The sequence below is a fragment of the Saccopteryx bilineata genome, chromosome 12 (assembly GCF_036850765.1).
Source record: "Saccopteryx bilineata isolate mSacBil1 chromosome 12, mSacBil1_pri_phased_curated, whole genome shotgun sequence".
Taxonomy (NCBI): Eukaryota; Metazoa; Chordata; class Mammalia; order Chiroptera; family Emballonuridae; genus Saccopteryx; species Saccopteryx bilineata.
In genome coordinates, this window is record NC_089501.1 from 17,205,716 (window position 1) to 17,782,431 (window position 576,716).

The 576,716-nt window shown below is 37.6% G+C and overlaps 2 protein-coding genes and 3 non-coding genes across 5 annotated transcripts; 4 read left to right on the plus strand and 1 right to left on the minus strand.

Annotated features, from left to right (window-relative positions):
- Positions 1–28,817: 28,817 nt before the first annotated feature.
- On the plus strand, positions 28,818–28,893 carry TRNAS-AGA (transfer RNA serine (anticodon AGA)). Its single transcript has one exon. It is a non-coding gene; the product is annotated as a tRNA-Ser (tRNA).
- A 59,362-nt stretch (positions 28,894–88,255) lies between these two features.
- LOC136316501 (U6 spliceosomal RNA) lies at positions 88,256–88,365 on the plus strand. The gene has a single exon (XR_010727733.1). It is a non-coding gene; the product is annotated as a U6 spliceosomal RNA (small nuclear RNA).
- Positions 88,366–156,174: 67,809 nt separating this feature from the next.
- On the minus strand, positions 156,175–404,700 carry TBC1D32 (TBC1 domain family member 32). The gene is made up of 33 exons (XM_066248097.1): positions 404,543–404,700; positions 391,607–391,768; positions 380,120–380,297; positions 379,398–379,466; positions 377,103–377,228; positions 373,729–373,807; positions 373,490–373,593; positions 373,335–373,396; positions 372,195–372,339; positions 369,605–369,664; positions 361,176–361,266; positions 342,191–342,331; positions 340,343–340,435; positions 335,592–335,734; positions 330,432–330,559; positions 325,870–326,071; positions 325,003–325,085; positions 319,762–319,900; positions 314,572–314,659; positions 311,471–311,589; positions 303,577–303,693; positions 290,407–290,495; positions 270,788–270,910; positions 267,636–267,744; positions 266,510–266,603; positions 245,055–245,180; positions 235,790–235,873; positions 211,718–211,787; positions 209,476–209,591; positions 208,512–208,666; positions 199,488–199,628; positions 191,140–191,328; positions 156,175–158,079 (listed from the first exon to the last, which is right to left on the minus strand). Exons 1-33 carry the CDS (start codon positions 404,695–404,697, stop codon positions 157,960–157,962), a joined length of 3,900 nt encoding a protein of 1,299 aa, XP_066104194.1. The 5' UTR covers positions 404,698–404,700; the 3' UTR covers positions 156,175–157,959.
- On the plus strand, positions 202,599–202,674 carry TRNAV-GAC (transfer RNA valine (anticodon GAC)). Its single transcript has one exon. It is a non-coding gene; the product is annotated as a tRNA-Val (tRNA).
- Positions 404,701–515,424: 110,724 nt separating the features above from the next.
- Positions 515,425–530,119, plus strand: GJA1 (gap junction protein alpha 1). The gene is made up of 2 exons (XM_066248042.1): positions 515,425–515,627; positions 527,172–530,119. Exon 2 carries the CDS (start codon positions 527,188–527,190, stop codon positions 528,334–528,336), a length of 1,149 nt encoding a protein of 382 aa, XP_066104139.1. The 5' UTR covers positions 515,425–515,627; positions 527,172–527,187; the 3' UTR covers positions 528,337–530,119.
- The last annotated feature ends 46,597 nt before the right edge of the window (positions 530,120–576,716 follow it).

The following is a 576,716-nucleotide window of genomic DNA, read 5'->3' on the forward strand; positions in this document are numbered from 1 at the left end:
CCCATCTCACTACATATTTTTTGTATACCTTATATACATGTATGTAATATATATTTGGTATATGAGTATGACTGTTTTCTATATGGTCTGTCTGAGGTAAGTATTGTTTTTCAAAGCAGTATACATTAATTACTCAAAGCAATTAATGTATAATCAAAGCAGTATACATTAATTACTCAAAGCAATTAATGTATAATCACTGATATAATCACTGATATAATCAGTTACATTCCTTTGGCATCCTCTAATTTTCTTGATCTGACAACTACATTGTTGGTCGAATAAGTTTGTAAGATATGATTTTTATGTTTGCTCACTTATAGTCTGCATTGGGGGCTGGGCAGCGCCAAGTATAGTGGTCTGTGAAATTGCAAATTAACTTCCTTCTTGAGAAGAGCTATTATTTTGCTAATGTTTGGTAGAGAGGCTTTTACACCAGAAAGTTTTGAAAAGAGAGAGCAGAAGGAGAGAGTAGAAAAAAGAAGCCATGTTGTCAGAAAGAAAGAAGGTGTGCAGATGGGGAACCAGAGTTGAGGGGCTTTGGGAGCCCTGCTGAGACTGGTGGGGCTTTTGATTCCAGGAGAAACCAGAAAAGATTCTCCTGGTTGTGAAAACAAAAAATGCATCAGTGGTTTTGGTAGCCCTGTGTGTTTGCTCATCGGCTGGTGCAAGACTTTAATAAAGAATGGCCCACTATTTTTTGGCTCCACTCTTTTTTTACCGTCTACCCGAATCAAATGAGAATTTGCATGTGCATAGCCACGATGGTTGCAACTATTGGCCAAACATACATAAATAATTTTTTCTACTTTGTTAATATAATGTATATATGTTGGTCAAATAAGTTTGTAAATATGATATATATGTTTGCTTGCTTATAGTTTGCATTGGGTGTGGAGGACAGGCTATAAGCAGGCAGAGTCATTATAGCCTAAGGCTTAGTTTTAAGACTAAGCTTTCCCCTCTCTTTTAATACTAAGATCTTTTCAACACTAAACTTTTCTCCACACCCTTAACTGTTGTATGATGTGGGGTGGTGCACTCTCATGAGGAATCCCATTATGCCTCAGATAAGTGATGTTGTATCAGAGACTTCCTTGTTTGCATATTGGATTAAAGGTTTTGATTTCTACACTACAAAATTGGGCAGCGGCAGCCCAGTGCTCAAGCCTGGCAGCAGGAGCTGATGTTTTCATTTCCTCTTTAAAGGATAAGGAGAATCAGTCTGGAGTTGCAATCTGCAGTCTTCAGAAGGTGAAAACCCACCAGCAAAGAGTACCTACTACACCCCTGGTAGGTCTGTAGTTTTGGGACATAGGGGTGAATGCCATCATGTTCTCTGGAGCAGAGATGGAAATGCTGACTGCCATTGCCACTTGCTCCTCCTTGGGACAGTGTAAGACCTGCCAGGATGGCAGGGATGAGGAGGGTTGCTGAGGCCCCATGTGCGTGAACTGATTCCTGGACTACGACCAGAGTGGGCACTGGCTCCTTTGTTGGATAGACTTACCGGTTTTGGACAATGTGAAATACACTGATGGGGGTGGGGGGTGGCTTTTCTGGAGGCCATCCCCTGCCCAGCTTTTCCTATGGCTAGGAAGAAGACGAAGGACATTTTGCGCTTTTGACAAAGTACTCAAAGACTGGAGAAATGTCCTTTTGTAATTGTTAAAACTGTATGATTTATGCTGTTGTTATAATTTGTGTAATGTGCCTAATTTCCTTATGCAGGAACACCTGTGCTTTAGATTGTAAGCAAGCAAAAGGGGTGGAATGTGGGTCAAATAAGTTTGCAAATATGATGTATATGTTTGCTTGCTTATAGTTTGCATTGGGTGTGGGGGACAGGCAGTAAGCAGGCAGGATCCTTATAGCCTAAGGCAGGGGTCCCCAAACTTTTTACACAGGGGGCCAGTTCACTGTCTCTCAGACCGTTGGAGGGCCAGACTATAAAAAAAACTATGAACAAATTCCTATGCACACTGCACATATCTTATTTTAAAGTAAAAAAACAAAACGGGAACAAATACAATATTTAAAATAAAGAACAAGTAAATTTAAATCAACAAACTGACCAATATTTCAATGGGAACTATGCTCCTCTCACTGACCACCAATGAAAGAGGTACCCTTCCAGAAGTGCCGCGGGAGCCGGATAAATGGCCTCAGGGGGCTGCATGTGGCCCACAGGCCGTAGTTTGGGGACCCCTGGCCTAAGGCTTAGTTTTAAGACTAAGCCTTTTCCACACTTTTAATACTAAGATCTTCTCAACAATAAGCTTTTCCCCACACCCTTGACTGTTGCATGATGTGGGGTGGTGCATTCTTATGAGGAATCCCATTATGCCTCAGATAAGTGACGTTGTATCAGAGACTTCCTTGTTTGTATATTGGATTAAAGGTTTTGATTTCTACACTATAAAATGGGGCAGGGGAGCCCATGCTGGAGGACAGGAGAGAAAGCCCATGTGGAGGAGAGGAGAAGCAGTCAAGAAAGCGTAGTGCTGAAGGAGAAGCCAGTTTGTGCAAAGAGAAGGAGATGGGGAACAGAGGTGAATAAGGCTGGTAAAGTAGAAACCTTTGATTCTAGGAAACTTGGATAAGTCAGTGGCTTTGGGAGCCCTGAATGGAAAGGGAAGTATTTTTTCACTGTGTGGATTTCTTGCCTGCCAGGTGCAAGCTAGGATTCAAGCTAATGGCCTACCAGTTCTTGGCTCCGTTGTTTCATTACCGTCTGTTTGAATCAAGTGCGAACCTGCATGGGCCAGGCAGCTGTGATGGTGGCCGTGGCTACTGGCTTTACAATATATTAAAATGATTAATAGGAAAAATTCATTAGATTTAGAAAAAAAACATAATAGACCTAAGATGATTATAAAATCTTACTTGTGCTAATTTCCTTAAGTATTTTATCGCAGAGTCTAATTCACATCGCTCATCTTAAAACAAATATAAGCTTTAAAAGGAAAACAATGATTTTCTTCTAAACTTTCTTAAAGTAGTACATTATTTTGAGCAAATTAATATGAAATCTGTATCAACTAAAAGGCATCAGTAGTAGCAACACTACTTTCCAAAATGTTACTGATGATTTTTAAAAGAAAATAAAATATCAAGTGCATAAAAAAATGCAAAGCTTTACTTAATTGAAGCATTTAAGGCCACATTTATTAGTGTGGATGAAAAAAAGGCCACATGCTGAACCTGACAACCCCAGAGAAAGCCTGCATGGTGGCCTTGCAGAATCAGAGACCTAAAGTAACCACACAGGATGGACGAAAATTAAAACTTTCTAACAAAAAAGAGTTCATAGTGGGTAGTAACATCTTAGGTTTAGTTTTAAGACTAAGCCTTTTCCACACTTTTAATACTAAGATCTTCTCAACAATAAGCTTTTCCCCACACCCTTGACTGTTGCATGATGTGGGGTGGTGCATTCTTATGAGGAATCCCATTATGCCTCAGGGGGCAAAAATACCTTAGGGGGGTATTTTTCTCTAACAAAGGTTGATTCTTACCTTAATTAAGCCTGCCTATTGTCTCTTACAGCTACACTAATATACCTGATAACATGACTTTGAAATGTAAGGGTTATCTTTTTCTGCCTCCCTCAGGGTAGACATCCCACCAGAACAGAATTCAACAAACCCCCTTGTTGGGCAAATGAGTTTGTAAAATTTGTATTTTTTGAGTTTGTTCACTTTTATTGTTACAAAATGGGGCTGGGCAGCACCAGGTATATGTGGTCCATGAAATTGCAAATTACCTTCCTGCCTGGGTAGGGCCATTGTTTTGCTAATGTTTCCAGGAGGAGGGTTCTTGGTGAGTCCAGGTGGTTTTGCAGGAAGGGAGAGAGAAGAAGGAGAAGAGGCGGAAAGAAGCCATGTTTGCAGAGTGAGAGCAGAGAGAATGCAGAGTGCTGAAGAAGAAGCCATGTTGGCAGGGAAAGAGAAGGTGTGCAGATGGGGAACCAGAGCTGAGGGGCTTTGGGAGCTCCACTGAGACTGGTGGGGCCTTTGATTCTAAGAGGAACTGGAGAAGATTCTCCTGGTTGTTGAAATGGATAATGTGTCAGGGCTTTGTAAGTTTTGAATGAAGAGGAAATTGTTTTCCCTGTGTGTTTGTTCATCAGCCAATGCAAGGCTTTAATAAAAGGATGGCCCACCATTTTTTGGCTCCACAGTTTCTTTCCCATCTGTCTGAATTCAATGAGAATCTGCATAGCCCTGATGATGGCCACAGCTACTGGCCAAACACCCCCCATTGTTATTATCATGTTAACTAACTGTTAACTATTTTATGCCTGCCTATGTAAAAGGAGTTTCAGTGTGTACAGTTTTACATTTTATCCAATCCCAGAGATTCCTCCCCTTTGCTTCCTCCCTTCTCCCTAATCTATCACCAATCCATTTCATGGAACCCCCTTATGTCTTCCCCTTTGATTCTGATGTATAAAATAAGTGGTAAAACCACCATTTTCTGAAACATTTTCTCATTCTCTTGAGACTTTGCTTCCCAGAAATTGTTGACATTTTGGCTCAAACAAGCTTTTAAAAAATCATACAGATTTGGAAATTTCTTACATTGACACTAACAAAACCAGTAATCTAAACTGATATTCTCAAATTTTGTCATATATTAGAATCACTTAAATATCTGGCCAAACTATAGATGTGAACCTTTTCTCCAAGTTTTTGACTTAGTATATCTTGAATAAGGCCTGATAATTTACACTTTTATTAATTCTCCAAGTGATGTTAGGTCAGAAAACACACTTTGAAAATCACTGCCTTAAACTGTCATGCAGATTTTCTGAAAGATAAACTCTTTCCAGAAAAAAATTCTCACTCTTTCCCCATGCTTAAATAAAGGAGATGGTACTCATTTGTTGTTGATTGGTTGATGTTAGAATTTCCTTTTGTCAAGTGTGGAATTCAATACCACCAATACAAAGCAATTTCAGGGTCACAAGGCTCTTATGACATGTATCAAATAATATTGTGATATATGAAGCTATATGACTCTCTACTATGTTACTTTGGAAAAGGGAAGTACAGGATAAAATGAACAGAAGCTTAGAGTACTATGTCAAAATCAAAGCAATAGCACTTCAGAGAGTCTGATTCTGTGGTGTTTTTCTTGATTTACTAACTAGCTATGCAGCTGAACTCCTTAAAATCCAATTGCCACATAAAGAAAAAAAAAACACCTTAGCTTTTCCATCATAACCTGTAATTTTCATTGACATGTTGCTATTAAAATGTCTTCTGACTTAATCTAGATCATTTTAACATCATCATCTTTTCCTTCAATCTTTTTTCAAGATTAAAGGGCTATGAACAGAGTTTAAGAAGAAAAAAAACTGTGTTGTATACTGCTGACTGGGAAGTAGTTAATATGTTTGATTCACTGTCAAGTGTATCCTGATTGAGAAAAATGAATATCTGGCACACACAAGGTTTATCTCTTCCTTTTATTCACAGTTCTTGATAAGCAGGTGACTGAGAAGATAACCCCTAAAATGAAAACAGTACATCACAGATAGTTATCATGACTGAGCCTACTCAAAAGGTAACATTTATTTCCACCATTGCTCTTTAAAACCCTAGTTTAAGCCACTTCCTCTGCAGTGCTCCCATTCTTTTCAGCTATTAGTAGGTAACACAACTCCTCCTAGTATTTCATTTTGCTACATTTGGATTTTAAAAGGAATGTACTCTAAGGCATTTTAATTTAAAATACTGACATCACATATAAAATTCACACACTGAGGTACCTTGCACAAGCATGTAAATATTAAGGTTCAAAAATCTGTAGTCCTTTTTCATGAAAATGTTGACAGAGAATACGAATGTTAAAATGACTCCCATACAGTCCCTTGAGATATAGTGGCACACAATTATAAAATGAGAGCCTTCATCTGGGCTCACAAAATTTTGGCAGATATATGTCTTCTATAATGAGTTAATTTCTAAATTTAATCCTGAGTCTATTTTTTTAAATTAATATCTTGGAGTATTGTTGTAGGTAATAGGGATTAAAGTAGAACTAGGAAAAAAAATAAAAGTTAAAAACCAGAATTTTTGTAGAAATAAACACTGAATACAGTCCACAGGTTATTCTGGCCATACCGAATTACTGAGCATAGGGTGTGCCAGGGAACATCTACAGATTTTAAAAACTCAAAAGCTATCATGACTTTTAGACATAAAAGAAAGAGTAGCTTATATAAGAAAATTAAAAGTATTGATTTAACAAGCCTGCCAAGGTAATCATGAGTTTGGCATAGTTTATCTGCCTCTGTGGCATGACATTCAAAGTAAAATCCAAGGACCTAATTGAAGCATATTAATGTGTGGAAGTTAATGAAGACTAAGATACTGAAATAGAGAAAGTTTTATTTGATTTATATGAAAAGAAAATGTCCTTGATCATTATTATCTAATAGGTATCTCCATTTCTTAGGAATAAGTAAAAAATAAATCTATGAACTGTGTGATAAATACCAGTAACAAAATATAAGATGGTTTAAAATAAACAAAAGCAGACTAAGATTTTAATATCTCCCTCTCTCTCTCTCTCTCTCTTTTACTATTTAGTGAAAGGATGGGGAGGCCATATGCACCCCAACCAGGATCCACTGACAAGACGACTAGGGGGTGATGCTCTGCACATCTGGGGCCCTTGCTTTGTTGCAACCGGAGCCATTTTTTTACCTCCTGAAGCAGAGACCATGGAGGTATCCTCAGTGCCCAGGGCCAGCTTGCTCCAATCAAGCTGTGATTGAAGAAGGGGAGGAGAAGAGAGAGAAAAAGAGAGAGATTGGAGTGAGAGGGGGAGGAGTGGAGTAGATGGTTGCTTCTTCTCCTGTGTGTCCTGACTGGGAATGGGAAATCAACCTGGAATATCCACATGCTGGGCCAGCACTCTGCCACTGAGCTAACTGGCCAGGGGTTAATATCTCCCTAAGACTCTCTTTTTTTTCATTTTTCCGAAGCTGGAAACGGGGAGGCAGTCAGACAGAATCCTGCATGCGCCCAACCAGGATCCACCCGGCATGCCCACCAGGGGGCGATGTTCTGTCCCTTTGGGGCATCCCTCTGTTGCATCCAGAGCCACTCTAGCACTTGAGGCAGAGGCCACAGAGCCATCCCCAGCGCCCGGGCCATCTTTGCTCCAATGGAGCCCCGGCTGCGGGAGGGGAAGAGAGAGACAGAGAGGAAGGAGAGGGGGAGGGGTGGAGAAGCAGATGGGTGCTTCTCCTGTGTGCCCTGGCCAGGAATCGAACCCGGGACTCCTGCACACCAGGCCGACACTCTACCGCTGAGCCAACCGGCCAGGGCTCCCTAAGACTCTCTTAAAGAATGAAATACAATTTCAGAAAATAAAAACCCTCTTTTTCAGAAAAAAAAAAAGTTTCCCTATCTGTATTTCTCATTAGTACAGCAACTAAAATCCCTGTCATACTCTAATTGTACTTTTTAGACCCAATATAGCTGCTAATGTCCAAAACAGTAGAAAGCAATACGGTAAATGGTTGCTGGGGTTTCATTTTTCCCTTTGTATATATATGACTTTTTAATATTCTACTTTTTTTTTAAATGATTGAGGATGTTTTTACAATGATAGTGAAACAAAATAACAAGTAGATGAGGAAATAAGTACAAGGAAAAACAAAGATCAGAAGATAACATAAAGTAGGATTAAACAAGTATAGACGATTATATAGATCATGATAGAAATATAGATTTACTACAGATACAGATATAGATATTGATTAAAGATACCATAAACTCATAGTTCCTACAAGTATGTTATAAATTTACCTCCAGTCTTAAATTTTTTAGCTAAGTAAAACCACATTTTATGGAATGGTAAGTTTTAAAAAACGAATAATGATTAAAAGTAATCGACTGCTGGTAAGAATGTAAACTGGGGATGACGTCAGAGTAATGGCGGGGTAGGAAGCGATACCGATAAATCTCCCCCAAAACTCAACAAGATCTTCAACCAGAACCAGAAAAACCTATCCTTGGAGCCTCCAGATGTTTCGCAATACACCCAAAGGCAGAGGCAGCAGCAACCCCATAGCTGGATTATCAGGCTACTAATTGAGGAAGGAAAGACTAGGAGAAAGGCTCCAGGAACACGGACTCTCTCACTGGCGGAGCCTATAAATGCTAATGAGCCTCGACTGCCAACGAGACTAAAGCACAATACATGACATCGCCATAGAGACTTATCAACTGCAAACCTCTACCTGAGCGTGCCAAAGGGGCAGAACCCGGGGTACAGAGTCACCGACCAGGAAGAGGGAGAGAAAAGGAAAAGCAAGAAGATAACCTCTCAAAATCAAGAATAATCTGCAGACTTTATAACCTATCCCATTTTATTATATTTGTTCGTTTGTTTCTCTTATCTTCATTCTTGATATTTTTTTTCCTCCTCCAATTTGGCCGATTAACTCTCTGCCAGTCTTACTCTCTCCTCTCCTTGAACTACACTACCCATAAGTGTTACATCTCCCATTATCTTTTCTTTCCTCTTCCTTTCTCTCTATGAGGGTTGCACTCCAAAACCCTTAACTCTCTCTCTCTCTCTCTCTCTCCTCTTTTTTCTTTTTTCTTCTTTTAGTGGTTCCCTCTTTTTTCTTTCTCTCTCTTTCTTTTTTTCCTCTATATTAGTTTCTTCCTTTCTCCTTTACATCTCCTCTCATTCAAACCTCAATAACAAACAAATTATCTTATCTGGGACTCAAACTTATGTTTGTAGCATTTTGGGGGGGTTTTACTTCACCTTTTTAACTCACTAGCAGTGCTCCCATCCCTGGCTCTCCATTTTATCTAGTTCTTGTTCCACTAAATATGATAGTAATTTTTTAATTTGTCCCCTCATTTTTCTGTTTCCCTCTTATTCCTCTCATCATAACTCTTAGTCAACCAACACCTAGAAGCAAATCATTTTATTCTTGACCCAAATTTTTTCCTTATTTGCTTTTTGTGGGTCCATACACCCTTCTTTTTTCTTTCTTTCTTTCTTTTTTTTGTCCCTTTATTACTTTTCCCCAATTCAGGCCCTCCATTACAGGCATTGTTTGTTATAATTCACAGTTCACCACAAGATTTTCTCAAGAAAGAGGGGAGAGGAGAGGAGAGGAAAAAGGAGGGGGGGAATAATTTCCTTTTTTTAATTTTTATTTTATTTTATTTTTCTTTATTTCATTATTAATTTTTTTAAAAAACCAACTCTTTTTGATTTTTTATTTTTTAACTTTTTATTCTTTATTAAATCTCATTAATACTATCAACAAAACCACCCTCAGATGCCATTAAGGAAGAGAAAATCGAATATCATAGATACAAAAGAAAGAGAAGTAACACAGCTAGATGAAAAATCTATGGAGAAAAAATTTAATATATTGGAAACCTTGGAGCTAAATGACAGAGAATTCAAGATAGAAATCCTAAAAATCCTCCGAGATATACAAGAAAACACAGAAAGGCAATTTAGGGAGCTCAGAAAACAACTCAATGAACACAAAGAGTATATGTCCAAGGAAATTGAAACTATAAAAACAAATCAAACAGAGATGAAAAACTCAATTCACGAGCTGAAAAACAAAGTAACAAGCTTAGCTAATAGATCAGATAGAAGAGAGGATTAGTGAAATAGAAGACAAGCAACTTGAGGCACAACAGAGAGAAGAAGAAAGAGACTCAAAAGATTAAAAGTAATCTATCATGTTTGAACCACAATAATTTTTCATTTGTTTCTAATATTCTTCATGTTTCTCAATAGTCCTCCCCTAAAAATTCTTAGATTTTTTTTGTTTTTTTTACAGAGACAAGGCAGAGAGAGGGATAGATAGGAACAGACAGACAGGAATGGAGAGACATGAGAAGCATCAATCATCAGGTTTTTGTTGCAATACCTTAGTTGTTCATTGATTGCTTTCTCATATGTGCCTTGTCTGTGGGGCTACAGCAGACCGAGTAACCCCTTGCTCCAGCCAGCGACCTTGGGTCCAAGCTGGTGAGCTTTTTGCTCAAATCAGATGAGCCCATGCTCAAGCTGGTGACCTTGGGGTCTGGAACCTGGGTCCTCCGCATTCCAGTTTGACGCTCTATCCACTGTGCCACCACCTGGTCAGGTGAGTTCTTAGATTTTATAGTTTGAAAATGAAAGATGACAAAATTTAACTCCTCTTATCTGCTATCAACATTGATTTTTATGGTAAATATTGCTTATATTAGATATATATGGAAGGACTCTAATACATTATATTTTATTTCTCTCATATCATCACCATTCATCTACAATTTAATTTATTACTCTTGTAAAAAAAAAACCCAGAAAAACTATATATTTTGCATTATTAATAAAAACAGTAAGAGTGAGATTAGGTATTAACTGCTTCTGGGGGCGGATGCCATTGACTAGCAGAGCAGCACTACTGCTTCCCAGCTTCTATCTAAAGTACACCTGGTACCTGTAACCAATCATTTAATCTCTGCAACTTTTAAATCTAACTTCTTCTTTTAAATCCTCTTTTCTTGTTTTGTTTGGTTTCCTAACCCTTGACGTTCTCTTTGGTGAACTCTAAATTCAGTTGAAACAATCCCTATTGATTCTTGTGCTTCTCATAAAGCTGAAGAGCAGGAAAACAAACTCAGACAAAAAGCTGAAATAAATGTCACTGAGCTAATAAAAACAATAAATTCATTTAATATTTAAGCCAATAAAAGATATTGAAGCCAACAGAAAATATTTAAGGCAGACAGCATACATTCAATAATAGTAAACACTTCATAACACTTACTAAATGCCCTGCTAATACTAATATACCCCTACATGGTGGTTGCTCTTATTATCCTCATTTTACTCGTGAGGGAACTGAAGACATGCAGCTTAAATAATGTGTCTAAAGTCACACAGCTAGTGAGGAATAGACGTGCTATTTTAGCAGTCGGCTCCAATTTGTGCTCAGATTTCTAAATTGGCTATCCTAGAAGGAACTGATCACCTGCAGACCTTCTTGTTCTATACACAGCTCCTTCTCTGACCCTATTATTTGTTCTCCAATGTCCAGTGGCTCACATCCCTTCCCAGTGATTTAACATTAAAATAAAGCATAATCTAGTATAACTCATCCTTCTAATATGTAGTAAGTATTTAAAATATATTTTTATTTTACCTATGTGTAAAGAAAAGTAAAAAGAGAGAAAGAGCTGAAGAGATATTAAACAGAGATGGTGAACCAAGCTAGTTAGCTAATCACCTGTTTGTGTACTTTTTCTAGGTTTCTAAATATTAGTGACTATGTGAAAATTGTAGACATTTTGGATATCAAACTCTTGATTTTAGCTTAAGGTCTAATGAAATATTGGCTACATATTCTAATATATCTAAATGTCAAATCACAAATTTCTGTGTGCTTGGTGAGAATGCTATTGTTTATTGCCTCTAAGATTGTGACTCAAATGATAGACAATTTGAATAATAAATACATTCAAATTATAACAGTGCAAAGAAGCAATGGTTTAGGATAAATAAAAAGTATAAAGTTGTTTCTATTCTTTCAAGTTTGCCTCTGAATAGGTGAGGATCTTGAGTTTATATTTCTGGTTTCAGGTCAATACGATGTCTTTATTGAACACCTATTGTCTACAAAACTCTGAACTAGATCCTGGAGAACAGGGAGCTATCTGTTCTCATGAAATTTAAGGTCTACTAAAATGAATCAAATAGGTACAGGATACAATACAATGTAAAGTGCTAAGAAAAGAAAAGAGTAAAATCTTATTAAAATTTATACACACAAATATTTGAAGTTAGACATTATTCAGGACTGGGTCCTGATAAGTACATTTTATAGGTAGAAATGGGAGGAAGGTCACTACTAATGGAAGAAACATCGAGAGCAAGGACGAAGTGGCATGGAAGTTAATGTAGGCTCTGAGAGTGGCAGCTACTGAGCATGGCTTCAGAGTGTGATGGTAGAAGAAGTAAAGGGAAATGAATACTTAGAATTAGATGATGGGAGCCTTGAAATTTAAGAAAGAATGTAAGTGAAAATCAGAGAAGATTATGAAGTCAGAGAGTACTATAATACGATGTGATTTAAGAAACTTTCTCTTGTAGCAGTGAGAAAAACTGACCAGGAAGGCTAAAGTCTAGAGAAATGGGAAGACCATTTAGGAAGCAGTTACAGTTGTCCAAACTATTAGAAATGTGGGTGTGGGTCAGGTCAGCGACAATGTTAGGAAAAGAGGAGATGGATGCAAGATAAACTGCAGAGGCAGAATCAAATTTTCATGGCAATTTCTTTGATGATTTCTGAGATAAGGAAATGAAAATAAATCTAAAATACCATGTTTAATTAATTACAACTAATAATGGTGATGATAATTAAGCCATTAACCCAGAAAAAGACCATGGAAAAAAACATTTTTTGTTAAGAAAATTTTGATTGTAGGCATGATCAATGTCAGCTGGTAGGTTAAAATCTATGTAAAATACCTGTCAAAACATTTATTAATCTTGAGTATGGAACTCAATGGAGAGATATTGAGGGGAGAGAGAATATATTTGGGAGTTGTCTGAATATAGATGATAGTTGAAATTATGGCAATAAAGACATGGCATAGAAATATATATTATATATATATTATCAGATATATATATATCTGAAAGCCAATTATCAAGAGATTTTATATATATATGAATTATATAATATATATAATTTAGAATATATATATATAATAAGAAAAGAGTTAGGAAGAAAATGTCAAAAAATTAACACAAAACAATGGCACGGAAGTTAAAGAATAAATTTTCATAAAAAGATAATGAAGTAAAAAAGAGTAAGAAATGAGAAGAAGCTATTTGATTTTATAACTAGGTGACTTTTTATATAGAAACTTTAACAAAGTGATAGGGACAAAAGCTGTGTTGCTCGGTAGTGAACAGGCAGTGAGAAACCGTAGATATGGACTACAGATTTATGAAAGAAAAAACAAAGATTAGGTTCACCAAGTTATTAAATGGCAAAATATACTGTTGTAAACATTTGTAATATTATTATTTATTTTACTTTATTTTAATTATTTTTGGTAGCCCAGTATGGAAATCCTGTGTTTGTGGGATATCCCACTATATAAATTTTGATGGGTGACATTAAAAACTAGAAACATGGGACAATCCCTTAAGCCTACATCTAGAAACTGGGGCAAGACCACAGGACGAAGGCTACTCATTCATACACTTTTGTCCACAACTTTGATTGTGGAGTATGCATGCAGACAACTAAGAGAATGGCCAATTTTTTTCAGGATCAGCACTAGAAACATCTTATTGCCAGAAGCAGTGGAGCCAAGTGCCAGTGACAGCAGCTATTGATATCAGTGATGGTAATGGAACTTCTTGAACCATTTCTAAAACATGATTTTCATCGTACTTCTGGCTTCATGATACACCTTGGTTCTCTTACATTTTTTTAGTCTGGCTTTCTAGCCTTCCAGACAAGTTGAAGAGCTACTCAATTTGCTTTAAATATATAGTTTACTTTTATAATCTGTTTTTTGAAAGCTGTTCTTGACAGCTAAGAATCCTGATTGACACTTGGGAATGATAAAAGATTAAGGTAACTAGAATTTTAGGCATCTGGCTTGAGAATATTTGAAATGTCTGACCATGGTACACACTGTGAAAGAAAGCAAGTGAGAAGAGTGAAAGATTAATTTTATGGAGTAATAAAAAAAAATCAATAGGGACTTGAGAGCTTGATGACAATAAATGTTAGATTCATAAGAACAAAAGAATGACAGAGGTTAGGGGAGTATTTAACCGTTCAATATAGCAGAATTCAATAGGTGATATGGTTCTATGCTTTCTAGACAACTACATGGAACCAATTTGAACTTGCTGCTAACTACGCATGCTAAAGGAGAGGTTGTCATAACAGAAAGCAGAGTCCATATTTGGGCATTATTTGATGCTACTGCCTTTCATCTAACTTTTCAGACAGTGTTTCTTTGGTCTCTTTATTCCAGTACATCTTGTGATTATCCCTGGCTAGCTTGATATAATCTGATTTACTTTAATACTTTTAAAATATTTATATCCAAGTAATACTTGCATATGGGAAAAATTGAAAGTGAAAATAAAAGCATATAATGAAAAACAATAGTTTCCAGCTTTAATTCTCCCCAGCTTAGCCTTGTTTGCCAGAGATAAACAGTACAAAACGAGCCATCATATACTCTGGGAATGGAAATCTTTCAAATAGATACAAAATAGAATTACTATAGGTTTATATGACTCTGGAAACTTCAAAATACTATGTTGAAAACAGAATTCCTGTGGTAGGTGTGTGTGCATGCATGTGCATGTGAGTATGCAAATACATATGTGTTTGTCGATTCATATTTTTGTGTTATTTGGTTTGGGAGTTTGTGTCTTTGACATAGAACCTAATTTTCTGAGCTTAGAGATAGAGACGGAAGAGTGGAAATAGCTGTATCAACGTGCTGTTTGTTAAGTAATCAGGCTGTAGCACAAATCACAGTGTACAATTATTCATATTTTATTTGCCTAAGTGTCTAGGTACATTTAATTATAAATGACTGGTCAATTTTTCAAAAAAAACCCACTCATCTTCCCCCCAACAAAACTTATGAAAAATTAACTTTTATTATAATGTATGCAAATTAAGACTGCATCTAAATAATAATATAGCATTTAAAATTACAAAGCCAGCTAATTTCAACTGTCTGATATAGATTATATAAAAATTTATTGGCGTTGGCTGGTTGGCTCAGTGGATAGAGTGTCAGCTCAGCATATGAACGTCCCAGGTTCAATTCTCCATCAGGGCACTCATGATAAGCGACCATCTGCTTCTCTCCCACGCCCTCTCCCCTTTCCCCTCTCTTCCCCTCTGGCAGCCAGTGGCTCGGTTGGTCCAAGTGCCAACCTCAGGTGCTGAGGATAGCTCAGTTGACTCAAGCATCCACCCAAAACAGAGGTTGCTGAGTGGATCCTGGTCAGGGTACATGGAGGAATCTGCCTCACCATCTCCCTCCTCTCACTAAAAAAAAAAAAATAATAATAAAATAAATTTATTATGAGAATATATGAAAATTTTAAAAATGCATTTTAGAATTAGGGCTAAAAATGTTATCTAAGTTTATCCACGTACTCAGTGGAGAAACTTTTTTGAAACATTTCTAATTCAGGGCATATATATATGGTCTACAGGAAAGTTCTGTCCGTTTTTGGAATAAAACAAAATACAAATTTTTCTTACCATCAATAAACTTTATTAAATAATATAATTGCCATTATTATTAATGATTTCTTGCCAGCATGAGGGCAATTTGTATATCCCATTTTTGAAAAATGTTTTATCTTTTGATGCGAAAAATTGAACCAGTGCTTGTTTGATATCTTCTTCAGTTTTGAATTTTTTGCCCTTCAAAAAATTTTGTAAGGACAAAAACAAGTGATAGTCGGAGGATGCTAAGTCCGGGGAATATGATGGATGCGACAGACATGCTTCTGTAGCATTTCTTCCTTGTTGAAATTTGTAAAAATTACAGTGGCATAAATGAACTTTATCAGTAGCCATGGGTACACTATCGCTTCACACATAAGACTTCCGTGAATCAACTTTGTTTTAGTTAATTTGCTATGTCAGTATGTATACGTTAAGTGACAAAAATAGAGAGGCACACATGCTCCAAATAAACATGTGCTTACATGTCAAAACTTGTTGTGATAAAAATGGACAGATGCCTGACCAGGCGGTGGCACAGTAGATAGAGCGTCGGACTGGGATGCAGAGGACCCAGGTTCAAGACCCCGAGGTCGCCAGTTTGAGCACGGGCTCATCTGATTTGAGCAAAAGCCCACCAGCTTGAACCCAAAGTCACTGGCTCTAGCATGGGGCTACTCGGTCTGCTGAAGGCCCGCGGTCAAGGCACATATGAGAAAGCAATCAATGAACAACTAAGGTGTTGCAACATGCAATGAAAAAACTAATGATTGATGCTTCTCATCTCTCTCCGTTTCTGTCTGTCTATCCCTCTCTCTGACTCACTCTCTGTCTCTGTAAAAAAAAAAAAAAAAAATGGACAGAACTTTCCGGTAGACCTTAAATATATATATATATAATTTTTTTTTTTTTTACAGGGACAGAGAGAGAATCAGAGAGAGGGATAGATAGGGACAGACAGACAGGAACATAGAGAGATGAGAAGCATCAATCACCAGTTTTTGTTGCGATACCTTAGTTGTTCATTGATTGCTTTCTCATATGTGCCTTGACCTTGGGCCTTCAGCAGACCTAGCAACCCCTTGCTAGAGCCAGCAACCTTGGGTCCAAGCTGGTGAGCTTTTGCTCAAACCAGATGAGCCAGTGCTCAAGCTGGCGACCTCGGGGTCTCAAACCTGGGTTCTTTGCATCCCAGTCCGACGCTTTATCCACTGAGCCACTGCCTGGTCAGGCAGGGCATTTATATATGAAAAAATTCTAGTTATTTGGAAGTTTGACCTTATTTTCCGCTAATTTTCTTCTATAATGTTTTCTCTTTGTCCAAGTTATGCTCTCTGAGACAACACAGCTTAAATATCCTTCATTTTCTAAAACCTTAAAATATTGAAAACAATTATTTCTCCTAGGTAATATTCTCAGAAACTTTAATTACTTTTCATTTGAAGCCCAAAAACTGTCAGTCTCTCTTAAAATGTGGTGACCTGAATTGAACACAATATTCCAGACAGTATATCATCGGTACAAGCACTTTGTAGGATCAGAATGTTCCATTTCTAGTAATACAGCTTAAGAAAGAATTAACTTTCTTTGACAATGTAATATCATATTGAACCTATGGGGTTCAAAGTCCTAAGTGTTTTTCACATGTACTGCTCTCAAACTAGGTCTCCTTTATAACCAGTCCATTTGCATGGATTTGGTACTTATAATTTAAAGCAGAAAATGATGCTTTCACTATTTCCATTTAACAATGTTTTTAGCCATCATTCATTTGCTCATGCACAGCAAAAATCCAAAAAATGATTTTCAAGACCACAGAATAAATTATCAGTTTGCTTTAGGCTTGACGTAATGAAACTGTCAACAATTTTTTACTCAAGTGAGATAAATAGCTCTAAATAATAATTATGTGTTTATTTAGTGTTATTATTCCGCAAGGCATTTTTCAACTATTGATTTACAGCACATCATTTAATATAGACAAAAAACATCATTGTTATGGTGGAACGCACACTGTGTTTAAAAATATATTAGCCTTACCTTAATACAAAATCTTGACAACCCTTCTAGGAAAGGCAACTCCTCCTAGGCATAGATAACTATGCTTCTGTGGTAGCTCTCCAGTCTGAACTTGACATGCTTCCTACATTTATCTTTTCATTCTACATGCTTTATCAACAACAAAATTCTTTTTGCCAATATGTCTCTTTAAATAGTCCTAATTCCTTCTCATGTTTTCAGGGTTTCCTTTGGGGACATAACTAGGGCAGTTATAATGAATATCAATTGGGTATGGGAAATTTTGAGCTTTCTTTGACTTAGCTTCAAAAAGACAGGGGAAACAAGTGATTATTAAGCCATCCTCTATGGTGAAGGCACTAGGCTGAAGCTATTCCAAAAATATTGCATTTCGGACTTTTAAGATTTTGTAAAAAATATACTTTTCTTGTTTGTTTTTACTTTTTTGTTTTAGAATTGAAAAAAATGAACCAATAATCAGAGGGTAAATATTGTATTTGATGTAATATCAGGATGTAATTCAGCTGAAATTCAAACACATATTTTTCTAACTTTATATTCATACTCTTTCTTTTAAGAGAGCTTAGGTAAGTGAGATTCATTATGCTTACTAGGGAATTCAGAATCCTTTTAAACACCAAAAAATGTCTGTCATTTCCTATTTGGCTCTCAGCATAGAGAGATTCCATAGCAACTTTAGAACCCTAGTTTCCATGTGTAGTAGAGCTGCAGAGATGTAGAAACAAACATTGTTTTAAGGAATTTCCAGGTGAAGAAATATACTGAGTATTATATCTACTAGCCCATAGTAAAGTTGGGCAAAATTTACAAATTCAGTTCCATGGTCAACTAATGGGAGTCTACGAAGAATTACAAGAACCCAGAAGACATCACAGAATTCAGGTGCAGTGGGATAGCAGAGAGTTACATAAAGCATCTGCTGAGTACCCATTGCTAACTTGTAATGGTGAGGACCTCATTCCACCTGTTTCCACCTACTTCTTCCAATTTCAAGATAAACATTTTACCCATCATACTCATCCTTTCATCTCTGACCTGTTTGAATTTCATTGGAAAAATGAATAAGGTGATATGCTCTATGTTCTCTTTTGCCTTTTATGAGCTCAGAAACAGATCAGTTTGTTCAAACTTTCCTTATCTTGAAAGAATGTTTAATGAAGTTTTTGTTCATCAATGAACTTCTTTTTGACAGATGGCTGGTTTGCTTACCAGTTGTAGTTTGACAGTTATTATAGTCAATTTCCTTAGAAAAGTCTTCACTCTATAGTACAAGAGTATTTTACACTTAGCCCACATACCCACATATCCAGTGCCCTTCTGATTGCACTGGCATACTCAGTCTATCATGCCTGACCTTGCTTATAAATACCTGACTCAGCAGTACCCTCGATTTAGATATCCCTTCAGAACACAATGCAATCAGCAGTCAAATTTAGAATTCTACTTCACAACTATAGGTAGAGAGTTACCAGATTGGAGAGAGGGAGAGGACTTTTCATTTTCAGAATGGCATTCAAACACCAAACCCTAACTCATTAACACAAAGAGAAGGAATATTTAATCTATTTTGTAATATAATAAAAAATATATACATAGCAATCAAGGAGCAGAAGAACCTTGAATTCAAGGAGCCTCAAGTTATAAGAACATGGTAAGAGTCAACTCAATTGTTCTTTTAGATTGCTCAATTTTCAGTCAAACAGAAGTGTTTGTTTCTGCCATTACTACAATGCAATAGAAATATGTATTCTGTGGTATGTTGTCAGGACTGTAATAGACAGTAACTGAAAAAATTGTCTAAATTGAATGTTTGTAGGAATAGCAAGGAATACTTATGACTCGAAACAGTTTTTCCATCCAGATGCTAAACCTTTAGAATATCATTAATTTATGTTTTTTTCTTTGAAGTATATTTATTCTCAGGATTGACAACATATTTAATATATTAGTATGATATTAAAACATTTCAGATTGCCTTTCAGTAAAGAGCAAAAACTTAGAATTAACAATCTTTTTTGTAATACTAACATGGAAATAAGTTTGTGCAAAATTATTGAGAAAGAGATTAATAGAAAATTATACTTATATGTACATGTATGTATCTATCTATATGACCACAATTATTTAAGCTAAAAATATATAAAAATGTTGGAAAGACAACAAATTACTAACAATTATTTTTACTGAGTGTGGACTCTTATATTTACTGGTTCTGTGTTTTCAAAGAGATTTATGTATATTTTTAACTAAAATTTTAAAATAATAGTAGGTTCTTGAAAAAAATTTTAGTATGCATTTTGCATTGTTCAAAAAGACAAACACTGGCACTAAAAGCTTATTCCTAACCCACCTTACTGTTTCTTCTATAAAGTGCTTGGTTGGCTCTCTAGTGATTGTTAACATCTAGGATGCCCTCTCAGTTCAATCACAATTTTGTCTGCAATGTATACCCCTGAAGTTGATCAGCTCTCATGTTCCATTCAGAGTTGTATAAAGACTTCTCTATAACTTTCCCCATGTCTGTAAATGTAATGTGATGTCACTAACACATTCCACCCTAATCAATTTCTACTGTATATCCCTCTTTCTTTTAAGAAGTCGCCTTTCCCCAGAAAAGACATTTTTAATAACTTTCTTTAAAAATCAGTGCACTCCTCTTTGAGAGATTCATCTTCTGTGGAATTTTAAGCCCCCCATTTAGAAATGATCCCTTAATAATTATGACATTCTTTTTCACAAAACTATGAGATACTGAAATAAGCACATTTTTTTCACTTTGTTCCTTCCATTTTAATTCTTTTCTGAAGGAAATAGGTGTGAGTGCTATGTATTAGCAGCATCACTGAGTAAACAAATTATAGTATTATTAATACATTACAGAATGTCACATGCTAGGTTGTTTCTCAAATCAGTGAGCTACTTTTGTTCTATCTATCTGCCCATGAATTAATTAAATAATTACAATAAAGACCTGAACTCTTCTTTTCCACAGACACAAATTTACAATTACATATGAAACAATTTCCTAAAAAAAAAAAAAGACTTTAAAACTAGCTGAAAAACTCTTTCACAACAAAAAATAAAAGAGCCACATTGAGATAAGTTGGAAAAAAAAGACACTTGGTCCTGCCCAAAAATTCAATGCCAGCAGGGCAACCTACAGTCAGGAGTGATCTCATAAATATAGTACTTTTCCTTAAAAAGTAAGGAGTTTGTGCCCCAATCTGCACATTAACCATTGAAACCTGCACTAAAGAGATGAAACCTCCCCAAACTTCTGTCTTTTAAAAACCAAAGAACTTATACCCAAGATAACCATAGGGCTATAAAAAAATGGACATTCTACTCTTAAGAACTCATCTTCAGCCTGACCTGTGGTGGCGCAGTGGGTAAAAGCGTCGACCTGAAATGCTGAGGTCACTGGCCTGAAACCCCAGGCTTCCCTGGTCAAGGCACATGTGGGAGCTGATGCTTCCTGCTCCTCCCTCCCTTCTCTATCTGTCCCTGTCTCCTCTCTCTAAAAAATGAATAAATTAAAAAATTTAAAAAAAAAAAAAAAAAAAAAGAACTCATCTTCAAACTCAATTACCCTAGAACCCAGCACAAACATGGCAATTTCAATAGCACCTAGACCATATGTAAAGAAGGTTTATTTGCTAATATTAAAACTTATGCGGGAGGACAGAAAATCAACAAGGAAATAGTGGTCTTAAATAACACATTAGTCCAGATGGATTTAATTAATATTTTTAGAGCATTTCACCCCAAACAACAAAATTTACATTATTTTCAAATGCACAGAAAACATTTTCCAAAATAGCCCAAGTTAAGCCACAAAAGTCTCAATACATTTAAGGAGATTGAAATTACAGCAAGCATCTTCTCTAACTGCAATAGTATTAAACTATAAATCAATTACAAGAAAAAAAACTGAAAAACACAAACACATGAAAGTAAATAACAGATTATATAACATATATGTAGTTATATATTATATAATATATAGTTATACATAATGTATATTGGTAAATAAGTTATTAAACAATAAATGGGTTAATAAGATAACAGAAGAAATCAAAAGATATTTTGAAACAATCAAAATAAAAGCACAATCACCCAAAATCTGTGAGAAACAGTGAAAGCAGTCCTAAGAGGAAAATTCATAGCAATAGAAGCCTACCTCAAGAAACAAGAAAAATCTCAAATAAACAATCTAACCTTACACCTATAAAAACTAGAGAAAGAAAAACATAGCCCAGAGTAGAGGAAAGGAAATAGTAAATATCAGACTATAAACAAAATAAAATTTAAAAAAATACAAAAGATCAATGAGGCCAAGAGCAGGATCTTGGTAAACCTCTAATGAGATTCATAAAAAATATAAGAGAGAGAATCTAAATCAACAAAATCAGAAGTGAAGAAGGGGAACAACTGACATCACAAAAATATAAAATGTTACATTTAAAAATTAACAAAACTTATATAACAAAAAACTGACCAATCCTGGTGAAATGAATAAATTCTTAGAAACATACTATCTTCTAAGACTGAATCTAAAAAAATCTTAAAAAGATGATTACAACCAACAATTCAAAACAGTAATAAAAAACTCCCAACAAATAGAAGTCCTCAATCTGATAGCTTCACAGTTGAATTTTACCAAACATTCAAAGAACTAACACCTATCCTTCTCAATCCATTCTAAATAATTCAAGAGGAGGGAAGACTCCCAAGCTCATTTTATGAGGCCAGCATTATCCTAATTCCAAAACCAGATAAAGACACTACAAAGAAAGAAAATTATAAACCAATGTCCTTGATAAATAAAGATGTAAAATTCTACCACAAAACATTAGCAGACCTCATTAAACAATACATTAAAAGGGCCATACACCATGATCAAGTTGTAATTGTTATTGGGAAGTAAAATAGGTGCAATACCTGAAAATCAGTTATTGTGATACAATATAAACAAAATAAAAGATAAAAATCAGGTAATTATATAAATAAATGTAGAAAAAGCATCTGACAAAATCGAACACCCATTTATGATTTAAAAAAAATCTCACCAAAGTGGAAGTAGAGGCATACCTCAATGTAATAAATGCCATATATGACAAACCCACAGCTAACATCATACTCAATGTGAAAAAACTAAAAATATTTCTTTTAAGATCAGAAACAAGATATGGATGCCTGTTTTTACCACTCTTATCCAACATAGTACAGGAAATCCTAGCCACAGCAATCAGACAAGAAGGAGAAATAAAAGTCATCCAAATTGAAAAGGAAGAAGTAAAACTGTCATTATTCACAGATAACAAGATGCTATATAGTAAGAACCCTAAAGATTCCATCATTAAACTTCTAAAACTGATAAATTCAGTTAATATTCAGAAATTGGTTGCATTTTTTATATACCAATAATGAATTGTCAGAAAGGAAAACTAAGATAACAGTGCCATTTAAATTGTATCAAAGAAAAGAAAAAATCTAGGAATAACTTGAACCAATGAGGTAAAAGAGCTACACTCAAAAAGTATGACACAGCCCTGGTCGGTTGGCTCAGAGGTAGAGCATCAGCTTGGTGTGTGGAAGTCCCGGGTTTGATTCCTGGCCAGGGCACATAGGAGAGGCACCCATCTGCTTCTCCACCCTTCCCCCTCTCCTTTCTCTCTATCTCTCTCTTCCCCTCCTGCAGCCCAGGCTCCATTGGAGCAAAGTTGGCCTGGATGCTGAGGATGGCTCTGTGGCTTCCACCTCAGATGCTAGAATGGCTCCAGCTGCAAAAGAGCAACAGCCAAGATGGGCAGAGCATCACCCTCTAGTCGGCATGCCGGTTGGATCCCGGTTGGGTGCATGAGGGAGTCTGTCTGCCTCCCTGCTTCTCACTTCAGAAAATACACACACAAAAAAGTATGGCACTAAAGAAATAAATAAAAGAACTAAATAGAAGCATATATTGTGCTCATGAATAGGAAGAATTAACATTATTAAAATATCCAATATTACCCAAGTCAACTATACTTCAATATAAATACATAAATAATCTTTTAAATTGAGGTAATACGATAAATAAAGCAAATTTTCTAACAGCCCTAAAGTATAAATCAAAGACATCTGTTGAGATAGAATATCCTTAAGAAGTCATTGTTAGGCAGTAAATCAAGTGCTTAATTAAAGGGGCTACCAGAGTTAGAGTTAACTGAAAGAAAAGAAAAAGCTATGATTGTCTATGATTTAAAAGAAATATTAGACATCATTTCTCACTTCTTTCCTGAAAGCTCATAAAGCAGCTGATATATTTAGCAATTTTCAGAAACCTTGAGGGTATAAAGTGCCAAATACAACCAGAAGTTTTATTTTCAGGAATATTATAAATTTCTTTTAAGATTTCATTAAAATTAGGGGAGCAAGGGTGAGTTGTATTAAGAAAGACTGTGAATTGCAAGCAGACCTTGTCATCTGAATTTGGGGGTCAGCATCTCAATTTCTCATCTGATTGGTATGAGTCTTCCGAGATGTAGAAAGACTGTGAGGCTAGCTGGGGCTCTGTCAGCTGGGGCTCTGTCATGCAGCACTCTGCTTTATTGAGGGGGCAGGTTCAGGGAAGCTCAGAGCTGCTGTAAGTCCTCTGTGCAAAGTCGATTCACTGGCTCCACATCATGTATTGCCTTTCAAAACCGACTGATAGATTTGCAAGTGAATATAAAAAAGTGAAGAGGAAACAGAATAATTTCTCATTATACTTTATTCTTTTGTCTTCCTCTGTCCATTAACCTACCAGAGGAAACATTAAGCATCATATTTATTTTCACTGATGCCTGGAACTATATGCTGACGTTGAGAAGTAAAACTACTTCCATTTTCATTTTATAACAGTGTCTAGTCACAGATAAATTTTTAAATTTAAAGATATTTTTGAAGTTATGAATTTAACATGAACATATATACTTAGTACAGGATAAAAATACTCTATGTAAATTAGAGACCAAAATGATCATGTTGTACTTTGAGAGAGGCTCCTGTTTTAAATTCTGTATTATTCCCTATTGATCCATGAAGGCTAACAGATGTTTTTTTCCATAAAAAAAAAAAAAGACTAGTATGATATTTGTTTTTAGTGTTACATTTTAAAGGGGATATAGAAAAAATTTTTATATTATTTTTTCCTCTTATTATATAAAGTTCAAAACTGAATTCAGCATAGCTAACTGAAAAATGAAAAATTCAGCAAGTCAGACTGATTTTTTTAAAATATACTCAACAATTACTTTGAGTTCCTTAAACCTCCACAATTTTCCTGTGGTTTGATTGTTTTATGTATCAGGTAAATAGTGTCTAGATCTACATGGAATCTATGTCACTTTATTTTAATATGAGTAAGTCACACTAATGTTAAAGAGGAGGTGGTGTCTATTACATATGTCTCTCCCCTTCACTGAAATTCCTGGGTAACATAAATTAAAGCTGAGACCACTGTCCAGGGGAAACACAAGAAATTTCAGTCATGATGCAAAAAAAATAAGAAGTCTCCAAAAGTTTTTATGTTTCCAAAGCACAGTAAGAAACCAAGTTTTCTTCCACTGGCTGCACCTTCCTCAATCTCAACATCATACCATAAACACCCAGATCCATGGACAAGTAGGAAGAGGAAACACTATCAGGTGGAAAGAAATGATTCATCAGCCTGGCATTCTGTTCTTTCTCTACATGAGGGTGGGGAACACCCCCCGGAAAGAAGAAGGTAGGTGAACTAGGTGAACTTGTCAAAATCCTTTGTTGATTATTTTAATTATAGGCTTCCCTGCACAGACACCAGTGGTATTTCTAGAAAGGCTTTATGGATAGGATGCTTCTAGTAAGATGTACCTGCTCTGTCTAGGATTGACTATGGAAAAATACAATTAAATAATAATAATAAATCCTAAAGTTTATGAACAAGAGAAATAACATGTAAGCTATATAATTATAATTATGCATAGAATAGAGATGTGTCATGACTGGAACAGTACCCTCTGTGTATGTGATTTAGCTGTACACATCACTTTGGGAGGTCATATGTTAAATCCTAACCGTAGCGAGCAGCAAAAAGGGACCGGGGAGTAACAGTGACTGTGCCAGACCTCCCCATGCTCCGCAGTTCCCTGAGATTACTTGTATGCTTGCAGTTATTAGCATGCTGATACAAAATAAAATTTCTGACTCTTATACGTTTGATTTAGTAATCAGATCTGTTGTGTTATCTCATCAAGAGAAATAATTCATGACTGCCCTTTTTCTTCTAAGAGATGTCTGATCTCTATAATCCATATGAGTGGATGACATTTGATAATCCTTAACATTCATCCATAAACTCTGAGCTATCTGGATGTTAGTGACATTTCGGCACCCTATTTTAAAACTCAAAGTTCTCAATTTCTGAATTTTTACATACTGAATTCTAGAAAAACATATATCCGTGCAGTTTACCACCAGTTTTACATTTCTTGAGGATTCTGGTTAAGCCAAGGTATTAAATTATGTTTGTTTTAAATAGCTATTCTAATTCAATTATGACAAAGCAGATAGTAGGCATTCAAAACTTTCTGCCATTGTCAGCATCTTTCCAATAAAGGATAGTTTTCTGCCCCTACTATTTCTAATTTTATTTAATACCAAACTTTTATACAATTAATAACATTCTCTATATAATTGTATATAATATTGTAAGTTTATTAAATAAATATTAGTCATTTTAACATTACTAGTATATTAATACATAAAAATTTAGATACTTTATTCTTAAAGCGTTTATTTTATTCCTACTATGTGGCAGATGTGGTACTCTGTATGGTAAAACCTGTGGCAAATATAAAAATATAATCATGGTTCTTTCTTGGAAGAGTGTTTAATATGCACAGGAAGTAAATCGGATAACCAGGTAATTAAAGTAAAATGTGACTAATGTTAGAGTAAGTGTTGAGTGCCATGGAAACACAAAGAATTGATGAACTGAAAGGAGGAGTCAATAAGATTCCTCTGAATGCGTGACTGTTGGTCTGAGTCCTGAAGATTGTGTACAAAGTCAGATCGTCATGTGCAGGAGGATGAAAAGGCTATTTGGCTTAAAGGAAAGCAGGCATGCAAGCAGTGCATGAACGATGATGCTCAGAAACAGATAAGAGGGTGTATGAAATGACTGGAAGGCAAAGGAAGTGCTGGAGTACAAATAGTCTCTGGTAAAATAGCACTTTAGAAGCTATTGCTGTAGCTCTGACTTGATTTTTCTGGCACAATTACGGCAGTGGCAGATAATTTTATTTAAAAGGAAGGAAACAGGAGAGATTCCATAGGTGTACTGAGTTGATACGAGTGTAAAATAAAGAAATAAGTGAGGATTTGTATAAATGAGGGTGGTAGCCTAGGGGTTTGGGTTAAACAAGTTGGGTAATGATATTAGCTTGCTTAAGGACTGTAGGGAAGAAAGGCAGGTGTATTGAAAGGCAGCAGACATAGATCATGGTTTCAACCCACTGAATTCTTCCCAGTTATTTGAACAAACTGTGACTTTGTATGCCTCTGAGTCTTTGTCTATGCTAACCCCTCCATCTGGGATGCAGTGCTGCCTTCTTCTCAGCAAACTTCCACAGGACATGCAGACAGAGACCAAATATCTCAAATGTTTCACAAGGGAGTAAGCACTTTACTCTTTATTTTTCTCTATTATTGTATATATCTTCCTCACATACTGTCAGCATTATTTCTTAGCTTTTCTTTTTCCTGTAAACTGTAAGGTCCTCCAGGACAGACACAATGTTTATTCCTTTAAACTGAGCACCTATCACAAAATAAGTACATGTGCATTACTATTTTCTGTTTTTAGTATTTGTTATGCCTTTTCTAAATTAATATCAATACTGCCAAAATTGATTAGCTTCAAATTAAATTTAGAGTCCATAGAAAAACCTGCATACATCTTAAAAATCAGATATGGGCTTGACCAGGCAGTGGCACAGTGGATGGAGCATCAGACTGGGATGTGGAGGACCCAGGTTCGAGACCCCAAGGTCACTGGCTTGAGTGCAGGCTCATCTGGCTTGAGCGGGGGCTCACCAGCTTGATTGGAGTGTCACTGGCTTGAGCGTGGGATCATAGAAGTGACCCCATGGTCACTGGCTTGAGCCCAGTGTCGCTGGCTTGAGGCCCAGAGTCACTGGCTTGAGTCCAAGGTTGCTGGCTTGAGTGGGGGGTTCACTCACTCTGCTGTAGCCCCCTGGTCAAGGCACATGTGGAAGAGCAAGTGAAAAACTAAGGAGACTAAGGAACCGCAGAGAAGAATTCATGCTTTTCATCTCTCTCCCTTCCTGCTTATCTGTCCCTATCTGTCCCTCTCTCTGTCTCTCTCTCTCTGTCTCTGTCACACACAAAAAAAAGAATTGTATATGGGCATGGTTATTTACCAGAGCCTGTAAATATTGTCAAATGTTTTCTTGTGTGCATGTAAGCATACAGTTAGTATACATATATGTACTGAATAGCCAGGTTGAGAAAAAGATAATAATAGTAATCCTCTGGTGGTTCTCAGAGCACTCAAAACATTTGAAAAGACAATTAGTTATCACTGTTGTTAGCAAATAATGTCTGAATTTTTATGGTCCTTGTCAGCCAGTGAGTCAAGAATCAATGGATTTATCACTTTCTGTCTTCTAGCTGGGTTGCATTTTCGCTTTATTATTCCACCAATGTAAAGTATTAATACAATTGATTGATAGTACCTACAAAATAAACTCTGTCTTTTTAATACACCATGGATTTAAGAGCTAAATTGCAAATCTTTTTTATCTAAACAATTTTTATTATCTGGTTTAAAAAAGTGTGTCCCTTTTGTTGATTACTTTTCTTAGTTATCTCTCTAAGAACATGCCCTTCTTTTTCTTTACTAGGCAATTTCTTTCAACTACTTTCCAAGTTTTCCAATGAAGTCTAAAAACCCCATAGTGTGAGAAAACTGCAGCTTCCACTGTGTTCAATTTCAATTAACTCAAATTTTAAGGTCAGTTAAGGCCTGTATGATATGTCTTTTAGAACAAACTACTAAGACTAACAAAAACATCAACAGCTCACACATCACAAGGCTGCAGATTATAACGGGGCACTTTTCTTGAAATATAATCTGAATATGACTCTAATGACCAAGTTTAATTAATTTCCAATAAAAATGGCTACCTAAGCTGGACTGGAGTATTTTCCTACCAGTATCTGCTGAAAAACAATGCCTGCTTCTTGTTGCTTAACTTTCTAGAAAAGAACTATTTTGGTGTTTGGTGTTCTTTGGTGTTTAGACTTTTTGTTAAAAGGATTTCTTCAGAACATAAGTGAGTGGATACTGTATGCCATTGCCCCTCTGTTCTCATCTGACAGTTAACAGGGAGTCTGAGCAGGCTTTCATTCTCTCTCATGCACTGTAACTACTAGGTACACTAAACTATACCCCCTCCTTTTAAGTTACTTTTGACTCTGGGCCCTGGCCGGTTGGCTCAGCGGTAGAGCGTCGGCCTAGAGTGCGGGGGATCCGGGTTCGATTCCCGGCCAGGGCACATAGGAGAAGCGCCCATTTGCTTCTCCACCCCCCTTCCTCTCTGTCTCTCTCTTCCCCTCCCGCAGCCAAGGCTCCATTGGAGCAAAGATGGCCCGGGCACTGGGGATGGCTCCTTGGCCTCTGCCCCAGGCGCTAGAGTGGCTCTGGTCGCGACACAGCGATGCCCCGGAGGGGCAGAGCATCGCCCCCTGGTGGGCAGAGCGTCGCCCCTGGTGGGCGTGCCGGGTGGATCCTCGGGCGCATGTGGGAGTCTGTCTGACTGTCTCTCCCCATTTCCAGCTTAAAAAAAAAAAAAAAAAATTTAAAAAAATAAGTTACTTTTCACTCTGAAAAAAAATCCTGGATTTTAATGTCTGGTGCACTTAATACCAGAAAATTTTCTTTTAAAACATCTCACACTTCAAAATTATAAATTGTCACAAATTGCTTTATCAATACTGTCAAAGGCATACAAATGCTTAAAATTCCCATTATGAGGCACAGTGTGGTTCAAGTGGTTTCCCAGATGAAGCAGGATACTCAGAGTACTTGGAGGATTATAATATAATGCTCACAAAAATTAGGGAATATTTTAAAATGAATATGAAGTGATAAAAAAGAAGCATTTGATTTTTTATTGTTTTGTTGTTGTTTTTTTTATAATTTTATTTTTTTAATGGGGTGACATCAATAAATCAGGATACATATATTCAAAGATAACAAGTCCAGGTTATCTTGTCGTTCAATTATGTTGCATACCCACCACCCAAAGTCAGATTGTCCTCTGTCACCTTCTATCTTGTTTTCTTTGTGCCCCTCCCCACCCCCTATCCCTCTCCCATTCCCCCCTCCCCCCCCGTAACCACCACACTCTTATCAATGTCTCTTAGTTTCACTATTATGTCCCACCTACTTATGGAATAATACAGTTCCTGTTTTTTTCTGATTTACTTATTTCGCTTCCTATCATGTTATCCAGATCCCACCATTTTGCTGTAAATGTTCCGATGTCATCATTTCTTATGGCTGAGTAGTATTCCATAGTGTATATGTGCCACATCTTCTTTATCCAGTCATCTATTGATGGGCTTTTTGGTTGTTTCCATGTCCTGGCCACTGTGAACAATGCTGCAATAAACATGGGGCTGCATGTGTCTTTACGTATCAATGTTTCTGAGTTTTGGGGATATATACCCAGTAGAGGAATTGCTGGGTCATAAGGTAGTTCTATTTTCAGTTTTTTGAGGAACCACCATACTTTCTTCCATAATGGTTGTACTACTTTACATTCCCACCAACAGTGGATGAGGGTTCCTTTTTCTCCACAGCCTCTCCAACATTTGCTATTACCTGACTTGCTAATAACAGCTAATCGAACAGGTATGAGGTGGTATCTCATTGCCGTTTTGATTTGCATTTCTCTAATAGCTAAAGAAGATGAGCATCTTTTCATATATCTGTTGGCCATTTGTATTTCTTCCTGGGAGAAGTGTCTATTCATATCCTCTTCCCATTTTTTTATTGGATTGTTTGTTTGTTTGTTTGTTGTTGAGTTTTATGAGTTCTTTGTATATTTTGGATATTAGGCCCTTATCTGAGCTGTTGTTTGAAAATATCATTTCCCATTTAGTTGGCTTTCTGTTTATTTTGTTATCAGTTTCTCTTGCTGAGCAAAAACTTCTTAGTCTGATGTAGTCCCATTCATTAATGTTTGCCTTCACTTCTCTTGCCATTGGAGTAAAATTCATAAAATGCTCTTTAAAACCCAGGTCCATGAGTTGAGTACCTATGTTTTCTTCTATGTACTTAATTGTTTCAGGTCTTATGTTTAGATCTTTGATCCATTTTGAGTTAATTTTTGTACAGGGGGAGAGACTGTAGTCCAGTTTCATTCTTTTGCATGTGGCTTTCCAGTTTTCCCAGCACCATTTATTGAAGAGGCTTTCTTTTCTCCATTGTGTGTTGTTGGCCCCTTTATCAAAGATTATTTGACTATATATATGTGGTTTTATTTCTGGACTTTCTATTCTGTTCCATTGGTCTGAGTGTCTATTTTTCTGCCAATACCATGCTGTTTTGATTGTCGTGGCCCTATAATAGAGTTTGAAGTCAGGTATTGTTATGCCCCCAGCTTCATTCTTTTTCTTTAGGATTGCTTTGGCTATTCGGGGTTTTTTTATAGTTCCATATAAATCTGATGATTTTTTGCTCTATTTCTTTAAAAAATGTCATTGGAAGTTTGATGGGAATTGCATTAAATTTGTATATTGCTTTGGGTAATATAGCCATCTTGATTATATTTATTCTTCCTATCCAAGAACAAGGTATATTCTTCCATCTCATTATATCTTTTTCGATTTCCCTTAACAATGGTTTATAGTTTTCATTATATAAGTCCTTTACATTCTTTGTTATGTTTATTCCTAAGTATTTTATTTTTTTTGTTGCAATAGTGAAGGGGATTATTCTTTTGAGTTTCTTCTCAGTTGTTTCATTGTTGGCATATAGAAAGGCTATTGACTTCTGTATGTTAATTTTGTATCCTGCGACCTTACTGTATTGGCTTATTGTTTCTAGTAGTCTTTTTGTGGATTCTTTGGGGTTTTCGATGTATAGGATCATATCATCAGCAAAAAGTGATACCTTTACTTCTTCTTTTCCGATATGGATGCCTTTTATTTCTTTGTCTTGTCTGATTGCTCTGGCTAGAACCTCTAGTACCACATTAAATAAGAGTGGAGAGAGTGGACAACCCTGTCTTGTTCCTGATTTAAGGGGGAAAGCCTTCAGTTTAGTGCCATTTAATATGATGTTAGCTGATGGTTTATCATATATGGCCTTTATCATGTTGAAATATTTTCCTTCTATACCCATTTTGTTGAGAGTCTTAAACATAAAATTGTGTTGTATTTTATCGAAAGCCTTTTCTGCGTCTATTGATAAGATCATGTGGTTTTTGTTCTTTGTTTTGTTGATATGGTGTATTACATTAACCGTTTTACGTATGTTGAACCATCCTTGAGATTCTGGGATGAATTCCACTTGATCATGATGTATTATTTTTTTAATATGTTGTTGTATTCGATTTGCTAGTATTTTGTTTAGTATTTTAGTATCTGTATTCATTACAGATATTGGTCTGTAGTTTTCTTTTTTTGTGCCATCCTTGCCTGGTTTTGGTATGAGGGTTATGTTGGCCTCATAAAATGTGTTTGGAAGTATTGCTTCTTCTTCAATTTTTTGGAAGACTTTGAGTAGAATAGGAACCAAGTCTTCTTTGAATGTTTGATAAAATTCGCTGGTATAGCCGTCAGGGCCTGGACTTTTATTTTTGGGGAGGTTTTTAATGGTTTTTTCTATTTCTTCCCTACTGATAGGTCTGTTTAGGCTTTCTGCTTCTTCTTGACTCAGTCTAGGAAGGTTATATTGTTCTAGGAATTTATCCATTTCTTCTAGATTGTTGAAATTAGTGGCATATAGTTTTTCATAGTATTCTACAATAATTCTTTGTATATCTACGGTGTCCGTGGTGATTTCTCCTCTTTCATTTTGGATTTTGTTTATATGAGTTCTTTCTCTTTTTTCCTTGGTAAGTCTTGCCAAGGGTTTGTCAATTTTGTTGATCTTTTCAAAGAACCAGCTCCTTGTTCTATTAATTTTTTCTATAGTTTTTCTGTTCTCTAATTCATTTATTTCTGCTCTGATTTTTATTATCTCCTTTCTTCGGCTGGTTTTGGGTTGTCTTTGTTCTTATTTTTCTAGTTCCTTAAGGTGGGAAGTTAAGTGGTTCACTTGGGCTCTCTCTTGTTTGTTCATATATGCCTGAAGCGATATGAACTTCCCTCATATCACTGCTTTTGCTGCATCCCATACATTCTGATATGTCGTATTGTCATTTTCATTAGTCTGTATATATCTTTTGATCTCTGCACTTATTTCTTCTTTGACCCATTCATTTTTTAGAAGTATGTTGTTTAGTTTCCACATTTTTGTGGGATTGTTTTCCTCTTTTTTGCAGTTGAATTCTAGTTTCAAGGCTTTATGATCAGAAAATATGCTTGGTACAACTTCAATTTTTCTGAATTTGCTGATGTTGTTTTTGTGGCCCAACATATGGTCAATTCTTGAGAATGATCCATGTACACTGGAGAAAAATGTATACTCAGTCACTTTGGGATGAAATGTCCTGTAGATGTCTATCATATCCAGGTGCTCTAGTGTTTTGTTTAAGGCCACTATGTCTTTGTTGATTCTCTGTTTGGATGACTGATCTAGAGCCGACAGCGGTGTATTGAGGTCTCCAAGTCTGATTGTGTTTTTGTCAGTTTTTGTTTTAAGATCAATAAGTAGCTGTTTTATATATTGTGGTGCTCCTTGGTTTGGTGCATATATATTAAGAATTGTTATGTCTTCTTGATTCAGTGTCCCCTTAGCCATTATGAAATGGCCATTTTTGTCTCTGAGTACTTTTCCTGTCTTGTAGTCAGCATTATCCAATATGAGTATTGCTACACCTGCTTTTTTTTGGATGTTATTTGCTTGGAGTATTGTTTTCCAGCCTTTCACTTTGAATTTGTTTTTATCCTTGTTACTTAGATGAGTTTCCTGTAGGCAGCATACAGTTGGATTTTCTTTTTTAATCCATTCTGCTACTCTGTGCCTTTTTATTGGTGAGTTTAATCCGTTTACATTTAGTGTAATTATTGATACTTGTGAGTTCCCTATTGCCATTTTATATCTTGCTTTCTGTTAGTTTTGTGTCTTGTTTGATCCTTCTCTTTCGTTTTTCTATCTTTTGTTTTTATTTGGTTGTATTCCATACATCTTTTCTCTGTTGCTATCTTTTTTATCTCATGTGCTTCTGTGGTGGTTTTTTCAATGGTGGTTACCTTTGAGTAATGAAAAGGGTCCCTACCCTGTTCATTGTAGCGAACCATTTTGTGAGTACTTTTGCACTCCATCGTCCTTTGCTACTGTTATTCTCCATCCTCTCCCCCTCTTTCTTTTTGTTGTTGTCACAGTTTAAATTTGGTTTTATTGTGTTCTTCTTGGAGCTTTTACTTGTGGCTCTGTTTTTTTTTGTTCTTTGTATCTGATTGGAGAACCCCCTTTAGTAATTCCTGGAGTGGGGGTTTTCTGATGATAAATTCCCTCATCTTTTCTGTATCTGTGAATGTTTTTATTTCTCCTTCGTATTTGAAGGATAGCTTTGATGGGTATAGTATTCGTGGCTGAAAGCTCCTCTCTTTCAGGACTTTAAATATTGGGGTCCACTCTCTTCTAGCTTGTAGAGTTTCTGCTGAGAAATCTGATGATAATCTAATGGGCCTTCCTTTATATGTTGTATTCTTCTTTTCCCTGGCTGCCTTGAGAATTTTTTCTTTGCTGTTGGTTTGTGTCAATTTCATTATGATATGCCTTGGAGTAGGTTTGTTGGGGTTAAGAAAACTTGGAGTTCTGTTTCCTTCTTGAACTTGAGGCTTTAGTTCTTTCCACAGGCTTGGGAAGTTCTCATCTATTATTTGTTTGAGTATGTTCTCCATTCCATTTTCTCTCTCTTCTCCCTCTGATATACCTATTATTCTTATGTTATTCTTTTTGATGGAGTCAGATAATTCTTGTAGGGCTATCTCATTTTTTTTAATTTTTGAGTCTCTTTCTTCTTCTCTCTGTTGTGCCTCAAGTTGCTTGTCTTCTATTTCACTAATCCTCTCTTCTATCTGACCTGTTCTATTAGCTAAGCTTGTTACTTCGTTTTTCAGCTCGTGAATTGAGTTTTTCATCTCTGTTTGATTTGTTTTTATAGTTTCAATTTCCTTGGACATATATTCTTTGTGTTCATTGAGTTGTTTTCTGAGCTCCCTAAATTGCCTTTCTGTGTTTTCTTGTATATCTTGGAGGATTTTTAGGATTTCTATCTTGAATTCTCTGTCATTTAGCTCCAAGGTTTCTAATATATTAAATTTTTTCTCCATAGATTTTTCCTCATCTAGCTGTGTTACCTCTCTTTCTTTTGTATCCATGATATTCAATTTTCTCTTTCTTAATGGCATCTGAGGGTGGTTTTGTTGATAGTATTAATGAGATTTAATAAAGAATAAAAAGTTAAAAAATATAAAAAAAATAAAATAAATAAATAAATAAATCGAAGAGTTGTTTTTTTAAAAAAAATTAATAATGAAATAAAGAAAAATAAAATAAAATAAAAATTTTTTAAAAAAGGAAATTATTCCCCCCCTCTTTTTTTCCTCTCCTCTCCTCTCCCCTCTTTCTTGAGAAAATCTTGTGGTGGACTGTGAATTATAACAAACAATGCCTGTGATGGAGGGCCTGAATTGGGGAAAAGTAATAAAGGGGCAAAAAAAAAAAAAAAGAAAAAAGAAAAAAAAAGAGCGTATGGACCCACAAAAAGCAAATAAAAAAAAATTTGGGTCAAGAATAAAATGATTTGCTTTTAGGTGTTGGTTGTCTAAGAGTTATGATGAGAGGAATAAGAGGAAAACACAAAAATGGGGGGACAAATTAAAAAATTACTATTGTATTTATTGGAACATGAACTAGATAATATGGAGAGCCAGGGATGGGAGCACTGCTAGTGAGTTAAAAAGGTGAAGTAAAAACCCCCCAAAATGCCACAAACATAGGTTTGAGTCCCAGATAAGATAATTTGTTTGTTATTGAGGTTTGAATGAGAGGAGATGTAAAGGAGAAAGGAAGAAACTAATATAGAGGGAGAAAAGAGAGAGAGAGAGAGAAAAAAAGAGGTAACCACTAAAAGAAGAAAAAAGAAAGGAGAGAGAGAGAGAGAGAGAGTTAAGGGTTTTGGAGTGCAACCCTCATAAAGAGAAAGGAAGGGAAGAGAAAAGATAATGGGAGATGTAACACTTATGGGTAGTGTAGTTCAAGGAGAGGAGAGAGTAAGACCGGGAGAGAGTTAATCGGCCAAATTGGAGGAGGAAAAAAAAGTATCAAGAATGAAGATAAGAGAAACAAATGAACAAATATAATAAAATGGGATAGGTTATAAAGTCTGCAGATTATTCTTGATTTTGAGAAGTTATCTTCTTGCTTTTCCTTTTCTCTCCCTCTTCCTGGTCGGTGACTCTGTACCCCGGGTTCTGCCCCTTTGGCACGCTCAGGTAGAGGTTTGCAGTTGATAAGTCTCTATGGCGATGTCATGTATTGTGCTTTAGTCTCGTTGGCAGTTGAGGCTCATTAGCATTTATAGGCTCCGCCAGTGAGAGAGTCCGTGTTCCTGGAGCCTTTCTCCTAGTCTTTCCTTCCTCAATTAGTAGCCTGAGAATCCAGCTATGGGGTTGCTGCTGCCTCTGCCTGGATAGTAAGAGGCTCAAAGAGCTGGCAACTCCCCATTCTATTTCCACTCAGCACAGGGCTCTGGGTAAGGCTCAGTCAGTCAGAGCTGCTAGCATAATCAGGCGGGCTTTCCTCCCACTCAAAGACCTCTGGCTCTGCCACTCTGTCCGGTAACACAAGCGGGCGCCCACTTCTGGGGCACTTGGAGGAAACTCTCACTCACTGTCTGCGACCAGGATATCCAGCCAGCAGTCTCACGCTCTGAGTGAAACCCCCAACCGCAGGGAAAAGTTGCTGCGTTGGAATTGAGTCTCGCTCCGTCCCCGTGCGCAGCTTTTGCAAGGCGCTGGGGCGACTCAAGATTCCACTTTGGCCCACACAAAGGCCTCTGACCCTGCCTCTCCGTGGGGCAACATGGGCACCCACTCTTGAGGCCTAGGAAGAAATTCTCGCCCACTAACTGCGCACCGACCAGGAGACCGGGTAAAATGGCCACTCCGCTTGTCTTTCTTTGTTTGGGTTTGGCGCGAGTGTTAGCTTGTATTGCCCGGGTTGCCACAGGATCAGAGTTTCCTCGGCTTGGATCTGTGTGCCACAGCCTGGTTCGGCCGTTTGTGCCGCGGCGGCCTGGATCTATTCACCCCCTTTGCCCGCCTCAGTTTCTATATTCACAGTTACCAGAGAAAGCTGCCCTGTTTAGGTTAGTGAGGAAGGCGGAGCATTTCTTACTCCCTATTTCCTTCGGGGTTTGGTTATATATTTAGCCAATTTTTCACTCAATCATACCTTTGGGTGTATTGCGAAGCATCTGGAAGCTCTAAGTATAGGTTTTTCTGTTTCTGGTTGAAGATCTTGTTGAGTTTTGGGGGAGATTTATCGGTATCGCTTCCTACCCCGCCATTACTCTGACGTCATCTAGCATTTGATTTTTTTATTAAATAAGAACATCAGAAAAGCAAATGACAAGTCAAAAAAGAAATTTGATTATGCAAATGAGATGCAAAACTAACATTTATTTCATTGGTGAAAATGCACTGTACAAAAGGCTGAAAGTACTGGAGTATCTGCACGTTCCTTGATCCCCTACTTTCCATTAGGAAATTCCCCATATTATGATATGATATCCTGAGGGATTACCAGATAATTGCAATTAACCACAAGCCAATTCAAATTTCTCAAGGCAGTTTTATCTCACAGTGGATATCCCAGATTTAAACCTCTCTGATCAGGGTTTCAGTCTCGATGTTTGAAGGCCAGAGCCCATTAAGGATGTCATCATGATATCAGGCTCCTCTCCTTAATGGGTGGCTCAAAGATACTCCAGAATGGAAGATCAGATTCTTGAAAAGACTCTGCTTTTTCTATTAGCAGTGCCAGTCAGTGAACATTAACTTACTATTAGACAAGAAACCGGTCAATGGACAGATGATTTTACTTATCTAGGATTAAGAAGGAAAAGAACATTTAAGAGCCTAAAAAGCAAGTAAAGCACTTTATTCAATGTTTCCAAGAATCCTAAAAGAAAGTTATTATTATTTTTGTTCTTCATATGAGAATTGCTAATTATTGAAGATGATATCCTAAATAAAATGGCTGTTTTCTTTGTATATATACATATATTTTTTTTCCAGTTTTGTGTTCATTTTTAAAATACTCTAAACAAAGAAAGATCCTTCAAAGAATACATATTTGTTCATATCACTCATCTATTTACAATCATTTACTGGTTTTCATAAAAGAATGAAGGCCAGACCTTTAATATGATCTTCTGGCTCTCTATACTATACCTCATCTTTCAGTGGGCCATATATTGTTTTCCTTGCTAATGTTCCAGATGAACATATTTTCTCTAATGTTTCTTCCTCCAGTTCTCCCAATGTGATGACTCCTTCCTACCTTAGGGAGCATGTGCTGTCTTTTCCATTCAAGAAAATATCTCCAATTCTCTCCACTTTATATACAGCAAGCTACTTCTATTAATTCATGGAAAAAATAGAACTTCTTCAGGATAATTAATTGGTACAATGAGGGCACATGTAAATCTTGTTATACATAACAAAGTGCCCCATTATATTATCTCAATGCATCTTATATTTAGTCTCCTGAGTATGTTAATTTCAACTAATTAACTTTTCTTAATCATATACTTCTCATAACATTTCTAATTGCAAGATCTAAGAGGGCATGAGCATGTCTGCTTTATCTACTGCCATACCTCTTGACTAAGACTACTGAGTAGATGCTCAGTAAATATTTTTGTATCAATAAATAAACCATAATTCTACACAATTAGCCTTCTTATTTCACTTCAAAAAAATCTTAGGTAACTTTACCCTGAGTTACCATTCCTAAGGATTATTTTTTCAGTTTTGTTCCAGATAAAAGCACTTAGCTTCCTTTCTATAAAATTCACAAGATTGTAACATGTTAAAAAAATAAAATAAAACTGTTGTTTTCATTCTTAAGTCACAGATTGCATTTGCATCTGTATATTTTATTATTATGTGATTTAACCTACACCCAACAAAACATTGTTTTCTTTCTTGACACTCTCATTTAAAGTACATTTGTTGGTTCTGACAAATATGTACTTTGGAGAACTTTAAAGGAAATTTGAGATTGAATAAAAAGAAATTTATCTACCAAAAACGTAGCCTGATGTTCATTCTACTACCAACATTTTATTAAATGTAAATAAAAATAAAATACATATATTTGGGTATCTGTATAAAAGAAAATAGCACCTGCTCTCTTTTACAATTTCTATCTTGTGTGACCCCTCCAAAACATTAAATACTGTTGACAAGTTTTTTTCTTGAATTGCACCTCTCTAGGTTTCTATGACACCAAGATTTACCTCCTAATTGTCTTCATTTCTCTCTTACTGTTCCCTATCACTCCCTTCTCTGGTTGCTCTTGAACTCTGTGTTCCTTAAATAAGTATCTATTAAAGGGCACCATGTCTCTGGTGCTGAGCTACAATGATGCTGGAAATACAATAATAAGGAAGACAAATACAGTCCTTATCCTTATACATCTTACTCTCCTATCATTTCACTAAATCCCCTAAAAGGGTACCAGCACAATTATTGCTAACATATATGCTGATAACTCCAAAATCTGTACCTAGCCTAGACTGCTATTCTAAACTCAAGGCATACACAACCACCTAATGAATATAACAACCTAGATGTTTGACAGGCTCTCAGACTCAGCATGTCCAAACTAAACTTGCCACTCTCCTGCTAAAACTTATTCATATACTTTTCTAACTATATAATAGTACACATCTCACAATCTTTCAAACAAAAAACATGGAATACATTCTGAATTTCCCTCTCTTATATTCTTCAAATTCAATTGGTTCTCAAGTCCTGTCTGGTTAACCGTTTCTTTAGATGCTTTCTCATTCTCATTGACCTAATTAAAAAGGTGACCTCATCACCTTTCTTTACTTTTATGGCATTTACCTCATAACTGGTCTTCTCTCTTTTATTTGTCTTTATCTGTAGTCTATTCTTCATACTGCCATCCAAGTGATATTTCTAAAATTCAAATACTGCCCATACTTAAAACTTATCAATGGCTTTCATTTGCTAAGCTTCGTAGCATCACCTGTCCTGATCTGATAAAAATTGCCATGAACATAGGGGTGCATATATTTTTGAGAATAAATGCTTTCAAATTTTTTAGGTAGATATACAGAAGAAGAGTTGCCTGGTATATGGTAATTTTATTCTTAATTTTTGAGGAACCTCCATACTATTTTCCATAGTGGCAGTACTAGTATACATTTTCACTAGCAGTGAATGAGGGTTTCTTTTTCTTATTACTTGTTTTGTTGAAAATGCTATTCAAACAATTAAGAGGTGGTATCTCAATTTAGTTTTGATTTGCATTTCTCTAATAGCTAGTAAAATTGAGCATCTTTTCATATATCTGTTGACCACTTGAATGTCTTCTTGGGATAAATGTCTGTTCAGTTCCTCTGCCTATTTTTAATTGGATTGTTTGTTTGTTTGGTGTTAAGTTGTATGAGGTCTTTATATGTTTTGGATATTAACCCTTTGTCAGACCTGTTCATTGCAAATATCTTCTTTCTTTATGATATCATTTCATCTTATGCTCAGGAAGCTTTTACATTTAACTAAAATTATCTACTTAAATATATAACATATTTTTTTCTGTGGTTTATGTTTCGTAAGATAAATTTTGAGATTGGACTATAAGATTTTTACCATCGATAAGCAGAAATTGAACATGATTAATTTTTAGAACTAGACTGGTACATTAATGCTTCAACTATATTGTGATCTCAGCTCTATGAAATAATTGATACTGAGCTTCAAAAAAGAATTTGGCTCTTTAGCATCTCATTCTTTTTTTTGTACCTATGTGATATATCAAAAAAATCTCTAGCCTGACCTGTGGTGGTGCAGTGGGTAAAGCGTCAACCTGAAAACGCTGAGGTTGCCGGTTCAAAGCCCTGGGCTTGCCTGGTCAAGGCACATATGGGAGTTGATGCTTCCAGCTCCTCCCCCCTTATCTCTCTCTGTCTCTCTCTCCTCTCTAAAAATGAATAAATAAAAAAAATTAAAAAAAAATCTCTAATAAGGCATGATATTTTAGATTTCAGTGCTTAGATAATGTGTTTTCTTTAGCAGAAAAAGAGATCCCCCACTTTGTCCACCACTCAAACATGATCAACCAGAATTCAAATTAAATAAATTAAATACTTTTTTTTTTATAAAATCTTCTTTGACTCTTTCAGAAAATGCTCTGCCACTACAAATTTTAACAAATTTAGAATATTCCATTTTCTACTGAAATTATAAATTTACACATTTGCTTTCTCTAACAGTAAATATCTTTGGAACCTCAGGACCTAGCATCACAAAGCACAGCATTTAATGGGTTTGGTCCTTAACAAATATTTGTGGAATGAGTGAATTAATGACCAGAACTAAATGAATAATAGAGTTCTCTTCTGACAAATAGTTAGTGAAAATAAAAGTCAACTAAGAAAGCAAGACAGGTGTCATTAAATCATATGTATAGTAATTCTAACTAATGTTTTATTAATTATTATAAACTAGAAGAAAAAAGTTACAAAAAAGAATTTCACTTTTTTTCAGGAATAGAGGAGAACATCTTTATTACCAGGTATTAAACTTTGGTGTTTTGTTTCTGAAATTTCATCTACTTCCTGTTTTAATCTCTAAATGGTTATATCTAATGGTTAGATAAGCCTTTGCTTAGCCATTTTATTAAGATTTTCCATATCTTCACTGAACTTTCTTATGATTTATCTTAAACCAAACTTGTTCATTTCAGTCATATTCTTGAATAATGTTTTATTTGACCTTACATTATAGCAGAGAAAAATCACTTTTTATGGCTACAACAAATCCATCTCTCTCTTTCTTTTCTTTTCTTTTCTTTCTTTTTTTCTTTCATTCTTTCTTTCTTTCTTTCTTTCAAATAGAACTTTAGAAAGTTGAGAAAAGTTTTTTCACTGGAAAAGTACCAAAAAATAAGTAAATAATTTTAAAAAGAATATTTGCTCCTCCTTCTTCCAATAGAGATATATATGAATATTTTTATGTATAAGATAATTGTTTTGGTCTGAGCGTTTTATTCAATATTTAATTTTGTAGCAGATATTAATCATTTTCTGTTACTGTCAATGACATTGCAGTTTTTGTCAATAAAGACAATAATTGCAGTGTCTAAGAATCTTTAACTTTTATCCAGAACTTGTTATAAATAAATAGTGTGTCGGTTTTCTTGCCCAAAAGGTAAAACTACAAAATTTTGTTTGTGCCATTGATGTCATTTGCACAGAGAAAGAGTCATAGCTGATAAATGATTAACAATTCCCTACAAAAAAAGGTAATTTTATCTCATCTTGGTAAAATAAAACTTAAGAATTATGCTAAATACATTTTTTTTTTTACATTTTTTTTGAAATATATTCACTTTGAGAATTATTTATACAGATTGGGGGAAGTGACATCAGAGAAATGGTGCCATGAGGGGTACTCTGATATCTCCCCCTGAAATTTCAACAAATTCAACAACTAAAGACAGAGAAAAAAATCTCAGGAGCACCTGAAATATACAAACACCAGACAAAGGTATGATTGGGTGAAAAGGTGACTGAATATATCAATATAATCCACTCTGAAGGAAATAAGATGGATAATGTAGTATTCTGCTTTCCTCATTGATCTGAGGAAGGGCAGCTTTCACCTGGAACCGAGAGAAATGGAGGATTTGGGGCAAAGGGAAGAAGCTGGGCTAGGGTGGATGATCAAGCAGAGGAGAGCCCGTGCTTGCTCAGCCTGAGATTGTGGACGTGGGGTTAGTGCAGGCAGCAGGCTCCAACAGGGGTTGCCGGTGCAGGTTACGCACGGAGGCTGGTGCAGGAGCAGCGTCGTGTGCTCCGGGTCCGCGATCTGGGTGGTGTGCGAGTGGCTCCACCTGGCGCTTCTGGCATGGGCTCACACTCTTGCAGAAGGGCTAGCCCTGAGATTGTCAGCGGTGGACTTCTGTGTGGGCTGTAGCAAGCATTTCCGTGTGGTTCTGGCTCCTCGACCAACAGCACAGGAAGTGCACAAGGGCCAGGATCCCTAGACTATACCTGACCAGGCAAGGCACCTTCAGGAGCCGATACAAGTCTCATAGCACATTTCTGCATTTCTTGCACTGACTGATATCACAGGCGTTGTGTGCCTAAATGGGTGGGAGCAGACCTCTGTGTGCACTGTGGAAGTTGTGGGGGGCTAGGCATCCATGTGGCTTGTTGCAGACTACCAAACAGGACACAAGGGAGAACCCTGTGGAGATTAGAGGTGTGGAGCACTGAGGCATACTAGACATGTCCCAGGGCACTTAGGTGCCTGATCTGCAATCAGCTCCCTCCCTGCCTGCTTTCTCTGGCAGCTCTAGTTGGCATAGTCTTACCCAGAACTGTGCTTTGAGCAATGCTGGAGGAAGGACCTGGCTGCTCCTACAGCCTCTTTCTCTGTAAGCAGTGGCTGGGTAATCTCACAGCTAAATCAGAAGGTTGCTAGTTCAGAAGGGGGAGAAATGGGGAGAGGCACTTGGAAAACTGAGTCTCCCATTGTCAGAGGCTGCAAACCCTAACAAGCTCCACTTACCAACAGGACTGAAGCCCAGCCTATGTCATTGCCATAGCGACACAACAGCAAATCTCTGCTCAAAATTCCCACAGGGACAAAACAGCACCACCTGCCCCCCAAAAAAGAAAAAAGAAGCTACCTCTCAAAAACAGAAAAAAATTACATTTTTTATAACTTCTTTTTCCTTTTTTTTCCACTTTGGTCATTTTATTTTCTTTCTGTATTATTCTTTCCTTTTCCTTTTAAACTTCATTATCCATAGTTGTTACATTTTTCATTCTTGCTTTTGTTTTGTTATTTTTTTTATGAGGGTTACATTTCAAACACCTTAACTTTTTTTTTCCTTTTCTCTCATTAGTTATTTATCAACAAATTACTTTATTTTGGATTCATATTATTCTTTGTGGCATTTTGTGTGTTTTTTACTTCACCTTTTTTATCTCTTTTTCATTTTCCCTCAGTTCTGGATCCCCATTCTCTATAATTTTTGTTCCACTTCTCATAATAGAATTTTCATTTTTTTCACCGTATCTTTTTAATTTTAATTTTATTTTTAATTATCTCTTACTAGTGTTATTAACAATACCACTCTCAAATGCCAATAAGTTAAAAGAAACCAAATATCATGGATACAAAAGACAGAGATTAACTCAGATAGATGATAAAAATCTTTAGAAAAAAATTTCAATTGTTTGAAAACCTTGGAGTTAAATGAGAGATAATTAACACTGAAGTCCTAAAAATATTCAGGGAAATACATGAAAGCATGGAAAGGTAATTAAGAGAGCTCAAAAAACAATTCAATGAACAAAAAGAATATATCCCAAGGAAATTGAAACTATAAAGAGGAATCAAACAGACATGAAAAACTCAATACATGAACTGAAAAATGATGTAAAAAGCTTAGATAATAGAACAGGCCAGATAGAAGAGAGAATTAGTGACAAAGAAGACAGAAACTAAAGATACTACAGAGAGATGAGGAGAGAGACTCATGAATAAAAAAAAATGAGAAAGCCCTACAGAAATTGACTGACTCCATCAGAAAGAGCAATATAAGAATAATGGGTATATCAGAAGGAGAAGAGGAAGAAAATGGAATGGAGAACATATTCAAACAAATAATCAAGAACTTCCCAAGCCTGTGGAAAGAATTGAGTTCAAGAAGCAAACAGGACATTGAGTTACATTAACCCAAACAAACCTATTCCAAGGCACATTGTAATAGAATTATCACAAACCAATGACAAAGAAAAAATCCTCAGGGTAACCAGGGAAAGAATACAACATATAAAGGAAGGCACATTAGACTATCATCAGATTTCTAATCAGAAACTATACAATCCAGAAGAAAGTAGACCCCAATATTTAAAGTACTGAAAGAGAGGAACATCCAGCCAAGAATACTATATCCGTCCAAGCTATCCTTCAAATAAAAAGGGGAAATAAAAACATTCACAGTTATATAAAAGATGAGGGAATTTATCACCAGAAAACCCCCACTTCAGTAAATACTAAAGGGGGTTATTCGACCAGATACAAAAGAACAAAACAAAACAAATTTACAAGTAAAAGCTCCAAAAAGATCACAATAAAAACAAGATTAATCTGTGACAACAAAAACAAAAAAGGAGAGAGGACAAAGGTTAACAGTAGCAAAGGAGGATGGAGTGCAGAAGCACTCATGAGATAGTGAACTACAATGAATATGATATATATCTTTTTTTTTTACCTAATGATAACCACCCCTGAAAAAACCACTACAGAAACATGTGGCTTAAAAAAAGAAGAAACAGAGGAAATAAGTGTGGAATACAACCAAACAAAAACAAATGACAGAAAAACAAGAGAAGAACCAAACAAGATACAGAGCTATCAGAAAGCAATATATAAAATGGCACTAGGAACCCTCAAGTGTCAATAATTACATTAAATGTAAATGAATTGAACTCACCAATAAAAAGACACAGAGTAACAGAGTGGATCAAAAAAGAAAATCTAACTGTAAGCTGCCTTCAAGAAACACATCTAAGTACAAGGATAAAAATAAATTCAAAGTGAAAGGTTGGAAAACGATTCTCCAAGCAAATAACATCCAAAGAAAAGCAGGTATAGCCATAATCATATCTAACAATGCTGACTACAAAACAGCAAAGGTAATCAGAGACAAAGATGGTCATTTCATAATGATGAAGGGGACATGGACTCAAGAAGACATACCACTTCTTAATATATATATATGCACCAAACCAAGGAGCACCAAAGTATATAAGACATCTACTAACTGATCTAAAAACAAAAACCAACAAAAATACAATCACACTTGGAGACCTCAATACACCGCTAATGGCTCTAGATCGTTCATTCAAACAGAAAATCAATAAAGAACTATGGGCCTTAAATGAAACACTAGAACAACTGGATATAATAGACGCTGACAGGACATTTCATCCCAAAATGCCAGAGTATACATTTTTCTCTAATGTATATGAAACATTCTCAAGAAATGACCCTATGTTGGGACACAAAACTAACATCAACAAATTCAGAAAGACTGAAATTATACCAAGCATATTCTCTGACATAAAGCTTTGAAACTAGAATTCAACTGCAAAAAAGAAGTAAACAAACCCACAAAAATGTGGAAATTAAACAACATACTTCTAAAAAATGAATGGGTCAAAGAAGAAATAAAAGCAGAGATCCAAAGATAGATATAGACAAACAAAAATGACAATACAACATATCAGAATCTCTGGGATACAGCAAAAGCAATAATAAGAGGGAAGTTCATATCACAACAGGCTTATATGAAAAAACAAGAAAGAGCTCAAGTAAACAATTTAACATCACATCTTAAAGAAGTATAAAAAAAGAACAAAGGCAACCCAAAACCAGCAGAAGAAAGAAAATAATAAAAATTAGAGCAGAAATAAATAAAAATGATACAGAAAAACTATAGAAAAATCAATAAAACAAGGAGCTGGTTCTTTGAAAAGATCAATAAAATTGACAAACCCTTGACAAGACTCACCAAGGAAAAAAGAGAAAGGACTCATATAAACAAAATCCAAAATGAAAGAGGAGAAATCACCCCAGATATCATAGATATACAAAGAATTATCATAGAATATTATGAAAAACTATATGCCATCAAATTTAACAATCTAGAGGAAATGAATAAATTCCTAGAACAATACAATCTTCCTAGACTGAGTCATGAAAAAGTAGACAGCCTAAACAGACCCATAAGCGGGAGGAAATATCATAGAAACAACTATCAAAGGTGGCACAAAAAATAAAAGCCCAGAGCCAGACGGCTATACTAGTGAATTCTATCAAACATTCAAAGTTTTCCAAAAAATTGAAGAAGAAGAAGGAATACTTCCAAACACATTTTATGATGCCAACATAATCCTCATACCAAAACCTGGCAAGGACGGCACAAAAAAAGAAAACTACAGACCAATATTTCTAATGAATACAGATGCTAAAATCCTAAACAAAATACTAGCAAATCGAGTACAACAACACATTAAAAAAATAATTAATCATGATCAAGTGGGATTCATCCTGGAATCACAAGGATGATTGAACATACATAAAAGAGTTAAAGTAATACATCGTATTAACAAAACAAAGAACAAAAACCATATGACCCTATCAATAGATGCAGAAAAGGCATTTGATAAAATACAACATCATTTTATGTATAAAACACTCTACAAAATGGGTATAGAAGGAAAATATCTCAACATAATAAAGGTCATTTATGACAAACCATCAGATAACATCATATTATATGGCAAAAAAATGAAGACTTTTCCTCTAAAATCAGGAACAAGACAAGGCTTCCCACTCTCTCCACTCTTATTCAACCTAGTGCTAGAAGTTCTAGCCAAAGCAATCAGACAAGAGAAAGAAATAAAAGACATTCATGCTGAGAAAGAAGTAAAAGTTTCACTTTTTGCAGATGATATAATATGATTCTGTACATCAAAAACCCCAAAAACTCCACAAAAATAATATTAGAAACAATAAACCAATACAGAAAAGTCACAGGATACAAAATTAATATACAGAAGTCTAGTGCCTTCCTATATGCCAACAATGAAACATCAGAAAATGAACTAAAAAAAATCCCTTTTATGGTTGCTACAACAACAACAAAAAAAGGATACCTAGGAATAAACATAACAAAGAATGTAAAGGACCTATATAATGAAAATTACAAAACATTATTAAGGGAAATCAAAAAAGATACAATGAAATGAAAAAATATTCCTTGTTCTTGTATCAGAAGAATCAATATAGTCAAAATGACCATATTAACCAAAGCAATATACAAATTTAAGGCAATTCTCATCTAAATTCCAATGTCATTTTTTAAAGAAATGAAACAAAAAAATCATCAGGTTTATATGAAACTATATAAGAAAAAAACCCAATAGCCAAAGTAATCTTAAGAAAAAAGAACAAAGCTAGCGGTGTTACAATATCTAACTTAAAATTATATTATAGAGCCACAATAATCAAAACAGCATAGTATTGACAGAAAAATAGACAATCAGACCAATGGAACATAATAGAGAGCCCAGAAATAAAACCACACACACATGGTCAAATAATTTTTCATAAAGGAGCCAAAAACACAGAATGGAGAAAAGAAAGCCTCTTCAATAAATGGTGCTGAGAAAACTGTAGAACCACATGCAAAAGAATGAAACTTGACTACAGTTTGGCCACCTTTATCAAAATTAATTCAAAGTAAATCAAACACCTAAATATAAGACATAAAACAATAAGTTACATAGAAGAAAACATAGGTACTAAACTCATGGACCTTGGCCATAAAGAGCATTTTATGAATATGACTCCAAAGGCAAGGGAAGTGAAGGCAAAGATAAATGAATGGGACTACATCAAACTAAGAAGCTTTTGCACAGCTAAAGAAACTGACAACAAAACAAACAGCCAACAAATGGGAGATATTTTCAAACAACAGCACAGTTAAGGGCCAATATCCAAAATATACTAGAACTAACAAAACTCAACAACAAACAAGCAAACAACCCAATAAAAAAATAAGAAGAGGACATGAACAAACACTTCTCCCAGGAAGAAATACAAATGGCCAATAGTATATGAAATGATGCTCATCTTCACTAGCTATTAGAGAAATGCAAATCAAAACTACAATGAGATACCACCTCATACCTGTTAGATTAGCTATTATTTTTTTAATTATAATTTTATTTTTTTAATGGGGTGACATCAATAAATCAGGTTACATATATTCAAAGATCAACAAGTCCAGGTTATCTTGTCTTTCAATTATGTTGCATACCCATCACCCAAAGCCAGATTGTCCTCTGTCACCTTCTATCTAGTTTTCTTTGTGCCCCTCCCCCTCCCCCTTTCCTTCTCCCTTTCCCCCTCCCCCTGTAACCACTACACTCTTATCAATGTCTCTTAGTTTCACTTTTATGTCCCACCTACGTATGGAATAATGCAGTTTCTGGTTTTTTCTGATTTACTTATTTCACTTCGTATCATGTTATCAAGATCCCACCATTTTGCTGTAAATGATCTGATGTCATCGTTTCTTATGGCTGAGTAGTATTCCATAGTGTATATGTGCCACATCTTCTTTATCCAGTCATCTATTGACGGGCTTTTTGGTTGTTTCCATGTCCTGGCCACTGTGAACAATGCTGCAATGAACATGGGGCTGCATGTGTCTTTATGTATCAATGGTTCTGAGTTTTTAGGGTATATACCCAGTAGAGGGATTGCTGGGTCATAAGGTAGTTCTATTTTCAGTTTTTTGAGGAACCACCATACTTTCTTCCATAATGGTTGTACTACTTTACATTCCCACCAACAGTGGATGAGGGTTCCTTTTTCTCCACAACCTCTCCAACATTTGCTATTACCTGACTTGCTAATAACAGCTAATCGAACAGGTGTGAGGTGGTATCTCATTGCCGTTTTGATTTGCATTTCTCTAATAGCTAAAGAAGATGAGCATCTTTTCATATATCTGTTGGCCATTTGTATTTCTTCCTGGGAGAAGTGTCTATTCATATCCTCTTCCCATTTTTTTATTGGATTGTTTGTTTGTTTGTTGTTGAGTTTTATGAGTTCTTTGTATATTTTGGATATTAAGCCCTTATCTGAGCTGTTGTTTGAAAATATCATTTCCCATTTAGTTGGCTTTCTGTTTATTTTGTTATCAGTTTCTCTTGCTGAGCAAAAACTTCTTAGTCTGATGTAGTCCCATTCATTAATTTTTGCCTTCACTTCTCTTGCCATTGGAGTCAAATTCATAAAATGCTCTTTAAAACCCAGGTCCATGAGTTGAGTACCTATGTCTTCTTCTATGTACTTAATTGTTTCAGGTCTTATGTTTAGATCTTTGATCCGTTTTGAGTTAATTTTTGTACAGGGGGAGAGACTGTAGTCCAGTTTCATTCTTTTGCATGTGGCTTTCCAGTTTTCCCAGCACCATTTGTTGAAGAGGCTTTCTTTTCTCCATTGTGTGTTGTTGGCCCCTTTATCAAAAATTATTTGACTATATATATGTGGTTTTATTTCTGGACTTTCTATTCTGTTCCATTGGTCTGAGTGTCTATTTTTCTGCCAATACCATGCTGTTTTGATTGTTGTGGCCCTATAATAGAGTTTGAAGTCAGGTATTGTTATGCCCCCAGCTTCATTCTTTTTCTTTAGGATTGCTTTGGCTATTCGGGGTTTTTTATAGTTCCATATAAATCTGATGATTTTTTGCTCTATTTCTTTAAAAAATGTCATTGGAAGTTTGATGGGAATTGCATTAAATTTGTATATTGCTTTGGGTAATATAGCCATCTTGATTATATTTATTCTTCCTAGCCAAGAACAAGAAATATTCTTCCATCTCATTATATCTTTCTCAATTTCTCTTAACAATGGTTTATAGTTTTCATTATATAAGTCCTTTATATTCTTTGTTATGTTTATTCCTAAGTATTTTATGTTTTTTTGTTGCAATTGTGAAGGGGATTATTCTTTTGAGTTCGTTCTCAGTTGTTTCATTGTTGGCATATAGAAAGGCTATTGACTTCTGTATGTTAATTTTGTATCCTGCGACCTTACTGTATTGGCTTATTGTTTCTAGTAGTCTTTTTGTGGATTCTTTGGGGTTTTCGATGTATAGGATCATATCATCTGCAAAAAGTGATACCTTTACTTCTTCTTTTCCGATATGGATGCCTTTTATTTCTTTGTCTTGTCTGATTGCTCTGGCTAGAACCTCTAGTACCACATTAAATAAGAGTGGAGAGAGTGGACAACCCTGTCTTGTTCCTGATTTAAGGGGGAAAGCCTTCAGTTTAGTGCCATTTAATATGATGTTAGCTGATGGTTTATCATAGATGGCCTTTATCATGTTGAGATATTTTCCTTCTATACCCATTTTGTTGAGAGTCTTAAACATAAAATTGTGTTGTATTTTATCGAAAGCCTTTTCTGCATCTATTGATAAGATCATGTGGTTTTTGTTCTTTGTTTTGTTGATATGGTGTATTACATTAACCGTTTTACGTATATTGAACCATCCTTGAGATTCTGGGATGAATTCCACTTGATCATGATGTATTATTTTTTTAATATGTTGTTGTATTCGATTTGCTAGTATTTTGTTTAGTAATTTAGCATCTGTATTCATTAGAGATATTGGTCTGTAGTTTTCTTTTTTTTGTGCCATCCTTGCCTGGTTTTGGTATGAGGGTTATGTTGGCCTCATAAAATGTGTTTGGAAGTATTGCTTCTTCTTCAATTTTTTGGAAGACTTTGAGTAGAATAGGAACCAAGTCTTCTTTGAAAGTTTGATAAAATTCGCTGGTGTAGCCATCAGGTCCTGGACTTTTATTTTTGGGGAGGTTTTTAATGGTTTTTTCTATTTCTTCTCTACTAATAGGTCTGTTTAGGTTTTCTGCTTCTTCTTGACTCAGTCTAGGAAGGTTGTATTGTTCTAGGAATTTATCCATTTCTTCTAGATTGTTGAATTTAGTGGCATATAGTTTTTCATAGTATTCTACAATAATTCTTTGTATATCTACGGTGTGTGTGGTGATTTCTCCTCTTTCATTTTGGATTTTGTTTATATGAGTTCTTTCTCTTTTTTCCTTGGTAAGTCTTGCCAAGGGTTTGTCAATTTTATTGATCTTTTCAAAGAATCAGCTCTTTGTTCTATTAATTTTTTCTATAGTTTTACTGTTCTCTATTTCATTTATTTCTGCTCTAATTTTTATTATCTCCTTTCTTCGGCTGGTTTTGGGTTGTCTTTGTTCTTCTTTTTCTAGTTCCTTAAGGTGTGAAGTTAAGTGGTTCCCTTGGGCTCTCTCTTGTTTGTTCATATATGCCTGAAGTGATATGAACTTCCCTCTTATCACTGCTTTTGCTGCATCCCATACATTCTGATATGTCGCATTGTCATTTTCATTAGTCTGTATATATCTTTTGATCTCTGCACTTATTTCTTTTTTGACCCATTCATTTTTTAAAAGTATGTTGTTTAGTTTCCACATTTTTGTGGGATTTTTTTCCTCCTTTTTGCAGTTGAATTCTAGTTTCAAGGCTTTATGATCAGAAAATATGCTTGGTACAACTTCAATTTTTCTGAATTTGCTGATGTTGTTTTTGTGGCCCAACATATGGTCATTTCTTGAGAATGATCCATGTACACTGGAGAAAAATGTATACTCAGTCACTTTGGGATGAAATGTCCTGTAGATGTCTGTCATATCCAGGTGCTCTAGTATTTTGTTTAAGGCCACTATATCTTTGTTGATTCTCTGTTTGGATGACCGATCTAGAGCCGTCAGCGGTGTATTGAGGTCTCCAAGTCTGATTGTGTTTTTGTCAGTTTTTGTTTTAAGGTCAATAAGTAGCTGTCTTATATATTTTGGTGCTCCTTGGTTTGGTGCATATATATTAAGAATTATTATGTCTTCTTGATTCAGTGTCCCCTTAGCCATTATGAAATGGCCATTTTTGTCTCTGAGTACTTTTGTTGTCTTGTAGTCAGCATTATCAGATATGAGTATTGCTATGCCTGCTTTTTTTTGGATGTTATTTGCTTGGAGTATTGTTTTCCAGCCTTTCACTTTGAATTTGCTTTTATCCTTGTTACTTAGATGAGTTTCCTGTAGGCAGCATACAGTTGGATTTTCTTTTTTAATCCATTCTGCTACTCTGTGTCTTTTTATTGGTGAGTTTAACTTGTTTACATTTAGTGTAATTATTGACACTTGTGAGTTCCCTATTGCCATTTTATAGATTGCTTTCTGTTAGTTTTGTGTCTTGTTTGATCCTTCTCTTTTGTTTTTTTATCTTTTGTTTTTATTTGGTTGTATTCCATAAATCTTTCCACTGTTGCTATCTTTTTTATCCCATGTGCTTCTGTGGTGGTTTTTTCAATGGTGGTTACCTTTAGGTAATGAAAAGGGTTCCTACCCTGTTCATTGTACCGCACTATTTTGTGAGTACTGTTGCACTCCATCGTCCTTTGCTACTGTTAATCTCCATCCTCTCCCCCCTTTCTTTTTGTTGTTGTCACAGTTTAAATTTGGTTTTATTGTGTTCTTCTTGGAGCTTTTACTTGTGGCTTTATTTTTTTTTGTTCTTTGTATCTGATTGGAGAACCCCTTTTAGTAATTCCTGGAGTGGGGGTTTTCTGATGATAAATTCCCTCATCTTTTCTGTATCTGTGAATGTTTTTATTTCTCCTTCATATTTGAAGGATAGCTTTGATGGGTATAGTATTCGTGGCTGAAAGTTCCTCTGTTTCAAGACTTTAAATATTGGGGTCCACTCTCTTCTAGCTTGTAGAGTTTCTGCTGAGAAATCTGATGATAATCTAATGGGCCGTCCTTTATATGTTGTATTCTTCTTTTCCCTGGCTGCCTTGAGAATTTTTTCTTTGCCATTGGTTTGTGCCAATTTCATTATGATGTGCCTTGGAGTAGGTTTGTTGGGGTTAAGAAAACTCGGAGTTCTGTTTGCTTCATGAATTTGAGGCTTTAGTTCTTTCCACAGGCTTGGGAAGTTCTCATCTATTATTTGTTTGAGTATGTTCTCCATTCCATTTTGTCTATCTTCTCCCTCTGATATTCCTATTATTCTTATGTTATTCTTTCTGATGGAGTCAGATAATTCTTGTAGGGCTATCTCATTTTTTAAAATTTTTGAGTCTCTTTCTTCCTCTCTCTGTTGTGCCTCAAGTTGCTTGTCTTCTGTCACTAATCCTCTCTTCTATGTGGCCTGTTCTATTAGCCAAGCTTGTTACCTCGTTTTTCAGCTCGTGAATTAAGTTTTTCATCTCTGTTTGATTTGTTTTTATAGTTTCAATTTCCTTGGACATATATTCTTTGTGTTTATTGAGTTGTTTTCTGAGCTCCCTCAATTGCTTTTCTGTGTTTTCTTGTATATCTCTGAGTATTTTTAGGATTTCTATCTTGAATTCTCTGTCATTTAACTCCAAGGTTTCCAATATATTAAATTTTTTCTCCATAGATTTTTCCTCATCTATATGTGTTACCTCTCTTTCTTTTGTATCCATGATATTCAATTTTCTCTTCCTTAATGGCATCTGAGGGTGGTTTTGTTGATAGTATTAATGAGATTTAATAAAAAATAAAAAGTTAAAAAAATAAAAAATCAAAAAAAGTTTTTTTTAAAAAAATTAATAATGAAATAAAGAAAAATAAAATAAAATAAAAATTTAAAAAAAGGAAATTATTTCCCCCCTCCTTTTTTTCTCTCCTCTCTTCTCCCCTCTTTCTTGAGAAAATCTTGTGAACTGTGAATTATATTGTATTTAATAGAACAAACAGTGCCTGTAATGGAGGGCCTGAATTGGGGAAAAGTAATAAAGGGGCAAGAAAAAAAATAATAAAAATATTCAAAAAGGGAGGGTATGGACCCACAAAAAGCAAATAATGAAAAAATTTGGATCAAGAATAAAATGATTTGCGTTAAGGTGTTGGTTGACTAAGAGTTATGATGAGAGGAGTAAGAGGGAAACAGGAAAATGGGGGGACAAACTAAAAAATTACTATTGTATTTAGTGTAACAAGAGCTTGATAAAATGGAGAGCCAGGGATGGGAGCACTGCTAGTGAGTTAAAAAGGTGAAGTAAAAAACCCCAAAATGCCACAAACATAAGTTTGTGTCCCAGATAAAATAATTTGTTTGTTATTGAGGTTTGAATGAGAGGAGACGTAAAGGAGAAAGGAAGAAACTAATATAGAGGGAGAAAAGAAAGAGAGAGAAAAAAAAGAGGGAACCACTAAAAGAAGAAAAAAGAAAAAAGAGGAGAGAGAGAGAGAGAGAGAGAGTTAAGGGTTTTGGAGTGCAACCCTCATAGAAAGGAAGAGGAAAGAAAAGATAATGGGAGATGTAACACTTATGGGTAGTGTAATTCAAGGAGAGGAGAGAGTAAGACCGGTAGAGAGTTAAACGACCAAATTGGAGAAGCAAAAAAAAAAAAAAATCAAGGATGAAGATAAGAGAAACAAACAAACAAATATAATAAAATGGGATAGGTTATAAAGTCTGCAGATTATTCTGATTTTGAGAGGTTATCTTCTTGCTTTTTCTTTTCTCTCCCTCTTCCTGGTCAGTGACTCTGTACCCTGGGTTCTGCCCCTTTGGCATGCTCAGGTAGAGGTTTGCAGTTGATAAGTCTCTATGGCGATGTCATGTATTGTGCTTCAGTCTCGTTGGCAGTCGAGGCTCATTAGCATTTATAGGCTCTGACAGTGAAAGAGTCCGTGTTCCTGGAGCCTCTCTCCTAGTCTTTCCTTCCTCAATTAGTAGCCTGAGAATCCAGCTATGTGTTTGCTGTTGCCTCTGCCTGGATAGTAAAAGGCTCAAAGAGCTGGCAACTCCCCACGCTATTCCCACTCTGCACGGGGCTCTGGGTAAGGCTCAGTCAGTCAGAGCTGCTAGCATAATCAGCCAGGGCTTCTGCCCACTCAAAGACCTCTGGCTCTGCCACTCTGTCCGGTAACACAGGCGGGCACCCACTCCCGGGGCGCTTGGATGAAACTCTCGTTCACTACCTGCGCGCGCAGACCAGGATGTTAGACTGGAAGTCTCGCCCTCTGAGTGAAACCCCCCGCCCGCACTGAAAAGTTCCAGTGTTGGAATTGGCTCTCGCTCCGTCCCCATGTGCGGCTTTTTCAAGGTACTGGGGCAGCCTGTGACTCCGCCCTCGGCCCACACAAAGGCCCCCGACTCTGCCCCTCCGTGGAACAACACGGGCTCCCACTCCCGAGGTGCTGGGAGGAGTTTCCTGCCCACTCTCCATGCACGCAGACCAGGATGTGAGGCTGGAATCTTGCCCTCTGAGTGAAACCTTCTGCCCGCACTGAAAAGTTCCAGTGTTGGAATTAGCTCTCGCTCCCTCCCAGTGTGCTGCTCTCCCCGGGTGCTGGGGCAGCCCGGAGGTTTTCGACCCACACAAAGGCCTCTGACTCTGCCTCTCTGTGGAGTAACACGGGCACACCCTCCGGGGGCTTTGGAAGGAATCTCTCACCCACTATTCGCTGACCAGGGGATCAGGTAAAATGGCTGCCCTGCTTGTCTTTCTTTGTCTGGGTTTGGCGCAATTGTTAGCTGTATTGCCCGGGTTGTCACAGGAACAGTTTTTCCTCGGCTTGGATCTCCGTGCCACAGCCTGGTTCAGCCGTTTGTGCCACGGCCTGGATCTATTCACCCCCTTTGCCCGCCTTAGTTTCTATATTCTCAGTTTCCAGTGAAAATCGCCCTGTTTAGGTTAGTGAGGAAGGCGGAGCATTTCTTACTCACTATTTCCTTCAGGGTTTGGTTATATATTTAGCCAATTTTTCACTCAATCATACCTTTGGGTGTATTGCAAAACATCTGGAGGCTCCAAGGATAGGTTTTTCTGTTTCTGGTTGAAGATCTTGTTGAGGTTTGGGGGAGATTTATCGGTATCACTTCCTACCCTGCCATTACTCTGACGTCATCTCCAGATTAGCTATTATTAACAAGACAGGTAATAACAAGTGTTGGAGAGGCTGTGAAGAAAAAGGAACTGTCATTCACTGTTGGTGGGAATGTAAAGTAGTACAACCATTATGGAAGAAAGTATGATGGTTCTTCAAAAAATTAAGAATAGAACTACCATATGACCCAGCAATCCCTCTACTGGGTATATATCCCCAAAACTCAAAAGCATTGCTATGTAAAGACACATGCAGCCCCATATTTATTGCAGCATTGTTCATAGTGGCCAAGACATGGAAACAACCAAAAAGCCCTTCAATAGATAACTGGATAAAGAAAAGGTGGTACATATATACTATGGAATACTACTCAGCCATAAAAAATAATGACATAGGATTATTTACAACAACATGGATGGACCTTGATAACATTATACTGAGTGAAATTAGTAAATCAGAAAAAACTAAGAACTGTATGATTCCATACATAGGTGGGACACAAAATTAAGACTCATGGACATGGACAAGAGTGTGATGGTTACCAGGGGGAGGGGAAAGGAAGAAAAGGAGGGCATGGGAGAGGGGAGGGTCATAAAAAAAACCAAATAGAAGGTGATGGAGGACAATTTGACTTTGGGTATACACATAATCAAATGTCAAAATGATCTGGAGATGTTTTCTCTGAATCTATGTACTCTAATTAATGTCACCCCAGTATAATTAATTGTCTAAATAAATTTTTTTTTAAAAATTTATAGATAATCCTATTCTATAACATATAACAGAAACACTAAAATACTAAGGTGCTCAATATTAGTTAAACTTTGTATTTCCAAGCAAGAAAAATTATTTGAACCACCAATACTTGAGCTTACAGTTAAAAATATAAATTGAGAAAACATAAGAAGTAAACCTTAGCTTCTGACATAGTAGTCTTGAGGAAATGGACCAGTGGAAAGTTGACCTTGCCCTAATGGACAAGAATAAGAGAATACTATAGGATGACTCAGTTATGAAGTAGCATTGCTGCTACTGGTTAATACCACTTATCTTTTTTGGGTTCCTCTGCTGGTTTAAACCTTCTCTTCTGTAGCCAGCCTCTTTTGCAGCCAGTCTAATCTACTTCTAGGGGTAGCTCACAGAACCTGAAAACATCCTGCTGTGGGAACACAGGATGAGCAGATTGCTAAAGCCACCTCCTTCTTTGTCCAGTGTACTAATAAATAAGATGTCTCCCCACACTTTTTTTAAGCCTCAGTATAGAGTTGTTCTACCCATTTGGAACATATGGTTAAGACCTATTATAAAAATTAAGCAGAAAAGGACTAATTGATGTTAACAAAACTCATAAGACTTTGTGATCCAAGCCAGTATACTATAGACTAGATATTGAGGCATAGTTGTATACAAAGTATAAAATAAAGTCTATAAGGCAGTTCAAGATGGTAGCATAGGAAAATTCTGAACTTCCAATGGATATAACAAATATACAATTACATAGGGAATAATTATCTTTGAAAAGAACCTGAGAACTAGCTGAATACCTGCTCCAAAACAAAGGAAAGGGCCACATTGAGACGAGTAGGAGAGACAAAACACACTTTTGCCAAAAATGCCACCCTTGACAGAGATCCACAATCATAAGAGACCATAAAAGTATACAAATATAAATGGAGCTTCTCCATGAGGAACAGTGGGTTTATACCCCTCAGCATGTATGTCAGATCTTAGCTCCTGTACTGGGGAGATAAGTTTACAAGATATCTGGCCTTGAAAACCAATGGGACCATGCTCAAGAGGAATACAGGACCATAGGAAATGAAGATTCTGCTCTTAAAGACATTTCACATAGACCCACTCACCATGGACCCCATACAAAAGGCAACAGTTTCAGAAGAGCATAAACCATAGGCGAAGAGGAATCACCTGCTAGTATTGATGCAACAGCCAGAGCAGAAGAAGTTAGAGTTATCCAGTAATAGTACACTGGTGGACACCATTTTTACAGGTTCCTTTTACCTTGCTTTGACTGGCACATATGGGTGCCATATTTGCATACCCATTCTAACCAGTTTACAGTAGTCAGTGAGTAGCTCAATCTCCCCCACACTACACTTATGGCACTGCTTGATATGAAACTGAGCAGATCTGATTTCCCATACAATTTGTGCAATCCTAACAGAGACATTAGGCACATATAGCTCACACAAGGGTGCCCATTAGGATTTTATTCAGGTCACTGGGAAGGCTGTGTTTCTGGATACCCTAGTCCTAAAACAATTAAGCTATAGACAGCTCAACAAACAATCAAGAACTAGAGTAAGGTTAAACAATAAGACACATCTCCTACACAGAACCACTCCTTAAAGACAGAGAAGTAGCTGTTTCACATAGTTCACAGAAACAAACACAGAAAGTCAAGCAAATTGAGGGGAAAAATGTTCCAAATGAAGAACCCAGATAAAACTCCAAAATAAAAAAAACTTAATAAAATAAATATAAGTACTTTATCTGATAAAGAATTCAAAATAATGCTCATAAAACTGCTCATGATACTTAGAAGAATGAATGAACATACTGACAACTTCAACAAAGCAATAGGAAATACAAATGTACCAAACAGAACTCACAGAGCTAAAGAATATAATAACTGATTTGAAAAAAAATACACTAAAGATGTTCAACAACAGAATAGATAAAGCGAAAAAAAAGTGAACGAGCTGGAAGACAATGTACTTGATATCACTGAAACAGAAAAGCAAAAATAAAATAAACTTTTTAAAAATAAAGATAGTTTAAGGGCCAAGTGGAACACCATCAAGCATACTAACATTTGCATTATAGTGGTCCTAAAAGGAGGAGAGAGTAAGAGATAGGGCAAAGAACTTATTAGAAAAAATAATGACTGAAAACTTCTCTAGCCTGGGAGGAAACAGACATCTAGATTCAAGAAGTAGAGAAAGTTCCAAAAAAGATAAACCCAAAAAAGTCAACATCAAGACATATTAAAAGTAAATGTCAGATGTTAGTTACAAAGAGAAACTTAAGAGCAGCAAGAGCAAAACAACTAGTTATGTACAAGGGAACCCCACCCCAAGGATATTAGTTGATTTTATAGTGGAAACTTTGTATGCCAGGTGGAAGTGGCATGATATATTCAAAGTGCTGATAGAAAAAAAACTTCTAACCAATAATACTCTACCCAACAAGGTTATCATTCAAAATTAAGGTATTTCCCAGACAAGCAAAAACTAAAGGAGTTCATTACCACTAAACTGACCTTACAATAAATTGTTAAATATGGTTTTGTTTTGTTTTGTTTTTTGATAGAGACAGAAAGAGAGAGACAGAGAGAGAGAGTGTGTCAGAGAGAGGGATAGATAGGGACAGACAGGCAGGAAGTGACAGAGATGAGAAGCATCAATTCTTCATTGCAGCTCCTTAGTCTCCTTAGTTGTTTACTGATTAAATTCTCATATGTGCCTTGACCAGGGGGCTACAGCAGAATAAGTGACCCTTTGCTCAAGCCAGTGACCTTGGGCTTAAGCCAAAGACCTTGGGCTTCAAGCCAGCGACCTTTGGGCTCAAGTCAGTGACCTTTGGGCTAAAGCCAGTGACCATATGGTCATGTCTATGATCCCACGTCCAAACCAGCAACACCTGCTCAAGCTGGTGAGCCTATGCTCAAGCCAGATAAGCCTGCACTCAAGCTGGTGACCTTGGGGTTTCAAGGCTGGGTCCTCTGCATCCCAGTCCAACACTCTATCCACTGAACCACCGCCTAGTCAGGCAAATATGTTTTTGTTTTTTTTAAAAAAAAAGCTGAAAGAAAAGATATATCAAGAAACAATAACATATATGGAAAAAAAAATTACCTGGTAAAAACAAATAAATAGTAAAGTTAATGGATCAACCACTTATAAATCCAGTATGAATGCTAAAAGACAATAGTAGTGAAATTGACCATAACTAAATAATTAATTAAAGAAAAAACAAAAAATGTAAAATATGTCAAAGACATAAAACGTGGTAAAGTACAAATGTAAAGTAAAATGTGGGAAGTAAAAATGTAGTACTTTTAGGATGCAGTCAAATTGAAGGGACTATTAACTTAAAAATAGACTGCTATATATATATGTTGTTACACATGAATCTCATGGTAACCACAAACCAAAAATCTATAGTAGATAGACAAAAATAAAATAAAATAAAGAGAAAGAAATCTAAATATAACACTAAAATGCCATCAAATCATAAAAGTAAGGGAACAAAGAAGAACAGAGAAGAACCAACCATAAAAACAACTAGAAATAAAAACAAGATGACAATAAGCACATACCTCTAAATAATTAGGGTTCATAGGTATACATTAGGTATACATTAGGGTTTTTAGTCAATGGACTAAATTCTTCAGTCAAAAGACACAGGGGCAGGGGTGGTGTCTTAATGAATAAAAAAGAAAAACAAGCTCTATCTGTATGCTGCCTATAAGTTTACTTCATAACTAAAGGCATGCAAACTAAAAGAAAAGGGATTGAGAAAGATGTTCTATCCAAATAAAAAGAAAATAAACCTAGGGTATCAATACGTATTTCAGACAAAATATACTTTAAAGCAAAGACTTTAACAAAAGACAAGAAAGGGCATTACATAATGTCAAAGAAGTCTATCCAAAAAGAGAATATATTTTGTAAATATTTATGCTTCCAACATAGACCACCTAAATATATGTATAAAAAATTAATAGACATAATGTAAAAAATTGACAATATTACAATAATAGTAGGTGACTTTAATGCCTTACTTACATCAACAGATAGATCATTTAGACAAAAAATCAGTAAGGAAACATTAACATAAACAACACATTAGAACAAAGAGATATATGTAACATCCTATCCAAAACCAGCAAAATATACATATATGCATTCTTTTCAATTGCACATAGAATATTCTCCAGGATAGATCACATGTTAGGCCACAAAACAAGCCTTAATAAACTTAAGAACAGTGAAATGATATCAAGCATCTTTTCTGACCACAATGAAATAACATTAGAAATTGACTATAAAAATAAAACTAGAGCCCTGGCCGGTTGGCTCAGCGGTAGAGCGTCGGCCTAGTGTGTGGAGGACCCGGGTTCGATTCCCGGCCAGGGCACACAGGAGAAGTGCCCATTTGCTTCTCCACCCCTCCGCCGCGCTTTCCTCTCTGTCTCTCTCTTCCCCTCCCGCAGCCAAGGCTCCATTGGAGCAAAGATGGCCCTGGCGCTGGGGATGGCTCTGTGGCCTCTGCCTCAGGCGCTAGAGTGGCTCTGGTCGCAAGATGGCGATGCCCAGGATGGGCAGAGCATCGCCCCCTGGTGGGCAGAGCGTCACCCCATGGTGGGTGTGCCGGGTGGATCCTGGTCAGGTGCATGCGGGAGTCTGTCTGACTGTCTCTCCCTGTTTCCAGCTTCAGAAAAAAAAAAAAAAAAAAAAAAAGAAAACTAGAAAAGGACAAACATGTGGAGCCTAAACAGCATGCTATTAAATAAACAAGGGTGAATGCAGAAATAAAATAAGAAATCAAAAAATACCTTGAGATAAATCAAAAGAGAAATACATTTCAATATCTATGGGATACATCAAAAGCACATCTAAGAAGAGGTTTATAGTAATATAGACCTTACTTTAGAAACAACATGAAATTCAAAGAAACAATCAAACTTTACATTGAAAGAAACTACATAAAGAAGAGCAAAGAAAACTCAATATTAGTACAAGATAGGAAATATATAAAAACAGAGCAGAAATAAAATAGAAACTAAAAAAATTAGAAACTAAGAGCTTCTTTTCTGAAAAACAAAATTGACATGCCTTTATCTAGACCCATCATGAAAAAAATGAGGCACAAATATAATCAGAAATGTAAATGGAAGTTACAACTAATACTACAGAAATACAAAAGATCATAAGAAGCTATAAACTATTATATGTCAAAAAATTGGCCAACCTAGAAGAAATAGATAAATTCCTAGAAAGATAAACAGAAATAGAAAATCTGAAGAGAAAATTATAAGCAGTTACATTGAATCAGTAATCAAAAAAATTTCAAAAGCCCAAGGCCAGACATCTTCACATGTGTATTCAAACAAACATTCAAAGAAGATTTAATACCTATTTCTCTCAAACTCTTCCAAAAGAAGACATTTTTTCCAGGCCAGCATTACTCTGATACTGAAACCAGACAAAAATACCACATAAAAGGAAATTATAGATTGATGTCCCTGATAAACATAGATGTAAAAATCCTCAACAAGATATTGGCAAGCTGAATTCAACAATACTTTAAAAAGGTTCACACAACATGATCAAAAGGTATTTATTCCAGGAATACAAGGATAGTTCAGTATCTGCAAATTAATTAACACGATATTAGTAACATGAAGGCATCCCAATTTGAAAAGAAGTATGTAAAACTCACTATTTACAGATGACATGATACTATAGATATAGAAAATCCTAATAGATCACTAAAAACTGTTAGTACTAATAAATAAATTTAGTAAAGTTGCAAGGTATAAAATTAATATACAGAAATATGTTGAGTTTCTATAACATAAAATAAAACTATCAAAAAGTAAAAAAAAATTAAACCCCATTTATAACTACATCAAAAATAAAGAATTTCTAGAAGTAAATGAAACCAAGGAAGTAAAAGACCTGTGCTCTGAAAATTCTAATGTACTGATTAAGAAATTGAAGACAAAAATAAGTGAAAAGATATTCTATTCTTATAAATTCAAAGAAATAATATTGTGAAAATATCCATTCTATCCAAACAATCTACAAATTCAGTGCAATCTCTATCAAAATTCCAATTGCATTTTTCACAAAAAAGAACAAATAATTTTAATATACATATATAAAACTGCAAATACCCTGAAACCAGAGAGCCAAAGCCATCTTTAGAAAGAAAAATAACGTAGAAGGTATCATGCATGCTCCTTGATTTCAAACTATACTAAAAAAATAAATAAATAAGCTACAATATGGTATTGACACTAAAACAAACACACAGCTCAATGGAACAGAATAGAAACCCCAGAAATAAACTCATGCATATATAGTCAACAATTGATAATGAAGTAAGCAAGAATGCATAATGGGAAAAAGGCAGTCTTTATAAACAGTGTTGAGAAAACTAAAAGATACATACAAATAAATGAGACTGGACAACTATCTTATATACCACATGTAAAAATAACTCTAAGTGAGTTAAATACTTGAATGCCCTTTGACATAGTCTAAGCAATATTTTTTGATCTAACCCTATCAGCCAGGGCAAATAGAAAAATAAATAAATAGAGGACTACATCAGACTAAAAAGCTTTTGTACACTGTAGAAAACTACCAACAAAATGAAAAATCTACCTGCTGAATGGAAGAAGGTATTTGCAATTCATACATCTGATAATGAGTTAATATCCAAAATGCATTAAAAACTCATACAACTCAATATAAAAAATTAGTCCAACTTAAAAATGGCAGAGAACTTAACCATTTTTCCAAAGAAGACATACAAGTTTCAAACAGGCACGTGAAAAAATGGTCAACATCACTAATCATCAGGGAAATGCAAATCAAAATCACTATAAAACATCACCTCACACCTGTTCAAAATGCCTATCATCAAAAACATAAAAAAAAACAGATAAAAGAACAAGAAGTAATAAATATTGGTGAGCACGCACAGAAAACAAAACCCTCATGCACTGTTGCATGAGTGTAAATTAGTGCAGCCATTATGGAAAATAGTATGGCGCATCCTCAAAAATATAAAAGTATAATACTACCATATGATCTAGAAATTCTATTGGTAGGCATATATCTAAAGAAAACAAAAACACTAATTTGAAAAAATATGCACCTGTGTGTTCATTGCAGCAATTTTTTAAATAGCCAAAATATGGAAGCAACCAAAATGAATATCAATAGGTGAATGAATAAAGAATATGTGATACACACACACACATATATACATACTCAATGGGATATTACCGTCATAAAAAAGAATGAGAAATTGCCACTTGTGATGACATGAATTAACTGAGTGTATTATTTTACGTGAAATATGTCAGAAAGAAAAAGAAAAATACCATATGATTCCACTTTTATGTGGAAACTAAAAAACAGAAAAGCTAAAAGAATAAACAAATTTAGACTCATGGACACAGAAGAGAGACTGATGGTTGTCAAAAGAGAGGGGTTCAAGAGTGTGCAAAACAGTAAAGGGGATAGAGAGGTACAAACCTCTAGTTATAAGTCATGAAGATGTAATGTATAGCACAGGTAATATAAAAAGTAATATTGTATCAACTTTGTATAGTAATAGATGGTAACTAGATTTATTGTGGTGATCATTCAGAAAAAAATATATAAATGAATATAAATATCAAGTCATTATGTTTTAACCTAAAACTAATATGTATTTATGTCAATTATACCCCAATTAAAAAAACCAAAGTCTCATTATATAAATCTATATAAGAATATCATATCATAATACCTCTAAAATCCAATTGTTCTAATATAAATTTACAGCATTAAAAAAGTTATAAAAGAATGTTACTATGCATTCAGGAAGAATCCAAGTTTAGTATGCATCTGATGAATTTTTAAAACTTTAAATTGCTTGAGTTTATTAATAAAACACTTGAAATCTTTGTAATTCTGCTCTCATTTCTCTAGATCCCCTAAGAGCTGTCAGGTGCATCCTTGGAAACATCATTGCTTTTGTTTTCATCAGTTCACATATTTCTGGCATTTCACCATTGCTTGTCAAAATAATTAATATCTGGAGTGGAAAAAATAGGTATATTGAATTTTAATATAAACTTTTTGAAAGAAACATAGATAAAGGAATAGTTCATTAAAAGTGAGCTTTCTGTCTTTGACTTTTGTTGCATTGCAAAAACATTTCTGATCTGCTTAAAGAATCATGGATGCAGCTGTCATCTCTATAGAGTTAATAAAGATCTCATTTTCAACAGAATATCTTGCCAGAGCTTTGAAGAAGTATAGATACTAATCAATTTGAGGTCTACTTCACAGTCAATGAGAATAAAAATAACAAATATATACGATGGAATAAGGCTGAAAGCTTATGAGAACTTGAAGAGCCTATCACTTTGAGAATATACTTTTTGCCTGTTAACAAATAAACATATGTAAGCCAATTGTACATTCTTGCCAGCTCTAAGTAAGCTATTAACCACATCATTATGTGACCACAGAGTAAAAAAATCTTGGTAAACTGGCAGATAGAATCCTTTTCACAATCCACTATAAAACACAATGATTCATCTTCCCAGGGTATGACAACTACCTGGCATCTTGCACCCTCCCCTACAGATGCTGAGCACATTTAGCATTACATCATCTTCCATATAACACAGCTGAAGGTCGTAGGCCCCACTGCCTTTGCTTTTGATATGGTTATAAACCTTTGTCCTTTTGTGTAAAGTCAGTCTCAGGAATCACTTAAATCAACACAGAGTACTCAGTCCCATAAAATGGGCAAATGTAATCCATTATTCCAGTAACTGGACTTCAAAAGAACTAATGAAGTCACAAATATCTGAAAAAAAAGAATACAGTTTTTTCTCCCAATATATTATACTTTTTTTTAAAAAAAATCAATCTTTATAAACTGATAGTAAATACATGTTGAAAGGGTTGGAAAAATCATACAGGTTTCTGGAGCATTTCATAACAAATACTTTTCTCTTTTGAAAGACACAATGATGGAAGGGCTAAAAAACATGTTTAATGCCTTTAAAAGGCTCAAAATTTTAAGCAATCTATAAGACTTTGGCTTCATAATTTCAGATAACATTAAATACTGTATTTTTAAAACCTTGGTTTTCAGAATTTTAAAAAATAATTTATGTGCTATTTTTTAAAAAAGAAAATAATTATTAGGGTAAAAAAATGTTTGTGGAAGTGTCTAGGAGAGTGTCTGGCACAGAGCTGACTCAGGGAAGTGATGATTCTCATTCTTTATCCCTCTCTGACCAAAAGAAAGGGGATAACATTTTGCAAACACAGGCATAGAAACTTCTCAGAGATGCTAAAATCTCCTCTTCAAACAGCAGTTTTCCTATCTGGGAATTTTTTTTCCTAAAATATTTATTTATTATTTTACAGAGAAAGAGGAAAGGAGAGAAAAAGACACAGAAACATCCATCTGTTTCTGTATGTGCCCTGACTAGGAATCAAACCCATAACCTTTGTATATTGAAATGATGCTCTAACCAACGGAGTCATCTGGCCAGGGCTTGTACCCTGGAATTTTACTTTATTTTATTTTTACTTATTACTGTTCTTTAAAATCCTTAATTGATATTACAAAAGGCAATTGCATCAAGACAAGACAGTTTTATATACTTTCATGAAGATTTAGGGCAAACCAAATGTAGAATTCACATTTCTTCTTGAACTATTTATTTCAAATTGTTGCATAATACCCTAAATGAGAAACTTTCCTCTAGTTGCCTGTTAATGCCCTAAAAATCCTTTAATACAGTACAAATTGGTACCAGTCCATAGGCCATTTGGTACCAATCCGCAGAGAAAGAATAAATAACTTACATTATTTATGTTTTATTTATATTTAAGTCTGAATGATGTTTTATTTTTTTTTAAATGACCAGATTCCCTCTGTTACATCTGTCTAGGACTCACTCTTGACGCTTGTCTCGGTCACGTGATACATTTATGCGTCCCACCCTAAAGGCCGGTCAGTGAAAATATTTTCTGACATTAAACCGGTCCTGGCTCAAAAAAGGTTGGGGACCACTGCTTTAATACAAGACAAACCTTTTATTTCACAATTACGGATTAGGCTTAAATCTGCAAATGTAATTTGAAAAGAGTAGCAATTTAACTTTAACTCACCTCAAAATTGAAAAGACTGATGTGTGAGCCTCTTTGCAAGTCAGAGTTTGGTGGAAGAAGAGAAGATTAGAGTGCTGTGTGGCAAGGAGAGACCAAAGGTGAGGAGGTGAAGGGGAAATGAGCTATGCAGAGCAAACTTTGCCTTTTACCAACAGACTCCTCTTATGCCTTTCTACTTTCCTGTTTCTTTCTTTCCCTGTCTCTGACATCAAACACTCTCTTCTTTGTGAGGGGGATAGCTAAGTGCATATTTTCAGGATTGTGAAGATCAAGAGGAACCAAGCTAGACATCGCCGTGCATTCTTTTCAGGTGTTCTGGATTAAAGAGTTGATCTTGGGGTGGGATTTAAAAGAAAAATAAAAAAGACCATTGTAATTTTCATGGTGGTGTTTCCTAGCCCTAAAATTATAGAAAGTGATTCTTCCTTCCTTTTTTAAAAGAAGTCTTGCTATGATGGTAACATGTTACCTGAGGAGCCACTAAGCCACTTCACCCGCAGGTGTTGTAAGGTACCAAAAACTACAGAATTAATATTAATATTTTAAGAGGCTTGGAGAACATTTTATTAATTTGGGTTTAGGTGTGCAGAGAAATTGTGAGAATAGTCTCTGTACTGTGTGATTGGCATAGTCAGGATGGCCCTTGGCGTTGTATTGTAAATGCAAAGGAGAGGAAAACATGGATCCCCAGACATTCCACCACACCTGTGGGGAAAGGGGTGAATGGCTAGCCTGGTGCAGGGAGAGAAAAGCCAAAATATACCTTTTCTTATAGCAATGAGCCATTTGCAGACATTTTTCGCCACAGAAACTACCTCTCTTATGTAAATGCGTGTGGTTAACACGTGTGACTCTAGACAGAGAAATAGCAGATAAACACTAGATAATATAGGAAAGCCTTTTAATATGTAAAGAGACATCTTTCTACCAATGTGTTGATTTGTAAATTTTGTTTTCTCCAAAAGGATGTATGGCTTGCAAATTGAACATGGTCCTATCATGTTAAAGGACATATGACTATAACCAATAGTGGTAAGGGGCTCCTAATTACAATTTTGCTTCTGTACTTCCCCCTTACAAAACTATAAAAACTAAGTAGAACAAAGGGCCGGCGCGCTCTCCTTCAGATTTCTGTCGGAGTGGCTGCCGCTTGGCCAAGCTAGTCAATAAAGCTTTGGTGTATAATCGACGGACTTTGTTCATGTCTTCAATGTTTTGGGTCCCTCCGGATTAGGATTAACATTACCTAGTGTTAATGTATACAAGTCATAAATAACTGAATTTATGAATATTTTTCAGGGCTATAGTATGAATTTTTCAAACTTAAAAGTCAATTGTTTTACATAATCTTCATTCACTTCTTTCTCATGTTAAATAAGACAAAAAATATTAACATCTATTTCTGTGATTTACAAGACACGATCACTATTTTATTTCCTCTCTGAATTTTTTTTTGCTCTTCTAACCTGCTCGCAGTTTGCTGAAGGTCAGGCTAAATGAATATTGGCTTCTATTGATTAGAATCGATAACCAGTGGGTGGTAAAGTTGAGTGAAGTTCAGAAAATTGCAGGGCAGACCCAACAAGACAGGGATGTGGGGTACAATGGATTTGAGGCACAGCATGGGCCCATGTAATTCAACATGACCTTTTTGGTTTCCCATGCAGGAGTGTACTATTTATTGGCAATTAGAGAATTTAGTAGAAACTGTGTGAAGTTTATTGAGTCTAAAGTTTTATATTGAATTTCTTGGCCTGATTGTGTAGCAGCTGCAAAGTTTTCTATCAAGAGATATTTGGACTTTTGTTTCTAAGAAAATTATCTAGATGGTAATCTTCTCTTTTACTCTTTCTGCTCTTTTCCCTACTTCTAACACGACTACCATGGGAAGAGCCCACTTAAGAAATAATTTACTGAAAATCAAAAAACTCCTTCAAGGACATTTTAGTGTTTAACAATTATAATGAAAAAGTTCTTCCCTTTTTGTGTAAGAAAGATCAACTAAAAATAGTCAAATAGGAAAAGCTGTTTTAAAAAAAAAGAGGAATATATACACAATCAGATTTTTCTTTTCTAAGAAGGGGGGTCATATATCTTGTGAATTTATGCTTATAGGACAAAATAATTTATTATGGATTGAAATTTACCTTATGAACTGTAAAAAAATTTCATTGCTTTTTAGGGTTCCTTCTCTCTGACTGACAGCATTTCATTTGCCTAATGTCAATAGCCTTATTTTAGTTATATTTTCCTGTGTATATTCTCAAGCTCTTTGGTACTATTAATTCTCAATTTAAGAGAAGATTTTACCATTTTAACTTTGTACATCCTCAAGAATTAATTACAATTACTTTCTAAAATATATATACATATATGCATACATATGTATATACTTTTATTTTGAAAATAAATCAAGATTCCGCAAAGACTAATAACAAAGGCACGACACAGTTCCTTCCTATGACAGTGATATAACCCAATTTTTGATGTAAGTTGAAATACACTCTAGCTTAACACAAACAAAACACTTGCACTTTTAACAATCCAAAATGGTGTAGATAAGCATATCAGGGGACGCCAACTCCCTCACTCATATGCCGCGTTACTGCGTATTCTTCTGCCACAGGCAAACTAGTTCACCCATGTAGTCCATAAGTACAAGGCTAACAGCGTAAGCCAAATCACGTCTCAATTTTTTAAAAGTTTTATGGTAGTGAGCATCATAAACTTGAAACATCATATGTCTAGACTGTCATATCCCGAAGGCCCCTGAATTCCTTTCCAAAAAGTGTAAGATTAACTAGAGCAACTCAGAGTAGTCAGTGATTTTACCACATTTATCAAAAATGTCTCTCTTTTCTATTGTGCAATTGGAAAAAGTATGAGGCAGAGGTGCTGATTCATTCAGAGAAATAGTGTGTTTAATGTTTAAAAGTGGGAAATAAATTTTTCTTATATTGATGCCTTGGGAATTGAATCCAAGAGAACTACAGCCGTAATATAAATCATCTTGGAAGTAAAATTCTGTAAAATAAATTAATCTTTAAAGGTGCTCAACTAATATTATAATTTATTGACAGTATGGAGGTAACATATGCTAAAGAATTAGATAGCAATCTCCAGCAATAAATTAAATAAAAATTTGAATTACAGATCAGGATTCCATTAATGCTAACTGATTTTTATTTAAATACCTAAAATTTTTTCATTTTATTTATACTACTAAACAAAAGAGTAGCAAAACACTTGGAATTTTGGTGCTTTTGTTTTAGTTTAATATTGCCATTAAGAAATTAGGAATTAAGTAGAATTTTGGAGTGAAGAAAAGTATAAAAATCGGCCCTGGCCGGTTGGCTCAGTGGTAGAGCGTCGGCCTGGCGTGCGGAGGTCCCGGTTCGATTCCCAGCCAGGGCACACAGGAGAAGCACCCATTTGCTTCTCCACCCCTCCCCCTCTCCTTCCTCTCTGTCTCTCTCTTCCCCTCCCGCAGCCAAGGCTTCATTGGAGCAGGGATGGCCCTGGCGCTGGGGATGGCTCCTTGGCCTCTGCTCCAGGTGCTGGAGTGGCTCTGGTCGCAACAGAGCGATGCCCCAGAGGGGCAGAGCATCGCCCCTGGTGGGCGTGCCGGGTGGATCCCGGTCGGGCGCATGCGGGAGTCTGTCTGACTGTCTCTCCCCGTTTCCAGCTTCAAAAAAATACAAAAAAAAAAAAAAAAGAAAAGAAAAGTATAAAAATCATTTTCCCAGAAGAAATAAAAAAGTTCTTTTATAAGGTCAGATTTTAATACAGGGGGTCCTCAGGTTACAACAGTCTTGACATATGACATTTTGAGTTTACAACACTCACTCCCATAAAATCTTTAAAAATTGAGATGTGAGTGTTTCGGCTTACACCGCTAATGTTGTACTTATGGACGAAGTGGGCGAACTAGTTTGGTTGTCCATGGTGGAAGAATACGCAGCACAGTGTACAGTACAGTATATTTATGTCCTTTTCCTTTTTCTGAGGCTTAGTTGTGTTTCTATGTTCTAGAGTATGATTTTACAACTGTGTTAAGATAAGATAAGTAAGTGACTTAGGCTAGGGTGTGTTTCAATTTACACCAAAATTTGGGTTGCGTCACTGTCATAGGAACAGGACTGTGTTGTAACCTGAGGATCCCCTGTATATTCATTTTAACTGGTTACAGTATCTTATATTTTGTATGTTAAAATTCAAATAAGGATGACGTCAGAGTAATGGCGGAGCAGGAAGCGATACCGATAAATCTCCCCCAAAACTCAACAAGATCTTCAACCAGAAACAGAAAAACCTATACTTGGAGCTTCCAGATTCTTCGCAATACACCCAAAGGTATGATTGAGTGAAAAATTGGCTAAATATATAACCAAACCCCGAAGGAAATAGGGAGTAAGAAATGCTCCGCCTTCCTCACTAACCTAAACAGGGCGGCTTTCTCTGGTAACTGTGAATATAGAAACTGAGGCGGGCAAAGGGGGTGAATAGATCCAGGCCGCCGCAGCAAAAACGGCCGAACCAGGCTGTGGCTCAGAGATCCAAGCCGAGGAAAATCTGATCCTGTGGCAACCCGGGCAATACAAGCTAACACTCGCGCCAAACCCAAACAAAGAAAGACAAGCGGAGCGGCCATTTTACCCGGTCTCCTGGTCGGTGCGCAGTTAGTGGAAGAGAGATTTCTTCCTAAGCCGCGGAAGTGGGTGCCCGTGTTGCCCCACGGAGAGGCAGGGTCAGAGGCCTTTCTGTGGGCTGAGGGCAGAGTCTCTGGGCAGCCCCAGCGCCCTGGGAAAGCCACGCACGGGAGGGAGTGAGAACTAATCCCAACGGTGGAGATTTTCCGTGCTGGAGGCTGTTTCACTCAGAGGGAACCGCGGCCGGCCTCATATCCTGGTTTGCGCGCGCAGATAAGGAGTGAGCGATTCCTCCGAGTGCCTCGGCAGTGCGCGCCCGTGTTATCGCAGAGAGGGGCAGAGTCAGGGGCCTTTGTGTGGGCCAAAGCGGAATCTCGGGCCGCCCCGGCGCCTTGCAAAAGCCGCACACGGGGACGGAGCGAGACTCAATTGCAACGCTGCAACTTTTCCCTGCGGTTGGGGGTTTCACTCAGAGCGTGAGACTGCTGGCCGGATATCCTGGTTGCAGACAGTGAGTGAGAGTTTCCTTCAAGCGCCCCCCAGAAGTGGGCGCCCGCTTGTGTTACCGGATAGAGTGGCAGAGCCAGAGGTCTTCGAGTGGGAGGAAAGCCCGCCTGATTATGCTAGCAGCTCTGACTGACTGAGCCTTACCCAGAGCCCTGTGCTGAGTGGAAATAGAGTGGGGAGTTGCCAGCAATTTGAGCATCTTACTATCCAGGCAGAGGCAGCAGCAACCCCATACCTGGACTATCAGGCTACTAATTGAGGAAGGAAAGACTAGGAGAAAGGCTCCAGGAACACGGACTCTCTCACTGTCGGAGCCTATAAATGCTAATGAGCCTCGACTCCCAACGAGAATAAAGCACAATACATGACATTGCCATAGAGACTTATCAACTGCAAACCTCTACCTGAGCGTGCCAAAGGGGCAGAACCCGGGGTACAGAGTCACCGACCAGGAAGAGGGAGAGAAAAGAAAAAGCAAGAAGATAACCTCTCAAAATCAAGAATAATCTGCAGACTTTATAACTTATCCCATTTTATTATATTTGTTCGTTTGTTTCTCTTATCTTCATTCTTGAGACTTTTTTTTCCTCCTCCAATTTGGCCGATTAACTCTCTACCGGTCTTACTCTCTCCTCTCCTTGAACTACACTACCCATAAGTGTTACATCTCCCATTATCATTTCTCTTCTCTTCCTTTCTCTCTATGAGGGTTGCACTCCAAAACCCTTAACTCTCTCTCTCTCTCTCTCCTTTCTTTTTCCTTCTTTTAGTGGTTCCCTCTTTTTTTCTCTCTCTCTCTTTCTTTTCTCCCTCTATATTAGTTTCTTCCTTTCTCCTTTACATCTCCTCTCATTCAAACCTCAATAACAAACAAATTATCTTATCTGGGACTCAAACCTATGTTTGTGGCATTTTGGGGGGTTTTTACTTCACCTTTTTCACTCACTAGCAGTGCTCCCATCCCTGGCTCTCCATATTATCTAGTTCTTGTTCCACTAAATACAATAGTAAGTTTTTAATTTGTCCCCCCATTTTTCCATTTTCCTCTTATTCCTCTCATCATAACTCTTAGAAAACCAACACCTAAAAGCAAATCATTTTATTCTTGACCCAAATTTTTTCCTTATTTGCTTTTTGTGGGTCCATACGCTCTTTTTTTTTTTCTTTTTTCTTTTTTTTTTTTTTTCCTTTTTTTTTTTCTTTCTCTCTTTTTTGCCCCTTTATTACTTTTCCCCAATTCAGGCCCTCCATCACAGGCATTGTTTGTTATAACTCACAGTCCACCACAAGATTTTCTCAAGAAAGAGGGGAAAGGAGAGGAGAGGAAAAAAAGAGGGGGGGAATAATTTCCTTTTTTAAAAAAATTTTTATTTTATTTTATTTTTCTTTATTTCATTATTATTTTTTTTTAAAAAAAACAACTCTTTTTGATTTGTTATTTTTTTATTTTTTTTAACTTTTTATTCTTTATTAAATCTCATTAATACTATCAACAAAACCACCCTCAGATGCCATTAAGAAAGAGAAAATCGAATATCATGGATACAAAAGAAAGAGAGGTAACACAGCTAGATGAGGAAAAATCTATGGAGAAAAAATTTAATATATTGGAAACCTTGGAGCTAAATGACAGAGAATTCAAGATAGAAATCCTAAAAATCCTCCGAGATATACAAGAAAACACAGAAAGGCAATATAGGGAGATCAGAAAACAACTCCATGAACACAAAGAATATATGTCCAAGGAAATTGAAATTATAAAAACAAATCAAACAGAGATGAAAAACTCAATTCACGAGCTGAAAAACGAAGTAACAAGCTTAGCTAATAGAACAGGTCAGATAGAAGAGAGGATTAGTGAAATAGAAGACAAGCAACTTGAGGCACAACAGAGAGAAGAAGAAAGAGACTCAAAAATTAAAAAAAATGAGATAGCCCTACAAGAATTATCTGACTCCATCAAAAAGAATAACATAAGAATAATAGGTATATCAGAGGGAGAAGAGAGAGAAAATGGAATGGAGAACATACTTAAACAAATCATTGATGAGAACTTCCCAAGCCTGTGGAAAGAAATAAAGCCTCAAGTTCAAGAAGCAAACAGAACTTCAAGTTTTCTTAACCACAACAAACCTACTCCAAGGCATATCATAATGAAATTGACACAAACCAACAGCAAAGAAAAAATTCTCAAGGCAGCCAGGGAAAAGAAGAATACAACATATAAAGGAAGGCCCATTAGATTATCATCAGATTTCTCAGCAGAAACTCTACAAGCTAGAAGAGAGTGGACCCCAATATTTAAAGTCCTGAAAGAGAGGAACTTTCAGCCACGAATACTATACCCATCAAAGCTATCCTTCAAATACGAAGGAGAAATAAAAACATTCACAGATACAGAAAAGATGAGGGAATTTATCATCAGAAAACCCCCACTCCAGGAATTACTAAAGGGGGTTCTCCAATCAGATACAAAGAACAAAAAAAAAAACAGAGCCACAAGTAAAAGCTCCAAGAAGAACACAATAAAACCAAATTTAAACTGTGACAACAACAAAAAGAAAGAGGGGGAGAAGACGGAGATTAACAGTAGCAAAGGACGATGGAGTGCAAAAGTACTCACAAAATAGTTCGCTACAATGAACAGGGTAGGGACCCTTTTCATTACTCAAAGGTAACCACCATTGAAAAAACCACCACAGAAGCACATGAGATAAAAAAGATAGCAACAGAGGAAAGATGTATGGAATACAACCAAATAAAAACAAAAGATAGAAAAACGAAAGAGAAGGATCAAACAAGACACAAAACTAACAGAAAGCAAGATATAAAATGGCAATAGGGAACTCACAAGTATCAATAATTACACTAAATGTAAATGGATTAAACTCACCAATAAAAAGGCACAGAGTAGCAGAATGGATTAAAAAAGAAAATCCAACTGTATGCTGCCTACAGGAAACTCATCTAAGTAACAAGGATAAAAACAAATTCAAAGTGAAAGGCTGGAAAACAATACTCCAAGCAAATAACATCCAAAAAAAAGCAGGTGTAGCAATACTCATATCGGATAATGCTGACTACAAGACAGGAAAAGTACTTAGAGACAAAAATGGCCATTTCATAATGGCTAAGGGGACACTGAATCAAGAAGATATAACAAGTCTTAATATATATGCACCAAACCAAGGAGCACCAAAATATATAAGACAGCTACTTATTGATCTTAAAACAAAAACTGACAAAAATACAATCATACTTGGAGACCTCAATACACCGCTGACGGCTCTAGATCGGTCATCCAAACAGAGAATCAACAAAGACATAGTGGCCTTAAACAAAACACTAGAGCACCTGGATATGATAGACATCTACAGGACATTTCATCCCAAAGTGACTGAGTATACATTTTTCTCCAGTGTACATGGATCATTCTCAAGAATTGACCATATGTTGGGCCACAAAAACAATATCAGCAAATTCAGAAAAATTGAAGTTGTACCAAGCATATTTTCTGATCATAAAGCCTTGAAACTAGAATTCAACTGCAAAAAAGAGGAAAAAAATCCCACAAAAATGTGGAAACTAAACAACATACTTCTAAAAAATGAATGGGTCAAAGAAGAAATAAGTGCAGAGATCAAAAGATATATACAGACTAATGAAAATGACAATACGACATATCAGAATCTATGGGATGCAGCAAAAGCAGTGATAAGAGGGAAGTTCATATCGCTTCAGGCATATATGAACAAACAAGAGAGAGCCCAAGTGAACCACTTAACTTCCCACCTTCAGGAACTAGAAAAAGAAGAACAAAGACAACCCAAAACCAGCCGAAGAAAGGAGATAATAAAAATCAGAGCAGAAATAAATGAATTAGAGAACAGAAAAACTATAGAAAAAATTAATAGAACAAGGAGCTGGTTCTTTGAAAAGATCAACAAAATTGACAAACCCTTGGCAAGACTTACCAAGGAAAAAAGAGAAAGAACTCATATAAACAAAATACAAAATGAAAGAGGAGAAATCACCACGGACACCGTAGATATACAAAGAATTATTGTAGAATACTATGAAAAACTTTATGCCACTAAATTCAACAACCTAGAAGAAATGGATAAATTCCTAGAACAATACAACCTTCCTAGACTGAGTCAAGAAGAAGCAGAAAGCCTAAACAGACCTATCAGTAGAGAAGAAATAGAAAAAACCATTAAAAACCTCCCCAAAAATAAAAGTCCAGGCCCTGACGGCTATACCAGCGAATTTTATCAAACATTCAAAGAAGACTTGGTTCCTATTCTACTCAAAGTCTTCCAAAAAATTGAAGAAGAAGCAATACTTCCAAACACATTTTATGAGGCCAACATAACCCTCATACCAAAACCAGGCAAGGATGGCACAAAAAAAGAAAACTACAGACCAATATCTCTAATGAATACAGATGCTAAAATACTAAACAAAATACTAGCAAATCGAATACAACAACATATTAAAAAAATAATACATCATGATCAAGTGGGATTCATCCCAGAATCTCAAGGATGGTTCAACATACGTAAAACGGTTAATGTAATACACCATATCAACAAAACAAAGAACAAAAACCACATGATCATATCAATAGACGCAGAAAAGGCTTTCGATAAAATACAACACAATTTTATGTTTAAGACTCTCAACAAAATGGGTATAGAAGGAAAATATCTCAACATGATAAAGGCCATATATGATAAACCATCAGCTAACATCATATTAAATGGCACTAAACTGAAGGCTTTCCCCCTTAAATCAGGAACAAGACAGGGTTGTCCACTCTCTCCACTCTTATTTAATGTGGTACTAGAGGTTCTAGCCAGAGAAATCAGACAAGACAAAGAAATAAAAGCATCCATATCGGAAAAGAAGAAGTAAAGGTATCACTTTTTGCAGATGATATGATCCTATACATCGAAAACCCCAAAGAATCCACAAAAAGACTACTAGAAACAATAAGCCAATACAGTAAGGTCGCAGGATACAAAATTAACATACAGAAGTCAATAGCCTTTCTATATGCCAACAATGAAACAACTGAGAACGAACTCAAAAGAATAATCCCCTTCACGATTGCAACAAAAAAAATAAAATACTTAGGAATAAACATAACAAAGAATGTAAAGGACTTATATAATGAAAACTATAAACCATTGTTAAGGGAAATCGAAAAAGATATAATGAGATGGAAGAATATACCTTGTTCTTGGCTAGGAAGAATAAATATAATCAAGATGGCTATATTACCCAAAGCAATATACAAATTTAATGCAATTCCCATCAAAATTCCAATGACATTTTTTAAAGAAATAGAGCAAAAAATCATCAGATTTATATGGAACTATAAAAAACCCCGAATAGCCAAAGCAATCCTAAAGAAAAAGAATGAAGCTGGGGGCATAACAATACCTGACTTCAAACTCTATTATAGGGCCACAACAATCAAAACAGCATGGTATTGGCAGAAAAATAGACACTCAGACCAATGGAACAGAATAGAAAGCCCAGAAATAAAACCACATATATATAGTCAAATAATCTTTGATAAAGGGGCCAACAACACACAATGGAGAAAAGAAAGCCTCTTCAATAAATGGTGCTGGGAAAACTGGAAAGCCACATGCAAAAGAATGAAACTGGACTACAGTCTCCCCCTGTACAAAAATTAACTCAAAATGGATCAAAGATCTAAACATAAGACCTGAAACAATTAAGTACATAGAAGAAGACATAGGTACTCAACTCATAGACCTGGGTTTTAAAGAGCATTTTATGAATTTGACTCCAATGGCAAGAGAAGTGAAGGCAAACATTAATGAATGGGACTACATCAGACTAAGAAGTTTTTGCTCAGCAAGAGAAACTGATAACAAAATAAACAGAAAGCCAACTAAATGGGAAATGATTTTTTCAAACAACAGCTCAGATAAGGGCCTAATATCCAAAATATACAAAGAACTCATAAAACTCAACAACAAACAAACAAACAATCCAATAAAAAAATGGGAAGAGGATATGAATAGACACTTCTCCCAGGAAGAAATACAAATGGCCAACAGATATATGAAAAGATGCTCATCTTCTTTAGCTATTAGAGAAATGCAAATCAAAACGGCAATGAGATACCACCTCACACCTGTTCGATTAGCTGTTATTAGCAAGTCAGGTAATAGCAAATGTTGGAGAGGTTGTGGAGAAAAAGGAACCCTCATACACTGTTGGTGGGAATGTAAAGTAGTACAACCATTATGGAAGAAAGTATGGTGGTTCCTCAAAAAACTGAAAATAGAACTACCTTATGACCCAGCAATCCCTCTACTGGGTATATATCCCCAAAACTCAGAAACATTGATACGTAAAGACACATGCAGCCCCATGTTTATTGCAGCATTGTTCACAGTGGCCAGGACATGGAAACAACCAAAAAGCCCATCAATAGATGACTGGATAAAGAAGATGTGGCACATATACACTATGGAATACTACTCAGCCATAAGAAATGATGACATCGGAACATTTACAGCAAAATGGTGGGATCTTGATAACATGATACGAAGCGAAATAAGTAAATCAGAAAAAAACAGGAACTGTATTATTCCATACGTAGGTGGGACATAATAGTGAAACTAAGAGACATTGATAAGAGTGTGGTGGTTACGGGGGGGAGGGGGGAATGGGAGAGGGATAGGGGGTGGGAGGGGCACAAAGAAAACAAGATAGAAGGTGACAGAGGACAATCTGACTTTGGGTGGTGGGTATGCAACATAATTGAAAGACAAGATAACCTGGACTTGTTATCTTTGAATATATGTATCCTGATTTATTGATGTCACCCCATTTAAAAAATAAAATTATAAAAAAAAAAATAAAAAAATAATTCAAATAAAAAACACAATCTTGGTTAGAGAACTCCAACAGTAATTTTGCAGATTTTGCAGACTGTCTCTAAGTTTATACCATTTTTTTACCAATTTAAATAAATCAAAAGGCACTTAAGTTTTTAAATAAATCAAATTCAATATTTGGTCTACTTTACTGTCTCTGGACTGATTTAGTTTGCCATGTAACAAATAACATAACTTATTTGTTAAAGATAGTGAACACAGAGTCTCAAACAGCTACAGGCTGATACAGCCACCATTTTATTTTTTTAAATGGGGCTCTGATGTGAAAATGTTAATTCCTAATTTTCCTATTTAGACAGCCCTGCCTAAAATAATTATACTCACTGTCATAGAGCAACAATCTTCTTTCAGCACTTGAAATAAGTTTTCAATGATGATAATATTAACCATTGAGTTCAGCAGAAAGAGCATTGGACCAGTAATCATAAGGTTTGCACTTTAGTTTCATTATTAAATAGCTCAATCTCTTAGATAAATTAGTGTCTCTTGACCACACTTTCCCTCTCAGATCTAAAATGAAAATTAGACTAAATGATTTATAGAGACTCTTATAGTTCAAATTCCTGTGACTTGTTCCAATCATACTCTTTTACCCAATCCATCTTCTGTATAAGATCATTGTACAAACAATATTAGAAACAAAATAAAAATAAAATATACTTAATTTTTATTGCAGAAATCAAACTAAAGTTTCCATTTCTATTTTATTAACCTATTGTATAATCAAGGCATGGAAAGAGAGAAAAAGAAACTGAGGGTGATAGAGAGATGACAGAGGAAAAAGAGACAGCACTTAAAAAGTTAGTTTTCTATACTTCATAATTTTTCGATATCAAAAATCTTCAAGGTCTAGCCTGTAAAGGTGCTAAAAAATAAAAAAAAAACAAATATAACAAGAGTTCTGTAAGTGGGTAACAATATTTAAACAACTTTATACCGTCATTTCAAAGTGACTTCTTATAGCTAATATGAGTTGTTCCATTACAGTTAGAATTAAAAACTAAGGAAGCTTGTTTGAAGCAAGCTTAATGTGTTTTCTTTTTTCACACCTAAAGACTGCTAATTTGCCACTGCAAATATATGACTAAATACCACAGTTATTCATCATTTTGACTCTACAGCAAAATGAGCAGTAGCCAAGCTACTAAAAGGCAGAGAGGATGTCATTTAATATCTTTTTCTCTTTCCAGACATCCAGATACATCAAGACACTAAAAAGACAGAGTCATGCAGCCTTAGAATGTTCAATGTCTTATAAAAAATAATTTTGGTAATGGATATGATGAACAATCTATTCATTAAATCAGTCATTGATATGAAAGGAAATTAGGAGTTGTCCATACGTAGTAAATAAGCACATAAACATTGAAAGTAAATTGAGGAATATTAAACAATGAAACTAAATAAATGTTTAACTTATCTATTACTTAGAGTAGCAGAAATTTTTATTCTCTTAAAAAACTTAAGATAAGTAATATATAAAAGATTCAAGAAAATGATACCTTTTGTTGTTTTTCAGAATATTTGATATTTTAAAAAATAAAGTCAGCAGGTACAAATAGTCTATTAGATGCCAGATATTTATGTTGCTTTGGATGTTGATGTTAAAAATAAATTATACTGAAAGGGGAGAGAAATCAACCTTTTTACTGAGTATCTAGGTGAGCCTAGCCCTATGTTAAGTATTCTAAATTCATCTCATTGAATGAGTTTGTTGAAGGTCTGTGAGGCAGGATTTTTCTCTTTAGATCATAGGTCAGAGATCTTACAGTCATGAGGAACTAAAATGGTTTGACTGATTATACGTACTGACAGCAATAATTTAAATGTCTTTGGGCTTTTGTTTTAAAGATTCAATTTTTTTAAATAACTTTTTTTTATCAATGTTCATAAAGTTTATAACCAGCTAATTGCATTATTAACATTGTATCTGCTGTATCTGACTGACGGCCACAAAGCCAATGCATAGTGGACAGAAAAGAAGAAGGGATCACCAGTAAAGCTGTTGCAGGAGATATGTGTGACAGGGAGGGGGAGCATGCACTAACTACGCTTTCTTATTTTCATCTTCTTGATGCTCTGGCATCTGAGGCCTTGCTGACAGGGGAGGAACTGTCCCTCCCAGGGCTTTCCAACTCGTACAGATAACAAACAACTTGCCAGAAGCATGCCTTTCATTTGAAAGAGCAACCAATCCCGAGCCCATACTTAACCACCAGTTCCTTTATCTTACTCTCACACAAAGCCAGTATTCCCACTGCCCTAAATCACCCCAATCCAGAAACTAGAAAATTAGGGACCACACCGACAGACCAAAGCCTGCTCAAATTGTTCAAACTATCCATCTTATTCAAGCCTTTTCAGCTGCTTGCCCTACTTCACTCATTCCTTTCCCCAAAAAACACAATAGAGGTCCTGACCTACGCTTTCACCTTACTCCCTCCGCCTCCTGATCAACCCCAGTGCTTCCTCAAGCGGCCCTTCATGGCCCTTCCATCCCCCCTCCTCTTCAGAAGTGTAAGTCACAAACTCTCTTTACAAAGCAATCATCTCCTGATCTGTCAGTTGGGCCAAACCTGAATAAAAACAAAATTCTGAATGCATTTTAAACCAGTGCAATATTTAAATCACAATTAGTCCTGAAGATGCTCTCCTCTAGCTGAAAGGTCAAGGAGTAAAGAGGAATAAAATCTTCTCCTTCTATCACTGCAGCAACTTGAACAGGGAGAACTGAAGAAAAGCCAGAGGTCACGGCGAAGTTCAGAAAAGTCAGAGCAAATCAAGTAACCAGTTTTAACAGTCTTTGAAAGGACTATTGGCAAGTTTCATATATGCAGTTGAAATTGGTGATATCTAGAGTTACAGAAATATAGTTGATAAAAACTGTGTACCTAGAACTTGTGTAAAAATATGAGCATTTACAAAAGAAGACAGAAAATTAATTGTAGTTTGTATAAAAAGATCTGCTACAGTTTAGGCAATACTCAAATGCAGAACTGAGAAGTGCATCACTGGAGAACATCCAAGTAAAATTATGAAAAAAAGGGGACTCTTCCTGATATTTGAAGAAAGAAATGCCTGCCTACACCACGGGTTCATTATTCTAATAGGGAAGGGTTGAAAGAAAATATCACAACTACATTAAATATGAATTGTAGCTCCTCTACATAATCCTTCCACAGCATGAGTTTAGACTTAATTATAAATCTCCATCTAAACTAAATGGGCCCCACTAACAATTATAGTCATCATACTTAGGCCCAGCCTAAAATCACCAGGTAGGCACTTACCTGCATCCAAGCCACCTTAATAAGAAATTATTCCATCTTGGTATCAGTAATTTTGTTTGGTCCTAGTGAACAGACAACCATAGATGTAATCTCTTCGTTTTGATATTTCAAATTACTGAAGAATTAGGTTAGGGTGAAGGCTATTTGGGAGCAATCAAATTAATTGTTTGAATGTATTAACAATTAATTTGATTTACTACTTGATCAGTTTATATTTATATTGGTTTATCCATTAGTAAATATGGAGTACTACTTTGTGCCAAGCATTCTGCTAACTTCTAGGTAACAAGTGAGTATAAACTAAGCATGTTCCTTTAGAGTTCAGAGTACACTGGCAAGAGCAGATATTGGAAAAGCAACCTCACAAAAACTTAATCTACAATTGTGGTAAGTGCTATAAAGGAGGAAGTGCCTGACCTGTGGTGGCATAGTGGATAAAGCATCAACCTGGAATGCTGAGGTCGCCAGTTCGAAACCCCAGACTTGCTTGGTCAAGGCACATATCGAAGTTAATGCTTCCTGCTCCTCCCCGTTTGTCTTTCTCTCTCTCTTCTTTCTAAAATGAATAAGTAAGTAAATAAATCATTTAAAAAAATCAAAGGTAAAGAACCATAAAAGAGAAAAGTGAGGAAACTGTGGGTAGACATGGCTTGCATCAGAAATGAACCAATCAGCCATGTTAGTGATTTAATGTTAATATTTTTTAAAGAATGACTGAATTTTGTATTTCACAAGTATTCCCTTTGCTTTTTGGAGATTTTAGAGGAGAAATCCATTCAATTTAGAGTTCTTTTTATCTCTTACTGGGTTTTCATCATGCCAAACAGTTTTGCGGTTAATCTTTACAAATGTTTTTCTTAAAACCTAACAGTTGACTTAAGATTTCCTAGGCATATTATAGGCAAGAAGATGATATAAATTATTCACTTTGTAAATGTTTTTCTAAGAAATTATGCCCATACCAGCAGAAATATATGTTTTAGAAATTATTTTGGGCCTAGTAAAAACTAGTAGGTATCTGGTCATTTCATAAATACATAATTTATCTATATGATAATACAATAATATTCCTATAGGGAGTGCAGACCTTATGTTTCTGTTCAGGTAACTAACAATCTTAATGACAACAAAATAATGATAAAGTGTTCCATAATTTAATACTTATTTGAAAGATCTATAGGATTATATGCTTCTAACTAAAAGAGCATACATGGCATAATATTTATTGAGCCTTTACTCTTAAATGTGCACTGAGAATTTTCTGATCAAATATAGTTTGATAACTCAAGATTAAAGTCTTATCTCTTATACCAGCAAATTATTAATAGTGCAAGTATATATGTATGTATTTAATAAAAGAATTCTCTACAATACCATTTAGTGTAATGACTGATATAATTAATTTCATTACTTCGAGTTTATTTCATTTATTCTTATTAGCTATTTACAGCATTATTTTTCTTCTTGCAGCAGTTCTGAAATGCAGCATTATTACATTCACTGTCCAATGGAACATCACTGATTTATATAGGAATGTTTTGAGTTTTTAATCTTGAGGATTTGGCTTTTGCATGTTAAGGAAGCATATCTCTAGTTTACAGAAAATGAAAAAAAATATATGCTGCTATCAAGATTTGATGTTAAATTTTATCAAATATTGTTGGCACTGTTAAAATAATTACTTAATTATTCTTTTATCTATTGGTGAACTGAGTTATAGATTTTTAATATTGACCATCTGCCTAATCCTGAAATAAACACTCCATAGTCATAGTATAGTACACTTTTGTAAACACCGCACCATTCTACATGGTGGACCACACATCAAGGTCACATTAGCTTCCTAAAAGTTTGGCAAATTCTTCATCTTTATCTATATTCTGAAACTGTTTATTTTGCATTATATCTATCTGTTACTTGAGGTTTGAATAAAAAGTGACTATATAATCATTTGTACTAAATGTTTTTCTTCAAATAATGTTTCATGACTTTTTATATTTCATCTATGATTCAGATTTGTTTCTATATGTTACTTTTAAATATCTCTAAAAATATAATATTTTTAATTCAGTAAAGAATATAATAGAGACTGGGGATGGGCGATTTTGATGAGAAACATTACAGTATATTCTTGCTTGAATTAATTTTTATTATTATGGTTGAAAATTGATGATGTTTTAAATTCCATCATTCTCTCTATATTTGGTTGTTGTCATTCTGCTTTTGTCAGTATAAGGACTTTAAAAAAAGTATGCTCTTTTTTTTTTTCATTTTTCCGAAGCTGGAAACGGGGAGGCAGTCAGACAGACTCCCGCATGCGCCTGACTGGGATCCACCTGGCATGCCCACCAGGGGGCAATGCTCTGCCCATCCGGGGCATTGCTCTGTTGCATCCAGAGCCATTCTAGTGCCTGAGGCAGAGGCCACAGAGCCATCCTCAGCGCCCGGGTCATCTTTGCTCCAATGGAGCCTCGGCTGCGGGAGGGAAAGAGAGAGACAGAGAGGAAGGAGAGGGGGAGGGGTGGAGAAGCAGATGGGCACCTCTCCTGTGTGCCCTGGCCAGGAATCCAACTCAGGACTCCTGCATGCCAGGCCAATGCTCTACCGCTGAGCCAACCTGCCAGGGTCAAAAGTATGCTCTTTTATTTGAGTAAGTTGTCAACCTGTCTATACCTTAGCTTCCTCATCTCTAGAATGTTTAAGAATTATTATACTTAGGATTTCTATGAAACTGAAACAAGATTTTGTGAGTAAGTTAATAAACGTAATGACCAGGATAAAGATGCAATAAATGTTAGTCTCCCTGACTTATTCTCTTTAACAGATAGTTTTTATTTTATCTACTTTAAAAGTTCCTGCCACATTTAATGCATAATAGAATTATTTTTTTCATTCAGTGAGAGGAGGGGAGGCAGACAGGCTCCTCCATGTGCCCTGATCAGGATCCACCCAGCAAGCCCACTAGGGAGTGATGATCTGCCCATCTGGGGCATTGCTCTGTTGCTCAGCGACCAAGCTCTTCTTAGTGCCTGAGGCAGAGGTCATAGAGCCATCCTCAGTGCCTGGGCCAGTTTGCTCCAATCGAGCCATGGCTGCAGGAGGGGAAGAAAGAGAGAGAAGCAAGAGAGGGGTGGAGAAGATGAGTGCTTCTGTGTTCCCTGACTGGGAATTAATCCCGAGATATCCACACACCAGGCCAACACTCTACCACTGAACCAGCTGGCCAGGGTGAATAATGGAATTTTAATAAATGATATATTCTAATAAAATAACTTTTAGATAAAAATTATTCTATAAATTACTTAATTTTTTATTCCTTAAATTAAGCACATTGTGTTTATGACCATTTTATTGAGACAACTGTAGTTTTGTCTGATACAAATATTTGTATTTTCCAGATTAGTAGACATGAGGTTTCCATAATTCTTTAATGTGGCTGTTATTAGAAAGTCAATATAAAGTTAGGTTTTAGTCTTAAAAATATTTTTTATGTTTTAATTTTATATTCTTTAATTTAATTTCTTTTCTAAAGAAATACTCAATTGCTCTGTCCCTGGGATATAATATTTTTATTCTTTTCTTCAATATTTCTTTATTATTTGTTTTTCAAAAATAAAACTATTTGTGAAACCCCTGAGGACATGATTATCAGAAACAAAAATATTGAAATAAATATGTAAAAAATATTCCTCTTACATGCATATTGGTCAGCAAAATACAATAATCCAGTAAGGGCTTCCTAAGGGCACACATATTTTAAAGATCCAAAAATAATCATAAATATAAAAATTTATGAGGTCCCTTTTACTTTTCCTTGGGCCCCTTGCTGACACAACACACAAATCTCACCACACAAATCTTTGGCCTTTTGTTTCTTTTCTGGCTTTGTGATTATGAGTCATGATAAACCTAGGGGAAATAGATCCTTCTCTCACCTGTGTGTCTCTTATCTTAAAAGTTATACTTATTGGGTAATCAGTGAATGTTATGTGTTTCTTTCTAGTAAAGAAATATTTTGGGGAGTGATGTCAGAAAATTGACAGCATTAAAATTCTAGTATTTTCTCCACCCCAAACAAATTTAAACAACTATCTACATATGAAAATACCTTCACAAGAACCAAGGATTCTAGGTGAGTGATTATAGCACCTGGATAAAGCACAGAAATAAGAAAAGACACATTGAGGAGAGTAGAAAAAATAGATTCATATTATTCCTATCAACCCTCCCTCAAGCTATGGCATCCCAGCTCAGAGGAAAACATACTCTCTCTAAGAAAAGGAGAGTTAAGTGTATACCCCAGAACAGGTCTACCTCAGTACCAGGCTGGCTCCCTTGGCCCTAGATCCCTGACTCACCTGAGCACAAGACTGGCCCCCATGCATCTACACTATGAACAAGCTCCCTCAGAACCAGCCTCTGGCTGGCTCCAACAGCAGACTGGCCCCACATAAGCCCAATGCACAGGAAGTCTCTATAGCTACAGGCTGATTCTAGCACCAAGTAAGCACCCTTGGACCAAAATACTGGGTCCAACAAGTGGTCTCCAGGACCTGGTTGACCTCTCTGGATCAAGGATTCTAGTCCATCCTCTCAGACAGAAGCCACAAGCCTACCCAACTGCTGATTCAGGCACCAGACCAGTCCAACCAAAAGACTTCAGGAGACACCACTAGATTGCCCAATTAGAATATCTTGATTGGCTCACTGGCAAAGGGCTCTGCCTGCTGAAGTCAGTCAGTAAAGACTAAAACGGGTGTCTACTTCCTCAGATGCACAGTAAAGTTGCAGGATCAACAAACAGAAATAGTTATGTTTTATACATCAACAATGAACTGTCTACAAAAAAATAAAACAATCCCATATACAATAACATCAAAAATAATAAAGTACTTAGGAGTAAATTTAACCATGGATAAGCAACATCAGTACACTGAGCATTACAAAATGTTGATGAAAGAAATTAAAAACAAATAAATTTTAAAATGTTTGATATTAATTAAAAGAATTAATATTACCCAAAGCTGTTTCAGATTCAATACAATCCTTACCAAAATTCCAATGGCATTTTTCACAGTAAAACAAAAATAATACTAAAATTTGTATGGAAAAGCAAAGACCCATAAAACTAAAAGGTTTCCGCACAGCTAAAAAAAAATCAGCGAAATAAAATGTTAACTTAAAAAATTAGAGAAAGTATTTACAAACCATTTGTCTAATAGGGAGTGAATATCCAAAATCTATAAGGAACTTATACAACTCAAAACCCAAAAAAAAGTAATTTAAAAATGAACAAAGAACTGGAATAAACCTTTTTCCACAGAAGATATGCAAATGGCCAATCAGTACATCAGAAGATGTTCAACGTCAATGATCATTAGGAAAGTGCATATTAAAACCATAATGAGATATTACCTTATCCTATTAAAAGGTTATTATAAAAAAACAAGAAAAAACAAATTTTGACAAGGCTATGGAGAAAAAGCACTTTTTTCACATTGGTAGATATATAAATTAGATCAACCACTATTGAAAACAGTATAAAGGTTCCTCAAAAATTAAAACTAGAACTACCAGTGCTCGTTTCAGCAGCACATATACTAAACAGTATGGAATGATACAGAGAAGATTAGCATGGCCCCTGCGCAAGGATGACACACAAATTCATGAAGCATTCCATATTTTAAAATAAAACAAAAAAACTAGAACCACCATATGATCTAAAAATTCCATTTCTAGTTATAGCTAAAGAAAATGAAATTACTATCTTGAAAATTCACACCCATGTTTATTGCAACATTGTTCACAATAGCCAAGACATGTTAACTACCTAACATTTATGATGAATGGATAAGGAAAGTGAGGTATATATATGATTATACAATGGTATATTATTCATACACATGCACTCCCATGTTAATCACAGCATTATTCACAGCAGCCAAGACATGGAAACAACTAGAAAGCCTTTTAATAGATGATTGGATAAAGAAAATGTGGTACATATAGAATACTACTCAGCCATAAGAAATGATGACATAGTATCATTTACAACAACATGGATGGACCTTGATAGCATTATACTGAGTGAAATAAGTAAATCAGAAAAAGCTGAGAACTATATGATTCCATACATAGGTCAGACACTAAATTGGGAGGTCCTAGACCAGCGGTTCTCAACCTGTAGGTCACGACCCCGGCAGGGGTCGAACGACCAAAACACAGGGGTCGCCTAAAGCCATCAGAAACACATCGGTGACCCCTGTGTTTTGGTCATTCGACCCCCGCTGGGGTTGCGACCCACAGGTTGAGAACCACTGTCCTGGACATAAAGAGGAGTGCAGTGGTTATCAGGAGGAGGAGAAAAGGGGGAGAGGGAGCAGGAGGCGGGAGGGTGGGGTACATAAAGAGAGACAAATATAAGATGACGGAGGATCATTTGACTTTGGGTGATGGGCATACAACATAATTGTCCAAATGATGTGGAAATATTTGCCCAAATCTATGTACTCTAGTTGACCAACATCACCCTGTTAAATTTAATCAAATACAGTATAATGAACACTTATATGCAGAGTCTAAAAAAGCTGATCTTATACAAACAGTAAAGTGGTGGCTCCTGGGGCTGGGGGTAGAGAAATAAAGAGGTGTTTCTCAAAGGGTACGCACTACAAGCTTTAAGATGAGTGACCTCTGAAAGTTTAATATACAACATAGTGACCATAATTAATACTGTATTATATGTTGTTAAGAAAATAGATGTTAAATATTATCACCACAAATACAGAAGAAATCATAGATCTATGAGAAGATGTAGGTGCTAACTAACCTTACGATGTAATCATTTCACAGTCATACTTGTATTAAATCATCACACCACACACCTTAAACTTATATAATTAATTCAATTTTAAAAAAGATTTTATTTATTCATTTCAGAGAGGGAGGAGAGAGAGAAGGGTGGAGAAACAGGAAGCATCAACTCCCATATGTGCCGTGACCAAGCAAACCTGGGGTTTCCAACCAGCAAATTCAGTGTTCCTGGTTGTTCCTTTATCCACTGCACCACCGCAGATCAGGCTAAATTTAAATATTTATAGTTAATAATATTCCAATAAAGTGAGAAATAAATAAATTTACCCTTAGCCATTAAAAAAAGCTAAACTTGCTAATATATATGACTATACATATATATTTCGAGCCCAAGTGATTATTTCAGCAGGTCCCACTCTATGACATCATATTATAAGGAATACAGAAGTGGAGGATAATATCAGAGGAATGTCAGCATAAGAAAACCCCATGTTCTCTTTCTTTGAAGTTAAAACCATTTGAACAGCTATAATTTAATAAGAATTCCCTGTTCAACATACAAATATGTCTCAGAGATCCATGCATTAAAGCATTTGAAGATGCCTAGACAGAGAAAGAATCCATCAAATACCATGAATAACCAAGGTAACAAAGCAGCTCAGAAAGATAAAGAAAAATGTACAAAAAACAAATTTAAAGACATGGAAATATGTGATTTAGATGACAGAGAATTCAAGATCACAGTTCTCTGATTGAAAAGGCCAAGATACCAAAAAAATAAATAAAAAAAATAGAAAGGCAGTTTAATGAACTCAAATAAAATCAATGAACAAAATGAGTACTTTACCACCCTGGCCGGTTGGCTCAGTGGTAGAGCGTCGGCCTGGCGTGCAAGGGGTCCTGGGTTCAATTCCCGGCCAGGGCACACAGGAGAAGCGCCCATCTGCTTCTCCACCCCTCCCCCTCTCCTTCCTCTCTGTCTCTCTCTTCCCCTCCTGCAGCCAAGGCTCCATTGGAGCAAAGATGGCCCGGGTGCTGGGGATGGCTCCTTGGCCTCTGCCCCAGGCGCTAGAGTGGCTCTGGTCGCAACAGAGCGATGCCCCAGAGGGGCAGAGCATCGCCCCCTGGTGGGCAGAGCGTCGCCCCCTGGTGGGCAAGCCGGGTGGATTCTGGTCGGGCGCATGCAGGAGTCTGTCTGTCTCTCCCTGTTTCCAGCTTTGGAAAAATACAAAAAAAAAAAAAATGAGTACTTTACCAACTAGATTAAAACTTTAAAACTTAAAAAATAAAAGAAATTCTAGAAATGAAGATCTTAATAAAAGAGGTGAAGAAAGAACTAGTAAAGAAAACAAGATAGAAGGTGACAGAGGACAATCTGACTTTGGGTGGTGGGTATGCAACATAATTGAACGACAAGATAACCTGGACTTGTTATCTTTGAATATATGTATCCTGATTTATTGATGTCACCCCATTAAAAAAATAAAATTATTAAAAAAAAAACAAACAAACAAACAAAAAAACAACAACAAAAAAACAAAAAAAAAAAAAAAAAAAGAAAGAACTAGTGAGCTTAGGGAACAGAACTGATCATATGGAGAAAAGAATTAGTGGTACTGAAGATAGAATTTTAGAAATGATACAGATGGCAGAAGAGAGAGTCTTAAAAGTAAAAAAATAAAAGAATTCTACAAGACTTAACTGACTCCATCAGAAAGAGCAATGTAAGAATTATGGGTGTACCAAAAGGAGGAACAAACAAGGAAATAGAGGCCCTCTTCAAATAGACAAGAATATCCCAAACTTATGGAAAAAGCAACATCCTCAAATATAAGAAATAAACAAACAAACAAACAAACAAAACACCTGATTATGCCAATCCAAAAAAGGCCATTTCCAAGACATGTTATATTAAAACTGTCAAAAAATAATGAGAAAGAAAGAATTATCAAGGCAGCAGAGAAGAAGACAGAAATCTGTAAAGGAAAGCCTTTTAGATTACTATCAGATTTTCAAGAACCAACCCTACAAGTTTGGAGAGAGTGAAATCAAATATTCAAACTACTGAAAAAAGAAACTACCAGACAAGACTAATATATCCAGAAAAATTATTCTTTAGACACAAAGGAAAAATAAAGATTTTCTACAGCATACAAAAACCAAGGAAATTTACCACGAAAAAACCTCCATTCCAGGAAATAATGAAGGGGGTAATTCTACCTGAAAAAAATATATATAAAGAGACAAAAAAGATACAAAATTTTGAGCAAGACATCTTTTGACAGACAAATGCAGGACACTGCAACTTTTTCAGAATTGGATATTATACTTAAACATAATGATTAAAGGAGGTGAAAAGAGTAAAAATAAATACAATAGCCACTGTTTTTTAAATTTAAACTCACAGTATAGATAGAGATAATTTGTGACAACAAAACCGTAAAAAGAGAAAGAGCAAAGGTCTATATTTGAAAAGGGCATTGAAGATAATGTGCATGCAGAAGAAAAAAGACTAATATATATGACTCTCTCTTGCATATAACTAAATGTAACCATGTAAAAAATACAACACTGAGACACATTACTTAAAAAAAAACCAAAAAAAAAACCCACAGGAAACAGAGAAAAAAATCAGAATATCACCTAACTAAAATAACAGACAAAAACAAAAAGGGAAAAAAAATGGAGACACAGAACTATTCAGAAAAACAAATAGTAAAATAGTTATAAGAAATTCTCATACATCAACAATCAACCTAACTGTAAATGGACTGAACTCACCAATAAAAAGAGTAGCAGATTGTATCAGAAAACAAATTCCAACCATATGTTTTATTCAGGAGATACATCTGAGCTGTAACAACAAATATAGACTCAAAGTAAAAGTGTGGGAAATGATTTGCCAACCCAATGGCATCCAGAGAGCCTGACCTGTGGTGGCACAGTGGATAAAGCGTCAACCTGGAAACGCTGAGGTTGCCGGTTCAAAACCCTGGGCTTGCCTGGTCAGGGCACATATGGGAGTTGATGCTTCCTGCTCCTCCCCACCTTCTCTCTCTCTCTCTCTCTCCTCTCTATAATGAATAAATAAAATCTTAAAAAAAAAAAAAAGCCTGACCTGTGGTGGCGCAGTGGATAAAGCGTCAACCTGGAAACACTGAGGTTGCCGATTCAAAACCCTGGCTTGCCTGGTCAAGGCACATATGGGAGTTGATGCTTCCTGCTCCTCCCCTTTCTCTCTCTCTCTCTCCCCCCCTAAAATGAATAAATAAATAAATAAATAAATAAGAATCAACCAGAGAAAAGAGGATGTAGCCATACTTATATCTGACAAAATAGATTTTAAGATAAAAAAGGTAAGAAGAGATAAAGGTAGACACTTAATGATAAGGATGAAAAAATATTCAGAACACAACACTTCTCAATATTATATAACCAACCAGGGAACACCAAAATATATGAAATAACCATGAACAGAATTAAAGGAAGAAACTAACAAAAACACAATTATACTAAGGGACTTAAATACCACATTGATAGCTATGGATAGATCATCGAAACAGAAAACCAATAAGGAAATGTTGACCCTAAATGGCACATTAAACCTAATGGACATAGTCAACATTTTCAGAACCTATCATTCCGTAACACCAGATTATGCATTCTTATCCAGTGCACATGGAACACTCTCAAAGACAGACCATATATTGAGACACAAGACTACTCTTAACAAATTTAAGAAAATTTAAATCATACCAGGGCTATCCTTCAACCACCATGTTCTAAAATTGAAAATCAACTGCACAAAGAAAGTGGAAAAAAATACAAGGATGTAGAGAATAAACAACATGTTACTAAACCATGATTTTACTCATATGTGAAATATAAAACAAATGAACATACCAGACAAACAAATAAAAACTCATAGAGGCAACAATATGGTGTTTACTAGAGGGAAAGTGGGGTGGAGGGGAGGTAGTAAAGAGTAAAGGGTGTCAAATATATGTGAAAAGATTTGACTTTAGGTGACAAATACACAATGCAAAATATAGACTATATATAATAGAATCATACATTTGAAACCTATATAATTTTGATAATTCCTGTCACTCCATAAATGTGATTTAGAAAAGAACACAGGCCCTGGCCAGTTGATTCAGTGGTAGAGTGTCAGCCCAGTATGTGGAAGTCCCGGGTTTGATTCCCAGTCAAGGCACACAGAAGCACCCATCTGCTCCCCCTCTCACTTTTCTCTTTCTATCTCTCTCTCTCTCCCCTCCTGCAGCCATGGTTCTTAGAGTGAGTTGGTCCCACACTGAGGATGGCTCCATGGCCTCTGCCTCAGGCACTAAAAAATGGCTCCAGCTGCAATGGAGCAAGAGCCCCAGATGGGCAGAGCATCACCTCCTAGTGGGCTTGCCGGGTGGATGGGTGGATCCTGGTTGGGGAGCATGTGGGAGTCTGTCTCTGCCTCCATTCCTCTCACTAACATAAAAAATATAATTTAAAAAAAAAACAACACAACCTGAAAACAAAGAAACAAACAAAACAGGCTGCTTCCCATCCAGGCATTTTGAAATGTTCCCTCAAGCTCCCATGCAATTAGATGGTCAGTTTCCTGTCAATTCCACTACAAAATAACCTGAACATAGGTTCTGGTTTTCCTTTCAGGTGCCTACAATCTATTTATCTCTTATTGAACTATTTATTTTTTCCTATTTTTGTATCACTGAATAATGCACCTTCTTTCTAATGCCATTCTCATAGGTATATATTGATAGCCTAGTTCACATCAGGTGATAGTAATTGCAGTTGATGCTGCATAAATAGAGGCTTAGTTTTCTTCACCTCCTGATTTGACCCAATCAATGAGATCACCTTCAGCTCAACCATATCAAGTTTACCACTTGTTGTGGTTCTGCTTCTACCCAGTCAACCTCGCTTGAACAACACACTGGCCCTTGTCCTTCTAAAAGAACCTTCTCTGCCTTGAGAGTTCTGCCACTCTTTCTCCCTCTTTACACTGGACTGGAACCCTGTGGTTCTCTTTTATGCTCAAACCATATGATCACTTTCTGTTCCCACTGTGAAATAGAATTTGGAATCTTTATTCCTCTCCCATGAACCAGAACTGGACCTGATTTTTGAACTATTTGTTTTACTCCCTCATCCATGTTGGTCATACGAGAAAAGTAGAACCCGTAAGTGGCATCAATCTGTACTTCAAAATAACACAATTCTTCCCTGTCCCACAACAGGACATAGATGAAAGCCCTTTTTACAAGTGCATATTGAATGAACAAAAACAAAAATGAAACTAGTTTAGTCTAATGTGTGCACACATTAAATCTACCTTTCAGCTGATGATGGGAAATTTGTCAGCAGACACAAGGATACAAGTAAAGCAAATAGTACTTTGTATGCCAATCAATTTGCTTAAAAGGATAGTAAGACATTCATCAACATGTCCCAAGATATATATAACTCTATAATAACGAAGAAATTACTCTGATTCCCTAAGGTTGCTGCAGTCAGCCTCCTTTACAGCTTCAGGTGACCTAGTGGCATCCTGTTAAAAATGCCTTCAGAAAGCAATGACATTTACTTAGCCTTTGCATCAAAATGTAACAAGCTGGAATCCAATGCCTCCCTAGGTGGAAGAAACTATGGCTCTGTCTCAATCTCTCCGGAAGAATAATACAGCTCTCACAAAATCCATGGGAGTTAAATAAATGTTTGCTAAAAATAACACTGGTATTTGGAATTCATTATTAGAGACTTTCTTTAATAGATTTCTCAAACTATTCCTGGGTTATTTCTTCCAACTACCCCTAATAAGCAAGAGAAAGTAGAAACTCAAATTCCCATGCTTAACCTGATTTCTAAACTGTCAGCATGTTTTGTGCTACGTATCTTTTCCAACTTTGAAGCTAAAAAGCTTCCCCCCCCAACAAAAAAGAACCCCACAAGAATGCCATGGTTTTTGTCATTTTTAACACATCACTATTAAACACATTAACTTCTCTTGATTCTCAGGAGTGAGATCTCCATATATAACTCTGGAATAAACTACATATACTATAAACTGTTAGACAAATATAAGCTATCATCTTCATTATCATCATCATTCCTAACAATCTGTTTTCTCTCTGGAATCTCTCTGTGAGTCACTACTTCCTCTGCTGTGTACAGTTACTGCCCTTCCAGAGACATATCGCCTTACACCTGAGTATCTCCCAGCCCTCTCTTGTTAAAAAATAAATAAAATAAGTAAAAACCTGCATTCACTAGTTTGAAACATTCTAATTCAATTCAATAGTCATTTATTAAGAACATTACCATGTGTAAACATTCACCATGAGGAAAGCAAAGACAAACAAGATAGAAGAGCAAAAATGTACACACAAATGATTCCAGTCCTAGGCAAGACAAATAGGTGACAGAGCAGAAATAAAAGTGCCATGAAAACTCAGAGAGGGTAAGGCTTACTTTTGCTGAGTAAATTTGCAAAGCTTTAATTGAGATAGTAAAATCTGGAAGCAGCTTCAAAGGAAATGATAAATGTTTAAAGGAAGAGCTAGGTAGAGAGAGGTAAAGGAGGAGGAAATGTGAGCAGAGACATTTATGTAGAAGAGTACAGGTTGTGAACTGCAAACAGCGATTGAATGATTATGCCAAGAACGTTGAGAGTGTAAGAAGCAGTGTTTCCCATGTTCATCTCCACTGTAGATCTGTAGGTCACATAGCAACCTCAGGCCATCTAACATTCAGAAACCAGGTTATAAATAATAGGGGAAGAATTTTATAAAAATGGAGAAAAATATAGGGTTCTTCTTTTATATCAGGTTAATAAGAAAAATGTTGGGGACAGTTGTTTTCCTTATAAGTTGGTTTTCTTGCTGCTCTTTAAGTTTAATCTAATAACCTATCTCTGCTTCTATGAGCCACTGCCAATTGTAGTATCTTAAAGCAAGAAGCAGGTCATGTTCTCTTCCAGCACTGCCATTTGCTTTTGTATTTTTCTGTTCCAATGCTGACACAGATTGTTCCCCCTGCCCAATCTCCTGTCGTTGTACATTTGTGCACACAAAAGTGTGGTGTAAAAAAAAACAACACAACAAGTTACTTCATTTTGTCCTGTGAATCTGGTTTTATGTTTCTCATGCTCTGATCTTTGTAATTTTTTTCATTTGCTCATATCAAAACTCATGTTTTTTCTAGGCAAATGACAAAAATTCAAATACAGAACTCATTTTTAAAAATTAAATTGATGGCTCTTGAATGAGGACAGGACAGGTGTAGAAAGGTGGAAATTTGGTACAGAAACAATAATGAATCCTATGCTTGGCTAAAAACTATTCTTTATCATCTTGTTGCTTCTTCAACTCTCCAATTTTCTCTTTGCATCTCAGGCTGTCCCTCACTAGCATCAGTTCATCATAGGTGCTACTGCTGGAGGGCTCTTGCTGAGCTGCTGAGCAACCTCTCGGTCCTTCCTTATCACAACTCTTGAAAAACCAAAGGTAAATGTAAAATATTTAGAAATTAAATTGATTTAATTTGCATGTTCAAAGAATTAAATTAATCTTACTCTTCTAGTAAGTTCACCACTGGATTATATAAGAACTTTCTCTTGATATTTTATGTAATTGTTTCTTTTTATTTACATTCTATTTTTATATAATTTGATATCAGTGTATGCTACAAAATCTTGTATTGTAGTTTGGTGAATATGATTTTTTTTATTTCTATAAAGGTATTGCTCTATAGTTCTTATCAGAGCTCTTAGGCATATAATGACTGCTCCAGAGCAAGAAGTCTGCAGTCAGATCGCACAAATTCAAATTCCTGCACATATGCTTACTGTGTAACATGGACCTCAGTTTCTTCACCTTAAAACGTGAGTAATAATAACACATCACGGGGTTGTTATGAACTGAGAATAATAATTAATACATAATAAATACTACATAGGTGCTACCTACTGTTATTGGGATTATTGCTATATTTTATGTGATATGATTTCATAAGGTCTATCCACATGGCTGTATCCAGCAGGACAATTATTTCTAACTGCTGCATCGTGTCTCACACGGTGTGTGCCCACTGTATTTCACTTCTCCACTCCCCCAGTGAAACTGCCTTGAACTCCCCACCTTCACAAACAATGCCCCTTGTATATTATCATGGACCTTTGTAAAAATATCTCGAGGTGTAGACCCAGGAGCAAGATTGCTAGATTATAGGTCATGTGTACATTCAGTTTGAGTAAATATATACTTTCAGGTTGATCTCAGATGAGCTGTCTCACCCAGATTACAGGCCTGCTAGTAATACAGAAGGGTTCATGCATCCTCACATTGCTAGAAAACTTGCGTTATCCATGGTCAATCTGATGGGTAGAAAGTGATGTCTTGATCTTACTTCAACTGTATTTCTGTGAATACTATGGAGACTGAAGATATCTTTACATGACTGGTAACTTTGGGGGTATTTCCTCTGCGAGTAGCCTATTTCTACCTTTGCCTATATTTCATTGTGGTTAAGTTCCTAGTGTGTTAAGTTCCAGTTTTAGATATTGTTGATACTTTTCTCATTCTTATATCTGTTAATTTCATTCATAATATCCATAATTAAAAATAAATCTGCACTTTTTAAGTAACCAAGTTCATCCACGTTTTTACATCATGATTTTTGCTTTTGAGGTTTTTTTCTATGAAGTCTGTTCTCAACTTTAGATGACAAAAAATGTCTCCTATGTTAGAGTTTATTAAGTTTGTAGAATTAATCTATTTGAAATCCAATGTTGTAATATTAGGTAGAAATACAGTTTTTCCAGAGAGCCAGTTTTTCCAACAGTATTTATTAAACAATATGTCCTTTCTTCATTAATTTGGGTTGAAATAATTCCCATAAAACACTTTGCATGGCCAAATGCTAGCTGCTTGCTATATAAAGGTAATATAATGTTCAATTCTATGTGTTTCTTTCTGAGTGGATCACAGAGTTCTTTGAGTCAGGTCTGTGCCCAAAGCTTTCATGCTTAATCATCTCATCTCAAATTTATATGGGTATTTCTTTCATCAAGCTCACATGGGAGAATACACTCAAAGCAAATATTAATCTCACCTTCCCACTCCTCTCAGAGCCTGGTCTGCCTGTTTTAAGGACAGACTGAAATAGGACCTAGTTTGGCCACTGCTTTGGATTTCATTTTTGATAAGTGGCCTTTAGTGTTTCCTGTGCAAAGCATGCCAGAAGCCTGTTTTGAATTTCTACTCAACTAGCTACTATTGCTTCTCTCCCTTCTACCTCTCTATCTCACAAGGATTGTATCTATTCAACAAATTTTGAGCACCTGCTAAGCATTAGGCAAAGTGCTAAGCATGAGTTAAACTGTGTCAATAGTATATAGTGAACAATACAGGTAAGGCTTCTGATTCAAAGGAGTTAACCATGGGGAAGAAATTCATTGAATGAACACTCAAAGAGATTTGTACATTCCAAACTGTAGTAAGTGCTGAGAAGGAAATCTATGAGGTGCATGTAAGAATATAATGGGTAGGTGAAGTCTTCACTAAAATTAGAGATTAGGGGAAGCATTTTTGACATAGTGGAATTTAAATTGTGAGGTAGGGCCTGACCGGGTGGTGGCGCAATGGGTAGAGTGTCGGACTGGGATGTGGAGGACCCAGGTTCGAGACCCCGAGGTCGCCAGCTTGAGTGCGGGTTCATCTGGTTTGAGCACAGCTCACTAGCTTGAGCCCAAGGGCACTGGCTTGAGCAAGGGGTCACTTGGTCTGCTTTAGCCGCCTGGTTAAGGCACATATGAGAAAGCAATCAATGAACAGCTAAGGTGCCACAACGAAAAATTGATGCTTCTCATCTCTCTCCCTCCCTGTCTGTCTGTCTCTATCTATCCCTCTCTCTCTGACTCTATCTGTCTCTGTCAAAACAAATGAACAAAAACTGTAAGGTATGAAAATGGAAATGTAAGAATTTGCCAAAAGGAGCAAGGAGAGAGAAACCCAATCAGAAATGCTGCATGTGATGGCTCTGAAGGAGAAAAGAATTTGATGATACCCGTGCCTGAGACCCCCAAAGTGGTCCAGGCTGGCTATCAGAAATGTTTTATATTGTGTTTTGGGGCAATGATGGCAGGTAATTGGAATCAGAACCAACTTAATATTTTTAAAGTGGAATTCTCACCAAGACGTAGATTCCATAGTGTTTCTAGAGGTACTTGCAAATTAAATAAATTTTTAAAAAAAGATCTTTGATATTTTTAGATGATCCCTATAATGAGAGTTCTAAATAAGAATGTAGAGAAGAAAAAGACAGTACTCCCACTTGGTATGTAAATAGAGACAAGAAAATCTCATACTCACCCTAAACAACAACAAAAGCCTATACAATCTTATCAAAACAATCTATATAATCTGATCTATATTTGAGCCTATCAGAGAACCACGGTGTTGAGGGGAAAGCCACCAAAGTCTAAATTCCAGATTGATTCTAAAGAACTCACAGGTAGTCTTATCCAAATTCGTAAGAGCTTTACTAGGAAAAACTTACAAAAATAGGCACAGCAGCTGCTATGGCAGTGGCAGGTGGATAAAACCCACACCCTCCCAGAACGGAGTCCTTTTGTATAGGAAGTTAATAGCAAAACCATATGGTGGGTAGTCATGTAGACCACCAGAAAGAACAATGCATTTCTACGTTAAAAGATAACAACAGGGCCCTGGCCGGTTGGCTCAGTGGTAGAGCGTTGGCCTGGCGTGCAGGGGTCCCGGTTCGATTTCCAGCAAGGGGACACAGGAGAAGCGCCCATCTGCTTCTCCACCCTTCCCCCTCTCCTTCCTCTCTGTCTCTCTCTTCCCCTCCCACAGCTGAGGCTCCATTGGAGCAAAGATGGCCCGGGCGCTGGGGATGGCTCCTTGGCCTCTGCCCCAGGTGCTAGAGTGGCTCTGGTTGCAACAGAGCGACACCCCGGAGGGGCAGAGCATCGCCCCCTGGTGGGCGTGCCGGGTGGATCCTGGTCAGGCGCATGCAGGAGTCTGTCTGACTGTCTCTCCCCGTTTCCAGCTTCGGAAAAATACAAAAAAAAGGAGAAAAAACAAAAGATAACAACAGGCAGTTGTTCAATGCTATATGTTCATTAACCTCACTCCTGGGACAGAACATTTGTCTTAGGGAGGCAGCATTCCTGGCTTTGGGAGCAGTCAGCCCAACATGAGGTACAGAGTCACAGAGAGCACGGCATTGAGAGCACAGCACCTCCCAGAGGCCTCTGCTGGAGCCACACTGCATCTCTATAGTGAGTTTCTCTACACAAGGTTTCAAAGCAACCAGGTCTACAGAATTCCAAAATGTGACAAGCTCTACTAAAGATAATCGGGAACCACAAACTGTTTTGCTTTTTGAAGAGAATAGGAGGAAGAGGTGGCGACCATAAAAGTGAGTAGAAGGAAACAAAACTTTTAAATAAGCTTAACAACGGTTTTTAACAAAGGCTTACTATAGGCTAGCATGAAAATTTAGAATCTCTGGAAGCCAAAGACACAAGGAGAGTCTGCCAACACCAGCAATTTAACATGACCCTCTACTAGTTGCTCACAAGAAAGACTGAGGTCAGTTCAGGAGACTGACCTCAAACACACTTCTGCTTTGTATCAGTTTAATATCCTGTGCATTTCCTGTCCTTCCCCCAGTGACAGATGGTTTCTGCTTAGGTTTAGTACAGGGTCAAGGATATGAATTTTCTACCCCTCTTTAGCACCTGAAGTCCTTTTCAAGAATTCCTACGTTTCAAGTTTCTGTAAAGGTGTAAGACCCATAGTAGCGGCCTCGTCCCACGTGGAGGTACGGGCAGATAAAGAATATGGAGGCGCCGTTGGCTTGGAGGTAGCGGAGGAGTCAGCTGTAATTTACATCTCGGCAGATATGTGTTACAGAGTTAAATGCTGTGGTGGTGTCAGAAGTATAGAGTATGGATAGACCTGTTAGAATTTGTACTGCTAGACAGATTCCTAAGATAGATCCAAAATTTCATCAGGAGGAGATACTTAAGGGTGCGGGGAGGTCGATGAATGAGTCGTTGATGATTTTAAAGAGTGGGTGGGATTTGCGGATGTTGGTCATTATTCTTATAATTGAAGTACAACGGTGATTTTTCATGTCATAGGTCATAGATAGAGGCCATGTAGGAATTATGATGCCATATATTGCGTTTATTTTAAGTATCATTTTTGTAGTTGGGTTCGTGGGGTTTTCTTCCAAACCCTTGCCAATTTATGGTGGGTTGGGGTTGATTGTGAGTGGTGGGTTGGGTTGTGGTATTGTAATTAGTTTTGATGGGCCTTTTTTAGGTCTTATGGTATTTTTTATTTATTTAGGGTGAATGTTGGTAGTTTTTGGTTATACTACGGCTATGGCGACTGAGCAATATCCGGAGGTATGGGTGTCTAATAAGACGGTTCTGGGTTCTTTTATTGTAGGCTTGCTTATGGAGGCGGGGTTAATTATCAGTGTAATTGAGAGTGAGGGTGTTGAGTTGGAGGTAATTTTAAAGTTCAATGATATGGGGGATTGAGTAATTTATGATACAGGTGATACTGGATTTTTTAGTAAAGAGATAATGGGTGTTGCGGGATTGTATATTTATGGGACTTGATTGGTGTAGTTACAGGGTGGTCCTTGCTTATTGGGGTTGCGGTGATTATGGAGATTACTCGTGGAAATTAAATATGAGCATAGTGAGGGTTAGGGTGATGAGGAATGAGAGGAAATATAGTTTGACTAGGCCTTTTTGATTAGATACTGTGGTGGAGGATTTTATATGTATGTTTGAGACTGATTTTAGTAATAGTATTTTTAGTCAGATTTGGTCCGGTAGGAGAAAGGCAGATTTCTGGCTCGTTGTGAGGCCTATTAGTGGTTGGAGTCGGTGTATAATGGTGGGAAAATAGCCTAAAAGGTTGGAAAATTCGAATATGTTTGATGGTTTGTTTAATTTTAGGTTGTAGGTGATTTGGTTTAGTTCTAAGGCTATTATAAATCCTATTAGGGTCACTCCTAGGGCTGTAAGCTTTAGGTAGAGGAGTATAGTTATTTGTGGGATGGTGGTTGGGGGGATGTTGTTCGATAGTAGGAATCCTGCAAAAATACTTCCAATTAATAGGCATTTAATACAGTTAATCAGGAGCGGGTTGTTTTCATTAATTAAAATAACAGTGGGGAATCATGGCTGTCCCAGGAGTGCAAAGAAAATGATTCGGGTACTGTAGACAGCTGTGAGGGAGGTGGCTAGGAGGGTTATCAATAAGGCTCAGGCGTTGGTGTACGAGGTGTTGGCGGCCTCAATAATAAGGTCTTTGGGAATAAAAGCCCGTTAGGAAGGGGGTGCCTGTTAAGGCAAGGCTTCCGATAATTAAGGCGGTAGTGGTGAAGGGCAGGGTTTTAAATAGGCCTCCTATTTTTCGGATGTCTTGCTCATTGCCTAAGCTATGGATGATTGATCCGGAGCATATGAATAATATAGCCTTGAAGAATGCTTGTGTGCAGCCTGACCAGGCAGTGGCGCAGTGGATAGAGTGTCGGTCTGGGATGCAGAGGACACAGGTTCGAGACCCCGAGGTCGCCAGCTTGAGTGCGGGCTCATCTGGTTAGAGCAAAAAGCCCACCAGCTTAAACCCAAGGTCGCTGGCTCCGGCAAGGGGTTACTCGGTCTGCTGAAGGCCCGGTCAAGGCACATATGAGAAAGCAATCAATGAACAACTAAGGTGTCGCAATGTGCAACAAAAAACTAATGATTGATGCTTCTCATCTCTTTCCATTCCTGTCTGTCTATCCCTTTCTCTGTCTCTGTAAAAAAAATAAATAAAATTAAAAAAAAAAAGAATGCATGTGTGCAGATGTGGAAGAATGCTAAGTAAAGTTGGTTAATTCCAATGGTTACTATTATTAGGCCCAGTTGACTGGAGGTGGAAAAAGCAATGATTTTTTCTATATCATTTTGGGTGAGGGCGCAGACCACTGTAAATAGGGTTGTGATTGCTCCTAGGCATAAAATTATGGTTTGTACCAGTTTATTATTTTCTGTTATAGGGTAGAATTGGATCAATAGGAACACCCCTGCTACAACTATGGTGCTTGAGTGTAATAGGGCAGAGACGGGTGTGGGGCCTTCTATGGCGGAGCGGAGTCATGGGTGAAGCCCGAATTGGGCAGATTTTCCAGTGGCAGCTAGGAGTAGGGCCATTAGTGGGAAGTTTGTGTTTTCTAGACTTAGAGCAAAGATCTGTTGAAGTTCTCATGTATTAGAGAATTTTGAGGATAGGAGACTTTTTCCAAATACCATATGACATTTATTTATAACCCAATCCCTGTAACTACCAACATTTAGCTGAAATGGCAGGTGGGGTTGGGGGGGGGGGGAGTGTTAGTGTGAGGATTTTACTTTGCATGAGAGATTAGTCTAATACACTCCTGGGTTTGTGCCAGTTACCTATGTTGCAGCTGCTTGCTTATCTCTCTGCTGTGACCATGAGATTGGCTCAAGTCTCCTGAACTGACCTCAAACAAAGTAGAAGTGTGTTGCACTTAGGAAATAGCAGAAATTTGTTGTAACCCAACACACAGCTGAACTCTTCAAAGACACAATGCAGAGTTCAGCTGCCACAGTGGGAAGGTGAGGCATATCAAGGAAGCTCACCCCTCAGGTTGAGGACACAAAACTCACTAAGACTGATGCTGAAGAAGAAAAACAGAGGCCCTTCCACTAACACCGGGAGTAGCCTTGAAGCAAGTGAAAAACAATGGCACTCTCCCAGTGGGGGAGGGAAAAGAACTGAGTGACATCCATTTGTGGTGCAGGAAGGTGTGAGACCTGCTAAAACTGAGCAGAGTGGGACTGAGATGAATGGAGAATATTCACAACTGTCACAATTTCTTCTCCCACTATGGATATCCAGGACTCGCTCTAAGCACAAAATGGCAGATGCTTTCTATTATAAGAATTTGAAGTCTATGATGCATTAAAATAATCATAGCAATAACAAAATCCATACACAGTGAAATTAATTAAAGTCCACACAATTGAAAACTGATAGGAAAAAAGGTGTGATCATCACAATGCATAAACATGATTTACCTTAGTTTCTAGTGATTTCCTATGTATAGTATTAGCAATAAAAAATTATCAGCCTGACCAAGCGGTGGCACAGTGGATAGAGCATTGGACTGGGACACAGAGGACCCAGGTTTGAAACCCTGAGGTGGTCAGCTTGAGCGCAGGCTTATCTGGTTTGAGCAAGGCTCACCAGTATGAGCCCAAGGTCACTGGCTTGAGCAAGGGGTTATTCAGTCTGCTGTAGCCCCTCAGTCAAGGCACATATGAGAAAGCAATCAATGAACAACTAAGGTGCGGCAATGAAGAATTGATTCTTCTCATCTCTCTCTCTTCCAATCTGTCTGTCCCTATCTGTACCTTTCTCTGTCTCTGTCACACACACACACAAAAAAATATCAGACATAAAATATTGGCAGGAAAAATAGATCCATTGATAAGAAATCAAGCAACAAACAGAACCACACCCAGAGATGCTCCAGTGTTCGTATTATCAGATACTTTTACTATTATTTATTTTCTTTCCATTGATTTGGATACGTGGGTGTGGAGACAGAGAAAAAGAAGTATCAACTAGCTGCTCCACTTAATTGTTCCATTGTGACTCCTTGGTTGCTTCTCCTACATACCCTGAGAATTGACTTGTGACCTTGGTGCACCAGGATGATGCTCTATCCATGGAGCAACCCAACCAGGGTCCAAATAGAGACTTTTAAAATAAATATAGTCCCTGGTAAGTTGACTCAGTGGTAGAGCATCAGCCCATTTTGTGGAAGTCCCTGGTTCGATTCCCAGTCTCAACTCACAAGAGAAGCTACAATCTGCATCTTTACCCCTCCCCATTATCTCTCTATCTCATTCTCCCTCTCTTTCTTCTCCTCCTGCAGCCATAGCCTGAATGGTTTAAGCAAGTTGGCCCCAGGTTCTGAGGATGGTTCCATGGCTTTGCTTCAGGTGCTGAAATAGCTCAGTTGCCAAGCAATGGGGCAGCGGCCCCAGATGGGCAAAGCATCATCCTGTAGGGAGCTTGCCTGGTGGTCCCCATGAGATACATGAGAGAGTTTGTCTTTGCCTTCCTGCTTCTCACTTAATAAAAAATAAATTAATTAAATAAAATAAATATATAATTAATATGTTAACGGATGAATGAAACAGATTGATTCTTGGAAGAAATAGATGATGCTAATAGCCCTGTATTTATTAAAGAAAACTGAAAAGTCTCCCAAGAAAAATTCCAGGCTGAAATAACTCAACAGAATAAAAGAATTAATACCAATTTTAGGTAAAACTATTTCATAAAGTAGGATAGTAGAAAATACTTAACCCTACCAAATCATTCTCATTAGACCAGAATAACTCAATTACTGAAACAACAAAAAAGTACAGTACAAGAAAAGAAAACTACACATATATGTCACAAATATAGATGCAAAAATTGTCTTAAAAAGTATTAGCAATCAAACCCAGCAACACACAAAAGGATAAGAGAACACAAGGAATTTAGGTTTATTCTAAGAAAGTAAGGTTGCCTTAACATATGGTTCACCACATCAACATACAGAAAATGTATATGACCATCTTTACAGATACAGAAAAAAAATTGGTAAAATTCAACATCCATTTATAATAAAATTATTTTAAAAACTAGAAATAGAAAAGAATTTCCTCAACTAAAGGCATATATATAAAATAACTATAAACATATGCATAATAATGAAAGATGAAATTCTTTTCCCCAAAGATCAGAAACAAGGCAACATTATCTGCTTTCATCACTGCTAGTCAATGTAGAACTGCAGTCAAAAATAAATAAATAAATAAAAGAAGAAAAGTTTTATCATGATCAAGTGGGATTCATCCCAGAATCTCAAGGATGGTTCAACATACATAAAACGGTTAATGTAATACACCATATCAACAAAACAAAGAACAAAAACCACATGATCTTATCAATAGACGCGGAAAAGGCTTTCGATAAAATACAACACAACTTTATGTTTAAGACTCTCAACAAAATGGGTATAGAAGGAAAATATCTCAACATGATAAAGGCCATATATGATAAACCATCAGCTAACATCATATTAAATGGCACTAAACTGAAGGCTTTCCCCCTTAAATCAGGAACAAGACAGGGTTGTCCACTCTCTCCACTCTTATTTAATGTGGTACTAGAGGTTCTAGCCAGAGCAATCAGACAAGACAAAGAAATAAAAGGCATCCATATCGGAAAAGAAGAAGTAAAGGTATTACTTTTTGCAGATGATATGATCCTATACATCAAAAACCCCAAAGAATCCACAAAAAGACTACTAGAAACAATAAGCCAATACAGTAAGGTCGCAGGATACAAAATTAACATACAGAAGTCCATAGCCTTTCTATATGCCAACAATGAAACAACTGAGAAGGAACTCAAAAGAATAATCCCCTTCACGATTGCAACAAAAAAAATAAAATACTTAGGAATAAACATAACAAAGAATGTAAAGGACTTATATAATGAAAACTATAAACCATTGTTAAGGGAAATCAAAAAAGATATAATGAGATGGAAGAATATACCTTGTTCTTGGCTAGGAAGAATAAATATAATCAAGATGGCTATATTACCCAAAGCAATATGCAAATTGAATGCAATTCCCATCAAACTTCCAATGACATTTTTTAAAGAAATAGAGCAAAAAATCATCAGATTTATATGGAACTATAAAAAACCCCGAATAGCCAAAGCAATCCTAAAGAAAAAGAATGAAGCTGGGGGCATAACAATACCTGACTTCAAACTCTATTATAGGGCCACAACAATCAAAACAGCATGGTATTGGCAGAAAAATAGACACTCAGACCAATGGAACAGAATAGAAAGCCCAGAAATAAAACCACATATATATAGTCAAATAATCTTTGATAAAGGGGCCAACAACACACAATGGAGAAAAGAAAGCCTCTTCAACAAATGGTGCTGGGAAAACTGGAAAGCCACATGCAAAAGAATGAAACTGGACTACAGTCTCTCCCCCTGTACAAAAATTAACTCAAAATGGATCAAAGATCTAAACATAAGACCTGAAACAATTAAGTACATAGAAGAAGACATAGGTACTCAACTCATGGACCTGGGTTTTAAAGAGCATTTTATGAATTTGACTCCAATGGCAAGAGAAGTGAAGGCAAAAATTAATGAATGGGACTACATCAGACTAAGAAGTTTTTGCTCAGCAAGAGAAACTGATAACAAAATAAACAGAAAGCCAACTAAATGGGAAATGATTTTTTCAAACAACAGCTCAGATAAGGGCCTAATATCCAAAATATACAAAGAACTCATAAAACTCAACAACAAACAAACAAACAATCCAATAAAAAAATGGGAAGAGGATATGAATAGACACTTCTCCTAGGAAGAAATACAAATGGCCAACAGATATATGAAAAGATGCTCATCTTCTTTAGCTATTAGAGAAATGCAAATCAAAACTGCAATGAGATACCACCTCACACCTGTTCGATTAGCTGTTATTAGCAAGTCAGGTAATAGCAAATGTTGGAGAGGCTGTGGAGAAAAAGGAACCCTCATACACTGTTGGTGGGAATGTAAAGTAGTACAACCATTATGGAAGAAAGTATGGTGGTTCCTCAAAAAACTGAAAATAGAACTACCTTATGACCCAGCAATCTCTCTACTGGGTATAAATCCCAAAAACTCAGAAACATTGATACGTAAAGACACATGCAGCCCCATGTTTATTGCAGCATTGTTCACAGTGGCCAGGACATGGAAACAACCAAAAAGCCCATCAATAGATGACTGGATAAGAAGATGTGGCACATATACACTATGGAATACTACTCAGCCATAAGAAATGATGACATCGGAACATTTACAGCAAAATGGTGGGATCTTGATAACATGATACGAAGCGAAATAAGTAAATCAGAAAAAAACAGGAACTGTATTATTCCATATGTAGGTGGGACATAATAGTGAAACTAAGAGACATTGATAAGAGTGTGGTGGTTACGGGGGGGGAGGGGGGAATGGGAGAGGGATAGGGGGTGGGGAGGGGCACAAAGAAAACAAGATAGAAGGTGACAGAGGACAATCTGACTTTGGGTGGTGGGTATGCAACATAATTGAATGACAAGATAACCTGGACTTGTTATCTTTGAATATATGTATCCTGATTTATTGATGTCACCCCATTAAAAAAATAAAATTATAAAAAATAAAAAAAATAAAAAAAAATAAAAGTTTGTTTTAAGCATGCAGATTAGAAAGGGAGAAGTAGGCCCTGGCTGGTTGGCTCAGCAGTTGAGCATCGGCCAGGCATGTAGAAGTTCTGGGTTTGATTCCCAGTCAGGGCATACAAGAGAAGCAGATCACACAGGAGAAGCAACCATCTTTTCCTGCTTCTCTATGTCCCCTACTTCTCTCTCTCTCTCTCTCTCTCTCTCTCTTTCTCTCCTCTCTCTCTCTCTCTCTCTCTCCTCCCTCTCTCTCTCTCTCTCTCTCTCTCTCTCTGCCCCAGGAACTGAGGATGGCTCCATGGCCTTACTTCAGGTGCTGAAATGGCTTGGTTACTGAGCAACAAAGCAGCTGCCCCATATGGGCAGAGCATCATCCTATCACCCTGCTGGATGGATCTCAGTCAGGGTGCATGCAGGAGCCTGTCTCTGCCTCCCTGCTTCTTACCCCTCAATTAGTAAAAAAAAAAAGTAAGAAAGAAGGAAGGAAGGGAGAGAGGAGGATGGGAGAATGGGAGGGAGGGAGGGAGGGAGGGAGGGAGGGAGGGAGGAAATCTGTCTCTCTTCACAGAAAACATGATTGTTTACATAATAAATCCGGGGAATGGACAACAAAGCTACCAGAACTAATAGCTAAATTTAGCAAGATCACAAAATATAAGCTAAATAGGAAAAAAATATTACATTTTAGTATAAGAACAATAATTAGTTGGAAATTAAAATTTAAAAATAGTGTTATTCATATTAGCATCAAAAACATGAAATAGAAATGTTTCACAAAATTCGTGCAACAACTATACTCTGAAAAGTAAAACATTGTTGAGAGAATTTAAAGACCTGAATTAATGGAAGGGTATATTGTGTTCATAAATTAAAAGATTTATTCTGTTAGTATTAATTCTTCACAGATGGATCACCAATTTAACATAATCCCAATCAAGTCCTGGTCGGGTACCTGAGCTGTTGGAGTATTGTCTAGATACACCACAGTTGCAGGTTCAATCCCCAGTCAGAGCACATACAAGAACCAACCAATGACTGTATAAATAAGTGGAGCAATAAATTGATCTTTGATCTCTCTCTGTCTCTCAAATCAATAAATTAAAAAATTTAAAACAAACAAATGAATAAATAAATGAAATTTCAGTCAAAAACATCAGCAAGTTTATTTTTGTTGAAATTACCAAGCTAACTCTAAAATTTACATCAAAATGCATAGGAGGCCTGATCTGTGGGTTCAGTGGTAGAGCATCAGCCCAGTGTGTGGAAGTCCAGGGTTCGATTCCTGGCCAGGGCACACAGGAGAAGAACCCATCTGCTTCTGCACTCTTCCCCCTCTCCTTTATCTCTCTCTTCCCCTCCCACGGCCAAGGCTTCATTGGAGCCAAGTTGGCCCAGGTGCTGAGGATGGCTCCATGGTCTCTGCCTCAGGTGCTACAATGTCTCTGGTTGCAACTGAACAACACAGCAGATGAGCAGAGCATTGCCTCCTAGGGGGCATGCCAGGTAGATCCCGGTTGGGTGCATGCAGGAGTCTGTCTCTCTGCCTCCCCACTTCTCACTTCAGAAAAAAGAAATGCATAGGATTTACTAACACATACAAATCAATTTTGAAGAATAACAAACTTGGAGGCTTAAAATTATTTGTTTCAACATTCCATACAAAGTTATATTAACTAAGATAGTTATTTTGGTGTAAGGATAGACATAAGGATCAATGAATGACAATAAAGAATTCACAATAAAAGGCCAATATATATGATCAATTGATTTTCAATAATGATGCCTAACTACTTCAACAGGAAAAGGATAGTTTTTTAAAACAAATAGTGTTGGAACAATTTGACACCCATATGCAAATATGAAGTTCAACTCAGACTTCCTAACAGATACAAAATTTAAACCTCAGTTGATCACAGATCTAAATATGAGAGTTCTAACTAGAGAACTTCTAGCAGACAGCATAGAAGAAAATCTGGTGACTTAAGTAAGACAAATGTTTCTTAGATAGAATTCACAAAACAAAAACCATACAAGGGAAAATTAATAAATTTGACTTTATCAAATTTAACAACTTTTATAATTGTTATAAAAAATTTAACAACTTTTATAATTTCAAAAGACCAATTAAGGGGGGGAAAAGAAACAGAAAGATAAACAAGCCATAGACAGGCAGAAAAAAAAATTTACAAAACTGATATGAGATAAAGGACTTGTATCCAAAAATGTAAAAGAAACCTCTTACAACTCAATAATTAAATAATATAATATAATGTGGAAAAAGGCTGTATAAACACTTTGCTATATATATATATATATATACACACACACACACACAAAAGAAATAAATAAACATATAAAGAGATGCATAACATTGTCAGTCATCAGAAACATGAAAATGTAAAATTATGATAGTTCATTGCATGTGTGCCATAAATTATAAAATTAAAAAGAGTTAAATTGGTAAGTGCTGCAATGATCTGGAACTCATATATCATTGATAAAATGATACAACCACTTTGGAAAAGTTTGGCATTTTCACACAAATTTAAACATTCAGTTATATTTACCCAGCAAAACCATTCTAGTCATTTATATAGAAGAAACAAGGCATGTCCAAAGATGGATTTGTTCAAAATATCTAAAACCGGGAAAAAATTAATTAATTGGTAAAAGGTTAAACAAATTTTATTATATCAATACAATACTTACTCCTCATCAGCATAAGTACAAACAATTGGTACATATAATATAAATAAATCACAAAATCATTATCATAAGTAAAAGAAGCCAGACCTGAAAGATTGCATACTATATGATGCTGCTTATATGGTCCCTAAAAAAGCAAAACCAAAGTTTAGAAAATGTATCAGTATTTCCCAGGGACTACAAAGGTGCATGAGTAAGCTTTTTGAGGTAAGAGATATGTTCTGCATCATGATGGTGGTGGTGGCTGCATGAATACATACATTTGTCAAACATTGCATAACAGACCTGGCTGGATAGTTCATTTGGTTGCAACATAGTCCCAAAGCACAAAGGTTGCTGGTTTGATCCCTGGTTAGGGCACATACAGGAACAGATTGATGCTCTTCTCTCTCTCTCTCTCTCTCTCTCTCTCTCTCTCTTGCTAATCTTATTTCATCTATCTCTTCCCACATTCTCAAACCATATCTTAAGTATCATATCATTTTACCTAAAAAAGACTTTAGAATGTATTTTCAAGTAATGAATACTGCTTAACATAACCACATTAACATTGTCATACCAAACAAATTTTATGGAAAGTCCTTAATATCATCTAATAGCTAATAAGTTTTGTTTTGTTTTGCCTTGTTTTCTGACATGGGGTAAGTAATAGGGTGTTTCTATGGCAATGGAAATATAATCCAGTAGAGAAAAAATGATGATGTAAGAGAAGACAGAAAACATATGTTGGAGCAATATTCTTGAGTAGGCAAGAGAGGCACGGGATCTAGCACAAATATAGAGAAATTAGCGTTGATAAGAATATGGACAGTTCATCTTCACTAACAAGTGAGAAGGCAAAGTATTTGCTGTGGTTACATATGTCGGGTACTTTGACAAATAAGGTAATGAGAGCAGAACTTCTCTTTCATCTGCTTTTATTTTTAGTGAATAAGATTCAAGGTCAATAGCTAAAATGGAGGGTAAACTGGATGGTGTTAGGGATTTGCAGAGATGCATCCAATAAGACTCTAAGAAAGTGATAGCATGAATGACCAGGGATATCCATTATGGGTTTTTTTGTTTGTTTGTTTTGTTTTTTTTTGTATTTTTCTGAAGCTAAAAACGGGGAGGCAGTCAGACAGACTCCCGCATGCGCCCGACCGGGATCCACCCGGCATGCCCACCAGGGGGCTATGCTCTGCCCATCCGGGGCATCGCTCTGTCGCGACCAGAGCCACTCTAACGCCTGAGGCAGAGGCCAAGGAGCCATGCCCAGCGCCCGGGCCATCTTTTGCTCCAATGGAGCCTCGGGCTGCGGGAGGGGAAGAGAGAGACAGAGAGGAAGGAGAGGGGTGGAGAAGCAGATGGGTGCTTCTTCTGTGTGCCCTGGCCGGGAATCGAAACCGGGACTTCCGCACGCCAGGCCGACGCTCTACCACTGAGCCAACCAGCCAGGGCCTCCATTATGGTTTTAAGAGCCCACTTGATAAATGTAGTCATAGATTTAAGGTGAGACTAATCAACATGATTGGTTTTTTCCTCTCACTGCATTCAGCTCCAGATGATAGAACTATCCATAGGATATTACAGATATATGTAGATCACTTAGTTAATTCCAGAAACACCCCATCTCAGTCTAAAAAAAATGATTAGAGGAAAGAAAAAGAAATGTGTTTAAAAAGAAGGTGAAAACACAAATTAGGCATAGAAAATATACAAAGGCAGAGAGATGAGAAATAAGTGTTTAAGTGTAAGAAAGTACAGTATTTGGATTTTGCTGAAATTTAAAATGTAAAGAATTGAATGGTAACAAATTCAGCTAGAAAGGGCAGTAGATCATAGAAATCTTTTTAACAAAGCTTAGTTTTATCCTGTAGGCCAGTGGTAGTCAACCTTTTTATACCTACCGCCCACTTTTGTATCTCTGTTAGTAGTAAAATTTTCTAACTGCCCACCGGTTCCACAGTAATGGCGATTTATAAAGTAGGGAAGTAACTTTACTTTATAAAATTTATAAAGCAGAGTTACAGCAAGTTAAAGCATAGCCTGACCAGGCGGTGGTGCAATGGATAGAGTGTCGAACTGGGATGCTGAGGACCCAGGTTCGAGACTCTGAGGTCGCCAGCTTGAGTGCAGGCTCATCTGGCTTGAGCAAAATAAAAAAAAAAAAAAAGCTCACCAGCTTGGACCCAAGGTCACTGGCTCAAGCAAGGGGTTACTCGGTCTGCTGAAGGCCCATGGTCAAGACACATATGAGAAAGCAATCAATGAACTAAGGTGTCACAATGAAAAATTGATGATTGATGCTTCTCATCTCTCTCCATTCCTGTCTGTCTGTCTCTATCTATCCCTCTTTCTGTCCCTGTAAAAAAAAAAACCCAAAAAAACCCACCATATAATAATAATTACTTACCAAGTACTTTATGTCAGATTTTTGCTAAATTTGGCAGAATAAATCTTTATAAAACAACTTACTATAGTTAAATCTATCTTTTTATTTATAATTTGGTTGCTCCGCTTCTGCCCACCATGAAAGCTGGAATGCCCACAAGTGGGCGGTAGGGACCAGGTTGACTATCACTGGTAGGCAATGGAAGGCTAATTCATAGTTTTAAGCAGGGAAATGAAAGGTTTAGCTGTATAGTTTTGATAAAATAAAATAAAATATATGTGAATATTTGAGAAAGTCAAGAAACCACAAAATGAGTCATTTGCAAAAGTCCAGACAAGAAAAAATGAGGGTATGAATCATAGCAGTGAAAAGAGGCAAAAAATGAGAGGAAAACGATTAAATACATACATAGGAGGTAGAATTAGCAGGGTTTAGCATGACAATGTAGATGTTACGGAAAATAAATACTATTACTTTTGATTTTTATCTTATGTAAAAATGGCTTTGCTTACATTTGATATGTGGACTGATAATATATGTAAATAATATCTAAATTTTCTTATTTTGGAATACATTTACTAAGTGCAAAGACCAAAAGAATTTGGAGATCATTGATTTATTAGATGTGGGTAGTAAGAGGGAGGGAAAAGACACATGGAAGACTACAGTTTCTGTTTGAGTGACAACATGTCATTTTGTTATCACCAATTGTAATTGAAAATAACAGATCAGAAGCCACTTTTAGGGGAAAATAAAAATAGATTTACTTTTGGATATGTGTTGAAATATCTGAAGGTCATATGATAGAACTTTGTAGCTGACAGTTGAATAAATAGGTTGAAAGCTCAGGAACTGAAGATACAGATTTGGAAACTAACAATGCACAATAATAGCTAAAACTGAAAGTAGATAAGTGGGGAAGCACTGGATGGGAGTAATAATAGTATTTAGTGGCATATGGTGTTGTTGTTGGTGATGGGTGGTGTACAGAAGTAAAAATACTCATAATGGACACCAAAAAAGAACTAAATGCATGAGGAGAACTGGAAAAGCTGGACAGAGAAAAAAAAGCATAGAATATTTTAGGAGTGTGTGATCTACAGTGTCAATGCAAGAAAGAGCCAATGAGAACAAGGAAGAGAAGTGTCTATTGAGTCTTTGCAATTGGCACATTTACATGTTTTTCATGAGTAGCATTTTAGGAACGGTAATTAGCAGCAGAAAAAAAACTAGTCAGTGAAAAAGTGAATAAGTGTAAGAAAGACTAAAGAGTGAATACAAATCTTTTCTTGAGTATTCTGCATGAGGAAGGGAAGAAATTAATTCTACAAATGTCCACTTAATTCATCTTCATCTTCATATCCTCAAATCCTAAACATTTTTAACTATACTATTAAAATAATACAGTCTCCTATAAACTAAATTAAGGAAGGAAAAAGAAAGAATATCAATATTAATAGTAACAACAACAACTATGATGACCACATTTAACATTTAATTCCCATTGAGAAAACCCACTTAGGTAGACTCTATTTTTCTTCCATTTTGTAGATGAATAAATTGAGAATGAGTGTGGTGGAGTTATTTGTTCAAAGTCATACGTCTGGTAATGTAGGAATGACTGTTATGTAGCGTGAGTTCAAACTTTGTGTTACTCACACTCAGCTTAGTCCACTCTTCCTCTCAGAATCTAAATAGGATTGGATTGAAGGTCCAGGAACTTTTCCAGAACCACTGCTAGTTGTAATTTTCTCTCCTTACTGAATTTGCAGTCTTGGCTCTGTGTCATGAAGTTGTTCCTTTCTGTCTGCTTTGTACTAGCTCTGATAAGGAACTCAACACCTTTTTTTAGCTTTAATAAAAAGATATTTCATCCCATGTGTGTTGAAAAGGCCATACTTTAAAATTTTGGCTAAGTGGAGAAAAAGGGAAAACATCATAGCAAAGAGAACACTTGACACTTGGTATCCTTTATTTTTTAAGTCCCTTGGACAATTCTGACAGTTCAGGTTTCTCTCCATGTTGTCTGAGTCCACCTTTCTCCCTCTCCTCTCATTGCTACTCTTAAGACTTCAAATGTTGGGATATAATTTTTTTTATAGTGTAAATTTGCTGTAGCATTAAAAAATAAGGTGTTTCACAGTCCTATTTCCCTGATGTCTTTCCTTCCAATTCTAAGTTATCAAAGTAACATCTTATTCTTAAGTAAATGTAGTTACTTTCCTTAAAAAATATATTTCCAGTAAATAAAAACATAATTTTTTATTTAATTATATATATATAAAAGTTTTTTATCATGCATATCTTTATTTTTTTGTGACAGAGAGAGAGAAAGAGAGAGAGAGACAGAGAAAGAAACAGATAGGGACAGACATATGGGAAGGGAAAGAGATAAGAAACATCGATTCTTCGCTGCGGCACCTTAGTTTCTCATTGATTGCTTTCTCATATGTGCCTTGATGGGGGGGGGCTACAGCAGACAAAGTGACATCTTGCTCAAGCCAGCGACCTTGGGCTCAAGCTGGTGAGCTTTGCTCAAACCAGATGAGCCCAAGCTCAAGCTGGCGACCTCGAGGTTTTTCACATCCCAGTTCAATGCTCTATCCACTATGCCACTGCCTGGTCAGGCTTGATCATGCATCTTTTGACTTATGACCACAATTGATTAAATCTACTATTTTTTCTGACTTTTATTACATATAATATTTACAAATGTGACTTCAGAATAGCTAAAGTAAAACAGGAAACCTGGCCCTGGCCGGTTGGCTCAGTGGTAGAGCATCGGCCTGGCGTGCAGAAGTCCCGGGTTTGATTCCCGGCCAGGGCACACAGGAGAAGCGCCCATCTGCTTCTCCACCCCTCCCCCTCTCCTTCTTCTCTGTCTCTCTCTTCCCCTCCCGCAGCGGAGGCTCCATTGGAGCAAAGATGGCCCGGGCGCTGGGGATGGCTCCTTGGCCTCTGCCCCAGGCGCTAGAGTGGCTCTGGTCACAACAGAGCGATGCCGCGGATGGGCAGAGCATCACCCCCTGGTGGGCAGAGCGTCACCCCCTGGTGGGCGTGCCGGGTGGATCCCAGTCGGGCACATGCGGGAGTCTGTCTGACTGTCTCTCCTCGTTTCTAGCTTCAGAAAAATACATAAAAAACAAAAACAAAAACAAACAAAAAAACAAAACAAAACAGGAAACCTGACAAAAGTTCTGGTTTACAATTTAATTATTTTTCTAATTAAATGTATATTTAATGTCATATCCAAATTATGATTTAATACAAAAAGGAATGTTGTGAGGCCCACATAATTATAATTTGAATGAAAGTATACTAAATATAAATTTCACTGTAGAAAAGCAAGAATAAAACAATACTAAAAGAGATAGGTATTCCTAAAGCAAATTACAGTATTTTCTTATGTTGATTATTGCATTTGTCATCATATTACATAAGGAACAAGAATGGGAAAGTGGTCATTTCCCACTTTAAGGCTGAGTTCCATTGGAACCTAAGTGAAGACAGACATTGAACTGGCAAAGAAACAATACTTTCAAACTCCTTAAAACAACTTAACCAGTCAAACAACTAAAAATAGCTGAATTTTTGCCTGACCAGGTGGTGGCACAGTGGGTAGAGAGTCGGACTGGGATGTGGAGGATCTAGGTTCAAGACCCTGAGGTCGTCAGCTTGAGTGCTGGCTTATCTGGTTTGAGCAAAGCTCACCTGCTTGGACCCAAGGTCGCTGGCTTGAGCAAGGGGTTACTCAGTCTGCTGTAGCCCCACAGTCAAGGCACATATGAGAAAGTAATCAATGAACAACTAAGGCACCACAACAAAAAATTGATGATTGATGCTTCTCATCTCTTTTCATTCCTATCTGTTTATCTCCCTCTCTGACTCTCTCTCTGTCTCTGTAAAAATAAATAAATAAATAAATGAATAAATAAATAAAAGATAGCTGAATTTTCTGGAGAGCTAGTATTCTAAATGGCACACCTAACTTGAACATTAGCAGAGGTATGAGAATTAAAATATTCTACTAAAAATGTCATTTGCCTATTCTTCAGATTCCTGCTGGTACTTTCTTTTACATAGTAGGTCCACCATTATCCTTGTTAGGTATGTTGGTACTTGACAAGAGGAAAGATTTGGGGAAATAGTCTATATCATCTTTAATAAGAGGCAGAGAAATTTTTATTATTATTAAAATCTTCAAATAAATAAATAAATAAATAAATAGGAGTCAGTCACATTTGTAAGTTCAGAGAGTTTGGGGAATGTGGGGTTTCAAGGTTTTCAAGTGTGTTAACTCATACAGGGATCCAAAATCTCCTGAATTCATACCTTCCCAATAGTTGCCATGACCTTACTATGGTAGACTGGCAGAGTTGAGAAGAAAAAGTTTTTGGAGTTCTACTTCCTTTTGCTATTAAGCCTTTAGCCTGATTCTAAGCATATTCTGTGCTCCATCTGCAAAAGATTTGTCCACTGCTAAACATCTACCATTACTCAGCATGAGTAATAAACCTGGGAATCATTATCACTAACCTCAACACCTACACACCTAAATTTCTGAATTCCTGAAATTCCCTTCTTTGATTTAACTTTCTCCTTCTATAGACAAACCTACTGATCTTGCTCTAACCTCAAAATAATTTAATGTTGAGTCTATTATCTCTTCCTGATTTTATTTCCTCTCCTATCTAGTCTAAGCACCATCTCAGCTTATCACCTACAAGCAATCACAAATCTAATGACCTTCCCAACTTTTACCATAACAATTTTTCTGAACAACACTGAAGAACTAAAATATCTTTTTTTTTTCTTTCTTTTGGACTATTACACATTGCTAGAGAAAATTTATCTAACATTAGAGATCAATTTGTTATTTACATCTTCAAGAGAGTCCTCAATGTTTTCTAATTATCATTGTGCTCATTAATTTCTCATGATTCTCTTTTCCAAGTAAAATAAAGTTGCTTCAAGCCAAATCTTACATGATTAAGCTCCCATTTTCAATAAGTAGACTCCCTTCATTAAAATAAAACTTCAGTCTATCTGATACTTTCTTCTTTGGCTTCAGCTTACTTTCTATATGTAACCTATAATATCTTGAGTTCTGTCTTTCTCAGAAAGAAAAAAAATGTTTCATTTCTTTGCACACCAACACATCCATCTATGATTTTTATTAAGGAGCTTTCAACAATAATAGCTCTTATCTATTCAATGTTAACCATGTACTACTCACTAGGATAAGCACTTTAAATTAATTAAAATATTTACTCTTCACCATAATTCTAAATTACTTCTACATTAATAAGTGACAAAACTGAGATTTGCCCAAATACACACAGCTAATAAATCCAAGTTTCAAGCCCCAGTGGTCTGGTACCAGATCACACAAGATTAGTATTGACCAAATCTCCCTTCTTTATTTTAATTCTTTTTTTTTTTTTTACAGGGACAGAGAGAGAGTCAGAGAGAGGGACAGACAGGGACAAACAGACAGGAATGGAGAGAGATGAGAATCATCAATCATCAGTTTTTCTTTGTGACACTTTAGTTGTTCATTGATTGCTTTCTCATATGTGCCTTGACCGCAGGCCTTCAGCAGACCGAGTAACCCCTTGCTCGAGCCAGTGACCTTGGGTCCAAGCTGGTGAGCTTTTGCTCAAACCAGATGAGCCTGCGCTCAAGCTGGCAACCTCGTGGTCTCGAACCTAGGTCCTCTGCATCCCAGTCCGATGCTCTATCCACTGCGCCACTGTCTAGTCAGGCTCTCTCTTGTTTATTTTAAATCTATTTTTATTCCTCTTGATCTCTAAATATGCTCAAGTATTTTATCCTAAAACTGTCTTTATTCAGTTTTTATTTTCCTTCAAAGCTCCATGTTAGCTTCTTTCACTTCTTTATGATCGAGATCCTTAGAAAAATAAAACAGTATACCCTTTCTGCCTCTACGTTCTCATTCACAATTCATTCATCAATTCTTATAGCCTACTTTCTTCACTCAAACAAAATTACTATCAATAACTTCCTTGAAAACCAGTAGCCTCTGTCAATGCCATCCTGTTCACCTTCCCTGTGGTATTTGCTTCTTCTCTCATTCTAGAATCTTCATTGCTAGACTCATAACAACATTTGCCTTGGCTTCTCCCCCTTTTTTGTGAGACAGAGAGACAGATAGACAGGAAGGGAGAAAGAAGCATCAATTATTTATTGCAGAACCTTAGTTTTTCATTGATTGCTTTGTCTTATGTGCCTTGACCTGGGGCTACAGTAGACAGAATGACCTCCTGCTATAATAAATCCAGCAACCTTAGGCTCAAGATGACGAGCCTTGTTCAAACCAGATGAGCCTGTGCCCAAGCTGGCAACCTCGGGGTTTCAAACCTGGATCTTCTGCATCCCCGTCCAATGCTCTATCCACTGTGTCACCGGCTGGTCAGGCTGGCTTTCCACTTACCTGTTAAATCTACTCAGTCTTATTTATTGCTTTATCTTTTTGCTAAAATATTGATCTCCTTGCCTTTATCTCCCATTATCCCTCCTTTACATGCACCTCAATATAAACACTTTAAGAGCCAATCACTTTCCTGAAGAAGCTTATTAAACAGTTCACTGAGCAATACTATATATAATCCTCCAAACACATTTATAGAACTTGTAGTGACCAGATATATATTACTATACAAAGCATTATGGTACATTAAGTGTTTGAGGAAGCACATGGTAGAAGATCGAATTGTTCAGGTAATTCATTAAGGTAGATTTCTCAGAGGAGCTATGTATTGAAGAATCTGAGGAACATGAATTCTCTCTCTCTCTCTCATCTATTTAACTTGGAAAAGAGGATCATCATTCTCCCTCATTCTCAAAGAGTGCCAAAGAAAACAATTCATCAAGCAGCTTTAGTAATCAATCCTGTGTGTTTAATGATCCTTCAGCTATTTTAATTTAGTCATCGATGCAATCATGAAAAATATGTCTGGTTGAGTTCAAAGTCATAGGCTTCACCATCACTTTGCACATGATCCACATCATGACCAATTAAAAAAAATCATTCAGCTTTTATAAAATACTGGAATAGATAGATTTCAACATGGCTGAATATTCTGTTTATAAAAGACTTTTTTTTTTTTTTTTTGTATTTTTCTGAAGCTAGAAACCGGGAGAGACAGTCAGACAGACTCCCGCACCAGGGGGCGACACTCTGCCGCGACCAGAGCCACTCTAGCGCCTGGGCAGAGGCCAAGGAGCCATCCCCAGTGCCCGGGCCATCTTTGCTCCAATGGAGCCTCGGCTGTGGGAGGGGAAGAGAGAGACAGAGAGGAAGGAGAGGGGGAGAGGTGGAGAAGCACATGGGCGCTTCTCCTGTGTGCCCTGGCCAGGAATCGAACCCGGGACTTGTACACGCCAGGTCGACGCTCTACCACTGAGCCAACTGGCCAGGGCTATATATGACTTTTTAATGGGTTCAGAAGCATCCCATGAATGGGTTTGCTTCTGCCACTGTGTCATAACCATCCAGAGTTGATGTTACACAAAGTTGCTTCAAATCCATACATAGCCTTTTATGAGCTATGCAACCGTCTGTTTGAACTAAGTCTTCATTTTCTCATATACATATATACATTGTAGAAACAATATATACATGGTAGAAACAAATTATATACATGCATAACACTTTGAATATTGTGGTAATTAATGAGATGATTTGCGTGAAAGAGCCCGACCTACAGAGGGTACTTAATAAATGTGAAACTTTCTTTCTTTCATTTCCACCACAAATTGGAACTATTTTCTTTGTGCATGTTTCACCCTTCATTCACATAGCAAATATATCATTACTTTTAAAAAGAACTTTAAAATCAAGTTGTTTTTAATTTGTTGGCATTATGAATATATAGCAATATGCTGTATACCTCACTTCAGCATATTGTGTTTGACATTCTCAAGAAAACTTAAATACATGTATCTTCTGTTGAAGACATTGTATGTTATCACTGTAAGACTTATGATAGAAATAATTATAAAGTTATTGCCAATCTATCACTATGATGGCTCTGCATACTTTCCTGTTGCTTATTCTCTTCTGTCTATTCTATTTTTAAAAAATATTATGTCGTTCTTTTTACTATAGAGAAAGCAGTGAAAATTTGAAATCTAAGTAAGGAAATGAACAAGGAAAAGTATACAAATGGAAATTAGGTAGACATTAACATTTGAAAAAAAATGTGTTGTGTGAGTCAATACAAAATATAAAAAAAACCTTCACATTTAAATAAGGTAAGTTACCAAGTGTAAAGCCAGTAGCCGCCATCGCCATCCTGGCCATTCACATACAGGTTTGCATTAGATTCAGACAGATGGTAATGAAACAATGTAGCCAAGAACTGGTGGGCCATCATCTTTAATCCTGGCTTGCACCCAGCGGGCAAGTAAAAACACACACTGGGCTCCAAAACCCACTCATTCAGTGCTCACAAAGCTACTGACTTTATCCAAGTTTCCTAGAATCAAAGGTTTCTAGCTCACCAGACTTAATCACCTCTGTTCCCCATCTCCTTCCTTCTCCCTACACAAACTCTGCACCAACTGGCTTCTCATTCAGCACCCCACCATCTTGGCTGCTTCTCCTGGCCTCCTCCATGTGGCCTTTATCTGCTCTCCTTCCTCTGCTTTCTCTTCTAATGCTAATCTCAGGAACCAAGACAGCAAGCTCTTAGTCTGCCCTACTTTATAGTGCAGAAATAAAAACATTTAATCTAATATCCAAAATAAGGAAGTCTCTAATACAAAGTCACTTATCTGAGGCATGATGGGATTACATCACCCCACATCAAAAAGGGTGGGAAAGGCTTAGTCCTAAAACCAAGCCCCAGGCTACAAGGATCCTGCCTGCCCACAGCCCGCCCCCAACACACATTAATATCACCTGGGCAATGGTTTCCACATGGGCAGCTCCATCTTTAACAAAGTGAGCATAATATATTCTATCTGCCCAATACCAAGATATCTTTAAAACCCAGTATGAGTAAATTGTTGTTATGGAGAAGGCTTAAAATCAGTAGTCACTAAGGAGCTCCAAGGTAGGGTAAGGTTAATTTAATGATAAAGTGCAGTGCTCTTGGGGAAAAAAATTAATGTAGTTTTCTGGCCATTAAAAATGGCTAAATAGGATTCACTACAAAAATGGAGATATCCATTTTCCTAGGAGAAGAGAAATAGATAAATTTCTAGGAGACCTATATTGTTTGCAAAGCAGAGGGAACATACAGCTTATAAAACCTTGTCCACTTAGGATTCATTCCAAAGATTAAGAAACTGGCAAATGATAGGGAAAATCTCTGTTGGCTATATTTTAGATTTCCCAATAAATTGGGATGGGACATAATCTACAAAAAAATTAATTTAACTCTGTATAGCAAAGAATCTTTAAAAATCATAATGAAGATCTTGTTACTTTTATTCTCAGAGAGCAGCCATCTTATAGAAATGTGCCAGAACTCCTCTTTCTCTTACTCATTTTATCTCACAGTTCTATTGGCTCTAACTGGTATGCCTCCTTCAGTAATTTTTAAATTTTTAAAATTAAGATTGCTTTGCATTTAAGATGCTTTGGCAAGGACTGTAATGAGAATTTTAAATTCTAGCAAAATCTCTTGAAGTTCTAAATGAGGCCATCAAAGAGAACATACGCCAGATGGAACTGTGATTGATCTAAAGCCTGGAGTCTTACTTTAATCTCTTGTTTCACAGCAAAGAGAAATTTTACAAAATCTTCTCTCTTCTTAAAGACTTAAAGTAAAATACATATTAAAATAAAGGCATTATACTTTAGGTGTTTTACAGAATGGAAAGTAGACAATCTTGTGCCACATGCTGAGAATGTGGATGCTCCCAGTTGGGGTTCCTGTTCTGTTTCTAGTCCTAGGTTCATATTTCACTAGTAGATGGACAGGCTGGTCCTCAAAGTTCTCATGCTCCTAAATGATGGTTTGTGCCTAGGCCTAACATCCCAATATATTAAAAATAAAATTTTTTAAATCTATGATTTCCTCTGATTCTTAGACTGCATTTCTTAGCTCCCTTCCACATAGGCAGGGCTACTCTTCACTCTCTTCTTCCCCCCATGTACCCATGAAAAGGATGCTAAAAATGTCAAGGAGGGCAGAGGCACAGCTCGAGTGTCTGAATTGCCTCATTGATGTTAGGTTTTTGCACAAACAACAAACACTTGTTTATTGTGTTAAGCCACTAAAATTTTGGGTCGGTGTATTATTGTAGTTAGCTTAAACTTTTCACCATATTACTTTGAGGATCTTGCATAAACATCCAGAGTAAATTCATTGAAAAGGAAAGTGTATAATAGAGGCAGTAGCTGTTTGAGATCATTTCACAAGTTAAATCTGCTTGATGTGGGTTTTAAGGCTTTAACATTCCTAGTGAATAACTGACTAACCTCATCATTAGTATCTGTGATGGTTAAGTTTGTGTCAACTTGACTAAGCCACAGAGCTCAGATATTTGGTCAAACACATCTGGATATTGCTATGAAGGTATTTTTTGGATGAGATTAATATTTAAATCTTTGAGTAGAACAAATTACCCTCCATACTGTGTGTACACTTCATTCAATCAGTTGAAGGCCTTAAAAAAAGAATGACCGACCTTGAAAAACAGTGAGCTGTGTCGTCAGACTGCCTTTTGCCTCTGTTGTGTTAACTTTACTTTGGATCGCTAGCCTGCTGGCCAACCATGCAAATTTTGGACTTTCCACAGTCACATAAACCAATTCCTTAAAATTTGTCTCTTTCTCGATCTCTCTCTTTCCCTTCTGCTCTCATTTCTGTGGGTTTATTTGACTAGAGATCTATTGTGAAAAACCATAAATATTGCCAACTAGCCAATGTCAAGTAAAATGACATCCTAAGTTCATTTTGGAATTACTATACTTGTCATTGATATAATGTTTGGATGCTCTTCATGAGTCCTGCTATTGTTTTTTGTATCCAAAGTATGTCTTATTTTTCAATTACAATTATAAACAACGAGTTGGAAAAACACATGCATCTGAATTGATATCAATATATCTATCCAAAAATTACTTACTGGACAGCTGCTGATATTGGCACTGTGTTAGTTATGAGGACTATATAACTTATGGAAACATAGTTCTTACCTATGGCAAATACTACTTCCCAAAATTAGCAGCAACAATATCTCAACCCTCATTTTCTTCTTATTATGTGACTTTTATATTCCTCCCATTAGAAGGCAGTCTGTATCTCCTTCCCTTTAACCTGTTGAGCTTTCGCCTCAACTAATAAAGTATGTCAGACGTGATACAATGTGATTTTCAAAGGAATCTCATAACAATGCCATTTTTTCTGCCTTGCTCTTTTGAAACTCTGGGGGAAGTTAGATGCCATGAGATCAGTCCAACAACCCTAAGATTTCTATACTAAGCCCAAATTAGGTCACATGGAGAGACCATATAGTAAGATCTTAAGAATATCTGGAGAGAAACCCAAATAGTTCCCAGCTGCTCAAAGCCCCTGTGTTTCAGTTCCATCCCGTTTAATTAAAACACTTCAGACATTGTTTACAGATTGAAGTGTGTCCCCAAAAATGTCCTATATTGAAGCCATAATTCCCATAGTAAATATATTTGGAGACAGAACTTTTAAGAAAGTAATTGAAGTTAAATGAGTTCATAAGGCAGGGCCCTAATCCAGTAGGATTAGTCCCTTTGTAAGAAGAGTAAGAAACACCAAAGATAGCCTTCTCTTCATATTTGCACAGAGAAAAGGCCATGTGAAAATAGAGTGAGAAGTCAACCACCTCTAAGCCAAAATGAGGGACATCACAACACATCAATCTGGCTGGCATTTTGACCTTGGACTTATTGTTATGGCAGTCTGAGCAGATTAGCCAAAACCAAACAGCCAAACCTCCCCATAATTCTTGACCCATAAAACCCATGCAAGGTAATAAAATCATTATCCTTGTTTTAAGTAAATACAGTTTTGGTTTGATTTGTTACACAGCAATAGATAACTATGACATTGTCCATGAGGCCCTGTTATCAGGTTATATGTATGTATAACTAATTATATATCAAAGTGCTATATTGGTTGTATATCAAATTCTATGAACTAGGAAGTAAGCAAAAGGAAGGCTGATGGTTTTTTGAACTAAAAATTTAAAAATATTAAATAATTGACCAAATGTAGACCTAGGATGACAAAAGCCTGGATGGGTTCAAACTGAGAGAAGAAAGGTATTACTGAAGGAAGTATCACTAAGGATGCTGTGAACTGAGTTGTGTCCTCCAAATTTCACAGGTGTAAGCCCCTACCTCCCATGTGACTGTATTCGAGACAGGGCCATTAAAAATGTGATTATGGTTAAATGAGGTCATAAGAGGAGAAAGAGAAAACGGAACACTCTCTCTGCCGAGTGAGAAGACTCTTGTCTGTAAGCCAGGAAGAGGATTCTCATTAGAATCTGACCAGGCTGGCATGCTGATCTCAGACTTACAGCTTCCAGAATACTGAGGAAAAAAAGTCCTTTCGTTGGAGCCATCCTTTCTGTAAAAGTCTGTTATGGAAAATGGAGCATATCAATACAGGTGACTTCATGCTTTTTCAGGACCTATATTGGGCATCAAACCTTGGTAGATGTAGAGAAAGATGCAAATATGTATATCATTTGTTTGATCCACACATTAATGCATGAGCAATCTCAAAGAGCAACCTCAAAGTAAAAATTATGTTCACTGCCTGACCAGGCAGTGGTGCAGTAAATAGAGCGTTGGACTGGGATGCAGAGGACCCAGGTTCGAGGTCCCAAGGTCGCCAGCTTGAGTGCTGACTCATCTGGTTTGAACAAAGCTCACCAGCTTGGACCCAAGGTCGCTGGCTTGAGCAAGGGGTTACTCAGTCTGCTGAAGGACCACGGTCAAGGCACATATGAGAAAGCAATCAGTAAACAACTAAGGTGTCGCAACAAAAAACTGATGATTGATGCTTTTCATCTCTCTTCGTTCCTGTCTGTCCCTATCTATCCCTCTTTCTGACTTTCTCTCTGTCTCTGTTAAAAAAAAAAAAATTATTTTCACCGAAGTATCCCAGCACCTGGATTATGGCCTTTTTCTGAGTCATAATAATTGTTAAAGGAAGGGTGAAATAAAGAAGGGGATAAAAAAAAAAACTAAAATATTTCAATGATATGAAAACTAATATCATCTAGTAGAATCTTCAAGATAACATAGAGATAGAAACCTTCTAGAGAAAAAAGTAGAACAGATCAATAAAATGGGGCCTGTCAAAATGGAGAAAGCCTCTGGGAACCACTGTGTTAACTAAGTGTCAACAGTGTGCAAAAGGGTGGTTTGAGTTTTTGCATCTGCTCTAGGCCACTCATTCTCAAAACTTTGTTCTTACTCATTATTCTTTAATAATTATTCAGAACTGGTATTGCTTCCCAGTCTCCAACAGCTCTTTCTCTGCCGACTTCATTGTTAGTCTATAGGTTTCCCTGCAGCAGTCACTATTCAATTCTTAAATGTTAATATACATCTAGTTCTGGACACTTTCAAATGCAAAGAGTATAAATAAATGCACCTCACATAAGTCATTTTTAAAAGAGCTTAAAACTTTTTAAAGGTCAACCACATGCAAAATAATCATTAATAAGAAAAAAGCCATTGATTTTGTACCAAAGAATTCAAAAGGCAATGCAAAGCAGGAAGTGAAATATAAGCAGAAAAAAGTTCAAATTCAACATCTCAGTACATTTTTTTTGTCTTTGTTATTAAAAGCACTTATTTGTAATAAATAGATTCTTTAGTGAACTTAATTGAAACCCAGTTTTCACCTGGCCTTTTTACTGTAATCAAACACCAAGGTGGGAAGTTAGACCAAGCCAACTCTGATGCCCATGGCTTCTGCATCTCTGATTCCATAATTCTAGGGCAGAATGGGACTTGCCAGTTTGATTATCTTTTTCAGTCCTTTAGACTGAATATTACTTTGTAGTGGCTTGCTATTTTAATCTTATATGTACAACTTAAGCAGTCATATACCACAGTTTTCTCCAAAGGCAGTTATTTTTTTTATTAAAATGGGACTATATTTTCAAATTTACTTTGTATAAAGACACATATTTTGTACCGATCTCTTATTAGATCTCTACAGCAGTGGATACTATTGGACTGAGGATTGTGTGTGAGGGACACACTCTTCACCCGACTATAGACCAATTTAATGTGTGGTAAAAGTTGAGCCCTCCTTGCATAAGAAACTAGCATATTGCAGTGCATTAACTACAAGCCACATAATAATTCTGTGGTAAAGACAACCCCAAGAAAAAATAGGATTGAATCGTGAATGATGAGCTGTGAAGACATTATTTTCTAGCTAGAAGGCAAAACACCTGTGTTAAGATAGGTGACACCTATCTTATTACACCCTCCATGACTACTTGCAGACATAGAACGACAGAATCGTCTGACAACAACTCATGCACACAAAAAAACTTCACATACAACTGACTAACACAAGCCATAAATATTGACTGACTGATCTGAGTGAAAGAGGTGTGCAATTGGATAACAATGAAAAGATTGATTTTTTTCCTTGCAGAATTTTACTAGATATAACTGTAAAGGAATTTTAAAATTTCTACTCATCACCCACTGAAATCAATATATTGCTTAGCAAGTTGTATGTTGCATCATGTTTCATATTTAGCATATAGGATTTTCTAAAACAGAATGTGAAATATAATCTGATAGATACAAGAATAATCATGTCAACATTTAGCCTCTGACAAATATTTAACATGCAACCTATGCATGTTTTTGGAAACTTTTGAAAATAGAATTGTTTTAAATTTTTGTTTACATTTCTAATGCGGCTCGATCTTACTTTCTGAAAGGAGGTCGTTTCTGGGCTCTGCAGGCTAATTTGACAGTGGTTGCTTTGCGAGTCTGAGGCCCTGGACTCTGTTTCTCTGACTTCAGCTGCACATAATACACTGCATTCAGCTGTTAGGCCCTCGAGCTTTTCTCTGCAACTTACAGGGCAAGGCTGCTCACTCACTACGCGTTCCATTCTCATGCTCACCCCCTACTCCCTGACAGCCTGTGAATAATGAGTGAATCTTCACGGGGTGATTGCTTTGTGAAGAAATGAATAATTTATCTGATAATCATGGTCATCTATCAGACTATGCATTTTCCCCTAATAAGTGACTTTGCTATGTTTGCTTAAAATTTACGTTGAATTTTTCATGAGTTGGATGAGTGCTTTCCAGCATCTGTTTATAATGTCAACTAACTTTTTTTTTTTTTATGAAATAAAACCTTTGGAGATGAGAACAGAAAAACTGGGTGTTTAAAAAGATATATTACCTTTCAGAATGGGGGCTCACTGTGCCTGAGTAATTTCAGTTTTCAAATGTTTTGTTTAAATGATCACATGCTGTTCAGTGTACTGTGCACCATTTGCACAGTTCTTGAAAAGCAATTTGTACTTAGTGCTTTGAAAGATGAGAATCATGAGAGCTGAGTACTTATATTCAAGATGTTACTCATCGAAAATATTCAAGTATTTTCAATGAGTAACACCGGAAGGTCTGAGAAGTAAAATTGCTTATTTAAAAGTCAAGCTTCAAACCTTAAAATACAAATTAATGTGTCTGAAAATATTAAAGGCATAGAAGAATATTTTATTCACTAAGTGATTATTACTTAGAAAATGAAAGATTAAATAGGAGACTACACAGAATAGAGATGGAAATTTTAAATAATTTTCTTATAAAATAAGATACATTTCTAGGAGTTTTAATATTGTAAAACTCATCTGCATAGTAACTTGCAGTTTCAAAAGTACTTTTAAATGATTATCATGTTGAATATATTTTTAAGTGATTGAATATTCATAATTTTAACTTATTTAAAAAACATATTCTACCTAAAGTACATTTAACTTTTAAAAGGTTAGTAGGAACAAAATAAAGATAAATGCATTTAGTTCTTCAATTCATATGTAAATGAGAATTATATTTGGTAAATGTGTTTTGGCTTTTGATGTATAAAATCATTTTGGTTTCTTTCATTTAAAAATATAGGATCTAGTGATACTCAGGTAACAGTATTACAACTGATTTTTTGACTAAAATGTAAAGATATAAAGAGAAGAGATAATGTCTTATTTAAATTTGAATCACGAGTACCTAACAAAGTGTTTGGCAATATTAGGCATGTAACTAACAGTTGCATGCATGTTTGCCAATGGCGAATAAATAGAAACATATAATTTTTCCACTATCAATGGAATAGTGAAAATGATACCTTAAGAATAAGGTTGTGGCAAGGCATATTCCAAAATGGATTGCATTTAGAATGTGGCTCAGGCTTAGTACAATAATAATGGTCATAACTTAAAATTAGACTATTGCTTATAGTAAAACTTTTAGAGGTTAGCTTAGAAAATGACAACATATAAAATTTGTATAGTGTTTCATAATTTAGTAAACAATTTTACATTATCTTATTTGCTTCTCTCTCCTGGGGTTTGGGTATTAATTTTTCATTTTATTGATTCTATTTAATTGAAGGATAGCAGAGATACAGGAAAGTGCATTAAGAACTCTGACCTTGAGCATACAGAAAAAAACAATTTTTTTACTGTTTATTTTATTGACTTTAGAGAGGAAGGGAGAGAGCCAGAAAGAGACAGGAACATTTTGTTCCTGTATGTGCTCTGACTGGGGATCAAACTGACAACCTCTGTGCTTCAGGATGGTGTTCTAACAACTGAGATATTTAGCAAGGGCAAAAATTTTTTACATATATGTATATGAGCCTGAATAAACCATACCAACATCAAGATATAAAACATTTCCAGAATCCCATGTTTTCCACTATTCTTCATTTATTATCATTGATTAGTTCTGCCTGTTCTTATTCTTCATACAGACAGAATCATAGAATGTCTTTGTATGTAACTGCTATCTTTCAGTATAACATCTGTAACTTTCATCCATGTTGTAGCATGTACCAGTTGGCAATTTGTAATGCTTCATAGATTCCATGTATGAATATACCAATATTTATCCATCCTCCTATTGATGTTGGCAGTTTTATGTTATTATTAATAAAACTATAAACCTTTTGTATATATATTTTTGTTGACATATGTGCTCACTTGTCTTTTATAGTAATTGAGAATAAAATTACTTGGCCATAGGTACACATATGCACAGAAGATGCTGAACAGTTTTTATACTCCTACCAGCAACATGTTTCATTTACTTTTTTTTTTAAGTGAGAGGAGGGGAGGAGGGGAGGCAGAGAGACAGACTCTTGCATGTGCCCCAACCAGGATCTACCCAGCAAGCCCCATACAGGGTGATGCTCTGCTCATCTGGGCCCACTGCTTCATTGCTCAGCAATTGAGCTATTTCAGCACCTGAGGTGAGGCCAAGGAGCCATTCTCAGTGGCCAGGGTTAACTTCCTCAAACCATTCGAGCCATGGCTGTGGGAGAGGAAGAGAAAGAGAGAGAGAGAGAGAGACGGGGGAAGTGGAGGAGTAAACAAGCAGATGATCGCTTCTCCTGTGTGCCCTGAGCAGGAAATGAACCCAAGACTTCTACACGCTGAGCCGATGCTCTACTTCTGAGCCAATTGGCCAGGGCCTCATTTCCTTTAGATTCTTACCCATACTTCATACTGTCAGTTTTTTGAAATTTTAACCATCAAGGGAATATGTAGTATATCATTGTAGATTATTCTCATTTTAAAAATGAGAAAACTGGCCCAGATAGCTCAGTTGGTTAAAGCATCATCTTGATACCCCAAGGTTGGGGGTTCAATCCCCAGTCAGAGCACATATAAGAATAAACCAACGAATGCAGAAATAAGTGGAACAACAAATCAATGTTCCTCTCTATCAATAAATTTAAGAATCATAAAATAAAAATGAGAAAACTAAGTTTAGAGTAATTACATGGTTTTCCTAAATTGCATACATATTATAAGTTATGACACTTATCTTGGTTTTCTGATTCTATATTTATAGCTTTATTTTTTAATAAAACAATGCTAATGTTTTTCCTTTATTCTCTTTCCTAATATCTTTGTTTGTCTTTCTAATTTTCATTATAAACATGTAGAAAAGTAGAGAGGAGTGTAAAAAATAGCCATATACCCATAACTCAGATTTTACAAATATTTAAATTTGCCATACTTATCTTTGCTAAAAGTTTTAATGTTTATTATATATACCATGATATTTTACCCTTAACTGTTTCATTATGCATTTGATGTCAATCATATACTATCATTAAACAAAAGAACTAGAAATCATTTTTTAGTCTAAATATTATTGAGCACAGCATAGCTAAACATTCTCTTATGTATTTAAAATTCATCAAAACTCTACAATGTGCCCTGGCCAGTCGGCTCAGCGGTAGAGCGTCGGCCTGACATGCAGGAGTCAGGTTCGATTCCCGGCCAGGGCACACAGGAGAAGCGCCCATCTGCTTCTCCACCCCTCCCCCTCTCCTTCCTCTCTGTCTCTCTCTTCCCCTCCCGCAGCCGAGGCTCCATTGGAGCAAAGATGGCCCCAGCGCTGGGGATGGCTCCTTGGCCTCTGCCCCAGGCACTAGAGTGGCTCTGGTTGCGACAGAGCGATGCCCCGGATGGGCAGAGCATCGCCCCCTGGTGGGCGTGCCGGGTGGATCCCGGTCGGGCACATGCGGGAGTCTGTCTGACTGCCTCCCCATTTCCAGCTTCGGAAAAATGAAAAAAAAAACAAAACAAAAAAAACAAAAAATACCCTCTACAATGTGTTTAGACACTGACTACACTGGAAGACAGTGGATACTATACAAAATACCAAAATCTTTATTTAAATAATAAAAATGCCCCACAGACAAGAGGCTCAACTAAAAAAATGAAAAATGCAAGTGATATTGAGCAAAAAAAAAAAAAAATTAAAGAACTCACCTTGGTCTTTGGTCTTTATTCTTTAAAAGGATTACTATTACCTATATACTCTTTATCTCATATACAATTTCAATTCTCAGTAGGAATTGATTAACCTTTTATTGCTGTTATTACTACTAATGGGAGGAACAACAGATGAAAGGAGTCTGTATTTATTCTGAATAGAAAATCAAATGAAACACACTATTCTCAGTGCAAAACTGCATTAGATTTTTCTTGTTGCTCCAATTAAAATTTGAGTTTGTTAAATTATTCATGGCATGAGTAGAACAAATATGTGAAATAGAAATTTACTGTTTTTTTTTTTTTTGGTATCTACTTCCCTTAAAAATTTGGGACACTAAGTGTGCTGGCCCAATATTACTAACATAGCACAAAGCTGACATCTGGTTGCTACCATTTTTTTTTACCCCCACAAGTCTTGAAACTATTGATGACCACATGTTATTATTCAGTGAACATTGGGTTATTCAGAGTTGTACCACAATTACCTTAAGAAGGAAAATAAATCATGGTGTCCTACCTGCTGGATAGCTTTCTTCTGAATAAGAGAAAAATGAAGAAATTTTTTTCTGAAGAAGGTATTGCTCATGGCCATTTGGACCTTCTGTTGATTACATATCTATCAGCTATCTCTGTAAAGTATTGCAAATCTCAGTTTCTTCAACCTTTGCTCTTTTCTAGAGGTTGTACCAGGACCACAACAATGTCCACCTTGCCAACCAGAGATAATGAGCTCACAGTGAAAGGTCACGAGGAGAGTGCACCTGACTTTCACACAGCTGATTCACAGTACTTTCCATGAACACACACAATGCCAGTCTGACCCATGCTTGAAGTTATTTCCAGAGCTAAAGACGAGTCTAGAAAGTAATTTTTTTAAAAGAGTAATTTATTCTCCGTGATGTTCAGTATGTTAGTGACAATTATGGTTCTTCTGTTGGGGTGGGTTGGGCCAGGGTGTCAGAATATGACATTTTTTTTTAATTTTCTTAATTTTATTTATTTATTTTTAGAGAGGAGAGAGAGACAGAGAGGGAGAGAGAGGAGAGAGAGACAGAGAGAGAGAAGGGGGGGAGGAGCTGGAAGCATCAACTCCCATATGTGCCTTGACCAGGCAAGCCAGGGTTTTGAACCGGAGACCTCAGCATTTCCAGGTCGACGCTTTATCCACTGTGCCACCACAGGTCAGGCCAGAATATGATCTTTAGTGGAAATAAAGTCAGTACAAAACTAAATGTTTGTTAAGTCTAACTTCTACATCGTAATTAAAATCCAAACAGTTAAAAAATTTTCATTCAAAACATACCACATCAGTATCAATAGTTACTTTGAAGCCACAGTAACACAAATATGTTTGCTTCAAATACATATATTTGGTTGGTTAGTGTACAGCTAGTAGCCACGGACATCACTGCAGCCACCTGGCTCGGGCAGGTTCACATTTGATTCAGACAGACGTTATGAAACTTCAGAGCCAAAAACTGGTGGGCCATTTTCTTTATTTCTAGCCTTGCACTCAGCCGGCAAGTAAATACACACAGCAGGAAAACACTTCCCTTTCCATTCAAGGCTCCCAAAGCCACTGACTCATTTGAGTTTTCCTAGAATCAAAGGCCCCACTTCTGTTCCCCTTCAGCTCCTGCCATCTTGCTCCCTGCCTCCTTTACACCATGTGGCCTCCCTCTCCTGCAACAATGTGGTCTCTTCTCTCCCAAAATGGCTTCCTAGCACCTCCTTTTAAAACTTTTAGGCACAAAAGCCCTCCTCCAGCACACATTAGCATAACCAAGCCCCTTCCCAAGAAGAAAAATAATTAACCATATCACCTGGGCAATGGCCATTCACATGCGCAGTGCCATTTTTAATAATAAAAGTGAGCAAAACTAAATAACACAAATTTTACAAACTTATTTGCCCAACAGTTGGAAAGCTAAATATACATACTTCCAACTTGCATTGCAAGTTTAGGCACTCACTCTTCTGATGCTTTATTTGAAAACTTCTGGGGCTCTTGGATTACAAACGAGAAGGAAACCTCCTCCCAATGTCATTTAACCCAAAGAAAGCCCACCTAAGGAGACGCTTAGTGGAAAGATAAATGGCAAAGATGATACACTATCTTGGGGAAACAACTAGTGCTTTTGCCCTAAGGCTTTTCATCTCCTTTATCCTCAAATTCACTAGAGGAGAAGCACTTTAAGAGTCTGGCCTTTGCACTTTCCCAGTGTATTACATTATACACAGAAGCCAGTATCTCCAGGTGGATATGAGGGCACAGGCCAAAGTTGTACTGAGTACAATTATGTCAAATATTACAATCTGAAAAACACACTATCTAGATAGAACTAGTAGAACATATAAGAAGAACTAGATGAATTAAGTATCTTAAATCAACTTCCTCAGAAGCAGAATTTGAGATGAAGATTCTCATGCAAATAATTCCCAGAATAAACTGGTTTAAAAAAAAAAAAAGCTGGAGAAGTAGCAAGGGTATAGCATCAGGCAAAACACTGTAGACTGTAACTTCAGGCTTATCCTTTAAAAGTTACCACACCTCAGAGTTCCCCTGACTCAAGCCAAGGCTGCAGAAGCTTTTATGCTCACATTGTTTATGGACGAGAGAGGAAAGACACAATCTGAAGCTCTTCTGGCTCTCCACAGCCATGGCCTCCAGTATCTAAAAGCAGTCCTCTAAAAAGCAGCTGTAGGTACCAGTTGTTGGAAAAGAAAACCCATCAAATACTAGGGAATCTAGGTGGAGCACTGACATTTTTTTACTTAAATCCACCTCTTGTACCATCCAGATGCACTTGCATCTCATATTAAATTTATTCCATCCTGTTATGGATTGAATTATTGAGTTTCCAACACTTAGTACTTAGAATAGAGCAAGATAAAGAATTCTTCATTATAATATGGGAATAGGGTAGCAAAGAAAAATGACTAGTAGGAAGCAAAGAAAATTCTAAATAACACAGGAATGCCAAAACTAAGGAACAGCCACTACCCCCAATGCTGAGATGGAGCCCCAAGCAAAATCCTACTTAATAAAAGCCCATGACCATTTGGGAGAAGATAAGGAAGAATTAGGTACATTTAGAAAATGTTAAAGTTATTGTTTTGTTTAAAAAATAAGTATTAATTTTTAAATAAGCAAGAAAGTAGAAAAACAAACATAAGAAGTGAGGTAAATTAAAATAAAATATAATTAAAATGTGCAAGTATATAATTATTGTAAATTTACATTGATTTAAAGTTTAAAAGCTCCAGCTGTCAAACTGTATTAAAAAAATCTGGGTACATGGTCTTTACTAAAAATACACCTAAAACACAGACTATCCAGAGCTTGGAAGTTAAAGAACGGAAAGTGTATATCAGGGAAAAAAAATATCAAATGATGTTGCTCTGCTGACATCAGAAAAAAACATCTTCAAGTCAAAGAACTTCATTAGCATCTCTAAAAAACAGTAAAATATTTAAATCACCAAGATGATATGAAATTATTTTAAATATACAAGGATAAAATAAAGTTCCCTCAAGACATACAAAGTAAAATTGAATTATAGAAACAAATCTTCCAATATAGGTCTAAATTAATGCTATGTCGTAAAAGATATTAAAATACATTTATATGAAAATTAAAAATACATTTATAAGCACAATTTATACACATACAAAGGTGCAGATTATATTTCTTAATGACAACAATTGAAACGGAAGTTAAGAACAAAAGATAAGTTTTTTAAAACATATATTTGAAAGATTATAAACCTTTTTAAGAACTCAGTTATCAAACTATCATAAGTAAATTTAAACATGCATAGAAGTAAATAATAGTAAAATACTAACATATCAGATCTTTAAACTGCAGTGACAGCAGACCCACAGAAAAACATTTTAGCCATTACATTTTAAATATGAAATTCTGAAAATTAATAAATTAAGTGCTTCACTTAGAACTTAAGAATATAAAAATAGAATACAAATAAAAAAGGAAATAATACAGTTACAAGAAAAATTATTTATAATAAAAAATAAAGACATAATGGGGAAGATCAACCAAGTCAAAACTTAGTCCTTTGGAAAGAGTAATACACTAAACAATATCTAGTAAAATCTCATAAAAAAGAGGAAAAGAGGAAAGAGGTGCAGATAAATAGTATGATATTTAAATGCAAAAGGAGACATAACTGTAGAAATAAGAAAAAAAATACTAACTTTCTGCCAATATAATTACTTAATAAAATGAATATATTCCTTAAAAATATAACATACCAGCCCTGGCCAGTGGTACAGCATTGGCCCGGTGTGTGGAAATCCTGGGTTTGATTCCTAGCCAGGGCACATAAGAGAAGTGCCCATCTGCTTCTCCACCCCTTCCCCTCTCCTTTCCCTCTCTCTTTTTCTTCCCCCTCCACAGCCAAGGCTCCACTGGAGCAAATTTGGCCCGGGTGCTGGGGATGGCTCCATGGCCTCTGCCTCAGGCACTAGAATGGCTCTGGTTGCAACAGAGCAATGGCCTAGATGGGCAGAGCATCACCCCCTGGTGGGCTTGCCTGTTTGCCCAGTGAATCCCAGTCAGGCACATGTGGGAGTCTGTCTCTCTGCCTCCCTGCTTCTCACTTCAGAAAAATAAAAAATACATATAACTTACTAACTTAGAAAGTAAATAATGAAAAGCCTGAGAAGTTTCATAAACATTTTTTAAATTAAAAGTTATGGAAAATTTGTCCACAAAGAAAACACCTGACAGTTTTAAAGTCAAATTTCATCAAAGTTTTCAAAAAAGATTACTTCAATTTTGTACACACTTTTCCAAAGAACATAAAAGTAACCACTGTTTTACTTATTCTATGAATTTAGAATATTCTTAATACAAACTTAAAATAGTACATTAGAAGAAAAAGTCCTGACCAATCATTTATTTTATACAATCATTTACTCATATAAACATATGTGTGGACCAAGTAGGATTTATTCTGGAAATTTAAAAATTATTTAATATTCAAAAATTAATCTATATAATTCACCAGATTTATAGAATTAGGAAGAAAATCGTAACTATATCAATTAATGAAAAAGAATAACCTGATAAAATTAAGCACACATTCTTGGTTTTTAAAAAATTACAAACTAGGGAGAAAATAAACTCCTCTCATCTAGAAAAAACGTATTTAAAATATTACATTGTAAAAATTATATTAGTGAAAGATTAAACAACTTTCTTTTGTGATGTAAGCAAGACAAGAATCTCTAGTGGTTGTGTTTCATATATACATACATTTTACTAGATTTTCTAAATAATACTAAATATTCTAGCTAGAGTATAGTAAAAAAAATAAGATTGACAAGTTAAAAATAAAATTTCAGCTCTAATCATAACAATGGTGATTATATATAAAGGAAATCCAAAAGAACACACAGATAAATTATTGAAATAGACTGCTGGATAGAAGATTGATTGTACAAATCATTTGCATTTATATATACCAGCAGCAAACAGTAAATTAAATTTTTTCTTTCTTTTTAAGTAAGAGGAAGGGAGATAGTGAGACTGACTTCTGCATGTCCCCCACTGGGATCCACCTTGGCAACCCTTGCCTAGAGCAGATACTTGAGTCAACTGAGCTATTTTTAGTGCCTGAGGCTGATGCGCTCAGACCAACTGAGTTATCCTCAATGCTTGGCTGAGGATCCAACCAATCAAGCCACTGGCTGCAGGAGGGGAAGAGGAGAAGAAGAAACAGAGGAAGGGGGAGAGTAGTAGATGGTTACTTCTCCTGTGTGCCCTGACCAGGGCCAGTAAATTAAATTTAAAATATCTATATTTTAGGTAACATGTTCATAGTAGAGATACATCATAAAAAACATTCAATTAACCAAAAGGCAGAAAAAGAAATAAGAACTAAGAACAGAAGAAAAACTAGCAAGAGGGTAGGTTTTCATCTAATTATGACAATAGTTATCTTAAATATGAAAGATCTAAACACTAATGAAAGAAAGTTTGGGTTAGAAGCAATTGATCTAATGACCAGTTGAAAGAAAGAGTAGCTAAAAAGCAAAATTCACCTGCATGCTATTTATAAAAAACCCACATTAAATAAAAGACATAGATCAGGGGTCCCCAAACTACATGCGGCCCCCTGAGGCCATTTATCCGGCCCCTCCCGCACTTCCAGAAGGGGTACCTGTTTCATTGGTGGTCAGTGAGAGGAGCATAGTTCCCACTGAAATACTGGTCAGTTTGTTGATTTAAATTTACTTCTTCTTAATATTAAATATTGTATTTGTTCTCGTTTTGTTTTACTTTAAAATAAGATACGTGCAGTGTGCATAGGGATTTGTTCATAGTTTTTTTTATAGTCCAGCCCTCCAACGGTCTGAGGGACAGTGAACTGGCCCCGTTAAAAAGTTTGGGGACCCCTGACATAGATCATATATATATATATATATATATATATATATATATATATATATATATAATGCAAATACTAATCAAAAGGAAGCTGGAATATTTATATTAAATGAGAACCAAAAATGCTACAATGATAATGTGGGATATCCTTAAAACTCAAGTTACTGCCAAAGTCACTGTTTTCAAATCTTGCCTTGCAACATTCAAGTAAAGAATTTGCTCCCCTAAATACCTCTAGGCTAAAAATGGTTTTACTGTTGATTAGGAATTTTGTTTAAACTGAAACTAAAGAAAATGGGGAAAAGATGAAGCTACATAATATCTAAGTCATAATGAATGCTCAACATGTATAAGGGATTCTAATAGGCAGCAATATTTTTTATTGCTTTTCTATATCCAAAAGCAAATTATTTTAAGACAATCTTTCTTACTATTGGAGTATCATTTTTGAAGTGTCAAAAAACCACTAAGTACTGGTTAATTATGATTACAAACCAGATTTGAAGAGTTCAGACTTGTTTTACTGATATATCTCCAGGGAAAGAGCAGCTCAGGACTACCATATTTCATTGAATTATCTTAAAATTGTTTTATTTAAAGTGCATGTGTCTTTATACAATCAGTTAAGTTTCACTGACTGCACAATAAATCTATTATTGTGATTATTGTGTAATCTGTGGTAACTGACTCATAAGTGACTTATAACTCTCACCAAGGGTCCTTTTAATAAGAAATACATATTTTAGTGTTTAGTATGGCCACAGCTCTTGCTGTTTTAAAATTTCATTTAATAAATATATTTTGAAAATGTCAGTGGAATCTAGGAAGGGGACCACCTGAATCTTTATCAGTCATCTGTGCCTGACTGTGAATTAGGCTCGGTAACATGACATAGAATTTCAGAAACAAAAATCAGACTAGGACAATCGCAAGGAATCATGTCAGTCAATACCCTTATCTGACACTGGAAGAAACGAGGCCACACCACACAGGTGCTGAGGTGATATGGTTGGTTGCTCATGGTACAAAGACTAGACTACATGTTTATTGACATCTGTCCTAGTATTTTTCACAGAACTATGTGATATGATTAAATTTGAAGAGATTAAAAATCGGTGAAGCTCTAGCCCAGGGAATAGAGCACAGGGATGTCTTGGAAGGAGCACAGAAAGGATCAAAGTAGTTGGTTCCCTAAGGAGAAAAATGGCAAATAAAGAGTTGGGTGGGTGATGGAGAAGAGGTTCTGATAACAAATTTCCTAAGCAACAGCTTTATTCAGGAGCAATACTATAGCCATCTAATTTAAAAACAGCATTAAACCCATGGTCAAGACCCGCTCACAAAATAAAAAGAGTACAGGTGGTGGCCTTTCAAGATTACATCCCTTCATCTACTCTCTATGCCTGTTTGACGTAGTCAAGATGCTGGACAGTGCTTTATTTTAGCATTGCTCTCATTAAGGTCTTATAAACTTAATGACTTTATATTCTTTAAGAAGTACAGCTTAAAATAATTATTTCATTAGAGAAATTTAGCAGTGTTCATTCTAATTCTCTTGAATAAATTTTTTAAAATTTTATTTATTTACTGATTTTAGAGAGGAAGGAAGGAGGAGAGAGAGAGAGAGAGAGAGAGAGACTAATTTGTTGTTTCACTTATTTATACACTTATTGGTTGATTCCTGCATGTGCCCTGACCAGAGGTTGAACCTACAACCTTCAAGAATCAGGATGACAGTCTAAAATGAGCTACCCAGCCAAAGCCTTTGAATAGATTCTTGTTATAAAGCTACAGAATGTTTTAGTTGTCCTTTCATTATGAAACACACATTTTATGATGTCTTGTCCATCGAGTAAAATGCATATATAGGTACTTTGAAAATGATAAATCATATACAAAGTACAGAGTTATTTCTGATCATTTCCCTTGGAGTTATTCTGTCTTTTCTGTAATATTAGACATGTTCTGTGTACTCAGCTAGACCTGTCACTTCTATTTCCTGTTTGTTTTGTTTTGCACTTAACGCTTCAGGGAGAATTGGACTTTCTGATATCCTGATGAGCCCAAGCTGAGACACTGCTCAAGTATGCCTAAGCCCTGTTCAGCTTTGTTTCCCAGGATGGGATGTAGCCTCAAAGTGAAGGTTGGGTCAAGGACCAACAGGATCAATGTTCGTAAATATTTCTTCAATCAAAGGAACATGAATAGTTTGAATAAGCTCCTTGTAAATAATGACATAAACTCAAAACATAAAATAATGGGCATAAAAAAATTTGAACTTTCTGGAACCTTAAGTCACACTTAAGATTTGCAGATTCACTGGCAGATAAGCTTCCCTAATGACTTAGGAGTCAAGAGAACCTACACTAAATATGGTGCACCTATTCCTGATAAATTTCTACATCCTTGGCTAAATATATCAGGAATTTAATCTAATCTTATGGCACCAGTGTGTATGCATTAGTGTGTCTTCCTGCCACTGCTGAGTCCAACTGAAATACTCTTCCATTTACACACTCAAGTGCTTTTTCTGATTCCTGTTAATTTTCCAGACAGCAGTAGTTTTTTATATTCATTGTAGACAATAAAACTTGAAAGTACTTTTCAGTGTACAAATGATTTTAAGTCCAAAAATGAAGAATGTAGGATTAGGTTACATATGCTAAAATTTATAATATAGAATAATATTCAAATACATAACTGTGATCCAATTTAAGTACACCAATGAGATTGATACCATAATGGCTCTCTTTAGATGTCCCAGCTTTCAAATACAAAAACAAGATTTCCTTGATAGTACATATATCTGCTAGTTAAATAGTATCTACTATGTCCACAAAACTGTTTGCTAATTGGTAAAAATATCAATGAAGGATACAAAAAAATTTTCTTTTTTTTTGTATATTTCTGAAGTGAGAAGCAGGGAGGCAGAGAGACAGACTCCCACATGTGCCCGACCAGGATCCACCTGGCATGCCCACCAGGGGGCAATGCTCTGCCCATCTGTGGCACTGCTCAGTTGCAACCAGAGCCATTCTAACACCTGAGGCAGAGGCCACGGAGCCATCCTCAGCGCCTGGGGCCAACATTGCTCCAATGGAGCCTTGGCTGTGGGAGGGGAAGAGAAAGAAGGGGGGGGGAGAAGCAGATGGGTGCTTCTCCTGTGTACCCTGGTTGGGAATCAAACTGGGACATCCACACACTGGGCCAATGCTCTACCACTGACCCTCCCAGCCAGGGCCCAAAGAAACTTTTTTAATTGTAGTTACTAGACAATACACTTAGATTCTCGATATTAAATATAATAAAACTCTATGAAATTAAGAACATGCTATCTGGACACATCATACATTATTCAAAAAGGGGGACAGTAGTGGAATAACTCAAAGAAGCTAACAGGATTTTTAATACTAGATGCAATAATAAACAACCATATCATTTCGGTCACTTAATGCAAGATTGATTTCTTCCTCAGGTCACAGTTCAATGTGGGCTGGTAGAAGATTTTGCTCTTCATAAATTCAAGCTCCAGGAGCACCAAGAAAGAGAAAAGAAAGCTCATAGAGAAGGCACACCTGTTATTTATACTTTGGTTTGTTCACTTAACATTGGTTAAGCATATGAAATGCCCTGCAATAGACTTAGCTTAGGAAGAGGAAACTGATTGGTGAATATCACCAGTTTCTGCCATACCCATTATCTAAATTCTAATAAATACAATTTTCAAGTCAAAATTAATTCATGATATTAAGCAAAGTATTAATTTGAAATTTTTGTTTTGAGGAAAATTGAAAGAAAAATGTAGGCAGATACAGACATAATATGGAGATCATTTGACCAAAAAAAGCATTTTGTTTTCCATTACCTGATTATTTCCAATGAAACTATAGTTAATGATATTTGATGCTGTAAAGGAAAGGATTATAGTCTAGAGATGTGTATAAGAGATGAACTTTAGCATTTTAGCAAAAGACTAAATATAATCGTGCTATTCAGTAAAAAATAGTAGACACATATTCTGATAACAATTAAGCATTTAAATCCTGAATTAGATGACAGAACTTTAACAGCCCACATTTTAATAACTGTCTGCCCCCAATGTATCTCAAATGCACTCTATTAGCAAATACGACATTCCAATTATTTCCATGGTGCTTAGCCTTTCATGGTGGCCTATTGCCAATAGAAGAGTATAAGATGGGAAACATGCCAAAGAAGTTAACTGATTTTAAAAGCTAAAATATCGCTAGTGCTGAAAATTTAGGGTTTATATGAGGTTAAGTGCCTTGGCCCCATTTAAACTCATCAGATAAGTAAATATATTGGCACTGAATTAAGTAATAACTCTCTTAATAGTCTGTTGGAAAAAAGGAGATGTCAGTTTTGCAACAAAGAACATGTTAGTAAAATTCTATGTCACATAAAAGGAAATACTGTTTTATAACTGGAAAATATAAAACAATTAAAAAATACACTGATAATCTATTATACATCCATCTGGTCATATCACTAAATCTAAAGTATAAAAAATTAACCTTTTAAAACAGGAAGAAAACATGGGAAAACTGGATAAACTACAAAAACATCTAACATTGTACTGTACAGGGCTTTTATTTCTTTTTTATGACGTTATAACTAGTAAGGAAAATGTAAATGGAAAAAAATATAATGTTACTCCCATAAAAACCTGAGAGAAAAGATTAGAACCATAGGTGTCCAAGTGCCTGATCTACTGTAGAAGTTAAATAAAAGTATACAAGGACTAAATGAATAAAGAAATAATACAGTTGAAAGAGGATTGAACTTGAAGTCAGAAAAGCTAGGTTACAGGACATGGAGCCACCAACTAGCCACACAATAGCAAATATTAACAGCTATCATTTACTGAATGTTTATGAAACAGGTGTTATAAACATATAATCTTAGGAGGTAGATCCTACTATTTTGCTCATTTTAACAAGTAAACTGAGACACAGAGGAGTTAAAATATTTGATGATGATAGAGCTGGGATCTATATTCAGTCTGCCTCTTGAGCTCTCGTTTTATCTTCTGCATTACATTTCCCCTCTATATGATCCTAGGACCCCCTCTTTGCTTTCTGAGTCAGAACTTCATCATTGGTAAATAAAGGTTTCAGATTAGATGTCTCCTAGTGTATTCTGTTTTTCCAGCAAGCTTATCCTACTAAAGTGGATTTGGATTTATAGGTGTAATTTTTACTCTAAACTGGCCAAAGTTTCTTGTAAAGAGCTAGATAATAAATATTTTAGGTTTTGCAGATCACAATTACGTTAACTCTGTCACTGTAATATAAAAGCAACAGACAGCCTGACCAGGCGATGGCACAGTGGATAGAGCGTCAGACTGGGATGCAGAGGACCAGGTTCGAGACCCTGAGGTCGCCAGCTTGAGCACGGGCTCATCTGGTTTGAGCAAAAAAGCCCACCAACTTGAACCCAAGGTCGCTGGCTCCAGCAAGTTGTTACCTGGTCTGCTGAAGGCCCGCGGTCAAGGCACATATGAGAAAGCAATCAATGAACTACTACTAGGGTGTTGCAACGCGCAATGAAAAACTAATGATTGATGCTTCTCATCTCTCTCCGTTCCTGTCTATCTGTCCCTATCTATCCCTCTCTCTGACTTACTCTCTGTCTCTGTAAAAAATAAATAAAATTAAACAATTCAACCTTTAAAAGCAACAGACAATATATAGACAAATGAGCTTTGTGTTCCAATAAAAACTTCATTTACAAAAACAGGCTGTAGTTTGTTAGCATGTATAAACTATCATATATAATAAATAGTAAGACTACATTTAGTAAGATAGGACTTGGAAATATTCAATATCATTTAGCTAGGAGAGATCTTGATTTCATAAGATGTCCAAATCTTCTGGTTTCAGAACTACGTCATCTAGGGCAGTGGTCTCCAACCTTTTTTGGGCCATGGACTGGTTTAATGTCAGAAAATATTTTCATGGACCTGCCTTTAGGGTATGACAGATAAATGTATTATGTGACCAAGACAAGCATCAAGAGTGAGTCTTAGACGGATGTAACAGAGGGAATCTGATCATTTAAAAAAATAAAACATCATTCAGACTTAAATATAAATAAAACAGAAATAATGTAAGTTATTTATTCTTTCTCTGCGGACCGGTACCAAATGGCCCACGGACCACTACCGGTCCGTGGCCTGGGGGTTGGGGTCCACTGATCTAGGGCACACAACTGTCTCTTTGATGGTTTCTAGGAAGAGAGACTACACAGAGATTCAAACACCAAATTGATCTATCAGTTTTTATAAATGCAAGGTAAGCACACATTTGCACACAACATATATTTTTAAAAAGTGTAAGTCTGGTTTCCATATCATGCTTAGATTCCCAGGCTAGGTCACAGAAGCCTATCAAATGCTTGTTATAGCAAGATAATATCCATATAATAACACAATCACAAATACATACAAGCACACACACCCACACGCACACAGAATAAAAACACACATATACATTTAAGTTACAACCTTTGCTAAATAAAATTTAGTGAACTATTATTCCTATTAAAAATACATTCCATAGTAAGTGGTAAATCAAAAATATATTTGTACCAAAAACATAAGTTATTTCATTCCTTGCTATATCTGCTAAAGCTGCTGAGGGGGAAATTAGGTCCAATGTTGCAAACTCTGCTCCTTCTGTATCAATGTGATAATTCAAAACAACATTGATATTTCATTTGGCAAACAGTGTGAAACTCTGTTCTGTGCCTAGCACTAGCTAGAATTTCTAGGAGATAGGAATTAATCAACTTTGCCTCTATTCTCAAGAACCTTATAGGTAATTTTGGGGAGATAACTTTCCCAAAAAGAGTGCTTACTAATGATATGTTTGTTGAATGATAATGCTGGTATTAAATGACAATAAAAATTAAATAGCAACTCCAAATAGTAATACAAGGAATAGTATGTAAGATATGATAGTTAGATGTTTAGATAGACAGATAAATACATAGATATATAGATAGATATATAGATATATATTGTAGATACATAGATAGGCAAAAGAGGAAGGAATGAATTCTTTGGATTAGAGTGATGCAGTAAACTTTTGTGGGCTATTGGTTATAAGGTTCTTATGCTAAACATGAAGTGGTGTAATATTATTTAAAGGTAGATTGGAATAACTAAAGCTGTATAACATAAAACTGAAAGTAACATTAATATAAAGAAAAAAAATACATCCAATAAACAAATAAAGGACACAATATGGAATCAACTAAAACACAAAATTAATCCAAAGTAAGGCAGAATAAAAAAAGGGAATATATTGCCCTGGCCGGTTGGCTCAGTGGTAGAGCATCGGCCTGGTGTGCGGAGGTCCCGGGTTCGATTCCCAGCCAGGGCACACAGGAGAGGCGCCCATCTGCCTCTCCACCCCTCCCCCTCTCTTTCCTCTCTGTCTCTCTCTTCCCCTCCCGCAGCCAAGGCTCCATTGGAGCAAAGATGGCCCAGGCGCTGGGGATGGCTCCTTGGCCTCTGCCCCAGGCGCTGGAGTGGCTCTGGTCACAGCAGAGCGACGCCCTGGAGGGGCAGAGCATTGCCCCCTGGTGGGAAGAGCGTCGCCCCCTGGTGGGTGTGCCGGGTGGATCCCGGTCGGGCGCATGCGGGAGTCTGTCTGACTGTCTCTCCCCATTTCCAGCTTCAGAAAAATACAAAAAAAAAAAAAAAAAAAAGGGAATATAAACATTTTACAGAAATAGAAAACAAAAAATAGTAAATTAAAATATAAATAAAAACATATCAATAATCATGGTCTAAACATCCTTATTAGAATCCATAATTGGCCAGACTGCAGGTGGGGAGGGCAGGAAGCTAGACCAATTCTAAGCTGCCGATAATAAAATCACCTTAAATATAAAAATACACAATGGCATAAGTAAAAAAAAAAGTTAAAAATCATGCAAATTCTAAACAAAAATCCAAAAACCTAAATTGGCCAAATTAATACCAAGCATAGTAGGCTTCAGAGAAAAGGCTAATTACTAGAGATAAACAATCATTTTATAAGGATAAAGCAGTCAATTTATCAAAAGGATATAATACTCATGAAAGTTTATATACCTAATGTAACTGAGCTTTAAAATTCATGAAGACTGACAGAACCAAAAGGAGAAAAACAAATCCAAAATTACAGTTATTTTCAACATTACTCTCACAATAATTGCTAAAACAAGTAGCTAGAAATATCAGTAAAAATATACAAGACAAAAAATACCAATTAATTTGATCTAATTAAGATTAACAGGCCACTTTACACCAAAACAGTTATATATTCATATTAAGTGTACATGCAATAGTTACAAGATATACAATATTCTGGGATGTAAACCAAGTTTCAATAAATATAAAAAGAATAAAGTTATATATAGGATGTTCTGATCACAATAAGACTACTGCAAAAATCTATAGTAGAAGTATATCTGAAAAACCTACAATATTTGGAAACTAAATTTCATACTTTAACTCAGGGATCAAACAAAATACAAAAATAAATTACAAAATATTTCTAACTAAATAAAAATGTATAAACAGGATGTCAGAGGAATGGTAGCATGAGAGGTACCCTTGGGTTAACCCCCTTGAAGTTTCAATAATTTAACCAACTATATTTTAACAAAGGATTCCCTGTTAAGGCACAAACATGTCTGATCTGCTCACTGAAACATCTGAAGGTGGGCAGGTAGGAGAAATAGAAGAGGTGGGAAGAGAAGAGTTAAGGAGATTCTAGAGACCTGTCCTGAGCATGTTCCAAGCTTGCAGCCCAAAGCTCAACATTGTTCTCAGCCTGGAGAGGGGAAGAATCAGGCTGTCCCTGACTCCTCCCTTCAGTTGGGATGATCAAAGAGGTACAGTGAGCATTCCTACAAAAGTAATCCCTATGAGCACTGGCTGAGCACAGTGCCCTGGCCAGGGAAAAAGCACAGAGGTATGGCCACTGATGTCTGGTAATCAGCATTCCAGACTGAGACACAAAGCCACACAGCCTGGTGACTTACGCTCACACTCCCAGGGTTAGCAGTGGGTCCCAGTAGAAGCTGTAGTAGTGAGGATTGGTTTGCAAAGCACATTATCTGCAAACCCAAGAACTGATAGTACAGAAACATTTTATTCCCTGAGGCGCACTTGGTGACTAATCCCAAGGATGTGAGATACAGAGGAAGAAGATACAGAGGAAAGGCTGAAAAAGTCAGCTAGTCATTACTTCTGGGAGAGCAAAGCAATAAAGGCAGCAGCCAACTTCCAGTAGCTTACCATAACCCCACACATTGTAGCTGCACTGCTGGCAGTGTCTGGCTGCAAGAGACATCACTGGGATTTCATGTATTTGAATTCTATCACTCACCACAGTCCCCTGAGGGATTTGGTCTTGAGACCAAGGTGACCTGAACCCAGAGAAGGCACCCACCTTCCCAGGGAACACACATTATTTTCCACCACCCTGCAGAAATCTGAAAAGCCAGAGCAGTGTAAGAAAACTAAAAAAAATTTTAAAAACTTGTGATTCAGCACAACCCACTAGAAAACAAGAGAGTCCCTGCCCAGGTTGCTCTGTTGGTTGGAGCATCATACCAATAAGCCAAGGTTGCAGGTTCAATCCCTGATCAGGATACAAACAAGAGTCAACTAATAAATGCATAAATAGATGGAACAACAAACTGATGTTTATCTCAACATAAAAATCAATAAATAAAAAAATTAGAAAACAACAGGAAGACTTCATATCAATTTACTAGAGAAGTACCACTCATACATCGATGCTTAGACAGAAAAGTAATTCTTCAAATAATATGACTAACCAAGGTATCAAGGCAGCTCAGAAAGAAAATGAAAAATCTCTGGAAAATGCATTTAATGACATTGAAATAAATGATTTAAATGACAGAGAATTCAAGGTGAAAGTTCTGAAATAACTCAAGGAAACAGATATAGGCAGTTTAATGAGCTCAGGAACAAAATTAATGAATAAAAAGAGTACTCTACCAAAGAGAGTGAAACTTTTTAAAAGAACCAAACAGAATTCTGGAAATGAAGAATTAAATGAAAGAAGTAATGAACTAGAAAGCATATGAAATAGAGATGACCATATGGAGTACAGAATTAGTGATATTGAAGATAGAAATCTAGAAATGATGCAGAGGGAAAAGAGACTTGAGCATTCAAAAACCAAAAAAACAAACAAACAAAAAAATGAAAGAGCTCTATGAGAAATGTCTGATTTCACCAGAAAGAGCAATATAAAAATAATAGGCTTACCAGGCATACCAGAAGAAGAGGGGGAGAAGAAAACAGAGAGCCTATTCAAACAAATAGTTGACTAACAAATCCAAAACTTATGGAAAGAACTGGATCCTTAAACCCAGGAAGCAAACAGGACACCTAATTACTCCAATCCAAAGGATCTTCTCCAAGACACACCGTATTAAAACTGTCCAAAACTAATGACAAGGAAAGAATTTTCAAGGCAGCCATGGAAAAGAAGAAAATAACCAGAAAAGGTTATCATCAGACTTCTCAGCAGAAACCCTACAAGCTAGAAGAGAGTGGAATCACATATTCAAACTACTAAAAGAGTTAAAGTACAAGCCAAGAATAATAAATGTATCAATGTTATCCTTTAGATATTAAGGAGAAATAAAAACTTTTCCAGACATATAAAAGCTGAGAAAATTTATCACCAGAAAACCTCCACTGAAGAAAATACTCAAGGGAGTTATTCTACCTGAAACAAAGAACAAAAGGTCACAAAACTATGAGTAAGATCACTAGTAAACTCACAGCACGAACAGAAATAATTTTTGACAACAAAAACATAAAAGTGGTAAAGATCTGAATTTGCAAGGGAGGATGGAGATTAAATGCATTTAAAAAAGGACTACTGTATATATGAAACTTTATTTTTCATAAACCTAATGTTAACTACAAAAATATGCAGATCTGAGAAACATAATTTTTAAAGAGAAAACAGAGGGGAAAGTATGGAATATTACCAAACAAAAACAACAGACAGTAACACAAAGATGAGAAAACTAATAGAGGCATAAAGCTACCAGAACCAACAAAAGATAAAATGTCTACAGGAAATCCTCATATATCTATAATCACCCTAAATGTAAATGCACTGAATGCACCAATAAAAAATCATGAAGTAGCTGAATGGATCAAACAACAAAACCCAGCTATATGTTGCCTCAGGAGACACATCTGAGCTGAAAGGACAAATACAAACACAAATGAAAAGCTGGAAAATGATTCTCCAAGCAAATGGCATCCACAGAAAGGTGTAGCCATACTTACATTTGACAAAATAGATGTCAAGATAACAAAGGTAACAATAAACAAAGATATTTTATAATGATAAAAGAGACACTACATCAAGAAGACATAACAGTTCTCAATATCTATACACCAAATCAGGAAGCACTGAAATATATATAAAACAACTAAAAACAGAAATAAAGAAAAAAAAACTGACAATAACACAATCATTGTAGGGGACATAAATAGCACATTGACATCTATTGATAGATCATTCAGACAGAAAATCAATAAATATCAGCCTTAGATGACCAAATGGATGCAAATGATATTTACAGAGCCTTTTATCCCAGAACATCACATCATACATTCTTCTCTAATGCAAATGAAACATTCTCAAGGCTAGACTATATATGCTATCACAAAACTAGCTACAGCACATTTAGAGAGACTGAAATTATACCAAACATATTCTCTGAACACAATGATTTGATATTCAAAATCAACTGCAAAAGGAAACAAAAAACCCCACAAAATGCCCACAAATACATGGAGACTAAAACAGCAAGCTACTAAAAAGTGACTGGGTGAAAAAAATAAATTTAAAAAAAGGGTGATAAAAAGATATAGAAACAAATGAGGACATTACAACATATCAAACCTTTTGGGATGCAGTTAAACAGCAGTAAGAGGGAAATTTGTATCGTTATAGGTTTATTTTAAGAAACAAGAGAAATTCCAAGTAAAATACTAACATTAAATCTTGAAGAACTAGAAAATGAGAAAAGCAGTCCAAAGTCAGCAGAAAAAAGGAAATGATAAATATTAGAATAGAATTGAATGAAATAGAGAATTGAAAGACTATGCAAAATATTAATAGAACAGAGACCCAGATCTTTGAAAAGATTAATAAAATTGACAAACTGATGGCTAGACTCACTACAGAAAAAAAATAAAACAAAATAAGACTAGAAAGAATTTACCACAGACATTACAGAAATACAAAGGATCACACAAAAACACTATGAAAGACTATATGTACCAAATTCAATAACCTAGAAGAGATGAATAAGTTCCTAGAAATATATAACCTTCCTTGACCTAATCATCACAAAGAATTGGAAAATCTAAATAAACCAATCAATAGTGAGAAAATGAAAACAACTATCAAAAATCTCCCCAAAAGTAAAAGTTCAGGACCAGATGGCTTTACTAGTGAATTCTACCAAACCTTCAAAGATTTAATACTTATTCTTCTCAAACTCTTACAAAAAATTGAAGAATAAGAAACCCTCATTCACTGCTGGTGGGAATGTAAACTGCTACTATGGAAAATAGTATGGGGAGGCTCATCGAAAAATTAAAAATGGAGTTATCATCTGACCCTCTGGAAATTTACTTGAAAACTTAAAAACATTTATACATAAAGATATATACACTCCTATGTTCATTGCAGCATTATTCACAGTGGCCAAGAAATGGAAACAACCAGAATGTTCTTTTGAATGACTGGATAAAGACAATTTGCTATATGTATACAATGGAATAATACTTAGCTAGGAGAACACATGAAATATTGTCATTTGTGACAACATGGATGAACCTTGAGAGTATCATTCTAACTGAAATAATTCAGAAAGAAAAAGTTAAGAACCATATAGTTTCACTCATACATGAAATATAAAAATGAAAGCAACAAAGAAACAAACAAGAAAACAAACACAAACTCAGACACAGAACAGCAGTATGGTGGTTATTAGAGAAAAGGCAGACGTGGGGGTTAGCAAAGAATTAAGTGGGTCACATGTATGGTGACAGGAGATTTGACTTTGTGTGTGGGGCACACAATGCAATATATACAGATTTTTTACCATAGAAATGTACACTTGAAACATATATAAATATATATATATATATATATATATATATATTTTTTTTTTTTTTTTTTTTTTTTTGAGAGAGAGATGGACAGGGATAGGCAGACAGGAAGGAAGGTAAGAAGCATTAATTCTTTGCAGTGGCACCTTAGTTGTTAATTGATTGCTTTCTTATATGTCAGGGGTCGGGAACCTATGGTTCACGAGCCAGATGTGGCTCTTTTGATGGCTGCATCTGGCTTGCAGACAAATCTTTAATAAAAAAATAATAACATTAAAAATATAAAACATTCTCATGTAATCCATCCATTCATTTTCTACCGCTCATGTTCATGGTTGCGAGTAGCTGGAACCAATCACAGCTGTCCTCCGGGACAACACCAAATTTTTATTGGATAATGCATAACGTACATGGGACGTTGTATGGTTCTCACAGAATTACATTTTAAAATAAGTGGTGTTCATGACTTTCTCAGTCAAAAAGGTTCCCAATCCCTGTTATATGTGCTTTGACCAGGAAGCTCCAGCCGAGAAAGTGACCACTTCCTCAAGCCAGCAACCTTGGGCTCATACCAGTGACCTTGGTCTTCAAGACAGTGACCTTTGGCCTTAAACCAGTGACCATAACATCCTCTCTATGATCCCAAACTTAAGCCAGCAGCCCTGCACTTAAGCTGGATGATCCCATGCTTAAGCTGGAGACCTTGGGGTTTTGAACCTGGGTCCTCAGCATCCCAAGCCCACGTTCTACCACTGAGCCACTGCCTGGTCAGGCAAAACCAATATAATCTTATTAACCAATGTCACCCCAATAAATTTAATTTTAAAAATCTGTTAAATGCAAAAAGAAGCATTGATAATGAAGTCAGAAGACCTTGTTTCAAAACAATTTGGTTACAAACTCAGCTGCAAAAACTGTTTAAATATTATTTGCTTCAATAGTTTATCCCTGACAACTATTTTACTTATTCTCATTTCTTAAACCCCCCCCCAATTTTTGCCATCCTAACTCTTACCTGATGACCTTGTTTCCTATTTTGCTGATATATTAAATTCTGGAAATGCACACCCTGTATCTTCACCCATTTGCACGGTCTTCTTTTCTGCTACTTCAAGTGTCCTTGTTCCAGGCAAAAGCTAATTTCAAAATTTACTCACTAGATCCCATTCCCCAGACATTGGCAACTCCTAACATTCACTCCAGCATTTTATTTTTCAGCATCATCAGTCTTTCTTTCTATACTGCATCATTTCCACCTACATACACGTACACTTCCAATTCCCTTCTTAACAAAGTCTTTTGAGTCCATGCCTCCTCTAGCTACCATTCAGCCATATTCAGTCTTTCCCTTTACAGCAACACTCATAGAAAGAGCTATTTCCAAAATCTTTCTTCTCAGCATCCTTTATACCTGATCCAACCAAACTTTTGTATTAATACATCAAAACTGCTCTTATTAAAATCACCAAATCCAGAGGTCATTTCTCACTTGTTATCCTTATAACAAACTGTATTTTCATAGTTTTAAAATTCACCTCCCATGAAGAAAGGATTGAGTGGAGATGTTGTATCTCAATAATCCTATCTTGAATATTAAAAAATATTTCATTATATGTATAACCCTCAAAACAGGTTTTTTTAAATGATATGACCAAAGAAACTTCTTTAGTATCTTGGAATTGGAAGATCAAATTAGAGCACACCATAATTAAACAATTATTAATTTAGGTAGAATTCTATTGTGAAGTTTACATGAATTTCTGAGGCTTACTTTGCTTCACAGATTCTTTAGATGCCTACCCTATTTCCCAATGTATCAGACACACAATTTTTTGAAAAATTTGGGGTCTAAAAACTGGGTGTCTTATGCAGTGGTAGTAGATTTTCTAACTTGCATTTCCCATTTCTTCACGCTTGTTTTTGCACTCATTGTTGTAGATTTTTTACTTGCATTTCCTGCTTATTCGCACTTGTTGTCTTTGAGCTCCTTGTTTTGCACTTGTTACCAGTATATTACTGTAGGTTATGTTTTGCCACGTTCTGCCCAGAAATGGCTCAGAAAAGATTTTTGTACAGTGCTGAATTCATGTTAAAAGTGATCCAGCTTGCAAAAGTGAATGGAAATTGTGCTGCTGAACGATGTTTGGTCCTCCTCCAACTGAGAAATCAATCCGAGACTGGCTACGGGAAGAAGATACCCTACTGAAAACACCATAGCAGAAGAAGGCCCTGAGAGGCAAGTGAGCAAAATGGCCTGATTTAGAGAGGGAATTGAAGATATGGATTGAAGAGCAACGGGCAACTGGAATTCCTGTGTCCACAAAAATGTTTCAGCATGAGGCAAGAATTGCTAATGAAAAAGATGTTACTGATTTCAAAGCAGGACACAATGGTGCTTCAGGTTCATGAAACGAAATGGACTGAGCATGCATACATGCACCAGACTTGCCCAAAAGAAGCTTGAAAGCTATGAGCAGAAGGTCCTTGAAATTCATCATTTTGTCATTCAATATCGGAAAACACATCAGTTTGAGTTGGGACAGATTGCAAATATGGACAGTTTCCCTTCAATTTGATGGTCCAAGTAACAGAACTGTTGATAGGAAGGGAGTGAAAACTGTAACTGTGAAGACATGAAAAAAGTCATTGTACAGCTGTTCTAGCTTGTTGTGCCAACAGAACCAAGCTGCCTGCAATGTTGATTTTCAAATGCAAAACTATGGCAAAAGAAGACATTCCTTGAGGGATGATTCTCCATGTTCAGGAAAAGGGTTGGATGGATCAGGATAGGATGAAGATCTGGATTTAGAAAGTTTGGAGAAGGAGACCAGGTGGGCTCTTATGCAAACCTCCCCTTTTGGTGCTTGATCTGTTCAGGGCACACATAACAAAAAACACAAAGATTGCTGCAGAGCAAAAAACAAAACTTGCTGTCATACCTGAAGGCTTGACATCCCAGCTCCAACCACTTGATGTCAACATTAACAAACCCTTCAAAGCTGCTATGAGAGACGAATAAAACCAATGGATAAAGTCTTCTGGGGACAATTTGACACCAGCAGGAGGAGTGAAGAAACCAACTATAGGAGAAGTTTGTACCTGGGTGAAAAGAATCTGAGATAATATAGAGATCATTGTCAAGTCATTTAAGAAGTGTGGCATTTCAAATGCCATAGATGGAATTGAGTATGAGGCAATATGTAAAGACAGTGATTCGTCATCAGACATAGATGAAGACAAGCTAATGGATAGGATTTTTGACAGTGATGAGGAGTTGTATGAATTTTATGATGAATAAAACTTGAGTTCAATAACTTTATGTAATACTATTTTTTTTTTCAAATTTCGGGCCCCCAAATTAAGGTGTGTCTTATACATGGGGAAATACAGTATATAGCTTGAGAAGGCATAATTACAAAGATTGCTCAAAGATTGATATATGTGCACCTAATTTTTTTATAAATTTGTTTACATTGTATCATAAAATATAGTTTCTTACAATATCCTGTAAAATGTATGAGGTCCCCTCACAAATTAAAAATAACTTTGTCCTATGGATTTACACTTTAAATAACTGAAAAAAAAAACTGAGAGGCAACACAGAACTATATTTATTTCTATTCTAAAGAGTATTCTTAAAAATAGATGCACAAATAACTCAATGTTAGCCATACAATAGCTAACATGTAAATAGCTAAAATGTAAAACACAAAAATACAAATATTTTACATTTTATTTCACCAAATTGCTCACTGTTCACCAGACATTTATTTATAAAATGAAAAACCAAATCTTTTGCTGGCCAGCTGAAGTCACTTTCCCAAAATTTAATTATTATTATCATCTTACTTCAGTGTCCAATCAGAATCATCTATGATATTATAAAATTAAGTTGGGAGTTTTCTTAAAGATTGGCATGGGGTTCATTCAGTAATTATGTAGGGATAGTAGATGCAAAAAAAAGAAAGTTATAGTTTGTTCTCCATTTGTATTTCCAATTACCATGTAAGAGATTTTTAAAGAAATAAAGCTGTAGGTTTCTTAGGACCAATAATAATAACTCAGGAACAGAATGAAAGGAAATGGATCCATAAACATGTATAAAGGTTCTTTGGAAAGCTTTTCAAAATTAAGTTTGAAAGTACACCAAGCTTGGTGCTGGGGTCACCTAGGACTGTTACTTAACATATATAATAAGCCAAAGGTAAAATAAGCAATATGTCAAATTAACTTGCTCAATTTTCTTTTCTCAACTTTTTCAATGCCCTTTAGGAAGACCATTACTGAGAAGCTATTGTTGGCATTTACAGCATAAAACCTGATTTTGGAAGGTTGATATTGCAATAGCCTAAATACTACAAAATTGAAAACTGTACGGTACCAGTTGTTTCATCATATTAAAAGGAAAAACAAGTTTGTGGATATTTTGGACTGAAAAGGGAAAAAGAGCTTCAGAATGGTTTTAATGGTTGGTATAAAAACTAGTTGAAACCGCTGCTGAAAAATTAACAATTTAATATTTTTATGTATTACCTTTCATATATTAAATGTGACAGTTATAATATAACAAAATAGAACCTAGAATATTGCATTAATCTCACTGAAGCAGATACTTCTATTTAAATAAAACATAGTGTTGGTAATTTAAAATAATTTAGAAATCTATTCTCCTTAACGTTTTCAATTCAGTACAAATCAAATTTATCACCAAAGAAAATGCATAACTAATAAGAGTCAAATGCTTATCAGTATGAAATAACTAATCTATCTTTTAAATGAACCATGTAGAGACTATATTTCATATGAAGAATTATAAATTGATATAGGCATCAAAAGCAATTCTTAGAAAAACAATTATATCTGAGGACATTTTTCCTACAACTGGCCATAATAAATATCATTTGTTCCTCCACATGTCAAATAAACAGTTGTAGCTTTGTCTAGTTTCCATATATGTACAGAGAAAAAAATTATTCACTTTTCTTTGCCTCTATAGACATTTTCAGGACAGTCAAACAATTTACTTATAATATTGCTGCTTTTTTCCAAACTCACTGGAAAAAAAGTATTTTAATTATCTTGTGAAGAAGGAGCTCTAGATTTGAAATATTTCTTGAATATAAAGAATCATAGGTAAGCTAGATTTGATTCAAAACAACCATACAAAATAACAATCTTATAAAAATGAATTCATGTCAAAAATTGAGCTAATACCTACTTCAACATGTTATTATATTAATAAACTCTCAGTATAATTTATAATATGTGAATTCACAAAGCTCACAAAGCATATTTTGTTATGAATATAGACAGAAAACAACAAAGTTCCTTTGTTTCCTTAGAAAATAAATAAAACATAAAATTAAACTGAGTGTTTCATGATCTATGTGCTTTGCACTCTAATGTTCCGCATGTCTCTCAGCAACACCGGCCGGTACATTTGTTCCAAAATTTCCATGTATTCAAAGTGATCACTCACTTGAAACCCATGCAGTGCTTCTTCCTGTCAAAAAATATAAAGGGATTAGTTCATCTGCATGAGTAAAGACACACAATTCTAAGTTATATTTTAAATAGTTGATGTATCATTTTTTTCACCTATAGAAAAGGAGTTTTATGTTGCTAGTAAGTGTGTAATTGTTTTTTATTTAGTAGGCTGTATATGCAAATAAAAGCAAGAAATCATGCCTCTAAGAAACAAGGTTGCCTGACCAGGTGGTGGCGCAGTGGATAGAGCATGGGACTGGGATGCGGAAGGACCCAGGTTCGAGACCCCGAGGTCGCCAGCTTGAGCGCGGGCTCATCTGGCTTGAGCAAAGAGCTCACCAGCTTGGACCCAAGGTCGCTGGCTCCTGCAAGGGGTTACTCGGTCTGCTGAAGGCCCACGGTCAAGGCACATGTGAGAAAGCAATCAATGAAAACAACTAAGAAGTCGCAACGCGCAACAAGAAACTGATGATTGATGCTTCTCATCTCTCTCCGTTCCTGTCTGTCTGTCCCTGTCTATCTCTACCTCTGTAAAAAAAAAAAACAAAAAAAAAAAACAAAACAAAAAAAAAGAAACAAGGTTGTCTGTTTTTAAAACCAAAAATTCTTTATAGCTAACAAAAAAATAAAATAAAAACTCTTAATGAAATTTTCCTAATATTTTAGATGTAATAAAGTTTCAATTATAGAATGATTGTTCACATTTGTAATTAGTAAAGACCGTAAAGCTTTTCTATCAGAGAATACTATAACACTGCAAGAAATATCTGCTCACAGCAATTGTTTGTAAAATATTTAACAGTCTGCAATTTATAATGTCAGTACTATGCATGTTCATACTAATTTGAAATTTAAGGGTTAGTGTTTCTAATGAGGCACTCAAAATAAAAACAGTAGGGTGAGAAGACAAAATGGCGCTGGAATAGGCAGACGTACCAACATCCACCTCCCAGAACCAAAGTGGATTACAAACTAATTTTAAGAACTATCATCTGGAAAAACCAACTTTGGACTAAACTAAGAGGACTCTTCAACCAAGGAACACTGAAGAAGCCACACTGAGACTAGTAGGAAAAGTGGAAATGAGGAGAGGGCTGCCCAGCTCCCTGGAGCAAATGGCAGCCAGGAGAGACTCGCGTGGTGGGAAGTGAGATTAGCAGAGAGGGGAGGGTCCTGAATCCCAGGAATAAATCCGCAGCCTGTAGCTCCAGAGCCTAGAAGAGGCATATGAAAAGTATTTAGCTGGAAACAAGTCAGGATACTGTTGTGAGAAAGAGACTGATTTCTCAGACTCAGGATTCTTTTTAAAGGGACCGTGCAGAACACTTCTCTCACAACACTCAACCGGGGCTCCAGGGGATGGGGAGAGAGGAGAGTACCAGAGTAGCAGGAAGAGAGTGCAATCTAGGAGGCACAGAGAGAAACACTTTGAGAGACAGCCACCCTAACCCCTGGGACAAGTCACTCCCCAAATCTGAAGTGAATATTTCCCCAGGAAACAGCAATACCAGCAAAGCGAAGCAGGACACCAGCCAAACAAGCTCTCCCGTGGCACTCAGAGCAGAGTCGCTTAGAAGGAGGGAGCTTTCGGGAATACAGTAGTGAGTGTTAGGGTGTGAGCTGCAGCGCCCCCACCCACATGGCTGAGGGCTCGCTGGAGGGCTCGCGGCAGTGGGACACCGAAGTGCGGTTCGGTCAGCAAGGGCAGAAGCTGACTGGCCACCACTGAGGCCCAGGTGTGAGCTCAGTCTTGCCCGACTGGGTAGGAAGAGACGTGCAAAAGTGGTCAAGCCCATCTGCGGGCTGCCTGCAATCCAGCCTGTGGGGGAAGGGTGGGAACCCCAGAAGGGGTGCAGACCTGCCCTTGAGCAAGGGCACAGGAGCACAGCCTTGCCCTGCAAACAGAACCAAAGCTTGTGTCCTGACTTGGGAGTTGGCTCCTCCTGCAGGTGTGGAGTCAAAAACCCAGAACAGGTAGAGTCCCGCTACTGAGCGTGGGCACACAGTCCTGCCTGGCCTCTGGAGCCAAGGCTTGCAGCCATCCCACGAGTGGGCTCCTCCTGCAAGGGCAGGGCAAAGCCCGGACACAGGCAGAGACCCACAGCTGAGCAAAGGTGCTAGCCCCTGCCCTCAGGGAAGAGCATAATGCCACCCACAGGGGCAGGGCAAAGGCCAAGGCCACCAAGGCTTGTACACCCAAGCACGTGACCAAAGCCACTCCCGTGAAGGAGAGGTGGAAACCACAGCAACAGCCCCAGTGGGCAGGCACCGGCAACGACCATACCCAAACACCCTAGACAGCAACAGCAGAGGGGGTGGCAGGCCTGCAGACAGATCATACCTAGAGAACAGAGGCCACACCCAGTGGACTCCAGTGGCCAAAACCTTCCTTTACACAGAGAAAATGAGAAGACAGAGAAATGCAACACAAATGAATCAAGAGAAATCCCCAGAAAAGGACCTGAATGAATCAGATATAACCAAATTACCAGATGCAGAGTTTAAAATAATGATTGTTAGGATGCTCAAAGATCTTAGAACAACAATACATGGTCATTATGAACATCTAAATAAAGAGATAGCAAATATAAAAAAGGACATTGAAATAATAAAAAAGAGCCAGAAATGACAAATACAATATCAGAAATGAAGAACACAATGGAAGAAATTAAAAGCAGGATGGATGAAGCTGAGAACCGAATCAGTGAGTTAGAGGACATGATAAATAAAGGCACTGAAGCAGAGGAGGAAAAAGAAAAGAGACTCAAAAAGTCTGAGGAAACTCTAAGAGAGCTCTGTGACAACATGAAGAGAAATAACATTGGCATCATAGGGGCTTCTGAAGAAGAAGAGAAAGAACAAGGGATAGAGACTTTGTTCAAGCATATCATAGCTGAAAACTTCCCTCAATTAAGGCAAGAAACCATCTCACAGGTTCAAGAAGCACAGAGAACTCCATTAAAGAGAAACCCAAAGAATTCAACACCAAGACACATCATAATTAAAATATCAAAGCTAAGTGATAAAGAGAAAATATTAAAAGCTGCTAGAGAAAAAAAGACTATCACCTACAAAAGAGCCCCAATAAGGATGACTTCCAACTTCTCAATAGAAACACTTGAAGCCAGAAGGAAATGGCTAGAAATATTCAAAGTAATGCAGAACAAGAGCCTACAACCAAGACTACTTTATCCAGCAAGGCTATCATTTAAAATTGAAGGAGAAATAAAAAGATTTCCAGACAAAAAAAAACTCAAGGAATTCACTACAACCAAACCAAGGCTGCAAGAAATGCTAAGGGGCCTGTTGTAAGCAGATCAAAGGAGAAAAAAAATATAGCAAAAGAGGAATACAGTTTTAAAGAATGAAATGGCAATAAACAATTACATATCAATAATAACCTTAAATGTAAATGGATTAAATGATCCAATCAAAAGACATAGGGTAGCTGCGTGGATAAGAAAACAGGACCCATACATATGTTGTCTACAAGAGACACACCTTAGAACAAAAGACACACACAGATTGAAGGTAAAAGGATGGAAAAAAACGTTTCATGCAAACGGATATGAAAAAAAAGCTGGGGTAGCAATACTTATATCAGACAAATTGGACTTTAAAACAAAGGATATCGTAAGAGATAAAGAAGGCCACTACATAATGATAAAGGGAGTAATCCAACAGGAAGATATAACTATTATAAATATCTATGCACCTAATATAGGAGCACCCAAATATATAAAACAGACTTTGATGGATTTAAAGGGCGAGATCAACAGCAATACTATAATAGTAGGGGATTTCAATACCCCACTAACATCACTAGATAGATCCTCAAGAAAGAAAATTAACAAAGAAACAGCAGACTTATTGGAAACACTAGATCAACTCGATTTAATAGATATCTTCAGAACCTTTCACCCAAAAGCAGCAGAATATACATTCTTTTCAAGTGCTCATGGTACATTCTCTAGGATAGACCACATGTTAGGGCACAAAAGTGCTCTCAACAAATTTAAGAAGACTGAAATCATATCAAGCACTTTCTCCGATCACAACGGCATGAAACTAGAAATGAATCACAGCAGAAAAGCTCAAAAATTCTCAAACACATGGAAACTAAATAGCAGGGTGTTAAATAATGAATGGATTAAGAATGAGATCAAAGAAGAAATAAAGAAATTCCTAGAAACGAATGACAATGAGCATACAACAACTCAAAATTTATGGGACACAGCGAAAGCAGTGCTGAGAGGGAAGTTCATAGCACTACAGGCACACTTTCAGAAGCTAGAAAAAGCTCAAATAAACAACTTAACCCTGCATCTAAAAGAATTAGAAAAAGAACAGCAAGTAAAGCCCAAATGTAGTAGAAGGAAGGAAATAATAAAGATCAGAGCAGAAATAAATGACATAGAGGCTAAAGAAACAATACAGAGGATCAATGAAACTAGGAGCTGGTTCTTTGAAAAGGTAAACAAGATTGATGAACCTTTAAGTTGACTCACCAAAAAAAAGAGAGAGAGGACTCAAATAAATAAAATTAGAAATGAGAGAGGAGAAATAACAACTGACACAACAGAAATACAAAATATTGTAAGAAAATACTATGAAGAACTGTATGCCAAAAAACTAGACAACCTAGATGAAATGGACAAATTCCTTGAAACATACAATCTTCCAAAAATCAATCTGGAAGAATCAGAAAACTTAAACAGACCGATTACACCAAAGGAGATCGAAACAGTTATCAAAAAACTCCCAACAAAGAAAAGTCCAGGGCCCGATGGCTTCAAAACAGAATTCTACCAAATATTCAAAGAAGAACTAACTCCTATCCTTCTCAAACTATTACAAAAAATTCAAGAGGAAGGAAGACTTCCAAACTCCTTTTATGAGGCGAGCATAATTCTGATTCCAAAACCAGGCAAAGACAACACAAAGAAAGAAAATTATAGGCCAATATCTCTGATGAATATAGATGCTAAAATCCTCAACAAAATATTAGCAAACCGGATCCAACAATATATGGAAAAAATCATACACCATGATCAAGTGGGATTTATTCTGGGGAGGCAAGGATGGTACAATATTCATAAATCAATCAATGTGATTCATCACATAAACAAAAAGGAGAAAAACCATATGATAATTTCAATAGATGCAGAAAAAGCATTTGATAAAATCCAGCACCCATTCATGATCAAAACTCTCAGCAAAGTGGGAATACAGGGAACATACCTCAACATGATAAAAGCTATCTATGAGAAACCCACAGCCAACATCATACTCAATGGGAAAAAATTAAAAGCAATACCCTTTAGATCAGGAACAAGGCAGGGGTGCCCCCTTTCACCACTCTTATTCAACATAGTCCTGGAAGTCCTAGCCACAGCAATCAGACAAGAAGAAGAAATAAAAGGCATTCAAGTTGGAAAAGAAGAAGTAAAACTATCATTATTTGCAGATGATATGATATTGTTTATAGAAAACCCTAAAGTCTCAGTCAAAAAACTACTGGACCTGATAAATAAATTCAGCAAAGTGGCAGGATATAAAATCAATACTCAGAAATCAGAAGCATTTTTATACACCAACAATGAACAGTCAGAAAGAGAAATTAAGGAAACAATCCCCTTCACAATTACAACCAAAAAAATAAAGTACCTAGGAGTAAACTTAACCAAGGAGACTAAAGACTTGTACTCGGAAAATTACAAAACATTGATAAAAGAAATCAAGGAAGATACAAACAAGTGGAAGCATATATCGTGCTCATGGTTAGAAAGAATAAACATCATTAAAATGTCTATATTGCCCAAAGCAATTTATAAATTCAATGCAATACCAATTAAAATACCAATGACATACTTCAAAGACATAGAACACATATTCCAAAAATTTATATGGAACCAAAAAAGGACACGAATAGCCTCAGCAATCTTAAAAAAGAAGAATAAAGTGGGAGGTATCACACTTCCTGATATCAAGTTATACTACAAGGCCATTGTACTCAAAACAGCCTGGTACTGGCATAAGAACAGGCATATAGATCAATGGAACAGAACAGAGAACCCAGAAGTAAACCCACAGTTCTATGGACAACTGATATTTGACAAAGGAGGTAAGGAAATACAATGGAGTAAAGACAGCCTCTTTAACAAATGGTGTTGGGAAAACTGGACAGCTACCTGCAAAAAAATGAAACTAGATCACCAGCTTACACCACTCACAAAAATAAACTCAAAATGGATAAAAGACTTGAATGTAGGCCGTGAAACCATAAGCATCTTAGAAGAAAACATAGGCAGTAAGCTCTCAGACATCTCTCGGAGCAATATATTTGCTGATTTATCTCCACGGGGAAGTGAAATAAAAGACAGGATAAACAAATGGGACTATATCAAACTAAAAAGCTTTTGCACAGCTAAAGACAACAAGAACAGAATAAAAAGACAAACTACACAATGGGAGAACATATTTGACAATATGTCTGATAAGGGGTTAATAACCAAAATTTATAAAGAACTCGTAAAACTCAACACCAGGAAGACAAAAAACCCAATCCAAAAATGGGCAAAAGAGATGAATAGACACTTCTCCAAAGAGGACATACAGATGGCCAATAGGCATATGAAAAAATGCTCAACATCACTAATCATTAGAGAAATGCAAATTAAAACCACAATGAGATATCACCTTACACCAGTCAGAATGGCGCTTATCAACAAAACAACACAGAATAAGTGCTGGCGAGGATGTGGAGAAAAGGGAACCCTCCTGCACTGCTGATGGGAATGCAGACTGGTGCAGCCACTGTGGAAAACAGTATGGAGATTCCTCAAAAAACTGAAAATCGAACTGCCTTTTGACCCAGCTATCCCACTTTTAGGAATATACCCCAAGGACACCATAGAACGGCTCGAAAAGGAGAAATGCACCCGCATGTTTGTGGCAGCATTGTTCACAATAGCGAAGATCTGGAAACAGCCCAAGTGTCCGTCAGAGGACGAGTGGATTAAAAAGCTTATGTACATATATACTATGGAATACTACTCAGCCATAAGAAATGATGACATCGGATCATTTACAATAACATGGATGGACCTTGACAACATTATACGGAGTGAAATAAGTAAATCAGAAAAAAAAATGAGATGTATCCATACATAGAAGGGACATAAAAATGAGACTCAGAGACATGAACAAGAATGTGATGGCAACAGGGGCGGGGGGTTGGGGGAGGGGGGATGGGGTGAAGAAGGAGAGAGGGGTTAGGGGAGGGGAGGGGCACAAAGAAAACCAGGTAGAAGGTGACAGAAGACAATTTAACTTTGGGGGAGGGGTATACAGCACAATCAAATGTCAAAATAATCTAGAGATATTTTCTCTCAACATATGTACCCTGATTTATCAATGTCACTGCATTAAATTTAATAAAATAAAATAATAATAATAAAAAAAAACACAAATGAGATTGAAACAATTATCCAAAAACTCCCAAAAAAGAAAAGTCCTGGGCCTGATGGCTTCACAAGTGAATTCTACCAAATATTCAAAGAACTAACTCCTATCCTTCTCAAGCTATTTCAAAAAATTAAAGTGGAAGGAAGACTTCCAAGATCCTTGTATGAGGCAAGCATAATTCTGATTCCAAAACAAGGCAAAGACAACACAATAAAAGAAAATTGTAGGCCAATATCCCTGTTGAATTTAGATGCTAAAATCCTCAACAAAATATTAGCAAACTGGATCCAGCAATATATGAAAATAATCCTACACTATGATCAAATGGGATTTATTCTTGGGAGGCCAGGCTGGTACAATATTCACAAATCAATCAATGTGATTCATCACATAAACAAAAGGAAGGAGAAAAACCTCATGATAATTTCAATAGATGCAGAAAAAGCATTTGATAAAATCCAGCACCCATTCATGATCAAAACTCTCAGCAAAGTGGGAATACAGGGAACATACCTCAACATGATAAAAGCCATCTATGACAAACCCACAGACAACATCATACTCAATGGGTAAATATTAAAAGCAATCCCCTTAAGATCAGGAACAAGGCAGGGGTGCCCCCTTTATCCACTCTTACTCTTATTCAACATAGTTCTGGAAGTCCTAGCCACAGCAATCAGACAAGAAAAATAAATAAAAGGCATCGAAATTGGAAAAGAAGAAGTAAAACTATCATTATTTGCAGATGACTTGATACTGTACAGAGAAAACCCTAGTCTTAGTCAAAAAACTACTGGACCTGATAAATGAATTCAGCAAGGTGGCAGGATATAAAATTAATACTCAGAAATCAGAAGTATTTTTATACACTAACAATGAACTGTCAGAAAGAGAAATTAAGGAAGCAATCCCCTTCACCATTGCAACCAAAAAAATAAAGTACCTAGGAATAAATTTAACCAGAAAGATTAAAGATTTGTACTTGGAAAATTATAAAACATTGATAAAAGAAATCAGGGAGGATACAAACAAGTGGAAGCATATACCGTGCTCATGGTTAGGAAGAATAAACATCATTAAAATGTCTATATTACCCAAAGCAATTTATAAATTCAATGTAATACCTATTAAAATACCAATGACTTACTTCAAAGATATAGAACACATATTCCAAAAATTTATATGGAACCAAAAGAGAACACAAATAGCCTCAGCAATCTTGAAAAGGAAGAATAAAGTGAGAGGTATCACACTTCCTGATATCAAGTTATACTACAAGGCCATTGTACTCAAAACAGCTTGGTACTGCCATAAGAACAGGCATGTTCAATGGAACAGAACTGAGAACCCAGGTATAAACCCACACCTTATGGACAACTGATCTTTGACAAAGGAGGTAAGAGCATACATTGGAGTAAAGACAGCCTCTTCAACAAATGGTGTTGTGAAAATTGGACAGCTACCTGCAAAAAAATGAAACTAGACCATCAATTTACACCATTCACAAAAATAAACTCAAAATGGATAAAAGACTTAAATGTAAGCCATAAAACCATAAGCATCTTAGAAGAAAACATAGGCAGTAAGCTCTCTGACATCTCTCGCAGCAATATATTTGCCGATTTATCTCCACAGGCAAGTGAAATAAAAGACAGGATAAACAAATGGGACTATATCAAACTTAAGAACAATAAGAACAATAAAAAGACAAACTACACAATGGGAGAATATATTTGATATTGCATCTGATAAGGGGTTAATAACCAAAATTTATAAAGAACTTGTAAATCTCAACACCAGGAAGATAAACAATCCAATCAAAAAATGGGAAAAAGAAATGAATAGACACTTCTGAAAGAGGACATACAGATGGCCAATAGGCATATGAAAAAATGCTCAACATCACTAATCATTAGAGAATTGCAAATTAAAACCACAATGAGATATCACCTGACACCAGTCAGAATGGCGCTCATCAACAAAACAACACAGAATAAAGTGCTGGCGAGGATATGGAGAAAAGGGAACCCTCCTGCACTGCTGGTGAGAATGCAGACTGGTGCAGCCAATGTTGAAAACAATATGGAGATTCCTCAAGAAATTAAAAATCAAACTGCCTTTTGACCCAGCTATACCACTGTTAGGAATATACCCCAAGAACACCATAGCACTGTTTGAAAAGAAGAAATGCACCCCCATGTTTAAGGCAGCATTGTTCACAATAGCGAAGATCTGGAAACAGCCCAAGTGTCCGTCAGTGGACGAGTGGATTAAAAAGCTTTGGTACATGTATACTATGGAATACTATTCAGCCATAAGAAATGATGACATCGGATCATTTACAACAACATGGATGGACCTTCATGACATTATACTGAGCAAAATAAGTAAATCAGAAAAAACTAAGAACTATATGATTCCATACATAAGTGGGACATAAAAACGAGACTTAGAGACATGGACAACAGTGTAGGGGTTACAGGATGGGGGCGGGGAGGAAAGGGAGGTCTTTGGGAGAGGGAGGGGCACAAAGAAAACCAGTTAGAAGGTGACGGAAGACAATTGGACTTTGGGTGATAGGAATGCAGCATAATCAAATGTCAAAATAACCTAGAGATGTTTTCTCTGAACATATGTACCCTGATTTATAAATGTCACCTCATTAAAATTAATTAAAAAAAACCAGTAGGGACATTTTTAGACTCTAGCAACTGTTGGGGAATTTTATGACTATTCCTTTTAGTATTTCCAAATAGTAGCTATGAAGCAGCTATCTATCAAAGTAACCCCCCCCAAAATAAATAATTAAAACAAGTAAATAAAGAAGAAAATTCTGCAGAAGAAAGATTATGTTTGACTCAATGTAATAAATATTATGTTAAGAGTTTTGAAAGTTATAAAAATATTTGGATAATTCATGCCATCTTGGAGATTATGGGTTAAAGGCAAAAGTTACTAACAAAAAATAAAAACAATTTAAAAGAATAAAATATCATAAGCCTGATATTATATTGAGACAACCAGTTTATAAAAGAAATACATCAATGTAGAGTCAACAGAAAAACATCACACAATTCTCAACAAGAAGGGATCTTTTAAAAGGCCTCAGATGTTAATAGTCACTTACAGGTTACTAATAGTTCATTGTTTGCAAAAAGCTTGAGAGAATATTACAATTTCCTTGCCATGTAACACCTAAAATCTGGATAATTTGGTGGGTAACTTGGTTAGAACTTTAAGAAAGTATTATTACTAATTTATGAGGCTTGTCGTATAGCTAATGAAACTAAATATTGTTATATGCATAACATTACACCATTAAGGCTAGAATTTTTTTCTTTTCCTTTTTTAACATTTTTTTTACATTTTACAATTAATTTTAACAGGGTGACATTGATTAATTAGGGTACATAGATTCAGAAAAAACATCTCCAGGTCATTTTGACATTTGATTATGAGTATACCCATCACCCAAAATCAAATTGTCCTCCGTCACCTTCTATTCGGTTTTCTTTGTGCCCCTCCCCTACCCTCTCTATTACTCTCCTCTCTTCCCCTCTCCTTGGTAACCACCACACTGTTGTCCATGTCCATGAGTCTCATTTTTGTGTCCCACCTATGTATGGAATCATACAGTTCTTAGTGTTTTCTGATTTACTTATTTCACTCAGTATAATGTTATCAAGGTCCATCCATGTTGTAAATGATCCGATGTCATCATTTCTTATGGCTGAGTAGTATTCCATAGTATATATGTACCACTTATTTATCCAATCATCTATTGAAGGGCTTTTTGGTTGGTTCTATGACTTGGCCACCATGAACAATGCTGCAATAAACATGGGGTTGCATGTGTCTTTATGTACCAATGTTTTTGAGTTTTGGGGGTATATACCCAGTAGAGGGATTGCTGGGTCATATGGTAGTTCTATTTTCAATTTTTTGAGGAACCACCATACTTTCTTCCATAATGGTTGTACTACTTTACATTCCCACCAACAGTGAATGAGGATTCCGTTTTCTCCACAGCCTCTCCAGCACTTGTTACTACCTGTCTTGTTGATAATAGCCAATTTAACAGGTGTGAGGTAGTATCTCATTGAAGTTTTGATTTGCATTTCTCAATAGCTAATAAAGATGAGCATCTTTTCATATATCTGTTGGCCATTTGTGTTTCTTCCTGGGAGGAGTGTGTGTTCATGTCCTCTTCCCATTTTTTTATTGGATTTTTTGTTGTTTTTATGAGTTCTTTGTATATTTTGAATATTAGGCCCTTATCTGTGCTGTTGTTTGAAAATACCATCTCCCATTTAGTTGGCTGTCTGTTTTGTTGTGTTTCTCTAGCTGTGCAAAAGCTTCTTAGTCCGAAGTAGAATTAATTCTACTCTTGATTTTAAAATAATTGTGATGTATCATACATTCTTTCATTTCTTCATTCATTATTAACTTATTTATTCTCTAATTGCATGTAAGGTTCTCAGTTAAAAGCAGAAGAGCCTGACCAGGTGGTGGTGCCATGGATAGAGCGTTGGACTGGGATGCTGAGGACCCAGGTTCAAAACCCTGAGGTTGCCAGCTTGAGCATGGGCTCATCTGGTTTGAGCAAAGCTCACCAGCTTGGACCCAAAGTTGCTGGCTCGAGCAAGGGGTACTCGGTCTGCTGAAGGCCCACGGTCAAGGCACATATGAGAAAGCAATCAATGAACAACTAAGGTGTCGCAATGCGCAACGAAAAACTAATGATTGATGCTTCTCATCTCTCCATTCCTGTCCGTCTGTCCCTGTCTATCCCTCTCTCTGACTCTCTCTCTGTCTCTGTTAAAAAAAAAAAAAAAAAGCTGAAGACACAGAGTCGAATAAGACAGGTCCATTTTCTAAAACATTAACAGCTAGGTATTTATATTGTCTCCAGTTTCATGTATAAGCAACTGAATCAAAGAAAAGATAATCATCTTATAAATAGCAGAAATATTGAGTATTTGTAGATTTCTCTACTATCCAAAATGGTTTGTTTGGTCTTTGAGGAAAAAAAATAGAATTAACCAATATAACTCTTCCAGAATTCACTTAAACAGCTATTGTTGTAGATACTGAACTCTCTTAAAATTATCCATTCTTTTCATTCAAATTATGTGTGATTTGGCATTGATCACCTATTTACTAAAACTATATATAAGTTGGAGAAAAATCATAGTTATGTGTTATTTTAACCAGAGAATAAAAATTCAATGCTGAAAATTTTGTTTTAGTACATATTTTTGATTTTTAATGAATGCTTATTGTTCATTAACTGTGAATTACAATAAGAGATGACATCATTTGAACAAGAGTTCTAATTCTTTTCTGCACAAAAATAAGCAAAATCTATTTTAACATTTTAATTATTATTCCATTTTAAAAATAAAAACTAGGCCCTGGCCGTTTGGCTCAGTGGTAAAGCGTTGGCCTAGCATGCAGGAGTCCCGGGTTCAATTCCCAGCCAGGGTACAAAGGAGAAGAGCCCATTTGCTTCTCCACCCCTCCCCCTTTCCTTCCTCTCTGTCTCTCTCTTCCCCTCCCGAAGCCGAGGCTCCATTGGAGCAAAGTTGGCCTGGGTGCTGAGGATGGCTCCATGGCCTCTGCCTCAGGTGCTAGAATGGCTCTGATCACAACAGAGCAATGCCCCAGATGGGCAGGGCATCGCCCCCTGGTGGGCATGCCAGGTGGATCCTGGTCAGGCACATGCGAGAATCTGTCTGCCTTCCCATTTCCACCTTCAGAAAAATACAAAAAAAAAAAATTAAAATAAATAAATAAACAAATAAATAAATAAAATAAAAATAAAAACTGGCTATGGTGAGCTATAGCTTTTACTTGGTTTATATGTATTTTTTATTCATTAGAATGTATTTTTTTAATTATGCTTTCTATTTTAGACATTTGTTTTAAAATTTAAAAATACTCTGATAACTATTCTATAGACACATTCTTAAAAATGGCAAATAAGGTTATTAAGGTCTTATCCCATACGGCAAAAGTTAAATATTCATTTCAAAGAAAATGTTTTTAAATGACTTAGTTCATATTTAAAATACACAGGCAGTTTTAGCTCTGAAAAACATTTCAAAATCTCTGAATTCCATTTTCTGTCTTCAGATCAGAATACTTTTTATAAAAAAAAAAGAATACTTTTTATTTTATCCTAAATATTCTTCATTATCCTTTTTAGTGGATATCTTTTCTTTGTAATTATGACCATTTAGATGGCCAGCTTCTCGTTCAAGTTATAACACACCATTTCTTCTGAATACTACTTTAGTATCTTTTCATTTATAGACCTAAGTATATTGTACTCTATATAAAAAACATGAAATCTCTTATTTTTTAAATAGGAAGACCAGTAACACCATTCCTTTTATATAAACAGTGAACTATTTGTTCAAGAAGTTTTCCTTTGAGTAATTTGTATATAATTAGGAAGTTCATTCCACATTGCAGTTTCCTTTTGTAACTAATGTATTTTAAACCAGTGTGCCTTCAATGATTTGTTATCTTCATTAATTCTGAGGTTCAAAGATTAAATCAATAAAAAGCATTAAAAGTTACCATTTCTAAAGCACAATGTTTGCGTCTATTTATATTAAAGACATGGCACATACACAACTTCCCCCTTTCCTTTGTATATAGAACCTAGTTTCAAATATGTATCTACTGGGTTTTTATTACTTTTAAGAACATGTACGCCTGACCTGTGGTGGCACAGTGGATAAAGCGTCAACCTGGAAACGCTGAGGTTGCTGGTTCAAAACCCTGAGCTTGCCTGGTCAAGGCACATATGGGAGTTGATGCTTCCAGCTCCTCCCCCTTTCTCTCTCTCTCCCCTTTCTATAATGAATAAATAAAATCTTAAAAAAAAAATTCAAGAACATGTTATTAGAAGGGCCACTGAATTTAGAATCATCTATTTTTTTTAAAGGTGTGTCCATGACTAATCAATGAAAAACAATTTGATATACTAAAAGGAGCACAGATTTTGGATTCAGACCAAAAAATAAAAAGGTTCAAACTTCATTGGGTTAGTTACTAGATATATGAACTGGGAAAGTTTACTGACTCTTTAAGCCCCAGTTTCTCTTGTGTAGAATGTGAGCTGTAACAGCATTAGGTTTTTCTGTTTGGCCTCCTTACCATGAACTGTAAAACCTTAGGTGATCTGACTGTCTTACCTCTTACCATTCTTGCTCCCTCACCTTGCTCTGGCCACAGCTGTCATCAACACTTTCTGAGAGGGTCAAGCTCATTCCTGCCTCTGAGCTTTTGCATTTGCCTTTCTTCCCATCTACAAATGTTTTTCTCAGAAGTCTTTGAATCGTTTTTCTCCTCTGGTTTATTCAGGTTTCTACTCACTCCCTCAGAGTAGCCTTTGCTGGAATATTTTTATAAATAACAACTCTGACTCACCTCTTACCATGCTTGATGTCCTTATAATAAGATCTATCAATATCTAAAACATAATTATTCACATATTATTTACCTATCAGTAAAATGAAAAGTCAGTGTGGGTAGGGGCATGGCTTGTCTTGTGACTACAATAGTGCCTAGGACACAGGTGTTGCACAATTGCTGAATACATCAATGAGTAAATGCATACTACCTGCAAATCCCTTTGCCCAGTGCCTGGTATTCAGTAAATACTAAAGATGTTAATCGTGGTCATAATAAAATCAAATGTGTATTTTTAAATGCAGTAAAGTGACAGGATACAAAGTCAATGTACAAAAATCAACTGCTTTCCTATATACTAACCCTTTGAGTAGTGAGTTTTTTTTCATGCTCGCTGACACCCAGTAGTGAGGTTTTTTTTCAAAAAATGAAATTAGTTCCAGTTACTCTGGATGGTCAGGAGGCATGAGAATGTACATGAACATTTATACTACTGAAAGGGCTAACAATGAAACTACAGAAAAAGAAATGAAAAAAAGAATTCCTTTTGCACTTTCAAAAAAAGAATAAAATACTTAGAAATATTTTTTTAATTCATTGTTGAATTTAGAGAGTGAGGAGGGGTGGAGAGAGAGAGATGCATTTATCTAGTTGTTTCACTTAGTTGTGCATTCATTGGTCACTTACTATATGTACCCCTGACTGGGGATCGAATGTATAATGTTGGTATTTTGGGACCATGCTCTAACCAACTGAGCTAATTAGTCAAAGCCTCCTAGTAATAAACTTAACAAAGAATATAAAGGACCTATATAAAAAAAACAACTACTACTAAGTATTATTTTAAAATATTGAAAAAGATACAATGAAATGGAAAGATACTCTGTGTTCATAAATTCGAGGAATCAACTTAGTTAAAGTGGTAATACTACTCAAAGAAATATACACATTTAATGCAATCCTCATCAAAATCCCAATGGTATTTAAAAAAATAGAATAATATCCAGTAGAGGGATTGCTAGGTCATATGGTAGTTCTATTTTTAATTTTTTGAGGAACCACCATACTTTCTTCCATAATGGTTGTACTACTTTACATTCCCACCAACAGTGAACGAGGGCTCCTTTCTCTCCACAGCCTCTCCAACATTTGTTATTACCTGTCTTGTTGATAATAGCTAATCTAACAGGTGTGAGGTGGTATCTCATTGTAGTTTTGATTTGCATTTCTCTAATAGCTAGTGTAGATGAGTATCTTTTCATATATCTATTGACCATTTTTTTATCATAACTTTTTATTATTTTTTATTTTATTTTATTTTTTATTTATTCATTTTAGAGAGGAGAGGGAGGGAGGGAGAGAGAGAGAGAGAGAGGGAGAGAGAGAGAGAGAGAAGAGAAGAGACAGAGAGAGAGAAGGGGGAAGGAGCTGGAAGCATCAACTTCCATATGTGCCTTGACCAGGCAAGCCCAGGGTTTCGAACCGGCGACCTCAGCATTTCCAGGCTATTGACCATTTGTATTTCTTCCTGGGAGAAGTGTCTGTTCATGTCCTCTTCCCATTTTTTTTATTGGATTGTTTGTTTGTTGTTGAGTTTTATGAGTTCTTTGTATATTTTGGATATTAGGCCCTTATCTGAGCTGTTGGTTGAAAATATCATCTCCCATTTAGTTGGCTGTCTGTTGGTTTTGTTGTCAGTTTCTTTTGCTGTGAAAAAGCTTCTTAGTCTGATGTAGTCCTATTCATTTATCTTTGCCTTCACATTCCTTGCCTTTGGAGTCAAATTCATAAAATGTTCTTTATGGCCAAGGCCCATGAGTTTAGTACCTATGTTTTCTTCTACGTAATTTGTTTCATATCTTATATTTAAGTCTTTGATCCATTTTGAATTAATTTTGGTACAAGGAGACAAACTGTAGTCAAGTTCCATTCAATGTCACCCTGTTAAAACTAATTGTGTAAAGAAAATTTAAATAAATAAATAGAATTTTAAAAATCAGATTTGCATGGAACCACAAAAGACCATGAATAGCCAAATCAATTCTAACAAAAAGAAATAAAGCCAGAGATACCCCTGACTTCAAATTATACTAAAATATGATGATAATCAAAATAGCATGGTATTAAGAGAAAAACAAGACACCCAACCAATGAAACAGAATCAAGAGTTCAGAAATAAAACCGCATGTATATGGGCAAATAACTTTTGACAAAAGATCCGAAAATACACAATAGAGAAAATAAACCCTCTTCAATAAATTATGCTGGGAAAATGGAAAAGCTACTGCAAAAAAATAAAACTAGATTGCAGTATATCGCCATATACCAAAATTAATTCAAATGGATCAAAGACCTAAATATAAGATCTGAAATGATAAATTACATAGAAAACAGATGTACTAAACTATGGACCCAATCATAAAGAATCGTAGAGAACATTTTATGAATTTGACACCAAAGGCAAGGGAAGTAAGGCAAAAATAAATGAATGGGACTATATCAAACTAAAACCTGCTGCATAGCCTAAAAAACTGACAACAACAACAAAAAAACAGCCAACAAAATTAGAGAAAATATTTGCAAATAACAGCTCCAACAGAAGTTAATGTCCAAAACATATAAAGAACTCACAAAACTCAATACCAAACAAACAATCTAATTAAAAAAAAATGGACAGAGAACCTGATAGACACTTCTCCAAGAACACATACAAATAACCACAGATATATGAAAAATGCTCAATTTTACTAATTATTAGGGAAATTAAAATCAAAACTACAATGAGGTACCACATCACACTTGTTAGAATGGTTATTATTAACAAGATAGGTAATAAGTGTTCGAAAGGTTATAGAGAAAAAGGAAACCTCATTTACTGCTGGTGAGAATGCAGACTGGTGCAGCCACTATGGAAAACAGAATGGTGATTCCTCAAAAAATTAAGAATAGAGCTACTACTATATAACCCAGCAATCCCACATCTGGGTATTTACCCAGAAAACCTGAAAACATTTATTTGTAAAGATATATGCACCCCTATGTTCACTGCAGCATTATTCACAGTGGCCAAGACATGGAAACAAGAGTGTCCTTTGATAGATGACTGGATAAAAAAGATGTGGTACCTATATACTATGGAAAACTACTCATCCTGAAGGAAAGATAAAATACTGTCCATTATGACAACATGGATAGATCCTGAGAATATTACACTAAGCTAAGTAAGTCAGTCAAAAAAAGGTAAGAACCACATGATTTCAATCATATGTGAGATATAAAACTGAAGCTCAATTTCTAGATGCAAGATGGTGACATAGGTAAACATAGTACTCGCATCCTCCCACAACCACACCAAAATTACACCCAAACTTCAATAAGCATCACTCAGAACTGTTTGAAGTCTGGTTAAGTGGAAACCCTATAACTAGGAAATTAAACAAAGAAATCACACTGAGATTGGTAGAAGGGGCAGAGACACAGAAGAGGTAGGTTCCACACCCACATCTGGTGGTTCAAAATCTAGAGGGATATCTCAGCTGAAGAAGTTACCCTGAGGACTGAGGGGTCCCAAACCCATACCAAGTCCCCCAGTGCTGAGTTCGAGTGCCAGGAAAAGAAGTCCCCATAACTTCTGGCTGTAAAAACCATGGGTATTTAGGCTGTGGGAGACAGAGGGTAGCTAACGTCCCAGACAGTTCCTCTGAAAGGGTCCACACATGTACTTACTCGGACTCCTTCCCTCTGAGCTCCAGCACTGGGGCAGCAGCTTGAAAGGCACCAGGGGCACACAGGGAGGAACTGAAGTATCTGGCTTCAAGGCAGAAGCTGGAGGAGCACCTTTCTCCCGGACAGAAGTGCTGGCAGAGGCCACTGTTTCCATGATGATCTCTCCCCACACAGCCAGTAGGCATCACATCTGAAACTCCATCAACCTAGCTATCACTGTTCACCCACCTCAGTGATTCCTTGAGACCCAACCCCACCTAACTTTCAGGTCCACACTGATGTGGACTGTGCTGGTTCATGCTTCATATTTAACTAAAATTTTTCAAACAAGCAGCATCTGGTCTCAACAAGTCCTGTACCTCTTGCTATGTGGTCTCAGGCCTGGCACTAACAGCGATCAGCTTGGCCTTGCCTGAGTACTTCCAAATCAAGCACAAATAGCAGCCATCTGCAGCTCACTTTGTAGCTCATGCCAAGTGGCCCTGAGCAGAATGCAGGCAGTGGCTGACCTTGGCCTGTATCCCCCTCAAGAGGTCCCAGAGCAAGAGCACCCAGTGAACACCTTTAGAAGCACAATCACCTAACCATCTCCACAAATGATACACTCAAGGGATGTATCACTCAGCAGCCAACAGAGCCCCACTGAAGAAAGGCCTGCTGTTTGGAGTGAGCCCCTGAACAGCTGATCCTCCATAATGGTTGGTGGTCACATCCAGTCCTGCAGCTAAACAGCCAGAGGGTAAGTGTCACCCACTGACATGCCAAAAGCAGTCATGGCTCAACCAACACAGGAGGGTGTACAAAGCACACAGGGAAACACACCTGGAGTGCCCAGCTTGGGTAATCAGGGAGGCTGTGTCACTGGGTCCTATACAACACTTACTACATAAAGCCACTCTACCAAGCCCAGGAGACATAGAATCTTTACCTCATATATAGAAACAAACACAAGGAGGCAGTCAAAATGAGGAGACAAAGAAATATGTCTAAATGAAAGAACAGAACAAAACTCCAGAAAAAGAACTAAATAAAATGTAGACAAACTACAGTACTAGATACAGAGTTTAAAACACTGGTTATAAAGATGCTCAATGAACTTAGGGGGAGAGAAGATGATCTCAGTGAGATTTCAACGAAGAAATGAAGCACATAAAAACAAAAGGAGAAAACATAAAAAAGAACCAGTCAGAAATGAAGAATACATTAACTGAAATGAAGAACATATTATAGGGAATCAAAAGTAGAGTAATTGAAGCAAAGAATCCAATCAGTCATTTGAAATATAAGGAAGTAAAAATCACCCAATCAGAATAGCTAGCATACCAACTTCAAGCATACAAACATTCACAGCATGGGGTGGGGTGGAAGGAGAAGAGAGAAAGCAGGAAACTAAAAACCTATTTAAAAAAACAAAGACAGAAAACTTCCCTAACTTAGTTAAGGGAAAAAACACACAAGTTCATAAAATACAGAGAGGCCCAAACAAGATGAACCCAAAGAGACCCACACCAAGACACATCATAATTAAAATTCAAAAAGTTAAAGACAAAGACAGAATCTTAAAAGCAGCAGGAGAAAAGCAGTTAGTGACCTACAATGGAGCTCCCATAGAGTCAGCTGATTTTTTTTTCTTTTTTTGTATTTTTCCGAAGTGAGAAGTGGGGAGAAGGCAGGCAGACAGACTCCTGCTCGCACCTGAACAGGATTCACTGGGCATGCCCACCAGGGGGTGATGGTCTGCCCATCAGGGGTGTTGCTCCACTGCAATAGGAGCCAATCTAGTGCCTGAGGCGGAGGCCATGGAGCCATCCTCAGTGCCTGGGCCAACTTTGCTCCAAAGGAGCCTTGGCTGTGGGAGGGGAAGAGAGAGAGAGGAAGGAGAGGGAGAGGGGTGGAGAAGCAGATGGGCGCTTCTCCTGTGTGCCCTGGCTGGGAATCAAATCCGGGACTTCCACATGCCGGGCAGATGCTCTACTGCTGAGCCAACCAGCCAGGGCCATCAGATGATTTCTGAACTGAAACTTTGCAGGCCAGAAGGAATTGGCAAAAAATATTCAAGGTGATAAAAAGCAAGGACCTTCAATTAAGATTACTCAGCAAAACTATCAATTAGAATCAAAGGACAGATAATAAGCTTCCCAGCCAAGAAAAATGCTAAAGGAGTTCATCACCAGTAAACAAGTATTACAAGAAATGTTAAAGGTCGTGTTAAGAAGGAGTAAAAATGTACAGATTGATTGTTACAAAATAGTCATTGGAATTTTAAGGACAGCATAGGGAATATAGTCAGTAATATTCTAAAAACTATGCATGGTGTTGGACGGATGTGAGATTTATTGGGATAATCACTTAGTAAGTTATATAATGTCTAATCATTGGGGTGTACAGCTGAAATTAATATAAGGTATGTCAACTGTAATTTAAAAATAAAACATTTTAAAAACCTCATAGACACAGGTAATAGTATGGTAGTGACCAGAGAGAAGGGGTGGGGGATAGTAATGGGTAATGGGGGCCAAATACATGGTGATGGAAGATGATTTGACTTTGGGTAGTGGACACACAATGTAATATATACAAATCGTGTTTTATAGAGATGTGCATTTGAATCCTTTATAATCTTATTAACCAATATCACCCAATAAATTTAATAGAAAAAAATATGGAGGAAAAACAGAAAGTAAGTCACTTTGGGTGGGATAAATTTGAATTAAGGGTTGATTCTTAGTAATAATCACCAGGAAGTGATATAAAATAAATGTTTACCAAAAAATATGTAGAATCTACTGTACACTGAGGTCACTTAACAAAGAGTTTGCATTATGTCAAATTTCATATAAAAAGCAACAGGTTATATAATAACAGTCAAATGAAGAAGGGGTTTAGTGAACACAGCTCTCCTCTTTACCCTTGCTAGACATGACCTATGGTATGTGGTGTCTCACCTATTGTACAAAACAGAACTTTCTCACCTGATCAAAGGGGTAGAAACACAAATAAACTGAAAGTTATATTTCTTCTGTAGGTTCATTCTGGAGTGTTTGGCAAAATTAGAAATTCATGGATGTCATATCTTCAGAAGTTTTGAATCTTGATTCTGGCATTCTGGATTCAAGCTCCAAAGTTAACATTTTTACATATTCAAAGTTTTGACCAATTTGAGAGTTTGCACTGAAATCTGACAACTCAAGACTCTGTCACAAAAATTCTATTTTAAAAGGTCTGGGGAGGAGTCTAGCTATATCAGTTTTAATAAGCACCCTAGAGATTCTTAGGATTAAGGAAGTTTAAATAGAGTCTGTGGTTCTGGAAAGAATGTGAGGTTCTTAAATAGTTAGGATAGAGTATGTGGTCCCTAATTTTTTTTAATTCAGTTGAGGGGTTCATGGGCATATGTGATGACTACAGCAATGATTCAATCTTGGCTGGGTTCATAACGAAATAGGCCTTAATCAGACAATTAAGGCCTATGTAAACAAATGCTCCTGACGTCAATGCCTGATGTTACTATGATACAATATACTAAGACATCGTGGGGCTGGAAGATAAAAACAGAAACAAAAGTACATAATCCAGCTACGGGCTCAACAGAAAACCCTGTCTTATGCTGTATTCTTTACACATCTTTCTCTTAAATAAGAACAAGAAAGAGATGAGAGAGGCATGAAACAGAAATGTAGAAATTCACATAAGGTGGGTTTTTTTTTACAGAATTTGTAATGCGCCAGATGTTTTAGAAGTACTTTACAGATATCTCATTTCATTCCCCAACAACCTTATGTAATAAAATTATTGCACACCCAACTATACAGATGAAGAAACTGAGGCACAGCAAGGTTAAGCAACATGCCTCAGTTTGCACAGTTAGAGACAGAGCCAGAATTTTAGTTCAGGTGATCTCAGTGATACAAGGACAATGCAGAAAACATCTACAGATTACAGCTGACATAATACTGACCTGTATTATTTATTCTCTCAAATGTGAGTTATATTTTAATAGTATATATACTTTTTCTTTTAAAGCTTAGCACTCAGTTGGTTTTTCTCAAACTAATCTCCATTTCTTACCCTGTCAATGTGTTCTGAGCAACAGCTGCAATAGCAACACACACACAAAAATCCCTCTTGACAATGAACTGATTGGGTTGAAAATAATCTAATTTTTTTATAATTATAAATTGATTTTGTCATAATATGCAAAATTTAGTTGAAGACTTTTAATTAAGTATTTTGAGACTTCACAGCCTAATTTTCACAGGAAGGCAATCTTTCCCTAGCCTAGCATTTCAATAATGTTTGTCCTCAGGTTGAATTCACAAGCGAAAATCAAAATCACTGCCAGCCTAGTAGTATGCTAGAGAGGAGTGCAGCACAGTAAGTTGGCTAAAACTGAGGGTCTTCTGCAGTATTATTAAACTAACTCCCTATAGACCTATGGCTGGATCTGTGTCTTCCATGTGTATGTGTGTGTGTGTGTGTGTGTGTGTGTGTGTGTGTGTGTGTGAGAGAGAGAGAGAGAGAGAGAGAGAGAGAGGATGACTGTATTAACAAAAAACAAACAAACAAAAACACTTTAGACTTTCCAGCTTGCTGAAATGTTTGAGGATATTTATTTTCTCTCTGGAAAGTTGATGCCTCCAGATTTTCTGATTCATCAACTGTTACAGATAAAAATGTTCCAAACCCCATGTCCAAGAACTAAGCTCTTTAGTATTCCTTCAGAAGTTACCATCTGGCTCAGCACTAATCTATTAATCACCAGAGTGGGGAATAATGCACCCACATTTTTGTTGTGTCTGCAAGTATACTGTGAAATAGTACCTTGTTGATATCAACTTATACTAATGATGTTCATTTAATCTAATATTCAGTGGTCTAATCAAAATAAGAATAATAAACAAGATTTTTTGTTTGGTTGTTTTGTTTTTTAGTAACTTATTTACAAGTCATATGATTGTTTTATCTACTTTTATATAATTATTCAATTTCCTTTTAAAAAGTATAGTTTTATTATTAAAAAAGTATGAGCCCATTCTTCAAAAATAAAAAGTCCACATAAAAATATATATAATAACAAGTAAAAATCTCCTACTTCACTTCCTTTCCTCTCAGAAACAATTATTACTATGTAGAGTCAGAGAATAACATGTAATTTAAAAAAAAAAAAACATTTTCATGGCTGTGACAAGTACTAACATGGAGAATTGTTGGTAAGATTTTTTTCTCCCTTAGTACGAGGCTGATATTTTGTTGTTGTTTTTTGTTTGTTTTTTTAATTTTTTTATTTACTCATTTTAGAAAGGGGGGAGAGAGAGAGGAGTAGAGAGAGAAAAAAATAGAGAGAAGGGTGGGGGGAGGAGCAGGAAGCATCAAGTCCCACATGTGCCTTGACCAGGCAAGCCCAGGGTTTTGAACCAGCAACCTCAGCATCCCAGGTCAGCATTTGATCCACTGCGCCACCACAGGTAGGCGAGGCTGACATTTTGGATCAAAAGGTATGAAACATAATTTCCAAGGTTTAATACCTATAACTATAGTTAAATGAGAAATTTTAAATCATACAGCTATTCCTAATTTAAGGGAGCTTCCTAGAGATACATAAAAACCACTTAATTAATCAAAATTTTGTTATTATTTAAATATCAATAAGTCAAAACTAGTGTACTTTGCAAACGAGACAAGATTTATGGAGTAGTTAAAAGGAGTATATAAATAAATATTTAAATAAACTACACTGGAATTTATCTCACAAGAAAATAACTTTCTGCCAAAAGAGATCAGTGAAGTTGAGACTTTCTGCTAAAAATAAAACAAAAAGTGAAGTGAAGTCAGTATTCAATGGGCAATTTTTCTAATCTCTCAGATAACTGCAAACATCAGGAGTTACAAATAAGGTTCGTTCCAGGACAAGTACTAACAACTTTTTGCCAGACTGTCCTTAATTTGGATTTAAACCAATTCAATTAAAATTTTAGTAAGTTAAATATGACTTCGTTGTAAAGATAATGTCTTCAGCTCATTTAAAAATTCTTTAGTTTTAAATTGATAGCATTATGCCCAGAGCACAACAGAGCTTGGGACACATTAAAAGAGGTCACCATTTGCAAACCCTATTATAATTTTCCAGGCAGTAGTCAAGAAAGAGATGAAACTGCAATAATTACCACCATTAATCACATTTAAAGATGATGAAATATAAAGACACCCTTCTGGAAGTAAGGGAGATAAGTGAAAACTATTTGAATATAGTAATGTTTGTTATTTAATGTGCATAAAACTAAATCCAAGCTCATTCATCTCTTCTTTATATTTATTTACGATCTTTGTTTATTTTATCAACATGTATTTACCGACTATGCAGTAGGTATTGATCCAGGCATTGAAAATACATTAGTAAGTAATATAGACAAAAATCAAAGTTCTTATGGAGCTTACCCATTATAGTGATGCAGACTGACAAAAATATACATAAAATAATTTCAACAGTCCTAAACACCATAAGAAAAACTAAAGTAGGATAAGAGGTTAGAGAATTATAAACTAGAGAGACACAAATATAAGAGTTTGGGGAAATTTCAGATCCTGGAGCTCCTATAACTGGCCACGTAGCTGAAGAAAATATCCCTTACCAAAAAGAAATGAACACTTTGTCCTCAACAAAATTCCCATTAGCTTAATCATCCTGTGCTCCAAATTACCTTCTGCGGGTTATTGGTTTTTTAATTTTTCTACCTAAGTTTTCCTCCTACATGTACAGCCATTGTCTTGGTATCGTTTTTTATTAAGAATGTTTGTAAAATAATAATCCCAGTAATAATTCCAGAAGTTTGAGACCTTTTAGATTCAGTACTTATAAAAATACTTGATAGTTTGGCAATCTTAATAATCAATAACATTTATTTACAGAAAATCATCACTAAATGGAAAAGAGTAAGATAAATATGTAATGGTAAAGAATAGAGATAAAATTAATTTACATAAAAATTAGTCATTGACCTAAAGAAAACTAGCAAATGATAATTATTGGTTTTCCTGTATGTGTGTCAATTGTGTACCTATGGGATGGTGAGAGTAATAGTGGTATAAATTCAAAGAAAGACTATAACTTAAAACAAATAGAGTTGACTGCCATCAAGAATTGCACACCGGGATGTATTTATATATCACTAATTTCCTGAAGTCCAGAGTTCAAACGTAACATTATTGTGAATGAGAAAGTAAGCAACTACATTTTGTTTTAAAATATTAACATATATGGTCGTGACTTTTTTAAAAGAGTGCTATGATGGAATAATCTCAGATCCAAGATGGTGGCAGAGTAGTTGGAAGATACACTCACCTCCTACCAGGACCAAACTGGAATTACAAGTAAATTATAGAACAATAATCCTGAATAACTTAATAACCAACTGAGACTGGCTGAAGAGAAGTCTCATAACCAAAGATTAAGAGAAAAGCCACATTGAGGCTGGCAGGAAAAGTGAAGATAAAAAAAAGAGCTGGCCCCAATCCCATGGGTGGCGCCTAAAGTTCCAGAAAAAAAAATTAGCTGTGGGGGATTCCCCTTGAGAAATAGGGGGCCTAAACCCAAAGCCAGGTTCCTCAGCCCAAAACACCAAAGCCAGGAAGAGGCACTCAAATAACATCTGACTGTAAAAAGCAGCAAGATTTCTGTCTACCAGGGGCTGACGGGATTCCTCTAGATACACAGGCACATCTTTTTTTTTTTTGTATTTTGTATTTTTTTTTTCTGAAGCTGGAAACGGGGAGGCAGTCAGACAGACCCACATGCAACCGACCAGGATCCACCAGCACGCCCACCAGGAGGCAATGCTCTGCCCATCTGGGGCGTCACTCTATTGCGACCAGAGCCGCTCTAGCGCCTGAGACAGAGGCCATAGAGCCATCCCCAGCACTCGGGCCATTTTTTGCTCCAATGGAGCCTCGGCTGTGGGAGGGGAAGAGAGAGACAGAGAGGAAGGAGAGGGGGAGGGGTGGAGAAGCAGATGGGCGCCTCTCCTCTGTGCCCTGGCCGGGAATCGAACCCGGGACTTCCGCGTGCCAGGCTGACGTTCTACCACTGAGCCAACCGGCAAGGGCACAGGCACATTTTTAAAGGACCAATGCACAAAATTTCATTCACAGCCACTCACCCTGAGCTCTGGTGTAGGAAGGGTAGTGTGGACTAGAGTCATGTGAGTAGAGTCTGGGGTTTGTCGCTCTGGGAGAGACTCAGGTGGACAGCCAACAGGATCCCTGTGCTGAGTCATTCTCCCATACAGTAGACACAGTCTTCCTGGATGGGGCATTCCCCTTTGTGTGGCATCAACATTTGGGAAAGCAACAGACCCACTCTCTGGACTCCCTTTCACCTCACCCTGCAACGTTTATGACCAGCTGCAGAGTCAGCTGCCTTGGCCAGCGTGTATAGAGTAGGCGGAGTCGGGAGGTGTCGGTGACTGAGTTTTATGTGGTCAGCACCTGCACAGCAGTTTGCATGCTGGGGTCGGGGTTGAACTTCACAGTCAGACACCCAAGGGTCAATACCATGCACTAATAGGTCAAAAGCAATCAAGACTCAATTACAATAAAAGGGCCAATATAACCCACAGAGGGGACATTCTTGAAGCACTAGCTCAGGTGACCAAGGAAACTGACTGTTTCACTAGAATCCACAGGACATCTACCATATAAAACCATCCCAAGAAAACTGGGAGTCACAGCAGATCTACTTAATGTATAGAAACAAACACAGGGAGTCAGCCCAAATTGAGAGACAAAGAAACATGCCCCAAATGAAAGAAAAGGAGAAATCTCCAGAAAAAAAACCTAAATGAAATTAAGCCAAGCTATTTATCAGCTATAGAGTTCAAAGTCATAGTTACAGAATTCTCAACAGCATAAGAAAGTACATAGAAACCATTAAAAAGGACCAGTCAGGAATGAAGAACACACTGGAAAGAATAAACAGTAGGTAGAATGAAGCAGAGGATAAAATCAGTGATATAAAGGACAAGGTGGAAAAACATATCCAATCAGAGCAGGAAAACATATTTTTTAAAATGATAACAGTTTGAGAGAACTTTGGGATAACATGAAACATAATAACATCCACCACTTAGGGTACCAAAAAGGAGAAGAGAGCAAAGGATCAAAAACCTATTTTTTTTTAAAATGAACGAAAACTTCTCTAACCTGGTGAAGGAAAAAGACATGCAAGTCCAGGAAGCAAAGAAAATTCCAAACACGATGAACTCAGAGAGGTCCATGTCAAGACATATAATTAAAATGATAAATGTGAAAGACAAAGAAAGAATCTTAAAAACAGCAAAAGAAAGACAATTACCGACAAGGGAGCTCCCATAAGACCATAACCTGATTTTTCAACAAAATCAGAAGAGATTGGCATGAAATATTCAGTGATAAAAAGGAAGAATCTATAGCCAAGACTACTTTAATCAGCAAGGCTATCATTTAAAAAGGAAAAATTAAGTTTCCCAAACAAGAAAATGCTAAAAGAGCTTGTTATCATCAAACCAGTATTTACAAGCAATGTTAAGGAGTATGGTTTAAAGAGAAGAAAAAACAGGAGAACACAATTAAAAGAATAAAACGGCAATAATACATACCTATCAATAATCACTTCTAGTGTAAAGTAGCTGAATGGATGAGAAAACAAGACCCATATATATGCTGTCTACAAGACACCCACCACAGAACAAAATACATACATTGACTAAAAGTAAAGAAATGGAAAAAGCTATTTCATGCAATGGAAGGAAAAAAGAAGTTGATGTACAAATACTTATATCTGACAAAATAGACTTTTAAAAAAAGCTACAGTAAAAGATAAAGAGGGGTACTACATAATGATAAAGGGAGAAATCCAACAAGAGTGTATAACTCTTGTAAACATTTATACACCCAACATAGTAGCACCTAAATATGTAAAGCAGATCTTGATAAACATAAAGGGAGCCCCCTTCCTGATTTCCTCTTCTTTGCTTCCTGATTTCCTCATTCTTGTTCCTACTTTTATTTGTGTGTATCAATAAATACCTGTAAGAACTGTAGGTCAGGGTTGTCTCATGAAACCTGTATAGGGGATTGTGATGCGGTCTCCCCTAGGTCCCTTGGTGCACACCATGTGGTCTCTGAGAAGTCCTTGTCCATGCGACAAGAACTACCTATGCTTCTGAAACTATTCCAAAAAATTCAAAAGGAGGGAAGACACGCAAGCTCATTTAATGAGGCCAGCATTATCATAATTCTAAAACCAGGAAGACACTAAAAAGAAAAAAAAAATTTTGCACCAATATCCTTGATGAGTAAAGATAATAAAAACCTCAACAAAATATCAGCAAACCAGATCCAGCAATACATTAAACAGATAATAAATCATGATCAAGTGGGATGTATTCTGGGGATGCAAGGTTGGTACAATATCTGCAAATCAACAAAAGTGATATACCACATAAAGTGAAGTATTAAAACAATATGATCATATCAATAGATGCAAAAAAATCATTTGATAAAATCCAGCTTCTGCCTGATCAGGTGGTGGCGCAGTGAATGGAGTGTCGGACTGGGATGAGGAGGACCCAGGTTCGAGACCCCAAGGTCACTGGCTTGAGCACGGGCTCATCTCTCATTTTGAGATTGAGCAAAAATCTCACCAGCTTGGACCCAAGCAAGGACTCATCGCTGGCTCAAGCAAGGGGTTACTCAGTCTGCTGAAGGTCTGCGGTCAAGGCACATATGAGAAGGTGAACAATGAACAACTAAGGTGTCGCAAAGAAAAACTGATGATTGATGCTTCTCATCTCTCTCCATTCCTGTCTGTCTGTCCCTATCTGTCCCTCTAACTCTCTGTCCCTGTAAAAAAAAAAAATCCAGCTTCCATTTATGATACAAACTCTCAGTAAAATGGGAATAAAGAGAATATACTTCAACATAATAAAGACCATATACAATAAATCACAGCCAACAGCATATGCAATGGGCAAAAATATATATGTTTCCCTTAAGATGAGGAATAGGGCAGGAATGAATGTCCAGTTTCACCACTCTTATTCAACATAGTACTGAAACTCCTAGCCACAGCAATCAGACAAGAAGAAATAAAAGGCATCCAAATTGGAAAGGAAGAAGTAAAGCTGTCATTATTTGCAGATGACATGATACCATATAGAGAAAAACCTAGTAAGTCCATCAAAAAACTACTAGAACTAAATTAATTCAATAAAATAACAGAATACAAAATAAATATCCAGATATAAGTTATCTTTCTGTATATCAATAAAATCTCTGAAAAAGGGAAACTAAGAAAACTATCCCATTCACAATTGCTTCAAAAAGAATAAAATATCTAGGAATAAATTTAACCAAGATATAAAACATATATTTGGAAAACTACAAAATATCAAGAAAGAAAATATAAAAATAAGTAGAAACATATACCATGTTCATAGATAGGAAAAATAAACTTCATTAAAATTCTTATACTACCCAAAGCAATCTATATATTCAACACAATGGCTATCACTATATTAATGGGGTATTTCATAGAACTAGAACAAATATGCCAAAAATTTATATGGAACTACAATATATCCCGAATAGACACAGCAATCTTGAGGAAAAAGAATAAAGTTGGAGGAATCACACTATCTGATAACAAACTATACTGCAAGGCCCTAGTAATAAAAAGAAACATCATGGTACTGGCATAAGAACAGTTGTAAAAAAATCAATGAAACAGAATAGAGAGCCTAGAAATAATCCCACCTCTTTATAGTCAATATTAAACAAAGGAGGTAAAAGATAGCTTATTCAATAAATAGTGTTAGAAAAATTAGACAAATAAACACAAAGAAATGAAACTACACCAACTTCCACCAACCATACACAAGAATAAACTTGAAATGCATTAAAGACTTAAGTGTTAGACTCCAAACCATAAAAAATCTAGAAGAAAACATAAGCAATAAAATCTCGGACATTTCTCATAACAATATTTTTTTCCTGATATATCTGTCAGCTTGGGCAAGGGAAACAAAAGAAAAAATAAACAAATGTGACTATATCAAACTAAAATGTTTTTGCACAGCAAAGGAAATCATCAACAAAATGAAAAGACAATCCATTGATTTAGAGAACATATTTGCCAGTGATACATCTGAGGGGAGGTTATTATCCAAAACTTATAAAAAATGTATACAACTCAACACCCAAATAAAAAAATAATAATAATAAAACAATCCAATTAAAAAATGGGCAAAGAACCTGAACAGACACTTCTCCTCACACCTGCCAGAATGGTTGTCATCAATAAATCAACAAACAAGTACTGGCATGGATGTGGAGAAAAGGGAACCCTCATACACTGTAGGTGGGAATGCAGACTGGTGCCAACAGCAGTCACTGTGAAAAACAGTTATGGAGCTTCTTAAAAAAATTAAAAATGGAACAACAGCCTTTTGACCCAGTGATCCCATTTCTGGAAATATATAAAAAAAATCACGCCTGACCTGTGGTGGCGCAGTGGATAAAGCATCGACCTGGAAATGCTGAGGTCGCCGGTTCGAAACCCTGGGCTTGCCTGGTCAAGGCACATATGGAAGTTGATGCTTCCAGCTCCTCCCCCCTTCTCTCTCTCTGTCTCTCTCTCTCTCTGTCTCTCTTTCTCCCTAAAAAAAAATTTTAAAAAATAAAAAAAAAATCACAAAACACTAATTCAAAAGAATATGTACACTCCTATGTTCATTGTAGTGTTATTTAAAATAGCCAAGGTTTGGAAGCAGCTCAAGTATCCATCACTAGATGAGTGGATAAAAAAGCTATGGTACATTTACATAATGGAAGACTACTCAACCATAAAAAAGAAGGAAATCTACCCTTGCAACAGCATGTAGCAAGGATGCACCTAGAGAGCATTATGCTAAGTGAAATAAACCAGCCTCAGAAAGACAAGTACCATATGATTTCATTCTGCGTGTAATCTAATGAACAAAATAAAAACTAACAATTAAAAAATAAATAAATAAACTAACAAGCAAAATAGGGATAGAGTCATAGATAGTAGTCAGCTGACAACTTTTGGTTGGGGGAGGGTTGAATGGCTGGTGGTGGGGATTGAGCAACAGAAAAAAGAAGAGAAAAAACTTATGGACAACGGTGTGATGACTGCTGAGAGGGCTGTGAAGTAGAGGGGAGGTGGAAAAGGGTATGGGGGCAACAAATATTTATGGGCGGAGATTTGAGTTGGAGAACACACAATACACTGTACAAGATGATGTGCTGTGGATATGTGAACTGAAACTTTTTCTTAGTTAGTGTTACCCCAATACATTCAGTTATAAAATAATCTTTCAAGAAAACATTTTATAAAAAATAGTTGGAAGTTTAAAAATATATAGAATATAAAGGCATGAGAAATTATATGTATTTTTTAAAATACCAAACCTACGTTTAACACAGTAACTTATATTCTAATTGACTATGTGAGATATGGAAATATAAAAACAATATGTTTTTGTCATAGCACATTAGTTAAAAACAAAATTTCAGATCCAGACAGCTTAATTTTATATCCCAGCTCCTTCATTCTCTACCTGTATAATTTTGGGTAATTTACTTAATTCAGTGGCTTGGTTTCCTCACCTTTAAAATAAGGATGATAATAGTACCTACCTCCATAGGTTGTTTGTAGGATTAGAAGAGAGTCTAGCAAAGTATATGACTTAAGCATCCCATCAAAGATAGCCATTAATTCTTTTTTTTTTAATTTAGAAAATTAAATTTAACAGGGTGACATTGATCAATAAGAGTACATAGGTTTCAGGTAAACATTTCTCTAGCATTTGAACTGTTGTTTATGTTGTATACCCATTACCCCAAATAAAATCATTTTCTGTCACCTTATATTTGTCCTTCTTTACACCCTTCCCCTAATCTCCTCCCTTCGACCCCTCTCCCACATCCCTTTTCCCCTGGTAATCACTTCACTTTTAACTGTGTCCATGAGTCTCAATTTTATATCTCACCTATATGTGAAATCATACAGTTCTTAGTTTTTGCTGATTTACTTTACTCAGTATAATGTTCTCAAGGTCTATCCATGTTGTTGTAAATGTTACTAGGTCATCATTTCGAATGTCTGAGTAGTATTTCATGGGAATGTAAATTAGTACAACCATTATGGAAGAAAGTATGGTGGTTCCTCAGAAAATTAAGAACAGAACTACCATATGACCCAGCAATCCCTCTAAGGGGTATCTACCCCCAAAGCTCAAAAACAGTGGTACATAAAGACACATGCAGCCCCATGTTCATCGCAGCATTATTCACAGTGGCCAAGACATGGAAACAACCAAAGTATTCCTCAATAGAGGATTAGGTAAAGAATATATGGTAGCCATTAATTCTTAACCATGTTCCCTTTAGCTATAAGGACACTTACTTTTAGGTAAACCTGCAGATCTTGAGTCTGAGTGTGTTGTAGAATGTCTTGTTGCAGATATTTGAATATAGCTATACAGATATACACTTGATAATCAGGACCAAGAAAAACACAAGTAGCAATATAATGGCAGATTTCTCTCCAATCTAAATAATTCCAAAAACATTGAGTTATCCATTGCAGACAAATCTATAAAAAAAAGAAGTCAATTTATTAGAAAGTTTATAAGACCCTATCTGACTTTCAAAATGCAAAAACTAATAACACACAAAACCAATGAAGAGCTTAGCATTTAATCAAAATAGAAAGACATTCTGCATATAAGCTTGGCAAAGATGTTTCATCTATTTGCTTAATGCATGAGAAAACTTTCATGGTCTTGGGTATCAGGATTTGGGGGAAACTGATAGTGTTCACACTGCTCAGTAACACCAGTCTGCTCCCTACAGATCAAATGATGAGGCTATTTTAATTCAGAGATGAAAGTTTTTTTTTTATCCTACCTATAATCACAGATGTATAATTATGGAGATGACAGATTGCTAAATGTTACATTAATGCAAATGGACTCTAGATGAATCAGAAAACAATTTAAAGCAAACAGAATTATATAACATAAAACTGAGAATGTAGAGAATAATTCAAAAATGAGACTTCAAAAAAATCATTTATCTTACTTTTTGAACAATATTTGTTCAGACTGTAAAAGAGATATGTGTCTACTGTGGGAAAACAGAAAAATTTAAGAAAAAATAACAACCACACAGAGATTAACATTAAGTTTTTGGTACATTAATGTTATAGATGAAATTGTGTATTCATGCACAAAGTATGACAAAGTCTTAACCTCAGTACTTGCGAATGTGACATTATTTGGAAACAGAGTCTTTACAGAAGTAACCAAGATAAAATGAGGTCATTAGGATGAACCCTATTCCAATATGACTGGCATCCATAGATACATAAAAAGGGGAAATTTGGACAAAGAGTCACACATAGAGGGAAGATGTAAGAAAGTCACACATAGAAAATGTCACACATGAAGACAGATGACTGATGCACCTGCAAGCCAAGAGACACCTGTGGCTACTAGAAGCTAGGAAAGAAGCATCAAAGAGTAGTCCTTCACCTGATATGGTCAGAGGAAACAGCCTTGCCAACACTTTGATTTTGTGTGCTGGTCTCCAAAGTTGTGAGACAATAAGTCTCTGTTGTTTTAAGCATCCTAGTTTATGATACTTTGGTACTGCAGTCTTGGGAAATTAAGACAATTAATTACTTTCCAATATTTTAGTTTTCATTCATGGTCAACAGATTACCACTGAGGAAAGATTTCCTTTATTAAGCCTATCTTCTCCTATAATTTTATGTCTAAGTGGGGATGGGGGAGTGGAAAAAGAAAATGGGAACAGATACAGTGGCTTATATCAATTTATCATAGCTATAAAAGATACAAAGTCACAAATTTTCTTTTGTTCTTTCATTTGGTCCTTTTAAAAATATATTCTTGAATAGTTTCTAAATTTTGTTTTTATAGCCTGATTCAACTTTTAAGGATGCTGATACCACTTTTAACTGTCTTTAACATGGTATATTAGTTTACCAAGGCTGTACCAGAGACAGGGTGAGTCAACCACAGAAATTAATGTCACACAATTCTGGGGAAGTCAAGGTGTTGGCAGGGTTTCTTCTGAGGCCAATCCCTTTGGCTTGTAGTTGCCTGCCTTTGCTTATATTTTTACATGGTCTTATCTCTGTACTCGCCTGTGTCCAAATTTGTTATGACCTCATTTTAATGTAATTATCACCTTTAAAGACCTTATCTCTATATAGTCACATGCTAAAGTACTGGGGGTTAGAATGTTGACATATGCATTTGGGGAGGTAACACAATTCAGCCCATAACAGCTGATATCATGGAGTTTCCTTTCCAATATATAATTACTCACATCGGCCATTAACCTTTAAATCTCAGTCATTATAGGCATATCTTTTGATCTCATCTTCTGGTCATATTTCCTATGTTGTTATTGATAATGTCAACTATATCTGACCAAATATTTTCTTCTTTTTTTTATTGTAATTCTGCTCTCAGTTATAAGATTTTCCTTTCTACTATGCTCCAAGTATTTTCATAGATCTTATGAGTTGACAGTACTTAATTAGAATACGGTATGTCTATAAATGTCTAATATTTGTCAACAGGCAGAATATAATTAATTTCCTTTGGTCCCATATTTAGTGTTCACTTGACATTGATAAGATTCTTCTCCAAGACCTCAACCGGGAAGGTAAGTTGGTATTGAAGAGTTCACTACCAAACTTCCATTGCCCCCCAAATATTGACATATTGTGGCTCTACTGGACTGGGAGGAAAAATACATCCTGCTCCCATTTGATTAGATAGATTGAAGCATTCAATGGTTCTTTGACTAGAAGCAATACTTTTAATTCCTTTAAATCAGTGCAGGGTTCTCTGTGCCTCTGTTCTTTGCTATAGCTATTAATGCCAATCAACTGAATTAATGAAAATGAGAATCTCTGGATGAATGAAGGAGAAACAACTGAGGAGTAGAAATTAATATGGATAATCTCAGCAGCCAGAAAGAGTAGTTTCCATTCAGTTGTAGGTTTCAAGGATGACTAGAAAGTAGATACAGATGAAAGAGGTCACAGATACTGCCCATCTTTATTCTAGTCGGCCTTACTCTTCTACAGGTTGAATAGTATGAAACTGCTGATCACTGACTCATTTGAACCTCTAAACCTACCAACTTTATGTGTTCCAACAAATATATCTGAAGTTAAGATGTATGTAGATAGGTAATTATCCATCTACTTTTATCTGAATTGGTTAAAAGGAAGTCACCCCAGAATCTGCACTTAGTTCTTTATTATATAGTTTCTAATGCTGTTGCAATTTTCTGGCATTTGCATACATTCAAGCATTGTTTTCTATACATTGTTTATTTCTCTTCCATTTAATGAAGAAATAATATCTGTCTTTTCTACACATGGGGAAATTGAGAAGAAAATGAGAGAAAACTGAAGGCACTTTGAAAATATATGTGTTATATATGTTATTCTATAACAAAGGTACAGATGTCTAGTATTCATTTATATTTATTTATACCTAATATACAAGATTATAATTTTTAAGTAAACAAAAGACATTTGGTCCCTATTCTGATGGACCTTACACTTGAAGGGGAGAGATATATTTTCTAAAAATATGACCTTCTTGTCTTGGTAGAAATTATACGTGCTATTGTTAAATGTACAAGATACTTTAGAATTATTACATTATAATAAAAGTCAAAAATACTATTTCCCTGATAGAATGATAAACTATGAGTCATATTTTTTAATCCTTGAACAAATAACTTCTCTATCTTTAGAAAATGCAAGGGTCTGTGAACAGCTGACAGTCTGAGATTCTAAAAGGACAAAGGAAGTTGTATGTGTCCAAAAGGACATAAAATTTTTCTTTTAACATTTTTATATAATAGATATATATAAATGAAAATTGTAGAGGAACCAGATCTAACACAACTTCAAAATTTTGATTAGTTGATATGTTCCAAGTCCATTTTCCTCTATAGGTTCCACCTCTTTAATATTTTTAAGATAAGATACACCTTAAGTTGCTATAAGTTTTGTCTGGAATTATTTTAAGACACATTGAAAATCTCAGTTATCATTGCCATCAGCATAACTTTTCATTTCATTTAGCACACAAAAAATAATCTCATAGTAATAATAATACCAACACTACCACAAGCACTATGGTTACTCAAAACATAGAATTTTTGCTGTTCTCTGTCTTTTGATGACATATCACTAGATCTGTACAGTCAAATGAAGGAGTTTCAAAGTGCTTCTCATGAGCTTATATCATCAGGTGGTACTATTAGGTTTATTTGATTCAGTCTGATTTCGTATTTTTAAGGACAAAACTTATTTATTTAGTGGGTTATTTATAGGTATATATTTATATTATTATATAAAATATTGAAACAATTTGAAAGTAAAATTACAAAGCAAGGTACATTCCCTGGCTCTTCAGCTCATCCTTCCCTATCATAAAAACAATCATTTAAAAAATATGGTAAACTCATTCATGTTTTTAATATAAACACATTTGGTGTGTGTGTGTGTGTGTGTGTGTGTATTTGCTATGTATCATTCTACAGCAACATATAAAGTTATTTTTCACTCATTTTTATAATTTCATAGTACCCCTCTGTGGACGAACCATTATTTATTCAACCAAATCCCTATTCATAGACATCTGCATTGTTTCTAGTTATTTGCTACTATATATAATGTTATAAAAATATATCTGTATGCATGCATTTTCTAAATTTTTAGTGTGTCTCTGGAGTAGACTTCTATAAATGACATTGCTGAGTTAATGAGTAAATGCACATGTGATTTTTCCAAATTTCCTCTTCCAAGTCTTAAAAATGTACTACATTAAAGAAAACTAAGCAGTTGAATTCTCATATTCATTAAAAAATATTAGTAGTAGTTTATGAAACCGTTTACAAAGTGAAAAAAACTAATTATGCTTATAAACTAATATTCTTATAAACTAATATTCTTTAGAGCTAATTACACTTTAAAACATTTAAATGGCTTTTAGGTTCCTAAGAAAAAAAACTAATTTGTACAATATGCATCAAAAATTTTCCTCCCTAGGAAATTTTTCCCTTCAACCATACCTAAGCTTATGCCAAAGGACATTAAGATATAACCTTGAGATAAACATAATTATTTTATCTGAGGTAAATTATTCTCATATGTATGTAAATTTAACAGTCTTCAAAGAATTCCATAAGAATTAAATAAAAATAAGTTTAGTTAAAAGAATTACTTATAAATACCTGATTAAACCAAAGTAGCTATGATTTAAATGATCGAGTTTATGATCCAAAGACACTATTTTTAAAAACTATACACAACTTGTTTTATTTTTTCTCAGGATAGAAAGAATATTATTAGCAAAGTAAGAAATAAATCTGATTCCAAAACCAAATAGGTGGTTTTAATTCTTCATTATCAGGATACCCTAAGGAAGTTAATTAACTTTACTGATCCTGCATTTCTTCATCTGTAACACGAAGAGTTACAATTTTAATAGAAATAAGGTCTGAAAATATACTTCTTATACTGCAAAGAGCTGCTATAAATAAAAGATAGTCTTTTTGTTGCACTTCTAGGCATGACAATGTGTCAGACACTCAAATGTGCTGAAGCTAAGTCAGGCACTCACATTTTTAAGAAATTTCAAAAGGTAAGAGAGGTAAAGGATACAAATAACTATTCCATAAAGCAAGGCATATATTTCTACTAGAGAGGAGGTATAGAAGCAGTATACAAACTCAAAGCAAAGCAGAATCATATATCTGTAGGTGATCCAGAGGTTTCTTTTTGGACATACCTTCAAGGATATGTACCTGACAAGTAAAGATGGAACATGGGGGAGTGAGAAGGTATCATCTCAAATAGCAACACTAGCCACATAAGGAGAGGTCAAGCCTGGGACACATTTAAGTATGATTCTAAGTTAGGGGCATTCCCAGTGTAAACATTCTACTTTGTATTTGCATAAATTTGCATTTTAAAAACGCACTGTCACAGAATATGAAACAGTAAAATAGTTTTCTATATAGTAATTCTACCTTTACAATAGTGCTGGTGATAAAGACCCAGAAAAAGAAAAATCAGGTTTTTGTCGAGTATAATCAGAAGATTATCCATGTTAGCCTGCTTGCTGACACAGTACAGTACAATAATCAATGATATGTCAAATTATGTCCCAAAGGAATTGCAAAAGATAAATCATGAAAGATATGTGATACTTCTTAATCCAGGAAAGATGATAAAATTCAGTAAAAAAATTTTTTAAAGGTAAAATTTGTCAAAAAGTTAAGCTGAATATGTGATTTTCTGTTCATTTAAAAAGAAAGAACAGCCTGACCTGTGGTGGCGCAGTGGATAAAGCGTCAACCTGGAAATGCTGAGGTCGCCGGTTCAAAACCCTGGGCTTGCCTGGTCAAGGCACATATGGGAGTTGATGCTTCCAGCTCCTCCCCCCTTCTCTCTCTCTGTCTCTCCTCTCTCTCTCTCTCTCTCTCTCCCTGTCTCTCTCTCTCTCTTCCCCTCTCCTCTCTAAAATGAATTAAAAAAAAGAACATATATTTAAATTTCAAGTTCCTTTCCAACCTGTTACTTTTATAAGAAACTCTAATCCATAAGTATATATTTCTAACTACATTTAATTTTTTTCTATTCTAATTGATCTTATTATTTTTAGAGAGGTACATATTTTATTTAGCAACCTACCCCACAAATCCCTCATTAATCAACCAATCTTAATCCCTTAGTGTCTATAAATTAACAACTTCAAAAAAAACTGCTTCTAATTAGGTCAAAATGAATAAGTTTTGAAATACTAAATTTGTATCCAAATAATTATTTAACCACATATACCCATTCAGTTATTTAAAAACAGTTTTCACATTCTATAATTAGCAATAAAATGGCAAATACTATCAACAAATCAATGATATATATTTTAGATTTAAAATTATTAGCTCAGAAAAGGAGCCAGTAAAAAGGTATTTCCACTTTAGGTAATTTAAGAAACATAATATTACTGCTGAGATATAATGCAGTGGTTTTTATTAGATATATCTGCTTGCTACATGTAAGCAGTTTCAAATTGATAAAAAGATGTCAAATTGATAAAGAGATGCCAAAATGATAGGTACTGGCCTGACCTGTGGTGGCGCAGTGGATGAAGTGTCAACCTGGAATGCTGAGGTCGTTGGTTCAAAACCCTGCACTTGTCTGGTTAAAGCACATATGGGAGTTGATGCTTCCTGCCCCTCCCCCCTTTCTCTCTCTTTCTATCTCACACTCTCTCTCCTCTCTAAAATGAATAAAAGAAAAAAGTTTTAAAAAAATGATAGGTACCAAATTCATACAGTGGGGCCTGAGGTATTGCAAATGTTTCCCATGGACTTTGGTAGTTTATTTTTAAATTTAAAAATCTATGTTAGGAACTAGTAAATGACTGGAAGTATCAGATAATGCATTTTCTATTAATCAATACTAGAATGGCTAAAAGGAACTCTCAGGAACTTATTGCTCATTGCCTTGGATTTTTAGAAGATTAAAAGAATAGATTATTAAGTTTATAGTAAATATCTAAGTAAGTACTTCCAACCAGAATTAAACATTTTGTGATTCAAAGTTCTCGGAAGTGTTTCAGGAACATATACAGTAAGAGCTAGAATTGGCTAAGAGTATTTCTTTCCACTATATACAATTCCTTGCTATCGTTAGATTTTTATTCAACTCAGGAAATTTAAAACTCAGCAGATGGAGTAACTTGATGTAAGTCAATTTAATAAATGCCATAAGGGCTCTTCAAAATACGTATAAAAGCACATGTCATATTAGGAAGAACTATTGTCTAATTAAGAGGAAAAGGTTTCCAGTAAGACAAATCCAAGGGAATGAAAGATAATTTACTATTAAGAAATCTATCAGATACGTCACATAAACAGGTAATATAAGCTCCAAGATCAAGATAATCTTAAGTATAAAAAAACATCAGTGGCTACTGTCAATGTGACCACACGCACAATTACAGACCCTAGAAAAATGACTACAACTTCTCAGACCTCAATAGCAGAAACAGCTCCAGGCTTTCTTGTTAGATAAGACATAGTATCTCACATACCAGATACTCAGTGTTGCTAAGAATTATTGCCTTCAGTTACTTAATCCTTAAATTAGCCTGCTAAAGTAGACATTACCTTCGAAAACCTACATTATAAACTACAGAATGTATATACCTTTGAATAGCTAAACTTGAACTCGAATTCTGTGAGTGCCAGATATCTACTTTAAAGTAAAGCTACCTATTATAATAGATGCAAAGGAGAAGCCAGTTTAAGGATTTAAACACAAAGGTATAAATACTTACCAAAATGATTTTATTAATTTAAATGTATTTCCTATATCTGATAAGAAAGTAATATTCTTTAAAGACACTAAAGTCTGAGAATTGAAGAAATACTATTTTTTTTTTAAAGGGATTTATTTATTTATTTATTTATTTATTTTTTAATTTTATTTATTCATTTTAGAGAGGAGAGAGAAAGGGACAGAGAGAGAAGGTGGGGAGGAGCTGGAAGCATCAACTCCCATATGTGCCTTGACCAGGCAAGCCCAGGGTTTCGAACTGGCGACCTCAGCATTTCCAGGTCGACGCTTTAACCACTGCGCCACCACAGGTCAGGCTGAAGAAATACTATTGTCCCCTGACGGATTACCTGTGACGGTGCAACACCAGACATGTGGAAGGCTGAAAACACAAGTGGCACCTCCACCTTCAGGAGCATTTCAATATAGTGAGTGCTGCAAAAATATACTGGATGGATGCCGGATTCCACAGTGTCAGTAGCTAGGTACTGCTGCATAAAGAAGAGAAACTGAAATCAATGAATATGCAGCTAATTTAAAATAATCAAACATCTAAATTTTTTGCTTTGAATTGCTACTTCAAAATTAATGTTGTGGCATAACAAGTTATGCAAATATTATAGATATGTAAATTTAAAAGTCAGAATTTTAAAGACTGGAAAGCATAAATCTCAATAAAGGTAAAATGCTCTATCTTCCATTGAAGCTGACACTTCAAATCTGGACCACTTCAGTCCCCTGTGGAATGATGGGGATGACTGTTGCAGAAAAGAATAAATGTATGAGTGAATAAAGAAGTGATAAATGCTTTACTTTCTAATACTAATGGTATTTCCATATACTTTCTATTCTTGGTTTTCACCAATAATTCCATAATGTTAAAAAGTTTTAGTTTGTCACCTCTTAGAATATTTGCCTAATTCCCTTTTTTTAAGTTAACGTAAACCCAAATATAAATTTGTAACTTGTGTTACTAATAACTAATATCGTATATTCCATAAAAAAATCAACTCTAAAACTGGGGGAAAAATACATAATACATTCATTCACATCAAAATTCTCAGGCCAACTATTTTATATACATAACACATACATATGTATATATATAATTTATATTTATTTTTATGTTATTTTTATTTATATGTCCTTATACTACATACATGTGGATATATAAACACAAGTATTTATAAACTTATTTTTCAGCAATTTCTTTATAAAGCTTTTTTAAATTTAGCTTTTAGATACAATCTATTATCGTGAATATTCTATACTATTTTATTGAGTGTTATAAGTCCAACATTTAACCACAATAACTTCTTTTAAGAACAAACAATACAAAAAAAAACAAAAACAAAAACAAAATACACTTAAAGATATAAATTTATTTCAAGAAAAAATTAGACTAGCCTGACCTGTGGTGGTGCAGTGGGATAAAGCGTCATCCTGGAAGTGCTGAGGTTGCGATTTGAAACCCTGGGCTTGCCTGGTCAAGGCACATATGAGAGTTGATGCTTCCTGCTCCTCCCCCCTTCTCTCTCTCTGTCTCTCCTCTCTCTCTCTCTGTCTCTCCCTCTCCTCTCTAAAATGAATTAATTAATTAATTAAAAAAAAAGACTACATCCTTTGATTCACCTTTAAAAAAAAATTAGACTAGCAATTATATCTTAAAGACTTATAATAAAAGTTGATACTCGGCCCTGGCCGGTTGGCTCAGCGGTAGAGCGTCGGCCTGGCGTGCGGGGGACCCGGGTTCGATTCCCGGCCAGGGCACACAGGAAAAGCGCCCATTTGCTTCTCCCCCACCCCTTCCTCTCTGTCTCTCACTTCCCTTCCCGCAGTCAAGGCTCCATTGGAGCAAAGATGGCCCGGGCGCTGGGGATGGCTCCTTGGCCTCTGCCCCAGGCACTAGAATGGCTCTGGTTGCAGCAGAGCGACCTCCCGGAGGGGCAGAGCATCGCCCCCTGGTGGGCAGAGCATCGCCCCTGGTGGGCATGCCGGGTGGATCCCGGTCGGGCACATGCGGGAGTCTGTCTGACTGTCTCTTCCCGTTTCCAGCTTCAGAAAAATACAAAAAAAAAAAAAAAAAATTGATACTCAAATTATATCTAAAGAATACATAATTAAGTTTCAGAAGAGTATTTTATGTTTCTGCCTTTAAACCTTATATTTCTTATTTTTAAACCTTAATAAAAGAAAGTAATTACTTTTAAATTAAAACTAATCAAATTCACATAAAACAATTACATAAGAGTTAAGATACAGAGAATTTCTTTCCAACTTTATGACTAAGTTGCTTTTAAAAATTTAGGTCTGAGTTATATACTAAAGTTTCTGAAATTAGTAAGTTAATTTATTAGCAAATTTTTTGTTTTATCATTTATCATAAATAATTTATCATTTCACATGTAGAAATATATATTTGTAGAAAAATATATGTTATAGAAAAATATATTTTATGACACGTTCTCAGCAAGATACCTCACAGTACACACAAACATTAATTCTCTATATTGATGACAAAATATACATAGCATATGAAATGAACATCTTGTAGTAAGTTGCAGATAAATGTCTAGGACCAAAAATAATCCTAATGAGTAAATAAAAATAATAATATAAACTGCATAAGAATTAGTATCCTTTATCTTCTTTTGTGAAATACACAATGTGTTTCACTAATAAAAACTTATAGAATAAAATGAATGAATCTAACAAACATACATAAAAGCAAGAGTCAATTTATACATACAAAATATTTTAATTTCCAATACAAACTCAGGTAATGTTTTTCTAAACATATGTATAATAGTAGTGTAAGAACTGTATATAGATATATAAGAAATAATTCTTATACAGTATCTGTCTACACTGATTGAAAACAATGTACTTAGAGTTGGTCTATTAAGAGATGGTGGCAGTAGACTAATTACAGTCTCAAAGAGAACAAGCCATTATTATGTAATAGATTGCCAAAGATAAGGCAAGAGTTCACCTACTGTTAACAGATTATACTCTGTTGGAAGAAATTAAGCCATACTTTTGGTAACCAAAACAAGCTCCTAGCACCAAACCTTGCACAGAGTAGCTACTCAACAAATTACTGACTGAATAACAAGAAAAGATGCTGCCTGACCAGGCGGTGGCACAGTGGATAGAACGTCAAACTGGGACACAGAAGACCCGGGTTTGAGACCCCAAGGTCGCCAGCTTGAGCGCGGGCTTATATGGTTTGAGCAAAGCTCACCAGCTTGGACCCAAGGTCGCTGGCTTGAGCAAGGGGTTACTCGGTCTGCTGAAGGCCCACGGTCAAGGCACATATGAGAAAGCAATCAATGAACAACTAAAATGTCGCAACGAAAAACTAATGATTGATGCTTTTCACCTCTCTCTGTTCTTGTCTGTCTGTCCCTATCTATCCCTCTCTCTGACTCTCTGTCTCTGTAAAAAAAAAAAAAAAACAGGCCCTGGCCAGTTGGCTCAGTGGTAGAGCATCGGCCTGACGTGCAGGAGTCCTGGGTTCGATTCCCAGCCAGGGCACAAAGGAGAAGCACCCATCTGCTTCTCCACCCCTCCCCCTCTCCTTCCTCTCTGTCTCTCTCTTCCCCTCCCGCAGTTGAGGCTCCATTGGAGCAGAGTTGGCCTGGGTGCTGAGGATGGCTCTGTGGCCTCTGCCTCAGGTGCTAGAATGGCTCTGGTTGCAACAGAGCAATGCCCCAGATGGGCAGAGCATCACCCCCTGCTGGGAATGCTGGGTGGATCCCGGTCGGGCACATGCGGGAGTCTGTCTGACTGCCTCCCTGTTTCCAACTTTGAAAAAATACAACCCGCCCCTAAAAAAAGAAACCCGGGGCTTGCCTGATCAAGGCACATACAAGAAGCAATTACTATGAGTCAATGCTTCCTGCTTCTCCTCTCTTTAATCCCAGTAAGTTCACTTAAAATAATTTTATTAATTGGTCTATTAATTGTCATTTCATAATTCTAATTTATAGTAAATTGTGTTCATAAAGTCAGATTAATGATAGCTGAGCCACATGAATACAACACAGAATATTCTGAATAATTAAAATATAAATTACAGTTATTATATTTTAGTGTTTTGATGTATTTTGCTTAGTTACAATGCTCCAAAAGGATGGTAACTCTTATTAAAGGTAACTCTAAATAAAATCTAGAATATTGGATTAGGTGGAATACATATGAGATAACAACAACATTTACTATATATTATCTAAACAACATATAAACTGATACATAAACTATGCTAAAATCCTGGAAAAGATTATCAGTAAAATCTTTTTGGCTTGACATATACTAGAAAGTGGCATAATAGGAAACAAGGACTTTGTAAAATAATGAACACTCAGAATATTTTACTTTAGTGATTAAAAATAAAAGCTATGTGCTTTAAAAAACAAGAAACATAGTAAGCAGGTTCTTGATTTCTTTCTTCCACTAGAAATGACTGATGAGTCATTTTTATTCCTGACACTAAGAAAAATCTAGTTCTATATGGCTATGAAAATTAACCAGAAAGAACCTATTTGAAAGACAAAGGCTCCAAACCAATTAATCAGACTCATTCCAGTCCCAGCCAGCCCAGTGCTCCACTCTGGTGTTCTGTGGGCAGAGGACTAGAAATGCCTTATCAGCAATGATGCAGTGAGTCTGCACAGCCTGTGCAGCATCATGCACAAGCAGGAAGAAAAAACGTTGAAAATATTTTTTTAAGTTTGATTCAATAATGTTAAAACATAAATTTTTCTCCTCTCAGGAAAAATAAAACACATGAGAAAATGGAATCTTTTTTTTTTTTTTTTTTTTTTTTCATTTTTCTGAAGCTGGAAACAGGGAGAGACAGTCAGACAGACTCCCGCATGCGCCCGACCGGGATCCACCCGGCACGCCCACCAGGGGCGGTGCTCTGCCCATCCTGGGCGTCGCCATATTGCGACCAGAGCCACTCTAGCGCCTGAGGCAGAGGCCACAGAGCCATGCCCAGCGCCCGGGCCATCTCTGCTCCAATGGAGCCTTGGCTGCGGGAGGGGAAGAGAGAGACAGAGAGGAAAGCGCGGCGGAGGGGTGGAGAAGCAAATGGGCGCTTCTCCTGTGTGCCCTGGCCGGGAATCGAACCCGGGTCCTCCGCACGCTAGGCCGACGCTCTACCGCTGAGCCAACCGGCCAGGGCCGAGAAAATGGAATCTTCAAATATAAATACAATTTAAAGTCACATGTAAGAAGCAGAAGGGGTTTTGAAGCTAGTACTTTTTCCTGCAAGTGACTGGTCACATGACTTACTATTGCAAATGACCTGCAGGTGGGTTACAAGTGTGCCATAACATGCCAATGGTGGCAAAATTTGCATCTAAATGCATAAGTGACAACAGCAACACAACTTTGGAAGCTGGAAGGAGAAAGACTTCACAGGCCTAAAAGAGCAGAATCCTAAATTAACATTAAAGAAAGCTGAGAACCAACCAAGTTTACTCTGAAGAATACTTAAAAGCCTCAAAAATTGATGGCCAAGAACTTCTGGAAGTGGGAAAAATGAAGAAGGGGCTAAAATGAGAAGGACAGAATGAGCCTTTGAGCCTGAGACCTCTCTTGTTACCTGGGCAGAAATCTAAAATTTCATTTTCCTGAGTGGATCAAACAAAGGGTCTGGCTGAAGGGACACTAAGACTTTGTTAAGGACAGCGGCACCATACCAAAAGCAGAAGAACTGCACAAAAAATAGTTTTTTTTTAATCTAAATGAGTATTTAAATTCTATTAGAATTTTGAACTTTTTCTAGTGTTGGACAATTATTATTTTGTGAAGAGTAAGAGAGAACTGTGTGTATGTACATATAAATATATGTATGTGTGTATATAACCATCCCATGACCTTTCCTGTTGTACAACACTAGTTCATTTGAGTATTTCTTTAGCCTGATTTTTTATCAATGCAGTTTTGTATGTATATGAATATAAAATACTTCAGCTTTTAATCTCAACTTAATTTGTTTTTCTTTTTCATGTTTTACTAACAGAGAAGGCATATATAATTGTTACTATTGTTATAATCACTATTAAGGATTAAATATTCCTATAGAAAAACTAATTTCTTGATGTTCTGGTATCTTAATCTCTCATTTTATTAACAGCTTTGGTGTTAGCAATTAGCCAAACTGATTTTTGATGAATTTCCATAATAATTTTTGAGAACTTCAAATTAATATTTTATTTCCTATACTGATTATCATAGGCTAAGTTTTTAAACCTTTTTTTCCCCTAATTATTTCTTTTAAAAATTGTTTTTTATTTATTTCTTTTAGAAAGTGAAAGAGAGAAAGAGAGAAATCAATTTGTTATTCCACCTATTTATTGGAACATTGGTTGCTTCTTGTATGTGCACTGACTGGGGAGTGTTCCTGCAACCTTGGTGTATCAGGACGACATTATAACCAACTGAACTACTCAGCCAGGGCCTTATACTTTTTTTGATGCAATTTGTTTACAACAGTCTTAAGAATGCAGAGGACCGAACATATTTTAAATACATTTTCTAAGGTAACATAAGCCTACTGTCCATTACATACTTCTAGTTAAATATTAATTCACACATTTAACACATTAGTTAATATGGGCCATAGTATGGGACACATTAGTAAATAGAATTGAAAGCCCTGCCTTTGTAGAACTTAATTTGTGTATTTATTATTAATATATTATTAATATATTAATAAAGATATAAATTAAGCAACCTATTAGGAATTGATGTAGATTATAGAACAAAAGGACACAGTAGAACAGGATAATGAGGTTGGGGAATATGAGACTGGTGTAACAGGTTGAAGCTTTTTTGAGGTTGACTACTATAATGTGAGATGAAGCTAAAGAAGGTGAACCATTAGTGCTCTTAACAGCTGAAGCTACGGTGTCTCACTACACTGCAGATTTGCTTATTTTTATCAACCTGCATAAAACTGTCAGTACAATGTTTGAAACCAATGGATCAATCAAAATAGAAAACAAACCACTTTTTAAATAATACTAAGACCTACCAAATGCATTAACAAGTAAAGTGGCGCAGAGAAAACACCACTCCAAAAGATTTTTAAATCGAAAAAATGTATACTGTGGAGCGGTGAGTGTACAGCCATTATCACTATACTTAGCTAACAGTTCTAGATAGAATCCCTGAAGATGAATCTTAGCAGAATGTTACTGTTTTATAAAGAAGCACTAAAACAAACTACTGGTAATGAAATATCCAACTTGGTATGTTTGTACTTATATGTGGAATCCAGTGAACAAAATTAACTAACAAATAGAAGTAGAGGCATGGATATATGGAACAGACTGACAGCTGTCAGATGGGAGTGGGGTTGGAGGACTAATGAAAGAAGGTGAAGGGGTCAAGCAAAAAAAATATTTATATATATATATATATATATATATATATATATATATATATAGTGCACATAGACAGAGTCAACAGTGTGATGAAAGCCAGAGGGAAAGTGAAAGTGGGGTGGGGGTAGGTAGAGATGGGGCAAGGGGGTGGGGGTAAATGGAGACGGAAGAAAATTTGCTTTGGGTGATGGGCACATGCAGTGTGCAGATGATGTTTTACTGAGTTGTACACTTGAAACCTGTACGCTTTTTTGAACCACTCTCATCCCAATAAATTCAATAAACTATAAAAACTGTCAAGATGAAGAACCCAATGATGTTCTCCCTTTCTAGAGTGTGCCTTGCCTTTCTTTTCCTCCACTTCTTCCCCTCAGGTGAATTACTCATGCCTTTCTCTTTCCTGAGCTCCAAGGGCCTTTCTTCTGCCTCTGTAACTTGTTTCCTGAGCCTACTCAGTTCAGCTGGCTCACTTCTACTACCTCTGTAACTTTCTTAATAAACTTGCTCTTATAAAAAAAAAAGAATAAAATGATACAATGGAAGGCACTGCGTAAGTTTTCATTGATGTTTCAGCTGCCCCAACTGAAAGATGTCATGGCTTTACAACGAGAGTACATTCTAAAACACTGAGTTACATGTCCCTCCATTCCATTCACAGATCTATACTCCATAGTATACACTCCATATCAAAACCATAAATATAGTAAGATCCAAACATAGTAAGATCCAAGCGACTAGTCACACCTGGTTTCAGTTTTATAAAAAAAAAAAATGCTAGTAGAATACAACATTACTGTTGTTTTGTTAAAATAATGTGTCATGAAAAAGGTCATAGATTCAAAGCAGAAATGTAAAAATTACTGTTGAAAACATTTAACTGGTGATGTTCAACAGTGTCACAATCAGAACACTGAAGTAGAACAGTTAAGACTGGTGGAATGTAAGTATCAGTTAAGAATACTTGATGTGAGAATGTGTAAGTGAATTCAAAATCCATATTTATCAAAAGAATTTTCAACATATTTATAAATGGAAGAGTAAAAAATCTGTGAAATTTAAAATTCTTTTTCTGTACAATTTAAATAATTGTTTGAATTCAAGTTATTAAAAAGAAAATAGTTTCATTGTCTCATAAGTCTTATTCAGAAATTGTGCATAGCTACTTCAAGCATAAAATCATAAAATTTCAATATTTAATGTATCCTTTGATGCTTTGCTTTTATTTTCCTTATAACTAACATATATTATAAAAACATATAACAAATGTTTTCATCTACTGCCGTAGACAGACGCTCTCCAGCCCCTTCACTTATCCTTGGGTGCCACATGATTCCCTGTCCGGGTGCAACCTGTCAGGGAAAAGGCCTGGGAAGCACCAGAACGGCTGATACAGTACACAGCTCACCTGAGTTGGGGATCTTAAATGGCAGTAAGCAAATAAGTAAAACAAAACACAGGAACATTACTTGAGGGATTCATTTACCTCTAAACAAAACTCTATCAGATTCATGAGACTAGTAAAATCTTTAAAAATACACTCTATTGCCACAATCAAAACTCAACAGAAATCTCAAAAATGTATAAAAATGCATGTTTTTTCTCTATAGAATATGGCTACAGTTTCCATTTAATACTGTAATTTCACCGAGAAATTCTTTCTAAGAAAGCAACAAAAAATATTCATTCCAGTTTTCTTTTCAAATACAGAATTTTATAATTTACTAAATGACAAGTTTAAATGTATTAATATATCTATTACCATTGTTCTTTCATTCAGATACCGTTAGCTAAGACACCAAGTATTTGAGAAAATGTCAAATCTGTATCTTCAAGGAGAATCAGTCAAAAGTATTCATGTAGAAAATGAATATAAACTAAGAGTCCTCTACAAATAAAATAATAAGATCCCAATGACTTTTAATAGGATTTGCCTTAAAATTTAAAATACTCTTTTAAAAACAGACTGAAAAGTCTTACAGAAATATGTAGTCTTGGCAACCAAATAAAAGCAGAGGTTAGAAGCCTGGAGAACTGTTGAAGAAACTGGAATGTTTTCTCTTTGTCCCCCAACATTATCATGAACAAAGAAGACACAAACCAGTCGTGGCCAGCATAATGCCCCTGCAGGCAGACTGAGAAGCCCAGTTAAGGAACTCTTATATTATTTTATCTTATAAAATAATAACAACTCTATAAATATTCATTTCCAGGATCTCTATGAGGAAAGATATATTAATGATACTTTGTCCTCATTTTGTCTTTAACCAATTCATAAGATATTGATATAAAATTAAATTTTATTAATAAAAACTCACACAGTAACTATTATATGTACTTTTTGCTTACATGTCTAGCACTAGCAACTAAAGTAAAAATTATCTGCTTTGCAGAAACACACTTATTCAAATCACGAACAAAACAGGCCCATCCTTTCTCTAGTTCAAGCTATCTAGTAAATTACTAGCACAATCAATTATTTTAAAAATCTACACATTGTAGTTTCAGTAATGCAAATAGTTTGTATATGCTTTTCTCTTCAAATCAAATCCTGTTTCTAAAAAAAAAATCCTATTTCTGAAATATAACCAATTCAAATTTAATAATAAATGTATTTTTTATTCTAAAGTTATTAAATCTAGAATATTCTTTTTCTAGATTAATTAAATCTATTTTTAAGCTTTCATATATATCTGAAAATATATTCTAATAACTATTCAGTTGTAGATTCAATCAATATAGTTAAATTTAATAATCACTACTCAATTTAATAAAATGCACATTTAAAATACAAAATAAAATATTATGAAGTTATAATATTACAAATAAATCACTAATAGAGGTTAAAGTAGTATTTTACTATAAAAGCGTTAAGGCATCGCATCAAAAAATGATGAAAAATATACAAAGAAAGTGCAACTGTGCCTCTACTCAAAAAGGATATGAAGAGAAGACCCGACAGGAGCTTGCTGCTGTTTCAGAAACCTCTCACAGTGCTTGAAAACCCAGGCAAGATCATTTTCTGCACCATCTTTTAACAGTTTCAGCAACTTGCCATACCTGCTTTGAAAAACACACAAAATGATAAAAGTCAAGCCTTATATTGTAAATTCAGTTTTAGAAATCTATCGAAGTGCAGTCCTCTTGAAATCTCAAAGTTTTAAGTTTTCAAATTTCTACTTTTGGCATAACTATGCTTTACAGGGTACTTAAGTAATATTAACACTCAATATCTGTTACTGATGATTATGATATATTTGGATTAGCAGTATTCATCTTACAGTAGTAACTTTAAATGAAAATAAAGCAATAATGAGAGAACAAAACGTAAATACCATCAAGCTAGAAGTAGAATACAAGCATGTTTTCCCTGAACTTAATTGAAAACATGGACTATTGACAAATTAGAACGTTAAATCTAAGTAGCAATTTCAGAGGTTCATCTGTTCCAATGATTCTAAATAGGAGTGACACTTCCCCCAGGGGCCACTTTAGAAACATAAGGGGGCTTTTTTATTGTCACAGTGACTGGGACTCTATTGGTAGTCAGTGAGGAGCAGGAAGTTAGACATGGGACAGAGTGCTAATGACTTGAAAATGCCCTGCCTGTCATTTGCATGGATTAGAAAGCTACTTATAATCATATGAAATTGTTTTATATAGAATCATAAAATGTTTTCCCTATATTTTTTATATACACTGAATGGATCCACATATAAGTCAAGGAAAAATAGTTTGTTTTATTTGAAGCCTCACTAAGTCACTCTGTCAGGGACAACTCTCTTGCAGTATTTGAAGTTCCAAGATAAAATCAGTCTTTATTTGTAGCTGCCAGAGTCATGATGATTTCATGTGTCAGCTATGTCTTACACTGTAGTTATATACAAACATTTCAGTATATAACAATTTTCTATTTATTTCTTAGCAATTAGACATTGCATTGAACTTAAAAATATACTGCTCACAAAAATTAGAAGATATTTCTTTTTTTAAAAGATTTTATTTATTCATATTTATTAGAGAGAGGAGAGAAAGGAGGGAGAGAGAGAGAGAGAGAATGAACAGAGGGAAGAGCTGGAAGCATCAACTCCCATATGTGCCTTGACCAGGAAAGCCTGGGGTTTCGAACTGGTGAATTCAGTATTCCAGGTCAATGCTTTATCTACTGCATCACCATAAGTCAGACAGGGGGGATATTTCAAAATGAATATGAAGTGTTTAAAAATGCATTTGATTTTTTTTAATTAAACAAGAACATCAGAAAAGCAAATGACAACTCAAAGAAAGTTGTTAGATTATGCAAATGAGATGCAAAACCAATTTTATTTCATTGGTGAAAATGTGCTATATAAGAGGCTAAAAGTACTGGAGTATCTGCATGTTCACTGATTTTAAAAGTGCATTTTGAAATATCCCCTAATTTTTGTGAACAGTATATGTGACTAGCCTGCTTATATTATCCATGGGTCCCATTTCAGAACAGAAATAGGGCATTTAAAATAAAAAGCAGGTTGCAAAACATAATCAATGGGCTATACACCCTATGTAATGAAATTGGTGAGCTAGAATAGTACCATACTTTTCATTTTCATTAATATGATATGAATTTATAAAAACAGTCTTTTTAACATCTTTCACATGTATCTTTCTACAACTTGATTGTGATTCTGATCCTTCAGAATGAGACTATCAGGATCCACGTTTAATATGCAAGAATGAGGGGGCTGCTGGTCAAGGTCTCAGTCCTTAACTTCCAGTCCATTTCTTTTGAAAATTACAATCGTAGTACTAACAATTCAAACTACTATAATTGGTTTATTCATTTTAACTTCAGCATCTATCCTTAAGGTATTTTTGTATTCATCACCATAGCTTGATAATTTAAACTAAACGTATTTTAGAAAATGGTATGATTGTACTAGCAATGTGATGATTTTTACATTATTTTTGGAAAAAACCTCATAGTCATAGAGAATTAAATATTCTAAAATTAAACTCTGAAATAATAATGAATTGTAACTGATTTACCTACACAGGTCATTTAATCATGTGCCAATATCCTAAAAAAAAGTTATTTTCTGATTGATAAATTTCGCATTTAAAATATACAAAGGAGTTGATTGTTAAATTAAATACTATTAAGCTTATATCAGGAAATACACGAGAGATATTCCCCTGCAATATACCTGACAGTCATTTTAATGCCAAGCTGCTGCACCAATGAAAGACTTTCATTCTTCACATTTGCATCAGAAGCTAAAAACAATTGAAAATTGGGTTATAAAAATGTATAAAAATCTGCATAATAATCACATTTTAATTAAAAATTGATGAAAGTAATATTTTTCCATATTTTAATGTGAATTCTGAAAACACTAATGAATTTGTTCTTTTAAGAGTTGTCAGTTATATTTTCAAAGGAATTAACAAGAAACTTAAATAAATTTTCTCCTATAAAAGGCATTTTTAAAAGCATATTAAAACAACTAATCATAGTTTTAAAGCAATCCATTTTTACTTGGCTCTCAGAACACAAAACCTAATAACCCCCAAACGGTCTAGAATATTGTAATGCATATATAAGATTTTGAATTACACACACACATATGGCTGTTTATTTCTTAAAGATTTCAACATGAGTGCCAGGAAGGAAGAGTCAGTATCCTACTTATGATGTACAACAATGTATGAGAGTGGAGTGAACCGGTTTCTTCCTGCAGGAAATTCTCTGTGAAGTAGGAATTGTGATCGACTACCAAAAGTGAAGAAGGGGTTCCCTTTTCTCCACTTCCTTGAGAACACTTGTTTGTTGCTTTATTGATGACAGCTAAGTGAAATAAACTAGTCAGATAAAGACAAGTACCATATGATTTTACTTATATGTAGAATCTGATGAACAACATTGTGGAAGACAGGCTGTAAACTCACTAAGTCCTTATAGCCTAGGGCTTAGTTTAAGGCTAAGCTCTTCCCCATAACCTTTTTTTTTTTTTTTTTTAATAAATTTTTATTAATGGTAATGGGATGACATTAATAAATCAGGGTACATATATTCAAAGAAAACATGTCTAGGTTATTTTGTCATCAAATTATGTTGCAAACCCCTCGCCCAAAGTCAGATTGTCCTCCGTCACCCTCTATCTAGTTATCTGTGCCCCTCCCCCTCCCCCTAACTCTCCCTCCCTCCCTCCCATGTCCTCCCTCCCCCCCCACCCTTGGTAACCACCACACTCTTGTCCATGTCTCTTAGTCTCATTTTTATGTTCCACCAACGTATGGAATCATGTAGTTCTTGTTTTTTTTCTGATTTGCTTATTTCACTCCTTATAATGTTATCAAGATCCCACCATTTTGCTGTAAATGATCTGATGTCATCATTTCTTATGGCTGAGTAGTATTCCATAGTGTATATGTGCCACATCTTCTTTATCCAGTCTTCTATTGAAGGGCTTTTTGGTTGTTTCCATGTCTTGGCCACTGTGAACAGTGCTGCAATGAACATGGGGCTACATGTGTCTTCACGTATCAATGTTTCTGAGGTTTTGGGGTATATACCCAGTAGAGGGATTGCTGGGTCATAAGGTAGTTCTATTTGCAGTTTTTTGAGGAACCACCATACTTTCCTCCATAATGGTTGTACTACTTTACAGTCCCACCAACAGTGAATGAGGGTTCCTTTTTCTCCACAGCCTCTCCAACATTTGCTATTACCCGTCTTGTTGATAATAGCTAATCTAACAGGGGTGAGGTGGTATCTCATTGTAGTTTTGATTTGCATTTCTCTAATAACTAATGAAGCTGAGCATCTTTTCATATATCTGTTGGCCATTTGTATCTCTTCCTGGGAGAAGTGTCTGTTCATGTCCTCTTCCCATTTTTTTATTGGATTGCTTGTTTGTTTGTTGTTGAGTTTTATGAGTTCTTTGTAAATTTTGGATATTAGGCCCTTATCTGAGCTATCGTTTGAAAATATCAGTTCCCATATAGTTGGCTGTCTGTTTATTTTGATATCAGTTTCTCTTGCTGAGCAAAAACTTTTAATTCTGATGTAGTCCCATTCATTTATCTTTGCCTTCACTTCTCTTGCCATTGGAGTCAAGTTCATAAAATGTTCTTTAAAACCCAGGTCCATGATTTTAGTACCTATGTCTTCTTCTATGTACTTTATTGTTTCAGGTCTTATATTTAGGTCTTTGATCCATTTTGAATTAATTTTAGTACACGGGGACAGGCTGTAGTCGAGTTTCATTCTTTTGCATGTGGCTTTCCAGTTTTCCAAACACCATTTGTTGAAGAGGCTTTCTTTTCTCCATTGTGTGTTGTTGGCCCCTTTATCAAAGATTATTTGACCATATATATGTGGTTTTATTTCTGGGCTTTCTATTCTGTTCCATTGGTCTGAGTGTCTATTTTTCTGCCAATACCATGCTGTTTTAATTATCGTGGCCCTATAATATAGTTTAAAGTCAGGTATTGTAATGCCCCCAGCTTCATTCTTTTTCCTTAGGATTGTTTTGGCTATTCGGGGTTTTTTATAGTTCCATATAAATCTGATGATTTTTTGTTCCATTTCTTTAAAAAATCTCCTAGGGATTTTGATGGGAATTGCATTAAATTTGTATATTGCTTTGGGTAATATGGCCATTTTGATTATATTTATTCTTCCTATCCAAGAACAAGGAATATTTTTCCATCTCATTGTATCTTTTTCGATTTCCCTTAACAATGCTTTGTAATTTTCATTATATAGGTCCTTTACGTTCTTTGTTATGTTTATTCCTAGGTATTTTATTTTTTTTGTTGCAATCGTGAAGGGGATTATTTTTTTGAGTTCGTTTTCTAATATTTCATTGTTGGCATATAGAAAGGCTATGGACTTTTGTATGTTAATTTTGTATCCTGCGACCTTACTGTATTGGTTTATTGTTTCTAATAATCTTTTTGTGGAGTCCTTCGGGTTTTCGATGTATAGGATCATATCATCAGCAAAAAGTGATAGCTTTACTTCTTCTTTTCCGATATGGATGCCTTTTATTTCTTTGTCTTGTCTGATTGCTCTGGCCAGAACTTCTAGCACCATGTTGAATAAGAGTGGAGAGAGTGGACAACCCTGTCTTGTTCCTGATTTAAGGTAGAAAGTCCTCAGTTTTATGCCGTTTAATAGGATGTTGGCTGATGGTTTATCATATATGGCCTTTATCATGTTGAGATATTTTCCTTCTATACCCATTTTGTTGAGAGTCTTAAACATAAAATTGTGTTGTATTTTATCAAAAGCCTTTTCTGCATCTATTGATAAGATCATGTGGTTTTTGTTCTTTGTTTTGTTGATATGGTGTATTACGTTAACCGTTTTGCGTATGTTGAACCATCCTTGAGATTCTGGGATGAATCCCACTTGATCATGATGTATTATTTTTTTAATATGTTGTTGTATTCGGTTTGCCAGTATTTTGTTTAGTATTTTAGCATCTGTATTCATTAGAGATATTGGTCTGTAGTTTTCTTTCTTTGTGCCATCCTTGCCAGGTTTTGGTATGAGGGTTATGTTGGCCTCATAAAATGTGTTTGGAAGTATTGCTTCTTCTTCAATTTTTTGGAAGACTTTGAGTAGAATAGGAAGCAAGTCTTCTTTGAATGTTTGATAGAATTCACTAGTATAACCGTCTGGGCCTGGACTTTTATTTTTGGGGAGATTTTTAATAGTTTTTTCTATTTCCTCCCTGCTGATTGGTCTGTTTAGGCTTTCTGCTTCTTCATGACTCAGTCTAGGAAGGTTGTATTGTTCTAGGAATTTATCCATTTCTTCTAGGTTATTGTATTTGGTGGCATATAATTTTTCATAGTATTCTACAATAATTCTTTGTATTTCTATGATGTCTGTGGTGATCTCTCCTCTTTCATTTTGGATTTTATTTATTTGAGTCCTGTGTCTTTTTTCCTTGGTGAGTCTTGCCAAGGGTTTGTCAATTTTGTTGATCTTTTCAAAGAACCAGCTCCTTGTTTTATTGATTTTTTCTATAGTTTTTCTGTTCTCTATTTCATTTATTTCTGCTCTGATTTTTATTATCTCCTTTCTTCGGCTGGTTTTGGGTTGTCTTTGTTCTTCTTTTTCTAGTTCCTTAAGGTGTGAAGTTAGGTGGTTTACTTCGGCTCTCTCTTGTTTGTTCATATATGCCTGAAGTGATATGAACTTTCCTCTTATTACTGCTTTTGCTGCATCCCAGAGATTCTGATATGTCGTATTTTCATTTTCATTTGTCTGTATATATCTTTTGATTTCTGCGCTTATTTCTTCTTTGACCCATTCATTTTTTAGAAGTGTGTTGTTTAGTTTCCACATTTTTGTGGGTTTTTCCCCCTCTTTTTTGCAGTTGAATTCTAGTTTCAGGGCTTTATGATCAGAAAATATGCTTGGTACAATTTCAATTTTTCTAAATTTGCTGATATTGTCTTTGTGTCCCAACATATGGTCAATTCTTGAGAATGTTCCATGTACACTAGAGAAAAATGTATACTCTGTCGCTTTGGGATGAAGTGTCCTGTAGATGTCTATCATATCCAGGTGTTCTAGTATTTCGTTTAAGGCCACTATATCTTTATTGATTCTCTGTTTGGATGACCGATCTAGAGCCGTCAGCGGTGTATTGAGGTCTCCAAGTATGATTGTATTTTTGTTAGTTTTTGTTTTAAGGTCAATAAGTAGCTGTCTTATATATTTTGGTGCTCCTTGGTTTGGTGCATATATATTAAGGATTGTTATGTCTTCTTGATTCAACTTCCCCTTAATCATTATGAAATGACCATTTTTGTCTCTGAGTACTTTTTCTGTCTTGTAGTCAGCATTATTAGATATGAGTATTGCTACACCTGCTTTTTTTTTGGGTGTTGTTTGCTTGGAGTATTGTTTTCCAGCCTTTCACTTTGAATTTGTTTTTATCCTTGTTGCTTAGATGTGTTTCTTGTAGGCAGCATATAGTTGGATTTTCTTTTTTAATCCATTCTGCTACTCTGTGTCTTTTTATTGGTAAGTTTAATCCATTTACATTTAGTGTAATTATTGACACTTGTGGGTTCCCTACTGCCATTTTATAAATTGCTTTCTGTTAGTTTTGTATCTAGTTTGATTCTTCTCTTTTGTTTTTCTATCATTTGTTTTTGTTTGTTTGTGTTCCATACTTCTTTCCTCTGTTGCTACCTTTTTTAAGTCAAGTGTTTTTGTGGTGGTTTTTTTAAGGGTGGTTACCATTAAGTAATGAAAAGGGTACCTACCATATTCATTGTAGTACCCTATCTTATAAGTATTTCTGCACTTCATCATCCTTTGCTACTGTTAATCTCCATCCTCTCCCCCCTTTTTTTCCTTTGTTGTCACAGTTTAAGTTTGGTTTTATTGTGTTCTTGGTGGAGCTGTTACTTGTGGTGTTGTTTTCTTTTGTTCTTTGAATCTGGTTGGAAAATCCCCCTTAGTATTTCCTGGAGTGGGGGCTTTCTGTTGATAAATTCTCTCATCTTTTCTGTATTTGTGAATGTTTTTATATCTCCTTCATACTTGAAGGATAGCTTTGATGGGTATAGTATTCTTGGCTGAAAGTTCCTCTCTTTCAGGGCTTTAAATATTGGGGTCCACTCTCTTCTAGCTTGTAGAGTTTCTGCTGAGAAATCTGATGATAATCTAATAGGCCTTCCTTTATATGTTGTACTCTTCCTTTCCCTGGCTGCCTTGAGAATTTTTTCTTTGTCATTGGTTTGTGTCATCTTTATTATGATGTGCCTTGGAGTGGGTTTGTTGGGGTTAAGAAAACTTGGTGTTCTGTTTGCTTCTTGAATTTGAGGCTTTAGTTCCTTCCACAGGCTTGGGAAGTTCTCGTCTATTATTTGTTTGAGTATATTCTCCATTCCATTTTCTTTCTCTTCTCCCTCTGATATACCTATTATTCTTATGTTATTCTTTCTGATGGAGTCAGACAATTCCTGTAGGGCTTTCTCGTTTTTTATTATTTTTGAGTCTCTTTCTTCTTCTCTCTGTTGTGCCTCAAGTTGTTTGTCTTCTATTTCACTAATCCTATCTTCAATCTGGGCTGTTCTGTTAGCTAAGCTTGTTACCTCGTTTTTCAGCTCGTGAATTGAGTTTTTCATTTCTGTTTGATTTGTTTTTATAGTTTCAATTTCCTTGGTAATATATTCTTTGTGTTCATTGAGTTGTTTTCTGATCTCCCTATATTGCCTTTCTGTGTTTTCTTGTATATCTCTGAGTATTTTTAAGATTTCTATTTTAAATTCTCTGTCATTTAGCTCCAAGGCTTCCAATATGTTAAGTCTTTTCTCCATAGATTTTTCCACATCTATTTGTGTTACCTCTCTTTCTTTTGTATCCATAATATTCGATTTCCTCTTTCTTATCGGCATCTGAGGGTGGTCTTATTGATAGCACTAATTAGAATTAATAAAGAGTAAAAAAAAAAAAAAAAAGGGTAAAACACCCCACAAAAAAAAACAGTAATAATTTATTATTTCCCCCTTTTTTTCTCTCTTCTCTTTCCCTCCTCTCCCCTCCTCAGGGAAATATCGTGCATATAATGGAGGGCCTGATTTGGGGTGAAGAGTTCAAGGGGCAAAAAAAAGGGAGTAGGGACCTACTAAATGCAAAAAAAAAAAAAAAAAAAAAAAAAGGAAGAAAATCTTAGACAAGCATAAGATGATTTGCTTGTAAGTGATGGTCAACTAAGAGATATAATGAGAGGGATAAGAGGGAATCAGAAAAAAGGACCAAAAAAGAATAATAAAGAAGAAAAAATAAAAATAATAAGTAAAAATCTGTTGTATTAAGTGGAGCGAAGACTAAATACAATGGAGACCTTGGGTTGGGAGGACCCAAAATGCCACAAAAATAAACAAACAAGAGAGAAAATAAAAATAAAAACAAAAGCAAAAAAGAGAAATAAAACCAAAAAAAAGCCTTGAGTCCCAAATTAACTAATTTGTTCGTGATTGAGGATTATATGGGAGGAAAGTAAAATGAGAAAAGAAAAAACGAATAGAAAAGAAAAAATAAGAAAAAGAGAAAAACGAAGGAAGAAATAAAATAGGAGAAAAAAACAAAATAAAGCAAGACAAAAGAAAAAAAAAACAAAAGAGGAGAGAGTGAGAGTTGAGTGTTTTGGAGTATTACCTTAAAGGAGGGTGAGGATGAAGAAGAAAAATAAAATGCAACACTCATGGGTAGTGTAGTTCAAGAAAGGGGAAGCATAAGATGGGCAGAGAATAGAAGGACCGAGGTGGAGGAAATAAAGGCAAAAAGATAGAAGAAACAAGCAACGACAACAACAACAACAACAACAAAAAAAAATTAGTGGATCAAGTTGTAAAGTCTGTGGGTTTTTCTTGATTTTGAGAGGTTAACTTCTTCCTTTTTCTTTTCTCTCCCTCTTCCTAGTCGGTGACTCTGTACCCCAGGCTCTGCCCCTGTGTCACTCTTAGTTAGGGATTTGCAGTTGATGGGATTCTATGGCAATGTCATATAATTGGCTTTAGTCTTGCTGGAAGTAAAGGCTTGTTGGCGTTTGCAGGGTCCAACGATGAGAGAGTTTGCTTTCCTGGATTCTCTCTCCTAGTCCCCCCTTTCTGAATTAGCAGCCTGGTGATCCAGCTATAAGGCTGCAACTGCTTCTGCCTGGGGAGTAAGAGGCTCAAAGAGCTGGGAAATCCCCACTCTATCCCCACTCAGTGCAAGGCTTTGGGAAAGACTCTGAGAGTCAGGGCCTCCAGTGTAATCAGGCGGGGGTGGGAGTCAATTGTTGTCAAGGTGACTGTTCAGCGCCTATCATTTAGTTGGACCTCTCAACCCAGGCTTTCCACACTTTGTAGCCTGTTTTTGCAGGGAAGAAGAGGCACTAGTCTCTGCTTACGACTAGTGTAGTATAGACCTTATTATCTGCCAAGTCCTTCTTGTTAGCGTTTATCCCTGAATATGGAGGCTCTATCAATCAGAAGTTGCCCCCGCCCCTTTAGCGAGAGGCACTAAAAAATATCACGCCTCTTGTCCTGGATCGCTGAACTGAGAGAGATCTTATCAATTAGAACCGAGGGTGCGCAGATTTTATGGGTTAAGCTAATTTCAGTGATTGGGTCGCAGCTGTGTTTCAGAAGGTATTTTAGGCTGCCTGCGCGCACCCCTCCCCCAACGCTTGATTGTTAGCTTGAATGGCTGGGTGAGGTGCCCCGCCCATGGAGAGAATCTCCCAAGCCTCTCCCGCTCGCCCCGCCGCTGGCGGCTGGACCGCACCAGGCGCAGGATAATGGAGCCCCCTGGGTGTGCGGGCCAGCAGGGCGCCCTGGGCGCGTGGAATGCCCAAGGCACGCGCGCGAATGGGTGCTCAGGGCACCGGTGGCCGGCGACCCCCACTCGCAGTGTGCGGGCTGCTGGGAACGTCAGCAGTGCTCAACCGGACCGGGCGCGCGCGCGGCGGCTCGTGGCGGTCGCTCGCGGTGGCGGTTCCGCGGGGGCTCGCGGCAGCTCGCGGGCTCGTGGCTGCGAGCGGCGGCTTGCGGTTCCCAAGTATACCCCATAACCTTTTAAGACTAAGATCTTCCCAAACCCTTTTACAACTAAGATCTTCCCCATACCCTTGACTGTTGCATTGTGGGGGTGGTGCATTCTTATGAGGATTCCCGTTTATGCCTCATATGTGTGACTTTGTATCAGATACTTCTTTATTTGCATATTGCTCTGCACTATATAATAAAGCAGACCAGGAGCTTTGCTTTTGCTCTGGCTTGCTATCAGCTAGCACAGACCTCCCGATCCCATCCTTATTCTAAGTTTATTTCTTCATTCACACTGTTGTCACTCAGGACCTGGACATTTATGAGTTGTGTTGGTTTGCAGCACAAAATTAATGAACAAAATAGAAACAGACTCATAGATACAGAGAACAGACTCACAGCTGTCAGAGGAGGACAGGGGACTGGGTGAAAAAGGTGAAGGAATTAAACAAAAAATAAAATAAAATAAAAACATCACCAACAGACAACAGAACAGTATGGTGATTACCAGAGGGAAAGGAAAGTAAGGAGAGAGGTAGGAGAAGGTAAAGGGGATAAATGGTGATGGAAGAAGACTTGACTTGGAGGGGAAACACATAATACAATATACAGGTGATGTATTCTAGAATTACACCCCTGAAACCTATATAATTTTTTTTTTGTATTTTTCTAAAGTTGGAAACGGGGGGGGGGGGCAGTCAGACAGACTACCACATGCGCCCGACTGGGATTCACCTGGCATGCCCACCAGGGGGTGATGCTCTGCCCATCTGGAGCATAGCTCTGTTGCAACCAGAGCCATTCTAGAGCCTGAGGCAGAGGCCATAGAGCCATCCTCAGCACCCGGGCCAACTTTGCTCCAATGGAGCTTTGGCTGAGAGAGGGGAAGAGAGAGACAGAGAGGAAGGAGAGGGGGAGGGGTGGAGAAGCAGATGGGCGTTTCTCCTGTGTGCCCTGGCTGGGAATCAAACCCAGGACTCCTGCACGCCAGGCCAACGCTCTACCACTGAGCCAACCGACCAGGGCCTATATAATTTTATTAACCAATATCAACCCAATAACTTCAATTTAAAAAAGCGGGCAGAGCACCTGGAAAGATTTCCCTATTAATAGACGTATAAAGACATATTTTTTAAAAAGTGAAGAAAAGATTTTTTCAGTACAGAGAACTGCAGGGGAGGTTGAAAGTTTAGATTAGTCCTTGAGAACACTGGATGATCAAGCTAACAATGAACACTAAAAGCATCACTAGATAGCACTGAAGGTCTAGGTAAAACTTTAAGTTTTAGGCTAAAGAAACAACAGTATACATACACACAAACACACAATATTAAGGGAATTGTCCAAAATCACATATTATCTAGTGGTAGAGAGGACCAAAAGCTAGGTCTTCTTAACCACATATCACGATTTTTCTTTCCCTCCCATTACATATTGGTGTATTGCATACTATCAACATAAGCTACTTAATTCATAGATACATCCAGTCCTTTAAATGAACCTTTCTGATAAACTATAGTACACCATGATAACAAGCTATGGGGGATAAAAGATAAATCATACATCATGTCCTAAAAGAACTTTCCATGTAGTGTCAAAGATAAAATTTGTATAAAGATAGCTCTTATTTTTGAAAGTGCTAAGAGGAATATGAATGATATAGATAAAATATTATGTGAATTCAGAAGAGGGAGATATTAAGAAGACATCTAAAATGAACCTTAAAATATGGGTATACTTGAGATGTACAGAGATAGGGAAGAACAAACTTACATATCACTATTATCAAACATCTACTCTTTGGACCAGCAAAAATTCATCTTTTAGCACTCTTAGAGTTAAGATAACCTACTTCTGGTTTATCTAAGAGTTTCATGAGATTAGCATTAAAAGTCTCATGCCCAGGAATTCCTCACAAGACTAAGAAAACCAGACTGGTTGGTCACCTACTGAGAGTGATAATTTTCTTAAAGAAAAAGATAAATAGGTGATAGCTAGCTAGCTAGCTAGATAGATAGATAGAGATAGATAGATAGATAGATAGATAGATAGATAGATAGATAGGAATAAATGCCAATTAACTTCAAGATAAAATACATCTGAGTTTTACTTATTTAGATCTGAATATAATCTTAGCAATACTGTTACATTTTGCCTATAATGACAACAATCAAGCTATATGGCATTTAGCTTAGAATCCCTTGCTATTTATTACTCTTACTGTACTAACATATGTACCATCTATCCCTAGTGGAGAATGATACCAGTTCTGACTTCTAGCAAGAAATTAACAAGAGAAGACAATTATTCATTGTCTTCTCCAGGTTTTTCAAATTAGTGAAGTAGGAATTTCCCCCCTATCAATCACAGGGCTATGAGGCACCATAAGTCTCAAGTAGAGGGAAATAAATCCAACACACAGGAGAGGAAAAAAAAGAGAAAAAAAACACATTGCTAAGGACAACGCTACCCTATTTGCATAAACCAATGATTCTGCCTTATTTTCTGCTTAAACAAAAATAAAAGTTTGGTTTGATTTTTCATCACTTGGTACCAAAAACATATATATTACAAATTATTCTCACTCTCACAAAAATAATGGCAAATTTTTAAAACTATTAATTATTATTCGTATATTCACCATAATTTCAAGTTCTTAGTCTTATCAATGCCATTTTTTTATTCAGCCATAATTTGACAGAGACAGAGAAAGAGTCATAGAAAGCAACAGACAGGAAGGGAGAAAGATGAGAAGCATCAATTCTTCATTGTGGCACCTTAGTTATTCATTGATTGCTTTTCATATGTGCCTTGACTGGGGGGCTACAGCAGAATGAGTTACTCCTTGCTCAATCCAGTGACCTTGGGCTTTAAGCAACCTTTGGCCTTAAGCCAGCAACCATGGGGTCATGTCTATGATCCCACGCTCAAGCTGATGAGATCGTGCTCAAGCCAGATGAGCCAGTCAAAGTTTGAAACTTTGACAACCTCAAAGTTTCAAACATGGATCCTCTGAGTCCCAGTCCAATGCTCTATCTACTGCACCACTGCCTCGTCAGGCTAGTCAGCCATAATTTAAACACAGTTTTTGCCAATGTCCACTAAAACCCAATCAATTTAGTCATTTAGGTAATGACCAGGTGTAAAGCCAGTTGCCATGGCCACCATCACAACCACCTGGGCCATACAGGTTTGTATTTGATTCTGACAGATGGTAATGAAACAATGGAGCCAAGAACTTGTGGGCCATTAGTTTTAATCCTAGCTTGCACCCAGTAGGCAAGAAATACACACAGTGGGAAAACACTTCCCTTTCCATTCAGGGCCTCCAAAGCCATTGACCTTTCCGAATTTCCTGGAATCAAAGTTTCTACCTCACCAGTCTTATTCACCTCATTCCCCATCTCCTCTCTGCACAAACTGGCTTCTTTTTCAGCACTCTGCCATCTTGGCTGTTCTCCTCTTTTCCACATAGCCTTTCTCTACTCTCCTCCAGCATGGGCTCCTCTGCCCCATATTATAGTGTATAAATCAAAACCTTTAATCCAATAAACAAACAAGGAAGTCTCTAATACAAAGTCACTTAGGGTGGGAAAGGCTTAGTCTTAAAACTAAGCCTTAGGCTATAACAACCCAGCCTGCTTACAGCCTGTACCCCACACCCAATGGAAACAATAAGTGAGCAAACATGTATATCATATTTACAAACTTATTTGACCAACATCAGGAAGCTCTTTTTGTTTCAGTACCTCACCTATAATATTTTATAATTAATTATATTTTAGTTTCCCAAGTTTAAATATGTAAAATGTTAGTGCTATAGTGTTGGTAACTTTGGTTGATTTTGCAAAATTTATATAATTTCAATATAATAAACATTATGAATTTACATATTCCAATAGGTATGGTACAGACCTACCTGCCATCAACTATCACAATGTAATATAATGATTGACTTTTATAAACTATTGCTGAACAGTTTTAAATTAAATTGAATAAAAGAATTTCAACACATATAAAATTGGATTGTGTAAAGCCAGTATCCATGGTCACCATCACAGCCAGTTCGCACTGGATTTGGACAGATAGTAATGAAACAACAGAGCCAAGAACTGGTGGGCCATTACCTTTAATCCTAGCTTGCAACCGGCGGGCAAGTAAAAACACACACTGGGCTCCAAAACCCACTCATTCAGTGCTCACAAAGCTACTGACTTATTCGAGTTTCTTAGAATCAAAGGTTTCTAACCTCACCATTTTTTTTTTTTTTTTTTTTTTTTTTTTGTGGCAGGGACAAAGAGAGTCAGAGAGGGACAGATAGGGACAGACAGACAGGAATGGAAAGAGATGAAAAACATCAATTCTTTGCTGTGGTTCCTTTGTTGTTCATTGATTGATTTCTCATATGTGCCTTGATTGGGGGGTGGCTACAGCAACCGAGTAATCCCTTGCTCCAGCCAGTGACCTTGGGCTCAAGCTGGTGAGCTTTGCTCAAACCAGATGAGACCGAGCTCAAGCTGGTGACCTCAGTGTCTCGAACCTGGGTCCTCTGCATCCCAGTCCGATGCTCTATCCACTGTGCCACTGCCTGGTCAGGCCTAACCTCACCAGTCTTATTTACCTCTGTTCCCCATTCTCTTCCCTCTGTACAAACTGGCTTCTCACTCAGCACTCCACCATCTTGGCTGCTTCTCCTGGCCTCCTCCACGTGGCCTTTCTCTACTCTCCTCTCTAATGTTAATCTCAGAAACCGAGAGAAAGCATGCTCCTGGTCTGCCCACTTTATAGTATAAAACCAAAAACCTTTATTCCAATATACAAATAGGGAAATCTCTGATACAAAGTCACTTATCTGAGGCATAATTGGATTCCTTATAAGAGTGCACCACCCTACATCATGCAATAAATCAAGGGTGGTGGGAAAAGCTTAGTCTTAAAACTAAGCCTTAGGCTATAACAACCCGGCCTGCTTACAGCCTGTCCCCCCAATACAAACTATAAGTGAGCAAAGATATATATATTTAAAGACTTATTTGACCAACAGATTATTAAGCACGAAAACAAAAAAGAAAAAAAATATATATATATACCAGTGTGCTTATAGTAATACTAATTTTAAGGTCGGTGGATAATGGGGGATGGTCACATGGGGAACCCAGGCCCAGGGACTTTGGCTAGGACTGCCCACAACCAAGTGCGCCAAAAGAAACTTCCCAAGAGCCCTTTGGAAAGGAGCGACACATCCATCAGCCAGTGAGATTTCACCACATCATATCAACTCGACCACCCTAGGGACCCTTTAAATATCTCTCACGTGGGTCACCTCTTGCGACTTGCCTAGCCTCTGTCCCTGGGGTTAAGGAACCTTGTCAGGTGGGAAGCGCTCTGTACTCAATAAAGCCTTTTATTATTCCACACTTCATGGCTCCGGCCCCTCCTCCTTTCTTGGCAGGGAAAAATACCTTACATTTTGGTGCTAAAACCTGGGAGGAGTTGAAGTCTGCAAGAACCGCTCCTCTTCCCTTCCCCTCCGAGAAAGAACCAGGATCTCCAACCTTCCACCCACTTTGGGGCACAATGCGGTAAGTCCCCTGCCTTCAACCTTCCCCTCAGTTTTTTCCAAGACTCCTTGTCTAAAACTGTAGCTATGTCAGGGACCTCTTTCCGTCCGAGTGCATGTGTGCCCATGGAGATGTCCCGAGCACATCCATTTTTCCTTACCCGTCCGTGGCCAGAGCTTGAGTTTTGGTACGCTGATACTCAACTCTGACCACTCCGAGGACTGAGGGCAGCCGTGAGGGCACAGGAATTTTCCTCCCTAAAGAAGAAGAAACTGTTCTTCTTCTCCACTGTAGCCATGCCACAGACCCACTGGATTAGTCTCCTGAAGGAACTTTCAGTTTTAATACCCTCACCAATTAAATTACCACCAAAAAAGCTGGGAGCTGGTTGGAGATCCCTTACATTCAGGGCTTCTAGTTATTCATGTGCCCATCCTTAATCTCTGTGCCACCTGTTCCACTACACAGGCTTGATCTTTCCTTCTCCGTGGACTCCCAACTCTTTCCCCCTCCTGCCTGACCCCCGGGGCTGTCCCTCTCTGTTCCCTCTGCAGACCTCTTTTGCTTGGGTCTCTTCTCTCTGAGAGCCCTCTCCCCTCCCTTCACAAAATTCTGTTTCTTATTCACCTGCAAATACCATTCTCTCTTTCTCCTCCCCTGCTGGCCAGGGCCCTCCCTTCTCCACTGTGTTCTTAAGTCCCTCCTCCATCAGGTCTTTCTACACCTACTACTGGCTCTTACACCGGTTTGCAGGACCCCAAGGCCCAGCCTCAATTTTCCTGCTGGAAGTTCTGGCCCTATCCTGCCACTGGCTCTGGCATTTCTGGCTGGATCTGGGTGCTGGGCTCCCTACGAGCCCCCCTCCTCTTATTCTCAACCCCCAAAATCCTATCCAGAACCTGTGAACATGGCATTTAAAGTTTTTAATGGTCCCAACTAGTAGAAACAGGCCAAGGCTGTTTGCCAGGCCCACATGCAGCAGAAGGTAATGCTCCAAACCCAAACTCTTGTGGCAGCCATGAGGCCAGTAGAGCAACAGAGGCAAGGTACAGGAAGTGCCCGACCCAAGTCCAAGCCACAAAGAGAAATCCCACCAGCAGCTTGCTTTAAGTGTGGCAAGCAGGGTCACTGGTCCCGGCAGGGCACCTTCTCGTGGCTGCCCACTGAACCCTGCCCTGACTGCAAGCAGCCCAGTCACTGGTGGAGCGATTGCCCCTTTGGGCAACAGGCTTTTCCTCAGCGTCTCTACATGGAGGACAAGCCATCTGAATGAAAAGCCAGGCCAGCCAGGGAGGAGCACTGCTCAAACTCCTAGGACATGGCCTGGACTCAGAGAACCCAGTTGCAGCAAGGTATGCTGGAACTAGTGGGTAAGTCCATCTCATTTCTTGTGGACACGGGGGGCTACTTCTCTGTTTTGCCATCACACTCTGGACCTCTAATTCCCTCACAGGTCTCAGTTATGGGAATGGATGGGATCCCTTACTTTCCCCTTTTTACGTCACTCCTGACATGCAGTTTTGCCTCAAGCTTGCCTCCATACAGGATCTCTGGCAGTTGGAACCACTGGACTCCATCCATCTCCAGCTCACCAAAAGTCTAAACCCTGCAAATCCTCCTAATACTCCTCTTTTTTAAAAAATCCTTACAGGACCACATCCGCAAAGTTCCTCCAGTCATGGCCAAACAGATGTTCCTCCTGACAGCCCTCAAAGCCACTACCTTCCAATCTCCCCCTCCCCACGATGCCCCAATCAGCAGGAAGTAGCCAGATGAATAAACGGCGCCCCTTTTCTATTTAACACAAAAGGTCAGTATGTAAGGTCAGTGGATAATGGGGGATGGTCACGTGGGTAACCCAGGCCCGGGAACTTTGGCTAGGACCACCCACAACCAAGCGCGCCAAAAGAAACTTCCCAAGAGCCCTTTAAAAAAGAGCAACACCTCTATCAGCCAGTGAGATTTCACCACATCATATTAGCTTGACCACCCTAGGGACCTTTTAAATATCTCTCATGAGGGTCACCCCTTAAGACTCCCCTAGCCTCTGTCCCCAGGGCTAGGGAACCTCGTCAGGCAGGAAGCACTCTGTATTCAATAAAGCCTTTTATTATTCCATACTTCATGGCTCCGGCCCCTTCCTTCCTCCTCAGTGGGGAAAAATACCTTACACTAATGTTGAGTGAATGAGTAGATGACAAATAAATGAGTGAACAAACATCCACTGAACAACAAAATAAACTGTTTTATATATCAAACTAGATGGAAGGTGGGGATGGAAATAGATTTGGACTTAAGTATCTTTTCTGTATATTGAAATCAACTAACAAATGGTTAACTCCCTAGTTGTTGAGCCTGACCTGTGGTGGCACAGTGGATAAAGCGTCAACCTGGAAATGCTGAGGTCGCCGGTTCAAAACCCTGGGCTTGCCTGGTCACGGCACATATGGAAGTTGATGCTTCCAGCTCCTCCCCGCTTCTCTCTCTCTCTCTCTCTCTCTCTCTCTCTGTCTCTGTCTCTCCCTCTCCTCTCTAAAATGAATAAATAAATAAATAAATAAGTTGTTGAAAAATGTCAAATAATGACACCTGTATCCTAGTTTCTTAACAATGCCTAATTCAATTTCAGCATTAGCATTCAATCAGCTACCAGTCATTTAATTATAAATATAATAATCTCAGAACTAAATGAGTTCAAAACATTTACTTAATACTGACTGATATCACTCACTCTGGTTAAGCAGTTTTGTTCTATTTTTGGTTGGCAAAGCTGGCACAGAGTAGTGGTAGGAGAAATGAAATCTATTCTGCCTGGCACTTGGCTAATGGTGTGGAAAAAATAAATTTTGGGAAGAGTAAAGAATTTCTCCACTAGCAGACAAATCCGCGGTTGAAGAAGCAGTGACTGCCTATTTTCTGACTCTCCCTGAAGTTCTGAAGGGACAGAACTCTCAATCACCCAAAGAAATCAACTGGTCAGTATACTTTCTCCTAGGTCCCTTTTTCCCTACAGTCAGTCTGCAAATTCTGTTGCTTCTTTTTCAATATGTGACTGTATTTATACATTTTATTCAATTCTTACTGACATAAAACTCAATTCCTGGTGACAAACCTACTGTTAAGAGCCTATCTCCTAACTGGCAGTTCATGTTATTTAGTCGAAAGCATTTCTTTTTCCATGTCTTTAATTATGCAAATACTCCTGCCAGCAAGAGTTTTCCCCTCTTCTATTTCTTTCATCTGTAATAGCCCAGGAGGCAGTACCAGAGCTATTCTTCCTGCTCTATTTTCACTTCCTCCTCTTATCTTTCATGAGGGCACTAGTCAACAACTATCACTCTTTCCACTAAAGGCCTGCAGCACTCACAACAAAACCCCTCATTTGATAATAATCCGGTGCATACAGCATACTTCAAGGCCTTAGCAGGCTGCTTGAAACAAAGTAGTCAGCTAAAAATATCACTTTTTGCCTGACCTCTGGTGGTGCAGTGGATAAAGCATCGACCTGGAAATGCTGAGGTTACTGGTTTGAAACCCTGGTCAAGGCACATATGGGAGTTGATGCTTACAGCTCCTCCCCCCTTCTCTCCCTCTGTCTCTCTCTCTCTCCTCTCTAAAAAAAAAAAAATATATATATATATATATATATATATATATATGTTTTCCTTCATTTCTTTATTTTCTATCTTACTATATGCTGCATTTTACTTAATCCATCATTTTAGGGGTATGCCCTATCTGTATTCCTTGAGGAGAGGGACATTCATGTTATATACTGTAAAGCCAGTGACCGCGGCCACTATCACAGCTGCCTGGCCCATGCACGTTCACATTGGATTTGGACAGTCGATAAAGAAATGACAGAGCCAAAAACTGGTGGGCCATCATCTTTAATCCTAGCTTGCACCCAGGGGGCAAGTAAAAACATACACTGGGCTCTAAAACCCACTCATTCAGTGCTCACAAAGTTACTGACTTATCTGAGTTTCCTAGAATCAAAGGTTTCTAGTTCACCAGACTTATTCGCCTGTGTTCCCCATCTCCTTCCTTCTCCCTGCACAAACTCTGCACAAACTGGCTTCTCACTCAACACTCCGCTATCTTGGCTGCTTCTCCTGGCCTCCTCCACATGGCCTTTCTCTGCTCTCTGCTCTCTAATGCTAATCTCAGGAACCAAGAGAGCAAGCTCCTGTTCTGCCCCCATTTTATAGTGTAGAAATCAAAAACCCTTAATCTAATATACAAAATAGGGAAGTCTCTAATACAAAGTCACTTATCAGAGACATGATGGGATTGCACCATCCCACATCAAAAAGGGTGGGAAAGGCTTAGTCCTAAAACCAAGCTCCAGGCTACAAGGATCCTGCCTGCCCATAGCCCACCCGCAACACAAATTAACATCACCTGGGCAGCTCCATCTTTAACAAAGTGAGCATAATATATTTATCTGCCCAACAATACCTACTTGCAATTATAGAACATATTCACAAACATGCTCCATAAATGTAAGATAGAAAAGAGCAAATTTGCCAAATACCCACAGAATGCATAAAGGTATTTAACTGCATATATAAAGTTTAAAATTATTTTAGTAGTCAAAAGACAGAACAATGCAATTTTTAATTTTTTTCAGTCTTTTTATTAACAACATAAAGAGAAAAGAAATTACATTTAAAATTAAAGTATTTGCTCCCCAGAAAGGACTACTTACTTAGGTTAGCATTTTAAAGAAGCCATTAGAATAGTAGAAAATCCCCAACTTGTTCTAGGGATTTGAGCCAACAAAATATTAATGTCTGCTAAGATTTGGAAAGATACCTGTACAGATTACAAACTGTAAATGTGTAGAACCTTCTCTGTTTGTTCTTTCCTCTTTCTTCAAGGGGATAAACAGCTAAACTAATTTGATTTTTCCAGATTTGCAGATTTTATAATGGACTGAAATCCTGAGGGAGCTAACAACAGATGGATGACTGTGTTATTCTAATTTCAGCTACCTTAGGGTTTAGCAAGCTGTCATTTTAAAGAAGACAATCAATTTCTCATTTCAAGAAACATGAAAAAATGTTGATTATATCTATCCAGCATTTGCTTTGAAACATCCCTTATATCCAAACAGTTTTTATTTATTTAAAGTAAATAAAGTAAAATTTTATAATAGCAAACCATTGTTCTATCAGCCAAAAAACAATTGATAAAGAATGAGAGTATTTAAAGTTATAGGAAAAATACAATACCACCATGTTGAAGAAAACAAGCTTACTATATTATAATAATAAATACTAAATAATCAATCAGTAGGAAGCCACTTTGTTTCTGGCTGGGGTAAAGCCATTTGCTATGCCCACTGTCACAGCCGCCTGGCCCTTGCAGGTTCGCATTAGATTCGGACAGTCGGTAATGAAACAATGGAGCCAAGAACTGGTGGGCCATCATTTTTAATCCTAGCTTGCACCTGGCAGGCAAGTAAAAACACACACTGGGCTCCAAAACCCACTCATTCAGTGCTCACAAAGCTACTGACTTATCCGAGTTTCCTAGAATCAAAGGTTTCTAGCTCACCAGACTTATTCACCTCTGTTCTCCATCTCCTTCCTTCTCCCTACACAAACTCTCCACAAACTGGCTTCTCACTCAGCACCCCACCATCTTGGCTGCTTCTCCTGGCCTCCTCCACATGACCTTTCCCTGCTCTCCTCTCTAATGCTAATTTCAGGAACCTAGAGAGAGCAAGCTCCCGGTCTGCCCCACTTTATAGTGCAGAAATCAAAACCTTTACTCCAATATACAAAATAGGGAAGCCTCTGATACAAAGTCCACCCCACATCAAAAAGGGTGGGAAAGGCTTAGTCCTAAAACCAAGCCCCAGGCTACCAGGATCCTGCCTGCCCACAGCCCGCCCCCAACACACATTAATATAATTGTACCCATTCCAAGAATAAGGACAACTAATATCATCATTTAGGAGACGGGCTTCCATGTGGGCAGTGCCATCTTTAACAAAATGAGCATAATATATTTTATCTGCCCAATAGCTGTACTCTAAAATTCAGAGAAATGTTGTTTCTCCAGTTTCCAGAGAAACAGGAGCCTTTAGAGAATTTAAATTCACATTCAGGGTTTATCTGCCCAGTTGCTATATCTGAAAAAGATAACATGTGAGATCTCACTCAGCATAATTTAGAAGTCTAAGGGAGGACAGTTAAAAGGTACACTGAGCAATCAGGTAGTTGAGTGTATGCATAATGCATACAACATAATGTTAATTTTAGATTATCCACAAAAAGTATAAACCAAGAGAACAATGTGCCAAGGAAAGCTGCAGATATTGGAGATTGCTATGCTGAAGACTGGAGACACAGCCACTCTGACCATTCAAATATCCACATTACTACTGCATACTGATTTCCTCTTTTACTCATAGACATGATCATTATTTTTCACACATATTTTCAGGTTCATTTATAAAGTTAAAATTTTCTTCACAAATGCTTTTCTTCAAAATTGTCTTACAATTTGTTTTCTTTCTTATTTACTTCAATTTCCTAATTTTAAATGTAATGATGATGCCTACTTCAGAGAGTATTTATAGGGTTTAATGATATAATACATATCAAGTGTCCCAGCACACTATTTAACTCACAGCAAGCGCTAAACAGATATCTATTTCCTTCACTTACCTTAACTTCTAGTTAATACTGCCTGCATTTTCCTCTAATTTCTTTGTTTTCATTTTCTTATGTTCTCTTTTATCCCTTTCCCAAATCTACATTAGATGTTACTATATGTCAATAATTAATATATGTGCATGTGTGTATTTGAAAATATCAATATATTTACAATTATTATACAAATTTATTTGTGTGAACATAGATGCTTATGTAACAGTATGTATACTGAATTCCATAAAAATATATCAAATGCAGAGTGATATCAGAGGAATGGTGGTATGAAAGGTCTCCTTGGTCGCTCCCCTTGAAATTTCACAATTTTAACAGCTATAACTCAACAAAGGAACTGCAGCTTGGCACAAAGGCATGCCTGAAAGATCCACACGTTGATGCAACTAAAGGTGGACAAGTGGGAGTGGAAAGAAGCATGGAATAAGGATGCAGTCCTTCAGGCAAGAGCTCACAATAGGATTCAATCCAGAGAGGGGAGAAGTCCAGTTGTGTCTAGGTTTCCTCTTCCAGGAGGAGCAGATATTAGGTGGACATTCTCACAGAAGTGAACAACTAGCCTGACCAGTTAGTGGCACAGTGGATAGAGCATCGGCTTGGGATACTGAGCACCCAGGTTAAAAACCCCAAGGTCACTGGCTTGAGCACAGTCTCATCCGCCTGGAGTACATGCTTACCCAGGGTTGCTGGCTTAAGCGTGGAATCATAGACATGATTCCATGGTTGCTGGTTTGAGCCCAAGGTCACTGGTTTGAGCAAGGGTTCACTGGCTCCGCTGGAGTCCCGTAGTCAAGGCACATATGAGAAAGCGATCAATAAACAACTAAGATGTCACAATGAAGAATTGATGCTTCTCATTTCTCTCCCTTTCTGTCTGTCTGTCCCTACCTGCCACCCCTCCCCCTTGGTAAAAACAAAACAAAAACTAGAACAATGGCTAAGTTCATGCACCTGGGTAGGGAACACAGCTCTGGGGCACAACTTGCTATCCCAAAGTCTGCCCTCGGTCTGTCCACAGGCAGCACTCTAGGCAGAGAAACAAAGACGCAAAGCCCCACAGACCCTCCTTCCTGAACCTGCCTCCCTTCGCTTTTAATGTCAGAGTGCAGAGTACATCAGCAGCATACCCAAGAACTGACAATACAAAACTACTGATTCCCCTGAGCAAAGTGGGTGCTCTGTGTCTGGTCTCTGGTTAGGGTGCAAGTGAGAATGAGGGGAGGCCTGAGGCCACCTCTACAGGAAAAAAAAACAAAGAAGATGACCAGGCTCCCCCACCTGACCCTACCCCCCAAGCATCATGGATACACTGACAGCAGCCAACATTGCATTTGGAGTCAACCAGTATTTCACAGAACTAACACTTGTGATTCAATGCTACCTGACTTCAAATAATACTTCAGAGCCACAATAATCAAAACAGCATGGTATGGCAGAAAAGCAGATATACAGACCAGTGGAAAAGAATTGAGAGCCAGGAATAAAACCACATGTATATGAGCAAATAATTTTTGACAAAGAGTGCAAAAACACACAATAGAGAAAAGAAAGCCTCTTCAATAATTGGTGCTGGGAAAATTGGAAAGCCACGTGCAAAAGAATAAAACTGCACTACAGTTTGTTCCCATGTACAAAAATTAATTCAAAATAGATAAAAAACCTAAAGACAGGATCTGTAACAATAAATTACATAAAAGAAAACATAAGTACTTAACTGACAAACCTTGGTTGTAGAGAGCATTTTATAAATTTAACCCCAAAGGCAAGGGAAGTAAGGCAGAAATGAATAAATGTGACTATATCAAACTGAAATGTTTCAAACTAGAAAGTGGTGAGAGAAACTGACAACAATAATAAAGGCAGCCAACCAAATGGGAGATACTTGCAAACAACAGCTTTGACAAGGGGTTAATAGAAGGGCAAGTTGGCAAAACTGCTAACAGTTTAGTCTTCCTGAAAAATAAATATGAGGCATGGAGAGAAAGAGCATACTAGAGAGGAACAAAGGGCAAGAATAATTTAAGGACTTGGGTATCATAATAAGAGGCCTATACTTCATGCAGTGGTCAACAGTGAGCTTCTATGGGATAGAGGAATGAGTGTTTCAGATTTGGGCTTCAGAGGTCACTCTGAAGCAGCATAAAGAATACTTTTGAGGCCCTGGCCGGTTGGCTCAGTGGTAGAGCATCGGCCTGGAATGTGGGAGTCCCAGGTTCGATTGCTGGCCAGGGCACACAGGAGAAGTGCCCATCTGCTTCTCCACCCCTCCCCCTCTCCTTCTTCTCTGTCTCTCTCTTCCCCTCCTGCAGCCAAGGCTCCACTGGAGCAAAGTTTGCCGGGAAGCTGAGGATGACTCTGTGGCCTCTGCCTCAGGCGCTAGAATGGCTCTGATTGTGGCAGAGCAACGCCCCAGATGGGCAGAGCATCGCCCCCTGGTGGGCATGCCAGGTGGATCCCGGTCGGGCGCATGTGGGAGTCTGTCTGACTGCCTCCTGGTTTCCAACTTCGGAAAAATACAAAAAAAAAAAAGAATACCTTTGGAAAAAAAAAAAATCAGACTGCAATTAGCGACTCTAGGTAAAGAAGCTGTTGTAATACACTAGGCAAAAAGTAAAGGTGGCCTGAACTAACATAAAGGAGAGTAGAAATCAAGATAAGTAGATAAATTTGAGATATATTAAAAACATATAATTAACATGATTTGGTGATTGGTAGGGAAATATGGACTTAAAAGAATTCATCATTCCTCAATTTCTGGCTTAGATGGATGATTGTAATGCCCATCAAAACAGACAAGGAAAGAGGAAGATGTATATCAGTAAGTTATGATGAGGTGAGGTCCTCATTGAACATTTGGAATTTGAGCATTTCTGTAACCCATCCAGGTGATGTGTACCCATTAATCAGTTGTAAATATAAAAGTAAAGCTTATAGCAGATATTTGAGTACAAGATGTAAATTTAGGATCCTTCAGTACATGAAGTATATATAATAATACAAGCAGATGAGATCACTAAGGGAGAATAAAAGACATCACCTTTAGGAAAAACAATTTTTAAGGGGTAGACAGAAAAAAAAGATCAAAAAAGTTAGAAAGTTACAAGGAAAGTTACAGACATTTGCACAGAAGAGATAGAAAGACATCTGAAATGTATGAGAGATTTTTAGGAGAAATTTGTGCATATTTGTAATCTAATTACATGTCTCTATGAAACATTAACTATTTGTACACTCAATACTTTTCAAAATTCAAAATGTTTAAAATGTACCTGCATATTCTGGCCTGACCTGTGGTGGTGCAATGGATCAAGCGTCGACCTGGAATGCTGAGGTTGCCAGCTCAAAACCCTGGGTTTGCCTGGTCAAGGCACATATGGGAGTTGATGCTTCCTGCTCCTACCCCCTTCTCTCTATCTCTCTCTGTCTCTCTTCTCTAAAATGAGTAAATAAATAAAAATAATTTAAAATGTACCTGCATATTCGACTGAGGGGAAGTAGCATTCCGATGGGCTTTCAGAGAGATGAAACACAAATTTTTCAAGTAATTCTACTAAAGCTGTAATAAACAAGAGAATAATTAGAATACTAAAGAACAAGAACAATATGTGGTAATGCATCTGAACTTCCTTAGTTATGCCCTTAAGGGAGCCCAATTCAAAACACATACCATTTTAACATTCTTAACAATGTTTCAGATATAAATTAAATTTTAATAGCTTCACTGAGAACCTATGAATGTAAAATTGGAAAAGAATCATCTGTTATCTTTAGATACTCGAAGGATTACTTCAGAATTCGCTAAATGATTTTAGTACAGAAAGAAAATTACTAATTAGACTATAATATCATATCATAATTTGCACATACAAAAAAAAATGTGAACTCCAAAACCAAAATCAATGAACAACTCATGTCCTTTCAAAACCAGTACATATTATTTGCTTTATACACTTTGAAACTGAATGTATCTGTTTTAAAAAAACTGATCAACAGCAAGCTTGGCAGAGGCTGGAGGGAAAGAAAGAGATGAACAGGTAGGCACAGTATAGGATTTTTAGGGCAGTGAAGCTCTTCAATTCAATGAAAATACTATTACCTATATATCTCAAGAGATTAAATTCATGTCATAAAACACTTCTTAACTTTAAAAAAAAATGCTAAATATCACTATCCAGAAAGTAAGCAATAGAATATTGTTTTCTCTTATGTAGATCTTAAATGACAGACATTGAATTTCTATAAAGGATTTTAAATTATAAGCCTTTTATTTTTTATTTTATTTATTCTCTGGGATTGGACCATGATGGGAATAGACTATAACACCAATATTCATAATATTTATATGCCTAAAAGGAGACATGGGTTTTCTTGTGAGAGAAAACTAAAGGCCCACTCTTCAGGGATCCTTGGGTATTGACACTGTGCTCTTTCTCCCTTGTTTGGCGTTGCCATCACCATAGCTGGTTCCAAAACAAGGGCAGCTCAGTGCTCACTCCTTTTAAATTATATTTTAATTGTTTATCACTGTTAGCATATCATCAGATCACAAGAAAATTGCAATCATTTCCCAATAAATTCATCCTTCAGGTAACCATCAGATGTCTGCTCTTTGAAAACCTGCTTATTCAAGATTAACCAGGGTTCCCTCTTTCCTCTACATCCATTCAGTTAAAACTCTACAAAATGGGTTTCAAGCACTTTGCAATTGTACATCATCCAACCGTTCTTCACTTGTCATACAAAATGTTATAAGCACAATTTTTCTTCATGTTCTGACATAGTTCATGTTTCTTCTTTTGTACTTTTTTTAAAAATACATTTTGTATATAGATTCACAGAAAAGTTGCAAAGATAGCACATAGGTAGACAAGTTCCTTATTCCCTTCGTTAGAATAGGTCTGCTAGTGACAAATTCTTCATCTGAGAATGTCTTGATTTTCTCACTATTTCTGAAGGTCGTTTTCCATACAACAGAATTGAGGTTGGTATTTCATTGCTTTCAATACAAGAACGATGTCATGCCCTTCCTCTGTCCTCCATCTTCTCTGGTGAGAAGTCAACTGTCATTTGCATTGGTTATCCCCTGTAGGTAAGATGTTGTTTCTCTCTCTGCTTTACAGAGTTTTATCTTTGTCTTTAGTTCTCAGCAGTTTGACCATATTGTGTCTTGGTGAGGATTTCTTTAGATTTACCCTCTCGAGATTTCTTGAATCCACAGGTTTAAATCTTTGGCAAATTTGGAAAGTTTTTAGTGATCATTCTTCAAACTTGTAGTCCCAATCTCTTTCCAGGACTCCTGTGACATAAATGTTAGGTCTTTTGTGACAATTCCACGGGTCGCTGGGGCTCTCTTGATTTTTCAGTCTGTTTATTCTCTGCCAATATCTTCAAGTTCTCCGATTATTCTCTCTGTTCCCTCCATTTACTGTTGAACCCATCCATTGAGTTTTTAATTTTGGTTATAGTATTTTTCAATCCACTAAAATTTCCTTTTGGTTTTTTTTGTTGTTGTTGTTAATTCTTTGCTGACACTTTTTATTTTTAAATTTGTTTTAGGTGTTAAACAAATCCACGTGTGAAGGAAAAAGAGGCTGTATCCTCATTACCACTAGGTGATGGTGAAGATCCAGTCTCTCTACCTAAGTTTCCTCTCTGATACCATCTGAGCAGGAGGAGGCAGGGGTGCCACAATATAGTGAGGTGAGGATGGATGTCCAGGCTACACTCCAGGTTTGGCTGGTAGGGGTGTTCTGTAGTATTTGCCTGGATTAAAGTGGTTACTTTCTATAAGTTTGCTGTCTTGGTACACTATCCTCTTCCTGGTTCTCCGGAGAGACAGAGCAGGCTTTTGTTGCCCCCATCATGACTCCTCCACCCTATTTTTTTCTGCATCTGTTAGCATTCTTAATCACTCAATCTATGATATAGGAGGCAAATAAACTAACAAACAAAAAACAGGAAACTCACCTCTTGAGATGTTCCTTGGGTCCTAAGGTCCCTAGCCAGTCTGATTTATTCTCTCCGTCTTCCAGAGACATCTTATATTGCACACAAAAATTAGGAGATAATTCAAAATGAATATAAGCGATAAATATCCCCTAACTTTTGTGAGCAGTATATATTCATTTTCAATGTGATATTCAGAAATTTTAGTTGTACATAGTAAGAGAGACAAGGGAAAGAACATTTACCTCACCTTTCAAAAGTAAAAGTCACCCTGTACTAGTTTCATGATGATTATTAGGCTCCTTAAAGGCTGAATATAAGTTTCATCATATAAATTAGACTACAACACATAAAATTTTTAATTCTTAGTCTCTTAGAAAAAATTTCTTATATTGTGTACCACATAACTGGTATTAAGTGCTAGAGAATTATGTGATTGTATCAAGTACAGTTGCTTATAGCCACAACTAGATAGAAGATAGGCCAATTTAGTATCTACGGAAATGCAAGAACCTGAAGAGTAATCTGAGTATACTAATAATTCTGAAGCATGAAAGAAGAATTCAGAAGGGGACAAAACAATTAGAAAATGTGCTGAAATCCTCCTTTTCCTGAATGGCTACACCAACAAGAGGGTTTATGAGAAAAGTAGCTTTAGTAACATTCACATGATGGACAGGTGCCACTGGGAGAATGTTGATGAGAACAGGCCAACAATGACACATAATGGTGATCACAAGAGTAAAGTGAATGGGAGAACAAAAGAATCAATGCTTTGCTCATTTAGCACCAGCCATTGAGGATCCTCTTTTTTAGAACTCAGGCTTTTGTTCACATCACCATAGCCACTTAAATGGTTTCTATCATGAGCCCTAATGTCTTTGTCTATTTATACCAAACAATCTACACCAGGGGTAGTCAACCTTTTTATACCTACCGCCCACTTTTGTATCTCTGTTAGTAGTAAAATTTTCTAACTGCCTACTGGTTCCACAGTAATGGTGATTTATAAAGTAGGGAAGTCACTTTACTTTATAAAATTTATAAAGCAGAGTTACAACAGCAAGTTAAAGCACATAATAATAATTACTTACCAAGTACTTTATGTCGGATTTTCGCTGTTTGGCAGAATAAATCTTTATAAAAAACTTACTACAGTTAAATCTATCTTTTTATTTATACTTTGGTTGCTCCGCTACTGCCCACCATGAAAGCTGGAGTGCCCACTAGTGGGCGGTAGGGACCAGGTTGACTACCACTGGTCTACACTTTAACTATGTCTCTTGTTTTTTAAGTGTTTATTGCGTTGATATTATCAGATAATCTAGCACTAAAGATTTTGGTCTCCTTACTGTATATTTGAACTGAAATGTGATAATCTTCACTGGCTAGGGAACAAGGGGGTCAACTGAGATAAGGAAAGCATAATAAAAAATCAGAGCCATAGAATCAAATAAGGAGAACTTTTTCATTTATTTTTTATTGAGATGACACTGGTTAACAAAATTATACAGGTTTTAGGTACACAACTCTACAATACATCATCTGTACACTGTACTGGGTGTACAGTCAAGTATTTAAAATTATATAGTGGAAGTATGTTTACTGGCATGAAAAAAACCTATACAATACTGCATTGAGTGAAAAGACTAAAGAAAATAGTATGATAGGTATTAAGTCTTTAGAGCTAAAAATAAAAACTTAATGCTAATATATTAAGGATCAAATTATAGTTTAATTTCCATATCTTCCTTTTGCTTATTTAACATTTCTGGTTTTCTGGAAATAATCAAGCATTAGACAATAGTACTCCAATTTCTGAATAGTTAATACTTGAATTAAATAGTAGCAGAGGATAAGGATGAGAGAGAACAGATGAAAGACATACTTGGGAATCAATTCTGTAAGAATGAGTAACCAAAGGATGGGAGTCAGAGTACACAAAGGAGAAGTCAAGTAAAACTAGATTGTTCCTTTTAGTGACTGGGTGCATGCCAGTGAAAACAATCAGAAAAGAAAAAAAATGCAAGAGAGAAAGATATATATTTTGAGATTTTCCATGGTATCTCACATAGAGATATACTTTAAAATTTGGGATAGCATTAAAATTTAAACAAACGGTAGGGCAAAAGGGAAAACTGTATTAAACACTCAAAGAAAATAAAAAGAAACTAAAATATACCAAAAATTAAATTAGAAATAACAGAAAAATACACTTTTTTAGGAGTTTGTTTTTTTTGTTTGTTTGTTTTTTACTGAGACAGAAAGAGAGTCAGAGAGAGGGATAGATAGGGACAGACAGGAACGGAGAGAGATGAAAAGCATCAATCATCAGTTTTTCGTTGTGACACCTTAGTTGTTCATTGATTGCTTACTCATATGTGCCTTGACCATAGGCCTTCAGCAGACCGAGTAACCTCTTGCTCAAGCCAGAGATCTTGGGTCCAAAGCTGGTGAGCTTTGCTCAAGCCAGATGAGTCCGAACTCAAGCTGGCAACCTCGGGGTCTCGAACCTGCGTCATTCCACATCCCAGTCCGACGCTCTATCCATTGCACCGCCACCTGGTCAGGCGGCTCATGTAATCTTATTGTCTTAATTATGTGGAACAAATCTAAATTGCATTGTTGAAGTTCAAATTTAACCCCTAACATTATTCCCTGCTAAAAGGAAATAGAATCCCTTGAGTTCTACATTTAGAAGGAGGTTAAATGAGTCTGAACAACTTCATTGTTGTTAGTAAGCCAGGATTCTTTCAGAGATAAACAGAAAAAGAGAGTTTAAAAGGACAAAGTGGCTGGCTTAAAGAAAAAGACAGCCTGACCGGGCGGTGGCGCAGTGGATAGAGCGTCAGACTGGGATGCAGAAGGACCCAGGTTCGAGACCCCGAGGTCGCCAGCTTGAGCATGGGCTCATCTGGTCTGAGCAAAAATTCACCAGCTTGGACCCAAGGTCGCTGGCTCAAGCAAGGGGTTACTCGGTCTGCTGAAGACCCATGGTGAAGGCACATATGAGAGAGCAATCAATGAACAACTAAGTTGTCGCAATGCGCAACGAAAAACTAACAATTGATGCTTCTCATCTCTCTGTTCCTGTCTGTCTGTCCCTGTCTATCCCTCACTCTGACTCTCTGTCTCTGTAAAAAAAAAATTAAATTAAATTAAAAAAAAATTAAGAAAAAGACACTCCAGGCCCTGGCCGGTTGGCTCAGTGGTAGAGCGTCGGCCTGGCGTGCAGAAGTCCTGGGTTCGATTCCCGGCCAGGGCACACAGGAGAGGCGCCCATCTGCTTCTCCACCCTTCCCCTCTCCTTCCTCTCTGTCTCTCTCTTCCCCTCCCGCAGCTAAGGCTCCATTGGAGCAAAGATGGCCCAGGCGCTGGGGATGGCTCTGTGGCCTCTGCCTCAGGCGCTAGAGTGGCTCTGGTCGCAACATAGCGATGCCCAGGATGGGCAGAGCATCGCCCCCTGGTGGGCAGAGCGTTGCCCCTGGTGGGCGTGCCAGGTGGATCCCGGTCGGGCATATGCAGGAGTCTGTCTGACTGCCTCTCCCCTTTCCAGCTTCAGAAAAATACAAAAAAAAAAAAAAAAGAAAAAAGAAAAAGACACTCCAAACAGAGCCAGTGTGATAATTTGGGCATCTGAAGAATATGGTTATACAAAATCTATTATAGTTAAATAATATACCACAGTTTCCAATATTGTCTATCAGACATATTGTACCTCTTGTGACCAAATCAAATTATATGTACCTTATACCAATGTTCTGGTTATAAAATATGTTATCAATATTAGTGAACAAAAGAGAAAGGGCATATTTAGAATATATTTAAAATCATACATGTAATTATTATGTCTCAAATAAAAGTAATGAGGACTATTGATTAGGAGATAATATTAAATATACAGAAGTTTGTTTTAATAGGGACATGAGTGTAGAACAGACATAAATATTAGAAAATATTAAATATGTAATTGATTGTAAAATCTACTATTTAGGATGAACAGACATCAAAGGGTAGGTTAGAAGACTCAGGAGAAACTGGAGGTCAGTCAGACTTGCAGAGATCTTTCAGACACTAAGGTGGGGAAAAGCACAACTGTGGCATAATCTGTGCTTTAATGAATAAAAAAGGTAGCTCACGAACACATCTAAAATTCCAAGTAATGGAGTAGAGTGTCTAACTATGTTCTCCCTCTGTGCTGAATAAACATGAAAATAAAAAAATTAAGTAGAGATCCAGCAAACATGTTCTACTTATTTCTATCTTAAAAAAAAAGGTCTGGGATATAATGGGATGGGGTGGTATGGAGGAGAGATACACACAGACCAAAATAAGGTCATAAAAAGAATGAATCTGACTTACTTACATTTTATTAACTCGAGCCTGTGAGCTCTGGGTCAGATAACCTATTGCTTCCCCCAGTGACTCATTACAAGTCAGGGCAGGAATATCATGCAGTTGTACATCCACATTATCTCACTTATTTTTATAAACTGAAAACCTAGAAGGAAAACTCCAGAAATACCAGAATCCCAAGACTCAGAAATTTGGACATTTCCTCTCCTGGTAGCTGTTTAGATGGCCTGGGTTCAATCAATTTGGAAAGGTTACTGTTGAATTGTTCCTCCCTTCCTACCATTAGCAGCTGCCAACAGTGGGGAGCAAACTGGAATAAACAAGAAGCTTCTCAATAACTGAATTTCCTTTTGTCTATCTCTATTTGGATTTATAGAGTCATAACTTATAGTGAGATTAACTGAATTTATAATTTACAGAGAAATGTATAAAGACATTAAAACTAATTCATTCACTCATTACTACAATCATGGAAAACTATTAATGAATGAATGTGGTGTTTACTGCACGTTGCAAAGCCATATGCAGAGCTTGTAAGGAGAAACTGCAGAATAGGTGATGATAATCTTAAAATCTTTGGTTCTTGATGGCTGTAGACTGCTCATGTTTAAGATCTGAGTTGAACCAGATTACAGAGCCAGTATGTTCATGTGTATGCAAATACACATAAATATATAAGTAAGCATGCCTGCCTCACAAAAGCAGACATTTGATTAATTTTTAGATATTAAGCTCACTTACAAAAGTAATTCATCTTAGTTTACAGATAGGAAACTAGTGTGTGATGAGATAGTACAGCCATTAAAAATTTTATCATAATTTATCTAAATCAGTATTATGTTTACCTGTGTTAATTTAATAAATGTTATCTGTCTCCAATGTGTGAAACTTGAAGCACTAAAGATGAGGAGCAAAGAGGTAGGACAGCAAAGTGATACAAAGCATGGATATTGGTATCAGGTTGTCTGGGATCATTTATTTATTTTTTTTTAATTATTTATTTATTTATTCATTTTAGAGAGGAGAGGGAGAGAGAGAGAGAAGGGGGGGAGGAGCTGGAAGCATCAACTCCCATATGTGCCTTGACCAGGCAAGCCCAGGGTTTCAAACCGGCAACCTCAGCATTTCCAGGTCAACGCTTTATCCACTGCACCACCACAGGTCCTTTCTTGACTCTGTCACTGAGAACTGGGTTAGATACTTAAATTTTCCAGGCCTTACTTTCCTTAACCACAAAATGTAGACCATCCTATAAAGTTGCTGTGAAAAGTAAGAGTCTGGTGTAAGCTATTAGACAATGCTGGGTAGAGAGGTCTAGATCTATTATTGAAAGTAGCTCACAACCTAATAACAGTGGATCCTGATCAGGATAATGAATGAGATTCCACAAGATTCCAACAGAACATAGTTTCAACAGCAAAGTTCGGCTTGTTTATCCTGTTTCATAGCGATTGATTATAGTTGAACGGTTAATGTTTCTCCCTATTAAGAGGAAACTCAGAAACTATACATACACTTATTATGTTTAAACTAAACATTATACCAAGCTCCTGCTTCCTCAATTTGTTCTGTTCCTTTTGATATGTGTAAAACTCACTGCTAGTCTATTTTAAATATTCTATTATGTAACCAATGATAAATATATATTTATGATACATATTTTATAAATATCTTATGGTAAAACATGGTTTAATGGCTCACTTTATACTAAATTTGAGACTAATGTTTGATTTCTTTCCATAGATATATATCATATTCTCTAGAATATTTCTCCAAAAAATATAGTTTTTATTTTACATTTTTAATTTTATATAATACAAATATGAAAAACATAAAGCATGTTTTAAAAAATAGACAATTATTTTAAATTATAGCTTTCAATAAATCTAGCTTATATTAAAACCTTCATCTTAGACCTTCTTTTGTACTCAACATAATGTTAATTAAAAAGTGATGGTTTTAGGAAACAAATGTACTATATTTAAATATGTGAATATAAAATAACTTGTTTACTAGTTTTAAAAATGTGGCTATTTCCTCAAAACAAACTTGCCTTAGAGTCACTAAATTTATCTAGCTGGATGTGGCAGAATTTAAAAATATCTGTCAATAAAAAAATTCAATATATTTTCACAAATATAGCCATATGGTATATGCAAGTGAAAGCTGGTAGAACCAAGCTAACTGTTACCTGGGCAAAGATAAATCAGTGTTTCAGTTTTGTTCACCAAGACCTCTTAGAGAGTTTTCGGAAAAAGCTTACTAATCTCAAATTTTAATTTTTGTTCTTCAAGATCACAAGTTTCAAAGAAGTCAATGGACTTCTGAAATTAGTATTATTGTATTCTAGATGCTGGCACTAATCTTTAGGAAACATAGCTTTTATTAACATAATTCTCAGACAAAAACCCAGAAAAAGTAAACAACATACTCACCAGCTCCACTGACTAGATCAGGTTTGCTGGTCATCACTTTGCAAAAGTGTCTTCGGCAGTTTTCTATCCACTCAGTTTGTTTACCAGACATCTTGAAGTGTAATAAAATTTTACCAAGATCACTGTCTAATAAGAAAGATAGCATGTACTATTAGAAGACATGCTAGATACATTGAAAATTAAATATTAATGTTAAGCACGTGAAGCTACAAAATCTTGAAAAAATACAGAATATATATGGCTTTCAAAGGAAAACATTTTTTTCTAATTACATCTTATACCATCAATTGCTATTTACCACATTGTTTTTTTATAGATTTTATTTATTGATTTTACAGAGAGAGGAGAGAGACGGGTGGTGTAGAGGAGCAAAAAGCATCAACTCCTAGTTGCTTCACTTTAGTTGTTCATTGCTTGCTTGTCATATGTGCCTTGACCAGGCAAGCCCAGGGCTCTGGACCATCAACCTCAGCATTGCAGGTCAACACTCTACCCACTGTGCCACCACAGGCCAGCTCTATTTATAACATTTATTAAAAGCTCATAAAAATGGGCCTGGGCCGGTTGGCTCAGTGGTAGAGCATCAGTCTGGCCTGCAGAGGTCCCAGGTTCGATTCCCAGCCAGGGCACACAGGAGAGGCACCCATCTGCTTCTCCACCCCTCCCCTCTCCTTCCTCTCTGTCTCTCTCTTCCCCTCCCAAAACCGAGGCTCCATTGGAGCAAAAGATGGCCCAGGCACTGGGGATGGCTCCTTGGCCTCTGCCCCAGGCGCTAGAATGGCTCTGGTCGCGACAGAGCGATGCCCCGGATGGGCAGAGCATTGCCCCCTGGTGGGCGTGCCGGGTAGATCCTGGTCGGGCGCACGCGGGAGTATGTCTGACTGCCTCCCCATTTCCAGCTTCAGAAAAATACAAAAAAGGAAAAAAGAAAAATTTTTCTACCTTCTACTTTAATCTCATTCCCATAAGATTCTGTATTAGAAAACATTTACAAATAATTAAGTAAAAGAGGGCTTAGATGTCATCAAAAAAGGACATACACACACACACACACATAAAGAGATATATATATAGATATATAGATATATATAGATATATATAGATATATATATATGTTATCCCACACACAGTGTAAGTAAAAAAATCGAGAGGGAGAAAAAGAAGCAAAGATGTTCTCTTATTTTCTAGGTAGTCATATGAATTCATGCCACTCTCCTTAAAGGACATTTGAGCAGGGGTGAGGAGGGGAGTGAGTAGTGAACAAGAACCTTCTGAAAAAATAGGGTCAAAGCTTGTTTCTGCCCAAAAATGTGTTCTGTGAATTCCAGTATTACAAAATACATCTACTTAAAGTATACCTTGAGCTGAAGATATACAAGAAAATTACCATTACAAGTGGTCAACTTAATACTAGAGAGAATTTCAATCAACTCTACCTTTTCTTACAATGAATAAAATTATATATATATATTTTAAAAAGTTCTCATAGCCTGACCAGGTGGTGGTGCAGCAGATAGAACTTCAACCTGGGACACTGAAGACCCAAGTTCAAAGCCCTGAGGTCAATGGCTTGAATGTGGGCTTATTTGGCTTGAGTGCAGGCTCACCAGATTGAGTGTGGGGTTGCTGGCTTGAGCATGGGATCATAGTCATGACCCTATGGTCACTGACTTGAGCCCACAGGTCACTAGCTTGAAGCCCAAAGTCACTGGCTTGAGCCTAAAGTCATTGGCTTGAGAAAGGGTTTATTGGCTCAGCTGGAGTCCCCTGGTCAAGGCACATATGAGAAAGTAATCAATGAACAACTGAGGAGCCACAAGAAGTTGATGCTTCTCATCTCTTTCCCTTTTTGTCTGTCTGTCCCTACTTGTCTGTCCCTCACTCTCTCTCTTTAAAAACAAAAAAGTTCTTATACTTACAAGTTTAAAAATTAGTCTTTCATATACAACAACGATTTTAGTTTTCTATCCTATCTTTGTAAAACTATATTGAATAAGTACATACAGAGCTTCTCCTATGTGGCCAAAATAGTCAAGACAGACAAGGTCAGCTGTCCTCATGAGACTTACCTGACATGAAGCATATGTGTGTGTGCATATATGTGTTTATGCATGCATGTATATACACATATATATACATAGATAATACACATAGTGTAATTAAGATATATATATATCATTCCTACAATCTAAATTGGTTTTACTTAATCCTAAAAACGCAGTTAAGTATTCTCACATAGTCCTCATGATTATCATATATAAAATTATGTGATTAAACATACAAATCATAATTTATAAGATATTTCCTTATTTGACAATTAGGTCACCAAAAAAGCATTCTCATATCAAAGCTATTTTGTATAAACACATGACTATATAAATAAATATAACAAATATATGCATACTTTCACTAATATACACATAAACCAGAAAATATTGTTTTGTTGAAAGTATAATTCTGATATTTAGTACTAATCTAATATATTCTCTTTGAATATCAAGACCAGAATGATCCTGTAACTTTTCATAAATAGCTTAAACAGAAGCAATAACTACAGAAAAAGTAAATGTATTGAATCAAACAAGAAAAGTTTCCTTTTAATAAAAATTCTCAAACCCTTTAATCTAAATTCAAAAAAAATCAAAGCTTATAAGTTTGTTGAAAATTATTAATAACAAAGTTTTAATATTAAATGTATCTTGATATAAATTAGGTAAAAGACAATATAATTGCTTACAATGGAATCTTTATAGTTTCCATTTACATATGTACATTACTTATTTCCCAAGAACAAACTACCTAGAGCCTAATTAGAATCACTACTAGCATATTATTGAAGAGACAATTTCAATTTGCTTGTTTTTCATCTTTATTTCTCTCTGTGTCATCTTTTCTGAACCTGTCTTTTATAACTGTTACCATCTCCTTCAAATAAAGGATGTCCACATAGCTTATTCATAAATTACCTGCTATTTAAAACCCATGATATCCTTCCCCTCTTCCCTCCTGCTCTACACCTCCTCTTGCTATCCTCTCTCCTTTCATGTTTGCTATTTTGTTTTGCTTTTATCATCACATCATCCTAAGGAAAAGAGCACAAGGTACTATGATTATAAACAGTACCAACAAGCAGTATCAGTTGGTGGAAGGGTTGGAGAGCCCAGTTTAGATACCAGAAAACTGGATTTGAGGCAATAAAGAACTGATGAACTATAGAGAGAGTGATTTTAAAATTCTTATGGAGGCTCTGGCTGGTGGCTCTGTGGATAGAACATCAGCCTGGCATACAGACATCCCAGATTCAATCACCAGACAGAGCACACATGAGAAGCGACCATCTTCTTCTCTCCCCCGACTTCTCCTTCTTCTCTCCCTCTTTCTCTCTCACAGCCAGTGCCTTGATTGGTTCGAGCATGGCCCTGGGAGCTGAGGATGGCTACATTGGAGAGCATCAGCCTCCGGCACTAAAAATAGCTCTATACTCAAGCATCATCCCTAGATGGGGTTGCCAGATGGATTAAGGTCAGGGTGCATGCAGACGTCTGCCTATCTCCCCTCCTCTCAATTAAAAAAAGACTCTTAGACAAGTGAATTATTTATATACTTCTAGTTATGGTTTCCCCCAAATGTATGTGGAAGTATGAGCTTTTCAATTTGCATTCCTCACAGTTAAAAATATTTAGTGATTTGACATAATGTTGTTGAAAAACATATATATCTATGATATTATATTTGAGGGAACAAAATTCCCTTATTTCCCCCTCCAAATTTGGGGCCAACTGAGATAGTAGATATTTGAAGTTCAAAATATCAATGTTAGTATGGAGACAGCTAAATAAGGCATCATTATTGGATATGTTGTCATGTGCACTAATAATGTCTCCCCTGAACTGAACAAACCGACTCAATCACAGACCAAGACACAACTAAAGACCTCACCTGACTGCTCTTGTTACAAAAAGTGTAAATATAACCTAAAAATAGACTAACTTGAAAGTATAGTATAACCCACAAATAGGCTAACCTAAGATTTTTCCATTCCTTCTCCCAAGTCCTAACTTTCTGTAGAATAAATGAGAAAGTCCAGAGAGAGGCCCATGATGTTACCTCCAGCAATGGCTCAATGTGGAAATAAGGCAAGGGGAAATGGAACCACAGAAATGGTATCTTAGACCCGACTTGTGGTGGCACCATGGATAAAGTTCAACTTGGAATACTGAGGTTGCTGGTTCAAAACCCTGGGCTTGCCCAGTCAAGACATATATAGGAAGCAACTACTATGTGTTGATGCTTCCTGCTTCTCCCCCCTCTATTTCTCTCTCTCTCCCTCCCTCTCTCCTCTCTCTAAATCAATAAGTGAAAATAAAATCTTTTTAAAAATGGTATCTTGGAATGGTAACTCTAGTGATTATGTTAGTAGAACAAATATGAATGATGCATAGCATTTGATGTTTCCCAAAATTTCTGTTTGTTACTGTATGAGCCCTGACTGGGGTTTGAACTGGCAACCTCTGCACTTCAGGATGATACTCTAACCAACAAAGCTATTGGGTCAGGGCTCCAAAATTTCTGTTTGTAATCACACAAAAAATTAAAAATCAGCTTTGTTCCTGGTCATGGTGAAGAAACTGAGAATAAACTTGTCTTCCTGCTATCCAATGAAAAAACTGGATAAAATATATCAAAAGACTGTTTTCAGACACAAGCCAATAGGCAGTGTAACACTGTCATACATGAGAAAATGGAAACCGATGAGGTGAGCTTTACAGTTAATCTTGTCTTCTTCTTCAAGGCATTTTTAAAATTACCACGCAGAAAGAGAGATCCCACAGATCTTGCTGAATTGAAGAGAGGAAAGTTAAACTGCAGCGAGACTAAGGAGGCTAAAATTTGTGGATCATTGTACTAGAGAGGAAGACCAGAGAAAGAACTTCAGAAACCTAAGTCATTGTCAAGTTGATTACACAATTATCAGCTGTGTAGGTAAGGAGTGAAACACCACAGGATGGGAAAAGAACAGCTGGGAGTTGTGGAATGGACAATTTTCAGAGTATATACAGAGGTCTAAGAAATGTCCAAATTCCAATCAGAGTGAAGAATTCTCCTGACTGCCCAAGTATTCCACAGAGGTGCCAAAATAGTCGCACCTCAGCAAAAGAACTAAGCCATAAAGAAAGGCAACTCTACACTCACCCTAACAACAACAAAAGCCTTGAAAGATCAAACTGACCCATGAGTAACTTAACTGCATATCAAAAAATGCCCATTACTCTTCAAAGAAAGACAGCAAAATCCAGCACTCAACTACGTAAAATTAATAATACCCAATATTTAATTTAAAATTTGCTAACATGAGAAAAGAAAAAGTGTGATTCAGAACCAGTAGACAAATGATTTAATATAAATACCCAGAAAAGACTAAAGTGATAGAATTAATTAACAAAGATTATAAAGCAGCTATTTTTAAGGATTTAAAGAATATATAAACAAAAAGTAGATGAGTGATTTAACTGAGGAATTGCACTCAGTTAAAAAACAGCAACAACAACAAGCAATGGTATATATAACAAACAGGATGAATCCCAAAACCATTCTACTGAGAGAAGAAACCAGATGCAAAGAAAGAATACTATATGATTCTATTTGCTTGAAATGTTAAAATAAGAAAAACTAATCTATAGCAGCGGTTCTCAAATGGACTAAGTTTTGTTCCCCAGGAAATGTATCAGCAATGTCTAGAGACGTTTCTGATCATCACAACTGGGCATGGGTAGTACAGTGAGAGTCTTACTGGCATCCAGTGGGTAGAGGCCAGCCATGCTGCTAAAACCCCTGCAATGCACAGGACAGCACACTCTGGCAACAAGCTATTACCCAACCCCAAAACAGCACTGAGGCTGAAAAATCCACATCTGCAGTAATGCAAAAATTACAGTGATCACCTGCAGCTGAGGGTAAAGGTAAGTTGACTGTAAGGGACAAAGGTAACTTTTGTGGGGGTCATAAAAATATTCTGTATCTTAATTATGGTGGTGGTTATGTGGGCACACATAGCTGTAAAATTCAACCTGTATTTTTTTAAATTAATACATTTTGTTGTAGATACAAATCGATTATATATAGAAATGTGTACATTAAATATATGTTATATAACTGAAAGTAACCTAAGTGACTAAAATCATCTAAGCTTAGTCGTGTTATTAAAATGAGCAGTTATAGTTCATATAAAGTCCATACCAGAACTCATTAAACTTTAATTAAAAATATATGCATGTATAAGTAATAAGTCACTTGAAAGAATTTTAATTGCTATATTATAGTAAAGTGCTTCAAAGTACACATTTTGAAATATTCATTAATATAATATTCTGGCTGCTTTCTGGGTATAATCCAGTTTCCTCTAATGATACAAATATTCACTTTTTAGGGTTAAATGAGAAAACAATGTATGTATCTCACCAGGAAGAGCCTAAATTGATATTCTTTATATTGACTGAATAATCCCTTCCTTAACTCACACTTTATTTTTTATAGCAACTATTTGTACATACTTCTAACCATACGGTATTGCTTTTAGAGACAGTACAGTATAATAAGTTAGGTTTCAGTGGATCAATTATATGTCTATATAAATGATAAAGTCACAATGAAAAATTGCTGTTTTATTTTCCCAAGAAAGATTTGGTGTATCTAGGGAGACAGAGAGGGGTGTGCTCTTCTTCTCTATGTTTCTTCAGATCACTGTGATTTAAGAACTATGAAAAATTGGTAAAGAAAGTAAAACACATATTTTAAACTCATTCCTTACTACCACCATGAAAAATAGAATAGGGGAAAAAAAGGAAACATCAAGTTTTGTGTTTATAAAACTTACCAATCATAGCTGATAGTGTTTCATATTTAAATTCTGAAATTCTTTGTTATGGTAAGCACTATAATCTTTTCATACTATATAATTTTGTTTCTCAAAGATTATTATACAGCAAATTATATCAATTATAAGGTTATTTTAGATAATGTAAAAAAACCTCAATTTCAAGGGGAGAAAAAATGTAAACTCAATATAAATTCAAATAAAATCTATTTACTCAGAAAACTTTTGGTACTTCTTTCCTAGGATGTCAGTCAGTAATTTTCAATGTCTACTTTATGTATAACTTAAAAAGAAATGCTCCAGAAGAAATAAAATAAATGGAATATTTCATCAACTAACTAGCACCAAACTCCAAAGCTGCATTTAGATGGTCACCTTCTATTATCCTGCAGCTTGTTTGTGGAATATCTGCTTTCTATTTGTGTTTCTGCTTATCTTCTCCTCTTCTTCCATGCAAGTTAACAGTCATTTCAGCTTACTCTTATTATAATAAAGAATATTAGACTGCAGAGTGGTTGATAGTCTATGTATTCAAGAAGCAATTGCAAAGATGCTTATATTCACTATATTATAAAAGTTCTCTGTACCTCTCTAAATTTGGGAATATCCACTATCTTACACATCTTTATTTTGTATGAAAAGTTGTGGGTTCTTAACACATGAAATCTTATTTTATACAGATATTCTCATTTTGGAATTATCGCTTTTACTTTTCTTTAATATGTGATAATTAAGCATTCAGTATAGGAGAAATCAGTGAAAAGTCTTCAAAAACTGAGTAATTACTTTTCCCTTACCACCTGCATCTAAACTAGCAGGTGATCTATTTCCCAATTAACATAAATGTTTGTTTCAAACATGAAAGTAAAAAGTACAGAGAAATAAAATGTTTTACTATTTGAAAGAAAATACTTATTTTGATTTTAAAGTATCTCAGCAGCTGCAGTTAAAGATTTTCTACATCATAAAGAAAGCATAGCCTGACCAGGTGGTGGCGCAGTGGATAGAGCGTCGGACTGGGATGCAAAGGACCCGGGCTCGAGACCCCGAGGTCGCCAGCTTGAGCGCGGGCTCATCTGGTTGGAGCAAAAGCCCACCAGCTTGAACCCAAGGTCACTGGCTCCAACAAGGGGCTACTCGGTCTGCTGAAGGCCCATGGTTAAGGCACATATGAGAAAGCAATCAATGAACAACTAAGGTGTTGCAACACGCAGTGAAAAACTAATGATTGATGCTTCTCATCTCTCTTCATCCCTGTCTATCCCTCTCTCTGACTCACTCTCTGTCTCTGTAATAAATAAATAAATTTTAAAAAAAAAGAAAGCATAATTTCATACTCCTAATTTCCTTAATTAACAAGATGATGTCAAACAAGTCATTTACCTTTATCTTTAAAAAGAATAAGTCTTAATTCCAAGGTTAGTAATAATAAGGAAAGTGAGAAAATGTCTGACTCAACTTAGAGGCCTAAAAAGTATTTGATAAAAGGGAGAATTCATTACTGAAAATATTTATAGACTGACTATATGTGAGAGACAATACAAAAAGGCTTTTAAAGTCAGAACAAACAACATTATCATCAAATTATATTGCTCTTTATATAGTGCCACACTATTTTTCAAAGCACTTTTCATGGCTTTTCCTCTGGTAGTCTATTTTTAGTTGACTGAAGAAATGGTAATCCTAGTTCTTACATAATTAATCAGACTGGCAATGAAGGCAGTCCAGTCTACTCATTTGTTAATTGGGAAATTTTCATTCTTTCTCATAATTTCTTTAATACACACATGGTTCTTTTTAATTAAATTTATGGGGGTGATGCTGGTTAACATAATTATACAGGTTTCAGGTGTCTAATTCTAAAACGTATCTCTGTACATCATATTATCATTCTTTTATTAAAATATAGTTGCTACTGTATGTCATTTAATTATCCCCTTTCTTTTCTTAAAATGTTTGTTTCTGTATACTATGCACACAACTTTCTAATTTTGAACCTATACTATTAGGAGTGCATTTTAAATTATGAAGACATGAAGATAATTCGTCAGGACATGGACATAATTTAATGTCTAAAAAACAGAAATTATCAAGGTTTCACAAGAAGCTGTATCAGTGAATAAATAAAAAATTAAAGCCAATAAGTACATGAAAATTTAATATCAAAATTAATGAAAACAGTCTTGTAGAATAAGGGTAGGAGAAGGTAGAAGAGGGTATAGGGGATAAATGATGACAAAAGAAGACTTGATTTTGGGTGGTAAACACACAACATATAGATGACATATTATAGAATGTATAGCTAAAATACATAATTGTATTAAGTAATGATATCCCAATAAAACAATAAAAATTTTAAAAACGGAGACTGTTCCAACAACAAAAGATCAGTATTTGTAGTTGAAAAGGCTAAATTTCAACATACTTAAATGCAATTAAAGTAATAGCAGTATGTCTTTTTTATTCTTTTAATTAAAGACAGACAGGGATATACTGATAGGATCCCAGTGACCCCTTGCTCAAACCAGTGACCTTTGAGCTCAAGGCAGAGACCATGGGATCATGTTAATGATCTCACACTCAAGCCAGCAACCTTGTACTCAAGCTGGTGAGCCCTCAATTAAGCCAGCAACCTTGAGGTTTCAAGCCTGAGTCCTCAGCATCCCAGGTTGACACTCCATCCACTGCATCACCAGCTGATCAGCCATATCAGCATGTCTTACGAATTATGGTAAATATGTTGGCATCATTAGAATGGAACTACAAATCCCATGAACTTTATTGTTCATTCACTAAATGATGCACAACTCCAGAGACAGGGAATATGATAATCTTGTTCTTCGGTCTCCTCTCTAATTTAGAAACTTTATTAACATTTGTTTCCTTATTGACCAAAATCATTGTAATGATTAACTCTTTTTTAAACAGTAGCCTGCAACTATAAAATGTGTAAAATAAGCTTATATATATAGTACTTATCAAAAAGCCATTTCTACTCCCCAAATATTAATACCTAAACATTGCCAATGGTTTGCATTTTCACTTGTGATTTTTTTCTATAAAGTACCAAAATTTATGCAAACAGTATATATTTAATAGAGTGACTTAGATACATGGTCCTCTCCTAAGAACATAATATGGTCCTCAGAGACACTTGATCAACACAGAGAACTCTAATGATTAAATACATTCTTAATACTGAAATCATTCAGAACTGAAAATTTACAAACTGTGAAAAGCGAGTTCTAACTGGATTTTGCTTCAGTTTTCTATGACATCCTCCTTTTCTCATTCAATTTGTACACAAAAAAACTATTCATGTCGAAGCAAAAAAGAAAAATAAACTATACCAACATATTATATTTCACATATTATAAACTTTAAAATGATGTTTTCTCATATAGGAGTAATGTTAACTAAAAATATCCAATTAAAAATATCTAAACAATCTGACTGTAAAGATTTTAATATTATTTGGTGCATTCTATTAAAGGGAATGATTCTATTAAAGGGAATGACCATGAAACTTATTCTTTTATATAGTATTTGAAAGAGAATGTTTGCTAGGCAGAAAATCAATTTCCTATCAGATAAGTAGAAATGCAGTAGAGAAATCAGTGAAGATACTAAAGCTATAAAAGATTAAATTTAGGCCCTGGCCGGTTGGCTCAGTGGTAGAGCGTTAGCCTGGCATGCAGAAGTCCCGGGTTCAATTCCCGGCCAGGGCACACAGGAGAAGCGTCCATCTGCTTCTCCACCCCTCCCCCTCTCCTTCCTCTCTGTCTCTCTCTTCCCCTCCAGCAGCCAAGGCTCCATTGGAGCAAAGATGGCCCGGGCACTGGGAATGGCTCCTTGGCCTCTGCCCCAGGCGCTAGAGTGGCCCCGGAGGGGCAGAGCATCGCCCCCTGGTGGGCGAGCCGGGTGGATCCCGGTCGGGCGCATGTGGGAGTCTGTCTGACTGTCTCTCCCCGTTTCCAGCTTCAGAAAAATGCATACCTTTTATGTGCTATAAAACCTTTTATGTGCTATAAAAACATAAAGTATCACTTTGCAAATGACAAAATAACTATAATGAAAGTGTTTATTTCATGAATGATATCTCCAGAAGTTGAGCTCAAGGAGTTTTCTAACTGTAGTCATTCAAGCTCTAAAGAATGAGTCAGTTCAGAAATTTTTCCAGGTGTGAGTAAATATTTCTAAACTTATATCAGATTAGCCTTGAAGAAATTCCCAATGTCCATGGACAAAGACTTAGAAGATAGTGTTTGATGGTGAGAAATATAAAGGTAGAAAAAAAAGATATTAATTCATTTGTTCATTCAATAAATATTTGCTACTACCTACTATCTGAAGCAGACAGCATCTCTGACTCATGGAAGTTACATTCTAAGCCAGCAGTCAGTGAACAAATATATATGCTCAGAGTATGGTATAAGTGCTGTTACAGAAATAAACAAGGAGCCAGAAGTGATAAGCAAGGAAAGCAGTACATTTTAGATGAGGTGGAGATAACTTCTCTGAAGGGGTCAACATTCAGGCTAAGCTGAAAAGGTTTAGAAGGGACTATCTATACGAGAGCAGAAATCGGTACTCCTGGAATAGGGCCCATCAAGAGCAAAGGCTCAGAGGCATAAATTTAATGTATTTCAAGATGTGAAAGAAGTTTGCAAATTATATAGCTAATAAGAGAAATATCTAGACTGTATAAAGAACTCTTACAATTCAATAATTAAAAGACAAATAACCCAATTAAACAATGGACAAAGGATCTGAATAGCCCTTTCACTAAGGAAGACATACAAATAGCCAATAATGACATGAAAAGATGCTCAACATTATTAGTAATTGAGAAAATGCAAATCAAAACTACAATGAGACAACATTTCACATCCAGTAGGATGGCTAGGGTCAACAGTCAGATCACAACAAACTATGATGAAGTAGAGAAAGCAGAACCCTCACACTCTGTTGGTGGTTATGTAAAAGGGTGGTGTGAATATTTTAGAAAATATTCTAAATATTCGAATGAAGCAGTTCCTCTAACTATTAAACATAGAATTACCATATAATTCATTTATTCTACTTCTAGGCATATACTCTGGATAAATGAAAAGATCAGTGCATGCAGAAACTTGTATAGGACTGTTTATAGCAGTACTATTTATAACAGCCAAAAAGGTGGAAACAATCCAAGTGCCCATCAGCAGACAAATGTATAAATTGTTATAGTTATACAATGAAATATTATTTAACCATAAAAAGGAAAGAATTACTTATACATGTTACAACATGGATGGACCTTTAAAACCTTATGCCAAGGAAACTAAGCTAGTTACAGAGTACCACATGCTATATTATTGCCTTCATCTTCATATGAAAGTCCAGACTAGAAAAATCTCTTGAGACCAAAGGTAGATTCAGGGTTGCTTAGGGCTGGGTGAAGAAAGGGGGGAAAGAGGGTACTGGGTTTCTTTATGAGGTGATGAAATGTTCTAATATTGTCTGGGGTGATGGCTGCACATTATCTGTGAATATACTAAAAACCATAAAATTGCACATTTTAAATGGATAAAATGTACATCATATTAATTTTATCTCAATAAAGCTATTTAAAAAAATGTTTTTAATGCCCACATGGTTGATACAGAATATATGGGATAAATACTATAGAAAGAAAAAGGACATGAGATAAAATAAATGGCAAGGGGGATGAAACAATGGAAAAATAATGCATTTGTTTACATAGGTGGCTCACACAGGCTGTCACTCTGTTTACTTTTTAGAAATCCCTAAGGAGATAAACTTTCAAGAAGGGCTTCTGGAGGGATATATTATGAGTAAAAGAGTGACTACTGTACATTCCTAGGAATACTGAGACATTCACTTGCATTAAGAGTTACTAATGTGGCCTGACCAGGTGGTGGTGCAGTGGATAGAGCGTCGGACTGGGATGCGGAAGGACTCAGATTCAAGACCCCAAGGTGGCCAGCTTGAGGGCGGGCTCATCTGGCTTGAGCAAAAAGCTCACCAGCTTGGACCCAAGGTCGCTGGCTCGAGCAAGGGGTTACTCGGTCGGCTGAAGGCCCGCAGTCAAGGCACATATGAGAAAGCAATCAATGAACAACTAAGGTGTCACAATGAAAAACTGATTATTGATGCTTCTCATCTCTCTCCATTCCTGTCTGTCTGTCTCTATCTATCCCTCTCTCTGACTCTCTCTCTCTGTCCCTGAAAAAAAAAAAAAAAAAAAGAGTTACTAATGTGGTTGAGGTTTTCAATGAGTAGCCATTTGAATTTCTAAGATAAGAAAGGCAATCTATACTGAGTAGACTGACACCAGTGACCCTGTGAGTTAGTACTATGCTTCTTCTATTGTGTTGGCCTATTATGAGTTGTAGAAACATACAGACAATGACAAAAACATACATTCTCCACTATGTTCCACTTTGATAGCAGCTCCAGCTGAGTAAATATAAAACCAAATGGATTCTTGATAAGATAGAAATTCCACAGTACATTTGACCTTCCATATCTGCATGTGTGGAACTCACAGATATGGCAGGCCGACTAACAGGCTTGAGCATCTGCCAATTTTGGTATCCATGGGGGTCCTGGAACCAATCCCCAGCAAATATCCAGGGATCTCTGCAATAAAGTATATAGATAGAAGTGTAATCTAAATTGCAGATTATTTTATAATTTAGCCTGCATAAACATTACAAAGGTAATAAATAAAATAAATGTTGCATGGCAAAAAAGGGAAGTAAAATGAACAAATGTCTCACTCATGCTATTAACATATGTCACAATAACCAGAGTATACTATCCAATCTCTCAAGTCATTTTTATTTCTCAGTATGGGAGTAATGGATTTCCCTTCCTCCTTAGGGAAAGAAATCCCCATCCAGAACACACCAAAATAGAATGTGTTAGAGCAAACTGGCCTATTAGGGGTATAACATCTCCCAGGAGATCTAATTTTAACTAAGGAACTCAAAAACAAAACAAAACAGAATGCTTCTCACAATCTGCCTGGTTTATATAGGAAAAGCATTATAGTCCATCTCCAACAGTTCACTTTAACACATCCTCACACGCCACCATGACCTGTTTCTACCCATTGTACAGCCCTGCTTTCTCCGTTCCCCTTGCCTCTTTCTTATCAACTGCACAGGTAACAATAAGTTACTGCACTAACACATTTCTTATTTATCTAAACTCTCAGGTAACAGAGAGATGATACTCTTGTCAAGTTATTTCTACCACATGAAAGAGAAATTTTCATGTGTGTAGGATAATTTATATCTGACTATATATGTATATGATTTTAAAATACTCACATATGTTACATATATGTACATCTATACATATGTATACTTACACATATATTTACATGTATATATAAATGTGCACACACACATGTACATCTATACATATTATATTTACACATATATTTACATGTATATATAAATGTACACACACACATAGAAAATATTCATCATTAGTATTCAAAGGGCTTTTACTTTCTTTTTTTTTTTTAATTTTTCTGAAGTGAGAAGCGGGAGGCAGAGAGACAGACTCCTGCATGTGCCTGACCAGAATCCACCCGGCATGCCCATGGATGCTCTGCCCATCTGGGTGTTGCTCTGTTGCAACCAGGGCCATTCTAGCGCTTGAGGCAGAGGCCATGGAGCCATCCTCAGTGCCTGGGATAACTTTGCTCCAATGTAGCCTTGGCTGTGGGAGGGGAAGAGAGAGACAGAGAGAAAGGTGAGGGGGAAGGATGGCGAAGCAGAAGGGTGCTTCTCCTGTGTGCCCTGGCCGGGAATTGAATCCAGGACTTCCACATGCCAGGCCAATGCTCTACCGCTGAGCCAGCCAGCCAGGGCTTAAAGGGCTTTTACATTTTAATGTGGTGACCCTAAAACTGGACACAAAAAAATAACAAACCAGATGATATCTCAAGATTCTTAATTACAAATGAAAATAAATCATCTAATAGCTAATGCCAATGCCAATGAGATAACAGGAGGCAATTTAATAGATGAGGAAAAGTGAACTGTAGCAAGGAGGATAAATCGAGAAGCTGGGAGACAAATGAGAAAGATGTCACTATGTGTACACAACTGAAGTGATTTGTTTTCCACAACAATAAAATAATATCACAAAATTTTACAGTGTAAATGACAACTAAAATAATACCTATCAGAATCAATGAGTCATAACTTCAAAATCAAAAATCCAAAATGAAACGTATGTGGAACACTTGCCTTTCAAACAGCAATTTGTGTCTTATAATGCTACTAGCTTACAGGTAGTATTTTTTTAAAGTACACAATGTTTAATTTACTGCCTTGTATTTAACCAGAGACATTACTTCCAAATTAGCTTTATACCTGTTAGAAATGCATTTGGCTCCATTTTCCTCATTGAGTTCACAGAGACATCATCATTGTATTCTCTCAGGTACAATGAAAAGCCAGACATGGTTCTGATTGCCCCTCTCATTTTCTGTCATCCTACTATGAGTATAGGATCAGTGACACATTAGCAATATAAGAATGACAAATATTTTATTCATATTTGATCCAAAATGTAACTGTAAAATCTCTTCCTGAGGTGCCTCCTGGGCTATCCATCAGTGCCTAGATTATTCTCTCCTGCTTAACAGGAATCATAGTCAACACAGGACCACAACTATTAGGAGGAATTATTAGGTACTGTTGTTAAATTTAGAAAAATTTTCTTACCTAAACACATGTTTTAGGGACAAAGAGAAAGACAATAGAAGTTGCTGTCTAATATGGTGAAAAAATAGAAAATTAAACAGCCTTGAAATGAAACTAAAACAGAATGTATGTCAGAAAGAAAGTCACAAATGTGTTAGACCTTGTAAATTACAGGGAAGTCATTGGAGGGTTCAATTAGAAGAGTAATATGATTCAACGCACACTACTGGCTGCGGTGTTGAGAACACACTGAATGCTAAGAAAGTTATTGCACTACTGCAGGTGTGAGATGAGGAGGTAGTGGATGGGTGAAAGTGGCTTATTTCAGGTAAGTAGAGTCAAGAGCACATGCTGACAGATTAGATGTAGAGTCTGAAGGCAGAGAAGAGTCAAAGAATTCCTTTAGGCATATTGCCTAAAGAATCTGGAACAACCCTGATTGATCAATGTCACCCCATTAAAATTAATAAAAATTAAAAAAAAGAAGAATCTGGAACACAAAGTTGCCATTTCTTAAATGAACAAGAATCCCAAAGGAATAGATGTGAAGGGTGTATCACAAGTTTATCTCAGACTTAAGGTTTTTTAAATTAATTTTGTTTTTAATTTATTGATTTTAAATTTTATTTATTTACTTTGTGACAGAGACAGAGAAAGTCAGAGAGAGGGACAGACAGGAAGGGAGAGAGATGAGAAGCATCAATTCTTCATTGCAGCTTCTTAGTTGTTCATTGATTGCTTTCTCATATGTGCCTTGATAGGGCGGGGGGCTACAGCAGAGTGAGTAACCCCTTGCTCGAGCAAGTGACCTTGGGTCCAAGCTGGTGAGCTTTGCTCAAACCAGATGAGCCCGCGCTCAAGCTGGCTACCTCGGGGTCTCGAACCTGGGTCCTCCATATCCCAGTACGATGCTCTAACCACTGCACAATCGCCCGGTCAGGCTCAGGCTTAACTTTGATAGGCTTCTTAATCTTCCTAGCAGAGGTACCTAGTAGACAGTTAGATATGAATATCAGATTCAAGATAAAGATAAGGGTTAAAAATATAAATGTGAGAGACATCAGCACAGTAGACAATATTTTAGTCATAAGACTGGATGAGATCCTCCTAAGACTGAGTACAGCTAGAAAAAAAAGACAACTGAAAACTGAGGCCTGGGGTACTCCACAGTGTAGAGATTGGAGAGAGGTGAAAGATCCAACAAAGGAGACAGAAGAATCTCCAAAAGTGCAGGAGGAAAAGCACAAGCCAACGGAAAGATCGAAACTGTTCAGTGGTAATGCCAGGTCCAGGAAGACGAGGGCTGAGATCCGACCAGTGGATTTAATCATGGTGGAATGGTGTGGGTGAGACCCTGATCGGTTTTCAAGTGGCTTCCAGACAGAATGGAAAGAGAATAACTGTAATACCTAGATTAGACAATTCTTTCAAGGAATTTTACAGTAAAAGAACATAAACAGGATTTTAAGTGACAGGGGAATGGATTCAAAAGAAAATACTTTAAATCTGGAAGAATTAATTGCATTTTTTGTTGGCTTATGGCAAAGCCACAGTGGAAATTCTCCCTGGAGCCTTAAAAAAATAATTAAAATAAAATAAAATAAAATAAAGTAAGTAAAGTAAAATAAAATAATGATGATAACAATACAATAAAGAAAGACCTGTTAGAAGTAGTATCTTTGAGAAAAAAGAAGTAATGCACAAAAGGAGCAGTTGGCTTGGTTAAGTAACATAGGCAGTTCATAAATAGTAATAAAACAAAATTGGCACAAAGGCAGCTAAGTGACTTCATGTGTTTCAGGAGCACACGAAAACTTTTTTGTGATTGTTTCTTTTTCATCAGTAAAATAGCAAAGTCATCATCTGATGAAAAGATGTGAAAACAGTCCTCCAGGACAGTAAATGGACCTGGGGCACACCATATGGTTGCCTGGCAGCATTACGGGCCCACTGAGGTTAATAACCAGTCTGCGGTTATATTCTACACTAGACAGAAAAGCTATTACTACACTCTTCTAAATCACTTACAAGAGTAGAGCAGGGAGTAAAATTACACTAATACCTGAGTGCTGATTTCCAGGAATTGATGACACATTTTTTCTACTCAGGGAAGTCTCCACTTAGTTTTACTTTTTTATTTCTTCTGGCTTGTTCAATTTAAAATAAGGCAATTTTTATTACAAAACTGTTTTGAAAAAAATTATCAAATGTGGCAGTCACTCAATAAAACTGATCATGAATTTGTTGTTTAAAAAAAAAAAACAACTGAGGCCCTGGCTGGTTGGCTCAGTTCTAGAGTGTCAGCCTGATGTGTGGATGTCCCAGGTTCAATTCCCAGTCAGGGCACACAGGAAAAGCAACTATCTGCTTTTCCACTCCTCCCCGTCCCTCTTCTCTCTGTCTCTCTCTTACTCATTTCTCCTCCCATAGCCATAGTTCTATTGGTTCAAACACATAGGCCCCGGGCACTGAGGATGGCTCAGTGGAGCCTCCACCTCAGGTGCTAAATACAATGTGTCTGTAAAGTCATGATGCACTTTTGACCGGTCACAGGAAAGCAACAAAAGACGATAGAAATGTAAAATCTGCACCAAATAAAAGGAAAACTCTCCCAGTTTCATACCTATTCAGCGCAGTTCGATGTGGGCTCACGCACAGATTTTTTAGAGCTCCTTAGGTAGCTATCCCGTATAGCCTCTACAGACTCATCACTGACTGATGGCCTACCAGAATGGGGTTTCTCCACCAAACTGCCGGTTTCCTTCAACTGCTTACCCCACCGAGTAATGTTACTCCTATGTGGTGGTGCTTCATTATAAACATGCCGATATTCAAGTTGCACTTTGGTCACGGATTCAAATTTAGCAAGCCACAGAATACACTGAACTTTCCTCTATACCATCCACATCTCGACTGGCATGGCCGTGGGCTGCTCCGCTCTATACACAATGTTGCGTCATCATCTGCGCATGCGCACATGCTGCCACATCATCCTACAGAAACTGGGAGGGTTTTCCTTTTAATTGGTGCAGATATCAACATTTCTATTGTCTTTTTTTGCTTTCCTGTGACCGGTCAAAAGTGCACCATGACTTTACAGACACACCGTATATAGCTTAGTTGCCAGCATGACCCCAGATGGGCATAGCATCAGTCCCAGATGGGGTTTGCTGGGTGGATCCTGGCAGGGCACATATGGGAGTCTGTCTCTCTATCTCCCCTCTTCTCACTTAGAAAAAGAAGGAAAAAAAACCTGATAAATATTTGTTTCTAAGAGAAACTTAACAAAAATCACAATGTTATAACAAGAAAAAGAGATTAGGAAAAGAACTGAGGCACTGAGAATGGACTACATCTTATCCATCATCTTATCTCCAATGCCTAGTGAAGCCCTGGTAATCAGCACCCGAGAAACATATTAAATAAAGGAGCGAGTGGAAGAATCAATGATGAAACCTAAAACATAACAAAATATACTGCTCACAAAAATTAGGGGCCCTGGCTGGTTGGCTCAGCGGTAGAGCATCGGCCTGGCGTGCAGGAGCCCTGGGTTCGATTCCCAGCCAGAGCACACAGGAGAAGCGCCCATTTGCTTCTCCACCCCTCCCCCTCTCCTTCCTCTCTGTCTCTCTTTTCCCCTCCCACAGCGAGGCTCCATTGGAGCAAAGATGGCCCGGGCGCTGGGGATGGCTCTGTGGCCTCTGCCTCAGGTACTAGAATGGCTCTGGACGCAACAGAGTGATCACCCAGAGGGGCAAAGCATCACCCCCTGGTGGGCATGCCAGGTGGATCCCAGTCGGGCGCATGCGGGAGTCTGTCTGACTGCCTCCCCGTTTCCAGCTTCGGAAAAATGAAAAAAAAAAAAATTAGGGAATATTTTTTTTTTTTGTATTTTTCTGAAGCTGGAAACGGGGAGAGACAGACAGACTCCCGCATGCGCCCGACCGGGATCCACCCGGCACGCCCACCAGGGGGCGATGCTCTGCCCCTCCGGGGCCTCGCTCTGCCATGACCAGAGCCACTCTAGTGCCTGGGGCAGAAGCCAAGGAGCCATCCCCAGCGCCCGGGCCATCTTTGCTCCAATAGAGCCTTGGCTGCGGGAGGGGAAGAGAGAGACAGAGAGGAAGGGGGGGGGGGGGGTGGAGAAGCAAATGGGCGCTTCTCCTATGTGCCCTGGCCAGGAATCGAACCCAGGTCCCCCACACACCAGGCCGATGCTCTACCGCTGAGCCAACCGGCCAGGGCCAAAATTAAGGAATATTTTATAATGACTGATTAAAAAGATCAAAAGTTAGCTTGAGAAACATGAAAGTAACACAATGAGAACAGTTTGTGTGCACTGAAAGATATGAGTCAGGGAGAAAGAGTCCAAATGATACTTTCTCAAGAGTCTCTTAAAAAATACTTAATATTACTCCCACATCTCTGAAAGCAATAGATTAGATCACACAAAAGGAAAACACAAAGGCTAAATTTGTAAAATGAATTATAAAGATAAATATTAAAAACTTTAAAAGCTCCCTCATGCTCTTTCTCTTTCCCTAACCTCAAGTAGATGGAAAAAATTGAATTTTGGTTTCTATGCAACTGTCAGATATATATCTCAAACACTGAATAGAAACATAAATAATGTATATCAGCTGATGACCTCTATTGATTGTTTTATACCAGATAAATATAGGAAAAAGGAAATGGCATATAAAGCCTCACAAATAGAAAAAAATTCTTATTTTTCAATAACCATTCTATGTGAAATCAATTCTGTTATTTCTTTCCAATGAAAATTTGATGGCATTATAAAAGAATTCGTGTTGATATAAGATTAAACTTCTCGCATTAACAAATAGTTTGTTCATATATCTTTATATTTTATCTTAGAATTCTCTAGACTAAAACCAAGTCTAAACATCTGAACTTGAGCTACACTAACCTTATGACTGAACTTAGCTTACCTGGCTAGTCTTATCTCTGGGGATCTGTACCCTCACATTGCAAATCTCAGTCATCCTTGACCTGTTCATATTTCTCTGAAAATGCTCCTCTTAGCCTCCATGTCATTTCTTTTGTTAAAAATTCTCTTCTATCAATATTAACCAGAAAACATATATTTACATCTCACGTCTTGCTTTAGCACAATTTTCTTACTGTCTCTTTAGTTCCTATCACAATGTTTTACCATCCAATTCTCTTATTACTTGAATGTATTCTCTAAAAATTCATGAACTCCTCTAAAGTGGTTGCTGAATTTTTATTTTATTACATTATATAAATTGTATATTTATATTTCAAGTATTTAGCACACAGGATATATAAAGCACACAGATATTAAAAATATCACTGTTGAAAAAGTTCTACATACCTAAAATTAATAAAAAATCATTAATTACTTTTTTCTTTCAGTGAGAGGAGGGGAGGCAGAGACAGACTCCTGCATGTACACCGACAGGGATGCAGCCAGAAAGCCCACTAGGGGGCGATGCTTTGCCCATCTAGGGTGTTGCTCTGCTGCTCAGCAACTGAGCTCTTCTTAGCAACTGAGGCAGAGGCAATGGAGCCATCCTCAGCATCCGGGACCAACTTTTTCCAATCGAGCCATGCATGGTTTCAGGAGTGAAGAAAGAAGCAAGATGGGGAGAGGTAGGGAAGCAAATTAGACTCTGGAGTCTCCTGTGTGCCCTAACTGGAAATCAAACCCAGGACATTTATATACCAAAAATGACAAAGAAATAGACATAAATGTATTCATATTCATAAGCAGAATAAAAAGTGTCACTCTCCCTTCTCAACACTTTCTTTTTCAAATTATAACAAAAGCACTACAATAAAATGACATTTGATAGCAAATATTTTACCTTGTTTTAGATCAGCATTTCTTGTAACTTCTGACCAATAGCAATTTGGTAAGGGATATGATGAAAACATTGGCCAAGGGTATGGATCATCACCCTAAAAATGAAGCAAGACAAATCAGTTTAGATAGCGGTTTAAAATAATACTAAATTTTAAAGCCTTCTGAAATATCATTTATTAAAATTGGCTTTGTCTAATAAAAACTCTATAGAGTTGTAGCCTAACTAACCAAAAGATATTTGACATTACAATTTAATGCTCCAATGAATAATAACTAAATCAAAATAGAAACAACATAAATAAGCAATGAAGACAAACTGGTAACTTGCTCTAGCAAGTAGGACTGACACTGATGGCTTTAGTATATGTGTGTGTGTATGAAAGGAATATTATGGTCTTCAAAAGAAACTTGTATTTCGTATGTTGCTCACAAAATGTTTCTCTTGTAAAATCATTTCTAGCTCATCTGTTGCAGAGTGAAAATCAAAGCAAAATGGACTTAACAATAAAAAATAAACCCTTCAAGAGAAAGCCAAAATATTAATATTGATGGAAGGAGCAGTACACAATATTGCCAATTATTAAACAAAATAATAAAGATTTCTAATAAATATTAGTGTCATAAAATTTCGAGAAAGACATCAAAACTAAAAAATTCAAAGACACACAAGGAAGACAAAAGCTTTTTAACATTTTGTTTTTTATTTATTGATTTTTTTTTAGAGAGAGAGGAGTGAGAGAGAGAGACAGAGAGAGAGAAGGGGGAGGAGCAGGAAGCATCAACTCCCATATGTGCCTTGACCAGGCAAGCCCAAGGTTTTGAACTGGTGACCTCAGTGTTCCAGGTCGACGCTTTATCCCACTGCGCCACCATAGGTCAGGCAAGACAAAAGCTTTTTAACAAAATAATACCCTACTCTGCAAAACAAACTAGTACTTTATGATCCCTTGCCAAGAAGAATAGTATTTTGGTTTGAAAGTGTTTGCTTTCATCCTAAAGTTTTCTAGTAATAAAAGTTCACCTCTGTGATATAGACATTAGATAGTTGTTTACTGTCACCCAAGTTGGTTAGCTTGCTTCAAAATATGTCAGAAAAACACATTTCCTTCACCTCTTACCCCACTCACCTTCTCTAGTGTCCTAGAAGGCAAAATTCGTTCCATTGGCCCACCAGTAAGATTTATTCTAACAAGAACATGATTTCTCTCTACTGATAAGGCATCAATTATAAAATCCCTGAAAAATAAACATATCAATTTTGTTATCTAATTGAATATATTTTAGTGTTAAAATCAAGTCACTGGAATGTAAACAAAATGGCAGACAGGCTCCGGCTAGGTAGGTCAGTTGGTTAGAGTTTGTCCCAATATGCTAAGTTTGTAGATTCAATCCCTGATCAGGGCACATACAAGAATCAACCAATGAATACATAAATAAGTGGAACAACAAACTGATGTTTTTCTCCCCCTTGCTCATTCTACCTCCTTTCATTCTTGTTTTTTTTCAAACAAGGGAAGGAGATGGACAGGAACAGACAGACAGGAAGGGAGAGAGATGAGAAGTATCAACTTGTAGTTGTGGCACTTTACTTTCTCATTAATTGCTTTCTAATATGTGCCTTGATCAGGTGAAGGAAGGAGGCCTCTAGCCAAGCCAGTAACCCCTAGCTCAAGCCAGCGACGATGGGGTCATGTCTAGTATCCCACACTCAAACTGGTGAGACTGTGCTCAATCTGGATGAGCCCGCACTCAATCTGGCAACCTCGGGGTTCGAACCTGGGTCTTCAGAGTCCCAGGCCAACACTCTATTCACTGTGTCAGTGCATGGTCAGGCTATAAATAAAAAGATTTAAAAATAAGGCTGACAAATTTCTGTAGACAAGTCTGGAAAATATATTACTTGTTGATTTTACTAAGAAATATAGGTAGGGCAAAAGTAGATTTAAAGTTGTGAGTACACAAAACACAATTTATTCTTGTATTCCTTATTAATTATAGTATTATTCTCCATATGAACAAATGCAAACCTACTTTTGCCATAGATTGTATATTTGCTTTTTTTTTTAGAATTGTATTTTCCTGTTTTTCAAATTAATTGCAGTCATGATATCCTTTCTCTCCCCTATAGTATCTGCAATATTTTGACTGCCTTTGACTACCTTTCAACTCATTTGTGGCTAAAAATTTTGATGATATGCTACCCACCCCCACTCAATCTCTGGAGTTAGTTCTAGGATGAGAAAGGGGAAATGTCCATTTCCACTACCATATTTAAACTAGAAGTCAAAGTATTGTTTTGTTTTGACACCATTTCATTGTATCTAGCAATATATTTTTTTACTTTTATAAATTAAGTCCAGCCTGATCTATGGTGGCACAATGGATAAAGTGTCAACCTGGAATGCTGAGGTCACGGGTTCTGAACCCCAGGCTTGCCAAGTCAAGGCACATAAAAGAAACAACTACTAGAAGTTGATGCTTCACATTCCTCCTCTGCCCCCCTCTAAAAATCAATAAACAACAACAACAAAATAAATCTGGAACGTTAATCTTTTTTATTTAGAAATTAAATTTAATGGGGTGACATTGATCAATAAAAGTTCAGAGATTTCAGGTGAATATTTCTATATCATTTGATCTGTTGATTGAGATGTGTGCTTATCACCCAAAGACAAATCATTTTCCATCACCATTCTCCATCCCTCTTTACTTCTCTCTAAATTGATAATGGATTTCCCCTTAGTTTTATATGCATTCAGTTATTTTGGTCAGGTTCCAGGGAATATTAAGTTGTCATTTTTGACTCTTAGAGGCATCCATCAAACATTTTTTTATTTATGAATGCTACTAAGTAACTAAAACATGCAATTGCACTAAAATTCAAAAACTATAAAAGATATATGTGAGAAGTATATTTCCTTCCAGTCTCTTAGATTCCCCTCTAACTCCTGTAGTGTTAACAATTCTTACAAGTTTCTTTTTTGTCCTTGGAGAAAGAATCCATGCAAAACAAATATGTATTTATGTATGTATTCAAACATTTCTCCATGTTTATTCAAATGATACCACTGTACACAATGTCTCTGCCTTTTTTTTTTTTTACTTAACTTTTACCTGGGAGATAATTCTTTATCAAAACCTATATAGCTGCTCAATTCTAGTATATGTATAGTATACCACTGAACAAATGTATCCCAGACATTTAAACTTCTTGCAAGGCAAGGACATTTTAAAAAAATGGTTTTGTGCTGTTATGACCATTCCACAATAAGTATCCTTACATGCAAGCCATTGCTCTTATTTGACTATACCTCTAAAATTACCAGTGCATCATTTATAAAGAGCTAAATTCACTCTTTATCTTATAGCTTTCATTGATAGAAAGCAAAGAATTGATAGAGATATATTTGATATAATGCAAAGATGAGATTAATAAAAGAATATTTCCTTGACAAATATTACTGCATTTAAAGAAATGAAAATTAGACATGTATTATTTTTATAATGATTTTATCACCTTTTTAATCAAGCCTCCCTTAAGTCCTAGATCCAGTGCCTTAAATTCAAAATCTGAACGTTGCTTTTAAGCAGCCTCTCACTTCCTACAGCTGTCAATACTATCCGTCTATATCAAACCCAGAGTATCCAGTAATATGCCTGGTCTTCTATAATTTCCCAAGATCTAACTAGGATAGAGGCACATTTTTTTGAAAATTACAGATACAAAAACAATGCCAGCTACTGAATATGCATTCAATAAATGTCAGCCAAACTGAGGCAATGGCACGTGATATATTGATAGAAAAAATTATCAAGATATGATCATACCTCATTTGCAATACTCATAATTTATGACTATGAACTAACAAAATTAAGAGAATGGAGAAAAACATTCCTCTACAAGGGGTACAAAATCAAGCATTTTGTCTCATGGGTCATCTTACATATGAAGACTGAATTTAAAGGTGATACAACTTCACGAATCATTAAAAAGGTTAGTGTTTAACTAAATCACAAAAACCAAACAAAAAACTAAGCTAAACAAAAACTTACAAAGTAGTACTCTGCAAGCTCTCTCCAAAAACATCTATTACAATCTTTTTAACTGTGACATTTATACTTTAACAGTTTTTTTACTTTGTTATTTAAATCTGTTGAATTCTGACAGTGAAGAAACATTAAAAAACTATACAGGAAATTACTGTCTTAATAGAGCATTATAAAAAAAACTGTAGTTATGATCATGTCTTAAAAGGCTTTTATTTCCCTTTTATTTTACCTGTGGCTCGCAGTGATCTCTAAGGTATTTTCTTCTTGAGCATTTAGTAATATTTCAGATACTTGATACTGAGCTTCCAATAGAAGGAGAGTGTTTAGATCACAGCATATCACACTTAATAACCTACATAAAGAGAAACAGTGCAAAGTAGGTTATATAAAACATATCTTAAAAGTGTAGATACTTTCTTGGTGTTCTGAATATCTGCACACAAAAAAATAGAAATTTTAAGAAAGATCAGATAGTTATTTCAGATATATTTTAATCAATTTGAATAGTAATTGACTTCAAAACTTTTTCTTATGAAACTATTATTTAAAGACCATGGTAATTTTATCAAGTTACAAAGAAATTAAGCCTAGAAATAGTGAGTTAAACCTAGAAATAGAATAAGTTTTTTTCTTTTTTTTTTTTTCTCAACTACTAATTAACTTAAAAATTATTTAGGGGATATCAGCAAAATTAGAAAAACTGCAAAATGCCACCACTTTTTTTTTTTAGCAATTAATTACAGAAGAAATGATGGAATCATTTTGCTACCAATCCAGGTGAAATGTCAAAGGCTTACTGTATAATTTTTAGGTAAACTGAGAACACCTCAACACAGTGATCCATCTTAACATCACAAAAAGAGAGACAAGTAGAAATCACATGATTCAAGAGGACAAACACTATACCATCTAGGACAGGGGTAGGACCGTGGGTATACCCACTGCCCACTTTTGTATCTCTGTTAGTAGTAAAATTTTCTAACCGTCCACCGGTTCCACAGTAATGGTGATTTTTAAAGTAGGGAAGTAACTTTACTTTATAAAATTTATAAAGCAGAGTTACAGCAAGTTAAAGCATATAATAATAATTACTTACCAAGTACTTTATGTCAGATTTTCGCTGTTTGGCAGAATAAATCTTTATAAAACAACTTACTATAGTTAAATCTATCTTTTTATTTATACTTTGGTTGCTCTGCTACCGCCCACCATGAAAGCTGGAACGCCTACTAGTGGGTGGTAGGGACCAGCTTGACTACCACTGATCTAGGACATACTCTTGCCAAGAAAAATGAACCTGAAACTAGCCAATCCTGGGAGTATATGCAGATGAAAAATCTGATCCTCTTTTGCAACAGTGGAAATGGAACATAGCACAGCAGCAGGAGGATCCTGGCCCTACTATGGTTCTTAATTGCAGAAGGAACAAGATGGAACAGGGAGTCACAAATAAGTTAATAATTACTTACTGGTTATAGGCTATAGAAATAATAATTAATAAAACTGACAATCACCATGGTTAGGTCAGTGGGGACAGCTCAAAAAGGGACAAAATAAACACACAAAATTTAGGCTTACAGAAAAGTTACAGCTAACTGGGAACATGACACACTAACTTCTCTTCAACCTGAAGGTTTAGGGAGAACCTAGTGACCTTTCCCCTTCCCTTTGGCTACCACCTCGGTGAACAGGTAATGAAAATGGTCTCAGTGTCTTCTAATTCATGATTTGAAAGAAGGATTCTATGAGATCTAGATGGACAATCAGATGATACAAGCCAAATTGGAACAACTCTGAAAGCAAATAAATGCCTGAGTCCTGAGTCGAATTTTCCTCCTTACAGAATGAGTAAACAGAAAGTTTAACAAATGACGTAAGATTTTTAAGATTTTACAAGTACTAGGGATAATGTAAAGCTTAGCAAATTTGATCCAGCAGTAAATTAAAAGAATAGCATACGGTGAACAAGTATAGTTAATTCCAGGAAGAAAAGGAGAGTTTGACATGAAAACATCTCCTAATGTAATTCATGACATCAATATGTAATAGAAAAGAACCATATAATTATCTGACCAGATGCTTAAAAGCTACTTGATTTAAGATTCTCTACTCCTTGGCCTCCAAAAACTTCTAAGTAAATTAAAGAAAGGTTACTTCTTTAATTTGATTTACAAAACAAATCTATCTCAAGGCAAGAGCTAAAAGCATAAACAGGAAAAGCTTTCTCGTGAAGGTCATAAGGAAGGCAAACTCGTCCATTATTATCTAACAGTGTTCAAAAAGTTTAAGCCAATGAAAAGAAGATGAGAAATAAAATAGAAGCACGTTATCTGAAAGGAGATAATAATAGTCCTTACTAAAAGATGATAAAACTATTTAGTAACCACTCTGTCCATGACATAAACTTCAATTTACTTAATATTAAGCAATATTGAGTAACTATTAAATATTGACCACTGTTTTAAGCAGTGGTTTTCGACCTTTTTACACTTGGGGACCGGTGACAACAAAATTGAATATAGAATTGAGATGATATGATTTGTGTTTTGATAGTTCCTCTCTGGCTGCTGCCTACAGAATAGGCTGATATTAGGCAGAAATAGAGGTATAGACACTATTTTTTTAAAAGCTATGGCTATAATTTAGGTAAGGTAGTGCCTTAAAACCAGATGTTGTCAGTAGAGGACTTGTTAGTTAAAAGAATGGCTGTGTGGCAAAATCTTACAGTTTCCCAGGATCCCCGTGCTCCTGGTGCTCATGCCCTCGTGAGATTCCGTTCTCTTCAGTGTAGGCAGTAATTGTGACTTTCCTCTAACCACAGTAAGTTACAGGTAAAAGGACAGATGTGAGCATATGATTACATTACATTAAACTCTATGCCCTTCCTGCTGGAGTCTTTCCCTTCTGCTAGCTTTGAAGAAGCAAGCAGCCATGTTAAGAAAAAACACATGACAAGGACAACAGATGACCTCTAGGAGTTGAGGGCAGCCTTCAACTGACTTCTAGCCTTTAGGCAGCAAGAAAATAAGACCCTTAGTCCTAGAGCCAGGGGGAAATAATGCCAACAATCTGTGTGAGTTTGGAAACAGATAGTTCCCTAACTAAGCTTCAAATGCAAGCACAGCCACAGTTGACACTTTGATTTTAGCCTTGTGAGACTATGAACAGTGGATGGACCCAGCTAAGTTGTACCTAGACAGAAACTGAAATACATAATAAATGTATGTCAATTTAAACCACAAGGTCTGTGGTAATTTCTTAAATACCAATATAAAAAGAATACAATCTCCAAAGTTTATATCTCAGCAACTAAAAGGATATGTGCTTGCAGTTTGGTTAAAATGGGGAAAACACCTAGGAACCTGACAATTATGTAACAAAAAATAATTTACTTATACCAGTAATAACCAAATAAAACATTACCATGGGAAAATATATCATATTAACAATAGCAAAAATAGATAAAAGATAACAGTAAGAAATGCACAGGACCTATATAATGCAAGTTACAATATATCACTAAAGAATGCAAAAAAGTTCCATGGAAAGATAGTCCCTATCAGGATTAGAATACTAAATATTATAAAGATATGCATTCTTTTCCAAATCAGCTATGAATTTAAATGTATATCATGCAATAATTTAATAAAAATTTTAAGGTTTTTAGAGAGCTCAACAAAATATCTTCACTACCAACCTAAAATAATTTTTTTTTTGTCAGAGCCAGAAAGTGGGACATACAGGGACAAACAAGCAGAAGGGGAGAGATAAGAAGCATCAATTATTCATTGCGACACCTTAGTTGTTCATCGACTGCTTTCACATATATGCCTTGACTGGGGGGCTACAGCAGAGTGAGTGACCCCTTACTTAAGACAGTGACCTTTGGGCTCAAGCCAGCAACTGTGGGGTCATGTCTACGATCACACGCTCAAGCCAGTGACCCCACACTCAAGCTGGTGAGCCTGCATGCAAACCAGATGAGCCCGTGCTCAAGCTGGAGACCTTGGGGTCGAACCTGGGTCTTCCGCGTCCCATTCTGTTGCTCTATCCACTGTGCCACTGCCTGGTCAGGCTAAAATTACTTTTTAAAAAATAATAAATGAATGAATAATTTGCAAACCTATACAATCTCATACACATTTATCTCTAGTTATGAGGTACTTACTAAGTTCTAAATTTGGGAGATGTATAACATATTTAGTCTTACAATAACTCTGTAAGGAAGGTACAGTTACTATGAGGAAATAAAGGAATGGAGAGGTAAGACTGTTACTTAGGATAACTCTGAAAATATGGTTCCAGAATCCATGCTGTTAACCATGGGTAATGCTGCCACTTACTAGGGAATGTCATGTAAGGCTACAAATACTAAACTCACAAAAGAAATCTAGGACCTCTATGCATGGGGAAAAAAAACAAAACATTTTTATGACAATACAAATTAAATAGAGACACATATCATTTTTTACAGATGGTAAAACTCAGTATTATAAAGATGTCAATTCACTCACTATTGTTCTATAGATTCAATCCAATGATAATTAAAATCCCAGTGGGCTAGTTTGTGTGACAAGGTGATTTTAAAATTAATATGGAAGGATAAAAAGGACTAAAAGTACCCAAGATACTTTTGAAAAATAATTAAGTGGGATAGATAGAATTGCTCCATCAGTTATTATAAATTATTACAAAGCTACATTAATTAGAATGATGTGATATTTGCATGAGGATAAACAAAGTCCAATTGAACAGAATAGGAAGTTCAGAAACAGCCCTTTGCATATTAAAATTTTTCTAACATGCTAAGAAATTATATATGTATGTATGCAAGGAATATGTAGCTAATGTTCTATGTGTAGCAGAGTTGCTTATAATATTCAAAACTGGAAGTCACTCAAACGTCCAGCATAATACATAAATAAAACATGACATATTTATACCATGGAATATTATACAGCAATAAAAATAAATTAACTGTCCCTAGCCAGCTGGCTCAGTGGTGGAGTGTCAGCCTGGCGAGTGGAAGTGCTGGGTTCGCATCCCAGTCAAGACACATAGGAGATGCAACCATCTGCTTCTTCACCCCTCCACCTTTCCCCTGCCTTTCCCTTCTGTAACCATGGCTCGAATGGTTTAAGCAAGTTAGCCCCGGTGCTGAAGATGGCTCCATGGCCTTGCCACAGGCACTAAAATAGCTTAGATGATGACCATCAGAGCAGCACCCAGATGGGCACAGCATCACTTCCTAGTGGGCTAGCTGGGTGGATCCTGGTCAGGGCATTTGCAGGAGTCTGTTTCTGCCTCCTCACCTCTCACTTAATAATAATAAAAATAAGCCCTGGCCGCTTGGCTCAGCGGTAGAGCGTCGGCCTAGCGTGCGGAGGACCCGGTTCGATTTCCGGCCAGGGCACATAGGAGAAGCGCCCATTTGCTTCTCCACCCCTCCGCCGCGCCTTCCTCTCTGTCTCTCTCTTCCCCTCCCGCAGCCAAGGCTCCATTGGAGCAAAGATGGCCCGGGCGCTGGGGATGGCTCTGTGGCCTCTGCCCCAGGCGCTAGAGTGGCTCTGGTCGCAACATGGCGACACCCAGGAGGGTCGCAACATGGCGACGCCCAGGATGGGCAGAGCATCGCCCCCTGGTGGGCAGAGCATCAAAATTAAAATATATTGTTTAGGAATATATAACTAGATAGAATATAAAGTAAACCATAACAATATCAAGTAAATGCCATAGAAGTCAAAATTGTAGTTAGCACTGGAGACAAGGGCGGCAATCATGATCAAACATGCACTATGCTAGTTCTCGTGGACTTGAGTAGAATGATGTGGACATTTATTTTACAAAATCTGTTAAGCTGTGTGTTTATATTTTATGCAATATTTCTATTTTTAATATTTAATTTAAAAATTTTAGCACTATATCACGGTAGGTAATGAGAAAAGGCACATAACTATGCCAAGAAGCATTAATGTGTATTTAACAAACAAAAAAAATTCAGAATTCTAATAAAAGAATGTATACTTTACTGATAATGCATAAAGATTCTTGCAAGACTAGATAACAGCTAATGACATTTACCACTAAATTATGTAATCATCTAATAAACAGATCTTAATGACTCATTAATTATACCAGCATGTTTTTATAAGCTAGCAGTTAAAGTAAACATGGAAGGAAAAGCCACTTGAGTAAGGCAATTATACTTCTTTAGCCTAACCATACTATATATTAAGGTTAAGTTTACAAAGTAAACAGTGCACAGATGTGATATCCACACTGATCTAGAAAAATGATTAGATAAAAACACGTCTTAAAGTTTACATATTAGGCTTATAAGCAACAAATTGTAAATTATTGTTAGCCCTGAACCAAATTTTCTAAAATTATGAAAAAATATTCTGCTGCTTACTTCACTTATGAAGCAAGTTGGTTATATCAAAAAATATTCCAAAGAAAATAAACAATTATTCAAGGTGAAATCAAATTCATGGGTAAACTAGATAAGATTTTAATGATATATATACATATATTTATGAACAAAGATAAAGTATTAAGAATAATTTAAATTCAATGAATGTAAAGATATTAACAGTTACACAGGCAAATTTCAGAAGGGTTTGTGTGTATGTGTCTTTCCTAGGATATAGTTAAAAATAGATTAACTTTTCCTATAAAGGAAATAAAAAGATATGCTACTTTAAGAATTTTCCCTCTTTGAAAAGCTACAAAGTTAAAGTAGATCAGAGGGAAAGGGGGAGGGAGTCCATGGGAGGAGGGCAAAGGGGGTGTAATGGGGGACAAGGGGGTAGGGGTGAGGGAGTTATATTGAGTGGGACACTTGAATCCATGTTAACACAATAAATTAAAATCAAAAGAAAAAATAATAAAGTAGTCCAAGGGCAACAAGTGCTAGCATGTCACCTAGTTATCACGTATAAACTGGATTGAATATTTTCTTCTTCCCTGGTCACCTAGGTAGAGAAAGCTTCCCATGAGCCATAAGTATGTACTGTATTGTGACTGTGTGAGCCACATGTTCATCCAATTTACTTGTGTCCTCGGAGCCAGTTTAAGCTTCTTACAAATACACTTGCACTTGATGGTGGAGCTCAGTGCACATATAACTCTATGCTTTCAAAAGTTATAATGAACAATACCAGCTGAGTGGGGTAGGAGTGAAGGGAATATGAGGGCATATCTGAATCTTATAATTAGAACTAATCCTATTATTGAAAATCTTAAGACTTTCACCTAATCTTCTACTTTCTTCTCCCTTCTCAGTGGTGCCTCTAATTCCTAGTTCTTCTAGAAAGCTGTGATATGCCAGCTTGGGTTTTAGTTCTCCTGGCCGACTAGTAAGTTATAAGTCATTCATTTGTTTTCTAGGTTTCAAATTATATTGTGAAAGTATTCAATCAATATTTGTATCAAAAAACTTCATCCCACAATCCTTTCTTACTGAGAAAGTGTCTCCATTAAAACAAAGGCGTAAACCAAGAAATAGGAAGTTTGATCTCAGGTTAAAAAAAAAAAAAGAATCCAACTCAAAAGAGAGACAAAAGCAATTTCCAGAACAGGAAAGGGAAATCCCAAGAAGGCTAATTCATAGGGCCAAAGGATTCTCCAGGACCAAATGGAACAATAGGATGTGATATAAGAAGAAACAGTAACAAATGTCCTCTAGCTTATTGAGAGTTAATGTTTACATAAATATAAATAGGATATGGTCTCTGCCCTCAAAAATGTGAAAATCTTGAGACATAATTGGAAAAAATTCTTGTAAAGTACTTTGGCATTTATCCTGTAAAGTAGTATAATGTATGGGTAAGGAATTACATTCTCTGGAACTGAGATATTTAGATTCAAATACCAGAATCACGGCTTATGAGCTGTCACCTTAAGCAAATGGCTTAAGGTGAGTCCACTTGCAAAAGTGGTAAGTGGTGACAAAGATACCTATCTCATAGGATTATTCTGAAACTAAGCGATTTAAATGTAAAATTAATACCAGTTCATGAGACATAATAACTACTATCTGTTCCAGGCGTCCCCAAACTACGGCCCGCAGGCCGCAATGCGGCCCCCTGAGGCCATTTATCCAGTCCCCACTGCACTTCTGGAAGGGGCACCTCTTTCATTGGTGGTCAGTGAGAGGATCACTGTATTTGGCAGCCCTCCAATGGTCTGAGGGACAGTGAACTGGCCCCCTGTGTAAAAAGTTTGGAGACCCCTGTATACAGTAGCAGGGTAGCAGTATATTTTTTAGAATACTCTAAGGATACATGGATACACAGAAAATAAAGCAAATGGATAAAATCATGCAATTATTAATTTCAGAGAAAATAAAGAAAATATCATCACAGTGTACTACTTTGCCCATAAATGTTTAATGTTTATTTATATAGAGAAAATACTGCAAGGTTTCCATAGTGTTTTAATTAAGATTCTGATATTAAAAAAAAAAAAAAAAAAAAAAAAAAAAAAAACGGGGGGGGGAGGGAGGAAGAGCAGAAGAAATCTAAATCCTAAACTTCTAAATCTCTAGAGATAAGAGATAAAGTTTAAAAATCAAGATGTGGTAGTATAGGAATATTATTTAAAAACCGGGAGGTGAAAACCTCAGTCAAAGAGCGGGAAGTGGCGGCCTCTGAGGAGTGGGGCGTGGGAGTGGGAAAGGATGGGCAGAGGATTCTTCTTCCCTCCTAAAAGCCAGCCCACACTGTTTGGCTTTTTAAACTATGTACATTTATTGCTTTAGTAAAAATAAATAAAACACAGTGTTTGGTAGATGTCACATAAACCATGCACTAACATCTTGTCGAGCTATTCTGACAAAAGAGATAAGTACAGGCTCTGTGCTGGAAGTGGAAAGCAATTTTTTTTTTTTTTTTTTTTTCATTTTTCTGAAGCTGGAAACAGGGAGAGACAGTCAGACAGACTCCCGCATGCGCCCGACCGGGATCCACCCGGCACGCCCACCAGGGGCGGTGCTCTGCCCCCCAGGGGGCGATGCTCTGCCCATCCTGGGCGTCGCCATATTGCGACCAGAGCCACTCTAGCGCCTGAGGCAGAGGCCACAGAGCCATGCCCAGCGCCCGGGCCATCTCTGCTCCAATGGAGCCTTGGCTGCGGGAGGGGAAGAGAGAGACAGAGAGGAAAGCGCGGCGGAGGGGTGGAGAAGCAAATGGGTGCTTCTCCTGTGTGCCCTGGCCGGGAATCGAACCCGGGTCCTCCGCACGCTAGGCCGACGCTCTACCGCTGAGCCAACCGGCCAGGGCGGAAAGCAATTTTAAGGCACATAGAATCTGGACCTTTTCTTAATCTTTGCTTTTGTTCAAATAGGTAAAATAAATCTTTGTTTTCTAAGCTCTAAATTATCTTTTAGAAAGTTCTTTTCAACTAATTAAATTTTATCTTTAATGTAATAAAATTAAATCAACATGATTTAATTTCTGCCATAAAGAAAAACATTCTGGGTAAAGGATTTATGAAAAAAATATTAAATGCCAACTGGACACTCCAAATGAGTTTACCTTAGAAACCTGAAATAACATTCTTCTGGATAAAAGATTTAGGTTTAACCACAGAAAATGGCATTATTGGCCTACAAAAATGTAAGTATTCTGAGTGGAAAAAAATAATCAAAACATACTCAAGACAAAGAATTTTTAACCAGGGTAACCAGACTACTAAAATTTGCAGGATTCTGTGTTAAGACTAAACTGATCACTGCTCTTATGAGATAATATATTATATACATATTAAGAATATAACAATATTAATTTATATTGACTTTAAAATTTATGATATAGATATGTTTTTGATATTATAAAATATAAATATACTAATTAAGGGCTGTTTAGGCACTGGAAAAACTGCTCTTTACATGTTCCAATGTGTAATCCCAAATAATTTACAAAAACCCAATATATCACTATAACATCACAGACAGCTGTATAAATTGTTGATGCTCCCCAGGAAACATCAACATACTTTTGAATATGCCCCAATAAGTATAACTAGCATAATCTAATTATAAGCAAAAGAACCGTCTGGGGTCAGATTGTTTTTATTACCAGTTCAACAGAGTATGAGGAGCACCAGCTCACACTAATCATGCTGCGAGCCCTCTATGGGGTTCCGTCAGTGCTGACGAGGAGAGCCAGTGATGCCCTAACGGAGCCAGGATGCAAAAAGTTCTGCAATTGAGCCTTAGGTTCAGATTTGACTCAGATGCAAAAGGAGCCTCCTAATTTAGTCTGGAAATGTGCATTATATACATCGTTGCAAAGCTGTACTTTGAAATACCATACACTATGTAATTTATTTCTCTTTTCCCTCCTCCCCCAACCCCTTTAAGTGATTTGAAAATTGCAAAGTCATTTAATTACTTATCTGTAAACCTTAGGACAAAGAATTAGAATTTTTAAGCATTTAACAACAAAATATAGTACACATGGAGTCTGGAACAATATCTCATAATCAAGCACATTAATATTTCTTTAGTAAGAGATATTTATATTTAAATTTGTCAGATTAAATGAAAACAATAAAGTCTCATATCATTTCAGGTAAGATTATGTGCAGGTAGAAAATACATTATAAAAAAGTTTATTTTTTGCCCTGGTTGGTTAGCTCAATTGGTTAGAGTATTGTCTTGGTAAATCAAGGCTGTGGGTTCAATCCTCAGTCAGGACACATAAGAGAGTCAACCAATGAATGCATAAATAAGTGGAACAACAAATCAATATTTCTATTTCTCTCTCTCTCCCTTCTTCTTTCTCAAAAATTAATAAAAAAAATTTAAGTGTATTTTTTTTTATTTTCTTAAGTAAGAAGCAGGGAGGCAGAGAGACAGACTCTCACATGTACCTCTACCAGGATCCACCTGGCAAATCCCCTATGGGGCAATGCTCTGCCTATCTGGGGTCATTGCTCAGCAACTGAGCCATTTCAGTGCCTGAGGCAAGGCATGGAGTCATCCTCAGTGCCCGGGGCCAACTTGCTCCAACCTAGACATGACTGCGGAAGGGGAAGGGAAAGACAGAGAGAGAAAAAGGATTGGGGGAAGGGTAGAGAAGCAGATGGATACTTCTCCTGTGTGCCCTGACCGGGAATCGATTCTAGGATATCCACATGCCAGGCTGATGCTCTATGTTGAGTCAGCCAGCCAGGGCCTTAAGTTTAATTTTTAAAAACTTTTTCTAAATTTCAGAATTTCAAATCAAAGATTTTGGCACTTGAACCAGATAGTGCCAAGTTAATATCTATTAAAATATTCATAAATTTAGATGAATTTTTCTTTAGTTCATGGTATAAAGAAATTTATACTTAAAATCCAACCAAACATCTCTAAATTTCAATTCATTTCTGGAAATAAAAATCAGTGACTCCTTAATGCAAAAGTTTATTTGAATTATTTGAAGGAATAAAATAATCTGTGAAATTCAGGACTAATCATTTCATTTGTTTTAGAATATATCTTGAATACAGTAGATGGACAGGAGTTTGCTAATAACTCCAACCAAATCTTACCACCAGAAGAATAACACCTCTCTGTTCTTAATAATTACGTATGTTGTGTATCACTTATAAAATATTAGTATGTCATTAATGTGCACAGGTGGGCACTTGTGTGGGGTACCAGAATGGTTAGTCCTAGCTATCATCTCCACTTGAATGGATTCCAAGCTTGTCATCTGTTTGCTTCCTACCTGTGTCACAACCCCTTCTCTACGCCCTGCCACTTTTTCCTAATACTTCTTCCTTGAATAGACTGAGTTAACACATTTCATCTCTACTAACATTCTAAATACGTTGATGTATGCATCACCATAAATTCCATGTTATACTTTACAAACTTAAACAAATATATTGTGTATGTATCTAACTTAATAAAAAATCATAAAATCCAATACAAAAGGTTTCCTTCTGATCAGCACATACAAACTAGCTAGCAGAAATGCAATGCCCAATTACTTGTCTGCTGATTATAACCATGAATGGAACATGAATTACACACAAACTAACCACACCCCAAAACCAGAGCTTTAGGTTTCTGGAACTCATATAACCAGATCTGGAGGGGAGCAGGGTCGGTGTGCCTACAAAACAGCACACAGTGAGCAGGGGTTATGGAGGGCTTGCTCACTTCCTCTTGGTACCAAACTCCTACTTCCATTTCAGAAAGTGCTCTAAGGTCTCCTGAAGCTGAAGGTTAGTTTGCATTTCTGTAAAGTACACACAAAGCACAGTTTTGGGACATGCTCACTCCACTTAATCTGGCTGGTACACAGATATGTATACAAATGCTTAATAATATTTGGATACATGATCAAGGAAAAACTTAGGGGTAGATACACTGATACAGGATTAGTCAGTAAAAAGTGCCAAATGAAGCCACTGTAGAAAAAAATGGAAAAAACAGACTTATGCCATTCAATAGAAAAAAATTCAATTGAAAATGCAGATAGTAGAGGAGGAAGAAGCAGAAAAATACGACAAAAAATGAATACAAAAATAAAGAGGAAAAGAGGCACATACCCCCTCCCAAGAAAGACCATATATAGTAGTGTAGCACTTAGTAGAAATTCAATAAATATTTTCTGAGTGAATGAACAAGTAAATTTGTAAACAGTGTCAACAATGGATAGAATATAAAATGGTACAGGGAGGTCAGGTAAAACAAGTCATAAAAAGAGGACAGACTGCCTGACCTGGCAGTGGCGCAGTGGATAGTGTCAGCCTGGAATGCTGAGGACTCAGGTTCAAAACCCGAGGTTACTAGTTTGAGCGCAGGCTCACCAGCTTGAGCGTGCGGTCAATAGCTTGAGCGTGGGATCATAGACATAACCGCATGGTCCTTGGCTTGAGCCCAAAAGTTGCTGGCTAGAAGCCCAAGGTCGCTGGCCTGAGCCCAAGGTTGCTGGCTCAGCTGGAGCCTCTTTCCCACCCCAGCCCTCCACCCCACCTCCGCTTAAGGAACATATGAGAAAGCAATCAATGAACAACTAAGGTGCTACAACTATGAGTTGATGCTTCTCATCTGTCTTCCTTCCTGTCTGTCTGTCTCTCCTCCCCTCCCCCCAAAAACACAAGGTTTAAAATGTGTTTAACCTTGCAAGTCCATCTCCAAAAATCTGTTGTAAAGAAATAATTATAGACAGAGAGGTTATGCCTATACATGAAGATGTACAATAGAACATTTAAATAAATTTTCTACACTGGAATATTATTCAGTCCTTTAAAATTATGGTATAGATGAGTATTTATAGAAATAAAAAATAATTAAAATAAGTAAAAAGAACAGTTTTACAACAAAACTCTTGTTTTTCAAAAAAATATTTCGGCTAAAGGTTGAAAAATATCCCAGCCTAAGGAGGCTAATGGTGGTTATCTTTAAGAAGGAGAATAATTAGTATTGTTCTCATTATTTTCTAATCTACATAAATAAGAAGTTGTTGTTTAAATAAGAATTTTGAATCAATTACTGATGTCTTCAATTAGTAACAGATCATTTTATTATTTTCTTCAAATTAACTTAATAGACTTAAATTAGATATTGGAATGTGTGTAAAGATGTTCATGTATTCATATGTATACTAAATCCAAAATCTAGATGGTTTTAGAGTCAGATTATATTCTAATTTCTTATATTTATAAAAAGATTATATAAGACAATTTTGAAATTATTTCTCATTACTAATGTTAGTCATGTTTAAGTTTAGTGAGCATCTGGGGCCCTGAGCATAAATCATTTGACTTTTTGTGACAGAATATTAATACTTGTCTATGTTTGTTCAAATAACCACAATGTTTCTAAACAGATGAGCAAATATATTTTTTACTGTTCCTCGTCGTGTCATCTAATAAATCAAACTTTTTACAGAGAAGATAGCTATGCATATTACTGTTCATCATACTATGAATAAAGTTTACTGCTTGTGGATAAATATAAAATAACTGAAACAGAAAATGATCAGCTTTAAAGGCAGTTCTGTAAGTATATATTCTTGAGTTTTCCTATGAAAAAGAAATTAATAATAGACATTATGGTTTCAAATGTATTAGAAATAAGTTTTAGGAAACTATCACTTTTTTAACAATATTAAATTTTAATATGTACATTTAATAAAAAATCACTATATAAGATTTAAGTTCTTAATAAATAATTCTACAATCTGTAATTAAAATTTAATTTGTAGTTTGATATAAAGAAAACGAATGTAAAGTATTTCTCCATGTGATATACAGTTGTTTTATTTAAATTAAAATATTATAAGGCAGAGTAAAACATTGCTGTAACCTAAATGTAGTTAAGAAAACCTTAAACTGCTCCTCCTTAAGCAGAATCAAAAGTTTCCAGGGAATCAGCCACCAAAACGCAACAAAAGCAAAAATAAACAAGAGGGATTACAACAAACTGAAAAGTTACTGTGCTGCAGGGAAATTAACAAAATAAAAAGGCACCCTTACTGAATGATTAAAAATATTTCCATGTCATATTTCTTATGAGGTTAATATCCAAAATATGTCATACAACTCAATAGTAAAAATACAAACAATCTAATTAAAAAATGGGCAAAAGATCTAAATAGACATTTTTCCAAAGAGCCCTACAGATGACCAACATGTACATGAACAAAAGGCCAACATTCTTTCCTGAACAGGTGGTGGCGCAGTGGATAGAGCATCGGACTGGGATGCAGAGGAACCAGGTTCGAGACCCTGAGGTCGCCAGCTTGAGCGCGGGCTCATCTGGTTTGAGCAAAAGCTCACCAGCTTGGACCCAAGGTCGCTGGCTTGAGCAAGGGGTTACTTGGTCGGCTGAAGGACCGCGGTCAAGGCACATATGAGAAAGCAATCAATGAACAACTAAGGTGTCATAAAAAAAAATTGATGATTGATGCTTCTCTCTCCATTCCTGTCTGTCTGCCCCTATCTATCCCTCACTCTGACTCTCTGTCCCTGTAAAAAAAAAAAAAAAAAGGCCAACATTCCTAATCATCAGGAAACTGTAAATGAAAGCCACAATGAGATACTACCTTGGAGCTGTTAAAATGACTATCATCAAAAATACAAGAAATGACTAATGCTAGCGAGGCTGTGTAGAAAAGGAAACCATTGTGCATTATGGGTGGAAATGTAAATTGATGCAGCCACTACGAAAAACTGTATACAGTTTCTTCAAAAAATTAAAAATTAGAACTACCATATGATCCAGCAATTCTACTTCTGGGTATTTATCTGAAAATAAAAAATCTAATTGAAAAAGATAGATGCAACCATGTTCATTGCAGCATTATTTACAATAGCCAAGATAGAGAAGCAACCAAGTGCCCATTGATGGATGAATAAAGAAAACAGATACATACAATGGACTATTATTCAGCCATACAAAATGACATCTTGCCAGTTACAACAACATGTATGGACCTTAAGGGCACTATACTAAGTATAGTAAGTGCAAAGAGAAAGACAAATATCATATGATGTTGATTAATATTGAAACTGAAATCTACATGAAAAAATTACCTCATAGATACAGAGAACAGATTGGTGGGACTGAACAAAATGAGTGAAAGGTATCAGAAGGCACAAACTTCTAATTATAAAATAAGTAAATCATCGAGATGTAATACAATATGGTAAGTATAGCTAATAATCCTGTACTGCATAGTTGAAAGTTGCCAACAGTATATCTTAAAAGTTCTTATCACAATTTTAAAAATTCTGTTAAATATGTATGGTGTGAAATGTTAATTAGATTTATTGTGGTGATCACCTCCCAATATATACAAGTATCAAATTATGATGTTGTACACTTTAAATTAGTATGTTAGGTCAAATATACCTCAATAAAAAAGAATTTACAGATAGTAAGAACACTATTGTGCCTTACTTGGTATTATTACAAAACAATATGTTCAAAAAATAATTTGCACACAAATTTTTTTATTTTTATTTTTTTGTATTTTTCTGAAGTTGGAAATGGGGAGGCAGTCAGACAGACTCCCGCATGAGCCTGACCGGGATCCACCCGGCATGCCCACCAGGGGGCAATGCCCTGCCCATCTGGGGGCGTCGCTCTGTTGCAACCAGAGCCATTCTAGCGCCTGAGGCAGAGGCCATAGAGCCATCCTCACCGCCCGGGCCAACTTTGCTCCAATGGAGCCTTGGCTGCAGGAGGGGAAGAGAGAGACAGAGAGGAAGGAGAGGGGAAGGGGTGGAGAAGCAGTTGGGTGCTTCTCCTGTGTGCCCTGGCCAGGAATCGAACCCGGGACTCCTGCACGCCAGGCCGACACTCTACCACTGAGCCAATCGACCAGGGCCACACACAAATTTTTTAATAAATGTATAGCTTTAAAAAAAAAAAGTTTCCAGAAACTGTTTTAATCAATCAACAGATTTACCAAATACCAAAAAGTACTTGGAAACATGGAAAACATAAAAGAAAATGACGCTCCCTCCAGACGTTTAAGTTTTAGTCTAGGGAGACATAAAAATTAAATCTGGGGAATGGATTAAATCCAAGGGTAAAGACATGCAGTAAAGACATGATCAGAGTGTGCAGTAAGGAGTCACAAAGGAAGTAATTCATAAAGCAAATTTTGCCTTGAAAGATGAGCTAAATTTGAGTAAGAAAACAAAAGTGAAGGCACTACTCAACACAAAACAAGTATAGAGGCAACAATAAACACTGTACTTGAGGGAGGTAAGCAGTCTGACCTACTGAGGAAAGAGAATAATGTACACAAGAAAAGTGGGGAAATATTAGGCAGCTCTTTGAAAGCCACATAAAGGATTCTGGAATTGACATTTAAAATAGGATGGTAGGGAAATTCATAAGGATGTGTTTCTTTTCTGCATTAATTATCTCACATTTTTTTTCATTTTCCTAATATCAGAGTCTTCACTAGGTAGAGAGGTAAAAGAGAGTGAGTACACCTTACTTACTCATCATTACATCCCCCACATCTAGCATAGAAAGCATAAGTGCTCATTAAATACTGGCTGAGTAAATAAAGTAGATAAGAGTAAACTAAAAAATTATAAATCTTATTCTGCAGTCACATATAATAACTACTGCTTATCTACATACGTCAGATTAGCCTGATCTCCCTGATGGGGAGGCAAATAACAGGATCTCTGACTCATGAAGACAGGTCAGGAAATGGCAGAGCATCTTCTAACACAGGTAGAGGCAGGGAGTCCAATGATGGCATTCATGTCCTCATTTTTTTTTTAGTAGAGAATCAATCACTACTACCTAAAAGTGAACTGCTTGACCAGGTGGTGGCGCAGTGGATACAGCGTTGGACTGGGATGCGGAAGACCCAGGTTCAAAACCCCGAGGTCACCAGCTTGAGTGTCGGCTCATCTGGTTTGAGCAAGGCTCACCAGCTTGAGCCCAATGTCGCTGCCTTGAGCAAGGGGTCACTCACTCTGCTGTAGCCCCCCCCCCCCACCGTCAAGGCACATTATGAGAAAGCAATCAATGAACAGCTAAGGAACCACAACGAAGAATTGATGTTTCTCATCTCTCTCCCTTCCTGACTGTCTGTCCCTCTCTCTGACTCTTATCTCTGCCACACACAAAAAAAGTAAACTATAATGCTCAAATCACTTAAAATGTTTTACATAATATTTTCTTAACCTTAGGGAAATCTCCAGGGAAATAACCACTCCTGGAGTGAAAAACCGTCATCGGAAATTCAACAACTCATTCTGTGTCACCAGGGTTTCTTTTTTACCATTCAGTTGGAATGTAAAATAAAAAACTACTTCCATACATCTATTCTGTCTATATATGGATAAAAAATGTTTACAATGTTTTCCTTTCTGTTAATAATATCACTTTCAGAATTAGGAAGAATTTCATTTAATTATAATTAGTTTCCTGCAGTAGTTAATTTCCTTATATAAAGATAAATTGTTTGTTAGAATAGAGATATAAACGGGGCATCCATTGACATATAGATGATACTTAAAGGCAAACTCTGTAGGGGGATGAGCTAGAGGCAGAGGGTAAACTTCCCTCTTATCTGTGGTTTCCTAGTAAAACAAAAAACCAGTATAAAGCAAATTGATAAAAATCATCACTTAAAGTACTACTACTGTTATATTTATTGTTAATATTTTATAGTGTTTGCTACAAGATAGATACTGTTATAAGCTCTTTTCTTTTTATATGTAATTCTTACAATAACTGAAAAAAATATATATAAATAATTATCCTCCATTTTACATACAGATGATGACTGAGAACTCACCGCACACAGCAGTAAACAGCAGGCGGTCTGACTCCAGAGTCCATGTTGCTAACGACTATACTGCATGACTATTATATATATGAATCAACGATAGAATGGTAAATTCCAGTGTAGGATAGAGTGATCCTATTTGGATATTATGAGAAAGCACACACGATGAAAAGTAATATACTTCATTCCCAGGAGCATTTTACTTCTTGGATTGCTTTGTAAGTGATTTAAAATCCTATTGTTAATTTTTTTTGCCAAAATAATAACAAAAAATATTATTGTATCAATATACAAGGAGAAAAAAGGAAGAAATTCTTATATATTCAATAACAAGAGGCCAAAATCTATGCTCTATAATTACAAAACTCAGAAACACACTTGCTATGGAAAAGGATGTCCTACTGAGTGTTCTTTTTCCCGCATATTCCTCATCAGTGTTTGCCATATATCTTATGTCATACAAAGAGAGTTAAGATTTAATGTGAAATTCATTTAGAGATAAAGGGCACATTATCCTACAGCTAACAGTTGCAGTCTTTTTCTATCTTCTTTGAACTATTAATGAATGGTTAAATGAAGCCTAGTTATTAACGAACAGTTAAAAATAGATTGAGTGCAAGATCTATAATATATACTACTATTAAAGAATTCTAATTTTAGAAAAGTAATTGCTTTATTTCTTAGATAAAGCATTCTCCCTGGCCCCCTCCCTCATGCCTGAAAACGTTATTTTGATAAAAGAAAAAGGAAAAATAAATCACAAACCTAAGAAAATTTCCTTTCGTTCCGCTGCTTTTCAAGGTAATAACTGGTACATAAGGAAGCAAATTATATGTCTAAATATGACCAAAATATTAAGAATTTTATGAGTCTTTGTAACCCAAACACTTCCTCCCCCCCCCAAAAAAAAACCCTGGCCATTTGAATATGTTAAATAAAATCTTAAGGAATATACAATCAACAAGAAAGCTGTAAAATTTGGGAAACTGAAGTTAAACCATATAATTAACATAAGGAGAAAAATTTGGACCTCAAGATAAATCAGCCATTTCTAGGCCTCTTTCAAGACTATATTATGGCAAGAGTCCAATCTAATACCAACCCAGGAAGACACAGTTGACTACTAAGTAAACTGTAAGTCGGCAAAATGCCTCTAGTAAATCTAACAAAAGTGGAAGATGCATGCCTGACCTGTGGTGGTGCAGTGGATAAAGCGTCAACCTGGAAACACTGAGGTTGCCAGTTCAAAACCCTGGGCTTGCCTGGTCAAGGCACATATGGGGGTTGATGCTTCCTGCTCCTCCCCCCTTTCTCTCTCTTTCTCTCTCTCTCTCCTCTCTATAATGAATAAAATCTTTAAAAAAAAAGTGGAAGATACTGAATTAACACAGAACCTAAATGTAGATAATGGGCATAATATAAAACTCTAATGGCTATTCTTTACTTTGTGTACAATATTATAGAAAAATAAATTACCTTTAAATATGCTTTAAAAATTAGTTTATTTTAAATATTTTTGAAAGTATATAGAACATGTTTTGCAACACTGAAAATACATCTCAAGTAAAATTTAGCACCTTACCTTAAACCAAAGATGTGTGATTGTTCATAGTTGAATAAAGAATGAATCTTAGCTTCAGAGTTCAAAATTATAAGTCTATCAATAATATCCTGAAAAGAAAAGACTTAGAGTGAGACTGTGTTTGACTGAAACCATTTTAAACAAAATCAAATCAACACATATTTAACGTACTTAGATTTGTGGTTCACAACTTGGCATTACATTTGACTAACTTAGGGAGTTATTAAAAAAATTACTAATGCCTAATCTGTGGTGGCACAGTGGGTAAAAGCATCAACCTGGAATGCTGAGGTCGCTGGTTCGAAACCCCAGGCTTGCCTGGTCAAGGCACATATGGGAGTTGATGCTTCCTGCTCCTACCTCTGTTCTTTCTATCTCTTTCCTCTCTCTGTCTCTTTCTCTCTCTGTGTCTCCTCTCTCTAAAAAAATGAATAAATTTAAAAAAATGTAAAAAATAAATTGTAAAAAATAAAAAAATTATAAAAAATAAAATAAATTACTAATGCCTGAGTCTCATCCCTAAAGATTCTGAATTAACTAGTTTGTGTATGACCTGAGCACTAGCCTTGTAGAAGTTCCTGAAAAAAATTATCTAATGTTTAGCCAAAGTGGAGAATTATTAATCCATATCCCATTTCAGTACAATGTGAGCAGCTTATACAGCCAGTTACATATTGACTAAATTGCTTTAAATGTAAATTTATTTGAAAAACAAATATGAAATCTATAAACATAAAACATAGAAATATATTTAAATAGTTTTATCTAGTAACTATTTGAGATTTTGTTAATATATATTATATGTTCATGTAAATTAGTGGTTTCCAACCCTGGTTGAACATTAGAATCACGGACGGAACCAGATAGACAGACAGACTGACCGACAGATAGGCAGACAAACACACAGAGAGACAGATGTCCAGGCTCTAACCTAAAAAAAAAACGAAGTCACTATCAGTAGAGGTATGATTCTGGCTTTAAAACCCTTTTAAAAAGTCCCAAAGTTGTTGCAATGGCAGCCAGGCATAAATGTCACTGAGGCAAGTGCAAGGAAACCTGATGTCCCAATCATTGACAATTTCAGCTTACCACACAATTTTGAGCACTCTGTAAAAGCCTTTCGTTCTACAATGCTCTGCTTTTGTGTATATCTTTGAGTTCAGGCCTACAAAATTAATAGACAAACATTTGTCTCTTGCATTTCTCATTTTCCTGACCAAGAAACTTGCTAACCTCCAGTGACTTTGAATCTCAGATAATTCTGTGACCAATAGGGCAAAAGCAGAAAGCTTTTGTTAGGGAGTAAAGTCACGTAATATTTACTGAGGTCTATGTGGGTGATAGAACAAACATCATCTCATCAAATAAGTAAGGGACTGGGTAATGAGTTTGTAAACTGGAGAACATAATGGATATGTCAAAATCACATTTAAAAAATACTGATTAAAGCCTGACCAGGCGGTGGCGCAGTGGATAGAGCGTCGGACTGGGATGTGGAGAACCCAGGTTCGAGACCCTGAGGTCACTGCTTGAGTGCAGGCTCATCTGGTTTGAGCAAAGCTCACCAGCTTGGACCCAAGGTCGCTGGCTCAAGCAAGGGGTTACTTGGTCTGCTGTAGCCCCACAGTCAAGGCACATATGAGAAAGCAATCAATGAACAACTAAGGTGTCACAACAAAAAACTGATAATTGATGCTTCTCATCTCTCTCTGTTCCTGTCTGTCCCTATCTATTCCTCTCTCTGACTCTCTGTCTCTGTAAAAAAAAAAAAAAAAAAATACTGTTTAAAACATAGTAAAAACCAGACTGTATGTAAACTTTACCTAGTAAAACTTTATATACAACACTTAAGAATGCATTTACTATTCTACAGATATCTTGTAAAGATGTATAAATAATATTAGCACAAGAATTTATAATCAGCAAATATTAAATAAAGTGCTTAAAAAAAAGAATAAAAAGATTGTAATCTTAAAATAATCTAAAAAACCAGGAACTGCATTATTCCATACGTAGGTGGGACATAAAAGTGAAACTAAGAGACACTGATAAGAGTGTGGTGGTTACGGGGGGAGGGGAGAAAGGGAGAGGGAAAGGGGGAGGGGGAGGGGCACAAAGAAAACTAGATAGAAGGTGACAGAGGACAATCTGACTTTGGGTGATGGGTATGCAACATAATTGAAAGACAAGATAACCTGGACTTGTTGATCTTTGAATATATGTAACCTGATTTATTGATGTCGCCCCATTAAAAAATAAAATTATAATAAAAAAATAAATAAATAATCTGTCATTGTTGTCTGCTACTTAGCTGGACACTCCTTGTTTCAAACATTATGACAGAGTACAATTCAGTCATATTCCCAGCATCATGTTTATATTCTCCCTCTCTTGACTAATTTTCTACCTCACAGTCCCAATTTAGCTCTGGTAACAGAACCACAGAGCTCTCCTTGACTTTGCCCAGGGATCTGGATACTATTAACTAAGCAGTGTTTGCTGTAGACATATGGAGACACTTGTTTGCTATGTAGTTCATCTTTAAATATGTATTTGTTCAAATATATAGATATTTTTGGTGCCCTCTATTATAATATTCAGGAAATAATCAATTACCACTCTTTACCACACTGAATCTTCACAGATTGATCTGGAATTATGTATCACTAGCTTTCTCTTACCTGACAAGAGGGAGACTACCAATTAGTTCTGTGCAGAGCAGTTTCTTAAAAAACCATTATTAGATTCTCTTCAGTTATAGGGTACTAGTGTAAGTGACTGAAATTGGAATACATAGTTATCTAATTTTTAAGTTCGGATTATTTGATAGTTTATGATACCTTGTGACTCTAAAATTCTAGCTCTAAGTACTAGATACTGTAAGAATAAAAAACATAGAAAATGTATTACCAACATGCTAATGGGAGAGGAGATTGCAGCCATCCATCACTGATAATGCATTTTCAGAGAACAAATGTTACAGTAAGTAATTTCTTCTTCAAAGGGGATTACATTGATAGATCACCACTTAGGGAACAAAACAAAACTCCTGAGCGAAGTCAGCCTTATGGAGAACTTGAGTCTCTAAGCACTACAACCTGTGTCAGTAAGGCAGTTTCCTAAATCAATAGCCTCCCAACAACAAGCTAGTGCAAGAAAGGCTTGGGACTCACAAAATATAGTCTGAAACTCTTTTTTAAAGGATATTATCCAGCTTGAGAATATGTTCAATAATCTAGAAGGTCAGAATGAAACCAAGACTGGAAAAACAAAGAGGAACATGTATTCTATATTTATATACATTTGAATGTGTAATTTGTTTACTACACTTGTGTCAATGACCAAGTTTGTGCTGAGTCCTTTCACTTAAGAAAGGGCCAACTGAAGGATGAGATTGGTCAATCATAATGTCAATATTTTTGCAACAGCACTACTTGGAGTGGTTTGTGACTGGTTAGTCCAGCGGTAGTCAACCTTTTTATACCTACTGCCCACTTTTGTATGTTAGCAGTAAAATTTTCTAACCGCCCACTGGTTCCACAGTAATGGTGATTTATAAAATACGGAAGTCACTTTACTTTATAAAATTTATAAAGCAGAGTTACAGCATGTGAAAGCATAAAATAATAATTACTTACCAAGTACTTTATGTCGGATTTTTGCTAAGTTTGGCAGAATAAATGTTTATAAAACAACTTACTACAGTTAAATCTATCTTTTCATTTATACTTTGGTTGCACTGCTACCGCCCACCATGAAAGCTGGAATGCCCACTAGTGGGCGGTAGGGACCAGGTTGACTACCACTGGGTTAGTCCATGAATATCCATAAACAAAACTCAGTCTGTTAAGGAAGGTCCTTCCTTGGAACTGTTCAAAGTGGGGAGTATCTTTGAACATTCTGGCTGCTATCACAGAACCCCACAGACAGGGGGGCTTATAAACATAGAAATTTTGTTTCTTGCAGATCAGGAGGCTGGGGACTCCAAGATCAAGGTGCCACATGATTCTGTGTCTGGTGAGGTCCTACTGTCTGGTTCATAGAAAATCATGTTTTCACTATGTCTTCACATGGCAGAAGGGCAAGGGATTCCTCTAGGGTCTCTTTTTATAAGGAACTAATCCACTTCCTAAAGGCCCCACCTCTAAATATCATCACAACAAAATTAGGTTTCAGTGTAAGAATTTTAGCAGCATGTAAAAACTCAATATATAGAATGGTAGAGGAAATTGCCACTCTCCTGTTTAGTGGTGTAGTAAATTGAAATCATTAATACTGTTCTCACTACACCCCCCCCCCAAAAGATAATCCTAATTCCAGAAAAAGGTCTTTGCAGAGATAATTAAATTAAGACTCTTGTAATAATATCATCCTGGATTATAAGAAAGATTTCAGGCAGAAAAGGAGAAGGCCTTGTGAAAATGGAGGCAGAAAGCAGAGTTGCAGAGCAACAAGCCACGACATGCCTGCAACCCCCAGAGGCTGGAAGAGAGGCAAGGACAGCTTCTCCCCTGGAGACTTCACAGGGAATGTGGCCCTGCTGACATCTTGACTTCAGACTTCTGGCATCCACAACTGCGAGAGAATAAATTTCTGTTGTTTTAAACCACCTGATTGGTGGTAATTTGTTATAGAACTCCTAGGAAACTAATACGAGAGGAGATGGTAAAGAGGTCAATGTGGAGTAACAGGGAGTCCCCTGTCTTTTCCTATAGAGAATGCCATCTGGAAAAGAAGCACATACTAATGATAACTATAGGAACAATTATGAAGTGCTTATGTGCCAGGCAGTAATTTAATCTTTTATGTTTCATTTAATTTAATTCCTTTAATTGTCATAAAAGTCTGAGTTAGGAATGTTACTGCCCTCTTTAAACAGAGGAAAAAAAGTCTAACCTTTCCAAGGTCACACAGCTTGTAATAGGCAGAACCAGAAATCTAATGCAAGCAAATCTGGCTTCAGAAGACAAACTCGTAACAACTACACTATGTATATGATTTCAATAAATCAAGACGGAGAGCAATAGGAAAGGGTGAGGTGGCTGGAAGGGAGGGCTAACAGAGGGACAGATATTAACCTGACTGCATTCAAAGTTCTATTTCCACTTTTCCCTGATTTTCCTACAAGATGGTTATGAAAATCAACAGATTTCTTCTTTTGCCAAAACTAACTCAAATTGAGTTTCTCCAATAATCAAAGGAGCCCTACGTAATATACTACTTATACAACTGAAAAGCAATTGAAAATTGTACCTGTTAGAGGAAAAAATATTTGTATCATTCACCTTTGATATACCAAAGCACAACTAGAGAGTTGTTTTCAGGACCTAGAGTTTGGTAGCTATACAATGCAAAACCATAAAACGTTAAGGCCAAATATCCCTAAAATTGAGAAGAAAAAGAGTAACACAAATAGAAAAATAGCAAATATAAACTGAAAAACCATAAAGAAAAGAAGGAATGTCAGTGGCCATTAAACATATGAAATGATGTTCAGTTAATAAAAAATATATAAATTAACATTTCCCTCATGGCAGACCAAGAAATATCTAAATCTCTGAATACATATAATCTTCCCAATGAGCCTGCCAGGAGGTAAACACTATAATACCATATTTTTAGCTCCATAATATGCACCTGACCATAAGACGCACCTAGGGTTTTAAAAAGAAAAATAAGAAAAAAAAATCTGAAGCAAATGGTGTGTTAAATATTTAATAAAATATACCACAATAATATTTCAACAGTGTAAACTCAACAGCAGTATTAACAACCATTAGCACTGTCATTAACAAATGAGAAGAGACTTTAATGTTCAAATACTCTCCTAGTTGTCCAGGAACCTGTAGCAGCTAAAAAAACTGAACATTCACTCCATAAGACACATAGGCATTTTCCCCTCCACTTTTGGGGGAAAAAACGTGCGTCTTATGGAGCAAAAAATATGGTATGTATCTTATTCATAGGAGTGCAGAAGGATTATTCCCTGTGGATAAAACTCTAGCAACATACACCAAAATTACATGGGAATTGACATTTATTCCACTTCTAGGAAGCTAACCCAAATTCTAAGATGGCCCCAAGATTCTCAGATCTTAAAGACTAATAAAGGTACTGTCTGTGTTAATGAAAAGATTGTTGCAGATGTAATTAGCCCCTAATTAACTATATTCAAAATAATTATCGAAATGGCCCTGATCTTATCACATGAGCCACTTAAAAGCAAAGATGTCTCAGGTTGATCACAGAAGAGGAAGTCAGAGAGATTCAAAGTATGTGGGGGATTTGATATGAATGAAGGAGGTTCTTAACTGCTGACAGTGAGGGGCCACAGAACAAAGCCCTGAAGGCATACCCGAGTTACAGCCAGCAGAAAACCAGGTACTTTAGACCTACAACTATTAATATATAAAACTAAACAACAACAAGAGTAAATTTAGAAGTGGATTTTTCTCCAGAGCCTCTAGACAGGCACTCAGTCTGGTCAACGCCTTGATTTCAGCCTTGTAATACTCTGAGCATAAAACACAGGCACACAGTGCTGGACTTCTGACATATAAACCTGTGAGCTAATAAATGGGCGTGGTTTTAATGTGCTAATTTGGTAGCAATTAGTTATGCAGCAATAGGAAAAAAAACATACACACTGTTAAATACAATATAGTAAAAGCCAAGGCTTTTAATTCTGGAATAATTTACATAGTAAAAGTCTTTTTAAAAAAGCAAATTCCTACAAACAGATGACTGGATGAATAAACTATAGAACATCCACACAAAAGAATACTATGCAAAAGAATGTACTATAATACCAAGTACTATAAAAAAGGATGAAATCAGACTCTATATACTGCTATGAAGTAATCTCAAAGATAATAAAATTTAAAAATGCAAAGGGCAGGATAGTGGTTATAGCATACTTTCTTTTACTTAAGAAATATGGAGAGGAAATATATATATATACATATATATATTCTTTTTCAAAGGGACAGAGGATATATTAAGAACTAATGAAAAGTGTTAGCTATAGAGCAGTGCTGTAGAATAAAACTTCCTGCAATGATGGAAATGTTCTCTGTGCTGTCCAATCTAGTAGCCATTAGCCAAAAATGGTACAGTGGGCACTTGAAAATTTGAAATGTGGATGCAATAATTAAAGAAAAAGAATTTCTAACTTTATTTATTTATAATTAACCTAAAGTTAAATATCTACATATGGCTAATAGCTAATATATTGAAAATCAAACTTAATGGGAAAAGAAAAATAAAATTAAAATATAATATGTTCTGTGAGTATACCTTATTATATATGAAAATTACAAATGTTTCTATAATTTAAAAGACAAAAAAAAGCAAAATAGCCCTGGCCATTTGGCTCAGCAGCAGAACATCAGCCTGGTATATGGAAGTCCAGATTCGATTCCCAGCCAGGGCTCATAAGAGAAGCATCCATCTGCTTCTCCATCTCTTCCCTTCTCCCTTCTCTCTCTCTCTCTTCCCCTCCTGCAGCATGGCTTGAATGGCCAAGCAAGTTAGAACTGAGGATGGCTCCATGGCCTTGCCTCCAGCACTAAAATAGGTTAGCTGCCGAGCAACAGAGCAGTGGACCCAGATGGGCAAAGCATCGCCTGGTAGGGGGCTTGCTGAGTGGATCCTGGTTGGGAGCACGAGGAGTCTGTTTGCCTCCCCATCTCTCACTTAATTAAAAAAAAAAAAAGCAAAATAACCTCTCTAAATTTCAAACATTCTGAAACAAGCCTATCTATCAAGTCAGTGGACCAACCAAGTCAAGTAAAAATTTATTTACTTCAAATGACTTTAAAACACAGTATTTTGATTTTAAATCCCCAGTGGCATGTATTCTAAGCACAAAATAACTAAAAAGAAATGTCAGTGTGCATTCACTAATCTTATTTTGAAACTACTATATGTGTAATACACAATAAAAAAAGTAAATATTTTTGTTCATGCATTAGGAACCAAGTTTTTCTGTGAAAGAGAAAAGAAATAAATATGTATGCAAGTAAGAAGAAATATTAATATAGGCTCATGATTAATTTTTCTCTTGATAAAAAACTGCTATTTCCCCCCATTGGCTATCTACTGAGAGGACTAATAACAACAGCAACCCTAAACAGTGAACATTCCTAGTACCCATGTTATAGTTTTTAAATGCCACTTCCTACTAAAGGGAACAAGGGCTCGAAGCTCGCTGATTCCAGGCCTGAGCCAGAAAATATATATAATAAGTCTAAAACATCTTATATAAAAAAGAAAAATATCAAACACTGATAAATAAATACACGTCAACCCTGGCCAGGTAGCTCAGTTGGTTAGAGTATCATCCCAATACGCCAAGGTTGCAGGCGTGATCACGAGTCAGCCCACACACAAGAATCAACCAATGAATGCATAAGTAAGTGGAACAATAAATAGATGTTTCTCTCTTTTTCTCCCTCTCCCTCCCTCTCTCTCTCTAATATTAATTTAAAAACATGTCAAAAGGACTCAGTAGCCAAAGAAGGAATATCATAAGCATCAAAAACAATATGACTGCATCGGATTGAAACATATACATATAAAAACTAGAAGTTCATAATGATAATAATAAAACCTTCCTTTTGAAGACACTAAAGCAACAATTCATTACTCCAAAAATTTATTTAAAAAATAAAAAAATTAATCATTTATTCTTCCATTCCTGAAAGAATTGTATTATACTTATAGTTAAATACAAAAGAAATGACAGAATCATCATTTCACACCTCCTAATGAAACAATGAATCAGTAGCCCAGGACAAATACAATAACTCAGTTTCTCCAATAAATGAATGACACAAAAACAAAAAGGAGCAAGAACTTTTTTAGATTAAAAGAGACTTCAAAGACATAATGACTGAATGCAATAGATGGACCTTGTTTGGATCACGACTTGACCAATTTCAAAAAATGATGTCATTGAGACAACAAAGAAAACTACTATATAAACAAGATATTAAATAATATTACGGGTCCCTGGCCAACTGGCTCAGCAGTAGAGTGTCAGTCCGGCATGTGGAAGTCTCAGATTTGATTCCCAGTCAGGGCACACAGGAAAAGCGCCCATCTGCTTCTCCACCCTTCTCCCTCTCTTTTCTATCTCTCTCTTCCTCTCCCATAGCCAAGGTTACATAGGAGCAAAATGTGGCCCAGGTGCTGAAAATGGCTCTATGGCCTCGGCTTCAGGTACTAGAATGGCTCTGGTCACAACGAAACAATGCCCCAGATGGGCAGAGCATCATCCCCTAGTGGGCTTGCCGAGTGGGTCCCAGTCTGGCACATGAGGGAGTCTCTTTGTCTGTCTACCCACTTCTCACTTCAGGAAAATATAAATAATAATAATAATAATAATAATAATATTAAGGGGTTACAGCTATGATAGAGGTTTACAGGGTAGTAATTCAAACCAAAATAAAATCCAAGAAAGTCCTTATCAGTTAGAGATAAATATTTATAGGTTTATTGACATTATGCTCAAAATATGCTTTATAATTCTCCAGTAAAAAAAGAAAGAGAAAAAAAAGGAGTAAAGGAGAGAAAATTGGACAATAGTGGGGAAATACATGAAAGAATACTGACAGAATATTGATAAAAGCTGGAGTTTAGTGGTTGGTACATGGGAGTTCATCATACTATATCTTTATTATATGCGGCTTAAGTGTCTGTTTGTCGCCGATAGCTTATTGGTTGCTTGTATCACTGTACTAGCCAATGGGGTGAAGTTGCCACGGTATTCAAATAGTCCCACCTTCTGGCATGCCACCTCACAAATTGAGGTTAAGATTGGAGCAATTATTATGCTGTTAAGAAATCTTAACACCAGAAGGGGTCTTTGCAATGGTACAAGACTAGAGGTTCTCCAATTGAAAAATAATGTCATAATAGCTAAGTCTTTGACTGGCTCCTCTAAAGGTGAAATACATGTCATTCCAAGAATTGATTTGGCTCCATCTCAAACAGGGTTGCCATTTCAATTGAGACGTAGACAATTTCCTGTAAAACTTGCCTTTGCTATGACCATAAATAAGTCTCAGGGCCAAACACTTAAGCGTGTTGGCATTTTTTTACCTGAGCCTGCATTTGGACACGGTCAACTTTATGTTGCCTGTTCAAGAGTTCGTGAAAGAACGGACGTAAAATTAAAAATAATTGATGGTCCTCTGCAAGGCGAGCTTAAAAATGATGGAAAGATCTACACAAGAAATGTTGTGTACAAAGAGATATTTGACATGTGAATTAACATTTTATTATTTAAATCACCTTTATTTATTGAGCTAGCGGTGGCTCTTAAGAAATGTACCACCAGTGGTTTCCTTCATTGCACTCTACTTTAAGCAATTAAGCAAGTAGAAGGGGGAAACCCCATGGGGCAGTAAGCAAAGGGGCGTCCTCACCGCCTGCCCTGGGTAATTCAGTTTGAATTAGCAGACACCTTTGCACAAATCATTTTAATTACAATTTATAATATCTAGAACAGCGTTCATTTCGTATGACTGCCAGGCTTTCTAGTTTTAATATAAGTTTGAAAATGTCCACAAAATAAAGTAAGCCCACATATGCATGAATACATGCAAACACAGACACACATACACACATAAAATTCTTCAATATCACTTCCTAGGATTCCTGCCATCATGGGACTTCCAAAGAAAGTGAAAAGTTATTAAATTAAATCCTTTTGTAAAGCCTAGGACAGACTCAAGTCATTAGCAGTCTACCCAATAACAAATAATAAAACACTGATGTTACCAAGAACCTACATACCCACAGTAACAAAAAAAAAAAGAAAAATACACTACTAGACATTCAGGGCAAAAGAAAATAAGACACAGTTCTTCTCATGAATCTTCTGATCTATTAGAAGAGACAATACAAAAATAATATAAAATAATGTGACATGCTGTATTTATGAACAAGGTGCTATGAAAATACCTTAAGAGGAACCCACTCAAAACATGGCCAAAGAGTAAGGACAGAGAAAACTTCACAGAAAGAATAAAGCATAAATAAGTATAAATAAATCCTGAAGAATGAGGAGGTGCTATCTACCCAAAAAGCAAGCTTATATACCTTCCTGACTCCAGAAAAAGAAACTTACGAAAAGATCAAGGAAGTTAGAGTATGGAAGGTAAGAGGGGGGAAAAAAGGGCTTTGAGAAATAAGATGAACGCCGTGCAAAGAATAGGGACTATGTGTGAAAGGCAAAGGGAAATCAGATTTTAAACAGAATGATTGTAGCTGGGTTTCATTTTTAGAGGTGCACTTTAAGGATAAATTAATGTGAGGATAAACTATCAATTGACACTGGAAGAAAAAGAGCAATTAGGCCAGGGGTCTCAAACTCAACTCAGCATGTAGGCCGCAGAGCAAGATCACAGCCATTCGGCGGGCCGCACTAGGTCTACAAAAGGCAACTGTTACGCAACACTTTTCTCACTGCAGTTGAAAACAAAAAAAAATCAGTACAACATTGTTCGGTGGGCCGCATGCGGCCCGCGGGCCGTGAGTTTGAGACCCCTGAATTAGGCTGTCACTGAAGTAATCTAGCAAGAAATAAGGGTCTGAGCTAAAATGGTCTTAATAGGAATAGAAAAATAAATAAGATAAAGTTATTAGGGAGGTAAAAATCCATAAATGATCATTCATTGCATCTAGAGAAGGTGGAGTCAACAATGAATTCCAGGTTTCTAGCTTATGTGGATGATGGTGCCTTACACTGATATAGGAATATAGAAAATGGAGTTGATTTAGGATAGAGAAAACATTATATTTAGTTGTAGGCACGGTAAAACCAAGATGCCTGTGAGTTTTCCAAATGTCCATCCAGAAATCTGGGTATAGATCTGGCAGTCAAGTGAGTGAGAAGGTCAATTGTCAGTATATATCTGAAGCCAAGGAATTTGATGAGATCAACTTGGAGGACATAGGACAAGGGGGAAGAGAAGTCTACAAGGAGACCATGCAGGAGACAGCAGAGATGCTGAAAGAGAACCAGAAGTAGTGCCATGATCACAGAAGAGAGTGACAGTAAGGAGATTGGATCAACTGTGCCAAATGCCACGAGGTGGTAAACTGAGTTAAAGGACAGACATGCACATAAATGGCTAATTACAAAACTACCTACAAGGTACCATGATACAAGTAAGTGCAAGATAAAATTGGAAGACTTAAATGAATAAAGAATATAAAATAAAAGTTGTATGATACAACCTTTTTTAAAAATTATTTTTATTTGTTTATTTATTACAGAGAGAGAGATAGAGAGAGAGAAGGGGAAGGAATAGGATGCATCAACTCCCATATGTCCCTTGACCTGGCAAGCCCAGGCTTTTGAATCGGCGACCTCAGCATTCCAGGTAGACTCTTGATCCACTGCACCACCACAGGTCAGGCCAAACAACCTATCTTTATATTTTATTCATGTACATTATTAAAATGTTTATAGTTAACAAGAATTAAAAGTATTCACAAGAGTAAAACTGTGTTAAAAAAATGGAAGTGACTAGAAAATAAAAAGTAAGGATTAATAATAGAATTTCAATATTAATCAAATAATTCTTTACTAATAATGCATTTATATATATTTATGTGTGTTAACTTATTAACTTACCCAAAGATGAGGAAATAAATATCTCTGGATGATTAAAAATAAGTTACCCACCAGGAAGCATAATTATGAAATAAATCTCAAACTAAATAAATATGTATATACTGCCCTCATGGGGCAGTTACTATGTAGTTCATTAAAATGTAAGAAGTAAATACACTGCACTCTTTGCATAAATTTGATTCCTAATTATCCTAGCCAATGTAGGAGCAGCACTGGTGTGGCTAATAACATTAGTCATCCAAAAATCATTCATACACACATTTTATTTGTGCCACATATCTTTCCTTATTGGGGAGTGATAACCTTGTACTCATTCCAATAGCTCTGGCAACTGCTAGGTGGCCGGATCAAAGATTCCATTCATAGATAATTCAGAAGCTGATAGTCTATGGGTAAATAAGTCAGTCTTTAAATGCCATTAAAAAGAGTTTCCGTGTTTTGTTTTGTTTTTGTTAAATTGAATTTTACTACAAATCTCTAAAAGTATCATTTATACAAGGGAAAAATTAAAAGAAAATACTTACGGTGATACATGTGGGAACTTCACGAAGAGAATATTCTGTTTTATTAGGAAGATCTTGATTGCCTACCAGCTCATAAATAGCAGGATAGGATAACAAGTTCACCAGTGCTAGAAAAGACTAGGTGGGAGAGAAGGAAAAGTCATTTAAATGGTTCGTTTTTTTTTAACCATATCCACAGAAGAATCATTAAAGTTTTATAGCAGTATGACTTCAAGGACTATTCTTTAAAATAAGCCCAATTAACCCACATAAATGAGAAATACATACATATATTGTAAGTATAAAATAGTTAACATTAGCAATAATCTATGGGTTGACAATGCATAATAACAATTATAATAAAACAGCCTTGGGAGTTAGAAAACACTTTAAAATACCATGTTCTCTTGAAAAGTTTGGTGCTGAGAAAAAAATTAAAATGATCCATCTTTCTCATTCTTTTCACTAGTTATAGCTGATGTGTAAGATATCAAAGAATAATATTTATGGTGTCTGGAGCAAGATAATAAATTCTATATATTCTTCACTTAGGTCACAAAGCCATTTTTATCCATAAACTACATTCACTGCAAATCCAACTAACCTAATTATAATTAATTTTTAAAAGTCATGGCTTTTCCTATCAAAACCAGCTCATTTTCTGGTTCAATCCTCTCTATGAAGTCTTTAAGTTCCCAAACTCATTTTTCTATTAAAGACAACCTGAATATTTTTCTCAGGCACATTTCAATTCTCTGGAGACCTCATGCAAAAGTATGTAGAAGTTGTCCATCTGCAAACATCAAATCTGAACTTCTTAGTATGATTTTCAAGGCACTTTACTAACTGACCCTGCCTTCTCTCAGTCTCAAAAGCCTCATTTCCCATTATTCCTCAGCATGAAGCCACCACTTCAGTCAATCAAATCTGCCTGTCAGGGGACAAAACTGGATTACAAATTAATTTAAGAACAATCATTGTAAAAAACCAACTTTGAACTAAAAGAACAGGGATTGAAAACCAAACCAAGGAGCACAGAAGAAACCACACTGAGACTGGTAGGATCTGCGGGGACGCTTCGGGGGCTCCCTCGCTCCCAGGAGTAAGGAGCGGCTAGGGGTCCAGAGGGTATGTCATTTCAGGAAGAGAGACCCTGAGAGGCGGGGGTCCTCAGCCCCAGGACCAGAGCCCCAGCACAGAAACCCAGAGACTGGAGGAGACAGCCTGACAGCATTGAGTGGGGGGAAGACCAGGATTTCTGTCTGTGGGAAACAGCTGGAGAAGAAGTTGCACCCTTAAAGGGCCAGCACAGAAAATATCGCTCACAGCCACTTGCCGGGGGCTCCAGGAGCGAGAAGGGCGAGGACTGGTCTTGCATGAGGAGAGTGGGGAGATCGAGGCACGGGGACAAAAACAGTGACGGGGAGAAGAATACCTGAGCGGAGTCATTATCCAGTGCTGAGGTGGCCAGAAGGGAATGGCAATAAATATTCAAAGCAATGCAAAACAAGAGTCTACAACCAAGACTTCTTTTTACAGCAAGATTATTGTTTAGCCTGACTTGTGGTGGCACAGTGGATAAAGCATTGACCTGGAAATGCTGAGGTCACCGGTTCGAAACCCTGGGCTTGCCTGGTCAAGGCATATGGGAGTTGATGCTTCCAGCTCCTCCCCCCTTCTCTCTCTCTGTCTCTCCCTCTCCTCTCTAAAATGAATAAATAAAAAGAAAGTTTTAAAAAAAAGATTATTGTTTAAAATTGAAGGAGAAATTAAAAGTTTCCCAGACAAAAAAAAAAAAAATTCCAGAAATTTATTACAACCAAACCAGCAGGAAATGTTAAGGGGTTTGCTGTAAAAAGAGCAAAGGAAGAAAGAAATCGAGAAAAAGAGGATTATACATTTAAAGAATAAAATGGCAATAAACAATTACATATCAATAATAACTTTAAATGTAAATGAATTAAATGCTCCAATCAAAAGACATAGGGTAGCTGCATGGATAAGAAATCAGGACCTGTACATGTGCAATCTGAAAGAGACCCACCTCAGAACAAAAGATACACACAGACTGAAAATAAAGGGATGGAAGAAACTACTATTTCACACAAACGAAAAGGAAAAAAACATCTGGGGTAGAAATACTAATATCTGACAAAATAAACTTTAAAACAAAGGCTATATTAGGAAATAAAGAAGGTCACTACATAATGATAAAAAGAGCATTACAACTGAAAGATATAACTATTATAAATATATATATGTACCTGATATAGGAGCACCTAAATATATAAAACAGATTTTGATGGACAAAAAGGGCAAGATCAACAGCAATTCTATTGATATAATAGTAGGATATTTTAATACCCCACTAACATCAATAGATAGACTCTCCAGACAAAAAACTAACAAAGAAACAGCGGCCTTAAATGACACAATAGATAAACTGAATTTAACAGATATCTTCAGAACCCTTCACCCCAAAGCAGCAGAAAATACATTCTTTTCAAGTGCTCACAGAACATTCTCTAGGATAGACCATATGTTAGGACACAAAACAAGTGTTAATAAATTTAAGAAGATTGAAATCATATCAAGCACCATCTCTGTACACAACAGCATGAAACTAGAAATCAACTACAATAGAAAAACTGAAAAACATTCAAAACATGGAGATTAAATAGCATGCTATTAAATAATGAATGGGTTAACAATGAGATCAAGGAAGAAATCAAAAACTTCCTTGAAACAAATGAAAGTGAACATACAACAACTCAAAATTTATGGGACACAGCAAAAGCAGTCCTGAGAGGGAAGTTCATAGCATTACAGGCATACCTTAAGAAGCAAGAAAAAGCTCGAATTAACAACCCTGCATCAAAAACAACTAGAAAAAGAACAGCAAGTAAGGCCCAGAGGAAGTAGAAGGAAGGAAATAATAAAGATCAGAGCAGAAATAAATGACATAGAGGAAAAAATAATAATACAGAAGATTAATGAAATCAAGAGCTGGTTCTTTGAACAAGTAAACAAAATTGATGAAACTTTAACCAGACTCACCAAGAAAAAAAGAGAGAGGGCTCAAATAAATTAGAAATGAGAGTGAAAAAGTAACAACTGACATAGGAGAAAATCAAAGGACTGTAAGAAAATACTATGTACAACTGTATGCCCCAAAATGGGACAACCTAGATGAAATGGACAAATTCCTTGAAAAATATAATCATTCAAAAATCAATTTGGAAGAATCAGAAAACCTAAACAGACTGATTACAACAAAGAGATTGAAACAGTTATCAAAATCTCCCAACAAAGAAAAGTCCTGGGCCTAATGGCCTCACAGGCAAATTTTACCAAATAGTCAAAGAAAAAATAACTCCTATTCTTCTCAAGCTATTTCAAAAAATTCAAGAAGAGAGAAAACTTCCAAACTCCTTTTATGAGGTGAACATAATCCTCATTCCAAAACCAGGCAAAGACACTACAAAGAAGGAAAACTATAGGCCAATATCCCTGAAGAATTTAGATACTAAAATTCTCAGCAAAATATCAGCAAATCAGATAAAGCAATACATGAAAAAAATCATACATCATGATCAAGTGGGATTTATTCTGGGGAGGCAAGGATGGTACAATATTGGCAAATCAATCAATGTGATTCATTACAGAAACAAAAGGAAGGATAAGAACCACATGATAATATCAATAGATGCAGAAAAAGCATTTGATAAAATCCAGCACCCATTCATGATCAAAACTCTCAGCAAAGTAGGAATACAGGGAACATACCTCAACATGATAAAGGCCATCTATGACAAACCCACAGCCAACATCATACTCAAAGGAAAAAGTTAAAAGCAATCCCCTTGTGAACAGGAACAAGGCAGGGGTGCCCCCTTGCACCACTCTTATTCAACATAGTTCTGGAAGTCCTAGCTATAGCAATCAGACAAGAAGAAGAAATAAAAGGCATCCAAATTGGAAAAGAAGAAGTAAAACTTTCACTATTTGCTGATGACTTGATACTGTATAGAGAAAATCCTAAAGTCTCAGTCAAAAAACTACTGGAACTGATAAATGAATTCAGCATGGTGGCAGGATATAAAATCAATATTCAGTAATCAGTGGCATTTTTATATACCAACAATGAACTGTCTGAAAGAGAAATTAAAAAAACAATCCCCTTCACTATTGTGACCAAAAAAATAAAGTACCTAGGAGTAAATTTAACCAAGGAGTTTAAAGACCTGTACTCAGAAAATTATAAAATATTGATAAAAGAAATTAATGGAGATACAAACAAGTGGAAGCATATGCCATGTTCATGGACAGAAAGAATAAATATCATTAAAATGTCATATAAATTCAATGCAATTCCTATTAAATTACCAATGTCATACTTCAAAGATATAAAACAAATATTCCAAAAATTTATATGGAACCAAAAAAGAACACAAATAGCCTCAGCAATCTTGAAAAAGAAAAAATAAAGCAGGGGGTATCACACTTCCTGATATCAAGTTATACTACAAGGTCATCGTACAGGCATATAGATCAATGGAACAGAACTGAGAACCCAGAAATAAACCCACACCTTTATGGACAATTGATATTTGACAAAGGAGGTAAGAGCATACAATGGAGTAAAGACAGTCTATTTAACAAATCATGCTAAGAAAATTGGACAAATACATGCAAAAAAAATGAAACTAGACTACCAACTTACACCATTCACAAAAATAAACTCAAAATGGATAAAAGACTTGAATATAAGCTGTGAAACCATGATCATCTTGAAAGAAACCATAGGCAGTAAGCTCTCCGACATCTCTCACAGCAATATATTTTCTGATTTAGCTTCACGGGCAAGTGAAATAAAAGACAGGATGAAAAAATGGGACTATATCAAACTAAAAAATCTTTTGCTCAGCAAAAGACAATGTGAATAAAATAAAAAGACAAACTACACAATGGGAGAACATATTTGCCAATGCATCCGATAAGGGGTTAATAATCCAAATCTATAAAGAACTTGTAAAAGTCAACACCAGGAAAGTAAACAATCCAATCAAAAATTGGGCAAAAGAGCTGAATAGACACTTCTCCAAAGAGGACATACAGATGGCCAATGGGCATATGAATAAATGTTCAACATCACTAATCATTAGAGAAATGCAAATTAAAATCACAATGAGATACCACCTCACACTTGTCAGAATGGTGCTCATCAACAAAACAACACAGAATAAGTGCTGGTGAGGATGTGGAGAAAAGGGAACCCTCCTGCACTGCTGGTGGGAATGCAGACTGGTGCAGCCACTGTAGAAAACAGTATGGAGATTCCTCAAAAAATTAAAAATCAAACTGCCTTTTGACCCAGCTATCCCACTTCAAGGAATATATTGTAAGAATAACAAATCATTGATTCAAAAGGAGAAATGCACCCTCATGTTTACTGCAGCAATGTTTACAATAGTCAAGATCTGGAACAGCCCAAGTGTCCGTCAGTAGACAAGTGGATTAAAAAGCTGTGGTACATATACACAATGGAATACTACACGGCCATGAAAAAAAGAAAATCCTACCCTTTGTGACAACATGGATGTACCTGCAGTCTATTATGCTAAGCTAAATAAGCCAGGCAGAGAAAGAAAAATATATGACTTCACTCATATGAGAAATCCAATGAACAATGTGAACTGAGGAAAAGAAGAGAGGCAGAGAAGGAGTTAAAGAGTCCAGAGGGAAAGTGGTCAGAGAGAAAGGGGATGAGAGGAGGGAATCATAGAAAGAAAGAACATTAGAGAAAGTATATACACATAACACAGAGAAATAGAGGGCAGGATAGTATATCATGGAGGGAAAAGGGGAAGGCGGGAGGGGGAGGGGGCAAAAGGGGTATCAAGGAGAACACAGGGCGGGCGGAGGGAGTTATATTCTGGGAAACACTTGTAATTATGTAAACACAACAAACTGAAATAAAATAAAATTTAAATTTAAAAATATCAAGTGAGAAGGAGGGCCACAGGTGCAACAATTATATAAGAAACCCACGGCAAAAAAAAAAAAAAAAAAAAAAAAAAAAGATTGAATCTGATGAGTTTTATAAATGAGTATTAAATTTTCTCAAATACCATCTCCACACCTATTGAAATCATTGTATTAATTTTCTCTTTATTCTGTTAATATGCTGAATTGGTTTCATTTTAGAATGTTAACCCAACTTTGTATGGCTGGGATAAGCCCCACTTGATCATAATAAATGGCCCTCTTTCATATTGCTAGATATAATTTGATAATATTTTGTTAATTTTTTTTGTGTGTCTTTTTCTGACGTTGGAAACGGGGAGGCAGTCAGACAGACTCCTGCATACGCCCGACTGGGATCCACCCAGCATGCCCACCAGGGGATGATGCTCTGCCCATCTGGGGCTTTGCTCTGTTGCAACCAGAGCCATTCTAGCGCCTGAGGCAGAGGCCATAGAGCCATCCTCAGCGCCCAGGCCAACTTTGCTCCAATGGAGCCTCGGATGCGGGAGGGGAAGAGAGAGACAGAGAGGAAAGAGAGGGGGAAGGGTGGAGAAGCAGATGGGCGCTTCTCCTGTGTGCCCTGGCCGAGAATTGAACCTGGGACTCCTGCACGCCAGGCCGACACTCTACCACTGAGCCAACCGGCTAGGGCTAATTGTTAATTATTTTTAAGTCTATATTTATCAGAAATATTAGTCTGTAATTTTCTTTTTTGGTAACGTCTCATTTTCATGTTAGGGTTATGCTGACCTCAAAACAAGTTAGAAACTGATCCTCTACCTCTGTTTTCTGAAAGAGTCTGTGTGTGATTGGTGCTCTTTCTCCTATACATAGACTTAACTGTGAAGTTATCTGATTTTCTCTGTGGGAATGTTTTTGATAATGAACTCAAATTCTGTAACCAATACATAGCTATTTAGATTTTCTATTTTACATTAGGTCAATTTTGGTTAGCATATTTTTAAGAAGTCTGCCAATTTTATCTTAGTAGTTGAATTCCTGGCATAAAGCTGAACATGATATTCCCATATTGTTCTTTAGTACCTGAGGGGTCTTCAGTAGAGCATCAACAGGCACTTGCCCCAGGGCAAATGTCTTAAATCCAGGATCTCAGGCAGTATGAGTCTCTTCATCTATACTGGCTCCCTTCTGTTTCTTAATCTTTTTTGCCATTTCAAAAAAATCAACTGATTTTTAAGTTATTTTGAGTTGTATTTTTAAGTCATTTTTCCTGTTTGTGACTTCTACTAGAAACTAAGCTGCCATTACGGAAAGCGAAACCTCTATTTTTTGTTTTAATTTTGATAATTTTACAATACCATTTGAATGAAACTTTCCCAGGTTACCTTAAAGTCAAAGTCATTTTAGTAAAATTTGGAGAACACGTTAAATATGTAAAAGTCACTGAATTATAATAGAGCATTGTGTGGGGGCTTAAGAGTGTGTGTGTGTGTGTTTTATCACATTAGTCTAAATGAAAGCATCTTCTCTGCCTACTTCTTTAATCCTAACAATTTTCTATTAGAGTTGAATTCAAGGACAAAAACCTTCCTTTCCTCTTTTATTTTGATTGGTTGGTTTTAGTTTTAAGAGTTTTTTTGTGTGTGTTGGTTTCCTAATCATTCCTTATTGAGGAAGAAAGTTTATAGTAAAAATATTATTTAACAAATTCTTCCAAATATAATTTCCAGAAAACACTAGTATTTCTACCACTCACTGAATTTATTTTGAAAATTTTTATTTTAATTTAAATGTTAAAAAAAAAAAGATGAAGAAGAAAAAATTAGGAAAGGCTGCTGGTTGTAACTGAATAAAGTCTGGATTAATTACTTTCTGAGAGATATACTTAAAATTTGAACATCATTAGATAAATTATATTATTTTCTACCTCTTGACAACTTTGGTCAATAGGATCCACTGGAGTAGCTCTGGGCTGAGTCACTCTAACATCATCTCTTCCACATTCCAGGTTGGCCCACAATTCAGTTATGACTGCACTGACAAACCCTAAAAAGAATTGTTGCACATCACATTTATAGCATACTATTTCTCTGGATTATGGCAGAAACAAAATTATCCCTCTGATAACACTGGTCCACACTGACAATGACACATAATAACCTCTAACCTTGATAGAAATTATATTTGCTACTATTAATAAACCTTTATATCTCATTATCATAAAACAGTATGTTGAAATTCTAAAAGATTAGATTATTTTCCTAGAGAACTGAATTTTAAGTCCCAGCTTTTATCCTCAGCACAATAACTTCTCTGAGCATGTTTTCTTAAAAAATAATAAGGTTTACATTTTATTCTGCAAATGAGCCAACAGTGAAAGGCAGACTGAAAATGGGATGGTGTGTGTGTGTGTGTGTGTGTGTGTGTGTGTGTGTGTGTGTGTGTGTGTGTGTTTATAAAAGGGGGCATTAGGAGGCAGGGGGAGGCATCTAAATTAGGGTGTACATTGCCTTATATTAATTTTTTTAATTCCATACGGTTATAACATTTCTCCATTTATCACAACTTTTGACTCAGTACAGTTTTTAAATTCTCACAAGTTAGATAATATACTTCTAAATAAAAGTGATTATTGCATGTGGTTATTAAATTCTTTTATGAAAAATTGTATCATATGGAAATGTGTAAATCAGAACATCCAACAATCAAGTCTGTAATTTTATAACAACATTCAAGGAGAAAGCATCCCACGGGTATAAAAGGAAAAATATAGGCTCTGAATTTGAGAGTACAAACTACAAATTTGTCAACTTATTGACGCACATCTTTAGAAAACACCCATGACCTCCTAGCGCATCAGTTCCTCCACTGGAAAACTGAAATAGTGCTACATTCAAGGGTGGCAATGAAGTACAACTGGGGTCATAGCTGTAGAGCTCCTGATATTGTACCTAAGACATCATAGGAACTGAAGAGGTTCATTCTTCCTTCCTTTGGCCTATGAAAAACTGCATTAAACCCTCTCATGAATAGTTTGTTACTATGAGGCTCAGAGGTTTAAAAACTTAACCACCAGGGAAATCTGGGATAAATCTAGCCTGCAAATGCTTTCATTAATGTGCTCTGATATTTAATAAATTAAACTTTATTCTATTTAGAAGAAAAAATAAGTGGCTCAGTTTAGGACAACTTCTGCCAGAAAACATGTTTTATAATACAAGTAGTCTAAATTAGTTCAGCCAAAAAATACAAGGGGTCCTCAGGATATGGCAGTCTTGACATACAATGTTTTGGGTTTACAATGCTCACTCTCATAAATACAAAAAAATTGAGACGTGTTTCAGCTTACACCATTAGCATTGTACTTACGGACTACATGGAAATCTAGTTTGGTTGAACGCAGTGGAAGAATACACAGTAACGCAGCATATGAGTGAGGGAGTTGGTATCCCCCAGTATGCTTACCTACGCCATTTTGGACTGGAGAAAGTGCAAGTATTCCATGTGTTAGGCTAGGGTGTGGTTCAACTTACACCAAAATTTGGGTTATGTCACCATCGTAGGAACTGAACTGTGTCATAACCCAAGGAACCCCTGTACTTAAAATATGGTATAGAAAATATTTTTATATAAAAAAATTATCAAAGTGATTATTAATGTTATGATTTATCAACTCTAAGCCTTGAAAAATATAATCATAAAATCTCTGGTAGAGATTACAGCTTGTCTCCAGTTCAGAATTCAGATAATCTTACGATTTTTTTTTTCAACGAGAGAGATGACAGAGAGAGACAAAGAGAGGAAGGGAGAGAGATGAAAAGCATCAACTTGTAGTAGCATCACTTTAGTCATTCACTGACTGCTTCCGTGCTTTGACCAAGGGGTTCCAGCCATGCCAGTGACTATTTGCTCAAACCAGTGACAGGGCATTCAGGCCAGCAACCCTGGGCTTCAAGCCAGCAACCTTCAGGCTCAAGCCAGCGACCTAGTGCTCAAGCTGGTGAGCCTGTGCTCAAGCCATATAAGCCCACACTCAAGCTGGGGACCTTAGGATGGTAAACCTGGGACCTCAGTGTAACAGGTCGATGCTCTAGCCACTGCACCACCACCAGTCAGGCAAGATATGATATCTTAAATTCCGAATATTTGAACCTCTTAGAAATCAAATTCATAGTAAATAATACATGCAGACTGCAAACTGTAAAGGTAGTGCTGAAAGTGAAGTGTTGAGCCTGACCAGGTGGTGGCGCAGTGGATAGAGCATCGGACTGGGATGAGGAGGACCCAGGTTCAAGACCCTGAAGTCATCAGCTTGAGCGTGGGCTCATTTGGTTTGAGCAAAGCTCACCAGCTTGGACTCAAGGTCGCTGGCTTGAGCAAGGGGTTACTTGGTCTGCTGAAGGCCCACAGCCAAGGCACATATGAGAAAGCAATCAATGAACAACTAAGGTGTCACTACGAAAAACTGATGATTGATGCTTCTCATCTCTCTTCATTCCATTCCTGTCTGTCTGTCCTTATCTATCCCTCTCTCTGTCTCTGAAAAAAAAAAAAAAGAAAGTGAAGTGTTGAAAGAGAAGCTTTCAAGAAGCAAAGAGAAGACACTGAATAAGAAAATGACATGTATGTGTGAAAATTATTCTGACTGGAAATGCTGACGATTACATAAGCCACTGAAACTGAGCATTAGGAAATCCGATCAGATGCAACTGTATCAAGAGAGGATGATACCCTTTGCCTTTATAAGATGAGGGCAACTTCTGAAAGCATCAGTATTTCTGTTAAGTTCACTATGTACACTGTTCTGAGAAAAGAGAACAAGGTTGTATATATTTCACAGAAAAATTCCCAGTGGGATTTCATAGACAACAAGATATAAAAAGAAAATCTTATAACTTTCTTTTACCTAAGGCCTAACTTGGCAAAAATAACTTTAGAGTAATATCCCGATACTTGACCATGCCAGTTAAATTTCCCATCAGCTTGCTTATTTTATTTAAATAATTATAATTAAAAGTAAAGACTTACCTGAACTTTGTAGTGCTATTGTACCTGCTGCGGTTGAGGCCACTCGTGTAACCAGAACTCCATAGTCAAAATTTTTATGCCTGCTGATCTAAACAACATAAATAAAGAACAATCAAATGCAGGAAAACACAGTATGCTAATATTTTATTTACACATTACATATAGAGCTAGTGAGGACAGTAAATCCTGGAGGGAAGGGGAGAAGGTGTTGGGGGTGGGGGCAAAGAAAATATCAAGGGGAACACGGGGGTGGGAGGGAGGTAGATATATTTGGTAGGACACTTGAATCTATGTAAACACAATAAATTAAAAGCAATAAAAATGAAAAAAAGCTCAGTGGTAGAGCGTCGGCCTGGCGTGCGGGGGACCCGGGTTCGATTCCCGGCCAGGGCACATAGGAGAAGCGCCCATTTGCTTCTCCACCCCCCCTTCCTCTCTGTCTCTCTCTTCCCCTCCCGCAGCCAAGGCTCCATTGGAGCAAAGATGGCCCGGGCGCTGGGGATGGCTCTTTGGCCTCTGCCCCAGGCCCTAGAGTGGCTCTGGTCGTGGCAGAGCGACGCCCCGGAGGGGCAGAGCATCGCCCCCTGGTGGGCAGAGCGTCGCCCCTGGTGGGCGTGCCGGGTGGATCCCGGTCGGGCGCATGCGGGAGTCTGTCTGACTGTCTCTCCCCATTTCCAGCTTCAGAAAAATACAAAAGAAAAAAAGAAAAAAAAAGAAAAAAATTAAACACTAGACATTATTATTTTTTAAATTTTATTTATTTTTTTTTAGGTGAGAGGAGGAGAGATAGTGAGACAGACTTCTGCATGCACCCCTACTGGGATCCACCCAGCAACACCATCTGGGGCTGATGCTTGAGTACCAAGCTATTTTTAGCACATGAGACTGATATGTTCCAATGAAGGTATCCTGAGCACCTAGAGCCAGGCTTGAACCTATTGAGCCACTATCTGCAGGAGGGGAAGAAGGAGAGAAGAGGAGGGAGAGAAGAGGGAAAGAAGGGAAAGAGGGAAGGAGGGAGATGGTCACTTCTCCCATGTGTACTGACCAGGAATTGAACCTGGGACATCCATATGCTGGGCCAACCCTCTACCCACTGAGCCACCAGCCAGGGCCAGTAGACATTATTTCAAGTAAAGATAATAAGAGCAACAAAAACAAACTAAAAAACTATAACAATTAATGAATTATTATTAAAATAATATTTTTGATATTTTATTTCAAATGTAAGTTCTGGTCCCAGCCCAGAAACTAAGTAGTTCTTTGACCTTGAACTGGTCACTTCTCTCTCTAGGTCTAAGGTCTAAGTCTCTTCATACATAAAATAAGGGACTTTCACCAGATATAAATTAAGACTCTTTCCAGCTCTAAATTCTATTACTATTTAAATCCTACTGTTTAATTTTTAGATTTGTCCTTCAGTGATAAATTTGCTCATTAATAAATCTGTACTGGCCTGACCTGCGGTGGCGCAGTGGATAAAGTGTTGACCTGGAAATGCTGAGGTCGCCGGTTCAAAACCCTGGGCTTGCCTGGTCAAGGCACATGTGGGAGTTGATGCTTCCAGCTCCTCCCCCCTGTCTCTCTCTTCTCTCTCTGTCTCTCTCTCTCCCTCTCTCTCCTCTCTAAAATGAATAAATAAATAAATTAATTAAAATATTTAAAAATAATAATAAATCTGTACTGACTACCAGTGTTTTAACTGGACTTTTAAATAATCAAACAACTTTAGAAATACAATGGTATCTTCTTGAAAATGACAATTACTTTTAGAAACAATGTGATTTCTTTTCCCTAAAGAAGACAATTTTATATATAAAATACATACCAACAAAAAATAGTCATTATTAACGTACAGGTTTCTAAATAGCATTGTAGAAAATCTTAAATAACCTGTTATTTCACAAAAAGAATATTATACATATATTCATGGTAAGGTACAGAAGTGAGGATCCATCTTTGAAGACATCAGAACAAGGAAATAAAGACATTATAAAATGTTATTTCTTCTCAGACTTTGGTTAAGATCAGATTGGCTTATAAGATGTTTGACTTCTAAAAAGAGGTTACCATTTAAATTTTTTTTATATTTTTTCAATACTCCATTAAAAGAATCAGTTTTAATCAAACTTTAAAAATATAAACTGTAAATAAGGGGCTTTTTTTTCTTTTTTATTGAATTTATTGGAGTGACACTGATTAATAAAATTATATAGGTTTCAAGTGTACAATTCTATAATACATCACTGCATACTGTATTGTGTTTTCACTACCATGAGTCAAGTCTCCCTCCATCCCATTTATCCCCCCTTACTCCTCTTCTACCATCCCTTTCCCACTGGCAACCACGAATATACCATCTGTATCTATGAGGTTGTTTCTTTGATTGTTTGTTTGATTAATACCTTCACTTTTAAGGGCCAAAGGAAAGAGAAACTTGGACCATGGGAAAGAATTAAACGTCTGCTATTCATATCTTTATCATTTGCCTTTCTTGTTCTATTTTTTTTTTTAATTTAGAAAGAATATTTAATGGAGTGACATTGGTCCATACGAACACACAGATTTCAGATAAACATCTCCATAGCATTTGAACTGTTGATTGCGTTGTGTGCCCATCACCCAGTCAAATCATTTTCTGTCACCGTGTATTTGCCCCTTTACTACCCTTGTCCCTATCCCAGTCCCTCTGGTAACCAATTCACTTTTTCTAAATTTACCATCCATTAGTTCTGCAATTAGATGACACAGAAATAAACAAAATAAATGTCTATCCTTTTCCCATTTGTCTTTTTGCAAAAACAACTCCCATAATCACCCTCATTGACCTGCTGATTCACAGGTTAGTAGCCCTGGGGCTACCCACATGCACACTAAGTGCTGAAAAGAAAGGGGCAGAAAAGAAACACAGAGAAGTCAGTGATGCTTTGCTAAACAAGACAGATTCTGTGGACAGTGGTAAATACAAATCTGAGTTCTAGTCTTACTTCTTTTAGCACTAACTAGAGCAGGGGTCCCCAAACTACGGCCCACGGGCCGCATGCAGCCCCGTGAGGCCATTTATCTGGACCCCATTGCACTTCTGAAGGGGCACTTCTTTCATTGGTGGTCAGTGAGAGGAGCACAGTTCCCATTGAAATACTGGTCAGTTTGTTGATTTAAATTTACTTGTTCTTTATTTTAAATATTGTATTTGTTCCCGTTTTGTTTACTTTAAAATATGTCCAGTGTGCATAGGGATTTGTTCATAGTTTTTTTTATAGTCCAGCCCTCCAATGGTCTAAGGGACAGTGAACTGACCTCCTGTATAAAAAGTTTGGGGATCCCTGAACTAGAGCATAAGCAGGTCATTTAGCCAGCCTGGGTCTCTACTTTCTCTTCAGCAAATTTAAGGAAATGGCTCAAATGCTTTTTGACAAGGTAAGTGAGAATCTAAATTTTCAATAAATGTTATGAATTACATAAAGCACCATTAAAGTATTATAATAACTTTTAAGGTTATAAGTTTCTGAGGTCCAGGAAACAATAAGTTCTAGTAAAACACCAGTGTGGTACAAAGGAAGACAAGATTGTCTGAAAGTTTATGAATATGAAAAATGTCATCTAGTCACAGCTGTATTATCACAAGAGTAAAAGCTGTCTTCATGGTTTCCTGCATCTGAATCATAAAGAAAAATGTCTTCGAATTGCTTGAATATTCCCAAGACCATAAAAACAAAAATGATAACCCAAATGGTTAACTAGTATACAAATTCTAACTTACCAGCAAAGAAATTCAAATTAAAACAATATAATTTCATCATATAAATTTTAAAAGGCTGAAAAACTTCTATATTTCACATAGTTTGAATGTATGCCTCTCCAAAATTCATGTTAAAAGTCTAACCTCCAAAGGTAACGGTGATAAGTAGGGCCTTTAAGAGGTGATTAGGTCATGAAGGTAGTCTCTTCATGAACAGGATTGCTGCTCCAATAGAATAAGATCCAAGAGAGCTCCCTAGATCCTGCCATGTGAAGATATATTGGCAAGTCTGTGAACCAGAAGTGGACCTTCACCTGATCTTGCTGGCATCCAGATTTAGACTTCCAGCCTCTGGAATTATGAGCAATAACTTTCTGCTATTTATAAGCCACCAGTGGTATTTTGTAGTAGCAGCCCAAATGGACTAAGACAACAGTCACAAGAAGTCTACAGATTCAAGGATATTACACATAATACATTGGTATGAAAGCCTGGGATGGGGGGGTGCATGCAGAGTGAAGTGAAACTGCGAATCGGGAATGACAGGAGAATAAAATTAACCAAGAGAGAAATCTTACAAGGACAGATGAGGACATTATGCCATGCAATGAGACATGTAAACAACTAAATTCTCTATACTTGAGTCCATTTCAACAAATATAAACATATCTGCACATAAAACCTAGTATCATAAACCCATGAACTAATGTTCATGTTTTATTTGTAAAGAGATGGTCAGGACCCTCCCTCAGGAATTACTTATTCTTAATAGAGGAAAATAACCCTGAAAGGTTTATTGTTTGTTTTTTATAGGCTGAAACAAAAGCAAGAAATTAGAATTGATGACTAAGGAAAAACAAATACAATATTTGCAATTAGGCAAACTAATGAAATAAAACAGCAGCTGCCAGAGACAGAACAAAAACTTACCTAAGATGTTAAAAGCTCAGAAGTCGAGGGATATTCATTTTGAAAGCATAAAGCTGAATATACTTCTATGACCTCTGAGAGAAGGTTATATTATATACTAAATTGTATTTAACAGTAGAATAAAATCCCTCTACAAATATCTGTTTCTTTTAAAATGCGAGACCTATACTCTCATTGACAAGTACATTTAACCCCAATGGGTTTTTCCCCTGGTGTTCCATCCAGTTTTAGTACATCCACGCATTTATTTATAAATGATTTCACATTTCTAAAACATCTGGATAATTAACAGAATTTTTCAACTGCATCTGGTTGTTTGCCATCCTGTAAGTAAAGCCATAGATACCAACATCAACTTGCTAATGCTTTCCTGAAAACATATCAAGGTAAACATTACAATGCTATATGGCTTTTTAACTCAGGTTTAATAACTTCTTCATGCATATAAAACAGGATTTCCTTAATGGCTTTTAAAGCAACAAAAATTCCTTTTGCCTGTGGCAGATGGTAATTCATACCTTTAAGTTTTTTGCATATTGGTTGAACATAAATGTCACACATTCATTGATGGCACCTGTTCTTTGAAGAAGTAGTAGTCCTTTAGGGGTGGCAGCAAAATTTAGTAAACCATTTAACAAATCTTCTTCCCAAGCCATACTGAAATGGGTAAAAAAAAAAAAAAAGGTATAAGGTTCTTTACTATACTCAAACTGAAAAATAAGTATTTTAGCTTAATACTGCCAATAATTAAATTGATAGAGTACACACTGGTTGCAAAGTAGCCAATAAATGTTTAAAAATATGATAAAAAGCGTAGTTTCCATAATAGTGAATTTTTTTATTCTTACATCTTCTATCCCAATAATTTTCCTTCACTGAATGAATCAAATATTCACTGCAAATGTCAACATTTTTATTATACCTAGGTTCTCTTACCCCTGCTTGAAGTCATTCTGTCTTCCTATTATAAGTCTACTGTGCCTGGATTTCCCAAGCCCAAACTCTCCATTATTTTGAATTTTACTTTCTTTTCATTATAGAGTATCTGTCTTCTCACTTTCTAATGCATGTCAGGCATATTGTTTATTTTCACAGGTTTTTAATTACACTTCTGAAGAATGACATTTATTCTCAGAACACTTCTAAAAGGAAAGCTAGTAATAGTCTCCAGAGGAAAAACCTGAAACAGTCGTAAGACATACTGTTAAAAGGAGAGTCAGATCTAGATATCTGGAAATACAGAAGGGGATATAAGAATTTCATTCTAATGTACCAGAAGTAAGAGAAAGCATACTATCTACTGGATATTCCTATCTGTCTGGAAAGTATAGAGATTAAAATAAGTCAAAATCAAGTATTTACATGTATAGTGAGACTGAGGACATAAAAAGTGTGTTCCCCCGGCCCCCATCCTGGAAGTTTCTAGTCTATTTTGAAACTTATTTTAAGAGAGATCTTAAACCCACAACTTTTCTGATAAAAAAAAGTACATATTTTGACACAATCATGTTCAAGAAAAAAATTATTATCACTATGGACAAAGAATAGAAGCAGAAAGAAGTGAAACTAGGCCCTGGCTGGTTGCCTCAGTGGTAGGGTGTTGGGCCAGCATGTAGGTATCCCAGTATAATTGCCTTTTAAAAAAAAAAAATAGATAATATCTTTTCTCTCTCATAGCTTAAAATTTTTCTTTCTTTCTTTCTTTCTTTCTTTCTTTTTTTTTTTGCTGTTTCTGTGTGATTTAAACTTATCCTCCCTAGTACTTTGAATGCTCTTTTGATCTATAGACTACAGTCTTTCCTCAAATCTAAAAAATTCTCATTATTTTCTTTTCTAATACTATTTTCATTTTCTTCTCTTAGAGCTTTTATTAGATGTATATTGAGATTTTTGATCTGTACACAGGAGAAGTGACCATCTGCTTCTCCACCCCCTCCCCTTCTTTCTTTCTCTCTCCTCTCTCCCCATCCTGCAGCCATAGCTCAATTGGCTCAAGTGAGTTGGCCTCAAACGCTGAGGATGGCTCCACGGCCTCCACCTCAGGCACTAAAAATGGCTCTGGTTGCAACAGAGCAACAGCCCTAGATGGGAAGAGCATCACCCCCTAGTGTACTTGCCAGGTGGCTCCCAGTCAAGGAGCATGCAGGAGGGGAGGCAGTCTGTCTCTCTGTCTCCCTCCTCTCACTAAAATAAAAATAAAATTTAAAAAAAGTGAAACTAGTTTTGAGGCAAATGCAGGCAATGGAAGAAAAAGAACACTAAAAATCCTGGAAATAAAAATTAATTAAATTTAAAAACCATAGCCATGTAAAAAGATAGGATAAATAAATTCTAGGCCATGGTCAAGAAAAGAATTACTGAATTGTAGGTAAATAAGAATTGTTTTAGAAAAAAGATGAGACACAGAACATAGACTGAAATATCTCAATATATATCTAATAAAAGCTCCAAGAGAAGAAAATGAAAACAGTATTAGAAAAAAAAATTATGAGAATTTTCTAGATTTGAGGAAAGACTCTAGTCAACAGATCAAAAGAGCATTCAAAGTACTAAGGAAGATAAGTATAAATCAACAGAAATAGCAAAAAAAAAAAAAAAAGAAAAGAAAAATTTTAAGCTATGAGAGAGAAAAGATATGACCCCCTTTTTTTTAAAAAAAAAAGGCAATTAGCCTGACCAGGCAGTGGCGCAGTGGATAGAGCGTCAGACTGGGATGCTGAGGACCCAGGTTCGAGACCCCGAGGTCGCCAGCTTGAGCACGGGCTCATCTAGTTTGAGCAAAAAAAAGCTCACCAGCTTGGACCCAAGGTCTCTGGCTCAAGCAAGGGGCTACTCAGTCTTCTGAAGGCCGTGGCCAAGGAACATATGAGAAAGCAATCAATGAACAACTAAGGTGTCACAATGCACAACGAAAAAGTAATGATTGATGCTTCTCATGTTTCCGTTCCTGTCTGTCCCTGTCTATCCCTCACTCTGACTCTCTCTCTCTGTCTCTGTAAAAAAATAAAATAAAATAAAAAAGGCAATTATACCGACAAATTTATCAATTACTACCTATTCCAAAAGACAATGGAGTAATTATATAGTAATTATATTGACAGATTTATCAGAAGCTACCATACTTATTCTAAAAGACAATAGAGTAAGTAATAACTTTAAATACTGATAAGAAATAACTGTCTATCAAAATTCATATCTAGAGAAAATACTGTTTTTTATTTTATTTTATTTATTCATTTTCGAGAGGAGAGAGGGAGAGACAGAGAAAGAGAGAGGAGAGAAAGACGGGGGAGGAGCTGGAAGCATCAACTCCCATATGTGCCTTGACCAGGCAAGCCCATGGTTTCGAGCCGGCGACCTCAGCTTTTCCAGGTCGACGCTTTATCGAGAAACTACTGTTTAACAGAAAAGACAGGAGGGAGATGTGAGGAAGGGAAAAGGACTAGACTGGTTAACTGGCTCAGACTGTTCTACCAAACAAAGGAACAAATAATGGACATCTCATACCAATTTTTCAATGAACACAAAAGAGTAAAAGACACTCGATTCTTTCTATGGGGTAATTTAATTTTTATGACAAAAATAAAATCAACAGTTTGACTATAATCCAAAACTCTACTAAATCTTTTGTTTCAAAGACATTAACATCAGATATTGGGGAAACCTCCCTCTCTCCTGGCATCAAGTTTCCACAGGTAGCACAGTTCCCTGTTAACCACCACTTCACTTTTCTACCTAATCACTCATTCCTCCATGGAAGAGGAAGGCGCTCGAGATCTGACGGATGACCTAAAGCAAGAGCGCTCAGCACTGCTTCTCCCCAGTCTACTTCCTCCTTGCAATCCAGCTACCTGTCTGTATGAAGCATACATTCTGCTCTAGTCACTGTGTAGTTAAATTTGATCTATGCAAGCATGGCCCTAGAGGGAATGCTATGGCTATCCACTATTGATTGTAGCAGAGGGTAAATCTGTCTTGAGATCAATTTTTAGGAAGCCTCTGTTGTTCAATGTTTTGATTGCTTGACTTTTTAATCTCCATTAATTGGTTCATAACTCAGGAGGAAAGGGGTGGTATATAATTTACTAGCTCCCTCAGTCTCTGACATCAAAAATCGAAAAATATTACTGGTAATAAAATGTGTTAAGTATATTAATCATGTACCCTTTTACATCTAGCCTACTGACTACACCATTTTTTCCACGAGAATAATGTTCTCCCCTTTTCAGACTATTAATATTCATGTATTCTTTTTCACTTAGTTTAACAACTCCTTCCAGGAAGATTTCCCCCAAAAGTTCACTCATAATGTACCTTGCATTACCCCTATCATATAAATTTAACATACTACACTGCCATGTTGTATTTATTTGTATTCTATACTACACAATAAGCTCTCTAAAGTATATTAAGTATTGTCAGAACTCAGCAAAAAGCTTGATTCAATAAATAGCAGAATGAATGAGTACAAAATGAATACATGGATAAAAATAAAAACTCAGACTTCCAAATTAAAACAACAATCTAAAATTGGCCTCAAAAATAAATTGCAGAAATGTTTTCTCATTCCCTCATCAAAGAAAATACATAGCAGTTTAACTTTCTGAAAACTATATCAGAAAAAAAATTCTCTAAAAATTAGCTATTATTATTATGTTGAACTATTATACTGTTTAAAAAAACACAAAAGGCATCTTGCTTGACTGGTTGGTTTTAGTTTAGTTAAACTATGCCTTCCTAAAAAGAAATGTTGATTTTGGAATTTCTCTTAAGAGTATTCACCCTGGCTGGTTGGCTCAGTGGTAGAGCGTCGGCCTGGCATGCAGGAGTCCCGGGCCAGGGCACACAGGAGAAGCACCTATCTGCTTCTCCACCCCTCCCCCTCTCCTTCCTCTCTGCTTCTCTCTTCCACTCTTGCAGCAGAGGCTCCACTAGAGCAAAGTTGGCCTGGGTGCTGAAGACGGCTCCATGGCCTCTGCCTCAGGCGCTAGGATGGCTCTGGTCGCAACAAAGCAACGCCCCAGATGGGCAGAGCTTCGCCCCCTGGTGGGCATGTCAGGTGGATCCCGGTCGGGCACATGCAGGAGTCTGACTGCCTCCCTGTTTCCAACTTCAAAAAAACAAAAACAAAAAACAACAACAACAACAAAAAGGAGTATTCCTCAAAATTCCTCTAGGTTTGATCTTTTTAGACTATGCCAGCACTCAATTAAGAAAAGAATCCAAAGACATATGTCACCATGTCTTACTTTTAAATAGATAGTTTTCCCAATTAATCTGACTCCATATCCTATTAATACTGTGAAGAAACATGGAGACTTCTAAATTAAAAACGGGTATAGGTACTGATATAATTTCCCCTTCCAAAGTCTTATTAAAAGGCATCCTTACAAATTTTGAAAATTATAATTTAAATATAAATGGGCCTTATAGCATTTGAAAATACTTTCACTAAACTCCCTGGATAGGTTTCCAGTTTTAGTATTTGGTAATTCTCCAAATTTTCTGGAAATAATACATTTCAAGTTTCCTAACCCAAAATGTAAATACAGAATGAAGCAAGCATAATAAATAGTGCTAGATTGTTTGAAATTTAGTTTCAATGTCTAAATTTCCTCCCAGGTATAATTTTCATTGGTACTATATATACATTACTTTCCTGTAAAATAATGCTACAGTAGTCTATTACATTCTCATTTTCAAAGTAGTTCAGCAAATATTTTTTAAAAAAACAGATGAATTAAACAATTGGTACTTACATGTTTTGGGATTCCTGGCTTACTGAAGAAAGAGAATCTGAAGCCTCTATTGGAGTGGGAATTCTTTCTGATAGCAAACTTGTCTAAAATATAACAGATTAATTTACACTTTTTTTTACTGATAGTGTTACCCATAGACCTCATGTTACATCTTTATATTTGATCCTTAAGGTAATTAAAATTAAGTTACCTTCAAAAGTTAAATTTGGTTCTTAACTATTTAAAGTATTTCGTAAATAAAGTATACAAATGGGGAAAAGAGTCCGTTGATATATATATACTATATTTGACCAATGCTACATTATGATCTATAGTGTCCATAACAAAAAACCAGCTGGTCTGTAAAAAATGCTCAGAAATAACTTCCAAAGAGGAATGTCAGTCTATGCAAAGATAATTTACCCAAGCCTCTCGTAGCTGAAGAAAAGACTTTGTAAGACTCAGGTCCTAGAACTGCGTCCTAGGGAGAGGAGCCAATAAAGTCATCCTGTGGCAAATTAAAAAGCATCTGTTCTAGAGCAGTGTTTTTCAACCATGGGTCAGTGGCTTGGTCCATCAGAAATTTCATGCCAGTCCACTAAAGAGTTAATCAGCCCGATACTACGTAAAGATTAATAGGCCCCAGTGATCTTAGTCGAATTCACTTATGCTCGGAGTGATTTCTGCCTTAGCGGTCCCTGAAATAATTCTCCTATGTTCACTGACCCTCAAGTGTAAAATGGGTAGAAACCACTGCCTGAAATTACTGTGATGCTAAAGAAATCATATTTTCCCAGTAAAATATTCTAACTGGAGTATAATGCTACAATTTTGGCTTTATTTGAAAATAAGATAAGCAGGGAGAAAAAAAATCTTGAAATTACTTACCTTCTTCCATGCCTTTGCTATAGATTCATGCAAACCATAAGGAATTAACACTTGCAAGCCTTCACATGTACCATATATTTGGCGACACGTGGAGATAAAAGCTCCTTTCACCATAGGCAACATTTCCAATCCAGAAAAAATAGAAATATCTTGATCAAGAAGTTTTTTTGAAAACTGGGCTATTATATGAGCACCTGTAGAACTAAAAGATGATACTTAAAGGTGACTCCAAAGTTATAAATTGTGATTTTATAAAGCACTTCCAAAAGGCTAGGCTTATCACAATTTCCTTACTTGCTCAGTTGCTTTTAGTCCTCCTCTAGCTTTTCTCTGACATATCATTATTCCTGCTCCCACCCATATGTACATGTCAATTAATGAGAGCATTTTCAGTAGAACAGAGAAAAAAATATAAAGATATAAACAGAAAAAAAAACTACATGCCTAAAGGTTATAGACACCATGGGTCAGGGCCATATATAACTTTGCTTGATTCTATAGTGAAAACATAATCCTGAATTCTCCATTCTTAGTACTTGTTACACATTCTCCAATCTAGCAATAGGACTTAGTTCCTTCTATCTCAAAGGCTGGGACACTTTAATCGTAATAATAGTAACAGATAAGTAAGAACAGAATAAATGTTCTAAGTATTTAAATGTATTAAAAAACTATTCTAAGTATTTTAAATGTATTAACTCACTTCAACCTTACAATAACCCTATGAAGTAGGTTTACTATTCACCAGTTTTGATAGATTAGAAAATATAGTTAAGGCTTACAGAAGTTGCAATCTGAATATCATCACATAGCTAGTAAGAAGTGGAGTCAGGACTCAACATACCCAGGCTGTCCAGCCCCAGAAAAGTACACTTTTAATTAGTTTTTATTTTATTAAAAAATCAAACAAACAAACAAAAATAGTAGGTAGTATATAGCATAGGATACTACTGACTCTCCATGTACCCCGTATCCATCTTTAACAAATGTTATAACATTTGCCAATCTCATTTTATCTATTCCCTGACCTCCCATCATACCCAGTCTACTTGAGATCATATGAAATTCCAGATGTCATGTTATTTCACCCAGTGTACACTTCTGACAAAGTTTTCTATTTTACATGCTAATACCTCACCTAAAATTTTTCTTCATACTATCTGATATATACTTAGCCCATATTAAAATTCTCCTGATTGCTTCAGGGTTATCTTTTTATAATAGGTTTGCTCAAATAAAAATTCAGAGAAGTTCCATAAAATAAATTAGGTTGTTATGGTTATTTAGTACCTCTCTTTGTTGCACTATACCACTGATTTGTAGTTATTCCTTCACATTATTTGGATAATTGCTTCACCATGGTGCTATTTAAAGTGTTCCTCTAGTTCTCCATATTTCCTATAAAGTCAAAGTTATATCTAGAGGCTTAATTAGATTTAAGTTCAATTCCCTTTCTTTTTTGTGGCAAAACAACTTCATGGGTGGTTGCTGTTGTGTGCCTCCTATTATATCGTATCATGAGGCTCTCATATGGTTGTCCCAGTTTTAGTGTTGCTAAAAATCAATTGGGGAAATATTTTCATCCTGAATTTTCAAGTAGGAAATTGTCCCATTAGATTTTCACCTAGTGATTTCAGCATTAATTCATGCTCATTTTCTAAATCCACTATTTCATTAGGGATTACAAATGGTGATTTTATAATTACATTATTTACTTTGCCTTTATTAGCTAAAATTATTCTACGAAAAACTTTTTGCTCAGTAACTTAATAGTTATATTAAAGTACAGCTTGTACAATAAAGACTGGGAACAATGTTTGAATCTTTTTATCAATTTTCCAAGTAAGGAATTGGAGCCTTCACAATCTCAATGAGTAACTGACAAAGTCTCTTTTTAATAAATTTTCTAAATTTTAGAATCTATTTAAACATATGTATTTTTAAACACTCCCCTTATATTAAAATTAAGAAAAGACAAGGTTCAATGTTTATATCAATACAATGGAGATGAACACAGAGGTCCCCTCCTTAGCTACTGTGAGGATTAAATGATGACCCATTTAAAGTGCTTGGTCCTGTGTGATTATAACCAGAAACACAAAATGTTCTGAGATATAAACAGATTAACAGACATTTATGACAAAAATAAATAAATAACAGAAGGTAAAACAAAAAAAAAGGAAAGAGAGAAATAAGTAGAAAACAATAACAAATATGGTAGATATTAATCAAATTATATCAATAATCTCTCTAAATGTCAACTATCTATACATATCAATTAAAAAATTGTCAGAATAGCCTGACTGGTGGTGGCGCAGTGGATAGAACATTGACCAGGGATGCTGAGGACCCAGGTTTAAAACCCTGAGGTCTCAGGCTTGAGCATGGGCTTATCCACTTGAGCATGGGGTTGCTGAGTTGAGTGTGAAATCATCAACATAACCCATGGCCGCTGGCTTGAGCCCAAAGATCGCTGGCTTGAAGCTCAAGGTTGCTGGCATGAACAAGGGGTCACTGGCTCAGCTGGAGCCCCCCATTGAAGCATGTATGTGAAGCAATCAATGAACAATTAAAGTGCTACAACTACGAGTGGATGCTTCTCATCTCTCTCCCTTCTCTTTTTCTCTCTCTCAAAAAAATAAAATAAAGATTATCAGAATAGATTTTTTAAAAGACCCAATTTTATGTTGTCTGTAGAAGCCCACTTGAAATGTCTATAGAAGCCCACTTTAAAAGTCGTCTATAGCCTGTCCAGGCAGTGGTGCAGTGAATAGAACATTGGACTGAAACTCAGAGGACCCAGGTTTGAAACTCCGAGGTTGTCAGCTTGAGTGAGGACTCATCCAGCTTGAACGCAGCTCACCGGCTTGAGCACAGGGTCGCTGGCTTGAGTATGGGATCATAGACATGACCCCATGGTCACTGACTTGAGACCAAAGGTCACTGGCTTGAGCCCAAGGTCACTGCCTTGAGCAAGGATTCACTTGCTCTGCTGTAGTCCCCTGGTCAAGGCACATATGAGAAAGCAATCGGTGAACAACTAAGGAGTCACAACGAAGAATTGATGCTTCTCATCTCTCTCCCTTCCTGTCTGTCCCGATCTGCCTCTCTGACTCTCTCTCTCTGTCAAAAAAAAAAAAAAAAAAAGTTGTCTATAAAAGCTCACTTTAAATATAAAGACAAAGATAGATTAAGAATAAAGGAATGGAGAAAGATATACCATGCTAACAATAAAAAGCTGAAATAGCTATATTAGTTTTAGACAGAGCAGACTTCACAGTAGAGAAAATTATCGAAAAGGGAGACAACATAATAACAAAGAGGTCAACTTTTCGAAAATGACATAACAATCCTTAATGTATATGCAACTAACACTGCCAAAATACATGAAGTAAAAACTGATAGACCTGCAAGGAGAAATAGATGACTTCACTAATACAGCTGGAGATTTCAATACCCTTCTGTCAGTAACTGGCAGATTCAGCATGAAGATAGTAAGGACATAGGTGAACTGAACACCATGAACCAGGAGAACAATTGACATCTACAGAGAACCTCATCCAACACAGGCAGAATATGCATTTCTCTCAAACAGAACATTCATCAATACAGACCACACTCTGAGCCAGAAAACATACCTGAACAAATTGGAAATAATATAAATCATACAAAATATGCTATCAGACCCCTAAATAAAATATAGATCAGAGAAATCTCAGAGAAGTTTAAAAATATTTTGAATTTAATTAAAACTACAAAAAGGAAAGGGGATGGAGGAGGTAAAAAAGGTAAAGAGAAGATAAACGGTGATGAAGAAGACTTGACCTGGAGAGGTGAACACACAATACCATATACAGATGTTGGATTACAGAATTGTACACCTGAAACCAAATTATTTTTCATTGATGATTTTATTAATCAATGTCACCCCAATAAATTCAACAAAAATATTAAAAAATAAAACTACAATGTATCAAAGTTTGTGAGATCCGGCAAAAGCAGTACTTACAGGGAAATTTATAGCACTGAACACATATATTAAAAAGAAGATCTAAAAATCAATAATCTAAGCTTCCACCATAGAAAACTAGAAAAGAGCAAACTAAATATATGTTTGATGCATCATTATAAAAGTCTAGAAGCATAGCCAAGTCTAGAAGCTACTGGCCATTGATGAAGCCAGTAGATGAAACCGAGTGAGGGTACAGAAGGAAACTGGGAAAGTAGTTATCTTTTGTGCACTTTTGTGAGGTTTGACTTTAATCAATCATGTGTAGCTCTACTCCAAGGGAGCAAAAATATCTCATCTAGAGTGAACCCTCCTATTCTCATTTTGAAATTACACATTAAGACCTGTTCTGCCTGCATAGTCCAAAATCCCAGCTACTCCTTCAACTTTAAAGATGATCTAATATGTCAGTAGCTAGTCAGGAAACCTAACTATACCTAGAATAGTAATCCATATTTTTATTAACATACAGCATGACATTGTGGAAACTTTGAACCAGATTGATAAAATATACCAAAAACTCCACAAATTATTTTGAAGCATAGACACATACCTTTTTTCTTCAGGAGAGTTCATATTTTCTCCATAAAGAAGTAAGACAAGCCCTTCTTCTACAGATGCAATTCTTGCCAAAATATCAGCTATATAGATTAAAGCTGTTTCAGAGCAACCTGGAGCAGCCTGCACGTTATAAAGATAACAGAATCATATAATTTTATGACATGCTAACATATCGCAGACTAACATTCAAGGGCAGTAGCGTAATCTAATAAATTACATTACTATAACAAAAAGAAAGCTATAATTGTTTGGCTGTGAAATAATATGCCTGAATTAAGTGTCATTGGATTAGGTTCTCTTAACAGCATAGTTGATGAGGCAAACACATACAGACTTTTTATACAAATCAGTTATTATTTAAGACAGTTGAGAGAACTGCTGTTCTTATTACAATTTTATATATAGTAATTCTGGTTGACAGATGCAGCAGCACCTCTATTTTCAGTCTGCCCGATACTTCCCGTACACTGAGCTCCTGCACAGGCATCCGTGGAGACATGCAGGGGCAATTATAGACCATGGCAATAAAGCAAGTGTAATCTTTTGACTGCTGGAGGGTCTTACCTCCAATTTGTAAAAAACACAACATCTGTGTTGTGTAATAAATCTCAGCATAATAAAATAAGATCTGCCTGTACCTCTGATCTAATTTTATCATACATGGTATTTCACATACTACCATCCTTTCTATAGGATATCATCCTTTCATACAACTGACTGGTCCTGAGGTGTAGCTCTGACTACGCATAGCCAATTCATGGACTGGCCAATAGCCAATGATGACAGTTTATGAGAAAACATAGGCTGGACCAGTCATATTTCCTCATTTTTTATTTTAAATGGAAATACTAAGAACATCTTTGCCAGTGTATAGCAAATTAGTACAAAGCAAATACTAAAAACTATAGTCATGTTAATACTAGAACCCATTCAGGATCCTAAGTCTACTAAAGTTCCTATTCTTTCTGGGACCTACTTATTTACCTATACCTGCATGGATACCAATGCACGAATTCTCTATAATAAACTTGAATATCTGTACAATGCAACCAATACATTCCAATAAATTCAGTGGGTTAAATAAACTAATGAGTCAGGTATATTCACCTGAAGAATTCATAATTATATATTATGTTAGTCTATTTCACATTATATATATTTTTAAAACAATTTTTCTTCCTAGAATACTTCTCTCATACAAAGTTTTTTTTCAACTTTATGTTTGTAATTTTCAGTATTTTTTAATAGTCTGCCTTTCCTATTGGAGTAAGCTCCTTAAAAGCAAAGAACATGTCTTAGCCATTTCCATATTTGAATAACACAGCAGCCTGACCAGGCAGTGGCACAGTGGATAGAGCATTGGACTGAAATGCAGAGGACCCAGGTTCGAGATCCCAAGGTCACCGGCTTGAGTTCAACTGGTTTGAGCAAGGCTCGCCAGTTTGAGCCCAAGGTCGCTGGCTCAAGCAAGGGGTCCCTCAGTCAGCTGTAGCCCCCAGTCAAGGTACATATGAGAAAGCAATTAGTGAACTAAGGTGCCACAACAAAAAATTGATGCTTCTCATCTCTCTCCCTTGCTGTCTGTCTGTCCCTATCTGTCCCTCTCTCTGACTCTGTCAAAAAACAAAACAAACAAAACAAAAACAAAGGCCAATTATATAGTAGTAGCTAAATGCACAGTATTTAAATACTGATTGTCTGTTATGTGCCAGAGAGTTGTTCCTTAATCTCAAAAATAATCCCAGAGTAACATAAGTACAGTTACAGGAATACATAACATGGGAATACAGCAGGTCCTCGAAAAATGGTATTTTCATTCAACAGTGTTTCATTATGACGTCGATGAGATTCTGTAGGAACTTAACTCTTCTTTATATCAATTAGTTTATAGTAAATTGGTTTTCTTATATGTTGCTTCTCTTAAAGTCACAGAACCTATCAACAAAATTAAGTGTGGTCTTACTGTATAGAGAAAATCACTTCAGCCTGACCAGGTGGTGGCGCAGTGGTAGAGTGTTGGACTGGGATGCCAAGGACCCAGGTTCGAGACCCCGAGGTTGCTAGCTTGAGCGCGGGCTCATCTGGCTTGAGCAAAATTTAAAAAAAAAAATGCTCACCAGCTTGGACCCAAGGTCGCTGGCTCAAGCAAGGGGTTACTCGGTCTGCTGAAGGCCCGCGGTCAAGGCACATATGAGAGCAATCAATGAACTAAGGAGCCGCAATGAAAAACTGATGATTGATGCTTCTCATCTCTCTCCGTTCCTGTCTGTCTGTTCCTATATATCCCCCTCTCTGACTCTCTCTCTTTCTGTCCTTGTAAAAGAAAAAAAGGAAAAAAAGAAAAAAATAATAATAAAGAAAATCACTCCATTGCTAGAACTAGAAAAACTTTTCAGAGAAAATTACAACCTATCGTCTGAAGAGAGGAAGTTTTCATGTAAACTAAGTTTAAGACTTTCCAGAATTAAGGAAACATGTGCAAACACAGGTAAATAAGAAACCTTGTTTAGAAAATGTAAATAACGTCTTATAATTGGAATATTTAGGAAAGAAAATGTGTAGGACACAAGAAAATGGAAAGTTTCATAAATGTCTAGTTAAAAGTTTGAAATTTATCTAGCAAGCAACAAGCAAGAAAGGGCTGCAACAGCCTTAGTGGCAATACAGAAGACAGGCTAGAAGGACTGAAAAACAGTAAGAAAATTACTTCAACGTTCTAAGCAAGGAATTATCAGGATTTAAACAAAAGCAGTAGTAGTGATGACTAAGGAAAATACAGGAATTTTCAGAGATATGTAAGAAATCAAACCTAGAGTTCTTAATTACAAATTGAATGAAAAGAATGAGAAAGGAGTCTAAATTTATAGCAGCCCTACTCTCCACACAGCAAAATGCAGGCAAGTCTAAAGAAGTGGAGAATGGGCAGAAATATACAGTTTTGAAAACACTGATTTTGACTTAGTCATGGAATAACCAGAAGAGGTGCTCAGCTGGCAGCTAAAGACAAATCGGGAGCTGAAGAGATCAAAATGTGGTAGTTAACTATGTATCTAATCCATGGGAATAGGGGAGATCATCCGGGGAAAGTGCACTGACAAAAAGAACAAGAACCAGGTCCTGAATCATCAGCCGGGACCGGGAAGGTGAGCCCTCAGAGATGACAGAGAAAGAACGGTAAAAAAGGGGAAAAAAACATGGTCCATGTTTTAGTTAACTTTTGTATACTATAAGATGTTTTTAGTTTGAGGTTCATATTTTAGTTTATGAATGTCCAATTACTCCAGCATCATTTGTTGAAAAGACTATTTTCCTTCCATCAATTTTTTTTAGCATCTTTGTTTAAAATGGAAGGGGGGAGGGGTAGAAATAATTTTAGGAAGCCAAGTAAACAATTTCAGAAGCTTTCTACTGTGATAACAATCAGGCAAATAACAGTCTGAAAGTGGTCACTAGCTACATATTAAGGAAGTTACAGGCCACAGGAATCAAAGCTGCATCAGTGATGTGATGGAGGCAGAATCATCATGCAATGACTTGAATGATTGGGAAGAGAGTGAGCCAAGACAACAATGGCAGCTTTCCATATTTGAAAGCTTATCATTAAAAAGATCAGATATTAAGATGTGTATAATCAAGAGCTTCTCCCATCCCAACTATGAGACGGACTCAAGACACGTTTAGTGGAAAAGGAAAGATGTCAAAAGAAAATAAAAAGAGGCCCTGGCCAGTTGGCTCAGCAGTAGAATGTCGGCCACATGTATGGAAGTTGCAGGTTTGACTCCTGGCCAGGGCACACAGGAGAAGCACCCACCTGCTTCTCCACCCTTCCCCTCCTTTCTCTCTGTCTCTCTCTTCCCCTCCCTCAGCCAAGGATCCATGGGAGCAAAGTTGGCCTGGGTGCTGAGGATGGCTCCATGGCCCCTACTCAGGCACTAGAATGGCTCCAGTTGCAGCGGAGCAAGGCCTCAGAAGGGCCGAGCATCGCCTCCTGGTGGTCATGCCAGGTGGATCCCAGTCTGGCACATACAGGAGTCTGTCTGCCACTCCCCGCTTCTCATTTCAGAAAAATACCAAAAAAAAAAGATATTTATGAAATCAAAGGCACAAAAATTGTTACATTATAAGATCCAAGAATACATTTCTCAGCCCTAGTATAGGGCTTATATTTCACAATACTATTTATATTATGAAATTCTATTATATTAAGCTGTATTAGTGATTCTCTTTGTTTCTTCTCTATTTATTTTGTTTTCCCAAGGTTGTCTGCAAGATCATCAAAATAATTTATCATTATATCCCTTTAATTTCCCATAATTCCATACTTTGTACCACAATCACATAAATGCTTAATGTTTCCTGAATGGGCAATGAGTAAGAAATACATGGATGGGTGAGCTGCTGCCCAGTCCATTGAGGGACAGATGTAGAAGGAATATGAAACTAATGAAAATACTACACAACACTGACATGGAAAGGCAAAAACATTTAGCTTATTGATATTCTGTAAGTCACTTTCCAGAAGCTTAAATTATAGACATGCAGGCAGCAATACTAGTAGTGGTACCAACTCTGCCACCTATTAAATATCTGACCTGTAACAGGTTACTTCTTTGAGCCTTGGTTGTAAGGATTAAATTATATTATGTGAGAAAATATACTGTACAAACTGTAGAGTGACATATAAATGTTCAGAAATGGGATGTGTATACACTTTCTCCCTCAATATTAGTTCTTCATATAAAACAGAGCTGGCTCTTCAGAAAAAATAATCACATTTCCAAAGGCTCTAAAATTTCCATTAAAACAAGTAACAAAACATTCAAAAGATTTATTAGATTTGCAACACAAATAACTTCTTGCTAGAATAACTTTTCTTAGTCCTTACAATCAGCAGATCTAAGCCCAACTAGAAAAAAGATTTTTTAAGATGTTATATGTATTATTCTCCCACATTGTCATAACTAATAAATCAACTGCACAAACTTAAACTATAACAATAAATAAAAATCTATGTCAGCATAAAACACATTCATATATGGAAAGATAGTATAATAAAAGTATTTCAAATATATCAAATTTAGAAATAAAGTCCCATTGAATATTCACAAATGCCCAAATAAGAGACTTTTTCTCATTAGTAAATAATACCAACCTTAGTTTCTTTTATTAAATTATGAATAGGCTGAAGAAGTGCCTCAACCACAGTGCTGTTATATAAGCATTCAACTGCACATTCTTTTTGATCACAGAGTATCTGTAGAATTTCCATCACCATACTTGCAGGAGAGTAATTCTCTAAAATACAAGAAGTATATTTTTAACTAAATTTTTGGACATTTGGTACTTAATATATTTTTTAGTTATGGGTTAGCTATTAGTGTTCTAAAAAAGCTCAACATCAAGGTTAAATAGTTTAAAAATTACACAACTCAATGCCCAAAGGATGATGCATTACCAAATAATAACCTAAAAGTTCGCCCTGACCAGTTGGCTCAGTGGTAGAGCGTCGGCCTGGTGTGCAGGAGTCCCGGGTTCAATTCCCAGCCAAGGCACACAGGAGAAGCGCCCATCTGCTTCTCCACCCCTTCCCCTCTCCTTCCTCTCTGTCTCTCTCTTCCCCTCCCGCAGCCAAGGCTCCATTGGAGCAAAGTTGGCCCGGGCGCTGAGGACGGCTCTGTGGCCTCTGCCTCAGGTGCTAAAATGGCTCTGGTTGCAACAGAGCGATGCCCCAGATGGGCAGAGAATCGCCCTCTGGTGGGCATACCGGGTGGATCCTGGTTGGGCGCATGTGGGAGTCTGTCTGACTGCCTCTCCGTTTCCAACTTCAGAAAAATACAAAAAAATAAAAAAAAAAAAAAAAGAAAGAAAGAAAGAAAGAATAACCTAAAAGATAAGGAGATATCAATTAGCTTAACAGGTCTTCAAGTTAACAAAGTGAGTAAATGAATTCCAAAAGACAATATAAGATCATTTGCTATTTGACATTAAATTATTGCTTGACAGTGAGAATGGGGTTAGAAGCAAATTTACAGCTCTTCACTTCCTGCCAAACACTCATTTTCTCTTTTATTATCATATATAATAGTAAATGTATTTAGGCGTTGATCTTGGTAGAAAACTAGCCATTAAGACAAAAGGCCAAAAAGAAGTGACAGGAGAGGAGAAACTTTCTTGTAGACTAGTCTACTTCTTGTGCTACCATAAACCATGTGAAATGAATGAGCATATTTTAAAAGCTCTTTTAAAATATATACAGGATGCCTGACCAGGCAGTGGCGCAGTGGATAGAGCCTCGGACTGGGATGCAGAGGACCCAGGTTCGAGACCCCGAGGTCTCCAGCTTGAGCGCGGGCTCATCTGGTTTGAGCAAAAGCCCACCAGCTTGAACCCAAGGTTACTGGCTCCAGCAAAGGGTTGCTCCGTTTGCTGAAGGCCCATGGTCAAGGCACATATGAGAAAGCAATCAATGAACAACTAAGGTGTTGCAACGCGCAATGAAAAACTAATGATTGATGCTTCTCAACTCTCTCCGTTCCTGTCTGTCTGTCTGTCCCTGTCTATCCCTCTCTCTGACTCATTGTCTCTGTAAAAAAAAAAAAAAAAAAAAAAAAAAAAAATATATATATATATATATACACACACACACACACACACACACACACACACACAGGATGCCTGACCTGTGGTGGCACAGTGGATAAAGCGTTGACCTGGAAATGCTGAGGTCGCCGGTTCAAAACCCTGGGCTTGCCTAGTCAAGGCACATATGGGAGTTGATGCTTCCAGCTCCTCCCCCCCTTCTCTCTCTCTGTCTCTCCTCTCTCTCCCTCTCTTTTCTAAAATGAATAAATAAATAAATAAAAATTTAAAAAAAATAAAAATATATATATACAGGAAAACACATATACACATAAATATAACATAAAGAAAGGTCATTAAAATAAATGTGATATTTTTAGTTTTATAAATTAATGTTTCAGATTACTTTCAGATTATTTTACCTAATATACTAAGAAAATAGTGTTTTACATGAAGAAACAAAGGAACTAAAAGTCAGCCCTATAAGGATGTCCTAGAAAGATACAATACTAACATAACACCAATGTTCTAAATTTATGTTACAATGTGTCCATGAACACACTATGACTTCAAAGCAATCCTTGACAAAAAGAAAATGGAAAAGGAAAGTTAAATATTTTTTAAAGCAACTCCAGATGAGAAACACTGTTTGCAATGAGAGAGATCATTCAAGAGCATGTGGCCATATGTTCAGCCATCTGATTATCAATTATTTTTGAGTGCCTACTATGTGCCAGACACTGTGCTAAACACCATAAACAGAAGTAAATGAGACAAAAAACAGTCTACTAGATGGTAAAACAAGATATCAACAACTAGTATAACACAGAAGAATTGTATCATGAAGGAGACACAGCATGTTGTAGGAGCACAGAGCAGGGGAACCTAACCTAGTACTTTACAGATGTAAATGCTGTGAAGGCAGAAGGAAGTCTGAGAGCCATTGATAGAACTAAAAAGCTGTTAGAACTGCATGATATAACCAACTAAAAGATAACTGTATGATTATAGCTCTAATATATGACCCCATTTTTTTCTGATTCACTTTAGTTCTTCTCAGAATTTGTGCCAGCATTTCTAGAATACCTTCCAGGTTTATGAGGGTGTTTAGAGAAAGTGTTATCACTTTGGAAACTTTCATTGCTATTCAAAGCCTACAGGTTATGAGGGTGTTTACATAAAGTACAAATATTGATCGACTTACGACCTATACAACTTATGACCATTCGACTTTACAACCACAATTGCTAGCCACGACTGCTCCGTGTCTGGCAGCGCAAGCGTTGCCCAGCTGGGCATATGACAGTGCGGACCAGCTTCCGGCAGCACTACCATCTCCACATGCACCTCAACTGTTATCCCAGACTCGGTACAGCAATTTGTGTTTTGTGTCTTGGATATTTTTCATCAAACCCATCCCAAGATGTCTACCAAGAGAAAATTGTCTTTGCAAATATTAAACCAGTTGTACTGGTAATGCAGTGTTTTACTTAAATCTGATGAATGTAAAAATAAGAAACAAAATGGTGTAGAGATGATACAAATAGCATAAAATGAAGAAAGAAAATTATGATATATAATAATGAAATAAAATGATAAAATATGACTTAAAGATTTTTATAACATCATTTCACAGTACTGTACATATAGCCTATTCAACTTAACCAAATCGTGTTACAACCAGTCTGTCAGAACCAGTTGTGGTCATAAGTCGAGCACTAGCTATATATCACTTTGGAACCTTTCACAGATATTTAAAGAAAAAATTATAAGTTATCTTTTAAAAATAAACATTTAAATAAATTTAAATATTAAACACTAACAGGCATTTTACTAAAAAACATGAAAGTATTCTTTTGGCTTTATTGTTTAGTAAGAAGAAAAGATCTTGAAGTTTTAGGTGTGCACTGAAACAAACAAGGTAATCAGAACATACAGGGAGATATAAAGAATAGAAAATATCATGAACGAGTACATCCGTACCTATCAGTTGAACTTCCCTTAAAGATAGCATTTCTTAAGAACATCTTGGTCTTAATAAACATTAAAATTCCAAGAAAAGGCCTGACCTGTGGTGGCGCGGTGGATAAAGCGTCAACCTGGAAACGCTGAGGTTGCCGGTTCAAAACGCTGGGCTTGCCTGGTCAAGGCACATATGGGAATTGATGCTTCCTGCTCCTCCCCCCCTTCTCTCTCTCTATATATATATATATAATGAATAAATAAAATCTTAAAAAAAAATTCCAAGAAAATTTTTAAATATATTGCTCAATTTAGAGGATATTTCAAAATGAATATGAAACTACAGCCTGACCAGGCAGTGGAATAGAAGATAGAGCATCAGACTGGGATGCAGCAGACCCAGGTTCGAAACCCGGAGGTTGCCAACTTGAGCACAGGCTCATGTGGCTTGAGCAAGGGGTCTCTACCTTGAATGTGGGATCATAGACATGACCCCATGGTCACTGGCTTGAGCCCAAAGATTGCTGGGTTTTGAAGCTCAAGGTAGCTCACTTGAGCCCAACATCACTGGCTCGAGCAAGGGGTCACTTGCTCTGCTGCAACCCCCAGACAAGGCACATATGAGAAAGCAATCAATGAACAACTAAGGAGACTAAGGAGCCGCAACGAAGAATTGATTCTTCTCATCTCTCTCCCTTCCTGTCAATCGGTCCCTCTCTCTGTCTCTCTCTCTGTCTCTGTCACACACACACACACACACAAAAAAAAAGAATATGAAGCTATTAAAATCCCCTTATTTTGTGAGCAGTGTTAAAAGACAGATTAAAAATATCAATGAACAAATTTATATTCCAAATATAAATTCTATTTATTATGAATAATACTGCATCTTATGAAACTTCTCAAATAAACTAGGTCAGTCACTCAAAACATGTAGACCAGTGGTAGTCAACCTGGTCCCTACCACCCATTAGTGGGCATTCCAGCTTTCACAGTGGGAAGTAGTGGAGTAACCAAAGTATAAATAAAAAGATAGATTTAACTATAGTAAGTTGTTTTATAAAGATTTATTCTGCCAAACAGCAAAAATCTGACATAAAGTACTTGGTAAGTAATTATTAGTATATGCTTTAACTTGCTGTAACTCTGCTTTATAAATTGTATAAAGTGAAGTGACTTCCCTACTTTATAAATCACCATTACTGTGGAACCAGTGGGCGGTTAGAAAATTTTACTACTAACAGAGATACAAAAGTGGGCAGTAGGTATAAAAAGGTTGACTACCCCTGATCTAAACAATAGAATATTTAAATATTTTTTAGATACTTTCTACTTTTCTATTTAAAATAGAAGCAGAATTACCTAAATGTGCAGCTGGTGTCATCTTTGGACAACTTGGTGAATGATAGATAAGTCGGGTAAATAGAACCAGAAGATCTGTAAGGGACACTGAATCTTCAAAAAGAAATTAAAAGAAAGTTATTTTCTAGCACTGACTTATAACTTTAAAAAAATTTAACTGAGCTTTCATCCTCCTATTTTGAGTTTTCACAGACTGTGGTACAGTTAGGAAGAGGGGGCTATAATATAAGAAAGAAGACTCCAGAAGAACAAATTAGTGTAGTTTTAGCACTTATGTTAGCCCAATTAGTCAATATAAATCTACCACAGGAAGATCTATGAATCTGATCAGGACTGTTTTATTTAATTCAATTAGAAATAATCATTCAGCTTAATGTTTTGGCCTAGCTAATGTATCTATGTAGACTGTAGAACTGAGGTCAGAAAACATTTTCTAAATCAGATAGCAACTGTTTTAGACTTTATGGCCAAAGTTTCTATCATAAATAGTTCTAATGTTGTAGCATTAAAAAAGCTATTGACAATATGCAAATGAACGATTGTGGCCATTTTCCAGTAAGACTTTATGTATACCAAAATTTATATATTTTTTACATGTCATAAAATATTCTTTACTTTTTCACAATAATTTAATATAAAAATCATTCTTAGCTCATAAGTCATACAAAACAATATAACAGATTTGGCCCACTGGCTGTAGTTTACCAACTTCTGCTACAGAATTTTCACCTAAAAAGATTCTGGTGATAGCACTTGTGAAACTTAAAGGTAAACGTTGACCTATGCTAATCTAGTAGAATAGACTTCTCAAAACTGAGTTTAGAGATGACCTGTGATATCTGATAGGCCAAAATGCAGAGCTCACAATCAGCCTAACTAAGAAGAGAAGATAATTAGGTAAGTACAACAACGAGGACACAGTACAAAAAAGTGTTCAAAATGAACATACTCTACATGATTGGCAAACTTTAGCCACCAATTCTCACAAGCTCATAATTTTTTTGTTATTAAAGGTATGTAAAATGTGTTCTATGTCCCCGATACCACACCAGATTCAATAACTTACTAGGGTGGACTCAGAGGATTCAAAATGTAGTTGTATTACCAGCCATGGCTTTTTAACAACAAAACAACACAAAGTAAAATCAAAAGGGAAAATGTGCATAAGATGAAGTCTGGAGCAAACCAGGTCCAAGAGTCCACGGGTCCTCTCCCAGTGGAGTCACACAGAATACACTCAATTCTTCCAGCAAGAAGATATCACAACACACATAAAATGTTGTCTACCAGGGAAGCTCATTAGAGCTCAGTAGAGACTGAGTACCCAAGGTTTTAACTGGAAGTTGATCACATAAACGTTCTCTGCCTAGCACACACCAGGACTCCAGATATCCAGCATAAACCACGTGGTACACACAAAAATAGAATAAGCAACAGAGACAGTATAGGGTGCCCCAAATACAAAATATTTACAATGTGGCATGCTACAGAAAGTTTACCAATCTTTATATTATATTTCTAGTGCAGACTTAAACTTTTAAGGAAGAGAAGATAACTAATAGCACGTGCTAAGATCTGGATAGTGTGCTTAGTATGTCTAGGATTTTGAAAGGCAAAGAGAAATAAGATTAGCATGAAGGGCTAGATAAATAGAAAAAAAAACTACACATAAAGGAAAAGCACCTTCTGGAAAATATAACACTTCAAGATGTACAAGCTATCAATACACTAAAAGGTGTGTTGCTAAGTACCATAGAAGAGCCCATGCGAAATCTCCAAGTTCTAATGATCCACAGTACATAAATCTTACCATATCTGGACATACTCATTTATTGTGATTGTACATACCTTTTCTATTCTTCAGCTTTATAGGAAAGAGCTTTCTGCCTTGTGTGTAGATCAATAATCTTCCCAAAAGGCACAGTGAGTGAATGAAATAAATATATTGTAATTCTTGCTCTGAGTAGGAGAAAGTTTTCTGTTTGTTCCCTTAAGAGAGAGGAAACAATTACATTTAGTTTAATACCATTATATACATATTTTATAAAACCTGTCATCATTCCCTACTAAGCATTAAACAAGTTTATAGACTATAATGTAGACACTTCATGTAAATTTTTTTAAATTTATTTTCCTTACTGTTTAAGATACTTGAACACCTAAGTCTCTGGAAAATTCATTCATTATAAAACTAAACAAACTCAAAAAAGTGTAATATGCATATAGTGTTCATTCTAAAAAAAAATACCCTAAGATTGTCACAGTTATTATCTGTCATCAAGAAATACTGCAAGACTAACGTAAGGAAGGAAAGAAATCAATAAAAAACATCAGTGTTTAATTCTATCAATTAAAAGTCAATGCTACAAAAGATCAAATTTATAACCAAGTGAGCAAATGAAATTAGAATCTCTAAAACAGAAATCTTCTAATATATTTACTATTTGTTAACTTATTTATCTATACACTAAAGATCTACTGAGTACCCATTTTATACAAGATCTGGAACTATTTGCCGGTGTCAAAAGCCATTAAGAAGCATGAAACTAAGCTTCCAGTTCAGAGTACACAAATACTCTGGTCTAGGCAGAGGATAAGAAGGACAAGTGGTAGAGATAACAGGAGTGGGTATAAGGGCAGAACATGGAAGACTTAACTGCAGAAGCAACATAAGCTTTGTTATAGAGGCACCTGGGACGATATTGCAGGGTTTTATGCAGAAAAGTAACAAATATGCATGTGAAAAACTGATTCTGATACCAGCATAATAGATGACTAGAAGAAGATCAGGGCTTAAAATAAGACTCATAAAATATATATATATATGTGTGTGTGTATATATATATAGATAGATATAGATATAGATATAGATATATGGACAGGCTCTGGCTGGTTAGCTCAGTAAGTTAGAGTATCATTCTGAAACACCAAGGTTGAGAGTTCAATACTGGTTAGGACACATTGGAAGCAACTGAAGAATGCACAACTAAGTGGAACAACAAATGAATGCTTCCTCCATCTCCTTTCCTCTCTCTGTCTAAAATTAATCAATAAAAAAATTTTTTTAAATATAAAAAAATTGGCCCTGGCAGGTTTGCTCAGTGGTAGAGCGTTGGCCTGGTGTGCAGAAGTCCTGGGTTCAATTCCCGGCTAGGGCACACAGGAGAAGCGCCCATCTGCTTCTCCACCCCTCCCCCTCTCCTTCCTCTCTGTCTCTCTCTTCCCCTCCCGCAGCCAAGGCTCCATTGGAGCAAAGTTGGCCTGGGTGCTGAGGATGGCTCTATGGCCTCTGCCTCAGGCGCTAGAATGGCTCTGGTTGCAACAGAGCAATGCCCCAGATGGGCAGAGCATTGCCCCCTGGTGGGCATGCTGGGTGGATCTGGTCGAGCATGTGCAGGAGTCTGTCTGACTGCCTCACTGTTTCCAGCTTCAGAAAAATACAAAATATATATATATATATATATATATATATATATATATATATATATTACAAACAAGTGCATCAGCAAAAAAAATGGAGAAGAGCAGAGAGATAAAAATAAATATTTAAGAAAATAAAATGAATATGCCTTAGGATTGCATGTGAACGACGAAAAAATTCTGAAGTTTCTAACTTAAATATCTGTGTACATAATGAATTGCTCTTCTATTTCAGGAATTAAATATGGGTTAAAAATATAGGTCTAGAAAAAAGAAGAAAGTGATTTCATTCTGTAAAGCCAGTAGCCGCGGCCTCCATCACAGCTGCCTGGCACATTCAGGTACGCATTAGATTCGGACAGACGGTAATGAAACAGTGGAGGCAAGAACTGGTGGGCCATCATCTTTAATCCTAGCTTGCACCCAGAGGGCAAGAAATACCACACAGTGGGAAAACACTTCCCTTTCCATTCAGGACTCCCAAAGCCACTGACTTATCTGAGTTTCCTAGAATCAAAAGTTTGTACCTCACCAGCCTTATTCACCTCTGTTGGGCAGATAAAATATATCATGCTCACTTTGTTAAAGATGATGCTGCCCACATGGAAGCTGTCACCCAGGTGATATTAATGTGTGTTGGGGGCGGGCTGTGGGCAGGCAGAATCCTGGTAGCCTAGGGCTTGGTTTTGGGATTAAGCCTTTCCCACCCATTTTGATGTGGGGTGGTACAATCCAATCATGCCTCAGAGAAGTGACTTTGTATTAGAGACTTCCTTATTTTGTATATTAGATTAAGGGTTTTGAATCTACACTATAAAATGGGGGCAGAACAGGAGCTTGCGCTCTTGGTTCCTGAGATTAGCTTTAGAGAGCAGAGAGCAGAGAGCAGAGAAAGGCCACGTGGAGGAGGCCAGGAGAAGCAGCCAAGATGGCAGAGTGTTGAGTGAGAAGCCAGTTAGTGCAGAGTTTATGCAGGGAGAAGGAAGGAGATGGGGATCAGAGGTGAATAAGTCTGGTGAGCTAAAAACCTTTGATTCTAGGAAACTCGGATAAGTCAGTAGCTTTGTGAGCACTGAATGTGAGTGGGTTTTGGAGCCCAGTGTGTGTTTTTACTTGCCCGCCGGGTACAAGCTAGAATTAAAGATGACAGCCCATCAGTTTTTGGCTCCGTTGTTTCTTTACGGACTGTCCGAATCCAATGAGAACCTGCATGGGCCAGGCTGCTGTGATAGTGGCCCTGGCTGTGGCCACTGGCTTTACAACCTCTGTTCCCCATCTCCTTCCCTCTGCACAAACTCTGCACAAACTGGCTTCTCCTTCAGCATTCCGTCATCTTGGCTGTTTCTCCTCTCCACCACGTGGCCTTTCTCTGCTCAACTCTCTAATGTTAATCTCAGGAACTGAGGGAGAGCAAGCTCTCAGTCTGCCCCATTTTATAGTGTAGAAATCAAAACCTTTAATCCAATATACAAACAAGGAAGTCTCTGATACAAAGTCACTTAGGGTGGGAAAGGCTTAAAACTAAGCCTTAGGGTATAACGACCCTGCCTGCTTACAGCCTGTCCCCCACACCCAATGCAAACTATCTATATAAGTGAGCAAACCTATATATCATATTTAAAACTTATTTGACCAACACATTTGTTAATATTTAAATATTGAAATGCTCATGGAACATCCAGATAGTTACACTGAGTGTGATATGATTATATGAGTCTAGAATTCAAGAAAAGTGTGTAGACTTAAATATTTGAGTCACAAAACATATATAAATACAAAGAAGTCAATAGTAGGTTTACAGTTGTTCTTATAGTAAGTACTATAGAAAAGCCCATGTGAAATCTCCAAGTTCTAATGATCCATAGTACAGGTTATGATTATTACAATAGATTTATTAACACACAAGAATGTCACAGTGCAACTGTAAACTACTTTTTCCCACCCCTGTACATAATATTTGAAATCATGAGAGTGAATGTCTCCCCCAAGAAAAAACAGGTAGACTAAGGTGAGAAAAGAACAAAGGGCAAAACTTCTATGAGAACAAAAAATATAAAGCAAAGAGCCCTGATTGGACAGCTTGTTTGGCAGGGCTTTGTCCCAATGCACAAAGATTGCAGATTTGATTCCTGGTCAGAGCACATACAGGAACAAATTGATGTTTCTGTCTTTCTCTCTCCCTTCTTTCTCTAAAATCAATCCATAAAAAATTTACAAAGAAAAGAAAAGAGCCTTTCAAGTGACTAAGAATTTGTTGGAGCCTGACCTGCGGTGGCGCAGTGGATAAAGCGTCAACCTAGAAATGCTGAGGTCGCCGGTTCGAAACCCTGGGCTTGCCTGGTCAAGGCACATATGGGAGTTGATGCTTCCAGCTCCTCCCCCCTTCTCTCTGTCTCTCTCTCCTCTCTCTCCCTCTCTGTCTTTCCCTCTCTCTCCCCTCTCTAAAAATGAATAAATTAAAAAATATATATAAAAAAAAAAAAAAGAATTTGTTGGATAAAAATGAGGAAATCCAAGAAAGAATGGTACCAGGAAGAGGAGAAAAAGGATTAAAAGAGGCAAATACTGTAAAATGAGGACAATAAAGAGAGGAAGCTGAAAATGGGAAGGTCATCAGATCATGGAGCAGCAGAAATAGAAGCCTTTCTGTGGCTGAAAAGTAAATAAAAAGATGACTAAGAGGTAAAGCAATGGGGCTTGGATGTATAAGAATGCTTAGAAGACTTTTCTCTGAAGGGAAGCAGAACTTGCTCAGTTTGTAGGTGTGGGTCAAATAAGTTTGCAAATATGATGTATATGTTTGCTCGCTTATAGTTTGCATTGGGTGTGGGGACAGGCTGTAAGCAGGCTGGGTCATTATAGCCTAAGGCTTAGTTTTAAGACTAAGCCTTTCCCACCCTTTTAATACTAAGATCTTCTTAAAAATAAGCTCTTCCCGCCTGACCTGGTGGTGACAAGGTGGATAGAACGTTGGGCTGGGATGTGGAGGACCCAGGTTCGAGACCCCGAAGTCGCCAGCTTGAGCGCAGGCTCATCTGGTTTGAGCAAAAGCTCACCAGCTTGGAGCCAAGGTCGCTGGCTCGAGCAAGGGGTTACTTGGTGTTGGTCAAATAAGTTTGTAAACATGATATATATGTTTGCTCGCTTGTGACTTATAATGGGTGTGGGGGACAGGCTATAAGCAGGCCAGGTTGTTGTAGCCTGAGGTTTGGTTTTGGGACTAAGCTTTTCCCCACACCCTTGACTGATTGTATGATCTGGGTGGTGCACTCTCATGAGAAATCCAATTATGCCTTGGATAAGTGACTTTGTATTGGAGACTTCCTTGTTTGTATATTGGATTAAGGGATTTTGGTTTTCTACACTATAAAGTGGGACAGACCAGGAGCTCAGACACACAGTTCCTGCTATCACAATTGCAGGGGCTCCCCTGATCCCTTGCCCTTCATGGGAAGAGCTGGTTTTCTGCTTTTCCCTTGTCTTCTTTTGTGGTTTGCCTGTCTTGGTGAGACACCAATAAATAGGATGGCCCCCCATCCTCTGACTCCGCCATTTCTTTATCGCCTGCCCGAATCCAATGGGAACCTGCATGTGAATGGTCACGATGACGGCTCCTGGCCTTACAACTGGCGTAGTTTCCGGCAGGATTCAGAGATTGGTATGGAGCCACCACCCTTGATGGGTGGAATAGAGTACTGGTTGCTGCTCTGGCTCCCCATGGCTGTCCTTTTAGGGGCCATGAGCTACATGTTTTTTACTCAAGAGGAAACTGCCCGAGGTCAAAAGCTTCAGCATGAATTGCAAACAGAACGGCAGAAAAGGCTGGAACTGGAGCGAGCACCGGAGAAGGAATTACGGGTTCGAGAGTTGCAGTTTACCCTGGAAGCTGAACGTCTTCACCGGCAGTTGTTGGAGAAACAACTCCGGATTCAAGAGCTCGAGTCTCAGCTTCTGGCCAAAAGCCAGCAGCCACAGGAGCCTAAACGGTCACCAAAGGAGCAGCAGCATCCGTGCCGGTGGATTGGCTTTGAGTCAGCGGGAGCAGGCACTTGTGACTCCTCTTCTGAGGATGAGAAGGCTCAGGCTGAAGCTGCCATACGCACACTGAGAGCCCGACCAGTTGTCGCCAAGAAGGTAAAAACCCAGCAACAAAGAGTCCCTCAGGGGCAGCCACAGCCTCCTGCCCAGGTAATGGAACACTCTGTGGTCCGGCCCTATACCCAGGCAGAGCTGATGGAGTTGGGGGCACAATTTAGGCAGAAACCTACTGAATCCCTGGTAGCCTGGTTACTACGATTATGGGATATAGGGGTGGATGGCATCATGCTCTCCGGAACAGAGATGGAGAAATTGGCCGCCATTACCACACACTCTTCCTTGAGGCAGCGTCTTCAGAACTGCCATGGCAACCCAGGAGACCATACCCTATTAGAATGGGTGATGGCTGCCATTCGTATGGTCTGGCAGAATGCTGGAGAACTGCCGGGGGCAATGAGTCGGTGGCAGTGCTACAGTGAGTTAGTAAAGGTCCTTCGAGAACTAGGTATGAAGAATGCTGTTTTCAACCCTGGGTCTCGTGGGCCAGACGAAGAAGTGTTTACAGCCAAAATGAGGGAATTTGTCCTTGCTAGCGCCCCGTCAGCCCTTTTTGGGTCACTTGTGGCTATCTTGGGCCCCTATGTGGGGCAGCCCATCAATGCAGTTACACAGATGGTAGCAGATTTGGGAGAGCTGGAGGCCGCTCGGGATCATAAAGCAGTGAGGGCTGCTGCCTATGTTTCCCCCTCAACTAACAAGGGAAATGGGCCTGTAAAGGTTACCCGAACGCAGATGTGGGTAGACTTGATTGCGGCTGGAGCAGATAAGGGGAAATTGGATGGCCAGTCTAATAAAATTCTTTTGGAGCTTTGGCAGCAGCTTAAACCAGAACAGAAGTTCCAGCCACTGAGACGAAAGGCCCCAGCAGCTACCAATAAAACACTTGGTGCACGGGCCGCTAGGTTACAAGATTATATGATAGAGATGGCTGAGGGAGAGGAGAACTCCCAAGACCCATTGTACCAGTTTGAATAGGAAAAGGGCTGAGGGACCAGTCTAACAGGGGTGGGTGGGGACCGAAGGCCACATGTGGAACTGGCTATCCACTGGTCCCCTTCCAACGTACAACAGGTGTTGGCCTTGGTGGATACAGGTGCAGAATGTTCCCTTCTCTATGGAAACCCAGAGCGGTTTGCTGGGTCCCCAGTGGCCATTGACGGTTATGGGGGCCAAACTGTCCAAGTGAAGCCAATAACTATTCCATTGGGGATAGGGAGACTGCCTCCTAAGCCATATAAGGTGTATGTATCTCCTATTCCTGAATATATTTTGGGGGTAGATGTCTTGCAAGGACTGTGGTTGGAAACTACAGCTGGGGAGTTCCGGCTGCGGATCAGGGTTGTGAAGGCAGTATTGCGGGGACATGCATCACATTCCCCTTTGCAATTACCCATCCCTCGGCATGTGACTAACACCAAGCAGTACCGCCTGCCAGGTGGTTATGAAGAAGTCACAGGGACAATCCTTGAACTAGAAAAGGTGGGGATCATCCGGCCAGCACACAGTCCTTACAACTCCCCAGTATAGCCTGTGCGCAAAGCGGATGGAACCTGGAGAATGACAGTAGATTACAGGGAACTTAATAAAGTTGTTCCCCCTTTGCACGCTGCTGTTCCCTCGATAGCTAACATGATGGATCGGCTAAGCCATGAGTTGGGGACATACCACTTTGTGGCAGACTTGGCCAATGCTTTTTTCTCTATTGATATAGCCGCAGAGAGTCAAGACCAATTTGCCTTCAGTTGGGAAGGGAGACAATGGACCTTTACAGTGTTACCCCAGGGCTATTTGCATAGCCCCACCTTGTGCCATGGGCTGGTGGCTGCTGACCTGGCTAAATGGAAACAGCCAGAGGTAGTCCGCATGTACCATTATATTGATGATATTATGCTAACTAGTGATTCTCTTTCAGAATTGGAGCAAGCAGTCCCTACCCTGCTATCCCATTTGAAAGCATGTGGCTGGGCAGTTAACGAGAACAAATTACAAGGACCTGGGTTATCTGTTAAATTCTTGGGAGTTGTCTGGTCGGGTAAGACAAAAGTTATCCCTGATGCAGTTATAGATAAGATTCAAGCATACCCCGTGCCCACTACGGTAAAACAGTTACAGGAATTCTTAGGTTTGTTGGGGTATTGGCGAGCATTTATACCGCATTTGGCTCAGTTACTACGCCCCTTGTACAACCTTATTCAAAAGGGGGTTCACTGGGATTGGACTGAGCAGGCGCAAGGTTCATTTGCAGCTGCTAAGAGAGCTGTCAAGGTGGCACAGGCCTTGAATGTGTTTGATCCTGCCAGGCCCTGTGAGCTGGATGTTCATGTAACCTCGGAAGGGTTTGGATGGGGTTTGTGGCAGCGGACAGAGCGCCTACGGCAACCTATTGGATTTTGGTCCCAATTGTGGAAAGGTGCTGAAGTTCGTTACTCATTAGTAGAGAAGCAGCTGGCAGCTGTGTATGCTGCCCTCCTGGCAACTGAGAGTATTACAACCACAACACCAGTTACAGTCAAAACAACATACCCTATAGCTGGATGGGTGAGAGATTGGGCAACTAAACCACGTAGTGGTATGGCCCAAATGTCTACCCTGGCCAAGTGGGGTGCCTATCTGCAACAACGCTGTGCTCTTAGCACCAGCCCATTGAGGGCAGAACTGCAGGAGGTCTTGGGTCCAGTCACCTATGCAACCTTAGAGTCAGGTGCAACTGGGGCTCAGGAGGCAGAACCTGAGGTCAGTCCTTACCAGGAGGGGTGGGAGCCCATCCCCGAAGATGCCTGGTATACTGATGGTTCCAGCAGGGGCCAATCTGCCAAATGGATGGCTATCGCCTTCCATCCGGCCACTGAGACTATTTGGATGGACACGGGTACAGGCCAAAGCAGCCAATGGGCAGAATTAAGAGCTGTTTGGCTAGTTGCCCATAATGAACCTTCACCTCTGGTGATCTGTACTGACAGTTGGGCTGTCTATCGTGGACTGACCCTTTGGATTGCTACTTGGCACATTAACCAGTGGATGGTAATGCACCGTCCATTATGGGGTCAGGCCATGTGGCAGGACTTATGGGAAATAGGACACCAGAAGCAGGTGACAGTATATCATGTCACAGGGCATGCCCCTCTAGCCCATCCTGGGAATGATGAGGCAGATACGTTGGCAAGGGTGCGATGGTTGGAGACTGCACCTGCAGGTGATGTGGCACAGTGGCTCCACCGGCGCCTGCTCCATGCAGGACAGAAAACTATGTGGGCTACGGTTAAGGCTTGGAACTTGCCTGTGTCCTATGCAGAGGTACTTGCAGCCTGTGAGCAATGTGCAGTATGTTCCAAGGAACACCCTCGGAGACCACTGGTGTCACCTGGACAGATCCAGAGGGGTCATGTCCCACTGACACGATGGCAGATAGACATCATTGGACCCTTACCAAAGTCAGAAGGGTACCAGTATGCAGTCACTTGTGTAGATACTGCCACCGGGCTGCTTGCTGCTTACCCCGCTCGTAACCCTGACCAGAGGGCAGTCATACAGGCTCTGGACTGCCTGAGTGCTGCATACAGGCGACCGCTGGTCCTTGAAAGTGACAATGGTACCCACTTCACTGGTTCAATGGTGAGGCAATGGGCTCAAAAGCTGGGGGTGGACTGGAAGTACCATGTTCCCTACCACCCCCAGGCTGCTGGCATCATTGAGCATTATAATGGACTCTTAAAGCAGGGACTGCGACAGGAGGGGGGCACCGGCTCTCTTACTGGATGGACACGCCGCTTATGGACAGTACTTCGGATTTTGAATGAGCGACCTCGACGGGGAAGCCCAGCTCCAGTAGAGGCCCTCCTGCATCGGACAGCTGCCCCTATTCAGTTGCAGATACGCACTAAGGACATTTTACTCAAGCCAGGTTTCGGACAGCAGGGCAACGTGCTCTTGCCTGCTCCAACAGCCCTTCTTAAAGGACAACGGCTTCAATGGACTTGGCCCTGGACTGTACAGGCCCCCCATCTGAGATGGGTGGCCTTGTTGGCACCATGGGGAAAGGGGTTAGAGGTGGACCTCCAGTTAACTCCTTGGGCAACCAGCACCTGGCCACCTAAGGTAGAAGTGTATTATCCCTTGAGTGCTCAAGGGGACAGCATTTTGAAGGGCACCTTTGTAATTTCTTTATGGCCAATAATGAGTTCCCCTATTTTACTACACATAGAACCAGCAGATGCTGGTATATTGGCCAATAAGGTTTGGTACGCCCGCTCAGGGTGGCCTCTGGTGCCAGCTACAGTGCTGTCTGCAGATAAAACTCTGGCCTGTATTCTGCCAGAGGGAAGAGATTTGCCTCTCTTGGTGCCACTGACAGCTCTCTCATTTCACCCATAGTTTTTGATCTGTTAATCCTATTGCTGTAGTTGGTACTATTTCTGTTTATGCAATGTATCCTACTCTTTGCACAGTGACCATCATGGAAGATGCCTGTGGTTTAGATTGTAAAGCGAGCAAAAGGGGTGGAATGTTGGTCAAATAAGTTTGTAAACATGATATATATGTTTGCTCGCTTGTGACTTATAATGGGTGTGGGGGACAGGCTATAAGCAGGCCAGGTTGTTGTAGCCTGAGGTTTGGTTTTGGGACTAAGCTTTTCCCCACACCCTTGACTGATTGTATGATCTGGGTGGTGCACTCTCATGAGAAATCCAATTATGCCTTGGATAAGTGACTTTGTATCGGAGACTTCCTTGTTTGTATATTGGATTAAGGGATTTTGGTTTTCTACACTATAAAGTGGGACAGACCAGGAGCTCAGACACACAGTTCCTGCTATCACAATTGCAGGGGCTCCCCTGATCCCTTGCCCTTCATGGGAAGAGCTGGTTTTCTGCTTTTCCCTTGTCTTCTTTTGTGGTTTGCCTGTCTTGGTGAGACACCAATAAATAGGATGGCCCCCCATCCTCTGACTCCGCCATTTCTTTATCGCCTGCCCGAATCCAATGGGAACCTGCATGTGAATGGTCACGATGACGGCTCCTGGCTTTACACTTGGTCTGCTGTAGCCCCACAGTCAAGGCACATATGAGAAAGCAATCAATGAACAACTAAGGTGTCACAATGTACAACAAAAAAAAACTAATGATTGATGCTTCTCATCTCTCCATTCCTGTCTATCCCTCTCTCTGACTCTCTCTCTGTCTCTCTAAAAACAAACAAAAATACTTCTTCCTAAATAAATAAATAATAAGCTCTTCCCCACACCCTTGACTGTTGCATGATGTGGGGTGGTGCACTCTTATAAGGAATCCCATTAATGTCTCAGGAAAGTGGCTTTGTATCAGAGACTTCCTTATCTGTATACTGCAGGGGTCGGGAACCTTTTTGGCTAAGAGAGCCATGAATGCCAAATATTTTAAAATGTAATTCCGTGAGAGCCATACAATGACCCGTGTACATTACACATTATCCAATAAAAATTTGGTGTTGTCCTGGAGGACAGCTGTGATTGGCTCCAACCATCTTGTAAAGCCAGTAGCCACGGCCACCATCACAGCCTCCTGGCCCATGCAGGTTCGCACTGTATTCGGACAGTAGGTAAAGAAACAACGGAGCCAAAAACTGATGGGCTATCATCTTTAATCCTAGCTTGCAGCCGGCAGGCAAATAAAAACACACACTGGGCTCCAAAACCCACTCACATTCAGTGCTCACAAAGCTACTGTCTTATCCGAGTTTTCTAGAATCAAAGGTTTCTAGCTCACCAGACTTAGAAACCTCCTTCTCCCTGCACAAACTCCGCACAAACTGGCTTCTCACTCAACACTCCGCCATCTTGGCTGCTTCTCCTGGCCTCCTCCATGTGGCCTCTTTCTGCTCTCCTCTCTGCTCTCTCCTTTAATGCTAATCTCAGGAACCCAGAGAAAGCAAACTCCTGATCTGCCCCCATTTTATAGTGTAGAAATCAAAACCTTTAATCCAATATACAAAATAGGGAAGTCTCTAATACAAAGTCACTTATCTGAGGCATGATGGGATTGCACCACTCCACATCAAAAAGGGTGGGAAAGGCTTAGTCCTAAAACCAAGCCCCAGGCTACAAGGATCCTGCCTGCCCACGGCCCGCTCCTAACACACATTAATATCACCTGAGCGACGAGCCTCCACGTGGGCAGCACCATCTTTAACAAAGTGAGCATAATATATTTTATCTGCACAACACACCTGCAACCATGAACATGAACGGTAGGAAATGAATGGATTGTAATACAGAAAAATGTTTTATATTTTTATTATTATTTTTTTATTAAAGATTTGTCTGCGAGCCAGATGCAGCCATCAAAAGAGCCACATCTGGCTCGCAAGCCGTAGGTTCCCGACCCCTGGTATACTGGCGTAAATGCTTTCATTTCTACACTATAAAATAAGGGAGACCAGGGGCTCTCTCTCTCAGTTCCTGAAATTAGCATTTCAGAGGAGAAGCAGCCAAGATGGTGGAGTGCTGAAGGAGAAGCCAGTTTGTGCAGAATTTGTGCAGAGAGAGGGAGATGAAGAACAGAGGTGAATAAGGCCGGTGAGGCAGAAAGCTTTGATTCTAGGAATACTCAGATAAATCAGTGGCTTTGAAAGCCCTGAATGGAAAGGGAAGTTTTTTCCCACTGTGTGTATTTCTCGCCCGCCAGGTACAAGCTAGGATTAAAGGTAATGGCTCACCGGTTCTTGGCTCTGTTGTTTCATTACCGTCTGTCCGAATCAAATGCTAACTTGCATGGGCCAGGTGGCTGTGATGGTAGCCTTGGCTACTGGCTTTACAGTAGGCTTTTGGGGTTTTGTTTTGGTTTGTTTTTTCTGAGCACAGACCATGTTGGGTAACTGAAACCATGGAAAGTAAAATCACAAATAAGGGAGGACTACTGTAATATCATAATTGGTATTCTGTCTCTACTTTTGACCCCCCTTACAAGTTATCCTCAGCACCGCCACAGGAGCCATTCTAGGTATGCCGTACACACTCCAACGTTGGGGATTTATGTTAACTCTCCCCTCTGATTAAATTGTTCTCATTCTCACTTGGCTTGAATTCTGCTCAAATGTTACTTCATGAATTAGGTATATTAGTTTCTTAGGGCTGCCATAACAAATTAGTATAAACTGAATGGCTTAAAACAACAGATATGTATTCTCTCTTAGTTCTTGGGTCAGAAATGTAAAAAATGTTGTTAAGTATCTTGATCCATTCTGGCTTCTATAGCAAAATATATAACACAGACTAGCTGGTTGATGAACAACAGAAGTTTATTGCTCACAGTTCTGGAAGCTGGCAAGTCCACGATCAAGACATATGAAGATCCCTTGTCTGGTGAGGGTCTGCATCCTAGTGCATTAAACAACTGTCATCTTCTAGCTGTGTACTCACACGGCAGAATGGGGAAGGGATTTCTCTGGGCACAAATTTCATTCACAAGAGTTCTGCCTTTATGACCTCATCACTTCCCAAATTTCCCACAATTAAATACCATCACATTGAAGATTCAGTTTCAAAATATGAGCTCTGGGAGTACAAAAGCATTCAATCTATTGCTTCAAGGTTGATTCCTTCTGAAGACTCTAAAAGAATCCATCCCATGCCTGTCTCCCAGATTCTGCTGCCCACTAGAAATCCTTGCCATTCCTTAGCTCATAGCTGCATAACCCAAATCTCTGCCACCTTTCCATGACCTTCATCTCTGTTTAATTATGCTCAGTTTTGTTTTATGTGAAAGATATGTAAGTAGGTTTAGAGGATACAGGGGAAGACACCAATAGAAAGGGAGATGTGGCAACAAGTAAAGCAATGTCCTGGTTTTAAAACAAAAGCAAAGAACGCCAAATGGGAACAGAATCAAGAACAGACAAAGAGATCAACCTGGAACAGAAGGATACCCCTTCATTGTAGCCCAGAGAAAGGGAATAGTGAAGAGGGCATATAACAATGCATTTGAATGCATAGAAGCAGGACATTTGGGGAATTAATACCTGGGAACTTCTATTTTCCTAGTGAAGCAGGATGCAAGGTCTCCTCTTGAGAGAAAGGTGGGCAGGGGCAAGGTAGAGTACTAGATGAGATGGTGAAAGCTCACAGTAGCTATTATAAAACACTGAGAAAGGACATTTAAGAGGATCCGAAAGCAACACAGATAGAGCAGCTGAGTTTTAGAAAAATATACATGCACCATCAATTTACATCAGAAATGCCCTCTGCTCAACTTCCTAAGGAACAAAGAGAAGATGAATGGTTAAACTGATCTAAAGTTGGAAAACTGAAGGCAGGCAGCTCTGAAAGAAAAAAAAGCAAAAATTGTGAAAGAAATGGCAGAATAATGCCATGAAATGCCCTGAGAGGAAAGGAAAGAAAGAAAACCATTAAAGGGCTGGTGGAATAAGAGGAAAATAAACACTAGATACAAACATTTGAATATCAAGAAATCAGAAAAATCTATAGAATTATAAATAAGATATGTAAATAAAATTATCTATCCTTTTCTTTTTTTTTTTTTTTTTTTTTTTTGCATTTTTCTGAAGCTGGAAACAGGGAGAGACAGTCAGACAGACTCCCACATGCGCCCGACTGGGATCCACCCGGCACGCCCACCATGGGGCGACGCTCTGCCCACCAGGGGGCGATGCTCTGCCCATCCTGGGCGTCGCCATGTTGCGACCAGAGCCACTCTAGCACCTGAGGCAGAGGCCACAGAGCCATCCCCAGCGCCTGGGCCATTTTTTTGCTCCAATGGAGCCTTGGCTGTGGGAAGGGAAGAGAGAGACAGAGAGGAAGGCGCGGCGGAGGGGTGGAGAAGCAAATGGGCGCTTCTCCTGTGTGCCCTGGCCGGGAATCGAACCCGGGTCCTCCGCACGCTAGGCTGACGCTCTACCGCTGAGCCCTTTTCATTTTTTTATCTTTTTCTTCCTCTTGAAGAAAAGATCCTGGCTCTGTACTTTCTCCTTCACTATGAAACACTGGCTTTTGAAGCCCATTAGTTATTGATGTTTAACCATTTTTCTTGCTTCAGTTAGATAAAGAATTTATCCAGAGCCCTGGCCGGTTAGCTCAGTGGTAGACCGTCGGCCTGGCGTGCAGGAGTCATGGGTTTGATTCCCGGCCAGGGCACACAGGAGGAGCACCCATCTGCTTCGCCACCCTTCCCCCTCTCCTTCCTCTCTGTCTCTCTCTTCCCCTCCCACAGCCAAGGCTCCATTGGAGTAAAGTTGGCCTGGGCACTGAGGATGGCTCTATGGCCTCTGCTTCAGGTGCTAGAATGGTTCTGCCTGCAACAGAGAAATGCCCCAGATGGGGAGAGCATTGCCCCCTGGTGGCCATGCCGGGTGGATCCCTGTCAGGCACATGCAGGAGTCTGTCTGACTGCCTCCCCATTTCCAACTTCAGAAAAATACAAAAAAAAAAAAAAAATACAAAAGAATTTACCCAGAGATATAAATAAATAAATAATAAGGCATCTTCATATTCTCTCAGAGAACTTACTATATATTTAGAGAAATGACAAAATAACAATGATAAATACCTAATTCCATTACAGATTGTATGAGGTAAGCAAAAGAACAATAAGAATCCAGAATAGGCAGAAAATCCTTTGTGAATAATTTAAAATAAACTGTATTATTTCACAATAAATAAGATATATTAGGGTATAGGATTATAGATAAGGTCAGTAGCACTAGGAATAACAAAAGTGTATTGGTATCATTATGCAGAAGAATCTTGTAAGGTGGTCAGCAATGAGGGAAGGTCACGTGAGGAACCCAGACCCAGAAACTTTGGCTAGAGCTGTCCACAACCATGCGCGCCAAAAGAAATTTCCCAGGAGTCCCTTGGAAAAGAGCAACCGTCTGCCAGTCAGTGAGATTTCACCACATCATATTAGCTCGACCACCTTAGAAGAGACCCTTTAAATATTCCCCATGCGGTCACCCTATGCAACTTCCCTGGCCTCTGTCCCCAGGACCAGAGAACATTGTTGGGTGGGATGCGCTCTGTACGCAATAAAGATTTTATTATTTCACACTTTGTGGCTATGCCCCTTCCTTCTTCCTCGGTGGGGAAAAATACCTTACATTTGGTGCCAAAATCCAGGAGGAGTCAGAAGCCCACTGGGGCTGCTCCTCTCCCCTTCCCCTCTAAAAAAGAACCAGGACCTCCGACCTTCCACCCAGTTCAGCACATGGTGTGGTAATTCCCCTGCCCCAGCCTCCCCTCAGTTCTTTCTGCCCAGACTCCCTGTCCGAAACCGCAGCTGCGTCAGGGACCTCTTTTCCGTTCCGTTCCGAGTGCGTGTGTGCCCTTGGAGATGTCCCCAACACATCCACTTTACTTATCCGTCTGGTGGGCAGAGCTTGAGTTACGGGACGCCAATGCTCAACTCTGACCACTCCAAAAACCGAGGATGGCCATAGAGGCACAGGAATCTAAACCTAATCCAAAAACACTCCTGGAGTTGCATTATCCAAAATCTCTCCCTCCCTAAAGAAGAAGAAACTGTTCTTCTCCGCTGTGGCCAAGCCACAGAACCCACTGGATAATCAGACCAGGTGTCCTCCTGAAGGGACTTTCAGGTGGGGTTTTTTTTTTGTATTTTTCTGAAGCTAGAAACGGGGAGAGACAGTCAGACAGACTCCCGCATGCGCCCCACCGGGATCCACCCGGCATGCCCACCAGGGGGCGACGCTCTGCCCACCAGGGGGCGATGCTCTGCCCCTCTGGGGCATCGCTCTGTTGCGACCAGAGCCACTCTAGCGCCTGGGGCAGAGGCCGAGGAGCCATCCCCAGTGCCCGGGCCATCTTTGCTCCAATGGAGCCTCGGCTGCGGGAGGGGAAGAGAGAGATAGAGAGGAAGGAGAGGGGGAGGGGTGGAGAAGCAGATGGGCGCTTCTCCTGTGTGCCCTGGCCGGGAATCGAACCCGGGACTTCTGCACGCCAGGCCGAGGGACTTTCAGTTTTAACACCCTCACCAATTTAACTATCGCCAAAAGAACTGGGAACTGGTTGGAGATCCCTTCCATTCAGGGCTTCTAGTATTTGTGATCCCGTCCAAATCTCTGTGCCACCTGTTCTACGCACAGGCCATTTTAGGCCAGAGAAACCTCATTTAAACCCTCCACTCCTAATCTTTCCTCCCTCGCCTGCCCCCCAACTCTCTCCCCCTCCTGCCTGACCCCTGGAGGCGCCCCTCTCTCAGGACCCCTCTCTGGTCCCTCTGAGGACCTCTTTCGTTCAGGTCTCTTCCCTCCAAGTGCCGCCTCACCTCCCTTTGCAGAATCCTGTTTCTCATTCACATGCAAATACCAGTCTCTCTTTCTCCTCCCCTGCTGGCCAGGGGCTCCTCCCTTCTCCACTGTGTTCTTAAGCCCCTCCTCCGTCAGGCCATTCTCAGCCTGCCATTGGCCCTTATACCGGTTTGCAGGATGCCCAACCCTAATCTTCTTACAGGAAGGCCTGGCCCTGACCTGCCTCTGGCTCTGGCATTTCTGGCTGGATCTGGGTGCCAGGCTCCCCAAGAGCCCCTTTCCTTTTATTCTAACCCTCAAATCCCTATCTGAAACCTGTGAACAGGGCATTTAAAGTTTTTATTGGTCACAGCTAGTAGGAACAGGCCGAGGCTGTTCGCCAGGCCTGCATGCAGCAGAAGGTAACATTCTAAACCCAGACTCTTGTGGCAGCTCTGAGGCTGGCGGAGCAACAGGGGCAAGGTACAGGAAGTGCCCGACCCAAGTCCAAGCCGCAAAGAGGAATCCCACCAGCAGCTTGCTTTAAATGTAGCAAGCAGCCCCTGCCCGCGGCTGCCCACTAAGCCATGCCCTGACTGTAAGCAGCCCGGTCACTGGCGGAGCAATTGCACCTTTAGGCAACAGGCTTTTCCTCAGCATCTCTAGATGGAGGACAAGCCACTCAGACGGGAGGCCAAGCTAGCCAGATGGGCCCACCACTCAAACTCCTAGATATCATGGACATCTGACATGGCCTGGACTCGGAGAACCCAGGGTAGTGCTGAAGGAATGGGTAAGTCCATCTCATTTTTTGTGGACACGGGGGGCTACCTTCTCTGCTTTGCCATCACACTCTGGACCTCTAGTTCCCTCACAGGTCTCGGTTATGGGAGTGGATAGGACCCCTTTCTTTCCCCTTCTTACACCACTCCTGACATGCAGTTTTTCCCCTTTGTACACCACTCCTGGCATACAGTTTTGCCTCATATTTACTGGGCCCTACCCATCTCTGGCTCACCAAAAGGCTGGACCCTGCAGATCCCCCTATTACTCCACTTTTTTTAAAAAAAAATTCTTACAGCACCGCATCCGCGAAGTTTCTCCAGTCACGGCCAAATAGATGTTCCTCCTGACACCGCTCAAAGCCACCACCTGCTGATCTCCCCCTCCCCACGACGCCCCTAATCAGCAGGAAGTAGCCAGACAAATAAGCAGCACCCCTAATTAACACAAAAGATCAGAATGTAAGGTGCTCAGCAATGGGGGAAGGTCACGTGAGGAACCCAGACCTGGAAACTTTGGCTAGAGCCACCCACAATCAAGCACGCCAAAAGAAACTTCCCAGGAGTCCCTTGGAAAAGAGCAACCATCTGCCAGCCAGTGAGATTTCACCACGTCATATTAGCTCGACCACCCTAGACAAGACCCTATAAATATTCCCCATGCGGGTTACCCCATGCGACTTCCCTGGCCTCTGTCCCCAGGACCAGGGAACATCGTCGAGCGGGATGTGCTCTGTACTCAGTGAAACTTTTGCTATTCCACACTTCGTGGCTATGCCCCTTCCTTTTTCCTTGGTGAGGAAAAATACCTTACTAATCTCACTATAAAAGAAGATTCATTTTAATCAATAATTAAGAGGTAAGATTGCAAAAAGAAGTTAGGGCCAGATTATAAAACAGATAGGCTATTTTAGCTCAGATTAAGGATAATCAGAGAAGAATCACAGGGTGGGTGGGTTGTCCAATAATAAAACATACTTTATAGAATTTTTCCTCCCATTAAAATGCCTACGTAACATTTTAATATTACTGCAGTATAACAGAATAGGGCACACAGTCTATTATGAATTGAAGAACTGCATTTGGTCAAAAACAGTACAATGATATATTCATTTCAAATGTAGATAGGTTATAAAAAGTCATCGTTATGGTATATACATTAAACTTGTGAAAATGTTTTACAATAGCAAAAGTGATCTATTTTACCATGCTACTATTTAAAAATAGTTACTACTATGCTATTTTGATTCATAAACTATATATATTTTTTAAAGTACATAACAGAGAAAACTACTTACCACAATGCTTTGAATGTCCCACAGTCTTATCAGCTTTCATGGTCTCACATAACTCAAAATACTGAAAACACTGCTGAACTGCTGTAGTGATCTAATAAAATAATAACTCATTAATTATAAAAAATTTGCAATCGACAAGTCCTGACATGTGCCAAGCAGGAAGTGCCTATGTAACCAACCTCCAATTTCAAAAAATCAGCAGAGTCTTTAATGAGCTTCTTTAGTATACATTCTGCATGAGCTGTCAAAATTTATATTGGGAAAAACTCTTTTAAGCTTATGCTTGATACCCTCCAGACTTCACCAAATGTACCTTTTCTCTATGTCAGTTTTGCTTCATATCTTTTTCCGTTATAAATCATAGATGGGATTATGACTATATGCTGAGTCCTATGAGTATTCTCAGAAAATTATCAAATCTGGGGGTGGTCTTAGGGACCCCTTGCCATATCTATAGCTTCTCTAAATTAAATCAAACCAATAATATAAAATTGCCTCCTAAAAAATCTTAATTTCAAACTAGATAATGACCAAATCTACCAATTCTAAAGTCATTACTTTTCCCAACTCTCCTATTTTTCTCCTATTCTATTACTTATCTCAATGAATGACATTAGTCACTCAATTAAGTTCTCACTCACCAGCCATTCAAAAAAGCCACGTTCTCTCAATCCTACATTCTAAATTTGGTCCATTCATTTATACTATTTCACTCTGTCAAGAGCCCTAATTCATGTTTCTAACATCTCTTCCTTGGATTACTGCAAATCCTCTTCTTAAATGTTTGGCTTCAACACTTCTTCCCTATCTCCACCTAGCAGCTTAAACCTATTTCTCAAATATACCAAAGCTTTAATATGATGTTACCTCAGTACTTAAAAACCTATCAGTGGCTTACCACACCTACAGAATAAATGCCAATCCCCTAAATTTGACATGATACAAAAACTCTTTATGATCTGACAGTTTTCTTCCTCTTATCCTCCAGATACCCCCCGCCCTACTCACACACATGCACACAAACATAGAAATACACAATCTATGTAAAAATTAGTCACCAAAAGCCAATTCAATATGCAACCAATCAAATGACTAATCCATCAAAAGCAAAATCACTAAAAAATTTCACTGACCAGTCAACACACACCAAAAATGTAATAATCTGTTTCATGTTTATTATGAGTTTCTTTAAGTCAAAGCTGCAACCTCCTCTTGACAGAACTACCTCTTTCTAGATCAGTGGTAGTCAACCTGGTCCCTACTGCCCACTAGTGGGAATTCCAGCTTTCATGGTGGGTGGTAGTGGAGTAACCAAAGTATAAATAAAAAGATAGATTTAACTATAGTAAGTTGTTTTATAAAGATTTATTCTACCAAACAGCAAAAATCTGACATAAAGTACTTGGTAAGTAATTGTTATTATATGCTTTAACTTTCTGTAACTCTGCTTTATAAATTTTATAAAGTAAGGCCCTGGCCGGTTGGCTCAGTGGTAGAGCATCGGCCTGGTGTGCAGAAGTCCCGGGTTTGATTTCCGGCCAGGGCACACAGGAGAGACGCCCATCTGCTTCTCCACCCCTCCCCTCTCCTTCCTTTCTGTCTCTCTCTTCCCCTCCTGCAGCCGAGGCTCCATTGGAGCAAAAGATGGCCTGGGCGCTGGGGATGGCCCCAGGCGTTAGAGTGGCTCTGGTGGCGACAGAGCGACACCCCGGATGGGCAGAGCATCGCCCCCTGGTGGGCGTGCCGGGTGGATCCCGGTCGGGCACCTGCGGGAGTCTGTCTGACTGCCTCCCCGTTTCCAGCTTCGGAAAAATACCAAAAAAAAAAAAAAAAAAAAAAAAAGTAAAGTGAATTCCCTACTTTATAAATCACCATTACTGTGGAACCGGTGGGCAGTTAGACAATTTTACTAATTTTACTACTAACAGAGATACAAAAGTGGGCGTAGGTATAAAAAGGTTGACTACCTGGGTTCTAGACAAACTTTCTCTTACAATCCTAATTCTTACACATACCTTGGTAAAAAGCAACAACCAAGAAAATGACAGAATAACAAATTGTCATTACGGAAAAATAAATACACTCAAAACTGACATTTACATCAAACTCAACACTGTCATCTGCAAGGGAAGGGGCTGAATATTTCCTTTAAACAGGTCTATTTTTATAGAATTATCCCCTGCCCCGTGCATGAGTGAAACAAACTGAAGTCACCTGACACACACCCAATTTAAAGCATAAAATAGCATTTCAAAAACCTTCATCCACTTAATATTAGCTTTCAGAGATATTTCCCTAATACCAATTCATATTTCTCTTAACAATCTATGTCTAGTCATATGAAATATGTGTTGTTTCCATATGTACTATGTGTTTTCCAATCCCTAAGCCTTTAAACATTCTATTACATTGCCCTGAAATATTCTCCTACAACTACCTAAAGCACCCTCCTCACATTGCCAGGATAACACCTATTCATTAAGAATAAAATATTCTCCACAGCCCTGGCCGGTTGGCTCAGCGGTACAGCATCGGCCTGGTGTGCAGGAGTCCTGGGTTCGATTCCTGGCCAGGGCACACAGGAGAAGCGCCCATTTGCTTCTCCACCACTCCCCCTCTCCTTCCTCTCTGTTTCTCTCTTCCCCTCCCGCAGCAGAGGCTCCATTGGAGCCAAGATGGCCCGGGCGCTGGGGATGGCTCTGTGGCCTCTGCCTCAGGCATTAGAATGGCTCTGGATGCAACAGAGCGATGCCCCAGAGGGGCAGAACATCGCCCCCTGGTGGGCATGCCGGGTGGATCCTGGTCGGGCGCATGCGGGAGTCTGTCTGACTGCCTCCCCGTTTCCAGCTTTGGAAAAATGAAAAGAAAAAATGTATATTTATGCTCCACAATCCTCAGAAAAGTATAATGTGTTTTATAAATAATTTTAATCTATTTAATAAATCAATGATAAACCTATACAGTGTGTTTGTAGTCATAGTGCACTTTTGACTGGTCACAGGAAAGCAATAAAAGACGATAGAAATGTGAAATCTGTACCAAATAAAAGGAAAACTCTCCCAGTTTCATACCTATTCAGTGCAGTTCGATGTGGGCTCATGCACAGAGTTTTTAGGGCTCCTTAGGTAGCTAATCCCATATAGCCTCTACAGACTCGTCACTGACTGATGGCCTACCAGAACGGGGTTTCTCCACCAAACTGCCGGTTCCCTTCAACTGCTTATCCCACCAAGTAATGTTATTCCTATGTGTTGGTGCTTCGTTATAAACGCGCCGATATTCACGTTGCACTTTGGTCACAGATTCGAATTTAGCAAGCCACAGAATACACTGAACTTTCCTCTGTACCATCCACATCTCGACTGGCATGGCCGTGGGCTGCTCCGCTGTATACATGGTGTTACGTCATCATCTGCGCATGCGCACATGCTGCCACATCATCCTACAGAAACTCGGAGGGTTTTCCTTTTATTTGGTGCAGATTTCACATTTCTATCATCTTTTGTTGCTTTCCTGGGACCGGTCAAAAGTGCACCATTACTTTATGGACACACTGTATTACCATGTTAAGAGGTATCCAGCAGAATAAGTTTAAAATTTTGTAAACCATATGTCAAAAGATCTCAATGAACATACCTGTGAAAGCCAAGCAGTCAGTGTGAGCTCCTTGCTTCTGAAAACCAGCCAGTAATAGACACAGCCCAGGATACATATTTGTAAAATCAGCTAGTCAGCAACAATCTCTCTTGAGCTGCCACTCTTCTAGACTTGGCTGAACTCATTCTCCCCTCTGAAAGCCCATCACTCCCTGAGTTTCAACCTATTCCCCAAACACAGTAAGATTAAAAATCTGATTTGCCTAACTTAAGCAAGGAATAAATTCAGCTTCATGCACTGTTTCAGGTATTAAACAATAGACTTCATCTTTCCATTGTCTAATGGAGCTTCCATTAAAGTTACATTGAAGACTGACTTGGCAGCATTCAGTGGTGGAAGAGTTGTTCACTGGGGCCCCCTGAATCCCAAACTCTGATAGTCCTTCAGATCTACCACCATGTGAGTCTGTGTCAACAGTAACCTGAGCTCCAACTTGCTTCATTGAGCTTTCACTGAAAAATTTGTTATCCTAAGATTTGTAATGAGATTTGCACAAATTTGTACAAAGTACCCTTCTGTTTTGGAGGGACACTGGTAAAAACAAACAAACAAACAAACAAAAATTGCTATTAAACTGCTTGTTCTTTGCTTTTTTGCTTTGCTATTTGTACAATCTTAACTCCTGTTTTATTCTGGTTTATCTTGCATCTACTGGTGTCTCATAGAGAAGAGAGGGAGGCATAGTCCAACCCAATCAATCAGTGCAAGCAAACCCTGAGATTACCAGCTACAAGCAAAAATATCATTCAAAGGAAACTGGTCAAACTGCCCTGGATGCCTACAAAACTTTTATGAGGACACTCCCTGCTTTGTCAATTCATTAAAGAGGGGAGTCAATGACTTTCATCTCACTGATCATATAACCCTCTTCCTAGCTCTTGCTTGGTAAGAATCTGAGACATTTATTAGGACATGCTAGGCCCTGGCCGGTTGGCTCAGCGGTAGAGCGTCGGCCTGGCATGCGGGGGACCTGGGTTTGATTCCCGGCCAGGGCACATAGGAGAGGCGCCCATTTGCTTCTCCACCCCCCCCCCCCCCGCTCCTTCCTCTCTGTCTCTCTCTTCCCCTCCCGCAGCCAGGGCTCCATTGGGGCAAAGATGGCCCGGGCGCTGGGGATGGCTCCTTGGCCTCTGCCCCAGGCGCTAGAGTGGCTCTGGTCACAACAGAGCGACGCCCTGGAGGGGCAGAGCATCGCCCCCTGGTGGGCAGAGCGTCGCCCCTGGTGGGCGTGCTGGGTGGATCCCAGTCGGGCGCATGCGGGAGTCTGACTGTCTCTCCCCGTTTCCAGCTTCAGGGAAAAAAAAAAAAAAAAAAAAAAAAAGGACATGCTACAGCCCCAAAATGTGGTGATCTGTTCTGTGTTTGTTGTGAGTTTCTCTAAGTCAGGGGTCCCCAAACTTTTTACACAGGGGCCAGTTCACTGTCCCTCAGACCGTTGGAGGGCCGGACTATAAAAAAAAACTATGAACAAACCCCTATGTACACTGCACATATCTTAAAGTAAAAAAACAAAACGGGAACAAATACAATATTTAAAATAAAGAACAAGTAAATTTAAATCAACAAACTGACCAGTATTTCAATGGGAACTATGCTCCTCTCACTGACCACCAATGAAAGAGGTGCCCCTTCCGGAAATGCGACAGGGGCTGGATAAATGGCCTCAGGGGGTCACATGCGGCTCGTGGGCTGTAGTTTGGGGACCCCTGCTCTAAGTCAAAGCTGCAACCTCCTCCTAATAGAAAAACTTACCCTTGCAATCCTAATTCTTACACAAACCTTGGTAAAAAGCAACAACAAAAAATTTACTTAGATAACAACTGCCATTATGGAAAAATAAATACACTTAAGAGAAGATCTACAGATTAAAGAGACAAAAGAGCAAAAAATAGTTTCTTTAACTGAGAACTCAAAACACTATCTCCAAAATAATCTCTCGCAGAGACTCTTTAGTTTGTTGCCATTCAGACCCTCAGAAACCCTTCTTTCTACCTTGCACACATCTCTACCCAGCTTTATTTTCACAACCTACCTACATCCACTTCTACTCCTATTACTCCTCCCCTCGCTTCCTAAATGTGGCACACTGTATTTTAGAAAAGGCAAAAATCACAGGAAAAAGGTACAATCTCAGTAGAAACAATCACATCATATAATACCCCCTTTAAATTACAGGGGCAAAAAGCAGATATAAAGTCAGTAAATTTAAACACTAGTCTAAAGAGTCCAGTTAAAGATAAAAAGAAGGATTTTCCTAAACCTCAAGGAGATAGAAATCTGCTGTAAAATTCAGGATCTAATTTAATACTACTCTCCTGAACTATCAATATATGCCAAGATGATGGGGGGTTGTTATGTTAAAAATAAACTTTGGTAGGAAAAGCCTATGATAGGAAAAAGAAAGTGAGAATTTAAATACCCTAAGCTGTTGATATTTTTTAAGAGACTTTACGAGGACAAGAGAAATAGTAAATGAATTACATAAAGTTATTTCAGAAGTCATTCCCTTAAGGGTAGATGGGCAAAGATTCAAGTTGTTAAAAATAAAAGGTTAAATATTTATGCTGTGCCTGGCCAGGCGGTGGCGCAGTGGATAGAGCGTTGGACTGGGATGCAGAGGACCCAGGTTCGGGACCCCGAGGTCTCCAGCTGGAGTGCAGGCTCATCTGGTTTGAGGAAAAGCCCACCAGCTTGAACCCAAGCTCGCTGGCTCCAGCAAGGGGTTACTCGGTCTGCTGAAGGCCTGTGGTCAAGGCACATATGAGAAAGCAATCAATGAACAACTAAGGTGTTGCAACGCGCAATGAAAAACTAATGATCGATGCTTCTCATCTCTCTCTGTTCCTGTCTGTCTGTCCCTGTCTATCCCTCTCTCTGACTTACTCTCTGTCTCTGTAAAAAAATAAATATTTATGCTGTTAGCCAAAACACTTTTTTCAACTAGTTTGTGACTTTGCAATACAATAGAAATAAACCTCTCAGATACCTTATTAAAAAGAAAAAATGACAGCACATACACATTAATTATTTGTGGCCTAATGCTACCTGCTGAAACTATCATAAATGTCATAACTGTAACAAATAAAATCTGACAGTAGCCACCAGCCAGGTATTAGCTATAAAGTGAAATAAAAGAAAATTTAAAACTCAGTTTCTGTTTCCTTATAGTATTTCAAGTTTTCAAGAGACACATATAGCTAGTGGCCCCCCATTAGACAATGCAGATATTTCAATGTTGCAGAAAATGTACTGAAGAAAAGGTAGAAGAAATGCCAAGTGACCCTGCTAAACAGGCTGCTCTGACTAAAGTCATGAGAGGATCTCTCATAGAACAAAAGGCAAATCCACGGAGCGGTCCAAAGTTTCTACTGTAGATGCACAAAATCTGATCGCTTCTGAAAGGAAAACGGGAACTAATAGATCTTGCATCCACTTTTCCCAATGCGTCTTTACAAAAGTTGGGCAAAGTTCTCTCTAATAACTGAAAACAAAATATACATATAAAACTTTTTGGTAGTTTATAAATTTAGTAAAGCTTTTTTAAGAGAAATGAGGTTTTTTTGAAATCTCATGCAAATTTGACCCATTATGTACATGAAATAAAATATTTAACCACGTTCATAAAATATTAAAGTTGTTTACTATAGTAACTATTTGCAGGCCAAAAATTGGTGATGGCATAATTAACTTTTCAAGTGAAGGACAGATTTTAAGAGTTAATCGATAAAAATATATTTGAAATACCTCCCCCGAGGTCTCTGTGACAGCAACATTGAGTTATTTGTATGCCAAACCATGGGGAGCAAATAACCATCTGTTCTTTGTTTTTTCTCCTTTATTTATTCTAACAAAATCAGTCTATGATCATATGGCAACAACAAATTTTTACTTAAAATGAGAATGGTAGAGAAATGAGAAGTGGAAAGACTTATTTCAATTCAGTTTGTCTAAAGATTTTTAAGCACCTTTTACTTCCACAGATAAATTCCATTTCTTTTACCCAATATCCCTTTTCTCATTTCTGAAGCTCAATTATTTTAATTCTCAAACACAAAACAATTACTATTCTCTTTCTTTCATTCTAAGCTCTATTGCATTCACCCAAAAATTCACCATTCAATGAATCTTCCCCTTCACCGGATTTCTACACTCAAGATTCTATCTAACTGCATAAACCATACTTATCATTCCAAAGTCACATTAGTATTTGTTAACTATTTTAATAAACTTCACACTTTTCTGGTTTGTCACAATTATTTGAATTGATGGTTTCTTTTCAATTTCTTTCACTGCCCTTACATTTTGTTCTACTAATAGCAATAAATGTTAAAAATATTGCTAGTATATTTTACAGTATTAGTTTATATTTGGTGTAACTTGAATCCATTTTCGCACATGTAAAAGCATATATATCATTCTGTATTTTTCGTTCAGCTTTTGGTTGGAAGCACAGGGATATTTTATAGAACTCATTCCCTTACAAATACCTGACATAAATTACATAATAATACTTAAAAATATGGTTTAACCTCAAACTAGTGGCCCAAACTGCTATGCATTTATATATTTCATAATTGTGATTCTGACTATGTTTTAAGTCTTTACTTTTATCTTTTTTTATGTTTCACAAAATGGTAGTTAAAAACCACATAAAAGGGGACTTCTTCGTTATCCAATATTAATTATCACTCAACTTTATACATTCAAGTTATTATATCATATGTCTTTTTGTGATATTATGTCTCAGCATAAGAACAGAAATACAGACTTACCAGAGATTTATATTTCTTTTCAAGAAGTTTTAGCACGACAGTTCGGCTATAATATGCATGCTGAAATAATAAGATGGTATTTAATACGTAACCTATACCATTTAAAATCTGTTTTTCCTGCCTTATTTCCAAAATTATCATAAATTACACCAATAACTTAGTTTTAAACTATTGTAATCAGTGCCGAACAGGTTTTTTATTATAATAGATTATGAGCATAGCAATCACAAGAATACAAATATATCAAAAAACTATGGATTTACTGACAGACTAGTAGAAAACCATTCTGTCCCTCAACTGTGACCAGTCCCCATACTAAGCTATATTGCTCAAAAAAGTTAGAGGATATTTCAAAAAGAATATGAAGCAATAAAATATCCCCTAATTTTTGTGAGCAGTATATTTTAAAACCACCACCAAAGAACAATCTGACTACCCATGTATGACAGAGCCTAAAGAAAAGATGCAAAGTAGGAGAGGGGGGTGGAAACGACAGCCCTCGCATTGTAGAGGTTACTGTACTGTCTACATATGCAGAAATTTGACAATGTAAAATAAATGCTCTGAAGAGACAGAGCATGCTCTGCCCATCATATTTTTTAAATGATTGAAAGTGCCAAAATAATCTTTAATTCTCTCCTTAGAGACAAATATATATTTGATTAAAGCATGCTTCCTAGGCATTTTATAAAGCAAGGAGAAAGTACATGTATTATTTAATTAAATTATATTAGATATCATTAGTGTTCAACATAGCTTCTCCATTTTACTTGAGAATAAAAATTATTACACAGAATATTACCCAGTAAAAACTATCAGAATCCCAGAGAATAATAAGAATTCAATTAAATGGGGTTTTAGTTAATTGAAAGTTAATTAAAGTCTGTGTTTTAATCTTCATAGCTTAAAATGTTTTTAAAACCATTAATCTTTTTCAGGTTTAATAAGAGAGATATGTTGACCTACAATTAAACTATTGACCATGTTCTGAAAAAAATTCTTCATACTGCATCCCTCAGACCAGAGTAACCAAGCTATAGCTCTCAGGCCAAATTTGGCCGGCAAAAGTTTTATTGGAACACAGTTATGTCCATTCATTTGTGTATTATCTGTGGGTGCTTAGGCCACAGCAGAGAACAACAGAAACAGAACAGCCACAGAGCCAAAAATATTTACTGTCTGGATCTGTATATAAATAGTTCTCCAACTTCTGCCTTACAGGGCATAGGAGAATTGGATGAATTTTTATTTCATTAATAATTTTCTGTTGGTTAGTTACTGTGATCTTCCTCATTTTCTTAAGAATCAAGTACTGGCAATAAAAATGTTAAGTAAAAATAAATTATAAACAGTTAGTAGAACATGATTCTTTTAAAAAAAAGAACTAAATACATAAATTTAAAAGTATATATAATAAATGTATATATCAAAATCTTAATAGTTAATTTTTGTGTTATAAACTTAGAGAAATTTGATTTTATTTGTGCTTTTATATATTTTGCATATTTTCTACAATAATGTAATTTGATAATCAAAAAATTAAGGAAAAAGGTCAGACTCAGGCAAAAAACAAATGGTTCAATTTAATCAAATTGAGCAAATATTTACTAACACATACTTGATAGGGTAGGTGAGGGTTAAACACTAGACAGAATTGTGTTTTCGTTAATTGGGCATTATAACACATTTTAAGTAATACATGCAAAAAAAAAAAAAAAAAACTTCTGTTAGATAATGTCCAAATTCTGCTGAGCAATAAATGAACATGTTGAGGCTTTGCATGGTAAGTCCAGGCACAGTCCTTCCCTCCCCTTCCCACAAATATAGAATATGATAGAATGCTCAGCAGACAGTAAAGGTAGAAAGAGACAGAGATGTGAGAACATAAGCCAAAACTGCTGCCATTACAGCCAGACACTGACCACTCTTAGCCAAAGCAGATAGGGAGGTAACAGCAAAGGGTCTCTTTACTCTTAATATTACATAGCTTCAGTTCAAGGACACTGGTGAGGTCCATAGGCAATCACCAGCATTCAGGCATTAAACGCATTTACCATGCTGCAGATTCACAAAGAGGCAAATCAAGAAATATTTTTAGATATAGTTTTAGATATATCTTTAGATATATCTAAGCCAGAGAAAAATGAACATTGAATCTTCATGTTCTACCACACATGCTTTAAAATTTTGAAGTTTTTAAACTAAAGATGACCAGATCTGGAATAAATTCAATTATAAAATAAATTTAAGAAAAATAAATACATATATACAAATAAAAATAAATCCTACAATTTTTTTATTTAAAAAACTCAAAAATAAATAAATAAATATGTAAACAAAGAAAACCCTGTCTGGCTCTGTCATTTACTACATAAACAATCTTGAACAAGTCATTTAACTTTACTATGCCTCAGTTGCTGCATTTGTAAAATGCAATACCACTTATCTCATACACTGTTACAACAATTAAATGAGTTAACATATATAAAAGAAATTATAACTCTTAGGACACAGAAAACACCCAAACATTAGCTATTCTCTGAAATATATGCATTGAAAGGTATAAAAACTTATTTCATTTTTTTCTTACCATCCACTTTTTGAACCACACAGCCTTGGTATCAACCAATGCAAGAAAGTAGACGGGATGCAAAATCTTTTGTGAGGCAAGGTGATTTTGATCATGTTTGACTGATAATAAGGACAGAGTACTCTCCACAATTTCTTCCATATACCTTAAAGTTTGGGGGGAAAAATGCTATTTAGATAGATGATAGATAGATAGATAGATAGATAGATAGATAATAGATAGATAGATAGATAGATAGATAAAAAGAATTGAGTAACCATTAGAAACAACTTTTATATTTCAGTAAATGGCTTTACCGGTTTATAAAATTATATTCTTTCTATTTCAACACCAGCTCTCCAAATTTAAATGTCCTTTTTAGACTCACAATTGCTCTTACAGCTTTATTAAAACTTTTAGAACTAGCCCTGGCCGGTTGGCTCAGCGGTAGAGCGTCGGCCTAGCGTGCGGAGGACCCGGGTTCGATTCCCGGCCAGGGCACACAGGAGAAGCGCCCATTTGCTTCTCCACCCCTCCGCCGCGCTTTCCTCTCTGTCTCTCTCTTCCCCTCCCGCAGCCAAGGCTCCATTGGAGCAAAGATGGCCCGGGCGCTGGGGATGGCTCTGTAGCCTCTGCCTCAGGCGCTAGAGTGGCTCTGGTCGCAACATGGCGACGCCCAGGATGGGCAGAGCATCGCCCCCTGGTGGGCAGAGCGTCGCCCCTGGTGGGCGTGCCGGGTGGATCCCGGTCGGGCGCATGCGGGAGTCTGTCTGACTGTCTCTACCCGTTTCCAGCTTCAGAAAAATGAAAAATGAAAAAAAAAAAAAAAAAACTTTTAGAACTAAAAGGAAAAAGTTTAAAGAACAATTAAGGAACTTATCCAAAGTAACAGAGACTAATAATGAAAGAGCCAGAAGCTACAACACCCTCTCCTCTCTTTATCTTGTGGTGATAAATAAATGATATAAAACAATACCTGCATAGAGCCATTCACAAAGCTAAGAACAAAACACATAGAGCTAGAAAATAAAATAAAACTTTATTAATCCCTTCTCAATCATGTAAATAAATTAAGACACTCTCTATTCTTTCTCTTTGAAATGTATGTGGGACAACAGTAACAGTACTATAACTTATGTTGGCATAAATTAGGGGACTTACTTTTCAGGGTGACGAATCCAGAAAGATGGAACCACTTTCTGATATTCATTTAGAAGACGAACCTATAAAACAGAGTATGATGGTTCTCAAAAATTAGAATTCTTAAATATAGAATTATTAAATAACATTAAAAGCATATTATAGCAAATGAATACCTTTTTAAGTAAGCGGATCACGTTAGGGTTAGTTATATCTATGCCAGTTGAAAAAGTAGGAATATGATTTTCACTAGAAAGAAAGTATAACTCCAAATATTTAGCTGAAAATAAAAAGTAAAAGAATATATATGACTCGTATACCGTTCAATTATAATGCTTTCTGAAAAAAAAAAGTTATTTCTTAATCCATTTTTCTTAAATATAAATTTAAAAAAGTTTTAAATAATTTAACATACCTAAACTTGTATAAATTTCCTTGGTCATATGTAATGGTGAAAGTGTAAATGTCTGTGCATAGAATTTCAAAATCCGATCCTATGGAAATAAAATGAAAGATTTACATCCAAAAGTCTTACAAAATAGAATAAAGATGATCATTTTTCACATAGTACAAAACTTAGAAAACAAATCATTCAGAAAATTGTTTATAGTAGTGTACATAAAAAAGGGTACATTCTTGTGTTGGTCAACAAAAAAGTAAAATCACCCAAATCTAATAGTAAATCCAAGACAGAAGTATATTGTTGTAAAATCAGTAATAGTAGATACAGACATAGGGTGGCTCGTGAGGTTTGACAGAGGAAGGTACAACATAATTGTGTCAAGGAAACAGAGCAGTGTTACTAAAATATATATATATATATTTGTGTGTGTGTGTGTGTGTGTGTGTGTGTGTGTGTGTATGTGTGTGTGTGTGTGTGTATTTTTCCGAAGCTGGAAACGGAAGCAGTCAGACAGACTCCCGCATGCAGCCGACCGGGATCCACCTGGCATGCCCACCAGGGGGCGATGCTCTGCCCATCTTGGGGCATCACTCTGCCGCAATCAGAGCCATTCTAGTGCCTGAGGCAGAGGCCACAGAGCCATCCTCAGCACCGGGGCAAACTTTGCTCCAGTGGAGCCTCGGCTGCGAGAGAGGAAGAGAGAGACAGAGAGGAAGGAGAGGGGGGTGGGGTGGAGAAGCAGATGGGCACTTCTCCTGGGTGCCCTGGCCGTGAATTGAACCCGGGACTCCTGCATGCCAGGCCGACGCTTTACCACTGAGCCAACTGGCCAGGGCCACTAAATATTTTTTTTAAAAAAACTTTCCAAGTCCAACATTGTTGCCTTTTATTTAATTGCTTATGTGAAAAGTTTCAATAATTATTAATAGATATGTAGGACTCTAATAATCTTGTTTATTCTCAAGAAAAAGTATTGTGTAATAATATATTTTAGAACTTCACAAGGTAAATGAATTAAATGACATAACAGATATACTTAGAACAGTACCTGGCATTAGTAGGAACTTAAAAATGATAATGTTACTATTATTTTAATTATATCAACTTTAATATTGAGATGAGATTAATCCTAATAGTGAAATTCAACTCCCCAATAAATAAAAACATTAGCTGTTCTACTCTGGAGACAAAAACTAATAACCTTACCTATATCAAATATTAGAATAATATGCTTACAAACAAGGTTACCCAAGTGACTAAAATATTGTCTAATAACTGCAAGAGATTCCTGCTGAACAAAGGATATTAAATCCTTTGGGAAGTCTATTTTTACAGTTGCAGCAATTGATCAGTATCTGTAACACGTTTCAAATGCTATAGGCTTCAGTCAGTTATACTTTAAGAGTTCCTTAGAGTAGAAAATGAAGAAACAGAATCAAATTCAAAAAGATTTTGGACCAAGCATAAATTCTAAATGAATACCACACCTGGTTTTCTCCTCCAAAATGACTGGTTATACCATCTTCTCTTTTTAACAACTTCTCCCAATTTTATTAACTTAATTATTGACTCTGACTCTTGCTGCATAATAATCTGTAAGAGCTAAATAGAGCTACTTATACTGACCCATTAGGATCTTTACTGTGTTTATAAAATTATCATATAATTTCTTAAATAATTAAAGAAACCTCTCTATTATTCTGTGTTTGTGAAGTAAAAAAAAAAAAATACAGAGAAATTTATAACTGTGTTTTCTATTACAGAGTCTTGAAATTTTAAGGTGACCTTAAAATGTTTTTTACCTTGAAGTTCTTGGATCTTTGAATGTGTTTCTGATTTTGTTTTTACAGAGGTCTGCATCACCCACTGGTATTAGCAAGATTGACCTGCAACCAGGTATGAGGTAAACACCTTTCCCCCTTATAAAAATACTATAATAAACCACCTTTTTAAAGTCCACTTCAGTTTACTAATATAATTATATCTTCATTGATGAAAAAGTGTATCTAAACACAAATGTACTGAGATTTGTTTATAACAGCTTGTTTACTGTGTTTTCTGGTAGTGTGTAAGTTCTATGAAGGCAAACATCTATCTTCCTCATAGTATGTTCTCAGCATCTAAACTAGAATGATGCACACCATATGCATTCAATACATAGTTATAAAACAGTTAAAATCATTTAACTCTGTACTAATGCTTCAAAAATTCTGTACAAAACATTGTTTCAATTTTAAAGCTAAATTTTTCTTCATAGACACACATCAATAATAAAGAAAAAGACTCTAAAAAAGACCTAATTTGTATTTAAATGTGACACTGATAAATTCAGAATTTTTAAAATTCATATCACAGATTATTAGCCAAGAATTACTGCACTTTTTAGTATCACCCTACTTTTCATCCTAAACTAACTATTCCTAAGAAGTCGTTTACAAATCATTTTTTACAATTACATCTCTAAGGATTTCATAGTTTTAAAATTTGGAAATTCTTCTATATTTGATTTATGATTCACCTCTATTATCTTTTAACTCTTAGCTTTACACTTTTCTAAATTCTCTTTTTAAGCAATTAAGCAATCTCTAAATAAACACTTAAATACATTGAGTATAATTATGAATCCTTTGGAATAAATTGTTTTTATTTATTTTATTTTTTATGAGAGGAGGGAAGGCAGAGAGACAGACTCTCACATGTGCCCCAACAAGGATCCACCCAGCAAGTCCAATAGGGGGCAATCCTTTGCCCATCTGGGGTGTTGCTCCATTGCTCAGTAACCAAGCTCTTCTTAGCACCTGGGGTGGAGGCCATGGAGCCATCCTCAGTGCCCAGGGCCAACTCACTCCAATCAAGCCATGGATGCAGGAAGTCCGGGGGAGAGAGGGAGGGGGAGAGAGAGAGAAAGAGAAAGAGAGACAGAGAGAGAGAAGGAGGGAAGGGGTAGAGAAGCAACTGGTCACTTCTCCTGTGTGCCCTGATCAAAAACTGAACTTTCACATGCCAGCCAACACTCTACCACTGAACCAACCAGCCAGGGCCATCCTTTAGAATAAATGCTAATTAATCATATCAGTTCAAATTTTCATATAACATGAATTCTTTCCCAAAACACTTTAAAAGTTCTTTTTAAATAGTTTATTTAATTCAAAACAAGGACATATGCTTGAATATCGCTTTGCAAGAGAAAATAAAATGTACAAGTTAACACAGTCCACTATAATTTGTCAATGTAGTGTGACATTGACCATACTTTGAATCTAATCATGAAATAGTTAATTCCTTTAAAAAAATCTTGACAATTAAAATGCTAGAACTGAAATTTCATAAACACTTGAGCTGATAGGAAAAACTTATTTTTAATATTTCTATAAGCATTTCCTTACACTAAACACAGGATCAGGATCTGAAAGAGACACTGTCAGTTTTTCACAGAGAGTGGTCCAATTTTCACAGTTCAATACATCAGATGGTGGGGCTGAACATAACATTTGCAAGGCTTCATATCTCACCTATAATTTTTAAAGAGATTTTTATTAATACTCAGCTGCTAGAAAAAGACCAATTTTCCAAATATTTAACAAACATTGAAAAGCAAAGTCTGGACAATTGTTTTAAAGAGGCAATTGAAGAGAATCAGATGTTCTTTTATAAAATGATTTTTAAGAACTCATTTTTAAAACTAGTTTTAAACAGAGAAAAAGTAGGTTATTTAATGTGTAGAAATAATAAAAACGCTGAGTGTATGAGACATGTGACCTGGAATCTTGTAAGTGGAAGAGGAAAGATGGCGGCGGAATCAGAATCCCCAGGGCAATGGCTTGTCCCACACGCTTTCCCCACTGGGGTAGGTGGTCCTACAATTTGAGGGCTTTAATGGTGAAGTTTTTATTCCCATTCCAAGATAATGAACAGTTTTCCCAAAGCAATCTACTTGTTTCTGCTGCTACACCAGATTCTCTGACCTTCTAACCACTGACATAAAAAAATGTCATTCAGCAGCATGATGCAAAATTGAATTTCTGTATTTTCACAGAAGGGTTATTTCTTAATCATTCTTCTCAAAATCCAATCAGAATTCACTCAAAAGAGTGTGACTCAAGGGACAACAGTGGAGAATAACAGCTCTGCAATTATAAATGGAGCAGAACTTCTCCTCACTGACTCTCTAACTAGTGAGTAATAACCCACCGATTCCAACCTGTTCCTCAAAACCTGGTTATTTCCCCACTGAAATAACTAATGCCTAGAGATTTTTAAAAAAATAATAAAATAAAAAAGGTGAGGAGTCTGAGAACAGAGCTGAGACCTCAGGAAACCAGACACTCTGAATGAGGCTGTCAAGCTTTAGGCAAAGCCTGACCAGGCGGTGGCACAGTGGATAGAGCATCGGACTGGGATGAGGAGGACCCAGGTTTGAGACCCCGAGGTCGCCAGCTTGTGCGCGAGCTCATCTGGTTTGAGCAAAGCTCACCAGCTTGGACCCAAGGTTGCTGGCTTGAGCAAGGGGTTACTCAGTCTGCTGTAGCCTCACAGTCAAGGCACATATGAGAAACCAATCAATGAAAACTAAAGTGCCACAAAGAAAAAAAACAATTGATGCTTCTCATCTCTCCATTCCTGTCTGTCTATCCCTCTCTCTGATTCTCTCTCTGTCTCTGTAAAAAAAAAAAAAAAAAGTTTTAGGAAAAAAAGAATACACATGTATTTTTTAAATGTCTATGTATTCACACGAAAGAACTCCTCATTATAACTTTATTTGTGATAGGGTTTAAGGAGACTATGAAAAGTTTTTAAAAACATTTTTCCTGTTCAGTTAATTTTTAGGACAAAATCCCATTAAGAATTTCCTACTTCCCAAAGTGGTATAATGTTTTAGAACATGTATAGATTTCCAAATAATCACTTAAACTAAAGACAAGATTGTTATTATATAAAATTCAAATCCTATTTCAATATATTTTAAAACATCTTATTTACTGAGAACCTAAAAAATAAATCAGAATGCAAAATGCTGAGAGGGAAAAAAATTATCCTCCTGTGACTTTTTAGAAAATCCATGGGAATAAATCATAGCTATTCATTCATAGAGAACACATAGCAAGACAGAAACAAGAGTCTTAGGTACTTCAAAATCTTACCATATTTTCTATTTCAGCTTGACTTTCAAATAAAATAATACTTCATAAACAGTAATTTATACAAACTCTTAAAGTATAAGCATGCAATTCAATAAAATTGCTCCTTTAAAATCCTTTTTCTAATAAATGAATATTTGTCAAAGTTGTTCAGATTTTCCCGATTTTAAAAAAACATTAAATGAATTTTGTTTTTCTTCAAAGAAATCACTAAACTATCATATACAAAGCAACAGAAAAGGAACAGTTTGAGGAAAAACTGCTCATAACTTCATACCTTCAAAATTGAAACTAGAAATAAGAATTTCCTCTTACAAATCATGACTATTCCCTAAGGACAGCCTCCCTTAGGCTGAACGTTCATTTCAATAGTGGAAGGTCTAGCAGACCTATGAGTTGATCATTGCCATAATAAGCACTGCCTTCAAGAGAAACAGCCCAGCTGCTTCGAATTATATACATATACATATATATAACTATATATTATATATAAATATAGATGATTACATTTATATGAACTTGACAGTTATCCTTTAAACTTACCTCTTTAGGTTGCCCTGGATCCAACTGATCTAAAATCAATTGTAATTTTCCTTGACAAAATTTGTAACTCTGTAATACAATTGACAGAAGAGTCATTTTTTGGGCAAACTTTAGAAGTACTGCTATAAATAATTTTTTACTATAATTGCAAGAAAGAAAAAAAAACATGCATTCTGAACAAGAGAAGGGGATGATCTATTTTGATCTGGCAGCAAACAGCATTTTGGTTTCCCAAGACATGTAAATAGGAGCTGAATGTCCCAGTAGAATAGTGTGCTTTCGGTACAAATGAAAACTATTATTATTTGCTAAGCAACTGCAATATGTAGAACATTATAGGGCTGAGACTTAATAGACATTAGGCCAAAATGTTTTGTACCCAGAAATGCTAGATGAATAATACGGAAAGATAAAATAACATAAACAAGAAGGCACTAATAGTACCCTAGGCGTAACTATGATGCTCCTTGAACTTTTTGTTCCTTTTCTGTCCTGTACTCTTCCTAAGCCTTTCTCTGTGTCTCAGATATAATCATTCACTGAACACATAATTCTAGAAAATGTTATTTCACCGACTAAATCTTTAATATTAGGTTATTTTGTTTATTTTTCTTCTGAATTTTAAAACTAGAAAGCAAAAATAATCTGGCTAATAAAGAATTCATTGAAGCTAGTGTTTATTAAACACTATTTCAAGACAAATACAAAGCTAAAGAACACACCTGATTGAATGACGAATCACTGTCAGAGCAACTGTCGGTGCAGTAACTATTGCTTTTCTCCTTTTGGAATATTTTCTGCCTCTCTTGACTTCGCATCTCATCGTCTTCAAACTTGTTAATCATAGATTCCACCACTACCATCATGACGTTCTTCAGGGAATGCATCATTTCTTTGTATCTTTAAATTCAAAGCAGTCTCAGTAAGAGAAAGACTATTAGCACAAATTAAAATATTCAGCTAAATTAAACCTATTTTTTTCTGTAAAATCTCCTTAAGAACACAATTTTAAAAAGAAAACAATTTGACAGTTTTTCTTAAAGAATAAATGGCACAGCCTGACCAGGCAGTGGCACAGTGGATAGAGCGTCGGACTGGAACACGGAGGACCCAGGTTCAAAACCCTGAGGTCACTGGCTTGAGAGCAGGCTCATCTGGTTTGAGCAAGACTCATCAGCTTGAGCCCAAGGTCCCTGGCTTGAGCAAAAGGTCACTTGCTCTCCTGGAGCCCCCGATCAAGGCACATATGAGAAAGCAATCCATGAACAACTAAGGTGCCACAATGAAGAATTGATGCTTCTCGTCTCTCTCCCTTCCTGTCTATCCCTATCTGTCGCTCTGTCTCTGTCACAAAAATAAAATAAAATAAAATAATAAATGGCACAACAGAATTCATTCACATGATAGCAATAAAAATTAATAGGGCATCCAAAAACTATATTTTCCAAGGTTTTTTTCAACTGGTTACATAGACCAAGGTAGTAAAATGAACAGAAGCTAAGGCAAGACGTTCCAATGGCATGGATTCCAGAAATTAGCAACAAAGTCAATGGTTACTATCATATACCCATACACAGCCTATTTTACACTTCCATGTTTTATTTCTCTCTTTCTCTATCCTCCCTCTATTTTCTTATCTCCCCTTACCCCTACCTATTCTTTATATCTATAAGCACCTGCAGCCACAATTTAGACCAAAATAAGAGTTAAATACCAATGGGTCTTTCAAATAGAGGTTAGAGAACCCATTGTCAGGGATGTTAGAAAAGGTTTTCTAAAATTAGGAGTTGAAATGGTAACTTATAAGATCCCATCAACTCTACAGATCTAAAATTCTCAAAAAAAACAACAACAACAACAATAAATTTCCCCATTAAGTGCAAAATCTCAAATCATATCTATATTAGATTGATATTTACAATAGCCTAGAAATAGAATTTTAGAGCTAACTGGGACCATAAAATAATCTAGCCTATCCCTTTATTTTACAAATAAGGAATATGAGATGAATCATTGAAATTTCTAAATTTCATGTATATTTAAATAAAGATTTAAATAAACATAATGAGTAAAGTACTAAATTTGGAGTCAAAGAACCTGAATTAGATTCCTGACTACTTTATCTACCAGCTCTGTCATCATAAATCTCATTTTCCTCTAATGCAAATGAAATAAAAAGAACACAATTTAGCTGACCTATTTCACATGGCTATAACAAGAAATAATTAAGAATATATATCTCAAAGTTCTTTAGAAATATAAAGCACGATACAAATATTTATTGATTATCACTATAATAATGGTAATAAATTAGGAAAATAAGCAGAGAAACTTTCCTTTTTCACCATTCTGGTTTATGGGTCATTGTAACTGCATAAATCAAAGGAAGAATAGGTGAGGTACCCTCTCTCATAAAAGCAATAGAACCATACTGGGGACTTGAATAGAAATAGTAGGCTGAGACTTTAAAGTTTAAAGATTTTTAAATATTTTAAGTAATATAAATTATATACCACTAAATATAAATATATGTAATTTCTATATATAATTTAAAATATATTCTTATCTATTTAGTCATCTTTAACAATATGATTTACATAACATGTAACTATAAATAAACATAAAACATATATTAATATATGTAAATATTTTCAAAGTCCTAGAAATTATGAGAAAAGATAAAAATAATGAAAGATGAGACTGGATTAGAAACAAAGCAGGGTGTAAACACACACAAGAGGACTGCTATAGAGGAGAGAGGCCGGGGAAGATTCAAGTTTAAAGTAAAGGGAAATAGAAACAAACAAATCCTAGGTTATGCATTAATCTAATTGGTGAAGTACCTTTAGGGTAACTGACCCAGAGGGCCCCAGTCTTCTCCTGTACAAATTCTGAGCAGCAAGGAATAAGAAAGCATAACAATGCTTTGAAAGCAATTAACAGCTATCTAGCAAAAGCTGTTCTCTCCTTCCACAGGCTTTGAATTATAACTGGGCATGGAACTAAACTAACTCCCATACTCCTTTGCAATTAGGGATAGCCATGTGAATAACATCACATCCTATCCTGTTAAAACTTACAATATGTGACTTAATGAAAAAGTATAAAAGCCATTATCAATAATTAACAGGGAAAAAGTAAGGGTAATTAAAACCCATGGAATATTTTTAAGTTTTGTTTTAGACATGTTTACTCCAGACCTTTTTTTTTTATCTGACCACTTTTTATTTTTTTATTATTCATTTTAATGCAGTGACATTGATAAATCAAGGTACATATGTTCAGAGAAAACATCTCAAGATTATTTTGACATTTGATTATGTTACATACCCCTCACCCAAAGTCAAATTGTCTTCCATCACCTTCTATCTGGTTTTCTTTGTGCCCCTCCCCTCCCCCACCCCATCTCTCTCCTTCCTCACCCCCTCCCCCCCACCCCCACCCCCATTACCATCACATTCTTGTCCATGTCTCTGAGTCTCATTTTTATGTAGAATCTATGTATGGATTTATACAGTTCTTAGTTTTTTCTGATTTACTTATTTCACTCCGTATAATGTTATCAAGGTCCATCCATGTTATTGTAAATGATCCAATGTCATCATTTCTTATGGCTGAGTAGTATTCCATAGTATGTATATATATGTACCAAAGCTTTTTAATCCACTAGTCCACTGACGGACACTTGGGCTGTTTCCAGATCTTCGATATTGTGAACAATGGTGCCATAAACATGGGGGTGCATTTCTCCTTTTGGAACAGTTCTATGGTGTTCTTAGGGTATATTCCTAAAAGTGGGATAGCTGGGTCAAAAGGCAGTTTGATTTTTAATTCTTTGAGGAATCTCCATACTGTTTTCCACAGTGGCTGCACCAGTCTGCATTCCCACCAGCAGTGCAGGAGGGTTCCCTTTTCTCCACATCCTCGCCAGCACTTATTCTATGTTGTTTTGTTGATGAGCACCATTCTGACTGGTGTGAGGTGATATCTCATTGTGGTTTTAATTTGCATTTCTCTAATAATTAGGGAGGGATGTTGAGCATTTTTTCATATGTCTATTTGCCATCTGTATGTCCTCTTTGGAGAAGTGTCTATTCATTTCTTTTGCCCATTTTTGGATTGGATTGTTTGTCTTCCTGGTGTTGAGATTTACAAGTTCTTTATAAATTTTGGTTATTAACCCCTTATCAGACATATTGTCAAATATATTCTCCCATTGTGTAGTTTGTCTTTTTATTCTGTTCTTATTGTCTTTAGCTGTGCAAAAGCTTTTTAGTTTGATATAGTCCCATTTGTTTATCCTGTCTTTTATTTCACTTGCCTGTGGAGATAAATCAGCAAATATATTGCTGCGAGAGATGTTGGAGAGCTTACTGCCTGTGTTTTCTTCTAAGATGCTTATGGTTTCATGGCTTACATTTAAGTCTTTTATCCATTTTGAGTTTTGTTTTTTTTTTTTTCATTTTTCCGAAGCTGGAAACAGGGAGGCAGTCAGACTCCCACATGCGCCCAACTGGGATCCACCCAGCATGCCCACAAGGGGGCGTGATGCTTTGCCCATCTGGGGCTTCGCTCTGTTGTGTCCAGAGCCATTCTAGCGCCTGAGGCAGAGGCCACAGAGCCATCCCCAGCGCCTGGGCCATCTTTGCTCCAATGGAGCCTCGCTGCGGGAGGGGAAGAGAGAGACAGAGAGGAAGGAGAGGGGAGGGGTGGAGAAGCAAATGGGCACCTCTCCTGTGTGCCCTGGCTGGGAATCGAACCTGGGAATCCTGCATGCCAGGTCGACGCTCTACCGCTGAGCCAACCAGCCAGGGCCGAGTTTATTTTTGTGAATGGTGTAAGTTGGTGGTCTGGTTTCATTTTTTTGCAGGTAGCTTTCCAGTTTTCCCAACACCATTTATTAAAGAGGCTGTCTTTACTCCATTGTATGCCCTTACCTCCTTTGTCAAATATCAGTTGTCCATAGAGCTATGGGTTTATTTCTGGGTTCTCTGTTCTGTTCCATTGATCTATATGCCTGTTCTTATGCCAGTACCAGGCTGTTTTGAGTACAATGGCCTTGTAGTATAACTGGATATCAGGAAGTGTGATACCCCCCGCTTTATTTTTCTTTTTCAAGATTGGTGAGGCTATTTGTGTTCTTTTTTGGTTCCATATAAATTTTTGGAATATGTGATCTATATTTTTATAGTATGTCATTGGTATTTTAATTGGCATTGCATTGAATTTATAAATGGCTTTGGGTAATATAGATATTTTAATGTTTATTCTTCCTAACCATGAGCACGGTATATGCTTCCACTTGTTTGTATCTTCCTTGATTTCTTTTATCAATGTTTTATAATTTTCCAAGTACAAGTCTTTAGTCTCCTTGGTTAAATTTACTTCTAGGTACTTTATTTTTTTGGTTGTAATAGTGAAGGGGACTGTTTCCTTAATTTCTCTTTCTGACTGTTCATTGTTGGCATATAAAAATGCCTCTGATTTCTGAGTATTAATTTTATATCCTGCCACTTTGCTGAATTCATTTATCAGGTCCAGTAGTTTTTTGACAGAGACTTTAGGGTTTTCTATATACAATATCATATCATCTGCAAATAATGATAGTTTTACTTCTTCTTTTCCAACCTGAATGCCTTTTATTTCTCCTTCTTGTCTGATTGCTGTGGCTAGGACTTCCAGGATTATGTTGAATAAGAGTGGTGAAAGGGGGCACCCCTGCCTTGTTCCTGATCTTAAGGGGATTGCTTTTAATTTTTGCCCATTGAGTATGATGTTGGCTGTGGGTTTGTCATAGATGGCTTTTATCATATTGAGGTATGCTCCCTGTATTCCCACTTTGCTGAGAGTTTTGATCATGAATGGGTGCTGAAACTCCAAACCTTTTTGAAACCACCAACATAGTCTTTGCAAGAAATATCAGTAAACTGGCCACAGAAAGAAAAGAATAATAATTTTTAAAAAGAAACTAGAGAGTCATACCCTCAATCAAAAACTCAATGAACTGTAACTAAATTATAGTCATTGAAGTTATGAAAATGCCACAGAGAAATAGATATAAGATAGCCACCCAGGGGTCCCCAAACTTTTTACACAGGGGGCCAGTTCACTGTCCCTCAGACGATTGGAGGGCCGCCACATACAGTACTCCAGTACACTGACCACCAATGACAGAGGTGCCCCTTCCGAAAGTGCGGTGGGAGCCAGATAAATGGCCTCAGGGGGCCGCATGTGGCCCGTGGACCGTAGTTTGGGGACGCCTGATAGCCTATGGACAGCACTACTAAATGCCTTTATACTGCAAGAAGTCAAAATAAAAAAAAGCTCTAAGAGGCAGTGATAAAAAAAACCTCATCAATTAACAATAAAAATCTTCATAGTGAGTATTTTTACTTATATATATATGAGTAATATATGACAGAGCCCACAGATGAATTCTTCCATGTGCAAGCCTTTATTTAAAAAATACCAAAATGTTTAACTAGGAAAATAATGTGTAATTATTACAGTAAAAAAAGTTAAATAGATGCACTGTTGCCACACTAGCCCTCAGTAATTTCTAAAGAACCACAAAAAAAATTGAAAGAAATAACACTCTGTACAACTTAAAATTTCTCATCTATGTTCACAAAGCAGAAAACAAATATTCACTATGACATTTAAAGTCTTCAATGGCCCTGGCTGGTTGGCTCAGTGGTAGAGCATCAGCCTGGTGTGCAGGAGTCCCGGGTTAGATTCCTGGCCAGGGCACACAGGAGAAGCGCCCATCTGCTTCTCCACCCCTCCCCCTCTCCTTTCTCTCTGTCTCTCTCTTCCCCTCCCGCAGCCAAGGCTCCATTGGAGCAAAGTTGGCCCGGGTGCTGAGGATGGCTCTATGGCCTCTGCCTCAGGTGCTAGAATGGCTCTGGTTGCAACAAAGCAAAAGCCCAGATGGGCAGAGCATCACCCCCTGGTGGGCATGCCAGGTGGATCCTGGTCGGGCGCATGCGGGAGTCTGTCTGACTGCCTCCCCGTTTCCAACTTCAGAAAAATACAAAAAAAATAATAATAAAAAATAACCAAATAAAGTCTTCATGAGGTAATTATTATTGTATTACTTTTTACACATGGGTGAACAAAAACGCAAAAAATTTAAATGGGTTACCCAGAGATAAAAAGTAATTTCCAAATAATCACATATAAAACTTTATTCTTAGTATTGAAATACTTTCAATTTCTGACTAATAAAGAATTTTAGTAGTACTAAACAGACTACTAGAAATTATATATCACCCAAAATTGGAGATAACTCCAGTTCTTATTTTTTCGTCAAACCAAGAAATAAGAAATCTTAATTTATATGGCTTTTACTCAATATATATTAGTGGTTAAAACTCTCTGAATTTATTAATAGATGTACACTTCATTCAATAACATATTTATTTAAGTAATATAATCAGTTGTCAAAAGGGGAAGAAATCCTGTCGAAATAATAAAAGTTTATTTAAAAACAAATCATATTTAATGCGTTAAAATACAATAAGTAATATAAGATTCAGGTATATATTTTAAGTTTTCTATTACTGGAAAGATAAACTATATTCAAAGCTTCAACACCTGCGTACAAACTACATAGGATGCCCAGCATGAAGAGAAACCAGATGCAAAAGGCACCCAGAGACATCACATACCTCCAAGTCTGGAAGCTAAATTTTTTTTTAATTGAAAGGAGGGAAGATAGTGAGACAGACTCCTGCCTGTGCCCCAACTGGGATCCACCCAGCAAATCCCATCTGGGGCCCATACTCTAATCAACGGAGCTATTTTTAGAACCTGAGGCTGATGTGCTCAGACCAACCGAGCTATCCTTAGCACCCCAGACCACACTCAGACCAATCCAGCCACTGGCTGCAGGAGGAGAAGAGGGAGAGAAAGGGGAGTGGGTGGGAGAAGAAGCAGATGGTAGCTTCTCCTATGTGCCCTGACCGGAATCGAACCCAGGACTTCCATACACCTGCTGACGCTCTATCCACAGAGCCAGCTGGCCAGGGCCTAGAAACTAAATTAATAGAGTAAATGTCAGTGTCCAAATTATACAAAAAAGTAAATTTGTGGAATCTAAATTTAAAAGGTTTTTACTGTGCATAAAAGTTATATAAAATTCCTATTAGAATCAAAAGTCACTACCATGTTGCCTCAGAAGGCAATTTTTAACATTAGCTAACACTAATATGTTAGCTACCCTAAGAACGAAAAGCTAAAGAATCATATGCTAAGGGTTGAAAAATAATTAAAATGAAGAACATCCAAGTAGCTGAGCTTAAATATGAGAAGGAAGCCCCGAACCTTCTTTCACTGCTATGTACTAAATTATGTTTTATGAGAGTTGGGCATTTTATCATGCCGTCCCACCACTCAAGAACCAGGAGCAGCTCCCTAATGTCTATGGAATCCACTCGGCTTCCGTTCAAGGCTTCCACTCACTTGGCCAACTTTCCACATAAATAAGTAAATCAGAAAAAGCTAAGAACTATATGATTTCACACATAGGTGGGATAAATGCGAAGTGGTTACCAGGGGGACAGAGGTGAGGGGAGGGGAGTAAAGAGGGACAAATATACGGTGATGGAAAATGATTTGACTTTGGGGTGATGGACACACAACACAATCAACAGTGCAAATGCTATAGAAATGTTTACCTGAAACCTATGTACTCTTTTTTTTTTTTTTTTCCCAGAGACAGAGAGAGTCAGAGAGAGGGATAGACAGACAGGAACAAAGAGAGATGAGAAGCATCAATCACCAGTCTTTTGTTGCGACACCTTAGCTGTTCATTGATTGCTTTCTCATATGTACCTTGACCGTGGGCCCTCAGAAGACTGGGTAACCCCTTGCTCGAGCCAGTGACCTTGGGTCCAAGCTGGTGAGCCTTGCTTAAACCAGATGAGCCCACGCCCAAGCCAGCAACCTCGGGTTCTCGAACCTGGGTCCTCCACATCCCAGTCTGACGCTCTATCCACTGCACCACCACCTAGGTCAGGTTGAAACCTACGTACTCTTATGGATCAATGTCACCCCATTAAATTTAACTTCTAAAAAAAAAAGATGTAGTCTTTTAAATACCAAAACAAGTGAAAATTATATTGTTCCCTTCTGTTAGGCCAGAAAGGCAGGCAAACAATGAATAATAAATATAAAGGGGTGGGGAAAAGTAGGTTTACAGTTGTGAGTACATGATACACTGAGTTTAGTCCTGTAGTATTATTTATGAATTACTGTATTATTCAGCTGTCTTATTTGTAAACTTACTTTGCCCACCTCTGTAAATAAACATTAGAACATTAATGCCGGGTTAACTATCAGACATGCATATACCACACAGTTCTTACCCTTAGGAATCCACAGTGAATTAACAGGGAGTCAGGAACAAAAGTAACTATAAAAATAATAGTCCTCAGGGTATCATATACTGAAACGTGCCCCTAAAAGGTAACTAAGGGGAAGATGGGCTTTACACTGGACTTCAATATCAAATAGTTGTACCATTCTGGACAGGTCACTTAATTTGCCTACTTGGGCGAATAAAATGAAGGGCTTAGAACCAATCTTTCTGAGGTATTTTCCTGTACTGATATCCTAACAATCTATGGAGTTAAAATTAATTTAATAAAAACTGAGCTCACTTAACCTTTTTTAGTCTTTCACGACTACTGTCAGACTAGACTGAATGACTCTTGGGAGAGGATTTGTTTATTGTCCCCTATACACATCTTCCCCTCCCCCTCTTCCACGTAGTGTAGATTATAACCCCTGTGGTACATGGTCATCACCAAGGGATTAAACACTCCAGTCTCCATTGTGCGACTCCAGTGTGAGCAGATGACTGAGTTTTAACTAATGGAAAGTGAGCGAATAAAGACTCTTACCCTCCACTCCCTCTTTCCTCGGCCAGGTTGAAAGACAGTTGTGTGGTTAGTGTGGCTGCTTCAACCATGCAGATGAAGGCAAAACCCAAGGACAGGGGTTGGAAATGTATTTCTTCTGGACATAACTAACCTACCACCTCTTTTTGTAAAGTATTGTTGAAACACACGCATACTCTTTCATTTATATATCATCTCTGTCGGTTTTCCTACACCTTAAGAAGCCTAAAATATTCATGTGTGACCCTTTACTGAAAAAGTTTTCTAGCCCTCGCCCTAGGATATGATGGAACAATAAAATCAAAGGAGACTGGGATCCCTGGCTAAACTCACCAACCTGCCCTGCACTCACACACTTCTGAACTGCACCTCAGGAGACAAAAACTGCCTTCTTTGACCCTCTATATTCTGGGGTCTGTTTATTGTAGCTGTTTAATGTATATATTAACTAATATAGCCTTCCTCTACATTTCCATGTGTGATCTTTTGCACATATCATGACACTTACAACACTGCATTGAAACTATCTCTTTTAAGTTTCTACTTCAGTGCAATGTCAAACTCCCGATTACACGGACTTATTGGAGGGTAAGGGGTATCATATTTATCTTCATAGTCCCAAGATCTACCACTTAATGTATATTTGTTACTTATTAAATATGTGATGAGTATATAATTGATGAGAGGGGAGAAAAGAGAAAATGATTTATTGCTAGCGTCAGAATTATAACATATGGCCAAAATCTAGAACACCGACATCAAATGCTAGTGATTAAGTGGAGCAAGAAGAATTTCTATATAGTGCTGGTAAACATGCAAAATGGTAGATACTTCGGAAGACAATTTGGCAGTTTCTTACAAAACTTAATATACTCTTACCACATGATCCAGCCATCACTCTCCTTGGTATTTACCCAGAGGACTGGAAAACATATGTGCACACAAAAACCTGCATGCAATGTTTATACCAGCTTTACTCATGATTGCCAACACTTGACAGCATCCAAGAAGCCTGGTGTGTCCAGACAATGGAATATTACTTAGTGCTAAAAAGAAAGGAGCTATCAAGCCATGAAAAGACATGGAGGAAACTTAAATACATATTATTAAGAAAATGAAGCCAAGCAGAATGCTACATACTGTATGGTTGTAACTAGATAACATTCTGGAAAAGGCAAAACTATGGAGACAGTAAAAAGATCAGTGGTTCCAGAGGTTGAAAGGAGAGGTGAATAGGCAGAGTACAGAGGGTTTTTAGTGCAGTGGAACTGTTCTGTAAGATATTACAATGGTAGATACATGTCATTACTAATTCTTCCAAAAAACACAGAATGCACAACACCAAGAGAAAGTGCTAACGTAAACTACAAACTCTGGGTGATCATGATGCACCAATGTAGGTGCCTCAACTGAAACAAATCTACCTTCTGGTGGAATGCTGATAATGGGGAAATCTATGCATGTATAGGAGCAGGGGGTATATGGGAAAGAAATGTGTACCTTCTGCTCAACTTTGCTATGAACCTAAAGCTGTTCTAAAAACTAAAGTCTATTAAAGAAAAGTGAAGGAGCCTGACCAGGCAGTGGCGCAGTGGATGGAACGTCAGACTGGGATGCAGAGGACCCAGGTTCGAGACCCCGAGGTCGCCAGCTAGAGTGCAGGCTCATCTGGTTTGAGCAAAGCTCACTAGCTTGGACCCAAGGTCGCTGGCTTGAGCAAGGGGTTACTCGGTCTGCTGTAGCCCCATGGTCAAGGCACATATGAGAAAACAATTAATGAACAACTAAGGTGTCGCAACAAAAAACTGATGATTGATGCTTCTCATCTCTCTCTGTTCCTGTCTGTCTATCCCTATCTATCCCTCTATCTGACTCTCTGTCTCTGTAAGAAAAAAGAAAAAGAAAAAAGGAAAAGTGAAGGAGTAATTCACAAAAATAATTAGGGAAAGAACAACAGAAGCAACACGAGTGCAAACCCTTCGGCTTGTTGGAGAATGAACAAGGCTAGTAGCTGGTACAACGTCAGCGGGGATATAGTAAGAAATGAGTAGCAGAGGGGGCAGAAGGCTCATGGTGGGCCTCGGAGGCTACAGAAGAGCCTGAATTTTACTATGAATGAAATGGGAAGCCTTTGGAAAGTTGTGTGGAAGATGGCACAATCTGACTCACTGTTTCAAGGATCATTATGGCTTCTATGAGGAACACAGACTGTGTGTGGGGGGGGGGGGCGGGCATGGGTCCAGGGGGCTTTCAAGGAGCTCTGTTGAGAGAAAAATTACTTTCAAATATTATTGTGGGCATACTCACTCTTTAGATTCCTGCGTTCTTTTAGTTACATGCTGTACAACTGTGTCATAGCCAGATTCCTCACCCTGATTCTGGTCAGATGTCCATTTTTCCATCTCTTCTTCAATCATAGACCCCAAAGTGTTGCATATATGCTCTCTAAGGTATTTCACAAATTCATAGCTGAAATGAATATTCCAAAAATAAATACAGTAAATATCATGAACTCATTCACCACATCCAGAAAAAAGTATTAACAAAGATTTATAACATGTTCAGATTTCTTACTTTAAAGTAAAATTAAATTATTCATCTCAAATCATTTAATACATGAGGTGAGGACGTGGCAAGTCTCAGGACCAAAACAACCTTTAGTGGGTCAAGAGTCTTTTCATATGGGTTCTAATGCTCCAATCTTGAATGCATGATGCTCATTAAAGGAAAGGGAAAGCAGTTTTTAAAGACTTTTATAGTCTGACCAGGCGGTGGCGCAGTGGATAGAGCATCGGACTGGGATGCAGAGAACCCAGGTTCAAGACCCTGACGTCGCCAGCTTGAGCACAGGCTCATCTGGTTTGAGCAAAATCCCACCAGCTTGAGCCCAAGGTCGCTGGCTCCAGCAAGGGGTTACTCGGTCTGCTGAAGGCCCATGGTCAAGGCACATATGAGAAAGCAATCAATGAACAACTAAGGTGTTGCAACGTGCAATGAAAAATTAATGATTGATGCTTCTCATCTCTCTCCGTTCCTGTCTGTCCCTGTCTATCCCTCACTCTGACTCACTCTCTGTCTCTGTAAAAAATAAATAAATTTAAAAAAAAAAAATTTTTTATAATTATTCAGCTGATGAGATAAACCAGGCTAGAATAACAGCAATTGTGAAAGAAAAAAATAGAGAAAGGTTGAGTTCCAATCATTAGAAGTTTTGTGTACATTTTGAAAGTGGTAACTGAACTAAATTCAACCTAATCGGTTCTTTTCCTCCATGTTTACAGAAAGAAACATCTCAGACAATTCAATGACATCTCAGACATTGTACATTTTCCTTCATACTATTAGGTTCATGCAAACATTAAAATTTGTTTGCAAACTCAGATAATACAGCAAATATGAGGAGCTAACTATTTTATGAAACATATTTAATTAAAATAAAGAGAAATAAAATATCATGATTTATAAAGGTTAAGAGTTTTTGCAATCTATCAAAAGACAAAGATAATTTAGGATGACCATTTTGTAAATGCCACTATGTTTAAGACTTTTCAGTTTAAATGTACTACTACATAATAGTGTTGCATATATGTAGCACAGGAGATCAAGGAGTGCCCGAAAAATCTGCTTCCCATAATTATGAGCCCATCATGGTATCTGGCATACAGCCTTCAGTCCAATATTTATTAAGTTACTGAATGTGCTCTAAAGAACAGCCACCTTACCCAGGTAGCCAAAGGAATTCATTTCCAGTCGTAACTGCTTTTGACTGAGATTTTCTGCCCTACCCATTTCTCCTCAGCTCTGAACAGAGCACTGCTTCCTAGAATCCCTATGACTGCTGCAGTAGTTTTCCTGCCTGTCGTAGACAGTGCACACCTCAAAAGTCAAGCAGCAATATGTGACATGAAGCAATATGTGACATGAAGCAGAAGCACAAACTCAGAGTCGAAATGGCCCAAGCACCAGCTCTAGCTCTACCATTCCAGCTGTGTGACCTTGGCGAAGTCTCAATTTTTTCATCAGCAATTTGGCAATGATCCAATCTACTTCATCCCACTATTTTAAATTAAGGAACCAGTACACAAAAAAACTTGATTTTCTCATTATAAACTACCAGATATTTTTAAAAGGAGCTTAGCAAATGTATTCTCCATTCCGGTAGCTCCAACTTTTATCCAGCCTGACCAGGCAGTGGCACAGTGGATAGAGCATTGACCTAGGATGCTGAGGACCCAGGTTTAAAACCCCAAGGTCACTGGCTGGAGCGCAGGCTCATCCTGCTTGAGTGTGGGATCACAGACATGACCCTATGGTCACTGGCTTGAAGCGCAAGGTTGCTGACTTGAGCTCTCTCTCTCCAAAAACAAACAAAATAAAAGATTCCAAGATTCTAGGTAATCTATGTCATGCACCTAACCCAGAGCCTGGCCTAAATTTAACAAAAAGTGCTATTATTACTATTTTTTTATATTTATTGAAATTTGATATTTGGAGGGTGGGGAGAGAGAGAGGGTGAATGAAAAGAGGGGGCAAAAATGAGAAGCATCCACTTGTAGTAGTTGCTTCCTTTATGTGCCTTGACCAGGCAAGCCAGAGATTCAAACCAGCAACCTAAGCATTCCAGGTTGACGCTTTATCCACTGCATGACCACAGGTCAGGCTATTAATAAATTTAAGACAAATTTCATAGACATTTAAAACCCTTTTAGACCCCAATTTATACAACCAGATTTACATCTCATTATTATCTCACACAAATCCAACACTCTCCATGTTTTGTTTTCCCAATTCCTCTGATAATATTTCATCTACCCCATCTCCTTAAGTATTATCATCTACAACCTAAAATGTAACTTATGCTAAAGCCTTTCCTAGTTCCCCACAACCTGATATTCTTTCTCTCCCAAGCCCCAGTAGTATTTTGCACCTCTCTATTAGCACTCAAAATATTGTCTTGTGTAGTCATGTGACCTTCTGTAACCTTTGCTTGGCTCGTGATCACATTTAAACCCAGATTTATATATTCTTTATATCTCTGAGAATAGGCTAGATTCATTTATCAGCATATCACCTGCAATACTTTTTGCAATACTTGCTGGACTGAACTTAGCACAGGTGTGTGTCTCTTCTTTTCCTACATCAGTGGCTATTGGTGGAAAATGAGCTTATCCTTTCTAAAAATTTATTTTAGTAGTTAGCTACTTGTTCATGTAATGCCTATCAATAATTTCAGGTAGCATTGTGCTATAATTACCACCCCACCCCTGCATGCATGGGCTTTTATTCTTCTCATATTCCTCTCAGTAAGAGAAAGAAAGGGCACGCTATAGCAGAAAGAACTCCCTCTTCCTAACTACCCACCACATTTCTGACACTAACATTATTTTTCAGGACTCCCCGACTTGACAACACGGAATACACATTAACGCCAACTTCGGCACCCCACGGCCACCCACTTCATCATATCCACCCAGTCACCAACACTGTTAACACTCCCTGCACACCCTTGGCTTCATCACTTCCTCCTTCACTCCATTTGGTCAACCAGTACAAAACCACATCACCCCACACGAAGATTACTACAGCAGCCTTCTTGCTTGCCTTCTTCCTTTCACTCTCTCTCCTCTCATATTTATCCTTAACACTGTAATAATGTTAGTCCTCAAAAATCACTGATTTCAGTTTTCTAAGTTAGAGCCAATTTACCTATAGCAATATTTCATGCCACATTACATACCATATTTCCCCATGTATAAAAAGCTCCCAGGTATAAGATGCACCTTAATTTTGGGGCCCAAAATTTGGGGAGAAAAAAATATATTACATAAGGTTATTGAACTCAAGTTTTATTCACCATAAAATTCATACAAGTCCTCATCACTGCCAAAACTCCCATCCATGAGCTTGTCCTCATCTGTGTCCGACAACAAATCAGTCTTCATATATTGCATCGTCCTCAGTTCCATCTATGGCATTTGAAATGCCACACTTCTGCAACCAACCACTGTATAAGGTGCACCCAGTTTTTAGACCCTAAATTTTTCGAAAAAAAAATGCATCTTATACATGAGGAAATACAGTACATAATGTCTCAATAAATAATTATTATATTTAAAACTAATTATTAGCTGCCTATTTATTTTCAAATTCTTGGCCTGGAGTTGAAATACCTTATTCATCAAGCCCCTTTATCAGGGCATCTCCACTGAAATGAGGCCATACTCAATATTCTCAACAAACCCCCAACTGTGTTGGAAAATTTTTTTTTGTATTTTTCTAAAGTGAGAAGCAAGGAGGCAGAGAGACAGACTCCTGCATGCACCCAACCAAGATCCACCCAGCATGCTCACCAGGAGGCGATGCTCTGTCCACCTGGGGTGTTGCTCTGCTGCAACTGGAGCCACTCTAGTGCCTGAGGTGGAGGCCATGGAGCCATCCTCATCACCTGGGCCAACTTTGCTCCAATGGAGCTTTGGCTGCAGGAGGGGAAGAGAGAGGTAGAGAGAAAGGAGAGGGGGAAGAGTAGAGAAGCAGATGGGTGTTTCTCCTGTGTGCCCTGGCCGGGAATCAAACCCGGGACTTCCACACGCTAGGCTGACGCTCTACTACTAGGCTGACGCTCTATTACTGAGCCAACAGGACAGGGCTGGAAAATTTTTAAATCCACTTTTTGGGAACTTGAATAATCACACACTTTTTTCTAATGATATCATTTTTAGATTACAGTAACATTTATAACCACAGTAACATCTCTCAGAAGATCCCCTTCAAAGTGTTTCAAGGTTTTAGTTCATCTTCCCAATTAAATTAACCCAAAGATCCCCAGATTGAATCCTGCCTAAGAGGTTACTGCTTTTTTTGAATAAATCTTTTAAGAAAAAAGATCTCTGGTAAGGGTTAAGGCCCTCTGTTACACGAGAACTACCAGGCTGCCTATGCCAGTTGATGCTCTACTTACTCACTGATCATTGGAGAAGTCTGACAGCCTCCAACCGCAAATCAGTGAACAGTGTCATTTCTTCAAGTGAGACCTTCTACTTCATGAGTAAGAGTAACCCAAGCCTTCAGATTCTCATCTGACATTTGATTTTGTATTCTTTTACCATCTGAATTCATGGCAATACTCAATAAAATCCTAGAAGTTATGTCGTTCTTCTATAATGGTACCTCAAGATAAAAAATTGTTAGAAAACTAGTAATTAGTTTAAATACATCATGGTTACTGTTGCTACGGGCTGGGAGAAATAGTTCTACAAAACTAAGTACTGAGTTGCCTTCATTATAATCCTGACAGCATTGGTGCCATCCACCTGCTCTTATGAAATCTATACCTAATCTAAAAGATAACTGAGAACAACACTTTTAATCAGCCTATTGAATTTTTTGGAAATTAGATTGGAGATATAGCAATATTCTACTTATTTTATATAAAATTAAAAGCTTTGGATGCCTAAAGGAGACTTCAAAAGGTCCTATACTAATTCAAGGGACTGTAAACTCAAGTTACCAAGGATATGCAGGAAGAACAAGCCATGATAAGAGAAAAAGATGCAGCAGAAGTAAACTAAAAAGGATACACTTCAGCTAACAGTAAGAACTTCATGGGTCTAGACACTGGCTGACCCTTAGGCATATGAGCCTGGTGTCAATCTTTCAATGTTTTAAGAAAAGCCAGAAAACTGATTATTTTTCCATGTGCTATCTCCTAATTTTAACATGTTGCTTTAAACCAAGCCAAAGAACCATATCCACAGATAAATATGACCTGCAGGATACCAGTTTGACTGTTCAACACCTACTCACTCCAAGCATGACAAAACTCTGAACACTAAGGATACTGGTAAATCTCCACTATGTTTAAAATTTCTATTTAAATGCAAAACTTTCCTCAAAAATTTATACCTTTTTAATAATTTATTTTAGAGGATCCTTACTTTAGAAGTTTATTTAAGTCAATTCTGCAACTATTTAGGTCTTTTCCCTTTCAGACTTCTTTTATATAGAGAGAGGGAGAGATTTTATTTATTGATTTTAGAGAGGAGCGAGAGAAAGGGGGAGGGTGGGGAGGTGCAGAAAGCATCAACTCATAGTAGTTGCTTCTCCTATGTGCCTTGACCAGGCAGGTCTGGGGTTTCTAACTGGCAACCTCAGCATCCCAGGTCAACGCTTTATCCACTGTGCCACCACAGGTCAGGCTCAGATTTCTTTTTAGAAGACTCTCCTCTGTTAACATTTTCAGATGTAACATATTCTAATTGTGCTGGAAAGACCAAGATTATAATAACATAGGTTTGCATCAGGTTTAAGTTCTTCATCTCACACTAATCAATCTTTCAATCTTAGATAAAATATCTGATATCTGACCTTGCTAAGTTTGTTTCCCGCTACTTAACAGTGATGATAATCCTAATGTAAAAACTATTGTTTATTACATAGTATTTTCTTGCACCTTGGCACTTTTCTCACCAAATATACTACTATACATATATTTGACTAACTTTGTTACCTTAAAAATAATTTAACAAGAAAAAATAAAAATTTGGTTTCAATGACACTATTACCAAATACAATAACAACAAAATCTCTTTCTCCAAATGTTCCTAAAAGGGGGGAAATTAAAACCTAAAAGGACAGTTCTTTGATGCTAAGGAAAAAGGTGTTGACCTCACCACATTTCAGCTCAATTATTTTACATAGCAATGTGCCTGATCATTTTGCTTTACTACTGATGAATATGAATTTTTTCACATTTTCACAGGAAAACATTTTCGAAGTTGAGTGAAACAATATTCACTTTTTCCATTCTTTTTTTAGTTTTATTCCCTAGATTTTCCAAGAAAATATAATGATTTTGTTCCATAATAAATTTCTGACACATTCAAAATATTCATGTCAAAATGTGCAGATACAGACATTACTATTACAATGTGACATTAAAAAACTAGTATTAATTTGTTTCAGGAAATCATTGTCTAGTCTGTTTAAATAAGCAAGAACTTTTCCAAGTATGTATATATACATAAAAAAATTATCAGTAATGGTATGTTTTTTAAAAAATATTTTATTAGTATTAAGTTATGAATTATAATGCTGATATTTGGAATTCTTAAAACAGATTCTATTTCAGAATTATCGTATTTTTCAATCCATAAGATGCACGATTTTCCCCCCTAAAAGTGGAGGAGAAAATGTCCATGCATCTTGTGGAGCAAAAAATACGGTATTTTATTAAATATTTTAACACACCATTTGGTTCAGAATATTTTTTCTTCTTATTTTCCTCCTTAAAACCCTAGGTGTGTCTTATGGTCAGGTGTGTCTTACGGAGCAAAAAATATGGTATAAGTTTGTTATATTATTAACAACCATATATTTGAGTAGTATATAAAAGAGTATGCAAGAAGCAAAGAATGAGTATTTTACATCACACACAACCTTTTGGTCAAAGGTAAAAGTTCTGAATCATGGTAAACACTACAAAGGCATTCAATAATTAGGGAAGCACATTTGTCAGCCATTTCTCTACAAAGGGATAGCACTTTACAATAATGAATTTTTTTAAGTTAACACAAAAACACTAGAATTCACTATTTTAAAGTCATTGATAGATTCTGTTGTAAAACAAAAGTAAGCCCAAGTCAACAGATATTTTTATGTTCCTACTGTATCAAACCAAAAATAACAGACACAGGGCTACAATCATTAGGGTTGGTAAGTATTTTTAAAAATGATAACTAAAGCTACATAGTATCTCTAACATATCTGTGGTTTCCTTTTCCATGATTTTAGTCACCCACAGTCAACAGTGGTGCAAAAATATTAAATGGAAAAGTCCAGAAATAAACAAGAAATAAACAGTATCCAATAAGCTTTGAACTGAGCACCATTCTGAGTAGCATGATGAAATATCATGCCTTCCTGCTCTGTTCCCCTTTAGACATGAATCATCCCTCTTTCCAGCATATCCATGCTATATACACTCCCTGCTCATTTAGTCACTCAGCTATCTCAGTTATTTGATTAGCTGTAGTGGTACTGCAGTTCTTGGGTTCAAGTAAACCTTATTTCAATTCATAATGCTCCCAAAGCACAGTAATGCTGGCAATTCAGATATGCCAAAGAGAAGCAAGTCATAAAGTGCTTCCTTTAAGTGAAAAGGTTTGTTTTAATAGCAAAAAAATAACATAGTACGTATAGGGTCAGCACTGGGTTACAGAAACTCACTGGGAGTCTTGGAATGTGTCACCCAGGGATAAAGGGAGAATACAGTAATACAGTGTGTCCATAAAGTCATGGTGCACTTTTGACGGGTCATAAGAAAGCAACAAAAGACAAAAGAAATGTGAAATCTGCACCAAATAAAAGGAAAACTCTCCCAGTTTCACACCTATTCAGTGCAGTTTGATGTGGGCTCACGCACAGAGTTTTTAGGGCTCCTTAGGTAGCTAATCCCATATAGTGTCTACAGACTCATCACTGACTGATGGCCTACCAGAACGGGGTTTCCCCACCAAACTGCCGGTTTCCTTCAACTGCTTATCCCACCAAGTAATGTTATTCCTATGTGTTGGTGCTTCGTTATAAACGCGCCGATATTCACGTTGCACTTTGGTCACGGATTTGAATTTAGCGAGCCACAGAACACACTGAACTTTCCTCTGTACCGTCCACATCTCCACTGGCATGGCCGAGGGCTGCTCCGCTGTATACATGGTGTTAGGTCATCATCTGCACATGCGCACATGCTGCCACATCATCCTACAGAAATTGGGAGGGTTTTCCTTTTATTTGGTGCAGATTTCACATTTCTGTCGTCTTTTGTTGCTTTTCTGTGACCGGTCAAAAGTGCACCATGACTATACTGTACAATAATCATGGAAATGCAAGTAAGTCAACCCTGCCTTCATGTCAGAATGACCTAGATTGCTTTTTCAAAAACACCAAGGCCCAGTCTCTACTACTTTTCCTCTGCCAGACCCAAGAAATTTTGACTGATCAATATTTTTTAAATGGCCTCCCACTAATGCTACTGTATCCAAGATTAAAATCAGAGCTGTTTCTTTTATAGGGGTCAATCCAAGTATAAAAATTCACACAACACATGCACACATAATGAAACCAATGTCCTCTTCCCTACCTCCTCCCATCCCAAAGGGTTCAAATCCTTGCTGCCACTTTCAGAGAAAAGGGAGAAGGTTGGATCTATTAGAGAATTGTACAATTTATGGTAGAAAAATAGAAGACGCAACGGAAAGCAGAGGTGGTTTAGGGCAGCTGCCTTGTGGGGCAAATCACCAGATGGAGCTATACTGCCTACATTGTGATTTCTTCCCAAATGACTATATTTTCCCCCATTTTAATACATCACCTGAAATTCCATCATTTATGCACTCAATTATCATTAACAGCCATTTTTCTACAAAAATACCAATGGCCTAGAGACACCAGTTTCCCCTGTAAGTCTGTTTAATAAGATTATTTTTCTTGCTAATATCATGACAACAGCAGGTGAATTTTACAGAAACAATATTCTGATAGTAGAGGTAGAGGGACAGATATTCTGAAGCATGAAACACTTTGGGAAGTAATACATACCTAAGTGACTCAAGAACATTTAGTATTCAAAGAGAGTTGTGCCCAGAGGTGGGATTCGGCAGGTTCGCAATGGTTAGGCAGAACTGAGCCCTAATTTTTGTTGAGTTCCGCAAACCAGTTGTTAAAATAGCACTTGTAATCAAGGTTCTAAAGTGGGTGCCTGGGCAGCCGCCCAATGTGGAAATCACTAATTTACATTCCTTACTCTTTTTTAACTTCATCTGTGCAACAATGTATTCTATGCATCCCTAGTAATGTTCACTCCACCCATAGATGAAAAAATTGCAAGTGAGAACACCAATCAAGAGGCAATATGGAGGCCCTGGCTGGTTTGCTCAGTGGTAGAGCGTTGGCCCAGCCTGTGGAAGTCCTGGGTTCAATTCCCAGCCAGGGCACACAGAAGTGCCCATCTGCTTCTCCACCCCTCCACCCCTTTTGTCTCTCTATCTCTCTCTTCCCCTCCCACATCCAAGGCTCCATTGGAGCAAAAAATTGGTCTGGGTACTGAGGATGGCACCATGGCCTCCACCTCAGGTGCTAGAATGGCTCCAGTTGCAACAGAACATCACCCCTTAGTAGACTTGCCAGGTGGATCCCAGTCAAATGCATACGGAAGTCTGTCTTTCTGCCCCGCTTCTCACTTCAGAAAAATTACAAAAAAAAAAAAAAAAAAAAGATATGGAATTATCTTAAATAACAGGTTTATTGTTTTTTGTCAGGTATTAAATATTTTTTCATTTGTGTACCTCTTTAATTGTTCTTATTTAAGTATTAAATGCATGAAATAATAAACTACCTTTTTGTATATTGCTTTTTTATACTTAAAACGGTCATTAGGGCAGAAAATCAGTTGTTAAATTATTTGAACTCGCCTGACCAGGAGGTGGCGCAGTGGATAGAGCATTGGACTGGGATGCGGAAGACCCAGGTTCGAGACCCCGAGGTCGCCAGCTTGAGCGAGGGCTCATCTGGTTTGAGCAAAGCCCACCAGCTTGAACCCAAGGTCGCTGGCTCCAGCAAGGGGTTACTAAGTCTGCTGAAGGCCCGCGGTCAAGACACATATGAGAAAGCAATCAATAAACAACTAAGGTGTTGCAATGCGCAACAAAAAACTAAAGATTGATGCTTCTCATCTCTCTCCATTCCTGTATGTCCCTGTCTATCCCTCTCTCTGACTCACTCTCTGTCTCTGTAAAAAAAAAAAAAATATTTGAACTCCATCACTGGTTAAGTCTGTAAAAAAAAAAAAAAAATAGACAAATGAAAATATGAACACCTGGACTAATTGATCTTTAGGATCTCTTCCAGCACTGAAACTGTAAGATTCTATGAAAACAGCAATGAAAAGCACCTCCTCCTCCTTTCCATTTCTCCTAAGACACAGATCTCAGGTTAGTACAACTAACACATGAATTTTACTATCTATCCTTTTTTTTTTCTTTTTTTTTTGTATTTTTCTGAAGCTAGAAACCGGGAGAGACAGACAGACTCCCGCATGCGCCCGACTGGGATCCACCCGGCACGCCCACCAGGGGGCGACGCTCTGCCCCTCCAGGGTGTCACTCTGTTGCGACCAGAGCCACTCTAGCGCCTGGGGCAGAGGCCAAGGAGCCATCCCCAGGGCCCGGGCCATCTTTGCTCCAATGGAGCCTCGCTGCAGGAGGGGAAGAGAGAAACAGAGAGGAAGGAGAGGGGGAGGGGTGGAGAAGCAGATGGGCGCTTCTCCTGTGTGCCCTGGCCGGGAATCGAACCCGGGACTTCTGCATGCCAGGCCGACGCTCTACCACTGATATCTATACTTTTAAGACAACAAACTACATAACTACTTTCAGGATTATTAATCTTACTTTTAAGACTACACATTAGTCATAATTTGTGTTTATCTGGATTTTTTAGATTGGCCTCAAGTAAATCTCTTTAGTAAATCGTAAACATTACCTATGCAAATTAATAAGCAACATTTAACCCAGGGGTAGTCAACCTTTTTATACCTACCACCCACCCACTTTTGTATCTGTTAGTAGTAAAATTTTCTAACTGCCCACCGGTTCCACAGTAATGGTGATTTATAAAGTAGAGAAGTCACTCTACTTTATAAAATTTATAAAGCAGAGTTACAGCAAGTTAAAGCATATAATAATAATTACTTACCAAGTACTTTATGTTGGATTTTCGCTAAGTTTGGCAGAATAAATCTTTATAAGACAACTTACTATAGTTAAATCTATCTTTTTATTTATACTTTGGTTGCTCTGCTACCACCCACCATGAAAGCTGGAACGCCCACTAGTGGGCGGTAGGGACCAGGTTGACTACTACTGATTTAATCCATCTAATGAGCTGCTGAAGAGTAAATTACATTATTATAACAGTTGTTACACTGCTAAGAAGAACCACAATGACCCATTTCTAGCTTAAAATGCATTTTAAATTTGACACAGCTAAACCACATTTACAGGCAACTGTGTAGCCTTAAATGCTTACCTTAAAAAAAAAAGATGCAAATTGATGAGCTAAGAATTCATTTCAAAAGTTTTAAAAGTTCCTCACAAAGAAAAAAAGAGCAGAAATTTACATCCAATAACAGCTATTAGTAGTGTATTTAATGAAGAAAGAACAAGAAAATCTTGGAAATACAAAAGAAACTACATGTATAACCAGAAACACTAATGAAATTAGAAAGTTCACATTAACAGAAATTCCTCCACACCTTTTAAAAACTTCCTTGAAACTCTAGTAAAAAAAAAATATATATATATGCTTTCCCAATAAAACTGCAAGCAAACACAAACTTTTGCATCAAGTATTAAAGGGCTCGATGCCCATGTATAAAATGAGAAGGAATTTCAGATAAGGGTAACTTCGGGGCACCCAAAAGTCAGTCAAGGTTAACATATAAATAAAAAATTAAATGTCATCTTGTAAAATCAAAATAAAAAGCAGACACTAAATTAAAAATATCACTACTACTAGTAAATAGAACACCTGGTGGTAAATTTTTCAATGGAGAGGTTTAAATTATATGAATCAAATCATAAGAAAAACACAGACCTCTAAAGATTTCCCTAAAAGGGTACCTCTCTCATCAAACTTCCTATCCCTACTGCTCCCCAACCCAAAGACTCTGTACATTTTCCATGACACTTATATTTCTGACACGTATCACAGATATCTGAGTAGAACTGTATCCCTTCCTAGAAATGTAAGCTATCCCATAGTAGGTATAACCTCACTTCAGTATTCCTACAGTCTGCAGAATGGGTAATTAGCGCAGCCATAGAGAATTAGATCAGCAAAGGAACAGGAATCTCGGGAACTCAATGTTTTTTAGTATAGTGACAGGAATACTTTGAAATAATAGAATTACTCTTAAAAGAACATAAGTAATTTATAATTAATGTTACTTTGTTGCCCCGGAGGAAAAAATGGAGAATCAACATATATTGGCGACGCATTAAAAACAAAGGTAGATGCTTTGGGAAATAAGGAAAGAACAATATCGGTCGGTGTTCGGATGAATGAAATAATGAACCTCCAACGTGGATGCTATATTAACAAAAATCATATGCACATTTTTTTTATCCAACTACATTTTTACTTTTCTCGATCAGCTGGTTTGTTTGCTTAATACATCAAAACCAATTTTACTTGTGAAAATTTTCATCAGTTTCCTCCAGATGTAAGAGGATCTCCTGGGCGCATTCTAGGGAGGGAGCACCAGTGATTTTCTCCTTCACGCTCTGGAATAACTGTCTCAGCATCGCTTGCAGCGTTTCCTGGTCCTCTCCGGAGAAACGGGACATCCTCTGTCAAAATCAAACGCCCACGCCCATTAGTTCGGGTCCGAGCAAACGCTGCGCGCTACGCACTGCGCACGCGCGCCCCCAACCACCCCGGCCTGCGCGCTGCACGGTTCCCCGGGAGACCACGGCAAACACTTGGGGTAGACTTTTCGCTGCCCGCTTATCATTCGGGAAAACAAGTCACCACCTTACTTTGGGGAAGCCGGGGTCCGCGAGGCCCCGCCTTCGGTACTCGTTGTTGCTGGTCTTCAGTACACAGAGCTCAAGGCGCCCGCAAGCAACAGCAACAGATTTCTGAGGGCTTTGAAGGGTGGGACTGACGGCTGGACGTCACCGCTACGCGTGACGTCAGCACGTCGGCGTGTCTACCCAGGTGGGAGGGAGTCCTAGGGGACCTGCGGATTCCTGGAGAGTTGGGTTGGCGAGCACTCCTTATCCCTTGGGGTTGTAAGTGGGAGGGGAAAGAATGCGAAGTAGGTAAATAAAAGAAAGAGAAGTGAAACTGTTAGTTACCGGAAAAGTTTCAATTAAAGAGAGAATGGTGTTACAATGTTGCAATGCTGTTTTCATTTAACAGCTAATGTCTGCTGACTCCTACCCCTTACCAAGCACTTGCCAAGAACTATGAAGAGGACGCCTTCATAATCTCACACACACACACACACACACAAAATAAAAAGATTACAACTCCCGTGCAGTTAAAGTGTTCCGCTAGGGAAAAGTGCCAATACTGTGGAAACCCAGAATCACCTTTTAATCAAATAAAAAAGCGAAGGAAAGAAACGAGGAGAAAACGAACTGAATATGTAAAGGATAAGGACCTGAGATAGTAGCATTATTTTGGTACTTGAATTAGTAGAGGAAGTGAGAAGGCTAGAGACCTAAATGGGCCACATCTGAAAAGGTCATATTTGGCACGTTTAGAGAACTAGAGATTTAGCTTGCAAGTATTAAGACAGAGTTGGATTGTAGGGAGACACCATGCGAAATCGCATATAAAGCCCACTGCAGGAGGGGCAATAGATAATCATGTTTCCTCATCCAGTGTACAATCTAGATAAAGCCCCAGACCTTGGTCATGTCCAAGCCACAGTGAGCCAACCCAATCCCAAACTACTAATAAATGGCTCAGTGTCAATTAATTCTGTAACCTAGTCTTATATTTTACCACCCAGTCCAACATCTCATATGCTCCGCATATTAGCCAGGATCAATGGTCTCTGATGTCTATGCTATTACTTTAAGGGGCAAAAGTGTATATATGTATATCTTTGCCAGCCCTAGCAGCATGGTTTTTGGTAAAATGTATGCTTAATCTTGATTACCTCACTAATGCATTAAGAGAAAAATACATATTAGCAGAGTGTGCACACTTGTAACTTTTTGTGTGACTGATTCTATAAAACTCAATACATGTTTGTGCATATGTGTGTGAATGCACCTGCATAGAATCACCAGCAATATAATAGCTACATAGACTAATACAAGCGAGTTGTGTTGGCAACTCAGACCCAGGATTAGTACAGCCATTAGTGATGTGACTTTCTGAAATAGCAAACAGTTATTGATAAAATTCAGAAAAAAATTTAAAATACTCTCTTTTTTATTTACATAATTTACACATTCATAGAAAATTTATGTATTAAAACTGAAATAGTGTTTTGGAATCAGTTCCTAGACTCAGATATTTATCAAAAGATTTTTCATCTACATGAATGTCCAGCAGGACAACTGAAATTTATAAAAGAACCAGAACAATTATTTTGTGTGGTTGATTGTCTTGTGTGTATTTCAAGATGTTTACCATCCCTAGCTCATAATACAAATGCCAGTAAGTGCCAGTGAATTAATGTGATGAGAAAATGTCCCCATGTATTTCAAAATGACTAGTTGGGGTGAAGGGAGGGTGAATTGAACTGCACAAATTAAGAACTTCTGTTCTAAAAGATGTATCTTAGTGTTGGGAAGGTAAAATATATTATGCTCACTTTGTTAAAGATGGCGCTGCCCACGTGGAAGCCCGTCGCCTAGGTGATTACTTGGGATGGGTGTGATTGTATTAATGTGTGTTGGGGAGCGGGCTGTGGGCAGGCAGGATCCTTGTAACCTGGTGCTTGGTTTTGGGACTAAACCTTTCCCACTCTCTTTGATGTTGGGTGGTGTATTCTCATGAAGAATTCCATTATGCCTCAGATAAGTGACTTTGTATCAGAGATTTCCTTGTTTGTATATTGGATTAAAGGTTTTGGCCTGACCAGGCGGTGGCGCAGTAGATAGAGCATGGGACTGGGATGCAGAGGACCCAGGTTTGAGGCCCCGAGGTCGCCAGCTTGAGTGCGGGCTCATCTGGTTTGAGCAAAATCACACCAGCTTAAACCCAAGGTCGCTGGCTCCAGCAAGGGGTTACTCGATCTGCTGAAGGCCCACGGTCAAGGCACATATGAGAAAGTAATTAATGAACAACTAAGGTGTTGCAACGTGCAATGAAAAACTAATGATTGATGCTTCTCATCTCTCCGTTCCTGTCTGTCTATCCCTGTCTATCCCTCTCTCTGACTCACTATGTCTCTGCAAAATATATATATATATATATATATATATATATATATATATATATATATTATATATATATATATATATAAAATAAAGGTTTTGGTTTCTACACTATAAAGTGGGACAGACCTGGAGCTTGCACTCTCTCGATTCCTGAGATTAGCATTAGAGAGGAGAGCAGAGGAAGGCCATGTGCAGGACAGGAGAAGCAGCCAAGATGGTGGAGTGCTGAAGGAGAAGCAAGTTTGTGCAGAGTTTGTGCAGAGAGAAGGAGATGGGGAACAGAGGTGAATAAGGCTAGTGAGCTAGAAACCTTTGATTCTAGGAAACTCGGATAAGTCAGTAGCACTGTAAACACTGAATGAGTGGGTTTTGGAGCCCAGTGAGTGTTTTTCTTGCCCACCAAGTGCAAGCTAGGATTAAAGCTAATGGCCCACCAGTTTTTGGCTCTGTTGTTTCATTATCATCTGTCCAAATCCAATGCTAACCTGCATGGACCAGGCGGCTATGATGGTGGCCATGGCTACTGGCTTCACACTTAGAAAGAAGAAAAATTACCTTAAAAGAATGCCGAAGATACAAGAAAGAAATATAGACAAAAAGTGGATATGAGAGAGGAGGAATAAACATCAAATATTGTCTGTATAAAATAATAATCTATCATCCAATTTTTAAAATAAAATTGCATAGTACTAAAATGCTATAAATAACCATGTGTAAGTAGGAATATAATCATAATAGAAGTATTCTGGCCTGACCAGGTGGTGGCACAGTGGATAGAGCGTTGGACTGGGATGTTGAAGGACCCAGGTTCGAGACCCCGAGGTCGCCAGCTTGAACATGGGCTCATCTGGCTTGAGCAGTCACTGGTTCCAGCAAGGGTTTACTCAGTCTGCTGAAGGCCCACAGTCAAGGCACATATGAGAAAGCAATCAATGAACAACTAAGAAGTCCCAACGCGCAAGGAAAAACTAACGATTGATGCTTCTCATCTGTCTCCATTCCTGTCTGTCTGTCCCTGTCTATCCCTCTGACTGTCTCTGTAAAAAAAAAAAAAAAAAAAAAAAAAAAAAAAAAAAGAAGTATTCTGAAATCCTTGTATTTTTCTATAGGGAATTTAAAATATTAAACTTGGTTAGGTAGGTGTAAAGCCAGTAGCCACAGCCACCATCACAGCCTCCTGACCCGTGCAGGTTTGCATTAAATTCAGACAGACGATAATGAAACAACAGAGCCATGAACTGGTGGGCCATTATCTTTAATCCTAGTTTGCACCTGGTGGGCAAGTAAAAACAAACACTGGGCTCTGTAAAGCCAGGAGCCACGGCCAGGGCAACCATCACAGCAGTCTTCTGGCCCATGCAGGTTCGCATTGGATTCGAAAAGTCGGTAAAGAAACAACGGAGCCAAAAACTGGTGGGCCATAGTCTTTAATCTAGCTTGCACCCGGCAGGCAAGTAAAAACATACACTGGGCTCCAAAACCCACTCACATTCAGTGCTCACAAAGCCACTGACTTATCCAAGTTTCCTAGAATCAAAGGTTTCTAGCTCACCAGCCTTATTCTCCTCAGTTCCCCATCTCCTTCCTTATCCCAGATACAAACTCTGTACAAACTGGCATCTCACTCAGCACTCCGCCATCTTAGCTGCTTCTCCTGGCCTCCTCCATGTGGCTTCCTTCCGCTGCTGGCTCTACTCTCTCATGCTAATCATCCCAGGAGCCAAGAGCACAAACTCTCGCTTCGCCCCCACTTTATATTGTAGCTTCACAACCTCTAATCCAATATACAAAATAGGGAAGTCTCCAATACAAAGTCACTTCTCCAAGGCATGATTGGATTGCACCACCCCACATAAAAAAGGGCGGGAAAGGCTCAATCCCAAAACCAAGCCCCAGGCTACAAGGATTCTGCCTGCCCAGAGACACACATTAATATCACCTGGGGGACTGCCCCACGCGGGCAACACCATTCTCAACAAAGTGAGCATAATACATTTTATCTGCCCAACAGGCTCCAAAACCCACTCATTCAGTGCTCACAAAGCTACTAACTTATCGGAGTTTCTTAGAATCAAAGGTTTCTAGCTCACTAGCCTTATTCACCTCTGTTGCCCATCTCCTTCTCTCTGCACAAACTCTGCACAAACTGGCTTCTCCTTCAGCACTCCGCCATCTTGGCTACTACTCCTCTCCTCCACGTGCCCTTACTCTGCTCTCCTACAGCATGGGCTTCTCCTAGAATGTAATTACTCTTCTAATGCTAATCTCAGGAACCCAGAGAGCAAGCTCCAGGTCTGCCCCATTTTATAGTGTAGACATCAAAACTTTTAATCCAATATACGAACAAGGAAGTCTCTGCTACAAAGTCACTTATCTGAGGCATAATGGGATTCCTCATGAGAGTGCACCACCCTACATCAAAAAAGGTGGGAAAGGCTTGGTCTTAAAACTAAGCTTTAGGCTATAAGAATCCTTTCTGCTTACAACCTGTCCCCCCACATCCAATGCAAACTATAAGCTAGCAAACATATATATTATTATTTTCAAACTTATTTGACCAACAGTAGGCATGGTAAAATTTCAAATAATAACCATTAAAAGGTTAGAATTTACATTCAGAAAAGAGGGAAAAAGAAGTAAGGAGAGAAAGAAAAGTTGACAAAGAAAACTAAAGCACAAGAAAAATAGGAAAAATTAGAAAGTATAAAGATACGATACATGATAGAAAAAGTCCAAAACACTGATCTGTTTAAATGAACTTAACCCTTCACTTAAAAAAGTCGACAGCCTGACCTGTGGTGGCACAGTAGATAAAGCATTGATCTGGAATGCTGAATTCCAGGTAAAAACCCCGGGCTTGCCTGGTCAAGGCACATATGAGAAGCAACTACTATGGGTTGATGCTTTCCATTCTTCCCCCTGCCCCTGCCTCTCTCTCTCTCTTTCCTCTTCCTAAAATAAATAAATAAATGAATAAATAAATAATAAATAAAATCTTTTTTTAAAAAAGAAAAGAACTGTCAGATTGAATTTTAAAAAATCCAACAACTATATGCAATTTATCAAAACCCTAAAAATGTCAAAAAGTTAGAACTAAAAAGGTGAGAAAAAATAAACCAGGTAAATATCCAAGAGAAAGTAAGAACGCTGGCAAAAGTATATTTGACTCAGCAAAAATAAAATTTAAGAACAAAGATGTTGGGCCCTGGCCGTTTGGCTCAGTGGTAGAGCGTTGGCCTGGCGTGCAGGAGTCCCGAATTCGATTCCCAGCCAGGGTACAGAGGAGAAGCACCCATCTGCTTCTCCACTCCTTCCCTTCTCCTTCCTCTCTGACTCTCTCTTTCCCTCCCTCAGCCAAGGCTCCATTGGAGAAAAGTTGGCCCGGGCGCTGAGGATGGCTCTGTGGCCTCTGACTCAGGTGCTAGAATGGCCCTGGTTGCAACAGAGCAACACCCCAGATGGGCAGAGCATCGCCCCCTGGTGGGCATGCTGGGTGGATCCCGGTCGGGCACATGCGGGAATCTGTCTGACTGCCTCCCTGTTTCCAACTTCAGAAAAATACAAAACAAACAAACAAAAAAAGAACAAAGATGTTAGGGATATAACATGTTACTTCATAATTTTTTTAAATTTATTTATTCATTTTAGAAAGGAGAGAGAGAGGGAGAGTGTAAAGCCAGAAGCCACAGCCACTACTACCATCACAGCAGCCTGGTTCATGCAGGTTCACATTGGATTCTGACAGTCGGTAAAGAAATAACGGAGCCAAAAACTGATGGGCCATAGTTTTAATCCTAGCTTGCACCCGGCATGCAAGCAAAAACACACACTGGGCTCCAAAACCCACTCACATTCAGTGCTCACAAAGCTACTGACTTATCCAAGTTTCCTGGAATCAAAGGTTTCTAGCTCACCAGACTTATTCACCTCTGTTCCCCATCTCCTTCCTTCTCCCTGCACAAACTCCGCACAAATTGGCTTCTCACTTAACACTCTGCCATCTTGGCTGCTTCTCCTGGCCTACTCCACGTGGTCTTTCTCTGCTCTACTCTCTGCTTCTCTCCTCTAATGATAATCTCAGGAACCAAAGAGAGCAAACTCCTGTTCTGCCCCCACTTTATAGTGTAGATTCAAAACCTTTAATCCAATATACAAAATAGGGAAGTCTCTAATACAAAGTCACTTCTCCGAGGCATGATTGGATTGTACCACCCCATATCAAAAAGGATGGGAAAGGCATAATCCCCAAAACAAGCCCCAGGCTACAACGATCCTGCCTGCCCACAGCCTGCCCCCAACACACATTAATATCACCTGGGCAACAGCCTCCACGTGGGCAGCACCATCTTTAACAAAGTGAGCATAAGGCCCTGGCCGGTTGGCTCAGCGGTAGAGCATCAGCCTAGCGTGCGGAGGACCCGGGTTCGATTCCCGGCCAGGGCACACAGGAGAAGCGCCCATTTGCTTCTCCACCCCTCCGCCGCGCTTTCCTCTCTGTCTCTCTCTTCCCCTCCCGCAGCCAAGGCTCCATTGGAGCAAAGATGGCCCGGGCGCTGGGGATGGCTCTGTGGCCTCTACCTCAGGCGCTGGAGTGGCTCTGGTCGCGACATGGCGACGCCCAGGATGGGCAGAGCATCGCCCCCTGGTGGGCAGAGCGTCACCCCTGGTGGGCGTGCCGGGTGGATCCCGGTCGGGCGCATGCGGGAGTCTGTCTGACTGTCTCTCCCCGTTTCCAGCTTCAGAAAAATGAAAAAAAAAAAAAGAAAACAAAGTGAGCATAATATATTTTATCTGCCCAACAACAGAGAGAGAGAGAGAGTGACAGAGAGAGAGAAGGGGGGAGCAGCAGGAAGCATCAACTCCTTATGTGCCTTGACCAGGCAAGCCCAGGGTTTCAAACCGGTGACCTCAGCATTTCCAGGTCGACACTTTATCCACGGCACCACCACAGGTCAGGCATTTTTTTAAATTATTTAATTCAACCAGAAGATATAACAATTTTTAATTTAAAGTAAGCAAAATTCTTCATCTCTCCAAAATTCTTAAATAATTTTGACAAAAAAGTTTCAGAACATGTTCTTATAAAATTTCCTTGAATACAGTGTTGGGCAGATAAAATATATTATGCTCACTTTGTTAAAGATGGCACTGCCCATGGGGAAGCCCATCTCCAGGTGATATTAGTTGCCCTTCTTCTTGGGATGGGAGTGATTATATTAATTTGTGTTGGGGGTGGACTGTGTGCAGGCAGGATCCTTGTATCCTGGGGCTTGGTTTTAGGAATAAGCCTTTCCCACCCTTTTTGATGTGGGGTGGTGCACTCTCATGAGGAATCCCATTATGACTTAGATAAGTGACTTTGTATCAGAGACTTCCTTGTTTGTATATTGGATTAAAAGTTTTGATTTCTATACTCTAAAGTGGGGCAGACCGGGAGCTTACTCTCTCTCATTTCCTGAGATTAGCATTAGAGCAGAGAGCAGGTTGGAGAGCAGAGAAAGGCCACGTGGAGGAGAGGTGAAGCAGCCAAGATGGTGGAGTGCTGAAAGAAAAGCCAGTTAGTGCAGAGTTTGTGTAGCAAGAAAGAGATGGGGAACAAAGGAGAATGAGGCTAGTGAGCTAGAAACCTTTGATTCTAGGAAACTCGGATAAGTCAGTAGCTTTGTGAGCACTGAATGAGTGGATTTTGGAGCCTGCTGGGCAGATAAAATGTATTTGTAAAGCCAGAAGCCACGGCCGGGGCCACCATCACAGCCACCCGGCCCATGCAGGTTCACATTGGATTCGGACAGTCGGTAAAGAAACAACGGAGCCAAAAACTGATGGGCTGTCATCTTTAATCCTAGCTTGCACCCGGCGGGCAAGTAAAAACACACACTGGGCTCCAAGGCCCATTCACATTCAGTGCTCACAAAGCTACTGACTTATCCGAGTTTCCTAGAATCAAAGGTTTCTAGCTCACCAGTTTTATTCTCCTCAGTTCCCCAACTCCTTCCTTATCCCAGATACAAACTCTGCAAAAACTGGCATCTCACTCAGCACTCTGCCATCTTGGCTGCTTTTCCTGGCCTCCTCCACGTGGCCTCCTTCCACTGCTGGCTCTACTCTCTCTGTTCTCTCATGCTAATCTCAGGAACCAAGAGCCTAAACTCTCGCTCCGGCCCCATTTTATAGTGTAGAAATCCAAACTCTTAATCCAATATACAAAATAGGGAAGTCTCTAATACAAAGTCACTTCTGAGGCATGATTGGATTGTACCACCCCACATCAAAAAAAGGGTGGGAAAGGCTTAATCCCAAAACCAAGCCCCAGGCTACAAGGATTCTTAACACACATTAATATCACCTGGGCGACGGCCTCCTCGTGGGCAGCGTAATCTTTAACAAAGTGAGCATAATACATTTTGTCTGCCCAACAGTATTATGCTCACTTTTGTCTGCCCAACAGTATTATGCTCACTTTTGTCTGCCCAACAGTATTATGCTCACTTTTTGTCTGCCCAACAGTATTATGCTCACTTTGTTAAAGATTACGCTGCCCACGAGGAGGCCGTCACCCAGGTGATATTAATGTGTGTTGAGAATCCTTGTAGCCTGGGGCTTGGTTTTGGGATTAAGCCTTTCCCACCCTTTTTGATGTGGGGCGGTACAATCCAATCATGCCTCAGAGAATTAACTTTGTATTAGAGACTTCCCTATTTTGTATATTGGATTAGAGGTTGTGAAGCTACACTATAAAATAGGGGCAGAACGGGGGCTTGCCCTCTCTTGGTTCCTGAGATTATCATTAGAAGAGAGAGCAGAGGAGAGCAGAGAAAAGCCACGAGGAGGAGGCCAGGAGAAGCAGCCAAGATGGTGGAGTGCTGAGTGAGATGCCAGTTTGTGTAGAGTTTGTATCTGGGATAAGGAAGGAGATGGGGAACAGAGGTGAATAAGTCTGGTGAGCTAGAAACCTTTGATTCTAGGAAACTCGGATAAGCCAGTGGCTTTGTGAGCACTGAATGTGACTGGGTTTTGGAGCCCAGTGTGTATTTTTACTTGCCCGCCGGGTGCAAGCTAGAATTAAAGACTATGGCCCACCAGTTTTTGGCTCCGTTGTTTCTTTACCAACTGTCCGAATCCAATGCGAACCTGCATGGACCAGGCAGCTGTGATAGTAGACCTGGCTTCTGGCTTTACAGAGCCCAGTGTGAATTTTTACTTGCCCACCGGGTGCAAGCTAGGATTAAAGATAATGGCTCACCAGTTCATGGCTCTGTTGTTTCATTACTGACTGTCTGAATCTAATGTGAACCTACAGGAGCCAGGCGGCTGTGATAGTGGCCGTGCCTACTGGCTTGACATAAGGTTTACTTAAAATTAAATATCAAGCCCTGGCCAGTTGGCTCAGTGGTAGAGCATCGATTGGCCTGGCGTGCAGGAGACCTGGGTTCGATTCCCGGCCAGGGCACACAGGAGAAGCGCCCATCTGCTTCTCCACCCCCCCCCCCTCCTTCCTCTCTGTCTCTCTCTTCCCCTCCTACAGCCGAGGCTCCATTGAAGCAAAGATGTCCCGGGCACTGAGGATGGCTCTGTGGCCTCTGCCTCAGGAACTAGAATGGCTCTGGATGCAACAGAGCAATGCCCCAGAGGGGCAGAGCATCGCCCCCTGGTGGGCATGCTGGGTGGTCCCAGTCAGGTGCATGCAGGAGTCTGTCTGACTGCCTCCCCGTTTCCAGCTTCAGAAAAATGAAAAAAAAAAAAAATTTAAATATCTAAGACTGTTGGGCAGATAAAATTTATTATGCTCACTTTGTTAAAGATGGTGCCCACGTGAGGCCGTCGCCCAGGTGATATTAATGTGTGTTGGAGATAGTTGTAACCTGGGGCTTGGTTTTGGGATTAAGCCTTTCCCATGTGGGGTGGTACAATCCAATCATGCCTCAGAGAAGTGACTTTGTATTAGAGACTTCCCTATTTTGTATATTGGATTAAGAGTTTGGATTTCTACACTATAAAATGGGGATGGAGCGGGAGCTTGGGCTCTCTTGGTTCCTGGGATGATTAGCATGAGAGAGCAGAGGGAGCAGAGCAGAGAGCAGAAAGAGGCCATGTGGCCAGGAGAAGCAGCCAAGATGGCGGAGTGCTGAGTGAGATGCCAGTTTGTACAGAGTTTGTATCTGGGATAAGGAAGGAGATGGGGAACTGAGGAGAATAAGGCTGGTGAGCTAGAAACCTTTGATTCTAGGAAACTCGGATAAGTCAGTGGCTTTGTGAGCACTGAATGTGAGTGGGTTTTGGAGCCCAGTGTATGTTTTTACTTGCCCGACCGGTGCAAGCTAGATTAAAGACTATGGCCCACCAGTTTGTGGCTCCGTTGTTTCTTTACCGACTGTCCGAATCCAGTGCGAACCTGCATGGGCCGGGCTGCTGTGATAGTGGCAGCCATGACGACTGGCTCTACAAAGACCTTGTGTTTTTTAAATTTGCTTTTCCAGATTACAGGGAACAGGTGAGGAAGATATAACTGTCTCAGCAATTACACAGTCAGCATTTATGAAGACCTGAAATATAATTTATCATTGTTAAAGATACAAAAGCCTGTCAAAATATCTAAAAACTGTTGTAGCAACCTAATTATCTTATCATTTAATACTGTAATGACCCTATCATTTTGATGACTCTTATCTCTTTATCATCTCTGCCTCTGTTTCTCACCATCTTTCCTCAATGCTTCTCACATTCGAAGCTCAAGACTCTGTAGTGGATGTCATGGTACACAGCCCAGATCTCTCTTCAGGACCAAGCACTCATCCCCCACCCAGCTCCTTGGAATGTTGGCTGCTGACATGTCACAGCTGAGTACTTCTTCTGTATGTAACTGTGAAAGAAGGAAGTAGCCATGCACAAGTTCTGCTTCCTACCTGAGAGAAGCCCATGTCTGATGACTGGTTAATGTGAGCCAACCCTCTTGTCTCTATGTTGGTCAAATAAGTTTGTAAATATGATATATATGTTTGCTCGCTTATAGTTTGTATTGGGTGTGGGCGACAGGCTGTAAGCAGGCTGGGTCATAATAGCCCAAGGCTTAGTTTTAAGACTAAGCTTTTCCCCACACCCTTGACTGATTGCATGATGTGGAGTGGTGCACTCAGATAAGTGACTTTGTATCAGAGACTTCCTTGTTTGTATATTAAATTAAAGGTTTTGATTTCTATACTATAAAGTGTGGCAGACCGGGAGCTTGCTCTCTCTCTCTCGGTTCCTGAGATTAGCATTAGAGCAGAGAGCAGATTGGAGAGCAGAGTAAGGCCATGTGGAGGGGAGGAGAAGCAGTCAAGATGGCGGGATGCTGAAGGAGAAGCCAGTTAGTGTAGAGTTTGTGTAGAGAGAAGGAGATGGGGAACAAAGAAGAATGAGGCTAGTGAGCTAGAAACCTTTGATTCTAGGAAACTCGGATAAGTCAGTAACCTTGTGAGTGCTGAATGAGTGGGTTTTGGAGCCCAGTGTGTGTTTTTTACTTGCCCTCTGGGTGCAAGCTAGGATTAAAGCTAATGGCCCACAAGTTCTTGGCTCCGTTGTTTCATAACCATCTGTCCGAATCTAATGCAAACCTGCATGGGCCAGGTGGCTGTGATGGTGGCCATGGCTACTGGCTTTACAGCATGACTCAGAACTTTTACCTTTGACCAAAAGTTTCCATGTGATGTAAAATACTCCTTCTTGTCTTACATGTGGTGGCTCAGTGGATAAAGCGTTGACCTGAAATGCTGAGGTTGCCGGTTCGAGGCCCCAGGCTTGCCTGGTCAAGGTACATATGGGAGTTGATGCTTCCTACTCCTCCCTCTGTTCTCTCTCTCTCTCTCTCTCTTTCTAATAAAAATAAATAAATAAACTCTAAAAAAAGAAGAAAATACTTTTAAAAATACTCATTCTTTGCTTTTTACATAGCCTTTTATATACTACTTTGATATACTATTAAGTTTATAATATAACCAACTTATAATTTTGAAATTGAATCTATTTTAAGAATTCTAAATATCAGCATTATAATTCATAACTTATACTAATGAAATATTTTTTAAAAACATACCATTACTGATAACTTTTTTCTGTATATAATTGGAAAAGTTTTTGCTTATTTAAATAGACAGTTGATGGATTTACTATAAAAATGTTTAACAGAATATGTATAACTTTAAAAAATTGGAAAACCACCTAAATATTTCATAATATTTTGAAGATTAAGTAAATCATGGTGTAGCCATATATTGTTAATGTCAGCCATTCACAAAAAATGTTTTCTGCATGACCAGGTGGTTGCACAGTGGATAGAGCGTGTGTCTGGGACACAGAAGACCCAGGTTGGAAACCCTGAGGTCATGGGCTTGAGCCCAAAGGTTGCTGGCTTACAGTCCAAGGACACTGACTTGAGCCAAGGTCTCTACTTGAGCAAGAGGTCACTTGCTCTGCCATCACCACTCCCCCACCATCAAAGCACATATGAGAAAGCAATCAATGAACAACTAACATGCCACTTCTCATCTCTCTCCCTTCTTGTCTGTCTATCCCTATCTGTCCCTCTCTCTGTCTCTCCCTCTGTCTCTGTAAAAAAAAAAAAAAAAGTAAAAGTAAATAAATAATAAAATAATGTTTTCTGCCTGACTTGTGGTGGCACAGTGGATAAAGCATCAACTTGGAACACTGAGGTTGCCGGTTTGAAACCCTGGGCTTGCCTGGTCAAGGCACATGTGGGAGTTGATGCTTACTGCTCCTCTTCCCCTCCGCTTTCTCTCTCTCTCTCTGCCCCCTCTCCAAATAAATAACATCTTAAAATAATGTTTTCTGTGAATGTTTAATAACATTCATAGGGGAAATATTCACATTTTAAATGGAAAAGTTTGAACACAGATTATGTATATTCACTCAATATTTATTGAGTGTCTATAATGTGTAGTGAATGATCATGTACTAGGCAACACACACACACACACACGCATGCATATCACAACTATAGGTAAAAATGTCTTCCACCATAATGGCAATATTAGTATATATAATGCTGGACTTAAAAAATCTTAGTACAGGAATGGTATAAGTACACTAAATCCACATGCACTATAGAAGAATACCAATAGATTACATCTAAAGTTGATAAATTGGTAAATAGTAGCATAAGTGTAATACATTGAATTAATAAGAAAACTATTAAGAAAGTTAAAAACAAACATTTGAATATGGTTTCTTCCAAGCAGTTGAAACTGCAATGGGATTGGGCAGCAATGAGGCAGAGGCTCTTGTCTTTTGCTATAAGCCCTACTACACTATTTGATTTTCATTAACATATATTTGTACTTTCATTTCATAAACAGAATGCCCTATTAAAAGCTGGACTACATAGGAGAACAATAAATAGCACTCCTCTTTCTCACCCAAGGTCAGAACTAAGGTAAACAAAAGAGTCAGATAGCTGGAGATAAAATATCAACTTCATTAACACTTTAATTGAAGAATGTGACTTATGTATCTAACACAAGCTTGCTGATATTTCACCACTAACTACGCCTTTGCCCACCCTATAGCATAGCTGTAAAACAGCAGGCTACCTACACAGTAGGAGGCAGAGAGCAGAATAAAATGTATGCATTCTGTACCTAAACTGAGGCTAAAAATCAAAAGAAGAAAGGAGCTGAAGCAAATGTATTCTGTTCCTTGTTCCAGAGCAACTGATCATCTCTACAAAATCACTCACTAGCCATGTACTAATCCAACATAAATAAGACACATGCTACACGTTAGGTGTTTTGCTATGTGTCATGCCAGGTCCAGTGAACAACTGGATATGTAAGACAAGATGCTGTCTTCAATAGCTCACAATCTGGTGAGAGAGACATATCACATGCAAAGGAAATGAGTATACAAAAATTAGGATGCTACATATAATCTGGAATGATTCCTGTAAAGCCAGTGGCCACGGCCAGGGCCACCATCAGAGCAGCCCAGCCCATGCAGGTTCGCATTGGATTCGGACAGTCGGTAAAGAAACAACGGAGCCAAAAACTGATGGGCCATAGTCTTTAATTCTAGCTTGCACCCGGCGGGCAAGTAAAAACATACACTGGGCTCCAAAACCCACTCACATTCAGTGCTCACAAAGCTACTGACTTATCCGAGCTTCCTAGAATCAAAAGTTTCTAGCTCACCAGCCTTATTCTCCTCAGTTCCCCATCTCCTTCCTTATCCCAGATACAAACACTACACAAACTGGCATCTCACTCAGCACTCCGCCATCTTGGCTGCTTCTCCTGGACACATGGCCTCTTTCTGCTCTCTGCTCTGCTCCCTCTGCTCTCTCATGCTAATCATCCCAGGAACCAAGAGAGCAAGCTCTCGTTCTGCCCCCATTTTATAGTGTAGATTCCAAACCTTTAATCCAATATACAAAATAGGGAAGTCTCTAATACAAAGTCACTTCTCTGAGGCATGATTGGATTGTACCGCCCCACATCAAAAAGGGTGGGAAAGGCTTAATCCCAAAACCAAGCCCCAGGCTACAAGGATTCTACCTGCCCACAGAGACACACATTAATATCACCTGGGCGATGGCCTCCTCGTGGGCAGCACCATCTTTAACAAAGTGAGCATAATATATTTTATCTGCCCAACAATGCACTTCAGTTCCAAAAATCTGTGCTAGGGAGACCCTTCTGTTCATCAGTTATTTGTTCATATAAAGATTTTTTTCCTTTAATCTTGGCATATAATATTTGTATTACCTAAGTAAAGCTCGAATTCTAATTTAAGTTCTTCAGATGCCTGAATCCCTTTATTACTTTTGAAATCTGTTTTCCAGAACAATTTTTTCATAAATAATTGTAAAACAACCTTGTTTTAAATTTAATGTTTTAGTGGCTTTAATTTTAATATATTTAGTGTTTTAAATTTAATATTTTTGAAATTTTAAAATTTATTAATACAAGTCCCTGGACAATAAAAGAGATCATATCCTTTTATCTCCCAGGTACTTTTCCTGTTGATACTAACCATGAGCACTAGGATAATGCACTGTGAAGATAGCAAGGCACTAAAATAAACTTTGAATTGGAAAAAGCAATCTATTTAGTAGAATTTGATGACTTTCATTTTTCTGTATAATTTTTTCTAATACAGATACAAAAAAAATCACTAACATAACCAATAATACCCACAATATTGTAGTGAATTACAAAATTATACTAAAATGTCAGAAGTACTGTCAGTCTACCAATAGTAAGGACTAAATAATTTTAAAGATTTTTTATTTCAAACAACTAATTTTGCTACTATGCAAGGTCACCTTACAATTTACATTTGTAATAACAAGAAACATACTATAAGAAACACTTTTTTCTTATTTTCCAAGTGAGAGGAGGGGAGATAGTAAGACAGACTCCCACATGCACCCCAACTGGGATCTACCCAGCAACCCCCAGCTGGGGCCAATGCTCTGTCCATCTTGGGCCAATGTTGCAACTGAGCTATTTTTAGCACCTGAGGTGGAGGCTCCACAGAGCCATACTCAGTGCCTGGGGCCAATGCACTCAAACCAATTGAGCTATGGCTGCAGTAAGGAAAGATAGAGAGAGAAGGGGGAGGGGTGGAGAAGCAGATGGTCGCTTCTCCTGTGTGCCCTGACAAGGAATCAAAGCTGGGACATCCAAATGCCAGGCTCTACCACTGAGCTTACCAGCCAGAGCATTTAAAAAAACATTTGACTTGATTTTCACAATACAAAATTTATTTGGCCTGTTAGATATGGCAACTTGAACATATGCACTTATTTCTACTCTGTACTGATGTACTTCACTAAAATAATGACAAAGAAATGCTTTAAAAGACATCATCCACACAAGGACAAAGAGAATGTTGAGAGGAGATAACAGAATTCGGATTGTTCAAGTATGGAGACTGTAAGTGAATATATACTTCCTCAGACATAGACTGACAGTTCTGGAAAGAATCTTTAGAATTTGCAGGTAATGATTTAGCTAAAATTCTCACTTAATCCTAACAAGAAAGCATATTTTTTGAATACTTATGGTTCACATAGACACAAATTTTCACAAGTTGAGCTGTATCATAAAAAAACACCAGAGTTGGCTGGAGACCTTTTGTATGTTCTGAGTAGGCAAGGGTTTGTTGATAAGTCAAACTTTATTGTACATGAGGAAACAGTCAAAGGAGAAGTTTATGTGTCTTCTGAGTAGGAATGTGGATTTATCCTGAAATTATACCTCTTCAGACATAGGTAGATATACTCAGAGGGAAAGCCTTTGGTGTTCTAGGAATATAAGTATGGGTTTACTGCCATGTCAATGGCAAACTAACTTGAAAGAGAATCTTTCTGTGTTTAGGAAGAGTAAAATGACTCAGAAGACACAGCTCACCAAAATCAGGCACTACACCCTACAAAGACTTGATGATCCATGATTTGAAACTACCATGATGACTCCCTTGCTTTCACCTCTAGCCTAACATTTCACTTGCACTGTAGATGATTACATGCATTGCCTTTTGGATATTTCTATCTGGATAGATGACAGCACTCTCACACTTTAATATTTCCAAATCCATTTTGAAAATTCTGTGCTTCCTATTATTTCCTGAGTCTCTTTCATCTTAGTAAATGACCCGCCCTCATTTTCAGTTGCTCAGCCTGAAATTTTTAAATCATCCTTGTATCTTTTTCTTCAGTCATATGCGATTCCCAGGCTATTAGGAAATTCTGTCAGCGCCACTGTCAAGCATGTCCAGAATCTGTCCATACCTTTCAGTATCCAGTGGGAAGACACAATCTGCTCCCTCTCTGGTTTCATCTCCCTCTCATCTTCCTCCGACCTCCCCTTGTCACTCTGATAGCTACAGTCTTCCTTGGTATTTCTGAAATACATTAAGTATTATTTTACCTCGATGCCTTTGATGTTTTGATTCCCTCTGGCTGAAAAATTCTTTCTTTTAGATATTTATATAGCTGAGCTTTCACTTCCTTATCTCTGCCCAAATATCAATACAGCAAGGAGAGATCAGTGAGGACAGAACTTTACTACCTTGTATTAAAAAAAAAAGGCTAAATACTCTTTCCCAATTTTTCATCACAAAGTTCTCTTCAATCTCTACACTGTTGGATTATGTCCCAAGCAGTTAATGAATCACACAAAATTTTTCAATTTTCTCTTTTGAAACTTTTAATATTGATTCTTTACTTCACGTTAGAATATAATACCTATTGTACATTGGTACAATAGAAAGTTCCAGTTTAACATCCTACTACACTTTTTATGTTATGTTTCTTGTATTAGCATTTTAGCTGTATAGAAGAGAAACTTCATCTCTTTTTCACTGATATACCTTCAGAATCTTTTTTTAATCAACATAACTTCATCTCTTTTTCATCGATATAACCAGAATTTTTTTTTCATTGATATAACTTCATCTCTTTTTCATCGATACAACTTCAGAATCATTGATTTAACTTCAGAATCTATAATATTGTCCAGTACATAGCTTTCAATAATATTTGTTGAATGGATGAATGAATGAACAAATGAAAGGACACAGGAGAGGGGTGAGGGTATGATCTCAATTATGGTAAAGAAAAATACCAGAATGGCAGCCCTGTTAGATTGGATTGATGCACTAACCTCCATTCTCTGAAAAAGATGAATAATTAGACAGCTACCTGTGAACTGGAACAGCTCTGGGAGAGCTCTGGAGTCCAACTTGAACAACACAGTGCAGCAAACAAAACCTGAGAATAAGTGCACATGTGAGAAAGAAGCAGCTTCATTTTCCCTGTATCAGCCCATCCCACAAGCTTCGATTGCTCAGTGCCAAGAGGGGACTTGCCAGCTAGAGAGAGTTCCCCTTGTCACGAAAGAAAAAAACGGAGTGAGCAAGTAGCTTTGCTAGCATTTGGGGCACTATTTAAGATCACCTTTTAGTTTCACCACACTCAGATCCAAAAAGCTGAGGTGCAGAGAGACTATATATAAAGCTGGCTAGGAATGAGGAAGAGAAAGAGAAGCTAGGCTTACCAAGAGTATCCACAGTTCACAGTGACCTGCTCCATAGTACACAGCAAATTTCACTAATGAAGAGACCAATGGCCAACACAGCTACTATGAACCCCTGCAACTTTTCATCACAGGTGTTTATATTCACGGCCAACAGAGTTCCTCCCTGCTTCTCCCCCTACCACCAGTGGAGCCCAGAAACTACACTGGCAGCCAGCCCAGGCTTCTATTGCTGTCCTACAGCAAGTTGATAGCTAAACCCCTGCAGCTGACTCATACTGCAATATATACACCTGGGGCTAGCCCCTCCAGCCCTGCACTTGCACACGGACAGCCTGACACCTGTCACTAGCATCCACTGCAGTGTGCACATCCAGGAAAGAAGAGGCAGACATGGGAGAACATGCTGACAGCCAGAGCCCTCGCCACTGCTTGTGGGTCTGGGTCGGGCCCTTTCTTCCTTCACTGGCTTGTACATTGTGCTCTATTGCCTATTCTCACCACTCCTTTTCAGCATAGTACTGGAAATCCTAACCACAGCTGTCAGTCAGGAAACAGAAATAGAAGGCATCCAAATTGAAAAGGAAAAAATGGTCATTTGTCTTTGTTTACAGATGATATGATCTTTCAGAGAGAAAATTCTAACAACTCCACCCAAACCAAAAACTATTAAAACTAGTAAATGAATTAAGTAAAGTTGTAGGATCCAAAATCAACATATAGAAATCAGTTGTGTTTCTCTACACTAAAAATAAAACATCTACAAAAAATAAAGAAAACAATCTTATTCACAATAACATCAAAAACAATAAAATACTTAAGGATAAAGTTAACCAAGGAGATGAAAAATCTGTACACTGAGAAATAAGACTTTGAGGAAAGAAATTACAGAAGACACAAGTAAATGGAAAGATATCTCATGTTCATGGATCAGAAGAATTAATATTTTTAAGTGTCCATACTACTGAAAGCCATCTATAGATTCAATGCAGTTTCTATCAAACTTCCAATGCATTTTTCACAGAAACAGAAAAAATAAATACAATTCTAAAAGTTGTGTGGAACCACAAAAGACCCCAAGTAGCCAAAGCAAGTTTGAGAAAAAAGAACAAAGCTGAAGGCATTACACTCCTTGCTTTTAAACTATACTACAAAGCTCTAGTACTCAAAACAATATGGTACTGGTATTCAAATAAAAGAGATAGGCCAATGCAACAGAACCAAGAGCTCAGATAAATGGTGTTGGGAAAAGTGGATAATCATAGGCAAAAATAAACAAAAGTATATCCCTACCTTACAGCACTCACAAAAGTTAAATCAAAATGGATTAAAAATATAAACATAAGAACTGAAACCAGAAAACAGCTAAAAGAAAATATCAATGAAAAGTTTCTTGACAATGTCTTGGCAAAGATGCTTTGGATATAACATTAACTTCACAAGAAGAATCCAGTATTCACAATTTTCAATCTGACTTCACGTCTGTCTCCTTTGGTTTAAATTCTAAACACTGAGACTCTAAATAATTAGGTCTCTGTACAGAACTGTCTACCCCTCATGGGATCACACAGTACAAATATAACCACCCAAGTCCACCACTTCAACAAAGACTCTGAGAGGAGCAGAATTTCAAAGAAGTGGCTGGCTTTGGAAAATGATATAGACATGCCTAGTTCACCTGATCTAATTCTATGGTCACCAAACTATCCTTTAATATGTAGTTTCATTTACCTTGAAGCTTTCCTACTAGAGGAAAAGACACTGACTTTGGGAGTTATATTTCTATTTATAAATGAATAAATTCGCTTCAAAAATATAAACAGGAGGAGAAAAAATAACAAAGAGGTTTGGTCTACAGAGAAGAAAGTAGAAATATACACAAATGGAAGTACAGACAGAGAGAAAACTGGAAAAGTATTTGTCAGTTCTTGAGATCGGCTTTACATCCTGAACTTCTCTCCATGAGCTGGCCCTGTAGCTTGCAGCTACAGCACATTATATTTGATCTACTTTGAGCTAATTGCTGGTTTTTCAACAGTGGCACATTGACAAAACTTTATAAATGTAAAAAACCTGAAACATTATCAGACACAGTGTCACACTGCAGTAAATTCTCCAAGGTAGTGCTGTGCTATGAGGTTCCTAGGCAGTCAGCCAATTTTAGCTAACCTTCCTTGACTCAACAATATTTATGGATCTGCTTATTCAAAGAAAATATCAATAATAAAGAGTCTACAGTAATATTTTTACTTGTATTAAGAAAACTATACACACCCTGAAGATTTTAACTAGCAGTAAAATATGAAATGTTGTCATTGAGTTTTGTTTATTGAACCTTTTTTTTTTTTTTTTTGATATTTTTCTGAAGCTGGAAACGGGGAGAGACAGTCAGACAGACTCCCGCATGCGCCCGACGGGGATCCACCCGGCACGCCCACCAGGGGAGATGCTCTGCCCACCAGGGGGCGATGCTCTGCCTCTCTGGGGCGTCGCTCTGCCGCGACCAGAGCCACTCTAGCGCCTGGGGCAGAGGCCAAGGAGCCATCCCCAGCGCCCGGGGCCATCTTTGCTCCAATGGAGCCTTGGCTGCGGGAGGGGAAGAGAGAGACAGAGAGGAAGGGGGGTTACGGGGGTGGAGAAGCAAATGGACGCTTCTCCTGTGTGCCCTGGCCAGGAATCGAACCCGGGTCCCCCGCACGCCAGGCCGACGCTCTACCGCTGAGCCAACCGGCCAGGGCCTTAACCTTTTTTTTTTTAAGTCCAAGAAGTAATAAGAAGAAAAGCATGGAAATAGTATGAATAAAATTATGATAAATCTAGCACATTTACATTTATAGATTACAAAGATGATGATAGAATCCAAAATCTCAATATCTTTAATATATGTCATACACTGGCTGCCTGTGTAGTTTTACCTGAATCATATTTAGGCCTTTCTTCATATGTCAAGACATAGAATACAACAACAATGGTCATTTATACTCATCACAACTTTGTTTGCCTGAAGTAGACATAAGAGAAAGAAAAATAGCATGGTATTGTAAGTGCCTGAATTAAAAGTATGCTAGAAGGCACAGTACATGGATAGAAAAAAAGTGCTCTCAAGACACATAAAGTACAATGTTAAATTAACTACTGACTAACTGAAAAATCAAGAACCCCAGAAAAGCAGTTTAGAAAAAATAGTTGAAGGAGGGAAGAAGGAAAAAAATTTTGTTTCTTTAAATTTAATCATAGTAAATGCAAACTTACACTTTTCTAACTAATGTCAAATAATTAATTCTCCATCAAACTTTCTTACTATTTCTTAGCTTGACAGGTTTGGAAAGGCTGTTAATAGTGCATAATGTTTTGGGGTATTTTTTTCTATTTGGTGACATGGTTTCAATTGTCCCATTCACTATAACACCCTCTGCACTCTACATTATGCCACCCCATCATAATATCTTTGATAATGTCTTTCAATGCTCTCCCTTGTTCAGAAATCACTGCTCTGAAAATATTATATACTTTCCAACTTAGTAGTCCAATGAAAAAAAAAGCATATTTTAAATGTTTTGTTGTTTGCCAGTTAGCCTATATCTACCAAAACTCTGGTCCTACCTTTTGATATCAAGACAGAGTTTTTTCAAGGAAAAAAAAATTCAGGCTATCAATTTTCTTTTCAGCAGCACTACATGGATCTAAAGGAAGAATTAAAATCCAGTGGAGAAAGCACTGTGCCATTGCCTACCTCATATCTCTGAATAGAGCAGACAATCTCAGGAGCCTATGAGTAATCAGCAAATAAAAAATAGGATTCTGTACCCTTTTAATTCATTATCATGCTGTTTGGTTTTCTGCAAAAACAAGACACATAATTAATTTTAGCAGTTGAAAACTTTTAAGTGACTCCACATTAAGTTGAACTCTTTGCTTCTTTTTGCTTCAAATATTTCTGAAAAAAATAATATCATATGGGGGGCAAAAAGCTGCCAATAAATAATGAAGGAGCACAAATAGTAAAGAATTATGTAGCCCTGGCCGGTTGGCTCAGCGGTAGAGCGTCGACCTAGCATGCGGAGGACCCGGGTTCGATTCCCGGCCAGGGCACACAGGAGAAGCACCCATTTGCTTCTCCACCCCTCCGCCACGCTTTCCTCTCTGTCTCTCTCTTCCCCTGCTGCAGCCAAGGCTCCATTAGAGCAAAGATGGACCGGGCGCTGGGGATGGCTCTGTGGCCTCTGCCTCAGGCGCTAGAGTGGCTCTGGTCGCAACATGGCGACGCCCAGGATGGGCAGAGCATCGCCCCCTGGTGGGCAGAGCATCGCCCCTGGTGGGCGTGCCGGGTGGATCCCGGTCGGGCGCATGCGGGAGTCTGTCTGACTGTCTCTCCCTGTTTCCAGCTTCAGAAAAATGAAAAAAAAAAAAAAATTAAGTAAATTTCTGGAACACCTAGTTCTGGTGATAAAGAAGACTGTGCCAATGGACCCCACGGAGCAGCTACTACATAAGCCCACCCTAACTAAACTGAAGGTCATAGAAGATCACATAGAAACAAACACAAAAAGAAAGCAAAATTCCCTCAAATCAAAGAACAGAAGAAATCTCCAGGTGAAAAGCTAAATGAAATGGAGGCAAGCAACTTATCAGATACTTCAAATAGAAAAGATAATGGCACAAATTTCAATTGAGAGAGACCAAGGATTGCACTGGGACAGTTGAGGACAAACTGTATCCTGATTAAATATCTTAGCAACTTTATCAAATTAAAATATAATTTAAAAAAAGAATTAACGTGTATTCTACATATTTCACTTCTATGGTAATGACCATAGGTTATGGCACAACATTATATACTGCATATGTCTTCAGAAGTGACTAAATGTCACTAACAGGAATTAAAGATAGCCCTGTGAAATGTCTGGACATTATCTGAAAATTAGGCTAAGGATGACAGAATTTTCTCTAAATTGCTCAAATTTTATAAGAGTGCTTAAGTATGAGTTTATCCTCCAACACAACAACATGAGATTTTTTCTTGGGCCAACTTTTCTTACAGTTAAACATAAAGCAAACTTTTACTCACTATAAAAAATTGTTGATATGCAGTTTTGATAGAAGCAATAAGTTATACAGAGAAATACTGAATTATTTATGTTTTCCCAAAGGTCTAATATTTACTTTAAACTGTTTTGTAAGGCAAATAATTCTTTTTGGTACCTAACTGGTAAGACTGAATAAAAGTATTATAATCTGCAGCAAATACACAGATACTATGCTGAAGTTCAAAAACTCTTGTTATTTATTGATTATGTATGTTTTTATTTCAGACGATCAATGTATTTCAGAAAAATGCCTCCCTGGGGTACAGAATAACAAAAACATAGTTCATAACTTTCTTCTAAATATCCAAATGAATGATCAGAAAACCCTGTACTTGGCCTTTCAATAAGCTATTTGTTATAAGAACTAAAAGAAGTGTCAGGTTCATCCGAGAATGAAAATCTCTAGATTTTTTTACATGGGGAATACTTTCCGCTATTGAGTTATCTTTATTTAGACCTCAAACATTTTTCAAATGATTATACCATCTCTAAAATAATATATTGGTATTTCAAAAGTTATTCTTAATCTAAAAACTCATCTTGAGATGTGTTCAGGTGGTAGTATAAAGCAATTAAACATTTTATCACTTGGTAATAACTTATTGTATCATATTATCCATTCCTGATTCTGCTTCCTCATGAAGAAAGGAACATATCAGCAATAAGCTATATCAGAGAAAGTAGAAAGGTAATAAGATTTACTGAACTGGTACTATTTAGTATTGCTATTTTGACTCTCCTTTTCTCTTTCATGTTTCAATAGAATGTTTCAAATTAGCAGAAATTCTTTGTTACTGAATTTAAAAAAATTACCTGTCTGATAAGGCAAGTTCCTCATTCTCTCACTTTTGTTTAAACAAAATAAGGAATGGAAAGAGACAAAAGGGGCAGCTAAGCTATTCTGATGAAAAAGAATTTTTTATTTTTATTTTTTGTACTTTTCTGAAGCTGGAAACGGGGAGACAGTCAGACACCCGCAAGCGCCCGACCGGGATCCACCAGGCACGGCCACCAGGGGGCGACGCTCTGCCCACCAGGCGGCGATGCTCTGCCCCTCTGGGGCGTCGCTCTGTCACGACCAGAGCCATTCTAGTGCCTGAGGCAAAGGCCACGGAGCCATCGCTAGCGCCAGCGCCATCTTTGCTCCAATGGAGCCTTGGCTGCGGGAGGGGAAGAGAGAGACAGAGAGGAGGGAGAGGGGGATGGGTGGAGAAGCAGATGGGCGCTTCTCCTGTGTGCCCTGGCTGGGAATCGAACCCGGTACTTCTGCACGCCAGGTCGACGCTCTACCACTGAGCCAACTGGCCAGGGCCGAAATAGAATTTTAATATTATTTATGTCAACTTTTGGAAACAAAGAACACTTTCCAAAACATATTCTTAATTATACATATCAGTAATATGCAACTCCTTTAAAGTGTAACAAATCACTACTTTTTTATTACAATCAATTGATCTTCATTTTCTTTTTCTTTTTTTTTTTACAGGGATAGAGAAAGAGTCAGAGAGAGGGATAGATAGGGACAGACAGACAGAAATAGAGAGAGATGAGAAGCATCAACCATCAGTTTCTCGTTGCGACACCTTAGTTGTTCATTAATTGCTTTCTCATATGTGCCTTGACCGCGGGGCTACAGCCGACCAAGTAACCCCTAGCTAGAGCCAGCCTTGGGTCCAAGCTGGTGAGCTTTTTGCTCAAACCAGATGAGCCCGCACTCAAGCTGGCGACCTCGGGTTCTCGAACCTGGGTCCTCTGCATCCCAGTCCGACGCTCTATCCACTGCGCCACCACCTGGTCAAGCTTATTTTCTTTTTTGAAGTATTTATATTATAATCTTATATATCTAAAGAAGCCATGATTGTAATTAAAGCTATTTTTATGTTCATTTTGCCAGTTAAACATAGCGAGGATTGAAAAATAAATACTATATATTTATATAAGCACCTGTTAGTATTAATTATCATGCATGCTGATTGTTCCTGTTTTAGAACTACAATTGTTGCAGAAAAATATTAAAATGTTCATATCCTCTTTCTTTCCCTGCCCACTATAAATAACTCCTCTTGCTGCTTAAATTCTTGGGTTTTGTTGTATAGAGCAGGGTATCAAATACAGAAAGACTTGAAAAGAGCTTGAGCTAGTTAGGTTGTTTTAAACTGGCAACCACAAAAGAGTTGCTTGAAGATGGGAATGAAAAAAATAAATCAATAAAGGAAGAGAGGAAGCAAGGTAAGGATCAATCCAGGCTGGCTTTAGGGAAGGTTCCAGTTCTGAGGATGAGAGTTTGGGAAGATCTGCCCTCCCGTGTGGGGCAAGACTCTGAAACAGTAAAGAAATTTTGTTGTATATTATGACTGAAACCATTAGTAAATTAAATTGCTTTTCATGTTTTTAGGGATGTTATATGTTTTTATATGTGTGCTTGTTTGTTTTCCAATTAACCACCATGTTTCTGTTGACTTCAGAGTGAGAGCAGTAAGGCCCAGATTTAATTACACGGATTATAGATATGCTTATCTATAGTTATCCATATTATAGATGTAAGAACTAAATATTCTTATCCTTCATGTCTGTAGATATGAATATGGTAGATTATTTCATCTGTAGTTTCAAAGAAAATGAGTTTTATTCTTAAATTTCTTCTAAGTTTTGTTGTAAACTAGAACATTAAAAATCCAGATGAGTAGGAAGCTAATATATTTTGCAGCTTGGCTACATATTCTAAATAGATTAGGAGTAAATATTTAAGACCAAAGTATATTACCACACAAATTAAAACTGATTATGACATGATTAGACCACAATAATGCATACTAACATTTACTGAATGTTTACTCTGTGCCAGGCTTTGTTCTAAGTAGCTGACATGAGCTCACTAATTTGATATCCTCACTACAACTCAATGACATAGAACTAGATTTCTCTGTATTTTTCTAAAGAGGAAATTGAGGCAAGAAAAAGACACATGTATCATTTAAGGTCATATATCCCAGCTGGTACATAGTGGTACTGTATACAGAACCAGTCTGGTTCAAAGCATGCCTTCTTAACCTCTGGATTATGCTATCTCTTCACAAAAGGTTTATAATTAATTTATAAACTATAAAACATGTTATTACTGGTACTTGCCAAAGAATAAAAATATTGGAAAGCAAAGGCATTTCATAATTAATAACAAAGTATATATAAGGAAATAAAATTTCACAATATGAATTTTAAAATAAACCTGCTTTCAAGAATACAAATAATATACTTGAAACTGTATTTCATCTAATCACTTTGCTTTCCGGCTGGAGCTGCCATTGTTACCATTACTGAGTAATGCACACACAAGTCTTGGTGTGAGAAAAACAATAGCAAAGTCACTTTTCTGCATTTTTTTTCTTAAGTGAGGAAAAAATAGTATGTCGGAGTGTTTGAGACTTGCAAAAGGAAAATTTCACTAAAAGCTTTTAGGAACATCTAGTTTCTGCCCATATGTGGCACAAAAGAATGATAGCTGTTTGTCGGCAATGAGATACCACCTCACACCTGTTTGATTAGCTATTATTAGCAAGACAGGTAATAGCAAATGTTGGAGAGGCTGTGGAGAAAAAGGAACCCTCATACACTGTTGGTGGGACTGTAAAGTAGTACAACCATTATGGAAGAAAGTATGGTGGTTCCTCAAAAAACTGAAAATAGAACTACCTTATGACCCAGCAATCCCTCTACTGGGTATATACCCCAAAAACTCAGAAACATTGATATGTAAAGACACATGCAGCCCCATGTTTATTGCAGCATTGTTCACAGTGGCCAGGACATGGAAACAACCAAAAAGCCCGTCAATAGATGACTGGATAAAGAAGATGTGGCACATATATACTATGGAATACTACTCAGCCATAAGAAATGATGACATCGGAACATTTACAGCAAAATGGTGGGATCTTGATAACATGATACGAAGCGAAATAAGTAAATCAGAAAAAACAGAAACTGCATTATTCCATACGTAGGTGGGACATAAAAGTGAGACTAAGAGACATTGATAAGAGTGTGGTGGTTACGGGGGGGAGGGGGGAATGGGAAAGGGGGAGGGGGAGGGGCACAAAGAAAACAAGATAGAAGGTGACAGAGGACAATCTGACTTTGAGTGATGGGTATGCAACATAATTGAACGACAAGATAACCTGGACTTGTTATCTTTGAATATATGTATCCTGATTTATTGATGTCACCCCATTAAAAAAAATAAAATTAAAAAAAAAGAATGATAGCTGTTTGTAAAGAGTGGTGATTGTATAGACAGATGATTGAGAAATGATACATAGGTAGGTAGATAGATAAATAGAGAGATAGATAGTTATTTAGATAGATACTTATATATTGTATATTGTAATTTAGTTCATGTATTCTATTTATATTTGGCAAAACTGATAGAAAAAATCTTATTGTTGAATCTGTGTTGCTTCCTGAGAAAGTTGTTTCAGATTTCTCCATTGCTGCTTTAGAAGCATGATAGGGGCTGTTGGTTGTGAACCTGAAGACACAGATATTAGTTAAAATTTATGGTCACTTTAGAAAGTAAGACATGTAACAGAAATGTGAAAAGGGTCCCAGCAAAGCCCTAAAGGGGTTAATCTGTGGACAAATATATCCAATGATCACCATGGTAACAATCCTGAGAGCTATGGAGTAACCTTTCCTTCATCATCTGAAAAGATAATTCTCCCGAGGATGGTCTGTACTGAGGCTTTACCAGGATCATCTCTGCAGTTGTTGAAATAAAATTGCCACTTTTATAGAGAATTGCCTAGAAAACAACTTTCTCATGGAACAAAAGCCTGAGTCACTTTAAAAACAGTACTTAAGGGACTATTTTGAGAATAGTTAGAGCATTTGTAACGTTCTAAGTGGGTGTTCCCAGAATTACCTAGACTAGCATGATTTTCAAGCCATCCTATTATGCTGTTCCACAGGACCTTCTAAATGTGGAATTTAAAACCTAAAAATTTTTTATATTGAGTTCATCCCCAAAGTTGACTCTGAAAATATTTTGTGCTAGTTTTGTGAGTGATCTTTTTATCGCTGGGAGATGAATGTCTTAAGGGAGACCATCAGAAAAATCTCATTTGGAGAACTCGAAGTATCTGCCACACAACGTAATAATTTCTTTTCTCTGCATGGGAAGTAGGTGAGATTAACAGACTATGATTTTTGTCTGCTGTTCTTACTCAAAGAACTGTCAACGTGCATGGCTCTTTCCTAGAAAATAGACTGCTATCTCTGCTGGAGAAGAGAGTTTCTTGCAGTGTGTAAATCCTCAGCTCAAAGCAATTTTGTTTAGGTATTAGACTTGTTGTTTTCTGTTTCTATGAAGGATAAGGAGGAACTTGCCCTCAGTGTCCTAGATGAAGTATGAGGATTATGAGTGAGTCTCACTATGGGCCCACAATTTCTTCCCTGAGGAAAGTAATAAAAGAGGTTGGAACACCTTCACCCCTTCTGATATTAACCCAGTCCTGCTGATAGAAGCTCCCCTGCAGGTGTTGAGCAAGCTCTTTGTTATCCACTCTCATCTCTGAAAGTCCAAACCATTTGGAAAATTAGAAAATCTCCCCCTTAAAGCAGACAGCAGGAATAGTACAGGCTGTATCTGGATATTGCCTGTCACTGTGGATGAGACAGTATAAAGGAACAATGAAACTTTTTGGCCGATGTCTCTATCTTGAAGACCTATTATTTTTCTCTTTGTGATGTAACAATTTCAACAAATAGACTAGCCCCAAATGGGAATGTATCTCTGTTTTTGGCAAGCACTGGAACTGTCCAGAAACCACCTAACTTTTAACCAAATTCTCGAAACTTTGACCCTAGGTAAATACAGATCTGAAATAATGTAATAAACAAAGAAAGAAAAATTAACAAATTAAAATGTAATTGTAGAAGATGTGGGGAGAAGGTACTGACCTAATAGTAACTTAGAAAGTATGTGCAGTCTTGTAAGACTAAAAGCAAATGAAACTGTACATAGCACTCAAAAGCAAAGAGCGTACCTAATAGTCAAATCTGGTTTCTAAGATGATTGTTCAGTAGAAGGAACAAGGGATCCATATATTGCATAGGCAATATATCACAGGCCTGGATTGTCTTGTAGTGTCAGAAAGTAAGGATGTACTCAAAACAAAACCCCAAAATGATGAGGGTATGTCAAAAGGAAAAGGAGGCCAACTGAAATAGCCCAATGGCCAAAACTGTTATAATTTGAGCAACAAAATAAACTGTAACCCAGTATAAAGTTAATCCCCATGAGTTCATACTAGTATAAATGAATGATTAAGTAAATAAATGAGGAAAAAGAGACAAGTCTCTCATACAGAAGAATTACAAATACAGAAGTTCCCTGACTTAATGGTTCCATTTAAGACTTTTCAACTTGATGATGATGAGAAAACAATACACATTCAGTAGAAACCATATTTAGAATTTTGAATTTTGATCATTTTCTGGGCTAGGGATAAGCAGCAGGATACTCTCTGTTGAATCTGGGCTTGTGAGGCTGAGCTCCCAGTCAGCCACAGGATCATGAGGGTAAACAACCAGCACTCTATGGTGTATTGTTGACTTACAATATTTTCAGTTTATACTGGATTTAATGGGACTAAATGCCAATTATAAATCGGGACATCTGTAATTTATGTAGACACTCTGCCCTGGAAGTGAAGCATAACTCTCACTCCATACAGGTGAGCTAAACACAATGACTTCTTTTCAAAATTACCATATGGAAAGAGAGAAAGAAAAGAGTAACTTTATAGTGAAGAAATCTGGGAAACACTACCTTAGCCAGGTAATAAGGGCAACATCAACAGTTGAAGTCATGTTAGCACAGCATGTGCCTTTAATACAATGTGATAACATCAGCACTTAGCTAGTCTAATAGTGAGAAAAATCTCAGGAAAACCATAATTGGGGACATTCTACAAAATACCTAACCAGTACTCTTTTTTTTTTTTAAATTTTTATTTATTTATTTATTTAATTTTTATTTTATTTATTCATTTTAGAGAGGAGAGAGACAGAGAGAGAGAGAGAGAGAGAGAGAGACAGGGGGGAGGAGCTGGAAGCATCAACTCCCATATGTGCCTTGACCAGGCAAGCCCAGGGTTTCGAACCGGCGACCTCAGCATTTCCAGGTTGACGCTTTATCCACTGCGCCACCATAGGTCAGGCCACCAGTACTCTTCAAAACTCTCAGGGACATCAAAAACAAGTCTGAGAAACTGCCACAGCCAAGAAAAGCTTAAAGAAATGTGACAACTGTTAGACCCTGGAAAAATAAAAGGATATTTGATAAAAGCAAAAAAAATCTAAATGAAATACTTACATATTTGTATAGACTTTGATTAATAGTAATAATGTATCAATATGAGTTAATTATAAGAAATATACCATACTTATGTAATATGTTAATAGGGGAAACTGGGGAATATATGGTAATTCTCTGCACTATTATTTCAATTGTTCTGTAATTCTAAACTCTTCTAAAAAATAAAATTTATTAGAAAATCACACATCTCACTGTGTCTAGTTGAATTTATGGTCCTTTCGTAAGCACAGGTAGCCTTCTCTGATTTAATGTATTTTTAAAGTGTTCTTACCAAAATATCAACTTAAAGCCTTAAATGACTTTTAATGTAATATATGAATCTTTAATGACAAAAGAATTACATGCTCCAGGTGATTGGTGAACTAATATATAGATAAATAGAGATAAAGTTGATTATCACCCTGCTCCTCTGTCCTGATTTATTAATAGTCAGATGTGTGTCCTTCAGACCATTTGTTATGTCATAAATATACACATATATAAGATTTTTAAATAAATTATAATATATACATTATTCTGGAATTCAAATGTATCACTTTATGTCACATCACTCATAAACATCCTTCCTGAAAAAACATATAGTCTCAACTCTCTATCTAACATCACAAAATTCTGTATTATAAGAATACTAGAGTTTATCTCCATAACTTTATGGATCCTACTAAGGTTTCCAGGTTTTATCTTCTCTGTAATTTAATAAATATATTTTACAGATATCCTGCTAAACCTATGATTTTATTTCTATAAAGTAGAGTCCCTGCAGTGTATTGCATCCTAATTTAAATAGATTTTCCAAGATTGCTTTCCAATAAGTGGGACATTAGCATTCTAACTAACAATATATGACAGTAACTCTTTCCTCATAAAACTAGATGTCTCTTTTTTAGAGTTTTATCAACTTGATGAATAAAAAATGACACCTCATTATTGCTCTAATTTCCATTTCCTTGACTAATAGTGATACTAAACATCTTTTCATATATTTATTTATCATTTGACTGTTCTTTCATCAGTTTTCCTATTTAGTCTGTGTCTATTGTTTTCTTTTTCTATTGGATTGTCTGTTTTGTTTTTTTCTTAACAAGTTTGGAAATATTCTTAATTAGGAATATTATCCCTTTATGCTATATATAGCATGGAGTTAATAACATGCCTATGGCCCTGGCCGGTTGGCTCAGCGGTAGAGCGTCGGCCTGGCGTGCGGGGGACTCGGGTTTGATTCCCCGCCAGGGCACATAGGAAAAGCGCCCATTTGCTTCTCCACCCCCCTTCCTTCCTCTCTGTCTCTCTCTTCTCCTCCCGCAGCCGAGGCTCCATTGGAGCAAAGATGGCCCGGGCGCTGGGGATGGCTCCTTGGCCTCTGCCCCAGGCGCTAGAGTGGCTCTGGTCTCGGCAGAGCGACGCCCCGGAGGGGCAGAGCATCGCCCCCTGGTGGGCAGAGCGTCGACCCCTGGTGGGCGTGCCGGGTAGATCCCAGTCGGGTGCATGCGGGAGTCTGTCTGACTGTCTCTCCCCGTTTCCAGCTTCAGAAAAATACAAACAAACAAAAACAAAACAAACAACAACAAAAACTATGCCTATTATAAATAGTTATTGTGAGAATTAAATTGTTTTACATATAATGCTAAAGCATTTATAATGGTGCTTGGTTCGTGGTAACTGCTCATTAAATGTTAGTTACTATTTTAATTATTTCTACTAATTTGCCCAAAAACCTATTTATCTTTGGAACTTATTTGGAATACAATTTGCCATAAAACATGTTTTTCATTATGAATAAACAAATATGTTTACTTTTCCTTTGTATTGTACTTATAAATGTCCCAGTGGCTATTTCATATAAACTTTCTCCTATAATTTTGTCTGATATTTTTATTGTCATTGTTATAACATTTAAACTTTTAATCAATCTTGAGTTTAGTTGGTATATATGAGATGAGAAGAAGGTCTTATTTTTGGTATTTGCTTTTTCTTTTCAGATGGATAACCCATCATGTTGACATGATTTATTAAATAAATAATCCTTTACTCATTAATTAATATACCACTATTGAAATATATTGATTTTATGTATATCCTTGCATTTATTCCTGAATGCTTTATCTCTTATTCTTACTATTTTTCTCATGCCAATACCTTACTGACTTGGCTACTTTACAGTGGCTTTAGAGATATTAAACATGTATAGTAAAACAATTTCTCCGTGATTCTCTTTTTCATATTTTTATTGTTGACTCAGTGATCTATTCTACCATTTGAGTTTTAAACAAAACTATTCTTTTCATGTAGAGAATTACTGGGGAGAGAAGAGTGCTTTCTGTACGCCTTTCATGAGACCATGTGGACTTGTGTGCCATCACTCACAACGGCAGCTATAACCACACGCCTTACTTATATGTTATTTGTAGCATCTGTCCCTCTTTCTTCATCTCACTTTCCATGCGGCCACACTTCTACCTTTGCCACCAAGACCTTCTGTTAGGTTCTGCTTAAGGGATGGGGGCAGGGGACTGAAATACTTTTCTTTTTTAAAAAATAAGAAAAAAATGTATTATACTTGTAATTTATCCCATGAGAGCTGCTTTAGCTGACCCCATGGGATGGTATGAAGTATATTCTATTTTAATAATTTCTGTGTAATTGGTGATTGGTAATTTGAGTTTCTTTATTATCAATGGGTATTTTGGAGAGTTTTATTAATTTAAAAGTAGCTAAACTAAAAATTATAAAAACAATAAAAGTAGCTAAGCTTTTTACATTTGTAATTAGAGAATGTGGTCTATAAAAAACTCTATTATTAAGATATATTTTGTCTTCTTTAGTGATGAAGTATATTGTCAATTTTATAAATATATATTTCATGTATATAAGAAGAGAATGTATAGTCCCTGTTGAGTATAAGATCTGTGTTTAAATCTATTGAAGTGAGTGAACTTCCTACTAGTATTTTTTAGTCTATGTCTATCTTGTTCTATCAAGCAAATTAATTTGTAAAATTTTATCCTGGTTATTTCTAGTTTTTGCTTTGCATATTTCATTGGTAACATTATTTTTTTTTTGAGAGAGAGAGAGAGAGAAAAGACAGACAGAGACAGACAGATAGGAAGGGAGAGAGATGAGAAGCATCAATTCATAGTTGCAACATTTTAGTTGTTCACTGATTGCTTTCTCAGATGTGCCTTGATCAGTGGGCTCCAGCCGAGTCAGTGACCCCTTGCTCAAGCCGGCAACCTTGGGCTCAAGCCAGTGATCATGGAGTCATGTCTAAGATCCCATGTTCAAGCCGGAGATCCCGAGCTCCAGCTGGTGAGCCCACACTCAAGCTGGATATGCCCATGGTCAAGCCAGCAACCTTGGGGTTTTGAACCTGGGTCCTTATTGTCTCAGGCTAATGCTCTATCCACTGTGCCACTGCCTGGTCAGGGACATTGATAACACTGTTTAGTGCATGCATTTTTGTTTACTTTATTATTACATAGTTTAATGCTTCGGCCTAGAATTTTTACTTGATTTTGTATTGATTTTGCTACATTTGCTTTCTTTTAGTTTTTCATTTGCGTGTTATAATTTTGTTCTTTTTTAATTTTTAACTTTTCCCTTCCACTTTCTTTAAAATATGCTTAGCTAGATTATATTTCACCCAAACTAGTAAGTCCCTTTCTTGTAATTGTGAGAATCAACAGTTCACATAAGTTTGCTTTTTATTACTTTGCCTTATTTTATGTTTACTATTTAACTTTTCCTAATTTCCTTCATTTTAATTGATGTAGGCATTATCTTTTTATTTCCTTTTTTCTTCTTTCTTAATAAGTTCTATTAAATGTACCAGTTTTAAATTTTACTTTCTTATTCTTATATTATTATTTTAAAATAACAATGATTTTTTCCACAAAGTTTCCTCATTGTTTTACTTTTTCCATAACAACATAAAAATTTTAGAATTATATTATATTCACTCAGTTCAGCTATCCTTTTGAATAAAACCTTTAGCATAATATACTCTCCAACCCAGCATCTCACTCCATCAACAACTTTATTTTCCTCCAACATAATTTAACCTTTTGGGTTCCAAGCTATCATTGGAGTTTCAAAAATCCTCGCTTGATGATTCTATCACAAATTTCTAAACAATAATACTAATTTCTTAAGATATGTAATTCTCTCTGTAAGATTCACTGCTCCTCATTCTTTTCTCTCTTCTTTTATTCCTTAATTTGAGAGTTCTCTTGTAACTCCATTATTGTTTGTTAGAATCCTTCCCTAAGTATTTTTGTTGGATGGGGTATAGAATATTTACCCTTTCTGAATCCTTACAAGCTCAAAATAACCTTCATTTGCTCCTGTGGGTGAATGCCTATACTGAAGAGTGATTTCTTCAATGACAATCCTTTTCTCTCAGTAGGCTGTTGTCATTATTATATTGCGTACTAGTTTCTGATATTACAGATGAGAAGTCTGATACTAGTTGTTAATCTTTTTTCTTTCTTGAAAGAGCTCCCTTTATCCTTGTAATGCAGAAATATCACCATGTCATCCCCTTTCGAATGAACTCTGAGATACAGTAAGCCTTATAAATCCATAGTCTTTGTCGGCAGAGGAAATTTTATTTTATTTTGTTTGCTACTTCTCTGTTGATTCTTTGTTCTCTGTCAGAAACTCCAGTTTTATTGCATTCTGACTCCTGAAACTATCCTTTAAGTCTCTTCTCTTTTCCTCATAATTTCCATCTGTCTTTGCACTTTTTTTTCTGTTTTGACTGACTTTTTTCACTTAATCTTCCAAACTATTTCTCAGAAAATACATTTTTTCAGTTAATTTAATGATATATATATATATATATATATATATATATTTAAATTATAATTCTAGAAAGTTTTTTGTGCTAAAATTTCTCCCTGGAGCTTTCATTGCTTTGTTTTTAAAGGTGAATTCCATTTCCTCCTCCACTTTTCGTCAACTGAGAATCACATTTCTTTTTAATTGATTGCTTTATAGAGACAGAGAGAGGAAAGGAGAGAGAAAGACAGGGAAGTTCTCACATATTGTTCCACTTAGTTGTGAATTTATTGGTTGTTTCCCATGTGTGCCCTGATGGGGGGATTGAACCTGCAACCTTGGCATTTCTGGACAATACCCCACCCAACTGAGCTAACTGGCCAGGATGAGCCATCACACTTTAGCTTAGTCTCTCTCCTTTCTGGTTGCTGAGTCGGCTCAAGTAATTAGCACTTCTCTTTTGCTCATCTTTGATCTCCCTCTGCTGTGCAGTCAATCTGTTAAGCTCCTTCAGAGATAAAATAGCAAGTGAAAGAAGGTACAGCAGTTGGTTGGTTTGTTTATCTTTTCTGATGAGCCAGGGGTTTTTTGTTGTTTTGTTTTGACGTCACCTCTCTTTTGAGGCAGAGGAAGGGGCATCTTTGCTCTCTGGTCAGCAATATCTCTCTTCCAACCACATATTCAGTGAGCAAATCAATCGAGTAGTTTGTTTCCAGAATTGCTGGGTTTAGCTTGTTTCCCTCTAGGTCCATAGGCCCCTGGAAAGCACAGCCTCGGGAAGGAACTGACCACGCTGCCAGTACTCCTGTTAAGAAACCGAGGCTCACTCACATGCTCCAACAGCCACATCTCAGCCTCACCAATGTAATTTACCTGAAAGACTCTTTGGACCCATTTAACCTTTTCATACCATGTAGCCCTGATCTGTCTCCCTGGAACTCCCTTCCCCAAGTCTCTTACTTTTCTCAGGTTTCTGACAAATGTATCCTTCCTGAGGGGCCTTCTCTATTCTTTCTACCTAAAACAGCAAAAAGCATCCTCCTTTGTTTTTCATTGTAGCAATCACCTTATTTTTCTTATTACCTGTCTCCTATTATTAGACATAAACTTTTTAGAAACAGAGATTATTCTGTTTGTTGCTGCTATATCTTCATTGCTTAAAACCGTGCCGGAAATTTTATAATTGCTCAAAATATACTTGTTGAATGAAGAAATAAATGAGATTTTCTTACTGTGGCCTTACATGTACTTTCTTGACATTGTCAACCTGCAGATCTGGTTGTTTTATCATTCCACAGGCAGAGGAGGAAGTAAGAAAAGAATCTGGGATATGTGCTCAACCCACTTTCTATATCAATACTGCCACCATGGGCCACGTGAATTTTTTAATCTAATTACTTTTATTTTCAAATGCATAAATTGGTGTGAAGTCTCAGTCAAAGATGACACATTGAACGCATGCATCTATTTTAGTTCTTTCTTGAAACCGCACTAAATTGATAATAAAAGATTTTTAAGGCCATCAACTCAGAAAAGGAAAGGGAAGACAGATGCAAAGATAACAGCCATCAAATTTTGTAAGCTCAAAAGAAAATAGATAAGCAGGAAATAACTCAGAAGAGCTGAGTAAAATTAATCTTAAACTAGCAAAAGAGAAAGCCAAGGGCTAAGTGAGGAAAGCTGGTTTAAACGACAGAATTGGCTAAATGCTCAGAGACTGACAATCACAGATCCCACTGGAAATGGAGATAAGCCCCACTTACTTTTGGGGGGTAACGGGGATATATTTTCTGAAGAAATATACAGAGAATTCTAGACTTGGTAACCAGTGTTGAGGCAGGGAAAGCATATTTACAACAAAGATATCATGAAAATTTGCATGCTCCAGTCTGAAGCCGTTCCTTTCTTCCTCTCATAACAACCAGTCACAGCAGCTAGGTCATCCTTTGTGCTAGAAATGGAGAGACACTTCTCTAGGAACTGGACCAACCCAAAAAAGAGACCAAACTTCTCCAGCAGATCACTATAATTATATCAATACTCATAGTCCTTATGTTACATTGGTCTATTGCTAATTTGGCTAAATTGGGAGGTACCTATGCCTTTCTCTGTATGGTTCTGAGTTAGAACTACCAAGAGAAAAATTTGCATTTTTAGTTAAACAGTGGTCATTTCTCTCTAGAGAATCCCACAGGCCCTGGTAACAAGCAGCATTCTCAGGCCCATCACCCAACACCTGGTGGCAAACCTACAGAGACCATACCAAGGGAATAGTTCTCATGGCCTCACTTTGAGCTCCTGTTTGTAGTCCATTTGAGTGGCAGGATATACTTGGTTTCTTAGAATCTCTAGAAATTACAACTTGTCTACCCAGCTCAGTGCATGAACTGGAACTTGCTAGTGGCTATTCCTCTGATTTGCCAGTCTTTCTCTCCCAGGGCACTCTTCCAATCCAGTTCTGTAACTCCTCCCACAATTATTTAGGTTTATTCCCAAAGGCAACTTTCTTAACAAATATGTACTTATAGGGTCAACAAGCTCCATTCACTTGCACAGAGTTTCCATTCAGCTTTTTTTTTTTAATTTTATTTATTCATTTTTAGAGAGGAGAGAGAGAGAAACAGAGAGAGAGAAGGGGGAAAAACAGGAAGCATCAACTCCCATGTGTGCCTTGACTAGGCAAGCCCAGGGTTTCGAACCAGCGACCTCAGCATTTCCAGGTCGACGCTTTATCCACTGCGCCACCACAGGTCAGGCTCCATTCAGCTTTTAATCCCACACTCTTTATTTGCCCAGATCAAACATTTGAGGAAAGCCTCTGAAGGCCTCTAATAGGAAAGACTCAAAACAGAAAAAACAGGGAAAAAAAGTTTCAAGCAGAGATATAAAAAGCTTTCTCCCCCAAAATATGTACTATCATAAATTTCCTTTGGAAGAAAAGATACAATGTTGCAGACACAAAACAAGAGAAGATTTTATTATAAACAAGTATTCAGACAACAAAAAGCTCTCAGAATTAGAAATATGATAGTAAAAATAAAAAACTCATCAGAAGAACTAAAACATAATACTGAAGCTATCCCCAGAAAAAAACAACAACAACAAAATATATGAGAAAAGTATTTTTTTTCTAAATAGAAAACTAATCCAGAGGATCTAATATCTGAAAATATAGGGGTTCTAGAAAGTGAGAAAAAAAGGAAACAGAAAAGAAGAAAACAAAAAACTGAAGCAATTCACCTGACCAGGCGGTGGCACAGAGGATAGAGTGTTGGACTGGGATGTGGAGGACCCAGGTTCGAGACCCCGAGGTCACCAGCTTGAGCATGGACTCATCTGGCTTGAGCAAAAACCTCACCAGCTTGGACCCAAGGTCCCTGGCTCAAGCAAGGGGTTACTCGGTCTGCTGAAGGTCCGCGGTCAAGGCACATATGAGAAAGCAATCAATGAACAACGAAGGTGTTACAACAAAAAACTAATGATTGATGCTTCTCATCTCTCTTCGTTCCTGTCTGTCCCTATCTATCCCTCTCTCTGACTCTCTCTCTGTCCCTGTAAAAACAAAACAAAACAAAACAAAAAAAAACAAAAACTGAAGCAATTCAAGGAAAGTGCCAGAACTGAAGAGTTTCTAGATTAAAAGGGCTCATGCACTGTCCAACGCAGGTTGAGAACTGCTGGTCCAACAGAATGGATGTAAAAAGATCCACACTAAAGTACACCACTTGAAATTTCACAACACTGGGGAAAAGAGAAATATCGTAACAACTTCTCAAGAATAAAATCTGATCACATACATAGGACTAAAAGAAAGGATATGTTTAAACTTCTAAACATCAATAATGAAGCAATGTTTTTATATTTTGAAAGAAAATACTTTTCTATATATAATGCTACACTTATTCAAGTCAAATGGTAAGATTTATGCTTGGTTAAGTAAGATTTTAATTCACTCACCCTGTCTGGAAGCTACTTAGTGAGATGATTAACTGAAGTAAAAGTTCTGACAATTTCGATATTTGAGTTTTTTTCCCCAGACCACCAACAGTTTTCCAACAGCACCTAATGCGCTTACAAATCCACTCAATTCTGACACCATCCAGCTGGAAATAGTATCAGATCCTACAGACTAAGGCAGTGGTTCTCAAAGTGTGTGCCAGGGTGTACTGGTGTGCCCTAAAAGATTTTCAGGTGCGCCTTATGGTATTCCAGAGAAATGTGTGCCTGTTGGGGACCAAAACACCAACAGGGTTTTTGGATTTTAGATTTTGGGGGGACAGAGGTATGGGGAATTAGCTGTAAACTGATAGTCTGCTCAACCCTCCACCTCACTTGACTGTTTAGGTTGCAAAAGACTGTTAAGCTGAGGTGCTGGATTGTTTACACTACCCACCATGTTCCCCGGAAAGACTGGAGGCAAGTTTCTTCTATCCTTTGTTTGGTGTAAAGTTAAGATGATATGTATGGCGGGGTTTTTCTGCACTCAACACAATTAAGAGTAAAAAGAGAGGAATTCTTCAATGTATTGATGAGGAAATGAGTGTTTGCCTTTCAAATATATGCCCAACATTGAAGAAATCACTAGAACACATCAGGCTCATGTTTCTCATAAACACAAGAGTGAAAAAACTTAACACGTTCTTGCCGGAACCTGCTGAATTTACTAAATCTTTTTAAGAATGTATATATATATATATATATATATATAAAAAGATAACTTTTTGTTGTTTTTTTATTTTTAACCCCTTTTTTATGAATTCTAAAAAGCATAACTCAAAAAATGTAACATAAAATTTTTTTAATGTCAAAATAAATATAATTCTGTTGTATTTATATTGTTTAATTACCATAAAAGTATGCTTGGACTTCATATTTTTTCTTTAATATTTGACTTAATTATTATCACATATTTCTCAGAAATTTATATATAGTGTGCCTACAATTATTTGTAGAATTTTAAATGTGCCTGTTGGGCAGATAAAATATATTATGCTCACTTTGTTAAAGATGGCGCTGTCCACGTGAAAGCTGTCGCCCAGGTGATATTAATGTGTGTTGGGGGCGGGCTGTGGGCAGACAGGATCCTTGTAGCCTGGGGCTTGGTTTTAGGACTAAGCCTTTCCCACCCTTTTTGATGTGGGGTGGTACAATCCCATCATGCCCCAGATAAGTGACTTTGTATTAGAGACTTCCCTATTTTGTATATTGGATTAAAGGTTTTGATTTCTACACTATAAAATGGGGGCAGAAAGGGAGCTTGCTCTCTCGGTTCCTGAGATTAATATAGAAGATAGAGCAGAGGAGAGCAGAGAACGGCTACATGGAGGAGCCCTGGAGAAGCAGCCAAGATGGCAGAGTGTTGAGTGAGAAGCCAGTTTGTGCAGAGTTTGTACAGGGAGAAGGAAGGAGATGGGGAACAGAGGTGAATAAGTCTGGTGAGCTAGAAACCTTTGATTCTAGGAAACTTAGATAAGTCAGTAGCTTTGTGAGCACTGAATGAGTTGGTTTTGGAGCCCAGTGTGTGTTTTACTTGCCCGCCAGGTGCAAGCTAGGATTAAAGATGATGGCCCACCAGTTTTTGTCTCCGTTGTTTCTTTACCGACTGTCCGAATCCAATGCGAACCTGCATGGGCCAGACTGTTGTGATGATGGCCGTGGCTACTGGCTTCACAGCACCCAACTTCAAAAAGTTTGAGAACCACTGGGCTAAGGACTCAGTCCTACTAAACTGCCTCCCCCACCCTGAAATCATGTGCTAATTGCAAGACCTGTGCTTAACCAACTAGTTCTGATGACTGCCTTCTTGGGTTTGATTAATTTTCCAGAGCAACTCAAATAACTCAGATAAATATTTTACTTGTTAAGTAGCCAGTTTATTTTAAAAGTATATAACTCAGGAACAGCCAGGTGGAAGACCGGTGTATGGCCAGGTGTGGAGAAAGGGCACGGAGCTTCCCTGCCCTTCCCAAGCACACCACTCACCGCTCTGTTGCAGGAGAGCAAAACCTCAGGGGATTGACACTCAGATAACATATAAAAGGAAAAAAAAAAGAGAATTTATTAAGCTGGCGGAGCATGTGAAGCTATAGCTCCAAAGACACATGCTCCCTGTTGGGCAGATAAAATATATTATGCTCACTTTGTTAAAGATGGTGCTGCCCACATGGAAGCTGTCGCCCAGGTGATATTAATGTGTGTTGGGGGCGGGCTGTGGGCGGGCAGGATCCTTGTAGCCTGGGGCTTGGTTTTAGGACTAAGCCTTTCCCACCCTTTTTGATGCGGGGTGGTGCAATTCCATTATGCCCCAGATAAGTGACTTTGTATTAGAGACTTCCCTATTTTGTATATTGGATTAAAGGTTTTGATTTCTACACTATAAAATGGGGGCAGAACGGGAGCTTGCTCTCTCGGTTCCTGAGATTAATATTAGAAGATAGAGCAGAGAAAGGCTACATGGAGGAGCCCTGGAGAAGCACCCAAGATGGCGGAGTGTTGAGTGAGAAGCCAGTTTGTGCAGAGTTTGTGCAGGGAGAAGGAAGGAGATGGGGAACAGAGGTGAATAAGTCTGGTGAGCTAGAAACCTTTGATTCTAGGAAACTCGGATAAGTCAGTAGCTTTGTGAGCACTGAAGGTGAGTGGGTTTTGGAGCCCAGTGTGTGTTTTTACTTGCCCTGCGGGTGCAAGCTAAAATTAAAGCTGATGGCCCACCAACTTTTGGCTCTGTTGTTTCTTTGCCAACTGTCTGAATCCAACGCGAACCTGCATGGGCCAGGCGGCTGTGATGGTAGCTTTGGATACTGGCTTTACACTCCCTGATACTGGATTTCTTACATCTTATATACCCTTTACAGAACATAAGTTCACGTGATTCTTTTGTCCTCAATTACATGATTTCAGGATGGGAGGGGGCTTACAGGATGCCAGAGGATAACCATTAGTAAATCGCCCATTAAGGAGAAAGAAAGGGGGAGGAAAGGGCTACTCAAATCTCCCTTCCCCCTCCTATATTCCTGGCTGTTTTACCTTCTTTCACCCAGGTGTATAGAAGGGAGGGGGTCCAAGACTCCTTCCTCCTTCTATATAAAACCTTCTAAGTATGTGTTGGGCAGATAAAATATATTATGCTCACTTTGTTAAAGATGGCGCTGCCCACATGGAAGCCTGTCACCCAAGTGATATTAATGTGTGTTGGGGTGGGCTGTGGGCAGGCAGGATCCTTGTAGCCTGGGGCTTGGTTTTGGGATTAAGCCTTTCCCATCCTTTTTGATGTGGGTGGTACAGTCCCATCATGCCCCAGACAAGTGACTTTATTAGAGACTTCCCTATTTTGTATATTGGATTAAAGGTTTTGAATCTACACTATAAAGTGGAGCAGACTAGGACCTTGCTCTCTCTCTCTTGGTTCCTGAGATTATCATTAGAGGTGAGAGCAGGGAAGAGCAGAGAAAGGCCACGTGGAGGAGGCCAGGAGAAGCAGCCAGGATGGCGGAGTGCTGAAAGAAAACCCAGTTTGTGCAGAGTTTGTACAGGGAGAAGGAAGGAGATGGGGAACAGAGGTGAATAAGTCTGGTGAGGTAGAAACCTTTGATTCTAGGAAACTCGGATAAGTCAGTAGCTTTGTGAGCACTGAATGAGTGGGTTTTGGAGCCCAGTGTGTGTTTTACTTGCCCGCCGGGTGCAAGCTAGGATTAAAGATGATAGCCCATCAATTTTTGGCTCCGTTGTTTCTTTACCGACTCTCAGAATCCAATGCGAACCTGCATGGGCCGGGTGGCTGTGATGGTGGCCGTGGATACTGGCTTTACAGTATGAAAACCTCTTCATTTACATTATAACCGCTCTTCCTAAGCAGGAATATGATTGGCCATCTTGAGATTTTGTAAATTACACAAAAAATTATATTTACTTACTCTCTCTCTGAACACTTGGCCTAAATTATAAAATATCCCCTTCCTCAACTCCTCCTGAATTTCATGTGTCACCAACACTGAGGCTCTTCAAATCCTGTCTTTTGGGGTTTTTTGGGAGACTTCATTATCTAGGCATGTTTATTAAATTATTGGTATTGACAATTGATTTAACCTCCAGCCCCTCTACCCACCTTGGTGATGGGGAGTTGGGGAGTTCCAACCCTCTAATTAGCTTCAGAGGCAATACCCATCCTTAAGTACTTTCCAAAAGTCACCTCATTAACATAACAAAATACACCTAGATGGCTCTCTTACCAGGAAATTCCAAGGATTTAGGAGCTCTGCAGAAACTGAGAGGAAGATGAAAAGTATATTTTAAACCAGGAGATGAATTAAAGAAACCAAGGAGAATATATGAAACAGCACAGAGTTGAAAAAAATTCCTAGGTGATGCCGAAGGGAGTAAAATGCACTAGGAAGAAATGGCATCCAGCCTGACCAGGCAATGGCGCAGTGGATAGAGCGTCAGACTGGAACGTGGAGGACCCAGGTTTGAGACCAGAGGTCGCCAGCTTGAGCACGGGCTCATCTGGTTTGAGCAAGGCTCACCAGCTAGAGCCCAAGGTTGCTGGCTCGAGCAAGGGGTCACTCACTATGCTGTAGCCCCTGGTCAAGGCACATATGAGAAAGCAATCAATGAACAACTAAGGAACAGCAGCGTTCCCGTTTATCTGTTCCTATCTGTCCCTCTCTCTGATTCTCTCTGTCTCTGCCACAAAAAAAAAGAAAAGAAAAAGTTATTAAAAAAAAAGAAAGAAATGGCATCCAGCAAGTTCAAAAGTATGAAAACAAGAGTATGTGAAGGGATATGTATCCATAGATACTCTTCTCTCTACAGTAAAGAGATAACATTTTTAAAGTAATAGAACCATCATTTTTGTTGATAAGCTATACACTGGTCATGATGCATGACAGACTGATGATGTATAAATCAATACATGATATAAGTAGTTAATATAAATGGTTATATTAAAGACTAGTGATGCATCTCTTTCAACCAGTATCTTAGCAAAAGACTTTTGATTTCTGCTGAGTGCAAGGCCTTAGACACACAAGCACAAAATCTGTGCAAATGAGAGGATTTATGTTTCTACAATTGCTATGTAGATATAGATGAACATATACCTTCAGAACTTGGGATACTGTTGTTCCCAGTGCCCTGTGTTCTTGCAATCCCCCAGGATAGAAATCAAAACAGTTTACTAGGAACTGATACAAAGAAGGTTTATTTTTTTTTTTTTTAATAATTTTATTTTTTTAATGGGGTGACATCAATAAATCAGGATACATATATTCAAAGATAACAAGTCCAGGTTATCTTGTCGTTCAATTATGTTGCATACCCACCACCCAAAGTGAGATTGTCCTCTGTCACCTTCTATCTTGTTTTCGTTGTGCCCCTCCCCACCCCCTATCCCTCTCCCATTCCCCCCTCCCCCCCGTAACCACCACACTCTTGTCAATGTCTCTTAGTTTCAGTATTATGTCCCACCTACGTATGGAATAATACAGTTCCTGTTTTTTCTGATTTACTTATTTCGCTTCGTATCATGTTATCAAGATCCCACCATTTTGCTGTAAATGTTCCGATGTCATCATTTCTTATGGCTGAGTAGTATTCCATAGTGTATATGTGCCACATCTTCTTTATCCAGTCATCTATTGATGGGCTTTTTGGTTGTTTCCATGTCCTGGCCACTGTGAACAATGCTGCAATAAACATGGGGCTGCATGTGTCTTTACGTATCAATGTTTCTGAGTTTTGGGGATATATACCCAGTAGAGGCATTGCTGGGTCATAAGGTAGTTCTATTTTCAGTTTTTTGAGGAACCACCATACTTTCTTCCATAATGGTTGTACTACTTTACATTCCCACCAACAGTGTATGAGGGTTCCTTTTTCTCCACAGCCTCTCCAACATTTGCTATTACCTGACTTGCTAATAACAGCTAATCGAACAGGTGTGAGGTGGTATCTCATTGCCGTTTTGATTTGCATTTCTCTAATAGCTAAAGAAGATGAGCATCTTTTCATATATCTGTTGGCCATTTGTATTTCTTCCTGGGAGAAGTGTCTATTCATATCCTCTTCCCATTTTTTTATTGGATTGTTTGTTTGTTTGTTGTTGAGTTTTATGAGTTCTCTGTATATTTTGGATATTAGGCCCTTATCTGAGCTGTTGTTTGAAAATATCATTTCCCATTTAGTTGGCTTTCTGTTTATTTTGTTATCAGTTTCTCTTGCTGAGCAAAAACTTCTTAGTCTGATGTAGTCCCATTCATTAATTTTTGCCTTCACTTCTCTTGCCATTGGAGTCAAATTCATAAAATGCTCTTTAAAACCCAGGTCCATGAGTTGAGTACCTATGTCTTCTTCTATGTACTTAATTGTTTCAGGTCTTATGTTTAGATCTTTGATCCATTTTGAGTTAATTTTTGTACAGGGAGAGAGACTGTAGTCCAGTTTCATTCTTTTGCATGTGGCTTTCCAGTTTTCCCAGCACCATTTATTGAAGAGGCTTTCTTTTCTCCATTGTGTGTTGTTGGCCCCTTTATCAAAAATTATTTGACTATATATATGTGGTTTTATTTCTGGACTTTCTATTCTGTTCCATTGGTCTGAGTGTCTATTTTTCTGCCAATACCATGCAGTTTTGATTGTCGTGGCCCTATAATAGAGTTTGAAGTCAGGTATTGTTATGCCCCCAGCTTCATTCTTTTTCTTTAGGATTGCTTTGGCTATTCGGGGTTTTTTATAGTTCCATATAAATCTGATGATTTTTTGCTCTATTTCTTTAAAAAACGTCATTGGAAGTTTGATGGGAATTGCATTGAATTTGTATATTGCTTTGGGTAATATAGCCATCTTGATTATATTTATTCTTCCTAGCCAAGAACAAGGTATATTCTTCCATCTCATTATATCTTTTTCGATTTCCCTTAACAATGGTTTATAGTTTTCATTATATAAGTCCTTTACATTCTTTGTTATGTTTATTCCTAAGTATTTTATTTTTTTTGTTGCAATCGTAAAGGGGATTATTCTTTTGAGTTCCTTCTCAGTTGTTTCATTGTTGGCATATAGAAAGGCTATTGACTTCTGTATGTTAATTTTGTATCCTGCGACCTTACTGTATTGGCTTATTGTTTCTAGTAGTCTTTTTGTGCATTCTTTGGGGTTTTCGATGTATAGGATCATATCATCTGCAAAAAGTGATACCTTTACTTCTTCTTTTCCGATATGGATGCCTTTTATTTCTTTGTCTTGTCTGATTGCTTTGGCTAGAACCTCTAGTACCACATTAAATAAGAGTGGAGAGAGTGGACAACCCTGTCTTGTTCCTGATTTAAGGGGGAAAGCCTTCAGTTTAGTGCCATTTAATATGATGTTGGCTGATGGTTTATCATATATGGCCTTTATCATGTTGAGATATTTTCCTTCTATACCCATTTTGTTGAGAGTCTTAAACATAATATTGTGTTGTATTTTATCGAAAGCCTTTTCTGCGTCTATTGATAAGATCATGTGGTTTTTGTTCTTTGTTTTGTTGATATGGTGTATTACGTTAACCGTTTTACGTATGTTGAACCATCCTTGAGATTCGGGGATGAATCCCACTTGATCATGATGTATTATTTTTTTAATATGTTGTTGTATTCGATTTGCTAGTATTTTGTTTAGTATTTTAGCATCTGTATTCATTAGAGATATTGGTCTGTAGTTTTCTTTTTTTGTGCCATCCTTGCCTGGTTTTGGGATGAGGGTTATGTTGGCCTCATAAAATGTGTTTGGAAGTATTGCTTCTTCTTCAATTTTTTGGAAGACTTTGAGTAGAATAGGAACCAAGTCTTCTTTGAATGTTTGATAAAATTCGCTGGTATAGCCGTCAGGGCCTGGACTTTTATTTTTGGGGAGGTTTTTAATGGTTTTTTCTATTTCTTCTCTACTGATAGGTCTGTTTAGGCTTTCTGCTTCTTCTTGACTCAGTCTAGGAAGGTTGTATTTTTCTAGGAATTTATCCATTTCTTCTAGGTTGTTGAATTTAGTGGCATAAAGTTTTTCATAGTATTCTACAATAATTCTTTGTATATCTACAGTGTCCGTGGTGATTTCTCCTCTTTCATTTTGGATTTTGTTTATATGAGTTCTTTCTCTTTTTTCCTTGGTAAGTCTTGCCAAGGGTTTGTCAATTTTGTTGATCTTTTCAAAGAACCAGCTCCTTGTTCTATTAATTTTTTCTATAGTTTTTCTGTTCTCTAATTCATTTATTTCTGCTCTGATTTTTATTATCTCCTTTCTTCGGCTGGTTTTGGGTTGTCTTTGTTCTTCTTTTTCTAGTTCCTTAAGGTGGGAAGTTAAGAGGTTCACTTGGGCTCTCTCTTGTTTGTTCATATATGCCTGAAGCGATATGAACTTCCCTCTTATCACTGCTTTTGCTGCATCCCATAGATTCTGATATGTCGTATTGTCATTTTCATTAGTCTGTATATATCTTTTGATCTCTGCACTTATTTCTTCTTTGACCCATTCATTTTTTAAAAGTATGTTGTTTAGTTTCCACATTTTTATGGGATTTTTTTCCTCTTTTTTGCAGTTGAATTCTAGTTTCAAGGCTTTATGATCAGAAAATATGCTTGGTACAACTTCAATTTTTCTGAATTTGCTGATGTTGTTTTTGTGGCCCAACATATGGTCAATTCTTGAGAATGATCCATGTACACTGGAGAAAAATGTATACTCAGTCACTTTGGGATGAAATGTCCTGTAGATGTCTATCATATCCAGGTGCTCTAGTGTTTTGTTTAAGGCCACTATGTCTTTGTTGATTCTCTGTTTGGATGACCGATCTAGAGCCGTCAGCGGTGTATTGAGGTCTCCAAGTATGATTGTATTTTTGTCAGTTTTTGTTTTAAGATCAATAAGTAGCTGTCTTATATATTTTGGTGCTCCTTGGTTTGGTGCATATATATTAAGAATTGTTATGTCTTCTTGATTCAGTGTCCCCTTAGCCATTATGAAATGGCCATTTTTGTCTCTGAGTATTTTTCCTGTCTTGTAGTCAGCATTATCCGATATGAGTATTGCTACACCTGCTTTTTTTTGGATGTTATTTGCTTGGAGTATTGTTTTCCAGCCTTTCACTTTGAATTTGTTTTTATCCTTGTTACTTAGATGAGTTTCCTGTAGGCAGCATACAGTTGGATTTATTTTTTAATCCATTCTGCTACTCTGTGCCTTTTTATTGGTGAGTTTAATCCATTTACATTTAGTGTAATTATTAATACTTGTGAGTTCCCTATTGCCATTTTATATCTTGCTTTCTGTTAGTTTTGTGTCTTGTTTGATCCTTCTCTTTCGTTTTTCTATCTTTTGTTTTTATTTGGTTGTATTCCATACATCTTTCCTCTGTTGCTATCTTTTTTATCTCATGTGCTTCTGTGGTGGTTTTTTCAATGGTGGTTACCTTTGAGTAATGAAAAGGGTCCCTACCCTGTTCATTGTAGTGAACTATTTTGTGAGTACTTTTGCACTCCATCGTCCTTTGCTACTGTTAATCTCCATCTTCTCCCCCCCCCCCTTTCTTTTTGTTGTTGTCACAGTTTAAATTTGTTTTTATTGTGTTCTTTTTGGAGCTTTTACTTGTGGCTCTGTTTTTTTTTGTTCTTTGTATCTGATTGGAGAACCCCCTTTAGTAATTCCTGGAGTGGGGGTTTTCTGATGATAAATTCCCTCATCTTTTCTGTATCTGTGAATGTTTTTATTTCTCCTTCGTATTTGAAGGATAGCTTTGATGGGTATAGTATTCGTGGCTGAAAGTTCCTCTCTTTCAGGACTTTAAATATTGGGGTCCACTCTCTTCTAGCTTGTACAGTTTCTGCTGAGAAATCTGATGATAATCTAATGGGCCTTCCTTTATATGTTGTATTCTTCTTTTCCCTGGCTGCCTTGAGAATTTTTTCTTTGCTGTTGGTTTGTGTCAATTTCATTATGATATGCCTTGGAGTAGGTTTGTTGGGGTTAAGAAAACTTGGAGTTCTGTTTGCTTCTTGAACTTGAGGCTTTAGTTCTTTCCACAGGCTTGGGAAGTTCTCATCTATTATTTGTTTGAGTATGTTCTCCATTCCATTTTCTCTCTCTTCTCCCTCTGATATACCTATTATTCTTATGTTATTCTTTTTGATGGAGTCAGATAATTCTTGTAGGGTTATCTCATTTTTTTTAATTTTTGAGTCTCTTTCTTCTTCTCTCTGTTGTGCCTGAAGTTGCTTGTCTTCTATTTCACTAATCCTCTCTTCTATCTGACCTGTTCTATTAGCTAAGCTTGTTACTTCGTTTTTCAGCTCGTGAATTGAGTTTTTCATCTCTGTTTGATTTGTTTTTATAGTTTCAATTTCCTTGGACATATATTCTTTGTGTTCATTGAGTTGTTTTCTGAGCTCCCTATATTGCCTTTCTGTGTTTTCTTGTATATCTTGGAGGATTTTTAGTATTTCTATCTTGAATTCTCTGTCATTTAGCTCCAAGGTTTCCAATATATTAAATTTTTTCTCCATAGATTTTTCCTCATCTAGCTGTGTTACCTCTCTTTCTTTTGTATCCATGATATTCGATTTTCTCTTCCTTAATGGCATCTGAGGGTGGTTTTGTTGATAGTATTAATGAGATTTAATAAAGAATAAAAAGTTAAAAAAAATAAAAAAAATAAAAAATCGAAGAGTTGTTTTTTTTTTAAAAAAATTAATAATGAAATAAAAATAAAATAAAATAAAAATTTTTAAAAAAAGGAAATTATTCCCCCCCTCCTTTTTTCCTCTCCTCTCCTCTCCCCTCTTTCTTGAGAAAATCTTGTGGTGGACTGTGAGTTATAACAAACAATGCCTGTGATGGAGGGCCTGAATTGGGGAAAAGTAATAAAGGGGCAAAAAAGAAAAAAAGAGAAAAAAAAAAAAAGAAAAAAAAAAAAGAAAAAAGAAAAAAAAAAGAGCGTATGGACCCACAAAAAGCAAATAAGGAAAAAATTTGGGTCAAGAATAAAATGATTTGCTTTTAGGTGTTGGTTGTCTAAGAGTTATGATGAGAGGAATAAGTGGAAAACGAAAAAATGGGGGGACAAATTAAAAACTTACTATTGTATTTAGTGGAACAAGAACTAGATAATATGGAGAGCCAGGGATGGGAGCACTGCTAGTGAGTTAAAAAGGTGAAGTAAAAACCCCCCAAAATGCCACAAACATAGGTTTGAGTCCCAGATAAGATAATTTGTTATTGAGGTTTGAATGAGAGGAGATGTAAAGGAGAAAGGAAGAAACTAATATAGAGGGAGAAAAGAAAGAGAGAGAGAGAAAAAAAAGAGGGAACCACTAAAAGAAGAAAAAAGAAAGGAGAGAGAGAGAGAGTTAAGGGTTTTGGAGTGCAACCCTCATAGAGAGAAAGGAAGAGAAGAGAAAAGATAATGGGAGATGTAACACTTATGGGTAGTGTAGTTCAAGGAGAGGAGAGAATAAGACCAGTAGAGAGTTAATCGGCCAAATTGGAGGAGGAAAAAAAAGTATCAAGAATGAAGATAAGAGAAACAAACGAACAAATATAATAAAATGTGATAGGTTATAAAGTCTGCAGATTATTCTTAATTTTTAGAGGTTATCTTCTTGCTTTTTCTTTTCTCTCCCTCTTCCTGGTCGGTGACTCTGTACCCCAGGTTCTGCCCCTTTGGCACGCTCAGGTAGAGGCTTGCAGTTGATAAGTCTCTATGGCAATGTCATGTATTGTGCTTTAGTCTCGTGGGAGTCGAGGCTCATTAGCATTTATAGGCTCCGACAGTGAGAGAGTCCGTGTTCCTGGAGCCTTTCTCCTAGTCTTTCCTTCCTCAATTAGTAGCCTGATAATCCAGCTATGGGGTTGCTGCTGCCTCTGCCTGGATAGTAAGAGGCTCAAAGAGCTGGCAACTCCCCACTCTATTTCCACTCAGCACAGGGCTCTGGGTAAGGTTCAGTCAGTCAGAGCTGCTAGCATAATCAGGCGGGCTTTCCGCCCACTCAAAGGCCTCTGGCTCTGCCACTCTGTCCGGTAACACAGGCGGGCACCCACTTCCAGGGCGCTTGGAGGAAACTCTCACTCACCGTCTGCGACCAGGATATCCAGCCAGCAGTCTCACGCTCTGAGTGAAACCCCCAACCGCAGGGAAAAGTTGCAGCGTTGGAATTGAGTCTCGCTCCGTCCCCGTGCGCGGCTTTTGCAAGGCGCTGGGGCGGCTCGAGATTCCGCTTTGGCCCACACAAAGGCCCCTGACTCTGCCCCTCTCTGCGATAACACGGGCGCGCACTGCCGAGGCACTCGGAGGAATCACTCACTCCTTATCTGCGCGCGCAAACCAGGATATGAAGCCGGCCGTGGTTCCCTCTGAGTGAAACACCCTCCAGCACGGAAAATCTCCACCGTTGGAATTAGTTCTCACTCCCTCCCGTGCGTGGCTTTCCCAGGGCGCTGGGGCTGCCCAGAGACTCTGTCCTCGGCCCACAGAAAGGCCTCTGACCCTGCCTCTCCGTGGGGCAACACGGGCACCCACTCTCGGGGCCTAGGAAGAAATTCTCGCCCACTAACTGCGCACCGACCAGGAGACCGGGTAAAATGGCCGCTCCGCTTGTCTTTCTTTGTTTGGGTTTGGCGCGAGTGTTAGCTTGTATTGCCCGGGTTGCCACAGGATCAGATTTTCCTCGGCTTGGATCTGTGTGCCACAGCCTGGTTCGGCCGTTTGTGCCGCGGCGGCCTGGATCTATTCACCCCCTTTGCCCGCCTCAGTTTCTATATTCACAGTTACCAGAGAAAGCCGCCCTGTTTAGGTTAGTGAGGAAGGCGGAGCATTTCTTACTCCCTATTTCCTTCGGGGTTTGGTTATATATTTAGCCAATTTTTCACTCAATCATACCTTTGGGTGTATTGCGAAGCATCTGGAAGCTCCAAGTATAGGTTTTTCTGTTTCTGGTTGAAGATCTTGTTGAGTTTTGGGGGAGATTTATCGGTATCGCTTCCTACCCCGCCATTACTCTGATGTCATCCCCCAAAGAAGGTTTATTTTGCTGTGCACAAGGAGTCAGCACCGCAAAGGGAAAGGGGAAGGAGTTCCTCCTCCAGCGACTTGAAGGAAAGGCTGTTATTGTCTAGAGAAGGGCCTGACCAGGCAATGGTGCAGTGGATAGAGCGTTGAACTGGGATGCGGAGGACCCAGGTTCGAGAGGTCACCAGCTTGAGCGTGGGCTCATCTGGTTTGAGCAAAGCTCACCAGCTTGGACCCAAGGTCGCTGGCTCGAGCAAGAGGTTACTTGGTCTGCTGAAGGCCCAAGGTCAAGGCACATATGAGGAAAAAAGCAATCAATGAACAACTAAGGTGTCACAATGAAAAACTGATGATTGATGCTTCTCATCTCTCTCCGTTCCTGGTTTCTGTCTGTCTATCCCTCTCTCTGACTCTCTCTCTGTCCCTGTAAAAAAAAAAAAAAAAAAAAAAAAAAAAAGGTTGTGTGACTAGAGAACGGAGGGCTCCAGTGAACTTACCTTTTTCTGTTGGGTTGCTTGGCAACGGTCCCTGCACTGTTATTCAATTGTGCATGTGTGTTGGTGGTTTTAATATCTGTTAAAAAGCAAGCAGAAAGAAAGGAGATAAAATTATATAAATTATTATGCAGGAAGTGGAGACGTAGTGACATTCTTGTGGTAGGCTTACCCAATGTTTCGACTAGTTATCTGGAGTCCTTGGGATCTCCATGAGGGATGCCCTGGGTGCACCAGTTCTTGTGTTTCTCATTATTCTCATCAGCTGTCCTTGGGATCCCAAACTCAAGTCCCCATGCTGTCTGTCTCGTTATGAGAAGCTAGTACTAGTGTTTGCAACTCTGAGGATGCAAAACCAGTTCGGACGGTAGAGGGAGAGGAATGTGGAAAATATTGTTTTCAGCATTTGATGGCTTCTGTATTTTGTGCCACATGTATATTACCTATTTCAAACATCAAAATAAAACACACACTTAATTTTAATTAGCCTTCTAGCAAATTAAGCTAAATTGGATGTTGCAGCCTCTTACTGAAGCAGGTTTTCCAAGTTTTATAAAATATAATGTCCAACATCTTGGTAGCCAGTGGAAGATAGAGGCAATGAAATAATGCCTTCAAAATTAAAAAAAAAACAACTTACTTTGAATGTAATGTGGAATGTATGGAATTATTAGCTAGAATTCTATGCATAGTCAAACTATCATTCAAGAATGAGAATAGAATAAAGATATTTAGATATTTTCCACCCTGAAAAGCTTCAAATTATATTTCACAGAGACCATTTTCCAAGAAACTACTGAAAAAAACATATATCAAGAATAACAGATAAAACTAGAAAGACAAAGGTGTAGGTTATAGTAAATAGAAAATTCAACCCAGGAGATAAAAACAAAGGCAAACTTTCATGAAAGGTGACTACAGGCTCCCCAACATATTCAATCTAGTTAGAGCTGATCAGAGACTTCAGAAACCTCCAGGGAAATTGCTTCCAAGAAATGAAGTAGAGCCCTTAATGCACCTGAAAAGCCTGAGAGAAATGTTAGAGAACTGGTTTGTGTCACTCCTCAGTCCTCCTTTTTTCAAATGCATTCCTTGCCAATCCCCTCCTCTACTGTGCTTCAGGAGGGATGGCCCCTGAAAATTGGCTTTCCCAGTGTTGGGCAGATAAAATATATTATGCTCACTTTGTTAACGATGGCATTGCCCACGTGGAAGCTTGTCGCCTAGGTGATTGCTTGGAATGGGCGTGATTATGTTAATATGTGTTGAGGGAGAGCTTTTGCACCAAAAGGTTTTATTTATTTATTTATTTATTTATTTATTTATTTATTTATTTATTTTTCATTTTTCTGAAGCTGGAAACAGGGAGGCAGTCAGACAGACTCCCACATGCGCCCGACCGGGATCCACCCAGCACGCCCACCAGGGGGTGACGCTCTGCCCCTCTGGGGCATCGCTCTGTTGCAACCAGAGACATTCTAGCACCTGAGGCAGAGGGCACAGAGCCATCCTCAGCGCCCGGACCATCTTTGCTCCAATGGAGCCTCGGCTGCGGGAGGGTAAGAGAGAGACAGAGAGGAAGGAGAGGGGAGGGGTGGAGAAGCAGATGGGCACTTCTCCTGTGTGCCCTGGCCGGGAATCAAACCTGGGACTCCTGCACGCCAGGCTGACGCTCTACCACTGAGCCAACCGGCCAGGGCCTGCACCAAAAGGTTTTAAAAGAAAGAGAGATCACGTTGTTCCAGAAGAAGAGTGATTAGGTTCTACGAGAAGCCCATGCTGTAGGAGAGCAGAGAAAGGCCATGTGGAGGAGAGGAGAAGCAGCTAAGATGGAGGAGTGCTGAAGAAACCAGTTTGTGCAGAGTTTGTGCAGAGAGAAGGAGTTGGGGAACAGAAGTGAATAAGGCTGGTGAGGTATAAACCTTTGATTCTAGGAAACTCGGTTAAGTCAGTGGCTCTGGGAGCCCTGAATGGAAAGGGAAGTGTTTTCCCACTGTGTGTATTTCTTGCCCGCCGGGTGCAAGCTAGGACTAAAGGTGATGGCTCACCAGTTTTTGGCTCCGTTGTTTCATTACCAACTCTCCGAATCTAATGCAAACCTGCATTGGGCAGGCGGCTGTGATGGTGGCCGAGACTACTGGTTCTACATCCAGGCTTCTGTGTTAGTACGTGTATTAGTCTGTTCAAGCTGCTCTAGCTAGATTCTACAGACTGGATGGCTAATAAGCAACAATAAATTGATTTCTCATAGTTCTAGAGGCTGAAAGTGCCAGTGTGGTCTAAGTGTAGGCCTGCTTCTGGGTCACAGACTTCTTGCTCCATCTTCATGTGGCAGAAAGGACAGGGGAGCTCTCTCTGACCTTTCCTATAAGGGCATTAATCTCATTCAGGAGGGCTCCACTATCCTGACGTAATAGCTCCCAGCGACCTCCAACTTCTGATCTCATCACATAAGGCATTAGGATTTCAGTTCATAATTGTTGGAGGGACAGAAACATTTGGACCATAGCAGCAAGTTTATGACTGCAGCCTCTGGTGACAGATCAGAGCAGAGAAGAGAATAGAAATCAGATTATTTATTTTCTTCCTTCTCTATTTTGAGCAGCTTCTTTAGCAACATTGGTGTTTCCTTTTTGGTGGCAGTTATTCCTGGTCATAGAAACCATTACTTTGGACCCTGGAATACAGTAATACCACCTTTTTTTCTTTCTTCTCTTTTCCCTAGAGGTGCTGGTACCATTCTGCTGTTACTAAATTTTTTAGTTATTTTACTGCTCTCTTTTAGCTTTTCAGCTTATGTCTGCATTCCAATTCCATGTATTGAATTTCCTTGGTTGTAAATACTGAAAGTGGTTTCTTTTCCTGATACAGGCAGTGATGGGATTCAGCCATTTTGCACCGGTTCAGCAGAACTACCTAATTTTTTGTTGAGTTCAGCAAACCAGTTGTTAAAATGGTACTTGTAATCAGAATTCTCTCTAATGTGGGCACCTGGACAGCTGCTCAATGTAGAATTCACAAATTTACATTCTTTACTCTTTTTTAATGTTCATCTGCACAACAGTGTATTCTAAGTGCCCATAGTAATGTTCATTCTGTCCATAGGGGAAAAAAAAATTGCAAGTGAAGAGACCAATCAAGAAGCAATATGGCCTAACCAGGCAGTGGTGCAGTGGATAGAGCGTTGGACTGGGATGTTGAGGACTCAGGTTCGAGACCCTGAGGTCACCAGCTTGAGCGCAGGCTTATCGGGTTTGAGCAAAGCTCACCAGCTTGAGCCCAAGGTCGCTGACTGGAGCAAGGGGTCACTCGGTCTGCTGTAGCCCCCCGGGTCAAGGCACCTATAAGAAATCAATCAATGACTAACTAAGGAACTGCAACAAAGAATTGATGTTTCTCATCTCTCTCCCTTCCTATCTGTCTGTCCCTATCTGTCCCTGTCTCTGACTCTCTCTGTCTCTGCCACAAAAAAAAAGAAGCAATATGGAAATACCTTAAATAACAATTTTATTGGGTTTTTTTAGGTATTAAATATATTTTCATTAATTTTTAAAACTCTTATAACATAATCTAGTTTTGTGTGTATCTTTTATTCATAAGTATTAAATGCATAAAATAATAAACTACCTTTCAGTATATATATTTTTATACTTAAAATGGTCATTAAGTCAGAGAACTGGTTGTTAAATTATTTGAATCCCACCATTGAATACAGGTTTAAACTACATAGAAATAAAAATCTAATAAAATGTAAGAAAATCTAAGAAAACAGTAAAACAAAATATTCAATAATAGCAAGAATAAAATTTGCATAAGAGAGAGAAGGTGCTCATACTTTATTATATGGCTTAGCTCCTTTTTATTTAAATGGTCAAAACAATGCAAGTAATGAATATTGACCTAACAAATATTGTGTGTACATTTAATAACCCAAGCCCTCCACTTTGATATACCAGATTATAGTATTTCTCATATAAAGTAGAAAAATATTCCTTCTGCCTGCAATAGCTAGGATATCTTGAAGTCCAGTTGTTAACATAGGCAGGTAGCTAGCTCTATGGGAAAAAAGAGCAGAGAGGGTTTAATAAAACTTGGAAAGCTTCCTTCAGGCAGAGGCTGCAACAACCCATTTAGCTTAGTTTGTTAGAAGGCTAAAGTATTCATAGGCCCAATTGCACATTTCAAGAATCCATTGTGCCTTAGCCCTCCGAACCCAAGGCACTGTGGGTCAGGTGCTAGGGTTGGGTGGGGAAGCTCTTCTGTGCTTTCACTTTAAGACATACTCAGTGGAAGCCATAATGGCAGCCATAAAGGCTTGTCAGTCTAGCCTAGAAGAAGGAGCTCTGTGTTAGGAGGCACTAATACAAGCCCATGAAATTTTAAAGAAACTGATTGGTTAATTTAAAAGAAAGCTAGTCCTCCCCCCCCCCCAAAAAAAAATATAAACATGGGTTTAACAGAGGCCTGGCTCCTTTTTCCCTCTTCCTGCTTGGAAGCAAGCTTGCCCTGCTCCTTCCCTTGTGGGGTCTCCCAGCAGCAGCCAGGCCACGTAGGCTGGCAGCTCCTTGCGGCCGGCAGCTGAGCAATTTCCCAAGTGCAGGTTTTGAGCAGTACCTGGACTGGAAAAGTTTTGATATGGGCTAAACCATGGCACAGAATATCTGCACGTCGGTCTTTACATTGGGCTCAATGAAGACTAGCTGGACATTTTCCTTGTTGGACAGACACAAAAAGCCTGTGGGCAACCTTCTATTTCAACCCTGAATAAATCTGCCTGCCCAATATCACTATTGTAGAAGAATATAATATAGAAGAAATAAAAGAAAAACCCTCTCCTTCTGGCGTAGGTGAGAAGGAGAGGAAAATAGAGGGAAGAGGAGGAGGAAGAAAATATGAGAACTAAAATGTGTGGATCCTGACCTATCTCCTCCAGTCTTCTTTTAAGGGTGGGACAAATAAAGTGCATAAAGTCCAAATGCAGGGTATCTGGCCCTTCTCCATTTTGGGAACTTTCAAAGAAGACCCACTTCTCAGAACCAGAGACAGAACCATGCCAAGTAAACTTGGCAGCAACTTAGAATTCTAGCTGGGAGCTTGACAGGAGTGGCTGCTATCATAAGGATTTTAGCTTTTAGAGAGAGATATTGAAGAACAGAACTTTTTGGGAGTCTAGGCAGCACTAAGGAGGGCCAAGGTGGGGGTGAAACAGCATTAGTTGATACCAACAATTGTACCTCAGTTCACCAACCTCGGTACTTGAGTTCTGGCTAAGAAAGGATTCAGAGCTAATATTCAAACTATAAAAGAAAGTTTATTTAGAAAGTCACAGAGGTAAAGTCTTCTGCAGAAATGGGCTCAGGAAACAAGTTACAGAAGCAAAAGAAGGGTCCTTGGAGCTTACAGGAAAGAAAAAGACAAGGAAAATGTCCTGGGATGGGGGGCACAGGTGTGCTCCATAGAGAGGGCCACCCTGGGTCCTTGTCTTGAGGGTATTTATCTGGAAGTTTCAGGAGAGGATCTCGATAGAATATTCATTAGCTTTCCAGGTATGTCCTTTCAGAGTGTAGTCTCTATTGATTGGTTGTCACCAGGGCAGATGGTCATTAGTCTTTAGTCATTGTATCTGGTCCTGATGTCAGTTATTGGCATAGCTTAACTGGTTTTGCGCTTTCCTTGGCCTGGAGCAGAAACACAACTGAGGCCCAGATGTATTTGATGTGAGTCTGAATCTTATTGTTCTGGGGTTTTGATGCTTAAGTTCTATACTCAGGCCACCATGTTAGTTCAACTTCTAAGAGAGTCTAACCCATATGACCCACAAGACGCTAGGCAAGGAAAGGTTACCCTGGGGGCAAGGTCCTTGTTTCCCCAGTTTTGCCTGTTGCTAAGCACACAGGGCTTTGCCCCTTGGTGGCCTTCCTTATCTGGTCTATCATCCTTGCTCTGCTCATGTCTGTCCAACTGCTGACCCCAGAACTGAGTAATGCAGAGAGAACACCAGGTCCTCACTAAACTGAAGATCAAGAGATAACAAGTTCATTGCCATGATTGTCATCAGTGGATTTCAGTAATGGACACACAGCAGAAAGAAAATAAACCAGCCAGTGCACCCTAAGGACCAGGCTGAAGCCAAGGAGATCCTATTTCCCTCCATTCTCTCAACAAAACTGTGGGAGTTTGTTATAATACTTTGTAATTTATAACCTTCTGTTAGATATAATCTTTCCTGTCATTCTCACAATGCTGTGTGATAGATGATACAGATGAGAGACTGTGGTTTAGAGAGTTAAAGCGATTCCTCCAAGGTCATGTAACTGGAACATGAGGAGCTGGGATTCAAAACCAAGTCTTCCAACTGTGAACCCCTTTCCACATGGATTCCTTCCTGAATTTCTATGACTTACAACAGGCCAATGACTCTCTAACCTTAAATCTGCCTTAGCAAATTACCCGTACATTTTCTTAATCATCAAAAAGTAGTTTGTCAAAAATCACTGTCAATTATTCTTAATCTTGTGAACTGTATTTCCCTTCTAAATTTAACTCCATACCAAATTATGCATAGACAGAGATTCCTTGGCCTGCAGGCCCAAGATTCTGAAAGTTTCTGTAATGCCTGATAGAACCTTTTGAGCCATCACATTTAGTCATATCAATCATATTACCTCAAAGAACACATTGTAAAGAAAATAATGTAACATGATTGATGTGAACAGATGTGACATGGGACAATTAAGTTTCAGTTTAAGGACCCAAGAAGAAAAACACCTGATGCTCTCTATAAGGTTCGCTAAACAAAGACTTCATTGCTAACGGTATAAATATAATTTATAGGCTTTGTCTTCCCAAGTGGGAAGGAGAAGAAATACAATATATGTAAATAGTATAATGTGTGTTTATCCACCAGGCATGGGCAGAAAATTCCCTCTGAGTGTCTGAAATCTAATATTTCCCATCGCATTTCAGAGCCAAGTCTAATTTAGCAATGCTAATCCACAGTAGAAAAATGTATTTTAGGAAATAAATTATTTATCATTATTATACATATGGATGAGAGCACTTCAAAATAATCCAATACATATATTACTTTAAGAAAAATAAAGGATTTTAATAGGCTTGAAATGTAAATATTTTACTGGGAATATTTTTAAAGCTTTTTAGATGGTAAATTTTTAAAAGGCATTTACAATGTTATAAAATATTGTGACCATTTCTTTTAAGGTCTTCTTTTTGTTGAGTTTTACTTCATAATTTAAGCACATGTAAAACAAGATAAAAAATATATACCCTTATGTGTTATAAAAATAATATAAATGGAGTCACTTCCAAATGAAGTCAAAGCTGCCAACCCAGAGGGACTTCTTGTGAGTTTTACACTTTAAACCTTTAGAATATTAAAACTGGGCAAAATACCATTGGAATGCAAAGCTACAAGAATGAAAACATTGTGACTACCTGACTGAAAATTAAAGAGATTCGTTAGAATTAGCTTCACTCTGTTAGCTTATCTGCATCTATAGAAATTCCTTCCTTAGCTTATTAACACCTATACAAATTTCTTATTTCTATTCACATCATTATTCCCCTTTTCTTTCTCATAACTACCCCTTACCATCACCTCCCAATATTGACACTGCCTCAATCTAGTGCTTCCTAAATAGTTATTTTTGGATCTCAAATAATCACTGTTGCTTCTCACTTCGGTTTTTTTTATTCAGGTTAACAGCGTGTAATATAAAATTTTAAACTACTGATGTTTTTCTGTGAGTTTTTTTCCCCATTATAAATTGAAAGATGTAACATTTGTATGTTTAAGTAGCTTAGTGGAGAGTGATAATTTATAATCAATCTAATGCTTTTAAAGCATATATTTATTGTTCCTTTTTAATGTTTCTCTCTTACTTATCTCTATTACTCTTTCTATCTTGCCTTTCTTTCTTCCTCTTTTTTTCTCAATTATTTCTTTTTCAAACAAAGTCCTCAGGGCTCCAGTGCCTGATTCTCAAATGATGCACATCTAGCCTTTTGTGTGCATAGTCAGTACTTCCTAGAAAGCCTGTTGCACACACAAAACTCTTCAGATAGGAGGCTGTGCGACCTTGGCCATGTGAATAAATTCCTGTTCCTGAGGTTTCTTGATTTTATATTTGAGATAATTACAGCTTTATACTCACAGAGTAATTTGTGAGAAATTAGGTAATTCTAAAATGCTCAACATATTTAATAGTAGATGTTTAAATATTTGTTTCTTTTTTTTTCATTAGTTAAGGGTTGACTGTTTAATCTTTTTGATGAAGCTACAGTTTTATCTCCAAATTTTGTATCTTACTTCTCTTCATTAATGCTAAAGAAAGGAGATGAAAGCTGTAAGTTACTTCTCCTCTTTCCCTTTTCTAATTTAATTTAAGCATATATTATGAAGCATTTGACATGGTGCTGATATAGTAAGCAGTTAGGCATGAGCGGAGTAGGAATAGTAGGCCAGGTACTGAGATCACCAGTACAGAAAGCCCCAGGTGCTTAGAAATGGACAATTATAGGGTGAGATCACACCCATAGAGTGACCTTTCTTCTAGTACATCGATGGTCAAGAGTTTAGAGCCCCTGACCTCCCCCCCCCCACACACACACATATGTCACCAACTATACAGTAGACCTACTTAGAGAAGAAACAAAGAAGACTAGAGAATAGGGTCATTCAACCCCTATACAAGGCCTTACATGACCACACCCTCAAGCTTTAAGCCCTAGAGATAACATCTAAAATTCAGTTGTGTTTCAGCTCTCAGCCCAAAAATTCAATAAGACCATGAAAGGTGACATCATGGCTGATATCAGGACCCCTTGCCCTGGTATTGCAGAAATCAAAGGAGGACAAAAACACCCAGACAACTTGATGAAGGAAGTAGGATTTATTTAGCCAGTGGAACTGTGTGACCCCAAAACAGGCAACAAAACACATGCTCCCCGAAGTTAGATTTCTTACATCTTATATACCTTTACAGCTTTAGCTTTCATGTGGCCAATGCCTGATTTCTATGATTTTGTTGTTTGCGGGCCTATGTGACTTTCATGTCTTAGGGAGGGGAAAGGGAGAGGAGGTCAGAGGGTCTGTCCTTGATAATCCTATCATTCATTCTTCTTACTGGAGCTGCAAGTTTATTTCAAGGAACTAATAACAAGTAAGATCCACATCCATGGTTTGTTATTTTTCAAACTTTTCTGTCTGCGCTTGTTCCTTCAGTCAAGAACACTGTGGTTACAGGCTGAGTGTGAGGCCCCAGACATTGCAGGTCCCCCTCTCCTCTGCATTCTTCGGGTTTTTCCTACTTCACTGGCACCAACCAATCAGTATAGACCACAGCCCTGAGGGGACACACCTGGGTAGCTCATGAATATTCTATTGAGATCTTTCCTTGAGATTTCCAGATAGAAACTCTCAAGAACAAGAACTTAGCTCTCTCTCTTTCTCTCTCTCTCTCTCTTTCTCTCTCTCGCGCGTGTGCACTTTCTTTTTCCCAAATCCCAGGATTGGTCTTTTGCCTCTGTAACTTGTTTCCTGAGCCCCTACTACCTAGCTAGCTCACTTCTTCAACCTTTATGACTTTCTAAATAAACTTTTGCTTGTACTTGAGTCATGGCTCTGAATTCTTTCCTAGGCAGAATGCAAATGCCGAGGTTGCTAAACCAAGGTCTAACTCCACCAATAACACCTGGTGCTGTTTTGCCACTGACAGTGCCATACCTCATGAGAACTAAAGAATAAAACATTATAATTAGGGGACAAAACATTGTATACAGCAAACCAGACCCTTCACAATAATCCTATCCAAATAGTTAAGCTCATAACCTCTCCTCACAAGAAGTACCTACTTTCAGCCACAGGGGAAGGCAGCTTAACATGCTTTAAACTTTCCTATTTCTCTACTGTTGCTCATTCTATGGACTTTAGCTACAGTGTCCTCTCTATCAAAATTCTACTTACCCTTCAAGAACCATCTCAAATGCTATCTCCACTGGGAAGTTTTCCCTGGTTCTGCCAAAGGAAATCAATTACCATCTCTCTTGCTCCACAGCTTGCTTATAACTCTAGTGTAGACTTGAAATCCTTCCCTACAAACCTCCTTGAATATGAGATCTTATTACCTTATTTATCCCTAACAAGAAAATTCAGTAAATTTTGATAGAACATATAGTTTAAAATATGAAGATTGATATGGTAATTATCCTTAAAAGTCACATTGTATGGGGATGTGGAGGTTGGGAGAAGGGAGTAAAGGAGACAAAAATACAGTGATGGAAAATTATTTGACTTTGGGTGGTGGGTATACAACATAATCAACAGTTCAAATGCAATAGAAATGTTTACCTGAAACCTATGTATTCTTATTGATCAATGTCACTTTGTTAAATTTCAGAATAAAAATTTATTTTATTTTTTTAATTTATGTGAAATAACATTTTATGGACATTTAGAGTTTAGGGCATTTCTGCCAACTTGCCTGCATAGCACCCACATAATAAAATTCTCACATGCAAGCACAGTTAATAACAAGAAGCAGAGAGATTTGGAGAAAGCACTAAATTGGGAGATTGGAAATCTTGTTTCGGTCCCAGCTTTCCAATGCATTAACTATGTCACTTTGAGCACATCACGTCTTTGGGCCACAATCAACTCATTTGTAAAATAAGAAGTTGAGCTAGATGATTTCAAAGGTCATTTCCAGCTGTAATATTCTGCCATTCTACAGTTACCAATCCCAAGGCTTTACCATTATTATTACATTGCTGTCACCCAAGGATTTATACTGATAACACTGAGTTTAAGTAAAAGTTTTAAAAAGATGAGGATGATGTCTTCAAAACAAGTGGAGAAACATTATTTGTGATTAGAATGCTATGCCATCTCTTTTCTGAAAAGTTGGGGAAAGACATCAATGTTGACATGTGGTCAATGACTGTTTTAGGTCAGGTTCCCTGGAAGAAGAGCTAGAGATGAAGATTCCTATTTAAATGATTTATTGGGGAAGTATTCTCAAGAGAAGGGGAGTGGAGGAACAGAGATGGCAGGTGAAAAGAGAGCTCAACAGGGATATGATTTCAGCTGAAAACAGCTTTAGTCTGAACCCATGGAAAAGCTCTGAAACACAAATTACACCACAAGTTTTATTTGCCTTGAGGAAAGTGGACTGAACATTGGATTTTTAAGTCAGTCTGTCTTTGGGCAAGATTAGGGGTGGGCTGTAACCTCCAAGGTAGGTGAGGGGGTTTCTGACTGCCCTTGACCTAAAGCAATTAAAAGTGATGCTTTGAGTTGTTAGTATTTAACCCTCAGAGCCCCTGTAAGATGGGTATTTCATCTAGTAAAAAGAATCTAGGCAGTGCTGTAAACAGAACAAAGGGGAGGGATCTAGTAAAAGAGGAATGTAGATTTAAAGAATAAAATGGCAATAAACAACTACATATCAATAATAACCTTAAATGTAAATGAATTAAATGCTCCAATCAAAAGACATAGGGTAGCTGCATGGATACAAAAACAGGACCCATATATATGCTGTTTACAAGAGACACATCTCAAAAGAAAAGATACACATAGACTGAAAGTAAAGGGATAGAAGAAAATATTTCATGCAAATGGAAATGGAAAAAAGCTGGGGTAGCAATACCTATAAAAGACCAAATAGACTTTAAAACAAAGGCTATAGTAAGGAATAAAGAAGGTCACTACATAACGATAAAGGGAGCAATCCAACAGGAAGATATAACCATTATAAATATCTATGCACCTAATAAAGGAGATTTTGATGGACATAAAGAGCGAGATCAACAGCAGTACTATAATAGTAGGAGATTTTAATATCCCACTAACATCACTGAATAGATCCTCAAGAAAGAAAATTAACAAAGAAACAGCAGACTTACAGGACACACTAGATACGTGATGGTGAATCTTTTTATAAAAACTGCTCACTTTTACACATGCAGCCCCATGTTTATTACAGCATTGTTCACAGTGGCCAGGACATGGAAACAACCAAAAAGCCTGTCAATAGATGACTGGATAAAGAAGATGTGGCACATATACACTATGGAATACTACTCAGCCATAAGAAATGATGACATCGGAACATTTATAGCAAAATGGTGGGATCTTGATAACATGATATGAAGCGAAATAAGTAAATCAGAAAAAACCAGGAACTACATTATTCCATACGTAGTTGGGACATAAAAGTGAAACTAAGAGACATTGATAAGAGTGTGGTGGTTACGGGGGGGGGGAGGGGGGAATGGGAGAGGGAAAGGGGGAGGGGCACAAAGAAAACAAGATAGAAAGTGACAGAGGACAATCTGACTTTGGGTGATGGTATGCAACATAATTGAACGACAAGATAACCTAGACTTGTTATCTTTGAATATATGTATCCTGATTTATTGATGTCACCCCATTTAAAAAATAAAATTATTAAAAAATAAATAAATAAATATAATATAAAATTAAAAAAAAAACAAAAAACTGCCCACTTTTGCCATGCTGGTTGACCTCGTCCCTCCCGCCCACTAGTGGGCATTCCAGCTTTCATGATGAGTGGTAGTGGAGCAACCAAACAGCGCAGCGATTGGCCCACCATGAAAGCTGGAATGCCTACTAGTGGGCGGGAGGGACCAGGTTGACCAGCACTGCAAAAGTGGGTGGTTTTTATAAAAAGGTTCGCCATCACGGCACTAGATCAACTGGATTTAATAGATATCTTCAGAACCTTTCACCCTAAAGCAGCAGAATATACTTTCTTTTTAAGTGCTCATGGTGCATTCTCTAGGATAGACTACATGTTAGGAAACAAAACGAGTCTCATCAAATTTAAAAAGGTTGAAATCATATCAAGCATCTTCTCGGATCAGAATGGCATGAAACTAGAAATCAACTACAATAGAAAAACTGAAAAACACTCAAACCCTTGGAAAGTAAATAGCATGTTATTAAATAATGAATGGGTTAACAATAAGATCAAAGAAGAAATAAAAAATTTCCTTGAAACAAATGAAAATGAACATACAACAACTCAAAATTTATGGGACACACCAAAAGCAGTCCTGAGAGGGAAGTTCATAGCATTACAGGCATACCTTAAGAAGCAAGAAAACACTCAAATAATCAATTTAACTCTGCATCTAAAAGAATTGGAAAAAGAACAGCAAATAAAACCCAGAGGAAGTAGAAGGAAGGAAATAATAAAGATCAGAGAGAAAATAAATGACATAGAAGCTAAAAAAACAATACAGAGGATCAATGAAACCAAGAGCTGGTTTTATGAAAAGGTAAACAAAATTGATGAACTTTTAACAAGACTCACCAAGAAAAAAAGAGAGAGGACTCAAATAAATAAAATTAGAAATGAGAGAGGAGAAGTAACAACTGACACAGCAGAAATACAAAGGTTTGTAAGAAAATACTATGAAGAACTGTATGCCATAAAATTAGACAACCTAGGCAAAATGGACAAATTCCTTGAAACATATAATCTTTCAAAAATCAATATAGAAGATTCAGAAAACCTAAACAGACCGATTTTATCAAATGAGATTGAAACAGTTATCAAAAAACTTTCAACAAACCAAAGTCCTGGGCCAAATGGCTTCACTGGTGAATTCTACCAAATATTCAAAGAAGAACTAACTCCTATCCTTCTCAAGCTATTTCAAAAAATTCAAGGGGAGGGAAGACTTCCAAACTCCTTTTATGAAGCAAGCATAATACTGATTTCAAAACCAGGCAAACACACTACAAAGGAAGAAAACTATAGACCAATATCCCTGATGAACTTAGATGGTAAAGTTCTCAACAAAATATTAGCAAACCGGATCCAGCAATACATGAAAAAAATCATACATCATGATCAGGTGGGAGTTATTCTAGGGAGACAAGGCTGGTACAATATCCGCAAATCAATCAATGTGATTCAACACATAAACAAAAGAAAAGACAAAAATCACATGATAATATCAGTAGATGCAGAAAAAGCATTTGATAAAAGCCAGCACGCATTTATGATCAAAACTCTCAGCAAAGTGGGGATTCAGGGATCATACCTCAACATGATAAAGGCCATCTATGACAAACCTAAAGCCAACATCATAATCAATGGGCAAAAATTAAAAGAAATCCCCTTAAGATCAGGAACAAGGCAGGTGGTAGGATATAACATCAATATTCAGAAATCAGTGGCATTTTTATACATCAACAATGAACTGTCTGAAAGAGAAATTAAGAAAACAATTCCTTTCACTATTGCAACAACAACAAAAAAAATAAATAAAGTGCCTAGGAATAAATTTAACCAAAGAGGTTAAAGACTTGTACTTGGAAAATTATAAAACATTGTTAAAGGAAATCAAGGAAGATATAAACAAATGGAAGCATATACCATGTTCATGGATAAGAAGAATAAACATCATTAAAATGTCTATATTACCCAAAGCAATCTATAAATTCAACGCAGTTCTTATTAAAATACCAATGACATACTTCAAAGATATAGAACAAATATTCCAAAAATTTATATGGAACCAAACAGGAACACGAATAGCCTCAGCAATCCTGAAAAAGAAGAATAAAGTGGGGGGTATCACACTTCTTGATATCAAATTATCCTACAAGGCCATTGTACTCAAAACAGCTTGGTACTGGCATAAGAACAAGTATACAGATCAATGATACAGAACAGAGAACCCAAAAATAAACCCACACCTATATGGACAATTGATATTTGACAAAGGAGGTAAGAGAATACAATGGAGTAAAGACAGTCTTTCCCCCCCCCCCCCCGAAGCTGGAAACGGGGAGAGACAGTCAGACAGACTCCCGCATGCGCCCAACTGGGATCCACCCAGCACACCCACCAGGGCGACGCTCTGCCCACCAGGGGGCGATGCTCTGCCCACCAGGGGGTGATGCTCTGCCCCTCTGGGGCGTCGCTCTGCCGCGACCAGAGCTACTCTAGCGCCTGGGGCAGAGGCCAAGGAGCCATCCTTGCTCCAATGGAGCCTCGGCTGCAGGAGGGGAAGAAAGAGACAGAGAGGAAGGAGAGGGGGAGGGGTGGAGAAGCAGATGGGCGCTTCTCCTGTGTGCCCTTGCCGGGAATCGAACCCAGGACCCCTGCACGCCAGGCCGATGCTCTACCACTGAGCCAACCGGCCAGGGCAAGACAGTCTTTTTAACAAATGGTGCTGGGAAAATTTGACAGGTATTTGCAAAAAAATGAAACTGGATCATCAACTTACACCATTCACAAAAGTAAACTCAAAATGGATAAAAGACTTAAATGTAAGTCTTGAAACCATAAACATCTTGGAAGAGAACATAAGCAGTAAACTCTCCGATATCTCTCGTAGCAATATTTTTGTTGATTTATCTCCACGAGCAAGTGAAATAAAGGACAGGATAAGCAAATGGGATTATATGAAACTAAAAATCTTTTGCACAGCAAAAAACACCATTAAAATAAAAAGACAACCCACACAGTGGGAGAATATATTCGCCAATACGTCTGATAAGGGGTTAATAACCAAAATTTATAAAGAACTTGTAAAACTCAACACTAGGAAGACAAACAATCCAATCAAAAAGGGCAAAAGAAATGAATAGACACTTCTCCAAAGAGGACATACAAATGGCCAATAGGCATGTGAAAAATGTTCAACATCACTAATCATTAGAGAAATGCAAATTAAAACCACAATGAGGTACCACATCACACCTGTCAGAATGGCACTTATTAACAAAACAACACATAATAAGTGCTGGAGAAGGTGCAGAGAAAAAGGAAGCCTCCTGCACTGCTGGTGGGAATGCAGACTGATGCAGCCACTGTGGAAAACAATATGGAGATTCCTCAAAGAATTAAAAATGAAACTGCCCTTTGACCCAGCTATCCCACTTTTAGGAATATATCCTATGAATACCCAATCACTAATTCAAAAGGAAAAATGCACCCTCATGTTTACGGCAGCATTGTTTACAATAGCCAAGATCTGGAAGTAGCCCAAGTGTCTATCAGTGGACAAGTGGATTAAAAAGCTTTGGTACGTATACACAATGGAACACTATGCAGCCATGAGGAAGAAGGAAATCTTGCCTTTTGCAACAACATGGATGGACCTGGAAACTATTATCCTAAGTGAAATAAGCCAAGCAGAGAAAGGAAAATACCAAATGACCTCACTCATTTGAGGAATCCAATGAACAATGTGAACTGAGCAACAGAACAGAGGCAGAGGCAGGATCAAAGGAACCAGAGGGAAAGCAGACAGAGGGAAAGTAGAAGAGAAGATGGGATCAGAGAAGAAAAGGAGATTAATGAAATTATATATACATAACAGCATTATAGAGAACAGGACAGCAAATCCTGGAGGAAAGGGGGGAAGGCATTTGAGGATGTGGGCATGGGGGGGCAAGGGGAAAGAAAGGGGTGGGGGGAAATATATTCAGTGGGACACTTGATTCTATGTAAACACAAATTAAAATCATAAAAAAAAAAAAAATCTAAGCAAGTACCCAAGCCATCCTCTGATTAAAATTCTTTTAAAAAAAAAAAAGAAAAAAAAATCTTTTGCCTCCTAAAGCAGAGATAAGGGCTCAGAATGTAGAAGTGTTTTCATGCTGAGAAAAAAAAAATATTAATAATAGAATATTTTAAGTTCTGAGTGTAGCCATGCATTTACTTATTCACTTTTTCATATGTTTAATAAATAAACATTCATTGAGCCCTGCTTAATATGATCTACTCCAGGAAACAATGCAACTGTGTTCAAATCAGATGTCCTTAAATGTGACAGTCTAATGGGTTTTAACAATTCAGTATAAAAAAACTATACTTCAACAAAAGAGTTCATCCCCAGATGGGATGATTCCATACACTAACTACCCTTTTTTTTCTTTTTTCTTTTCTTTTCTTTTTTGTTAACAGAGACAGAAAGTCAGAGAGAGGGATAGACAGGGACAGACAGAAAGGAACGGAGAGATGAGAAACATTAATCATTAGTTTTTGTTTGCACATTGCGAAACCTTAGTTGTTCATTGATTGCTTTCTCATATGTGCCTTGACCGCGGGCCTTCAGCAGACTGAGTAACCCCTTGCTCAAGCCAGTGACCTTGGGTCCAAGCTGGTGAGCTTTGCTCAAACCAGATGAGCCCGCGCTCAGGCTGGCAACCTCGGGGTCTTGAAGCTGAGTTTTCGGCATCCCAGACCGACGCTCTATCCACTGTGCCACCACCTGGTCAGGCTACACTACCCTTTCTGAAAAGGGCCTTTGAAGAGATGAATAGCTAGCATACACTGAGCCTCATCTACTACTGGGTAGACCTGACCCTGCTAGGAGTACCAACCACTTACCTGTTGGTATCAAGACTCAGGATTCAAAGATAAAACCTTTGCCAAAAACAGAGCCTCTATGTGGTATTACAGAACACATGGGGCTTTGAATTTATGCTCTACAGTTGCATGTTGGTTTTACCTCTTGCATAATATTTGCTTGGTTCTTTCTTCTTCGTTTTTTTGTTTGTTTGTTTGTTTGTTTGTTTGTTTTTTAGAGAGAGGGAAGGACAGGGAAAATATGAAAATTAATATTTAAAGCACATCTTTCCTGAAGAGAATGCCTGTAAACTCCAAGGTTTCTAGCATAATTGAACAAGGGATAACTGTAGTAGCAAGTGAAACAGAAAATACTAAAAGAGGATATTTGGAAGACAAGTGTTTGAATTGGCTCGAACAATTTAACAGTTCCTTTCCATTCACGTGCATATTTCATGAAAGCTTTCCCCTAGTGGGAGGTTTCGCTTCTTGAGCCTGATAACTCCTCTTGACTGATGTCCTCTCTAGTTCATCCCTTTGGACCCAGTCTTTACTCCTTTCTCCATAATTGTAACTTTCTGGCTTCCTTACCCACTTTTCCTGTTGCTGGGATGTGTCTTTTGTTTTGTTTATGCTTTATTTATGGACTAGGACTCCTTCAGCCTTTTCATGCATAGCCTTCAATTGTGAAAGTTCAGACCAAGAAGAGCCCTGGGTCCCCCAGTGCCCAGGAAGAGGTGCTCTCTTAGTTATCCCTGAGGCCTGCAGTCTGCAGGAGATGTTGGATCTCTAAGACAGTGGTTCTCAATCAGGGGCAATTTTGCCTCTGGGAACATTTGGCAACGTCTAGAGAATTTTTGGTTGTCAGAGTTGTGGGGAGAGTGCTACTAGGTCATTCTTCTAGGCCAAGGATTCTGCTAAATATCTGACAACGCACAGGACAACACCCAGGAACAAAGATGGTCTTAAATATCAACAGTGCTGAAGTTCAAATCTAGGATACTATAAGAATGGCAGCCTTGCCTGACCAGGTGGTGGCGCAGTGGATAGAGCGTCGGACTGGGATGCGGAAGGACCCAGGTTCGAGACCCCGAGGTCGTCAGCTTGAGCGCGGGCTCATCTGGCTTGAGCAAAGAGCTCACCAGCTTGGACCCAAGGTCGCTGGCTCCAGCAGGGGGTTACTCGGTCTGCTGAAGGCCCACGGTCAAGGCACATGTGAGAAAGCAATCAATGAACAACTAAGAAGTTGCAACGCGCACAACGAGAAACTGATGATTGATGCTTCTCATCTCTCTCCGTTCCTGTCTGTCTGTCCCTGTCTATCTCTGCCTCTGTAAAAAAAAAAAAAAAAAAAAAAAAGAATGGCAGCCTTTCTCACTCTAAGTCTCCACAACTTGACTCTTCTTTTTACTGAGGTTGTGAAATAATCTCTTCCAGATAACAAGAAGATATCTGTTTGTGTTAACAAAGGGCTCCCCAGTTCCATGCTCAGTCTATTTCCAGCTGCCAAGGAAGAGCATGAAGTGCCTAAGGACTTAGATGACTTGCTGCTGCTCTCCATGGTCTGATCTCTCCCTCTAGTGGTCAGCAATCCAAATGCAGCTGGGAGGACAGAATTCCTTTTTCCCTGGCATCCGCATGGGAAATTGGAGTGCTATAGAGACTTTGCCTATCCTCTCAACTTCCAATAACAAACATCTTTTGGAAATATAATAGAGTTTTAATGGTGTTTGTGTTCAATAAAGGGCAGATACAATAATTATTAAGTTATCTGAACAGTTAAATTCTGGGTATACACAAGCAGCATCTGTTACCTTCTTGCTTTGCATTAGGTGGGGACAGAAAGAAATGTACAGTGCCTTTCCTCTGCCCTGCTTAAAACTATTCCAAGGCATTGCAGCACAAAACTGCCTACCTGTGACCCTCTACAGAACTTCAACAGTTACTATTGACAACCCCATCAGAAGCCAAATCACTGGTCTACTCCACTATACAGGTCTGGTTTTAACCAGATGTTTGATGAGCTCTTTCATTTTTTTCTTAATTGAATTTATTGGGGTAGAACACACAGCATTTTTATTTTTAAATTAAATTTATTGGGGTGACACTGGTTAACAAAATTATATAGCTTTCAGGTGCATAATTTCACAACACACCATCTGTACACTGTATTGTGTGATCACCACCCCAAGTCAAGTCTCCTTCCATCACCATTTATCTTCCTTATACAGTGGTGAAATGCAACCAGTTCTCACTGCTTTGGCAGAATCGATACCTAATTTTTGGTTGAGTTCAGCAAATCGGTTGTTAAAATGGCACTTGTAATCAGGGTTCTCTCTAAGGTGGATACATGGGGAGCTGTCCAATGTGGAAATCACAAGTTTACATTCCTTACTCTTTTTTAATGTTCATCTGCACAGGAGTGTATTCTAAGTGCCCATAGTAATGTTCATTTCATCCATAGGTGAAAAAAAATTGCAAGTGAAAAAATGCCAATCAAGAAGCAATATGGGGCCCTGGCTGGTTGGCTCAGTGGTAGAGCGTCAGCCAGTGTGTGGATGTCCCAGGTTCAATTACCAGTCAGGGCACATAGGAGAAGCACTCATCTACTTCTCCACCCTCCCCCTCTTGCTTCTCTCTCTCTCTCTCTCTCTCCCCTTCCTGCAGCCAAGGTTCAATTGGAGGAAGTTGGCACCAGGCTGTGAGGATGGCTCCATGGCCTCCGCCTCACTCACCAAGAAGAACTTGGTTGCTGAGCAACAGATCAATGCCCAGAATGGCAAAACACCATCCTCTAGTGGGTTTGCCGGGTGGATCCTGGTTGGGGCACATGTGGGAGTCTGTCTCTGCCTCCCTTTTTCTCACTGAATAAAGGGAGGAAGAAGAAGAAGAAAAAGAAGAAGAAGAAGAAGAAGAAGAAGAAGAAGAAGAAGAAGAAGAAGAAGAAGAAACAATATGGAAATATGTTAAATAACAGTTTTAACTGTTTTTTTAGGAATTATTTAATATTTTTATTAATATTTTAAAACTCTTCCTTATAACATAATCTAGTTTTGTGTACCTTTTTTTATTGTTCTTATTTAAGTATTAAGTGCATGAAATAATAAACTACCTTTTGGTATATTGTTTTCTTTATACTTAAAATGGTCATTAGGACAGAGAACCAGTTGTTAAATTATTTGAATCTCACCACTGCCCCTATACACTCCTTTACTTTCCCCAACCCCCCCACTGTTTGACTGACAAGCTCTTGATTTCAAGTCTAAGAAGAGCCTATAACATAAACCAATGACTTGGAAGGAGCTGTAAATCCTTCTGCAGCTCTGGATGTTCCTTATTGCACTGTGACTACATTCAACACAATCTATCTGTTACTGTCCCTCCTCACTCTTTGTCATTTAAGGAGATGGGGCCCAGGCACTTGTGGTCTAATTCAGAGACCTCTGTGATACCCCCCCCCAAAAAAGAGGGTATTTTTGTTTGTAGATGCAAATGTAGTTCATAAAACTATAAAGAAAATGAGTATCATAAAAACAGATTGTAGTTGTTATAGGGGGAAAAAAGAGTATATGACAAGCTTCTTGGGAGGTCCGAGTATTCTTTTGACATAGGGGATCATGACAGTGATATATGATAAAAAACAAGCAAACATGTGTCTAAATCCAAAACAACTATTTCAATAAACATAAAACAAAAATCCTAAGTCATAATAAAAAAGAGAGAGAATGATAATAAAAAGAGAAAATTTCTGAAACTAAGAGGACTCTTCAACCAAGGAACACTGAAGAAGCCACACCGAGACTGGTAGAAAAAGCGGAAACATAGAGAGGGCTGCCCAGCTCCTTGGAGCGAACGGCAGCAGGGAGAGACTTGCGTGGCGGGAAGTGAGTTTAGCAGAGGGGAAAGGGTCCTGGGCCTCAGGAACAAAGCCCCAGCCTGCAGCCCCAGAGCCCAGAAGAGGTGTAAGGACAGTATTTAGCTGGAAACAAGTCAGGATACTGTTTGTGAGAGAGTCTGATTTCTCAGACCCAGGATCCTTCTTAAAGGGACCGCGCAGAACATCTCTCTCAAAAACAATCACCTGGGGCTCCTGGGGACAGGAGGAGAGAGAAGAGGACCAGAGGAACAGGAAGAAAGCATAATCTAGGAGGCATAGGGAGAAACATTTTGGGAGATAGTCACCCTAACCCCTGGGACGAGTCACTCCCCAAAGCTGAAGTGAATATTTCCCCTGGAAACAGCAATACCAGCAAAGGGAAGCAGGAGAGCAGCCAAACAAGCTCCCCGCAGCATTCAGAGCAGAGTCGCATAGAAGGAGGTAGCTTTCGGGTCTACAGTAGTGAGTCTTAGGGTCCGAGCTGCAATGCCCCCACCCACGCGGCTGAGGGCGCACTGGAGAGCCGGCGGCAGTGGGAGACAAAAGCGCGGTTCTGCTGGCAGGGGCGGAAGCCGGCTGGCCACCACTGGGCTCAGGTGTGAGCTCAATTTTGCCCAGCTGGGGAGAAGGGGGTGTGCAAAAGCAATCAAGCTCAGCTGCCAGCAGCCTGTAATCCAGCCTCCGGGAGAAGGGCGGGAACCCCGGAAAGGGTGGAGACCAGCCCTGGAGCAACGGCAGAGGAGCACAGCCCTGCCCCACTCGTGCAACCCAGGCTTGCGGTCTGACTTGGTAGCTGGCTCCTCCCGCAGGGGTGGAGCCAAAAGCCCAGAAGAGGTGGAGTTCCGCTATGAAGCTGAGCTTGGGCACACAGCTAGCAGCTGTTCCTTGAGTGGGATCATCCTGCAAAGGCAGGGCGAAAGCTCGGAAACAGGCGGAGACCCGCAGCTGAGCAAAGGTGCTCACCAGTGCCCTCAGGACCAAGCATAACGTCACACATGGGGGCGGGGCAAAGGCCAAGGCCACCAACCCTTGTGCACCTGAGCACGTGATCACAGCCACTCCCGTGAAGAGAAAATGCAGAGGCAGAGAAATACAACAGAAATAAACCAAGAGAAATCCCCAGAAAAGGACCTAAGTGAATCAGATATAACCAAATTACCAGATGCAGAGTTTAAAATAACGATTGTTAGGATGCTCAAAGATATTAGAACAACCATAGATGGCCATTACGAAAACCTAAATACAGAGATAACAAATATAAAAAAGGACATTGAAATAATAAAAAAGAATCAGTCAGAAATGACAAATACAATATCTGAAATAAAGAATACAATGGAAGGAATTAAAAGCAGGATGGATGAAGCAGAGAATCAAATCAGTGAGTTAGAAGACACAATAAATAAAGGCACGGAAGCAGAGCAGAAAAAAGAAAAGAGACTCAAAAAGTCTGAGGAAACTCTAAGAGAGCTCTGTGACAACATGAAGAGAAATAACATCCGCATCATAGGGGTTCCTGAAGAAGAAGAGAAAGAACAAGGGATAGAGACTTTGTTCAAACATATTATAGCAGAAAATTTCCCCCAATTAAGGCAGGAAAACATTTCACATGTTCAGGAAGCACAGAGAACTCCATTAAGGAGAAACCCAAAGAAACCAACACTAAGACACATCATAATTAAAATACCAAAGCTAAATGATAAAGAGAAAATATTAAAAGCTGCTAGAGAAAAAAAGACTATCACCTACAAAGGAGCCCCCATAAGGATGACTTCTGACTTCTCAACAGAAACACTTGAGGCCAGAAGGGAATGGCAAGAAATATTCAAAGTAAGGCAGAACAAGAACCTACAACCAAGACTACTTTATCCAGCAAGGCTATTATTTAAAATTGAAGGAGAAATAAAAAGATTTCCAGACAAAAAAAAAACTCAAGGATTTCACTGCAACCAAACCAAGGCTGCAAGAAATGCTAAGGGACCTGTTGTAAACAGATCAAAGGAAAAAAAAGGATATAGCAAAAGAGAAATACAGTTTTAAAGAAAAAAAAATGCCAATAAACAATTACATATCAGTAATAACCTTAAATGTTAATGGATTAAATGATCTGATCAAGAGACATAGGGTAGCTGCATGGATAAGAAAACAGGACCTATACATATGCTGTCTACAAGAGACACACCTTAAATCAAAAGATGCACACAGACTGAAGATAAAAGGATGGAAAGAAATATTTCACGCAAATGGAAATGAAAAAAAAGCTGGGGTAGCAATACTTATATCAGACAAAATGGACTTTAAAACAAAGACCATAGTTAGAGATAAAGAAGGTCACTATATAATGACAAAGGGAGCAATCCAAAAGGAAGATATAACCATTATAAATATCTACGCACCTAATATAGGAGCACCTAAATATATAAAGCAGACTTTGATGGACTTAAAGGGCGAGATCAACAGCAATACTATAATAGTAGGGGATTTTAATACCCCATTAACATCATTAGATAGATCCTCAAGAAAGAAAATTAACAAAGAAACAGCAGACTTAAAGGACATATTAGACCAACTCAATTTAATAGATATCTTCAGAACCTTTCACCCTAAAACAGCAGAATATACATTCTTTTCAAGCGCTCATGGTACATTCTCTAGAATAGACCACATGTTAGGGCACAAAAGCGGGCTCAACAAATTTAAGAAGATTGAAATCATATTGAGCACTTTCTCTGATCACAATGGCATTAAACTAGAAATCAACCACAATAGAAAAATTGAAAAACATTCAAACACTTGGAAACTAAATAGCATGTTATTAAACAATGAATGGGTTAACATTGAGATCAAAGAAGAAATTTAAAAATTCCTAGAAACAAACGATAATGAGCATACATCAACTCAAAATTTATGGGACACAGCAAAAGCAGTCCTGAGAGGGAAGTTTATAGCATTACAGGCATACCTCAAGAAGCTAGAAAAAACTCATATAAACAACTTAATCCTGAATCTAAAAGAACTAAAAAAAGAACAGCAAGTAAAGCTCAGAGCTAGTAGAAGGAAGGAAATAATAAAGATCAGAGCAGAAATAAATGATATAGAGGCTAAAAAAAAAATACAGAGGATCAGTGAAACCAGGAGCTGGTTCTTTGAAAAGGTAAACAAGATCGATGAACCTTTAACAAGACTCACCAAGAAAAAAAGAGAGAGGACTCAAATAAATAAAATTAGAAACAAGAGTGGAGAAATAACAACTGACACAACAGAAATACAAAATATTGTAAGAAAATACTATGAAGAACTGTACGCCAAAAAACTAGACAACCTAGATGAAGTGGACAAATTCCTTGAATCATATAATCTTCCAAAAATCAATCTGAAAGAATCAGAAAACCTAAACAGACAATTACAACAAATGAGATTGAAACAGCCATCAAAAAACTCCCAAAAAAGAAAAGTCCTGGGCCTGATGGCTTCACAAGTGAATTCTACCAAATATTCAAAGAAGAACTAACTCCTATCCTTCTCAAACTATTTCAAAAAATTCAAGAGGAAGGAAGACTTCCAAACTCCTTTTATGAGGCGAGCATAATTCTGATTCCAAAACCAGGCAAAGACAACACACAAAAAAAGAAAATTATAGGCCAATATCCCTGATGAACTTAGATGCAAAAATCCTCAACAAAATATTATCAAACCGGATCCAGCAATATATGGAAAAAATCGTACTCCATGATCAAGTAGGATTTATTCTTGGGAGGCAAGGCTGGTACAACATTCGCAAATCAATCAATGTGATTCATCACATAAGCAAAAGAAAGGAGAAAAACCACATGATAATTTCAATAGATGCAGAAAAAGCATTTGATAAAGTCCAGCACCCATTCATGATCAAAACTCTCAGCAAAGTGGGAATACAGGGAACATACCTCAACATGATAAAGGCCATCTATGACAAACCCACAGCCAACATCATACTCAATGGGCAAAAATTAAAAGCAATCCCCTTAAGATCAGGAACAAGGCAGGGGTGCCCCCTTTCACCACTCTTATTCAACATAGTTCTGGAAGTCCTAGCCACAGCAATCAGACAAGAAAAAGAAATAAAAGGCATCCAAATTGGAAAAGAAGAAGTAAAACTATCATTATTTGTAGATGACATGATATTGTATATAGAAAACCCTAAAGTCTCAGTGAAAAAACTACTAGATCTGATAAATGAATTTGGCAAGGTGGCAGGATATAAAATCAATACTCAGAAATCAGAGGCATTTTTATACACTAATAATGAACTGTCAGAAAGAGAAATCAAGGAATCAATCCCCTTTACCATTGCAACCAAAAAAATAAAGTACCTAGGAATAAATCTAACCAAGGAGATTAAAGTCTTGTACTCGGAAAATTATAAAACATTGATAAAAGAAATCAGGGAAGATACGAATAAGTGGAGGCATATACCGTGCTCATGATTAGAAAGAATAAACATCATTAAAATGTCTATATTGCCCAAAGCAATTTATAAATTCAATGCAATACCGATTAAAATACCAATGACTTACTTCAAAGACATAGAACACATATTCCAAAAATTTATATGGAACCAAAAAAGAACAAGAATAGCCTCAGCAATTTTGAAAAGGAAGAAAAAAGCGGGAGGTATCACACTTCCAGATATCAAGTTATATTATAAGGCCATTGTACTCAAAACAGCATGGTACTGGCATAAGAACAGGCACATAGATCAATGGAAAAGAACAGAGAACCCAGAAATAAACCCACAGCTCTATGGATAACTGATATTTGACAAAGGAGGTAAGACAATACAATGGAGTAAAGACAGCCTCTTCAACAAATGGTGTTGGGAAAACTGGACAGCTACCTGCAAAAAAATGAAACTAGACCACCAACTTACACCACTCACAAAAATAAACTCAAAATGGATAAAAGACTTGAATGTAAGCCATGAAACCATAAACATCTTAGAAGAAAACATAGGCAGTAAGCTCTCTGACATCTCTTGCAGCAATATATTTGCTGATTTGTCTCCACAGGCAGTGAAATAAAAGACAGGATAAACAAATGGGACTTTGTCAAACTAAAAAGCTTCTGCACAGCTAAAGACAATAAGAACAGAATAAAAAGACAAACTACACAATGGGAGAATATATTTGACATAGCGTCTGATAAGGGGTTAATAACCAAAATTTATAAAGAACTTGTAAAACTTAATACCAGGAAGACAAAAAATCCAATCCAAAAATGGGCAAAAGAAATAGACACTTCTCCAAAGAGGACACACAGATGGCCAACAGGCATATAAAAAATGTTCAACATCACTAATGATTAGAGAAATGCAAATTAAAACCACAATGAGATATCACCTCACACCAGTCAGAATGGCGCTCATCAATAAAACAACACAGAATAAGTGCTGGCGAGGATGTGGAGAAAAGGGAACCCTCCTGCACTGCTGGTGCAGCCACTGTGGAAAACAGTATGGAGATTCCTCAAGAAATTAAAAATCGAACTGCCTTTTGACCCAGCTATACCACTGTTAGGAATATACCCCAAGAACACCATAGCACTGTTTGAAAAGAAGAAATGCACCCCCATGTTTATGGCAGCATTGTTCACAATAGCAAAGATTTGGAAACAGCCCAAGTGTCCGTCAGAGGACGAGTGGATTAAAAAGCTTTGGTATATATATACTATGGAATACTACTCAGCCATAAGAAATGATGACATAGGATCTTTTACAACAACATGGATGGGCCTTGATAACATTATACTGAGTGAAAGAAGTAAATCAGAAAAAACTAAGAACTATATGATTCCATATATAGGTGGGACATAAAGATGAGACTCAGAGACATGAACAACAGTGTTGGGGTTACAGGGTGGGGGAAGGAGAGGGAGGGGGTTGGGGGAGGGGAGGGGCACAAAGATCATGGCTTTTCAGCATTTGCCATATTCCCCCCTTAATAGACAGACAGCAAATATTTACATATGGTGTTTCCTCTATAAAGATTGCTGTCTTAGGGACAAATGCTGATAAACTATTTCAGCAGTTCCTCCTTCTTCAAAGACTTACATGTCAACATAGAGCTCCATGTTTCATAGGACATACTCAAGCTCACTCCATGCTCCCCGGAGCTTTAGCACAAGGGAATGCCCCCCTTTTTTTGTTGTTGTTTTTTTTGTAGTATTTTTTCTTTTATTTATTTATTTTTTGTATGTCTCTGAGGATGGAGATGGGGAGGCAGTCAGACGGACTCCAGCATGCACCTGACTGGGATCCACCTGGCATGCCTACCAGGGGGGAATGCTCTGCCCATCTGGGATGTTGCTCTGTTACAACCGGAGCCATTCTAGCAACTGGGGCGGAGGCCATGGAGCCATCCTTAGTGCCCGGGGTGGCTTTGCTCCAGTGGAGCCTTGGCTGTGGGCGGGAGGAGAGAGACGAAGAGGAAGGAGAGGGGGAGGGGTGGAGAGGTAGATGGGCGCTTCTCCTGTATGCTCTGGCCAGGAATCGAACCCGGGAATCCTGCACACCAGGCCAATGACTCCGACGGGTCTACCATATCATGCTTTTTACTTAAGGAAAAAAAATTTACATTTCTTTTGAATGCTGGTGAACAGGAGACACCAAATCTTTCTCGCCTGCAAACTACTACCTTCTTTATTAGATCTAGCTAAAAGCACTATTTTGTCTTTTTCCAAATAGCTCCAGATATATGGAAAAGATTTATATAGGCGGATGGGGATCCTCAAACCCCTCAGCGAGATCTTCTGAGCATGGCTTTTAAGATACCTAGAGGCAGAAAAAGCCCAATAGAGATCAGGGGAACTACCAGCTTTTAGGATACACCCTTAAAGGCTCCAATGCCCCAAAGGGGTCTCATAGGATGCCATCTGGGTCCTGCTTCAATAGTGGAAAGGAAGGTCATTGAGCTAAAGCCTGCCAGGCTTACACGCCTCTGCTGTGAGGAAACAAGGACACTGGAAGGTGGGCTTCCCCCTCGCTCCTCTAAGGGAGGGTTCAGTCTCTTCCAGCCCTGCTCTAGCCACCTATGACCTAACCTTGCCCAGAAAGCTGGGGTTTGTCACTGAAGGCTGAAGGTGCCCAGGGCCGTCAGCCCCATCTACGACACTGTGGATGAGCCTAGGGTATTTCTTCCAAGAAGCAGGTAAACTGATCTCATTTGCACAAGGGCCACTTAACTATGTTTTGCCTGAATAGTCAGGTTTTTTATTCTTCCCTGAAAGATCTCTGTTGTGGGTGTTGATAGTCCTATTTTCTGCTGCTTTGCTTAATATAGAGTGTTTCCTTTATCCCTCCTACCTCAATGCCCCACTCATATTTCAGGCTGGGACCTACTCCTAATTTAGAGCTCTCTTTCCTCCTTTTGCCAACTTGTATTATGAATTTACCTTTGCCACCCAGTTTAGTGTATCCCAAGGTTCTCTTTACCATGCCACAGTCACAGAGCTCCAGGGAAAAGCACCCTGGTCTCAACTCTCCAGGCAGAGGAGAACAGAAGCTCCATATCCACGCATGCTGCAAATGGCTTTTTCCAGTCTACCTGAATCATTACCAGCTAGAAGCAGCGGTCATTGGGACTTGGACATGAGTTGCAAAGTATAGAATGGTGACAACAATTCCAGTGCCATGCAGACCTTTCCTGTGGGGAACTTTCCTGGACTCCTGCTCCCTGTGACAGCTCCTAACAGACTGAACTGTGGTTGGGTTGCATTTCTCAGGGATTTGGCATGGTGATGGGGCCAACTTGGACTTGGTGAACATGTTAAGGCTACTACTCTTTTATGGATTCTTGCTGTATTGGCTAAGAGTTTGCTTAAAGGCTTTTAATCACTGTAAAAAAAAATAGAGGACTGGATAAAAAAGATGGGGCACATATACACCATGGTATACTATTCAGCTAGGAGAAATGATGACATCGGATCACTTACAGCAGAATGGTGGAGTCTTGGTAGCATTGTGCGGGGTGAAATAAGCGAATCATAAAAAAATAGGAACTGCAGGATTCCATACATTGGTGGGACATAAAAGCGAGACTAAGAGGCATGGACAGGAGTGTGGTGGTTACGGGGGGTGGGGGGAGGGAAGGAGGGAGAGGGGGAGGGGGAGGGGTACAGAGAGAACTGGATGGAGGGTGGCAGAGGACAATCTCTCTTCGGGTGATGGGTATGCAACAGAACTAAATGACAAGATAACCTGGAAATGTTTTCTTTGAATGTATATACCCTGATCTATTGATGTCACCCCATTAAAATAAAAATTTATTTATAAAAGAAAAAAAAAGAGAAAATTTCTTATGTGTCTTTTGGTTCTTTTTACCATCACACAATCAATACCCATGTATACTGGCTCAGTCAGACCTATCTAGTCAAGATTATTGCCTCCAGCTAGATTTCTAGCAGAATTTGACCTAGAAACCTCCGCCTATATCTCTCTTGTGGAAGTTGACTACAGCAGTCTTCTTGGAGACTTGGAGGCACAACCCTCCCAAATACTGTAATGTTTTTTGGTGAGCTGAGGTTTCAGGGGGTCACAGACTTTTGCCAGAACATCTTTTGGCCAGAAAACTTTGTAATCTTTCACTTGACCTGAGCCAGCAGATAAAATAAAAATTATTCATAAATGAAATGTAGAAAAAAATTAACTCTGAATACATTTAATGTTTAGATAGTATATTTAACATTCATAATATATTTAAACATTAACAAGATACAATAATTCCAAAATTTTGCAGAAAGACCATTTATGTGAATTATATTGATTGCAAGTGAATGCTACTATACATGAGCGGAACCTCTTTACACATAATGGTTTTGATAGAATTGCTGACATTCATTTACTTAAAGTGAAGAATAATCATCATATTCTAATCACTCTAAAAACCTGTTTACCGACCCATGATAATTTAAAATCTCTCTTACCTTTCCAATTTTAGGAAATTCCTTTAAAGGTTATTTTTAATCCCTCCAACAATTCATAGATGTTTGGATGAATGAACAAATGAATCACTCTGTCAATCAACAGACTTTATTTATGGCTCCTATGGAGAAATAATACTCTCGTGGACCAAATAGAACTGACAACTGATTTCATAAGAGGTACACTGAATGAGACAGTGTAGTTGAAAACACCTTAGAATGGTTTTTGGAACGTGATAAGGATTTATTAAAATCATGATTTAAATGCTATTCACTTCTCAGTTGTTATTGTAATATAAGCAAAAATATAAAAGTTATAGAGACAATAGCACTCAGAATAAATATTCTTATAATAAAGTAAGTATTCCAAAGATATTTGTTTTATGAATAAAACAAATAATTCCAACAGTTCTTAGAGCTAATTATTATTTTAATAGACATTCTTGTTTCTTTCTCTGTGCATTTTTTACAGAGCTAAAATCACACTGTATACATTATCTTATATTCTGCCTATGTATTATGAAATATCCTTTCTTCATAAGCACTAAAAACAATTTGAAAATATAATTTTAGTGGCTCCATAAAACATTTTATGTTCCTTAACTCACAATTCTCCTGTTGTTGGGCAATAGCATGGTTCAAGTTCTTTTTGTTTGTTTTCTATTTTTTAGCATTATAACTAAAGCTATAATAAACACTGATGTATGTCTGCATCTATTATCTCTTTTCTCATCTTTTTTTTTTTTCTTTTGTGTGACAGAGACACAGAGAAAGGGGCAGATAGGGACAGACAGACGGGAAGGGAGAGAGATGAGAAACATCAATTCTTTGTTGCGGTTCCTTAGTTGCTCATTGATTGCTTTCCTGTGTGCCCTGACCTGGGGGGTTACAGCAGAGCGAGTGACTCCTTGCTCAAGCCAGTGACCTTGGGCTGAAGCCAATGACCTTGGGCTTCAAGCCAGTAACCTTTGGGCTCAAGCAACCCCGTTCTCAAGCTGGATGAGCCTACACACAAGCCAATGACCTTGGGGTTTAGAACGTAGGTCCTCTGTGTCCCAGTTTGAAGCTTTATCCACTGTGTCACCACCTTGTCAGGCTGTATCTATTATCTGTTAACATTGATTCACATAAGTGTTATTAGAGGGTGAAATTGTATAGTAAATATCTATTGATCTTTTCTGACTGGCCTTCATTTCCCCTTCTTTTGTTGACAGCATCTCACTTGGGAGGATCATCCTGCATCTCAAGAGGTTTGGGCAAAGCCAACTCCATTCCTGGCTCCAAGGTGCATGTAGGACCTATTTTCAGGATATCTTACGCTCCTGGCTGCAATGACTGGTTCAGGACTGAATGTGAGACCCAAACCAAGCAACTAGATTTAGTCCTGGGTGTTTTCAGGAAATACAGTGCAAGGAACAATCACTCCTTTTTATTAGAGATTGCTATCCTGGTATGTTATAAGAACAATTTTCTAATGACTGCTGGAGAAAATCTGCCTTTGTATGAAACTAACACAGAGGAGAGACAAAAGCTAGACATTAAAAAAAGAAAAGGCAGATTTTTAATAACATAATTTCAGTATAAATTCCATCCTGAAACTGGGATATAATAAGTTTCTGTTTGACCTAAGCAAGTTGTGTGGAAATAGTTTGCCATGCCAAAAAATGACTTTAGGGATATTGATTATTGTAAGCTGATTATTTTTAAGAACAAAAGACTTAGAAAGAACCTTTGACTTTTTCCTTAAATGCCTAAAAGAATGTAGATAGAGGACCTGCTCCAGGAAGGGAGCTATCATCATAGATAACTGCAGTTTAATATGAAGTAGGTGTGATAGACAGGGAGGAGCTAGGCAAGACCTTTTGATCCAGGTTCTCTTTGTGTCCCATTGTTAAAGATGACCCGGTAAACATTTATTTACAAAATATTTGTTCTTTTATCTCCATGTAATTACCTTCTTTCCCTTTGAAATCCCAAACCACACACCCCCCCTTCACCTGACCTCAACAAGGCATATAAGTCTTCATTGTCTGACATATTGAGCTGTCCTTGGGACCCCCATATTCTTATGGAACTCCATATGTATATACCTACAAATTTGATCACTTTCTTCCGTTAATTGGTCTCATATTATATCTTGACTGGTTTAAAAAAATAGTCTTACTGCTATTTCTAATAAAGTTAACTTTGACATCGAGTATGTTCATGATCATTGTTGGGCAGATAAAATATATTATGCTCACTTTGTTAAAGATGGCACTGCCCATGTGGAAGCACATTGTCCAGGTGATTATATTGGGTGCCCTTCTTGCTTGGGATGGGCGTGATTATATTAATGTGTGTTGGGGGTGGGCTGTGGGCAGGCAGAATCCTTGTAGCCTGGGGCTTGGTTTTGGGACTAAGCCTTTCCCACCCTTTTTGATGTGGGGTGGTGCACTCTCATGAGGAACCCCATTATGCCTCAGATAAGTGACTTTGTATCAGAGACTTCATTGTTTGTATATTGGATTAAAGGTTTTGGTTTCTACACTATAAAGTGGGGCAGATGGGGAGCTTGCTCTCTCTTGGTTCCTGAGATTAGCATTAGAGAAGGAGATGGGGAACAGAGGTGAATAAGGATAGTGAGCTAGAAACATTTGATTCTAGGAAACTCGGATAAGTCAGTAGCTTTGTAAGCACTGAATGAGTGGGTTTTGGAGGCCAGTGTGTGTTTTTACTTGACCACTGGGTGCAAGCTAGGATTAAAGCTAATGGCCCACCAGTTCTTGGCTCCATTGTTTCATTACCGTCTGTCTGAATCTAATGCGAACCTGCATGTAAATGGCTACAATGGCACCTTCTGGCCTTATATTTGGCAGAGTCTGTGGCAGGATTTGATGAGTATGGAGCCACCTTTGAGTGGTGGAGTAGAGGACTGGCTGCTGTTATGGTTCCTGTATGACCAGTATCCACGGCCACTATCACAGCCACCTGGACCATGTAGGTTCACATTGGATTCGGACAGACGGTAATGAAACAATGGAGCCAAAAACTGGTGGGCCATTAGCTTTAATCCTAGCTTGCACCCGGCGGGCAAGTAAAAACACACACTGGGCTCCAAAACCCACTCATTCAGTGCTCACAAAGCTAACTTATCTGAGTTTCCTAGAATCAAAGGTTTCTACCTCACCAGCCTTATTCACCTCTGTTCCCCATCTCCTTTTCTCTGCACAAACTGGCCTCTCACTCAAAATTCTGCCATCTTGGCTGCTTCTTCTGGCCTCCTTCACAAGGCCTCTCTCTGCTCTCCTCTCTGCTCTCTCTTCTAATACTAATCTCAGGAACCGAGAAATCAAGCTCCTGGTCTACTCCACTTGATAGTGCAGAAATCAAAATCTTTAATCCAATATACAAAATAGGGAAGTCTCTGATACAAAGTCCACCCCACATCAAAAAAGGTGGGAAAGGTTTAGTCCTAAAATCAAGCCCCAGGCTACAAGGATCCTGCCTGCCCACAACCCGCCCCTAACACATTAGTATAATCACACCCATCCCAAGCAATCACTTGGGCTACGGGCTTCCACGTGGGCAGCGCCAATTTTAACAAAGTGAGCATACTATATTTTATCTGCCCAACACCCATCTAGTGCAAGCTAGGATTAAAGCTAATGGCCCACAGTTTTTGGCTCCGTTGTTTCATTACCATCTGTAAAGCCAGTAGCCATGGCCACCATCATAGCCGCCTGGCCCATGCAGGTTTGCATTGGATTCAAACAGACGGTAATGAAACAACAGAGCCACAAACTGGTGGGCCATCATCTTTAATCCTAGCTTGCTCCCAGCAGGCAAGTAAAAACACACACTGGGCTCCAAAACTCACTCATTCAGTGCTCACAAAGCTAATGACTTATCTGAGTTTCCTAGTGTTGGGCAGATAAAATGTATTATGCTCACTTTGTTAAAGAGGCCATTGCCCAGGTGATATTAATGTCTGTCCGAATCCAATGCGAACCTGCATGGACCAGAAGGCTGCTGTGATAGTGGCTCTGGCCCTGGCTCCTGGCTTTACATTTGGCGTAGTCTGTGGCAGGATTCAATACAGATCGGCAAGGAGCCTTTGAGTGGTGGAGTAGAGGACTGGCTAGTGTTAGGGTTCCCCATGGCTGTCCTTTTGGGGATTGTAGGCTGGCTGACTTTTACAGCCATGCGTGAGGAAACTGAGAGCTCTGTGGAAGAGGCTGCCCGGGACCTGCAAACTGAGCAGTGGAAGGAGTTGGTGCAAATGCAGGAGAAACCGATGCTGACCCTGGAGCTGGAGGAAGCACTGGAGGAGGATTCAGACGTTCGTGAGTTGCAGATTGCCCTGGATGTTATGGAGAGCCAGCAGCGGCGGGAGGCCAGGGCTGAGGCTGAGGCTGAGACTGAGGCCGGGTCCAGAGTTGCAACGTCTGCGGAGCAGAAGGTGGCGGCAGCCCGGGGCTCGAGACCGGCAACGGGAGCTGGTGTTTTCAGTTCCTCTTTGGAGGATGAGGAGAATCGGACTGGAGTTGTGATCTGCAGTCTCCAGAAGATGGAAGCCCAGCTGGAAGGAGCACCTACTACAGCCCTGGTAGGTCTGCGATTTGGGGACATAGGGCTGGACATGCTTTCCGGAGCAGAGATGGAAATGCTGACTGCCATTGCCACGTGCCCCTCTTTGGGACAGTGTAAGACCTGCCAGGACGGCAGGGATGAAGGGGGTGGCTGATGCCCCATGTGTGTGGACTGATTTCCTGGGCTACGACCGGAGTGGGCATTGGCTCCTTTGTTGGATGGATTTATGGATTACGGATTTTGGACAATGTGAAATACCCTGATGGGGGTGGGGGGTGGCTTTGCTGGAAGCACTCCCCTGCCCCGGGAAGCTTTTCCCATAGGCCGAGGACATTTTGCGCTTTGGGCTAAGTGCTCAGAGACTGGTGAAGTGTACCTTTGTAATTGTTGAAACTGTATTATTCTTGCTGTTGTAATTTGTGTAATGTTCTAATTTCCTTGCACAGGGATGCCGGTGATGTAAATTGTGGGTAGTAAAGTGAGCATAGGGGTGGATTGTTGGGCAGATAAAATGTATTATGCTCACTTTGTTAAAGAGGCCATTGCCCAGGTGATATTAATGTGTGTTGGGGTGGGCTAAAGGCAGGCAGAATCCTGTAGCCTGGGGCTTGGTTTTGGGATTAAGCCTTTCCTACCCTTTTTGATGTAGGGCGGTACAATCCAATCATGCCTCAGAGAAGTGACTTTGTATTAGAGACTTCCCTGTTTTGTATATTGGATTAAGAGTTTGGATTGCTACACTATAAAATGGGGACGAAGTGGGAGCTTGGGCTCTTGGTTCCTGGGATGATTAGCATGAGAGAGCAGAGGAGAGCAGAGAAAGGCCACGTGGAGGAGGCCAGGAGAAGCAGCCAAGATGGCGGAGTGCTGAGTGAGATGCCAGTTTGTGTAGAGTTTGTATCTGGGATAAGGAAGGAGATGGGGAACAGAGGTGAATAAGTCTGGTGAGCTAGAAACCTTTGATTCTAGGAAACTCGGATAAGTCAGTAGCTTTGTGAGCACTGAATGTGACTGGGTTTTGGAGCCCAGTGTGTATTTTTACTTGCCCGCCGGGTGCAAAGCTAGAATTAAAGACTATGGCCCATCAGTTTTTGGCTCCGCTGTTTCTTTGCCGACTGTCCGAATCCAATGCGAACCTGCATGGACCAGAAGGCTGCTGTGATAGTGGCTCTGGCCCTGGCTCCTGGCTTTATACCTAGAATCAAAGGTTTCTAGTTCACCAGACTTATTCACCTCTGTTCCCCATCTCCTTCCTTCTCCCTGCACAAACTGCATAAACTGCCTTTTCCTTCAGCACTCTGCCATCTTGGCTGCTTCTTCAGGCCTCCTCCACGTTACCTTTCTCTGCTCTCTGCTCTCTAATGCTAATCTCAGGAACCAAGAGAGCAAGCTCCCATTCTGCCCCCATTTTATAGTGTAGAAATCAAAACCTTTAATCCAATATAAAAAACAGGGAAGTCTCTAATACAAAGTCACTTCTCTGAGGCATGATGGGATTGCACCACCCCACATCAAAAAGGGTGGGAAAGGCTTAGTCCTAAAACCAAGCCCCAGGCTACAAGGATCCTGCCTGCCCACAGCCTGCCCCAACACACATTAATATCACCTGGGCGACAGGTTTCCATGTGGGCAGCACCATCTCTAACAATGTGAGCATAATATATTTTATCTGCCCAACACCATCTGTCTGAATCTAATGCAAACCTGCATTGGCCAGGTGGCTGTGATGGTGGCAGTGGACACTGGCCACACACCTTACAATCATCTAACTATTTCACAGCACCCCACCCAATTCCCCATTCTCTTTCACAAGGAATTGATCAGAAGTAATAAAAAAAAGTCTCAAGGAAAGACACTTTACATGCTGAAAAGGCTATTAACACCAATTTTATTAAGTCTTTAAATAATAGCAATTAGGTTTATAAAACCTCTTCTAAAAGTCAAAGACGGTAAGTGATATCAGACTGTGGGGAGCTTAATTGAACTCTCTTAGCTCATTTTTTCTGTGGACAAAAAAAAAAGGGGGGGCCATTTGATGAACCTGACAAGCTCATGGGAGGCTTGCCTCATGGATTTACAAACTCAGAGACCTAAGGCAACCACACAGGATGGTCTGAGATTAAAACTTTCTAACTAAAGCAGTTTGTGATGGGTAGTCATGTCCCCAGGGAGATATTTTTCTCTAACAAAGGTCAATGCTTACCTTAATTGAGCCTGTCTGTTGTCTTTTTGCATCTACAACATACAGGTATCTGATGCAATACCCTTAAAATACCCTTGGTATATAAGAGTAATCCTCTTTTCCAGCCCCCTCAGGGAACAACCACCTCACCAGAGCTGAAACCACAAATCCCTTTATTGTTATTATTATCATGTTAATTGTAACTGTTAACTATCCTTTACCTGCCTATGTAAAAGAAGGATGTGTCTATATTCATTTTATTTTCACTAGAATCCCAAAGATTTCCCTCCTTGTTTTTCTACCACTTACCTAATTTATCATCAATGGAGTTCATGTAATGCCCTTACTGTTTCCCCCCTTGGATTCTGATGTGTAAAACAGAATATAAGTGATTGTAAAGCCAGTAGCCACGGCCACCATCACAACCGCCTGGACCGTACAGGTTAGCATTTGATTCAGACAGACAGTAATGAAACAACAGAGCCAAGAACTGGTGGGCCATTACCTTTAATCCTAGCTTGCACCTGGTGGGCGAGAAATACACATAGTGGGAAAAACACTTCCCTTTCCATTCCAGGCTCCCAAAGCCACTGACTCATCCAAGTATTCCTAGAATTAAAGGTTTCTACCACACCAGCCTTATTTACCTCTGTTCTCCATCTCCTTCTCTCTGCACAAACTGGCTTCTCCTTCAGCACTCCACCATCTTGACTGCCTCTCCTATGCAATACTAATTTCAGGAACTGAGAGAGAGAGCACGAGCCCCCATTCTGCCCCATTTTATAGTGTAAAAATCAAAACCTTTAATCCAATATACAAATAAGGAAGTCTCTGGCACAAAGTCACTTATTTGATGCATAAATGGGATTCCTCATAAAAGTGCACCACCCCACATCATGAAACAGTCAAGGGTGTGGGGAAAAGCTTAGTTTTGAAAAGATCTTAGTATTAAAAGGGCGGGAAAGGCCTAGTCCCAAAACTAAGCCTTAGGCTATAAGGACTTTGCCGGTTTACAGCCTGTCCCCCACACCCAAAGCAAACTATAAGCAAGCAAACATATATATCATATTTCCAAACTTATTTGACCCACAGTGATGAAACCACCATTTTCCAAAGTATTATCTCAATATGTTGACATTTTGCTTCTAAGCAATTGTCAACAGTTTGGCTCAAATTAACTTATATAAATTCTTACAAGTTTGGATATTTTTTACACTGACACATTTAACTACTCTTACAACAACAAGCTTTCCAAAAATGCAAATTTATCTCATATGTATGTCACATTACTCAAAAAGAGAGGTAAAACTATCTAATGGAAATTACTATCATCTTTGGGGCAGTGAGTGGAATGGTATTTCACCAAACACTCGTGGCCTTTTTTAGAGAGGCAGCAGCTTGGTGCTTGACTATAATGTATTTTGAAAGGCGGTTATAAATTCTATGATGATGCCAATATGACACCGCAAATTGTTGAAGGGAGCCATTATTTCTCTCCCTTGCTGAGTATTTGCGTGTGAACAATGCACTGTGTATTTTGTTGGGGAGGAACAAGATCCCAGAAGTGCCCATAGCATTGTCAGTTTATTTTCTTAATGAGGTGATTTTATTTCAGAGGGAAAACTGTAAGAATACTGAATTGGTTTTTTCGTCTTTTTCTTCTGATGGAACATAAGTCACTTGAGGTCAGAGAGCCAGAGTTTTCAATGTTGTGTCCTCAGTGCGGTGTGGTGCCTAGAACCAGGCGAGACACAATGAGTTATTATAATAAATGAATGAATATATAAGCAAATGAATAAGGTCCATTCTTTCTTGTTTTTCTAAGGGAAAATAGCATGTATGTTATACTGAACTATATATATAGTTCTATGCCATTTTGGTATGTTGGGCAGATAAAATATATTATGCTCACTTTGTTAAAGATGGCGCTGCCCACGTGAAGGCCGTCACCCAGGTGATATTAATGTGTGTTGGGGGCGGGCTGTGGGCAGGCAGAATCCTTGTAGCCTGGGGCTTGGTTTTGGGATTAAGCCTTTCCCACCTTTTTTGATGTGGGGTGGTACAATCCCATCATGCCTCAAATGGGTGACTTTGTATTGGAGACTTCCCTGTTTTGTGTATTGGATTGGAGGTTTTGATTTCTACACTATAAAATGGGGGCAGAACGGGAGCTTGCTCTCTTGGTTCCTGAGATTATCATTAGAGGAGAGAGCAGAGCAGAGAGCAGAAGGAGACCACGTGGAGGAGGCCAGGAGAAGCAGCCAAGATGGCGAAGTGTTGAGTGAGAAGCCAGTTTCTGCAGAGTTTGTGCAGGGAGAAGGAAGAAGATGGGGAACAGAGGTGAATAAGTCTGGTGAGCTAGAAACCTTTGATTCTAGGAAACTCGGATAAGTCAGTAGCTTTGTGAGCACTGAATGTGAGTGGGTTCAAGCTAGGATTAAAGATAATGGCTCATCAGTTTTTGGCTCAGTTGTTTCCTTACCGACTGTCCAAATCCAATGCGAACCTGCATGGGCCGGGCTGCTGTGATGGTGGCCGTGCCTACTGGTTTTACATGGTATCAGTACTAACAATGATTATAATAATAAAAAATATATAATAAATTAACCTTTACTGAGTTTTCTTACATGCTTGGCACTATAGTAAACACTTTATCTGAATGATCTTAATTCTTACAATACTGAGGTGGATATTAGTATTCTCATTTTACAGATGAGAAAACTAAAGAAATAGTATAATAATTATGGAGAAAACAGAAACTTTTGACAGGAGCCCTTCCTCCCTGTTTTATTTTTTGGTATTTGTTTTGTTTTGCTACTTAAGTGACTTGCCCAAGGCCACATTGCAATGTAACAGGACAGTCAGTGTTAGAACACAGTTTTCCAGACTGTCACACAAAACCATTTCCTCATTACCAGAGGGACTTTGCTGTGTTTCAGGTTTGCCCATGAATCTTTTTAAAAATATAGGTCCCTAACTGCTCCCACCCTAAGATTCAGATTTAATATACCTCTGGTGGAGAGCCCAGTCATCTACATTTAAAATAAGTTCACTGATTAATATCATATTCTGCAAATTTGGCACCACTATTACAGAGCTTACTAAAACACTAGAGGGTTTCCAATGATATAAATAAATAGCTCTTTGTGAATAATATTTAGACATTTCAGTGGTACAAATGCTTTCCATTGTGCAACATGACCTGCTGTCCCATCATCAGGATCTATGCATATATGTGGACTGTTGGGCAGATAAAATATATTATGATTATGCTCACTTTGCTAAAGATGGCGCTACCCACGTGGAGGCCGTCACCCAGGTGATATTAATGTGTGGGGGGGGCAGGCTGTGGGCAGGCAGAATCCTTGTAGCCTGGGGCTTGGTTTTAGGACTAAGCCTTTCCCACCCTTTTTGATGTGGGGTGGTGCGATCCCATCGTGCCCCAGATAAGTGACTTCGTATTAGAGACTTCCCTATTTTGTATATTGGGTTAAAAGTTTTGATTTCTACACTATAAAATGGGGGCAGAACAAGAGCTTGCTCTCTGGGTTCCTGAAATTAGCATTAGAGAGCAGAGCAGAAAAAGGCCACGTGGAGGAGGCCAGAAGAAGCAGCCAAGATGGCGGGGTGTTGAGTGAGAGGCCAGTTAGTGCAGAGTTTGTGCAGGGAGAAGGAAGGAGATGGGGAATGGAGGTGAATAACTCTGGTGAGCTAGAAACCTTTGATTCTAGGAAACTCGGATAAGTCAGTAGCTTTGTGAGGACTGAATGAGTGGGTTTTGGAGCCCAGTGTGTGTTTTTACTTGCCCGTCGTGTGCAAGCTAGGATTAAAGATGGTGGCCCACCAGTTTTTGGCTCCGGTGTTTCTTTACCGACTCTCCGAATCCAATGCGAACCTATATGGGCCAGGCAGCTGTGATGGTGGCCACGGCCACTGGCTTTACATGGACGGTATAGCAAATATACACAAATAAAACTGTAGGCTTGAAGTCTTCTGTCCATATCCTGATTTGATATTTAGAAATAATCAACGTTAAAATAAGACCTTACACCTTAAAAACCCAAATTTATGAACACACTACATTAGAATGACACCTGCAGTAGCAGTATTTTTTTTTTAATGTATGACTGTTCACTTTCTGAAATGTTTTACTATCAATCTTAAAGCTTTGGAAACGAGCATGATAACCAACAACTGCCTTTAGACAGGTCAATTACACACTTAAATTTTTCAGTAAATATGGAGGCTAGGTGACTTTGGAAAAGCAGGTGTAAAGTAAACAAGTGATTTCTACCCACTCACATTAGTTTTCTAAATCACAGCCTGCCAACTTGTGTGTTTTGGGGCTGAAAATGTTGCTTTTTAAAACTGTGTTGTTCTGTGATTTGACCTCATGTTTGTGAACTTAAAGGAAATATTTTTCTGACTTATATACCGAATTCATTATGTATGAAATAATTTAGAGAAAGACTGGGAAAAAATTCACTCAGAGGCTCATGTCTTTCTATAAACATAAGTCTTTTAAAAAAGGACAATTCAAAGTGCTAAATTGAGAATAATAGATCTGGGCTCTAGTCATAGGTATATTTACTAGGCCTCTCTGGATCTCCAGTACCTTATAAATAAAATAAGAAGATAGAAGGTGGGAGAGAAAGAAAAAATAGACAATTTCAAGGATCTTTTAAAAGTAAGGCTTTGCAATATTTCTCTGTAAAAAGAGTAGAAAGTGAATATTTTAAGTTTGAGGGTCATACTATATTGGCTGTAAGCTACTCACTTCTGCCATTATAGCACAAAAGCAGTCATTGACAATACATACGCAAATGGCCGTGACTGTATTCCAAGATAAAATAAAACTTCACTTACAGATGTAATTCATCAATAAACAAGCTGGTCTTGGGTCCCTCCATGGGAGTTTTGAACTGAGAAAACAGTATGTAATAAATCATTAGTTAGCTGACTGACCTTTTCTTGTCCAAAATTAGGTGTCAGACTTCCAGATGTCCTTAGAGATAATCACAGAGCTGTCTTAGTCCAAAATAATGGTATCTTACACAAATTCTAATAAAAGAATTGGCTGCAAAACCAAAAGAAATACACATCAGAGGAAAATAATAGAATTCAGAATCTCAACATCTTAAAATTTGTAAATTTTAGGATACAAATAAAAATTGCCAGACACATAAAATACCAGATAAATGAAATGTACTGCCAATAAAAAAAAAGAAAATCAACTAAGAGTAAGACTGATATGACCCAAGTGTAGGTACTAGAATTGAAGGGTTTTAAAGTGGCTCCTTTAACTTCAGTGCAGTAAAACACAATATGTTCACAATTGAAAAAAAATTAGAAAATCTCAGTAGAGAAATAAAAAATAATAAAAAGAAAACCAAACAGAGATTTTAGAACCCCAAAAATATATATAATAATCTAAGAAAAAAATGATTGATGTACTTGACAGACTAGAAATGACAGAAGTAAAAGCAAATAAATTTGAAAATACCTCAAAGAAATTACTCAATATAAAAAATAGAGAAAAAGAATGAATAGAGTCTCAGGGACACATCAGATGATAGCAAATGGTTCCATACACATGATGCTTCAAAATGGACATGAGTATAAGAATATAGAAAAAAAATTTTAATTGAAGATAAAATGACTACAATTTTAAAAATTTTTTAAAAGACAAATTTCTTTCAGTTGCATTATGAAAAACCAACAATAAAGAGCAAATCTTAAGAGTAGCAAGAGAAAAATGACATCTAACATATAGGAGAGTAGCAGTTCTATTGACAGCTGTAGTCTCAGAAATTATGATGCCAGAAAAGAGTAAAGCATTAAGCAAAAACAATACTGGAGGAAAAAAAATTGTCAACCTCAAATTCTATAGCCACTAAAATATTCTTCAAAACAAAGCAAAATAACGAATCAAAATCTATAGAATCATCTTAATGCCATCCTAATAAACATCTGAACAGGCTTTTTTTTCTTATTTTCTATTTTGGTTTTTTTTGCTTGTTTGTTTTTTGTGGGTTTTTTTTTACAGAGACAGAGAGAGAAGGATAGACAGGGACAGACAGGAATGAAGAGATGAGAAGCATCAATCAGTAGTTTCTCATTGCGCATTGCGACACCTTACTTGTTCATTGATTGCTTTCTTATATGCACCTTGACCATGAGCCTTCAGTAGACTGAGTATCCCCTTGCTTGAGCCAGTGACCTTGGGTCCAAGATGGTGAGCTTTTGCTCAAACCAGATGAGCCCATGTTCAAGCTGGCCATCTCATGGTCTCAAATTTGGGTCCTCGGCATTCCAGTGTGACACTCTATCCACTGCGCCACCTCCTGGTCAGTTATTTTCTATTTTGTGTGTGTGTGAAAATTGAGAAGATGATTTTTAAAAATTATACAGAAACGCATAGTCAAGTATAGCAAACACAGCCTGAAGAAGAACAAAGCTGAGGTATTTATACTACCCTATACCAAGACGTATCACAAAAGTATCATAATATCATAATTAAGAGACAAAAAACAATAAATGGAACAGAATAGAGTATTCAGAAACAGACCCAGACACATGTGGTCACAGGATTAACAACCAAGATAACACTACAATACAATGAGAAAATGATGGTCTTTTTAATAAATGATACTGAATCAACTGAATTTCTATATTGACAAAATGTATTTGACTCCTACTTTATAACATACACAATATCAATTCCACAGGTACTGAAGTTCTAAATGTGAGAGGTAAAACAATAAAACTTTTAGAAGGAAACATGGAAGAATATCTTCTTGATTTTGGTTGAAATAGGCAATTATATCTTAAAAATTATAAAAAGTGCTAATTATAAAAATATTTATTTATTTATTTATTTATTTTTCTGAAGCTGGAAATGGGGAGAGACAGTAAGACAGACTCCTGCATGCGCCAGACCGGGATCCACCCGGCACCCCTACCACGGGCGACGCTCTGCCCACCAGGGGGCAATGCTCTGCCCATCCGGGGCGTCGCTCTGTTGCGACCAGAGCCACTCTAGCGCCTGGGGCAGAGGCCAAGGAGTCATCCCCAGTGCCCGGGTTATCTTTGCTCCAATGGAGCCTCGGCTGCAGGAGGGGAAGAGAGAGACAGAGAGGAAGGAGGGGGGGGGGGAGAGGCAGATGGACACTTCTCCTGTGTGCCCTGGCCGGGAATCGAACCTGGGACCTCTGCATGCCAGGCCGACGCTCTACCACTGAGCCAACCGGCCAGGGCCTATAAAAAAATTTTTAACAAAAAAATTTTTTAATAAGTTAGATTGCGTTAAACCTACCAGTTTTTCTATCAAAAATAATAAATAAGAAAGTAAAAATCAACACAGAAGAAAATAAAGATATCAATATTTACAATATATTTATCTGACAAAGGATTCATAAACAGAGTAAAGAACGCCTACAGATCAGTAAAAAATGACAGAAAACTTAAAAGACCTGTACTAAAATGTTCAGGGAATTTTTATTTGTAAAATCCTACAAACAGAAATTACCCAAAAGCCCATTAATAGTCAGAAAGATAAATTGTGGCATATTCATACAAAGTTATATTACACACCAATAATAATGAATGACGTATGACTGTCTGCAACAAATAATGCAGATGGAAGTATAAAAAATCCAGACACAAAAAGTACATTTTTGGCCCTGGCCAGTTGGCTCAGCGGTAGAGCGTCGGCCTGGCGTGCAGAAGTCCCGGGTTCGATTCCCAGCCAGGGCACACAGGAGAGGCGCCCATCTGCTTTTCCACCCCTCCCCCTCTCCTTCCTCTCTGTCTCTCTCTTCCCCTCCCGCAGCGGAGGCTCCATTGGAGCAAAAGATGGCCCGGGCGCTGGGGATGGCTCCTTGGCCTCTGCCCCAGACACTAGAGTGGCTCTGGTCCCGACAGAGCGACACCCGGATGGGCAGAGCATTGCCCCCTGGTGGGCAGAGCGTCGCCCCTGGTGGGCGTGCCGGGTGGATCCCAGTCCGGCGCATGCGGGAGTCTGTCGGACTGCCTCTCCCGTTTCCAGCTTCAGAAAAATACAAAAAAAAAAAAAAAAAAGTACATTTTTAAAGATTCAATTTAATTAAATAGAGGGGGAAACTGGATCGTGATTACCCTTATGGAATGCCACTGATGTAGTTTTCCATTTCTTGATATGATTATGAGTTAAGTAAGTGTATTTGACTTGCAAACATTCTTCAAACTACACATTTAAAAAATGTTCTCTCTTCACAGATATGTTATATATCAAAAGTTAGTAGAGCCTGAACTGTGGTGGCTCACTGGATAAAGCCCTGGAAGGCTGATGTCACAGGCTTGAAACCCTGGGCTTGCTCAATCAAAGCATATGTGAGTGAGCAAATACTACAAGTTGATGTTTCCCACTCCCCAGCCCTTTCTTTCTCTCTCCCCTTTCTGTCTAAAATCAATAAATAAAATCTTTAAAAAAAAAAGGTTGGTATAAAAGAAAAGAGAGACAGAAGGGGAAATACCCAAAGCAAAAGTGACTAGAATGACAGAAAGACCATTATCAGAAAAGCCATTTATTTATGAAAGGCCTCAAATGTAGAGATTTGATATTACTTCCAGATTAAGCCACACACACAAATATACAATTAGGAGATAACCTGATAATTTGAAAAGAAGAATAAGTTCATCAAAAACTTCAAACATTATGGGCTCATTCTACCTCATGATGAACTATTATGCAATTTTATGTTATTTTAAATAAATTCTATAATGTATAATGTGAACTGCAAAATTATATAGCTTTCAGAGGGTTTTAATTAAAACTGTTAATTAGTAAAATTAAATAATAAAGTATATCAAGCATTTTATAATCCAGCTTTGCCTTGTCTTCTTTTTTTTTTTTTTTTTTTTTTTTTTTTCCATTTTTCTGAAGCTGGAAACAGGGAGAGACAGTCAGACAGACTCCCGCATGCGCCGGACCGGGATCCACCCGGCACGCCCACCAGGGGCGACGCTCTGCCCACCAGGGGGCGATGCTCTGCCCATCCTGGGCGTCGCCATGTTGCGACCAGAGCCACTCTAGCGCCTGGGGCAGAGGCCACAGAGCCATCCCCAGCGCCCAGGCCATCTTTGCTCCAATGGAGCCTTGGCTGCGGGAGGGGACGAGAGAGACAGAGAGGAAGGCGCGGCGGAGGGGTGGAGAAGCAAATGGGCGCTTCTCCTGTGTGCCCTGGCTGGGAATCGAACCTGGGTCCTCCGCACGCTAGGCCGACGCTCTACCGCTGAGCCAACCGGCCAGGGCTTGTCTTCATTTTTTAAGGATATTAAAATCTACTCCAGCCTGACCTGTGCTGGCGCAGTGGATATAGCGTTGACCTGGAATGATGAAGTCGCCAGTTCGGAACCCTGGGCTTACCTGGTCAATGCACATATGGGAGTTGATGCTTCCTGCTCCTCCCCCTTTCTCTCTCTCTCTTTCTCTCTCTCTCCCCTCCCCTCTCCACTCACTCTGTCACCTCTCTAAAATGAATAAATACAAAAAAAGTAACAATGTATAAAAAAATAAATAAATCTCCTCCAAATGAATTTGGCTTATCAGAATTGCCTTTACATAAAACCACAGAAATATTAAAGAAATAATAGGCTTTCAATAACTGTTTCTTGAATCTGAATCCAAAATTGTAGCTTTTACTACCTAATTAAGGTGTAAAATAATGATTGATTTTATGTCCTATCTGGTTTACTGGTCAATTCATTTAAAATGTATGTTAAAGCTGGCTATATTTTAGAATTTAGTCTAAACCTACAATATGCTGTATTTTTATGGATGGGTGTAATCAAGAGGTCTGATTTACAACTCTGTAGTGTTTTCCCACATTGGGTAAATAAACTGTTTTATTAAAAGCCAAGCAAGGCCTGACCTGTGTTGGCTCAGTGGGATAAAGTATCAACCTGGATGGAACACTGAGGTTGCCAGTTTGAAACCCTGGGCTAGCTTGGTCAGTGCACAGATGAAAGTTGATGCTTCCTGCTCCTTTCCCACCCCTCCTCTCTGAAAAAAAAATTGAATAAAGTCCTTTTTTTTTTTTCTGAAGCTGGAAACGGGGAGAGACAGTCAGACAGACTGCCGCATGCGCCCAACCAGGATCCACGCGGCACGCCCACCAGGGGCCACGCTCTGCCCACCAGGGGGCGATGCTCTGCCCCTCCGGGGCGTCGCTCTGCTGCAACCAGAGCCACTCTAGCGCCTGGGGCAGAGGCCAAGGAGCCATCCCCAGCGCCCGGGCTATCTTTGCTCCAATAGAGCCTTGGCTGCGGGAGGGGAAGAGAGAGACAGAGAGGAAGGAGGGGGGGGTGGAGAAGCAAATGGGCGCTTCTCCTATGTGCCCTGACTGGGAATCGAACCCGGGTCCCCCGCACACCAGGCCGACGCTCTACCGCTGAGCCAACCCGCCAGGGCCTAAAGTCTTAAAAAAAAAAAGCCAAGCAAGTTATTAAAACTTTTCATAGAATTTCATGAAACAAGAATTACATCACTAAGCTCTATCCATTGACTCTATGAATGCTTTAAAATAAAATAAAAAAACTCTATTACCTATAATAATCATAGGTTGATTTATATCACTTTCTACATTTTAATATTTAAAATCCATTAGTATTTTATTCAAGAATGTAAATTAACTACTAAAATTTCTGAAGGGAGAGTGGGTTACTGGAATGAATTCCACTTAATACCACATGAATCTCCAATAGACTTAAAAATCACCCGAACCTTTCAAATATATCAAATCTGATCTTTTACTGGGATTTTATAAAACAGAATTGTGTCAGGAGAATATCAAATATATTTCTGCCACTTGCAAGATCAGAGGTCAAGTAATGACATCCTGCCTACCAGTATTTCAATAAGAGTGATCCAGGGCCAGGAACATGGCAGACATGCAGGGTGTAGGGTGGGCTGGGGAAGGTTCATGTGAAATACAGCCTGACCTGTGGTGATGCAGTGGATGGAGCGTTGAGCTGGAATGTTGAGGTCACCAGTTCAAAAACCCTGGCTTGCCCAGTCAAGGCACATATGAGAAGCAACTCCTATGAGTTGATGCTTCTCTCCCACCCCCTTTCTCTCTCTCCTCTCTAAAAAACCAGTGAAATAGAAATATAAAGGAAACCCCACAGAATATGACTAAATTTGAACTTTACATAATATCATAAATTTGAACTTCAAGCTATGTATGAATTCAGTATTATGAAGTATTAAGAACACATGCTAATTTTAAAGTAAAAGCATTTAAAGTATCTATGTTTTATTTTAGGGGTAAATTCATAACTTCTTGAGATGGGGGTCATTCAAGTGTAAAATTCTTAAAATATTCTTGTGTTCTTAATGCCTTCTAATTTTTCTGGTATATCCTTTCAACACATGGCTTTTACTTTCACCACTTACCCTCAGGAATCCAGAAGCTAATTCCATTTTCTAAGGTACTAACTTGCACTGCCTAAACAGTGCATAGTTTTCCTGTTTTATGATGTCTGTAATTTACTTTTAAGACCATCAACAATGATACCATACTATAAATTTGTGGGATGTTTTATAGAAGTTACACAGAGAGTCTGGGTACTTAAGAATTCATGGTTTAGGGACAGACAGCAAATGTACAGGAGAAGGACCACCTCAGAGACGACTACAAGTGCTTCTGTATCCATGTCTGTGAAACACACCAGACATTTGCTAATTAGCATCCTGAATGTCCGATATGAATTTTCACTGGTCACATTAGTGCTTTACTGATCAATAGGATTAATGTTAGAAATAGGCTCTCCTTGGTGTAATTAGTAATGTTCAACATATGCAAATTCAAAAACTAGTGACTTGACCCAAAAATGGTCCTGTCCAGTCATTGGTTTGGAGGATATCTGGTGGCTGAGTCAACAATATGAATGTTGTATCTGGACTATCATCACTTTTGCCTCAAAGGAACTTTTTATGTAAGGTAGAGGTCTCTGTGCCTAAAAAGAACAGAGAGTTGGGACTTTATAGAGAATACAAAGCAAGTTTTAAGGAATGTTTAGTGACCGCTTTCTAATAAGTGCTTATTAAATCATTATCTAAATGTGAAATCAAAATTGTTCTAAGGTTTGTTTTATTTTAAGCTGGTACTTATGTCATGGGAGACTAGCCTTAATACACCTCAGTCTTTTGTGATGGCCACTAATAATGTCCAAAAGAGCCTAGCCAGTGGTGGCACAGTGTATAGAGCGTTGACTTGGAAAGCTGAGGTCCTAGGTTTGAAACCCCAAGGTCGCCAGTTTGAGCATGGGCTCATCCAGCATGAATGCGGGCTCACCAGCTTGAGGACAAAGTCACTGACTTGGGCCCAAAAGTTGTTGGCTTGAAGCCCATGGTAGCTGACTTGAGCTCAAGGTTACTGGATTGAGCAAGGGTCACTGGGTCAGCTGGAGCTTCCTGGTCAAGGCATATATAAGAGTCAATCAATGAACAATTAAAGTACCACAACTACAAGTTGATGCTTCTCAGTTGATGCTTCTCAGTTGATGCTTCTTATCACTCTCCCTTCCTGTCTCTCTCTCTCTGTCTTGCTAAAATATACATGCTCAAAAGAATATAAAAGTTGTACACAACCAAATTAGCTTAGGTCAGCCAGTTCAAAAACCTCTTGTTTTATTTCTGTTTATTCCCATAAAAAATTTATATCTCCAGTCTTAAAGCTCCTTTTGTGAGTCACAACAGTAAACTAATTTTTAATTTTTCTTTACCATTTCCAAGGATATACTTCATTTCTGTTTTTGCCTCTTAAAGACTCCACTGTCTTAATCTGAAGGTGAAACTGTCATGGTGGGAAAATCTAGCTTCCACAGGGAACAAGTAGGGAGATGGTTTTGGATTAAAAGAGCTTTGGATGTCCTTAAAGCTATACTGTATTTCATTGGGTGATAATATACTGACTTCATGTTGGGCTGACCCTGAACTCTAGTGTTTTGTGACCACATGAATTTCCAATAGTTGAAAAAGCACCTAAGCCTTTCAAACATATTAAGTTTGCTACAACAGTTTTGGACCTTCTTTTTATATCATAACCACCTGAACACTAAAGTAATACTCATTTCCAGTAGTAAATAAATAATTAATTTTCAAAACTGTAAGCTTTCTTAAAAGTCTAGTGGTTCTTTTTTTTTTTTTTTTTTTTTTAGTGGTTCTTTTTTTAATTTTGTTATTCTTAGAACTATGATGGCTGTAATACTTTTATTACTATAGGATTTATAATTACTATGATGCATAATTTCTTAGAGATAATTTTGTCTTCAGGCTATCCTAAATGAAAACCCTATTAAATTTGATGGTGTCCATAAAGGACATGTACTGTATAAAGCTGTCCACAGGTACCCTTCCCTGTGTACCAAAGCAGACTTTGACATATAACAGCAAGCCATTTTAATGACTTTGGTAAGTGGTGCTATAACTAAACATATAAATATTTCGTTGGGGAATTTTTATCTCTCCTGACTTCTGAAGCAATGCAAAGTCTTTTTCTTTGGCATCAATCCAACAAGCATATAAATAATTGTGTTTATATATTTGCTATTATAACTATGTTTGTTCATGTTCTTAATTGTTTGCAAGCATTCTGCCCATAAAGGAATCACTTGCATTTATAAAATGTTTCTTGTGTTTTCCAAATTTCCATTATCTAATACAATGTGAAACACAAAATGATGATGAGTGACAATGCTGACAAGATAACTACTTTGCTGAATAAATTTTAATTAATTTTCACTTTATTTGTCTTAAAATATATTTCTTTATTTTAAGCTGATATTCAGCTAACTTAAATTGTTAAAGCCAACAGCTGTCAGTCTGTACACATGCCTTATTGTCTCTCTTATATAATTAAAACTAATAAATGCAAAATATATATTATTATTATTTTTGCTTCTGGCATTTTTTTAAGTGGGCAGACCATTAATAGGATGTTTAAAAATAGCAATTCCCTGTGGAATAATAGAGAACATGTTCCTTTAAAAAAACAAACCCATAAAACCAAACTAGTATTATTTTTCCTACCATTATTTGCCTGGTTTTTTTTTAATTCAACTTAAATAAAACAAACAAACCCCTCAAAGCCCAAAGTTAAATAAAGTACTGCTTTTGTCTCCAACAGATAACTAAAAAAATTCTCACTAGTATAGTTCCTAAGACATAATAAGTACTTGCTGAATTAATAAATGTAAATATTCACAAATGATTGTAAAAATTAATCAAGCTTAAAAAAAAGGTGAAATTTTAAAAAGGGAAAGTATTAAATGATTTACCAGTTACTATGATGTTCATTTTCACTCTGTACAGAAGGTGGAGCCAAAGACATATGTATCCACTGGCTGTAATTCTTTTCTATTAAACAAAACAAAACAAAAATTCTTCCCTTGACAAAAACTTCTTTTGTGTGTAGCCTCACAGTAAGATTCACTTGGAGAAAGGTGTGGGCTATAGAATGAGTTCAGATTTTACTTAGTTTGAGACAAATTTTGATCCTTAAATCTCTCTCAAAGAGAATAGAATACTAAATGAATGGAAAACAAGTTTCAGTTAAGTGAATAGTTCAGAGTTACAAAGTGTCAGACCCCAGAAATAAATCTGTTGAAAAAGACTTCTAGCACTAGTCAGTATATTGATGGGAAATCACTTCTCTAAAGGAAATGTGGTTGAGCAACAATCTGTCTGGTTTTACCAATATGGGTAGAGTATCTCTAAATCTGCATACTGTTGAGTCCTAATTAACATTTCTCTTTTCTTACTGTATAATACTAGATAGGTAAAATGGAAACTTGGTGCATAGAAAGGCTTATACTCATGCTGATGAAAGGCAATCCATAAGACAATGTAATTTTATTCAATTACAATAATTTTGGATCCTCCCAGTTGTAGATAATCCTTCTATTCTATACCACCTTTGGCCTTCCCCAGAGCTACTGCCAACTTTTCAACTCCGCTTGACTTGCTTTTACTTCAGTCAGCTAACCCCACCCTTCTTTATCTGAGATGTGGCCTTTACCCTAGGTTCCTAATGCCCATACTCTACACCTCAAAAGATTTTTTTTTCTCCTTTATGGTCTGCATTCACTTTTGTTTTAAAGAAATAATTACCATTTTTATTTTCAAAATTAAGACTCCTCTCAGTGTCCCAGTGATATTTTCCTTACAAACAAGCCAATTTGTCGCTATCTTAAACACCTTTTCCTTTTCCACAGTCTACCTTGCCTCTTTTTTTTTTTTAGCGAGAAAGCGAAAGCAAGAGAGGGACAGACAGACAGGAAGAGAGAGAGAGATCAGAAGCATCAACTCATCATTAAGGTACCTTAGTTGTTCATTGATTGCTTTATCATACATAACTTAACAGGGGGGTGAGGGGTGTGTGTGCTCCAGCTGAGCCAGTGACCACTTGCTCAAGCCAGGAATCTTGGGCTCAAGCCAGTGACCTTGGGCTTCAAGCCAGTGACCATGGGGTCATGTCTATGATCCCACGCTCAAGTCAGCAACCTTGGGATTTCAAACCTGGGTGTCCTATACATCCCAGGTTGACTCTCTAATGCATCATCGCCTGGTCAGGCTTCTTTTTTTTTTCATTCTTTTTCTTTGCATTAAATGAGGAAATCCATTTAAGCTGTGTGTATGCTGTTTCTTTGACATACTGCTTCAGCATATCTCTCAGTAATCTCATCTGTACCTGTGGTTGCAAATAGCAATTCTATGAGTATAATACCAAATCTTATAACAATTTTAACTTAACCTTCAGTCCCTGTTTTAAGTTCCCAGTCAGATATATCTTTACCTAGCCATTTCAGTTCTTCATACCAAAATATTACAAATTGAAATCATTGAATACTTTCTGTCAATCAGTTCCTCCTCTGGACTTCTTTCTCTGTGTTAATAATTTTTTCCTAATCAAAATCCAAAATCAGTTTCCACACCTTGTGCCCTTCCTCACTCAATCTGTCATCAGGTCCTGATCATTTTACCTTCTTTTCCTTTCTCACTCTTAGTATCCCAGCTCTGATTCTTAAAACAAACTCCTCTACCATGTTACTGTAAGAAACATCCAAACAAGTAAAGTATTTTTTTCTTTTGTGTGTGTGTGTGTGTGTGTGTGTTTTTCTGAAGCTGGAAATGAGGAGGCAGTCAGACAGACTCCTGCATGCGCCCTACCGGGATCCACCCAGCATGCCCACTAGGGGGCGATGCTCTGCCCATCTGGGGCGTCGCTCTGTCGCAATCAGAGCCATTCTAGCGCCTGAGGCAGAGGCCATAGAGCCATCCTCAGCGCCCAGGCCAACTTTGCTCCAATGGAGCCTGGAGCCTTGGCTGCGAGAGGGGAAGAGAGAGACAGAAAGGAAGGGGAGGGGGAGGGGTGGAGAAGCAGATGGGCGCTTCTCCTGTGTGCCCTGGCTGGGAATCGAACTCTGGACTCCTGCACGCCAGGCCAATGCTCTACCACTGAGCCAACCGGCCAGGGCCAAGTAAAGTATTTTTATGAGTTCATCTGAGTCAAAGTGAAGACATATCCCAGGGAGCAAGATCTCAAATGCTCCAGAGAATACTAGTTTTCTTTTTTTTTTTTTAAGTTTTCTTCATACATTTTCCCCCCCAATTCTTTAGTGAGAAAGGAAGGAACATCAGAGAGAGAGAGAGAGAGAGAGAGAGAGAGAGAGACAGGAACATCAATCTGTTCCTGTATGTATCCTGACCGGGAATTGAACCAAACACCTCTGTATTTTGGCACAATGCTCCAACCAACTGAGCTACCTAGCCAGGGCCTTTAATTTTTTTTATTACAGTTTGCATTCAATATTATTTTGTATTAGGTTCAGGTGTACAGCATGGTCATATACTTTACAAAGTGTTCCCTCCAATATTTCAAGTACCCACCTGGCACTATACATAGTTATTATAATATTATTGACTATATTCCATATGCAGTACTTTACATCCCTGTGATTATTTTCTAACTTTCAACTAGTACTTCTTTTTTTAAGATTTTATTTGTTGATTTTTACAGAAAGGGGAGAAGAACGAGAAATATCAACTCACAGTTGCTTCACTAGCTGTTCATTGATTGCTTGTCGTAGGACCCGGCAAGTCCAGGGTTTTGATCTGATGAGTGGCCTCAGCATTCCTGCTAGAAGCTCTGTCCACTACACAGTCATACGCCACACCCAACTTGTACTTTTCAATCCTTTTACCTTTTTCACCCAGTCCTTCAACCCTGTAATAGTTCTGTAATTTCTTTTACACATTTGAAATTAAGGAAAAGACATGAGGCACATTACATTAAGGTGGGAGATAGGAAGATGAGGACTGGATTACAGGGTAGGTAAGACTATTTGCTCTTTTGAGGGTAATTACATTTTAGAAGGAGGAGTCTGAAAGGGTGATTAAAGAGGCATTTCATAGGTGTGTTAACCTACAGGCACAGAAACAATGAACAGGGCTTAAGAAAAAGATCTTTTACTAGAGTTACATGCCTGCTCAGTTAGGACTTTATGATTTATTACAGCACCCCTTTTTTGTTCACAACCATGAAAATATTCTTCGTAATAATCTCTGATCTATAGTCTCCAGATATTTTTGAATGTTTATGCTACTCATGGAAGTGAGAGTCATCCACCAGAGTTTGTGAGAGATTGGCATTTAGAATCCTTAAACTTAATCCATTCATCTCTTACAATTCCAGAAGTTGATATTTTGAAGCAAAGGTAAAAATCCAAAGAAGGTAGCTGTTTCTGAGAATAAGAAATACTTCTCACTATTCTGAAAAAGAACCTACTCTCCACTGTGACAGTAATGTGCGTTTCACAAGGTACGGAGCAACATGAATAAAAGAGTCTAAGGGCTGACTCATTGTGGGGATAAAAAAAAAAAGTGCAGATGGTGAACTGCAATCGACTGTCTTATAAGCCTCTTGAGCAGTGTTGCTTGACTAGCAAATCAGGCTGCATCCATTTTTCCTGCATAGACAGTCCTTGCAATTGGAGAAGATATAATTCGGGGAAATCAGTGTTGATATTAATGAAATGGCATTGGCATTTCTGAGAATATGATGAAAACATTTATCCCACAATTTTTGCAAAACATTCCAATGGAGACAAGCTTGCAAGGTTAGATAAGTGGAATTTGTTATTTTTTATTGGTCAAAATATAACTCACCAGCACTACTGGAGTGTGAAGTATAATCAAACTTACTTACATTTGGAGAAGCCGCTAGGAGTCCACGAGAGGAAACTGTGTTGTTAGTGTTTCAACCGAGAGGTCATGCACAGTAACCCAGCTTCCCTACAGCATTATTACTCAAATGATCACATTTTGGAGCCATTATTCCAAAAGAAGAGACGATCAGAACTTTTATGAAAGATCATGGGAAAATCATTTTAAAAATAGAAGATATAATATACTGCATATGCTAAGAGAATTATTTAATTAGTGGCTCTTGCTATGACTAATTCCTTTGACTTAGAAGATGGTTCAAGTGATATCTATGAGAAACTTAATTTGGTATAAAGAAATTCCTAGGTTCTATTTCCAATTTGTAACATAAGCAATAGACTAAAGAGAAAGATAGCAAAATATTTAGACATCAAAGCCCTTTTGTAAGCTTAATAAAACATAATTGGGAATAAACACAATTGTTTTTGCATTAATAACCGTGTAATAAAATAGTCAATCACAACTTTTTTCATGCAACTAATTCTGAATTTACATATTAGGAAACCTTTATAATACAATGGCTAATTTCAGTAAGAATTGCACTTGAATAACTTTACAAAAGTAAGCCAAATAATTATGTAAATTAAATGAAGTACAGACTTATTTTTTTTAAAAAAAGAGAAGATGGAAGTGCATTTACTTATAATAAGAATAAATCATATTTTCATGATGTGTTTTGAGTTAAATAAAATAATTTTTAGTTAGGACAAAACAATAGACTCCTTTGAAGGAAAACAATATAAATACAAGACCAAAATAATATTTATGGGTTACTGAACTTGAAGACTTGAAAGTCAGATTACAATGTCTTTTTTCTCCTTCTCTATTTAAAGAAAAAATAATCTTGAAAATAGTGTAGCCAACAAATGAGAGAGCAAAATCATGTCTTAAACCTGTAACATTTCAAAAGGTGTTTTTATTAATCATTTTAGTGAAAGTATATTTCGAGAACGGCATCTAACAGAACATATTTGCCCTCCTTCTTTTTTCTGATATTTGTATTAGCAAGAAAAAGGTAAGGAATATTAAGCCTGTATCAATTTGCTTTCTTTCCAAAGAATAATGGCCAAGAGATTTCCCTGTCCATCCCTGGGAGCCTCGCAGAAGCCTTGGAGGAGGAGAAGTGTCTTACCACTTGCCACTGGTATGGCATCTGGAGAGGGGCTGCCCACTCTAAGCCAGAAGCCACATGACTCAGGCTATTCTACACCCTAACACAGGGTGCTGAACAGGAAAAGGCACAGATATGGTGGACAGGCACATAAAAGGATATATGCTCAGCTCCACTGTCACTGGGCAGAAAACTCTGCAGCAAGCTTTAGAGGAGATGATCTCAAGGAGCTTTAATGGTTTGGGGATCCATTAAGGCCAATTTATCACATCAGTATTTCATAAAAACTACCCTGACATTTCACTACAAAACAGATTGAGTTTCTAGTACATTGGCATGAATGGGAGGAGGGGTAAAATATGATAAATTTTCATTCCTTGGAGATCTGATAAGAGATATATCAGAATTTCATAGTCAAAATGTGTTATACATATAAATATAGTTTTGCTAAACTGAAGAAAAGAGTAAACATTCAAAGCAGTCAAGGGGTTGGAAGGTGTATTTGGGATGGACATACCACCACATCTGTCCATTTTTGAAATCTCTCTCCTCTCTCCCATCTCAGCCATTTCCTTTGTTAATTGTCCCTACTTAAAAGAAAAGGAAATAGCTCATCAGATAACTGACAACTACGTTTAACTTCGTACACCTTGGCCAACATGAAACAAATCTGCACTGCCTTTACTCTTTTTCACCATTTTTACTTACTGTAACATGTATATTTTACTTTAGAAAAGTCTGTAGTAGTATAAAATATACAACTAGGTATTATCTCAGGACCTCTGGTGGAACCAGCACTAACCAAAACCAGTCATTGTTATCTGTAAAGAGGAACTACAAGTCGTAGCATTCAAGTCTCTTAATGCTGTCATTTCTCTCATCAGCAAATTTAAACCACAGCTTTATCTCTCGACCTCGCTGTTCCTCCTTGCTTCTTCATCAACACCCGTCCACGATCCCCGGCCTGCTCCCTACCCTTCTCCCCGCCTTTCCTCTGCCCCTCCCCTCTCCCCTAGCCCCTCCTCCTCGTTGAGTCAGTGGCTTGAAACTTTTAAAAGCTCTGTGTTCCAAGTTAGAAAAAAGCTTTTTACGAGGTACCAGCACTTTTCTTTCATTAGGGGGAAGGAGTGAGGAAAGTACCAAGCAGCAGCAGACTTTTAAAACTTTAAATATAGACAGGTCTGAGTGCCTGAACTGACTTTTTCTTTTTACTTCATCCTCCAAGGAGTTGAATCAGTTGGCGTGCCTACTTCACTTCTTTTAAGAGAAAGAGTAAGTTTTTTTTTTTAAACTTTACCTATTCGTTTCTTTTTCTACAAGTAAAACGTTTCTCAAGTTTTTAAGTGTTGTATAAATGTACTTTTGGCATGATACTGTAAATGCAATGATAAACTTGAAAGTGTTTCTATAGTTTGAAAGTTTAAATTGAACGTTTGGGTTTTGGGGTTTTTTTTAAACTGGTTTTTTATTAACGATGCAACAGGTAAAGTAAGATTTAGATCTTTCTGATTAGAATAAAGCACTATTTTACTGGATATTTGGTTCTTCATTTTTTTTAGTAAATTTTTACTTTTTTCGTAATCAGTAATAGTCTAGATGCTTTGTAACGAGGGGAGGGGGTTAAGTAGGGGTCTGGAGTGAGAATTTGACTGACAATATCACAAAAATCAAAGTGCAAATTTACTTTGCGTGCTCGCTATAGAATTGTACACTTGTGCTTTTTCATATGGAAATCTTGATTGATGTTCTATAGCCCTGCAAAGCAAGCTTCTTAACAAAGTGCTTTGTTAAGACCTTGCGGTTACTTGACTTCCACGTGGTCCCTTCCTAGAATTTTCCCCGGTAAACAAAAAGGTATAAAAGTCAGTGTTGTAATATTGAGGTTTTTAAAGCAACAGTAAAGAGTTACTTTGTTTCATCAACCACTGTGAAAAACGTGAGACCCGCAGGAGAGTCACCTTTTACTCCACGTTGGCAATTCAGGAGACGAAACCCCTTGAATGGCTGATGAGTGGTTACTTACAAAGCATTGGGGGCGGGGGGGGGGGGGGACAGACGTTCAGAGAAGAGTGTATGCCAGGGTGCGTTTCCAAAACCGTCTCCGAAAACCGGAGCTCCTAGAAAGAATATGAATCGAAATTCCTTAAACAGCGCCTTAGAGGGAGCTAACTCCCCCACCTCGCTCCCCTCCCCCGCCTTCCGCCTGGCCGAACCTGCAGACCTCAGAGGTCTGGGCAACGCTCTGGAGTGGGAGCTGCCAGTAGGTGAAGATGACGCTGGATTGTCATTAAAAAGGGTTCAATGTCTCTAATGCTCTTATTGGTAACACACGTTCCGTTAGCGTGCTCGCTAAGGATTCCGTCTGTTCTAACTTCACAGACCAAAGCGATTGTTGAGATTTTTGGTATGACCCCGTAGTTTGAACTATTTATGCCGAGAATGCTGAAAAGCGCTAAAAATGAAAGCTTAGCGGAGAGGCCCGGCGCCGGGGAGCGTCCGGCCGCTGCGCGCCCGCGGGCCCGCGGGCCCGCGGGGCTCTGGCGTCTGGGGCGCGGAGCCTCCAGCCTTCCTCACACGTCAAGCCCTGCGCAGGTCCGAGTTCCGCCACCGACGAGGAAGGGAGAGGGCGATGGGCTGCGGGCCCAGCGGCAAACTAACGCGTGGTTAATTTAATTAAGCATGTCAATCTAATCTCTCTAACCTCTCACCCCCATCCGCAGGTTTTTTGGTTTGGTTTTTTTTTTTTCCTTTTGTGAATTCCTACCGGTTAAGCGGTGGTAAGGAAATCTGAGTACCTTGAGAATTACCGTACTTAAGTTGCACTTGTAACTCTCCTGGAAGTTCTCGAAACTTATCAAGAATGTAGGGTGGGGTGGGGTCGGGGTCGGGGTTGGGGCCGGGGCTGGGGTGGGGTGGGGTGGAAGTCCCATAATGAAATTAGGAAAGCGTTCATGACGTGTCCAAAGGCAAATCCACGCAGGATTCGGAAACAAACTTGGAGTTCCGAGCAGCGGATCGCCCACACTGTACCCTTAGAGGGTCATTCACATGTTTACTGAGTGAGCATCTCTGACAAGGCTTCTCCTTACCAGCCTCCTTCACAGGCTAAGCCATACCCGCGTTTCTCCAGAAGTGTGAAGTAGGGGTAGGGGGAGCTATAATCTTGGAAAAACAGACATGGTTTAGGCTTTATTTGGAGATGGGTTTAATCTCTTTTGCTTCCAAACAAGGTTAATAATGAGAAATTACTTCATTTAATCTTCCGGAAAATTAGGCAAACTTGAACTCAGTCAAAAGTAGCCCCCTGGCATTTTAAGAAACGATTATGAGATTTTTTATTTATTTATTTATTTTTTAAGAAGCCCTATCTTTACTTTTTGTACAGGGACTGCTGTAAATAAAAGCCAGTAGGAATGCAGAGATCTCATTAAATTAACTCCATCCCCGAGAATGAAATAAGCCAGTTATATAGAAAATACCTCAGGGAAGAGTAATGCATTCTTCTAGGTAGGCCTAATTGATGGAAACTAGACCAATGGCAGGAAGTAGTTTCTGTCCTGGCAGCGTGTTGAATTCTGTACCGCTGAAACATGTCCCCCAACATGTGATATGTTTTTGTTCCCAGATTTTGGGTATACGGTAGTTGTCACCTGTCTTTGGCCTGGAAAATGCAGTGGTAGTGTTCTCACTTTTCTTTCTTTTTATTGAATTTATTGGGATGACACTGGTTAACAAAATATCCAGGTTTCAGGTGCACAATTCTACAGTACATTCCTGCACACTGTATTGTGTGTTCACCACCCTAAGTCAAGTCTCCGTCCTTCTCCATTTATCCCCCTGCTTCCACTTTCTTCACTGTTGAAACATTCCACATGTTTCTAATACCTTTTGAAGTTTATCAGCACAGCTTCCCTTTGCACTCTGGCCCTCACCCTTTAGAGCGCTGATTCCTAGTTTCTGGCTTTCCCTGGGAAACAAGGTTGCATAGATACTCGGCAGCAAGGATTTAAAAGGATATGTTTTCAGATACTGACTATCCTGTGTTACTTAAATGTTTCCAATTCTGCATAGAGAAGGAAAATTCATGATAAGAGTGCATTCCTTAGTTTGTCTTAATATTATCCAGAGATGTTCTTAGGTATGAGCCTCAGAGCCTTTGTATGTGATACTGTAGGAAAGGGAGTGATAGGAAACTCACCAGTGATTAATAATACCTTCTGCTCCACCTTTCCTGTTGTTATGACTTCCCTTCAAGATTCTCAGCTGTTTGAATAGATTGTTGAAACTTGTCCACACACATCAACTCAGCTCTGGAAAAATAGTAATTATCTAGTGTTTACCATTAATGTTAATATTCAGTGTAGAGATGTCACATTAAAAACAATTCTCCAGAGTTTCTCTTATGCAGGATGTTAATTATTATTGTTATTATTATTATTTTTTGTATTGATGGGGTAATAACCTAAGTTCTCCACTTTGCCTGTTTAAATTCACTGTTTTGGCTGTGTATGTACAAACTATGTTTTGCCAAAATCAAAACACATACCATGGTGAGAGATACACATCTATATAAATAAACTCAATGACTTTAGCCTTAAAAAGTTCCATACTCTTTATCCAAATTTTCCTACCTTTCTAAAAAATATGTTTTATGGAATGCTCAAAATTTACAGTAATATGAAAAGTAAAATGTTCTCTTTTTTCAGCAATTTATTTGAGCCAGATACATTCTATAGGATATGGATTTTTTTGTGTGTGATTTGGGGAAGATGTCTCCAAACAAATACAAAGAAGGCAGACGCTCTTCATGGTCTTTCTCCCTATCAGTTTATAAGGGGCAAATTCTCATAAATCTGTATGGGATTGCCAAAATAACAATACTGTACTCATTGCAAGAGCATCTTGAAAATTAATTTTGATTACCATTAGGAAAGTGTTCCTCATTTCTTAGTTGCTATTTTGCTAAAGAAAAGATGCCAAAATTAGAAAATAAATGAGCTATGTTTACACCTAAAGGTCTTCTAATGATTAATATAATAGCTAAACTTTCCTGAGTTCTTATTAAGAGCTTCACATGCATGAGTTATCTCATTCAATGCTCATTGAAGAAAATAGACTGTTCTTTATACAGTTGTGAAGGTCCTAGGGGTATGTTTATATGATGACAAAATAACCAGATTGTTCCATAAAAACAGTCGGAACATCAAAAACTGAGAAAAATGTTTTTTAAGTCCATCACTACAACAGAAGAACATGGTTTTTAGCCTGCAACATCTTCTAATATGGTGTGTTTTGTCTAGCGCTCCTGAAAGTAGCCATGAGAAACATGTCAGTGTGGGACTTGGGTGCTAGCTGTGCAACTACGGAGAGGATTAAATTGTCCCTGGTTGGCAGCTGTCATCCTGTTTTCCGGTGGAGTTCCTCACCCCTTAACCACCATCTTACTATTTTGTGTAGACAGATATAGGTTGACTATGTGAGGAGAAGTGAGAGCCACGGAAAGAAAGGCTTATTGATATGTTTTTCACCCTCCCACAAAAATACCTTACGCAGTTCAATACCACCCGTAAAATATCTGTGGAAGTGTAACAGTATTATTCTTTACAAAGGAAACTTAAGGCAAATAGGGAAGAAGCAGAACTTTAAATTGAATAGATGTTTACATGGCACTTGCTACACCACAGTTAGGCTAACTGTCCAGGTATAAAAAAGCAACGGTTGTGTAATATCTGATGAACTGGGAATATCAGGTACCTGATAAATCATGTAACTGCCTGCCTAGATTGAGATTATACACTGATGCTGTATTAACCAGGGTAAATATAAGATCTTGTTCTTTCTCTTCAGTCCCCCAACCTTCTGCCAAGATTTTTCATCCTTGAAATAGACACAAGTGTAAACAGGCTATTTTTTCTTGCAATTGTGTTTGCTCTCAGTGACAAAATCATGTGGTACAACCAGAGTTAGGGTACCACAGAATTGGGGGACAACCCCATATTTTTGTTGTTATTTTTAGATTTTAACCTGTAACAATTTAACAGTGATACTGAATAAACGTGTAGGGTACATGTTGCAGTTCTGTGGGCATCCCAGATCACTATGGCTGGTCTAATAAAGTCAAGAAGCTCTTAAAGAGGCATTTTTGGTTGTTGTTGTTTCATTTAATTCAATCTTATTGCTTGCTCAGAAACCGTTTGAAGCATGTTGTTTCAACAAACAGTTCTGTTTCAGCAATTGGCACTTGAAAATTGAACAGTCTGCATAATATGAGATGCTTGCAATACCTTTTTTTTTTTCTTACTGTGAAAGTTTCCTTTTCACAGTAAACTTTTAGAAGTTTGGGACACATGCAATTAAGAAAATTCCAAGAAGATAGTAAAAAAAAAAAAAAAAGGTGTTTTTTTAAACTGGTAAAGCCTGGTTGTTTTTGTTTTGTTTTGTATGGTACAGGCCCCATTTAATTCACTCAATAGATATTTATCTATTACTCTTTTAAACACTGTGAATACTGCAGTGAGTGCAAACTCCCTCATGGAGCTCATATTCTTGATGAAGAAAGCAGATAGTGATAACACCTTGGCATGGAGGGAGACAAACAATAAACCTGTAAATATATAATACATCAAATAAAGCTAAGGGCTATTAAGAAAAAAAAAAGCCAGGCAAGGGGAATAGGAAGTGACAGGGCTGGAGTAATGGCCAATGAGGTTGTGAGCTATGCTGATGGAGGCAGATTAGCTTGTTAGTTTATTTTTTCAAGACCGACTGAGAAGAACAGGTTGGCAAGCAAGTTGACAGGGTGACTGACATGAAACTTAAAGTTACGGTTGAGACCAGGCTAAGAGCAGGAGTGATGGTAGAGACTTAGTCCTAGTCTAGGTGGGGGAGGGGCAGTTAGGGGGAGATAAACCTGTTGTATTTGCTGATTGGTTGAGAGTGGGTTATGTTAATTACATGTGGGTACGACTATTACTAAAGGAACATCAGGTTGCTGTAGCTGGAAGATTGGTCACAACTCAGCCCCACTCAGCCATTTACTGCAAAGGATAGGGGTTTTTACCAAAGTTAAAGACATTATGGGGGTTTACATTTTAGTTTGGGGGCTTAAAATTTTTTGGCCTTAGTATATTAGAAACACACTCATGCCATTTTCTTTTCCTGCAAGAAATCCATAAATGATATTACCAAGAAGTTCCATAGACATTTCATTATGCATTTTTAGACTTCATGATTTTATTCTTTCAAATATTAATAACTTTGTCTTCCTTATGTGTTTTCTTTTTTTTTTCACAGAGACAGAGAGAGTCAGAGAGAGGGATAGATAGGGACAGACAGACAGGAACAGAGAGAGATGAGAAGCATCAATCATCAGTTTTTCATTGCGACACCTTAGTTGTTCATTGATTGCTTTCTCATATGTGCCTTGACCGTGGGCCTTCAGCAGACTGAGTGACCCCTTGCTCGAGCCAGCGACCTTGGGTCCACGCTGGTGAGCTTTTGCTCAAACCAGATGAGCCTGCACTCAAACTGGCGACCTCGGGGTCTTGAACCTGGGTCTTTCTGCATCCCAGTCCGATGCTCTATCCACTGTGCCACCGCCTGGTCAGGCATGTGTTTTCTTTTGATCATAAAAAGGTGATAGATATCAAGTCTCAATTTAGTTTTCAACAGTCCTGTTTACCTTTATTTTAAGTCCCTTCTCTCAATTAATTTACAGTTGTCTCTTGGGGAAAACCTTTAAAATCGAGAGGAAAATATTTCCTAACGCCAGTAATCATGAGGACATGAGTGAGATGAAGTGACTTGACTGCAGCTTTGCCACAGTGATTTGTTTTTAAGGCTCTGGCAGAAGAGATAGTCAAAAGTCACTTAAAATTGAAGCTTTAGCCTGACCTGTGGTGGCGCAGTGGATAAAGCGTCGACCTGGAAATGCTGAGGTTGCCGGTTCGAAACCCTGGGCTTGCCTGGTCAAGGCACATATGGGAGTTGATGCTTCCAGCTCCTCCCCCCTTCTCTCTCTCTCTCCTCTCTCTCTCTCTCCTCTCTAAAATGAATAAATAAAATAAAATAAAAATTAAAAAAAAAAAACTCTAGGTGTGTCTTATAAAAAAAAAAATTGAAGCTTTATTTTTATTTTGAATGAACTATCTGAGTCCTTTTGCTTTTGGGAACAGCGAGTTTGGTGGAGTGACCTGACACATGGGGCTGGAGGGACAGGAATGGGCGAGTCCTGTCCCCAGGTGTCCAGATAGCTTCTGCTCTTCGTTCTGCGCCCCCCCCAACCCCAACTTTTTAGATATTCTCTATCCCTTTTGTTTTTCTGAATATTTTGAACAACAGAGCACCAAAATTGTCAAGAAATCATTATTTGCCTTCTGGCCTGAAACCTTACTTTAGAATTACCTGGTGCATTTTTGTTTGTTTAAGAAACGAAAAGCGCCTGACTAGGCGGTGGTGCAGTGGATAGAGCGTTGGACTGGGGTGCAGATGGACCCAGGTTTGAGATCCCGAGGTCGCCAGCTTGAGTGCAGGCATCTGGTTTGAGGAAAAGCCCACCAGATTGAACCCAAGGTCGCTGGCTCCAGCAAGGGGTTACTCTGTCTGCTGAAGGCCCGTGGTCAAGGCACATATGAGAAAGCAATCAATGAACAACTAAGGTGTTGCAACGAAAAACTGATGATTGATGTTTCTCATCTCTATCTGTTCCTGTCTGTCTGTCCCTATCTATCCCTCTCTCTGACTCTCTCTCTGTCCCTGTAAAAAAAAAAAAAAAAAAAAGAAACGAAAAGCTTATTTCTAATGCTCCTCTCCTCCGAAAATCAGATTCATTCAGACTGATGAGTGCTAAGAAGGTATTTTTTTTTAATTCATTGATATAAGAGAGAAAGAAACATTCATTTATTGATCCACTTATTTAATGCATTCATTGGTTGATTATTGTACATGCCCTGACCGAGACAGGGGATCGAATTTGCAATCTCGCCATATCAGGACAACACTAACCAACGGAGCTCCCTGGCCAGGACAGGAATGTATGTTTTCAGCAATTGCTGCCAAGTGATTGTGATGTAATTCAGAAACCAGACTGTAAAGAGAACTGAGGGTTGTTGAGCAGTTCACACTAGGGGGTGCCTGTGGCTTTTGGCCTCTAGTCTAGATCAGATAGAAAATGTGATCTAGTGATACAAAGAAAGCAGAAGAAGGGGAAGGGTGGTCCAACTGCTGGCAAGCATTGACTTAATGCAAATTTTGCACAGCTCCTTAACCTAATCATTCTACATGTAGTTTCAACTTTGAAACTTGGAAGTGAAGGCATGAGGTTTTCTCATATATCAAAAAGAAAATATACTTGTGTTTTGGTGACTATGAATGAGGTATATATATATAGTTTGTAAATCAATGCCAGGCATTCTGTAGACATATAATTTTGCTTTAAAAAAATAAAAACTACATTAATTCTTCAACTAAAACTATTAAAAAATGAAAATATTAAAGGAGCAAGCGTTTGACAGAATTTTTGATTCACAACAAAGTGAACAACTATCAAAAACAGGTTACAATTTTTGTTACCTCTCTGAGAATCACAAGCATAAGCCATTAAACATTATCTGATGATCTGTATGATAGTGATAATGACAGGTAGCTACATTTTACAGGATGCTAGGTGTCCAACTGGATAATTCATCTTATTTAGATGAAAGAGTATAACTCATTACTGCAAATAAAAATGGGGGGGAGGGGCTTAAAGAAAAGATAGCTTTTGCAATTAAATTGTTGGTATATTAATAAAGAACTACTATCTAGTGACTTGTCCAGTGGCCTGATTCATGAAACTGAAGTTAGTAGTTAATTAGCACAAACATCCATGCAATCATATTTTACTTGGAATACTGATCAAACATTGATGAAAATGACCTCTGCTCAGTGTGCCTGTCATATTTCTAAATAAGTTAAGTTTGTCCTGACCTTGATCATTGCATAAAAGTGATATGTGTGCCAACAATTTATCATTTTACACTTGTTTGTCCCCTCCACCCCTCCCCGCAATGGGAATATCTGAGCAAAAACAGATGACACTAGCAAAATATTGTAATCACTACAAACAGAGTTAGGGCCAATTTACACATCATCACATAGAAACTGTCTATTGATATAGTTTCAAAAATTCTACTATTTTGTTTGATCCTCCTGGACTGTTCTTATTCCTTCCCAATGTGGTATTTTCTGCTACATTGAAGGTTTCTTTCTTTTATGTTCTCTCACCATCAAACTGTTCATCAAAACTAAATTACTCTCTGACACTTCAAGCCTTCCTGTGGCTATTTAACCCTCTTTGGTCAACCTTACAAGCCTTTGTTCTTATTTGACTGCTCTTTTCATACATCAATTTTACTAAGTTGTGACTACAGAATCTAAAGTAGCTTTTTCTAAAAGTAGAAGGGAAGCTCCCTTTTTATGGCCACTGGGAGAGTGTTATTTCTGTGACCTGCTCAGTCACCTCCCACACCTCCCACTGCATTCTTTGGCACCAGTCTCTAGGCTGTCCTCAAAGATATCTATTGCTTGCTAATTGAGATAGTTAGTGCATAGTTTCACTTTATGGAGCTCATCTCTTTGTTTCATTCAGGAAATCACAGGCCGGATTTCCATTTCATTTTTTCTGTCTCTGTAGCCAGGAAGTGCACGCATTAGACAGAAATGTAACGTCGGGTGGCGGGGAAGAAGACTTCTCTGGATTTCATCTATTTCCTCTAAGGAGAAGATGGCTCGAAGTTCATACCAGATGAGAAGCCTCTTTATGTTCAAATAATGAATATAATTCTAAGAAGCCTATATAATCCTAGTTTTAGTTACACTATTTAAAAGTCGTTACTAAGCTCCTGGAAAGTCTGTACTTTAGTTGTTTTTGATTATTAAATAATATTTGAGTACTTCATCCTTTTTTAAATCCTCCAATTACTACTCTCTGTTCAAAATTAGACTATGTTTTCTATGCCTGCCACATGTAAAGTTATTTCTTTTTCCCCAGCATTTAGCCCTCACTAAGATTACATATATCAAAGCATGGAAAAATCTCTAGCTGTAAACCAGCTTTATTATCATTTTGTAGTCAGTGTAATGCATTGGGAAGCCTTGAACATGGACATAGGATCAAGTTTTCTTTTGGCTCTATTGATAGCTAAATGTTTTCTGTATCCTTAAGACCTCAATTTTCATCAGTTAAATGAAACACCACCAGTTAGAAGTATAAAGTGAAATTGATAAATAACTTTTGGAATATCAGCTATCTCTACAGACTAGAGTCTTTTTCTCCTCTCCAATAATGGGCATGTTCTAGGCTTAGATAATTAATTAGGTATTGACAGGAAATTTAGGTGTCATATCGGCTGAGAGCCCAAAACTCAGGTAGGGAAACTGAAGTATACAGCAATAAAAAGATGAAAATCAGTCATTTTTGCTAGAGATAAACTTTAAAGTGGTTTGTTCTTTTTATTTTCCAGCCTATAATTAGGAGACAAACTTTTATTCATTTTAAAGAGGAGAGAGAGAGAAAGAGAAGGGTGGGAGGAGCAAGAAGCATCGACTCCCACATGTGCCTTGACCAGGCAAGCCCAGGGTTTCAAACTGGCGACCTCAGCATTCCAGGTCGATGCTTTGTCCACTGCACCATCACAGGCCAGAACTTTTACTTGAAATATAATGGGTATTTAGTTTTTGTTTTTTAAAGTAGGTTCCCACATACATTGTGTCAAAATGGTGGGATTCAGTACAACATATTTTTCTTTGGACTGAAGACAGACTCTGAGCCACATAAGTCACTGCTTAGGAAGAAACAGAAATACAAATGATTACAATATACAGAATGCACAAATTCTACTTGAAATACGAAGGAGAAACATTTCAGAGTACATTTAGGAATAAGGTGCATAAGGTTGAGGTATGGAAACAGCTTATATATGTTGATCTGCATGGATATGTATGTTTATGGGCATCCTCACCTCAGTTTTTAGATACAAAAATTTCTGAATAACGCATCATCAGCATTTTACTTAGGCATGCATCCAAACACAGGACTACCGGGCAAGAACTGTCCTCATTCATCAGACGGATAAAATAAGCAGAGGCACTTAGCAGACAGACAGCTCTTTAAATCACGTTCAGAGGCAGTGGTTGAAACTAATACATTTTCACAGGTTAAGACTGAAACTTACTTGGCACATAGGCTCTGCTGCTTAAGTTTTACTGTATCGAGAAAATTGTAAGACCTCTTCTGGGAGGCATGGGACAGAAAGAGTTTACACTTTTTTTTTTCCTGAAGTAAGAAGTGAGGAGGCAGAGAGACTTCCCACATGTGCCTCACCGGGATCCACCTGGTATGCCCACTAGGGGGTGATGCTCTGCCCATCTGGGGCATTGCTCCATTGCAACTGGAGCCATTCTAGCTCCTGAGGTGTAGACCACTGAACCATCCTCAGCACCCAGGCCAACTTTGCTCCAATGGAGCCTTTGCTGCATGGGAGAAGAAAAGAGAGACAGAGAGAAAGGAGAGGGGGAAGGGTGGAGAAGCAGATGGGTGGCCTCTCCTATGTGCCCTGGCCAGGAATCGAACCCAGAACTCTCACACACCAGGATGATGCTCTGCCGCTGAGCAAACCGGCCAGTGGTTTTTTTTTTGTTGTTGTTGTTTTTTTAGAAGCTTGCTAAAAAAGGTCCAAAACCTTTTACAGTATTTTTGACCATCTGCTGAAATGAGCCTATATTAAGCTAACAATTTGCAGTCTATGATCATTCAGTTGTCTTTTTGTTTCTTTTCAGACGGCGCCCAGACAACATGGGTGACTGGAGTGCCTTAGGCAAACTCCTTGACAAGGTTCAAGCCTATTCCACTGCCGGAGGGAAGGTGTGGCTGTCTGTCCTTTTCATTTTCCGAATCCTGCTACTGGGAACAGCGGTTGAGTCAGCCTGGGGTGATGAGCAGTCTGCCTTTCGTTGTAACACTCAGCAACCTGGTTGTGAAAACGTCTGCTATGACAAGTCCTTCCCAATCTCTCACGTGCGCTTCTGGGTCCTGCAGATCATCTTTGTGTCCGTTCCCACTCTCTTGTACCTGGCTCATGTGTTCTACGTGATGCGAAAGGAAGAGAAGCTGAACAAGAGAGAGGAGGAACTCAAAGTTGCTCAAACAGATGGTATGAATGTGGATATGCACCTGAAGCAGATTGAAATAAAGAAGTTCAAATATGGGATTGAAGAGCACGGCAAGGTGAAAATGCGAGGGGGCTTGCTGCGAACCTACATCATTAGCATCCTCTTCAAGTCTGTCTTCGAGGTGGCCTTCTTGATGATCCAGTGGTACATCTATGGGTTCAGCTTAAGTGCCGTTTACACTTGCAAAAGAGAACCCTGCCCACATCAGGTGGACTGCTTCCTTTCTCGTCCCACGGAGAAAACCATCTTCATCATCTTCATGCTGGTAGTGTCTTTGGTGTCTCTTGCCCTGAACATCATCGAACTCTTCTACGTCTTCTTCAAGGGTGTTAAGGATCGTGTGAAGGGGAAGAGCGATCCATACCATGCTACCACTGGCCCACTGAGCCCCTCTAAAGACTGTGGCTCTCCGAAATACACTTATTTCAATGGCTGCTCCTCACCAACCGCTCCCCTCTCACCTATGTCTCCTCCTGGGTACAAGCTGGTTACTGGAGATAGAAATAATTCTTCATGTCGCAATTACAACAAACAAGCAAGTGAGCAAAACTGGGCTAATTACAGTGCTGAACAAAATCGAATGGGACAGGCAGGAAGCACCATCTCCAACTCCCACGCACAGCCTTTTGACTTCCCTGACGACAACCAGAATTCTAAAAAACTGGCTGCTGGGCACGAACTACAACCACTAGCCATTGTGGACCAGCGGCCTTCCAGCAGAGCCAGCAGTCGCGCCAGCAGCCGACCTCGGCCTGATGACCTGGAGATCTAGATCCAGGCTTGAGCATCAAGATTCCACTCAATTGTGGAGAAGCAAAAGGTGCTGTAGAAAGTGCACCTTAGGTGTTCATTTTTTTTTTTCCAGTGGAGGTGGTACTCAATAGCCTTCATCATGAGGCTTAGAAAACATAAAGATATTAGAATACCTGGGTTCATTGGGGGTGTTTGGGATAGGTGGGTGGAGAGGGAGGGGATAGGAAGGTACATTGTGGTATTTAATGTAGTTGATTCAAAGAACTGAAGTTCTAAATAAAAGTTTCATTTAGGTGATACACAGATAAGAGTTTTTTTCTCCCCTTCCCCTACCCCCTGCCCCCGCAGCCTCATACCATTAAGAATAGTTCTATGTATGTGAAAGAGTGGATGATATTTTTGACTTAATACTTTTCTGTTTTACCAAGAAACTGAAATAACTTTGTCCAGAAAAAAAAAAACCTTTCTGAACCTCTTAATATTATTTTTTTTATCAAGAAAAAGGTGGAAGGTTGTTCTTATGTCCCTGTTAAAACATTCCAAGGTTAAAATTTGCACTTTGACGGTAAGCTTTCTAGGCCTGACCCTCCCTATGGCAGTGGACTTGTACTACTATATATTGTATTCTTGGTATCAGCTAAAAGTTCAGACAAAGCCCACAGGAAGAGACTTTCCATGCATTTGCAAATCTCAGCCAAGTTATATGTACCTTTTTTACATCCACTCACATTTTTTTGCCATCACTTTTCATCATTCCTCAAATACGATTCATATTCATTGAATGATTTCTGTAAACATTTTTAAAACAGTTGAGATGTCACTTAACATTTTTTGAGTTGAGTCAGGGAAGCAAGCCATGTTCAATATTTAACAATCACTTGTATGTGTATGTGTGTGGAAGAGTGTGTTTTATTTGTCATGTATTGGTACAAACAGATACAGTACAAACTCACACAGATTTGAAAATAATGCACCCACAGTGTTCAAATTTGAACCTTTCTCATGGATTTTGTGGTGTGGGCCAATAATGGTGTTTACATTATATAATTCCTGCTGTGCAAATAAAGCACACTTTTTTTCCTAAAATGTTTTTCCCCATGTATCCTGTTATGGATACTGGTTTTGTTAAATATAGTTCTTTTTTTCCCTTTTTTCTTTTTATTTTTTATTTTTAGAATATAGCAGTAAATGCTATTGCTGAAATGAATGATTTTTTTTTTTCTGAAATGTAATCAATGATGCTTGAATGATAGAATTTTAGTACTGTAAACAGGCTTTAGTAATTAATGTGAGAAACTTAGAAGAACTGCTTAGAGTGGACGATTAAGTGTGCCTAAATGATTTTTGCAGTAACTGTTATTCTTGGTTTTGTCCTACTTAATGCACATTAATTCAGAACTTGTTTTCTGTTATTAGTTTGGCAGTCTTTTGGAGTGACCAGCAACTTTGATGTTTGCACTAAGATTTTATTTGGTATGCAAGAGAGATCGAAGGAGGTTCAGTAGTACACATGTAACTAATTTATTTGAAATGTATCTTCAAGAAATCTTCCAGTTTCTTCAAATGCGTTCTTAAAACTCATCACCGATGATTAGTGAAAATGCAGAGTATCATACTTTCCTTCTTGCATGTCATCTACATAAACAGTTTTGTACAATGAGAAATGCTAATTTGTTTGACATTCCATGTTAAACTACTGTCATTCGTGTTCAGCTTCGTTGCATGTAACGTAGACCTTAGTCCATCAGATCATGTGTTCTGGAGAGTGTTCTTTATTCAATAAAGTTTTAATTTAGTGTAAAGGCAGTCTCTATAACCTGTGTGATTTTAAACCTCTTATTGCATCCATTCACTATTATCAAAGACATTTCTTTTGGTTATGAGTATTTGGGAAAATAAGATTCACAAGATTCAAAAATCTTTGAAGTGATGATATTTATCATTAATTAGGTTTAGTGCAACATTATCATTTTTGGATATTGATTCAACTGAGAAGAAGATAAAATATATGTGTTAAATTTGGAATATATCCAATTCATGAACTGTATGAATAAGTTTAAAATAAAATACTATTGAGTAATTTAGAATATCCATGCATGACAAAAGTAAGTATAAAAAAAGACAAATATGCTTATTTGAAGACACTAAAAATATATTACAAATATAATAATATGTATATATTTTTTATATAATATAGACAGAAAATAATATTTAAAAAATTCTTAGCACCCAAGGAAAACTAGACCATTAGAGAGAGTAGAACAATTCTGAGCAATTAATAATATTCTCTAGTTTTAAATATTAAGTATAATAACATTTTAAGTCACATTTCAAGAATGTTTAACTTATTAAAATTGGCTACATAAACATTTTAACACAAAACTAGTAGATTATTGGAACAAAAAAAAAGTACTAATTTAGAAATAATGTAGTCCAATTCAGTTGTTTCTTTTTTTTTTAATTTTGATGAAGAAAGGTTTTAAGATTTTCCTAAAGTCAAAGGATTATCTAATAAACAGTTTTCTAGTCAAATAATATGATTAGTACTGGCAACAGTTCAAGTATTATTTCACTGGCTGAAAACTAATGGGAGACGCAGGTTTTCTGTGCCTGGTGTGCTTGTCTTTGCTATGGGTAACAGAGAAACTGATTTGCGTATGTGTTTGCGTATCCTACACAAGCAGGGTTCACTGGGTATAGATGGACAAATGATTAATACTACTGAATGGTAAAGCAGTAAGGTGGAGTCAAAAATGGGTTTCTGATGTTTGCATGTGGAGGTGGGAGGGCAAACTATATCTTTGAGAAGTAGTTATAGCCCATCCTAAACATTTCCCAACTTGAAAGCTTTTCACAGTTTAAATGAGTATTTAAGCATATTATGAGTATGCAGTCTTAAATTATAAAAGTATATGAAATAAAAAAATCAAGCCTCTCACCTCTCCTTATGTGCGAACATACACATTAGAGAAGTCCTAATTCCCCAAAGAAATTACTGTGGAAAGTTGCAGATACCAGGCACTTTGTTGAGTAGTGGTCATTCTTAGAATTGACTACACAGTCCCTGCCCCGTGAAGCTGACAATTTCAATACTTACAGAAGTTTTTAAAATGATATTCCACTCTTCATTTTGCTTTTCTTATTTGGCTGCCTGCTTTCCACAGCTAAAAATTACAAGGGAACTGTGCAGTTTCATTCCACAAATACTTATATAATACAATTTTTGCATGAAATTTTATATTAAAAAATTGAAAATTTTGAATCATCTAGAAATAGTAGAACTTTCTGTGATGGTGGACATGTTTTCTGTTCACTGGTAGCCACTAGCCACACAGCTATTGAGCACTTGAAATGTGACCACTGAGTGTAAAAAATGAGTGAATTTAATTTTATTTTAATAGCCATTTGTGGCTAATGACTATCATATTGGGCAATAAAGTTCTAGAACCTGCTAGGGAATAAAAAAGTTAAAATTGGTTGGAAATTGAGGCTAGGACAGTCATGTTAGAAATGGAAATAGGAAAGATAAATGTCCTTTTTATAATCTTAACTATTTCTTGTAAATAGTAACACACTCGTAAGCAAAGCCTCTGCTTTTATATAAAATTCCCTAGTCTTTGGTTAATCATATGTTTTATATTACCATTGTTTTACTTCAGAATTTTATACACAAACTTATGCTGCCTATTTTTAAAAGTGGTAGGATTCTCTAATGTCTTCAAATATTGGGAAGAAGGCCAGTGCCCTTATTTGGTTCGAAGCATTATCACCCTAGCCCCTGTGGGTCTTTATTAAGCTTCCAGGCCATGGGCTGTTTTTTTACCTTATTTTGAGAAAATTGCTGAACCTCAACCTGCCCAGGGTGCTAGTTCCCTGCCCACAGCACCGCCTCTCCTAAAAATACCAAACTGCAAATTCCAACATGCCAAAACATCTGGGCTTTATTCTTGGAGGGAGAGCAAAATAATGAAGTTTGGGGGCTTATTAAAGTCTTAAAGTGAGTTCTTTTTATAAACAGCACACCAACAGTGTAGAAACATGTTTATACTCTTTACTAGGCTCTGAGATTCTGTTTCTACCTTTTCTTGGTTGGGCAAATCCAGCTGAGCCCTTGGCATGTCAGAATTTGCAGCTGGCAATTTTCAGAACTCAAGAGCAGACGTGGAACAAACACTGTAGAAACAATGCTTCAAGAGGAAGGGAATAAGGAGAGTGTCCTGTAAAGAAGAACGCTAATATAGAAGAAAAAAATTTACATTTGTTCCTTGACCTTCAAAAATGTTGAAATTTTAAGTCAGATTATTCTGGTCTCCGGATGTTTCTTTCAACAACCAAATGCTTATTTGGGCTATGACGTGTAGAGTAATTTCAGTGCCCACACACTTTTCTGTTAAATATAAAAACTGTCTCAAGAGGCACCCACCTTAGAAAGCAAACCCTGGGCTCGAGTCTTATTTAATGCATTGAGCCATCTGCCCCTATGCAATATGGAAGGAAATGGAGCCTGTCATTTATACTAGAGTCTCTTGTGAGTCAGTTACTCTACAAAACCATGCATCAGAATTAGTATAGTCAGTAAAATAGTTTTTAGTTGCTTTGGTAGCAAAAACCTTGAGGGTAATGTTGTTTTTATAGTGAACAAAGAGAAGTGTAAAAGTGTCAATTGTTTTTTTAAAAATTGAGTCAGTTACATATTTCATATGTTCCCGTACATTTATTAATTCTGTTACCTAATTTAGAGACCCATCCCTTTGAAAATTAAAACTAACCATAAGCCTACATTGTGAAAAATGACTACAATTCAGGTGAACTCAAATAACTTTAGACAATGAATAGTAAAATGTTGAGATTTATTAAAATGAGACTGGAATCCTCAACTCCAGTCAATCTCAGAGTATAAATGAAATGGCCATTGCTTTTGAAGACTTACTGTGAATGTGGGTCAAGTTCAAGTTAGTTCCTCAACTCAGAGCAACTGAAATTAAATTGACCTTTATAATTTTCTACCATATTAATTTCTAGTCATCCAAGCTACTCACTATATAAAGACTTATTTAAAGATAGATACAACTGGAGAACTAGTGAAAGAAAATGTTTGTTCTGAGACAACTTTCCATGTTTTGGCCAAGCTTGTCAATGACTACCTTTTATGGGCAGGTAGGTAATTTAAAAATATTTGGGGAGGACCACTTTACATTCATAAGATTCAAATTTCAGTGAGTCTGGAGTAATTTAGAAATTAAATGTAACTATATCCAACATCCTGTCATCTATAATTAAGTGTAAGTTAAAATTATAACAGAAAGTTATATTTAAAATAGCTTATCATTTATAATTTTATAATTCATAATTTAAAAAACAGTGACAGCAGATACAATAAATTATAATGTGATTGAGATTATTTTTTTCAGTTTAAAACATTTTTTTTTTAATTTTCACATTCTTGGTTTCTTCAGTCTAACCAGAATTTTCTGATTTGTGATAGCTTTAAATAAATGTGTGTGTGTGTGTGTATCTTTTTTCTCTCTCAAGTATTGGTCACAGCTGAAGTTTCAACCGTGTTAATTATTTCCCATTCTGAATCTGCAATTCAAATTAAAATGGATTAAATGATAGAAAGCTTCCATCAAATTCCTTCTCTTTTTTTGCACTCATTTAGAACAGTTTTGTTGCTAGATTTTGTTTGTTAATTTGTGTTATCAAACACTTTGTTTTTTTCATATATCTTACACTTTGCTCCTTTAAATATTTACCTTTTAATAAGTAAGTGCCCAGTTAAACATTTCAACTCTGGAATAATCTAGCAGATGTTGAAATTTATAATCAGTGGAAATCAACAACGAATTCATTTACTTTCATCTTTACTCTGGTCCTCACTTGTCTGGAAGACTTGCTGCACTTTGTAATTAAAGAGTACAAGAACTGTAGGTGATGGTTATCTAAGACTCCCAAGATAGCAAATGTGGAATTCAGGGTGCCAATTGGCATCTGACCATGTTTAGTCAGCATTATAACCAAGCACTGCCTCTATACTGATTCTACATAAAAATTAGCTATTATGCATGAAAAAAAAAAAGCTAAGGAAGTTATAATGTATTACAAGATACATAAGAGAAAATTTTCAGTGTGGGAATCTGTTCATGGAATAGTATTCATCTTTTAAGGAAAAAAATAAGAGTAGTTCTGATAAGAAAAAGTATAATTAGCTACAAACAAATTTATAGGTTTTGTTTATTAGCAGCACCATAGCTTTGGAAATAAATTAGTAAAACAAAAAAAATTAACTCTGTTCTAAAAATTTATTTAAAAATTAAATTCTACTTGCGACAATATGGATAGACCTTGAGAATATTATGCTAAGTGAAATAAGTCAAGAAGCTAACAACTATATGATTTCACTCATATATGGGATATAAAACTAAAACTCACAGACAGAGGCAAAAGTGAGGTGGTTACCAGAGGGAGGGGGTAAAACAATGGTGAGTTTAAGGGGCCAAATATATATATATGGTGTACACCTGAAAAATTCACTCTTGATTTGTCATGTATCGGTCTAACATAGGAATGAGCTCATAGTTTGTGGCAACAAAGGTAACCTGATCATGGTTTTAGTTATTTAGACCGGAATTATTTTTTTTATTTAAAAAATATTTTTTAACAATTCTCTCAATTTGTGGCTAAAGGCAGGATGACCTTTAAAAAGCAGACACTGTTTTTAGAAGCCACATTACATCAAGGCTGCAAATGTTTTCAAGAATTAGAAACATGAATGTCTTAACAATTTTCCAAAAATCCCAGGACTTCTGGGGAACTTCCAGTATTCATAGCACAGAAACACAGTTGCCTCTTGAAAAGTTGTTCAGAAAACTTGGGTAATAAGTAAACATGTGCTATGAGGTAAATAAAATGCTATGGCAAGCGAAAACTGTATAATTGGAATTAGGTGAGGAATTTGCAAGAAAATGGTGTCTGAAAAAATTCTTGCCGCATTAAATAAGATTTGGTCTTGTGTTCATCCTTATATAGTACACATTTTAAAAAGATGATGCTCAAACAAGTCTTATGTCCTTTCTTGTTATTTTTAGTATCTACCCAAACCATAAATACAACCATATGTCAGGGCAAAGCTGTATGATGGTTTGAACATGGTGAACTTTTATTTCTAACATTCATTTCCATTTATAACAACTAACCTATTTCTCATCAATGATCAGATTTTGCATATTCTCAATTGTTTGTGGGCTAGAGCTTTGAGGGATAGAATATTTTTCTTCTAACACTTTTCAATACCAATAATCTCAAACATGGGTTTTTTTTCATCTATCTAAGAATATTTTTATTTTCTCTCCCACATTTATGGTTCTAGGAATTTTTGGAGCTGGTAGAAGCACAGATAAGCTGAAATTGATTACTTTGGATTGTCTGTCATTTATGCACTATATATATTGCCTTTAGCAAGATACATAGATAGCTTTAGAAAGCTTGCTTTATGTCATTTTGCTTTCACGAAAGACCTATATTAGTAACAGTTTTTGCTAACTGGGAGAAATCCAAACAGAATTTCTGTTTTGATTAAAAAAATAGGTGAAAGGTGAAAAGCTTTTATTTTGCAGGGACCTTTAGTTGTCAAGTCAACACATACCCTAAAGGGTAAATGGCCCCTGCCAAGCTCTTCTTCCCAACATCTGGGCATCAGGCTGCCATAGCATTGAACTGGTTTGTCTCAATTTATTTTGTGCATTCGTTAACAAGATGAGTTTTATGGTGTTGGGGACCAAATAAATAAACAGGGTATTTGTGCAATCTGGACAGAGATGCTGGGCCCAAATCCCACCTCCTTTGCCTAGTTAACAAAGAGCTACACCTGATTCTCATTTGTCGCACCCATGTTCTCCGGAGGAAGCTGGAAGCTAGTTTCTTATTAGTGTAAAGTAGATTTGGATGGTATAGTGGGGGTTGTCTTTGAATTGCCTTGGAAACTTAATTGAATTACCACATTTTTTTCTATGAATAAAAGTGGATGTGCTTCTGGGAATGGGGGGTTACGGCTAAGGAACAGTAGAGACTGTTTGCTGTGGTGTCCTCCTAAACCTATCTATCTATCTATCTATCTATCTATCTATCTATCTATCTATCTATCTATCATCTATCATCTATATCTTTAAGTCCCTGTCTATCATTTATTTCAATTCCATAACTTTTCCTGTTCGGGACTCCGGTATATACTTGTTGTGGTTGCACCCCAACAATTGGCACCCAAAGAGTAGAATTACATGCCATTATCATGGCTTTTCAGCATTTTCCATGTTCCTCCTTTAATCTGTATACAGACAGAAAATATTTACTTATGGTTGTTTCCACTATAGAGACTGCTGTCTTAGGGACACTGCTGATGAGGAACTATTTCAGCAATTTCTCCTTCTTCAAAGACTTGTCATCAACATAGAGCTCCATGTTTTATAGGACATATTCGAGCTCACTCCATGCTCCCTGGAGCTTTAGCACAGGGAATGCCCTTGTTGATCAAGCTACTCAAAAGAAAATTATTGGAACAACCATGACAGATCAAGCAATCCAGTCTCATACTATTCATCATCAGAATGCTGCAGCCCTATGTAAACAGTTTCAACTTTCTCGGGAAGCAGCACGACAGATTGTTAAATCTTGTCCAAGGTGTCCTGTACTACAATCTGTCCCCTCGTTTGGAGTTAACCTTCGAGGACTCCTACCAGGACAACTTTGGCAAATGTATGTTACTCATATACCTTCATTTGGCAAACAGTCCTTTGTCCCCGTTACAATGGACACTTATTCTGGATTTATAGTAGTCTCTGCCAGAACAGAAGAGGCTGCTTAACATGTTATAGCTCATTGTTTGTATGCCTAAAATTATTAAAACTGACAATGCTCCTGCATATGTAGGAAAAGCATTTACTACATTTTGTCAGACTTTTAGAATTGACCTAAAGACGGGAATTCCTTACAATCCCCAGGGTCAAGGTGTTGTAGAGCATGCACATCAAACACTTAAAAATCAATTAGAAAAAATTAAAAAACAGGAACTATATCTTTGAACTCCTGCAAATCTTCTTTCTCATGTTCTTTTTACTTTAAATTTTTTGAATACTGATGTACAGGGTATTTCAGCAGCCGAGAGACTCTGGAATCCTACAAGGAAAGCCTTCCCTGAAGTGCGATGGAGGGACCCACTCACAAGAATCTGGCAAGGGCCAGACCCTGTCCTCTTATGGGGCCGAGGATATGTGTGTGTTTTCCCAGGTCTGCTGAAGCTCCTCGGTGGATTCCTGAATCATTGGTGAGACACCATGATTCTGAGTGAGAGACTCACTTTACAAGGACAATTGTGTAAGACTTATTTTACTATGCTTTCATCCCTTTTTCTGTTGAGAATAATTAGAAGACTAGGATACTTCTTAAAGTTGTATTATTATCTAATTTTCTTTAATATTCTAGATCATTTTATTTCTTTCCTGTTGCATGCCTGGAAAGAGGGCAAAGGCTTTGCCTAAACAAAAATCTCATACGGCCGACTTGAGATTTTTCAAGAGAGATTTCTGTTTGGTGTTTACCCTTGTCACGTTCCTATTAAAATAGCCCTACACATAAGATCTAGCAGGCCACATTCTAATTTCTAAAATCCCGGGTTTCACTCTTGATTTGTATAATTGTATGTGAAGTCTTTGTGGGGGGTTTTTTGTTTTTTTTTTCTGAAGTTGGAAACGGGAGGCAGTCAGACAGACTCCCGCATGCACCCAACCGGGATCCACCTGGCATGCCCACCAAGGGGCGATGCTCTGCCCATCTGTAGTGTTGCTCTGCCGCAATCAGAGCCATTCTAGCACTTGAGGCAGAGGCCACAGAGCCATCCTCAGCACCCGGGCAAACTTTGCTCCAATGGAGCCTTGGCTGCAGGAGGGGAAGAGAGAGACAGAGAGGAAGGAAAGGGGAGGGGTGCAGAAGCAGATGGGCGCTTCTCCTGTTTTCCCTGGCCAGGAATCGAACCTGGGACTCCTGCAAGCCAGGCCGACGCTCTACCACTGAGCTAACTGTCCAAGGCCTAGTCTTTGTTTAATGTCTAAATGTATCTGTCTTCAAGGCCTGAATTAAGTTTATGCATGCAAAAATTGGAAATGCCGGCTCTAATATTGTAAAAATAAAATATAATCCATACAAATTTAAAAATTTAATTGGAACAAATAAAGTACACTCATTGAAATTTGGATAAATGAAATGTAGATCTTAAAGACTTCCTAATTTAGCCAAACTGCTCCAAGCTAAAGTTAGTACAGCTACAAAGCTTGAAGCAGGGTGGATTTGCTTAACAAAGGTATAAATTTTTTTACTCTTTGAAATGCCTGTTGATTCATTGGGTAGAAGTGTTTTGATGGGTGTGGGAATGTTGCTTGAAAGTGCATTTACTGTATTTTGTTGGAGGTTGACATTGAGATGGGTGTTTCTTGCAGTTTTTGAGGTCAAGGTGTTGTGAAATGTACTAACAAATGCTTAGAGGTCAATTGTAAAAATAAAAAAAAAAAAAGAAAAAAAATGGGAGGGAGAGAGTCATGTCCTGGAACTCCTGCAAATCTATTTACTTTGAAGAATTTCTTTTGAATGCTGATGTACAGGAGATACCAAACCTCTTTCTTTTGCAAACTTCTACCCTCTTTTATTTGATTCAGCTAGCAATGCTGTTTTGTCTTTTTCTAAATAGTTCCAGATATACAGAAAAAGTTTATATAGGTGGATGTGGACCCTCAAAACCCTCAGCGAGATCTTCTGAGCATGGCTTTTAAGGTTTGTAATGACCAAGAGGAAAAGAAAATGCAAACAAAGCCCAAAAGAGATCAGGAAAAATACCATCTCTTGGCATACATCCTTAAAGGCTCCAACGCCCCAAACGGGACTCATAGGACTCATCAGGGCTCTGCTTCAAGAGTGGAAAGGAAGGTCATTGAGCTAAAGACTGCCAGGCTTCTCTTCCCCTACCAGGGACATACCTTTGCTTGGAAATAAAAAGGGATACTGGAAGGTAAGCTGCCCACTTACTCCTCTAAGGGAGGGTTCAGTCTCTTCCAGCCCTGATCCAGCCACCTGTAATCTAACCTTGTCTAGCCTGCTGGGACTTGACACTAAAGGCTAAAGGTGCCCAGGGCTGTTGGCCCTATCTCACATCACCATGGATGAGCCTAGGGTAATTCTTCCAAGTAGCAGGTAAACTGATCTTGTTTTTTGTGGAAACGAGAGCAACTTAATAGCCTTGCCTAAATATTTAGATTTTTATTCATTCCTCGAAGATCTCTGTGGGTGTTGATAGTCTTTATTTTCTGCTGCTTTGTTTAATATATAGTGTTTCCTTTATTCCTCTTGCTTTAATGCCCCATGCCTATTTTTAGGCTAGAATCTGCTCCTGATTTAGATGAATTTACCTCTGCCATCCAGCATAGTTTATCCCAATGTTCTCTTCATCATGCCATGGCTGTAGAGCTCCAGGGAAAGGCACCCTGGGTTCATCTCTCCAGCTTAAAGAAAACAGAAGCTCCATCTCCATACATGCTGCAGATGGCTTTACCAGTCTATCTCAATCATTATCAGCTAGAAGCAGTGGTCATTGGGACTTGGACTCTAGCTGCAAAGTGTGGAAATGTGACCACAACTCCAGTGCCTGTGGACTTTTCCTGAATGTGTGTGACTCCTGCTTCTTGGGACAGTTCTCAGACTGAAGTGGGGTTGGGTTACATTTACAAAAAATATGAAGTAATGATGGTGTCAACATGGACTTGGTGAAAATACATTAACATGTTAAGGACATTTAAGACTGTAAGAATTTTATTATAGATCCTGTTGTATTAGTTAAGACTTTGCTTGATAATCTAATAAGCTTTAATTACTTAATTGTATTAGGATACTTGTTATAGTATCTGTTAGCATTGGTTATTTCAATTTTGTTGTTTATTTTATATTTTTCCAGTCCGCCTCCAAATCAGAACATGGGAATTCAGATGAGTATGAATCACAGCACATGAATTAAAGTTTTAAAAAATAAAAATAAAAAGGGGGATATGTTGGGGACTGAATAAATAAATGGGGTATTTTGCAATCTGGATAGAGATGCTGGGCCCAAACCCCACCTCCTTTGCCTAGTTAACAAAGAACTACACCTAATTCTCATTTGTCTCACCCATGTTCTCTGGAGGAGGCTGGAAGCTAGTTTCTTATTAGTGTAAAGTAGATTTGGATGGTATGGTGGGGGTTGTCTTTGAGTTGCCTTGGAAACTTAATTGAGTTGCTGATGGACCACATTTTTTTCTATGAATAAAAGTGGATGTGCTTCTAGGAGTGGGGGGTTATGGCTAAGGAACAGTAGAGACTTTGCTGTGGCATCCTCCTGAATCTATCTATCTATCTATCTATCTATCTATCTATCTATCTATCTATCTATCATCTATCTATCTATCTATCTATCTATATCTTTAAATCCCTATCATTTATTTTAATTTTATACCTTTTCCCATTCAGGACCCCAGTATATACTTGTTTTGGTTGGACCCCAACACTATGGCAATTGATTCTTCACTTTATGCCCTTTTGACTTAAGGATACCCTACTTTTAAATAGCAGGAGAAATCTGTCTAATCTCTGAGCCTCAGCTCACAACTCTAAACAAAAATAGAATTTCTTCCTGCAAGATTATGATGACTGAATGAGAGCTGAGTAAAGAACATACATAATACATGTACTAACTCCTTGGGAAGTGAGAGGTGTTAACTAATGGTTGCATTTATTAAGGGAAATAAATAAGGGGAAAGTTAGTACAGCTGGGGGAGAGGGGAAGATCCAGTACAGTCAAATTCTGAGTGTCAAAATAGTACCTGTGTGTTTTCTAATTCTGTAAGTATTTTAATAAGTAAAAGAATGGTATGTCAATATGCATAATTACAAGGCCATTGAAAAATAAACCATAGTGCCTGACATCACAGTCAGGTTGTTAGGACTAGAAAACAAGAATAGTATAAATATAAAAAGAAAACAAGCCCTGGCCAGTTGGCTCAGCAGTAGAGCGTCGGCCTGGCGTGCAGGGGACCCGGGTTCGATTTCCGGCCAGGGCACATAGGAGAAGCGCCCATTTGCTTCTCCACCCCCCCCCCCTTCCTCTCTGTCTCTCTCTTCCCCTCCTGCAGCCGAGGCTCCATTGGAGCAAGGATGGCCCGGGCGCTGGGGATGGCTCCTTGGCCTCTGCCCCAGGCGCTAGAGTGGTTCTGGTCGCAGCAGAGCGACGCTCCGGAGGGGCAGAGCATCGCCCCCTGGTGGGCAGAGCGGCGCCCCTGGTGGGCGTGCCGGGTGGATCCAGGTCGGGCGCGTGCGGGAGTCTGTCTGTCTCTCCCCGTTTCCAGCTTCAGAAAAAAAAAAATCAAAAAAAAAGAAAGAAAAGAAAACAAGGTGAGAAGCACTTTAAATGAATTCATATCCACTCTAGCCAGTTAGCTCGGGAGTCCTGAAATGCCAAGGTTGTGGTTTTGATTCTAGTGAAGATACAAATGGGAAGCAACCAATGAATGCACAACTAAGTAGAACAACAAATGCTCTTCTCTCTTTCTCTCTCTCTCTCTCTCTCTCTCTCACTTCTTCTCTGTCTCTTGAAAATCAATCAATAAAAAAATTAAATTCCTACAGTAGATAAGTGCACATATTAAATCAGCTTCAGAACTCTGAGAAGTTGATGAATAAATATCAATTTATAACAATAAGGGTCAGAATGTGTTCCCATCATTAAGCTGTTAGAATGAGTATTATTAGCATATGAAAGAAAAGAATATGGAAGGGAAGCAATAAATTTCCAGTTTAGAAAGTTTAGTGGCTCCATTTGTTTTTATGGAAATAAAGACCCCAGGCTTTTAGTATGCCTCCAAGGCATTACATCAGCTGGACATGGGCTCTTTTACAAGCTCCTTGCTCTTCATAGCCCTCTGAGCCATAGCTGTTCTAGATTTTTTTCCAGGACTTCCAAAGCCCTCAGTTTCTTCTCACCTGTGGTCCTTGCACAATTTCCTTTCTCTCAGTTACATTCTTTCTTCTCTTTCACCTGGTTAACTCCTACTCATCCTTTCATTCTCAGCTGAAATCTTACTTCCTTCTGGAGTCTTTCTCTGGCTTCTGGGGCTGCCCATTTTATACTCCCATGACACCTTGCTCTTTCACAACATGGACTGAATGGTTCAATGTTTGACTTCATTTAGGTACTTGCTGGAAAAATAGGAGCGTTTTCTGTTTCTTTCTCTGCTGTATTGTCAGTGTTTAGCATAGGTATAATAACAATACTAACAATTTTTGACTGCTAATTAATGAATGCAATTGTAGCAAGTGAAACTCTCCAGTCCTATGTCAGCTGTATCCCCATTAGGCAAGCAGATACAGAAGTTGAAACTAGTTATTCATAACAAATTCTTCCCCTACTTTGTATGCTAATCAAATAACCTCTTTGGCATATTAATATGCCCTTTTCTGCACAACAAACTTGAGAAATAATTGTTAGTGTCTTCACTTTACAGATTAGTAAACCAAGTTTAAGTAATTTGGCCAAAGTCAGTATATAAATGGCCCAGTCAAGATCTGAAACCATATTTACATGCTCTTAGCTACGTTACTCTCCCAAATGGCCTTGCTGGAGAGGAGACTAGACTAATCACAGAACATGAGTTTTTGTTCCAATATTTACAGCTGTTTCTCACTATAAATATATGAAGTAATTTTCTAGTTATTCTTAATATGCCATATTTGGAGAAAACATTAGATTTACCTAGTAGGTAGATCAGAATAAATAAGCTCTTGGTAAACTGACATTTGAGCTGTAAAAATTTAGAATTACAATCTGCCCTACATTGATTTCACTATTGCTGTGGTATAACACCTTCTTTGGATAGTCAAAGCCAGCTTTAGAGAATGGCCCTATGTTCATGTGATAGTAGCAGCTAAAAATATTCCTCTTTCTCCCCCCCCCCCTTGCTTCTCTCTCTTTTTTCTCCCTTCTTTGCTCTACTGCTCTGGTGGTACTATTACTATTGATTCTTTCTTCTTTTCTTCTTCCTCCTTCCATCTCCACTTCCTCTTCTTCTTTTTCTTCTCTTTTTCCTTTAGTTGTAAAAGCAACACCTTCTCATCACAAAAATGCAAACAAAGGCAGAAGTATGCAACAAAGTGATAGCCCCTTCCAACCCACTTCTTTAAGGCAATCAAATTACATACAGATAATCATACTGTCTGTGAGTTATTTTATTTATCCTTTACAGTAAATTTTTTATGTCAAAATATATTGATCTACCTAATTTTTAACTGCTATATAATATTTCACAGAAAGGATATTCTGTACTATATTTAATTATTCCTCTATTGTTGGACATTTCTGTTTTTTCTCCAATGTCGTATTACTAATAATACTGCAATACTTATATACATATCCTAGCAGTACACTTAAAATTAAGAGAAGAAATTATAGTTCATAGAATGCCTTTCCTCCCTAAGTGACATATCTCAAATATTTCATAATATTACCTAACCAGCACATGGTTCTCAATATGATTGACAGTATGTTTGGTTTATGATAGAAAAAGTCTTGGTTCAGAATAAAATGAGGCATTATCTTCATAATCTCCAAGAATTTGCTAAGGGAAGATCAAAAGCTCTGCCAGAGATCTCTATTTCACCTGCACTCAGCAATTTCTTTTCACTTTCTGCCTACCTAGGTACTTGATACAAAGACTTGTAATTAAAGGACAAAATAAATGTCAATATGACATAGTGTATCTCTATGAAGATCAAGGAATGGCTCAGATTGCTTAACTTCTATGTCATTCTTTCCTAATAAACACTCATCATAAACAATCAAACACATACCTGTTCAAATAATATTTAACAGAATTATTATAACAGTGATGAATATTTATTAGAGAAAATTTGAAGAGTTTAAAAACTAACAAAAAAACAAGCAAGTAAATTAACTCTTATCTCAACATCTAAATAAAAATGATTATATGTAGAGATTTCATTTTAATATTTTAAAATATGAGTAGGTTGGCCTTCACTTTGAATATATTAGTGACAATTTTTATAAGAAAATCTACATCCTTTAATTTTTTATTTAACCTTAAAATGTAAGCATTTTTGCATTAATTGAATCTTTTTAAACTATTTGAGCTATTATTTATATAATTATTTTTCTATTGTTGAACATTAATTTGTTTTCATTTTTTTGCTATTATAAGTAACATTTAACTTCTCATTTTTTAAAAATTTAATATTTATTTCTTTAGAATAAATTCAAGAATTAAAGACAAACGTTTGAACATTTTAAAGACTATTTTAAACTGTGAAAGAATTATATTTGATACATTTTATTGTTTTGATAGGTGAGGCATTTTATTTTTTATTTGCATATTTAATGATGATACTCTAATACATATCTATTGATATTTATGTAGATATGCCTATGTTTTTTGTCATATAACATAGCTGTGACCTTAGTTTTTTGTTCTTTTTCGCTCTAAGTGTTAAGAGTCTTTTTTATGATAAAAAGAATTAACCATTTGTCCTTTTTTGCTGTGGCTCTTTCTTTTTAACATTTTATGTGATTTTAAACTTAAACATTCATATGTTGTTAGTATAAAATTTCTTAGACATTGTATAGCCAAAAATTTTGATGTTTACTTTTAAGATTACAATTTTTTTTTTTAGGTAGAAATTTGATATTCAATAGTGATTTTATTTTAGCTGTTTATTATTTTATTTTTATTTTACATTGGACTCTATTACTCATATTTTTAGAGGATGTATGTTAAGGCATCTATTTTTTTTTAATAGCTGATCAATTGCCTCAACACAATTTTCTTTTCCATTTAACTTTTTATTAATATGAATGGTATGGTTTGTCCTATGGTGAAATATTCTGCATATAAGGGACAACAAATAAAAAGGTGAGTAATATATTTACAAAAAGTTCTTAGGCATCAGAATCATGCGAAGAGGTGAAGCCACTGTAAATACAAGGGAAATCCCTACCTGGTGAGGTGAGAAGGGGTTGTGCCAGTAGGTGAGCACTTATACTCCTATAAATCAGGTCAGCTGTGAGATGGGAACAGTCAACCCTGAACCTATGGGTGATAGCAGACAGCCTCTGCTATTAGCTTAGGGAGTTGAACCAGATGCTGGAGGGTTTAAACCATGTTCCATGGAAATGTTTCGGGGACTCTCCTGGGAAAGGGTGAAGAACTAGAAGGAGTTTGTAGCCCTCACCTCCCTCTTTCTCCAGAAAAATATTCTGCCTTTTTTTCTATTGTTTAGATGTGAAGTTTAATTTGAAGAAATTATTGCTTTAAAAAAAATAGGTTTTAGTTGCCTGAGCTGTGGTGGTGCAGTAGATAAAGCATTGACCTGAAATGCTGAGGTCACCAGTTTGAAACCCTGGGCTTGCCTGGTCAAGGCACATATGGGAGTTGATGCTTCCTGCTCCTTCCCACCTTCTCTCTCTCTCTCTCTCTCTCTCTCTCTCTCTCTCTCTTTCTCTCTCCTCTCTAAAATGAATAAATAAAGTCTTTAAAAAATTGAAAGAAAAAAAGAATAAAAAATAAATAAAATAGCTTTTAGTTGTAGAAATTTGCAACAGTACACTAAAGTAGCAAGAATAACACGATGAATTCCCATACTTCACCCATGATCAGTTTGTCTTTTTTATCTCCACTCTCTCCTCCATTTTTTTGTTTTATTTTAAAATCTTTAATACTTTAAAACAAATCCTAAATATCCAGTCATTTCACATTTAAGTAATCTAATATGTTTCTCTAAATGAGGACACATCCATTTAAAAAATATAATTACATTCTTTTATCCCATGTAATAAAATGAATAATGATTTCTTAATATCGGCTAATATTCAGTCCATATTCAGGTTTTCCTTGTAGGTCAGAGGTATCTTTTTACAATTGATTTTTAGCATCACAGACCAAACAAAGCCCATATGTTATATTTTATTGTGTCTCTTAACTCACTCGCAGTCTCTTCCTACCCTTCCGATGACACTGAAGTTTTTGGCCAATGCAGTATTTTGAATTCTCCATCTGTTTCTCATTGAATTGTGATGCTTCTGATATTATAATTTACAATTATAGAGTCAGTTCAGGTCCATCAAATTTGTTTTATTGAACTGTGTCTAGTTTATGTTATAATGGTCTCATAAAAAATATTTTTCATTTCAGAATAGATTTTTATTACCTAAAATAGGGCATTTTAGAGCTCAGTCTACTATTTTGAAATCTATTTTTATTAAATGTTCTTATTGATTTATTTTTCTGGATGCTCCTTTAGATCCTTTTAACTTTCTAAAGTTGTTTCTAAATCCAAAGGTTTGGGTCACAGGCTCTCACTAGACACAAAAGAGTTACATAAACCAATAATTTCTGGAGTAACGTATTCCTTTCAATTCTTCTCCACATCAAAATGTTCTAAAAACAAATGAATAAACCAAGTCTAGAAAATACTTTCACTTAGTTCAAAAGTTAATTTGAGGAAAGAAATGATTTTATAGTAAACCACTTGGACATAATGCGAAAGAAAAGAAATGCAATGAAAGGGAATTGACCTGGTTGTGGTTTGAGCAACAGGTTAGGACATTTTTCGCAGCCCATTGTGAATTGCATCCAGGGGAAAAGTGAGAAGATTGGAAGCTCGAGATAAGAAGGTTATGAAATCAAGGTTAAAGTTCAGAAACATTTTATTCACTTGGTAATCTTGATCAACAAGGAGCAGATGAGGAAGGAAAGGCAGGGAGTTAAGCTTGTGCATTGCCATTTATGCTCTGAGAAATTCTTCTTTGTGATCCAGGCCCATTTCAGAGAGAACTTTAGATGACTAACTAATCAGTTTAGTTTTAAGCTCTACCTAACATAAAAAGTTTATAACTTATTGCTACATGTACATATTGTGAGGATGACATTTCAAGCTTTTGCAACTTGTTTAATTTGAAGTCTGATAGATTTTTAAAATGATTTTTATTAAATTCACTTTGGGGAGATCTTGGGTAATTAAATGATATAGGTTTAAGGTGTACATTTCTACCATACCTCATTTATATATTGTATTGTGTGTTTACCACCTCGTCAAGTCTTCTCCCATCACCACTCACACCCCCATACCCTCTTCTGCCTTCTCCCATGCCCCTGTCCCCTGGTAATCACTGTTGTCTTTGTCTGAGTTTGTTTAATTCATTCACTTGTTTTACCCAGGCCCCATCTTTCCTCCCCTCTGACAGCTGTCAGTCTGTTCTCTGCATTTATGAGTCTGTTTCTACTTTGTTTGTAAGTTTGGTTTGTTCATTAGATTTCACATATAAGTGTGATCATCTGATATTTATTTTTTCCTGACTGGCTTATTTCACTTAGTATATAACTCCAGGTCCAGCCATGCTGTAGCAAAGGTAAGATTTCCTTTTGTAATTTTATTTTATTCTTTTTTTGTGGCTGTGTTATATTCCACAGCTTTTTCATTTACTCATCTACTGATGGGCACTGGGGTTGCTTCTAGACCTTGACTTTTGTAAACAATGCTGCAATCAACATAGGGGTGCATATATTCTTTTGAAGTAGTTTTTGGGTTTTCTTAAAATATATTCCCAGAAGTGGAATCACTGGGTCACAAGGCAGTTCCATTTTTAATTTTCTGAGGAAACTCTATACTGCTTTCGACAGTGGCTGCATCAGGTACCAGTCTGCACTGCTGCCAACAGTACACAAGTGTTCCCTTTTCTCCACATTCTTGCCAACACTTGTTGTGTTTTGATTTATTGATTGACATCTAAGGTTACTTAGGAATAACTGACTGATTTCTCAACTCAAAGTAGCACATGGTGTCATTTTAGACAGTTGCAGACAAAAACTTGTATTTTCTTGTATTTTAACTTGCCAGGTATTGGCACCTGTCGGGTCACAAACGTGCTTGTGCAAACATCTGCAATGCATGAATGATTGTACACCATCTCCTCAAGCCATTTCTTGGCCCAGAACCAACCACATAAAATATGATACCTCTTGACATTTCAAGAGAGACGAGTTATGTTTCCGTTCTTCCTCTTCATTTTACCTCTTCTATTCTCTTTTTAACAATGTTGTTGATTTTTTACCGAGACGTGATTCCACTTTGTGTTTTAATGTTAACCCTTGGCTTAAGAGATGCCCTTGGACATCTGGTGGATTGAGGTGCAGGCACAGACGGTTGTTTTTCACATTGTAAAAAGAACCCAGGACCAAGGAGACTTCTGGAAAAGAAATCATCCTAAGCATGCTATGATAGCTCTAAACATGCCAGGCTGTCTCGCCATGTTTCTACAGATGTTGTTTACATTGTCTGCAACATTGTTCGTGATGTATTTCTTCACCTAGCTAATGCCTTCCCATCTTTCAAAACTTATCTTTGTCATGATATTGTTTGTAGATAGTCTTCAGTCTAGGTTAAATACTTCTACCTTGTGCTTCATATTTATATTCTTTTCTGTGTCACAGCATTTATTATTGATATATTATTTTGTAATCATCTATTTTTGTTCTCTCCTTTCCCTATTAGGATGAGAACTTATTGACAGAAAAACTGGTTTATATTCACTCTTTTCACCCGTGCCTTCCACCATGTATGACACACATAATACCTTTTATACCCTCATAGAATAAGTCAAAACAGTTTTTTTTAAAGACCTTGTTTCAGGAAGAGAAAGCGGGGACAGTGATTCTGAGTAAAGTGTGTGTCCTCTATTCAGACAGTTGTTTGGCCCAGTTTCCGTGGACTGATGATTTTGTTCTAGAGAGAAGAAGTGAGGAATGAAAACTGATAGGAGTGTTTTACTAAAACTCCTATAAGATGCATGGTAACACTGCTGTAAGATATATCAATATAACTGGATGCTGCAGTCCCCCATTATCTGCAGAGGATACATTTTAAGCCCCCCCCCCCCAGCGAAAGCTTGAAACTACAGATTGTACCAAATCCTGTTTTTTTCCTATATATTTGTATCTTTCTACTTTAAAAAAGCTCTTTGCAGCTTTTTCTTTGGCATATTCAAGTTGCCAGCATCCTTGTTCTTGCATTTAGGGATATTTTGAAAGGCTACTTGACCAGAGGCATGGCAATACCACAGCAGTGGATCTGATAATCGAGATGGCTATTAAGTGACTAAAACACACACAGCGTGGATATGCTGGGCAAAGGGATGATTCATATCTAGGGTGTGATGGAGCAAGATGTCATCATGCTTCTTGGAATGGCATGCAATTTAAAATTTATGAATTGTTTATTTCTGGAATTTTCCACTTAATATTTTCAGACTGCAGTTGGCCATGGGTAACTGAAACTGTAGAAAGCAAAACCATAAATAAGGGGGGGCTGCTGTATAAAACATTCGATCTACTCTTCGGATCACCACCATCAGCAGGAATTTCTTCTAAGGATTAGAATTTTTGGCAGCTAATGGCCAAAGTAATCCAAACAGAAGAGAAGACAATTGTGGTTACCATCATATAATGCAGGTTGCTGTGTTCCTGAGCATGTGGGAGATAAGTATTTATCAAATTTGTAACTGTTTTCTATTCGTGGTCTTGTTCTTTGGTTTCTTTCTTTCACTCTTTTTCTGCTTTCTGCAGTATTAATTGAGCATTTTATATGATTCCATTGTGCCTCTTTTCTTGGCATATTAATCATACTTCTTAAAAATTTTTAGTTGGTAGCCCTAGAGTTTGCAATATACACTTACACCAAAATACGTCCATCTTCAAATAACACTTGATAAATAATGTAGGTACCTTATAGCAGTATTTTCAATTCCCTGCTCCCAGTCTTATAATATTGGTATCTTTTACTTCACTGTAATCAATAAATTAAAATCACCCAGTACATTGTTACTATGATTACTTTGAACAAATAGCTATCTACTAGATCAATTAAGAATAATAAAATCAAATATTTTATTTTTACCAACATTTATTCTTTCTCTGACCCCATTTCTTTCTTTATGTAGTGCTGGTATATGTTGTAAGTCAAATAACAATAAACCCAAGGTGATTAAATAATTTTGAATGTGGAGAAAGGGAAGAAAGTTGACTGGTGATTTAAATGCACTAATTCTGTAACCTTTTGTGGCTTGTAGTAAATATGCAAAAACAAACAAACAAATAGGGCTCTATGACTTAAAGTTATAATAGAACCACCAGAACTAAAAATAGGATTTTTTTTTTTTGTTATTTTTCTAAGTTCTTTTTTTTTTATATATATAAATTTTTATTAATGTTGATGGGATGACATTAATAATTCAGGGTACATATATTCAAAGAAAACATGTCTAGGTTATCTTGTCATTAAATTATGTTGCATACCCCTCACCCAGAGTCAGATTGTCCTCTGTCACCCTCTGTCTAGTTTTCTCTGTGCCCCTCCCCCTCACCCTAACTCTCTCCCTCCCTCCCTCCTGCGTCCTCCCTCCCCCCACCCCTGGTAACCACCACTCTCTTGTCCATGTCTCTTAGTCTCATTTTTATGTTCCACCAATGTATGGAATCATGTAGTTCTTGTTTTTTTCTGATTTACTTATTTCACTCCGTATAATGTTATCAAGATCCCACCATTTTGCTGTAAATGATCTGATGTCATCATTTCTTATGGCTGAGTAGTATTCCATAGTGTATATGTGCCACATCTTCTTTATCCAGTCTTCTATTGAAGGGTTTTTTGGTTGTTTCCATGTCTTGGCCACTGTGAACAGTGCTGCAATGAACATGGGGCTACATGTGTCTTCACGTATCAATGATTCTGAGGTTTTGGGGTATATACCCAGTAGAGGGATTGCTGGGTCATAAGGTAGTTCTATTTGCAGTTTTTTGAGGAACCACCATACTTTCCTCCATAATGGTTGTACTACTTTACATTCCCACCAACAGTGGATGAGGGTTCCTTTTTCTCCACAGCCTCTCCAACATTTGCTATTACCCGTCTTGTTGATAATAGCTAATCTAACAGGAGTGAGGTGGTATCTCATTATAGTTTTGATTTGCATTTCTCTAATAACTAATGAAGCTGAGCATCTTTTCATATATCTGTTGGCCATTTGTATTTCTTCCTGGGAGAAGTGTCTGTTCATGTCCTCTTCCCATTTTTTTATTGGATTGTTTATTTGTTTGTTGTTGAGTTTTATGAGTTCTTTGTAAATTTTGGATATTAGGCCCTTATCTGAGCTGTCGTTTGAAAATATCATTTCCCATTTAGTTGGCTGTCTGTTTATTTTGATATCAGTTTCTCTTGCTGAGCAAAAACTTTTTATTCTGATGTAGTCCCATTCATTTATCTTTGCCTTCACTTCTCTTGCCATTGGAGTCAAGTTCATAAAATGTTCTTTAAAACCCAGGTCCATGAGTTTAGTGCCTATGTCTTCTTCTATGTACTTTATTGTTTCAGATCTTATATTTAGGTCTTTGATCCATTTTGAATTAATTTTAGTACACGGGGACAGGCTGTAGTCGAGTTTCATTCTTTTGTATGTGGCTTTCCAATTTTCCCAACACCATTTGTTGAAGAGGCTTTCTTTTCTCCGTTTTGTGTTGTTGGCCCCTTCATCAAAGATTATTTGACCATATATATGTGGTTTTATTTCTGGGCTTTCTATTCTGTTCCATTGGTCTGAGTGTCTATTTTTCTGCCAATATCATACGGTTTTGATTATTGTGGCCCTATAATATAGTTTAAAGTCAGGTATTGTAATGCCCTTAGCTTCATTCTTTTTCCTTAGGATTGTTTTGGCTATTCAGGGTTTTTTATAGTTCCATATAAATCTGATGATTTTTTGTTCCATTTCTTTAAAAAATGTCATAGGAATTTTGATGGGAATTGCATTAAATTTATATATTACTTTGGGTAATATGGCCATTTTAATTATATTTATTCTTCCTATCCAAGAACAAGGAATATTTTTCCATCTCATTGTGTCTTCTTCTATTTCTCTTAGCAATGCCTTGTAGTTTTCATTATATAGGTCCTTTACATTCTTTGTTATGTTTATTCCTAGGTATTTTATTTTTTTTGTTGCAATCGTGAAGGGGATTATTTTTTTGAGTTCGTTTTCTAATATTTCATTGTTGGCATATAGAAAGGCTATGGACTTTTGTATGTTAATTTTGTATCCTGCGACCTTACTGTATTGGTTTATTGTTTCTAGTAATCTTTTTGTGGAGTCCTTTGGGTTTTCGATGTATAGGATCATATCATCAGCAAAAAGTGATACCTTTACTTCTTCTTTTCCAATATGGATGCCTTTTATTTCTTTGTCTTGTCTGATTGCTCTGGCCAGAACTTCTAGCACCACGTTAAATAAGAGTGGAGAGAGTGGACAACCCTGTCGTGTTCCTGATTTAAGGTGGAAAGTCCTCAGTTTTACGCCATTTAATATGATGTTGGCTGATGGTTTATCATATATGGCCTTTATCATGTTGAGATATTTTCCTTCTATACCCATTTTGTTGAGAGTCTTAAACATAAAATTGTGTTGTATTTTATCGAAAGCCTTTTCTGCGTCTATTGATAAGATCATGTGGTTTTTCTTCTTTGTTTTGTTGATATGGTGTATTACGTTAACCGTTTTACGTATGTTGAACCATCCTTGAGATTCTGGGATGAAACCCACTTGATCATCATGTATTATTTTTTTAATATGTTGTTGTATTCGATTTGCCAGTATTTTGTTTAGTATTTTAGCATCTGTATTCATTAGAGATATTGGTCTGTAGTTTTCTTTCTTTGTGCCATCCTTGCCTGGTTTTGGTATGAGGGTTATGTTGGCCTCATAAAATGTGTTTGGAAGTATTGCTTCTTCTTCAATTTTTTGGAAGACTTTGAGTAGAATAGGAACCAAATCTTCTTTGAATGTTTGATAGAATTCACTAGTATAACCGTCTGGGCCTGGACTTTTATTTTTGGGGAGGTTTTTAATAGTTTTTTGTATTTCTTCCCTGCTGATTGGTCTGTTTAGTCTTTCTGCTTCTTCATGACTCAGTTTAGGAAGGTTGTATTGTTCTAGGAATTTATCCATTTCTTCTAGATTGTTGTATTTGGTGGCATATAGTTTTTCATAGTATTCTACAATAATTCTTTGTATATCTATGATGTCTGTGGTGATTTCTCCTCTTTCATTTTGGATTTTATTTATTTGAGTCCTGTGTCTTTTTTCCTTGGTGAGTCTTGCCAAGAGTTTGTCGATTTTGTTGATTTTTTCAAAGAACCAGCTCCTTATTTCATTGATTTTTTCTATAGTTTTTCTGTTCTCTATTTCGTTTATTTCTGCTCTGATTTTTATTATCTCCTTTCTTTGGCTGGTTTTGGGTTGTCTTTGTTCTTCTTTTTCTAGCTCCTTAAGGTGTGAAGTTAAGTGACTTACTTCGGCTCTCTCTTGTTTGTTCATATAGGCCTGAAGTGATATGAACTTTCCTCTTATTACTGCTTTTGCTGCATCCCAGAGATTCTGATATGTTGTATTTTCATTTTCATTTGTCTGTATATATCTTTTGATCTCTGCACTTATTTCTTCTTTGACCCATTCATTTTTTAGAAGTATGTTGTTTAGTTTCCACAATTTTGTGGGTTTTTCCCCCTCTTTTTTACAGTTGAATTCTAGTTTCAAGGCTTTATGATCAGAGAATATACTTGGTACAATTTCAATTTTTCTAAATTTGCTGATATTGTCTTTGTGGCCCAACATATGGTCAATTCTTGAGAATGTTCCATGTACACTAGAGAAAAATGTATACTCTGTCGCTTTGGGATGAAGTGTCCTGTAGATGTCTATCATATCCAGGTGTTCCAGTATTTCGTTTAAGGCCACTATATCTTTATTGATTCTCTGTTTGGATGACCGATCTAGAGCCATCAGCGGTGTATTGAGGTCTCCAAGTATGATTGTATTTTTGTCAGTTTTTGTTTTAAGGTCAATAAGTAGCTGTCTTATATATTTTGGTGCTCCTTGGTTTGGTGCATATATATTAAGGATTGTTATGTCTTCTTGATTCAGTGTCCCCTTAATCATTATGAAATGACCATTTTTGTCTCTGAGTACTTTTTCTGTCTTGTAGTCAGCATTATCAGATATGAGTATTGCTACACCTGCATTTTTTTGGGTGTTGTTTTTTTGGAGTATTGTTTTCCAGCCTTTCACTTTGAATTTGTTTTTATCCTTGATGCTTAGATGAGTTTCTTGTAGGCAGCATACAGTTGGATTTTCTTTTTTAATCCATTCTGCTACTCTGTGTCTTTTTATTGGTAAGTTTAATCCATTTACATTTAGTGTAATTATTGACACTTGTGGGTTCCCTATTGCCATTTTATAAATTGCTTTCTGTTAGTTTTGTATCTTGTTTGATTCTTCTCTTTTGTTTTTCTATTGTTTGTTTGTATTCCATACTTCTTTCTTCTGTTGCTACCTTTTTTAAGTCAAGTGTTTTTGTGGTGGTTTTTTCAAGGGTGTTTACCATTAAGTAATGAAAAGGGTATCTACCATATTCATTGTAGTACCCTTTCTTATGAGTATTTCTACTCTTCATCGTCCTTTGCTACTGTTAATCTTCATCTTTTCTCCCCTTTTTTTTTCTTTTGTTGTCACAGTTTAAGTTTGGTTTTATTGTGTTCTTGGTGGAGCTGTTACTTGTGGTTTTGTTTTCTTTTGTTTTTTGAATCTGGTTGGAAAACCCCCTTTAGTATTTCCTGGAGTGGGGCTTTCTGATGATAAATTCTCTCATCTTTTCTGTATTTGTGAATGTTAAAAACAGTATATTTATGCTCATGGCTTAGACCCAATGACATTAGGGTATTGGAGTCTGCAAATCCCCTAGGTTTTGCCGAATTTTTTCTATGCATATATGACAAAAACTATTAGTTATTATTTTAAAAATTGATAGCTGCTAAAAAATTATATTTAGAAAATAGATATGCATATGGGGAAAAAATTAGCTACAAATATGTTTCTTGCTAGTGTCAGTTATTATACTGAAATATCAATAATCTGAATAAGCAGCATTAGCAAATTGGTTAAATGCAATGAAACCCCACTCCAGCATTGAAATATTATAATTTTAATAATATTATAAATGTTCACACTATACCAAGGGAAGAAAACATGTTAAAAGTCAGTCTACTCGGGTGGTGAATACAGAATGCAATATACAGATGTGTTGTGGAATTGTGCACTTGAAATCTGTATAATTTTACTAAGCAATGTCTTCCTAATAGGTGCAATAAAAATGAGAAAAAATCAATGTCTAATATATTTTCTTTAAAAAATATAAATACATTTAAAGTATAAAATATTCATAATCTATTGGTATTATTACTTATCAAGTTTTGTTTTTTTCCAAAAATTACTTTACAATGACCATCTATTTATCCTGCAATAAAAAACTGGTACTTTTAATATTTTAATTGATTGATTTTAGAGAGAGAGGAATAGAGAGAGAGAGAGAAACATCAATTTGTTGTTCCACTTATTTATCATTCATTGGCTGATTCTTGTATGAACCCTGACCAGGAATCAAACCCACAACAACCTTTGTGTAATGGCAGCATTCTCTAACCAATGGAGCTACCCAGCCAGGAAAAAAGTGTTACTTTAAAATTTTACTTTTTATTTTGAAATAATTAAAACTTCAGAAAAGTCACAAGCATAGTACAATGAATTTGGATAGTCTTCTTGTCCCAATTCATTGTTTATACTTGTCGTGGCTCCTTATCATTTTTTTTCTGTGTGTATATATGTAAGGCCAGGAGCCGCCATTGGGGCCATTCACATGCAGGTTCCCATTGGATTCAGGCAGACGGTAAAGAAATGGTGGAGTTGGAGGATGGTGGGCCATTCTGTTTATTGGTGTCTCACCAAGACAGGCAAACAACAAGAGAAGACAAGGGAAAAGCAGAAAACCAGCTTTTCCCATGAAAGAAAAGGGATCAGGGAGGCCCCTGCAATGGTGATAGCAGGAACTGAGAGAGCACAAGCTCCCGGACTGCCCCATTTTATAGTATCAAAATCAAAATCTTTAATCTAATATACAAACAAGGAAGTCTCTGATACAAAGTCATTTATCTGAGGCATAATGAGATTTCTCATGAGAGTGCACCACCCCACATCATGCAATCAGTCAAGGGTGTGGGGAAAAGCTTAGTCTTAAAACTAAGCCTTAGGCTATAAGCACCCTGCCTGCTTACAGCCTGTCCCCCACACCCAATGCAAACTATAAGCAAGCAAACATATATATCATATTTACAAACTCTTTTTTTTTTTTTTTACAGAGTCAGAGAGAGGGATAGATAGGGACAGACAGACAGGAACAGAGAGATCAGAAGCATCAATCATTAGTTTTTCGTTGTGTACTGCAACATCTTAGTTGTTCATTCATTGCTTTCTCATATGTGCCTTGACCTACAGCAGACCGAGTAACCTCTTGCTGGAGCCAGCGACCTTGGGTCCAAGCTGGTGAGCTTTTGCTCAAACCAGATGAGCCCGCACTCAAGTTGGCAACCTTGGGATCTCGAACCTGGGTCCTCGGCATCCCAGTCCAACGCTGTATCCACTGTGCCACTGCCTGGTCAGGCTACAAACTTATTTGACCAACAATATATATGCATAGAACTTGTGAATGATTTTTTTCTGAAATATGTGACAGTAAGTTAACATTATGTTTCTGTACTACACAATTATCAGTGTGCATTTTCTGTTAACAATAATATTTCTTACATAGCAACAGTATCACATTATATCTGAGAGTGTATATGTAAAGCCAGTAGCCACGGCCACCTGGCCCATGCATGTTCGCATTAGCATTAGATTCGGACAGACGGTAATAAAACAACGGAGCCAAGAACTGGTGGGCCATTACCTTTAATCCTAGCTTGCACCTGGCGGGCTAGTAAAAACACACACTGGGCTCCAAAACCCACTCACATTCAGTGCTAACAAAGCTACTGACTTATCTGAGTTTTCTGGAATCAAAGGTTTCTAGCTTACTACTAGCCTTATTCACCTCTGTTCCCCATCTCCTTCTCTCTGCACAAACTGTATAAACTGGCTTCTCCTTCAACACTCTGCCATCTTGGCTGCTTCTTCTGGTCTCCTCCATGTGGCCTCTTCTGCTCTACTCTCTGCTCTCTCCTTTAATGCTAATCTCAGGAACTGAAAGAGAGCAAGCTCCCGGTCTGCCCCACTTTATAGTATAGAAATCAAAACTTTTAATCCAATATACAAACAAGGAAGTCTCTGATACAAAGTCATTTATCTGAGGCATAATGAGATTCCTCAAGAGAGTGCACCATCCTATATCAAAAAGGGTGGGAATGGCTTAATCTTAAAACTAAGCCTTAGGCTATAAGAATCCTGCCTGCTTATAGCCTGTCTCCCCACATCCAATGCAAACTATACGCGAGCAAACATATATATCATTATTTACAAACTTATTTGACCAACGTATAGTATTTGTATCATTTATAATCCTTGTGCTGTTAACCTTGATTACTCAGATAATATAATGTCTTCCAGGCCTTCCCCCTGTAAAGATACTATTTTCCCCTATTCTTTGGAGGAGAGTCAGTAAGTCTAACCCTCACTCAAGGAGAGAGGAGATTAACCTCTATTTCCTGGAAGGGAATATTGACATATATTTTGATTTTGTAATTCTTTGATAGGAAGGGTTTGTCCACTCCTTTATTTTTTTACTCATTCAATTATTTATCTATTTAATTATTTATTTCTATCAGTATACATTCATATATATTTATTTTATACTTTGGATTATAAACTCATACTATGGTATTTATTGTATTGCCCAAATTATTGTGGCTTTGGCCAATGAGAGAACTACAGTGTGTCCGTAAAGTCAGGATGCACTTTTGACTGGTCACAGGAAAGTAACAAAAGACAATAGAAATGTGAAATCTGCACCAAATAAAAGGAAAACCCTCCCAGTTTCTGTAGGATGATGTGGCAGCATGTGCGCATGCGCAGATGATGACAACACCGTGTATACAGCGGAGCAGCCCACAGCCATGCCAGTCAAGATGTGGATGGTACAGAGGAAAGTTCAGTGTGTTCTGTGGCTCACTAAATTCGAATCCATGACCAAAGTGCAACGTGATTATCGGCACGTTTATAACGAAGTGCCATCACATAGGAATAACATTACTTGGTGGGATAAGCAGTTGAAGGAAACCAGCAGTTTGGTGGAGAAACCCTGTTCTGGTAGGCCATCACTCAGTGACGAGTCTGTAGAGGCTATATGGGATAGCTACCTAAGGAGCCCTAAAAAATCTGTGCGTGAGCCCACATCGAACTGCACTGAATAGGTATGAAACTGGGAGAGTTTTCCTTTTATTTGGTGCAGATTTCACATTTCTATCATCTTTTGTTGCTTTCCTGTGACCGGTCAAAAGTGCACCATGACTTTACGAACACACTGTATTAGATTGGCTCCCATGACACTTTGAGATACCTGCTTTCTTGTTTTATGAACATTTATTTACTATCTTATACTAAAAAGTACTCCAGGCTCATATTGCATTTTTCCTGTTCCAGTCCTAGGGAAGCCATTTCTCTTTTAATTGAGAATGGCATTAGAAACCAAGAACTGAGTGCAGGTATCCTGGGTGCTATTGAGGTATCATTGCTTCTACTAAACAATGTTAGGGAATATATGTATGTATATTAGTCAATGTATACACATTCATCTATGCTCGTTTATCCACTACTCTCTGTCTGTCTATCTCTCTATCTATCTACCTACCTACTTATCAACTATAACAGTAAACATGAGTTAGTACTGATGTCTCAACACTAATCTAGTATCACATGGTTCATTCCAGACTTCTTCACTTAATTGTATTTTCTTTCTCTGACAATGAGAAACCTGCTTTCACAATCTAACATTAACTTGCCTATTTGTTTAACCCTAGTATAAACGTAATTTCAGAATTGTTAAACCAATGAGAAACAAATTTACAAACTAGAATATAATGTTTATGCATGGTGCTTTTGTCTTTAGCCATACTATTTCTAATCAAAATATTGTTTTCCACAGTTTTTTAGGTCAGCTCCTCTTTTCCTACCTACTTCAGAGAAGTTATGTCATATATTTGTAATACAGTTAGATTAATTTGTCACTGTCTGAATTCAATAATCGAATTGTCCCAAATTTGGCCTGTGGTTAAGTTACCCTTTCGAGCTTGCTCTTATTCTTATATACCTTTAGCATTTTCTGAGTAAGTCTTTACTTTTTGGTAAGATTAATCAGAGCTCATATTTAATTCTGCCTGCTTCAGCCCCAGAATCAGTCATTTCTTCCTGGAATTGTCCTGGAGCTATCTATCACTGCTTTAGGCTCTTTCAGTAAACAGATTTAAGAACACTGTATGTATCTATAAATGTAATGGGCTGTGTGTGTGTGTCTAATAGTTATTCTGAATTCAAAATCGTAAAGGGAGAACCACAAGAATAGTTGCTATTGCTACAGTACTTAGAAGTGTAACACTATCTCCTTCACAAATATCTTTTTTATTGTTTCCAAGTTTAACATGTTTTCTCTACAGAACCACTATTCAGAAAGAATTGTCTTTCCAGTCCTTTTGTTTGCTTTCTTATTAACAGTTCTGAAACAATATTCTTATCTATATATTTTTTTATAAAAATAAAGTTATAACATTGTATGGAAATATGTATTCAGTAACAAAAATCTTACTTAGAAACAAAATATTAAAATATCTATAATTCAGAGAATATATATACACTAAATCACAATACATCTTTCTTTAAGCCTACTGGAAATTATAACTTAAGGAAAAATTATTACCCAAATAGATATTCCAATTTTAAAATGGTGGGGTTCAGACAATTTTGGTACCCTATATCAATTTCAAATGACCTTACTGGTAACCTTCTTCCAAAACAGATACACTATTTGCAAATAACAAATAAATGATTTTGAAAAGGAGAAGAAAATTTTCTTATTTTTTTTTTTATCTCATAGAAATTTAAACTAGGCAATTGGTTACACTGAGTTCGAAAACCTCGTAAAATTCTGGAAGTGTTGCCTGGAGTAAATATTTTCACGGTAAATTTGAAAACTGAAGACACATTTTAATATTACAACTCTATCATCTAAATATAGAATAAATATTTAAACCTTGCTTTTATTTAATAACTTATATGATCAAATTATTGTGAAAATATAATTAAATTTCCACTACATCTTATAATGTGAAATGAAAACAATCATTGAAAAAGTTATAGTACTTTATTTTTGTCATTAACATTTAGGTTGGACACTAAACCTAACCTGAAAACTTGTATAAAAGCTGCTGACTCAGTAACTTTCTAGGGAATTTGAATAAAGTGAAAACTTGGGATGGATGTTAACATTGGTTTGTGATGATTATAGATTCAATAATGAAATTACACTACAACTGAATGCATATAGAAAAATTGATAAGATAGAGATAATTTTATGAGATAATTTTGTTTTAAAAATATTTTTGAATATTTTTACTTTAACTATAATGCATCTGATTTGATGAGGGGGAAGATTCCTTAAATCGATTATGTGAAAATTTGCAATTGCTCTTTAGACTTTTCCATGATAGGTAATCATATCTAAGAAAAATGTATAATCTTACATTTTAAAAAATGCATCATCTCTGATCAAATTATTTGCAGTCAATAAGCAAAATGTGTAGGATTTAAGATGTTAAATATTAGCTGTTTAAGTTATATTAGGTGTGTCCTTTATCAAACTGTTACAGTAAGCTGAAAGAAGGATGAATCAATGGCATAGTAAGACTATTCTCAGGTTTATCTGTTTTTATTTTAAGCAAAGATTATTATGTTCACTTAATTTTTTAGTTTTACTTTAAGAAAAATAGTGAGGAAAAAGAATCTCTCAGCTTCTTTTATGAAATGTTGCAACTAAAACCAGCAATCATTTATATGCATAACCACCAAATCTAAATACAATATGAATTACACATAGGAAGTAGAATTTACCCAGATGACATCTGGTTGTTTTTATAATATATGCAATCATATTATAGAACACTGTGGCTTCTATAATTTAAGTCAGTTTAGAAAAACAAACTCCTGTCTCCATAATATAAGGAAATAAGAATAAATTTTTCATATAAGTTACCCTGTATTAACAAAGTTCACAGTCTGATTTACTTTCATCTTAAGTTAAATGATTCATTGCTGTATTTTCATGGGTTATTTTAATTCTCAGTAGTTTGTACACACAAAATAAATGTAGCATGTATTTATATCTGTTTGGGTTTCCCAAAGCAAGATTTTGATACAAAGTATATTAAATTGGCTGAAGTTCATAACTAAAGAAAGAAATTGTATAATTGAATATCAAACTTTTGCCACTTTCTAACTTGACAGGGGGTTTAGGTATTGAGACCTGTTGGGCTTCCTGAGCTTATCCACTAGGAACATTTCTCAATCTTATACTTTAACACCCTCAGTGCCATCTTGTTTGGCATTTCATTTTGCAATTTATATGATCATTTTATCTAACTTCAATTGTTCTTCCCAAGATTTTATTTCATTATCATGATGAATTTTATTATCTTTAGGAAATTGAATATATAATAGCTTCTTAGACTAGATAGTTTTGTTTTTTCTTAAAGATTTCAATTACAGTTATCAGCTCTGCCTATGATGAACCATCCTTAGCTTTTTGGAAGCTTTTAAATGTAAAAATGCTATAGGCTGAGCAAGGTCTTTTCAGTTTTTCCACACATAACTAACTATTTTATTAACACTTTCTTCTTAAAGTTTTTGCCTGATTCCCCCCACCCCCAAAGTTATAATTTGACTTTGAATTCTTCTTGGAATCTGTTCCTCTTAAGCATTTTCATATATCTAGGTTCTGAGCTTTAAATATGGGTAGTTATTCTTTAGAAAATAGAAGGTGTGAAGTCAGAGGCTTTTTTGGAATAACTACCCAAGGTGGATGGTACATAGAGCAAATGGAGAGGAAAACACAATGGACTCCACAGTCAGCACAGGGCACTGCGGCTGACTTTTCCTGGGCACTCTGCACACCCCACATGCCCCCACTTGGCCCTGGCACAATTAACAACCCCAATGGTAACCTTGACCCTGCCACCCTACCAGCCTGGCCGTGGCCCTCTGAATTTACCACTCTGATAGCTCTTTTTTTTAAAAACTATTCTTAGAAAATATCACATGATTTTCTTTTAGATTTGGGTATTGCATAAAATGACATCAATTTGTTTAATCCCTGTGCAAAAATTTGTAATGTTAGTATTGTAAAATAATTCCCTCAGTCTCCTCCATCCCTTCTTTTCTTTGGTCTCTCATTCAGCATTTAAACATTCCCAAGTCTCTCCCATAAAAACACAAAACAAACAAAACAAAAAGTAAGACCTTTCACCTCAGGCTGTCTAGCAACAACCTGGTTCTCTTTTTTCTCCCCATTCACAGCCAAACTTCTTGAAACAGTCTCCTCTACGCTCTGTCTAAGCATGTCCCATGAGCTCTTCCACCCACTGAAATCCTGTTTCTGCTTCATGTTCAAGAGAAACCGTTCTCATGTAATCGTCAGTGACATAAATTTATCATAACCAAGGCAGTTTTCTATCCTTTCTTTATCCTTGAGATGCATATGTCACTACTAACTCTCTTCTGCAAAAACACTTGGCAGTCTCAGTGGAATACAAAGACTAATGCATGCGTTCAAGATAAAATGAATCATGTTTTCCCCAGATCTGCGTGGCTGGAATTCTGTAGGTAGGAATGGTACCACTACCTACTTCATGGATGGATATAGTTTTAGTCATTAATTATTTATATTTGTTTTACTCTTTCACAATATGTAGATATATTGATTTGGAGGATACAAGCATATCTTGTAGAGTAGAATGCAAAAGATAGTATATTTTTATTAATTAAATGAGAAAGAAAGTATTGTCCCCCCCCCATTCCACTTGAGAGATTGGTGTATGACCAAAGATAAAGTTTATAAGATGAACCTGAAAAGAATGAGTGCTACTCCAAACACGAGCACATTATTGAAAGAAGACGGTCTCTAAGATGAAACTAGTAAAATCCACAACTACTCAGTAAGATTAGTACCTGTGGGAGTAACCAAAATGATGGTTAGAATATCTAACTGAAGACCTTGGAAACATCCAAAACTTTTGTAAAGTGCTGAGTAAAATCTCACTGGAGTAAACTCAAGCCTAATCAAATGTAAAATGTATGGAAAGCTCAAACTGAAAAGAGAGATTTAGCTAGAAAACAGAATACAAAATTGCAATGAATCAAAGAAATTGACATGCATATGATGAAAGTCTTGAGACAGGTATCTCATCCTTTTGGTGCAAATGTAGGCTTGAAACTCCTGGGACCTAGTGCCATTAAATAATTCAATCACACCGCTGACTCTCCTTTTCCAGTTGACTATCCAATCATAAATTGACTTTCCATGGAGACCAACCTATGTGAAAAGAATATAGCTATGCCACTTGTACTTACTAGTTCCAAAATATCAGTAAACATACACATACTTTGGCTTTCCAGTTATACCCCAGTCTTTTTTGATTTAGATAATCCAAATCCAATTGAAGATTACTTCTCAATTTCAAGTTTATCTATAATTTCTAGAATCATAATCTAGAATAAAGTTTCATTAAACTAATGCTACCTCTTTGTAGGGAGAACAGTTTCACTTGAGAAATTGTTATATGTTTATATAATTGATCAAAGTTTAACTTGTGTTTAAACTCTAGAAACAAATATATTCAATTAACTTCCTTAATTCACTATTCCTTTGCAATTTCTATATCAGTACCTTTATGTGTAACGTATTGGTTTTAAACTTTAAGGTTTTCTTACTATATCACAGACTGATAATTATAGTTACACATTTAGCATTTATTACTCATAAGGAAACAGCCAGTACTTCTCCTCCTTCCCCACCAACCATTGTAAATTACCAAGAGGATCTCATTCTATTCCTCCACTCACCATGAGTTATAGGGAGAGAATGAAGCCTAACCATATCTTTTCAGAATACAATCTTTGGTCTGATTCTAATATCTCGACTTTTCTGAGCATTTTATCGTGTATTTCTCATCACTGATCTTCCAAAGGAAGAAAATTGAGTTTAAAACTTTTTTCTTTTCAAACAGATTAACATTAAATAATGATTATTGTCAACAAAAACCATTCTTCTTTTTATTGATATAATCTCAATTCTCAACATACCTGTTAGTTTGCATTTATTATTTTTCCTTTCCTAATTTTCCTCTCCAGTTTTAATTTAATTTTTTTCTATTTACCTTTTCTTTCAAGTGCTCTCCAATATTCAAATGAAAAATGATATCTTGGTTGTTGAAGATGAGCTACCTGTACTGCTTTTTGATTTGTAAAGACAGTTTTGACCTTTATAAATTAAGAGATTAAATTGAGGACAATCACTGTGTGTGTCTTTAAATTTTCAATGACTTGCACATTATTTGAAACAAAGTGGGACCCAATGGTAAATATGTTTCAATCACAGACAAAACTCTTCAAAAAAGAAAGAAGAAATATACTTTCTAGGTATATTTGAAATGTATAATTATATGACTTAAAATGTGTTAAAAATAGACAATTGTATAAGAATGAACTCCAATACTAAGTATATTTGTATTTTTTATTTTTCAATTCTTACATCTCACAATTAAAAAGTGGAGTGAGTGTTTGTGGCATTGTCCCATGAAGAGGAGGTTTATAAAATCCCTTGAAAGCCTGAAATTGTTGCTGTAAAGCCAGAAGCCAGGGTGACCACCACAGCAGCCTGGCCCATTGGATTCGAACAGTCGGTAAAGAAACAACGGAGCCAAAAACTGATGGGCCAACATCTTTAATCCTAGCTTGCACCCAGCGGGCAAGTAAAAACACACACTGGGCTCCAAAACCCACTCACATTCAGTGCTCACAAAGCTACCGACTTATCCTAGAATCAAAGGTTTCTAGCTCACCAGACTTATTTATTCACCTCTGTTCCCCATCTCCTTCCTTCTCCCTGCATAAACTGCACAAACTGGCTTCTCACTCAACACTCTGCCATATTGGCTGCCTCTCCTGGCCTCCTCCACATGGCCTTTCTCTGCTCTCTGCTCTCCACTGTCTCCTCTAATGTTAATCTCAGGAACCAAGAGAACAAGCTCTCGTTCTGCCCCCATTTTATAGTGTAGATTCAAAACCTTTAATCCAATATACAAAATAGGGAAGTCTCTAATACAAAGTCACTTCTCTGGGGCATGATGGGATTGTACCACCCCACAGCAAAAAGGGTGGGAAAGGCTTAATCCCAAAACCAAGCCCCAGACTACAAGGATTCTGCCTGCCCACAGCCAGCCCCCAACACACATTAATATCACTGGGCAATGGCCTCCACGTGGGCAGCACCATCTTTAACAAAGTGAGCATAATATATTTTATCTGCCCAACAGTTGCCATTTTCTATTTTTTATTGTGTTTGTACATTCACCTTCCTGTACTTTAGTAATTTCACATCTCTTCTTTTCTCCATCAAAATTTTTTTTCAAGTGAGAGGAGGGGAGATAGAGAGATACACTCCTGCATATGCTTCGACCAGGATCCACCAGGCAACCCCCATCTGGGACAGATGTTGGAATCAACTGAGCTATCTGCCCTAAGCCAACACTCAACCAACTGTCCAACCGAGCCACTGGCTACAAAAGGAGAAGAGGGAGAGAAGGGGGAGAGGGAGGAGAAGAGAAGCAGATAGTTGCTTCTCATGTGTGCCCTGGCTAGGGAACAAACCCAGGATTTCCATATGCCAGGCTGATGCTCTATCCCCTGAGCCAGCTGGCAAAGGCCTTGTTGGGCAGATAAAATATATTATGCTCACTTGTTAAAGATGGCGCTGCCCACATGGAAGCCTGTTGCCCAGGCGATATTAATGTGTGTTGGAGGTGGGCTGTGGGCAGGCAGGATCCTTGTAGACTGGGGCTTGGTTTTAGGACTAAGCTTTTCCCACCCTTTTTGATGTGAGGTGGTGCAATCCCATCATGCCTCAGATAAATGATTTTGTATTAGAGACTTCCGTGTTTTGTATATTGGATTAAAGGTTTTGATATCGATACTATAAAGTGGGGCAGGCCAAGAGCTTGCTTTCTCTCAGTTCCTGCTATCACCATTGCACAGGCCTCCCTGATCCCTTGCCTTTCATGGGAAAAGCTGGTTTTCTGCTTTTCCCTTGTCTTCTCTTGTGGTTTGCCTGTCTTGGTGAGACACCAAGAAACAGAATGGTCCACCAGTTTTGGGCTCCATTGTTTCATTACCATCTGTCCAAATCCAATGAGAACCAGCATGGGCCAGGCGGCTGTGATGGTGGCCATGGATACTGGCTTTACATTTGGCATAGTCTGTGTCAGGATTTGATACAGATCGGTAAGGATCCACCACCACCTTTGAGTGGTAGAGTAGAAGACTGACTACTGTTATGGTTTCCTATGGCTGTTTTTTGGGGGCTGTAGGCTGGCTGACTTTTACAGCCATGCGTGAGGAAACTGAGAGCTCTGTGGAAGAGGCTGCCTAGGATTTGCCAACCAAGCAGTGGAAGGAGCTGGAGCAAACGTGGGAGAAAGAGATGCCGACACTGGAGCTGGAGCAAGCACCAGAGGAGGCCGACCATGTTTGCGAGATTCGCTTGGAAATGGAGCAGACGCTGGAGAAGGAATCACAGGTTCGTTAGTTGCAGCTTGCCCTGGACATTGTGGAGAGCCAGCAGCGGCAGGAGGCAGGGGCTGAGGCTGAGGCTGAGGCCGGGTCCGGAGCTGCAAAGTCTGCGGAGCAGAAGGTGGCAGCGGCCCGGGGGTTAAGCCCAGCAACAGGAACTGATGTTTTCAGTTCCTCTTTGGAGGATGAGGAGAATCGGCCTGGAATTGTGATCTGCAGTCTCCAGAAGATGAGAGCCCAGCTGGAAGGAGCACCTCCTACAGCCCTGGTAGGTCCGCGATTTTGGGACATAGGGGTGAGTGCCATCATGCTCTCCAGAGCAGAGATGGAAATGCTGACTGCCATTGCCACGTGCACCTCCTTGGGACAGTGAAAGATCTGCCAGGATGGCAGGGATAAGGGGGGTGGCTGAGGTCTCCTGTGCATGGACTGATTTCCTGGACTACGACCGGAGTGGGCAAGGGCTCCTTTGTTGGATGGACTTACGGATTTTGGACAATGTGAAATACCCTGATGGGGGTGGGGGACAGCTTTGCTGGAAGTACTCCCCTGCCCCGGGAAGCTTTTTCCCATGGCTAAAAAGAAAGCTGAGGACATTTTGCACTTTTGGCAAAGTGCTCAGAGACTGGTGAAGTGTACCTCTGTAATTGTTGAGATTGTATAATTCGTCATGTTGTTGTAATTTGTGTAATGTGCCTAATGTCCTTGCACAGGGATGCCGGTGGTATAGATTGTGGGTAGTAAAGTGAGCATAGGGGTGGATTGTTAGGTAGATAAAAAATATAATGCTCACTTTGTTAAAGATGGCGCTGCCCACATGGAAGCCCATCACCCAGGTGATTATATTAATGTGTGTTGGGGGCAGGCTGTGGGCAGGCAGGATCTTTGTAGCCTGGGGCTTGGTTTTAGGACTAAACCTTTCCCACCCTTTTTGATGTGGGGTGGACTTTGTATCGGAGACTTTCCTATTTTGTATATTGAAATAAAGGTTTTGATTTCTGCACTATAAAGTGGGGCAGACCGGGAGCTTGCTCTCTCGGTTCCTGAGATTTGTATTAGAAGAGACAGCAGAAAGCAGAGAGCAGAGAAATGCCACATGGAGGAGAGGAGAGAGGCAGCCAAGATGGTGAAGTGCTAAAGGAGAAACCAGTGAGTGCAGAGTTTGTGCAGAGAGAAGGAGATGGGGAACAAAGGAGAATGAGGCTGGTGAGCTAGAAACCTTTGATTCTAGGAAACTCGGATAAGTCAGTAGCTTTGTGAGCACTGAATGAGTGGGTTTTGGAGCCCAGTGTGTGTTTTTACTTGCCTGTCGTGTGCAAGCTAGGATTAAAGATGATGGCCCACCAGTTCTTGGTTCTATTGTTTCATTACCATTTGTCTGAATCTAATGCGAACCTGCATGGGCCAGGCGGCTGTAATGGTGACTGTGGATACTGGCTTTATAGGCCTCTCCATCAAGTTTTTCAAAGACCAGAATACAAATTGCTAGTTAGGTTGTCCAAAAGACAATATTATTTGCACATAATGTAGAATATTTTCATGTGCTTTTACAAAAGAGATTTTTATAAGAAAGTAATCATCTTGTCTGCCTTTTCCCTCTGCCATGTCCTCCCACAAACCAAAATTGTAATAGCTACTGGTAGTATTTCTTTAAATATTTTTGGTCTGTGCCACACACTATTCTAAGAGGTTTATTTTATATACATATTATTGTGTATATATAGAGAGAGTATAAAAATATATATTTATATTGCATATATTGTATATATAAAACAACCACAATCTTATTCCTATTTTTTTTCCCCAAAAAAGGGTCAGAAAGTCTCTTAAGCATCATATAAATCCATGTTCTTTAGTACTACCTTGTATATACTGAGACTCTAAACCACTATTGCATATATAGTATATAGCAGTAGTCCCCAACCCCTGGGCTGCGGACCAATACCGGTCCGTGGGCCATTTGGTACCGGTCCATAGAGAAAGAATAAATAACTTACATTATTTCCATTTTATTTATATTTAAGTTTGAACAATGTTTTATTTTTTAAAAATGACCAGATTCCCTCTGTTACATCCATGTAACAGATACTTTGTTACTTTTCTCAGTCACTTGATACATTTATCCATCCCACACTAAAGGCTGGTCCATGAAAATATTTTCTGACATTAAACCGGTTCGTGGCCCAAAAAAGGTTGGGGAGCACTGGTAGATAGAAATTCTAGCATCGCTATTAAAATGTCCTTTCAATCAGGTTGTTCTAAATTGCTCCAACATTTTTTCTAACCTTTATTAATTAATATTTTTCTGTTTGTAAGTTACTTCTGGGCCTACTACCAGGCATATAAATACAATACGAAGTATTGTTAACATTTTCTGACTTGTTTATACATTAACCATGAAATGGAAGTGCGTTGACATGGCATCTTTATTCTACTGAGATGATAATTTTTTTTCTTTTTGTTTATTGTACCTCATTGTTGAGTGGCCAAACGCTTATTAAATAAAGATGAAATAGGCTGAGGTTATGTTTAGAATGCTTCTTCTTTTGGGAATAATTTTATACTATTTGCAGTAACATACATGTGTACATGTCTTGCTTTTATTACTTTCAAAAGAGTATCATGACTAAATTTTTTTCTGTGCAACTTCTAGAGATATGGGTAATATGCAATGTTGCATGTTAATCCATATTCAGAACCTAAGTATTATGTTTCCTACTACATTTTAAAAATTATAGGTAGAATAGATAGTCATTGCAAAATCTTGAGTGTTTTTCTGTAAATGTTGAACACATCTTTTATTGGGCTCTCTCATTTTACTTTGGTTCATTGTAGTTTTGTATAATTACTAGGTATAACAATAGATTATTATAATTTTTTAAAATAGCAATTTAATAAACTTTAGAAGAATTTTCCTGGTCCCATGGCCCAGGATACCATTTGTCTGGCTCATTCTTTAGTTTTTACAACAAAATAATTAAATTTGGAAATTAATCGTGAGAATGAGGAAAGGATTGATGTTGGTCTTTTTGAGAAGCAATGATCTTTAATTACAGAAACAGTAAAAGCAGTGAGGAGAGATAAGAGCATCTACTGAGAAAGTGTTAATTGCGTTCATTTAAGGTTGAGGCAATCTGATTAGTTTTCATAAAGGCAGGCTTTTATAATGAGGTAGGTGCTTAATGCTTTCAGGGAGAGTGGGTGTATTCAGGTGTGATCTTGTCTGCAATCTGGAAGACAGTTTTACCTCTCTGCTTTTTAAAGCCCACTCTGTTTGGTAGATCTAAATCAGGGTCCCCAAGCTTTTTACACAGGTGGCCAGTTCACTGTTCCTCAGACCATTGGAGGGCCAGACTATAAAAAAAAAACTATGAACAAATCCCTATGCACACTGCACATATCTTATTTTTAAGTAAAAAAAACAAAATGGAAACAAATACAATATTTAAAATAAAGAACAAGTAAATTTAAATCAACAAACTGACCAGTATTTCAATGGGAACTATGCTCCTCTCACTGACCACCAATGAAAGAGGTGCCCCTTCTAGAAGTGTGGTGAGGGCTGGATAAATGGCCTCAGGGGGCCACATGCAGCCGCAGGTCATAGTTTGGGGACCCCTGATCTAAATCAACCAAAGCTCGCCTGACCAGGCAGTGGCGCAGTGGATAGAACATTGGCCTAGATGCGGAGGACCCAGGTTTGAGACCCCAAGGTCGCCAGCTTGAGCACGGGCTCATCTGGTTTGAACAAAGCTTGGACCCAAGGTTTCTGGCTTGAGCAAGGAGTTCCTCGGTCTGCTGAAGGCCCACGGTCAAGGCACATATGAGAAAGCAATCAATGAGCAACTAAGGTGTTGCAACAAAAAACTGATGATTGATGCTTCTCATCTCTCTCTGTTCCTGTCTGTCTGTCCCTATCTATCCCTCTCTCTGACTCTGTAAAAAAATAAAAATAAAAAAATAAATAAATAAAAATAAATCAACCAAAACTCTGCTTGGGATAGCTCTTCAAGGGCGTTACTTTGACATGTGTCCATATACTCTTTCCCACCTTTCACTGAGCTGCTAAGGGGATTAAATGATAATAAGCAGCTTTTCCCTTTTCTTCCACTTAGATACTTAAAAGGTGTATCTATCGAGCTGAGACAATAAAAGGAGTATGTTTGGACCAGTAGCTGTGCAAACTTTTTTTTTTTTTTGCAATAGATAGTGGTAGGAAAAAGCGAAGGCTTTTTGCTTGTAAAAACATTTACTGTCTCCTAGCAATCTGCAGGGATGCTATGCAAGTCTGACAATAGATAAATGTTTTCCAATGTCATAAACCTTTACAGTAATACAGGAAAGTTCCTTAACTGCTTCAGGAGTTGATGTTCCGATTATAAAGTTGCAGAAAACATTGACTATAAACTGACTTTAGAGACTCATCGGTTATTAACAACAATAGACTGAAAGCCATAGCTTTTTTGTCAAACCTTTATATTTTTCAGATGGAAAATCTGAGAGGTTGAGAGATTAAATAACCTTTCAAAGTCATATAATTATTTTGGGTATTAACCCAGGGACTAAAATACTCACTATTCTTACTAAAAATCCACTATTTTTTCCACTATGATATGGCACTTCACCCCAAATGCTTAGAGCTGAGGTTAAACTGACTGATGGGCTGGAGAAAAAAAACAAACAAAACTATATAATATCAGAAAAATAACTTGTATTTTTGAACTATATATGATGGGATACAATGATGTATAGTCAGTAAGTACTGTAGACAAAATAGGGGTGCTGTAATAAATCATAAATTCCTAACTGGGTAGGTTATAATGAGTAGTTATATGTCAGACCTATAAATTCTTCAGTGAAAGGTTTTTAAGCCAGCCTTGTCTATTGTTCTTATGCACCTACGTTAGCATACATCTGAAATGCTAGGAGTAATACCACACCTAGGAGAGCACATAATTTTAACTATCTGGTATTACAATCCTTACCTTGCTTTCTTTCACCTTCATGCAATCTTCCTTAAAGTCCTTTCTTAATTTCAAATATATAAAGAAACTCTTATTCCTTGGAGCATTTGGGACCTTGCTTCCCTTCAATTGTCATCAATTTAGCTCAAAAAACTCATAGAAATTCTTTACAGGTATGGAAATTTCTTACCTTGACAGTACCAATGTGAAGCATCATAATAAAATTATGTTTCTCAAGTGTGATTTGGGCATGGTCAAGGTGCAGATACCACAGCTAGTGGATGGATGCGACTACATAGTTAGTTAGTGGATCAGAACAAGGTTGAAAACTCATGCCTTTAGGACCCAAGAATCAGGAAGGGGCCAGGTGTGATTGCAATTAAAAAATGAGAAATGTATGCCTGACCAGGCGATGGCCCAGTAGTGGATAGAGTGTCAACCTGGGATGCTTGAGGACCCAGGTTCAAAACTCAGAGGTTACCAGCTTGAGTGCAGGCTCATTCGGTTTGAGCATGGGCTCAACAGCTTAAGTATAGAGTCACCAGCTTGAGAGTGGATCATAGATGTGAGCCCAAGGTCACTGGCTTAGCTGGAGGTTCCCTCCTCATCAATGCACATATGAGAAAGAAATCAATGAACAGCTAAGGTGCTGCAACAACGAGTTGATGCTTCTCATCTCCCTCTCTTCCTGTCTGTCTGTCTTTCTCTCTTTCACTTAAAAAAAAAAAAGAGAGAGAATGAAAATGTACTTTGAGATCGAGCTTACATAATGAAAACCTATGAGCCCAATGTTGCCAAAGCTCCTTATTAAAAAAAAAGAAGATATTTGGATTTTTAAAAACAGTAAATTTACTAAATAAAATCAGTCTTCAAGTAGACTTGCCAGGTGTACCAAATAAAAATACAAGACTTCCAGTTAAATTTGAATTTATGTTTATCTGTATTTTATCTGGCAAACCTAACTAAGTCACCCACCACTTTGCAAATTCTAGTTTAAAGGAACAGCAGGAATGTTGACTCTTGTGGTTTGTACCCACCTCTGAGGTTTGTTAATGACCTTCTCTAAGGGTATCATATATTATTCCGAAAACTTTGATTCCAAGATAATTGTTTTTCTTTTACACTAGAGTAGATGATTTAAATAGATTTTTCTGAGGTAGCAAATTTCACATTAAAGATGCAAGAACAAGGTTTCTGAGATTCTTTTTTTCATAAGGAGCCAAAGATTTTTTTAAAGATTATTTTTATTTATTCATTTTAGAGAAAAGAGAGAAAGAGAGAGAGCTAGAAGGGAGAGGAAGAGCAGGAAGCATTAATTCCCATATGTGCCTTGACTTGACAAGCCCAGGGTTTCGAACCGGCAACCTCAATGTTCCAGGTCGGTGCTTTACCCTACTGCGCCACCACAGGTTAGGCCTAAGATTCTTTTAATTACGTAAAAAATATAACAAAAGTGAATGAAAAGGCAATATTATTGTTAGCTTCTAGGAAAGATTGATATTTTCATTATAGGAAGTACATAAAAGTTTTCTGGGAAGAAACAATTCTTATGTTATTATTATAGGCAAACACGACAATAATAGAGGCCTTGAAGCTTTGCCCCTGTCTGTTCATAAAATCAGACAGGCTGAGAACAAGCTGCAACACATCCACCAAGGTTATAATTAACATTAACTTGAGAGTTGTGGCTCCACTTAATTCTAAATTCCATTTGATCTTAATTGAAAGGAGGCACGAAGTTACAGGAAACAGACCCTCGCATTGAAAAGGCCACGGTAACATGTTTAGAATTTCCCAAGGAACAGAAGGAGATCTTGAGAATACAGACGTTTGGAAGCCAAGAAGTTAAGCCTTTAACACCTCACAGCAACAAAACTCTTCTGACATGCTTTGAAGGCTTCGGCTCTGGGATTTATTTTCTCCTCATCTAAGATGGACCCAGAAACTAAATTTTGTTTTTGAAGCGAGTCATTCTCCACAACATTTTGTCAATTTGTTTTCTGTTACCTTCCTTCTCAAGCTTAGTTTCTTCTCACAGGGTACCATCTTGGACCCTTTCTGAATAGTTAAGCTTTTTCAGAGACAATATTAAAGTAGAAACAAGCTGAATAAAACACTAGCCATCATTCTAGACCTGGGGCTCTGCTCTCAAGGAACATACAATTTGAAGGGGTGACAGAGACACCCTGGTGACCAGAGTGCAGTTGACATGTAGCTGGAAACAGGAAGATCCTCTCCATTCTTCAGAGGAGGGCATTGAAGTTTATGGAAGTTGATTTGTGACTGGGATGTGGAGTGCTAAATGGGAATTTTCTAGACTAATAAGGGAAGGAATGTCCTTTGTGATATTTTGTTGTATTCAGGATGAGTTCTGGTCAGCTGCTTTTTAGAATGTCCCTTAATTTTGTTTTGTCTAATTCTTCCGTCACGCTTAGATTTAGATTAAACTGTTTCAGGGACTGTTGTGTAATTTCCATGGAATTGTAGCAGGGTTACCTAAGTCAGTTTGTCCCGTTATTGTTATTGGTAATGTTAAGTGTGATTACAGGCTCAAGGTGGTCTATACCAGACTTTACTCACTGTAAAGATGCTTTTCCCCTATTGTAACTAATAAGTAATCTGTGGGGTGACACTTTAACACGCTATGTCTCTACTGCTCCTTAACAAACAACCTTTCACCCAGTGCTATTTGCGTATGCTGGTGATCTTTAACTGGCTGCACAATGTTAGAAAGATTAGAAAATTGCTCATTAAAATTTGGATTCCCAGCTTCTAGTTAAAAAGTGAAAGATGCGACAACATTAGGATTGTGTCCATGAGCTGTAATAATTGTTAGGAACGGAGCAGTGATTGTGTCCTAGAACTCAGGCTGTGGTTTTTAGTTTGTCATAGTTTCCAGCATTCCCAATTGTTGACCATGGCCCCGATTACTCACTTATATGAATTTTATTTCTCCTCTGTAACCATTTTGAGATATTTATCCTTGTACTATGATTTCTATTTGGACCTGCATGGCTGATGATAATGAGGGATATGGGCACCAGGAGAAGGAGCTTATAGGAAAATATTGACAACTTTGGCTTCAGATGTTTCATGCATTGGCAATCATTGTCAGAAAATCAGAATAGCCAATTGAACTGAAAGTAAGGTTTGGAATTCTAAGGTGCCAGTTGAACACATGGATTCAATAATTTCTTCAATATACTGCATGATATATTGCTATAATAATATTATAATACAATATGATCATTTACATACACTCGTCTTCCTTACTGTTCTATCACTCATCTTTTATTCCCTGCACCTGGCACATATTAAACACTCAATAAACTATATTGAATCAATGAATGATTCATATAAACGAAGACATTTTTTTTTGTCACGAGGCACTTGAGGAGGAAAATATTCATGAGGCAGATAACACGAACCTCAAAGATAGAGACATGAGGCTGACGTGGTCTGTAGACTTTGCGGGAAATCTGAGGTGGTAGAGCGAGCTGCCTCTGCTCTCACTGGGAGAGGGGTCGTGAGGGGTGAAATATTTTTGTGAAGGCAGGAAGGGGGCTGAAGGGAGCTATGAATAAAACATCAATGGAATGGTAGTGAGGTTAGTGGGCAAGAAATAGTATCAGGATGTCAGGATGATTTGGGAACTCAATAACAGGGAAGGGCAGAAGGGTGAGGTCCAGCAGCTTTAGTTTGGGGCTCATACTGGCTGAGAATGTAGACAGTGTAAGAGGTGTGATAAGGTAGATGTTGGTAAGGTTTGTACTAGCTCCCAGAGACAGTTAGTGCAAAGTTGTTCTGTAAGAATTTCACTCAAGCCTGACCAGGCGGTGGCACATTAAATAGAGCGTCGGACTGGGATGCTGAGGACCTAGGTTTGAGACCCTGAGGTCGCCAGCTTGAGCGTGGGCTCATCTGGTTTGAGCAAAAGCTCACCAGCTTGGTCTGCTGAAGACCCGCGGTCAAGGTACATATGAGAAAGCAATCAATGAACAACTAAGGTATCACAGTGCGCAACGAAAAACTAATGATTGATGCTTCTCATCTCTCCGTTCCTGTCTGTCTGTCCCTGTTTGTCCCTCTCTCTGACTCTCCCTCTGTCTCTGTAAAAAAAAAAAAAAAAAAAAAGAATTTCACTCAAGTATCTGGAGATGGAATTAACTTGCTCTGTGAATTCACACATTCCAGTGAAAACAACAACACCCAGCAGTCCTTTGAAAGCTGACTTTTCAGTTGTAATTTGAGACTAATTTAGGTTGTTAAAGCTCAGACCTTCTGCAGCAGACTGAAGGGTGCAGGCCCCAGAGCACAGAGACACTGCTTGGAGAAAGGGATTCGATCAGGTCAGACCAAAGTGGGTCTCAGATTTTTATGTGCATCAGAATCACTGAGGAAGCTTTTCATAGAAACAGATTTCTAGTACAGCCTCAGAGGGATTGATTCACTAGGCCTGAGAAGGAGCCCAAGATCACCCTATTTTACAAGTAAGACATATAATGACAAAGGGCCACACTTAGGTAACACTGATTTAAATTTTAAAAGATGTTCTCCTCTTGAAAGATAATAACTATTTCAAAGGAGGCCTCTGATTTAAACAAT

What these genes read in the sequence shown, in the direction of transcription:
- TBC1D32 (XM_066248097.1), bottom strand. Translation starts at nt 404,697, where the DNA reads ATGTCCCGTTTCTCCGGAGAGGACCAGGAAACGCTGCAAGCGATGCTG. An exon ending in TGGATTCGTCACCCTGAAAA is followed by an intron (nt 372,340 to 373,334) that starts GTAAGTCCCCTA and finishes CCAAACTTTAAG; the next exon opens with GTATATGGAAGAAATTGTGG. An exon ending in AAAGCTGAAGAATAGAAAAG is followed by an intron (nt 340,436 to 342,190) that starts GTATGTACAATC and finishes TTCTTTTTGAAG; the next exon opens with ATTCAGTGTCCCTTACAGAT.
- GJA1 (XM_066248042.1), top strand. Translation starts at nt 527,188, where the DNA reads ATGGGTGACTGGAGTGCCTTAGGCAAACTCCTTGACAAGGTTCAAGCC.